This window comes from Suillus plorans (assembly GCF_016647745.1).
Source record: "Suillus plorans strain S12 chromosome Unknown HD556scaffold_34, whole genome shotgun sequence".
NCBI classification, from domain to species: Eukaryota; Fungi; Basidiomycota; class Agaricomycetes; order Boletales; family Suillaceae; genus Suillus; species Suillus plorans.
The window spans coordinates 1-431,726 of NW_024537418.1; the positions used below are offsets into that span (position 1 = coordinate 1).

Consider the following 431,726-nt stretch of genomic DNA (forward strand, 5'->3'; position numbering starts at 1 on the left):
TGTCAACACATACAGTTGGTCATTCTCGTCATCATCTGCCTCTGTCTTGAATGCAGTAGCATCATCTTCATAGCCCAAGGCCTTGACAAGAGCTTTTTGAATTTCCAATATCTCCTATGATGGCTTGATGATGTGAAGCTCTCACCACCTTTGCAGTATACTGTCCCTGTTTCTTTTATTTACTTGGTCAGGAACTAGTGAGGCCATAAAATGTATAATGACTTACTTTGCATAGTGACGTCAGCGTCTTTCATGAGATGCCTCTAGTTTGGCCTGATCTGTCTTATAAATGGGAGGACATCCCATGATGGTGTTGGTTGGGAGGTTGGGGATCTTTTGGTTGAAAAGAAGTACAGATTGCTTTTGGAGTGTGGTCGGACGATAACTCGTGCATTCATAGCTACTACATGAATGTTAAGTCCCTTCATGCAAGGGTCTTAGTTAGTATTTATATAGAATGTATCTACTTCGCAAACATGGTCTCATTGCATTACAGCTGGATGATTCAATGTACTAGTAACTTGAATGCTCCAATGAAATTGATCAGACGAAAACCCACTTTGGTCAGATGAAAATCCTATAAATCATGTGGGTGTCATATCCCGCATTCCGGACCAACATCTGACGACGTTCCCACGCCTCATCCGGACCTCCGGACCTCCTGTCCATGTCTCCAGACCCAATCCTCTATCCGTCCAGATCCCTGTACTCCTGCATCTGATATCCGGATGCCAGATCTGATATCCACATCTCCGGATCTCCGGATCCGACCTATCTGTCATGTCCGAACCCAAACCTTAAATCAGCGCCCATCCCCTTATGGTAATCACCTGTCTCCGGACTTCCAAACATCCGGATCCGACCCACGTCTGTTACAGTAACATTCAGACCCCCATACTCATTTTTCTCTTGCTTCTTAAACGGGCCGTCCGTACCACGCTTATCTCTTATCATGCCTATCTCTTATCTCGCCAAGCGGGCTGTCCGCCTTTTCTTTGCTTCTATCTTGATAACACATTTACAAGCTCCGCTTGAACACTGGTATATAAACCTACCTACCTACAGTTGTATTCTTTACTTTAATCTACTGGGTTTTACCTGGAACATTGTCCTTCAGTAAAGGTCTCCAACCTTACTGTCTAAGAACCACTATTCTAAGGGAGTCAGCGCCACTCGCCTTAGCCAGAACCTTTGATCTCTCAATCGAGAGCAGACTCACGTCTATCTGGCATTCTGCCGATTGTCTATTCAGACAGAGATAGCTCGACTTATCCCAGTCGTAACAAAAGATTAAAGTCTTATTACCTGAACCGTTGCCATCTGCAACGAAACCGACACCACGACTTCGTTAACTCCTTTGATCGGAGCCTTGAACTTAGGAGCGCTACCAACCATTCCTCCTTTGAACGCCATGACGACTCAGAACAAAGAAATAGAACTAAAGATCGGTTCCCCTCCCGAATTCGATGGAGACAGAGAAGAATCAAAGAGATTCATGATGAAATGCCATGCATACCTCGACATTAACGACAAAGTCTACGTTGATGATAAGAAGAAAATCATTCTTGTGTTATCCTACATGACGAAAGGAAACGCAGCAGCCTGGGCAGAAGACTTCATGGAAGCAGCCCTAGACCCCAAGAGGAAAGACACCTCTGGACAAATGATCGGCTACGGTACCTGGGCCAAATTCAAAAAGGACTTCGACGAAGCCTTTAAACCCATGGATCCCGCTGGAACTGCCATGATGAAAATACGAGGATTAGAGATGAAGGGAGATCTCCACACCTACATCTCCAACTACAAACTCCTCGCACACCGCGCAGGAATGACCGAACAAGCCCCCCTCATCGAATTCTTTCGACAAGGCCTAGACTACGGGCTTCAGGACAACCTGCACCGAACCGGTGAAACTCTCGATAACTTCGACACCGTTGTCAACTCTTGCATCAATCTCGATAACGCCTTCCAAAGATGGAAAGCCATCAAGAAGAAAGAAAGACCCCAGCAACAGAAGAAGAAGAACTTTGGAAATAGACACTATGTTCCAAAGAGGGACGATGACATGGAAGTCGACCGCATAAGCCGTCTCTCAGACGCAGAGTTAAAGAAGCATCTCAAGGAAGGACGATGCTTCAAGTGTCACCAAGTAGGACACCGTGCCAACGACACCTCCTTCCACCCCAGAGAAAGAGGACAGATCCGGAGAAACAAAGAGGAAGAAAGTAGCAGCGACGACGAAGTCGAAAGTCGCGCTTCCTCCTCCAGGAACCCCATCAGAAGGAAGAAGGAGAAGAACGAAGAAGAAACCCCGAGGAGGAAAGCACCGGTCCGAAGAAAGACTATGAAAGAGAAAGCCAAAGAAATCGAAGAAGAAGAAGACAGCGACTTCACGGAGGTAGAACGTCGCTTCGTGGAGATGGATTTTTAGAAAGGGACACTGCCTCGACGTCAGTAACTCCCACTCATGTACGACTAATACGTTCTATCGGGACCAGAAATGAATTAAGAATTCCTGCATCCATTTTTTCCGATAAACGAGTACAAACCGTCGAAACATCCATGGTCATCGATTCCGGAGCATCCGGCACCTTTATCAGCGATACCTTCTGTAAAAGGCACAAAATAAGAACCCACAAACTCTCACGACCCTTCCCTGTTATCACCGCCGATGGGTCAGACGCTCTAGGAGGACTCATCTCTCGTTACTGCGTACTGACGATCAAAATCGATCAACGAACCATGATCGGGAAATTCAATGTGGCGAAACTAGCCAAACAAGACAAAATCCTTCTGGGATTCCCCTGGCTTGCTGCACTGAAACCTCAGATCGATTGGGAAGCCAAGACCGTATCACTCCCACCAACGAAAAGGTCGCTCGCCATAGAAAAAAATATTGACAGAAAGAGATGCAAGAAGTCACTCCCGCCACTTTTTAGGAAAGAAAAAGAAGTCAGAAAAGAAACAACCCGAACTTGGACAAATTCCAAACTACGGAAGCCGATACAGGTGAAGGTGGCAACTAAGGAAACCACCTCCCCCTATACCGCTTCTGTAGAAGAAGTAGTTGATGAAGAAATCCCCAACTATGACACGAAGGAGGACGTCTGGTCAGAAAATTTCAAAACTCCAGTCGTTGACCCATTAGCCTATCAACTGGCCGACGACGAAGTACTCGTCGAATATGCCGCTGATGGCTCCACCGTACGCATCATAGAAGATATAACTTTCGACACCCCGCTCGTTCGAGACGGGACATCGAAAAGAGAACAAAACTACGGAAAGACGAGTAATAAAGCCCAGGAATTCGCGGTCGCAGGAGAAATAGAAAAACAGAAGAAAACTTTCGAAGAACTCGTCCCCATTTCCTCCATCAGTATCACGACGTCTTCGCCAAAGATGGTCTTAACAAACTCCCGCCGGAAAGACCCGGGGTAGATCATCGTATCGACCTCAAACCAGGATTCGTGCCCAAGACATCAAAAGTTTATCCGTTATCAGGAAAAGAACGAGAAGCTGTCAAAACGTTTATCGAAGAAAACACCAGAAAAGGTTTTATCGTCCCCTCCAAATCTCCCCAAGCCAGCGGATTCTTTTTCGTAGGAAAGAAAAGTGGAGAACTGCGTCCCTGTCAAGATTATCGGTATCTCAACGATTGGACTGTACGAAATCAGTATCCCCTCCCCTTGCCAAAATCCCTCATTGAACAACTCTATGACGCCAAGTACTTCACGAAGATCGACATAAGATCAGGGTACAATAACGTGAGGATCCACCCAGAAGATCGATGGAAAGCAGCGTTTACCACTCAAGAAGGACTGTTCGAGCCAACAGTCATGTTTTTTGGATTAACGAATTCCCCCGCAACCTTTCAGGCGTTCATGACCAACCTCTGCCAGAAGCAGATAAACCAGGGATGGCTAGTCATATACATGGACGACCTGTTGATCTTCTCGAAGGATCTTCAGCAGCACCAAGCACGAACCATCGAAATCCTCGACATCCTTCGAAAAGAGAAACTATTCGTTAAACCAGAAAAATGCACCTTCGATGCGCGAGAAGTAGAATATCTTGGAATGATGATCCGACCAGGAGAAGTAGGGATGGAACCCGCCAAAGTAGACGGAATTAAACATTGGCCAACCCCGGGAAACCTAAAAGACACGCGGTCTTTCCTGGGATTCTGCAATTTCTACCGAACATTCATCGCTCATTACTCAGATATCGCTCGACCCCTTATCGACCTCACGAAGAAAGACCACCCTTTCGTCTGGACTGACAAATGCCAGAATGCTTTTGACTGCCTTAAGAACGCCTTTTTATCGCAACCAGTGCTAAGAAACCCGGACCCGACTCGTCAGTTCGCAATTGCTACCGATGCGTCGTTAGCAGCAACCGGAGCAGTATTACTGCAGACTGATGAAAATGGAATGTACCACCCATGCGGTTACCTCTCCCAATCACTCAACCCCGCAGAACGAAACTATGAAATCTTTGACAGAGAACTGCTGGCAGTCATTCGAGCACTCTCGGAATGGCGCCACTATTTGGAAGGAAGCCCCCACACTGTGATAGTATTCACGGATCATATGAACCTCCTATACTTCCGCTCCGCCCAAAAGCTGACACGGAGGCAGGCACGTTGGCAGCTCATCCTTTCCAATTATCAGTTAGAATTGCATCACGTCGCAGGAACCAAATTAGCCGCCCCTGATGCCCTTTCTCGACGCCCGGACCATTCACTCGGAAAAGACGATAACGAGAATCGCGTTCTCCTCCCTGATACCATGTTCGTGCGACTAATTGACAATGACTTGTCAGAAAGTATTGCACGCAACTCCGCCGAAGACCCCGTATACCGGAAAGCCCTAGAAGCATTGGACGGAGTATGCCTTCCCCCAATGAAATCCGCCCTATCCGACTGGACGTGCATCAATGGCGTCCTCTTTTATAAAAATAGAGCTTACGTGCCAGCAGCCCAACGACATGATGTGTTATTTAAACACCATGATCACCCCACGGCAGGACATCCCGGCCGATTCAAAACGGAAGAACTCGTCAAACGAGATTTTTGGTGGCCAGCCATGGGAACTTACATCCGTAAATACGTCGACGGATGCGCTTTATGTCAGCAGATGAAGGCTGACACACACCCTGTGACCCCGCCATTGCGCCCGATCCCCTCCGTCGCCACTCGCCCCTTCTCCCAAGTCTCCGTCGACCTCATCACCGACCTGCCCGTGTCCAGTGGTTTTGACTCTATCATGATCGTGGTAGACCATGGGCTTACGAAGGGGGTAATTATTTCACCCTGTAACAAAAACATCACCTCTGAAGGAGTGGCTAAACTGTTTCTCAAAAACGTATTCAAGAGATTCGGTCTCCATGAGAAAGTGATCTCAGATAGAGGACCACAGTTCATTTCGAAGTTCTCCCGAGAACTCGCCCGACTTCTCGGATATCAAATCGCCGCATCAACTGCCTACCACCCCCAAACGGACGGACAAACGGAACGTCTCAACCAAGAACTAGAAACCTACCTACGGATCTATTGCAGGAATAACCCGTTAGAATGGTCTAATCATCTTCCTATTGCCGAATTCGTCCACAATCATCGGAAACATGATGCCAGGAACACGTCCCCGTTCTTCCTCATGATGGGCTACGAACCACGTGGGATCCCTCACATCTTATCGGTATCAGACACGCCAGCAGCAGAAGAAAGACTCAGAAACCTCCAAAAGATACGTGAAGAAGCACTTGCCTGCCATAACATCGCTATGCAACGAATGGCGGAAAGATCTCGCCATGAGAAGTACCGACCATGGAAGATAGGAGATAAGGTATGGCTCACAGCCACCAATCTCCTGACATCTTTACCTTCTAGGAAACTTGCGCCCAAACGATACGGCCCATTCGTTATCACCACAGTCTTATCTCCCATCACGTTTACCCTGAAACTCCCAGATCAGTGGAAAGTTCATCCCACGTTCCATGCTTCTGAACTATCGTCCTATCGCGAAACAGAGATACACGGACCGAACTACACCGAACCTCCACCTGACATTATCAATGGCGAAGAAGAATATGAAATAGAAGCTATTCTTAGCCACAAGGGCACGGGTAAACGAAGACGCTATCTCGTATCGTGGATAGGCTACTCTTCCGGAAGCAACGAATGGATACCCGAGGAGAACTTGCGGAGTTCGAAAGAACTTCTAGCAACATATAAAAAGAGGCACAAACTGAATTGAACGAACCATTCCCCTACAGACGATATCCAAGTAACATGTCTCCCCCATTGACACCTTCCCCTACCGGATCCTCCTCATCCTCGCACTCTCTCGGAAACTCCACGTACAAAAAGAATATCCTTGACCTTGACGACGACGCCATCGTCGAGACAACCTTGTTGTCCCTTCCCCACGCAATAGAATTAGAGAAACAACTCGCTGAAGCACCCGCATTCGTTGCCGCCCCCATCATTTCCCAAATCCACGTCATACGCGCCACCGCCGCCCTTGAACTTAGGTTCAAAGAAATCGAAAACGATGACCTCAGACTCGCCTGCCAACACCTTCAGAGACAGATACGCAGCCTTGAGATTCAGCTGCTTCCTTCTGCTTTTAGCACTGTCTGCAAGTCAGTTATACGGACTGTTAAAGAACGAAGCGAGACCGAAGTCGGTCGCCCGCCAAGCCCTTCTACTAGCGCTCCCCCCAGCAATGTACTTGTTGCAGATACAGCTGGAGAAAAGGCTCAGCCTGCTGCTCAGCCAGCACCTGCTGAAGAACCACTCCCCATCCCCGAACCCACCGTCGTTTTCAAACAAAAGACCCGCAGAGGAGCCACCGTGCACGGAGTGTCAAAGACTAGAGCTTCTAAGGGAAAGAAGCGTGAAGTCATTGACCTCACCGAAACCCCCGACGTCATCACAGTAAAACAACCCCAGTTTTCCGCAGACAATTTCGTCTGCCGCGTCTGCAAGAAACTTGGGCACCGTCACAAGAACTGCCCCGAATATCACTGCCGCGTATGCCAAGCCCAGAAGCCTGGCCACTTATCCATCTATTGCCCTTACGCCGCAAAGAAAGAACCTTTCCCATTGGCTTACACCGATGACGGCTTCTACGAAGCACTAGCGACATGGGAAGCCAAGAAAGACGAAGAGTTTATAGAAGAGATAGAAAGGGCGAACCGGGATTACGCCACCAGGTACAACGAACCAGAGTTCTGCAACGCTGACGCAGATCCCATCCACTACGACTACATGAACGAATACTGCGACAACGAAGAATAGTTGAAGTCGGAGACTTCAACCGTAATAAGGGGGTAATGTTACAGTAACATTCAGACCCCCATACTCATTTTTCTCTTGCTTCTTAAACGGGCCGTCCGTACCACGCTTATCTCTTATCATGCCTATCTCTTATCTCGCCAAGCGGGCTGTCCGCCTTTTCTTTGCTTCTATCTTGATAACACATTTACAAGCTCCGCTTGAACACTGGTATATAAACCTACCTACCTACAGTTGTATTCTTTACTTTAATCTACTGGGTTTTACCTGGAACATTGTCCTTCAGTAAAGGTCTCCAACCTTACTGTCTAAGAACCACTATTCTAAGGGAGTCAGCGCCACTCGCCTTAGCCAGAACCTTTGATCTCTCAATCGAGAGCAGACTCACGTCTATCTGGCATTCTGCCGATTGTCTATTCAGACAGAGATAGCTCGACTTATCCCAGTCGTAACAACGTCTATCTTCCTTGCGTTCCGGACCCGGACCTATCACGCATTCATCTCCGGACATCCAGATCCGACTCGCATCTATCTTCCGTGCCTTATCCCTTTGTATGTTCCTTCTTGAGTTAGACTTCCTCATTTTCCGTACCTCATTTCATCTCCGAGTTCATTTCCTATGATCCGTCTTATTTTCTAATACATTTCCACATGCTCGTACATAGCCTTACCCCTCTGCTTACTGATCTGCACAGACTTGCCTCTAGTATATAAACCCCAGTAGATACTCCTGTATTTCCTCAGTCTGAATATCATACACATATTAGTCCTCGCACTAGCCTTCACCCTAAGTCCTCGTAACAGTTCTAGTCCTCCGACTTAGTCATTATCCATCTCAGGCCTAGGGAGGAATTCCCTAGGCCGGAGCTCCGCTCCTCCGCTCCTCCGCTCATCCACTCATCCACTCATCCGATCCTCCATTCCTCCGAGTTTCCGGAAGTTCCTCCGGAACTTTCCCGCGGTCCTCCGGACCTATTCTGCTTTGGACTTTGTCCTTGCAGCCTTTCCTCTGTTTGCTTCTACTCAGGACTTGTCCTGAGTAGCCATTACACATATCCCCGTCAGGACGAAACTCCATCGTAATTTCCGGAAGTTCCTCCGGAACTTTCCCGCACTCATCCGGAAGTTTCTCGCACTCGTCCGGAAAGTCCTTCCGAAGTTTCCCACGCTCCTCCGGAAGTCCTTCGGACTTCACTGGACTTTCTCCGGACTTCATTCTGAAGTTAAGGGCACATACTCGGGTAAGGGGCGCAGCGCACGAGCTGAAGCCAAGCCCCTTGGAATCAGTCCTACCCTTTGTGCACGGTCTTAACAGTATATTCAGACTCACACCTTACCGAGTATACTGAATCCTTAGATCATACCTGAAATCGGATCCGACACCGTCCCTTGGAAACTGTGTATTCCTCCTCCGAACCCTCCATTTTCCTGTATCCCATTTCCGATGAAAACTCCGGATTTTCCGGAGCTCATTCTCCATTCCCTGCATCTGTAAACATCCGCCGGAATGCTCAATTTCCACCCTTCATGCTCTGCTGTCATTTCCACTTCAGTATCATGACACTCCGGTCCTGAAACCAAACAGGATTGTCACCTCCGTGGCAGAACAAATAGGTTTTCGGACTTGATGTCCTGTAATTCCCTGATCCGATCCTATCTTTCCGACGCCCCACAGTTCCCTGTAACTCCGACGTTTTCCGTTTCCGAACTATTTCCTGAACTGGCAAAGTCAACTCCGGAATGTCTCAAACATTCAACTCATTTGGATTCTCCTCGTACCACCTAGAATATACTTGCTCACCCACCATGATCCGTTGATCAATAGGGTATTTTGCAGACCTCCTTTCCGATTGGTACTACAGGAAATGCCTTAGACCTCCGACGTCAAATCCGCTTTTTTGCGGAACCCCTATCTTCGGACTAGCCATGTTCCTTCCACTGGTTTATTTCCAGTCCGCCTCCATGTTGGATGGCACCTCCTCCGGTCAAAGTCCGGACCCCTATCCACCATTCATATCCGCCACCCATTTAGCATTCACCTTGTATTGGTATCCATTACCCTCCTTGTAGGGGAACTCCGTCTTTCATGATGGTTTTCCTGCCAAGTGTTCAGGTTTTGATTTCTCTGACAATGGCCCGCTCGGGTTCCTGCCTCCATTTCCGGATGGCACTCTTTCCTCCGCGTTTTACCCCTATTTTCCGGAAGTTTGTAACTCCGGATCTCTATTGGCTTTCTTGGTGAAGGTCCCCTACCACTCCGATCCATACCTCCGGTTTCCTCCTTGTCATCTCTGAACTTTTCCGGATCAGAATGAACATGCTTTGCGATTGTTCTTTACTGTTACTGGTACCACGTCCACTCCAGTTCCTGCCCATTTTCCTCCGGGTCCAGGAAATTGTTGAAGATAGCTCCGGATAGCTTCGGATAAGCTTCGGATAGCTTCGGATAAGCTCCGGATATCTTCGGATATCTTCGGATGTCCGGACTTTTCAGTACCAAAGTATTCTTTTGCATTATAGCTCTGGATAGCTTCGGATAGCTTTGGATAGCTTTGGATAGCTTCGGATAGCTTCGGACATCCGGACCTTTCAGTACCAAAGTATTCCTTCGCGTTATAGCTCATCCGTCCATTCCATTGTCAAATCTCCATGTTTCCAAAAGATCTGTTCACTCCTCCGCTCCAGGACAAGTTACACCCGCTCCAGATCCGAAACACTCCTATGGGTATTCTATGCCATAGCCCGGACATGTTTTATACAATTGTCCATCCTCCGTCCTCACTTTTCCACTCTGCAATCCTTCCATCCGTCCTCCCGTCCTTTTTTCTCCGGATACCAATGTCCGACCTTTACCCCTATTTCCGGAGCTCAATACTCCGGATTTCCGGTGGCTTTCTTCATGGAAGCTCCTACTCCTACCTCCAATGCACCCCTTGTCTCTGGACCGCCTCCATTTGGAATGGATATACTTTGCAATAGCTTGGAGTTGCTTCGGACCCGCTTCCGCTCCTGTCTTAAAATCCCTCACCATTCAATAGTGTCTTCTCTGGAATCTGTTTCGGATCCGGAAAAGCACTGGTGATACCTCCGAAGTTTTTAGCACTACAGTCCTGCATTGCATTGTATCTTCCGTTCCATTCTGTTCACTCTTGTGACTCACGTCCAGTTTCCTCCGAAAATCCGAAGCTCCTGCCGGAACCCTGTGCCCATTTTTCCTCCATTGATGTTTGGAAACATCTTCCAAAAGGGGGGATAGGGACTCCGCTTGAGTATTCACTTCACCCTCTTCAGCTTGTATTCCATCCGGAATTTACTTGCTCCGTCCCATAAAAGAACAATTTCCACTGTCCTGCACAGTCATTCATGCATGTGCAGCTTTCCTATCCGACCCATAACCTATCCGGACCATTCAGTTGTATTTCCGGCCGGATCAGCTCCGGAAAACCGCGGGAAAACCGCACATTACATTGCATATCATTCGAAAACATCCGGAACTATTCATCCATGATCTTTCTAGGCCATTGATAGTCATCCGATGCATTTGACTTCACTGCCTAGTGTTCCATCGTGTTTGACTGCACTTCCACCTCACTTCCTCTATGTTCCGATCCACCTCCTATGGGTTTCCACGCCATAGCCCCTATCATCCGGAACTCCGGAATTCCGAACCACTTGCAAACACCTCTGTCCTATCGCATATGTCTTGTCCGATGATCCGCTTTTCCGACTCAATATCTGTTCTGACTCCCATCGGATATTTCACCATAGACCCTGGCATTGCCAAACACTTACGTCCGGACCTCCTATCATGTTTTCCGACCACATCCGACCCTAATCTGACAAACCCACTTCCAAGTCCACTGTGTCACCTCCACCGATAAAACCGACTATATATCCCTAGTTAACGCAGTCGCCTGTTGCAGGACTTGCGAGCTAGAAGGAGCCGGTCCATTTCAATATCCACCTCCACCTGACCAGTGTTGACCTCCGGACCATTGATTTCCAGTCTGTTGCATCCCTTCCGAAACCTCCTGGAAAGCATTTCCGGAGTTCCATTGGAAAATCGCGTCTTTGCAGATGTTGTCAATCCACGCAATCTCCGGCCCATCAAACAGCTTGCTCCGTCCTTTATGAGCCTATACACTAGCTATCCTTTTGCTCTAGCAGCTGTACCAATGGATATCGAATATTCCGGAAAGACATCCTCTCTGCACTCCCATCCTTCCTCTGCATTTCCGACCCTCCGCGTTTTTGACCCTTTGTGTTTCTGATCTCTGTGTTTCTGACCCATTCCTCCGCTATCATCATCCTTCCGTCCGACTCCTGTTGGTTCCCACGCCATAGCCCTACTCCGGACCATTCGGATCCATCCGCCCCATCATCAGGATTTCCATCCACCATGCGTGTTTATCAAAAAGCCTTGCACCGGGTGCAAAATCCTGCTATTTGCATTAACTTTCAGTGCACCTGGAAACTCCGCCCGTGACCTCTCGCAGTGTGCAACCAAAGCTCCGGAACATTTCCGGTCTTAGGGGCTAATTTCCGGAAGCTCACAGTCATATCCAGCAGATTCCTCTGACGCACTTCCAGCTCGAGTGATAGCACACATCACTGATCGAAATCCATTCAACCTCAGACCTCCGTACAAAGGAAATCATGCCTCATAGCACTCCTTTCTCACTTCCTGCACTCCGGAAGTTCATCAGTCATCATGCGATTACATCTCCGATCATTTTCCGGTCATAGGGGCTAATTTCCGGATTTCTGATGATGCACTTATCCTTAGCTGTACCTCAGTACAAGCTCTGCTTCATGGAGAAAGATATGTCTCACAGGACTCCTCCGTCACATCAGAAAGAGGCCTGCATCGCATCCACTCTTGCCCTCTTGTCCTGCACTCGCTGCATTTCCACTGCCCTGATACAACCTCCTCCGCTCTGAAAGCTTCCTCCGATTTTCCCACGCATTTTCCGGACTTCCAGTCACATTCGGAATTATCCTCAAAGTGTTCCAGACTTCCACTCCGGAAACCTATTTGTCCTCACATCACATCACCATTCTTCACCACCGTCTATGACGTCCAGTTTCCAGATGAAGTACTAGGCATCATAATGAACCATGTGTGTGTCAGGAACATTTCCGAAACCTCCGGAGATTTTCAGCTCATAGGATCCAATCCTCCGGAATCCATCCATCATTGTCCTCTGCCATATACCAGCAATCTCCGTTCTGGACTTCCTGAGTCTTCAGCCTCGAGGGCTCGGCCTTAAAGGGGGGATACTGTCATATCCCGCATTCCGGACCAACATCTGACGACGTTCCCACGCCTCATCCGGACCTCCGGACCTCCTGTCCATGTCTCCAGACCCAATCCTCTATCCGTCCAGATCCCTGTACTCCTGCATCTGATATCCGGATGCCAGATCTGATATCCACATCTCCGGATCTCCGGATCCGACCTATCTGTCATGTCCGAACCCAAACCTTAAATCAGCGCCCATCCCCTTATGGTAATCACCTGTCTCCGGACTTCCAAACATCCGGATCCGACCCACGTCTATCTTCCTTGCGTTCCGGACCCGGACCTATCACGCATTCATCTCCGGACATCCGGATCCGACTCGCATCTATCTTCCGTGCCTTATCCCTTTGTATGTTCCTTCTTGAGTTAGACTTCCTCATTTTCCGTACCTCATTTCATCTCCGAGTTCATTTCCTATGATCCGTCTTATTTTCTAATACATTTCCACATGCTCGTACATAGCCTTACCCCTCTGCTTACTGATCTGCACAGACTTGCCTCTAGTATATAAACCCCAGTAGATACTCCTGTATTTCCTCAGTCTGAATATCATACACATATTAGTCCTCGCACTAGCCTTCACCCTAAGTCCTCGTAACAGTTCTAGTCCTCCGACTTAGTCATTATCCATCTCAGGCCTAGGGAGGAATTCCCTAGGCCGGAGCTCCGCTCCTCCGCTCCTCCGCTCATCCACTCATCCACTCATCCGATCCTCCATTCCTCCGAGTTTCCGGAAGTTCCTCCGGAACTTTCCCGCGGTCCTCCGGACCTATTCTGCTTTGGACTTTGTCCTTGCAGCCTTTCCTCTGTTTGCTTCTACTCAGGACTTGTCCTGAGTAGCCATTACACATATCCCCGTCAGGACGAAACTCCATCGTAATTTCCGGAAGTTCCTCCGGAACTTTCCCGCACTCATCCGGAAGTTTCTCGCACTCGTCCGGAAAGTCCTTCCGAAGTTTCCCACGCTCCTCCGGAAGTCCTTCGGACTTCACTGGACTTTCTCCGGACTTCATTCTGAAGTTAAGGGCACATACTCGGGTAAGGGGCGCAGCGCACGAGCTGAAGCCAAGCCCCTTGGAATCAGTCCTACCCTTTGTGCACGGTCTTAACAGTGGGGATCATCAACACATCTCATGTCATTAGGGATTTTGTCCTGAAGCGCTTCTATTCAAACCATGCGTACAATACTGCACACATTCCAGCTACTTATTTTGTTGTTCCTTGCACACAATGAACTCAGTATGCTTCAAGCAGTTTCGAATGAGCAATAACAGTAAAATTAATAGTAATACAACATGAGAGACATGACAATGAGGAAGTGTAAAGCAAGGTGAACAACGGCAGTATCTGACACCGACATGGTCCGCAATAACAAAGATTTACTCCCCAAACATGTTGACTCGAGCAACAACTTGAGGGTTCTGTGGTGCTGATGAGCTGGTATTGGAGGCATCACACATGGCATAATGGAGGCTATATTCAGTGTGAGTTTCTCTGCTTTGATCGAAGGTGAGGGTACATACCATTTTCTATTGTCTAACTGTGTCAACCTGTCAGCACAAAATATTAGTATTGCTACTTCAGAGGTCCACATCAGCACTGACTCACTTGCAGGAGGGCATTTCCATTCGGTATTGCTGGGGAGAGGTGGCTGAAAATGGATGAGCAGCCTTATATGCCTGCCACCTGTCAAGAAACAACTTACTAGCAACCTCGACAAAATCTTCAGCTCCATTCATGTCACCAGTCCTGGATAGGGCTCCCTCATGTGTCTAATTTTGATGTCAGTATTGAATAGTCTCATTTAGAGTTCGACATTGCTGAAATTGCCCTCAACAATGAACAGACAGACCATCTCCTTGACATATGCCACCACTGTGCACGGCAGTCAGAGAAATTCACTTTCAATAACCACAAGGATGTTTATGCTAAGTGGGATGCAGCTTCTCAGCACCTAACGGGGGTTGTTCTTCCCTTTGCTGAATGATTTTCATTTGACTAATATTTGAGTTTAGTTTACAAAAGACATGATTTCAATACCCTTCACTGATCAATCGTGGAACTTTGATGTCTATTATCATGATCTTTGAGAGTGGGCTACTGACCTGCTCTGTGATCCTCATTTGTTTCCTTATTTTCATTTTGATGCCCAGCACTTGTCAAAGTTCAATGGCCAGTCTTTCGAACAATTCATAGATGAACCCTTTACTGCTCAAGAATTCTGGGATGCTCAAGTACGTACCATTCATGTATATTGTATAGTGATTTTGATTGCATTTTAATGTAATCCATAGTTGCAGCTACTACATGGTGCTAAGCCCCTCACCTTCATATTGTATGCTGACAAGACAAAACTATCTAGTTTTGGTACTGTGAAAGGCTACCCCATTGTTGTGTGATTAGCAAACTTACCCACCCACATTCGTAACAGTCAAGAAATGGGTGGTGGTTACATTATTGGGTGGCTTCCTGTGGTATGATACATATGACATGTATGTCACCTCATACTTATTTTATTCATATAGGTCAAGGAAGGCAAATAACATGCCAGCAAGCCAGCATGGGCTAACTTCAAGGCTACAGTATAGCACAAGTCCTTCGAAAGAATACTATCTTTGCTAGCTGCCAAATCAAAAACTGGTCAATGTTCGGAGTGTTTAGATGTCATTCAGCGCTAGTTTTTTCCTTTAATACTCATTTTATCTTCAGATTTCGAGGAACAGTGAGCTTCGAACTTTTGGATGGACATTTCGCTAATTTACCATGTTTCAAGGTCAACAATGTCACTGACTCGTGGTGTCAGGGCCCTGTGGCTATGCCCAATCTGTCTCGTCCCCCATGATCAACTTTCTGATATTTCACACTGTTATCCATGTCGCACATCTTGTGACTTGCAGGCTATCCTAGCAGCTGCACGAGAAATGGAGACCACAGAAAAGAGGGAGGAGGCACTAAAAGAATATGAACTTCATGATGTCTCAGTGAGCTCATCTTCACTCTCCTACTACATTGTCTTAATGTTGTCTTAGAATTCATTTTGGACAGTGTCCTCTACAGATGTACATTGTGTGTTGTCTTGGGACAAATTACACTTTCACTCTGGTGGTCTATTATCCAATCACTTATGGGTTGAGCTTCAGAAGTATATTGGTGGTCTTGGATGAGAGAGGGTATCTCAAGTAGACAAGCAGTAAGTTCTTTTTCTCTAATGATTTATTTTGACTTGAATTGACATGGATTAACACAGCTATCAAGCATTTCCCCACTGGCGAGACCAGAAACATCTGAACCAGGTCATGAATATTTCATTTACAGACAACTCCACATGTGAAGATATTTCGAAGGTCTGTTGTTTAATTTTTTTTGCACTACCTCGAGTCTAACAAATTACTACTAGATGATAATATATGCAACCCACAATATATTGACATAGGCAGACTGTCCTCTTGTTACTTGCTCCTTTGTTGTGTACGACTTTACCTTGAACTTGATATGTACACCTCACTCAAAGTTCACATGATGGAGACTATTAGTAGTGGCCGACATACACACTGAGCATTTTCAGCTTTTTTGCAGGTATGTCTCATATGCTATTTACTGCTATCAATACACGACTAATTGCTATTAGCAATATATTAACAAAACAGTCGAGAGTGACAAGAACTGGAATTTTCTGAAGTTACACATGAACTTACATATCTTTGATGATGTCGAGGCAAAAGGAGTGACATGAAATTACAATACCAAGCCAAACAAGAAAATACATGGCTTGTTAAACAACTCTTATTTGCTGTGCATGAACTTTCATAATGTAGCAGAACAGGTACATTTTGATTTTAAGAAAACTATCTACTGTAACTAATAGCATGATTCAGCTTTGACAGATCCTCTTTATTAATATGTGGCAGGTGGTTGCAGATCGTATACACTGCCACTTATTTGAATTCGACAATCATCAACACCAATTAGAGGAAGAAGACTTACTGGAGGAAGACTCCCACATCAGTGTCATTGACCGCCCCATCTTAACAAGCTACTTCTTTCACATGAAACTTGGATCAAAGCAACAGTCGCTGATCTTTGATGTGATTCAGATGGCTCATTGGGACGACCAGGCCATCAGTAATTTTTGCGCCAAGCTCAATGATTTTCTGAATGTTCTTTTACCCTCGTTGAGCATACCACTGCCCAAAGGCAAACATATTCATCTCTGAGGAACTGATGAGGTATGTTCGTCTCAGTTCATTTTTGCTGTGCTGACATACACACAGATTACAGAGTATTGCTTTATTTGCATCAACTATGAATCAATGGTCGATTGGTGTCAGCATACAGACTATCTTCATTGCAGCCCTCTTTTCTTTGGTTCTCTGCGCTTTGACTGTGTCTTTATTTAGCTAACAGAAAACAAAGTCATTCTTGGCCAGCTTATCTTTTGTTTTGAATATCTGTGTGGGAATTGCAAGTTTCCTCTGGCTCTTATTCACCCCTTCAATGTTCACACTGGTTTGCGCACTCGAAAGGACAAAGATCTTAATCTTTTCAGAGTTCAGGCAAGGCCACGAGCACAGGCACAGTTTTTTCTGTTAGATCATTCATACATGAGGCCCTTCTGGTACCAGATGGACCTCTTGATTACCTCGTAGTTGATACTGCAGATACTGGTATGTTTCTTTGCATGAAGATGATGCATCTGGAGGCAGGGCATATCATGTGCGTTTGATCCACTGGCTGTATTAGTAAGTCTAGGATGTCCGAATACATGTGGTACAACCATTTGCCTTAATGATAATCATTTGCCTCATTGACCTTCATCATGGACACCTTAAGTTCTTCGTTTGAACCTCATCTGACTAATCCTTTCACCCCTACCAGAGATCTCTTGATTTACAGTACATGTTATTGACTACCATCAATATGTCACAGGACACTGATGATAGTGCAGCTTCCCCACCTCAGCACCCTGTGTACACCAGCCTTCACAATTGATGACTCTCACTCAGTGTCCATGCTGTGCTGTGGATATAGTCTCAGACATAGTCCCAGGACCTGCACCTTTCCAAGTGAATACAGACACACATATTATAATTCACCATGAGCAGGGCAGAGACAGAATTACAGTGGGTGTGGAAGACAGTATTGTATCATTGGAGCTAAAAGATGATTTTGCAATGAGTGCACATCCTGGTGCACCAGGAACCATGGATGAAGGATTATGGTGCGAGGTTTCTGTGTAGTTGATGTCCCTTTGGCTGATCAAAGAGTTCGCACTGCCCCAGATGCAATGCCCCCACACCATACCCATTCTCCCTCCTGCAGCCCTGTCCTGCTGATTTGGATGCCCTGCACGCAAAAAGTGCTGCTGCAAATCACAGTGAGCACCCTACCCTGCCATCATGTGCAGCATGTGCACCTCAAGCCATCACCACCACCACTACTACATGGTCCAGGTATGTGCTCTCGCATTCATTTTATACTAATAGCCTACTTAATTTTGCATCCAATACTCATACAGCCAAGACAAAGGTTTCAACTGATACCTTGGACCCCGTGTTCTTGACTTCCTCGTATGCTCATTCATTGACATCAAGCTCCACCCTTTCATTTAGCACAACAGATAATTCATCTGCATCGTCCACATTATTCAATAGCACCAAGTGTTCCGGCTTTGCTCCGGATGATCCCAAGCAAGTACAATATCATCATTCACCTCTAGACACACACATTCCAGAAACTCCTGAAGGCCTTGAGCCATGCCTCATTTTCCTCACCTCTTGCTCTTGAACACCTTTAAGACTTCATATATTATGCCTACACCTTCTATACTGGCCTTCAAAAATGGACGAAGCTGATCTCAGACCATAAATGGTAAGTAGTTTTCCAGTTTTCATCATGATATTATTGATGGAATATGTACAGACTCGCTGAGATGATGCATAATCTGACAGAGATCTCCCTTGCACCAAGCACTCCAACTTTACTCCAGATGATCCAAAGCAAGTACAATATCATTATTCACCTTTGGACACACGCATTCCAGAAACTCCTGGAGGCCTTGAGCCATGCCTCATTTTCCTCAACTCTCGCTCTTGAACACCTTCTACACTGGCCTTCTTGAGGAGCTAACTCTGCATTTGTTCCGATCCAGCTGGCTCAAGGCTCTTGGTGATCTTGCGTGCTATTGCATGGCTGTGGGATCTGTAGATCTGCTGCTTCAGGTGAGCCCACCCAAACAACAGTCTCACCTACCCTATTCTGAGCATGATGGCAGGCTATCCTATTCTCGTACTAGATACCCATCAACTTGGAGCTAAGCGCTAAACTAAAGGCCTACAAAATGTAAGATACCAGCATATAATTCAGACATCACATGCTGATTATTACTTCATAGTGCTGCTTTCATACATTGTAAGGTCAGGTTCAGGGTATTATTGGCCTTACTAATACATAATAGTTGCACATTTTCTTCTTGGTGCTGATACATTGCTGCAACTTCAGCTGCAGCATGCACGAGGTATTTTGCCTTATATACTGCGCTATCATGCTGACTGTTTTCTTGTCTCCTGGCATTCATTTAGTATCATGTCTCATTTCTCTCGGAACACGTCTGACTCAGATGATGAATGGGATGCAGAGCCCATCATTGAATCTGTCACAATTCCAGGGCCAAATGCCTCGAAAGGAGACCTCATGGAGGTAAGTTTCGGATGTTAGACTACTCAATTCATATTACCCATCTGACTCTTCTCTTACTCTAGGCACTTAAAACACTGCAGGTCCAGGTTCAGAAACTCGTTGAGGAAAATCACACTCTTTGCAAGGAGAACAAAGTTCTCATTGCTGAGAAGCTGAAACACAAATGTCGCGCAGAAGCACTCAATGAACTCCTAGCTTACAAGCAAACAATAACACTTTACACTCATAAATATGGCATGACTATTGAGATGTTTCCCAATGCCAAACTTCTCAGCAAGCAATGTCCTCTGAATCCAACTCCATTCAACAGCTGAGACCAGTACTTGACAGCGATAACCCAGGAATCAGCTTCTTTGGATGAGCTTTTTCAGCACTTCCCTAGTCACTTACACAATGTCATGGAAAGTTCATATTTCAGCAATCTCATATGTATTACATGTTTTGGTACTGATTGTTGAACTGACATTCATGACCAGGTAATGAAGTCCATCTCCGAGGCTCGCTCATTGGAGATCAATAAACTACATAGTGTTGCAGGTGATATCTTTGGCCTTCCAGGAGTATACTTTAGCAATATCCACTACTGCAGAGCTGACATCACAGAAATACAGAACATGCTTGGAGTGTCGGCGACGAATCCGAAGTACAAAACTTTTCCACCAGTTCTGTTTCTTGGAATGCAAGAAGACACATCCTTGAAGACTGTGTTCAGGAGCTTTTGGCTAAGGTATGTTTTTTTTCAGTCAATGAGTATGCTATTGTGATATTGATGTATCTCTAACAGATTCAGAAGGCCGCGCTACATGGTGTTACTTCACTTCACCAAGAGACAACTGGTGGACCAAAGATGAATGCCTGAAAGTGGAACTTTGAGCATGTCACACCAGGATCTATTGCATGGGCTGCTGTCATTGTGAGTCATCATCATCTATGATATTATGTTGAATGGTCCCTGTCATATCCCGTATTCCGGACCTACATCCGACAATATTCCCACGCCTCATCTGGACCTTCGGACGCCCTATCCATGTCTCCAGTCCTCTACCCATCCGGATCCCTGCACCTCTGCACATCCACATCCGCGCTGAAGGTGAGGAATCTTGACTGTGGGTGAAAACACTAAAAGAAAGGGGGCTCTACAGCAAGACCTGGATACGAGAATACAACTCGACCCAAAGGACAGCTACTGAGAGAAGTTCCTCGTGAATAAGGTGGAGGGAAACTCTGTCAACTTAGACGGACGCTGGTAGACGCGGGAAAGTAACGCGCGCGAAGGCGCGCGAGATGCGCGCGTGAGCGAGAGATGCGGAGGGTACGCGCGTAAGCGGGCGCGCGCTTGAACGATGAAGGAGAGGAGTCCTTAAGAGAGTAGCAAGGGCACAGGTGTCAAACAGTGGAGGAATATAATCAGATTTCTAGTATTGGAGGGAGAACTATACACTTTGCAGTATATCAAGATAAGGGGAAAAGTAAGTACCAGAACCGAAGGAATCCTCCCTTTATTTAAGAAGGGAGATTACGCTATGCGGCGCGCTTCCGAGCGCGCTCCCGAACCGAGTAACCATATCAACTTCTAAATATATTCTAAGTTTAAATAGACTCTCTGTATGTAAGCGCGGAGGTCGGACCGAAGGTTCGTTAATTCAATGAGAGAGATAAAAATAACGCACCAGTAAATCAGCAAGGACAAAGGACAGAGGGACGAACGGTAGGAGCGCGAAGGCCTATGGAGCGCGCACGCGAAGGGCGCGCGTGAGTGTGCGATGTGCGAGAGCGCGAATGACTGGTCCTTAGGATGTGAGCTGATACAGGTAGGGAATTAAATGGGTAAGAAGGCCGCATATCCGGCATTGAGAGGCGCGAGTCTCTACAGCGCATCCATGTCCAGATCCCTTTACCTCCGTACATCGGACCTCCATACCTCCGCAGCTAGCCTGCATCATTCATCCTTTGTCCTATTGCCCTAATATCATATCCCGTATATCCACGCTTCTTGTCCGGACATCTGGTCCGGTCCGATCTGATCTGATCCGATATACGATAAGCTTCCTAATTCATTTCCTGTGCATATAACGTTAACACAGCCTATTCCTCTATTTGGTATTCCTTGTCCTCGGTTTCTCGGTTATACTTACTACCGGTACGTTTACTGATCCGTTAACCTATGCTTCATTTCCGACTCGCGCTTGATAACTTTGCTTATGCTTCATACATAGCCTCGGACGCTTGCTTACTGATCTTTCTGTTATTTCCTTAGTATATAAACTCTTGTATATGTCCTGTAGTTCCTCAGTCTGAATATCATATTAGTCCTCGCACTAGATCTCACTCTAAGTCCTCACATCAGTTCTAGTCTATCGACTTAGTCAATATCCATCTCGGGCCTAGGGAGAAATTCCCTAGGCCAGAGCTCCGCTTATCCGCTCATCCGATCCTCCGAAGTTTCCGGACATTCGTCCGAAACTTTCCCGCGGTCCTCCGGACCTATTCTGCTTCGGACTTTGTCCTTGCAGCCTTTCCTCTGTTTGCTTCTACTTAGGACTTGTCCTAAGTAGCCATTACACGTATCTGTATCAGGACAAAACCTCATCGTAATTTCCGGAAGTTCCTCCGGAACTTTCCTGCACTCGTCCGGAAGTTACTTGCACTCGTCCGGAAAGTCCTTCCGAACTTTCCCGCGCTTCGGAGGTCCTTCGGACGTCCTTGGACTTTCTTCAGACATCATTCTGAAATTAAGGGCACATACTCGGGTAAGGGGCGCAGCGCACGAGCTGAAGCCAAGCCCCTCGGAATCAGTCCTACCCTTTGTGCACGGTCTTAACAGTCCCACTTAGTCAATACTATCACAGGCAATCTTTCTGCTATCACCCAATACAGAATTTCAGAAGTCTGGCTTAGGAAAGTCCTCTGGTATCAACTACAAGGACCTATTCTTTCACTATAAGAAGCTCTTGCTCACGAAGTGGGATAGCCACCACATCCAGACCATCGTGCAAAACATTGACCAAGAAATTTTCAGCTCCGCAAAATCTTCCACTTCTGTAGCTGGCTAGGAAGATCACTCCAGCGAAGTCATTCATGCCATGAATACACTTGATATGAATAGTGATAGTGAGTCAGATATATCTACCCTATCTTCAGTGGTGCAGGGTGCTGCTGCCTTTCAGTCTGACATCATCGAGGCACAGCCCCCAGTATGCCTCACACCCGCTCTCAGCACTGTTTCCCTCTTAGTACTACCTCAACTCTCAGTGCCACTTTCAAAGTTCCTATTCAGGATGTCACAGTGGGTCCAGTGGCTACTACTACAGTTGTAGGGCAGGATGCAGATGTGGGACAGAAACCGGTTCAAGGTAGTGGAAAGACTAATAGGGCAAAGAAGCCTGCAGCTCAAGGGGTTCAACATAGTACTCGTGCTTGTTAGGATACTATTAGTAGATTTCATTTTGTAATGATACTCTTAAATTTCATGTCACCTCAGTTTGAATTCGTGCACATGAAGTCTAAGTGTTATGACATTTGATTAGACTTGACTTCTCTATAGGTAGCCAAAAGTATGTGTCATATAGAATTAGGGTTCCATACATATAAAGACCCTTTAGTCTAATGGTTTTGTCGCAGTGAGTCCTAAGTATACCATAAGCTTTAACTAACAACTATATAGACGAGTGTTCGAATCCCACCAAGTACAAGACTAATAGACAAGTAAGTAATATGAACCTAATATTACAATATAATGAACTAACAAACATAAATAACAGGACCGAAATATAAGAATATCAATAAACAGTGAGTAATATCAGTACAAATACAATACAATACAACTAACTAATAAGCATAGGGCAATAGAAACCAAATAAAAGATAAGATAGCAGCATAGCTAAGATAATAGAACGGGCTTGTAAGATAAGGTCAGTATTCCAAGAAATCAATTTTATTGCAATATAAATGGTCCATTACAATGACTAATATTGATTTCAGCAGATTTCAATTACCATTACAATAGGCATTGCAACCATCGTTGTAATGACCATTACAACACAGACTCTATTATTGGAAGCCGTTTCAAGCAGCAGTTTGTATTTAAATATTTCAATGCTTTGTAATGCATTGAAAGCTAGATTAGGAATTTCTGACACAGCGTGGACTAGTGTTGCCATGGCTCCAGCTTATTACTGGTTTTAGCCGTGGCTGAAACTATGAATAGCTGAGCTGACACGTGATTCTAGCTTATATAATTTACAGTTTGGCTCGGCTCAAGTATGTACGGTTAAGTCGACTTAAGGGCTTACAACCAGCTCAAACATATTTGTAAACTATTAAGTCAAAAAAAATAGAATTTCAATTGAAATTTTAGAATAATCGAAAATCAAAGACTTGATGGCTGAAAAGGAAAAGCTGTAGCGGCACTTGTCAATCATACGAACTCACATCACACTCTAAATCTACGATAAACATGTAATATATAACACAAATGGGCCCCCAAGACAATGTACATGGTTCCGTTAACAATAGATCAAAAGCTAAGTAGAGATTGGAAATATGGTAGCGCTGCCCATGCATGAATGTTGCAAGAGCGAGCGATGTTACAGAGGGCCGAGTGATACCATTCATCAAGGCAAAGAGCCGGAGATGAAGGAGTCACCGAAAGGCAGAGAGGAGGGCAGGAAGAGGAGCAAGTTATTGAGAGGTCGCAGAGATGGCAGAGAGAAGGGGAGGAAGGGGAGCGAGTCATTGAGAGGTCATGGAGATCAAAGTGGCAAGGTTGGTTGCTGAAGGTGTTAGGTGGTTGTGGTGGGCAGGAATGATCTGTCAAGATTGAAGAAGTGGGAGCCTGGAGGTTAGATCGTGAAGAGTTCATGTTAGACATGTTTTTTTACTTGAGTGAAAATGTACTTTTACCTGTCATAATCACCGTTGGAAAGCACAAGTGCAATCAGGACATCCTAACATAGCGAATCATGTCAACAAGGAGGGGAGCAGGACATGTGCATGGAAGTGAGACGATTTAGAGCATTGGGGTCATGGGGTGAGAGGGCGGGTGAGAGGGTCATGTGCATTAGAAGGGACTGGATTGTGCAGGGTGGAGAGCATTAGGGAAAGAGAGAGGTGCAAGAGTTGATGTACGATGCGCGTGCAGTTACTGTGGATGAAGTGATATCAGGAGATATGTGCGTCGAACCATCAGAAAAGACAAACTTGCATGGCTTGATCCTAATATAGGGTCATTGGGTGAGAGGGTTGGTGAGAGGGTCACATGTGTTAGAGGGGACTGTATCGTGGAGGGCGCTAGGGAAAGAGAGGTGCAAGAGTTGATATACGATATGTGTGTAGTTACTGCATGTGGAGTGATATCAGGAGAAAAGTGTGTCAAACTGTCAGGAAAGACAATCCTTGATCCTAACAACAGATGCTCAGCTAATAGTGGGATGAACTCAATAATGGTAGGTGTGCACAAAAGTGAGGTGATTGGAAGAGGCTCAGAGAGACTGCCAGAAATATCTAGGATAGGCTGACCAGCCCATTTCAGCCACAACTCCAAAACGAAGTGTCTGTTGTTGGGTGTGGTGGGTCTGGGACTCTGGGTCAAGACACAGGGAAGATCTGTGTGAAAGGTGGAGAGACAGTCAGCCATTGAATATAAGATGTGCTCGAGAGGAAAAACGAGGTAATGATTGAAAGCAGTCTATAATAAACACAACACCAGAACAATTGTAAGATCAAGAAGTAAGAATCAAGAATAAATGAAAATCAAGTAAGAAGAATCAATAAACATCACAGAGAAAAGACCATAGCAGTGTCATCAATGTTGTCACACTTGTATTCTGCAATGACTTTGAGAAGGGTATCATGTGCATGACTGTCACCTGTAACACTGCCGGTGTCAGGTAGCGGGTGTTTGTCGTCATCGTCGTCCAATAACATCTGGAACTCCATCTCCTTTTGGGATGCTGCCCAACCTTCAGTAAAGTTAAGTCGCTCTTTTTTCAGGAGGAACTTGACAATCTGTAGGGCCTCCATCAGCACTGGGGAGATGCAATTCCATTTCTTAGTGTCGGTTTCGCTACTTGATGAGAAGACCCATTCGCACGGAACAGCAGAGACCTGTATGGGTAGGTAGTCCATAGCAATAGTGAATATAGTTAAAAAAACAGTCTCAGACACCTGGCCAACCCCTGGTGGTCAATGACAAGAGATGTAACTTGAGGCGCACAACACTCACCTGCCAAAATCCAGGGATATTTGTCCCTTTGCTGCTGAGAGTAGCCATGCTGTATGTCCTGAACTTTTGATCAACTGTTTGGGCACCCTCATTGACATGCAGTGGCATCCTCACATCAGGAAGTCCATAATGTCATGAGCCTAGCAAGTGTGGCTGCTGCCATGGCACTGGAGGCTGGTTAGACTCATTGGGTTTCAATGCTGCTCTCTTGGCGTGCATCTGGGGAATATGAAATAATCAGTGTAATGGTATTGGTGAATTAGATGTACCAAATTGAGTATAAACAACTTGGCCACGTTACTTTGGGCTTCACCCCAATGAGCTTGAACCCACGACATCCGGATTACAGGATCGATAACTATAAAATTATGAGATATCAAACATCACTAACAATTTGCTGGACTGACACATTGAGACAGCATATGCATTTGTGGCACCCATTCACCCATCATACTTATCAGCCCACGTCAAGCCTATCTCGATGAGAGGCATGCAGTGTGGAATAAATGCTGCAATCTCCTTCCACCGCTTGATTAACTCTTCAAAAGCTGGAATTGCGAGACTCAGCACAGGAGTCCTTTCGCTTGACATGATTTGCTAAGCAGCATGGGGCACCTAATATAAAATGGTAAAAAGTATCACAAGTATCGAACACACCAATACTGACCTCTAAGATTACTTTGAGGTCCTCCAAGAAATGCCATTGCATTGGTGTTAGCCTTTTCACCGGCATGGATTGTTTGAGGAATCTATTGAAGGGCTGGGTGACTATTAGTCCATGACAATATTGGGGAAGGGGAGCTTTACCTTGCAGAGGGTCCATAAATGGTTCAGCATAATGTAGGCTGGATCCCAATGCATGGGTTCAAGTACTGTACGTAGTGATGGTGTATTCCAGGTCTCCTTCATGAAGTTCCCTGGTGAAATATGTAAGAAAGAACTAGGAACTCGTAGACATGATACTTACTCACAAAGTTTGCAGACTCGGCAGTTATTGACTTTGTCATCCCTGAAGAAGTGAAGAGAATCTTGAGCAGCTTTGGGCCGCTTGCTTCAACCACCCATAGCATATGGGTCAGTCCGAGTAGTATCAGTAGTTGTTTGAAGTGGGCTAGGTGCTGCTTCATCTTTGTCCTCGTCACTGGAGATATTGAGGTCGAAATATTCCCCCTGATCTGCAGTACGACTTGGACCAGCATGAGTGGGAATGTTGTCTTGGGATCCAATGGGGGGTCGACAGGTTATATGAAGGGTGGTAGCATTTGCTGATGCTAGCACAGCAGTGGCAACAGGGGTGATAGCAGGAATAGCAGGGGTGATAACAGGAATAGCAGGGGTGACAGCAGGGGTAGCAGGGGTGATAGCAATAGCGGGGGTAGCAACAGTACTAATGATTGGGATTGGGCCAGTGGTGCAAAGAGGTTCAGCAGCTGTGGGCACCACAACAACTTGGGCCCTGCCCTGGCCACATCAACAAGGAGGCATGTTGGGGATGGTGAAGATCCAACAACATAATTTGCTGTTTATATACATTTAGTATTGAATCCGGCATGTAAGGCAATGCAATGTGGAAAGGGAAGCAGTGCATTGGCAAAATTTCCTTCATGCAGTAAGTTGGGTATATGTCGACTTGGCTCTAGAGGCTTCTAAATCACAATTAGACGGATGTTGAGTGACATTCATCCTCGGCTAAATACATACTGCAACACTACAACACTTTCAACCAGCGAGAAGAGTGTGAGGTGATGACAAAAGGCTCAAACCACAGCACACTGTAACTTTGTGCATAAATGAATAGGACCCAGATGACCCAGATCTCTGTTAGCAAATATGATTAGTATAATCTCCAAGTCATGGTGAATTTATAATACTGTGCAATCAATCAAGTAATAGGACATACCTTCATAAATCAGCTGATCAATTGAATGACACCCAGTGAAAACAGAGCAAGTTGTTGGCTAAATATCCTGCAGGAACACGATGGAGATGTACATCCTAAGGTCCATCAGTAAATGCAGGTGTGACTAATGATTTAGTACCTTATACATTATGCTGACCTTCTGATTGTGTTATGCTTTAACAATGAAGAGGTGAAGGGTAAGCCTAAGAACCATAACAGATTGTAATGTTGATGGAATCTGTTAAGGCCCTGTGATTTAGCTGTGGATCATAGCGAGTCCTTCATGAGGTATGTGCACGTAGTGCAGCATGTTGAAGGGTGAGAGGCGTGGGAATTGGGAAATTCAGGAAGGAGAACAATTTTGATTGGCTACTAGGGCAGTGCACTGTACAGCATTATTACTATTGGTAGTATACACATTTATGTAAAAAGAACTATGGTATAAATTCTAACACTGCGGTCCAGTGATAAGTCCCTTTTTTCGGTGTGGTATTGAAGTAATTGCACATGGCGTAGAGCAGTTACATGAATGTAAGCTTGTAGACAATGAGCCTCATTTCACAAATGGGAAGATGAAATGGATACTCACACACAAGTTGATCTGTGAGAAGGCATTGCCTTCAGCAGGCATGGGGTTATCAGCTCGGCTACCAAACATTTGTTTGGGAACAGGGGGGAATATGTGATTGGATCATTGGACTGGCTGAAATCCAGTGACTCACACAAGTATGTTGTTGGTATGGGAAATGTAGCACAAATACCTTGAAGAAATGAATGGAGGTGGTCATAATCAGGGTCTTCTGAAAATGTGAGAGAGTGTGTGTAGATGAGCATGGTTGCGAATTCAACAGGAATTCCACAACATAGAACTTCAATGGTGGTATTTGCTTTGCGCTCAAGTATGGAAGTGTTGGATAGCTTCTCATGGTCACTGGTTAGCCATGGGAGGGAGCTGCGCAAAAAATAGATCAACATATATGTGAGCGACTCGAGATTGTCACGACAACCTAGCTCGACTCCTAAGTGACTATTGATCGAAGCAAAGGCAGGAGTGCCAGTAAAACATCAATTATGATGGAATGGTACATGGAGTCTGGTTGAAATGTCGCAGTATTCCTTCGCAACACCAAAATTGATGATAAAGGCCATGTGCCTCAATGATGGAGACCCACCACAACATTCTGTGGTTTTATATCACCATGGACATAGTTATGTGAGTGGATGTACTCGAGACATGAGAGCTGTGAATGGGTTAGCCTATCTGTAGCAACCCTACTGCAAATTGACTGACCAGCTGGTCTGCTAAGTTTACAACACTGTGCAGGGTGAATTTTCGATTGTGTTTAAGGAAAAGATCATGTAGCAAAGGCCAAAGGAGGTCAAGAACTAAAGCATGATATATTTATTCTCTGCCGAACCAAAGGGCACAGGGAATTCCAACTCCACCTTTGAGCTGTGTCAAAATATGATATTCACATTGCACAGAGGATGACCCGACAATGATAGGTTCAAGTTTGACAGCAACTGTATCATTGTTAATGATGTTTCATGCATGGTACACGACAGCTAAATGGTGGGGTCCATATGTTGAATCTGAATAAAAATATACTCAGTATGTGAAAGACCATCAGGAAAATGCAAAATTCATATAGGCACGTGCTACCCACAGCCACCTACATAGACCATGCCATCCTATATACACCTCGTAGGACATGTAGCCCTCATATATGCCAATGAAAGCCAAATAATTCAACAAGATAAATTACGCACTGTGCCTTTGTTTTTTTCTCAATCTCAATCTCAATCCTCTGAGCTCTTGTGCACGCCACCTGTTCAATGGTTTTCGCAAGGTAAGCCTCATGCGCCCGTGCCATGACACTCACAAACCAGCTTTCAGTACTCAAAAGCCGAAGTATTCGGACCAAGAAAATTTCCCACTGCTGGCAGTGAACTCACCACTGGCAAACACTGCCAAGCAGTAAGGACTGCCATCATGCTGGCTGTGTCTCACCAGTTTCTGACCTTAATTTCGTAGTGTTCATTCCCAGTCTCCGGACCATGTCGAAGAGTCACCTATCAAAAGGTGTGTCGTTTTAGTACCATGGTACCCCTGCTCACATTCTTGCAGGCCCAAACGAGAACTCAACAGGCAGATTCCCTTGGAGGCAGTCCAGAACCTCCTGCAAAACATCTCGCCAGGCCATCCTCCACTCAATTTCACCGACTTCCCTGCTGCCACCGTGATTCCTCACATGCCTGTACCCCCCTACCATGAAACTTCAACTTCTCTAGTTCCAACAACACCTGTCCATCCTCACCGCCAAACGCCAGCCCCTCTCACCGTCTCACAGAATTACATGCATAGACTTGTTGCAGAGTGTTGGGACACAGAAGCGAGATGTTGCGAAGAGGCTCGGAAAGCACAGCTCTTAGAAGTGCAACTTGCGGCACACGGAATCACCAAATTAGTTTAACATTGATGTGTTGCGAAATTTGTAAAAAGTGTACATATCTATCCATGAATTAAGGTAGAATGTCTTACAACTGTCCAACACATGCGCAGCAGCCCAACTCTTGTCCACTTGAGTACCAAATTTCAGAATGAGGTGACAGCTGTGAACAATATCGGACACAGGGATTACACTCGAGTGGGGCACATGACCAGCATAAGAACGAGAAACAGCATGCATGTGAAATAATTCGTCTTGTGCACGAAAAGGTTGGAACCATTCAACATAGGCTAGTTGATGTGGTTGTCCAACCACTCTCAGGTGACGTGGGATCTCAAAAATCAATTGAAGCTGCGCGATTTGAAGACCTAGTACATGCGAGTGTAAGTCCAAATTTTGTATATGAGTGATTACGGACCTTCCAATGCAGTCCCTTGAGTGTGCGCATTGTCTCCCCCAACACGTACAAGCACAGTGTCAAATTTTCCGACAGTCACAGATGAACGACCTGCTTGTGCAGTGGGGGGAGATGCGCGAATGTGATCGAGACCTTTTGACATGTGAATCGCGGGCAGCTTCATATATGGGATGGAAAGCCACTGATAACCCTCAAAACGATCCCATTCACTGACAATAGGTCCATTTGGAGCAGCAATGTGAAGATATTGTGACAGCACTGGCAAGAAATTCAGAGCACCGAATGTGTGCGTGATTGCAGCAATAGTCAATGCCTTGAATGAAGGACGAGCCGATAGGATGTGTATTGGCGACTGTGCACTGATGGCCTGGTCATTGGGTTGCGAGTCATCATTCGCAGGCTGAATACTCGTAGCTTCATCATTCGGGGCATCATTCTCGTTATCTTCGTCTTCCTCGTCTCCACCAGTTTGCGGCTCCTTGAATCTCTCCAAATGCCAGTCAAGGTAAGTGGAGAACTGGTCAACCATCTCCTGCCTCATCAACCATTTAGTCATCTGCACTACATAGTCTCGCTTGTTGGTCGCACGGTATGCATTTTTGGCAAAATCGATATGCAAACGTTCCAGGAACTCAGTGTTGAACCCATCTGCAGAACTGCATAATTTGATTGAGTCGACATAATGTAACATTGAATGGAGCTTCGGAATATTGAAATCGTCGCGCACTCCGAGATCCTTGAAAATGTGTTTATGTGCATGGAACTCGTCCAGTGCATTTTGGAGCGCATCTAGAGTCTGAGAGGTGTGAGAATGAAACTGAGCATAGAATATGAAATCAAGCACTGCACGCACTGCACGAAATACCGAAGGTTGTACTGCGCCTGCAAGGACACCAAGAAAGACTTGTTGCATTTCACGGTGCTCTGTTCCTGTCCACTGAGACACGAGTGAAATCCCTTTGGAGAAATAGCGAAGGCCAGGGTAGTTGGTCATTGTGCGATATCGTTCGTCAATCTGCTCTTCCCCCACAATCTCAGTACACCACTTGAGAAGATGGTCATGGAAGACTCCTTTATGGAGTTGATGTAAAATGTCTGGTGTCACACTAGCAAAGATGTTGGCGTGAGGAAGATCTGCCCAGAATGGACATTAAACAGGACGTAGGCCTTCTCGAGTATAAGCTGCTACTCTCCGGCCAGAACACTTGTGCTCTAGCATAGTCATCGTCCGATCTGGGTCACAGAGAAGGGAGTCAAGAGGTTTACCTCGATCGTCACGATGAACACGGCACTTGGGGCAAAAACTCTCTTTTGTGCATGCCACAAGGCACTGCTCAGGGTGATCTGCAACATAAGCCGCTAGGATAGGATGCACTCAACGCACTCTGCCATCAGCACAGACCATGTCAACTCCCACATGTCCAGCAGCAATCAAGGGTTCCAACAGACGGCGCATGCACTCATGAAACAGTTGGTAACCTGCAACTGACCGAGTGCCTTTGCTAAAGCAGTCCAGCTTGGCAACAGGCAAGTAACTGACTAAGATAGCGGCATGCATCCGCGGTTTTCGACGAGTCGACTTCTCAATGTTGCCAATGGTGAGATAGACGGGCCATGCTGATTTGTCTCCATGAAACTGAGACAGACTTGTCTTGTCAGATGCAAGAATGACAGGGGCTATCGTGGTACCTGGCGGTAGTTTGCCCTGTAGAATAGTCGTTGATTAGTAGTAAGCTTGGCTTCGAATATAATTTGAGACTCACCTGCATGTCCCACCACCAATCACAAGTCCACATCTCATCGTATATACGAACCTTGCCCTGACGATCTTTGTAGGCTCGTTCGGGTGCAAAGGCCATCGCATCCTTGAAGGCAGGATTTCCGATGAGTTTGCGAATGCATTCCACTGGATCACGGCGCCATAGCTCCAAGTCCGTTGTCAACATTTCCCCATCCCTGTCAAGCACATCTCCCGCGACCTTGATGAGGTCACAATGCCAGTCAGGGCCTTTCGTGGGAAGCCGATCAATCTTCTTCAAGAACGATTTGTTGGATGTATATGAGGGTCCGGTCCGGTCCTTGATCTTGGTAAGGAATTCCTTTGAGCCACGCAAACACCATCAATGAACATCACTTACAATCGGCAGTTTTAGAAACTTGTCGGTCTGAGTCTGCCCCACATTCTGTATCAGCCACTTTCCAAGCTCCCACTCATCTTCATCCTGAAATGGTCCCCACATCCCATCATCGCCGTTTTCTAATTCAGCTTGGATCCTGTGGAACTTGGTGGGTACATTCTCCTCATCCGTCGAAGGCACGCCTGCTGAAGCCTCCACAGGGTAGGAATCAATCCAACGTGCATTGCCAGGTACCTCAGGCTCTTCTACCTCGATGTAGGACACGAGCTGGCGCTGGGCTCGTATCGAGCTATTTTACAGTACACGTCAAATACCCATCACATGCTAATCACTTCCCGATGTTATCCGACGCTAACCCGCCAACCCGACGTTTAGGCCGCATCGGACCCGATGTTTTTCCCGCGCACTTGTCCTATCCGTGTCCCATCCTGTCTTGCTAGCCCCACTAGGTGTGTAGTTCATTATTTCGCACATTACTCACATCTGTTAAGAACGTGCTCAAAGGTCGGATCCGAAGGGCTTGGCTTCAGCTCGTGCGCTGCGCCCCTTACCCGAGTACGTGCCCCTAACTTCCGAGGGTTGTTGAACGATGTCCGAAGGTTACCGGACAATGTCCGGAGGGCGTCGGGCGATGTCCGGAGTCCGATGTCCGATGCGCGGGAATTCCGGCGGACGTTCGGAAACAAGAGATAAGACTAATCCGGACGAAGTCCGAACTAGAAAGGAAACAGCGGAGGACTACCAGAGGTAGAGGCGGAGGTGTCAAGTCTATAGGAGTCGATCCTAAGACGAGCGGAGGTCGACGAGAGAGAAACTCAAGTCGGACGGAGGAGAGAATGAGCAGAGTCTAATATGATATTCGAACTGAGGAAACTACAGAGATTGTACAGGGGTTTATATACTACTGAGGACATAACGGAGAATAGTAAGTGCAGTGCGAAGCTATGTAAAGCTATGAAGAAAACATATGGTACGACTATCACTAGTCTATCGGAACTTAGTAAAATGAAGACGGAGATGAATGAGGAACGGAAAATAAAGCGTACTAACTGATAAGGGAAATACCAAAGGGATAAGGCACGGAAGTTAGACGCGGGTCGGATCCGGACGATACATAGAAGTCGGCCGGATCCGGAAATCCGGAAATGATGAGTGTGATAGGTCCGGGTCCGGAACGCGGGATATGACAACATCGTAGCCAGCGCTATTACATGTTTTCCCATAGTCCGCAGCGCCTCATGTTTATTTACATGTACTTCGGATCCGAAATACTCCGCCGCTACTTTCGCCTACGGGTTCCGCATTTCTACGTACTTACTTATATATTGGACTGACCTCGAGCATTATTCATTATCCAAGTAGAGGGGAGCAGTTCCCCGATGCTTAGTGGTCAAACCCGATATTTCGTAGTTCTTAGTTGACATTGCGAATATCATCGTTCCTTCACTGCCCGTATCAGTCATTGTTATTATTGCGCACACCGCTCGCTCTTCCGACGCTCGCTATAGCGTTACTATTAGTTTCCGAAAGACCCGAATCCGAACCCGAAACCCCGAAAACATCGGACCCGACGCTTTTGCATCGGACATCGTAATTATACCTTCGGACATTGTTTCCCGCGCTCGGACTATTGATCACACATCACTCACTTACCCCCAAGACTATTCCCAGACCGCAGACCCCTGGGTCGAACGCACTTGTCAGGCAAGTATAGCAGACTAGGCAGTGCAAAGACCACAACACAGATATATCAGTTTGGAGCCATCTTCGTATAGCCCCACTCAGTTTAGTTGTTTCTACATTGACTTGGACTCGATGTTGACGAGGAGGAGGAGGAGGACTTGGAGGTAAGTTTTCGGAGTCTTGCTCTGGAATATCGTTGAATTCATTGGCCATATTGTTGTCTTCTAGACCATCATCACTGCTATCATCCTGCTGGGGTTCCGCAAACCCCCCACCAAGATCAAATACATTGACACTGAAATTTTGGAGTCATTCAAGCCACTTTGTGCGACAACTTGGGGACCTTGTAATGTGCTTGTTAAGTCTGGACATGGTCAGGACCCATTGGCCACAATCTTTGCATGTAGGCATGTTGAAGTAAGTGCCTCTCGGTCTGAAGCTGGCCAATACTGACAATTGTGTCAAATTTTTGCGATCCCTGCCAACTATATTGGTCATTTGCTCTCTCGATCTTGGCTCTTCCCCAGGCACACCCACAGTCTCAATCCCAGCCCTGCCCACCATATTGATCATTGGCTCTCTCGATCTTGTCTCTCGCCCGCCGACCATATTGATCATTTGCTCTTTCGATCTTGTCTCTTGCCCACCCACCATATTGATCATTTGCTCTTTCGATCTTGTCTCTTGCCCGCCATTGATCATTTGCTCTTTCAATCTTGTCTCTTGCCCACCATTGATCATTTGCTCTTTCAATCTTGTCTCTTGCCCGCCATTGATCATTTGCTCTTTCAATCTTGGCTCTTCCCCGCACACCATATTGATTGTTGGCTCTTTCAATCCTCGCCAAAAAGGTTCCCGTTCCTTTCCAAGGACACCAGGGGTCAACTTGTCTCTCTCTGTCATGTCAGGTCAAGGTTTGGACCTGTCCTGCATCCTCCCGTGGATGGGTTATCCAACTGATCTGTTTTTTTCTCTTGTAATCACAGTCATTTCTTGACTTTGATGTCTTCCCGCAGCCGCAAGAAAAAAGTGCAGGGTGGTCCTGTCCCCACCAATTGTGGTGATATTGACAATCAAGCCACTGATCTGCAGCAAAACTTCAACATACCGGAGCAGTATGACGCTGGTGATACCTGCAACATGCGTGTACGTCGTAATACCACCAAGAAACAAGCTCAAGGTAATGTTTCATCTATTGGAGTGACTCAGCCATGCATCCTTACTCACCATCAACATGCAGAGGACGCCTCAAATGAAAAGCAGGCAAGGAAAATCAATAGATACGTCCATCAAGCCCTCAGAAACAGGCAGGCACTCGAAGAGATCAATGGATTTCAGCCTTTGGATTCGGAGTCTCGTTTGGACCCAGAGTCTGAACAAGAAGACTTAGATCTTGAACAAGATGTGGTATGTGTTCTGCTATTGGTGTTTTATGGTGTTTGCTGAAAGATGGTCCCCACTCATGTAGTTCACGTTCAGAGCTGTACAGCCAAGTGCGACACATAAGCCAACGCCCACTCTACCACCGGTACCACTGACTCTACCCCCACGGCTCACTCAGCGGACCACTCACATTCCCTTAGCACCAGTGAGACGTGTGCAGCCATCTGATAGTGTTATTGACCCTGCACTATTAAGACATGTGCGGCCATCTGACAACATGATTGACCCAACACTCTTGCCTGATCATGGGTCTCAGGACCATGTTTATTCACAGCTGGTTAGTATTTTTATCTTTGCTACTACTTTGATCAAGCTTCGAGCCTAACATTACATGGTGTGAGGCTACACCTCAGCAAAATGGACAGCCCTATGTGCCACCAACCGACCACCTGAGAGTTGGGCATGATACAGAGTGGCCAGGGGAGTACGCTGACATGTCATCTCCATCCGAATCACTTTCAAGACGGCTGGTGAACTCAGGGCGAGGGCATAGTAGTACCGGAGAGTTGTTGATGTACAGTCGTGCCGAGTCTGAGTCTCCTGCATTGCAGCACCCTCGTGTCCGTGCGCTTACACCTTCCAGACAGCCCCTGCTTGCAACAGCTGGAATCAAACGTGCAGGCCATCCTGCGCTCACTACCATTGAGGGACTCCAACTCGTCAAAAAAGTCAAGATGGGCGAGGGCGGTACTTGGGGGCGTGTGCGATCAGCTGACTTCAACAAACTCTATGCATCAACGATCCATCTTGCAGTCGGACATTATCAATCAATTCTCGCCAATACAACAATTTATCCTAATGATATAGAGGCACACGACTGGTCTGGCCAAGCATGGGCGGCAGCTTGTCATTCTCAAGGTGTTCGGATTGATTATGATGAGGATGCTTATAAGTTGGTAAGTTTTTTGTTCTGATTGCTATGACTCGCTCCAATGATATGTATAGATCACAGAACATGGCTCTAATCTACGCAGTGACCTCAAGACTGCTCTGCAACCACTGGTTGAGACAGAGTTTGGTTTCAAAAACGACAAAACTCCAGAGGCCATCAGATTCAATGCAGAGCTCGCATCCACTCTCCTTGGAAATCACAAGCTCTTCACATGCAAGGTGACCATACACATACATTCTTTGTGTTCGGTGGTGTGAACTGACTATGAACTAACAGAACCGCAAAGCAGGCAAAGGTCTATTTGAAGCGGACATCATCCTCAAGGGCATCACCAAATGGTGCTATGATAGGAAGAACTCGTTGGGTGCCACACTGACAAGCTACTTCAAGGACACTACTACTGGTGGGGCGAGTTTGGGTATCATTGCGGCAGTCCTTACTGGGGTGAGTGTTCGGTGACTAGGCTTGATCTCATGACTAATTGGCTATCATAGATCGAGGCTTGTGTGGTGGAGTGGACCACCAGCACCAAGATTGAATCACGCTTCTACAAAGAGTGCTATGCTGCCATCTTCGAGACTTACTACAAAATGCTAGTCGACTTTGATGAGGGTACGAGACATGCAGACATTTTGCCCAAGATTTGCAAGAGGCTTCTGAAACATGCTCGGTGTAGAAACAACAATACTGCGAGGAGCAAATGAGGCTCCAGGCTGTATCTATAAGTGTTGTGGGGTCGCGCGTTGCCTAGTCTGCCGTACTTGAGATGACAAGTGTGTTCAACCCTAAAGGGGAAGCGAGTGCAGCAAAGATCTGGTAGTGTGCGCTGAAGCGAAGCACGAGAGAGCGCAGGTGCACGCAAGGTGCAGGAACGCGCGCGCGTGCTGCGCAAAGCGCGGGAAAGTACGCGTGTGTATGTGGAGACGATAAAGACTAAGAGCAAGTTGGCTTAAGTGATGATATGATGCAAGATAAAAGTTGAGAGTGCAAGGTGTAAACAGATAGATTTCTACTGCAACTTTCTAGGTAGTAAGTGGTAGCTCCAGTAGTGGTGAAGTCCAGTAAAGTGAAAAGTGGTGCCAAAGTAAAGTGGTGTAAAAGTATGTAATGCTGGCGCTTAAGTATGGCGCCTAAGCGCTGTCATGCGGAGCCGAAGTGCTACCGAGAAAGGTATGTAAAGATATATGTAAGTAAGGGTCCATGGTAATAATAAGAGTGGAACGATATGCAAATATGGGAAATGGAAATATACGCACTAGAGAGCTTGGTGGACAGTGGATGGACGCGTCTGGATGGCTGGTGCTATAGGGCGCTCAAGCGCGGGAACGCGCGTGCGCGCATATACATCGCAAGGCGTGGGAAGTGTGCGCGCATTGCGCGGGAAAGCTGCGCCTCGTATAGGAATAGCTGCAGGTAGCATACAGAGTGATGCTGCAAGTCGTGCTGTGTACTCCCTAGTGAAAAGTGCCATATCACACAATGCGAGGCACGAGTCTCTACATCGGTATGTGATCCAACAAGCTTGATATTTGTTACTCCTGCTGATAGATGGACACAGGCGCCATGCAAATGTTCCTGAGGATGCAGTTAGAGTGGGTGGTACGTCAGAGAACTTCTCAACTGACGAATTCGCAGCAGCAGCGGCAGAATGGGATGGGCGTGTTGAGTCGGATGACGAGTATTAGCTACTGCAACTAATTACAGTGTTTGAATGCAATGATATTGGTGCCCGTGTTACAATAACATGTAACCGAGAACCCCTCCTACGGAGGTCATCATGACCTTAGCCCCTATCCCGCCTATACACCGTCATTGGAAGACTTACCGACTCAACGGAGACTCGTAGAGACGCCTAGAACAGCCTGGATGCCGTTAGATGACCTAGACCAGCCTAGGCAACATCTGGACGGACCTAGATGGTCCTCGACCCGGATCATGGGGAAGCTCTGCCTCATGGTCAGAAGAGAAGCCGCATGCCGCAGCATGCGCAGTTAAACTACAAGGCATGTTTAGCCTTGAGGACTGATCACCTGTTCATGGCAGGGTGATACTTAACCATGTCTAACTATACACAGTACATTTTGTAAGTTTGTCTCGGAGTCACCAACATGAAGCTTCATGAAGCTTAACAGGCACGATGCCTCACTGGTTCTAAAGATCGGGATCTCTCTTGTGATCTCGATGCTACTGGAAATGTTTTTCTCAGGCTTCCAAGAATAGTGCTACCACCGGAAAAATTACCAAATTGGGATATTCCAATAATCTCACTATTCCCACATACCTCCCTGGCTCTACTGCTGCACCAGAGCTTTCCCCTTGCTCACTCATGTATATAAGTAGTAGAATGGCATGTACATACATAAAATGATACAATAGACCGCTTTTTTCATTGTCTGAGAGCTTGTACAGCAGTCTACAGTACTGACTACAATATGTGCATCCCAGGACTAAAACATATTCGCTTTTTTGCCCCTTTAGCAGGGAAGCAATTCTGACTGTATATATCATATATTAGAGTGTTAATGAATATATTACACCGCTTTTTTGAGCCTCTGTAGTGTCCTACATCAGTAGATATGTTAAATTCATGAATACCTCTCAAAAAACATAAACCAGTTCGCATTTTTTAGTGTTTAGGTATATAGACTGGTGAATATTATTTCTAACATCTCTTTACTAGTATATACATCATATCAAGAGTATATGTCAGCAGGATCAGTCCCTAGGGTCATATGTATTGTCATCTTCCTGGTGGTTCACTCCCTGAGAAAATTTTTCCTGCAGCTCCGGCCCTCTAGGATGGTAGGTAGTCTTTTACTATGAACATATGGAATATATTTATCACATAGGTATACCAGAACAATACCAGGATCCTTGTCTACAATCCAAAGTCACTTTTTGCCTACAATGTACCATATTTTCGCATTTTTGAGGTTTTTCACTACATTCTCACTACATAGACTATACCAGCTGTTCATATATCACTTATAGTACATATATGAAGCCTTCCCAAGGCCATGATCAGGCAGAAATATGTCAGAGTAATGATATCAATGATATAGGGGCAAATCCCACAATCATGCAAATGTTATATTTCAACCCTGTCTAGGGCGAAGATTTCATTAAAAATGTATAGAATACATTGTAAACTACTTAAATATACTATACTAATATATGTTGTGAAGGTAAAGGTGATGTGGAAGTGTTGTGGTCTCAATTTGTTGCATTATTATGGTCAGACCACCCTTGCATAGACTGTTGGTGCATAGTACTTTTTCGATGTTTGGACTTTTTGACTTTCCCACGACCTATTTCTTATCTATTGGATTCCCCTGCTGTCAATTATTCATGGATCCTTCTGGTAGTCGAGGACTGTATTACTTGGTATATATAGTGTACTCCAAGATAGTCTGATCATAATATTTTACTATATTCATGTCTGGGAATTCTTATCAGTGAGAATAGGAGATATGTGCTTGATATCATTACTCTGACATATTTCTGCCTGATCATGGCCTTGGGAAGGCTTCATATATGTACTATAAGTGATATATGAACAGCTGGTATAGTCTATGTAGTGAGAATGTAGTGAAAAACCTCAAAAATGCGAAAATATGGTACATTGTAGGCAAAAAGTGACTTTGGATTGTAGACAAGGATCCTGGTATTGTTCTGGTATACCTATGTGATAAATATATTCCATATGTTCATAGTAAAAGACTACCTACCATCCTAGAGGGCCGGAGCTGCAGGAAAAATTTTCTCAGGGAGTGAACCACCAGGAAGATGACAATACATATGACCCTAGGGACTGATCCTGCTGACATATACTCTTGATATGATGTATATACTAGTAAAGAGATGTTAGAAATAATATTCACCAGTCTATATACCTAAACACTAAAAAATGCGAACTGGTTTATGTTTTTTGAGAGGTATTCATGAATTTAACATATCTACTGATGTAGGACACTACAGAGGCTCAAAAAAGCGGTGTAATATATTCATTAACACTCTAATATATGATATATACAGTCAGAATTGCTTCCCTGCTAAAGGGGCAAAAAAGCGAATATGTTTTAGTCCTGGGATGCACATATTGTAGTCAGTACTGTAGACTGCTGTACAAGCTCTCAGACAATGAAAAAAGCGGTCTATTGTATCATTTTATGTATGTACATGCCATTCTACTACTTATATACATGAGTGAGCAAGGGGAAAGCTCTGGTGCAGCAGTAGAGCCAGGGAGGTATGTGGGAATAGTGAGATTATTGGAATATCCCAATTTGGTAATTTTTCCGGTGGTAGCACTATTCTTGGAAGCCTGAGAATCACCAAAGGAATCAGAAGCCGTTAAGCTTAATTGTAGGGGATTGATAGTTTACAAACAAACTTACAAAACCATACCGTTTCTAGTCAGTGAGTATTATGCTTAATTTTAACAGTATAGCCTGGACTGATAGAAGAGGCATGCAACGCCTCATGTATAGATAATCGCCTGCATGGCATCAGATAAGATGCCCTTGTATAGACACACTCATACTTACCTACCGAACGTAGTATTGGTCTGTGCACACGTGTCATATCCCGCATTCCGGACCAACATCCGACGACGTTCCCACGCCTCATCCGGACCTCCGGACCTCCTGTCCATGTCTCCAGACCCAATCCTCTATCCGTCCGGATCCCTGTACTCCTGCATCTGATATCCGGACGCCAGATCTGATATCCACATCTCCGGATCTCCGGATCCGACCTATCTGTCATGTCCAAACCCAAACCTTAAATCAGCGCCCATCCCCTTATGGTAATCACCTGTCTCCGGACTTCCGAACATCTGGATCCGACCCACGTCTATCTTCCTTGCGTTCTGGACCCAGACCTATCACGCATTCATCTCCGGACATCCGGATCCGACCCGCGTCTATCTTCCGTGCCTTATCCCTTTGTATGTTCCTTCTTGAGTTAGACTTCCTCATTTTCCATACCTCATTTCATCTCCGAGTTCATTTCCTATGATCCGTCTTATTTTCTAATACATTTCCACATGCTCGTACATAGCCTTACCCCTCTGCTTACTGATCTGCACAGACTTGCCTCTAGTATATAAACCCCAGTAGATACTCCTGTATTTCCTCAGTCTGAATATCATACACATATTAGTCCTCGCACTAGTCTTCACACTGAGTCCTCGTAACAGTTCTATTCCTCCGACTCAGTAATCATCCATCTCAGGCCTAGGGAGGAATTCCCTAGGCCGGAGCTCCGCTCCTCCGCTCCTCCGCTCATCCACTCATCCACTCATCCGATCCTCCATTCCTCTGAGTTTCCGGAAGTTCCTCCGGAACTTTCCCGCGGTCCTCCGGACCTATTCTGCTTCGGACTTTGTCCTTGCAGCCTTTCCTCTGTTTCCTTCTACTCAGGACTCGTCCTGAGTAGCCATTATACATATCCCCGTCAGGACGAAACTCCATCGTAATTTCCGGAAGTTCCTCCGGAACTTTCCCGCACTCATCCGGAAGTTTCTCGCACTCGTCCGGAAAGTCCTTCCGAAGTTTCCCACGCTTCTCCGGAAGTCCTTCGGACTTCACTGGACTTTCTCCGGACTTCATTCTGAAGTTAAGGGCACATACTCGGGTAAGGGGCGCAGCGCACGAGCTGAAGCCAAGCCCCTTGGAATCAGTCCTACCCTTTGTGCATGGTCTTAACAACACGGACGACAGTATATAGAGTAGACAGAATCATGTATATTCCCTACTTGATTCTACTAGGTTTTCATCAGAACTTCCTCTGTGTGAATATCCCAATCACTCAGTCTAAGCCGCACCTAAAGGAAAGCCGACGCTACCTTTAGTGGAACCCCCGAACCTCTCATTCGAGAGAAGATCCCCGTCTCTCCAGTAGCGAGCCCGCTATCAGATTAGGCAATCCGCCTAGGGAGAGCTCGACCTATCCTAGTCGTAACAGCCCGTGTCATTCTATTTTGCATCGCGCGGGAGGATGTGTGATACAAGCGCTACCCGGCCTATCTAGTCCTGTGTATTTGGTGTGTGTACGCTAAATACGCTGCCTACATAGGTCACACAGTGTACAAGTGTGCCTATGGAGTAGCTACATAGTGGGTATTTACCTAATGACATAGACGATCTACGTAGGATACATAGGTCCGTGTAGGTATCGCACAATTTCCTGATGACATACCATATGAGCCAGATCCCAAAACATCACCCAGCCTGAATCTACCATCAACTCAAATGGAGGGAGGTTGGGAATTCTTCATGATATAAAAGTAACAAAAATTACAACAGTGAATGGATCCAACGAAGTTGAACAAATGACAAAGAGTGAGAGAACTTCTGGAAGCCACGTTTCAAGCCGGCTTGAGCTGGTTGAAGCTGGCTCAAGCTGTAGTTCTCAATTTTTTTGGTTGTAGCTGGTTCAATTTGGCTCGTGTGACTAGCAAACTACATTAAGTTCGAATCAGTGACTTGGTTTGCTTCGGGACAGCCAAACTACTGATAAATCAGAGAAGTCCAAGCTCAAACAGGCCGGAACCAAGCTATGGCATCACTAGTGTGGACATTGTATTGGTATCCATGCGTGATTAATTGATTTCTGCAAGCAATGTTAAGTTGATTCAATCACGATTGATGTTGCGGTGTGCTTGCTCATTCCCATTCATAGTCGTTGGTGATGCCTTCCATATTGCAATAAGTATAAGACTCATTGGCCAGTAAATTGCAGGCAAAGCAAACTTCTAAGATTCCTTGTATTTGAGCCATGTTACGATATCAATATGTTATATATTATGTTATAAGCGGTAGTTTTATAACCATTTGTTTTGTATACTAAGTGATGGTGTACTAGTACGGGGGGGAGAGGTGCTGCGGATGTTCGGGCTTGAGTATCACTTCATTTGCGAACCGATCAAAGCTCCGATTTGGAACAGGACACCTGACACTCGATCGTGGTAGCAACATACAGAGATTGTACAGACCCTTGGTGTGTAGCTCCTGCCCTAGAACATGCACCCCCAAACTTCGCGGAGGATCGTAGAAGAAAAGTTGTTGAAGGGCTGAAGGACATGCGTGTTCTGGAAGATCAGGTTGTCCGAATCAAATTCACCTTTGAAGTGCCGAGTAAGAATTGAACGAGATATGTCACATAGCTTAAGGTGCTTCAACGTAGGTGCCTCAAAGTGAAGGGAAAAATTATAGCTGATGTGACTGTCAGCCGCGTTAAAGACTACCGTGACCGGAACCATGACACTGGGAAGGACACAATGAAACTTTGAGAGTTGTCTGCTCTTCGTTCTGGCCAGCTAGAAAAAGAAAGTGCATGGGTGGTGCCGGAATAATTGAATGGTGAAATAATAGCACTTCGATATTATACTTCATTTTGTCCGGGGGCTGTCTGTAAATGACTCATGATCAGCCACGCAACTTGGAGACTATCGCAGTGTATCGAGAGATACTTGATGCGTGGTAACACCAAGGGGTGCAAGTTCATCATTATAATCGTGCCTGTTTAAAGATATACAAAGTTAGGTGTAACGATGAGTTTGAGTCGGACTGACAACGAAAAGACTCCCAAACACAAGACGAACTCCCTTGTACAAAGATCCAAGTTTCTAGAATAAACTGCCCGGTGTGCATAGTTCCCTGATCACGTTCTCATCGATCCTCTTCGCAAAGCATATCTCAAACGGAGCAGCATGTATGTTTACAGTGTCCGAGAATGCAAGCGTGTCAATCTTCGCAGCAGGATTCTCAGAAAGGCGGAAGGCCCACAGAATAAGAGCCGTGTTGATGAAGACCGACCGATTCGCAAGATGTTGACCGGGACACACTCTGACATTTTCAATTAAGGCATAGCAAATGGTCGAGAGATGAACGATGCCACTCACCGACGGCCAAAGCCATAAGTAAAAAACCGGAGATCACCGCGCACACGACCTGCATCGTCGATCCAACGCTGAGGATTAAACGTCTGTGGTTCTGGAAAGACTTCAGGATCGTTTGCGATAGCCCTGAAGCACGAGCGTCAGACCCAAAGGTGAGAAGACGAAAATGATTGCCTACTGACCAATGGTTCCCAATCACAGTCGCACCTGCAGGAATCAGGTAGTTGTTCCAAACGATGTCCATACTCGCGCGATGCGCAAAACCTGTAGTGCAAAGTGGTCGTTCATTATGGCGTCATCACAACTCAAATAAAACGTACCTCCAATAGTGACAGGTCTCCACCTGAGACTCTCGAGCATGAACGCGGTAACCTGCGGCAGCATTTCCTGATCAACAAACATCGGCACTAATCAGGAGCTGTCTCAGTCAGTAAACAAACAAAGAAAATGCATAACCTACGCCGCGTACGCCCCACGACGTGATCGAGTTCCTCTTGTACGCGAGCCTGCGCATCTGTATGAGTGGCAGCAGCCATCATCATAATTGTGATTGCGCACGCAGTCTACAACAGTTGTCGAGCGAAGACGCGATGTAAGGTAAGAACTTACCGTATCAGAACCGGCCCCAAACATCACGCCTGCAAGGTATCCCAGTTCCTTATCTTCGAGCTGGTACTGTTTCTGGTGCTCTAATATGAACCTCGCAAAGGATGGCCTTGCAGTACCATCACGCTTCACAGTGGTGAGCGAGCATATCTATCATCACAAGCAAATCATCACGAACCATCTGTCTTCGCACTGCGTCTAACTGCCCGTTATAGAAAGCAAGTTCTTCTTTGTGCCATGCCTTCAGCTGACTCAAGTAGCCTGGGACGAAACGCAGGATGGGATACGCATCCACAAGATACGCTCCCGGCTTCATAGCTTGACCAAAACGCGCAGCAAGCCTGTTGATGGAAACGACTTCAGGGTCTGTATATGAAGTCGGAGTGATTTTTCCATAGGTGAAGGACATGATCACGGAAGCTGAATAACTGAAATCCTATTATCACCTGTAGCGCGACTAAGAGCTGGTTTTCGTACCGCATGGCATGTCTCTGATGGTTCTTTGGATCATTTAAGATGTCTACAACCAGATTCTTCGCATGCCTGGTCTGCATGGGCTCATAGGTCTCCGCAACCTTAGGTTGCAAATTTGCATGCAAGACCCTGCTTTACATTTAGTCTCATTGATCGCACCTAGTAGAGACAGGATGTGTACCTGCGCACCCGGCGCAATTTCTCATTACTGTCCTCAAGGGGCATTCTGAACCCGCCAGACAACGTCTCTTGCACTGAAATAGAACGTGGGCGGTCGGCAACATTTGCTCCCTCTTTTTCCATGATATCCACCGCAGCCTGTGACGTGATCCACTTCATGTCTGGCTAGACAATATATTTGTTTTATGCTGACCTGATGACGTCCTATAACTACGAAAATCCTATGGCCTTGTTTGAAGGAGAACACAGGTCCGTATTGTTCTGTCCATCTCGCGAATTGAAACGGGGCACTGCCTGAGGGGTTAGATAGAGATCATGTTAGTGTCCCTTGACAATGACTTACTATGACTTTGGCATCGCATTTCCTAATAGCCAACGTCCAGGCGGTCCAGGCGGTAATGGCAAACGTCTTGCGGCCTGATATCGTTGTTTCACTATCCAGACGCTGGCTAAGATAATGATAAGAGTGCATGCAGCAATGATAATCGCCATTGAAACGGTCCGGCTTGCTTATCGTCACAATTGAGACACCCCGCTACTTTGCAACTCGTCAAGTACTCCAGAACACAAAGGTGGTGACTTACTGTGATGAGCGACGGGTACGGTGAGATTAGAGTGCATGATTACGCTGACTTATACTTATACAAACACGGATTGAACACCTGCGCGGATAAATCGGACCTGCGCGAGTCACGTACTGCGGTCTTCCTATAGTACAGGAACCTGATGTGACCACCCTGGTGATAAGTTAGTGGTGGACGCGCATGTTCCAATACATTTTGACTCCACCTGAAGATTAAGGTAGATCTTCATGTCGTTCTCGACAACCATTGGATTGCTCGTCGAGTCGTACCACAGGCCGAAATTAGGTTTGCAAAACAAGTAATGGAGGTCGACCAGTGGGTCAAAAATAGAACTTTGTACTCCGAACTTATATATAAGTAGCTACGCCTAGTTACTGCCTACTACTAGGAGATTTTAGGAATAACGAGATTCGGCGGATGGGCGCTGCAGCGCGCCGCTAGCTATCCGCAGTTACTTATCTCATCAGACAAGGCAGCTTTTCACTTTGCCTACACACTGCGTGTTGTCCAAAAATTCCGACGGCTTAGAGATGGCTGAGAATCTGGGGGTGCCTAAGGTTTCAGCCACGTCGAAGCCATCAAATATCAGTCAACTTCTACGATGTCGGAAATTTGACCCTTTAAATTACCACTGGTGTCAACAATGGCTCGAACTTAGAGCCACTCTCACCTGCGTACTATCTACGTTTTAGCTACATCCACCTGGACTCAGTTGTACATGACCTGCAGCTAACATATATATACGAATTATGAATGAAGCTGTGCCGCACGGTAAGTGTTCAGATCAAGGTGCACGGAGTTTAAATTTACCTTGTTCTTGACGCTCGACAACTGTTGGGGATGACTGCTATATCATATTTCAAGTCCACACCTGTTCTCACTTATCATGGTTAGAATGATGTGGTATCTGACTGGGTACCCGACTACACCGACGAGGGTGCTCTCCAACGAAGACTAGCAGTAAGACCTACCCACTTCGAGAATATAAAAGCCTGCTTGCTGAGACTCTAACTACAGAACTCGAGCTATTCAATCCACACTTAATCTCAACTACTTGTCACCCCGACCCTTCGTCAGTAATTTGACTTTCCAGTCGTGAGTGTCCGTGAACTTGCTTTGCACAAGAATTTCACCCAACATTTCGCAGCAACGACCTCGGCAAGGAGGTCACGATCATGCTCGCCTAGAGTCCCAACCTGGACAGTCTCTATGAGCACTTCTTTCTGATAGTTTGGAGGTAAGTGTGTATACTTCTGTTAGGGATTATTTAAAACCTTGCAATTGTTTCAGGGTCAGCAAATTCGGGAAGTCGGGTGGGTGTTCCTATTCTCTTGCTGCCAAGTTGCCGACTTACATATGAGCCCTCTTTCCAGGTCCATACTGGGCTACCGAAACTCACACAGCCCAGTAAGTAATGACAAGATCAATAGTCTTGAAAGTCGCTTATATATTGTATAGGCTTGCCGCTTGCTTGCTTCAGAGCCCAGGTCGAGAGTGGGAAGGCCATCAGTGCTGCGACCTCCATCAATATCAATGTGAGCAACTCTCATCTACTCTGAAATTGCTAGCACCAACGCGAGCCATAATGCAGAACAGCAAGAAAACAACCTTGACAAAAGCCAACAACGTCTATCATTTCTCTGTAAGTCTGGCTTCCGTTGATTTTTATCTTGACCCCCAATGAATACCTCGTGTAGCCTCTCCCTCGCCAGTGCGTGCGTGCATACAACTATGTCGCATATAGTCAGGCTACCAGAGGTGTAGCGAGCGGGTGGCATCGGCATTGTATTTCCTATAGCTACCATGTATTCGCAATTTAAATGGAATATTAATGCATATTCATAATATTTAAAATCATTATTAAATAAAGTGTACATCATATGTGGTTTATTATATATATACGTATGGTGTCGTTTTGGACCCATAGTAGCAGCCGGCTCGAACTTGATGGCCAAACGATGTCTTCGAGGTGATTGAAATCCGGAAAATCAACCGTCTGGAAGCCGGTTCATACCATAGGTCCAGAAACGGCTAAAACTTGACCCTGGGGTCACATTCCAGCCAGGTATCTACCGTCGGAAATTTTTGACAACACGCAGTGTACATCAATTTCTCGCACTGGGTGTCTATTATATGACAGTTTTATTTCACTGCCAGTTCCCGATCAAACTATTACGCCGATTCGTCGAGGTAAGCAAGCCGGTATTGTCATATCATATCTAAGATTATCACCTGAGATGCAGTGCCGAAGAGTGGACTTTGCGATACTTGGCATCGCACAAGCGCGGTCCAATGCTGTCACATCTGCAGCCGCTCGTCGACAAGATGATTCCCATCTATTTTGACGATCCTGCCCTCGGCTCCGGTGATCTAAACCGCGTCTCACAGATGTTTATTTCCGACAAAGCGTGGAAGAATCAACATGGGCAAGACTTGGGGTTCGTCACTCGTACGCGTGATTCAATCCAGTGGCTATCGAATCTCCCATACATCGCTCTTCTCCTCGACCTCAATGTGGAACCAAAGCTTAGCGTTACATTCCTGGAAAATGAGCCAAATCTTGTTGAAACGGACCGATGTCTGAGATCTGAGGGTCTACGCTTCTGGAATAAGCACAACTACATTTCCATTCTTGAGCCAACATCCCCAAGTTGCGAGCGGGCTGCACAGGTTTGTCTCTCGACAGGAGGAAGTACCATCCCAAACCACTCTCGAAGCCCTCGTCAAATTTGGAAGTACTGCCAGACTACGCAACTTGCAGTGGGAAGCGCAAGATGCATGACAATTCGAATCATGACTGTACGATCGTAAAGCGATGTAGGGCGATGATTGCGCGCATGTTCCTGCGTATGATGGCGATGTCAGATTCCTTGAATTGTGGAGCGATGACAGTTTCGAATTCCGCACCGATTGCTATATTGACCATGAAGCAGGGAAAATTGTCCATAATCCAGGAACAACAACCACATCGACCAAGCCAGCAACGAACTACGTATTGTGCCATTAGCCACGATATCAATGAGAAAGCCGAAACACGACTCGCTGAGTAATAATTAAGCGAGAGATGTCACATAGCTTAAGGTGCTTCAGAGGTGCCTCGATGTGATGGTAAAAAAATATAGCTGATGGGGCTGTCAGCCACGTTAAAGACTACCGTGACCGGAACCATGAGACTGGGAAGCACACAATGAAACCCGTGTCAACTTTGAGAGTAAAGTTAAGTTGTTTGCTCTTCGTTTTGACTAGCTAAAAAAAGAAAGCGCATGGGTGGTGGTGGAATAATTGAATGGTAAAAGGATAGCACTTTACATGCATGGCAGCACCAAGGGGAGCCAGTTCATGATTACAATCGTGCCTGTCCTGACGATTCGAGAGGCTTGGACTAGGAATGGGAATGAGACTTCTCATTGGGTCAAAACACTAAGGAGGATATTCGACGAAGAATCAAAGGAGAACGTGTATGAGGCATGTAACAAAGAGTGATTGCGTATGTAAAGAAAAGGATGAGTACGTACAAGAGTGACGTTGATAGTCATACTACCTTGACACCTGTTTGAAGATATACAAAGTTAGGTGTAACGAGTTTGAGTCGGATAGACAACGAAAAAAAACACCAAGACGCAAGACGAACTCCTTTGCACAAAAATTCAAGTTTCTAGGATAAACGCCTCTTATTTGCCCGGTGCGCAGAGTTTCCTGATCACGTTCTCGTCGATCCTCTTCATAAAACATATCTCAAACGGAGCAGCATGTATGTTTGCAGTATCGGAGAATGCAAGCGTGTCAATCTTCGCGGCAGGATTCTCAGAAAGGCGGAAAGCCCACAGAATGAGAGCCGTGGTGATGAAGACCGACCGATTCGCAACATGTTGACCAGGACACACTCTGTAAGGCATAAGAAATGGTCGAGAGATAAACAATACCACTCACCGGCGGCCAAAGCCAAAAGTAAAAAATCGGAGATCACTGCGCACACGACCTGCATCGTCAATCCAACGCTGGGGATTAAACCTGTGTGGTTCCGGGAAGATTTCAGGGTCGTTTGCGATAGCCCTGAAGCACGAGCGTCAGATCCAAAGGTGAGAGGACGAAAATGATTGCCTACTGACCAATGGTTCCCAATCACAGTCGCACCTGCCGGAATGAGGTAGTTGTTCCAAACGATGTCCTTACTCGCGCGATGCGGAAAGCCTGTAGTGCAAGGTGGTCGATCATTATCACGTCATCACAGCTCAAAGAAGACGTACCTCCAAGACTGACAGGTCTCCACCTGAGACTCTCGAGCATGAACGCGGTAACCTGGGGCAGCATTTCCTGATCATCAAACATTGGCACTAATCAGGTGCTGTCTCAGTCAGTAGACGAACAACGAAACGGGATAACCTACGCCGCGTACGCCCCACGACGTGATCGAGTTCCTCTTGTACGCGAGCCTGCGCATCTGTATGAGTGGCAGCAGCCATCATCATAATTGTGATTGCAGACGCGGTCTACAACAGTTGTCGAGCGAAGACGCGATGCAATGTAAGAGCTCACCGTATCAGAACCGGCCCCAAACATCGCTCCTGCAATGTATGCCAGGTCCTTGTCTTCGAGCTGGTACTGTTTCTGGTGCTCTAACATGAACCTCGCAAAGGATGGCCTTGCAGTCCCCTCACGCTTCACAGTGGTGAACGAGCATATCTATCATCACAAGAAAACCACAGACCATTTGTCTTCGCACCGCGTCCAACTGCACATTATAGAGAGCAATTTCTTCTTTGTGCCATGCCTTCAGCTGACTCAAGTAGCCTGGGACGAAACGCAGGATTGGATACGCATCCACAAGATATGCTCCCGGCTTCATAGCTTGACCAAAACGCGCAAGAACCATATTGACGGCAACAACTTCAGGATCTGTATATGAGGTCGGAGTAATTTTTCCATAGGTGAAGGACATGACCACCGAAGCTGAATAACTAAAATGCTCGGATTACCACCTGTACCGCGGGAGTAAGAGCAAGTGTTCGCACCGCATGGCATGACCTTGGTGGTTCTTTGGATCATTTAAGATATCCAGAACCAAATTCTTCGCATGCCTGGTCTGGATGGGCTCGTAGGTCTCCGCAACCTTGGGTTGCAAGCCTGCATGCAAGACCCTGCTTTACATTCAGTCTCGCTGATCGCACCTGGTAGAGACAAGATGTGTACCTGCGCACCCGGCGCAATCTTTCACCAGGGCCCTCAAGGAGCGGTCCCAACCCGCCAGTCAATGTCTCATGCACTGCAATAGAACGCGGACGGTCAGCAACATTTGCTCCCTCTTTTTCCATGATATCCACCGCAGCCTGTGACGTGATCTACTTCATGTCTGGCTAGACAATGTGTTGTTTTATGCTGACCTGATGACGTCCTATAACTACGAAAATCCTATGGCCTTGTTTGAGCGAGAACACAGGTCCGTATTGCTCTGTCCATCTCGCGAATTGAAACGGGGCACTGCGTGAGGGGTTAGATAGAGATCATGTCGGTGTCCCTTGACAATGACTTACTATGACTTTGGCATCGTATTTCCTAATAGCCAACGTCCAGGCGGTCCAGGCGGTAAGGGCAACCGTCTTGCAGCCTGGTATCGTTGTTTCACTATCCAGACGCTGGCTAAGATAATGATAAGGGTGCATGCGGCAATGATAATCGCCATTAAAACGGTCCGGTTTGCTTATCGTTACAATTGAGACACTCCGCTACTTTGCAATGCGTCAAGTACTCCAGAACACAAAGGTGGTGACTTACTGTGATGAGCGACGAGTACGGTGAGATTAGAGCGCATGATTACACTGCCTTCAATACTTATACGCATGGCACGGACCGAACACCTGCATTAATGAAACGTGTGCGAATCATATATTGCAGTCTTCCTATAGTATAGGCCAAGAACTTGATGACCACCCTGGCAAGACGTTAGTAGTCCTTGGACGCACGAGTGCGAAGACATTTCGACACCTGAAGAACAAGGTAAATCTTCATGTCGTTCTCGATGACCCGTTGACCATTACATAATAGGTTCACAAAACAGGTCGACTCAGTGGAAGTAATAAAGTAGGTCGCCATTCTAAAAATAGACATTTGTACTCCGAATTTATAACAACCTAATTACTAGCCTAATCTGCAAAACCGGTGTTGTGTTACCTGAGGCCTGAGGCATCAGGTGAAGCTACGCAACAACATGCTAGAAACCTAATCTACGCATTGACTAAGCTATGGAGAGGACCGAGTGTACAGGCCCTTGGTGTGTAGCTCCTGCTCTAGAACCCCTCACTCCATGCACTCCCCAAACTTCGCGGAGGATCGTAGAAGAAAAGTTGTTGAAGGGCTGAAGGACATGCGTGTTCTGGAAGATCAGGTTGTCCGAATCGAATTCACCTTTGAAGTGCCGAGTAAGAATTCAGCGAGATATGTCACATAGCTTACGGTGCCTCAAAGTGAAGGGAAAAATTAGAGTTGATGGGACTGTCAGCCGCGTTAAAGGCTACCGTGACCGGAACCATGAGACTGGGAAGGACACAATGAAACCCGTGTCAACTGTGAGAGCGATGTCAAGTTGTCTGCTCTTCGTTTTGGCCAGCTAGAAAAAGAAAGCGCATGGGTGGTGGCAGAATAATTGAATGGTAAAAGGATACCACTTCAATACTATACTTCGTTTTGTCCGGGGACTGTCTGTAAACAGTTCACGATCAGCCACGCAACTTTTTTTTTTTTAAAAAAATACATTTTTGTGTCCATTTGGGGTATATCTACCATATGTCGGACGTTTCAAATCTAGTCTAAAGGGCACCTGCGCCCTGCGTCTGAGTTCAGGCTGCGAATGTTTTTGTTGGTCTGCTGTAACAGGTATTTGGCCACCGGAGTGGCACAAATACAGGAGACTGATGAAGGAGCGGTAAAGTGGGGTTGAGGAATGGTTGGTGTGTGCTTTGGGTCGCGTTGTGGTCCTATGGCGTCCTGCTAAGCCTGTATTGTTCCCGTCTCGTCTTCAGCCACGCAACTTGGAGAATATCGCAGTGTATTAAGAGATACTTGATGTGTGATAACACCAAAGGGAGCCAGTTCATCATTACAATCGTGCCTGTTTAAAGATATACAAAGTTAGGTGTTACGATGAGTTTAAGTCAGACTGACAACGAAAAGACTACAAAACACAAGACGAACTCCTTTGCACGACGATTCAAGTTTCTAGAATAAACGCCTCTTATTTGTCCGGTGCGCATAGTTCCCTGATCACGCTCTCATCGATCCTCTTCTCAAAACATATCTCAAACGGAGCAGCATGTATGATGAAAGTGTCCGAGAATGCAAGCGTGTCAATCTTCGCGGCAGGATTCTCAGAAAGGCGGAAGGCCCACAGAATAAGAGCCGTGTTGACGAAGACCGACCGATTCGCAAGATGTTGACCGGGACACACTCTGACATTTTCAAGTAAGGCATAACAAATGGTCGAGAGATGAACGATGCCACTCACCGACGGCCAAAGCCAAAAGCGAAAGCGAAAAACCGGAGATCATCGCGCACACGACCTGCATCGTCGATCCAACGCTGGGGATTAAACGTCTGTGGTTCTGGAAAGGCTTCAGGATCGTTTGCGATAGCCCTGAAGCACGAGCGTCAGACTTAAAAGTGAGAGGACGATAATGATTGCCTACTGACCAATGGTTCCCAATAACAGTCGCACCTGCCGGAATGAGGTAGTTGTTCCAAACAATGTCCTTACTCGTGCGATGCGCAGACCCTGTGGTGCAAGGTGGTCGTTCATTATCGCATCATCACAGCTCAAATAAGATGTACCTCCAAGATTGACAGGTCTCCACCTGAGACTCTCGAGCATGAACGCGGTAACCTGCGGCAGCATTTCCTGATCAACAAACATCGGCACTAATCAGGAGCTATCTCAGTCAGTAGACAAACAAAGAAAATGCATAACGTAAACATACACCGCGTAGTACGCCCCACGACGTTATCGAGTTCCTCTTGTACGCGAGCCTGCGCATCTGTATGAGTGGCAGCAGCCATCATCATAATTGTGATTGCAGACGCGGTCTACAACAGTTGTCGAGCGAAGATGCGATGCAATGTAAGAACTTACCGTAGCAGAACCGGCCCCAAATATCACACCTGCAAGGTATCCCAGTTCCTTATCTTCGAGCTGGTACTGTGTCTGGTGCTCTAATATGAACCTCGCAAATGATGGACTTGTGGCAGTTCCCTCACGCTTTGCAGTGGTGAGCGAGCATATCTATCATCACAAGAAATCACGAACCATCTGTCTTCGCACTGCATCTAACTGCCCGTCATAGAAAGCAAGTTCTTCTTTGTGCCATGCCTTCAGCTCGCTCAGGTAGCCTGGGACGAAACGCAGGATTGGATACGCATCCACAAGATACGCTCCCGGCTTCATAGCTTGACCAAAACGCGCAGAAAACATATTGATGGAAACAACTTCAGGATCTGTATATGAAGTCGGAGTAATTTTTCCATAGGCGAAGGACATGATCACGGAAGCTGAATAACTAAAATCCTCGGATTAACACCGGTACTGCGAGTATGAGCTGGTGTTCGTACCGCATGGCATGTCTCTGGTGGTTCTTCGGATCATTTAAGATATCTAGAACCAGATTCTTCGCATGCCTGGTCTGCATGGGCTCATAAGTCTCCGCAACCTTGGGTTGCAAGTTTGCATGCAAGACTCTGCTTTACATTTAGTCACTGATCAAACCTAGTAGAGACAGGATGTGTACCTGCGCATCCGGCGCCATCTCTCATTACTGTCCTCAAGGTGCATTCTCAACCCGCCAGACAACGTCTCTTGTACTGCAATAGAACGTGGGCGGTCGGCAACATTTGCTCCCTGTTTTTCCATGATATCTATCGCAGCCTATAACGAGGCTCACTTCATGCCTGGCTAAACGATGAATTGCTTTATACTTACCTGATGACGCCCTATAATCACGAAAATCCTACGATCTTGTTTGAGCGAGAACACAGGTCCGTATTGCTCAGTCCATCTCGCGAATTGAAACGGGGCACTGCGTGAGGGGTTAGATAGAGATCATGTTAGTGTCCCTTGACAATGACTTACTGTGACTCTGGCATCGCATTTCCTAATAGCCAACGTCCAGGCGGTCCAGGTGGTAATGGCAACCGTCTTGCGGCCTGATATCGTTGTTTCACTATCCAGACGCTGGCTATGATAATGATAAGGGTGCATGCGGCAATGATAATCGCCATTGAAAAGGTCCAGCTTGCCGATAGTCACGATTCAGACACCCCGCTAACTTTGCAACACGTCAAATACTCCAGAACACAAAGGTGGTGACGTACTGTGATGAGCGACGGGTACGGTGAGATTAGAGTGCACGATTACGCTGATTTATACTCGTACAAACACGGATTGAACGCCTGGCAGCGGCGTGCGCGGATAAATCGGACCTGTGCGAGTCACGTATTGCGGTCTTCCTATAGTATAGGAACCGAATGTGACCACCCTGGTGACAAGTCAGTGGTGGACGCACGTGTTCCAAGACATTTTGACTCCACCTGAAGATTAGAGTAGATCTTCATGTCGTTCTCGATAACCCGTTGGATTGTTCGTGCGACAGGACCGTCGACCGTTAATTAGGTTTACAAAATATTAAGTAATGGAGGCCGACTTCATCATTCTAAAAATAGAATTTTGCAATCCGAACTTATAAACTCTGCCTAGGAATAACGAGACTCGGCGGGTGAGCCCTGCAGCGCGCCGCTAGTTCATTGGGCCAAAACACTGAGGATATTCGACGGAGAATCAAAGGAGAACGTGTATGAGGCATGTAACAAAGAGTCATTGCATATGTAAAGAAAAGGATGAGTACATACGAAAGTGACGTCGATAGTCATATCTTGACACCTGTTTAAAGATATACAAAGTTAGGTGTAACGACGAGTTTGAGTCGGATAGACAACGAAAAAAACACCAAGACGCAAGACAAACTCCTTTGCACAAAAATTCAAGTTTCTAGAATAAACGCCTCTCATTTGGCCGGTGCGCATAGTTCCCTGATCACGTTCTCTTCGATCCTCTTCTCAAAACATATCTCAAACGGAGCAGCATGTATGTGTAAAGTGTCCGAGAATGCAAGCGTGTCAATCTTCGCGGCAGGATTCTCAGAAAGGCGGAAGGCCCACAGAGTAAGAGCCGTGTTGATGAAGACCGACCGATTCGCAAAATGTTGACCGGGACACACTCTGACATTTTCAAGTAAGGGATAAGAAATGGTCGAGAGATGAACGATGTCACTCACCGACGGCCAAAGCCATAAGTAAAAAACCGGAGATCATCGCGCACACGACCTGCATCGTCAATCCAACGCTGGGGATTAAACGTTTGTGGTTCTGGAAAGACTTCAGGGTCGTTTGCGATAGCCCTGAAGCACGAGCTTCAGATCCAAAGGTGAGAGGACGAAAATGATTGCCTACTGACCAATGGTTCCCAATCACAGTCGCACCTGCAGGAATGAGGTAGTTGTTCCAAATGACGTCCTTACTCGCGCGATGCGCAAGGCCTGTAGTGCAAGGTGGTTGTTCATTATCGCATCATCACAACTCAAATAAAACGTACCTCCAAGAGTGACAGGTCTCCACCTGAGACTCTCTAGTATGAACGCGGTAACCTGCGGCAGCATTTCGTGATCAGCAAACATCGGCACTAATCAGGAGCTGTCTCAGTCAGTAGACGAACAAAGACAATGCATAACGTAAACGTACGCCGCGTGCGCCCCACGACGTTATCGAGCTCCTCTTGTACGCGAGCCTGCGCATCTGTATGAGTGGCAGCAGCCATCATCATAATTGTGATTGCAGACGCGGTCTACAACAGTTGTCGAGTGAAGACGCAATGCAAATGTAAGAACTTACCGTATCATAACCAGCCGCAAATACCACACCTGCGCGGTATCCCAGTCCCTTATCTTCGAGCTGATACTGTTTCTGGTGCTCCAACAGGAACCTCGCAAAGGATGGACTTGCAGTCCCCTCACGCTTTACAGTGGTGAGCGAGCATATCTATCATCACAAGCGAATCATCACGAACCATCTGTCTTCGCACCGCGTCTAACTGCCCGTCATAGAAAGCAAGTTCTTCTTTGTGCCATGCCTTCAGCCCACTCAGGTAGCCTGGGACAAAACGCAGGATTGGATACGTATCCACAAGATATGCTCCTGGCTTTATAGCTTGACCAAGACGCGTAGAAAACCTATTGATGGAAACGACTTCAGGATCTGTATATGAAGTCGGAGTAATTTTTCCATAGGTGAAGGACATGATCACGGAAGCTGAATAACTGAAATCCTCGGATTAACACTGGCACCGCGAGTATGAGCTGGTGTTCGTACCGCATGGCATGTCTCTGGTGGTTCTTTGGATCATTTAAGATGTCTAGAACCAGATTCTTCGCATGCCTGGTCTGCATGGGCTCATAGGTCTCCGCAGCCTTAGGTTGCAAGTTTGGATGCAAGACCCTGCTTTACATTTAGTCTCACTGATAGCACCTAGTAGAGACAGGAAATGTACCTGCGCATCTGGCGCAATCTCTCATTACTGTCCTCAAGGGACACCCTGAACCCGCCAGACAACGTCTCTTGCACTCCAATAACACGTGGGCGGTCGGCAACATTTGCTCCCTCTTTTTCCATGATATCCACCGCAGCCTGTGACGTGATCCACTTCATGTCTGGCTAGACAATATATTGTTTTATGCTAACCTGATGACGTCCTATAACTACGAAAATCCTATGGCCTTGTTTGAGCGAGAACACGGGTCCGTATTGTTCTGTCCATCTCGCGAATTGAAACGGGGCACTGCGTGAGGGGTTAGATAGAGATCATGTTAGTGTCCCTTGACAATGACTTACTGTGACTCTGGCATCGCATTTCCTAATAGCCAACGTCCAGGCGGTCCAGGGGGTAATGGCAAACGTCTTGCGGCCTGATATCGTTGTTTCACTATCCAGACGCTGGCTATGATAATGATAAGGGTGCATGCGGCAATGATAATCGCCATTGAAACGGTCCGGCTTGCTTATCGTCACAATTGAGACACCCCGCTACTTTGCAACTCGTCAGCTACTCCAGAACACAAAGGTGGTGACTTACTGTGATGAGCGACGGGTACGGTGAGATTAGAGTGCATGATTACGCTGACTTATACTTATACAAACGTGCGGATAAATCGGATCTGTGCGAGGCACGTATTGCGGTCTTCCTATGGTATAGGAACCTGATGTGACCACCCTGGTGATAAGTTAGTGGTGGACGCGCGTGTTCCAAGACGTTTTGACTCCACCTGAAGATTAAGATAGATTTTCATGTCGTTCTCGATGACCCGTTGGATTGCCTGTGCTACAGGACCGTCGACCGTTAGATTTACAAAACATTGTAATAGAGGTTCGGTGGAAGCACAGGCATCATTCTAAAAACAGAACTTTGTACTCCGCACTGATAATTAGCTACGGCCTACGCCTCTGAGATGCAGTGCCGAAGAGTGGACTTTGCGATATTGGCATCGCACAAGCGCGGTCCAATGCCATCATCTGCATGCAGCTGCTCGTCGATGTACGAAACTAGAACGGAGTGAATCTCAGCGTAATGTCAGGACAACGCTGAGGTGAGACGGCGCGAACTGTAACGGCGCTACTGATATATGAACATGGCGAATCTGTGGCTGAGTGTCGAAGGTGAAATTTTGAAACTGTATAGTACGTAGCATATGGTCCAAAGAGATAACAAATGACACTGGTAGCATCATATGCTGCTATGGTGCAAGAAACGGATGTACGATTACGTACAAGAAGCGGACTGACGTCATACAGCCAACTGTTGACAAGATGATTCCCATCTATTTTGACGATCGTATCCTTGGCTCCGAAGATCTAAAACACGTCTCACAGATATTTATTTCCGACAAAGCGGGAAAGAATTACCATGGGCAAGACTCACTCGTACGCATGATTCAATCCAGTGGCTATCGAATCCCCTCTACATCGCTCTTCTCCTCGACCTCAATGTGGAACCAAAGCTCAACGTTACATTCCTGGAAAATGAACCAAATCTTGTTGAAACGGACCCATGTCTAAGGGTCTACGCTTCTGGAATAAGCACAACTACATTTCCATTCTTGAGCCAACATCCCCAAGTTTCGAGCGGGCTGCACAGGTTTGTCTCTCGGCAGAAGGAAGTGCCATCCCAAACCACTCTCGAAGCCCTCGTCAAATTTGGAAGTACTGCCAGACTACGCAACTTGCAGTGGGAAGCACAAGATGCATGATAATTCAATACAACTCGAATCATGACTGTACGATTGTAAAGCGATGTAGGGCGATTGCGCGCATGTTTGTTTCTGTGTATGACAGCGATGTCAGATTCTTTGAATTGTGGGGCGATAACAGTTTCGAATTACGCACCGATTGCTATATGATGCACAATGGGATGACTATACTTTGACTATAGTTCGTGCTCATGAGGCCGCCAATAATGTTTTGAAGATTAATTCGTACTCGTGAAATGCCGGGTGGAACCTGGGCCTGAAACCTTGCTTGTGATATTCATTGTAGCAGCGTGATCTAGTAATTGCCTTGTTGCAATATTAGCGACGAGCGTGTTTCGTTCGGATTGGCACTTTGTTGATGTGAGTCAAGCATTGCTGAAGCAGCTAATAAAAAGTTGGTCTGGACTCTGCGCGCCGCAACTCGTGAGCACGTGAGTGACTGAGAGTAACTTTAAATTATGTAATAGTCAACAAATTTACTTCATGCTAGTAACATCCTACGTATCATGATCTCTAGACTCTGAGAGACAATGCCGATTCATTGTATAGCACCATTCTCACTTTTCCAAGTCGGTAACATGATATACTCCCTTTGTCTAACACTCCCTTTCACGCTGAATCACGGTCTTACACCTTTGTTTTTGAAGCAGTGATAACCTGTTTGCGTGTTTTGACGATGACGATGGGCAGCCACAGCAGTGACTGCTTGGTCTTTCATAAGCACCAGTTTTTTCATTCAGCAGACAGAACCACTCATTTTCCATATCACTAGTCTCACAGTATGGTCAGAAGATCGGCTCGTGTCCAACGCGCTACCTCAAACGTAGATACTGCGTCATACACCTCATCACGAACAACCCCTCCCTCGGATGATAAGGATGAGGGATACCAGCCTGCCATCAAATCTACATCAGTACCACCCACCACAGACGCAGATTCATACTACTCTTATGATCCTTCTGATACCACAACGCCAGCTCTCATTTCATATAGTGGCATGTGTGACAACGTATACTCCACTCTTCCTGACCAACCGCACGAGCTCTTACCTGGTGGCATAGGCTTATCTACTCAGCGCTTACCATCGACCATTTTCCCACCGCTTTTGCAGCCCACACTTCAGGAATTTATTTCGCTACCTAAGAAGAATGCTGACAGAGGATGTTCTGCTGCCTCAAAGGGCAAGGGGAAAGCTTCGACAGAAGACAGATTCTATTCTGGTCAACATCCAACTGATCTTGGCCCGTTGGACGATGAGGATCTATATTATCCATTACCCGATTTTTCTGTGAGTCATGGCGCTCCATCTACTTGTCAGCATGTTACGACTCAGCTTCCAGTCAACCGACGAATGGGTTGCACATACTCGGCCCATCCTACAGGATTATGCCAACAGGCAAATTCCTCTGCCACTCGGTCAGAGGGTCAGTGTATCGGTAAGTTCTTTCTGCTCATGTCACAGAAACACTCCATTGACGATTTCATAGCTTAACGAGCCTTCTCAATTTATCCAGGGGGCCCTGCAATTGCTTGCCAATCGCGACCACCCCAAAAATCCTTCTATTGATCCATCTCGCCAACTCGGTCCTCAGCTGATCGAGAACTTCACGGATGTGCACAGATGGGCGACGGAGTACTTCCGCGCGCGTTTTGGGATGTCAACTGTGGGAAGCGATATACCTGTGGTAAGAGCCACTTTAAAGAATACCCAGAGCTCTCGATATGATCTGCCCCTCCAGCTTTTGACCATCATCACGAACACTATCTATGAAGCTCACACCCAACTTATTGATAGTATCGCAGATGCAGCAATTGAAAACATGCATGGTCGTGGAGCGTCTAGTCTGGATATTGAGGACTTTGCGTTCGGATACGGTCGGGTGGCTCGATCAGCGTTCTAAATTTATACCTGACTTCTTTTCATCAGACTTCGAGATGAGCCAACAATTGCCTTTTGCTGTGGAAGCCAGCTCTCGTATTCACGACACCCTTGAGCAACACCGGCGTAAGTCATCTCTGAGATACTGGTTGTAGGATGGTGATTTATGACTTTCCGTTGCAGCTCGGTCACCACTGAACCTTCCTGTGAACCTTCCTACGACGACAAGATTCGGCAGACAAATCAAAGTTCCCAAACAAGCGCAAGCAGCGGCACTAGCTGAAAGTGAGAAACAGACCAAAGCTCGCCAGCGCAAGAAAGAACAGGCGAAGAAAGAGGAAGCGAAGAAAGATCAGAATTCGACAACTTCGAGCCATGAAACGTACAAGGCTGTCTCTGAAGTTACACAGAAGAGTGCAACAACCCCTAACCCTTCTGTAGCGGGTGTGATGGTGTGCACACGCTCTGCCAGTATTTATCATACGCCTAACAATGGGAGTTTGTATCATACACCTCTCCGTGGGATTGATAGGATCTTGCGCAAGGTGGAGGCGAATACAGTCGTGCTTACAGGCGTCAAGTGTCCCACGTGCGGGAGAGTGATGCCTTCTCGCATGCCTGTGACTCCCACCCATTCAGCATCTCGGTCCACAGCTAACTCAAATATCTCAGTTAATTGGAATTCGGAACAAACGATCACTGGTACTGCTGCTAGCTCGAATCTGAAACTGGCGCCCATTACCGTGCGACAACCCCCTTTGACTGTGCCTTGGTTCATCGAACTCCCACCCTCCGCTTCCCGTGCATCATCAAAACCCGACGCTACCGGACATGTGAATACTACTGCAACGCTGTCGGAGGCAACGACTGGCACCCAGAACTTGGCACAAGCACAAGCAGCCCCTGCTAGAGGCGGTCGTATCTATTTGCGTGCTAGGGGTGCGAGGGGGAATATAGGCGACGCACGAGGACGTGGTCAGGGTCGAGATGGGGACGCATCGGCTCCCATCACTATCGTTATACCCGCCCGCCCACGCCCTGTTACCCCTGCATCCACAGTAGCTCCACCTACGAGTGCGTCGACGGCAGCCATAGCCCCCACTGATGCTGTAAAGTGCGACCCTTCGCGCAGATCTACCAGAGGTGCCGGTACTACGTCTACGCACTCGGCGAACCCAGTCCCAACTACCGTAGCGTCCTCAGAAGCACGCGTCCCCACTAAAAGTGTGCGCCCTGGATCTATGAACACAACAGGCGGTGCTGATCACGAGGTTGCAGTCGCTGCTTTTGCACGTGCATACTACTCTCGATGTAATACGAAGCAGAACGTCGCTGCGGGAAGTAGTGTGAACGCCGCTAATAGCACTAAAAGCACTCCTCAGAACCGTACCTTCGGTCCATCTGGTGCATTCACTTTTGGCTCTAACTCTACTGGGGCACACTACCCTCGTTCCACCACAGGCACTGCTGCAAACGCTGCTGCCGGTCCCTCGCGTGGCAAGGCGATCGATTTTTCTGATCCCAAACTCTGGATAACGCGGGCGCGCGCTGCAGGTCGCTTGGCTGGCTTGTCTGACTTTGCAGCACAGTTGTCGGACAGCCTCACAACGAACGGCAATAGAGTTCAGACTACGGTGGCGTGGAACAAGAAGCGCAAACTGGACAATAGTGGATAGAGAACAGAAGTTTTTTTTTTCCTTCAGAGCTGAATCATCGTCGGTTTGAAATTGTTAGGGGAGCTTGCAGGTACTGTATGCCCTGATCATGATGCTCCTGTTCGACACATTGTCATTGGAAACTCTGGACATACACGATATACTTAGAACTCAGTTAGCGATGACCGATCATTGTTCGAACGTTTCGGCGATGAGCACTATGTACGTTGTTCCACCAATGATGATTAGATCATCTATCAAAGATTGATCGAAGACTTCAACTTGAAAAATTAAGGGTTTCAGACAGCAATTGAAAGAGTTCCCATTGGCATTGTCCAGGGCCACCATGAAGTCTTCGTGACAGTTGTCTATATTTTCTGAGACAAAGTTGAGATGAGGTAAGGCGGTCGGACAACTTGGTTTTAGTACCATAATGCTCCCCGAAATCGCCCGTAGGCTATGATTACTAGCGCTGAGCGCTGATCGATGATGCCGACATGTCAAAACATTGCCATACCGCCTCATTCTCGGTGACCCTGCATCAACCCAGTTCCGATGATCCAGGAACTTCGAGGGAGCATTGGCTCTCCATTCTCATCGGGCCTCTATTCAAATCATCCATTTTTAGTGGAACACCGACACGGAGCGTTCTGGTTTGAACTATTATGATGTACTATGGCTCCACAGGCGCAGTAAGTGGCACATCCATTATGATCATCTATCAGGTTTATATTTGTCGCGTCCAGGTTCCGTTGGACTGGAGATCCGGACAGGGTGAGCCTGAGGTTGCGACTCGAATGAACTATCTACCGTACAAGTGAAACATTTTTGCCCGCTACTAGGGACTGCAGTCACTGGGTGCATCCCTGTCGCGGGTGCATGACCCATATAAGTGCCTTAATTTGTAGTGCTTTTCTTCTCCCTGACAAGAACGTGGTCTTTATTCTACGCGCTCATAGTGGCGCCCGGGAGGGGCCTGTCGGGATCAAGTCGGGATTCTTCCGCAGCTGATGCGGGTCTTGTCCTTGACCCGAATCCCGGCACTATTACCAGACGAACGTGCTACGGACGCTAGTACATACTTGGGAAGGGTGGCATGTAAGTGAACCCTTCTAGCTTCAAAGCTTCAGTAGCGGGGCTCAAGTGCTCATTTCCAGGTAAAATCGAGCTCCGCGACGGCTATTCTTCAAAATAAGGAATTTTACTTCTGCGTCGGCAAACGTGCGTTAATGTAATTTAGTATTGGTACGGCGTTTAGTGGGTACTGGGCCCTGGTGCACCGATGCCACAGAGATCACTTGGCAGACTGCGATAACGTTCCAAATTGCTCATAAACGTGGATGCATAGTATGGGCAACCCCAGCGCTCCTTAATATTGCTCCCTCCCTACTATCATTATACCATCCACTTTCGTCAAAACGGCTGATACAAGCAGGAAACCCCACTTACTAGTAATATGAGCACTATCTTCAACGGTGATTCCCAAATGGAGGTGATTTATCTTATTCCTGCGGCGTTCATGCTCATACATACTTACTATGTTAGGTTATCACCGTGCTTGCCAACTGCGGGACTGACACCGACAAGGCTAGGCAAGCTCTTACGAGGTACATAGCACGAAAGCAGGAGAAAGGAAGGCCGACAGAACACATCTTGAAAAAATTGCGACAGCTGGAATTGAAAGTCGGTAGCCTTGATATTTTACCATCGCCGCCCACTGTTAACACAACTTCCTGCATGCAGTTCATCAATGACACCACTTTGCATACCGCTTTCCGAGATGCTAGAGCATCTACGTGTCTTCCACGATCACCAGATGTACCCCTGCCTGACTTTGTCCTCCGTGAAACGGCTGCGAGGACTCGCCGGGATAGTCGTCAGAGCCTGTCGGCGCAGCCAGATTTTGCAACTCCAAGTCCTAGTCCCTCCACCCCCCAAAGCTGGTTACAACCATCTTACTCGCCAGTTCAACATGTAGGCACATCCATAATAGAGGAAGATCGGATTCAACCCGAGGAGGCGTCGCACAATACTTACGAGACTTCGTTGAGGAGACCTTCACTACCACCCACCAATGCCCCAGGAAGATTGTCTGTACTATCACCGTATGCTTTTCAAACCGGCTCCGGTCGCTCTCGCTCCTCTACTCTCCCATCATCGCCGATGTCATCACCACTTACCCATTCTCAAAACAAACTCCGAATTTCATACAATTCTCCACCCCCGACGTCTCCCCTCCCCGATATTCCACTAGATGCAACTGACGACTATGATTCGCATATCCCGCGATTTCACTTACCGCCGCCAGCCAAACCTCGTCCCTTTTCGTCTAGCTCCAAGAGCTCTTCTAGTTCGCATTCTAGTTATCCAAATCCTCGTACACCCGAGATTGTTCAACCACTCCGCCCTGGATTCTCTTCACAGTCAGCTACGATCACCCGAGGCGACATCAGTTATCCACCACGGACAGAAAAAGATTTACCCCAGCAACCGCTCGTCGTTATGGAACACTACCCTTCGGAGACGGACATTCCTAGCATGTTTTTACCCAGTCGGGAAGGCTCTTTTGACGTATGCGACAACTCAGGGGGTGACTGTCCCGTCCCGTATCGCGATTCACCTATACTCCGCGAACGGCCTGCCAGCCATAACCACAATTTCAGTTTTCCGCTAGACAACGCTCTGCAGCTGTGCAATGCTTCTCTTGTTGTTCGCCGTGAGGTGACCCGGTGCCTCCAGCAAGACCAAGGGTACGAGCAATACAACTGGCCGACCGTCTTGCAGGAATGCGGTATAGCTGAAGATGACATTCCATTCCTTCTGAACGAGATGGCTCGGGAAGTGGAGTTCACGGTATCCAGGGCGTGAATCATACCTTTATATTTATTCTTATTTGTCGCATATTTATGGGTTGCCAACTTGCCAGCGTTCCGCTGAGCTGTTATCGTGTAATGTAATACTTTTGGAAGTTCGGTACTGGCGATATTAATGTTTGGGTGAGTTGCAGTTTGATTGTATGTTTAGTTGCAGTAAATATTAGTCCTAGGAGCGCTGGTCATATACTGTACAATAACATTACCCGATATTAGCCAACCTGAATTTCAAGACTTGGAGGCATAACAAGACAACATCTCGACTATGTAGTGAAACTAATCATCCTAAGGTAGCCCAAACTAGTCACTAGTACTTCAGAGGTAGTGCATAGTGCATATGGCACAAGGCCCTCAGATTCGACGAACTTGAACGTGAGCATGTGTAATTATTCTCGCTGGAGTTTCGCCGTCCAACATCTCGAGATAGATGCTCTTTACATATGTATTATAGTCCAAGACACCATTTCCCAAGCTCCTGAAGTCCGGGCTCCTTATTCGACTCGGTGTATCTGGCGTGGGCAGTTGGATGCTGGAGACCACTTGCCGATCATCAGGTGCCACGTCAGGAACTTGACGATTCGGAACGCATTGCCGATCAGAGGGATTCTGTGTATATAGAAGCAGTGATTGGTCCCTGGAGCAGGGGCCAGCGGCCTGAGTCCAACAAAGCATCGTTGATGATGCGAAGCTACGCACATTCTAGTCTACGTGCTGACTGAGAGCAAGACGATCGTCGGTGATGCGAAGCTACGCACATTCCGGTCTACGTTCTGATTGATATCAAAGCGAACGTCGATGATGCGCAGCTACGCACATTCAGGTCTACGTGCTGACTGAGTCGTGGAAAGGCCGTGGAGACCGAATAGGCGCCCTTGGACCCCTATTAACCCCGTGCCCGGCATCACGAATTATGCAGCGGAGAGATCACATACCATATAAACGAGAGCCATGCGGTACCCCAGACGCCAGCTGATTGCTATACCCACACCTCGTATCCTGTTGATGGAGGATATGCTCACAGATGTCAGTAGTTCGTGAGAAGGCCGCCGCGTCTCCAAACAAGTAAAAAGATTCATTTGCGAGTTCGCTATCTTGACAATGTCGCTAAGGAAGAAAGGGAATGGAGTCTAGCACACGAGAAAGAGGCAAAGTCCATACTACTACTGATGCCTTCTTTTCTACCCCAAACCTGTAGCCGGCTATGCGAAGGCGGCCGTACTATACGTCAATGAACCGCTTCCCCGAGTTTTCCATCAGAAACTGACGGATCGATCCGGTCCCAAGTATCATACGAGGTTTGGGGCATCCATAGAGGATCCACTGTACGCCATGTCCATCATCCAATAGAGGTAAAATTCATAGCAAAAACTCACATGGGTAGTGTCACCACGGTGGTAAGTGGCACATCTCGACTACTTATGTCTTCTGCGCAGGAGCTGGAAATGTTGAGAATATGGTTAAAAACCATCTTGTCACTCGTACCTTGACTTTAGGTCTAGGAAGGCAACAACTATTCGACCCGATGCGACAGTGCTACAAAGTAATTGAATAAACGGCGGACGTGATAATGTATGCAGATCCAGACCTAATAGCAGATGCTGGTATGACAATGATCAGATAGTGATTGGAAATTTTCTGCAACAACTTACCCGGCATCGCAAATATAACGTTCATGACAGCTAGCGTGCTATAAATTTCAAAATGATATTAAATAGCAGGAGTTCACTTACTATTCAGATTCAACGAAGCCACAGCCTTCGCAGGAGACACGGAATCAGATGGATCTTGGATTCTGTTCATTAGCACGTACGGCTGGTATGATATTTGCCAAGCAGGTGATCAGGACATATGTTAACCCCTGTTTGCACAATACTTTCCACAATTCATTAGACGATGGCATATTTCGAAGGCCGATTATAGTCAAGACAAGCGCCAGTATATCATAAGCCATCGCTGCGCAAGGCGTCAGTGATGGAATAGAACACTGTCTCTGGGACATACTGTAGACAAATATAGTGGTCATATCAGTATGGTCAACGACCATGAAGCCACAACTGCCATTCACTTTCATGACGGAGAAGGCAACCATTACTGTGATGGCGGTGTTAAGGATCAAATTATAGTATTGCTTCAGACAACTCACCCCGTAACAGGATGATCCAGTGGCCAACCGTGGCTAAGACCAGAAATATACGGATACATCTGAATGCTCTCCAGATTATAAATCTGTGCATGTTGAGGGAGGGCTTCGAGAATCGAGATTGCTACTGAAGCTCACGGTCGTAACATTAAGTTCAAGGAAGAACAACCAATGGATGCATTTCCTGCAAACTGTCACAGCAATTGAGACGATGAATCAGCGGTACATCATAGCACACTCACAGAAAAGGCCAAAAAAGCGCCTGTCATGATGAACCTGAGCACGCGTCTAGTAGATTAAAATTTAACGAAGGATTCACTATGGCAATCCACACTAGGAGGGACCGGGCTGCTGAGCCAGCAACTGATGTTCATGAGAGTCTGCTGTGACAGTCGATGAATCAGATACGCACATCAAAGCCATGGACGACAGAAGAAGAATACGACCGGTGATGTACGGTAGCTGATGAGATTGGCATTTCTGTGATAATGGACAAGTATACAAACTGCTGCTTACTAGAGGCCATCTAGGTGGTATGCGTTTGCCAATCAAAGCAAGTTCAACTTGCCATGATCCTGCGTACTCCCACCTACAAGTTGGCCATGAGCAGGAGCTCTTAAATATGAGAAGTAACAATACGCACATGTACATACCAAGACATAAAAAATTAGTGTGCTCTACAATAGTGCTGCATTTCGAGATGACGCTGGAATCCGACCAGTTGACCATTCGCCTGCTGTGTCTGTAGCTGTAAATCGCCGCTAGCCACTTGTCGGTCGCTTTGTCTTGGAGAGGGGAGCTGGTTCCAGAAGAGATGAAGGGAGGATAAGTAAGAAGGAAAGGGTTATTACTGACATAACCCTGTCTAATTTCTATGGGGCAACTGACAGTGTGGAGAGCGGTGACTTCCGGCAAATATCCCCAGTCAGAAGCGTATCCCGGTGTTGCGCGTAGACGATCCAGAAAAAAAACTGCCAGGCAAGATGAGCTGGTGTGAGCAGAAGATGTAATTGGCGGTTCTGAATTGAATCGTGTTTAAACGATTTTCATGAAGAGTCGGGCGACGGGTGCTTATGATTAGGACACATGAGAATTATATGCCAGGCTCTGGTGAGAACAGAGTTTATGAAGACGAAATGAAACTGGCTTAGTGGCAGTTGCTGACAGTGTGTGAACTAAGGGGCGAACGGTGAGACTTCCGGTGGCCGCCAAACCTTTCCTCACATAGTAGTCCTCTATGGTATGTTCATCTATTCTCGCCTTGTTCTGTTTTTACAATCGGTTCGGTTCCCGCTAAGTAACCCTTGCAGGACCTCACTAGCACTTGGGACTCGTGCCTAAACCTTCCCTTCCAGTTTTATGTAAAATACATCAGCAACGCTCCTATATTCAAAAGTTGCTCTGCTATGTAACCTTGTGCCTGGCAGGCTGGCGCCGTACCTGCACTACTAGCGCTTCCACCCTGCTGCGCTTGCCCTGCGCCACCTGCCCGCCAAATTCCAGCATCCAGTCGTTCGTTTGCATTCCAATATGATAATATCATCCGGTTGTGCTCCCCGCCATTCACACTATTCGCCGTGTTTTTGTACCTTCTCGCAATTCACCACTGATGTAGCGCCGTAAGTTGTTAATTTTTGTCCGTGCTCATTCTCCGCTGCAGACTAGATCAAATTGACTGCCAAATTCAAGGCCAGTTACTAGTTCCACTCATGCTCACTTCCCTCCTTTTGCACTAGGTTCTTGTTGTTCATTTTATTCTGGATTGGCATTGTCTCACTGCTGAATTGTTACAGCCTCGTGCTTACCTGGCTCTGCTCAGCTGTGTGCCGTAATTTGGTAGCCCACGTATCTCTATCCCGCTATTGGTTCTTCCTGTAGGATCCGGGACCAAATTTTCCTATGGTACCACCCCGTCGTTATTTTAATAAGCATCTTAATGGCTAGAGCAAGTCAGACTCAGCGAGAGTAGAACAAACGCTATATTGAATACCTAGAGCAAGTCAGACTAAGCTCTAGTAAGTACGAGTGTTAACGAGCTACGAGACAAATGACATACCTCAGCGAGAGTAGAACAAACGCTGAGGATAAACAAACACAAGAAGACCGCTACTAATACTATACGGAGTTGTTAGGTAAGCGTGGCTGAGTGTTCGACGGTGAATCACTGTATAGTACCAGGAAGCAGGAAGTAACAAGGAAGTAACAAGATAGGTAACCTTCATGCCAATACACCCCCTCACCGAGACACCAGACACAGACCAACGAGATGCTTCAAGAAGAGCGGACGAGCGAGAGCTTTTGTGAAAATGTCGGCGATGTTGGCATGGGACGGCAGCCAAGTGGGGACGAAGGTACCCTGGGATACGTGGCCGCGAATGAAATGGTATCACACATCGATGTGTTTCGAACGGATGTGGTTGCGCGCCTCCTTCGACAATGCGATTGCCCCAGTGTTGTCCATATGAATGACGAGGGGCATGGTGAGTGGGAGATGAAGCGTGACAAAGAGAGACTTCAACCATAATCCTTCTTGGATGACGTGCGTGATGGCCATATATTCTGCCTCAGTGGATGATAACGCGACGGTGGCCTGCTTCTTCGAGACGTGAGCTATGATCCCCCCAGCAAAGAACCAAGCATAACCGGAGATGGACTTGCGATCCTCTGGCGAGCTGGCCCAATCAGCATCGCAATAGCCGTGCAACGGCTCGTCTGCACGCTCTCCGCCATAATGTAAACACAGGCTGATAGTCCCGGCTAGGTAGCGCAGTAAACGCTTTGCAGCTGCATAATGAGAAGCCGAGGGATTTGCGCTGAATTGTGCGAGGGTGTTGACAGAGTAGGAGATGTCAGGCCTCGTGCAGACTGCGAGATAGAGGAGCTCCCCGATGAGTTTGCGAAAGCTGCTGGCGAGGTTGGGAATGACAGGATGAACGTCCAAGGGACGACCGAAGGGATAGTTGGCATCGAGGGGAAGGTGGACGGGGTTGCATTCAAGCATACCATATTCCTCAAGAAGGTAGGTGATGTACTCGGATTGATGCATCCAAAGGTCGCGAGACGAACGATCACGTTCGAACTGGATGCCGAGGAATCGTTCAACCGGACCAAGGTCTTTGATGCCGAACCGTGCATTAATCTTCCCCTTGACGTATGCCAGGAAACGAGGAGAATTCGAGGTGCCTAGGCTATCGTCAACGTGCCAACCGATGATGCAAAACGTACGAGTTCCAGCGGCATCGATACGGTCAAATATGAACACGGCGTAGTCCACACCACAACGCGTGAAGCCTAATTCCTCCATGATGGCTCGTACCTCCTCATACCATTCCATCGCGGACTGCTTAAGTCCGTAGATCGTACGCAACATCTTCCAGACCATGACACACCAGTCCCCTTGCTCAAAACCCTTAGGCTGGCGCATGTATATGTCCTCTTTCAACACTCCCCACAGAAACGCACGAGTAGCGTCGAAGGTATCGAGATCCCAACCGTTTTTACAGGCGAGCGCGGCAATGATGCGGAGAGAGGCAGTTTTCAGAACAGGAGCGAAGGTGGCACCAAAGTCGACACCAGGGATCTGGGAGAAACCTTGGGCGACTAGACGAGCCTTGGACACTGGCCCTCCCTTCTTGTCCTCTTTAAATTCAAGCACCCATCGATTGCCGATAGCACGTCGCCCTGGTGGAAGTGTGGTGAGTCTGTAGACGTTCATCTCATCCATGATACCCAACTCTTTCTGCATGGCCTCCAACCAATCGTCACGGTCTGAACGTAGGACGGCTTCCTCGTAAGATGCAGGTGGGATCTTCATGTTGTAGTCTGCGCTGAACGGGTCGCGTTTGCGATCACTTCTGATGGCGAGATGTGCGTGTTCCTCTATCATCAAGTTGGCAAGTACCTCTGAGACGTCAACGTTGGGCTCAATCTCCTCTAATTTCTCCACAGGTGCCTCAGGTGCCTCCTCAGTCACCCCCTCAGTGAGTGCAGGCTGAACAAAGCGTGCTGCACGTGCTTCACGAAGCTCGACAAGGCGCGCTTTGGTGGAGGCAATGGCATCTGCATATGCCCTACCACCCTCCGTTTGAGTGCGTGTGCGAACTGATCTGCGAGGAGCTGGTGGAGTAATGGGCGCAGGAGGAAGCGATGACTGTGAGGCGATGGAAGGTTGTGGTGCAATGGATGGTGTGGGAGGTGGAGAGACTGCATCGTCGTCGTCGGAACCGTCAGAGTCGGAGAGGGTGACAGATGGGAAATTCTCGTCGAAAATAACATCACGAGCCACAAAGAACGCACCAGAGACCTTGTCACGTAGTCGATAGCCTTTAGTACCGTCGGGGTAACCCATGAGGATGGCCTCACGAGAATGAGGACCCAACTTGGACTGGACTTCTGTGGGAATACGTGCGAAACAGCGTGAGCCGAAAATGCGAAGGTGTGACAGGTCTGGTTGTTTGCCATTGATGATTTCATAAGGCGTGATTCCTGACGGCAACGCCCGAGACTCACTTCTGTTCCAGAGGTAACAAACTGTAAGTGCCGCCTCACCCCAAAGATTAACTGGAAGACGAGCAGTCTCCAGTAGGGCAAACAAGCGTCCTTCAATGGTACGCATGACACGCTCAGCTTTCCCATTTTGCTGATGAGCATAGGGTGCAGACAATTGACGCTCTATTCCAGCGTCCTGGAGAGCCTTGCTGAATGCCGCATTGACGAATTCGCCGCCGTTATCGGACCTGAAGACCTTCACCTTACGTTCGAGGTGGTTTTCCCAGCGGTTCTTAACCGTGTGCCACGCCTCCAATGCCTGATCCTTCGTTGCGAGGAGCTGGAGGTTCAGAAGATGCGAGTGATCATCGAGGAAGATGACGAAGTGGAGTTTACCGTGAGGTGTGATGACGGGGAAAGGTCCGCAGAGATCTGAGTGGATGATGTCGAGGGGGTGAGCCATGCGAGGTTCTGCGGATGGGAAGAAAGGTTTTCGCGGATGTTTCGCGATGATGCAAGGCTCGCAACGACGTAAAGGTGCGTCTTTGTCAACGTGGACGCCAGTAGCGATGAGCGGCACTCTCTTCACAGCCTCCCCACCAATGTGCCCTAACCTGGCATGCCATAGGTCCCAGGTTAGCGCAACTCGTGCAAATGTTGCAATCTCTGCAGGAGGGCGAAGGAGGGTGGCCTCGTCAGGACGAACGAAACGCAAGTCCACGGAGAAGAGGTTCCCGACTTCAGGTATCTTGCCATAAGGTTTCCCTTGGTGAGAGAGCTCGCAACGCGGTGGATACGGCCGGAAGTTGCACGACCAACCCTTCTTCAACATGCGGGAGACAGACAGGAGATTGATGTAAGCACCGGGCGCGTGGAGACAATCGGTGAGTTTGATTCTATACGTGTTTCCGTTGAGAATTAAATCTGCAACGCAGTCCCCACGGCCTGAGGTGGAGAGGAATCCGTGGTTCGCGGTCTTGACCTTGACGGACGAGTTTTGCGCATATGACCAGAAGACGTCTCGGCTCATGATGAGAGTGGAGGTCGTGCCAGAGTCGAGGATCATGGTTGTGGAGCGAAGCGCAAGATGCGAGTAGTCCTGTTCGAGCTCTTCGATGACCGCAAAGGAGAGGTTCTGACGGTGCGAAGACTCTGTAGCCAATGCAGCAGTAGGGGCAGGAGGAGAATGTACTGGTGCAGGTGTGTTGGGAGGTTGTGCTTCACTCGCTGATGCGGAGACGTCCCTCCTCGGTGCTTTCGCCTTCTGTGCCCAGGGCACCTTTCCTTCCATGCCACCCCCAGGCTGGAGACAATGCTCGCGGTCATGGGTGAGTGAACGAGGGAGACCTACGCAAACGGGATTCTCACATGACACCCCCTTAGGGTTATGTCTGTGAATCCGAACGCCGGTAGAGGGGTTGGTTGCCTTTCCGCTAGAAGAGGCGTTGGCAATATTTGTGTACTCGGACCCTGGCCGAGCCATTTTCAAATGAGCTCGTTGACGATTCGCCTCCTCCGTGAAGGATGTAGCGACTTGTTCGAATGAGACGAGCGTGGTGGGTGAAGACGAGGAGGATGCAGTGGATGGAGATGGTGCAGTGATGTTGGCGGAACTGTATAGACCAATGGTAAGGCTCCGGAAAACGACCCACTGAGGAGTGTCAGGAAGGCCGTTCAACAGCATGAAGATGGCTTCTTCGTCGGTAAATGTGATCCGCATTTCTGCGAAGCGACGACGACCATGTTCGAAGACACCAAGGTACCGTGCGGCATCTTCTGCGTCTTTGAGTTTCTCGGTGAAAAGCTGCGAACGCAATTCATACTGCGAGGTGACATCAAGACGCGCGAATCTTTTCGCGAGCATCTCCCATTGCTCTCGAGCGGAAAGCCCTTCATCAAGGATGTTCTGGACGATCGGAGAGAGCTTACGACCTATGATCGCCTTTGTTTGTGCGTCTTCCTTGATCCATTCTTTCATTAATTTTAATTCATCTGCCGTAGGCTGTCCTGCTGTTGCAGGCTTAGGCATAGTGCTCACGTATTCGGCTATGTTGCCAGGATCCGCACCGCTACTGCAGTGGTTCCATAGGCCTTCGCCTGCTAACGCGAGCCTGACGGCCCGTCTCCAGCTCGGGTAAGAGTCAGCGCCCAGAAGCTCGTTAATATGATCAAATTTCCCCATGGTTGATCTCGAAGAGGGTTCTGGTGCGACGTAAATGACGTGATAGCGGTATTTGCAATGAGTCGGTTGTTGAGCGTCCTCAACGTGAATCTAATCTTGTTCTAATCTGAATTACTGAGCTTCTAGAGCTCAGGGCTCATAACCTAATGGCTAGAGCAAGTCAGACTCAGCGAGAGTAGAACAAACGCTATATTGAATACCTAGAGCAAGTCAGACTAAGCTCTAGTAAGTACGAGTGTTAACGAGCTACGAGACAAATGACATACCTCAGCGAGAGTAGAACAAACGCTGAGGATAAACAAACACAAGAAGACCGCTACTAATACTATACGGAGTTGTTAGGTAAGCGTGGCTGAGTGTTCGACGGTGAATCACTGTATAGTACCAGGAAGCAGGAAGTAACAAGGAAGTAACAAGATAGGTAACCTTCATGCCAATACATCTCACTGCATCCCGTGAGTACGATATCCAAGGGTCAACCCTTTCTTATTTAACGGGCATTCCAGCCTTCATTCGGCTCTAATTCGTCCATGCAACATTCAAGTCTTTGCTAATTTGCATAGACTCGACTCTTCTTTGTACATATCATACATACAAGAAATCACTGCCTGGCTGCTCAACTTGATTTATATAATGCTGAACAGAGGTTCGGGAAATCTTTAGACTCGACGAGTGCACCCTGAAAATTAAACAACAAAAGGTGTGTTTGAGTTATTGACCAGAGTCTGAGTTTTTATAGGAGATTCATTCATTGTGAACATGACCATTTGATTTTATTGTTGCGGTGATATTCTTTTGAAAATAAAATGTATAGATCTTGCAGTCCTCGGAATCCTTCGAGTCAATGCCCATTACATACCCCTGGCCGCATCACGGCCGTCAAAGCCCGAGTCAGGGTCGGGCTCATTGATGCACATCTACAAAGCTAAGCGCGCCAGTTTGATCCAAACTGCACTCCCCGTTTTGACTAGGCCAGTAACCTCTATCGTACACTGACGAGAGGCTCAGGGAATACTCTAAAATGGCAAGTCCGCTGCAGATGCAGTCACATACTTACGCCATCAATAAGATTGTTCACGCGATAGTATCAATCAGATATCGCAACAATGTATAAACGATTAGCAAACAAACATTAAAGCCTAGTCTACTCGAACACCCGACGAACAACACTATGATTCATGGATCAGAAATTCAGAATAATACTTTACTGCATCTCGGCAAAAATATCATCAACGAGCTTATCTACAGCTGCCCTCTGCGACGGCGACAGGCTGTCCAAACGTTGGACGATTGAATCGAATGTTGCCCTATTGTCCTCGACGACAAATTCTGATTTGCCGTTCAAGCCGTTAGCATGCTCCTGCAGTGCCCAAACTAAGATTGTGCCAGAGAATGCAATGATATTGTTGAGATCCCGCTTGTTTGGGTCAATCCAGCGGGACAACCTCTTCTCGTGCAATACGCGGCTGATTATGCGGAAGAGGGCAGGGTTTCCAAACGCTGCATTCTACGAAGTCCAAGTCAGACTTTGGAAACAGTTATATCTGAAACTTTGAATGGGACTTACAGTGTCTGGATCGTCGAGGTAAGCGAAGCCAATGCAGAGGCTATCAATGTAAATCTTCTGGTGCACCAACTCTTTGCCCCGCTCACTGATAGGGAGCGCAAGATCAACTGCGGATCGACCTACATCTTTGAAGATACTTCGGATGGTGTTCGGAATGGTTTTGAGCTTCTTCAGCTCGGTCTTTTGGCTTTCAACTACCCATGCGTTGACGGAGTCCATTGTCGATGATGATGAATGCGTCTCCACTCCCTTATTGAATGCGCGCTGCGCCATGTCCTTTAAATCGTTGCTTGCCACCATCAAGTTGTTGAGAAAATCCCTCTTGAATACATTGCGAGCGCTGTCGACAATGCGCGAGGTGGTGACTGATGACGGTGGAGGTGGTTGGGTACTGTTGGATGCAAGAGGTTGACCACTAATGGCAGGGTAACCCAAGCCTGGTTGGGCTATGTGACCCGTGCCTGCGGGTTCTACAGGAGGGAGGCGCAGGTGGACGGGCTTGCGAATGGCTCTCGAGGATCCAGGTACAACCTAATATTTAGATTAATCAACGTTGATTACTATACAGAAGACATACCCGAATCACGCCAGTTGAAAATTCCTCGCCCCGTATCAGTTCACCTGGTCTTGGCTTCGCATATGCCATGACGAGGCGATAGGCTTCATATGGTGCTGCTCGACTCACTGCACGTACTGAAGGGACACGTACCAATGCGTCACTGTGGCCTGGCCGCATCCTCAGGCCTGACCTGTAGCTCTCGACAGCCTGGTGGACTCCTTCCACATTGAGCATGGGAGTCTGCACACGGGTAGTGGACTGTGTGGGTATCTGCTGCTGAAATCGAGTAGGTGGTACGGTTGATGGGCCAGCTATCGATTGCTGGTTAGAGGGAGGTATCTGCGGGGCCATCCGTGGCAGGAATTGCGTAGGTGTTATGGTCGATGGGCCTGCCATCATGTCCCGGCTAGGGAGGTCTGACATCTGTGGGAGCCACTGCTGCACGAACTGAGGATGGGCCGTCATCGGTGGGCCGCCCCTCATGTCCCAGCTAGGAAGGTTCATCTGCGGGGGGCGCTGCTGTGGGGACCGTGCATATGATGCCATCGATGGACCAACCGTCGTATCGTACATATATGGTAGCCCCTGCTGCAGGGATCGTACATATGGCACCGGCCTTGGTTGTGGGGGGGGCGCGGCTGGTGGCTGCATAGCCAGTCTGGATGGTGCTACCGGACGCTCCATGGCCAGTCCAATCTGAGCGCTAGCAGTATTTCCACATGGGTTCTTCCCTGTGGACTCCGGGTATTTCGGTAATTGCTAGAAATTTGTTAGTTTGTAGCGATGCAATGATAAATAATTGATATCGCACCTTTGACTTCCGCTTTCCCTTCGATGCCTTCTTGGGAGGCATACTTAGAGAGAGCTGGAAAAGCTGAAGGCAAAGGGGAACAGAACTAAACTTATAGCGGCACTGGCCGTCGACAAATCAGACACATGTTTCATTGAGGCAGCAAATCGAGGGTGGAAGCTAGAATTCAGTCTGAACACTCATGGTGAACATGTAATTATAACAGGTGTGATCAGTCAAGCGCTACACAATTTGATACAAGAAGGGAAACACCGTCTACACGTTGTCGAAACACGAGACACAGACATGTCGTATGCAGTACACTGAATTGTCGGGAAATAGAAGGGCAAACAGCGGGACCCCAAGCTACATGCAGATCGGTTAAGAACATGGTATCGATATATACTTGATCACTGTAGAAATAAATGTAAGCGCTTAAATATTAGTAGAAAAATGAGGGGGTTACCTCAAAAACTCGCTTCCAAGGCAAACCCTTCACCTTTGACGCCCGATCCGTCGGAACTAACTTCTGATCTGGGCTCGTCCCAGTCTTCGTCGTCATCATCTGATTCAGCGCCATTGACGAAGGGGTCCATGGAATATTTATCCTTGGTGATCAGCTGGTTGGGGTCATGGAAGTTGTGATCGACTGCGAAGGCCTCGAGTTGATTTAATTGCTCCTCTGAAACACTGAATGCTTGTAGCTCCTCCTCGTAAGTTCCAACACCAAAGTCAAAGTCATCTTCAAGCTGGTTTGCGTGACGGTGGGTCATGAACCTTTCGAACAGGCGAGCTTCATTGGACGCTGCAACGTATTCCCGAGCATTCTTCTGCTGAAGTAGGTCAAGAAGTCTTTTATGATGCTCAGTCTCCTCTATCTCCCACGCAGTCATAAGGAGACGCAAGCGTGACTTTTCACGAGTCGCTTGCTTTGCAGAAACAGCTTGTGTGATAGTCTCCTCATCCATGCTCTGCAACCCACGTCGAAAAATAGCAGCAGCCTGTTCATTCTTATTAAATGCCACACCATAAGATAGATAAGCATTGAACATACCGCCTTTGCATCAGTTAATGATATATCAGCGTGATCATTCCTGAGTATTGACCTCCTTGTCCAGCGCAGTTCTGGTGCACTTGGCCCAGCAGGGCGTGCATAAGGAGTAAATTTCGATTTTGCACGGGTTGTATACTGAGAGAGGCGGCGGACAACGCCATGGGCTGGAAGAGATGGAGTATAATCCTGAATGATGCGAGGGCTCACAAAACAATCGTTTAAATCGTTGGGCGGGGTAAGTGGTCTGTCGCTTGATGGAGGAGATGAGCTCTGGGGGGGAGATGAACTCTGGGGGGGAGATGAACTCTGGGGGGGAGATGTATGGCGTCGGTGAGTAGATATCATGATATGTGTACCGACTGTCAGCAGTCAAAAGCGGGAAGTATCGGAGTTTAAAAGACTTGGAGGAATTCAATGCAATCAACGCGGATCTGGAACGCTTGTACCACAATGAACGATGTTCCAGCGGACGATATTCCTTGGCCTCAGCAGATCATTTCTGATAATGCAAGAGATCCTGCCGTGACCTGCCCTAACTCAGACTGCCGACAACATTTTCCATCCATTCATGACTTGCTTTCTCACCTAAACCACCCAACTGAGACATGCTGGCCGTCAGGATCTGAAGGACACATGGCCAAGCCTCCTGCATTACGTGGAACCCGCAGACATCACGATGGGCAGTCTGGAGTCGATGAGACCATGGATGATGAATTTAATCGGACCGCTCAATACCATCCATTATCGGGCTATGTCTACGGAGAAGGACAGAACATATTTCAGCAAATTCAGAACGATGAACATGAGCCAAAACGGGTGAAAAATATGTACTGGCCCTTTCGCGATCGTGGAGAGTGGTCACTCGGTAAATTTTTAGTTGAGACCATGACACAGACAGAGATTGATCGTTTTCTCAAACTGTCTTGGGTATTTTACATGATCTGTCCGTATACTACTTGCTAACTCTACATTATCAGTTCGATGTGAAAGATAAGCCCGCATTCTCGAGTGCTCGAGAACTATTGTCCTGGATGGACCTTTTACCTCCCGGGCCGAAATGGCAGACCACACAGTTTGAAGTCCAGGGGTACACCACTGCCGCTCCCATTCATCTAATATGGCGTGATGGCCTTGAAGTCGTGAAGAGCCTCTTTGGAAACCCTATTTTTGCTCAAAATATGTCTTTTGACCCTCTGCATGTCTGGGAGGGTGCGCAGCGAGAATATGGAGAGTGGTTCACAGCAAATCGAGCATTCTCGACACAAGTATGTGCTTTTTTTCTGTATCGTCACATTCTTAACTATCGACTATTCCAGGATCAGCTGCCTGAAGGGGCGACTATCGTGCCCATAATAGCTGCATCAGACAAAACACCAGTCACAAGACAGACGGGCGGTCTGGAAATGCACCCTCTTTTCCTCACTATCGGCAACATCGACTCTGACATTCGTATGAAGGCTACATCCCACGCTTGGCGATGTGTGGCGTATATGCCAATCCCAAAGTTTGAAACACATCCCGATTATCATACGATTCTGAAGTCGCGTGTCTGGCACAAGTGTGTCGACTTAGGTCCTGTTTGGACAGCGAATATTATAATTCAATTCAAAATTCGACCATCATGTGACACTACACGTAAGCCAGCTGTGAACCTCGGGTTCACCGTGTCGAGTGGCACACTAATTCCATCACAATGTCTGATAAGTCTGGTACTGGTTCTACACGCTCCCTTTGGTCTCAAGGTCCTGCTGATAAGAAAGCTGAGGGGACTGGCACATCCCGCAAGGCTGCTGCGATCTGGACAAAGGAGGAGGAAACAGCATTGCTTGAGTCTCTTCTGGGCGCTCTTTCTTCCTCAGGTGATGGTGGCTTCAAGGCACCTGCTTTCAATGCAGCAGCAGAAGATCTGAAGAAGAAATTCCCTGATCAAAGGGGTGCAGTAAAGACTGGGACAGTGTGCAAGAACAAATGGACATCGGTATGTTTACATAAAAGAACTCAAATTTCTTATCGGCGCTGGCACTAACATCAGTGCAATATCTTTCTAGTTGAAAACATTGTATAATGCTGTAGTTGATATCAAGAATACATCGGGATTCACATGGAGTGATGAAAATGGGGCAGGTATTGCATTGAAAGATGATGACGTCTGGGTCAGATACATCAAGGTGAGTATCGTACAAAGGAGCTCTAATACATGTACTCAATGTCATCTCTTTTGGCAGCACCATCCCACCGCAAAGCCCTTCAGGAACAAAGGATTCTCCCACCTCGCCCTTATGGAGCAGCTGGTTTCTAGTCAGGGGAAAGGCAAATACGTCTTCCGACCCCATTCCACCAGTACTAGTGCCGCCCTCAACTTGAATCCCACACCAAGTCCCACCACATCTACTACCACTGGCTTTATCGTCCCCCAGACCCCTAACCGTAATTTCACCACCATGCGCACTCCAGACACAGGCTTACTGGCCAGTGCAAATTCAAGTCAGGGTATGGATCCGGAATCCATCTCACCATCTGTCCCATCCACCTATCTTTCTCACTCTGCTGGCTCCTCAGTGGGAGCATGGACAAGTGTCAGCGATACTAGTGGAGCAAAGCGCAAATATAGCGCACTCTCTCCTGAAAGCGCTGCAGGCTCCAGTCACTCGAAACGGAGTCGTCCTCCATCTGCAACACTGAAAGTTCAGCAGGAAGGCGCGGAAAGTATGAAGGATCTTGTCACTGTAGTTCGTGAGATGCAGAAGAACATGGGGCTGTCAGCCCCCCAGCAGTTACCATCACCACCCCAGCAAGTTTCAATGGCCAGGCTCGTGCAGGCTATCGCCCTCCTCAACCAATATGCTAACAGCGATCTTTTTGAAAGTGTTGAAGAGCAGCTGGCTATCGCTAACTATTTAGCGGATCATGAGAGCCAGGCGGTCCTTTTCTGCTCATTAAATGAGCAGACAAGACGTGCCTGGTTGGAGCAGAAGCGGCGCCAGCTGTGTGGATATGCATGATACATTCATTGTCGTTTACCAAATTACATGATAGACTGTTGTGTACTACGTACTAGTACTTTGAACTTCGATCCCTATGAAAACTGTATAGCAGGCTATTCTACAGTTACAGCAGCCCCCGACGTGCGCGCTCCGCAAGATAATCGGTCCACATCGCTGCAGCGATTCCATCTCGACGGTTGTCTGCCTCCCTTCTCTCCCCAGCATCTGGCTGTCCTTCTGAAAGTGTGCCCAATACCGCACCATGAGTATCATCATTCTCCGCGAGATCATAATCCTCCTCGGGGTCGAAGAAGTCGGGATCGTGCTGGCGAATGAAGTTGTGGATAGCGCAAAGCGCTGCTGGGATCCGTGCTTGAATCTCCATGCTGTATTCTGGCGCAACCTGTAAAATCCGCCACTGACGCTTCAGGACTCCGAAAATACGTTCAATAACGTTGCGTAGCGAAGCATGTCGTAGATTGAATAGCTCTTTAGGATCTCTGGGCCTGTACATATAATTTAATCACACTAAGTACTAAGGAGACTCAGAGAAAACTCACGCAAGGTTCGCCTGACGCCACTCCTTCAGATGATAGCGCACGCCTCGATAAGGGATCAGTAGTGCGTCACAAGTGCCAAAACCGGCATCTGCGAGAAGATATTTCCCTGCAGGCATGTATAAGTCGGTTTTGCGTGCGTCATTCCAGAGTGATGCGTCAGCGACTGAGCCATCCCAGCCACAGAGAGAATATGTAAAGCGAAACTGGAAATCGCAGATGAACAGACAGTTCTGGGACAAGAATCCCTTTCGGTTGCGCAGGACGACATGGTCGTCGAGTGATGCGAATGCACGGATGTGGGTGCCATCTATGGCACCGATGCATCGATCAAAGAACCGGAATGACGGGTTGTCATGTATCATTGCGGAGATTGGTGTATTTTCGTTAGGAAACTTAACTTGCGATGTGTAGAACGGATGGGATGAAAAGAAAAAGAGCATCCGCTTGAAATATCTAGAACATGGTCATATTAAATGAATTAGATCAATAGATGTGAATGTACTACCTTGTTATGGTGTCTGGAGAGTGTTGAAACCTCTCCCCAACGAGGCGAGATGAAAGTCCAGTCACACATGTGTAAAGAAAGATACCAAGTTGCTCGTCGACCGAGATGCCATTGCGCGACTGAACAAATCCATGCTTGTGAAGAGTCTGCACCAAGCTCTCAAAGACTTCAAGATGGACGCCAAAATTATGTTTGATACGATCTGGGTGACCAGTAATCAGTTCAATCACCCATGCCTTCCCTGTTAAGATTGATGTGTGGTATGGCACTTTTTCAGCGCGGGATGTAAGTAGCAACTTGTAGTAGTAGGTGATCTGAGCGATAGCGATTGTTATCGCAAGAAGAATGAGGTGTTTCCGACGCAAGTCACTTTGTGCTTCGAGGTCCATGCTTAGTTGCGGTGATGGTTGCAGTGCAAGATCTAATTCAGTAGTATTAAGTTAATCAATAATCAGAATCAGTCGGAACAGTCGGCGGAATCTAGGTCACCAAATACATCACGTGCAGTGTCACATGATGGTCGAATTTTGAATTGAATTATAATATTCGCTGTCCAAACAGGACCTTAGTCTTTGCCGGCTTAAAAGTCACAGCAAAGGTCGGCGAGTTTATGCCTGACCCCTTCGGTGAACTTCGATATTGCTTTACCCCTCTTGTCGCTTGGATCGCAGACCTTCCAGAACAGTTGATGATCGCCTCTGTGTCAAAGAACGCTTCCCCCATCACACTGGCCACTCACAAGCAATTCGGGGATGCCAACCGTCACGATCCTCGCACAGCAGAGCATACTCTGGAGCTATTGTACATTCTCAGCCAGTCAATTGACCCATGGAATCTTGACCGGTTCCAGAAGAAGTCAAAGGAGCTTCTCCTTCTAGGCGTTCATCTTCCGTTCTGGCGCGACTGGCCACTTACCCAGGTTTCTATTTTCCTTGTCCCTGAAATCCTTCACACCCTGCACAAATTTTTCTTCGACCATCTGTTGCAATGGTGTAAAGAAGTGGTTGGAAATGACGAGCTCGACGCACGCTACAAGAGCCACCACAAACGTATCGGCATGCGTCACTTCTCTTCTGGGATCTCACATGTGGCACAGATGACTGGACGAGAGCATCGTGATATCCAGCGCACCATCGTCGCCATGATTTCGGGCGCTGCTCCTCCTGAATTCGTGCGACCTATTCGTGCTCTCATCGACTTCATGTATCAAGCACAGAACCCCATCCATACGGAATCAAGCATCGAAGCAATGCAAGCGTCACTTAACGAATTCCACAATTGCAAGGTGGCGATCCTGGAAGCTGAAGCACGTCGGGGGAAAAGCAACGTCAAGGAGGATTTCTACATACCAAAACTCGAACTCCTTCTGAGCTTCGCGGAGGCCATTAGGAACAACGGTGGACTTGTTCAGTTCACTGCGGATGTTAGTGAACGGCTTCTAATCACACATTGCAAAAGCCCGTTCACGAGAACGAGCAAACAGAAAGATTTCGGGGAGCAGATCGTCCACATCCTTGATCGTGAAGAGCGGATGCGGCAGTTCGATCTATATCTCCTCCTTCGCCAACACAACCAAGCTCTCATTAATGCCGTTGTCGATGAAGATGAAGAAGTATGCGCCACGGACCCGACAATGGCATGGGTTTCTCGTGTCGCCCCCGACGAACAACATCATTTCAGTGCCCCCAGGCCCATACGCAATCATTTTACCAAGGGCATCCTCTCCAATAGTGCCAACGCAGCGCTTACCGTCACTCGCTCTCCTGATGGCTCAAATCTCAGCTGGCCTGATGTGATGCACACCTATGGACTCCCTGACCTTCGTCACAAGGTCACAGAATACATTCAGCGATACACAGATGATGTCGAAGAGTGCTTCCAGATGTTTAGTGCCATCAAGGTTTGGTCCAAGTTTCGTATCCAACTACATTCGACATTTCGCCCATCAATCATCATGCCCAGCCAAGCTGTCCAAGCCGAACCGCCAAGTGATGCATTTCCATCTGGAAATTGTGATGCGATTTTCTTAGACATGGATCAAGGCGCAAATAACCCTGGTTGTAAGTTGGTTTATGCTACCTATCGTCCATGTACTGACAACATCTATTATCTAGTTTCAGTTGCTCAAGTTCGCATTGTATTCCAGCTGGCTCCACCCCGGCGCTCAACTGCAAAACTTCCTGACTTCTTGTCGCACCCCCTCCTCTATGTCCAACCTTTTCGTATCGTAACAACCCCCGAGGATCTAGAGGACACTCGATTGTGGAAGCTCGAGAGGGTCTATGCACCTGAAACGCAGCCCAAAACCCGCACCGGGTTTGTCATTCCCATAACAGAGGTAACACACCCTGCGGAGTTGGTCCCGGTGTACGGAGAAAAGGTTGACCGTTCCTTGACTTTAACGACGTCTCAAGAGCACTATGACCACTTTTATCTCAACCGTTATGCGGATAAGGAGATGTATAACGCGTTGCATGAATCATTGGACACTGAGTATACTCTTTAGCATTGATCTTGTGTCACTGTTCTTTCCAGTAGTAGCATCATTTGTAAACACAGTACTGCAGGCGCAATGATCTTGGTCTTGATTAGATGCTTTTTGGATCGATAAGACAATGATAAAATTCCACCAATCGCATGAGTTCGCTAGTGAAGTCGTAAGCATTCGTAAGTGTCCGTAACGCGCGTAAGTTAAGCGTTCATTTCAGTGGTTTTGCAGATGCAGTAAGTCCGGCAAAGTTCAGCTGAGTTTAAATGACAAGGCACAACTTTGCACCGCAACACGCGCCTCCCGCCGTTGCCTGCCAACACTGCACACCCGCCTGCTCGTCGTCGGTGTGGCTGACGGGGTGACTGTAATCCCGCTGCTACGTGGTATGTTAGCCATATGAATTCGAAACTCTGATTGGAAAAACTAAGTGCCCCAGAGTCTGCTCCAGACTTTGGCCCTAGAGTGTCCACTTTCAAAGTTTCTGGATGTTCTCGTCAGGGTTGAGATATACGGGTCGCACGAGATAGCCCTGCCAAAGGGTGATCAGAACACACATTTTTCCTAGATTGCACACCGTCAGGTACTAGTGGTTGTCAAAGACGATAGCGCCCTCTGATATACAAATGTCTTTCTGCTCAACCAGTGAATCGATTTTAGGAATCACGTCAAAGCACAAACAAGCAAGTTCAAGACCGCCGATATCAGGTTACTTAGCTTCTGCAGTAAATGCGGTCCTCAATAATATCAATAAGTACTGCAGCAGCTACACACCTTACTCTCCAATCATGATTATGACCGGCCATAGCTCGACTCCATCGCGTTTTTCGTTCTCGATCGGTCATTGATTCGAATGGAAACATCTAGCCCCTTCAGCTCATTATCAGTACTGTATGCGCACCCTTACTCGCGTCATGCTGGATTGCGCAAGCCCACTAGCTTTGCAGGGCTGCTGATTTTTGCATCGTCGAAATACATATTAAGTACATCGAGGAAACACTCCCCTGGGTCGATGAGAGCGAGACGTCGAAGCTGCAAGCATTTCTGTAGCATACGGTAAGCCATAAAAGAGCACCATGCAATTTTTTGAAAGGATTGTTGTCTGGCCGGAAGAGGTCGGAGAAAAAAGGTGGTGGACTAAAATATTCAAGGAGTGAAAATACGTAAACCAGATGTTGGCGGAGGATCGTAGAAGAAAAGTTAAAGGGTTGAAGGACAGGCATGTTCTGGAAGATCAGGTTGTCTGAATCGAATTCACCTTTGGAGTGCCGAGTAAGAATTGAGCGAGAGATGTCACATAGCTTAAGGTGCTTCAACGCAGGTACCTCAAAGAAAAATTATAGCTGATGGGGCTGTCACTTTGAAGACTACCGTGACCGGAAGCACTGGGAAGTACACAACGAGACCCGTGTCAACTTTGAGCCTGTTCTTCGTTTTGGCCAGCTAGAAAAAGAAAGCGCATGCAGGGTAGCGAAACGATTGAATGATAAAAGGATAGGACTTCAGTACCGTACTTCATTTTGTCCGGGGGCTGTGTGTAAATGGTTCATGATCAGCTACGAACTCGGAGACTATCGCAGTGTATCGAGAGATACTTCATGTGGGAACACCAAGGGGATCAAGTTCATTATTATAATCGTGCCTGTTGGAAGATATATGAAGTTAGGTGTAACGAGAGATTTGAGTTGGACAGACAACGAAAAAATCCAAAATGCAAGACGAACTCCTTTGTACAAAGATTCAAGTTTCTAGAATAAACGTGTTTTATTTGCCCAGTGCGCATAGTTCCCTGACCACATTCTCATCGATCCTCTTGGCAAAACATGGCTCAAACGGAGCAGCATGTATGGTTGCAGCGTCCGAGAATGCAAGCGTGTCAATCTCCGCTGCAGGATTCTCCGAAAGGCGGAAAGCCCACAGAATGAGAGCTGTGGTGATAAAGACCGACCGATTCGCGACATGTTGACCAGGACATACTCTGACATTTTCAAGTAAGGAATGAGAACGGGTCGAGAGATGAACGATGCCACTCACCGACGGCCAAAGCCAAAAGTGAAAAACCGGAGATCACTGCGCACACGACCTGCATCGTCAATCCAACGCTGAGGATTAAACCTGTGTGGTTCCGGGAAGACTTCAGGGTCGTTTGCGATAGCCCTGAAACACGAGCATCAGACACAAAGGTCAGAGGACGAAAATGATTGCCTACTGACCAATGGTTCCCAATCACAGTCGCGCCTGCAGGAATGAGGTAGTTGTTCCAAACGATGTCCTTAATCGCGCGATGCGGAAAGCCTGCAGTGGTCGTTCATTATCGCGTCATCACAACTCAAATAAGACGTACCTCCAAGAGTGACAGGTCTCCACCTGAGACTCTCGAGCATGAACGCAGTAACCTGTGGTAGCATTTCCTGATCATCAAATGTCGGCACTAATCAGGGGCTATCTCAGTGAGTGGACGAATAAAGAAAGGCATAACCTACGCCGCGTACGCCCCACGATATTATCGAGTTCTTCTTGTACGCGAGTCTGCGCATCTGTATGAGTGGCAGCAGCCATCATCATCATTGTGATTGCGGACGCAGTCTACAACAGTTGTCGAGTGAAGATACGATGCAATGTAAAAACTTACCGTATCAGAAGCGGCCCCAAATATCACTCCTGCAAGGTATCCCAGTTCCTGATCTTCGAGCTGGTACTGTTTCTGGTGCTCTAACATGAACCTCGCAAAGGATGGCCTTGCAGTCCCCTCGCACTTCACAGTGGTGAGCGAGCATATCTATCATCACAACAAAATCACGAACCATCTGCATTCGCACTGTGTCAAAGTGCCTGTTACAGAGAGCAAGTTCTTCTTTGTGCCATGCCTTCAGCTGACTCAGGTAGCCAGGGACGAAACGCAGTATTGGATACGTATCCACAAGGTATGCTCCCGGCTTCATAGCTTGACCAAAACGCGCAAGAGCCTTATTGATGGCAACGATTTCACGATCCGTATATGAGGTCGGAGTAATTTTTCCATAGGTGAAGGACATGACCAGCGAAGCTGAATAACTAAGATGATCGGATTACCACCTGTAGCGCGCAAGCAAGAGCAAGTGTTCGTACCGCATGGCATGACCTTGGTGGTTCTTTGGATCATTTAAGATATCCAGAACCAGATTCTTCCCATGCCTAGTCTGGATGGGCTCGTAGGTCTCCGCAACCTTGGGTTGCAAGCCTGCATGCAAGACCCTGCTTTACATTCAGTCTCGCTGATCGCACGTGGTAGAGACAAGATGTGTACCTGCGCAGCCGGCGAAATCTCTCACCAGAGCCCTCAAGCAACACTCCCAACCCGCCAGACAACGTCTCATGCACTGCAATAGAACGCGGGCGGTCGGCAAGATTTGCTCCCTCTTTTTCCATGATATCCATTGCAGCCTATGACGTGATCTACTCCATGCCTGGATAGACAATGAATTGTTTTATGCTGACCTGATGACGTCCTATAACCACGAAAATCCTATGGCCTTGTTTGAAGGAGAACACAGGTCCGTATTGTTCTGTCCATCTCGCGAATTGAAACGGCGCACTGCGTGAGGGGTTAGATAGGGATCATGTCGGTGTCCCTTGACAATGACTTACTGTGACTCTGGCATCGCATTTCCTAATAGCCAACGTCCAGGCGGTCCAGGGGGTAATGGCAACCGCCTTGCGGCCTGATATCGTTGTTGCACTATCCAGACGCTGGCTAAGATAATGATAAGGGTGCATGCAATGATAAGCGCCATTGACATGGTCCGGCTTGCTGGTAGTTACGACTCAGACACCCCGTTACTTTGCAATCTAAGTACTCGAACAGAGAGATGGTGACGTGCTGTGATGACCGACAGGTACAGTGAGATTAGAGTGCATCATTACACTGACTTATCAGTACTTATACAAACACGGATTGAAGACCTGCGTTGATAAATCGGACCTGTGCGAGTCACGTATTGTGGCCTTCCTATAGTATAGGAACGCGGCCTGAGGCCTGAGTGCCAATGACCACCCTGGTGATAAGCTAGTAGTACATCAGGAAACCGGCGGGAAAAAGGTTTTTGTAGATACAAATAGCAACATCAGTGTGACGTCCACGTCAGGACTTGACTCTATCGGGCCTTCGGACTTGGTCGGGCGTAGCTATTTTGACGCGCGCCTGCCGCGGTCGTGACGCGGCGTGACGCGCATGTGACGCGGCACCAACGAGCCTTGACACGGCCATTCTACATTCGACTTCCAGATCAGTTGTCACGTCTATTTCAGACGAATGTATCATTTACGCCGTAGGCCAAATACCAGCCCTAGTACGAAAATATTACCATATCCCAAGCTCATATATACATACATTACTACATGCTCATCTACAACCCCTCTCCATACTTGGCCATAACGGTGCCTTCCGTGGCTGGAAGTGCGCAGCACTCAGAATCGTTTGGGGTGCGCCATCACGCTATCCACAAGGCCCGATTGGTCAATGAGGTTTCTGGGTCCTGCGTGATCTCGAACAACCACAAGAGGAGCCCCAGGTTATGAAGGGAACTTGAGGTCCTCCCGGATTTTGCCATCGCCGTCGAGCCATCTCTCAGGATCAAACTTGTCAGGGTTGGGGTAGACGTTTGGGTCGCGCGAGATAGCCCTGTCAAAGCATGATCAGCGCACAGATTTCGCCTACATAGAATGCACATTAGTCGGCACCAGTGGTTGCCAAAGACAATAGCGCCTTCTAGTATGCAAATGTCTCTCTACTTAACCAGCAAATCAATTCAGAAATCACGCCAAACTATTGAAAACGTACGTGCGGGATGTCGGTCAAGGCACGGTGGGCGAATACAAGAGTTGTCACCGGCCTCCAGCGAAGACACTCCGGCATGAACTTGAACGCCTCAATCTGCGGAAGGGAACCGTAGTCGTCCAACGTGGGAGCTACGATAACGGGGCTGAGTTTCATGAGCTCACATGCTAACCTACCCCTGTCACGACCAATGATGGTGTCCAGTTCCTCTTGCACTTTCTCCTGCGCCTTTGGATAGCATGCAGCAGATGACGACAACCATAATCACTGGCGCCAAAGAGCGAACCGGCGAGATATGCCATTTCTTCGTCCGAAAGCTTGTACGAAGACTGATTCTCGAGAAGGTACCGAGAAAATGAAAGTCCAGCTTCGCCGGTCGCCTATGAAGAACTGGTCAGGTGGGTACTTAGAAGAGATATTCGAAAACCGACCCATTCTTTCGAAACGCGATTGAGAGCTCACTCTCTTCCCTTTTCCATTTCTCCAACTCGATTGTGTATCCCGGGAGGTATCTGATTTTCGGGAAGCGTTCTACCAATAACGCACCAGGTCGCATGAGATTCTGGAAGCGCTTGAACATTTTGTGGATGATGACGATTTCGGGAACAAACATGGTGGTGGGCCTGGACTTGCCATACATGACACGCAAGATGACTGAAGCGACATACATGACAAGTGTACAGCGGCATGTTTTCCAAGCGCAACCAAACACACCTAATTATGTAAACGCACCAAACAATCCTAGCAAACATTTCAAAATGCTCCCTTCGACTATTTATTTTTCTCCCAATCTCGAACTAGCGCTATTTTATCGAAAAACTTTGAAACGCGGCGATAAAATCGACAACCTATCCTCGATTGTCCTCGACATACAACATTATCCACTAGTCATGACCTCTTGACGATTTTCACTAGGATTTACTGCAGACCAGCGGGGAAGGTTGTATATACATTCAATGAGATATTAGCTTCGTCGGCCGCTTTGGTGATTGAATATTGAAGATCAGCGGCGAGCGCATTGCGGCGTTCTTAAAAGGTATGTCAGAGAGTCCAAAATGGGCAATTCTGTTGGGCGGAAGTGACATCATTAGTGGACTTGAAATGACGTCGTGTTGCGGTCAGATAAAACCAGTTGGGAATACAAACGAGAACTCCAAAAAACCCTCTTTACCTTACCATGTCTCTCCCGCCAGCAACCCAAGATATTTCAGAACACCCCAAGGCAGGCTCTGTAGCCGCACCAACGGACAAAGCTGCCAAGGAGGCTGATGTCTCCAGAAAGGTGTGCTTTTTATTTAAATAAACAGTCGTAACAATATTCGCTCAATATTCTCGTGGACCAGATCAACTTTTACGGCGTGATTGAAGCATTTCGTCAAGGTCGTATGCCGGACAATCATCAAATAGACGAGACACTGCAATATTTGCTCAAGTCATCACCAGTGGATGAGAGCAAGCTGTCTCAAGACGGGCGAAAACTTGTTCAAGATTCTCGTGAAATTATCGAAACTGCCCGTATCATAGTCAACGAGAAAAATGCCGACGAACTTTTCCAGAATTTTATCTGGAATACTCGCGATGTTTCTCTTGACAGTGTAAAGACGGACCCCAGCGCAGTCGCACCTGATCACCCTAAAATTGACGAAGACCGCCAGACTGGTGCGTGTGCGTCCATGATCTGTTTGAAAAAGTACTCAATGCAATGCACTACTAGCCGTTCGCCATCTGCGCACTATTCTTTCCCTTATCCTCACCAATTCCGAAGTTCGCAAGTTACTTTCTGATTTCTCTGTCATCGGAAGAGACATACTTGCCAAAGGAGCTTCGAAAATTGCTGAGAGCTTGCGTCCTGGCGAGGAAGAACTTGCCCATGTTGACGAGGCTGCTCCCCAAGATGAGTTCGTTACCAAAGGTGAACGCAAAGTTGGCCCTGGTGAAACACCAGTTCTGGAGGCGAAAGTTCCCGCAACGGATACGGTCGTTGCGCATGACCCCCACGCCGATGATGTCACAGTAACCACAGGGGACAGCTCGCAGAAATCTGGGAAGCAGATCGCTAGCGAGGGACGTGCTACTGTTGATGATGTGAAGGATAACGCGAAAGGCAAAGCATCTCAGGCTCAGGACACAGCTCAAGAGAAAGTAAACCAGGCTCGTCAGCAAGGGTGTGTAGTTCTTCCTGATCCAGGTCGTGTGCTCATTCACTTCTCAAGTAGCGTGGAAGGCGCTGGACCTGACACTTCATCTTCAGAAACTGAGGGGAAAAAACGGGGGTTTAAGGAACGCATTCGCGGTTATGCAGTATGTTGATATTTTCTTCATCTGAGCCACCATTTCTAATCATTTTGCCGTAGGGTGGTTTGTCTGAACGCTTCCCCCAGCAGCACCGAGACCGAGCCTCCGAGCACTACGAGCGAGGACGCAAGTTCCTGGCCGAGGAGTACTTCCCCGTGGAGCGCCGTGATCAATTCATTTATCGTGGGAAGAAGGTTATAATTGAGTGCCAAAAGCATGACGATTACCAGGACGCCATCAGATGGCTTCTCGACGAAGTCGAGCGATATGTTTCCCACGCGCAAACTACTGCTGGCCATGGCAAAGAACGCGGCAGTGTCATCACGCAGGTGTGTTTTGTACCGGTGTAAATGTTTTGACTCCACCTAATCCTCGCGAAGGATAGAGCACTCAATGCTGCCGTGTCTGAGCTTCGTACCCTGCTCGAGCGCTTCGCGAACAGTCGCAGCATGGATGGTATTTTTGACGCTTCCAATGCTCTCATCGACGATGCTCGTCGTGACGACGAGTTTAGGAACTGGTTCCATCGTTTGAATACGTACATTCGCAAGGTAAGTGTCATTATAGACATGGTATGACATACTCACGGCAGTGTAGGTTTTACTTGAGGCGGGCTTCGTGCTGGAAGATAATTGCAACCGCGAGGGTCACGAGATTCTCGAGTCGGGTCGTCACTTTTGGGACCACAAGTACAAAGATCACTTCGACAACCTCTTTGATACCATTGGAAAATGGTTCTCGGCGATGGGAGAAGATCCTTTGAACAAACGCTTCGGCGAAGACTGGGCTCGATTGACGCATGACCTACTATTTGATAGTGAAGGTAGCTTGAAGTTTAAGGCCGATCTATGGAGCGATATCAGAAACCTCATTTTGCCTACGATGATGAAAGAGGTACGTCACTGTTCAGCTGCTAGGGTAAGAGGCTAATAAGACTGGTACTCGAGGTTGGATATGTACCCATTCCGCGTGTCGAATACACCGACGATGCGCTTGATCTTGTCGTTGAAAACCTCACTCTTCAAGGACGCAACATGTTCCCCAACGTTATATCTATGGAGGCATTTAACTTTTTGAAGTTTAGCCCGCATGACGCCATTCAAGATGAGCGGCATCACGAGTTCACAATCACGCTTGCACAGATCCAGGCGGACATGCGAGACGTTGCCGTCTATTACAACAAGAAAACCGGATTCCCCAAAGCGAAGGACTCTGGCTTAGCAGACATTATCCTCGGTGGACAAGGCATGACAGTGACTATCCATCTTGTTTCTGCCGACAGAGATCGCAGCTCCGTCTTCAAAGTCAAGAACGTGCACGTCAAAGTGGATTCGCTGAAGTTTAGCATTCGCGATGCCAAGTATAATTTCTTGTATACGACTTTCAAACCTATCATGACAACAGTAGTGAAGAGTCACATCCAGAAGGCGGTTGCACAGGCAATCAGGACTGGTCTGGAATATCTTGACGGACAGATTGTCACTGTGAGGGATCGCATGGAGGAGACGAAGACGAATGAGGAATTGAGTCGCCGTCAGGTTCTAGAAGATGTAGGTCTTGACCGATTTCGCGAGTTATCCCGCTAACCGCGGTGTTAGCTATTCAAGCACAAGAAGGACGAATCTGGATTGATCAAGACATCGGAGAGCAAGTCTCATTTCAAGGTTGTCCATAATAAGCGCGCTTCGATGATTCAAGAAGGACATCCATCCGGGTGGGTCAATCGAACGACCGAACGCGAGGAGAAGGCGAAGGAGGGCAAGGAATGGAGGAGCAAAGCGTGAGTTCACCTTTCGATCACCAAGCCATCGCGGCATGCACTGATTCTCGCATGCACAGCTTCTCGATTGTGCCTGATCCTACCGCCTCTTGAATACCGCTTCTCAGATTTTGGCGTGTGAGGTGTCGATATATTTCTGTGTTACCTGCCGGAGTTCAAACATGATCACTCTATGGTAACCGGTTTCTGTAATTATGCGGCCTATACCTGTATCATCTATGTAATGGTGTGGCTAATGCATTTCTTGTGTCGTCTGGACCTGTTGAACAGTTTCGTTCCCCACTTAGTAGGTTGAGGTGTTGTGCCAACCTCGTGCGATGGCTTAGAAGTTCCACGTCTTGAGCCGAGTGTGTTCGTTTCGAAGTGATATCTACCATATGTAAGGACGGAACGTTTGATCCTGCGGAAGCAATTCGCGTGACTCTCCCGTCCATGGTCCACCTGAGCTCCAGCTGGACTGCCCCGTTCATACTCACGATGAAACGTTTTATCCCACGGCAAGTGCGTCCACCTCATATACATGTTGCACCTGAGCTCCACCATGGAGTCAGCGGAAACACTAGCTCCTTGGTCATGTACTCCGAATCGCTCAAGCGTTCACTATCCGTATTGTATTTCATTCATAACAATGACAATGACAATGCAAAGCTCCAAGTTCCATAACGAGATATGATAGTGACTAGCTACTTCCAACTTCCTTCCCATAAAATCCAACCGTATGTAAGATAGACCGAGCGCCATGGTAAGGCCCGGGTAGGATATCCACGTCCAGCGTGCAATAAAGATAAACCAATAACCATATAGAAGATGCACTGAGCAAGGACGAAAAGAGCGAATATTCGAAAGGAATGTCGGTGATAGAGTCAAGCGAGTGTGGTTAATCGTAGAGAGAATAAGTTTCAGAGGGAGTGTTGATAACAGAATGAAACGAGTGTCGTTAGCCGTAGAGAGAGTGGTGTCTAAAGGAATGTGGGTGATAGAATGAAACGAGTGTCGTTAGCCGTAGGGAGAATAGTCTCAAGGAATGTCGGTGATAGATATGGAATGAGTGTCATCAGCCGTTGTGTCAAGATTTAGATTCAACACTAGAACACAGAAATAAGGAGTAACGTTAGTAGCAGTGACGGATGCAGGGTAAGGGGGCCATACATATTCAGACGCTGACCTAGGTCGCAGGTACGATATATCCAGAAACTGACCTGATCATCTCTTGGAGACGGAATTCGTACTTTCCATGCTCAGCATGGGCCCTGCTAGCAAGCAATGGTTTGCACCCCTTCTGATGCCGAGCCAAAGAATCGGTCCTCGACGACAGCTTCTTGCAATAGGGGCATCGATAGGACGCAGAGAAGTGGACCCCTTCGATGTGACGGCTCAGAAACTTCATCGTCTCTGTGTCCGGGCAACCCTTGAATCGGCAGGAGCTCGGAGTGGTTCTCGTCGGTTCAACCCCATGCCAAAACCACAGGTGGTCGTCGATGCGGATCTTGTCCACCTCTATGAATAGGCCACACGGCTGGTCGGTCCAAGCGCATGAGCGTACGCAGGCCAACTGTGGCGAGTGGTAGTCAGAGGCGTTTCCGGATTCTTCGGGGTAGGTATCGTCCAGTTCCATAACCCCAAATTTCCTCGTTCGGAGGGGATTTCCGTTGGGATCATGGGTCCTGCGGCTACGGATGTCGACAGGCTTTGGGTCATGAACAGGCATGGTCATGATCGTGGCACTAGTATCCGCTAGCGTGTACAGACCAAACTTGCCCGGTCCGTAGTCGTCGGTGGTGTTCGGGCGTCTGCGCTTGCGCATCGATGGTGTAACGGACGAACTCAAACCATCCGAGGTCTGGAGGGTTTTCCGCTTACGAGGACTGGTAGATGCTGTCTCGTCGAGAGCAAAGGAAGTTGGCGCCACGTTTGAGCCCCCACTAGATTCCGTCTGCAATGGAGCATATTGACCTTGGGGGAATGTCATAATGGGGTAATTCGCGTTGGACGGACTCGCAATGGTGGAAGGTTGCTGGTAAGGGTAGGAGGGAGCAGGATGATATCTATAATGGGCCAATGCGTGGCCTTGCGGCGGTGCTAGAACAATCGCAGAGGGTCGTGGGTAATACGCACCAGGGGTTCCATTGGCATTATATCCAGGATTGTATCCATGCAGGGACCATACGGTGCCTTGCGGTGCGGCAGAGGGCTGCGTATATGTGTTGGGAGGCCTGTTCATGAAGTATCCAGGGTTGTATTCATGCTGGGACCAAGGATGGCCTTGCGGGGGCGCTTGAGGGACGGCAGAGATCTGCGGAGGATAGTGGAGCCCCTGATCGATGTGGGACAACTGGGGGAGACCAGCCACCGGGGCGGCGATATTCTTCAATGTCGGAACCAATTCGAACATCTGAGGATTTTGAACATTTTGTGAATCAGCCCCAGTCCTGGAGAAACAGATGAGCAATGACGAGGCCTCAGTTGCGAGTACACGTACCCTTGTTGCGTCGCTAGTAATTCATCATAGTCTGTCCTGTCGTTGGACGTGAGTTGCTTGGTCCTGATTGGCTGATTAGATTGGCTTACCCGTCAACATGAGCATCGGCTGGGCCTGCCAGCGCGTCTTCATTAATTATACTACGCATTAATTCATCGCTCTCTTTCAACAATCTGTACGACCGTGAGTTTGAACAAATGATTTAGGTAGAACTGCATACTCATCCAACTGAGCGCACACTTCGGGGGACATCTCGCCGCTGTGGTGAGCTGCGACCAACTTGCCCAATTCTTCAAAGGACAACGAATCGAGGTCAGAATCGCCGTGGAGCGGTACATGGTCGTTTAACATAGGCATAGACTCGCTAAGAACATGATGAGATGAAGCGCGTCCTCGAACTCGAAATAGAACACTAACCTATCGAATGGTGTATGGTGGCACGAGGAACTAGATGCGTAAGGTAGTGTTAGCATATCAAGCTACCTACCTGACGTGCGAGTAGACTTACATAGACATATAGATGAATTGAACAAGTGAAGTGGCTAAGATGATGAGACACAGTAAAGACGAAGATGAGAGAAATAGAGCAGAGAACGACATCAGGTTTTATACCTCTCGACGGGCGGGGAAACGATGGACAAAGGACGACTGTGGTCGTGCATTGAGGCCACCGATTTGACATTATCCCCCGACAACACGTCGGGAAAAGGCAAGCGTCTGTGGACATATTCCTATAGGATATGCACCTGTAAAATTCGCTGCTTTGTAGCGCCACGCGTGCATCAGTCCACAAAAACACTGATATCACTGACCCGAATGTGACGATCAAGTGAGTACTGGTCCTTCTCCACTAGAGGGTGACATCACATGTGGAGAAGTACAACTCGGATAAGGTTCCAATTATAGGGAAAACGGGATTCTCGCAGACTTGAAGCATTGTCGCGGCACACTCGACCACTTTGGCAGCGGTACCTGCTCAGGACAGTGGCGAGCGAGCTTGAGTATAAGGGGTACATTTATATATTGTTGCGCCGTCGGCAGACACTGAGGTGCGTCACGGTAGAATCACAAAGATCTGAAAGTTTTGATGCGTAGGGTCAGTCGCATTTTTATTGTAAACGTGCAAAGACGCTTACCTTGTGTGTCCACTGCGTCGCAAACCAGCTCAGCACTTTCTTTTGATGCGGTAATTGGAATTTGAAGGGGTGATATAGTGGAACCATCCAAAGCATCATACCGCAATATTTTTGAGATGGAAACCATGGTTTTGACCTAGCGCTTAAATGAAGATTCCACGATCAAGCAGGGACAGAGAGAACACAGCCCGTAATAGTTCCATATGACGCAAGATGAAGGAATCATTCTGTGTGCTAGAGGGTCCGTTAACAGTTATACAGTATGCTTTATGATACGTGAGTCACATTACATATCGGTTCGAGATAAACGCTTACGGTGACTTTTCAGGGCTGCACGCATCGCATGTGGGTTGCATTTATATTAGAATTCGCCGTAGCCCTCAGTTGTGCCAGACCAGTGCAGAGTTCAGAACACGAAGGGTAAGCGTTGTTTTAGTCTGTTGTGCAATAGCTTTGAAGACTTTCCTTATTCAGAAGCTTGCCACTTTGCAAAACTTTGCTTTGTCAAAGCAATGGTCAAACGTTGAACTCTGCCGGGCTTGCCGATGATGGTCTCCTGACTCCTGTCCAAATCCCTGACTTTCTAGGTCCCCTGAGGTATTTGCTAATGTCACCAAGCTTACTGCAATAACAGTTTTAGTCTTGTTCTTGTGCAACCTCAGGTATTTCTCCCCAAAGTCGAACTATTTCGCAGATCGAATCACGATGGCTACCCATCATACACCACCATCACAGAAGTCACTGGTACCACCCCCAGATACAGCCCTAGTCCCTCGACACACCTCACAATCTGATTATCGCATGGGGGATCTGGAGCTAGGCCGCGACGCTTTTCTCACTGATTTGAGAAGCTATCTGCAGGTCCCGTTCGTTTCCCTAGCGAAGTGTGTTGATGCCGTGCCTTCCCAGCAGCGTCTGGAGGAGATGCGCGATCACATAATTCGGAGCAAGATTCTCACCGACGACGGCCTGAAATGGAAGGACTTCATTCGACCTGCGAACTCGAAGAGGTTCGAAAAGGTGGAACCCATTGATCTCAAGCTCATCCTCTCCGAAAAGCCGCATTTATCTGCTATGGGCGACGTACCCGACAGTGGTAGACTGTCTGTCTTCCTTCCCGCACAATCGGGCATTGTTGGGCGAAAGGATGCACAGATCGCACAGAGAGTCCACGCGCGCATTGTTTTTGATGATGGTGGAGTCGCCATCAAGGATGTGATCTCTTTGGCCGACACCCTGAGATGCTTGTCTGGCGGACTGAAGGGTAAAGCAATCTTAGTCTCCTTACCTCGATCGCTCATGCCACCCTTAGGCCTATATTATTTGCATAAGGCAGGTTGGATCCATGGCGATTTCAGCGTCGGGAACGTGATTTGGGTCGTCGGCGACAACGGGGGTATAGGCAAACTGGGTGACTTCGAGTACGCGCAAGAGATAGATCCAAACACTTATCATGACGTTCGAACGGTAAGAATTTCTGAAGATGATACCTCTCGCTGCTAATTCGTCGACAGGGAACAATCCATTTCATGGCGATAGAAGTTGAACATCAGCAATACCTTTTCCAAACCCTAGCTCCCCCTCCGCCTCCTGATGCAGATGTCCTGCCCCTCCCTCCATTCCGCATGAACTTCCTGCACGACATCGAATCTGTATGGCGGGCATACACGTGGATCTTCTTTTATCACACGGACACCATCACGGCGAACTCCAACGATTCTTTTGATGTAGATGCGCAGTTGAGACAATACCAGCTAGCGTTCCCTGGTGCGATTTGCCAAGGAACACGCCAGAACTTCTTCACTCTCACCACAGAACTTCACAACACCTGCAGATCTATCCTTTCAGATAGATGCTTTAAGGTTTGCAAGAATATTGCGCAGTTTGCATATACTCTTCAAGCCAGTTATGAAAAGGCAGAGAAAAAGTACCCCTCGCTCATGCTTGATGACTCCCTTCTGGAAGATATGCATGCAAAAGCCGCAGAATATCTCGATGATGCGCAAAAAGAAGCCGGCGATATCAAACTTTGTCGGCTCCTCGACCTCCGCAAGCAGAAGAGGCCCCGAGAAGAAGGTGAAACGTTGCCTATGCCAAGTAATGCAGAGAAGAGGATCCGATGCGGTTGATGATAAAGACGAGAAGATGCTAGACCGAGTATGACTCACACTTGCGATCGCGTCATTATCAGATGTGCTTGCAAAATATCCTCCAAGCCTTTCACATCTCACCACCATCCACCCTATTTTCCTGACGGTCAGGTTGCCAACTGCAGTCTGCGATCATGCTCTCCAGCTTTCTGACTAGCCAGCAATTATTACAGATTTGCGTTGCCACTCGCCACTTCACAGCCGTGCAAAGGTGTGACAGATGCGACAAGCTAAGGCTTTCGGATATGGCACAACGATATATTTGAGACGCGCAAGAATAACCAGATACAACCCAAGGTAAATTCAAGAACGCCGACATGTAACTAAGACATTTCTTATACTGTCCTAATTCGTTGTGATATTCTGAACGAGTCAGGGTAAACAAGGTCAATGTTTCGGATTACGCAACTGTTGTCAGTCCTGCCTGATACTACGACCAAGTCCGAAGGCAGATGTAGTGACGTACATCCGAGACCAAGACAAATACGTGCGGGCGGGCGAGGATCAGTTGACGGCTGTCAGTCCAACTCTTGCCCATCAAGTCGCTATATATACATCGAAATGTCTGAAGACGATTCAATTCACACCACCTAAAGCAGCTGCATGACATATCGACACTTCCTGGCTTCAGCAGGACAATATCCCCAGTATAAGCACTAATACCGTGACAGGTCTCGGAGAAAGCTCCAGCACACCGAATGCGCAGGTACCGTCACAATTGCTGGTAGAACACCTACCTTTTAATAACGATAGACGACCTGCAGCAGTGCCGGATACACCAGATGACTTAGATCAGGAGGAGCCGGAAGAGGAGACCCTCAGGCCCCATGTTGACGATGACTGGAACAAAGTTTATGACTGATGAGTATTAGTATAGCTTAGTTTACACATTCTACGGACACATAAGACAAATTTATGTATTTTGATGGCCACTTGCGCATGGGTTGTCAAAACCCGCCGTCAATACGTTCACCTGGGCACGAGAGTGGGAGCTCATCGTGCCGCTCAAAGGTTCAACGACGCATCACGGCATTTACCAATATGCCGGCGGCACCCTCTGAGAGCCTCTATAAAAGTCCCTCATTATTGAAGAGATATTGAAGAAGGCTCTGATTGACTGTATTTGCCTCGTGTTAGAGGTGCGAACCCCATATATTATCACCTGTAACTAAGCTGTCGTTATGTGGGAGTGACAGGTGGAGCGGCGGGATTGATTGACATGGTCGTTCGAAACATCGAGCGGAGTTCAAATCCCACTCGGAGGATGCCGATTTTCGTTACTCAGACTAGACTGTCCACTGGCCAAATCTATTTGCGAATCCGAAGGTATTTAAGTGCTGCAATAACAGTTTCAGTCTTGTTCTTGCACAACCTCGAGCATTTATCCCCAAAGCCGAACTGTTTCGCAGATCGCATACGATGGCCACCCCTCATACACCACCATCACAGAAGTCACAGCTACCACCGCCAGATACAGCCCCAATCGCTCGCCATACCTCACAATCCGATTATCGCACGGGGGATCTGAAGCTAGGCCGCGAGGCTGTTCTCGCTGATTTGGGAAGGTATCTGCAGGTCCCGTTCTTTTCCCTAGCAAATTGTATTGGTCCCATGCCTTCTCCGCAACGTCTGCAGGATATGCGCGACGACTTAATTCAGAGGGAGATTCTCACCGACAACGACCCGAAATGGAAGGCCTTCATTCGACCTGCGAACTTGAAGAGGTCCGAAGAGAAGACGTTCGAGCCCCTCAAGGAAATCATCTCTGGAATCTTGAACCAAGTCCCGGATTGTGGAGTATCCTACGAATCGAATCCAAATGAAACGCCCATCTCAGAGCGCCACAATACTTCCCGGCCGGATGGATACCTTGTGCGGGCGAACGATCGAACTGCACCCAGGATGCATTGGTTCGATATTGGTGTACCCTTCGAATTCAAGAAGGAACGGGATGCCAGAGCTGTCCAAGATGTAAGTTGTTGTTACAGATATCTTCGCCGCCGGCTTATAAACTCTGCTCTAGAACGAACACAAGATAATCTGGAGCCTTCACAATATCATGCGCGAGGACCCCTGTCGTCGGTTTGCCTTCGGTATCACAATCGAGGACACGCAATTGAGACTGTGGCTTAGCAATCGTGGGTTCCTCGCAGTCACAGAGCCTATCGACTGTTTCGAGGTACGCCACCTTATCGCGCTGTATGTCAGTGGTACTAACTGGTATAATACATCTAGGACATTGATCGTGTCATCTCTCTCTTTCATGCTCTTGGATCTGCGTCTGCGTCTACCTCCTTGAAAGGGCTCGGATGGGACCCCACTGTCGAGCGGATCCGTGTAGGAGAAAAAACGCAATACAAATTCACAGTAGGAGACGAAGTGTTCACCACGACACGGGAACTTGCCACCTACGGCGCGGACTCTATGGTTGGGCGTGGAACTCGCGTGTACGCAGCCACGGACGCTAAAGGGGAGACGGTTGCCATCAAAGATTCGTGGAGAGAAATTGACCGCCAATCTGAGGGCGAGATCGTAGAAAAAATCTTGGCCTCCTGCGAGAAGAAGCTGGGAGCAGAGGATTTTGCTGATGCCAAGAGACACTTCGTTGGAGTCCGGCTCTGGAAGGATGTTACAATCGACGATGCCTCGGATGAGACGGTGAACCCGGTAGCCGGAGACAAGCATGATGGCACCTGGAAGTGGAAACCTATCGATTTCGGTCCCATCCTCTCCGAAAGGCTGCATTTATCTGCTACAGGCGACGTACCTGACAGTGGTAAACTATCTGCCTTCCTTCCCGCACAATTGGGCATTGTTGGGCGAAGGGAAACACGAATCCCACAGAGAGTCCACGCGCGCATCGTTTTCCATGATGTTGGAGTCACTGTCAAGGATCTAGTCCTAATCTCTCTGGCCGACACCCTGAGTTGTTTGTCTGGCGGACTGAAGGGTAAAGCAACTATTCTTATTCTCCTTACCTCAATCGCTCACGCCACCCTTAGGCCTATATTATTTGCATAAAGCAGGTTGGATTCATCGCGATTTCAGCGTCGGGAACGTGAATTGGGTAGGGGGTATCGGCAAACTGGGTGACTTCGAGTACGCGAAAGAGATCAATTCAAATATTTCTCATGACGTTCGAACGGTAAGAATTTCTGAAGACGATACCTCTCGCTGCTAACTCGTCGGCAGGGAACAATGCATTTCATGGCGATAGAAGTTGAACATCAGCAATACCTTTTCCAACCCCGAGGTCCCACTCCATCTGGGAGAACACTCCGTGCTGCAGACCTCCCGCCCCCCCCTCCATTCCGCATGAACTTCCTGCACGACATCGAATCTGTATGGTGGGCATACACGTGGATCTTCTTTTATCACACAGATACCATCACGGCGAACTCCAACGATTCTTTTGATGTGGATGCGCAGTTGAGACAATACCAGCTAGCGTTCCCTGGTGCGATTTGCCAAGGAACACGCCAGAACTTCTTCACTCGCATCCCAGAACTTCAGCGCACCTGCGAATCTGTCCTTTCAGATAGATGCCTCGATGTTTGCCATAATATTGGGCATTTTGCAAGTACTCTCCAAGACAGTTATGAAAAGGCAGAGAAAAAGTACCCCTCGCTTATGCTTGATGACTCCCTTCGGGAAGATATGCATGCAAAAGCCGCAGAATATCTCGATGATGCGCAAAAAGAAGCTGGCGATATCAAACTTTGTCGGCTCCTCGACCTCCGCAAGCAGAAGAGGCCCCGAGAAGAAGGTGAAACGTCGCCTACGCCAGCTAATGCAGGGAAGAGGATCTGACAGGGTTGATTTTTATTTATTGATTGTATGATAAAGACGAGGAGATGCTAGACGAGTATCTCGTAGCTGTTGTGCTTGCCAATAATAATACACGTGCGAGATCACACGCTTGGCATGCTTTACATTTTTGAGTGAGTCTTATTAGAAAGTTTTATTACACACCGATCTCCTGAACCTCTGCGCAACTGCATACTGTCGTGCGCGTCTGATAAGACTTTATGGCACCATATCGAGGGTTTTTACCGCGATTTTATCCCTGAACATGCTCGCGTTGCTCTGGGTCGAGGCCTAGTGTAACGCTCGTCAAAAGTCATCGCCTAATATCGACGATGACAACCAATATACTCTTAGTTACTGTTCTTCTGACTCATTCCTATTTTCCTTCTATCATATTCCTTAGTATTCCCAGCTCTACAGTATTTAAGACCTTAGTTTACATACTGTTAGGGCAGTTGATCTTTTACCCCCTCCGAATACAATTTAGTTCGGACAGTCATATCGTTCGAAACCTAAGTTTATTCAAAACAAATTATCTTCTCTCTCGTGTCACACTTTCTAAGTGTAACATATTTTTGACTGCCTTCAAACTCTAAATCTTATTCTACTACGGCCGCCGTCAACGAGGACTGATCACCCTCGCACAACGACGACCTCTCTACCTTCCTATTCACCCTAGAAAACTTCCTCGACGATGTCGAAAGAAAACGTACCTGGTACCTTCCCGTTGAGCTCCCCTGACCCTACGGGTAGGACAAGCATTGACACAGGCACCCTCGACCTGGGTGTCGATAGTGCATGGACTCGCGGTGACGAAGTCACTGCTGGAGTCGAGCGTTCGCTTAGTCAGAGGGCCGAACCCCCGACTAGTGATCAGCTATCCTCAGACTCGTGGTTGGGTGCTCTGGGAGCCCCTTCCAAGTTGAGTCTTTCAGCCCCCGGCATCTCTGATGACGGCGCGGGTTCTGCTCCTATGAGTATTAGCCCTATACTAGGAAGTGTAGTTGGACTACATACCTCTCGTATAGTGGTTGGCAAGACCAATGAAATTGATGCCACGTCCACTGACGACGAAATTAATACCATGCCATCGGTGCATATGAGCTGGTTTGACTTACCTGACGACGATGAACTAGGTGAAGTACCTGAGTTCCCAGTATTGAACCCCTCCATCCGTGCCCTCGAGTCCACTCCACGAATCATCGAGGAACTGCCAGTAACGTTGAATAAGAATGAGCAAACGTTAAGAAACAAAAAAACTCACCAAAACGAACGGACTGAGTGGTGGGCCGCTGAAGTGACTCACCAAAAAGGCCCAACTTCCAAGAATACCGGTGACCTAGGCGACGTACCAATCGAGGAGCAACCCAGTTTCATAGATAGCCTAAAAGATAAAATCAGGCAACTAGAAAACCTCGTCATTGAAAGCCAATTACGAGAAGAAAAGTCTCACCGTCAATTATTAGAGGCTTACCGAGCCCCAACTATTAATGAAAAGTGACCATCAGTAAGACTTCAAACTGAAGCAATCGAAACTCACATCAAAGCAGACCCTTCCTCGCCTATCAGGCCTAAACCAATCGAGAGCACTCGGTTCCAACGAGCTTCCTCCATTCTCCCAAACGGAAGCTCTGTCAAACGTGCCATGGTAGGAATCCAATCCAGAGACCCAGAACCGAACAATACGCCAGCAGAGTCATCAAGCGATGACCCCTCATCCACCGAAACGGACGATGAGATTAAACAAAAGAAAAAGAAGGGAAAGACTCACAAGACTAAGACGAAGCAGCCCGAAAATGACTTCGGTATTGATTTCTTAGCTTTAGAACCTGAGTCTGATCATGAGAGCGACTCACCGGAGGTCAAACGATCCAAAAGGCATGCTCGTCGTGAGTACAGGGCCAGACTGAACCTACTGAAATATCAGCAAAGCTTTATAAAGAATGAACCACCTTTTACTTACAATGGTGAAGCAAACACTACGACATTTAAAAAGTGGGTCAGAGAGGTTCGGGAATGGAAGGATCGCGCACGACTTACTACGAATCAGTCCCTGCGCATGCTAGGCAAGTACCTAGGTGGACAGGCATACAGATTCTTTGAACACAATGTCCTAGATCTCCAGAAAGATTACTCACTTACTGAGTTCTTTGAGCAACTCTTTGACTATACATTCCCTCCCGACTTCCGAATGCTGCAAAGACAGAAGTTCCTAGACTGTAAGCAGGATGGCAAGTTCTTGGTTAGAGACTACTTACGACGTCTCCGAGACCTGGCCGACACAGCAGGTGACGTTGACGAGCGAGAAATTGTCCGTCAGTTCTGGACCCACTGTAAACCCTACATTAAAGCATCGTTAGTAGACAAAGGCTACGAACCAAACTCGATTAGCCTTGAAACATTAGAAAAGAAAGCTTTACGTACCGAGCGTGCATTCTTGGAGAACTCTCGCGACCCTAATGTGCTGCTGGCACTCAATCCCACTGCAGCTGCAAGCATAGCTCATCAGAGCTCCACGTCTGAACCAAGAATTGGCAGAGACTCACGATCGAGACGACCTGACCGACGAATCCGCACTTCATCTATCTCAGCTAACGCCATCCACCCACCCCGAGCCACTAGCAGACATGACCAGCGTCCCCGTCAGCAGAACGCACCTCGAGCTCCCGCGGGTGGCACCAAAAAGAGTGTGGAGGCCATTAAGCGACTAAGAGACAATGATCAGTGCTTTGAGTGTGAGCAGAAAGGACACTTAGCTAAAGACTGCCCTAAGCATCATAGGCTACCTTATAGGCCCAATTCCAAGGTCTCATCACTGCAGGTGCACTCGGCTGGCGTGACAGAAGCTGACATTAGATCGGCCGCAATCGAGGAAGGTGTTGCTAGCGGACTATACGGCATGGCCATTGACGTCGACCATTCACACCTACTCGAGTCCGCGAAACACCTCGTAGTAACCTCTAGGTCCCTGGCGATCCTTCGATTGGGAGTACCATTCCCAACGGATGAACTACATGACCCCCTTTATGATCCATTTGGTAAGGATCGTTTCAGCCTCTCAACTCACGGAGGACCGAACACATACCTTCTATCCGATAAGCACAATTATGACGACTACATCGTCTACTATGAGCAGCTGTGTGACCCAGAATTCGACATTGTTGCGTGGTTAGTGGATCTTAAACTATACCACTATAACGAACTCATACACACCAAATCCTCGTTTAAGCCTTCCTGGGGCGCTGCCACTACCTCTCGAATTGATCGAGCAATTGCCACCCTCGTAGTGGATAAGTGTGACGAAGTGAGCATCTCGACTGACGGAGACGACGATGAGACGTTGTGTGGACGCATCTGCTATGGGGTAAGATCGAGCGATGAGGACGAGTGGGATACGGACGACGACGACGAGTCTGCATGGGAAACTACTGTCAGCACGGACAACGATGGCAACGTGTCCGCATGGGAATCTACTGACGGTGACAGTGAGGACGATGACATCCCTCCTCTCCTCGATTACAAATCCTCTGCAGATGAGGAAGAGATCGAAGACATCACGACCAGATGGGAAGAGATTGACGATATCGCAGGTGATAACCCTGCTGTGATCGTTAGCGAACTCTTCTGCGCTACCCAATCTAAGCAAACGGACTTACCTGATATCCGTTACCTCCATCGCCTGGCAGCAAGACCTAAGGGATCCACCCGCATTCTCCCCAAGTCAATCATGGTGGTTGTCCATATTAATGGGAAACCGTGTAGAGCCCTATTAGACTCCGGTTCGCTGACTGATTTTATATCAAGCACGGTTGTTGACCAACTTAAGTTAAGATATGACTTACTAGATAAACCAATTCCTCTGCAACTGGCCGTTTCGGGATCGCGCAGTGTCGTAAAGGCTAGTGCAACGGTCGACTTCAAATATCAAGACATATCTGGGGAACGCACCTTTGATATTGCCAACCTTGAGGCCTACGATGTCATTCTAGGCATGCCGTTCCTATATCAACATCAGGTATTGTTGGGCTTCAACCCTCCAGAGATAAAGATTCGGAGCCTCACACCTCTACCGATCTGGGGTGCCCAGACACAGGTCTTAGAGCTGAAGGGCTCCAGCCCCGAGGTCGACATCATCGAATCTTATCGGCGGGAATTGATGGACTATGCGAAAGATATCTGTAAAGAAGCTGTTGAGACACCTTTGCCTCCACTACGAACCATCAACCACGTAGTACCTTTAATTGATGAAAGCCAGGCATATGCTTGGCGGCAATCCAAATGCCCTGAGGCCATGCATCCACTGTGGCGAGCTAAGCGTGACGATTATATTCGCACTGGTCGGTGGGAGTTCCTGAGCGGCACGAACACTGTCCCCATGATAATGATGAAAAAGGCCACTAAAGACGGTTCTCTGAAACTACGTACCATTTTGGACACTAGACAACGTAACAAGAACACCCGTAAGCTGGCCTCACCACTGCCTGACATCGAATCCATATTGCGAAACATTAGCTCAAAACCTTACCGATCCCTACTAGACGGTAAAGACGCATATGAGCAGATACGAGTTGTACTGGAGGATGTTCACAAGACCTTGTTCGTGACACCTGACAGAACAATGATTAGCCACGTCATGCAGATCGGGGATTGCAATGCGGGGGCGACCTACCAATCCCTCATGAATCACATCTTCAGCCCGTACCTCGGGATCTTCATGGACGTATACCTAGATGACATCGTCATCTACTCAGACACCGCTGAAGATCACGTTAAACACGTCAAGGTCGTGATAGATACGCTAAGAGAAAACCACTTTTACCTGAGTGAACATAAGCTGCAACTCTTCCGGACCGAGCTGAACATACTGGGACATGTCATTGATGACGCCGGGATATGAATGGACCCGCACAAAGTCGACAAAATCGTGAGCTGGAAGACTCTTACGTCCAAGGAGCTCTTAATGCAATTTATCGGGTCCGTCGGGTACCTTGCCGCAGGTTGTGAGGGTGTTCGCGTTGACATGCAGCACTTGTCCAAAGTAGCTGCACTGACTACGAAGTGGTCCTGGAACCCAACGGATCAGCGTGCGTTCGACTTGGTTAAAGCATGCGTCGAAACTCACCGAAACGTTCGTAGGAAGGCTCTCGATCTCCCGGCTGCTCTTGACGGCTCGGTTCGAGTGAACCTGACCACTGACGCCTCACTGACGGGTGCCAGTGGCGTCCTGTCACAAGGAAATAACATGAAGACCGCGCACATTATCGCGTTCTGGTCTGGCAAATTCAACTCGGCCCAACAGAACTATCCTGTGCATGAGCAGGAGCTGTTAGCCATCGTTGAATCACTCAAACGGTTTCGGCACTTACTTATTGGCCTTAAGTTTCGTATCTTTACAGACCATAAGGGACTCGAGTGGATCTCCACCCAAAGCAAGTTGTCGCCTAGACAAGCTCGTTGGTTAGAAGCGTTAAGCGAATTCGACTTTGAAATAATATACGTACCAGGAGAGGATAACACCCTGGCTGATGCGCTCTCGCGCATGTACAGCAACGAACCCCCGGGTACCATGAGGTCTGCGAGTGAATACGTGAGCATTGAGGAAGAAGATTCACCACATACCTTATTACTGAACTTTGTATCCTCCCCAGTCTACACTGGTACGCCCCTGTTCTTAGGCGCAACCGAGGCTCGGCGCTCTGCCCGTATCGCTCAAAAGCGCGTCATTAATGACACGCCCATGCCCAGCACGGCGTCCCGCGTACTCGCACACGAGGGTGGACCAGATGACGACGACACTCATACTGAAGTCGTTAGTGGCCCGAGTCTAGCGAGCGGGGCTGATGACTCACCGGTGTACCCGTACACATATTGTCCTTCTGCCCAAACTCACCCGGTCCCTGCAGAAAGTGTGAGGGTACACGAGTCCACCGACGCAGGCAGTAGTGCCCCCGGTAGCGAAACAGCACCGTTGAGCGCCACATCTAAAGGGAAAGCGAGAGAGTTAGCATTACCAACGCCGAAGGACCTCCTACCTAAGTACAAGAAAGTGACTTTGAAATTGAGTGGTCCCCATTCTAAGTCACTGGAGGGCGGGATAGTGCGAGAAGACCTAATGAAAAGTGAAAAGTCAGCCGGCAGCATGACAAACAAGCACCCACCGCATCATGTGACACATGACGTAATGGTTGTGGCACAAAGACCCCATGATGTCACAGTCGAGACACAGAAGCCAGACGAACCCCATGATGTCATAATCGAGACTCAGAAGCAGGACGAACCCGGCTGGCTGAGTCCGAAATTAACTGGGACCGTATTGCCTGACAAAATCACCCAAACGGCCGAAAACATCCTTGACTCTCCCCCACGTCTAACGGACATTATCACTCTTGGCGATCCTCTAATAGACATTCACGAATCTGTCGTGAACCAGTACCATAATGACAACTTCTTCGGTAAAATCTTGAAGTCCCCAAAAGCCTTCAAGAATTTTGAAGTAAGCAATGGGCGAATCTATCTTAGAAACTCACACAAACGGATCCTGTGCATCCCGGACGTGCTAGTTAGCGAGCGCCGAATGCGCGAAATCATTATCTCTCACGCTCACTCGATCCTGGCGCACCTCGGACCCTCAAAGACCTTGTTGTACCTACGAGAGAACGTATGGTGGAAGTCGTTAGCGTCGGATGTTGAGGCATTCTGTGAGTCTTGTCCAACGTGCCAAGTCTCTAAACTATCGAACCATCAGCCTTATGGGCAACTAGAGACCTTAGACGTCCCGACCAGACCTTGGCAAACAATTGGGATTGACTTCGTAGGTCCACTCCCCGAATCGAGGACTCTACACGGAGTCTTCGATATGATCCTCGTCGCGATAGACCACCTGACCTCAATGGTCCATCTAGCCGCGACCAAGCAAACTTACTGAGCGAAAGACATCGCAGAGGTTATGTTTCATTTGGTGTATAAGCTACATGGTATGCCGTCTAACATTGTAAGCGACCGCGATACACTGTTCACAAGCACCTTCTGGCAGCGCATGAACCAACTAACCGGCGTAGAACTTCGGATGTCTACGTCGTTTCATCCCCAAACTGATGGGGCAACCGAACGGGCCAACCGTACCATTACCCAGATGTTGCGCTCCCAAGTCTCCCCTCACCAGAAAGACTGGGCGTCCAAGCTCCCGGCAATCGAATTCGCTATCAATTCAGCAAGTTCCAGTGCTACTGGATATCCTCCATTCGTTCTTAACTACGGCCGGCTCCCTCCTCCCTTAATCTGGAACTCTAACTCGGAGTTCCCTGGAGTTAAGTCGTTCCTTCAGTCGATGAAGGACGCCACCATGGCTGCTCACGACGCGGTTATCTCTGCCCGCGTCAAGAGCACCACAATGGCCAACCGAAAGAGGATGGAGGCCCCCTTCGTCGAAGGGGACCTCATTTACCTATCAACTGCAAACCTGTCCCTACCCAAAGGACGGGCCCGTAAGCTATCGCCCAAGTACATCAGCCCTTACAAGGTCCTCAAGGACTACCGGAACAACTCGTACTTACTTGACCTCCCCGCTGAGCTCAAGCAGAGGGGACTTCACCCAGCCTTCCACGCCCATTTACTGCGTATCCACGTGCCTAACAACGACCGACGCTTCCCCGGTCGTCAACTGCAGCAAATTGCAGATATTGGTGTGTCTGAAGAATGGTCAGTCTCGCGCGTCTCTGACCATCATGGACAAGGGACTGACGCCTTGTTCAAAGTAGAGTACACCACAGGAGACCACGTCTGGCTCCCATATTACGCTGTCTCTCGCCTAGAGGCCATTGGCCAATACTTAGAGTCTCTGGGCACGCCAGGCATCAAGCACCTTCCTAAGAAGGTATCTCCCAGCGCGGCTGATATCATGTTCGCGACCGTTGGCACGTACAAAGAGGCTCGTGATATAGTATATTCATCAATCGATTCTGTACTCGAAAACTTAACCGAGCTCAATCCCTGCAGGACTTATTTAAACGAGTCTGGAGGATCCCCTTACTCAAACCCCTTCGTTCCTTCTCCCCCTTTCATGGCGTCCCAACAGACCGAGCTTCCACTCGCTGACGCCATGAATGTCGACGTCGCTACTTCTGCTGAGGCTGTAGACGCCTTCCCTCCTCGTTCCCACTCGGGACAAGGGCGTCGTTCGAATCGTCGACGTGATTGGTATCGTGGACGAGGAGGTCCCTACCAACACGAGACCCGAGCCCAAAACGCTGACGCCATGAGCACCTTCACTAGCTTCTTCAGAGCTGAGGCCAAAGCTAGTAAGCTGCCCATAACTTCTAGTCAGCGTGTCTCTGCTAATCGCAGAACCCGCCCTCTCACAGAGGAGCTGGCAACCCGTAAGGAGGCATATGCCTTCAACCAGCAGGTCAGAGCTGAGCGCAGGTCCGAGTCCGCTCGTTCCCATCATCGCTCCCCACACCTATCATTAGATAACCGTCAAAGTCACTCTTCGTCTCATCGTGATCGTGAGCGCCGTTCCGGCCCTCGAGCTCCTAGTGGATCAGCCTCTCGAGCATTCAAACCATTTGCCAGCCACGTACCTCCTCCCAGTAGGCCCCATCCTCCTGTACCCAACCTCACCGCGGCTCAGTTGATAGCTGCCGTCATGGAGGAAGAGACTCGCAATCCTACCGTCTTACCACCTCCTCCAGTTGACCCAGTCCCTGACCCAGGAAGAGACGTCGCAGAAATTGTCGAAGCGGCTGAACGTCTTGACCTAGAGTGAGCGGCTAGAGCATCTGAAATCTCCGATACCGATTTTTTCGGTAAGCTCCTTATACTTGCCTTGCTCGTACTGCATGCGATCTTAATTCGCTCGCTATTAGACGCTCTTGGTGCTATGTAGGAACTCGTGGCTGCAAAACTCGCATCACCTGAAGAAACAGGTCCCTCGCTAAGGTGACCTGGAGGGCGTATGTAACGCTCGTCAAAAGTCATCGCCTAATATCGACGATGACAACCAATATACTCTTAGTTACTGTTCTTCTGACTCATTCCTATTTTCCTTCTATCATATTCCTTAGTATTCCCAGCTCTACAGTATTTAAGACCTTAGTTTACATACTGTTAGGGCAGTTGATCTTTTACCCCCTCCGAATACAATTTAGTTCGGACAGTCATATCGTTCGAAACCTAAGTTTATTCAAAACAAATTATCTTCTCTCTCGTGTCACACTTTCTAAGTGTAACACCTAGGTTAGCCTATCCTTAGTACATGTGTGCTGGTACAACGAGGTCATATAGGTCCAGTGACATTTTTTGCAACTGGAATACAACAATTCACTGAAGCTGAAGGGAATGTAAGGTATATTATAATTTATATTAACTCAGCTCTCCACTTCATCTCAACTCAAACTTGCGATCACTGATTTGCTTAACATATTCTCCAACCCTTTCACACCTCACCACCATCCACCCTGTTTTCCTGATGGTCAGGTTGCCAATTGCGATGCCTCTCCAGCTTTCTGACTCACCAGAAATTATTACAGATTTGTGTCGCCACTCGCCACTTCACAGCCGTGCAAAGGTGCATCAGTAAACTAAAACGAGCTGTACAGTATCCCAGCTCCCTAGCTTGGTCCCTACTACCTAGCTTGCTACAGTAGCAGACTATTTTGTCAATCTCTGTACAGATGCCCACAGACATGCCCAGCAAGCATGAAACAGCTCTCAAATAGTACTGATCTCCTCTAGTGCTGCCGTGGTCTGGTCCAGGACCATGGTTCAAACCAGACTTTTGGTCTGGTTCTCCACGGTTCGGTCCACAGTTCTCACACCAGCCAGAACCGGACCAGAAAACAGTTCTCAGTTCTAGGTCTTCCCCAACAGTCCTGTTCTGGTTTAGCCTTGCCGAACCATTCTGAACCATTATCGACTTTGACTTTGACTATGACAACTTCAGTCTCCACGTCAAACTGTTGTCTTCGGGATTCACACTACTGGTTAATCAGGCTACCTTTAGCCTTTTTGAAGGTAAGTACTATTTCCGGTAGACTTCAGGACAGAGGACCTCCCCAAATCACAGAACTTAGGTCGCATGCGCAATGATCTCTGGTTTTTCACTTTTGGCTTTGGCTGTCGGTGAGTAGTATCATTCATCTCTCGACCATTTCTTATGCCTTACTTGAAAATGTCAGAACCCTCCACTCATTCACCCATTCGACATCAACCATATGGATGCTTTGATGCTGCCACCTCTGTCAGCTCCTTGCTGCTCTCGCCACCATCTCTTGCTGCTCTCGCCACCATCTCTTGCTGCTGCTTGCCGTTATCCCATCTCTTGCTGCTGCTTGCCATTATCCCTTGCTGTTTGGTGTGGTGGTGAAGCTGCAGTGAGGTGGGGAGGGTGTGGGAATAATTTATATTGAAGTGATTCCAAAAATGGTCGATGTTTTTGGTGTTGTGGGGTAATTCCCACACTGTGGGGCTGAAAAATGCGGAGATGTAATGTGTAGGGATAGGAACCATCAGCTGACAAATATAAAGAATAAAGGAACAATCAAAAGAACCCAGAGAACCAGGAACAGGCTGGATGCAAGCATCTTTTTTGGATTCACCAGTGATACATTAGCTGCTACTGCTTGTAAGTACACTATGGAGTTCAACAATTATTGTATCACATTTTTGCTACCACTGTAGGCCATGTAATGTATTAATATCACAGTATGGCCTGCAATGCGAGAAAACGAGACATGATGCAATAATGAAAATGATTGGGTAAACGAGTGCGTATGGGCGTCTCCCTGTGAATGCTGCGGATCATCGAAACTTAAAAACCCTTATCCTCCTCCTTGAGCGCGTGACTAGCGCACTTTGCGTCTCTTGCAAGCAAACACTTGACCCAAGGTAGGGTTGGAATGCGCAATTACTTGCGCACATTAGGGTCAGTTAGTATGAGATCCTGCTCCCCATCAGGGAGATCAAATGTGCAACATGAAGTAAGTTTAAAGAATGGGCGCCCTAATAAAACCTTGAAGGTTGCACGCTCGATGACCTGGACTTGAAAGTACAGGGGTCCTGCGCTGAAATCAAGCGGTACATTCTCCACAACTCCAAGTGTCGCATCACATGATGTGTTTACCAACTCCATGTTGAGGCTATGGTCCGACCTGAGCGGTACGCCGAGCTCCTTCCATACATCCCTTGGCATGACTACTACCTCGGCACCTTGATCTAGGACACACGTGGAAGTGCGCCCCTCTATTGTTTTTGCATGGATACAGCACAGGGACGCAAAGTGGTCCACAACAATCTTGCTGTCATCACTTTGCATGCGCATGTCTTCATATTGCCTTAACCATTGATCGGTCGCAGGATGCCCTGATAATTTGTGCACTGAAAATGCGCCTACCATGATGCGCTTCTTGGTCGTAAGTTCGTGGAATTGTTGGTGAACGTCGGGAGATACAGCTAATAGTTCCCTTATAGGAATGTTGAGATTGGAATCAAGGAGGCGCTCGACAATGTGTTTGTCGGCTTCCTTGTCCTCGAGTGCAAAGGTGTAATGATATGATGATGATGGTGCTGTCAGTGATGCTGATGATGGTGTTGATGCTGGTGCTGGTGCGGATGATGATGCCTGTGATGATGATGATGCAGGTGATGATGGGGCAGTGCCTTTGGGAGGCGCCTTTGGGCTTGTTGGCATGCTTGATGGCGCCACTTTCACTAGCTCCTTTCCTTTACCTTTGTCAGCTGAAGCTTGTATTTCGGGAGAGATTATCTCCTCCTCTACTGTGGCTTGTCTAGATGCGGGTCTTGGATGCGCATGGGTTTTGCTGGGTATTTCGACACCATCAAAGTGGACGTTTTTACCTTTGGTGTTGCGCTTCTGCTCGCACTTTGCAGCTACATAGGCTAGTGCCTTGGACATTAAATCCTCCGTCTCATCGTCCTCATTGGAGTCTGTTCGCATGACTGTGTGCACAAACACAGATGACCCTACTTCAATTACTGCCTTGGTCTCCTCTGACACACGATAGAAAAGTCCTGCTGTTGCGCCTGCACTAGCAGTCATATCCAGCGTAGCGTGGCTCGCATAGTGTCGGTCTAGTCAGTCCTTGAGTAGTCCTCGGCCTGGAATCCATTCGCCATTTGGCAAGACGAGCTTGTGCGTCTCCTCGCTAACCTTGCATTTACCCGCGTCGATGTACCTTTGTTTCTCCGTGCAACGAGTGTAATAATGTTCAAGACTGCCACAAAAGGAGCAGTTGTTGAATGCGGATGCCTTGCGCTTATATTCGCGCTTGGTTACTGTACCTTGCATGGGCAATTGCGCTGGTGTGGTAGCTGTGACTAAGTTAGTGAACAATGCTGTCTCAGGTGCACTAACTGTCATGCTTGATGAGGGTGCATTTGCAGGCAGCATGAAGTGTCCAGCTGTAAAGACATCCATAAATGGGTATGGATCCTGTGGGTAATGATCAGAGAATTTAATCATGAGGCGCATGCGGATCAGCGCCTGAGCATCCTTAGGAATTCCTTCCATGAATATGCGATCGCGCTCGGCTTTCCCAATGTGATCTTCTGTCAAGAGCGGCTGCATGATATTTTTGTATGCGTGAAGGTAGTTGCTTAGCTCCTGGTATGAGGGCATCAGCTTGTTCGCATAATTGCATGCGATGGCTTGTAGATCAGCGAGCGCGTAGCGCCTCTTGCCATCCCATCTGGGATACATTACCTTAACCTCCTTGAGGAACATGTCATAGTTGCTTACTTGCGCCTCGGGCATTCCTCCCCATAATTCTCGGTCATTGCGCTCTAGGTATCTAATGATACCTTTAATGCGATCAAGTCCTTGTAGCCCCACAGAGGCCATAGTGTCATATGTATTAATACAAGTATGGGGATGGTAGAACATGAAGTATGCATACTTGCCTAGGATCCCTTGCCCCCACAGAGTATGCATACATGCAGCAAATCCCTCAGGGAAGCCTTGCAAGCTTCTTGTTGCAGCTATTTTTATAAATGAGGATAAATATAGACACCTGCTTCTGGTGCCTTCTATCAGGACCTTCCCCACACCACATTTTTGGCCACCTACTGTGGGAATTACCCCACAACACCAAAAACATTGCCCACTTTGGGAATCTCCACAATATCAATTATTCCCACACCCTCCCCACCTCACTGCAGCTTCACCACTACACCACAATAGGTCTTCCCTTGTATCTAAGTTGTAGTTTAGTATAAATATGAGTAATATAATATAATAGACCACTTTTTTTGTTTGTTTGTGTGACTGCTCCTCCTCCAGGGTAGTGATGCGCCGGGCCTGGCTTGGCCTGAAAGCCTGGGCTTGGGCCTGGCTTCAGAGGGCTCGGGCTTCGTCAAAACCCAGGCCAGGCCCTTTTAGAGGGCCTGGGCTTGGCTTGGGCCTAGGCCAGAGCCTTTGAGGTGAAAAATGATATATTCTATGTAAATTTTAAACATCAATATCAGAGTCCTCAGACTGTAAGATACTGCCCTTGTCACCCTCATTTACACCACAAAACTCGGCCTCCAACTCAACTTCTAAAATAGAGGTGGGAGCAGGCTCACGAAAAATTAAATCCCACTGATACATGAAATGAAGGACTTGAAGTGCCTCCACCACGTCAGCCTTCAAGCGATTGCGACGTTTTGTAATAGTCATCCCAGCGGCCAAAAAGGCACATTTGCTAGACACTGAAGAAGCCATGATACAGAGATGGTCACAGGCTAATGAGGCCCAAACAGGATAACATTGAGCATTAATCTAAAAATTCGAGCCAATAAGTCATCATATCCAATAAGCAGTTTGACACATACCCCCCACCACTGGATAACGGACATTTCTTTAGGCACAGTTTCAAGGGTGTTCAAATAGAGGTTAAATTCCCTCATCCACAGCTCCTTTGGATCAATAAGTACCTCGGCCTCCATCTCGCTGCCACTATCCTTGTCACTCAATAACTCCCGAAGCACACTGGCCAACTTCACTGACCCCCTCTTCCTGGGTGACAAAGGAGCATTGTTCTCACCATATATCTGGATATACCTTTCCTTGAACTTTGAGTAACATGTTAGAGTAGACAAAAAAATAAGAAGAAATGAACTTACAATTTTGTTTGTAGCTTCAAGGACCTCCTTGTGCAAATCCTTGCCCCAGAATCTCTTGAAATGGCTATCTTTGTGATTGGGATCAAGTACTTCGCACGAGTGATCAGAAAAGCAAAGATGGTGTAAGAAATTGACGTACACATGCTAATGATATAGGCATCACATTCAGCAGACTTCTTGTAGTACTCATGGATCTTGTCAGTCGCAGCTGTTAACGCAGCATAAAACGGAGCATATTTCGGGCTATTCGAGTGAGAGGTCCAGGCCTTATGAAGACCCTCGAGAGCAGGAAGAGCAAAATAAAGGGCAGGTCCAGTATCAGACGAGAATGCTTGTTGGGCATTATCTGCATGCTGTTCAGGACAATCAGTGATGAACATGAATGATAATAAGAAACAAACAGCAAGTAAGTTTATGAATAACTTAACACGATCCCATTTGTTGGACTCGAGCTTGAGTGCATTGATCTTTGCCCGCTTCGTCAGGTTTATCTCCTTCTTGCTGAGTTCATAAATAAAGGTGTCAACAAACTTTAATCCTTCAGTACTGACTCAAAACGTGAAGTGGAAATAAGTACTCACTTGCTTCTTCTTCTCGGCTTGGTCCAGCATCACATAGGTAGACGACCAACGAATAGGCATATCGAGGAGAAGCTGTTATGATAACATTTTACTCCTATCATTTCTTTCTTCAGTTACTTACCAAAACAGGCTGTCGTACCTTATCTCGCTTATCATGCTTCTCTTATCTTCCAAGCGGGCTGTCCACCTTATCTTGCTTCTATCTTGATAGCACATTTACAAGCTCCACTTGAACATTGCCTATATAGACTGTACTATACTCGATTGTATTCCTCACTTTAATCTACTGGGTTTTACCTGGAACATTCCTTCAGCAAGGTCTCCAACCTTGCTGTCTAAAGAATTACGATTCTAGGGAAGTCAGCGACACTTGCCTTAGCCAGAACCCTTGACCCTCTCATACGAGAGAAGACTATCGTCTATCAGACTTAACGTCGATTGTCCATTCGGACTGTGATAGCTCGACCAATCCCAGTCGTAACAAAAGATTAAAGTCTTTATCACCTGAACCGTTGCCATCTGCAACGTTACCGACACCACGACTTCGCTTACTCCTCTGATCGGAGCCTTGAACTTAGGGGCACCACCAAACTTCCCGCCGCTAAACAGCATGTCGACCCAAACCAAAGATATAGAATTAAAGATTGGTTCTCCCCCCGAATTCGATGGAGACAGAGAAGAGTCCAAGAGATTCATGATGAAATGCCATGCTTACCTTGATATCAATGATAAGGTATACAATGAAGATAAGAAGAAGATCATCCTTGTTCTGTCATATATGATGAAAGGAAATGCAGCAGCCTGGGCCGAAAGCTTCATGGAAGCCGCCCTAGACCCCAAGAGGAAAGACACCTCTGGACAACAGATCGGCTATGGAACATGGGCCGCATTCAAAAAGGACTTCGAAGAAGCCTTCAAACCTATGGACCCCGCCGGAACCGCTATGATGAAAATCCGCGGATTAGAAATGAAGGGAGATCTCCACACTTACATCTCCAACTACCGACTCCTCGCACAAAGGGCAGGAATGACCGAGCAAGCTCCCCTTATCGAATTCTTCAGACAGGGACTGGACTACGGACTCCAAGACAGTCTTCACCGTACTGGTGAAAGTCTCGATAACTTCGAGACCATGGTCAACACCTGCATCAACCTCGATAACGCCTACCAAAGGCTGAAAGCCATCAAAAAACGAGAAAGACCAACTCAGCAAAAGAAGAAGAATTTCGGGAACAAGCATTACACTCCTAGAAGAAACAACGACATGGAAGTCGATCGTATAAGCCGTCTATCTGACGCCGAACTCAAAAAGCACCTCAAAGAAGGAAGATGCTTCAAATGTCACCAAGTAGGGCATCGTGCCAATGACACCTCCTTCCACCCAAGAGAAAGGGGTCAAATCAGAAGAAACAGAGAAGAAAGCAGCGACGAAGAAGAAGAGAGTCGCGCTTCCACTTCTAGAAAAGCACCTATCAGAAGAAAGAAGGAGAAAGAAGACGAAGAGGCAGGAAGCTCCTCCACAAAGAGGAAAGCCCCGATCAGAAGAAAGACCGAGAAAGAGGAAGAAGATGAAGAAGATAGCGACTTCACCGAAGTCGAACGCCGCTTCATGGCAATGGATTTTTAAACAGGAAGGCTGCCTCGACGTCAGTACTTCCTGTCCCTGTACGACTAATACGGTCTATTGGAAATAGAAATGAATTGAGGATCCCCACATCAATTTTTTCCACTAAACGTATGAAAACCGTCGAAACTTCTATGGTTATCGATTCCGGAGCATCCGGAACATTCATAAGCAGTGCTTTTTGCAAAAAACACAAGATATGAACGCACAAACTCTCCCGACCATTTCCCGTCGTAACAGCAGATGGGTCAGAAGCCCAAGGAGGACTTATTTCTCGCTATTGCATCCTGACCGTCAAAATCGACCAAAGAACGATGACTGGAAAGTTCAACGTGGCAACGCTTGCGAAACAAGATAAAATCCTCTTAGGATTCCCCTGGCTCGCAGCAACGAAACCCATAATAGACTGGGAACGAAAGACCGTATCCCTACCACCCACGAAAAGATCCTGTGCGATAGAGAAAAAACTAGATCAAGTAAGGAAAAGAAGGGACCTTCCCCCGCTTTTCCCCAAGAAAGTCCTTGTCCCAAAGGAAGTATCTCGTGTATGGATGAACTCCAAACTAAGGAAGCCAGTACAGGCGAAGGTGGCAACTAATGAAACCACCTCCCCCTATACCGCTTCCATAGAAGAGGTTGCAGATGAAGAAACCCCTGATTACGACACTAAAGAAGATGTGTGGTCAGATAACTTCCAACCAACTGTTGACGACCCACTCGCCTACAAATTGGCAGACGACGAAGTACTCGTTGAATACGCTGTCGACGGATCGACAGTACGAGTGATCGAAGACCTATCCTTTAATACTCCACTGACACATGATGGAACATCAAAGAAAGAACAAAATTTTGGAAAGACAAGCAACAAAGCCCAGGAGTTCGCTATAGCAGGAGAAATTGCGAAACAAAGCAAAACGTTCGAGGAATTGGTCCCTACCTTCCTCCACCAATACATCGACGTCTTTGCTAAAGACAGACTCAACCAAGTACCCCCCGAAAGACCAGGTGTAGATCATCGTATCGATCTGAAACCAGGGTTTGTACCGAAGACATCCAAAATTTACCCGTTATCCGGAAAAGAACGTGAAGCAGTCAAAACTTTCATCGAAGAAAATACAAAGAAAGGATTTATTGTACCCTTTAAATCGCCCCAAGCTAGCGGATTTTTCTTTGTAGGAAAGAAAAGCGGAGAATTACGGCCATGCCAAGATTACCGCTACCTTAATGATTGGACGATTCGAAACCAATACCCCCTTCCACTTCCTAAATCCTTAATCGAATGACTCTATGATGCGAAATATTTCACCAAGATCGACATAAGATCAGGATATAATAACATTCGCATCCATCCTCAGGACCGATGGAAAGCTGCGTTCACTACGGAAGAAGGGTTATTTGAACCCACGGTCATGTTCTTCGGATTAACGAACTCCCCCGCAACCTTTCAAGCCTTCATGGGAAAGCTTTATCAACAGGAGATAAACGAGGGATGGTTAGTCATCTATATGGATGACCTCCTGATCTTCTCCAAAGATCTAGACGAACATCGCAAACGAACAAAACGAGTACTTGATGTACTCAGGAGAGAGAAATTAATGGAACCAGCTAAGGTCGATGGAATAAAACACTGGCCAAAACCAGGAAACCTGAAAGATACGCAATCTTTCTTAGGATTCTGTAATTTCTACAGAGCATTCATCGCCCATTATTCTGACATCGCGCGGCCTCTGATTGATCTAACAAAAAAGGATCACCCCTTCCAATGGACCACCGAGTGCCAGACTTCCTTTGATCGCTTGAAAGAAGCATTTTTATCCCAACCGGTGTTACAAAATCCCGATCCCAATAAGCAATTCGCCATCGCAACTGACGCCTCTCTTGCTGCAACAGGCGCGGTCCTCCTCCAGACCGATGAAAATGGGATGTATCACCCATGTGGATACCTCTCTCAGTCGTTTAATTCAGCAGAACGCAATTATGAAATCTTTGACAGAGAGTTGTTAGCAGTTATCAGGGCTCTTTCTGAATGGCGCCACTACCTGGAAGGAAGTCCCCATCCGGTGATCATATTCACTGATCATATGAACCTTCTCTACTTCCGAACAGCGCAGAAACTATCAAGATGACAGGCACGTTGGCAGCTAACCCTGTCAAATTTCAACCTAGAACTCCATCATGTCGCGGGAACTAAACTTGCCGCCCCTGACGCCTTGTCCCGCAGACCGGACCATTCTCTAGGAAAGGATGACAATGAGGACAAAATCCTCCTGCCGGACTCCTTGTTTGTACGATTAATCGACGAGAGCCTCTCTGAGTCCATTGCTCAGGATTCTGCTGAAGATCCCATCGTCCAGACGGCCACGAATGCCCTGGACGGAATTTGTCTTCCCCCCATGAAATCTGCATTGACTGATTGGACGCTCCATAATGGAATTCTGTTTTACAAAAACAGAGCCTATGTCCCTCCATCCCAAAGACTAGATGTCTTATTCAAAAACCATGATCACGCCACCGCCGGACACCCCGGGCGGTTTAAAACGGAAGAATTAGTGAAGAGGGATTATTGGTGGCCAGCCATTGGCACTTACATCTGCAAATATGTCGACGGATGCGCCTTGTGTCAACAAATGAAAGCCGATACACACCCCTCGAACCCCCCATTGCACCCCATTCCCTCCTCCGCTACCCGACCTTTCTTGCAGATTTCGGTGGATCTCATCACAGACCTCCCCATGTCTAATGGCTTTGACTCTGTTATGGTCGTGGTCGACCACGGGCTTACGAAGGGGGCAATTATTTCGCCTTGCAATAAAAACATCACCTCGGAAGGAGTAGCAAAACTATTCCTGAAGAACATCTTCAAATGATTCGGCCTCCATGACAAAGTTATCTCTGATCGTGGACCCCAGTTCATTTCGAAATTCTCTAAAGAACTAGCCAGACTCCTCAGATACCAAATCGCAGTGTCTACCGCCTATCATCCTCAGACCGATGGACAGACCGAGCGTCTGAACCAAGAACTTGAAACCTACCTACGAATTTATTGCAGAAACAACCCCCTGGAATGGTCGCACCATCTCCCCCTCGCCGAATTCGTTCACAACCACAGAAAGCATGATGCAAGGAATACATCCCCGTTTTTCCTGATAATGGGCTATGAACCAAGGGGGATTCCCCACGTTCTAGCTGTATCAGACGTCCCTGCAGCAGAAGAACGACTCAGAAACCTCCAGAAGATTCGTGAAGAAGCAATCGCTTGCCATAATCTAGCCATGCAACGAATGGCAGAAAGGTCTCGGAAGAAGAAGTACCAACCATGGAAGATAGGAGATAAGGTATGGCTGAACGCCACCAATCTCCTCACTTCTCTCCCCTCCAGGAAACTTGCGCCCAAGAGGCACGGGCCGTTCGAAATCACCGCAGTCTTATCTCCCATCACATTCACCCTGAAACTCCCCAAACAATGGAAGGTTCATCCCATGTTCCATGCTTCAGAACTATCGTCCTATCGCGAAACAGAGATACACGGACCAAACTACACCGAACCACCGCCTGACATAGTCAATGGCGAAGAAGAATACGAAGTCGAAGCTATTCTTAGCCACAAAGGAGCGGGAAAACGAAGACGCTATCTCGTATCTTGGACCGGTTATTCTTCCGGGAACAACGAATGGATACCCGAAGAGAATTTGCGGAGTTCGAAAGATCTCCTTGCAACGTATAAAGAGAGACACAAGTTGAACTGAACAAATCATTCCCTCAGACAAAACAAACATTTCTTCAGTAACATGACTCCTCCCCAGATGCCATCGCCCACCGAATCAAACATCTCCCATGTCTCTCTCAGAGATACATCCTATAAACAAAACATCATCAACATCGACAACGACGCCATTGTCGAAACCACTCTATTATCACTCGCCCATGCAGAAGAACTTGAAAGACAACTCGCCAAAGAACCTGCATTCGTTGCAGCCCCCATATTATCCCAGATCCATGTCATACGCGCCACTGCCGCCCTTGAACTCAGACTCAAAGAAGTCGAAAACGACGCCCTTAGACTTGCATGTCAACACATCCAGAGACGCATTCGCAGTCTTGAGATTCAGCTTCTTCCTGCTGCTTTTAGCACTGTCTGCAAAACAGTTATACAAACTGTTGCCGAACGGAACGCGACCGAGGTCGGTCGCCCGCCAAGCGCTTCTGCTAGCGCTCCCTCCAGTAGCATACCTGCTACAAATATACCTAGAGAAGAACCTCAGCCAGCTGCGCAGCCAGCACAGGCTGAAGAAGTATTACCCATCCCCAAGCCCGCCACCATCTACAGACGAAAGACCCGTAAGGGAACTATCATGCATGGAGTGACGAAGACTAGAGCTTCCAAAGGAAAGAAGCGCGAAGTTATTGACCTCACCGAATCCCCCGACGTCATCACGATAAAACAACCTCAGTTTTCCCCAGACAATTTCGTATGCCGCGTCTGCAAGAAACTCGGGCATCACCACAAGAACTGCCCCGAATACTATTGCCGTATATGCCAGGCTCATGCGCCTGGTCATTTTTCCATCTACTGTCCTTATGCTCCAAAGAAGGAGCAATTCCCATTGGTTTATACCGACGACGGCTTTTATGAGGCTTTGGCAGCATGGGAAGCCGGAAAAGATGAAGAACTCCTAGTGGAGTTGGATAGAGCAAATGCCAAGTACGACGCACTCCATTGGAACGAGGAATTAGAGTTCCAGAACACTGACGCAGACGTCGTCTACTACGCTCACATGGACGAGTACGTCAACCAGGATGATTAATGTCGAAGTCGGTGACTTTGACCGTAATAACGGGGTAATGTTACGATAACATTTACTCCTACCATTTCTTTCTTCATTACGTACTAAACGGGCTGTCCATACCTTTCTCTTATCCAAGCGGTGACCTGCACCAAACTGGTTCGGTGCATGGATGACTGATACTCTCCTATGAGCCCTATGCCCTATGAAATCATTTTCTCTATGATCTGAAGTCAGACTGAGGCTAAGGGAATATTTTTCGTTTTTACGAGTTTGCATGCTAGCGGACTGAATATTTTAGTACATTTAATTTGGCAATGAGTTTTGCTTAGTCAGCCATGGTGATGACCCAGACAAAACTCCCACGCATGTCAGGTGACTGTGAAAAATATTTCCCACATATGTTGTCCTGGAAAAACATTCATAAAACCCTAAATACTAGGCTCGCGTCATTTTCACCCTTCAAACAAAGCAAAGAAAAGACAGACACACAAAGGATTCACATCATGTGACATTTCTTACTCTCTTTCTGGACTTGTCATCAGGAGTTGGATAGGTCACATGACTAGCAACAAGCCAGGATGACTTAGCAAAATACCCAATGACTCATTATGACTCACTCTGAATATATGACTCATTATGACTCTTGAATATACTAGTAGCACAGCCACATTTATTGTGTATATAATGACCCCAGTTTTGAAATAATAAAAAAGCAACCAAGTAGCAACCAAGTGGGAGTTTTCAGACCATCTAACATTAAGTTGTGAGTAAGGTGTGATAAGTGTCAGCATCAGTGTCAAGAACTGTTCAAGACTGAGAGGAACATTCTCAAGAGACAGTAATACTGCAAGCTCATCATACTAAACGACTAGCTGCGAGCTCACTGTGTGCAACAACCAGCAAGCAAGGTACAGCCACAGTTTTATTCAAATTTCTATTTTCTTTTTCTTTTCTTTTCTCTTCTGTTTTACTTTCACCAGCCTTTGGTGTTCTTTTTCCAAAAAGCATATTCCAAAATATTCGTGTTGTCTCTACGTCCACCTAAGACTCAGAGTAGCTTAGTGGGGAGACTTAAGGGATTGATAGTGAAGCTTGACCTCACTCATCTGAGTAGTGATACTGAGCCAAGGTTTTCTGTGCCTGCTAGGCTTTAGCTGTTGAAGAGGGGACTTGGTAGTAAATCCAAGGACGTCCGTTCCTGAGTCTGTTTGAATACTCAAAGTGAGTTCCTTGACAGCAGGTTCAATATTGAGCTAAGAGTTCTACAATAAAGCATTTGACTAGTCTTGACCTTTGATTCTACCTGTTTTGTGCTGAGGGGGTTGATCATTGTAATTCCGCACCATTCTTTTTGGAGTACAGTGAGCTAAGAGGCACTGTTGTTGAAAGGAAGCTTGAGGAAGAACTTTCTATTTCTTTGGTTACTGCCATACTGTCGGGCTGACCATTATTTGTTTGTTTGTTTGTTTCTGTCAAGTCCATAGATTGGATTGACCATTGTATTTACTGATCTTGCAGAAGTATCTTTAGCTGAACGTACTTTGGGTAGTATACAACTAGCCACCCACGAACGACCACGTTATCAGTCATTGGTATTTGTCTGAATCGCTGACCGTGGAGATATTTGTTTTTATAGGTGTTTATCTATAGATCATCTATCTAAGAAGACAGCGGGCCGTCCGCCCTATCTCTTATCTCTTATCCAAGCGGGCCGTCCGCCCTATCCCTCTTATCTTGATAACACATTTACAAGCTCCGCTTGAACATTACCTATATAGACGGTACTATGCACGATTGTATTCTTCACTTTAATCTACTGGGTTTTACCTGGAACATTCCTTCAACAAGGCCTTCAACCTTGTTGTCTAAGAACCACGATTCTAAGAGAGTCAGCAACACTCGTCTTAGCCTAGATCCTTGATCCTCTCATTCGAGAGCAGACTCTTGTCTATCAGGCTTACCGCCGATTGTCCATTCGGACTCTGATAGCTCGACCAATCCCAGTCGTAACACATATCGGTGTCGACAACAAGGTAATCAGTACTACCATCCAGCATGAGGAAGGCTCCACAAATAATTGACCTTACTGAAAAAAACTCAGCTTGTGCGTGGGGTCTTGCTCAAACACGATAGAAGTTGAGGTGTTTGTCTTTTCGGAGCCGGATGCCAGTGGGAGCATCAAACGGATGAATGAGAGCTGATGAGAGAGTAATATCTCCCACTGCACATTCAAACAGAAAGAGCAGGCGACCGAATATCACCTTGTCTGTCATCTGAATGAAAACACAATCAAAATGCGGAGTACCATAGAACTTGGGATTGCATCGAAGATAGTCTGTGTGTTGTCACCAATCCACCATGAACTCATAGTTGACCTTCAAAAAACAGCACTCAGTAATAACCTGTTTGACCATATCAGTGTAGCAAAACAGAGTTGGACTGAATATAATGAACCTTATCACATGCTCGGAATTTGACCTGCTTTCCACCTGGTAAAGGGAGTTGAATAGCTAGTAGAAAGCTGTTCAAAAACTCATTGAGCTTGACCCGAAAACTAGTGAATGCATGTCCTCCTTATGAGCATCCTCAATTGATTCAAAGGTCTCCGCAGCCTGCCTTGATCCAAGCTTTACACAAGGTGAATCTGTATCATTTGATGGGACCAAATTGTCCGCATCATTTGAATCCTCATCCAAGTCTTTGCTGTCTCATGACTCATACTCATTGAGGTCTGATATGTGGCGGCGAATGCTCTCAGCTGCCACTTGCCAGTGGTTTATGCGCAGTATCTGAAATGAAATCAATACCAACAATGATAGTTAAAGTAATAAAATGTCACCTGTGGCGCCACATCCCTGAAATTGGTGCGCAGTAAGTACAAGTCTTTCAGCGACCCGTGCATCTTCTCATTCGGCTTTGTGTTGTAGTTACGTGTTGCACCTTTCACTTCAATGTTATCAAAGATGTGCGAGCTCATGTGCAGTTTGGGGAAGTTCCAATTTTTATCGCTCTCATCGGCACTCTTGTCTATGTATTGCTATTATAAGTTCAATCAATGAATGATCATCTGAGGGAACACGAGAAGACATACATGTAGATAGGTCGAGAAAGCTTGTATTGCATGCCGGCTGGCACTGATGGTCTCAGTTGTATGAACTTCAAGTGCTGCATACGCATTGAGTTCGAGAAAAAGGCAGATACAACAGAGTAGGAGGTAGCCAAGCAGACAGTCATCCTCTGTCAAAATTGTGTGTGAAGCATGGATCACCATCTAAAAAAGAGTGTCAGTGGCAATCAAGTAGAAATCTGAAAATGATTTTTTGTAGTTCAGCCCAGAGATAGTCACGATATAGACCACCATTGAAGTGGAGTTGATCCCATGACAATGCATCATGTACATCAGTGTACATCACAGTTGCAAAGGCATCCTGCAGCTTCATTTAATCAAAAATGGATTTACAAGAGGAAATCTTACTGTGATATGACGAAGGCCATACTCTTTTAGTTTCTCCTCCTTCTCCTCAGCAGTTTCCTTGGCCTGTGCAGCCTTTAAGACTTCCTGGGACTGAGCACACATTCGATGAGGATGACACTTCAATGTGTCCAAAAGTTTGTCGTGGGGAACGAGACAGACTGGACATGGCCAAAGGCATTTGATGCCTCAGATCAGCGACATAACACATCTTAAGTACATGATCCATTAGCAATTCAGATTAATATGGAAGTGTGACATTACTCACTGTTCCTCATAGTCAGCCAATAATATTAGGATGAAAGGAAAGAACCACCATTGAACGCTATCAAGGCACTGGAACCATTGTCCTGTGTGAGACTTTGATGCTAGTGGAGAGAGGATCTTTAAGAATGACTCGTGCCAAACAGCATTCTTGAAGTTGACCCAGCTTGGCTTGCCGGCGTGGTCTCTGTCTTCCTTCACCTGTGCCAGAGTGTCAGTCCTAATGGTCAGTATATTAATACTACAGCCATGTCATACAATCGGAAGCCATCCAACTACATAACCACCACCTACACCCTGTCCATTATGAATGTCTGTAGGTAGGTTTGCTAGACGTGCAACAATGGGATATCCTCTTGCAGTACCGAACGAGGATAACCTAGTTTTGTCAGCATACAAAATGAAAGCTAAGGGCTTGCCACCCGGTGGTAGCTGAGACTATGAGGCAAATGAATACGATCAAATTCCCCACAGGTGACATAAATACATACTTGAACATTCCAAAAGGTGTTGGCAGTGAAAGGTTCATCTGTAAAATGTATGAAAGTCTTGCCATTTAACTTTGAGAAGCACTGCACATCAAAAACCATATGTGGGAACAGTCAAGGATCACAAAGAAGATCAGCTGCCCACTCCCAGAGATCCCGATAGTATAAATCAAATTGTCAGATTGTATCATTGTATGGTACAGAAATTATGTCCTGAGTAAACTAATAAAACTCGGGAGTTGTCAGGAATTGATGTCAGAAAGAACGAACCCCAGTGATGTGATTGGAGACAGCATCCCATGTGTTGCGGATGTCTTTGTGGTTCTGAAATGTGAATTTTTCCTCCCAGGAAGTGCACCGGTTACAGAACTTGATAAGACAATCAGTTTGTTCATTATTTAGGCAAGCCTCCAGAGCAAGCTCAGCAATCTCAAACTCCAGTCGTGATTTGAATGGAGCCCAAGGGTGTTTGTCAGGTGATATAGATGTCAAAGGTGTTGGACGGCATTTGAAATCGTTGAAAGCATGTACTTCTGGTGCCATCCCACTGCTGGGATGATATTCACACTTGATGTCATCGACCTGGAACATCGGGTCTGCGTGTTCAGGGATGTCGACATCAAGAAATGAGGTAGGTTCTAGCAAAGTTTTAATGGTGAATAACAAACATAACGAATGATAATCTGAGCTTACCATTGAGCTCCACATTGTCTAAATCATTTCAAGTGCCTGGTGAGACATGTTGTCCTGTTATAACTTGAATATGATTAAAAAACACGCTAAAGGGCACTTACCTCTCTGTCCTGACACCATATCAGTATGATCTCCTCTCGAAATTTGTCGCGGATTTGAGGGACCCGCTATTATGAGTAGAATTAGAGACTGTAAATAACAAGAAAATGTGCATATGTCACGAGTTCCAAATACAAATCATTATACATTTCTAAATTCCAAGTCCTTTAAGCGCCCAGACATAGCGCCGTCTCCTAAGAATGTATTTACGGTTGAAGAGATACCCACGACTGCATCTATTGTAGAAGTACCAAAGTCACGTGATCTTTCGGAAGATGCCGAACTAGATGACCTCACACCATGTGATCCTCTTGGAATGTTCCAGAGTCTTACTGCGGCTGTGACACGTGTCATGACATCATAAGTTATATATAGAATCGTACGATACCTTTGATTATTCTGATTGGTTAGTTAGTTCATACTCAGTTTCGATCTCAGTTTCAATACATGTATATAGGTAGCGTCTTGTAGTCAGTAGTTCTTTAGTTCAAACCTCTTGTATCTCCAAGTGAGCAATCCAAGACATACCTGCTGCCTTATCCTCTTTGTGATTATCTTGTTGTTTGAGTCCTAGTCTCTGCCCTGCGTTAATTCGTTTAAGGGGTTGTGACATTAGGTTTGAACTATAGGAGACTCCGACTCTCGTGTTACACTCTCACACATCTCTTTCTCTTGCCTGGCCTTGTTGAAAGTTCTTCACATCATCAGCCAAGACAAAGCCGTTATACTCTTTGCCCGGTCTAAACAACCGCGACCTTTTTGAAAAACTCCTTTGCTCATTTGAGCGCATCCTTCATACCTATCCGCTTTATTAGTTAGTAGTCCTATACCAGGCCCTGTCTTACCACAGCCGCCAGTATACGGAGGAGTTGACGACATTAGGCGTCTCTCTACAACTTTGAGTGCTGGCCCAAGACCCTGCCTGCTCAACGTTACTATAGTTTCCTTTTACCCTATCCTTTTTCTCTACGCACGTAGGCATTCGCTTCGAGTCAATAGCGGAACTGTCTAGACGACAAACCGTGCTTTCGACCTACGAGGATTTAGAGACATACCCTAGTGAGACTCGCACGTGTAAGCTTCGGCTGGAAGCGTGATAACTTGTCCTAGGCTTGTACCCTCAAAACGGAGATTGCATTGTCCCTAGTTTTTCCCACTCGATTGAGTATAGATTCCGACCTTTTGTAGTTAGTATTAGGGAAGCGTCAGTGTGGGATTTTACCAGAACCCCTTGACCCTGAGCCAGTGGTAGATCCGATCAGATATCGGGGACCGCTCAGTTTTCCATTACATAACTTTCTTCTTTCACCATCATTCCCTTTCGGAAGAGCCCTTACGAGCAGCTCTTCAAACAGACATCAGTAAATCGGGTTCCAGAAAACAACTGGTACTATGTCTGAACTAGCATCCACATCAGCGCAACCTGCACCACAGGTAGTACTGCCTACGACTCCAGAACAAGTAGTGCAATACATACACCAGGCGCTAGCAAACCAGGCGGACCAATTCAGAGGCAAAATCCTGGAGCTAGAAGCAAAGAATAGGTCCCTGGAAAAGGCCAACAAAGACCTGGCACTACGCCTGGAAATGCAGGAAGACGAGACTATGAAGATACAGTCTCAAACATCCTTCGGCTCCGCAGGAGCAACAATGTTATCATCATCCCCCCCCTCCATCAAATACGCCAAACCCTTGGACTTCACAGGAGAAAAGGACCCCATAGAACTTCAAACTTGGATGGCACAAGTAGCACTATATGCGTCGCAATGGCCAACAATCCAAGAGGTCCAAAAAGTAGGGGTCATGCTTTCCTTCATGAAAGGTGCCGCAGGCAAATGGGCACAACCATATATTGCCAAACTCTCGGAAACAGGAGAAGACAGGTTCACAATGGAAGGTTTCAAGGCAGACCTAGAAGCTATGTGGGGCCAAGAAGACCGAGAAGGAAAGGCAGTCCGAGAGTTGGAATCCCTTAGGCAAGGATCTTCAACCATTCCCGAATATGTGGCTGCCTTCAAACAAAAGGCCGCATTAACATCTTTCTCCGACTATGATCAGAGACAAAAGTTCAGAGCTGGACTTCAAGATCGCGTCAAAATGCAGCTCGCTCATGTCCCTTACAAGGACAAAGACACCATGAAGAAACTGGTGGAACATGCAATCCAAATCGGACGCAACTACGAGGAGCTAGACGCAGACAAAAAGAAGACGAGCTGGTGGACCCCGAAACAGGGCACCAAGAACTTCGAATTGAAAGCTAGTCCAAGCAAAGATTCAGACGCCATGGACGTTGACTCCGGAAAGCAGAAATGGGCCCCAAAGCCCCAAGGAAAGACTGGATCTTTCAAATGTTACCGCTGCAGAGGAGAAGGCCATATGGCAAGAAACTGCAAAGACGCAGTCGCGCCCAAAGCGCAGGTGAAGGCTACTACAGTGCCAAAGGAAGAAAACGCAATGCTGCAGTGGTTCAAAGATTGGACTGCTAGCAAAGAAGGCAAGGGTTTTTAGAAGGGTCGAAGTCAAAGTCTGCGAACTTAGACTCGAACAATCGTTTCTCTATCCTATCTACCTTCTCAGATGTATCAGAAGTATTTATTAGATCCAAATCTGAGCATTTTTACATTCCGATTACGTTGAAAGGAAAGAACTGACAAGCAGACGTGAAAGCATTAGTGGACTGTGGAGCATCAACATTATTTATCAGTGAAAAATTCATAAAAAAGAATGAGGTCCAATGCCGTAAATTATTAAGGCCCATTCCGGTTAAAAATATTGATGGCTCATTAAATGCTGCCGGATCGATGACACATTTCGCAGAATTAGGTCTAAAGATCGGTGACCATGTGGAGGATCAAGCAGCCTTCATGGTTACGGACCTAGGAAGTGATGATGTTATTATCGGCATAGATTGGCTAAGATATCACAATCCGGAAATTGACTGGAACACTGGACGATTTGCACTTTCTCGATGCCCGGTTAAATGTATTACGAAAAAAGAACAAAGACAAAAAAATAGAGAAAAAAGAAAAGAACAAAAAAAGACAGAAGAAGTGCCAGATCTGATTCCCACAGAAGAGGATGACGAAGAAGACATGGCGATGAAAAGGGCGACGGTCGAGGAAATAGAAGATGAAGAGTATCCAGGAGAATGGATCAAGTATAAAGCCTCGGTTGCCATGGAGCAGAAGGTCGCAGAAGAAGCGACGAAGGTGAAGAAATCGGTTGAAGAAATGGTTCCCGATTGGCTTCACAATTACCTGGGAGTTTTCTCAGAAGAAGAATCTAAGCGCTTCCCTGAAAGAAAGAAATGGGATCATGCGATAGATCTTAAAGATGATGGCGATCTTCCGCCAAATGCGAAACCCTACCCCTTGTCACCAAAGGAGATGGACACCTTGAAAGATTGGTTGAAGGCTGAAACCACACTGGGACGTATTAGAGATTCACAGTCTCCAGTGGCAGCACCTTTCTTCTTTGTGGCCAAGAAAGATGGCAAGTTAAGACCGGTGATGGACTATAGAAAGCTCAATGAGAAAACGGTTAAAAATGTGTACCCGCTACCGAGATCTCAGGATTTAATTGATGCTTTAACCGGTGCCACGATGTACTCGAAAATGGATGTATGATGGGGGTACAATAACATTCGCATGAAAGAAGGAGATGAGTGGAAGGCGGCCTTCAAAACGCCGTTTGGTCACCATGAACCAACCGTGATGTACTTTGGGTTAACGAACTCCCCTGCCACGTTTCAGACTATGATGAACGAAGATATTCAGAGATCTAATTGATGGAAAGACCGTAGTGGTCTATATCGATGATATACTCGTGTTCACGAACAGCAGTAGGAGCAACACCAGAAAGTTGTATGAGAGGTACTAAAGCGACTAAAAGAAAACGATCTGTATCTAAAGCCAGAGAAGTGCAGCTTTGAACAGTCGGAAGTCGAGTTCCTCGGGTTGATCGTGGAGAAGGGTGGTGTTCGAATGGACCCTGTGAAGGTAGAAGGAGTAATGAAATGGCCTACACCTAAATGCGTTAAAGATATTCAAGTGTTTATGGGTTTTGCCAACTTCTACAGAAGATTTATCTTTGGGTTCTCGGATATCGCTAGACCAATGAATGATTTGCTATGAAAAGATGCAAAATGGGATTGGACGGAGAAACAGCAAGATGCTTTCGATGAACTGAAGTCAAGGTTTACATCGGCTCCAATTTTAGTCATGCCTAGTGTTGAGAAGAAGATGAAAATAGAAACTGATGCTTCTGATTATGCAACCGGAGCAGTTCTATCTCAACTAATGGAAGACGATTTGTGGCATCCCGTTGCGTACTACTCTAAATCGATGAATGATGCAGAAAGAAACTATGACATCCACGATAAAGAGTTGTTAGCAATTATTCGAGCATTGGAGGAGTGGAGGCACTATGTGCAGGGAAAACCCCAACATGTGGAGATCTGGATGGATCATAAGAATCTCGAGTATTTTATGACGAGTCAAAAATTGACAAGAAGGCAAGCCAGATGGAGTTTATTCCTGGCGGAGTACGAATTTACGCTCCAACATAAGCCTGGTGTGGTTAACGATAAGGCAGACCGTCTATCTCGGAGAGAAGACCACAGAGAGGGGGTAGAAAATGACAATTCTGATCGCGTTCTGTTAAAACCGGAGTTTTTTACTGTAAAAGCTGCTAAAAGAGGTCAAGTTCTAGTGCAAGGAGAAAAACAATTGCTGAGAAAGATAAGGCAATGCACAGAACAAGAACCTGAAGTCGCTAAAGCGTTAGAAACATTGAAAGCGGCACCGGTACAACTACGCAGAGGGATTGAAGAATGGAATGTTGAGGATGGATTGGTGTTATTCCGAGGACTGGTCTACGTTCCAAACGATAAAGAGATCCGCCGAGAGATATTGGAGTTGTTTCACGACTCTCCACCGGCTGGACACCCAGGACGAGCCAAAACCTTAGAGTTGATTTCCAGAAATTATTGGTGGCCTTCAATGACGAAGTATGTCCACGATTACGTAGATGGCTGTGATAGATGCAGAGCAACAAAGATTCACCCAACGCAACCACACGGTCCGCTGAAACCAAACGAAGTACCAGCGGGACCTTGGCAATCAATCACTTGTGATTTGATAGTAGATTTGCCTAAAAGCGAAGGGTTCGACTCTATTTTTGTCGTCGTTGATCGATACACAAAACAAACGCACATCATGCCTACAAAAAAGGAAGTTGACGCTCGAGGAATCGCGAAACTTTCCTTAGATAACGTATGGAAACACCATGGAACTCCGAAACAGGTGATATCAGATAGAGGAACACAATTCGTCTCCAAGTTTATGGGACAAGTGTCGAAACGCCTAGGCATAAAATGGAACATGTCAACGGCTTATCATCCTCAGACAGATGGACAAACGGAAAGGATAAACCAAGAAGTCGAGCAATATCTGAGAATGTTCACGTCTTACCGCCAAAATGATTGGGTAGACTGGCTTCCGATAGCAGAATTCGCTCACAACAATTCCGTCACTGTAACCGGTCATAGTCCATTCAAAGTACTCTACGGATACAATCCAGAGTTTACTTTTTCACCAATTTCCAATTCCAAAGTACCTGCAGCTGATGAACGAGTGGATGTAATGAAAGAGGCGAAAGAAGACGCAGAAAGTATGCTGCGCATGGCTAGTGAGCGGATGAAAAGATTCTACGATAAAGGAGTAAAAGACGCACCACAGTTCAAGAAGGGAGATATGGTCTGGCTCAATGCCAAGAATATTCATCAGAAAAGACCGAATAAGAAACTCTCCGACCGAAGACTTGGTCCGTTCGAAGTGCTTGAGAAGACGGGTGATGTAAATTACCGCCTGAAACTTCCAACAAAATATCAGATCCACCCAGTATTCCATGTAGAATTACTCACTCCGCATTCCCCCTCGACCTTAATCCAAAGACCTCCACATCATCGTCCGCCGCCAGAGATCGTATCAGAAGGCGATTCCGAATGGACAGTACGAAAAGTCCTAGACTCGAGACTGCACAGATCAAAACTCCAATACCTAGTAGAGTGGGAAGGATATCCGATAGAAGAAGCGACATGGGAACCTGAAGAGAACCTCGAAAATGCACGGTTGAAAGTTCAAGAATTTCATCGGCAAAATCCGAAAGCATTGAATCCCCGCAAAATTAATAAATCGGTGTTCGAAACACAGGAATTCTTGGAATGGCGTCGAAACTTTATCCACCCAAATGTCTTTCGCGATGACGCTCAACCTAGAGAGGGGGTAATGTCACGAGTTCCAAATACAAACCATTATACGTTCCTAAATTCTAAGTCCTTTAAGCGCCCAGTCACAGCGCCTGTTACTAAGAAAGTATTTATAGTCGAAGATGTCCCAACAACGGCGTCTATTGTAGAGTTACCTAAAGAACCTATGAACGAGTCACGTGACTTATCGGAATATGCCGGACTAAACTTTATTCCAAACGACCCTGACAGAATGTTCCAGAACCTTACGGTTGCTGCGGCACACGTCATGACATCATAGTTATATATAGAATCGTACGATATCATCTTATTATTTGATTGGTAGATAGTTCAGACTCAGTTTCGATCTCAGTTACAAATATGTGTATATAGGTAGTGTCTTGTAGTCAGTAGTTCTTTAGTTCAAACCTCTTGTATCTCCAAGTGAGCAATACCAAGATGTACCTGCTGCCTTATCCTCTTTGTGATTATCTTGTTGTTTGAGTCCTAGTCTCTGCCCAGCGTTAATTCGTTATTGGGTTGTGACAAGTTTGATACATAGTCACCATGACAACTAACAACCTCTTTCCGATCATAGATTTCGTTTAGTTCCAACTTTCGGTAATGGGGTAATTCGGATGTTTGCAAATAACACATCCGAGATGAAGAGACTAGCGGCGCGAGATTTCGAAGACATGTTGCAGGTTTCGTGACGCTTACTTGACTATTCTCTCTAGATTGCTGATGGCCCTTCTTCAGTGTGCAATACCTGTGTTCGAAGGGCTATTTCCTGCTAGTCATGACATGATTATACAGTCTCTCTTATACAGATTCGCCCAATGGCACGCACTCGCTAAGTTAAGAGTTCATTCAGAGTCGACCCTGGGTTTTTTTGAAGAAACATTCAAAAATCTCTCCAAGCAGTTGCGAAAGTTCCGTGATTTTACCTGTGCTGCTTTTGACACGGTGGAATTACCGAAGGAGAAGGCAGCTCGCCGACGAAGATTCGCTCAGCATGGTGGACTTAATGCTACTTCTTCAGAACCAACTGGACCGAAGGTAAAAAGATTTAATTTGAGTACCTATAAGTTTCACGCTATGGGAGACTACGTGCGAACCATCAAACTCTTTGGTACCACAGATTCATTTACTACTCAGATAGTAAGTCTTGTGTCTTCCCTCAAGTGTGATTCTGAAGTTGTGTTATTTGTTAGGGGGAGCTAGCACATAGAGCTTTAAAAGCATTCTATCCGCTCACTAGCAAGCTGGATACTTCGGCCCAACTAGCGAAGCATGAACGCCGCCGCCGCGTACTACGGCGAGTCGCAGAGGCAGCAGGTATCTCTCCCTCAAACATCCACTCACCGGCCGACTCTCCTGCTCTATTGCCGTCCAATGACCATCATTTTATCGCAAGCAACCGAAATAACCCAATGTCTTTGTTTGCATTCCTCCGGGAACACGATGGTGATGCTGCTACTAAGGTAACACTAGCGCTTTGGTTCAGTCGGCTGCCAGTCTGATCACGATGGCTTCTAGAACTTCATCCCAAAATTGAAGGACCATATTTTGTATAGGCTGAAGAAATTATCCATCGATCATTGCGACCATATATTCACGAATGAGGAACATAACTCAGTCATAATCCCTAACAATACAGTCTACTCCGTCCAGACGATGCAGGTACACTATACAACTTACGATATGAGGCGCGAATACGACACTATCAACCCCAACACTCATGCTGATGTTATGGTGCTTTCAGGAGAAACCTCGCCTTCCCACCCATACTGGTACGCTCGTGTACTAGGGATTTATCACATGGACACCTGGCTCGAAGGTGTCGGTTCTGCCCAGAAACAGCACCTCGAGGTCCTCCATGTCAGGTGGCTCGCGCCGTTAATATCTTCAGACTATCGGTCAGGCATGCAACGTGCCCATCTTCCCAAAGTAGCATTTGTGGAGGAGTCGGACTGTGATGCGTTCGGATTTCTTGATCCCGGACAAGTGATACGAGGAGCTCACCTAATTCCTGCATTCGCTTGTAAACGCGGTGTAACTTCACTTCGCTATGGAAAATCGTTAGCACGTGCCGAGGGCGAACTAGATGACTGGGAAGCCTATTACGTTGGGATGTAAGTGCAGTATGTCTTGTGGCTTAGCATCGAATGATTCTGATCTGTCAAAATTAGTTTTGTTGATCGCGATATGTTCCTGCGTTATACTCACTTAGGTGTAGGCCACCCAGTGGCTTTACGGAGAATCGTTAGAGACTGTTTTGCCCCCGGCGAGTCAATGATGCCTGAAAAATCGGAGGCTATGGATGTGGATGAAGGCGGAAGCAATGGTAAGGACTACAAGGAAGACGATGGCTCAGATGACGAACAGATGGACTTGGATGACGACCAAATTGGTGAGTCCGAGTCAGAAGACGAATGTGATGAAGTAGGGGAAGAGGAACTTGGAGATGACGAAGATCCTGACGGCTCTGAGTTTGACGGGGAAATTGAGGAAATGTTTGATAACCTCTCGTTTTGATATCCAAGTCATTTCACTATAGCTACTAGGTATCCGGCGCTGGGATAACGATTGGCTGACGGACCAGACGTGTAGCCATCGGTGAACGCATGACTTTCTTCAGTATATCTTAGAATTCATAAATCGCGTTTGGTTTTCAAACGAGAGAAGTTCTGTAGCCTCTAAACGTCCAGGCATCTGCCAGTGTGTGCGTGAATTATTTACCTTTTTTGTCAAAGACCATCTGAGACACATCCGAGTCTTGTGCGTTTCGTCCTCCCACCTCACGTATTTTGTCACATCTCTCTTTGTTCTTCTGTCGTCCTTGGTCGTTGTATTCGATTTCAGGTGCGATCTCGCATTAGAGATGTCACGGTAGACTGACTCGAGCAGCAAGTATTTAGTTTACTGGAGAAGCACGAATATACGGTGAGATCATTGTGCCTCTCCCCAGATGGCAAGAGACTCACAAGCGGGTCATTGGCTGGCAGTCTTGAAGGTGATGGGGATTACGGTAGACGCGACCCGGCCCTCGTCCGTGGATTTAAACACCATTCGAGGACCGCGAGCCACTCAGGCTTTAATACCAAAACTTAAAGCCTAGAGCCTGTACAAGGCCTCTCCATGCACGCTGTCCTTGTCCGCCACTTAGTACAGTCCTCCCCGAATGGCAGGTATCTAGCTACGACAAGGTGCGTTGTGACAAGTTCGTCGGAGCTTCTCGTGCTGAAGTGAAGCATTAGATTGGGATCGATCTTCCGTCATCTTTCGTGATGAGGTGAGCATATGAAGTGCCACGTTTCCATACTTATTTACACTATTCCTGCCTACTACATTAGCAAAACCGCCACCACCTGTCAAGAAGGCCGCTATAGTGCCTACTACTGCTTCCGCGTCAAAGCCAACAGCCATGAAGAAAGAGACGAAACCTGTTCTCGCCGTCAAAGATGCTTGTTCCGATTTCTCATTTCTTTTCTGCGCCGAAACCGAAAGCCAAATGACCAAGCTTCAAGAAAGCCCGGCGCCTGTCAAGAAGGAGCCTGATCTCAATGTTGTGCAACCATCGTCGATCGATCCGTTCCAGGAGGCATTGAAGTCGATGGGTAAAGGGCGTAGGGACTCTCCAGTAACGGCCACACCCCCACCAGCTTCGATGACGATTACGCCGCCCCTGGTGACTTCTGGAAGAACAAAGAGAAAATCTGGCTTGGGCTCCTGATGGTTAGCTAGAATCGATCCGGCTGATAGAACGAGCTGTGTACGATGATGACCCTGTTAATGTCAGCATTCTACTCTCGTTTTTTATGCTGGTGTACAGTACTTATATTGATGTCACGAATACCTTTGTGTATTTTGTTCACATAGAATATCCATACTGCTCACAGTTTGCGCGATCTGGATTGGGGAGAGGGTGCTGCTCCACATGCTCCCCTATTCGAAGAAGTTATCGATTGGACGGATCCAATAAGTGAGCAAATTATCATCATCATCATGAATCGCCACCAATTAATAAACGCAATCTATAGCTCTCGAATTCGATCTCGAAGCGTCCCAACGCGGACAGAATAGTACAGAAAAGACTACTCAGGAGGAGCGTAAGCAAACAGCTTTAGGTGCACTATACATGTCGTCAGCGCAGATACTCCCAGAGGATGAGGAAAATTGGAAGGAAGTGCCCCTCGATTGATTCGTGCTTTGAAATTGGTTTCACTGGATCTCTTAGTTTGATGAGGACTCGTATACCGCCTTTGAGTAACTGACCATCTGGGTTCTTTAACTTCTTGTTCAATGTGACACATATCGCCTCAATATTAGCACAGATTGTCCGAAGACCATTTGGACGAGTTTAGTGACTGTCGCGAATTGATTCCAGTTGTTAACTTACTAATTCGGGTGTCTGCATAGCACACCCGCTGCGCCTCAAGACACCTACAATTTGAGAAAGATGAACAATATTCATGGTAGTGAGCTTTCATCCCTTACTGTCTGTAACGGCGGTATGTCGCAACTCTGCCATAAATCGCCAGGCTAAACTATAGTTTTTGACTGGTGCTAAAGCCATTATCTCTCAGAAAGTCACAGATAACATTAAAATCGAGGTAATATTTGGTGAGAACTGAGAACGACTAACAGCATCAACGCTAGTGAGCTTTCATCCCTCGTTGGCCGCACCGGCGGTATGTTGCAACTCTGCCATGAACCACCAGGCCAAACTATATTTGCTGTCAAAGGTTAAGGCCATTGTCCTGTGGAAAGCCTTGGATAACATTAGAATCAAGGTAATATTTGATGGGAACTGAGAATGATCAACGACACCAACGCTAGTGAGCTTCGGTCCGTTGCTGGCTGTGAAATCAGCGTATCATAATTTTGTTGCCAACTGTCAGGTCAATCTCTATGTGATGTCAAGGGCTAAAGCCATTGTCCTGCAGAAAGTCTTAAATAATCTTTTAACATGAAACATAAATGCTTGCAAGTGAAAATGTTTAATAACACGGACACCATTACACTTACGTCCGTTGGCGGCTGCGAAGGTAGCTTGTTATGATTTTGTTACGGTCTCATCTAGCGAGTCTATGTTAGTGACCATCCATGGCTAAGTATGATCAAGTCAAATTTCTCGTGGTATGCATAGTCATATTCGGTAGGAGCAGAATTACATCATCCTACAGCTGCGACGGCTACAATTTCAAGGACTCATGAATTCACTGATGAACTCGTCATAGTATGTACTGTCTAGTCATCGGGCGTTGCCCTCAGCAGACAATAAATTGTTTTAGAAAAAAGTACAACTCGTGGTACGAGGGGTCGAAATATGAAATATCTGGCAATTCAAAGCCATCTAGCAACTATCTATCAATACCCCAATCAACTCTGTGGTTGCCCCTGCCCCTGCTGCTGACAGGGTTACTCATCAGTAAAACCTCGCTGGTATACCTGTTCTAGATGCCACTGGCACATCCACATGCATCCCCCCTGACCTCAGCAATATTTCACACAGCATTGATGATTTGCACTCGGCTCTCTCTCTATATTTCTCCGTACATAACGTAGCCCATAGATTTACCAGTAGCATCCTAATAACGACAGTCCGAAGTTCGTGAACCATGTCTGCCGAGCAGACTGTCCGTTACTATTCGCAGCATGAAATGTGATTCGCGACACGAACATGGTCTGCGTGAGGTCTGAAGAGACAAGTCACAGACTCCGTGTTTGGGTTGTGCGGAAAGTGTCAGGACTCAGGAAGTCTGTCAAAGCCTGCCGTATTTTGTCATATCCTGGCGTCAGGCTCCTGCCCAACCGCCAGCTCTCCCACCACCACCCCTGTCGGCCTCTCCTGCCATTTCACGTCGCCCGCCGCCGTGCACACTGACGTAGATGACGGTGGGTGCCGGTGGTTGATGGTAGTGGCTGACAGACAACTCGGAACTTGCCGACTGAAGTTTCATCTCCCCAGCGGAGTCTGCGCAGATTTAACACATACCGGCCATTCCCTACATGTCATGATGTCCTCAACATGGGCGCAACCCATATTATCGGACTTCGAAAATGAGTCGCGGCAAATCGAATCGTCCACCGTCAGTCGGCTTCTTGTTCTCGACCCGTGATGCAAGTGGTTGCAATTCTCTGCTGAAATATCACTCGTCCCAAACCCTTGATGAGTTGTGAAGTGAGTTGCTATTTCTTCTGTTATCCAGACACTAACTCTTGGAACAGTTGTCTGCGACGTTTGACTATGGGAGAAATACTAACGTATAATTGATGGGTATTTAGACAAGAAGAACAAACTGCAGTAATATGCAAGGTACATGTCAATGTCCACAGGTATGAAGTCTACATGTAAATAATATGAAGGGGTCGGTACAGATCTCAAATCCTCAAGGCTATTAGTGGCTCAACTAACACATCTCCCACATTTTCACGGAATCCCTGCGACATATCTCAATGTGAGAAGACGGACAACACGTTGAGGCGCCAAACGACTCACACAATCAATGAACTACTCTCTCCATCTGAGCCCCAGGTGGGGTACCATGTGTCCTGTGCTTGCGCAAATTCCAGCATGGCTGTTTTCGAGTTATCCAGCCATGGCTTGTTGCCTGCATTATCGGGGAACCATCCGTTAGTCCCGCCAACGGCGAGGTTAAGAATGAGATAGAATGCTGTGTGTCGATCGGTAAGCTGCGCCTTCATAACTATTCATAAGAGCTTACGTTGGTCGAAAGGTGTCGCATTGGTGCCGTTGATCCAAGGGTTCTGCAGGACAATGGGCTCTGTCCCATTTTGGACCACAGAGGGAAAGTCTCCACGTGTAAAGAAGGGCTCGTTGAAGGAAAGCTCAAGCATATAGTGTAAACGAGTGTCAACGTAAATGCGACTGTCAGGTCGGTCAGAGGATTGCCTACATTCGGAAGTAACTTGAAACTCACAGGAAACTATCTGTCCACTCCAGTGTATAGGTGTGGAAATCCTCCCCATAGTCGGTGCGTCTCTGTGTCCACCAGCCGAAAGTCTTGTACACGGCATTCAAGAACGACAGGGGTCCCCAGTTGAGTGATCCGCGGACATAGTCGATACCCCTGTTAGGGAGATCAGCAATACAATCCTGGTCAGCAAATCGTGGTTTTCAAAGTGATCAGATGCCTCACTGATCAGGATAGCTGCGAGCATTTCCGCGTGATTCCATGATGTCGATTTCACCGCTCAATGGCCATGGTCCGTAGGTGTCATTCAGAGGAAGCATCCAAATTGCGGGCCAGAGCTGGAAGGCCGGTCAGTAAATAATATGGTCTTGTCCTGGCAATACAATGCTCACCCAATCACTACAAGGATCCGAAGGTAGGTCAGTCTACATATCAGATCAAAAGAGTAATACTTACCCGCGTGGGAGCTTGGCCCGTACCTCAACGCGGCCATAACGGATGCTAGCTTTGTTGCGTGTGGTGATCCTCGCACTTTGTATAGGGTTGATTATGGTGCCGGTGGTACTGTTGCTTACTGCACCGCAAGCTTGGTAGTAGGCGGTGGCGTCGAAGCCCGTGATGTTTGATGAGCCCGGATTTGCACCTGGGGTCGTGGAGTTGTACGTGCAATCGGTAAGGTTGTATGTATAACCGTTGAACACAGCATCCGAGCCGATAACGTTTGATGTCAGGGTAGGGGTTATGTAAAGGTATCCGTTGGAGGTGTATGAATTGTTTGATGACGACGTTGCCATCTCAAACTCGCCGTTCCTGGAAGAACTGTAAGCGTTTACGTTTACCCAAAGTATGGATTCGCTGACCCGAATCCGCCTAATTGGACTTCACGGACCCAATTTCCGTTAGGTCCGAAAGTTGTATCGGTGTCGGAATTAAAATCTTCATTCAAGACCATGCACAAGTTACCAGTGATCAAGGGTACGCTCTTGTAACCAAAGTAAATGCGCAAAGCGGAGGCTGCTATGCCAAGGAAAGCCACGGAGTAAGTCAAGATATAGGCAATCCTTGCATATGGGTCCTTTGTTGTGACCCAAGGTTTGTCCAAGGTGTTTGGATCTTCGAGCATGGTAGAACGCATGCGGGTTGTCTTGCTTGGAGTGAAGCTGACAGCGGTGGAGACTGCTGTCAAGGGACGAGCTGGGGGTGCTGCGAATGTTTCACGAAGACGAATACCGGAGGCCACGCGAGTGGGGCTATCTCCAGTGTTGGGGCGACTGCCATAGTATGATGTATTGCGAGGAAGTGCAATATGACGAGGTAGAGGTTCTAGACCGTCTTGTTGAGCTGTTGGGACAATGGGCATAACGGGATCGATGCTAAAGCTGACGATACTGGCGGGTGGAGAGAAAGGGTTTACGATGGAACTTGCAGCAGTTCCTGCGGTGGATGGACGAGAGTTGTTTGAAACGGAAGGAGTGGATTGGTTATGCTTGCCCTTTGTGCGTTTAGAATTTTCGCCAAGGTAGAATGGAGCTGGTGGTGGCTTGACGCCGTCGTTGTCTGCTGATGATGACATGAAGCTAGCAATTGGATTGGATGGGGAACGATTTTGTGGAATTCATTGGAACTTTAAAGGATGTAAATGATAGAACAAACTCATGCAAATGATGCCTGAGTTGACAGGGAGTATTCCCATATCTGTTTATGTTGGACAATCATTATGCGAAAGGTACCGTATCAGGGAGATTAATCGGTAGCCAATCGGAGATCCGGAGATTCGGAGATAATAAAAATGGACGAAAGCATTGCCTTGTTGGTTCGAAGTCAGGTTGATTCATGTCAATTGTATGACGTAATTGATTACGAGGAACGGTACTCGGATCCCAAGCTTTTAGAATTGAGCAGCCCTGCGGGAAGCCAATATTGATGAACTGACGCACGTGTTACGTTCCGTCTAGGGGAATCATGCAACCGACGTTCTTCCCTGCTGATCCTGCTAAACCGGCATGTGTGAGATGCCGAATCCATGTACTTGACTGAATTGCGCAATCGCATTTGCCACTGCGGGGATTGCGGGCCCAGATGTGACAATCCAATACTTACTTCTACTTCGCCGCCAGCAAATCAAGGAAGCCAATGCATCATGAGCAAGTACCAAAACCTTGCTTATCGCAAAGCACACATGCCAGAATGGCAAGGTTGATCAATGATCTAATGACTTCCTGATCAACTAGGTCTTCGTCCGCAGTCGACAGCCAGCGATAACACCAACTTGAAGCAACTGTCACAGCATTTTGAGTAAAACACGTTCCGGATGATAGGATCATCACCGTCTTTCCCTGCGATGCACGGACAAGCAACAGGTTCATTCAGGGTCAGGAGAGCTTGCAGGTTGGAAATATTTGCTTATTGATCCCTTAAGGGTTTATTCGGTAGGTACAACCAGGACGAGGGTCCGGCGAGTATTTTCTGACCGTCGTACTATTTTCAAGACCAGGCTACCAGGCTAACAGCAGGAGTCCTTTCGGTGTAAAGGGCAGCGGTGAGCGTCAACGTGAAGATGAGCTGTAAATACTTGCACTGATCTGCCAAGATTACCCTTGGGCAGATCATTGCAAGTTAGCAACAATTCGAGTAGTACCTCGGTCCCCGAGTAATGTTACGTATGCATGGTGAGGCACATACAATATTCGCATATGGGGGTTAACGTTCTCTGGTGTTTGGTACACGTCAATTTATCTTTTTTTTCCCTATCTCACGTCTTGCCAGTTGAGTTTATATTTACTTTCCGTCTCGAGGACTCTTGTTACTATTACCGATCGCGGAGCTCAATGCATCTTACGTAATACAATACAACTACTACTACTACACTAGTTATTGGCATGGATACTTACGAGCAACTAGAATGTTCGCCACCGTCATAGCCAGGCAGTGACTTCAGGACTTCATCCTTGGCCATACCGACGTCTTTAAGCGCGCAGGGGTGAGCTTTTCCAGGTCGTCGCCCGTGTATTGATCGCTCCCACATCCAAAGTCACAGGATATTCCTTGACCAAAAATATTTTCCAGGTACCCGTACAAAAGTGCCTACACTGTCGAGTAGACCGTTCCAGATATCGGGTACTTTCCAAGCCCGTTCACTTGTTCTAGTTCTTGCACTCCGAGTTGCGATTAAATCTACATGCGTATCCAAAGAAGATACCACCCCGATGAGGCACACTAGTTCCTTTACAGCATGATGCACGTCCAGGCTTTTGGCTGGCATATCCCTGTTATCATCCGTTGATGATCATCGCCCTTGCTTCAATTTGCACTGCCTGCAAATTCCAAATCGGGCCTCACACACCTAACCACTCTTATACCCTCTACAATCCTTGGACAAATCCCCAGCCAAAAATCCTCCCATATTTCTCCTCCGAGCTAGCGATCTCCTCCCCGACGCTACTTGTTATTTTTCTTCTACTTATCACCTCCGGCTTCAACAATGGCTATGGATTACGACGCCTATGATGCACTTCTGCATCATATATTTAAGCAAGTACGTATAGATTTTTTATATATCGTCTTCTCCTCATAAATTCTTCACCCCGACAGACTCAGGGTGATGCTTGGTTCAAGCCAACCGAGGAGAATCTTTCTGCCGGGGTCTGTCTCCGCGTCGAACCCGGTCACTTCCGTGTATTTCCTTACGAGAACAACTACCTTGCGCCCTTTGAGGCAGCCGTGCGCCTCTTGAATCCCGTAGTCGCAGTCAAGGTGAGGAGTGCTGCAGTTCATGCTGCATTAGCAAGTGTGTACGTCGTCTCGTCACTGTCCATTATCCGGTGACTTTCTAACGGTCCGTCTTTCGTAATATTAATAGCCCCGAAGATGCATCTGCTATCTATGTCGATCATAACACACGCATTCAGATAGTAGCTTCCATGGCCATGGTGCCACGGGCCGAGAAGGAACAGTGCGGAGCCTTTGTGGCAAGTTCCACTTCTCACTACCTCGTCACGCTTATCTGATGCTTCCCTCAGCGAGACGAGGCTGTGCTCATTCTCTGGTCTGACAGCTTAGACGACATCATACCCTTGTGCCGTGACTTTGAGGATAAGCTGATTAAGCTTGTCTGGAGACAACGCACCACTGTCTCCGCAGCTCCCTCCGACATCATACCGTCTACTGTGCCGTCGCATGACAATTTGCTAGCAACAAAGGAAGAATTGACGGAAGAGATACCTATTACTGAGAAAGAACTCACAAATAGAAAACCACAACCTAAACCGTCATCACCAATTTGGAAGATCTTCAGCTGGAGCACCACTCGTCAAGAGCACCAAGGTGACGCCGAGAAAGGCGCGAAGAAAATCCGTCGAACCAAACTCATTGCCCCATTCTACAATGGGTTGGGCTGCGGTTTATCACTCTGTAAACAACTATACACCTCAGTTATTACCAAACTTGGACTTACCTCTTTTAATAGTTTTCATTGGTACTGGTATCAGTATGCTCCTGCAGGAGTCCATGCTTGATGGCCAGTGGATTCGATTTTGTTTACTCGTCACTGCCCCGCTGTCATTCTGCGTTTCTCTGGTACGTCGTGGAAACCCAAGCCGTTTCTTAACTGAAATTGACATGTAATTTCAGTTCTTCTCTCTGCAAATTGTCGGCAATGTCGGCATGATGTAAGCACTCATTTGGACTCATCTTGATTATATTGACTGTCATTCATTTGTGCAGTATCGGTCCCGTCTCCCAGTACTATGAAAACTCCCGTTACTATTCCGCTATCAAACCCGAGGAGGATAAGGATATCGATTCGGCTCTCCCTCATGTTACTATCGAGCTTCCCGTCTACAAAGAGAGTCTTGAGCAAACAATGTAAGCTCGCAGTCGTTTCTTTTTGCTTGTATTGACAGAATTTCTATGTTTCTTAGCGCGCCGTCTGTGTATTCACTCAAAAAGGCCATGCAAACATATGCACGCCAGGGTGGAACATCTTCTATATTCGTTCATGACGACGGTCTCCAGCTCATTTCGGAGAAGGAACGCGCGGAACGTATTGCTTTCTACGCTGATCACAACATAGGCTGGGTCGCACGCCCTCCTCATGAATCCTCTGCAGATGGGTTCAAACGTGCCGGCCGGTTTAAGAAGGCATCGAATATGAACTACGGACTCGCGCTTAGCTTGAAACTCGAGAAACATCTGAAGGTACTCCTTGAAGCAGAACAACTAGGGGAGCTAGAGGACGACGGTCAACCTCTGGAGGATCGCGCTTTGAATATGGCCTGTGAAGAACTCTTCATTGAAAGTGGAGAGAAGTGGAAACCGTGGGCTTGCAACGGCAAATCCATTAGAATGGGAGAGATCATTTTGCTTGTCGATTCTGATACCATCGTGCCCGAGGTGAGCCACAGGTCGCTTCCTTTAATCACGAAACTGACGCTGTTCTAGGATTGTTTCCGTGACGCTGCTCGTGAACTTGCAGAGAGCCCCGAGGTTGCGATCATTCAACATGAATCAGGTCAGTCGACATTCGTACCCCTGTCTTGACACAACTCAATTTCGCACTTAGATGTCATGCAAGTCGCGAACCACTACTTTGAGAATGGTATTGCCCACTTCACTAGGCGAATCAACAAGTGTATATCCCTCGGTTGTGCGAATGGCGAGATAGCTCCTTTCGTGGGACACAACGCTTTCCTTCGTTGGTCAGCACTCCAGGACGCCGCGTTTGTAGACCCGGCTGATGGGGAGACGAAGATTTGGTCGGAATCAAATGTGTCCGAAGATTTCGACATGGCTTTACGACTTCAGGTACGTTCTTGCATTGTTGTACCTGACGTTTATCTGACTGATGTTATCATGTGTGCAGCTAAAGAAGTATGTCATACGGTGGGCGACATACTCCGAGGGCGGCTTCAAGGAAGGTGTCTCGTTGACGGTCGATGATGAATTGAATCGATGGCAGAAATATTCCTACGGTATGGACGAGCAATTGTGTCAACAAAATTTGTGCTGATGGCTAGCGTTTGGTAAAGGTTGTAGCGAGTTGATTTTCAACCCCCTTGTTCAATGGTGGAGGAAAGGTCCTATCAACAAACAGCTGCGTATCTTTGTGTGGTCCAATGCACCGGTCCATTACAAAATCAGTATGATGGCATGTGAGTAAGATCGACGAGAAGGTCACGACCAATATGCTGACTTTTGTTTTCGAAAGACATGTTTTCCTACTGTAGGACAAGAATTTCTATTGTACTCGTGCGATGCTCACGGATTTCATAGATGGTATCGCAGCCTCTGCAATTTTGTCGACCCTCAACTATATCCTTCTTGGACTGGCAATCGAAACAGACGGCTACTATCTTCATAGCTTTGAAGTCTTTCTCGCAATTCTCGCCGTGTTCCCTGGCTCGGGTAACGTTGGCTATACTCTTCTTGAATACAGACTTGGGCATCGTAGCATGTGGGACTCGCTTGTTGAAACCTGCACATGGGTTCCTTTCTTGTACGTCCCCGTTGCTTATCTCAGGCCTAGGCTCATGCCAATGCTCGTAGCTTTTTCTTCTTTGGCGGTCTTAGCATCCACCTTACCACCGCTCTTTTGGCCCACATGTTCTCATACAACATCACTTGGGGAGCAACGAAAAAAGAAGTCGAACGATCGAATTTCTTCATCGAAGTTCCCCGAATTCTCAAGCGCTTCTGGCTCGCCTTCACACTGTCTTTCGCCTCGTTCGCTATGATCCTTCTCTTCAGTTTTTCAAGTATTGTCGGCCCGGATTGGCTAATTCCTGGTGATTACTGGGCAGTTATTCTCCCTCTTGCGTAAGTGGTTTGTCGAGGCCGTCCTCCATATACTTAAATTTCATACAGGCTCGTCGCTGGAAGTCACATTCTTTTCCCTGTACGTACTCGTCGTTAAGATACCATTTCTCGGTAACTGACTTGAATTGCAGATTGTGCTTAACCCTTGGTTGATGATTTTCTCGTATTGAGCGGCGAGAATCTCGGATAGCCATTTGTATTGATGGACTATTGTCAACACGCTACATTTCTTGATTATTCACAAGTCTATTATAGAGGTATCATACCAAGATATCGCGATGTAATCGCAAGATCCAATCATTTATTTTCTGGTATGTAATAATCATCTGTTGTACATATTACTTCGCACACAGTACAAGGAGTACCTACATATATACTATTTTATACATTGTTTCTTGTCATGCGGCCCCGGGGCCCTAGCCTGAACTGTCCGCTGAGATTTTGATGTTGTTATCTCCGCTCCCGCGATACAGAATTACATAAGATTGCTTTAGCGCGAGGCACGATTTATAATTTTTTTTTCGAGCTTCAGCTCAAATCTTGCTTGATTCGAAAAGACTCGCATGTTACTTACACGGTCAAAATTCGCATGACATCGATGAGGCGGTGGTCAATTGGACGATCTTCCCAGGGTGTAGAGAAATTTAAACGAGGCATGGACGCATCATCATTTCGCTTCCGGCGAGTCGATCTCGTTAAACTCTTTGACTTCCGAATCTCAAGGAGCTCCGAGTCGAACCTGAGGCCTGGAACGTGAGCGCTTGAGCCTCGGGTGCCGCCACGGACAAAAAATTGCGCGGTAAAAATGGCGATTCCCCCGATCCCTCGAAGAGGAAACTTTTCATGACCGCTGCTGTAACTCACCTCATGGTCACGGCGGTAGTACTGAGTCTTTTCTATGGGATTCTGCGATTGATCAATGGACAACGGTCGCCAGTCTCAATCCGATTCCGTGGTCAACCATCTAGTCTCAAAAGTCCAGACTAGCCTGAGTTCGCTCCTCGAGGCGCTATCTATCGGAACAATCTCCCATGTTCTGGGCTCATTTTAAAATTTCGACATGTGGAACTTGATTGTTGATTGGAAAGTCGGGTGTTGTGAGGCGACACTTGCTTGAATCCTTAGGCTTTCGGTCCGGGTCGATGGCTGCCGATGCGGACGGACGTTTTAGCAACTGTCTGTCGTTGCAAAGTTGTTGCAGAGCCACTGTTATGCGCACAGCATGTTTTCGCTGAGTCGGGTCATGATACACTCCGATATTCGCTAGGCAGGCCACGACACACACCTTACGTCTCCATCAACAAAAACTGATGCGCGATAACGTCGAACTCAGCTCAGGAACTGACTTTATGCTTTGTCCTCACTTATGTGACATAACCGGCGTCATTCCCTGCTTGGCTTGCGTGATACTCACTTTATCGCGTTCTTTGGTCATCCCGCGTTGCTGATGCTCGTAAGTAACCCTTGTCTGAGCGCCACTGTCACGTTATGTTCCTTCAGGCTGATCCTAATTATATTGTCAATGATCGATTGATCCCTGGCCCCACGTCAAATGTTTCCGTTATCATCTAGGCCTCGCCAAGGGGTAGACTGATCGCTATACGTTAAACGTTGTGTAATTTTTCTGTCCTCAGGCCTGATAATTGGTGATATTTTTTACTTCCGTCACATCAAATCTCACAAGTGCAGTGCCCACTCACCCACATATATACACCGTTGTCTGGTGCCATCTGCTGTTCAGCAGACTACACGAGATGGATTATGACTCGTACGATGCTCTTCTTCACCATGTCTATCAACAGGTCAGGTGGTTTAACTTGTGCACTAAACGCGGTCCGTTATTGATATTCCCGTACCTGAACAGACACAAGGGGAGGCATGGTTCCGGCCCACAGAAGAATCTATCGCAACAGGCGTCTGTATTCGGGTGGCAGCAGGAAATTACCGCGTTTTTCCTTACAATCTGATGCTACTGGCTCCCTTTGAGGCCGCGATCAGGCTGCTCAATCCAGTCGTTGCAGTCAAAATCCGCAGCGCCGCCGTGCACGCTGCATTCAGTACAATGTAAAGATAACTTGCTCTATGCGGACCTATTCTATAATGACGGCTTCTACAGAACTGATGCAGATGCTTCGATCTATATTGATTCCGACACCAAGATACAGGTTTTCGATTCTATGAACTTGCTACCTCGTGCCGAGAAGGAGCAGTGCGCAGCTTTCATTGTCAGTCGATCCCTTTTTTCGATCTGTATGATACTAACGCGCGTTGCTATAGCGCGATGAACGAGTCATCGTGATATGGGCAGATAGTTTTGACAGTATCATACCTTTATGTCGTGAATTAGAGGAGAAACTGATCAAATTGGTCTGGCGCTTGCGTCATGAGATAACGCATGTGTACAGCACCCCGTCATCCAACGCCGCATCAGTCGTTGCTTCTGACGCTAATTTGGCAGAAAGGGATGCAGTCCTCACAGAGGCCATCCCTGTCACAGATAAAGAGCGGAACAACGTGCATTCGAAGTCATCACACAAGACATCGAGGTGGGGCTGGACTTGGCGGGTTTCACCGGAGAAGAGAGGCGCTTATCCCGAGGAATATGACCTAGAGAAGGAAGGTTCTTCTGGAAATAAAGGTTCTCGACCGATTCGTCTCTATGCCCCATTTTACTGTGGCCTTGCGACGGCGTTGTCAATATGTAAGATATATATTGTTATCTACTGCTACGTCATCTAATCTTTCCAAGTTTTCATTGGCAGCGGAGTCAGCATCCTTCTGGCTGAATGGCTTCTCGATAACAATTATAATCGCTTCATCCTGCTCGTCACATCACCCTTCCTCTTTTGCATATCACTGGTGAGAGACTGATAATATTTTCTCCGGATCCAGAAGCTGATCGCCAACTATAGTTCTTCTGTTTGCAGCTTGTGGGCAATTTATCCTTGGCGTAGGTCATTTCGTCGCTGGCATATGGATCCACGTAATCATACATTAAACATCTTAGGCTTGGTCCGGTTGCTCAATACCACGAGAATTCAAAATATTACTCCGCACTCCCCCCACCACCGAACAAGGAAGTCGATGCCGCCTTACCCCACATTACCATCGAACTTCCCGTGTTCAAGGAGAGTTTAGAACACACAATGTCAGCTCCCTCTTTTGGTAGCGGCAGATAGAATATGCTGATGTTATTGCATCAGTTCGCCCTCGGTCTTCTCTATCAAAAAGGCAATGCAGACATATGCTAGGCAGGGTGGCACGTCTGCTATTTTTGTGCATGACGACGGGCTGCAGCTCATTAGCCCCAAGGAGCGGGAAGAACGTATTACATTCTATTCTGATCACAACATTGGGTGGGTCGCGCGCCCGAAGCATGATAGCGCACCAGGCGGCTTCAAGCGCGCCGGCCGGTTCAAGAAGGCATCGAACATGAACTACGGGCTCGCGCTAAGCTTGAAGCTTGAGAAGCATTTGAAGGTGCTCGAAGACGTAGAGCAGAGGGGGGAGTTGGATAGCAGCGAATATGAGTGTCTTGAAGATATGGCGTTGGCATTGGCCATAGAGGAGGTGTATAATGAGAGTGGTGGGAAGTGGCAGCCCTGGGCAAGCAACGGGAGGTCTTTGCGCGTCGGCGAAATTATTTTGATTGTCGATGCAGACACGATCGTGCCTGAGGTAACAGACTATCTCTGCCTGACGAAGTGATGGATGCTTATTTTTTATTTCATTTGCAGGATTGTTTCCGCGATGCCGCGCGAGAACTTGCAGAGAGCCCTGACGTCGGTATTATCCAGCACGAATCGGGTATGTCTCACTTGCCACTAGTGAATGTGAGATGCCTGACACGCTCATTACCAGACGTAATGCAAGTCGCGCACCACTACTTCGAGAACGGCATTGCGCACTTCACACGGCGGATTAACAAGTGCATTTCTATCGGGTGTGCGAACGGGGAGGTGGCTCCCTTTGTGGGACACAACGCCTTTCTTCGGTGGTCGGCTCTCCAGGACGCGGCGTTCATCGATCCTGATGATGGGAAGAAGAAGATATGGTCTGAGTCGAATGTGTCCGAAGACTTTGACATGGCTTTGCGGTTGCAACTGAAGCATTACAGCATCCGATGGGCATCGTACTCCAAGGGTGGATTCAAGGAAGGCGTGTCGCTCACTGTCGATGATGAGTTGAATCGGTGGCAGAAGTATTCATATGGTAAGTCATTCTCGCTATCCAAAGGATCTCAAGCTAAGATAAGCAGGGTGCAATGAGCTTATATTCAATCCGCTCATCCATTGGTGGAAAATGGGACCGATTGCTAAGCAGCTCCGCATTTTTGTGTGGTCTGGAGCCCCAGTGCACTATAAGCTTAGTATGATGGCTTGTAAGTGTTCCTCATCGCGCATAAAATGCACTCATTCAAATCTGTGCAGATATGTTCTCGTACTGTATGATTGTTTCTTCTATTTTACGTTCGGTGAATGTTGACGCGCTATCGTATGGAAGACGGCATTGCAGCATCAGCGATTCTCTCTTTGGTCAACTACCTTTTGCTAGGCTTCCAAGTGGAGGTCGACGCGTTCTTCTTACACAGCTTTGAAGTCTGGCTAGCGTGTACTGTTGTCTTCCCCGGGGCCGGCAATCTCGGCTATACGCTTCTCGAGTACCGTCTGGGTCACCGCAACATTCTAGCTTCGGCAATCGAGAACGTGACCTGGATACCTTTCTTGTGAGTGCCAGACCTCTCTACCTTGGACAGATACTCAGAAGTACATCCTCGTACCTGATATAGTTTCTTCTTCTTTGGAGGCCTAAGCATTCACCTTTCTCAAGCATTACTCTCCCATTTATTTTCTTACAACATTACATGGGGTGCCACGAAGAAGGAGGTCGAACGATCAAACTTCTTTATTGAAGTTCCGAGGATCATAAAGCGCTTTCGCGTTTCACTGATACTATGCATCATTGTCGGAGCGGGGATGATCATACTTAGCACGTCGCTGGTGCCCGCTGGGTGGCAGGTGGATTCGACTGACTGGGCAGTTGTCATGCCGCTCGCGTAAGTTGTGTATCTGCGCTGTAACAAACTGGAACTCAAGATTACATGACCGTGCAGCATCGTTGTCGGAAGCCATATTCTCTTCCCTGTATGTCACGTTTGCTTAAGTCTCAACCTCACTTCCTCACTGACGGGAATTTGACTCATAGATTGTCCTCAACCCCTGGTTGATGATATTCTCATATTAGAATCAGTATTTGGAACTGCCTGGATGTTTTTGGGAACTTTGGGATGCATGTACACTCGTTGCTATCTTTTTACATGGACTAACACATGGTCATCCATATTTAAGAGTGCTTTGAATCTTCTTCTCCAAAGTAACTAGCTCACATGATCTAATTTGATTGGCTCTTGCGAATGTAATTGGCTTATACTTTGTCTTGTCACTCGTTAATCGTTAATTGTGGTAGAATCAATTGATTCTTGTAATATGGTCGCAGATATTCCAGTGGTTCTGTCACGAATTCCAATAGCAGTCAAGTCATTTCAGTGACTTCATGATACATTGTACTGGGAGGCCCGCACAACACTACAACAAACCAATGTTCAAAGTTATTAGAAGACCGGACCACGGATCCGGTTCGGAAAGAGGTTCTAACCGAGGCTCAGATCTGCACTGCAGTCTGCAGAGCCGGACTGGCACACTATTCGGAATGAGATGCTCGGGAGCAAGAGCTGAGGGACCCTTGAATTACGTACATCCTCATATTTAGTAGTATTTCCTCGATCACAGCTTTCAACCTTCGTCAAACACTTACCTGACGCTTACAAGCGCTCTCTATCGTGTTACCACCAACTTCTGCTTCAATTCTATCTGCGTACTAATCTAGTCTTCGAAGCTCACAAATTGACGCTCGATATCACACTTGCTAGTACTTGCCTTGGCTCCTCGTTATTGTCGTGTGCTGCATTGCAAGATATAAACGATGGCTTCTTGGTGTGTTCCTCGTCCCTCGCCCCCTAAATCATTGCCTCATATCTGTGTATTCATGCAATCAGGATTGATATAATCGCCTTTCTAACCGTAAGCATAAAACCGCCGTCCTCATTCTCCGATCGCCACTCCTAACTTGGCTGAGCCTGCAGACAACGATTCTTTTTGTGGGGACCATCTTCGGCATAGTCCTCATTGCGAAACGCCTTTCAGCGGCCGTTCAGAATACGAAGCAATCGTACGTTGAAATGTGCGCTCACCGAGTTCAAACACTCAACTGGGTTTCTGTAGTCTTCAGAACAAAGGCATCTCTATATCAGACAAGGGTGTGTCAATCAAGACGTCAAAGAGGTTTGACAGGGAAAATTACGTGGATGCGACTCAACGGTCAGTACTAGTATCACGCTGTCATTGTCGTTTCTTGCTCATGTGAACATCTTCACCGGTCATTTTGCCTTCCGACTGCGTTACTCGTATTATTTCATCATCTCTATAGCGGTATAATCAAAGTCTTAGACGCATCCAACTTCCCCGCCAGCGGCACGGATGACTCTCAGCACCACTTCAAATCTAAGTCGAGCAGCGACCTGTTATCGGCAGATAACGGCTCTCACGGCGCAAAGACATTTGGAATACGGCGAGCGCACAGCGGGGCGAGTAAGTGAGAATATGTATGAACAAACCTCTGGGCGGAGGTATGACCCTCCATGGAATTCACCTTGTGCACCAGATAGCGGCCCATGGCTGCACTGGTGCCGAAATTATTTTCAGGGAGCTATTTAGGAGCTAGGTACAATTTATCAATCTGTAATTGCGCGCAGATCAAGCGCGGGTAGTTTGGACAGTATTAAACATATGCTTATTACATTTGGAACTTCGTTTGAACTGTAATGTTGATCAAATCTTAATCATGTTTCTTGAGAGATATTCCTTTTGCACGAACATTATCAGTCTATCTTCAGTTTCCCATTCATTATGTCTGGCCAGTAATGTAGGCGGTGTCCTGGCCCGCAAAGAACGGCGCCAGGTTTGCGATATCCACTGCTGTTGCAATCTGCCCAACGGGATTTGTGCTTGGTAGTGTAGAGTGCAGTCCAGGTCAACTGATTGCCAGTGGGTGGTAGAAAGTGAACTACCAGTGGTCGAATGAAAGCTTGTCATCAGGAAACTCCAGCTATTGTATCATTTCTTCGGTGAAGGCATGCACTGCAATATTGAATAGGAGCTTTCGATGCATCCAAAAAGCTGGCCAGTGTCGACTTTTTGCTCTGTCACCGGTAATGCTGCTATAACCGAGATCATGAACGGTGTACATACCGATAATCCTTCCGCCACGCCCGCGTTTGATCATGACCCGTGCTGCAGCAAGCAAGCAGAGGAACGTCGCGCGCGCATGAGTGTTAAAGATCTCGTCGAAATCGGCGGCGAGGGTAGATATTTTGGTTTGTACCTCCTCTTATTGTAAAACATCGCATTCTACCAATACACTGCCTCCATCCCACCTTCACCTCCTCTGTGACGCTGTCGAGCTCCGTGTGCTGTGGCTTTATGTCCGCGGTGACAGTGCAGTACGGGGTTGATTGATTGATGTTGGAGTAGCAAAATTAGTCATGGAGTGGATGGTGTCCAGGGATCCGTCTTGTATGAAAAGTGAATGGATCGCTCCTGCTTTCCGCAGTTTTGAAGTTTGGAGGAGCAATCCCGCCAGGTCATCATGTTATCATCGATTTAGTATTATCCGTCAAGCATGAACATGTACAAGGCCAGGAATATTTCCCTGACTTCCCCACAAGTTCTTTTCGATCATCTTGGTGTCGCCCAAAAACTTGCCGCAAAGTCAGCCTTGTGAGAAGGTCATATAGACCAACATGTATGGTAACGCATCTTAATGAAAAGGCAAGTGAAGATTTGATCATACAAAGAGTCGGGATATACTTACACGGTTGGTTTGAACTTTGGAGACAAGTTACATTATAGTGTTATTCTAACCATAAGCATGGGATTAATCCATCCAACCTCCCCCATCAATTGTGATTGTCTGGCCAGTTATAAAGGCGGAATCTTTGCTCGCGAGGAACGATACCAAGCCCGCAATGTCTTCCGGCATTCCAAAATGCTTCAGTGCCGAATTCGTTGCTTGGAACTGCAAGGCGTTCCAATCGATTAGGGGGCGGGAGCCTCGCTGAGAAAGAGATTGATACATACATTTCGGAGCAACTCCTTGCCATCAGGAACCCCTAGCAGTTGCTCCAATGAATCTGCGGAGTATTGCACTGGATGCGTGCATGTCAACATCAGGGTACATATATAAAAGAAAGAGAAAATATATAGTGACGGATATGAGGTAATAAGGAGGAGATAACATGAACATACGGAGAGGCGTATCAATTGGTCCAGGTGCGTAGGCGTTCACAGTGATACCGTATGACCCGAGCTCACTCGCTAAAACGCAAGAACAGTAAGATAAGATGATACATTATAACCTCTGGTATACATACCGAGCGCCTGTGTGAACGATCGAACGGCAGCTTTCGACGCACAGTAAATGCCGCTTAATGCCACCCCTTTCTTTCCTGCTACCGACGACGCGCCTATGACAAAGGGTATTATTATCCAGATGCGAGACAAGGAATGGACGTGCATACTGATTATCTTCCCGCCACGCCCTCGCTTGATCATGACCTGCGCTGCGGCACGCAAGCACAGGAACACCCCGCGTACATTGGTGTCGAATATACTGTCGAAATCGGTGAGGGTAGCTATCGGATTTTGATGTTATCATCGAAAGCTAAATATCACAAGAATTAAAGACAGTGTGCTCACAGTCGACCATAGTCTTCACGAGAAGTCGTCCAGCGTTCGCTACCATCTACCCGGTTGTCAGGCGACGTTGAATTTTTCAGCAGAGGAGACACTTACAACGTCCAAACCATCAAATTCTTTCTCCGTAGCTTGCACCATGCGTTGGACCTCCTCCTCTTGTGACACATTGCATTCCAAGACAATGCATCGCCTCCCCTTCGCCCTCACCTCTTCTGCGACGCCATCGAGCTTCGTGCGCTGTGATGCTAAGTCTGCGATGGCAATGTCGAGCCCATCCTCTGCGAGCCGCAGGGCAATGGCACGTCCGATGCCCTGGGCTGCGCCGGTGATAAGTGCGACACGGGGTTGAATGGTCAGCGTTGTTGAAGAAGCGGGATCAGACATGGTGTGGAGATCTTGGGACTAGACGTCCTGATCTTTATATGATGGAGATAGGTGAGACTCGGACATACTAATATAGTGCAAGTTGAGTGGTACCTGAGGAATAACACCGGCGCGCTGACGAATCTCTTTAATCCTTCCTGAATAAGAACAACTTCACGGTCGTGCGCAGTGATATAGGCTATAGCACGCCGCCCACACCCGCAATTATGGTCCGATCAAGCGCTCACTGTTGGAAGTAAATATAAGACAGTCGACTTTTACTTCAATTACTTGGGTTACGTTGTAATTATATCTGATGGCGATTCTTTCAGTCGCGTCCCCATCGATTGTGGTTGCCAAGTCGTAGGCTGGCGTGGCGTCCTTGTCCGCGACTCGGAACCAACATTTGCAATTTCTTCCGACGGAAGTTCCAATCCGCGTCAACGAATCGTTATATGATTCATACTGTAAGGAAAATCAACCGACTGAGGTGCACAATCATGATGGGCCTGAGAGTGATGCATACACTTTGGATCAAAGTCTTGTCAGGCTATCAGAAGCCCCGTTGTGTCACGCTTGCGAACATCATGATCATTCGGCAGCGAAGTCTGATTAATATTAGCTAATCTAGTCTTTAGTTAGAAAGACTAAGTTCAACGTTCAAACGTTCAAGTGCGGTTTAGGCCTGCAGTTTTGAGCCCAGCCTTCCAGCCTCCAGCAGGCGCAATTCTGATCGAGGATCCATCGAGGGAAACCTGACTGTGCAGCCCCATCTCAAGCTTCAAGCTTCAAAGGGCTGCAATTCCGCAATTGTGGCAAAAGCTCATACACACTTGTACTACCTATGTACTACTAAAGTAACTAAACGGCAGGTTCAAATCTGTTCCGATTCATTCACAGCCATGGCATACTGGTGATTGCACGATTCCTTGTTCTCTAAAGACTTCAAACTGACTGTGTTGTTGTAGCAACACCAAATATGTGGATTGCGATAGCACATTAAATGTGAATCTGGAGATGACATTAAACTAGTGTTGGTAGGCTAGGCCTCACATGCTGGCTAGCTTTGACTAACTTTGAGCATGGAGCATGACAGGAGCATGACGAGTTTTACTCCCCGACCTATTCATATCCCAAGGAACCCCAGTACTGCAGTGCAAGTCACTTGATGACAATGCAACATGAGCGCAGCACTGGAGGACTACTCTACTTGCAAGGTTTCGGAGGTGGAACATGAAGAGCGAACGAGATGTGTGCGCTTTCTGGATCCTCCACTACTTCTATTTGCTTATGAGGGATAATTTTCTTAAGAGAGCAGGAATCAGTATCCGTTGTTAAGATACCTTGCCTAGGTCATATGGGCGTAAGAAGGGTGAAGATATAGTCATACAAACAAGTTTATTCTCTACAAGGACTCGAATGTAGTTTGCAAACAAGTTGTGTTTTTTGCAGGCCACAAGCACAAAAGTACATGATCAGTCCATCCATGATCCCCCGTCAACTGTGATAGTCTGCCCAGTGATATAGGCAGAATCTTTGCTTGCGAGGAACGACACCGCGTTCGCAATGTCTTCCGGCGTTCCAATCCGCCGCAGTGCCACACTCGTTTCATACTGTAAAGCAATTGACGCGATCAAGAAACCTTACCTCGAGAGAAATACTAATACATACACTTTGTACGAACGCCTTGCTATCAGGAAATCCTACCTGTCTTGCGAATTCTTCGGAAGAGCTTCGCACTGGATACCATGTCAGCGTCAGGATGCAAAAACTAACAAAGAAAATGGGTAGTGGATGGGGGTAGGGAGACGAAGGTGGGAGAAGGAATAGCATGGAGTAAACATACGGAGATGCGTTTCAACTGGTCCAGGAGCGTAGGCGTTCACGGTGATGCCATGTGATCCCAGTTCACTCGCTATAACGCAAGAAGGCTAAGATGAGATCAGACGGAGTAATAAAACGTCTTGAATTCACCGAGCGCCTGTGTAAATGTTCGAATGGCAGATTTCGACGCACTGTAAATACTGTTGAACGGCATCCCTTTCTTCCCTGCTACTGACGACGCGCCTATAGCGGTATTATCATCCAAAACAAAGGAACAAAGGGCCGTACATACTGATGATCCTCCCGCCACGCCCCTGCTTGATCATAGTTTGCGCTGCAGCACGCAAGCAGAGGAACGTCCCGCGCACATTGATATTGAATATCTCATCAAAATCGACGAGGGTAGCTATTGGGATATGACGACATCACGAAAACGAATCAAAGACGTGGTTAGCTTACAATCAACCAAAGGTTTCACAACGATTCGTCCAGCATTCGCTACCATCTAGAATACTATTTGTCAGGCAGTTTGATAGGTTGACGACCCACGAGACACGCACGACATCCAAACTATTGAACTCTTGCTCCGTAGCCTGTACCATGCGCTGGACCTCATCCTCTTGTGATATATCACACTCCAAGACAAGACATCGCCTCCCTTTCGCCCTTATCTCATCCGCGACGCCGTCGAGGGTCGTGCGTTGTGATTTCAGGTCTGCGATGGCAACATCTAGTCCGTCCTCTGCGAGCCGCAGAGCAATAGCGCGTCCAATGCCCTGAGCTGCGCCGGTAATGAGTGCGACGTGGGGCTGGTCTGCCTGTGCTGGAGTAGCGGAATCGGCCATCATTCAAATGTAGTACTGCAAACCAGGCGTCAGGCCTTCACTTATACTTGGATATGCTGCGGAGGGGCGAGGATGTGTCAATGATTACTGCCGAATTGATATTCAAGTTCATGATTCAACTTGTGGGGCCCAAGAGCTTCTATGCGATTTCACTACCGAAGAACAAAGGCAAGTTCCAAAGAGGAGCAGCCTTCCTAAAAACCCTCGATAGTAAGCCGAAACATATCAGAATGATCAGAAGAATCAGCAGTGTTACGAACCTTGACGCGGACGCCGCGCTGAGGCCGGATCAATGGTTATGTGATGCGCAAGGACCCTGCAGTGACAAAATCCGCAATCAAACGAGCTGGGGTACAAAAACGCGTCCTCTGCACTAATTTCGAAGCGGGAAACAGTCAATACCTCGTAGGAATGCGCAGTGTACTGTTCTGCTCTGCGAATATTGTTTCAGCCGCAAACCCTGAACCTTGGAGTTGTTGCGGAGGTAATGACGGCACAATAGCTGCGAAATTAGTTTGACTGTTTATTATCATCATAACATAATATGCATTGCGTGATTTATTTGTCTTGTTGCCGTAGTGTGCGATATGCTGTGTGGGTTCTTCCGTCCGTTGGCTTTGCCTATGGAGTTGCAATTGACATGCATTTTGTGACCAAATGCAAACCAGAATGACCGACAACATGGCGGATTGAACACATTTTAGTTTACATCGGCAACAGTCATCGCAACAAGTAGCTCACAGCGAAACTTGATAGAGCGATTTTTGGCTAGCGGCTCTGGTGGATATCACTTCACGGAGCCAGAGTTGACATTGCGCAAAACCAAATGCCATGATATGCAGATAAAAAGAACAGTGGTTTATTCCCGCACATCAGCAATAAACGTTTCCTGCAGCCCATCAACTTCCATCCTCGACTCGCCCTTGGTCAACTTGTTAGCAGCCCTTCGTGCACGCTTGCGGTCTTGTTTCAGAGACCGCCTATTCATCGCGCGACTCTGGCTCCGCACAGCGGCTTCTTCATATGCAGAAAGGTCCTTCGCGCGACGGAACCGCTTCGGTATGCGCAGTTGTACTGAAGAGTCGGTAACTCCTGCCTGTGTGACCAACGAGGGCGAACGAATACGCTTGCGGGATGACGGGATTGATAGTGCGGAAGCAGTCATGCCATCATCGACTATCATGCCAGATTCTCGTGCAGCAATGTCATTGTTGACTTCACTGTCATCCATAGCTACCTCTTCCTGCATCGGTGCATTTTCATTGAACGCGCCGGCGTCTGCTGTGCAAAACAAACCTGCGAGCTCAAACGGTTTAGAGAATGAATCGAGGATTTGTGACTGCCCGACGGTTTCTGCGCCTGTTGTGGCAGAAGGCATCGACGAGGGATGAATGGTGGGCGGGACAGAGAAATAGGGTATTTTTTGGTGATTCCAGTCCATAAGAACGTGACGTGCGGCTGAAAGTAGATCAGGGGTACCTCCCTGCAGATGTAATAGTTGTGTAAAGTGTCAGAATTCACAAAAATAAAGCTGACCTTGAGCAGGCGTCCGCTGTTCAGCGCAAGCATGGTGAGAAACTCCAGCGTGCTTGAGAACTGAAGAAGATTGTATAGTTTTCGGAGTGTCTCATGTTCTGTCCGCGCGAGGATTTCTTCCACTGAAACAGTGCGATTAGCAATCCATCCATCACGAACTGAGTTTATACCAAGAAACGCACCAACAGCGATGGGATCTTCTATATCCTCAACTTTGACTACATTTCGTAGGAGAATGCTGCCCTTTTGACTAGAGTCACCTGATTCATCTTCATCAAAAACTACACCAGGTGAATCGACGATCTTAATTCCTCGCTCCAGCTGCACGGATTGAAGGTCCTTCGTGTGACCTGGCTGTGCAGCCACTGCACAGGCCTGAACTCACATAACATGTAAGACATTCAGTACGAGTAGTAGCAAACAGATCGAGACCTTTGATCGCTTCAAAGAATTGATGAGGCTGCTTTTACCGACGTTTGGAAACCCAACAACACCGACTGTGATACTCTGTGAACTAGGTTTGAATGCTTTAAGAAGGCGCATAAGTCCGGGTGCCGTCGTAGAGCTGAGATGAGACCGTTGATTGGAGGAAGCAGAACGGAATGGGAGTGTCGGCGTGGAATGTCGCAAGTATCGCAGCCACTGTTGAGCATTCTCTTTTGAAACCAAATCTTCGTCCACAGCGCACGATGAGGAAGAGTGCAAAAACCAAATGAAACCAACATTCATACCGATTTTATTCAATACAAACACGAGCTTCTTCCCTTCACTTTCTCTCCGTCTTACCTCTTCTTCGACCAGTCGACTCCTACATCCCTCCGGATCACGAGCGTCGAGCACAAGAATGACGATGTCACTTTCATCGATTACTTTGTGTAGCACACGGACGTAGTGGCGACGAATTTGCTCCTTCGTCTTCTGTGAGGAGCCCGCATAAGATGCGGTATCCTGGTCTACGGCCTCCTGGGTCTCTGAAGCGAGAGCTGCTAGTGAAGACAGGGTAGGCTCAGCAGCCATATAGGCATCTGGATCATCAGGCTGGGGAATCGCAGGCTACGAGGGGTAGCAGCTCAAGATGAAGTAGTAATAGTTACGACTCGAATGCAACGTACAGAACTAGATTTCCGCTTCTCCGCAATCCGAACCTTTAGTTGAGGAAGCCTTGGTATTCCAGGGTCTTTCTTGAGCTCTGATGCGCAAAATTTGGGGATCGACCATCAGTGCTTGTTCTTTCTGCAATGGGTGTAGGATAAATGAGAGTGGGGACTAACTGGATTTTTGCGGTACTGACGATTTCTGGGATTCTATAGACCATCAGATGAGAAAAACATGAGCGTGGAGTGCTTTGCGTACTGTTCCTGCCCATGATAGTCGCGAATGAGAGTTTGGTATAATTCGCAAAATTCAGATAATATTTCACTGAACAAAACAAAAATAAAAGATTATCAAAAAATATACATATAGAAAACGAACCAACTACACATAATATTCTCTCTCTTCACATGTTCCTAGTCTTTCTATGCACAACTGTTTCTAATGTTGCATTTGCAGTCCAAACTTATGCATAGTTATTAGTCACTGTGAGCGCTCAACGCACTGACCAGCGGCTAGTAGTGATTATCCAAACCATACTTCAAATCGCCCGTAGAATCACACTCCTTCAAGTTCTGTAACAACCCCTGGCTGCCCACACTTGAAACCGCACCATCACACTGTCGGTCGGCAGTTTCACTTTATTGCATCAAGGTAGCCGCGGCGCTTATGCAGGCTGGCTCTTCTTGCGCATGTATGGCATGCATTATACGTGCCTCAGAAGAACCAATCACGCATCCTGATCCAACCACACATACTCAACTTCTTGACATGCCACTGACACACTCCTTGGACGCCGCCTCGCAGATTATTCTTCTATAACGTCGACATGACATTCCTGTCTCCACACCTCGCTGCGGAGTTATTTTCTAGCGATTCCATGATACGGACTCCACATTGTGAATGTAATTGCCACACTGGATACCTCAAGAGACCGTTGATGATTCAGGGATAGCCTTCATCCATGGAGATATTGGCAAGTTATTCGATCAAATTAAGCTTTAAATAAACTTTTCAGACAGAAGACCCAGCGCTGCTGCACAGTTGTCTTGTCAATTGACTTGGGATGCTGTGGCAATATAAAAACTGGACGCCCGGTAACGCCGTGGACCTAATCCGGGTGCACATCAAGCATAGCTTCCTCCATACACGGTTACGACTCCATTGGGCAGTCTATATCTTGATAGGATTATCCAACCAGCACTGGTAAACATTTGAAAGACGCAGCAGGCTGTGTGTCATGTTGTTGCAGATGGATAAGTGATCCAGGCTGTATCATGGGCATCAAAGATACAGCTGATTGCGTAGTGTTGAAGATGCTAGCACCCTGCTGACCATCATCTGTATGTACCTTTGAAGGTGAGTACAGAAGGTGTGACATCTAATGACACGATCTAGAATAGCGCGCTACGCTCATGAGGAGCCCCTGACACGAAGTTCACTGAAGTGGTGTGTAACCTGAACTCCTTCACCTTTGTCTCAGAATTAAAACCTTGATGTCATATGAAAAAGAAGCAAGTATTCCAAATTTCGGGTATGCTTAGGCGGGCCTGCCACAAACATTGGTTCCGTGTACCTATTGATCACCGGCACGCAGAATGATGAGAATTTAACATTTACATTGAATCACCGACCTCTTTTGTCACCATGCGCCCACTGAATTTTGATGATTCCCTGCGAATCACATTCAAGACCTTCACCATCCTCCTCGTCGCTCAGGCTAAACGTAGTCAAGATGTGCATCATCTAGGGCTGAATTTGAGCGCGGGTTCAGACAGTAATACTAATCGCTGCGTGCGGGGACGGTCGTATCATCATGTGGGGTTCCGATTGGAATGGACTCTTTTGTGGTCGTGGTTGTTCAGTATGCGGCAGATAGGCTATTGTTACAGCCTAACGTCATTAGACAATCGACTATTATAAAGGAGCTCAAAGAACCTGTCTGAGTTCGAATACATAGGTAACAAGATCTTATACTATCGTACCAGCGCCTTCACTTAGCTTGCCGCCTCCATCAAGTAATCACCCCGCGTCGAACCCGAGATTCGGAATAGGGACAAGGGGGCTATGCTATGATCCTTCATATGCACCGCAGCCTATTGTTCATTCATATCTGAGTCAGGCCGACACACGATGCAAGTACCAATGGACGGTGTTGGTCCGATCATCCGTCAACAGCGCCTATATCAACTGCTATGTAAGTAGACCCTGCAATTCACGAGAGCATTGATACTTACCTGTGAGTGATCCCCGGACGTTTTCAGGCTCCAAAACAGCGAAGCATCTGAGTGTGGTGATATCCTGGACGTACATGTGCGTCTGTTAGATAAGACGTAATAAACTCAGCTGATGGAAGACAGACACATATGTTCCGTATCCAGTTGGTCTGATGCTCCAAGGACACACCTCGCGCCCACAGGTGAGTGCAGCGCTTCTTTTTTGCACAGTGTTGACAGTGGCATATGAGTTTTGCGCGAAATTTCTGATGTTGTACTTGTCGTAATGCCCACTGAGTTTTTCAAGGACCCACTATAGAATGTTATTTGTTTATTTTATGTTCCTCTACATGATCCATGGGTTGGACGTACTGCGGCATTCTCTGCCCGACCATCGTTGCTTGTTACCAGGGCAGCAGTTTTGGGGCCTTGTACAACGACAAAGTCATTTGTACTAGCATTCCGAAGAGTGTAGGTCCCAGTTTTTAGGTTGCCTGAAATCGTCATCGTCGCGAAGGTGAGTGCACAAATGAACGAGTTGTGTTTCTCGAAATGGGACGGTGTGTAGAACTTTTTGATGGCAAACCTTGCATTTACCAGGCCATTCTTATAGTCATCAGAGTCAAGACACATGGTCCGAATTCCCCGATGATAATCACGGTAGTGTCGAGACAGTATATCAAATAGCATCACGAGTTAATTTTGCTCCCAGATTCTCAAGTTCAATGGACTTCGTCACGGTATGAACTCCGCATGCACAATGGAGGACCGGCATGCGGCAAATTTAAGTGGCCTCAAGGCACATAATCATTCATTCACGAAGGCGAAAATGCAGAATTGGGGTGGCGCCAAGTTGCCATCACAGGCATGATGATCGGACTCTTGCCGCGGATGCCATCATATAGTAAATGAACACAGCCATAGTATGGGTGTTGTTCCACTTCTGAACAATGGTTCGGATACATAAAAGCCGGCAGTCGAGTGGGACACCAGAAAAAAATAGAAGTGACCGGCTTACCCATCGCAAGCACAGCCTTAAATGCATGGCATGATGAGTTTTTTTATAAAAATTTTATGAATCATTTAGAACACAGAAAACAATACTACCTACACAAAAATTCTGCTGAGATCTGGCTGGACGTGACCCTGAACTATGACACCTCGCACTCTGATTTGGTACCCCAGGCCCAGTGTCACTACCCACCCAATTCCCAGCTTTCGTCCTTAGGCAGATATCTTGACAAATTCCCAGTATACGTGATGCTGTGGATTGTTGGTTAATATAGCCTGCAACGACTGATGAGCATGAGGCCACAAGTCGAGTTGAGATAAGCTTACATTTGTACCATCCCTTGTCTTTACGATGGTCCAATAGAGAGAGGGATCTGAATGAGGTGAAATGCTAGGTACCTTGCGTGTTTAAAAAACCGCGTCAATAGTGACTACGTCACTCACAGGTAGAAGTCACCAAAACCGCTGGCGGCGGGACGAATGAGCCACGGGTATGATTCTGTCCCGGAAATGATTCCAGCGCCCGCGGTGGGAGGCTCTCCCGTCTGAGCAAAAGTGTTCTGCAGGAAACTTCTGACATGATACGTGTCTTCAAGTCCTGCCAGCTTGTCCAAAACCCACTGTGAAAGAAAAGTTAGCATATAGAGACCAACTCTATGAAGGCTCACTGCAAGGTGTTCAAAGTGACTATCTTGGAGGACGATCAAAGTCGAAGTTCTCTTGGTGTCCTTGAGAGCAACGTATTGTCCGGTAGCTATATGCCTGATGTTATATGTCGCAGTCTGAAGAGTGGCCTGATCAATCATTTTTGCCAGAAAGCATAGAATATACGGTGAGCCAAAAGAGCTGAGGTAAATAACAGGTGAATTAGCGCTGTCTCGGTGTGATTGTCGCGGCCGACCATGAGGCAAGAAGCATTCTCAGGTATAGCGCTTGTATCAAGCGCCTAAGCTAGGTGCTCGTAGGAATGCTCCGCGGCAGCGAAGCGGCAAAACGGGAGCTGCCAGGAAGTACTGAGGACATCGACAAGCGCTAGGACCTGACAGAATCATCGCCGCTCTTAACTTGTTCACACGCACCTTAATTAGTCAGAACTCTCATGCTCAACTCGTACTGACTTCGACCTCGAAGTACTGAATTGATATGGCAGTTAGATCAAATGGGCATATGTGGCGTAATCTTAGACGCTCAGTCGAGTCTCGGAAGCTTAAGATAGGCACTTCGCCATCATTCCCTGTACTAATAAGTACGTAGTATAGTACGACCATGGCTAGCCAGGAGGCTAAGCTGATCAGCTGGTCGAAACTGGCGCTGAGTGCTGATTCGCCAAGCATACACAACACCGCCCTAGGGAATGCAACTGAAATTTCCAATAGAATGTCTGAATTCGTCCGTGGGAGGCCGGGGCACTAATGGTCGCCTTCCAGTTTGATGTTCAGAAGATGACTGAGGAAATACTAGCGCCCTCAGCTAATGTCATTTGATTTCCAATAGTTATCCGATCGGCAACCCTAGGAGGTATCCAGGGAACCATGTGTTATACCAGCGTCTGATAGAAGTAGCACCTCGTCTAGAGGGCTCTATTAAAGTGCAGGGTTCGTCTTTTTAGGATCCTCCGCGAGTTGAGCCCGCTTGATAGCTGATATCACTCGCGCGTGGAGTTCTTCATCAACTGTGGCTACAAAGCCATGATTCTCTCCCATTCCCCTCCCAAGTCCGAATTGGAGTGGAGCGCCCTCAGAATCCGTGATTTTGCCACCTGCCTCCTCAACGAGGATGCTTCCAGGGGCATGATCCTGCAAGTCAGGGTAACAGAATTATTAGCGCTATTAAATCATTGATTGTCAAATGACCTACCCAGATTCGCTCCTCGTAAGGCTGTTTACCGCCGATGGTAGACGCCGGCATGCGAAGATACACCGCGCCCTCTCCTCTGGCAAGACAGCAATATTTGGCCTGGCTATCCATTCCCCATTCAGTAAGGTGAAGCTCGTCAGAAACGCGTCTAATCAATGGTATATTCGTGTGCTTCGACTCTTCCGATTGCAGGACATATGACTTCTCTGAAGAAAAGAAAGGGAGTTTAATCGCACTGGTGCCAGACAAGGTGATCTGTTTGAGGAAATTAAGGGAATCATACATTTGGCACACAGAATTGGAGATTACCTGAAAGGCGCCTTGTCCTCGGACCGCAACGAAGATACAGCCCTTTTCTTCATCAGGGTTTTCAGGGTGTATTTGTATATTCGGGCATCCGATGACGCCCAGCACAACCTGGCTATTCACAATGAGAGACAAACAAACGGCATATTGGCCACCGCGCAAGAAGCCTTTCGTTCCATCGATAGGGTCAACTGTCCACATGCCTGAATGCAGGTCAGAATACGGAATTAACGACACACAACATAGCCTCACGTTTATTTGGACCACCCGTATCGTTTCCTTCATCTATCGCCTTTAACAGGGCCTCTGAACTGTGCTCGTGTTGAGAACCTAAGCCCCATTGCGCTTTCTCCCCGTCGATGAGATCTTCCCGCAATGCGTTGGTAGCTAAGGAGACCACTCGTTCCCGCAGTTTAGTATTTGATCCTTGCCGGAGGGCATCTGCACCCTCCTCGCCGACGATAGGATCTTCGGGGAATGCATTCCTCAAGACAGTGTTGATAACCGCCTGTGCGGCATAATCTCCGACTTCATAAAATTGATTAGCTACGACCCTCAAACCTGAAAGACGGAAATTGATACCTGTCACTGGTGAATCGTCTTCTTTCTTGAGGGTATCCGTTCTGTCTCGGACTAATTGATTGAACACAGTGCAAGTCACCAGACATGCTCTCCGTACTGCTGCGATCGCAACGTGTTTCTCGACTGAGAATGCTTCAGGAGACGTGAGAGACATTGATAGTAGGCGTCTTGGGATGGTTCTGAAATGAGCCTGAGCGATCAGGTGCTTGCTAGCATGGTACAACAACATACCAAGCAGTCACCTGCCTGGGGTCATCATGAGATCGTGGGATCAATGATCCTACTTTTAACTTTTGACTGTTTATTCAATTTCAGCTTCAACTTCGCAGACTGAGCTTGCATTGAATCTTTCTATCTTTTCTTCAAATCATGGAGCTTTGCGCAAAAGTCATGGCAGGGAATCCTTATGACTGACAGTACACTTTTCAATCTGTCCCGATATGTTAGTGGTTGCTTTGGAGTTTCCTAACGAGGTCGCATCCAATCAGCCTTTCGTTCTCTATCATGAGCGCACAACTAGCTAGCGAGAGCTTCTAACCTGGTATCAAGTGCTTTGGGAGCCCGGAACTAGTTCAAACTCAGGCTGCGCGTCTGTTCCGCACTGGCAATACACGTTTTTCCGCCAGTTTCCAAGCACCGGATACTTCTAGAGCCAGTAATACCAATACTGATCGATCATCTTGCCTAGTGCACAGTAGGCGCTTACTTATACCCCACATGCCTATCTGTCGAAGGTGATGTGCACGACGTGAGTTTATTATAAAGTTTAAGGGCTAAGCATCTAGTTTCCTTTAGGCTGCCGGCATACTACTGTAGACCAACGAGGCCAGCCGTCAGGATACGAGAAGTGGCATGGATTCGGTATAGCGTACTTGGAGGGTACGTTATCCCATGCGTGACTCCAAACGTTCTCTGGGTGTAATTACGCACTGGTCGCAATTTTGTTTTTGTGCCCTATGTTGTCGGCGCTGCAGCTTAGGATCCGACATAATATTCGGTCATGTCGGGTTACAGCCGCCCTTTGGCATTACAGGCCACCTCGTCAGAGAGTGTTTATCAACGCCCAGCCTAGTACCTGAAGCTATTTGGATAGGGCTTCACTCACATGCCTTCGCCATGTTGGGATGGATTTTGACTAGTCTGTTTCAGTCACCCAAATTAAGTCCGTTATCTCTCCTGCACTGAAGCCGGCTCGGCGCTTGAACCTGTACTAATATTCACCCCATTTCCGTCCTTAATCTTGATGCTCCTGACTCCTGAGTCGAGTCTATCATGCACTTCTTGCTGCCGTTGGGCAGACACGCGGCTTCTCTATTTCTGCTCTGCGGCTGGTTACACCGGTAGTCGCTGATTGATATTATGTCGGTCAAACCATATTTATGAGCCATTGAATTTCTGCACGAAAAAGAGGCCTTTTTCAGAAGGGTTACTGCAAGCTAGCTGGCGCTTCCAGAACAAGTCAAAACTTTACGAATCTTTATGCCTCACTGAAGGATCTAGATCAGGTAGCTATCTTATGCCTCTGTGCGTATATATTTCGTCTAGCGCGTATGCTAACCAGGAAATAAAAAATTTCATACATTCTCAGGGCGCGGTAAACATGAGCGATGCTTATTATGAAACAGAGGAATGCGTCCCCGATGTCAAAGCTAGCAGAACGGAGCGCCTTGAGGCCTGAGGACCGGCATTCCGTTGATGGCAAACGTTACTAGTAGGAAGTTATTTCATGCAACGTTATTGTCATCACCAGAAGCCAGCCCGATGCTGCATGACGCCGATTTGATCGATCTCCGAAACCTGCATTGAACGCAAGCTGCTGGTAACTCGGCCCTCTACCATGACGTAGGAAGGGTAACCTGACCTGTCGTGCGGTGGCCGGCCGGGCCCCCGGGCCCGTACGGTTAACGTTGTCAAAGTCCTTGTGCGTCCCTGCTTCTTGCCCCCATCAGTAGCCACGGAATTCAGTATAATGATAGACCCGTGGATGTACGGGAACTCACATTACACAAAGTGACATATACAACGGACGGCTGCAAGACTCACTTTAGTGCCAGGGGTCCCAGTGCAATGGCTGTCCGTATGTTGAATACCTCTGTCACGGTATTGTCCATGCGTGCCACGTAGGCTCGTGACCAATTGCTTCTATGTATTCATCAACGTTAACCTTGTAGCTCGTTCCTTTCTGGCATCCCTGTCATGGGATATATCATTTGCCCACAAAGAACTTCAGAAGACATGCATATATTTGGCGGACAGCTTATCTGAAGAGCTACTTCCATCGATCGTACATATATCGCAACCTCAATGTATTGACTTTGCTATTCCTTCTCCCCACCCATAAGAATGTCCTTCAAAGAGAAAATCAAAGGCATAGGGGGTAATGCTTCATACGAAGCAAAGGCTCGCGTCTTACGAGAACAGCTTGAAGCCAAGATCCCAGCCGGTCTTAAACTCCCCCCAGCAATTCTCGAGGACCCACCTCTTGATATCACTCGCATTCCTGAGACGTGTGGCTTGCTCACTGTCCAAGAGTTGGCTATCACTGAACTAGACGCGACCGCTGTGTGCCAAAAGATTGCTGCAGGCGAACTGACAGCAGTCGAGGCTGTCACTGCCTTTGGAAAGCGCGCAGCTATCGCTCATCAGCTCACAGCTTGTCTTATGGACTTCTTCCTCGATGAAGGCATTAAACAGGCGCAGCAGCTGGATGAGTACTTCCAAAAAGAAGGCAAGGTCATTGGGCCACTTCATGGACTGCCAATTTCAGTCAAAGTTAGTGCACCATCACCACCTTGCAGTCCTCTATCTCTAATTCTCGTCGTCCTCAGAGCCATTACCCACTCAAGGGGACAGTTGGGTGCGGAGGCTTTCTCGTGAATATGGAAATTTCGACGGAAGACTGCGATATGACAAGCATTCTGCGTTCATTGGGTGCAGGTATGTAATTGATCCCTGCTGTAACATGTTGTCCGTCGAACATATTATTAGTCTTCTATGTCAAGACGAATCAGCCACAGTCTGTGATGCATCTCGAATCTAAGTCTTCCTACGGTCGAGTGGTATGCCGTCTCTTGAGTATAAATTAGTTTTCCGCTCAAGTCTATTAGTTGAACCCCCACAATACGAACCTTACTGCAGGAGGATCTTCTGGTGGTGAATCAGCCCTTGTCGCCATGAAGGGCTCTTGTATGGGTGTTGGCACGTAAGTCCGTTTCCTACACATGACATGGAAACTGATATATTATCCATGAAGCGATGGTGGAGGATCCATTCGATGCCCGTCCGCCCATTGTGGTATATACGGAATCCGTCCGTCCTCTCGGACAACGCCCACCCATGGAAATCTTTGGTAGTAAGTATACCAAGCTCTGATAGAGTCACGTTGATAACCACCATAGTCAACATGGCCAGGACGGAGTTTTTGCTTCCACAGGCCCGATGTGTCGCTCAGGACGAGACATGCGACTTTTCCTTGAAGCTGTCCTTGGGGCCAATCCTTCACTTCGGGACCCAGATGTTTTACCTATTCCACTGAAAGTGCCACATCTGACCCAGAAGAAACTGCGTGTGGGAATCATGATGCACGACGGGGTCGTGATGCCTCATCCTCCAACTATCCGAGCACTGAATTTGGTGAAAGAAAAGCTTGAGGCATCGTCAGAGGTTGAGGTAGTAGACTACATTCCGTACGACCACGACCGTGGATACAGCTTAATTGTGAGTCTGGTGGTCGGTTGGGTCTAGATAATGTAACTCATGTGTTTCTAGCGCGAGCTCTACTATGAGGATGGAGGAGCTACCGTCCGACGTCTTCTAGAGGAAGGTGGAGAAGATATGCATCCGCTGACAGAATGGGTAATCAGTCCGCCACATGTGAAGAATCATGATGCCGCGCAAGTTTGGAAGGTGAGAGGTTCCGAGTTCTGCTGTTTATCGACACGGGCGTTGACCTTACTAGCTCCGTCATCAACGTGATGACTATCGGCGGGAGTACTCTGATCACTGGTGGTCCCAAAACGTCGACGTCATCGTATGCCCACCCTTCCAAGGTACAGCTAGCCCCCACGACACTACAAAATATTGGAGGTTCGTAAAAATATATCGCAGGGCGCCAGAAAATCTGACAACTCATATATTAGCTACACCGCTATCTGGAATTTGCTAGACTACCCAGGGGCAGTCTTCCCGACAGGTCTCGTCGCTGACCCAACCGTTGACATATATCAGGAGTCGCCTAGGCCGATGAGTGCGGCGGATGAATACAATATCTCCTTGTGTTAGTTGCGCTCTTACAAATTGGATGGCATGAGCTGACTATTGCGTACAGATGATGCAGCGATATTCAAAGGAGCCCCAGTGTCGCTGCAGACCGTGAGCCGAAGATTCAATGACGGTTTGGTGCTGGCGGCACAGGATGTAATTGAACGCATCCTCCAGTCTTAGAGGTGTCGTCTTTATTACACTGAAAGCATCATACGAGTCTTCAAATCCTGTATTTGTATCATTAAGCGCTGATGGTTGTTCGAATCAGGATTGTATGGTGGGTTACAGCTCGACCGCGACATTCCCGCTACTGCCGTAGCGGGTTTTTACCTTGTACCACAAGGTCACTCTCCCTGTATGTTCCCACTGTTCAACCCCGTGGGAATTCAGGCAAGTACTGCGAGCAGCGATATCATAGTACTACATTCTGGTTACAATTATAAGTACTAGAAAAAGGCCAAGCTTCGCCGGCAGCAACCTCGTGATACAAGTGCTTAAGTTTGCCACTGTTTCCTGCAAACTTGACCTGACTTTAGCGACCTTTAGCGAGTTTCTCAAAAGCTACTGTGAGTCCCACTAGTAAGTAACTGTCTAACATTAGGCTTGCCACTTGAAGCTTCGCCCCAGTGGACAATAAACAAGGATAAAAAATAAAAAATATATAGAAGTACCAGGGGTCCTAGTGCAATGGCTGGAGTCCTTGTCCGCATCAGTTGTCCCCGGCCATGTGTGGTACGCAACCAAATCATTGCTTCTATTCATCAACCTTGTGACTCGTTCCTTTCTGGCATCCCTATCATGGGGCATATCATCCTATCCACAAAGAACTTCAGAAGACATGCATATTTTTGGCGAACAGCTTATCTGAAGAGCTACTTCTCTCGATCATAGTACATATATCGCAACCTCGATGTATTAACTTTGCTATTCCTTCTCCCCACCCATAAGAATGTCCTTCAAAGAGAAAATCAAAGGCATAGGGGGTAATGCTTCATACGAAGCAAAGGCTCGCGTCTTACGAGAACAGCTTGAAGCCAAGATTCCAGCCGGTCTCAAACTCCCCCCAGCAATTCTCGAGGACCCACCTCTTGATATCACTCGCATTCCTGAGATGTGTGGCTTGCTCACTGTCCAAGAGTTGGTCATCACTGAACTAGACGCGACCGCTGTGTGCCAAAAGATTGCTGCAGGCGAGCTGACAGCAGTCGAGGCTGTCACTGCCTTCGGAAAGCGTGCAGCCATTGCTCATCAGCTCACAGCTTGTCTGACAGACTTCTTCCTCGATGAAGGCATTAAACAGGCGCAGCAGCTGGATGAGTATCTCCAAAAAGAAGGCAAGGTCATTGGGCCACTTCATGGATTACCAATTTCAGTCAAAGTTAGTGCACCATACCAACTTGCAATTATCTGTCTTGAATTTCTGCCGTCCTCAGAGCCATTACCCACTCAAGGGGACAGTTGGGTGCGGAGGCTTTCTCATGAATACAGAAACTTCGACGGAAGACTGCGATATGACAAGCATTCTGCGTTCATTAGGTGCAGGTATGTAGTTGATCCGTGCTTTAACATACTGTCGGTCAAGCATGTTCGTAGTGTTCTATGTCAAGACGAATCAGCCACAGTCTGTGATGCACCTTGAGTCCAAGTCTTCCTGTGGTCGGGTGGTATGTCATCTCGAGTATAAGTTATTTTTCAGCTCAAGTTTATTAGTTGAACCCCCACAATACAAACCTTACTGCAGGAGGATCTTCCGGTGGTGAATCAGCCCTTGTCGCCATGAAGGGCTCTTGCATAGGTCTTGGCACGTAAGTCCGTTTCCTACACATATCATGAAAACTAATGAATTACAAATGAAGTGATATCGGGGGATCCATTCGATGCCCATCCGCTCATTGTGGTATATATGGAATCCGTCCGTCCTCTCGGACAACGCCCATCCGTGGACTTCTGTGGTAGTAAGCATACCAAGCTCTGACATGGAATCGTGTTGATAACCACCATAGTCAACATGGCCAGGACGGAGTTTTTGCTTCCTCAGGCCCGATGTGTCGCTCAGGACGAGACATGCGACTTTTTCTTGAAGCTGTCCTTGGGGCCAATCCTTCACTTCGGGACCCAGATGTTTTACCTATTCCACTGAAAGTGCCACATCTGACCCAGAAGAAACTGCGTGTGGGAATCATGATGCACGACGGGGTCGTGATGCCTCATCCTCCAACTATCCGAGCACTGAATTTGGTGAAAGAAAAGCTTGAGGCATCGTCAGAGGTTGAGGTAGTAGACTACATTCCGTACGACCATGACCGTGGATACAACATAATTGTGAGTCTGATGGTCTGTTGGGTCTACATAATATAACTTATCTGTTTCTAGCGTGAGCTCTACTATGAGGATGGAGGAGCTACAGTCCGACGTATTCTAGAGGAGAGTGGAGAAGAGATGCATCCGTTGACAGAATGGGTAATCAGTCCACCACACGTGAAGAACCATGATGCCGCGCAAATTTGGAAGGTGAGCGGTTCTACTGTCTATCGACACGGGTGTTGACCTTACCAGCTCCGTGATCAACGTGATGACTACCGGCGGGAGTACTCTGATCACTGGTGGTCTCAAAATGTTGATGTCGTCGTATGCCCACCATTCCAAGGTACAGCTAGCCGCCACGACACTGCAAAATATTGGGGGTGAGTAACAGTATATAGGACCAGGCAATCTAACAACTCATATATCAGCTACACGGCAATCTGGAATTTGCTAGACTACCCAGGGGCAATTTTCCCGACAGGTCTCGTCGCTGACCCAGCCGTTGACATATACCAGGAGTTACCTAGCCCGATGAGTGCAGCGGATGAGTACAACATCTCATTGTGTTAGTCGCGCTCTTACAAATTGGATGGTATGAGCTGACTATTGCATACAGATGATGCAGCGATATTCAAAGGAGCCCCAGTGTCGCTGCAGACCGTGAGCCGAAGATTCAATGACGGTTTGGTGCTGGCGGCACAGGATGTAATTGAACGCATCCTCCAGTCTTAGAGGTGTTGTCTGTATTACAATGAAAACATCATACGAGTCTTCGAATCCTGTATGTATTTGTATCATTACGATGCTAAAGGTTGTCCAAATCAGGGTTGTCTATGTTCGAACACGTCTTATTGGTGTCGCTCAGTATCTCTTGCAGTGATTGTGCCCAGAACGCACTTGTATAGATACTGGAGGAAGATACGCGAGTCTGATCATATTCATAACTCCTATAGCGGCAAGTACTAATAATCTAACTCTGAAATTACAGGACACTCTGCCTCGACGTAACCCCGGCCACAAGTCCTTCAACAGCGTCGCCCACATTGCTTTCACCACCATCAGAAGCCTCGTTCTAACGCGAGGCCTCAAAAAGAACCCTAACCGCCTCACCGGTAGCCTGAGGCGCAAGACTAGACAGTGTCGCAAGCGGCACAAATGGTTTAACAGCCGAAGCTAAGTCTGTTGCGTGGATTCCGAGCGCGGATGCAAGCTGACTGAAATGCCCTTCAAGTTCTCCCGTCACCTCCTGACCTCTCCGCTGGTTGCGATAGGATGTATCATGTTGCCTCCCAATTCGCCCAACAGACATTCCCCACCACCCGACTTCCTCTTTCCAGTGCTTGAGCTCCACAGCCGTGATATACGTATACCACACTGTGAAGAGAAGGGCCATTGTCACCAAGGTGTATATAAAGTAATGCAAAGGTGCCTTATGTCCCGGTGGGGAGACAGGCGTTAACATATCTTTGTGTGGTCGTGAAGGCGGTAAGTCTGACTGGTTGACATGGTCAGAGCCTTCGGACAAAGAGCCTGGCAGATGTTTCTCCTTGGCTAGAGATGTGGGCGTTTCATGCGATGTTTTGGAGGAGGCACGGTCCTGTTTGGATCTTTTTCTGGTGGACATCGCGATCCTACGATTCGCAGGGATATACACGCTTAAGGAGGGACGCGAGAGGTATTTTCCTGCAATCGTCGAGGTTAATGCGACACCAAAAACTTCTTCTTGGACAAGCTTACCAAAATTTAACCTGAGGAGTACTTAGTGATGGGAGTGCTGAAGATCCGAGTTACTTGTTTTTGAGACTTGGAGGGATGCATGATGTCACCACCGCACTTTACTACTCCAACGTACAGCCACCTTCAATCCAGCCACAACTAATATTTGTACATGTTGAATTTTGAAGGGCATCTTTCACGTGTTCTATTACTTATGTAATCTATCGCACTCGACAGCCTCCTAGTAGGATCCTAAGGTTAAGCATCTGCATGTGCTGCATAATTAATTTTGGCACCCTTCATATATCATTGCAAGGGCTACGTTATTCTGATTAACACTCGGAAGTTCAGTGTATTAACTTCGGGGTTGTAATCAAGACTACTAAGCACTTCATATCCCCGTAACCACCTCACTACAGTCTCCACATAACGCCAACGTTCCGTTATGTCGTGACCTCGGTCGTAACATCTCTGTTCGTCAAGTATTGTAATTACATTGTTAAGAAACGTCGTCTTGACACGTCCGTAGTGGCCCATTATATGAAACAGCAAAGCAAGAGAAAAGTCCGGTAACATCAAATTAGAACAACAATCAAAAGGTGATATCGGCAAAGTCCACCGGGTATATCAGATGATGGGCACAGGCTGGACCACCAACGTATTGGCGCTACTTTTGTCGACAAGTGCGAAATTCTAATGAAGAGGAGAAATGTCAAGGTATGCTATGCGTGGAGAAGGTTGCAATGTTCAGGGATATAGCCCGTGTACGACCGGGAATCAAAGCATCGAGCATGCCGCAGGCGCAACCAAAGACAAGAGAAAGCAGAAATGGGACGAGGATCCTACGCCAAGAGTTTCACTGAGAAGCCAACGAATGCTGCACCTGCGGCAAGTATTCCAAAACTGTCATATAAGGCCCTGCTCGCAGCACCAGTGGAATTGGTTTTCCCAGAAGATGATCCGGACCCTGTTGAACTGGAAGACCCCGCCGTGGCAACTGGGACACCACCGGTGACTGTTGTCGTGCCGCTGATGTCTGGACAAGTGTTAATATAGATGTGACAAAAAACAGCATTGATCGTACATTGATCAAACGATGGTAGAGAGTAGTTAGTCTCGACGTATGGCTGAGTTTGATTTGTGGCAACACCCATGGGAACGAGGTACTTGAATGCAGCTTTCAGCTGGGTGTAGAACTTCATAGCCTCGGACATGGTAAAGTTGTTGAGCTCGTGTGTGAGCATGATAGTACCCCCCTGAAAGCAGTGTCAGTCCCTGATGGATGTCGATAAAACTAGGGAAAGCATTTACGGTAGCGTAGGTGCCATTTTGTGCACGAGAAATGAGGTACTCGTAGTTCTGGTCGACATCAGCAACAGTAACGTTATTAAAGCCTTCACGCCAATCATTGGAGTCATATTGCCAAATGATCGTGCGCAGGCCCAGTGCATGGGCAATGGCCCGGACCCGATCGTCGACATCACCGTAAGGAGGCTATGAATGCATTAGCCAGTTGTACGCCTGACAGTAATTAGGCTTACCCTCCAGCACGTAGGCGTCACGCCGGCCACCAACTTAATTGCTTGCATCTATAAGCTAATGTCAATAAATTTCTGACTGTGCTCGATCAAAAATCTCACAGCTAAGAAGAGGCCATTAGAAAGGAAGGTAAGGGAATGATGCTAGACAACGTACTATAGTAAAATTCTGCAAAGACTTCTTCGTTGGTCAAAGTAGTCGCTATATACACAAATGACATGATCAACCACCTAAGTATGTTTGTTCCCACGTAGCACTTACTATATTTGTGCGACCAAGTGTCTGCGCCAGTATAACATCAATGCGCCATCGCGAAAGGAGCGTGCAAAGACTCACGAACACAAATTTCATGACCATCAGCGAGAGCGCGCTGCGCCTCAAGAGGCCAGTCCATAACATTACTGCCGATGTAGAACATGGCTAAATTGTAATAAGGATACTTACAATAAAGCTGAAAACGAGCAAAACCGACGTACTGGCTTTTTGGTTATTTTGCGACAAGAAGTCGTAGAATGCATTGTGGGAGCAATTGGGTCCATCATCGAAACCATAACCTAGGGTATCAGGCTAGACAAAGTCAGTTACTGGATTATGATGAGATAGAAAAATATACCTCTGGAACGCCAGCCAGATCCGGAGGTAATCCGGCCAATTTTGGAGTAGTGCATGCGTCAAACGTCCACCAGCAATCTGGATCAGACGAAGGGTACGTAAAGCTGCTGAAATCACCAGTGGAGGCGGAAGCCGGGCTGCCATTGGGCTGAATATTTGGGATCTGGCTCTGGATGGACTGGTACTTGGCTTGAGCATTGGTGTCATTGGGGAGAATGGTCGCGATTGTCCAGATAGGCGGGAACTGGTTGGCAGCGAGAGCAGCACTAACAGGCGCGTAATAATATGGGGTGCATTCCTGATTCGGATCTGAGTTGATGAGTGGTTAGCATGGTCTTTTAACATGGCAATGGCAAAAAATGCTGGTCGGGCAAGAAACATGAAGTACGTAATTGGGCCCAGAGTGTGTGGACACAAAAAGCAAGGGCTGTTACTATGGTCATCATAGCCACATGGAAGGCCGAAGCGTTCCTCGGCTCCCTTTTCTTTGGAAATAGATAGGTCGTATGATGATGTTGTATTCAAGTGAAAAGGGCATGTTCAAATTGAACAACCCACTCGAATGGAGCGGCGTCCACCGCCTTGGGTCAATGTGACGATTCAAAGGATGCGCAGTGCGCCCAGCAATATACATACATATCCATTCCGAACCATTTTGGCTAATGCCTGTAACTCGCATGCATGAATGATGTTTTGATTCTCACCAGTAATCTGCGCCTCGCCCTGTTCAGTGGTGCGGTCCTGCGCACTGGCGGACAAAGTAAAGAGTGTGGTTGCAATGAGAGCAGAAGAGACTGCGGCCTGTGAAGCAAAGAGCGACGACCAACGCATGTTGGTTAGTTCAGGTGGTCGGAGAAACAGAAAGAGATTGCGAGTCGTCAGTTGGCAGAAGTTTAAAATTGGCGGGAAGTCGGAGGATAATCTTTCTGCAGGAATGTGGAAAATATATGAGCTGGCTAACTCCGTTGTTACAGGAATAGTGGAGGAGAAATAACACCGCGCTCGGAATAAAAGACACGCAGAAATCGGTATATATACCTGTTTGGCGACAGTCGTGCCGTTAACTGTAGGCAGCATGCATTTCGAAAGGGCAGTATAAGATCCTGCTAAAAATAAACTATCCAAAATGACCATACTACTGCCTCGTGGCCCTGATATGTATAGCCCTGTATCCAGCCTTATCCAGCGCGCACTATGTCCAGGTTGGGTAATATGGCTCTATACCGAACACTGACTCAGTGACAGTACAAGGCACTGAGCGCCGAGGTAGAATTCGAATTCTTATAGATCACTATGCTTGAGGGAGTTCATGATAGCTGCTTGGCCGTCTATGAGGCCAACAAGTCGTCGACAAAGTCATAGAAAATCTTCAAACGATACGTCAACTATTGACGTATCGGTAGAACTATTCTGGCTGAGTTTCAAAAAAATATGCTGCAATTTTAGAAGCGTTTTCGCTGAATGCAGTCAAAAAATACTTGCAAATCGGGCCACGCAGCTATTTTTATTGGCTCTCGATTTGCCGATTTGCCGCGATGCTTATTACTATTTGTATCTGTTTTCGCTACCGCTGCACGACCCGAACAAAGGTCAGCGCTCAGATCAGTACTCAGTACTCAGTCACTGACAGACCTCACTCGACTCACCATATTGGTATCACAATTGCATGCACATGCGCACCTCCGTCTAACTCCAAGCGTGATTGCGTCCCGGGATACAATCGAATTGCCCCGCTTAACGATCACGGGGTATTGCCTTCTTCCTAAATTTAGCTGGAGTCGTCTTGCAAAGTCACCGTGACAATAATAGTCTCGGGTTCGCCATAATCTTGGTCCAATATCACGAACTAAATCTGCTACGGTAACGGATCACGAACTGTTTCTCCTACTGAAGACGACTGAATTCAAGTATGTGGGCAGTGTGGAAGCATTGAAGGAAGCCCTATGTCAGCCGTAGCGATGTCAGTGGAGTGTACCTCCGCAGCAATGCTTCTCAAATGAGTCAAGTGACCCTCTGACATCGGAACAGCTTATCTACCAAGGCGCTCGTGACCTCCCTTCTCCGCCTTACAATCGTGTCCAACAGGTCTGAGTACTGAGTAACGACCCCTTAGTCTATGGAGGTTACCATATCTCACCGACACATATACATCTCTTCTGATGGTCTCGTTTGCAACTCGGTCGGTGGTGAGTTACACTGAATCCTGCGCTCCGCCTGTAAGCTTCCATGCATGCATGCTCAATTTGTTTACAATACATAGACATGTTGCAACCAAGACAGTGGGCCGCGGCGCCCGCCCGTATATGCCTCCCCATTAACTCAACATCCTCCCTCTCGTGACGCGTTCGCAAGCCCAAGTGCAAATCGAAATGTGGCAGCCATCGAGTTTGCTGCGTTCGCAAACGGCCTCACCCATCGAGACGTGGTGGTCGTCACCAACAATTACACTGGCGATCGTTTGAATTTTGGTCTAGCTATGGAGCATGCTCGTGCTAAACATGCAGGACTGAAGGTCGTGAGCATCACGGTGCTAAATGCGGACGACGTGTTGCATGTGCATCAAGCCAATCAAGATGGGAAGGCTGTGAGACAGTCGGTCTCAGAGGTCTCAGAAGAAACATATGTATGCAAGGTCCTTGATGTCTATACAACGCCCGGTGGCAAAGGGGCGAGTGTCAGTATTTCTTCATGCTTCTGTCGGTGCTCATGATAAATCCACTTGTAGCATCTACTTCAAGCGCCCCAGTCCCACACGTTCACATGCCAAGTGTCTTGGTGACGTGCTGGTTGCACACTTGCATAGCATTGGTATTGTAGTTGTACATTGTCATGTTCCTGGACACGAACCTCATTCAGGTCTTAGTTTAGGCATCATTTACACACTAACATTCGGCAATGCTCCTCAATTTCACTGCTCCACTGCCAATTGTGTGACATCAAACTCGTGCAGCTTTTCAACTGGTTGCCGATGGCCACGTTGAAGTGGGACTCGGTTTACACATTGAACCGGGCGTCCGCCGTGCACCGTTGGAATCCTCTCGTTGGTTCGCTACCGGGATGTTGTGCCTGGCGAGTTATATGGCGGAGAACGGAACAGAGCAGAGATCTACCAGGGTGAAGGTACAATATTTAGTTAAGATTGTCTTCCAGTATTAACTTCTCTTACATTTCAGGGGCCCGGGCGTGCACGTTTGATGCTGATGAGCCGTGGCTCCGTAAAGAATGATGTGATTGTGTTTTCATGATCAGAACAATCTTGACGGTGTATCGCAACTTGAAATTGGAGCAGTAGTAGAAGAAGTTCGGGGCGTTCCTGGTATGTGCATGAAATCATTCCACCAAAGTCCAAAAGTAATTTACATAAATCAGCGTTGCGAAAGATTGTTCTGTCTCGTGTTTACTGCACTCCGTGTATGACCTCGTTGCGCGTGCCTGGATTCTCAATCTCCACTACGAGCGTATCTATGATTCGAACTAACCGATTCAACTTCCATCTGCATGGCCAGGAAATGCTGATGGACTATATGTCGCTGCAGGCAACAGCGAAGACGATCACGCTCCGGGTCCTGAATGCTCCAATTGATGCCAATTCCTGGCTTTGTGTACACTCCTGGCCGGCTGTCAGAGTCACCTGCCGAAGATGAAGCGCAGGTGGAGGCCTTACTGCGAACCTTCACTTCTCCCTCTAGAATTTCTCAATCCTCGTCTGATGGGGGTTCGACTTCGCAGGGTTTGGGTATGTTAGAAGGGAAGGTAAAGAAGAGTATTAGAGGTTAAGTTGTGCTGGTCCCTGAGTCAGATGCTACGCGATTCGACGCGTTTGTGGGCGATGGTGACTGCGGAGAGACGTTTGCTGGTGGCGCTAAAGGGGTATAGTACACGCTGTTCGCTTGCCTGTGATCCTGGTCAAAATACAGCTATCCTTGCGGCCCTCGACTATGGGATGCTTGATTCAGTAAGAATAGTTCCCGCCGCATTTGTGAGTAAGGTGGGGGTAAGATACTGGAAGGGAGGTGCTGCTGGTGCTCGTGAGTTGGCTACTCTTGGACGTAAATAGCATGATTCAAAGGTTTCTGTGCTCTGACAAGTTTTACAGTCTTCTTTACAGCATGATCCTGCAATGTCCTGTGGCCTATCTTCATTAAACGCTGCTCTAACTGCGTTGGGAATACGCATATCCGTTCTTCCGGGAAATAGAACCATCGTTGATGCCCTGGCACCATTTTGTGCTGTGCTTTGTTAGGTGCTCCACTGCAAGATGCTGTCGTGGCTGTGGAAGAAGGTGCAGATCGATCAGAAGACCCGGGGAATGAAGAAACGATCGATAAGGACGGGCATTGTATGTAAGCGGTGGAGAAGGATTGGTATTCCTCCTGGCCCCGGTGCTTGGGGAATCGCCAATATCGTGGTTAGGTTTGCAAAAGATATGGCCGTGAGCCCGGATCACTAGACTACATAGAAATATCCAGGTCACATTTAAGACTACAAGGCTTAGTCCTGCACGTGACATCATCGCGGGCGCCGCTGCCGCACCCTTGTCCGTGACTGCCATGATCCACACCTTCAATCTGATGCCTCTATATTTGTGGACCTACAAGAGCTCATACGGGACCTCCTGTACGAACCTCCTGTATGAACCTTCTGTATGCGATAGCAATTTTACGTGTCCTTTTGCAGGCGATTCTCGCCACATCCTTGCCATGTATGGACAGGCTCTGATATCAGAACAACACAAGTTGCCGAATAAGTCGTCGCAGATCTCTTCTGGTTAGCACACATGAGCCTTGGGAAGTTACTTCACATTTGCACAGGGAACAGCAATTCCACTAACAGATAATTATGCGCTGATGGTTCCTGTACACGGTGTACGAAATTTCTCGAGGCTTTCTCTGATACCTGCGAGTGGCATACCCCGAATTTCAAGTTGTGGCCGTGATATGCACTGCTGTAACACGCATGTCCGGGAAGGGGCTGGTCCATAAAACCAGAGGTCATTCAGATGTCGTGTGCATCACACTTCCGGCTCTCAGATACAATCTACTACCATGAACACATTTCTCAATAGACGTGGCAGACAAACTACCTCGTTAAGGGATCCATCTCCTGATACCACATCCGGTTCCGCCAGCCCTCCAGATACGGGAGTTGACATATCATCCACCGACTATGCCCACAGGCGTAGAGAGCTCATGAAAATGATGGCTGACCTCAAATCTATGGGGTGGGTGTTTGTGGATCTGACTATACAGCTTGCTCATGCGACCTCTTACAGTGCCGAGGCGCTCATCGACTTACCATCCGTAGTCGTCATTGGTGGACAATCAGGTTTGTGGTCGCCTCCTCTTGCAACCGCAACTGTACTCAACCCAATACTTCAGCGGGAAAAAGCTCACTCGTTGAAGCCGTCAGTGGGGTACGTCAGCAGATAGTTTGTCATTTTGTCCCTCGACTCATTTTCCCCCTTATGATAAAGATCAATGTCCCGAGGGACAGCGGAACATGTACAAGGTGACCCTACCACCATCGGTCACTGCATAGGATGCTCATGCTACTCTATTCAGATGCCCCATGGAATGCACAATGTCTAGTCATGCCACGTCGTGGTCTTGCTCTATCACTTTACGGATGAGCTTTGATAGTAACGGTAAAGACATGGCAAAGACTATTACAGTGCCCTTTGGTCGAACGATTACTGATAGAAATGAGGTTGAGGTTTGGCTGCGTCGTGCCCAGTCAGCCATTCTCAACCCGAACCTCCCTTCTTCGAGTTTCCACACGAAGACCATCGAGGAACTCAGGAGCGCAAAGAATACACTAAAGTTCTCCCGAAACGTGGTGTGTGTCTCCATTGAAGACCCCGATGCGACAGACTTGTCCTTCTATGATCTACCGGGTAAGTATATGTTGATCTGGATTGAGACAATACATTTAATGTGCAATGAAGGTTTGATTCAAAATGAAGAAGCCGAGACCGTTGCCCTCGTGAAAGGTTTGGTGGAACATTACACCCAGAAAAAGAACACCATCATATTGACCACCATTCCCATGAGTGGTACGTGTATAAACTGCGAACTCCTTTGTAACCGAATCGATACGCGCCCTCTCAGATGATATGGAAAATCAACAATCCATGAGTCTTGCCAGGGCCGCAGACCCTGACGGAAAGCGAACAATTGGTATGTCGCTCATATTGCAATATGATTAAACGACTCAAATTTGTTCAGGTGTCCTTACGAAACCTGACACGCTCGGTGCAGGCGCTATCAACCAGCGCAAAAAATGGGTAGAAATCATCGAGGGCCATTCGGAGGATCACAAATTGAGGCACGGTTTTTACTGTGTGCGTCTTCCTGACGACGCCGAACGCTCACAACGCCTGTCTCGTGCTGAATTGCAAAGGCGTGCTGCTGAATATTTCGACACAACGTCGCCATGGAATGGTGTGACCGACCGTCATCGGTTCGGAATTCCAGGTTTTGTCTCCGATGTCAGCCGACTGCTCATCCAGCTGATCGAGGAAGCGTGCGTGGACCTTCTAGCTCGCTCGCAACAACAGAACTCACATTGTTTATAGTTTACCACGCCTCAGAGAAGATATCGACAAGCTCCTTGCCCAATGTAACAAGGAATTCGATGGATTACCCCCGCCACTTGCAAATGACCCACAGATCGAGGTTTTGGGACGTGTTAATACATTTTGCGACGTCTTCAAGGGCTATGTGAATGGCAGTCACGAAAACAAACGTCTTGCGCAGCAGAATCGCGCGCTCTATGCTATCTTTAAGAGGGATATACGTGGTACTGCTCCTGACTTCAGGCCTTTCGAAAAGCCGGAAGAGTATGCTCCACTGGATGATACCGAGGGGAAGATGACTCTTACTGAACGAGATCCTGGAGTGAAAACGATGGGTATATATGAGATCAGCAAAGTCATCCAAGAGTATGTTTTCGCATTTTGTCGTGGTAGTTGAATGGTAGGCTCAATCATTCATCCAGGGCAATTGGATGGGAGCTTCCAAACAACGTACCATATCAAGCAAAGGCGAACCTCATCACTGGATTCATCAAACTCTGGGCTGCTCCGTCTGAGCGCTGTCTCGCTGGTGTCAATGATGTGCTCGACCAAGTCATCGACACACTCATTGGCATCCATTTTGGACGCTTCAGAGTCCTTGAGGGTTATGTTGGGTAAGGATTGACTTCTTACCGTTATTCCCTTGGCTCAAGTTGTCTTGTCACATCAGCAATTTGATCAGAACTCAGGTTGATATCTGCAAGGCACTCGCCAAAGAGGCTGTCAAAAAAGCTTTGGATTTGGAAACTACCCCATACTATACTCAAAACACGCACTATCTTCAAACACTCAGCGAAAAATGGCTGGCCTACTATAAAGTAGTTCGCCATATACCCAATCGCGCACCGCTTGCATATGAGTCCGTTTATCGCAGCGAGCCTCCCGAGTCCAAAGCTTTGAGGGCTCTTGCAGAGGCAGGGTATACAAATCTTAGCATACCAGATCTTGCGCGTCTGTTACCTCCCGACTCGCGCGAGAAAGAGCTGATTGTGATGGCTGATGTTCGAGCTTATTATCACGTTGCCTACAAGGTGAGAGTTGTTTATAGTCTGTGTTTCAACATGTTTATCCCCCGAGCAGCGCGTCATTGACCATATTCCTCTAACGATCGAGCATGCTCTCCACCATGCCCTGGCGGAACAACTGTCGCAGAGCCTTCTTACAAGCTTGCTGACGGATGTTGCATCTGGGTCCAATTTCTCTGAGCGTATGAACGAGTTGGTCAGCGAAGACCCTTCCGTTGCTCAGAAACGCGCATCGCTCTCGACAAGAAAACAACGCCTATCAGACATTCGCCGGAGACTCGTGACTTTCGGCAATAATGTTTAATTGCTGCGAGGGGGTCGCAATGTATTTTCGTCTGTTAGACTTCCGTGCAAATATAGATCTTCCCTCTTGTTGACCTCCTGTTGACCTCTGTCGTTGTTACTGTAGTGGTCATTGTATTTTTCTGATATGTGCTCGAACGTTGTTATCCTACATACTCGTGAACAAAGCAATAGGGTTCTTTGTTCGTACTGGTACATTGTTACCTAAAACAAGGAGGCACGGCTGACCTGACTCCTTAATCGACGTCGACTGGATTCCAGGTAACTGCGCCCTCCTTCCCGCGGTCCAACGCGTCAAGCTTTGCCATGTCTGTAGGTTCGATTTCCCAACCAAATACTTGGCCGTTGGATATGATACGTTCTGGTTGCGAGGATTTGGGCAAAGGCACAAATCTGGGTATAATCAAATCAAATAAGAATATAGGCAAATACCAATCGTGCCACTTACCCCCGTTGCAAAGACCACCTGACAAGAATTTGAGCAGGATCTTTGGAGTACTACAACACATTAATCATCATGACGCAAGCAGATACAGTATATAGTCACCTTTGTAGAGAGCTCCTGGATGAGTTGGTTATCGAAAGCACCACGCACAAGAGGGGAGTAGGCCTGGACAACGATGTTGTTCTTCCTACAATATTCGACGATGGGTTTTTGCTGGCAGAACGGATGTAACTGATGACAATTTCAGCTTCCTCGTAATGGTTGTATGAGCCAATCATAGAGATGCTCACCTCTATTTGGTTCACAACAGGCATGTCTAGACCAGCCTCGCGAATCTCTTCTATGTGCTTGGCTGAGCTGTGTGACTGTCAGCCGAGAGGGTACCTATGAGCGATGATACCTACTAATTGGAGACGCCGACAGATTTGATCATCCCGTTCGCCTTGCCGTCCAACAGAGCCCTGTAGGCGGCAAGACGTGCGTCCTTACCTCCAATGGCGCTGTGGGTCAGGTATAAATTATAATACGCTAGTACCTATCTTGTAAGCCATATAAATTGTTAGGAAGGTAAGACTTGCAAGATCCAAGGTTCGCGATCGAGTCTTTCAAAGCAGCCGTCGTGCCATCATAGGTGAAATCCTCATGGAAGACCTTCGAAGCTACCGCAACAAAGAGGACCAGATATGTGAGAGGTTGATGTCCAGGAGCTTATCCTCACTGATAAAGACGTCTTCGCGCTTAACGCCACTTTTCCCTACCCCAACACCGACTTGAACTTCATTCTCGTAGTACCGGGCCCCATCAATCATTCTAATGATCTAACTGAGTTTTGAAACTTTGACTGGTCACTGATGTGCAATACCTACCGGTAACCATTTTGAAGGGCAACCCTGCAAGCTTCCGCGCATTCCTCGTTCAGGTAGACACCAAGCCCAATAGAGGGCATGGTGTGGCCTAAACGATTTGTATTGATCAGATACTACATGGAATCATGATGATAAAAACTCACCATCAGAGAGTGTAACTGTTTCAACCATGGTTTAGAGCTGGAGGGTAAAGATAATCGGGAAAGAGCTGGCTATTTATGCGAGTTCGAAACATACAGCGTGCTTGGGACTCCGCTTGTGAATGTTACACGCACGGCTTACACAGAAGCCAGCCTCTTCGTACGGGAGTTGAGATGTTGACACGAACTTCGTGAAGGCAGCCAAGTATGTCAAGCAAGCGAGCCCAACGTGGGACTCCCTGCATACTAAAGGAAGGATGTCCGAGAGCACTTCCAGTCAGTGTTGAGTAGTTAGTCAAGCACTGACTGACGATTGACTGACCCAAGATGTCGACGTCATGTAGTATGGGAATGGTGCCTAGCCTGTCGAGATGCAATAAGTAATCAAATCCGTTGAAGAGAATCGGCTCGCGAAGATGACAGGAGAAATTGTCTGCGCCAAAGATGAATTTCTCCTTTAGCTATTGGATGTCCCACAGCTGCGTGAGTCAGCTTGACACGTAAACCTCTTCGTACCTCGGCTACTAACACAGAATTGAGTTTACGCGCGTGTAAGTAAGCGATGTGGCGTAACTCTACTCGATCACACTAGTAGAGCCTTTTCACGAGCTTGCTGACCGTTGCGTCTGGGTATAACTTCTCTGAGCGTATGAATGAGTTGGTCAGCGACTCAGACCCCTCCGTTACTCAGTACTCAGAAACGAGCATCGCTCTCGACTGTTTATCAGACCCGGAGACTCGTCTGTTAGACTTCTGTTTTAGGTAGTAATGTCCCAGTACTAAAGAACCCTTCACGATGTTCGAGCACATGGCAGAAAAACACATTGACCACTACACTAACAACGACAGAGGTCAACAGGAGGTCAACAAGAGGGAATATCTATATTTGCACAAGGATGCAGCCCTGAGGCGGCTGACTAGACTCCTTAATCGACGTCGACTGGATTCCAGGTAACTGCGCCCTCCTTCCCGCGGTCCAACGCGTCAAGCTTTGCCATGTCCGTAGGTTCAATTTCCCAACCAAATACTTGGCTGTTGGATATAATACGTCCGGGCTGCGAGGATTTGGGCAAAGGCACAAATCTGGGTGTAAATCAAATAAGAATATAAGTAAATACCAATCGTGCCACTCGCCCTCGTTGCAAAGACCACCTGACAAGAATTTGAGCAGGGTCTTTGGAGTACTACAACACATCAAACATCATGACACAAGCAGATACGGTATACAGTCACCTTTGTAGAGAGCTCCTGGATGACGGGGTTGTCGAGAGCACCACACACAAGAGGAGAGTAGGCCTGGACAACGATGTTGTTCTTCCTACAATATTCGACGATGGGTTTTTGTTGGCAGAACGGATGTAACTGGTGATAATTTAAACTTCCTCGCAATGGTTTGTGTGAGCCAATTGTAGAAATGCTCACCTCTATTTGGTTCACAACGGGAATTTCTAGACCAGCCTCACGAATCTCTTCTATGTGCTTTGCCGAACTGTGTAACTGTCAGCCGAGAGGGTATCTATGAGTGATGATACCTACTAATTGGAGACACCGACAGATTTGATCATCCCGTTCGCCTTGCCGTCCAAAAGAGCTCTGTAGGCGGAAAGACGTGCGTCCTTACCACCAAGGGCGCTATGGGTCAGGTATAAATCATAATACGCTAGTATATGTCTTGTAAGCCACATAAATTATGAGGAAGGTAAGACTTACAAGATCCAAGGTTCGCGATAGATTCTTTCAAAGCAGCCGTCGTGCCATCGTAGGTGTAATCTGGATGGTAGACCTTCGAAGCTACCATAATAAAGGGGACCAAATAGGTGAGAGGTTGATGTCCAGGAGCTTATCCTCACTGATAAAGACGTCTTCGCGCTTAACACCACTTTCCCCTACCCCAACACCGACTTGAACTTCATTCTCGTAGTACCGGGCCCCATCAATCATTCTAATGATATAATTGAGTTTTGAAACTTTGACTGATGTTCAATCCTACCGGTAACCATTTTGAAGGGCAACTCTGCAAGCTTCCGCGCATTCATCGTTCAAGTAGACACCAAGCCCAATAGCGGGCATGGTGTGGCCTAAACGATTGGGGTTAATAAGATACTACGTGAACCAATGATGACGAAAACTCACCATCAGATAGTGTAACTGTTTCAACCATGAATTAGATCTGAAGGGGAAAAAGCTAGCTATTATGTGCTTGGGACTCCGCTTATGAATGTCATACGCACAGTTTACACGGAGGCCAGCCCTCTTCATATACCGGAGTTGAAACGTTGACGCGAACTTCGCGAAGGCAGCTAACTATGTCAAGCAAGCGAGCTCAACGTGAGACCTGTATACTAAAGGCTTGAAGGGTTTTCAAGAGTCGGCACTTCCGGTCAGTGTTGACCAAAATAGTGAGTTAGTCCAGCACTGACTGACAATTGACTGACCCAAGATGTCATGTATGGGAATGGTGCCTCGCATAAAGCAGCTGCCAAGTCTGTCAGGATGCAATAATCAAATCTGTTGAACGAGAGGAACGCCTCGTGAACATAACAGGAGAAATAACGCTTGTCCGCGCAAAGATGAACTGCTTCCTAAATGAGTGTCCCACGTCAGCTCGACACGTATATCCCCAATAGTGAGTCGCCCGCGTCACCTCTCTAGCCCATCAAGTTGCGACTCGACACTTGGCTTCGCGTATTACTATTCATTCCCTCGGAAACCGGATTTGAGCCAGGTCATTTTTGCCATTTGCGCCAGTGTAGTATAAGCATGGTTCATCTTTTGAATGTTCGTAGTCACTTGCCAAGTCTTAGACGGCATTTCTCCCGGGCCTGAGAGACACCATCCTTGAGCGTCATCAGATTGATTCATTTCGTTATCATCAATATTGCGTTGCGATTCAGTAACCAAAGACGATGTTTGCATTTTATATTGATGGACCATAACGTCCACACAGTCACTCCGAACAAGCCTTCGACGAACCCTACAACTCGGTCAACTCACGACTAGTAAAACAAATAAACGCCCACCAGATGGCAGAAATTGCTAACGTGCCAGGTTCCTCATCCGAGCCTTCTACATAGCCTTGCCAAAGCTGAGCGCTGAGGCTAGATATCGATGGTGCCAATAAAACCCGCTGGACATCAGCTGGGAAGAAAGCGAACATGATTTCGGTTATGAATTTCCGAATCTCTTCCGAGCCTTTGATGTGTGACACTCATGTTCACACACTGCTGGCATCACACGTAGCAGAGTCAACATCTGGCCTTCAAGTTCGTATGATCAGAAATTAGAATCATGCAAGTACATAGATCAGATTCACTATTAAGTACTTACCTGTCACGGTGATAGCCGAGCTGAATCAATGGTACGCCATGACAATTATCCCATTAGTAGGGCAATAATAGTTGTATCATCCCAGCTTCAAGTTCTTCAAAGTTTGATTCATCTTCGAAAGCTTACAACCTGCACTACATGATAGTCCTCAGTAATTGGAGTCAAATTCTCGGACTGGAACCCCTCGCACTCGTTCACACATAACCGGCCTCTCTGTTGCTTTCGTCTACCAAAGCTTTCACTGCTTGCGCAATTTCCACTGCACCCTAAAGCCAGTTATATCAGCTTTGAATCAGATGCTCAATTACAAGAAGAGGTGCTCACTGGAGTATCAGAATGGCAGCATATGGAGACTTCAGCGACATTTGCTCCGATGTCGAGCAGCTTGCCTCCGACTGTAGAAACTTTATGGAACCTCAGAAGATTTGTTACCTGCGAGATGAGAAAGGATGTGAATGAGAGGCTGAACGCTACGACTACCATAGGCTGAAGGAGGTATTCACTCGTTGGCGCACGACCTCAACGGGTACTGGGTCATGCTTCCTAAAGTCCAAGACACAGGTGAATCAAAGTAACATGCGATAGCAGACGAACTAACTTCGTTATCAACAATTTCCCCTCGTCATTGTAATCAAGGTCAGCAAACCACTCTAAACTTTTCTCGTTATTCAGTCACGCAAATCAGTACAGCAGTGACTAACCTGCAATGAACGGCACACCCAGTTCTTCTGCAGCTTGTTGATGAGCTGTTCCAGCAAGCCCCATAAAGGCTACACCTTGAGGACTGGCCGCGCTAGATTTGAAGATTTTTGTGACACCAACGACTGCCCGTGCAAGGTCGATAGAGCGTGCTGTCTGACCATAGACAGAGCCGTGGGGTTTTATCTATGGCTATCTCAGCCACTGGACCGTGGAAATATGGAAAACCATACGTGATTCATTGGAAGGCCGTAGCGTTTCAAAAACCCGTCCAATGCACCTACCTGATAGATGAAGCAGGACTCTAGCTCGTCCTGCCAAGTCGTGAATGTTCTAATGCATTCACATTGACTGATGACATTGCTTACCGGCTCAATTGCCATCTCGCGACGCCCAAAACCTTGTAAATCAGGCAAGGAAGGGTGGGCCCCGACGAGGACGTTGTTGGACCTAGCGAGTGCAACCGTCTTGTTCATGACTGAGAAGTCGCTGAGAAGATTCGTTAACACAAAGAAGTCAAAGTTGATAAGCGGGACTCAACGAAGCATGGAATCCACAGGCGACATTTGCCAAATGGATTGTCTTCATAAGACCTTCGTCGTCTCCCTGTTCGGTACTCTCTTGAAACAAATGAGACCGTGTTCATCGTGCAATACATACCATAGTGTACAACGAGAAACCCTTGTGTAGTGTTGACGTGACGAACGGCTACTTATAATGACACGACTTACCTCCCCCATATCACAGTTTACGGTAGCTTTCAATGGTTTGCTCATCGTATATATGTTTCGCGTGGTGTCCGTCCGTAAAGTCAGTGTTCACTGAGGGCAAATGGCAACTTGAAGACAATGTCGCCGATAAGCTGGATATCCTGAAAGTACTGCCAATAATTAAAAGCAGGTGACCTTATGAGTCCAGAAGACCTCGGCCCGCGGTTACACATGCTGGTGGCTGCGCCCACGACAGTGTGAAGTAGACAAGAAGCAGTGTGGATCACAAGATAAAATTGGCTCCCATTTGTATCAATGACATGCAAGCTGTCGTATATAAGCATCACATGAGCAACTGTGACTATGTCCGGAACGATGAACAACATCAATGTATAGTGTTACACCTCATTTGCTCAGCTATCAGTACTCCACCTGGATGCTATTTTCTCTTGCGGAACCCCTGTTGTATTTTCCGGGGGTGTTTCATTGCTCGGCCACACAGTCTGAACAGTTTGGTCTAACAGAACTTCATCTATACGACTGCGTGATGAGTATAATGAGTATAACATCACGAAGCAAAGCTACCTTCACCAGCGTCTGAGTTGCTTGGCCGCGCATTTCTAGCCACCCAAGATGAATGATACGCAGGCGGAAGCCTTTCTGCAGGCGCGTCATGGGGGGGAATCAACGTGCCGGCATCATCTTCTCGAATGTATGGCACCACTTCAGAAAAATTGTCATTCACAAGATATGATGCGCCAATTGACGGGTTCAAGGACTGGACCCGCTCAGGGCTCAAAGAATGTATCACCGGGAGAGTAGACTCCCCAGACTCGTGATGGCGCCGGACAGGACTTAAACTGCTGTATCCCTGAGTGGCTACTAGGGAATGTTGTGAGTGCGTGAGTGAACACATGAAGAGTACAAGCACCTGCTTCAGTATCCGTAAAGGACGCTCCATAGACAGGCGGGACACCATGTGATTGTCCCAGAAACACGGATGGCGTATCCTGGATCATGCGAGGCCGTTTACCTCGTCTGTAACAGTAAACACCACCGAGCACTGCAATTATGGTGAGCGCAGCGCCACCCACTGCACCACCGATGATGGCTGCCCGTGAAGTAGAAGTAGACGAAGCCACTGAATTAGTATTCCCAGAGCTGGTATGGAGTGCAGAGACAATAGTTGTGGAAATGAGGGAGCCACCTGCAGTAGGGGCTGTCGTAGACGTGGGGAGGGATGCTGAAGGTGAGACTTGGTTCGGGCAAACCGTGAAAGTATTGTTGTTGTTTATCGCCTGCTGTTCTACTGCATAATCCGCTGTCCATCGACTGGGTCATCGTGAGGAACGAACTACTGTCTCCTTCGAGAATTGAACTCACTAGTACCTAGCTCAGGGTCAGACAAGTACTGTGTGCGTTAAATAGACTTACCAGGATCCATCGGACCAATATGATCTATTGTACAGGAAGTTATCGATCTTGATGTTCTCATTGCACACAGCCTGTTGAATACCTGCTGGAAGCCTAAATTATACCACGCGGTATTGTGAGTGGGTGCGTTGCCTTCATTCTCAGTTTACTCACGATTGATTGGTGCTAGTACCACAGGTAGCAAGGTAAGTAGCGTATGTTCCAGGAGCTGCGGAACAAGTGAGCCGTTGCGTTGAAACAGATTTAACTCGTATTTACCCGCATCAATTCCAGCTACATCGCCCGCAACAGCATCTTCCTGGCAACTATATGTTTGGACAACTGTTATTAGCGGACCATGAAAAAGAAGGATGTGAATTACTTCATGCAGAGCATGCTTAATGCAAATGCGACAGAATTGCAGCAGCAATCCGCTAATCATTAGTTCAGCGAACGTAGTGGATTGGCGCGATGAGAAAGGACCTACAAACTTGATCATTGCACCGATCACCGGGGGTGGTCGCGCTGAAATCGCCCACTACATCTGTTTGTCAAGCGTGTCAGTGCATGCCAAAGAAAGACTTGGAAACACCCACAAGCACTGTTGCATATTTGTCGAAGCTGCTGATATGTCATGCCTAGTAACTTATTGGTAATTTGCCATCGAAATCACTGTTGTATGGACTTACAAGGTGTTTCACCAACCGCGGTTGTGTACCAATCCAGTTGACTGCTAAGACATGTCGTGTTACCGGCTGCTAAAACAACAACTGCATGATATAGAAGTAAGGGGGCAACCCATGCAAGTCCCTGCATGGTCTACGGTCTACGTGGTGCCCACAGTATTGAGGTGTGAGGGGAAAAGGCAATGGATGGTTGGCTTGACACTGGAGCATTAACTTAATAACTGTCCATCAATGGACGGCAGTGCGACGGAGCCTCGGAGGCTCTTCTTAGCAGAAGTACTTGCGAAGTACCGACCTGAAATGCCTGGCACCTGAGGCAACAATCAAGTTAAATTTGATCGGAGCACAGGCAAGTTGCAACCAATACGTACAGCCGCGGCAAAGATTTGGTGGCCGAAGTCCTTGTCGTTTTTCTCCCCGGCTTGGCTATGTGACTCATCGATGGACATTTACTACTGCTGCGAGACCTTTGCGAGGCCCACGATGTTCGACTGGTAGTAAGTATAGTCATAAGAATTAATTTTGGTCCCTACTAGATGATCATTGTTTGCTTCTAAGAATAACACCAAAAATTCACACCCAAACTTACAGAGACTTATGCCAAGCGTTCTATGGAGCTATACTACTTGAACACATGATGTCAGTCACGATGTGTGTGGCTTTGGCCCTTATCAGACTCAATTCAGACGTCAGGCTGATATATATACCAATGCCTGGAATCATGGTACGAAGAGAAGCCCGTCCCAGCACTACCACTAACATGTCACTCAATAGTGAATACGCTAACCACAAGCTATTAGTTGCAAATAGAGGAGAGATTGCTGTTCGAATCATTCGAACTGCTCAACGGCTGGGTATAGCAACGGTAGCCATCTACACCTCGTCAGACGCCCTCTCCCCTCACGTCGCCATCGCAGACGAAGCCGCTCATTTGCAGAACTACACCGGCGACCAACAGCAACTAGCATCAGAATCGAAGCTGTATTTATCCAGTGCTACCATCATTTCGATATGCAAGCAGTATCGGGTTACCATGGTTCATCCAGGTTATGGTTTCCTCTCGGAGAATGAGGAATTTGCTCTTTCTGTAGAGGCAGCCCAGATGATCTGGCTCGGTCCCCAACCAGACGTTATTCGGATCATGGGTCTAAAACACGAAGCCCGGCGTCTTGCTGCGAATGCTGGCTTGCAACTCGTTCCAGGGTCTCAAGGACTTGTAAACACTCTCGATGACGCCCTAAACATAGCAAATACGATTGGTTTTCCTGTGATTCTGAAAGCGACAGCTGGGGGAGGGGGCATGGGTCTTATTGTTTGTCAAAACGTCAGCGACCTCTCCAAGTGCTTTATCAGTGCTCAAGAAAGGGCAACTGTAAGTATGATGGTTGACGCGCTTGTTGAAGCTGAATGTACATTCCCTAGTCAATGTTTCGTAATGGGGGTGTTTTTATTGAACGATACTACCCTGCAGCACGCCATATCGAAATCCAGGTTAGTATTCGTGAAGCTTGAATTCACACTATGCTACATTTCTGCATAATAGGTGTTCGGTAATGGACTGGGTGATGTGGTACACATGGGGGAGAGGGAATGCAGTGTTCAAAGGAGACATCAAAAGGTCGTAGAAGAGACCCCAAGTCCATTCGTCACAGGTCATTCAGGTAGTTATTAAGAATGTTGATGGAGTGGCGTGTGTTGATATTTCACAGGTCTTCGTGAAGATATGTGTAATGCAGCCGTGAAGCTGTGCAGAGTTATCAAATATGCATCGGCAGGTTGGACAGCCTATGATGATCGGTGGTCCTATTTTACTTATTGCAAGTCAGGTACGGTGGAATTTCTTGTGGACGATGAGTCGGGCGAGTTTTTCTTTCTTGAAATGAATACACGTATCCAGGTGCGTACAGTTGTGATAAACATCGGGAAACCGTCCTCTAATTGCATGCAGGTCGAGCACGCCATCACAGAGGCTATACATCCTGGCCTGGACCTCATAGAAATGATGGTAGCACAAGGAATTGCACAGCAGTCTGAGGCGAGATGTCTTGATCATGCGAATCAAAGCATGATGCAAGCTATCTATGACAAGAACCTTGCTGAGTCTCGCATCCACGCCATCGAAGCCAGAGTCTATTGTGAAAACCCCTCAGAAGACTTCAAACCCAGTCCAGGCATCCTACAGTTCGTGGAATTCCCAAAAGAGGATTGGCTTCGCGTTGACAGTTGGGTATGTATGTCGCTCTGTGTCTAACACTAAAGCTTCAAATGTAAATTCTGCAGGTGTCGACGGGAACGGAAGTAACTCAATTTTTCGATCCTTTACTATGTAAATTAATCGTGACTGGTTCAACACGAGAACAAGCAGTTTCAAGAATGGTCCAAGTATTGAAAGCCTGCAAAGTCTTTGGCCCGCCAAACAACCTGGCCTACCTCGCTTCAATATGTAACAGCACTGTTTTCAAAGAAGGGAAGGCCACAACACGGTTTTTGGACAACTTTGATTTCTCCCCAAGGTGCGCGCAGTTGGATATGATCCAGATGGCTCACTGACTAGTTTATTTCAAAGCGCATTCACTGTGCTATCAGCTGGTATTGAAATGACTATCCAAGATCTACCCGGCAGGCGTATCGGGCTAGGCATCCCGCGAAGCGGCCCCATGGACTCTCAGGCATTCAGTGCAGCCAACATACTGGCTGGCAATACACCGGAGATGGAAGCATTAGAGATCGTCGTCCTCCCTGGCGCCGGATGCAAGCTGAAATTCCACAGTTTCGCTATTGTAGCGATAACCGGCAAGCCAGCAACTGTGAAGATAAACGGAGAACAGGTTTCCATGTGGGCTCGCCTCGCTGTCTCCGAAAAGGCGATTCTCGATATTGCGGGCCTCCCAGGTCCTGGGTTCAGAATATATCTAGCAATCAGAGGTGGCTTCCCTGAAGTGCCACAATATCTTGGATCCAAGTCGACGTCGATGGGCCTTGGAGGCTATCAGGTGCTCCGAATTTTATATTTGGTTGAATTTAGTTTTTGCTCACCATCCCCTCAGGGAAGATCGCTTAGGGTCGGCGATCAACTTTCCTTCGGTTCGCAATCATCATCAGAGCAAGATGAAATAGATCCGATAGCCTTCTTACTCCCCAAAAGCCTCATTCCGGTCTATCCTCAAGATTGGCTTATCAACGTTTTGGCTGGGCCACATGATGATGCGGTAATTTTGACCCCTGAAGGAAACGCCAAGTTTTACTCGACGAAGTGGTCCATTAGTTCATCAAGTAATAGAATGGGGATACGGCTGGAGAGCGATCAAAGCATAGATTGGGCCCGTAACACTGGTGGCGAGGGAGGGTCTCACCCGAGCAACATTCTAGATAATGGATATGCGTTAGGGACGGTTAACGTGAATGGAGACACGCCCGTTATCTTAACAAATGAAGGACCAGACATGGGTGGGTATGTCTGCCTGTGTACCGTCGCGACTGGGGAAAGGTAAGTGACTTTCCAAATCAGGTGAGTTCTGCTCATCGGTACCCACAGGTGGAAGCTGGGGCAATTGAGCCCTGGTAGTACGGTGACCTTTCGCAAGATTTCATGGCAGGATGCACAAGTTTGTATGAAAGCTTCGCTTAGATGGATTGAGGCCGTACAGGCCGTTATCGCTGGATCTCAACCACATGCGAGCTTCATAGATGGTGCTTTGGAAGGTAGGGAATTATCCGGAATCCTGCACAGGAATGAGTGGTTACCAGGAAGTCCGAGACCTGCTGTAACGTTCCGACAGGTGCGTTCACTACATCACCGGTCATTGGTAACGGTCATATCTAAAGCCTATATCAGGCTGGCGACTCTGCTATTCTGGTAGAATATGGAGAGATGCGTCTAGATTTCGTTCTTCGAGTGCGTGTACACGCGCTGGAATCGGAAGTGCGTAAGAGGAATATTAAAGGCATATGGACGTTTGCGCCATGCATTCGATCCACGTTGGTGCGTTTCCTTTTATCGACAAATTCTCGGTCTGATCGGAGTTGTTATCAGTGCCATTATGACCCTTCGGTTATCTCCCAGGCTGACGTACTCACTGTCCTATTAAGCACAGAACGCTCATTACCGGATTCCGCATTAGACCTCCAGTTTTCTGGGCGCAAGATCACATTCCCGATCGTCCTCGACGATCAGTGGTGTCGTGATGCATTGCAACGATACATGCGAACAACCAGAAATAGCGCTGTTTATTTACCAAGCAACATCGATTACCTCGCGCGAAATAATGGTCTGGAGGGTGGTGTCGACGAGGCACTTCAGAAACTGATGGATTCTGCTTGGGTACGTGCCTCTACGAACAAACATCATTGTATTTGGGCGCTTAAATCAATCCAAAGCTCGTTTTTGGCGTCGGATTTTATCTAGCCTGTCCTTTCTTAGTTCCAGTAAGGCAATATCAATGGAATGATTTTGATGTTAATAATAGAGCAGATCGACCCACGGTGCCGTCTAGTCGGGCAGAAAATGAATCCTTCACGAACATACACTCCCGGTGTGAGTTTCATTAGTTCCGAAAAAATCAAATAGGTGATACGTCAAATTGCTACAGGGAGCGGTGGGCATCGCTGGTCCCGTGGCTGCCATTTATCCGGTCGTCTCGCCTGGAGGATATCAGCTGTTTGGACGCACGCTTCCAGCTTGGCAAACTTGGGGAAAGGGGCCTGATTTTGCCTCCGATCGACCGTGGCTGCTTCAGCCATTTGACCAGGTAGGTGCCTGGTTGATGCAGGTCCGTTGTTCGCTTCTTTACTAACGACAAACTTTCAAGGTCCTCTTCGAACCCGTCAACGAGGAACGTTATCTCGAGGTACGTCTGTTTCGCCGGAGGGATATTTCTGAGCTGACACGTCACGCAGATTGAACAAGAATTCAATGCCGGACAGTACAAATTCAAGGCAAGTGACCTCTCACGGAGTGACTTGCGGATAAAATTATATTGTAATGCGGTGATAGATCGAGCCTGCGGTCTTCTCCATGGCAGCGTACATCACATTCACCGACAGTATACAACAAGAGATTGCGGAGTTTAATCGGAAACAGGCAGAAGGAACAGCGAGAGAGGAAGCACGGTCAGTGAGGTCTTGAACGACGAGCTACAACCTATTGATTCCATGCGATGGTGTGAAGTGAGACCGAACTGTTGCGTGAATGGCAGGCACAGAAAGCGGTGAAAGCTCCACCTACGGCATTGGTGGATGATATAGGTATGGTAGTAGGGTTCGGCTGTCAAAACAATTTTAACTGACTCATCCGCAGACTTGGGACCTGGTGGCACAAGCGTCACTTCTTCCATATCAGCGTCTATTTGGAAAATCAGATGCCAGCCTGGAGATGTCATACAAACTGCCGATGACATTCTGGTCATCCTCGAAGCGATGAAGACCGAGATTAATATTCTTTCAGGAGAAGAAAATGTTGGAAAGGTAGTGAAAAGCTTGGGTAAAGGGATTAGGGAAGGAGCAAGTGTTCAAGTGGGGGACATCCTCGCATGGTTTGAATAGTTATGTGTATACTGTAAGGTTGTAAGATTAGACTGGGCACAATGAGTATTCGAAGGCAAATGTATGGCCCCACACCATACGTTCCTAACGAGTCTTGAGATCACCAACTCTCGACGTTATCTTACACAATATCCTACTCGAGTGGTGTACTTTCCAGTCACCTCCTTCCAAGCGTATGGAATTGGCATGGCTACTAATGCACTTCACATTGGGAAATGCTGGGATTATCGTCCCGTTCAAGCGGTCAGAGACAATATCGAGCGTTGTCGTCGTCGCTGTCCATTCACTGGCTGTGACGAAGTAAAGATTGAGTTCCTGCAAGCTAGGAAGGGTACCAGGTCCATCACAGAGAGCGGATACCAGCTGCCACGAAGATAAGTCGGGGAGGTAGCAATACAAGGAAATAAAGCATACCATCTCCACGTCATGCTGTGGGACAAACAATCCAATTCCATCTATAGTAAAAGAATGCAAGCGAGTGAAGAGCTTTTTCAGCGAAAGCTTGCCAACGAGCGGCGAAGCCAACGCGTTTTTTCTGACTCCAAAGGTTACGTTCTGGAGGCCAGGCAGATGCCCAAACACTTGAAGTAGAGGTTCCATGTCGAAAATTCGTTGATTGAGAAGCAAATTGTCGATGGCAAGCTGACGAAAGGCCACGATCTTCAAGACGGCCTCTACATCATCTGCCTTGAGCGAGCGCAAGAAAGTAGTTGCGATTGGTCGAAGGGTGAAGATAGTTGGAGAACCAAAGAACGCGACATTACGAACGGTCAATACTTTATCGGGCGGATCTTCTATGAATGAGCAAAGGTAGAACTCAAGGACGTCGAGCTGCTTCAACTGTGCTAGCGCTTCCCAATGATCCTTCTTCACAAAAGAAGAAGAGAAGACTACTTTTCGAATCTTGGACATGCGCGCCATTGCTTTGCAATATAACGTTGCAAACGGAACGAGGAGCCACTTCGCATCCTTGTCAAGGTTCCAAAGTTCGAAAGTGCATTCCTTGACGTATAGTGCAACTGACTTGGCTGGCTCAGTATTTGCCACGATTTGTCTGGCCCATTTCGTTTTGCGTGAAGCCTGCATCCTGTTGCCGTTGGTGTCACCCGAGAACGTGACACGTTCGAAGACACGGGGCAACGCAACGGAGCAGAAAAAACGACACACGAGTGCGAGGGCCGAGAATGTTTCAACGTATTCCTCTTTCAGTGGCTGATCGGTTGGTGCAATGAGCTCAAAAATTTCAAGATATATTTCGTTTGGGATGAGAGGCAAGGTAGTCTGACCATTCCGACGAAGAGGAGCTAATACACAAGGGGCGGGTCACGATTACAAATTGAAATTTGTTAATGGTACTCACTGGACCAGGAGAAATCCATGACGGTTTAAAATTATACGGCAGATTGGTAAGATGTTGACTAATATCAAAGACGGTAAGCTGAGTTGAGCTGGAGGACTGCTGTCAAGAATATTTTGGATACAAATACTTGGAAACAAAGACCCCAGGTCCTCTCGGTGCAAGGTCTGATTCAAGGCTTTCAGTGAGCAGTATCAGGCAATCTCGCATACTAGTACTACTTGCTCCGTGCTGCGTATCAATTAATAGACGTAGTACTTCAAGCTTCAGCTTCAAGATCCGAGTGTGCCGGATGAATCAGATGTTCGCAATTTCGTCACTTGTATACGTGATGAGGACAAAGGCTGCTACTAGTAGCTAGAAGTCTCAGCCTTATCCCAGTACTAGTATGTCTCTTGGCGCTCATCAAAGTGATTCAGATCCGCGGCAAATCTCTTGGCCAGGGATGATTCAATCGAGAACAAGAACAGCGCCGAGCGTGACGAACGGTAAGCTTCTCCACCTTATCTGATTTATTAGATAGTGCACACGAACCGGGTACAGTAAGTCTGATGGCCGGTGAGATACTACGGTTGTGCTCTTGACGTTGACGTTGAATAGCAATGGTGTGGAAGCTCGGTACTAGGCTAAGCCCAATTGTGGGTTCGTCTATCCACCAGCCAGGTGGGGAATCAATTTGCCAGTCGATTATCCAAAATGATCACCCAAAGTGGCAACCGAAGTTTCAGCAGGTTTATTTTTAAAAGCAAGTGAACATGTGCTTCAGAAAACTCTTTGAAGCCATCTCACATGGTTCATCACGGTGGCAAAGCGCAGTCTTAAAATGCCCGAGGATGATGGTGTTATTGACCAGGAACCTGTATTATCGACCAATCATTGTGCCAAAAAGGTTCCAGGACATTGTAAGGGGATCGCGGGTATCCAGAGGGCCTGTCAGAGGCCTATCGTGCGGTACTAGTGAGGTGTCCCATGAGTGAGTGTTGCATCCGAACAATATTGACGGTAAGCATATATACTAACAGGGAACTGATCGGCGGCCGGCGGAGTCAAGATCGAGATTCGCATACAAATTTACATTTATGGTAGTTTACCGGAACAAAATATTATGTTCCATGTGTATCATGATTCTGCACTTACATACTTACGAAAACCGTACAAAAGCCGGGACCACTACGATGCGTATCCCCCGGCCATTCGTCCTTCCTCACTATCATGTCGGCTTATGCTGGTCATTCCAGCACTGCTGACTCAAGCGAAAAGGTTGACTCTGAGAAGGCAGCTCGTCAGTTCATTTCCCCTTGATTCTACCAATGTTCACTGATACTCACCCCGAACATTTAGTTGCAGTCGGTGCCCTGCCCCTTGCTGATTTTGATGACCCAAACATCAACAAGGAAGAAGCCATAACTGGTATTTTAGGTTAGCACATCATATCCTCCACTAAAATTCACCCTGAACACACCCTCCCAGAGGATGACTCCCCTTATCCCGAGGTCCGATCGGCCGTATCCAATACTGATGACATGACCATACCCGTTAGCACTTTCCGCGCATGGGTTATGGGTGAGTCCAGAATCTTTTCCTACGCGTCATGTAGCTCATTACAACTCAGGCTTTTTCTGGGTTATCATAATCCCCGGTTTGAACCAGTTCTTTTTTTTCCGATATCCTTCCGTCAACCTCACTGGCATGGTTGCCCAATTGTTGTCATTCCCCATGGGTCGTCTTTGGGCAGCTGTCGTGCCTAATGTTTCGGTGTTCGGAGTCCGCTTGAACTCCGGACCATTCACGATCAAGGAGCACGTTTTAATCACCATTATGGCTACCGTCGGATGGCAATCTGCATATGCCGTACGTGCGCTTACTCGCGTTTACATCAACACAATTAATATCATCTTGCCAGACCGATATCGTTGCGGTGCAGAGAGTGTTCTACCATCAAACTTTCAACTTCAGCTGTGAGTGTATCCACAGTCTGAACGATATCTCATTGGGTCTGATATCCGCATAGATCAATGGATGTTGGTCATGTCTACCCAACTCATTGGCTTCTCACTTGGTGGTATTATGCGTCGATTCCTGGTTCTTCCTCCTTCCATGAGTGAGTCATGCCTCATGTACTTGTTTCAAGAGAATTAACACTTTCATCAGTTTGGCCCACAAATTTAGTCAACTGCGCCCTATTTAATACGCTCCATGCACAGTCGTACGCTGGTATTGGCAATCGCGGTGGTATTTCAAGAGAGCGTTTCTTCCTTTATGTCTTCTGCGGGGGATGTGCATGGTACTTTGTCCCAGGTTATCTATTCCAAGCCCTCAGCTACTTCACCTGGGTGTGCTGGATCGCCCCAGATAACATTGTCGTCAACCAACTCTTCGGCTATGAAAGCGGCCTTGGCATGAGCTTGATCACGTTCGACTGGTCCCAAATTACTTACGTTGTCAACCCACTCGCAACCCCATGGTGGAGCGAAGCAAACGTTCTCGTTGGCTTTGTGTTCTTTTTCTGGATCCTTACCCCGATCCTTTACTACACTAATACCTGGTATTCTAAATTCCTGCCTATCATGTCTCGCACGTCATACGATAACACGGGTGCCGCCTACAATGTCACTGCAATTCTTGGCACCGATGGCACGCTTAATGCCACTGCATATGAAGCATACAGCCCTCTGTTCCTGTCCACGACTTTCGCAGTATCTTACGGTCTATCATTTGCGTCGATCACCGCCACCGTTACGCACGCTCTCCTCTTCTTCCGTAAGCAGATCTGGGCCCAGTCGCGTCGCTCGATCGATGAACAGCCAGACATTCATGCACGTCTCATGGCCAGATACCGTCAGGTTCCAGAGTGGTGGTACCTTGTCATCTTCGTGGTCATGTTCGTTTTCGGCATCATTGTCATTGAAGTCTGGCCTACCGAGTTCCCGGTGTGGGGCTTCGTTCTCGCACTTTTAATTGCTTTCTTCTATATCATTCCCATTGGGATGATTCAAGCTATCACGAATCAACAAGTCGGTCTGAATGTTATCACGGAGTTGGTCGTTGGATATGCTATCCCTGGACGCCCACTGGCAATGATGCTTTTCAAGGCAGGTAGAGTCCTTGCATCGTCTAGCGCAGTCGCTGACATGCCTATCTAGACATGGGGTTACATTACCATGGCACAGGCGTTGCAGTTCGCCCAGGACTTCAAGCTCGGTCACTACATGAAAATTCCTCCCCGCACAATGTTCTTTGCACAGGTCAGCGCGGCTGTTATCGCCGGAAGCGTGCAGCTCGCCGTGCAAGCTTGGATGTTTAGCAACATCGTGGATATATGTAGCACAACACAACGTGATGGTTTCATCTGCCCCAATACTCAAGTGTTCGGCACTGCATCGATCATCGTAAGTTTTTGTCTGATCTTTACTGCGTCTTTTTGTTTATTCGAGATGGTCTGGTAGTGGGGTGTCATTGGTCCTCAACGTCAGTTCTCCCCTGGCCAGATGTATGGCGGCCTCCTTTGGTTCTTCCTCATTGGCGCCCTTTGCCCTTTCACTGCTTGGATCATTTCCCTCAAGTGGCCGAACAGCATCATCCGTTACATCAAGTGTGTATCCATTTTTTTTTTATTGCACTCGAAAAACTAACAATGAGCACATAGCTTCCCCGTAATATTCACCGGAACGTCCGGCATACCACCAGCGACTGCCGTCAATTATGTGCCTTGGGCAATCGTCGGTTTCATATTCCAGTATGTCATCCGCCGCCGCCATTTCTCATGGTGGACAAAGTACAACTGTACGTATCTTTCCCCTCCACTCCACGATATCCTGCTAACTCCCCGTAGATGTATTGGCTGCTGCACTTGACTCTGGACTCGCAATTTCTATTATTCTGATCTTCTTCTGCCTGCAATATCCGAAGAACGGCACCATTGGCGCAAACAGCGTCGCAAAATGGTGGGGCAATAATGTGTTCTTGGATACAGCAGATGGGAAAAGTATGTCTTACTACACTATCAACGGCACCTTCGGGCCATCAACATGGTAGGGAATATTGTAGTTGTACTATGAGGGTGTTATATATATTACGAATATCAAAATATTGTACATTGCAACACACAATTCATTTTTTCATGTCACAGTGCATTACTCCGCCGGCTCGGAAGGAAGGCGCACTAAACATGACTTCCTAGAGGCGAGCTCTCGAACAGTGTGAGTTCACTGACCTTCCCGTTGAGGGGAATGCTCGTGTCCAGAGAAACATGTCAAAGCCCAAACAAATCGGAGACCGGGCCGCAGCAGCGCTCAAAGTCACTGTATTCATCTCCAACGCCCAAGTCTTTCCAAACGCCAGCTGCCCGCTGCACAGGTCTGTAAAACCGAACTCTGGGAAAAAGATATCGTCATGATGATGGTCTGCAGAGAGAGAGGAAGAACATTTGGAGAAGGGAAGAAAAAAAAAGTGTGTATTTTCCCTGTGCATGCCAGCCGTTGTGGCGAGTCCCGTCTCAGGGCCATCATGATGGTTCTGGCATATTTAGAATTTTGGTGACTACCAAGTTTCCTCGCTACGGCCGTTCGAGAGAATCCCTCGGAACTCGAGTACGCGTAACGAACATTCGACCCTTTCTGACAGCCACGGCTCACGCGATCATTTATTTTTCAGACGTCCCTGTCGCTCGCCAAAATAACTACGATTCACACCAGGTATGCGTGTGCTGTGTTTGCGCGATAATCCGGCAGTGGACTGTCTCAAGAAGGAAAAACCAGCGCTCATCAAGCGTCTGCGTGAGCTTGAGAGCAGTGGAGCCGTGGCAGCTGACAGCCAGGCTGACCAGATAAAGACCGTCTGATGCTTTGCTGTAAAAGTAACAGATGTGAAACTTGGGGTTTGGATATATGCGAGCACGACATGATGCAGTTAGTAGGCATTCCGTTCCTTTCAATTCTGATTAGACCTAGTCTCCCCAAGCCAGACCATTAGTAGAGGAAGGAAGACAGTCGATCCTTCCAATAAAGGATTGCCTCGCGAACCACCCTTCAAGCTAGTACGTGTTTCCTGGATCTTATTAGAGATATGAGATAAATAACCTTCATAACAGTGACCTGCAAACCAGGCTACCAGGACCAAACGGCTTGAAGCATACATAATCGCCCATCTACACACAACTCGCCACCGCAGGTCTATTTCATGCGACCTTCCAAGCCCAAAAGGGACCTAGCCCACCGACGTCAATAAACACCCTCAGCAAAGCACAAGCACTCACCAAGCGGGTCCGGTCTCTCATGCATTGCCCCCGTCCACATCCCCAAAAACCCAACCGCCGCACCTGGCCCTCCAATTTGAACTGCCTCTGACGACCATTCTGGTTCATCTGACCCAGCTGCAGTAGATACCTTCGAATCAGTCAGCAATATGTACGCAAGGTACCATAACTAGTATGCTACAAGATGGAAAACGGAATGCTTACTGTTTGCCATCGAATAGCCCCATCACCGATCATGCTCACTGTACCAGTGACTTTGCGTAATTCGTTTGAACTGCGATCAGACCCTAAAGATTCACCCTCGAAGTGGATGGTTGGGAGGGCGCGAGTGGTGTTGCCTGGTGGGATGCGGGATTCGGAGTAGCCAGTTATACGAACAGCAATGGGTATGATTCGGCAAGCTTCTTGGATGTCGTGTTCGAGGAACCTTTCTGGTGCGAGCTATAGCGGCGGTGGATTAGAGGGTACGCTTTTCAGATGATGTGGCTCACGTTGTGCACTGTAACAGAAGCGTTCAATATGAGAAGGTGTAGGATGGACCGAGAGTACTTACTCAAGAGATCTCGGTAATCAAGCCAGCAAACACATCGCCTGTAATATCAACGGAATTGAGTTTTTCGAAGTATGTATAACCCGAAACTTACTTCCAAACACCACTAATACCTGCCCAATCCCATTCCTCAACTTCGCTCTGCTTGCTTTTCTCACTGCCCTCGGATCTATCTCCCTCCCCAGGTCGCTTTGCCCATGCATTCCAATACCCAGGTGATCCACCGATGGACATCGCATACATTTTGCGCATATACGGCAAAACGTCACTTGCCGAAAACGGAGGCGGCATCTCCCTTAAATTCGCCTCCACAACGATACGCGCAGACGCAAGCCACACATAGTCCGGTATGAGCTCATACGGCTCGATTGGTGGATCCACATCAGGAACGCGGTGCCCGTGCATCAGTCCAAAGTGCATCAGACCCAAGTCGTCATCGTCATCGTCCTCATCTTCGTTCTCATCTTCACCCAAGATTTCAAGATGGTTTGACTCGGGTGAATCGGTGGTGTTGCGTCGCACGGGTTGGAAGGGACCCCACATGCGTGCAGGTCCGAGGTAGCGCATGTCGTAGACACGTCTGCGTGCAAGGGTGCGGACATCAGCGGACTGCCCTTCAGGGGTGTATAACAAGGGTCGCGAGCGTGTGATGGGTAGGGGAGGCATGTCTTCGTCCTCATCAGGAGCAGAAGTTGAGTCTAGTGATACTGACGTAGATGCTGCTGGCGAGGCTCCAGGAACGGATGTGTATGCGAACTTGGGTACTGGCGCGGCAATAGGTATAAAGCCGGTACAGCAGATGAGTTTGTGGAATAGCTGGCCGACTACTGATCCATCCCACTGTGACGCAGATGTTAGAGTGGGCTGGTACGGCGCACGACCCTGGACATCGAAGGACAGCCTTGCCATTAGCGTGCGCGTGAGCTCAGGAGGGAATCCGAATTCTAACAAATCCTGAAGCCACGGCACATTGACGCTACCGAGCATGGCACTGTAATTGGCTGTAAGCAAGTGAAGCAGGGGCGGGAACAGGGGAGCGTTGATCATGGGTGCGAAAGGGGAATTGGACTCGGGAAAGTCATTTAGGATGGTGAGAGATATACGCGGGGATGACGGGAAGGGCAAGGAGGTGGTGATGACTGAGAGTAGTGCCTTCACCACGGATAATGGCACTGGGATGTCGAGACCCTTCGACTGCGAACTTACTGGGGCAGTCGTTTGGACCGGACGTCTGATATACCTAGCTGCGCTGATACGGTCAATGTATTCTTGAGTCCAGTTAAACTCCAAGTTATGATGACCACCTGACATGGTGTTCAGATGATTGAGAGCGGGTCTGGGATCATCAAAAGTAGTAAGGAAGATCTCCCGCCAGAGGTGTTGGTCTGGACAACAGTAAATTAGCTCGTAAAAGGACTTGCTGGTCTGGGAGAGCGCTGCTATGGAATTCGGATCCCCGGAGGCTGCGGCCACGATAAGCACGGCTTCAATGAGTTCTGCGGGAAGGTTAGCGATGGCAGAAGCCATGTCCGAAGAGTTGGTAGGTAAGGCCAAGCTCTCTGTGCAGCTGATATATAATATCACACACAGTCGTCACGTGTAGCCGCATCAATAAGCAATCGTAAAGGACGATAAATCTAGTATGCAAAAATGTCGTGTAAGATGCTGAGCAGACGGGTCCTCACTCTACAGTACCAGATGCTGTTATAGAGATTTTGCTGTTTGTGCGCCCACTCCTCGTGCCCTGAGTTTCAATATTCCTCACAATATCCATCCCATCTTCTACTTCACCAAAGACAACATGCTTGCCATCCAACCACGACGTGACCACTGTGGTGATGAAGAACTGCAAAGCATCAATATTCAATCCAAAATTCAGCAAATAGCCACGCACTTGAGAACCGTTGGTGTTTGGGCCAGCATTAGCCATGGACAACAATCCGGGCTTCTCGTGCTTCAGCTTGAAGTTCTCATCTATAAATTTAGATGGTCGCCACATGGTAAGGAAGATGAACTTCAAAGGAACCGACCTGCGAACTTCTCGCCGTATATCGACTTCCCACCCGTTCCATCGTGCCGCGTGAAATCACCCCCTTGAAGCATAAACTATAAAAAGACCATATTCATCAGCCATAGGAGGTGTCAAAGAGGAAGAATATGATTACAGCGGGAATGACACGGTGAAAAGTGCTTCCAGCATAACCGAAGCCGTGTTGGCCCGTAGCAAGCTCTCTGAAATTCTTCGCGGTCTTTGGGACGACGTCGTCGTATAGCTTGAATGTTATACGTCCGGATGGCTTGTTGTCTATGGCAATATCGAACTGAATTTTAAAGAAGACTTGGTTCTGGTGAAACCTGATGACATTTGTTGAAACTTACGAAGACCCGCGAAGACCTGGTAGGTGCGTGAAATCAAAATTTTGACGAGTGAGTAAGAATATATTTACTTACAGAGGCTTCGCAGTCGACGCGGAGGTCGTGAAACGACGAAGAAATGAATTCAACATGGGTTGGTCAGATAGATATGATGCACCTGCAACAAGTACGAAGACACCTGCACCTGTCAAAACAATTGTTTTTTGCAAACCCATTCTACTCAACACAGCCACCACTCAACCGAAAAAAAAACTAATAAATAAACCATTTAAGCTGCTAACTGTCATAATATTAATCAGCATAAATACTGTCCGCGCTTCTGGTCGAGGGACGACAGTCTCGGCTACTTACAGGCTAGTTACAGCTACCTCATCAAAGTTCAAACGTTCACTAGCTGGTTTGCTGCCAACCCACATTACTTAGTTCCAGTTGCTTGTTATTGCAACACAGTCACGGTTACCAACAGAGGGCTGAATTCAAAATGGTCGGAACACTGACTCCGATATATAGTCGCTATCCTTCGAAAGCCGGAAATCGGACTTGGCCTTCAATGTTTTCTATCTCTACCTGCGCACTCAGTCTCCTTGACTCGAATAATGAATTATTCGATAGACATAATCACTCTGAGTCATGCATGGCCGTGAACCGATTAATCAGGATTCAGGGAGATGAGCGCCATTTATCATGTCATCGAATTCTCGTTATTTATGTATTTTTTTTTATCAACATTACTACATAGTATCCCGTTGAGCTGTGCCAGGCTGTGCCAAGGTCTAATTATCCGGGTTCCCCAGTGTCACGTCCTTCGGACTCCTTCCCCGCTGATATAAATGTCTCGGATTCATCAATATTTGGATCAGGCGTGTCTTCACCCATCACAGAGATGCGTCGAGTCCACCTCGCCGTGCTCCTTGGCTTTGCTGCTTTCGCCACAGCTTTGTCATCACCCTCTACTAGTACTACTCATAACAACCACCGCTCAACCAAAGATCCCAAAGTGCTAATCCTTGGAGGAGGCGTTGCTGGTGTTATTGCCGCGCGCACATTGCACCGCAAGGGTATTGACGACTTTCTGATTGTTGAAGCGCGTGATGAGCTAGGCGGAAGGATGCAGGATTATACCATCGGCGTCCCCGGAAAGCAGTACACCATCGAACTCGGTCCTAATTGGATCCAGGGAACGCAGACTGACAATGGGACAGCTAATCCCATTCTGACGCTCGCTCGAAAACACCACGTTAAGAACCAGTATAATGATCTTGATGGCAGTGTCAGTACGTTTACCATTTTATTTTCATCTTATTCTGTCTGGACTCATCACTAGTGAACAGCGACTTATGACTATAATGGGTTTAAAGACTATCGTAACCTCCTGGACACATCAGTTGATCAATTCACTCAGATCGGAGCTGTTGCAGGTACGGCATTGTGCAGTTTGTCAGCTGTGCATGTTCATATGTTCCATAAGGGGGACGTGTCAAGACGCAGCAGGTTGACCTCAGCCTTCAAAGCGCGTACGGCATCATCGGCGCAACTCCAAAGAACATGTACGAAGCAGTTTGCCAGTATTATCAAGTCGACTGGGTACGTGCATCTGTCCTATCCAAGCATACCGCGTTCCTAATTTCAAACTCGTCAGGAATGCAAGTTTTTTTTTCTTAGACGTTTTCATCCTGCTGATCATTGCAACTGCACATCCAATAGATGCACAGGTGCGAGAACTCGATCACATTGTTCGGTGCGATTCTCACTGTCTCGTACTAGTCCCCAGACCAGAATTCGTGGATAGCATCAGCTTGGGTATTTACGTAGTATTCTAGTGCGCGCCTACCAGCCTGACAATCCCACAGAACAACAACTTTACCTTTGACGTCGATATGGGTGGCTTCTCGGACAATAATAACCTCTGCATCGATCAGCGTGGCTTCAAAACCATCATCCAGGCCGAGGCTGCAGATTTTCTCCAACCCGAGCAAGTCTCCCTGAATTCCATTGTCACGACGATTGCATACAGCGGGGATGGGGTGACGGTCACACTAAAAGATGGTACTACTCTCACCGCGGACTACGTGCTTTGCACGTTTAGTATTGGAGTACTACAATATGGTGATATCGCGTTTGAGCCTGCTCTTCCCTCGTGGAAGATCGAGGCCATTCAGAGCATGGTCATGGTAAGTTTACTCAGTGCTAATATTTTCGACGACTCAACTACCCCCCCAGGCCACGTACACAAAAATATTCTTGCAATTCAATGAAAAGTTCTGGTTTGATACCGAGGTATGACTGAACATCGCCGTTAAATGGTTCTTTGACGTATCTGGAATAGATGGCCATCTATGCAGACAAGGAACGGGGGAGGTATCCGATCTGGCAGAGTCTTGACCACGTTAAATTCTTCCCTGGTTCTGGTCTCGTCTTTGTGACCGTCACTGTAAGTCCGCATGATTCATGGTCTATGCACCTCTGTCGCTCATTCCAGGGACATTTAGGGTGATTACTCACTGCGCATCGAGGGCATGCAGGATTCAGATGTTCAAGAGGAAGTCATGGAAGTCCTCCGAGCCATGTACCCCAACATTACTGTCCCTGATCCTGTCGCATTCCATTTTAAACGCTGGCATGCGGACCATCTCTTCCGTGGTTCCTACTCCAACTGGCCTCCTTCTTTCCTTCCCGGTCACGCGGAAAATCTGAGGGCTACTGTAGACAAGAGCCTCTGGTTTGCGGGTGAAGCTACGAGCTTGAAGTATTACGGTGCGTGTTTCTTCTGACTGTCGTTTTTTTGTGATATAAATTTGTGTAGGTTTCCTTCATGGTGCGTATTTCGAAGGGTTGAACGCTGGGGAGGAGATCGCCAAGTGCGTTGAGGGCCCTGCATGCATTGGGCGGGAGCATCTGAACAGTGTGGTCGATGCTTCCCCTTATCCGTTCGTATCTATCACGCCTTAGGTGCTCATAGTTATCGCAATCTTTAGTATCGTTTTCGAGCACCGCAATTATTAACTCTTCCCAAAGGAACGACCCTCCTCATGACCCGGTCCGAAAGGAATGAATATGATCGTTCCTTTACAGTAGTGTCCTGACTTACAAGCCTGATAGCGACGGGCCCATGGCCTACATAATATGCGCACCTTCACGAATCATGAGTACTCGCAGAATATTTTGCAATAGGGTTCCACTTGTCAGTCGCCAGTGCTGGTCAAGATTGGAATGACATCATTCTAGCAGTTGTGAGACACAGTCTTCCCGATGCCGTGACGCAATCGGATCGTCGGATGTCTCACAAATGCGAATTTCATGCCGTCGTCAGTCTGCGTATAAAAGCTAGCTGCCCTCTACTAACATTGCTACTTCATTTCCCTTCACCTCGCTTGCTTTACGTTTAACTTCACGCTGCATCACCGGTACCCTATGAGACGACTACGAACAACGAACTCAGCACGATTCAATCGATCTCGAATATGCGACTCAGACTACATGGGCTTATTCTGACACAAGGCTCGAGGGACTTTCAAGGCTTAGTGACTCGATCACCCCCTCAATTAAAACGACTGATCGATGTTTACCATGATGGGCGACTACTGGTACCCGATCTCCTTGCTGTATCTCAATACCCCGACATTCGAACCACGCACCTGGTACGATCTAACCAATTTCGAGCATACGATTTCGACACAGACTACTTGAATTTGCTCTGGCACGAGGTTGGATTCGCGTTTTTTCGGCCTTTACGACTTTGACAATCATTCGATGTCCCGATCGCCCCCCCGCAAATGACTGGATTCTATTGATCTTGCGCGTAGGCGACTTGGACTTGGACTGCCTGGACTTTTCCTCTGTCAGCCCAACCGTAAACTACTCTTCCGGTGGGTCATCGTTACTGGACGCAACTGGCCAATTCGATTCGTGGTTGCAGTCGTACGACAGGACCTGTACTCCCACTAGGTAGTAATAATCCTAAACGGAACGAGAGGTACGAGCGGTAGGGGTAGCGGTAGCCCCCTGATGAGAGCTTTCGCAGGCTCGAAACCGCTAGTCTCACTTCGCTCTACTAGCCTCCCTCTGTCCCAACTAACAGAGCTTTGTCTTAGGAGACGGGCGCCTGCAGCAGGCGCTGGCACTCTGCTGGACGCTTCCCTGTCAGTTCGCTAACGCTCTTTCAAAGCTAAGATGTGGCAATTTGATTGGACTGTGCAGCCGCTCGACACATTGCCCACAGCACATCCAGATCTACGGTGAGCCTCTTACCGTTCTCTAATCCTAAATTTAATTAATCAAGCCCACGACCTCCAGCCCTTTCCCTTTCCCTAAAGAAAGTAGTGCATGTCTAGCCCTGCAATTGCGATGTACCCGGAAGGTCTAGTACAGGAACGTCGATACATGAGGCTTTAGATGAGAGCGGCGGCGTTGTTTCTGCTCTCATTCTGTCTTTCACGAAATTGATACCTGTGGCGAACAAAAGATCTGGTGAGCAATGTTCGTGTCTGCGTCACCTCTCGGAATTGACCAATTTTGATTGTGCGAACATAGTAAGTATGCACTTGAAGGAACCATATTGTAAGCACGATGATTTCTTGCACGGATAATTATTGCTCCGATGCCGATGCGGCCTATTTGACTCCGCTCTTTCCCTGCGGCTTCTGGTTTTGCTATAGATCTAGCGTGACTCAAACATGGTGTAGGCTAGACTTGCGACAACGCATCAATCGTTTATGAACGAGAACACGATCGTCTTATCATTCAACCTGTGCTACACTCTATTCATTCGCATGATATCTTGAGCCGAGGTAGTTTACATTTAGATCTGACGCGCGACGAGTTTCATCCCGCCAGCATGTGTCGTAGTCACGATTCACCGTGTGCAACATAAATTCTTGATGACGGGGAGTCCGTAGAATGCTGTTTGATCGACGTGTACAGCGCTAGCCGCTTAGTAAGCACTTGTATGAGCTCGCAGCTTCAAGCACCTTGCCGCTTTCAAACACATTCCATCTGCATCTGCAGGTCACCTGTAGGCCGTCAATTTCCTCATGGTATGATATGTTTGTATTGTCACATCGTATACCAGCTGAAGGTTCAAAGTCAGCACTGTTCAACTTTCAATCTCTACTTTTGGTCATCTTGTTGATGATCTGCACTTGCACCTACGTCCGTGCAGTTGCCCCACGTCTAGTTGATAGAAACAAGGCAGGGTATGTTGCTCATGTTGACTGCCAGATATCCGTAAATGCTAAGAAAGTAAACAGATTTCTCGGACTTTTCTTCATGTCTGCGCGGATAGGTGCGGTTCTCATACATGCGACTTCCTGCTGGCTTCCTGAAGAACAGTACCCATTCCAACATATTTACAGGAGAGCGCCTCTCCCCATATGTCGCATTAGCATGCGTGGCCATGGCGGTGACAATGATCGCACAGTAATCATACAGGATTATATTATGTGTACAGTGATGAAGTTGACCTATTCGCCGTCCGCTCGACTACTGACGTGCCATCACGGAACCGTGTTCGGAACAGTACGTTTGCATTTGTGAACAGGCCCTCCTTCAGTGAAACGACTATAAATTGAGAGCCCTTGAAACGAGTTCGGAATAGGTGGCCAATGTGTTGGGTATGGGAGAGGTCGAGAGCGGCATCAATTTCATCAAGAATGTACATGGGCGCTGGCTTGAATTGGAGAAGGGCCATAATGAGAGAAAGTGCAATCAAGGAGCTGTGCAACACTCGTCAGTCACAATATCTCACTGATAACTGTATCGTACCGTTGGCCACCACTCAGTTCCGTTAGACTTTGTTTCCAAACAGTCCCCAGTTGTACTTTCACCTCAAGTCCCTGCACTAAGTCTTGACCTTCTGGAGGCTGAAGTTTGGCGAAGTTGCCAGGTAGCAGTTCGGCAAAGATACCACCAAAATCGCTGCACAAGTGGGTGAGTGACGATGTAATGACTGTGAAGGAATCACCGTACCCGTTCACTTTCTCCCATGTCTTCTGGAGGGCATCACGCTTATATCGGTCCAACTCCTCTATGGTGTCTTCGATCTTTTCTTTGTCCTTCAGAACTGTGGACAACATCTTCTTGAGGTCTGATTCCTTCTTTTCGACGCTAGCCACAAGTCATTCAAATTAAACCAGTGTCTTGCGGAAAAGTCAAAGACTTACGTGTCAATCATGTTCATGACCTTCGGGTTGACCTTCTTTTTCATCCCCTTTTGCTTCTCTTCAAGCTCGTCTGCTTTAGCTCGCAACGAAGGCATATCTTGATCAAACTCATACTGTGAGCCAGGTTTGCCAAAAGACCTTCAATAACGTCAAAGTATGTTCAAAAAAGAGCAAGGGATTACCCACTGATATTCATCCCGAATCCATTCATGCTGCTTCTCCAAGTCGGTCACAAATTTGGCCTGCGTGACTTTATCCTTTTCGAGTGCGACAACATCGTGTTCCAGCTTTTTCAGCTCGATTTCTGTGTCGGATACCCCCTTCTTCTGATCGCGAATAGCATTCTCCAGGTCTTTGAGCTCGTTATCAAATTGAGTCAGTGTTGCCCGTTCCTCCTGAAGCTTGTGCTCTGCTCTTGCGTGGTCTGCCTATGTCACATGAGAAGGATTTGCGAGGACACTGGAATTGAAGAAAACCATACCTCATGCTTGGCAAGCTTAGTATTGAGCGCTGCCATGTCCTTGTGAAGCTTGGCGATCTGGGCGTGAGCATCTTTGATGCTGTCCTGGGCCTCCTTGATATCCTTTTCCATTTGTTCTGGGAGTCATTAGCGAGCAGAATAAGAAATTCAAAAACTTCCTTACCAAGCTCGAGTACGACGGTTTGATGTTCCTTGTGCTGCGTCTTTACCACAACAGCTTGTTTCTGAAGAGCTGCCTTCTGCTTGCTAATATCGGCCTGCATAATTGTCAGTGTACTCGAAGGATATATGAAAAGGGTACTCGCTTTCAATTCATTGATCTTGCCTTCCTTGTTGTTTTTGAACTCGTCCATGTCCTTTTCGAGCTTACTGCACTCCTCCTTGGCGGCCTTTTGTTTATCCTTGGCTGCCTGGACAGCCAATTTTAAAGCATCAATCGTCTTCTTCAGCTCTTCTACCTCAGCACCGAGCTAGATGACATTGGTTATTGAATATTGAACTGGACAAATGATGACGACTGCACTCACCCTTACAGCGTTGCTCCCTTCTGCTTGCTGCTCCAAAAGACTGACTTCGTGCAACTTGATGTCGAGTTCGCGAGTGAATTTTCTCCATGTTTCTTTCTTCTCTCGATTGGCCGCTTCTGCTCTTTCAAGCTCACTCAAACGAGACTGTGCCTCTCCCAGCTTGCGCTCTGCCTCGAGGAGTTCCTGCACCCTTAGTAGTGTGCCGCTTCCGCTTGGAGCTGCTCCTCCACTAAGCGTACCAGAAGGGTCGTACACGTCACCGTTCAAAGTGACAGACCTAACCTTTGCACCGAATGTGACAGCATTGGCAGCTTCAGCGTCCTCGCAAACAATGGTGTCTCCGAAGACGAACGCCATGGCACGGGCCACTTCCTCTGGGTAGCCGATGAGCGATAGTGCCAGGTTGGCTTTACCCGGTGCAAGCTGATCCACCTGCGCTAATCTCTGGTAAAAATGAGCATCCTTCCTTCGTTAGCTGGGCTTAAAAGAGACACACCTGAGCATTTAAGACGAATGAATTTATTTTATTCAGTGGAATGATGGTGACGCGCTTCTTCAGCTTTCCGTTCTGGAGTAGGTCCTTGCCAATTTTCTCATCTTCAACGACGACGTTGTAAAGCTTGCCGCCGGCAACGATTTCTAGCGCCTGAGATTTGTTCTGGTGCTGGGGAGGGATCGAGGTCAGGTTAGCGACCAACCCCTTCACCTTGGTGCGGTCGAAATTCGGGTGTGGCGTCGAGTAATCAAAATTCAATGACGATAGGCGTTGTTTAACTGCATCGCGCGCCTGTACGACCGTTATATATGGGCATTAAATATAATATAAAACATAGAACATACCTCGGTAAACTGCCGGACCTGTCCTTTCGCTGTCGCTAGAGAGACTTGGCTTTCTTGCTCTCGTTCGGCGCTCCAACCACAGTCAGCAACTTTGCGTTTGAGTTTCTCGGCTTCCATCCGCATGTTTTCCATATTACGCTTCCCTTGACCCGCTTCTTTCTCTACGTCCCTCCACTTTGCCTCCAATAACTTTAGCTCCTTCTCACTCATGTTGAGTTTTACGCGATTCTGCTCTTCCTCAGCCGACCCTTGGGCCATGCGGGCTTTTGCGTCTGCAAGCTGACCCATGTAGCCACCTCCAGAGTTTCCGGTGTTGCTTGATGAGAGACCAGTGAGCAGCGTCTGTAGCAGCTCCTCTGATTTCGAGAGCGATCCTTGCGTATCGTTGTGCTTCGCTTTAACGGACATATAAGACGACTCGAGTTCTTGGGCCTGGGTACGCTTTTCTTCGAGAGATTTAAGGAGCTCTTGTAGCTCTGCCTCGGCACTGGCAACGCTTTTATTTTCGTCGGTGATATTGCCGTTCGCGAGATCGACTTGGGTTCGAATTTTCACCAGTTCCTTTTCCAAGAGCGCTACTTCCTCCTCCATCTTCTTGAACCTACCACCTTTCTTCCGCTCTGCTTCCCGTTTCGCGTTGACCTCCTGCACTTCCTTCTCGGCTGCCTTCATCTCCTTGATAAGCTTCTTTTTCCGCTTCTCTGTCGTTTCCATCTCTGCTTTCTTGTTCTCGATATCATCTTGCGCCTTCTCTACCCTCTTATTGGCGCCTGTCCATTCCCAAGCGCGCAGTTTCCTGCCAATCTTCTCCAGTTCTGTCCGGGTCTTCTGAAACGCAATAAATTGACGTTTCTCTTCCCGGAGTTTATCTAGCTTGGGTGTGATCTCCTCCTCAAGGAGAGACGTTATCTCCTGCACGCGCTTTTCCTTCTTCGACATTGTCTTCTTGGCCTTGTCCTTTCGATCTTCGAACATGCGAGTACCTGCCGCTTCTTCCACCATGCCAAGGATTTCTTGTGGACGCATGTTAAGGACCTGGTCAAAGGTATTCAATCCAAATTTGCGAAAGTGACGACAGTGAACTTACCTTGGTGATGCGGCCTTGCATGATGAGGAAATTGGGATTATTGATATTCAGCTGTACACTCTGGAACAAAGTCTGAATATTGTTCTGCTGCGATTTGTGACCATTTAAAAGGTACTTTGATATGTTTGGAAGTGCTATCTGTGTGAGACATGAGCTTCGAACACAGATGCGTTGCAGGTTGTGAACGCACTTGACGCGTGACTGTGATCTGCTTCAAGTTCTCGAATCCGACTGGACTCTTCTCTCTATCTGAGTTGTCAAAGACGATTGTTACGCTTGCCTTGGTAACGCCAGCCTGGCCTCTCTTGTAAATAAGATCTTGTTGGTTTTGAGCGCGCATCTGCGGCGTGCATGAGTATGATGGTTGATGTGGGACAAAGACAGCCCGTACTCACCTGAGACATATTGGTGATACCAAGCACAAAGCATATTGCGTCAAGTATGTTGGACTTGCCGGATCCATTGAGGCCAGTGATTGCATTGAATGATGGATCCCAACCCGTAATCTGAGTTCGAACTGGATATGATTTGAAACCTTTGAAAGAAATGTAATCTAATAACTCGTTTATTTACTTAAAGTCATACCTTCGACCACAAGTTCTTCTATCCGCATGATTGAAGTTTGGTGTTGAATATAGTAGGACGCGACGCGACGCGTGTTTGTGGCGGAGATTCATTTAGTTTGCACGTGACCAATGTTTTATATAGAAATTTTGAGCCAAAAAATGTTCCGTAAGTCATTATGTACTAATCGATGACATCCTTCTTGTGTATGGGGAAGCGTCTGTGCTGTGTGACAATTAAGCGCGAGGAATTTGGCGTCTATCAGTTTAGTCGTTCTCGGATGCATGTCAGCTGGAATATGATTTGGATCATTGTCTCGTCTTAAGTACTTCCGTCTAACCAAGTCCATAATATTATTCGATACTCGGGGTTTGTATCATAGATTAGCGCAAATATTTCCTTTTCGCTTCATTTTTTGCGTCAAACTTAAACACACATGAAGCTCGGGGCGAGAGATCTTCTTTCAAACGACCATTAGATTGTTGGCGATTTGGCCAGAACTGCCACCTATATAACTCAGTATTTTTCCTATCATGTCGCTGTCAGATTTCTCCGACTTGACAGATTTGTCTTCTGACGATGATGACTTCCCGCCGTCCAAAACAAGTCGGACAACGACTCAGACGTCAAAGAAAGGGAAAGGTACCAAAGAATACAAGATTTCGGGCGTCTTGCGTGCGCCACGGACTACATCATATACAGCAAAGTCACTCTACGGTAAGGCGAGCTGCTTACTAGTGGTGTTTATCTGCATCACCCTTCTTGCAGACCAAATCATCGAAAATGCGATTGACCTTGACCCAGAATACCAACGTGGTGAGTCTCTCGCCTTGAAAAACACGGTTTTTTTGTCACTTGGCTCGCAACATCTTCTGATGAGTCTCATTTCATTCGTAGACGTTGTATGGCCAGAGCTAAAGCAGTCCGGTCTTATCGACTCTATGCTGCGAAACTACTACATGCCTCCAATAATATTTGGCAAGTCTATTTGCCACCCTAGTCTGCTCATGCATTGATAGGCAGGGAATCACTAGCGGTGTCAACAGCCGATGATGGCAGTGAACTGCGAACTTGCATAGATGGGAAGCAAAGGCTGACTTCAATACAAAGGTATATACAGTAAATGAACGGGAATAATTTGCTGATATACCACAATTTTGATTCAGGTTTATAGATGGACAGGTTTGTAATTCTGCCATTTGCAGTCTCATCGCCTTGCTAAATCTGGATTCTGGATTTACTAGATACCACGTTAGTCGATACATGCTATTGCTGCATGCACTCACTCCATTTGGCATGCTATCACAGATAAAGATTCGTACGTCCCTCTAATCTCCATATGATGTGTATTATTAAATACTGTCCAGGTTCACAAACGAAAGACTTTGGTACAGAGGATTCGCTAGTAATTCTAGGCGAAAGCTCCTTCCAAAACAACTTATTCATCAATTTTCGAACAAGCAGATTGTATGCGTCGAGTACAGCGACATCAATCCAGATCAGGAACGCGAGATCTTCCAGGTAAGTGCTGGGGCCTCGTTGCATGCTACTAGCTCACACGATTATTAAGAGAGTGCAACTAGGGGTTGCGCTTACTCCTGCAGGTCAGCACCGCTTTTTCATTGTTGTACAGTAGCTTGATGCACACCTTGTAGAACGCATGCAAGCAATTGTTGGCCCTTGGCCTACGGTCATTCGGGAAATTCAAAGCCAAGTACTTGGCGAAGATGGATTTCAGGGTTACCTTGACTGGGGTCATGCACGAGGACGTGACTTTCAGTGTGTGGCATCTATAGGCTACCTTATTGAGAACCACCCCAAGCCTACTGTTCCTTCCGCCCCGACACTTGAAAAGTGGCTCTTGAAGAGCGACCCCGTCTCTCCGAAGCTTCGCGAGGACTTGCTAGATACGTTCCGTGTCTTTCTCACCCTTGCTCGGGACCAGAAATACAGTCGCTCGCTCAACAAGCCTACTCGTGTTTCTCCCATAGAGTTTGTGATGATTGGTGTCCTAATTTACCTCTTCCGTGATCGGCTGTCGCTTACACAACTCTCCTCTGCCATTGAAAAGATGCGAAAGGATGTACGCGACGACCACCAAGATATTCGAGCAAATGGCAGGATCACCAAGCACATGTTATCATTCATGACCAAAAGGCTCAAAATATCTGAGCTAAAAACTGATGGGGAAGGTGACAAACCGGCCGCTGGAAAACATACAAAAGCCAAGAAACGGAAGAGGGTTGCAGAATATGATGACGACAGTGAAGAGGAAGAGAAGCCTCGCAAAGTAACTGCATCGAAGGTTTCGAGTGAGCCATTTTGTTAAACTTTGGTTGATAAATTTTTGATTCACTACTTGCATATATAGCTTCAAAATCAAAGTCTTCAGGATCTGCTTCCCAACAGAAGACTGAATCCAAGTCAAAACCTGCGCCAACGAAAGTGTCGGCTACTCCTGCAGTGTCTCAGTCAAAGCAGAAAAAAGCTCCCCCAGATTCTCGAGCCCCTGTTGAAGAAGTGTCACAGGTTCCGGTGCAGGCAACAGCGCCACCTCCAACACCCGCTCCTCCCGCGACATCTACCAGGCCATCGCCACCTTTTGGACAAGTGTTCTCCCTGCAATCGAACACAGCAATTTTGGCGCATCCTACCAGATCTTCCCCTGTGCCCATCAGGACAGATGCTCAGGTTTCTCCCGTGGTAAAGTCAGAGCCACGTATTGCTTCACTATACCCTTCTCCTGCGATTACATCCAATATACCAGCGGCTGATAGACTTGGTCCTATTCGAGCCGCAAAAGAGGCTATTCGAACAAATACTGGTTCTCAGGTCCAGTCTCCTGTTGCTCCTCACACAGATAACGCTGTGGGTTCTGTGTCGAAGCTTGACGTGAATGGCTCAGCAGCTATGCGTGATCCTCGCCGTGCTGCGCCATCTCCAGCGGCCGTCGCTGTTCTGCCACAACAAGGCCTGCACCCGCTATATAGTCTGGGGCAACAATTCCAAATCAATCCTTCGGAGGTTGAAGCCCTTTTGCGGGCGCATGGACTTGTGGTGCCTCATAATCAACAAATGCCAATGAATTCCCCTGTTGCATTGTCTGAACATGTTATGACAGCTATGGGCCTGAATATTTTGAGCGGGGTTAGTACCTCAGCCTCTGGTTCTTCGAATTTCTCGCAGGGCGTATCAGTCAGTGGTTCTGGACAGGGCATGCAACCTGTTCTGTCCTTCCAGCATTCTCAGGGGGGCCCTCAAGCTCCGCTGTACTTGCCTGGCCCATCACAGAATGGTTTATCAAACGGGACTCACCCTACTTCGCATCATTCTCTCCCACCTCGACCGTCATCGACTGCACCAGCCCCGGTCAACACAGTCGTATCAACTGCGCCGATACCGCTGCCGCCGCATTCTGCACCCTCGACTGGATCGTTCAAAGATGAGCGACGATATAGCGAATATGAACGACGGGACTACTCGAGAGGCAGTGGGCCTTATGAGAAAGACTATCGACGTAATGATTCCCGGCGGGATTCGAGTGGGTGGGACAGTCATAGAGGAAGAGATGATGGCTGGGGTCAAAGGGGGAGAGGTGGCGGAAGCCATAGGTGAGCAAATGGCTCAATAGCAAAGACCATGGTTCAAGGTAGGACATGAGTCTGAGTGTGTCCATCCATCCCAGTACTTATGTGATGTTCTAGGCGTCAATCAGGGCGCTAGGTGGTCATTTCTGGGTCTTTCTGCGGCCCTACCAGCATCATGCATTGTGATTGTGTTTCATATTGTTTCATATTTTGCCTTTTTTATCATCATGACAGCATACTTCTCAGACTTCACTGCAACGCGACTGGCCTCGTTCATTCATTATCGCCGCCGTTTATAATAAACACCATAAGTACCACTCGGTTTCCCCCTAGCTTGGAGATAAAGCCAAATTGCACGATATTGTATGAACTGTACTGTGGGTGTTCCAGTTGAAACAATATGCTTCAGTACAAAAACCAGTGTCGATAAACGGGCAATAAATGGTCTAGACGAAACCTTAACTAGGTGATGACGATCATTAAGACCAGTATAACTCCTATCATTAAGACATGAGGCCGAGCTTCGCGGGCGCTATTTGAACCCTGTGCCCCGCCTGCTACCCAGTCACGCCATGCAGCCTGCAGCTCAAGGATGAACGCTTGTGCCTCTGGGCTGTTGGAGCCTTGCACGCCATAAGAGTATGGATTTACTACAGGTGTAAGCCATCCTTCCGGCGTAAAGTGGAGCAGGCCGGATACGGTTGTGCCCGTTCCGGCAAGTGCGGTGGATGTTGTACTGGGCACTAGTGTTGTCGAGGTAGTGGCTATGGAAACAATGGTGCCAGCAGAAGCTAAGAGCGCTTTGCGGACCTGTTCAGCGAGTGGGATGTATGTGTGGATATTGCCAAGGAGAGATAACCGATAGACCGTGCTGGCCAGTAACGCAGTTGATGAGGCATCATGGAACGTGGCATTATTATCAGCGTAATTGTAGAACAATCCGTTGGAGTTCTGGTCTGGTGATGAGACATATTCTGACAGACCGGTTTACAATTGGACGCACAATGCGGGAATACATCGCCCCGTGAATCTCATGCACCCAATGTGCAAGGTCGTTCTGTTGACTCTTAAACGTATTCGCGAACGGGGAACGTTGTATAGTCCCCAGGACCCGTATCATGCCTGCCGCCGCCCATGCATTACCTGTAATTGAGCCGTGCAAGGAATGAACGCTACGCTCAAGAAAAGTCACGCACCTGTCGACCAGTGCCCATCATCAATTCCTGTCTGACCAAGTTGTACATGCTTCCATAAATTACCGGCTGCCGTGTCTCGAAGATATTTTCGGTACAGGCGGATCTGCGTGTATGCCTCACCCAGGATGGTCTGATTTTGCGTCAGGACACCATAATACGCCAAAAACGGAGGAACCATGTACACCGAATCACTCCTATGTGAAGACGTTAGTTATTCAGGGGAGCCTCTTATACATGACGTTTGTTTCACCAAAGTTGCAATTGGTCCACTCTGTGAGAAAAAGCACCATCTTTGGTCTTGGATACGTTTTGGAATAGGTAGTGGAGTTGGTCCTGTGCCGCCCCTGCATAGTCTAGTCCATCTAGTGCCCCCTGTCCCGTCCAGTTAGCAAGTAACACGGAAACTCCAATACTTGCTGGATCTCCTGCACTCGTATCAGCAATCAGGGGCTGGGGGCCAGTGATATTGGACAAGCTTCGGGCGACGACGATGTTATGCGCGATCGTAAACACTTCGCTAAGCGCACTTGTTATATTTGATGGAATACTGTGGGGAGGCGGAACGGCGTTGAAAGACACGACGGAGTATGTCGGCGCATTGAGCTTCAGGAGTGCCTCGGCGCGCGCTCCATACTCCCAACTACAGAAATAAATGAGGCCACCAGTGAGATTCATAATCCTTGAAGCCATTGAGTGGAACATAGAAGTGGGGCTACTGATGCAGAATGTTGAGTGACAGCATATGCTCACCTATGCACTGCACCCTGGGCCAGTCGCTCGCTGATCACGGATATCTGCGCACTTGCAAGGTTCTGTGCCCTTACTTGACCATACAACCCGAGTAAGAGGCCTGCCACAAAAAACAACACCATGTGGAGTTGAGTGAGAGCGAATGTTCACCCGAGGGATCCGTGGTGCAACATTAAACTACTGGACTGGCTTTAAATAACATCAAGTTCAGGTCCAGTCGTAGTACTGTCAGCGTGCGGAGTTCGGACAAATGCCTGGTCTGACTCCATGGTAGACAAGGTTGATAAAAACACGTTAATTGTCAGTGTCAGCGATCAAGCAAGGAAAAGAACGATACAGTAAGTAATTGACACGAACGGCTGTGCATGCTTTCTCCAATTTATTAATGTTCATGCATGCATTGGTCTGGCGCCAAGAATACAATGACACCCGAAATTGAAGTAAATTGGCGGTTAAAGATAGTCTAAAGACTGACTACGTCATTTGACGATCCCAAAACGCGCGGAGTTTGAAACTTTGCAGGTGCCGTTTGTGCCAGGTGTCGGCTACTCAGAGCACTCATCGATTTTGTATTACCCATCATCTGCGCCTTCCAACTTCGTCCCTCTAAGTGCCCATGCCAGGCTGTTCTGAGATGGTGTGCAGCAGGAGGTCCATGACCCGTCATCCGCATGCCACGGAATATTTTTAGTCAGGATCCTCCTTGCTGAGGGTCCACTGTTCATGCTGAAGATTTAGGCGGTGGGGCATGCATGGAGATGGAGTGTCCTATTTCAAATTTAGCAAGCAAGTACTCTATTATAAGCCAGGCTAGTCCGAGCCTATATGCTAAAACAGTACGAGCTCGATGTTCGTTCGCATGGGACAGATCATTGATCACACGTGAGAGGTTTGTAAGAGGTACAGTACCGTATGAAATACGGCTCACACAATCGCGAAGGTTCAAAACAACTTTGATGATGAGATGCAGCAAGTGCAATTTCTACTAGAACTAAATAGCATCGCCTACCCGGTTACTCCATGATCCGCTTCAATCCCCAAACTGTCGAGCGCCTGACGCCCTCTCCGAACCCAGTGAGACAATGTCTGCTCATCATTGAACCACATTCCCACACTCTCGACACTAGCACGTGGTGCAGCAGCAGGAACATCCTCAACCAGAATATCAGCCATGGTAGACTCATCATTTCCGGTCGGAATAACTTCCTTGTCGGCAATGAGAACAGGTTGTCCGGCAGACAACGCTGCTTGTTTCGCGCGTTTTCGCTGTTTTGCCGCAAGTTTTTGTGCTGCCCGAAGCTCTTTCTTCGTGGGGGGTTGCACTTCCCGAGAGTCTGTGGGCGATTGCAGATCCTCGACCATGTTTACGTCTGAGGCTGGTGGAATGACAATAGATTCCCCTTCAGCCTCAGGAACTGGAACAATATCCCAAAGACCACCAGCTCGAATCCACCCAGCAACACTGCTCTGCTTCTTAATCTCGTCCAGGACACCAATGACTGCAAGAATGGTGGGGTCATAGGGCTCAGCACATGATTGAGATGATATGTGTGCTCTTTCTGCAGACGGAACGGGAATAGAAGACTTCTCGACATCAGTGGAGGTAGAACTGATTGCGGTCGGATCTAAGTTTGAGGAGGGCAATACCATCTCTGCCGACTGGCTTTGGTCCGGCACAAATTCATTTGTCTTTCTTTTCCGCTTCTGAGGTTTGGGCACTCGAGTCGCTTTCTCGTGCTGAAACTGTTGAAGGTCTTTTGCCCTGAACGAGGAGGTATACTCGGGTATACAGACGTGATTGTATGGCTGGAGACGGGCCTTGTGAGGGGAGTCGTCGAGGAGGAGGGTGGTCAAGGCAGAGTGTGCAATCGAGGAAGCCAACCCAGCTTGTTCAGCGGCATAACCTGCTTCTAATGATACCGCGATTTCTGCTGTGCTGGCACCTAATGGAAGCAATGCCCAGGGCTTCGTAAGATCCTTGGTCGTCAGTGCTTTTCGGTCTGCCAATAATATCAGCAAACATCACAAATCATTCAACGATTGATGGTTAAACACTCACGATAGTCCTCCTTACTAAGTCCCAGACTCCCACGGTCCCAGACTGCGACGAGCTTGCTTTTGGCATTACCGAAAACCTTGTCGACCATGTCCGCCACACTGTGGGGTTGTGCGGAAGACCAGACCATGGTGTCCAGCCATTCTAGAGTCTCGGGTGCAAACAGATATGCACGAAATGCAGGTATGTAAGGACGAGGCTGCACTGCGCGAAGACGCGGTGCTGAGCTAGTGTGAACGCCACCATACGCATCTCGTGCGCGTGAATGTTGCGATCGGATGAGTAGAGTGCCATTCAAATCTAGCACGAGAAGCTTTCGAGAGACACGAGGCTCGTCAACGATATATGATGGCTCGAGCGAGAGCGCCATATACGCCGAATCTGGCTCTGCAGATAATGGGGGAGGTGCTGGTGATGGTGATGGTGATGGTGATTTCATATATGCAGGAAGGGGATTCGAGTCAGGTGTTCTTCGACGAAACGAAGGCGAGGCCATATATAGCGTTGGCGAATCAGCATGTTGAGCACGCGAATGGTAATTTCTCTGCGGACTGTCGCTTCGTCTGTTCCGCTGTCTTCTGTAAGAACCTTCAGGACGATTGTAGCCATTGCCATGTTCATGACTGCGAGTGTAGTTAGCGGAGGACTGGTCACGGTAGTGGTTTTGGGCGTGATACTGGTCACCGTCGTGCCAGTAATTATATCTCTGACTTGGTTGAGCATCTGCATGGTATCCATTCGAGCGGTAGTCGTATCCGTACGGCTGCCCGTACGAGCTGCTATGGCTGGAACCACCGTGTCTGTAGTAGGGATCATCTTGGTTTTCGTTATAATGCCGTCTTCCGCGCCACCCACGATTGGGCGACATCAGATTGACTGAGAAAGGGGCCCGAAAGGACACCCACGAACGTAGAGGGATCAGCTTGACGATGTCAGCAGAGAACACCGGTTTATATGATAATCTGATCTTTGACTTGATGCTCCGGGTAAATCCACAAAAAATTGTAGCGCTGTGATCCCTATATAGAACATACTTGGGTTAGGGTTGACACATCCTACCTCAATATGATATTACTTACAGTAAGCAAAAACTTTAGTGTGGAGCCTGGTAGAATTCGACAATGTACTACTAGGATACAGGTAATCTTTTATAGGTAGTACGAATGTGAAAGGGAGGATATAATAAAAAGAAACCAAGATTATGACGACAAGAGGAGTTTTGTGCTGCACCCTGCGTTCAGCACGTGTACAAAGTTGCTACAAAGGTCAAAGGACGGAAAAAGAGCGGAGTGTCCAAGCTTAAGCGCATGGGGAGGGTATGTATCTGTGTGGCTTTTCGCATCGATGAGATACACAGAACCCTTCGATCGGAAGCCGCGGCATCGGTTCGGCGCGAAAAGGATATGCCACTTTAGGTGGTACTTATAGATACCTGAGAGTATATGAACTGCCAGTTGCACAGAAACTCTATTCGAGATGGCAAGAGCGTCAACTTGAAAAGATCCTTAGGAATGAAATCACATTACGTTGATGCTCTTGCAGACAAGAAAACTTAGGATTCGTCAAGAACTTATATGCAGTGTATCATATGACATATAGATCTCGTACATCATTTCACGTTGTCATACTAATAATTACCACTTCGTCGGACTGTAACGTGCCCCGTAAGACCATGGCTAAAAGATCCAACGAACACAGCGAGTCACTCACCCGAAAGTAGAACCTTCTGGTACAGTCCAGAGCGCCGTATATTGTCCATCAGCCGTCTTCGAATAAACAGTATTACCCCACCACGTTTGGATGGTGTGCAGTCCGATTGTACCGTTGTCGGGATATTGGAGGCAGAAGAAAATCAAGATGATGGATACGGCCAAACCAGAGTCCATGGCAGCCGAAAGGACATCTGGTAAAAGGTCTGTTTCGGCGAAAGGTAACACAAGACCAGGGAGACCTCTTACAATTATACTTCGTCCACCAAGAGAAATATTTACGCCGGATAACGTATTGGAAAATGAATCCAACGATTGCCCATGGGACGTAGTTCAGCGCACTGGCTGGGGGAATGGCCCCCATACCGCTGAAGATAACAGGGAAGCTGCACTCGTGTGGCCTCGTGAGAAGTGTACCTTGGTAGAGAAGAGAATACACACTTAACATAGCGGATGAAGCTATTTGGCCACTTCAACGAGATCAACCATGCAACGACCGGGCAAAACGCGCCGATGAGGAAGAAATATACAAGGTCTTCATGCAGAAGCCTTAGATCCATACATACTCGACGTGCTCAAGAAGTACGCACTGTGATAAACCTGGCCTGACGAGAACTGTCTTTGTGGGCCGATGACCCCCCAGATAAAGCTAGCGGTTCCGAAGACTTCTGTGTTGGGGCAGATGAAGCCATCCTTCTGAGTAGGGTTGCAAATGTCTGGAATGTTGGTAAACATCCATGCTTGCACACCGAGCTGTACAGTGCCTGCGATGGCAGTAGCTACGACTTGACCTGTACGGCATTCAGTGAGGCGCGCGACAGGAGGAAGATGGAAACCATTAACCCCAGAACATGGTCCGCGGAGGAATCTTCATGTAGTGACCAAGCTTGAAGTCGGAAGAAAAGGTGAGCGCTACCGACATTCCAGTTAGAGATGTAGGTAAATCGACGAAGCGGGAAGGCTAACCTTGGTACATGGTGATGTATCCCCAGGTCTTGAACTGAGCAGACAAAGCTTCACTTCACTTCACGATGTCTCAAATATACCATTCTTACCATCATCATTGCAATAGGTCTGATGTAATTTATTAGTTGGATCGTCAAAGCCATGGCGACCTCGCGACTTACTTGCCAGGAAGAGCGTATCCAACGACTAGTTCAGTGACAACACTGTGGATGTCAACTTCGTCAGAAGAGTGCATTTACCATTGATAATGTTCACGCACTTCAGTCCAACTTGCTGGTTGGTGATGGCCTGAATCATCCCGATGGGAATGACGTAAAAGAATGCTGTGGAAGCCCATCAGAATTTTAATCCTTACAATATTTGACACAAGTGAATCACCGATAGTCAAGGACAGGACAAAGGCCCAAACTGGGAACTCGGTGTGCCACAGCTCAATGGAAATAACACCAATCACAAACATGAACACTGCATACTGATCAGTGGGGCGATCGGAAATTTTGGGAGATGACACACAAAAAATGATCATGTACCACCATTCTGGCACCTGTTTGTACTTGGACATAAGCCTGGCGTGAATATCAGGCTGCTCGTGCATCGAACGTCTGCTCTGGACCCATATCTGTTTCCTGAAGAACAGGAATGCATGCATGAGGGTTGCTGTGATGGAGGCGAACGACAGGGCATAGGATATAGCGAAAGTCGTTCTGGACCGGGATACATAAGGTGCGATGTAAGAAATAGATAGTAAAGATGGCGCACGAGAGGAACAGAGGGCTATATTCCTCATATGCTGTCAAGTTAAGAGAGGCATCCGAGTTGATGATACGGGAAATATTGTATGAGGCGGCAGTATTGTCGTACGATGTCCTCGAGGAAATTCTATAGTGGTAGACGGTGTTATCAAGGTGCACTGGAGACACAATGAAATAACTCATACGGCATGTACTTGCTTTCCCAGGCGTTGGTGTAGTACAGCGAAGGGACAACGAGCCCTGGATACCTTTTAGCAAAGAAAATGACACTGAAGCAAGAATGCTTACAGAAGAAGAATACGAAGCCAACTGCGATATTTGCCTCGGCCCACCCTATGCAAAGAAATAATCAGGTCCGATTTGACGGCAAATCTTTTCCGCGTACATGGTGTGGCTTTGTGGAAAGTAGTGGATCATAACTTGAGCCTTTCCTCGACAAAGAATGTTCGGTGACTCACCAAGCGGACTACCTGGGGTCAATAGTTAAAACACAATTTAAGACGACGTGTTGAAAACTTACCAATGTAAGCAATCTGAGACCAGTCGAATGTGACCATGCTCATTCCCAATCCGCTCACATACCCAAACATCTGATTTACCACGATGTTGTCGGGCGCAATCCAGCATACCCATGAGAAGTAAGACAGGCCCTGGAAGAGGTACCCAGGCACAAGGTACCATAGGAGACCGCCCAACCATGCATAAAAGAAGAAGCGTTCACGCGAAATTCCTCCACGGGTACCTATACCTGCATATGTCTGTGAATGGAGGGTGTTGAAAAGAGCACACGTCACGAGGTTGGCTGGCCATACTGTGCCAAGGTGTGAGTTAAGGATTGAAGGTGGGAAGGAAACTAAACTCGTACTCATTGAGGGAGGCTGAACGAGGAATCGCCGCAAGACACCGCCGATTGAAAAACCAATGAGCTGAGTGGACATAACCACCATCCATTGGTCTATCCCGCAAGTATGTTGTCCGAGAAGGGATCATGGACGACAGATACCCCATTCGTGAAGATACACGTGAGGGAATGATCAGCAATAAAGTCCGAAATTCGTCCAGTTAGAATGGGATGTGATATTTCGGGGGGGGTACCAAGAAAATGAAACCACAATGATTAGGGAAGTCGCACATTCTGTGAGTAAGGTTCACAATACTTGCTCAGGAACTCACAAATAAAACTGTAAGTTTGTCCATAATAGACTCGTTGGACCGCAATGATATCAGTCTGAAAGCGACACCGTGTGAGTACTTCTTGGCAAGTTCACAGCTGAGGGACATACAGCATAGGCGGCTGAACATTCTTAGTTAATCGTAAAGCGGAAGTAACACGACCGAAGTACGCACAATATCCACCAACGGAGGCCATGATAGTAACCAAGACATGTTCTTTAATTGAAAATGGTCCAGGGTTCAACTTGATACCAAAGACGCGGACATTCGGCACGACCTATTCAGCCCGGATGGGGTTCATCGTCAACGATTGCAAAAACATCTCGAACTTAACTGGCTTACCTTTGCCCAGAGGCGACCCACAGGGAAAGAAAGCAATTGTGCCGCGATACCCGAGATGGACACGGATGGGTAGCGAAAGAAAAAGAATTGATTCAGGCCGGCAATCAAAATGGCCCATGCGAGACCTGCCGGTCAAGCCTATCAGCATCGAGCACCTCTGTCAACAGAGAAGCGTACCAATGACCCAAGCGCGGAACGAGTTGCAAGGGATAGACGGATCATCTGTGTTAGCTACAGCACTGCGGACCTCTGGATATGGCGAATCATCCTCTACAGAAATCGTGAGGTTGTGTACTATGATTAAAATTTACAAGCGAGGTTTACCAAGGACTCCGATGACAGCCTCGTCACGATCGATGTTCGGATCGTCGAAGTCAGCGATGGTCTCGAGTACCTCTGTTATCAAATAAAATAAGCATTGGAAGAAGAGCTGCTGTACCAACCCACCTTGAACCTTAATGCCATCCTTCTCGGAATTGGTTGAGCTGTACCGCTCCTCTTGAAAGCCGACGGCCATGACCACAGCTGATATCAGTAGAGAGAGAGAGATCAGAAATGAAACCGCCAATCTTTAAGACTCACGCCTGCAACCCTCTTAAATCCCTTCGGAAGAAGATTCGCATGGATGTTGGATGATAAGCGGCTGGGATATAGCAGGTGTCTCTTGGGCATGCTCGGAAGATTCTGATCGTCAATCTCAGGCCGACCTGCCAGATGTGAGCACCATCTGGAAAGGGGCTTGTACACCTGTTTACTCGGCTAGACATGGTATATTCAACCCGAAATAGTAGGCATATCTCTTATCGCGGTTAAACAAAGCGAAGAAGCACGCTGAAGAGAACTTGTATATATAGCGTGCCTGTTAATTGATGAGTAAATCCAGTGTAGAAGATATAGAGGTTACGGTGATGAAAATCGATTACCGAGCCCACGATGGTCACGCAAAGAAGGACGTACCATGTTGATCAGATGAGAACCTTGGTATATTCTTCGCAAGCATCGAATTCGAAAGGCTTGAATCCCCCTTCGGCCAGTCAAACGGTCTTGCAGAAAATATCTATAAAGTTGACTGATCTTCTCTATTTAGGACCGAAAGAAGGAGCGGAATGGCACGCAAGGAGATCTTGGTCACTTTCGGAGAAGCTGAAGGTGCTTAATAGCCAGCTGGATCCACAAGAACAAGTTACGTGCAAGAACTGTAATATAGATCCAGCTTGCCTGGATGGTGCCGGTGAACGCTTGAACGCTTGAGCTGTAGCATTCAAGTTGAATATCCAATCGCGCGTCCGCGTCCGCTAAGCACGACAACGAGTCACCCGTTGTCATTTTGAATGACCCAGGCCATTTACGATATCGATATATTCTAGACCTTCAGCGATACCGCGTTGCTGAGCGCTGAGTCCTGACCTAATACTCGTACTTTGGTCAGACCGACCAGACCAACCAGAGGCCTAATCCTAAAATTAGCCACAGTGTAAATACAACCACACGACCTAGGTTTTCCGACTTGATAAAAGCTCGGAGAAATAGTACCACGTGGTTGCATTTGGTCACATCTTGGCATTGTGGTGAGTGTGCATATGGCCTACCCCTGCACGGCCGCCCGAGGTCTGCATTACCCATCGATGCTAGCATCTTTATCGAACCGAGACTACCCTCCAACATCGATACCTTCGCCGGATAATTGATACAACTTGAAAAGTACTGATATGATACAGATCTGCCACGATAGTCAGTAGTAATACACCTCCTGAATTCCGCGAGCGCATAGAGCAAACATACAACACGCCTATCTACTTGACCCAGCATTCCGGAGAGCAGCGGGTGCAGTCGGCGGGATGCGTGGAGGGGTTGGATTTGAGATGGACTTCTTAGCATCGTGGAGGGCTGCAAGTCTGTCAGGAATGGTTGTTGGGCGTGGCGGCGGCGGCAGAGAAGTGGGAGCGCCAAGCATAGAAGGATTGACAAAGTGAATTGGATTGTGGGAGCCTACAATGGGAGACAGTACTGGCAGGGTCTCAGTTCGTTTTCGCTGTGTGCTTGGTGGCACTGCCACATCTTCCTCCTCCAGCTTTCGCTTCGTCCCAGAAGTGTTTTGCACCTGAGGGCCAATCCCTTTGACAAAGTCGAGCAATGTCTTGGCGACACGAGCATTCATTCGAATATCTACGTGTTCTTCGCGCACCACCTCCCGCATGCGTGCGAGCTTATCTGCGAGCGCACGCAGTTGCAGCTTATCTTTCTCCACGGAGATTAAGAGACATATGGTGATAAACTCCACGGGCGAGATGCGCCAGCCAGATTGTAGGAATATAGAGCAGAGTTCAGGGTCGCTGACTAGCTGCGAGAAAACGCGGAACGTGTCGTGGATGCATGAAAGGTAGATTTCATCCTTTGTGAGGTCTTCATCGTCGTCACTTTCTTTCTTTTTGCTTTTGGTCCGTCGGACGGGGTTGTGCAACCATTTCTCTATCTGCAGGACGGTACCCACGGACTGGAGGGAAGGGTACTTCGAGATGCAGTAAAGCGCCTGAGCGATACACCGGAAATCTCCACCGCGCGAACGGTCCCAATCTAGGGCGTCGCCACCCAGAGGCTTGTCTTGTCCGAAATACTCTACCTCTAACTGTCGCACGAAGCTACTCATAGGGGTGTTAATCACCTGCAATTTCTCTAAGAAGAGAATGAGCCAAATGCAAGTGTAAGTCAAGTAGGCACAGACCCGCAGGGGTGAGGGCCATTCCAAGTTGTACTCTCTGTAGTTGGATGAGCGGCGTAGTTATAGAATGTGCTTAGGACCCACCTGGAAGATTTCGCGCTCTTCGAAATCAGGAAGGTCTTGATATTCTATGCATACAATCTGCTTATTTGCAAACAGCCGTCGATATTTATCAGGCAGAATGTAGCCCGCGGACCGTCCACTCTGGTTGGAAGCATTCGACTTGTACCAGTACTTGTCACCAGTTTGTCTGTACCGCGTAATATTAATAGAAACTAGGGAATCGACATTGAATGGTTTTGTGACACTTACGAGTCTTTGTCTACCGAGTGTCTATTGCGATTAGAAGTAAAAACAAAAGAAGAATCACTAACGATAAATCTAAAGAATTCTGTAAGCTGGATCGCACATGACAGACATATATGACCAACCAGTCCATCCATAAACCTGCGGCAGAAGAGAGAAAATGACGGTCAGCGATCTGGCAAGATGAATAGTCGAGAAAATGCACCGTTGTATTGATGTGAGCCGTTGCTTCCCGTCGACACACGTCTTGGTTTCTGAGCCATCTGAGTGCTGATGCGAAACTGGAGGATGAATGGACGGAGAAGATGAGCCATGCGCTACGTAGCCTGGTATCATGCTCACCGAAGATCACAGGTGGAATATAAAAGTTGCGAAGTATAGAGTCAATAAGGCCCACTTGCTTCGGCTCTGGCCAGACAACATCTGAGAGAACATGGCTCTAGTCATTTGGGCTTGGACTGTAAGAAAGACTTTACAGACCTCTTTGATACTCGGGCTCCAGGTTAATGTCGCTGCCAATGATCTGCTCTGTAATGGAGTTGATGGAAATCTATACACAGAACGTAACAGACAAGAGACCTACCGTAGAGCGCCTGTGTCGTGTAGGTTGTGGTACGGGGAAGCTTGAGGACGTTCCTAAGTATGTAGCCGTCATCTTTCTCCGAGCGCTTGCCACCAGGCTCGAGTTCATCATAATATTCGTCGCCTGCTTCGGATTCGCTTGCATTCATGATGAGTAGTGCCTGCTCTCGAAAGTTACCGTCAAGTTAAAGGTTGAAGGTGAAGCCTAGTAGTTCGGCTTGTTGTAAATGTTGACTCGCGAGTTCGCAGGAAATTAAAACCAAACTTCGACATGCTGTGCAAACAAAGAGTTCGATCACTTTAAATTCTGTTTACGGTGATTTACGCAATTTATCAATAGCGACGCCGACGATGTTTCATGGCAGTTCAACGTTCTCAAAGCCTACCACGAAGGGCTCACTGCTGTCCTCACGTTCAGCTACCACTAAACGTGACTCCCTAATGGCAGAGCTTGAACGGGGTGAGTTCACTAGCCGGAAACACGCCTTCGGGATGCTCATGTCTAGAGAAACCTGACCCCAAGCAAATTGCAGATCCACAGCATTCAACTGCAAAGCGCCAGCAGCGCTCTAATGCGTTTACCTCCCACATGGCAAACGCCTCTCTCGAACGCCAGCTACTCGCCGCACAGGCCAGTAAAACCGAGCTCGAGGCCAAACTCCGTGAAAAAGATACCACGGTCGAGAGGCTGGAAAGAGATAGAAGGTGGTTTGCGGAGAGAGAGGAGAAGGAGCGCGAAGAAAAACTGCAGGAGCAGTCGGAGAGAGAGGAGGAACAGGTGCGTCACGCCAGCATGCATGCCGTCAGAGCTCACAATCATTCTATAGCGCAAGGCAGATTTAGAACTTCGACAACTACGCAGTTCCCTCGCTGCCGTTCGAGAGAACCTTGCGGAACTCGAGGACAAACACTCAAACCTTTCTCGCAGCCACTCACAATCAGTTGCTTCTCACAAGTCGCAGTCTTCAGTTCTTGCTCGCCAAAACGCAGAGTTGGAGAAAGAAGTTGGAGACCTTAAAGCTATCGCGGAGGAACGAGGCGATGCAATACAGAATTTACAACAACAGTTGGACGATGCTCATGCTACCACCAACTCTTCTGCGAGAAGTTCCAATGAAAACGAGAATTGGAGTGTTGTGCGAGACGAATTACAGCGGCAAGCAGGATACCTCCGTTCTCTTGAGTCGAATAACGCAAAACTCACCACTGAACTTGCACGGTACAAAGACCGGCACGCCAGTTTAGAAGTCCTTCGAGAAGAGAAACGTACTTTAGAAAGCAAGGTGGCTATCATGGAAGGGCTTCGAGAGAAAGTCGCCAAACTAGAGGCTCAAGTCGAAGCTGCTCGGCAAGAACGGAAAGACTGGCAAGTACCGACCCAATCTTCTCACTTGAAGCTAATCTATATATTCTAGGGCAAGCAAAACCAGCGAATCCAATACATCGTCACAAACTTCCATCTCCTTGGTGCAAAATCTGTCGGCATTACGTCTGGAGAATGCACGAATGATGGAGGAACATGGTGCAAACATGGCACTCCTTCGCCGCCGCGAGGCCGAGCTGTCTAACGTTGATAAGATAGCGTCCGAAGCTCGGGAGGCTGTGGATGCCCTACAAGCAGAGGTGCAAACACTGAAAGAAAAGGTGGTAAGACGGGAACAACGAGCTCAGCTGGCAGAACGAGAAGCCAGGTTCCTCCAAGCCCTCGTCGTACGTGTTTACGCCCCCAAACAGTATCTTAATGATTTATCACCTATTTCAGGCCAGCTTCACTTCAGAGGAGTCAGCTGCACGCGAGTCACCAGCTGTGGACGGCCTTTCTCAGCAGCGGATCCAGCATCTTGAGCAGTCTATAGCTGACTACAAATCCGAAAATTCTCGGTTACAGCGTACACTGGATGCTGTCGAGGCTGATAATGCCATAGGAGGGCCGAAACGCACACGCAAGGATCTCGTTCAGGAAATCGACGCACAGAAAGCCGCAGCGGACGAAGCAACGAAAGGTATATTCAACAGAAGCATATGTATCTCATTCCCTCAATGCCATACATACAGGTCTGCAAGAAGCGCAAAAAGATCTGACACGGCAGAAAGACAATATCGAAATACTCGAACAAACACTGTTTGAGCTTCGTGGCGAAATCGGCGCGGGGAACCACGTCCCACCAGGCATGCGTGTGCTGTGTCTGCGCGACAATCCAGCTCAGCAGTGGACTGATCTACGACAGTCAGTGATGGACCGTCTGAAGAGCGAAAACGAAGCGCTCATCAAGCGCTTGCGTGAGCTTGAGAGCAGCGGAGCGGTGGTAGACGAGGGCAGGGTTCCGCGCAATGATTTGGTTCCCAGGGAAAGTTGGGACGTGCTCGATAAGGAAAAGAAGGACCTCGAGGAAGTGGTAAAGCAGAAAGAGAAGAGACTCTTGCGCTTACAGCAGGTGCGTGTATCCTCTCCACGCTTCTTTTCACCAATTGATGGCCGACTGTCACCATGGTTCGGTAGGTGTTTACCGCGAAGAGTGCCGAGTTCCGAGAAGCCATAGCGTCCATACTAGGACTGAAGCTCGCGTTTTACCCCAATGGGCAAGTCCGCGTGACGTCGATCTACGATCTTTCTGCGTCATTTGTGTTCCAGCCTTTGACGAAGCCCGGCGAGAATGGAGAAGGAGCGAGAATGCAACTCATTGCGCAAGGCGAAGGCGGTCCGCAAGATCTCCCGCAACTGATGCGATTCTGGGTGAATGAGGAGCAATGTATACCCGGGTTTCTGGCGAGTGTGACTTTGGAGTGCTATGACAAGTCGAAGAGAGAGGCCGGTACCGAGTCGTAGTACTTGACCATCATGCATTTTTGATAGCAATTATGTCCTGCTAGGTTGATGAACAATGCTCACTGGCTGACTACGTTACTGGGAATTTCACTTGGAGGCCAGTGTATCATGGTGACTCTGTCTAACATTCTGTTCTGGAGTCCCTGCCTCTTATGCCACAAAAACAATACAATAAAAGTAATAATGTACTTGTATCATCAGCAGCAGACAACTACCACCATCTAGTTTCCATCATCCGTATTTTTTTTCTACCGACAAACGGAAAATTGCATCTGCGATATCGTTTCCGCTCTATTCATCTATTGAAACACGTGCTGCTCAGGCTGATTTCTCACTTGCAGAGTTTTCTGACCTCTTGCAAACACCCATCATTGAGGCCTTCTGAGCAGCTGGATCTAGGACATATTATCAATCATAAGTACATCATGGGCAGCAATATCCTCACCACATTAAATAACTTAATTCGCGCCAATAGACCAAGGTCGAGTCTTTGAGACGCTTTATGAATTGTCCCCCGGATGATGTCCAGGTCCAGCCTGAGGATGCAGGAGAATCTTAGACTGTTCGAGAACAAATTCCGAGTCGTTACTTGTTTCTGCATCAGGATGTTCCAGACACGCCTGCGCCGTGCTTATAATCAAGGTACACGGATGGGAGCCTAGCTGCGCAACCCTATCTTAAGATCTGCCAGTTCTGTATAATCAGTCTATAGGGTGTACGCGAACTCTTGCACCTAAGAAGCAAGTTCTGCTTCGTTCCAAGCCAAGGGTACTGATAGTTTTCTTGATGGCTCCTCTGTCAGCCTCCTCTTTCCCTGATTATGCAGATCGGCCATACCATCACTCTCCTGGGCATTGCATGACTGGCTGATTTGAACCGGCAATTCTTCTCTTACCTTCAGACTTCTGCTGCAAATGGTTTGAAGTGATTTGTTGTAGGATGAATACAATGTATCTGGACTGTGATGACACTCTACATGCGAAGGTGGAGATGACACTAAGATAGCGTGAAGCAGTCTGCATGTCGTCCAACATGTTTGTTTTTACCCATATCATATCCACCTTCACGAGAATCTCTACAAAATCTGGTTGGAAGCATTACACAGTGAAAAATACATATGATACTCACCTTCTTCACACCAGCACCAGCGCCCGCAGCTTCAATTCAAAAGATATAAGCAATCCATCTACGATTTTTGTGCGTCATTTGTGCTTCGACATTTGACGAAGTTGATGAGAACAGAGAAGGAGCGAGCGAATTGCGCAAGACCGCAGTGTCACGTATAAGTACAGTTTTTGGCGAGGTCGGTCAAATACCGTCGGTACCGAATCATGGTACTCGGCTGCCGTGATCAGCCCCAGGAAGACAGCCGTTCCTTCTATATGATGTAGGTCGCGAGGAGGATCCAATTGGGAATGGTATAGTCTTGACGAACTTAGTTTTTTTTTTTTGGAATTTTTAATTTTGACATCGCCTGACCCAGTGACCCTGGCTTGCACTGAGCTCCGTTTCCAACAGACCTCCTCTTCAACACCTGCTAGTGTGGTCTCTAAACTCTGAAAAGTTTCTGATATGCATGATCTACTATAGTAACTATACTGAGTATGTGTTCAGAAATTGTCACAGTATCCTAATAGCTTTTTCATGCTGACGCATGACAGACCCTGATTTTGTGCTGGCGTACAATATATACCGAGGCATGTTGCTGAATGAAGACCACACAGCGAATCATATGAGAATTCCTGCTGCCCCCGCTTTCATCCCCTCATCAAAACCTCGCGTCCGGATATGCCATCAGTGTGGTTTCGTTTTACCACAAGATTTTCCATGGATAGTCTGTGATGACTGCCAGTTACTACCGCGGCTAAGGACCCAAAGTATTCATTCCCCTGCACACACTCTCCCTGCAAATAAAGACGCAACGACGCTCGGACAAGCTGTGAGTTTTTGTGTTTTTGCAACATATGCCCAGGAAGTGCTTGCAGGGTTATTGTATTAGGTTGAATATTTGGCGTCATGCTGACTACGTTACTAGGGACAGTTCTTTGCGACATGTGTTTTGTGCCAAATGGCCGTAGAAGGATCAAGAATCACATCGAGCTCTGACACACTCTGCCCTGCATGTCGAATGAGGCAAGAAGGCATGAAACTGAAGCCTACAAGGCGCATCAATCGGCACGTACCACCATTACTCCCACCCACATCACCCGTCATCGCACCACCCCGCGATCCTCCCCGCCCGTGTTTCTTTAACTCCCGCGGAGAAATTGTTGCTCATTCCTCTTTCCCTGTGGGTATCCATAAATTCTTCTCCTACATGAATCTTACCCGTGATTAACGCCAGGTTGTCGTGGCGCCCATGCGTGTGTGTATGCGCTTCGGCTGTGGAGCACAATTAGCACCCAACCAGCTTTTCAACTTTTGCGATGTGTGTCTGCGATTGGGGTTTGGCCGTGGAGCGCCTGCACCGCCCCCTGCCCCCAAGCGCCTTCCGAAGCGCATGAGAAGAGATGAACTTCCCTCTGGGGTGCTTATCTCAAAGGTCAAGGTAAAGTGGTTTTTCATATTCCTCTGTTTAGAATGCAGTTGAACCATGACGATTTGAAGCGTGATATATATGCTGCACAGAGGACTGAGGCCCTTGGACAGACCCCGCAAGAAACGTGTGCGGAACTTGGTCCACACAACAATGATGATTTGGACCTCGAGTTGATGTATCCTGAGGTTAGTGAGATGTGAGTTTTTTTTTGCTGATATCACTGGGTCTGAGCCGCCAAGTAGGATGAAGAGCTTGCAGCACAAGATTCCGTCAACTCGATAGCGACAACTGTTGGTAACGATGTTCCACCTCCAGGTGTTGTCTCGGAACGTGGGCCTTCGCGGCTTTCACCCCTAGTCATCAATACTACTACTCGTTCTCTAAGCCCTCAGCTAGTCCAGGTCAGTGATGCGCGATCACTGTCTAATATGTGTTAGGCTAAGGATTTTTATAGCGCATCTGTGAAACACCCGGGTGCGGTGGGACCGTGCCTCCGTCAGCTACATGGCAGAGGTGCTATAACTGCAGCTTCCAGCGCTGGAAAGAGCGCCAGCAGGCTGCTATCACTACAAGTGCAACTGCAGAGTCTATTTTACCGGTGGACAGTACACATGTGGGTCCCTCGAATTCCGATGAGGCCATGCATGGCGTTGAGCCTCCGTCGCACGATACACTAGAAGCAGTCGTGGTAGACCGAGTTGCGATCAACAGAGATCTGGGAATAGTACTGGCTTCACACTCACAGGGAGCAGTCCTTGATGCAGTAGACAAACTACCGTTGTCGGAGCTTCCTGATGGACAATCCGTCATTGATGCCACGGCAGTCGCGAGTACTTCCAGTACACTCGTTGCTGAGTGTGGTAGAGACGCTGGCGCCGAACCTGAAATTAACAAGGTTTACATCTTCGGATCGGACAGCGACCTGACGGATCTCTCCTCGGAAGACGAAGATGTCGATTCGGACCCTGAGGCCGAAGACTCATCCACAATCAAGATTCACATTCCTGTGCTTGCTTCTCGACTTCCTGGCGGCGCCAGTGCGCGAGTGTGCGGGATCAAGCGTTGTAACATCGTATTGCCTCAGGAATACCGCTGGAAGATCTGTGATCCCTGCCGGAGATACAAACGGCAGTACCAGAGGATTCGTATGGAGAAAGCCCGCCGTCATATGGCGAACTTTTGTGAGTATAATTGTCACATCTAAGATCGCCCAAGCTAACCATATGTAATTTTAGCTGAGTCTGCTCTCGTTAGTGATCATTCTGTACCGTTTCCGGAGGTAGGGCACATTAAAGATTTCTGTTTAACCTTGCATCACTGACGACAGATGCAGGAACAAAGCGACAAGGTGACGCCAGCGGAAAGCTCGCGCATCTGTGCTATTCCTCGCTGCCGCACAAGGTTACTGCCTGTGACCAAATACCGGTGGAAATGCTGTGGAGTTTGCCGCATGCGTGCTCGTGACGACGCAAGAGCAAAACGATCGACCGCTGGAACCCTGGACTTAGAACCGGTGGAACAGAGTTCATCATTGAACATTTCACCCTTTCCTACCTTTCAAAACCGCAGCGTGTTGTTGTCAGAATTTGGCGTGATGCTGGGGCGATTCTTGGAAGCACAAATCTTGTACTTGCGCGCCAAGCTTCAGACAGCAGGCGAGAAAGCATTGTTGAGGCTTGATCCCGTGCTGTTTGCGTTCGACGGTGAATACTCGACGGTGACTGGCCAGCGGGGATATCAGGATAACGTCCAAGGCAAATCCGACCCTGAGCACAGTCAGGAGGATGAGATGCAAAAGGAAGTTGTCTCCACTGTTAGGGAGCTCGACAGCACCCTCCTTACCGAATTCAAGTAAGTGTTTTAAGCTGTGCGAGCTGCGGTTAGACAGCTTATATCGCTTACCCTGTAGGCCAACGGAAGGTTTCATAATCAAGTCCGGAGGGGTGATCATGCGATACAAATGTGCCTTAGAGCTGATTACCCCACTCCGTCCTTTACCTAAGACAATGGACTCGAAGGATACCAACACTTCTACCCCCTCAGAAAGTGACACTTCGTCATCACATGTCCCTTACATGAAGTCGCTGTCTGGGGAGTTGGAGGTAACGGTTGTTCCCGACGACTCGCACAGTATTTTACTGGGTCGACGAACTATTATCCGATTCCAGATGCTAGGATAGCTAGATAGCTTTCGTTTGGAGTCCTTTTATAATACTCGCCTTACAACATTATGTTGCTTATTATTGAGATATAGATACTATCCTATCATCGATTCATCGACATACTTATCATTGTCGACTTGTTCTAGCATGCATCGTAAAGAAATCGAGACTTGCCTTTGAAGAATCCGAGGTCGAGGAACCCTTCCACAAGAATCTGGTGGCGGAGCAGCTGGATGGTTTCCCGGTAGACACCAGGTCTGAGATTTTTCATTGATTTCTATGCAAGTTTTACGAGCAGATCCGGTTAACATCTCAGCTGCCCATGATATTGTGTGTTGGCACAATCATTTCATGGACGCCGATGGTGAAGCGGTTATCATGCTTGCCTTCCAAGCAAGCGGCAGGGGTTCGACTCCCCTTCGGCGTAATTTTTCATGCCCATTTAAAACATTCTGCGTGAGCGTACTTAAGTACCTGGCCATGGTATGCTAAAATTTGTCCTGCTATTTTATTAGACTCGGAGGTTGCAACGTTGGACTTGTGGCCGCCTCTTCAAATCCATCCTCGACTGCTTGTCAATTTCGCTTGCATCAACCAAAGAAAATCATTAGCGAGTCTGTACAGGGGTAGTATGATGCGGTCAGGAAGAAAACTGTTTATATGAGGTCATCCGATCACCTGGAATCACGGCGCATTAAAGCGTTCCAGATTAATATTGTGCCAGCATAATGCCTGAGCCAAAGTACTATGGGCGTCGACACGAACTGAGTTTTGCTTCTGCGGGATCAAACGGTTGAGTGAACAACAGTCGGACGAACGGGCCGGGCGAGCGAGGATAAGGGCTTGACAGACGCTTGCAGGCATCCGTCAGAATGCGGACAGGACTGGAAAATTGCTGGATAATATGGATACGAGCTCAATGCATTTCTGGATGGGTGTGCACTGAGAGCTCTGTTTATACTGGAAGTTACGAACGACTCCTCGTGATGATGCAATGACCCCGAAATGCCGATTGAGTTTTTCTAATAGGAGAGGATTTCGTCAAGGAAGGGCCTTCATCACGGCAAGGGGTCAAATTTAAGGTGCAAGTTGAGTACGATCACGTGATTAGTCTAATATCATGAACGCGTGCTCGCCAGAGTCTCTTGACTCTGAGTAGTGAGTATGGCAAGTGGTCATCGCTCTCCTTCTCTAGAACCACCTGGCCCTCAACCGATAAGAAGACTCCATGAGTCCCTCATCAACCGAATTGCAGCAGGCGAAGTACGCGCTGGGCTGACACCACAGTACAGGCGCGAATAAGTACTGATCAAATTCACCTCTAGATCATACACAGACCCGCTTCTGCGTTAAAAGAGCTGCTGGAAAACAGCCTCGACGCCGGGTCTACTTCTATTCAAGTCACCGTCAAGGATGGCGGTATGAAGCTGCTTCAGATTCAGGACAACGGCTGTGGCATTCGTGTATGTCTTCCTCACATTCCCATCGAGGCTTGCCATTGAGCTTGTTTAAAGAAAGAAGACCTACCCTTGCTCGCTGAGCGCTTTACTACCTCCAAATTGACCACCTTTTCCGACCTCTCCAAGCTGACTACCTACGGGTTCCGAGGGGAGGCTCTGGCATCTATATCACATGTCGCGCACCTGACAGTGATCACGAAGACCAAGTCAAGCAACTGTGCTTGGAAGTATGTATATAAAAATTGTGCACGGAACGAACGCGCCTGACAAGAATTCTACAGGGCTGCTTACGTTGATGGCGGTCTCGTCCCGTCGAAAGCGGGATACACGCCAGATCCGAAACCTTGCGCTGGAAACAACGGAACCACCATCACGGTATGTCCCTAAGTCAAACAGTTCTCTCCCTTCACTCAATTCACCACAGATTGAAGACATGTTTTATAATACACCCACTCGATTGTCTGCTCTCCGAAGCTCCTCTGAAGAATACGCCCGAATACTCGATGTAATGACCAAGTATGCTGTGCACAATTCCAAGGTGTCATTTAGCTGTAAAAAGGTATGTTGGTTCGAATATCGTCAATGATGCCCTATAACGCATCGTGCAGGCTGGTTCCCTGAGTCCTGAACTCTCGACCCCGTCCTGTTCAGATGCATCTCAGGCTATTCGTCAGCTATACGGTCATTCCATAGCCAAAGAGCTTCTGCATATCACGGCGTCTTCTGTTTCAGATGATAACACGGACATGGATGATCCGGAAGATCCGGAGGCATGGTCGGCAGACGCATATTTCACGAATGCAAACTACCAGGGCAAAAAGATCGCTCTCCTGTTATTCATAAATCGTCTGTTTCCCCCTTTCCCGCATTGCTATCTTGCAAAATCTGAGGCGTATTTCATGCAGACCGTCTAGTGGAGTCACATCGTATAAAACGGTCTATTGAGAGCACATACAGCGGTATACTGCCAAAAGGTTCTTCTCCTTTCGTGTATCTGAGGTAAGACCGAATTTTGCTAGTGGGATATGAAAATAATCATTCACCCAGCATCAATCTCGACCCGAGGTCTGTGGATGTCAACGTGCATCCGACCAAGCGCGAAGTCCACTTTTTGAACGAAGAAGCCATCATCGAGCGAATATCGGATGCCATTCAGCAGAGGCTCGCGGGTCAAAGTCAGTCGCGGGTTTTCGAGTACCAAGTACATGGATGCATATATACACGTTCTACGTCCGTGCTCTAAACACATTTATTGACAGACGCTGCTCACTGGAGGGATTGCGCAATCAGCCTCACGGAAGGGCAAGGAAAAAGCGAGTAATGTCGATGAATTGGAAGGAGATGATGAGGGACCTGAGGCTGATCGTCGGGTATCAGGAAGTCAAGGTGAGTGTTTGCACAAATTTCCAGTAAAACGCCATTTGGATCTTGTCCAGTAGCGAAGAAGGTGCTTTCTCAGCACAAAGTCCGGACCTCCTTACAGGACCGCACACTGGACTCGATGATTCCTGTCGCCGACCCATTGAGAACCAATTCCGACGAGCCCGTGACAGCCATCCGGTTACGGGATATTAAACAATCGACGTGTCATTTTGCATCCATAACAGAACTCAGGCGTCTCGCTACCAAACGCATACACCACGGTGGGCTATGCATATTTTTTGCAACAAAAACGGTCTTACACGCATAAAACGTAGACCTGACTGAAATCATCAAGAAGCATACCTTTGTCGGCATGATTGACCTGTCCAGGTGTCTAACGTTGATTCAACATAACAAGAACCTTTACATGGTCAATCATGCTGCACTAGCGTGCGTTACTGAGCTCTTTCGAAGGCTTGTGTTGATATGGTTGCCGCAGGGAGGAAATGTTCTATCAGCTTGCGTTGTTGCAATTCGGAGACTACAACCGACTCAAACTCGATCCTCCTCCATCTCTTCGAACGCTCGTCAAGTTCGCAGTTGATGTGGAAGAAGACACAGCACGCAGTGGCATGAGCAACGATGAGATCGTCGACGTATGATCGAATTTCAGTACTTTGGCAGATTCACTCAGCGTTCTTTCACAGCGAATAGTCAAGACCTTGATGGATCGCCGAGAGATGCTGCACGAGTATTTTTCCTTGGATATTTCAGAGACCGGCGATGTTAAGACACTTCCGCACCTTCTTCGCGAGTACACACCCAATCTCGATAAGCTACCCATGTTCCTGATGCGTCTTGGACCTCAGGTACGTTCCAACGTTATATTCTCATTCCACAGATACCAAGTCGTTTCAGGTCCTCTGGGAATCCGAGCAAGAGTGCTTTGGCTCTTTCATGCGCGAGTTAGCGTACTTCTACTCCCCAGCCCCGCTGTCCGTCGTCTCAGCGGCCGCCTCTGATGAAGATGAACAAGAAAAGCAGAAATCTGAAGCATGGCGCATTCAAAATATCCTATTTCATGCGATGCGCAAGTATCTGGCAGCTCCCAAGTTTCTGCTGGACAATGACGTCGTGCAGGTGGCGAGCTTACCAGATCTTTATCGGGTCTTCGAACGCTGTTAGACCTCATATCATACTGCAATTTCTATCCGCGAATGCTGGTGCATGACTCTAGAGCTGCCATAATGTATGTAAACTACAGCGATTCCATAATTCTATGATGCGTCTATAACAACGGAAATTCGATGGCTTTTGACACGGCACATGTGGTTGACCAATGAACAAAAGGATCTGTTCTGAAATTGAGGACTGTGCGAGAGAGTGAAACCTTGGCAACCTTTGAGAATAGTCGCAAAGGGGTCTGTTTGCATTTCACTGTCCAACAGGAGCAGTAAAACAAACCGTGATTGGTAGAATACAGTGGTTCTTGAGCAGTTGGACTTCGACGAATCAACTTAATGTAGAGCCGTTATTCGTACTCGCGGTAGTCGCCAGCTAGTGTTTATAATTTTATCGTTGAATTCGTCGCAAAATAGGTTTTGTGGAGAGAAGAAAGCACGTTTGAGGCACGCCCGAGCCCATTAGCCAGCATGTGCGGAAAGCAATGTCTGTTTCACAGCCATAGGCAACGCACGATTGGCCGTCACCAAGAGGTTCTATTGGTTCCTGTGAAAATAGCATGGGCAAGGTGAGACAACAGTGGGTAACAGGAGGACAGTGAATATCATTTGCATATAGAGGTGAAGTGTGAGTAGGAGTGCCATCATCGGACACTGCAGAACCAATCATGGGATTCACGGCGCGAGCATGCGTTAAATCGCTCCAAATGCTACCGTTAAGTCACCATCAGGTAAAACGATGTAGCCGTTTTATTTCCAGCAGTTTTTTTATCCATGTATGGCTGATAGCAAAATGGAAGAGCAACTTGGAGGTTGGCAAAAGGAGGGAGGGCACGCAAATAAATTGCAAATGAGCAGCACGGTAGACACAATTGACACCGAGCCGGCAATATTCACACCAACGTTATATATCGTCCTCGGGACCGTCCTCGATCATCTTTGCATAGTCTTCGTAACTTGCAAATGTCGGCAAACTTCTCAGCTTCTTCCGTTTTTCACGTTTGGACTCGTTCTCCTGTTTCCGCTTCTTTGCACTACCGAAGCCATTCCATTGTTCTTCGCCGTGGTCGCCGTCTTCGTCAGCGATTCCGTCACACTCGATGAGACCTTGAGAAACTTCATCCAAGCCGAGGAGATCTTCATTGTCCGAGGCCTCAACCATGGAGAAATCATCGCCAGAACCACCATCTTCGTCTTCTTCATCTTCAACCTCCTCATCCTCCCCATCGGAATCATCAAGATCAGAAGCGACGCTGTCGCTATCCGCCATGAGGTCTTCATCTCCTGCCACATGAGGCATGGTGGCTCGCATAGCCTGTTTACAAGATAAGTTGAGCTACGGATGCAAAGATAGCAAGGGGAACCTAGTACCTTCCATATATCTGCTTCTTCGGCGTCACTGTCTTCGTCGTCATCGCGTTCAGCATCATCTACGTCTTTGTCCTGCGCTTCCTCCAACTCACTCGCTGAAGCATCCACGTCAGAAGCATCATCCGATTCCTCTGCATCACTATCCCCTTCGCCGGTATGGGCGGTTTTTTTCTTGTCCTTTTCACGTTTCCTCAAAAAGTGTTTATGGAAGAAGACCTTAAGTGACTTTAGCACGGTCTCGGTCACCAAACAAGCAGGTCGTTACCTCGTCAACAGGGATATCCTGTAACGGCCTACTCAAAAATTTCTCGTCGTTCGGTAGAGCACCGCCAGATGATTCGCCTTTCAATAGCTTCACCCCGATCTTGTCGTTTGCGCTGGCTGCAGGCTGCATGGCGCTGGAGCCTTTTGTCTTGATTTTTTTGGGATTTTTGTAGACGAAACGATCGAGGAAATGAGAAAGGGTATTTAAAGACAGATCTGGGTTTGACGTGATAGGTTGGCCAGAGAGGAGTTGTTGTGCATGTAAGGAGACAGCCGGATGATAATGGTGTACGAGGGGAATCTAAGAACGACGTGAGGACTTGTAAGATCAATATACAGGAGAGATTACCAATTCGAACAAGGGAGAGGCTGAGGGGTGTGCAAACTGCGGGTCTCGTTTTCGTGGATCATATCGTTCTTCAGAAGTGGAATGGGATCCCCTGGAAAAGTCTCGCAAGCCTGAAACTGTACTGAACAACTGGGAACAAAGTCAGGTGGGCCATCAAATAGGTTAGCAAGGGCGCCTTACTTCTCCTAGGAGGTATAATCCTCCTACAATGAACTCGGTCCCGCCAGCACTGCCACTGGCAAGAACTTGTACGAACCGGCGAACAAAGCTCTTCACACGTTCTAAGTTGTCATCGGCCTTGAGAGATTTAAAGAGTAGGTTCAAGTACATGGTCTGTTTTGAGGATGAGGCAAGGCGACCATCGTGTAAAGACTGGTACAATGTTCGATAATATCGATCCACAATGCTCTTCGAGAGTGCAGAAGATGAAGACTCGGGTAAGTGGGAGAGTGAAGATGATATCTGCTGAATAAGGAGTAGGGCTTGCAAAGAGGTGTTGAATGTTGAGGTATGTGTGATGAGGAACAGGGTGTCTATATGTTTGTTCAAGCTTGTCGGAGAGAACATCAGGTGAGCATATACCACGCTTGAGAAACTTACCTGGCATCCGATGGTCCTAACTTTGCATAGGGCAACGCGCGATTCACACCTGTCAATATGGCAGAAATCGATTTTGAAAACGCATCTTCAACTTCCACAAAACCACCATCACCGACGACCTCTTTCGTTGTCTTCCGCTTCTTTTTCTTCCCTATGATTTCTCCGTCTTGTTCTTCAATGTTTTCCTTCTTGCCAGACGATCGACTCTCCCCCAATAAATCCTTGAACATCTGGAAATACACATCGATGACTTGTACAGCAACATCTTTGTCCCCCGGAACAAACACAATCTGGTTGAGTGTTATCGTTGCGTAATAGCGCGCATGGTCATTGCTCGTTCTCTTTGTGGCTCCGTCAGGCTTCGTTTTTGGTTTTGGTTTTGGTTTTGGTTTTGGCTTGGAAGTCGAGACGGTCGTCTCGTCGGTGAAGCGGATATGCGTATTGGTACTTGGCGCAGTGGCAGGTGTCGCGATGCTTGGTCGAAGGATGAGGGAGGTCATCTCGCGTACGACAACACCTTTCATAGATGGGTGAGCTTGTAGAAGTTGAAGGAGGTGATAGGATGCGCGAGAACATATGGATTTTTCAGAATCACCCTAGGTATCATGATTAGTGGATTGCTTCACAGCTTGGATTGTTTCCACTCACCAGCTTGTTTACCAGTAGCCTAAGTAGATTATGCTCCTGCTCAGGTTTGTCGCGAAGGAGCATGTAAGTTAAGGAGAGTGCTTGGGTGCGCACATATGCCAAGGGATCCATTGAAAGGACCTGGAAAATGTGAGCTCCTGCACTCGAACACGATTAGAATCCCACCTCTAGGGTTTGGAGGATAGAGAAAAAATACTTCTTCAGCCAATCCTCGAAGTACCAAATGAGAACATGATCATCCTTGACGCCCTGGTGTGATAGAGGCTGATCACGGAAATACCTAAGCAACCATCAAAATTTTATCCGCGAAAGCAGCATGTCCATACGCACTTTAACTTCCGGTTGGGCGCGCCACCTCCAACCCACCAATCGAGTATACAGCGCAAGGCCTTAAGACTCTCTTCCCGACCTCCTTTTCCTTTTCCTCGTTCGGCCATACCCTTCAGAGTTTCCAACGCTTTGGTGTTGTGTAATGGGCTACTTTGCACGAGGAGCGTAAGAGCACTGAGCCTGTCTGACAACGTGCCTGAGTGCAAAATTTTCTGCAAGAATGCATAATCTGAGCTGGAGGATGTAACTGTTGAGGATGACCCAGATTGGTATGTCTCTACTGCCTTCGCATGAAGAGATGCGCCGCGCTCCATCAGGGAGGACAGTTTGGCAGATGTGACGGGTGGGAGAGCGGTAGATGACCCAGATAGCTTGTGTGCATTTTGATACCATAGAGGAGACGCCTCGATTTGAGGTTTTTTCGCGACTTTGGAGACATCAGCGCGAGCTGATGTTGGCATTGTTTTATCTTCGAAAGTTTGTGCAAGTGACTGCGAAACACTATGGACAGTTGCTTATACTGAAAGGGTAATAGCTTAGATAATCATCCAGTGTTTGGCACGAACAATTCATCCCGGGCCAAGGGTATATCTTTGGTGGATGCGCACGAGCACGAGCACGGGCAGCAAAATAATGCTTGCTTGTAACCATACACAAGCACTATTTCACTGCCCGTGCGCTTCTTATCGCTTAATGGTTGCGACTAGAAAAAAGCAGCATGTGATGATCTGTGGAAGCGACCGTGGAGGAGAGAGTCAGCTTGAGGCGGAAGGGACCTATGAATGAAGAAACTGAACGGGAGCAACCCATCTCTTATAACTTTTCGATGCTGGGCGATATCCTAGATTCAGCATGTCATCACAGGACGATATGATCGACGCGGTCGGAACACAACCTCGACATCTACAACTTCAAGCTTCAACATCAAACGCTGAGCTCTAATACTCGAACGTATTGGGGACCGAGAACGACTTGAGTGTGTAGCCTCACTCTGGCTCCGGCGAGTCCATATCTCCTTCTTCGTAACAAACACCAATCTGAAAAAGCGACGTTACACATAGTACTAGGGTCTGTATGTCTCAACTCTGTCCCACAATTGCAACAGTCAGAATCCAGGCTTCACGGATCAGCCTCGCGTTCCTAAATTCGCTGTTATTGTAGGTTCAGCACTTCTGAAGTCACTCGTATGAATGGATTGACTAGGACTCGTCATCTGATTGTGTCGTCATAGTCCCTGCGTCAGTACGATCAGGCCTGGGTGCTATGCATGAAGTGACGTTTATTTCATGGCACACAATGTCCGCATCTTGGTGCCCCGGGTCAGATTTTCTGGATTGCGCATTTGCAAATCCGTGCCCAGACATCGTGGAGACTCCTCATTTCGTATCCAGAGACCGAGAGCGACATACACGCCTAGGAGAACGACGGGGGGTTCAACGTTCAGGCACGGTCTCTCCCTATCCTTCCTACTTTGCAGCCGATATCGATACAACAGTGTATGCCTTGCATATTATTATATGTCTATATGTCTTGGCTATCTACGACATGGCCGTCGTTCCTATTTAACAGCTGTTGACTCTATGGAAAGGCTGCAGAATCAGCCCCTGTTCTGAATTAACAATATCCACATTCAGCGCTTCTTACCCAGACTCCGAGGGGTTCCATGCACTATCCTATGAGTCAACTGTCCATCATCTGACTATGTAGTCATCATCACTAGATCGCATGCAAGCCTGGTCGCTCATGAAGTAGCCTTTATTTGACAGCGGTTGTCTGAATGAATAATCCACTTTCGCTCTACCGCCGAGGCGAGATTCGCTATTATTGTATGTTCAGCACTTCTGACCCAGAGGTATGTCACGCACTACCCTGTGAGCGAAGGGACTGACTATCATCTGACTATGTAGTCAAGGCTGTTGGATTACGGGCCTGGGTGCGCAAATTACCTCTAAGCGCCCACGGTGACCCCATCTTCTGTTCCAGATGACGGTCATATCCGTGCCCAGACACCGTGATGGCTTCATGCTATTTTATTTTCTTCCCAGCAAGGAACCATTGGTGTCCGCACTATCCTCCGGATAGGGGTTTCCTAGAGATTTAAAAGCAAGACTCGTTTGCTACTTGGCTTTCATCGCTTCAACGACCTTCTACCAAAGTGAGTCACAGTTAGCAGCACGTCCATGGCTTCTCATGTTCATTCTCGCACGTTGCAGCAACCATGTCCACATTAGCAGCTGTCTCGCAGTCCGCGAATATGTCCGACCTTCTGCCCACCCACTTCGTCGGGACCACCATGAACGCAGTGCAAAACGATGAGGGGAAATTCCGCGTCTACTTCCAAAACAAAGACTACCAGATCTACGAAATGTCGTTGAACGACCCGAAGAGCACGGCCTACACCCTGCTCAAACTCACGAACAGCAACATTCCCGCTGCTCGTATCAACACGCCCATCGCAGCCGTGGCGAGTAACGACTTAGAAGAGGTATGTGTTTTGAGGCCAACCGTTCCGTGCCTTGTGGTCTCATTCTCATCTTACTATTACAGATCCGCGTTTTTTACATCACCGTGGACAGCCGTGTGCAGGAGATTTGTCACTCCAAGCGCCATGGTTGGCAGAAAGGCGCGACCATCGGCACCGCTGTTGAGAACAGCACCTGCTTGTATGCGCAAGGCCGGTTCGTTCACAATGAGACCCTGCTCAGGGTTGGGTTCCAGTCTGCAACCGCTCCACAGACCATCACAGAAGGTTGCGCTACAAAAGACGAATGGAAGATCCGTGTACTCTAAATTGGATGGCGTACTTCTGCTTCCATGCCCAGAAAGTGATTGTGTTACGGGATTATAGTATCGGTATCAAATGTATATGTACTATATAAGGCAGTATGACGTGTGTGGCTTGAATTGACAGTTTCAAACTCGTGACTGAGATCTTTGCGGCCCTCTAAGCTTTTGTGTAATAGGGCTTTATAATTGTTCGACGGGGATTGAAATATTGATGGATCATGGGATAGGAATGAGTAAGTGGGGGTTGTTCACTAAAGATATATATGTACAGTAAGGACATGCTTTTATATCTAAGTGAGTGGCAGTACTATCGGTGCAACGGGAACTCGGTATACTTCGAACCGGTACAAAGGGAATTCTATAGCCGGATGCACGTTGACTCTCACCCAGAAACACCTTAGACTGTTTAGTACTGGCCCAGTTCTGGGATGTCGCAGGACTCCATCACATGAGCGACACAGGCATATGAACTCGTAGGACCGTGGGACGAATAGTATCGAAAAGTTCGAATGGCGGCAGTCTGTCTGGCATGTCTTTGTCGCACGTATGCTTGACATGTCGCGAAGCTCAAAAGTTTGCACTATAAAATACTTCACGTACTTTGAACAAGTAACATACTAAGCATAATGGTCATGGTACAATCCACTCCTCGAGTCTGGCTGAGTAAGTTGGGATGCAACTCCTCGCCGTGCGGTTCATTGAATGCCTACAGTTACTGGTTCTTCCACTGGGTTCGGCAGGGCGATGGTGGAAGAAGTCCTGCTTAATGGCGAGATTGCTGTCGCGACTCTGCGCAAGCCCTCCGTCCTCGATGATCTCGTCGCCAGATACCCGCGCACCCAGCTCTTAGTACTTCCACTGGATGTGACAAATGAGGTGCAGGTCAAATCTGCCTTTGTGCAGGCCAAGGACACCTTTGGACGAGTCGATGTAGTGTATAACAACGCGGGGCAGTTGTTGATTCAGGAGCTGGAGGGGGTACCAATGGACCGTGCCAGGGCGCTGATGGATGTCAATTTCTGGGGTGCAGTAACGGTGAGCTTCGAGGCGGTCAGATTCTTTAGAGAGGTGAATCCGAAGGGTGCTGGAGGAATGCTCGTCCAAGTATCAAGCATGGCAGCAACCACCGCCCACCCGATGGTCGGGTTCTATAACTGCACGTGAGTGGGTCGACGCTGTCTGATTAAATGTCGCTGAGGCATTTGGTGTTCGTAGGAAAGCGGGTAATGTTGCTTGTGGCAGACTGTGTGACTTTATCTCACCACCGCTGTGTAGCCTTGGATTCGTTCACCGAAGTTCTGGCACAGGAGCTCCTTCCCGCTTGGAACATTCGGGTGAGTAACTACAGACAACAGTTTCCGAGGGCTGAGCACTGAGTGGTCATACAGTTCGTGAATGTCCACCCAGGCACAACGCGTACGCCCATATTGTCAAGTGAGATACTAGAGCCTCCAGCATTGTATGCATCGGAACCAACAGCTTTGACGACTAAGATACGAGCTGAATGGGATCCGCTCAACCCAAGCGATGCGATCAGTGTTGAAGCTGTGACGAAGCGCATTTGGTCGGTGACACGGATGGGCAACGAGGACCTGCGGAAAGGTATACAAGATGGCATTCCAGGCCTCGTAAACATGCATACAGGGATGGACTCTCTGGAGAGTGTGCATGCAAAAATCGGGCGACTGCAGGGTGAGCTGATGTGGAATATGAAGGTTCATTATGAGTACTAGTCTGTTCACAATGAAGGCCTCAGGGAGGCTGCACATGACCCAAACGTCATGCGTCACGGAGTCGGACTGCGTTTGAAGTCATTGAGTCACTACTTTTAACTTCCCACATCAGAACTGATATCTAGAAAAATAGCCACATCAACTACATACATAGGCGTCCGAGTTTTTCTTCATTGCCCTGTGTGATTGTCTATGACCTTGTTTGGCTTGACGCTCTTTCGAGTCGCTGGCCATTCGACAATCCTCTCGCCGTTGGCCTGCGCACCCTCTGCCCTTCCGACAACACTATATCATTCAAGCCAGCTATGTGTCGGAACGTCATCGTCAACAGCCATAGGGCTTTAGCTGGTGATGGTTTGCTGTTCTGGATGCCTCCGAATATAGCAACTATGAACCGTACCTTCTGCATGCAGGCCTGAGTGTGCACAAACTGACACTTATTTGATGGCGCACAATGACCGCATCTTGGGCAATGTATTTTCTGGATCATGGTCAGATCCGTGTCCAGACACCGCGGAGACCACTCATTTCATTTATCCTTGAAGTGGGTTTGGTGCGACTCAAGTACCTTCGCGAGGGGCGCACATTTTCTAGCCCAGAGGTATGTCACGCGCTACCTTGTGAGCAATGCGACTGACTATCATCTGACGTATGTAGTTGGATTACATGTGGGCCCGGGTGCGCATAGTACTTCTGAGGGCCTACGGTGACCTCATCTTCTGTTCCAGATTCTGTAGATGACGGTCAGATTCGTGCCCAGACATCGTGATGGCTCCATGCTATTTCATTTTCTTCTCAGAAAGGAATCATCCATATCCGCACTATTCTTCAGATAGGAGTTTCCTAGAGGTTAAAAGTAAGACTCGTTGGCAACTTGACTTTCATCGCTTCAACGACCTTCTACCAAAGTGAGTCACAGTTAGCAGCACGTCCATAGCTTCTCATGTTCATTCTCGCACGTTGCAGCAACCATGTCCACATCAGCAGCTGTCTCGCAGTCCGCGAATATGTCCGACCTTCTGCCCACCCACTTCGTCGGGACCACCATGAACGCAGTGCAAAACGATGAGGGGAAATTCCGCGTCTACTTCCAAAACAAAGACTACCAGATCTACGAAATGTCGTTGAACGACCCGAAGAGCACGGTCTACACCCTTCTCAAACTCACGAACAGCAACATACCTGCTGCTCGTATCAACACGCCCATCGCAGCTGTGGCGAGTAACGACTTAGAAGAGGTATGTGTTTTGAGGCCAGCCGTGCCGTGCCTTGTCATCTCATTCTCATTTCACTATTACAGATCCACGTTTTTTACATCACTGTGAACAGCCTTGTGCAGGAGATTTGTCACTCCAAGCCTCATGGTTGGCAAAAAGGCGCGACCATTGGCATCGCTGTTGAGAACAGCACCTGTTTGTATGCGCAAGACCGATCTAGCCACGATACCAGTGCCAGTCACCATGAGGCCATGCTCAGAGTCGGATTTCAGTCTGTGGTTGCTCCCCAGACTATCACAGAAGCTTATCGTCTGAAAGACGAGTGGAAGACGCGTGTACTCTAAACTTGGAGAGAATGTCAGTGTACGTTACTCAGATGCCAAGAACGTGAAGAAGTTACGGGGTCAAAAATGTTGTATGTACTGTATGCAGTAAACTTCTCATGCTGTCTCGAAGATGAACATTTTAACCCGCCGTCGGTTGTGCCACTAAGCCCCCTAACGGAGGTGAGCAATGTCCCAACATCAACGGGCTAGTGATGGCACAAAAATCATTATCGGACGAGTCTATCACGAAGAAAGACGAGTCGTTATGAGTTCTGCATCTCTTTCACGGCACTACACCCTTTCATGCGTCCAGAATTAATTTGGATCAGCAAAGCTGCGGTGTTGATTAGCAAGTAACGGTGTACACATATGATTCTCGTACTGTAGGTTTTGGTGGGCCTGGCTCAAGCCTAGCTTAGGGGCACTTTTAGCGGATAGTGTGCTACTACGTTAGTCCGGCTAGCCAACTTCACACTCACTTAAGTTACAGTGCTCACTTCACATCATTCATCGTAATTCTAAATTTTGTCAGCAAAAATTACTATGTAAGTTGACACATCACAAGTCAGCTAGGATTACACCACACGTTTCCCCACCGATCTTGCGCTGTGCCTGTACTCCCACTGCCGAACACACCCTGTTTCCCGTCGATAAATCCGACACCGTAGCTCGACGCTGCATTGAACCGTGCAGTTGGGCACTTCATCCCCAAAAAAATCGGACATGCGCGATCAGCAGCGCTGCAAACTTCCAGACAAGGCAAGACCGTTTGGTATGAGTACGAAACGTTGGGCAGGAAAGAGTTGCGTTCGTTAGAGCCGCTCTGAGGCAGAGTCAATGCCGGCATTGGGGACGATGGCGAGGAAGAACTCGATGGGGGCTCGGCGCATCGCGGGAAGGACACGGAACATAACCAAGTACGATATGCTTCCTGGCAGCTTTCACAGGTCTGCAAAGGAGAGTATAAGTCGCGCCCGCATGCAAATGTGAGAAGCATGGTCGTGAAGTTGGTCATATACTGAAGAAGGGGGTCTGATACGCTCTGTGGGAGATTTGAAGAGTCGTATGATGATGCAGGGGATTGAGGGAAGAGAAGAGGAACAGCGTATGACGTAGATGGACAAAATGGAAGGGAGTGCACGAGGGGGCAGGGGAATGATGCTGATACGGAGACATAAGCGAACGTATGCTACACCAAGGAGGAAAGGAAACGTACGAGATTTGGTAGTGAAATATATGGGTCCGCTCAGTTTTACCTGGTCCTGGATAACATATGCAGTGTAGTTTGTGCTCGGTGTCAAGCCATCAATAAGCCACTGAGACCTCCACCCATCGTTGTTGCGCAGCCAGAGATCGTTGCTCACTACCAAGCCTGAGGAGGATGTAGAGTTAATGCCACATGCTGTCTGCATGCCAGATGCAAGACCAGAGGAAGTGGGCGCAATGACGAGAGAGAATGCGGGAGGTGATGATGGCGGTGAAGGGATTGAAAGGTTGGCAGGAGGAAGTGTATAGTTGGGATACGTTGGTGGCGAGGATTCTGTGGGTGAGAATGGATGCGAATATATCAGAGCCTGCGTATTGGTAGTATCTCCGAGGAAGGGGAGTGCAGGAATTAGTCCATGCACGAGAGCTACTGGCAGTATAAACTATTGAATTCAGTGTTTATTCGATGTACATACCTCCTGTCGATGTAACAACTTGGAATGAGGTCTGACCGACATTTTGTACGACTAATGATCCACCTTGCTGTGTGGTGCCAGTCCAATTCCCGAATCCGCTATACAATTGGATTTCAAAAATATCGGTGGTAGACGCTGTGTCGTTATTCACGAGAAATGTTGGAGATGTCGTTCCAGTTGAGCAAATGGCGATGGATACCGTCAGCTGCTGAGCCTGTGGAAGAGAAAATGTGGGATCACTAGACAGAGAAGCTCCGGAAAAAGAATACAAAGTATCGAGAGTAAGTGACTCTTGTGCACTGACTTGAGCGAGTGTTGCATGTATAAGATACCAAAGAAACCGCGAAAGTGTATGCATCGATGAAGCCCGTCGATGTCGCGATCAGCTGCTACCAGTGAGAGCTGTGGGACTTGGCAACGGATGTCGTTGTCGGGTATGTTGAAGTGGCTGCTTGGCCCTGGTGGCTGCACATGATGGCTATTACTAGAACTGTTTTGGTCATGCTCAAACTTAAGCTTCAGTCAATTATTATAGTTCATTCATGCATTGACCTGCCAGACCTCTTCGACTCAGTCTGGTGTCTTTCGATATACAAAATTGAGCAGCGGGTTGGCCGCGGGACTTGTAGGAACGGTATGTTTCGTTTTTTCCTCTTTTTTTTTTGAGTCAGCCATCTGTGGAGTGACGAGTCACATTTACTTCGATCGTAGAGAGGTTCACTGAGAACCGAGTGCGACGTTGCACACACAGTATGTTAATCTCATTTTTGATGAATCTGTGCTGAATGTCTTGTTAAGAGTTTTAGGTCACGACAGCGCTCACCACCATGATGTAAAATTTCCCAAAGATACCGCGACCCTACCTTGCCGATTTTGGTCTCGCCATTCTAGTATCTGTGATCCCAAGACTAGGGTCTGCACAAACATAAAACACACCATCAATGAGGGAACGACGTCCCTCGTGAATGTAAATACACATCAACGTTTAGCGATTCATGCCGTTCTCTTGGTCCATTCCCTCATGTTCTGCTGTTCAAGATTCACAGTGCAGTCATCGCGATAACTTCGTGTTGTTGGCCTAGACTCTAATATAGTATCTCGCGCTTCAAGACCGTCCTATCCTTTTTGGTACGACGAGGAACTCCATTACTCGATGCTGGGCCCCGGCGAATATCTTACACGACGACGATGCTCCATTTGCTGTCGTCGCTGTATACTTCAACGTCTCGTCTCATAATACCCTGGAAGTATGATCTTTTTGGTTAACACTTACCTACGATTATCTGATAATCAGTGCCTTTCTTTCAGAGGTGCGATATAGTATCGCATCTATTTATTCTTTTACACTGATCAATACGTTGATAGTAACAGTTGTCATCATCGCTAGCTCGATTGGAACAGCATCCTCTTGCTAATCTCAATGAATCCTGGAATCTCGTAACATTCTTAATCTCGAAGACCATTCGGACTACATTTGGGTTCCTCTGAAGCGGCAGCAGCTGTCTTTTTCAACTTCGCTTCTCATAACGTAGCTTGCGTTCTGATGATTTCACGTGGTATTTCTATTGTTTCTGGCCCAGGTGCGAGTGTTGACAAAAACACAGGTTCAGCTTTTTACCATACGGAAGATCTCTAATCTGATGGCCTAGGAACGATCCTTCCCAGTACTTAAAGTGTAACTCAGTTGCCCTGGTATAAAACGCGGCAGACTGACATATGTCTATCAATATGCAAGCTCAAACCAATACGTTGATCTTCACAATCCAGAATCTTGCAGATGAGCCCTTCTTGCGTCCCATCGTGATAATCTGCGATGAAGGCCGGCGTTCCTACCGTATCCACCTTTCTCGAATCCGTTCGCAAGACCAAGGTCGTAATAACAACTTGTCACATGTTGGTTTTCATTGAAAATTCATACATCATGGAAAGTTGCCTATTTGCCGCAACTCTCGTGTGGATACTTAACAAACACTCGCCCAAAAAGGCGTTTTTGCTAAGCTCGCATTCAGTTTGTTGAATCTTGATGCATTCTAGTATCCCCCCATCACTCTTCAAAGACCGTCAAAGGGTAATGTACGTGCAGTTACGATCGAACTTGAGGGGTTCTCAGACACCATACAGGGCGTTGCCCAACGTTATGCGAATAGGGATTCTACAAAAGGTAGCCAACAACCATATACACCCCAAGAGACAATTTCTTCCTCATAATTTTGCCCTTGGTAACGGAATTGCATCCATGATAACATCTGGACACTCGTATTGAATCCAGTGACCGATACCGGTAAGAGCTCTAGCATTCAATCTTTCCACGTCACGAGGAATGTGTTCGGTCTTACAAATACCAACGCCGAACTTTGGATCTGACACAAGCACGGCGATCTCCACATGAGGGGGGATGTTTTTGAGCAGGCCCTTAAAAGACCAAGGACTGTTTTGCTATTCGAGGCCCAGTCAGCAATGCTCCCCATTTCGACAGCTGTGAAATTACCCGAAAAACCTCGACCGCCGTACGATCGCACATGGATAATCCCAGCGTTCTTAACACGCAGTCACGGCGTGACCAAGCAGGATTCTTAGCCATATGCACGTCGACGGGCTTGATATTCGCTGTTTCCTTTAGAAATAGATTTAAGTTCATCTTGTTCTGTTCCTCTGTAAACTCAAGGCCAGGATCGAGGAGTATAACGGTGGTTTCTTTCTTTTTGGGCAAGAATGGCAAGAGAGATACTGCCACTGTACCCCCGAAAGAATGACCGATGATTACGTCGTAGGATGTGTCCATGACGAAATATGGTCGGAGGTCCTCTGCAAAGGCGGATATACGGTAGTCGGTATTACCCTGTCTCCCTGCATGCGCAAGAAGATTCGGGGCCACAATAAAGAAACCTGATCAATCTATTAACAGGGAACTTGAAGAACGTCACTATAGTATACCTTCTGCCACCAATAGTTGAGCGAGACCCTCCCAGGAATTCGATGACATAGTAATGCCATGAATGAGCAGAGCTCGTCTGGTAGCGGTGGGGGAACCCCACTGGGTCGCTGAAATGGTCATCTGTGCAGGCTGATATCAAGCTTTTGAGAGCGGAGAAGGATGTTGGAATGAGGTTCGGAACTCAGTCCCCATTTTTAAAGGTTGAGGGAGTACCTATACCGGCAAATAGAATAGTTTTGGTGTAAGGTTTTTGACATGCCCGTGGCATATTGAAACCTAAATTACAGAATCAAATCATACGTTTATCGAACGTTGGATAGTGGACTTCCGAAGACGTCGCTCGCTGAGAAGCGGGCCTGCGCCAGCTGTATCTGTAAAGGTGGGCTCAGGCGGCGAGATGACTACACGCGGTGAGAAAACAGGTTAGGGATATGACGTGGCAACCTAAATGCGAAAAAGTCAAACGGAGGGGAGTGTAGAAAACTGCTATCAGTGACTTCGGATAAAACTTGACATAAAACTAATACTCTATCGAATTGCTGTGAAGCAGTCCGGCGGTGCGACCGCACGGTCAAGCTGCTTTGATTATATCATTACTTCCCAATAATTTTTTGATCATCTAGTATCACAAAGACGGCGGTAAGAAGGATACCCCTCCAGAACAAAGACTGACATGACTTACAGGTAGGTCGACCTCAGCATTAGCAGTGGTCTGATACCTGGTACTACTGCCTAGTGGCTTATTTGTTTCTCATGGAGTTGGATACACGTTGAGAGGCTAGTGACGTAAGCCTTGCTCTCCCGGAACGACCTATGTAGTATCTCACGGTGGCAGCGATTACCCCGCGCAATTCGCGCTGAAACAGAGCTCATTTCATCATTGGTCAACCTAGGGTGCACCCTCGGATGTGACTGACAATCGATAAGTACTAGTAAAGAAGGAAGTTCATTTCAGTTTTGAAGAAGCTGGGTGCTGGCACCGCAACTGGGGTGTCCGTGTGACACTTACCGACATTTGATTTTATTAGCACCCATGTGAGTCATTGAGCTCATCAAGCTCGGGTCACATAATTAGATCTCCAAAATTTCACGTTACTATAGTGCCCTGTTAATAACATTCCGAAGTAGATTGTCGGCTCCCTGAACAGGTGGGTACGTATGGACGGACCTTGACTATCATAGTGGCTAATTATGGAGGGCATTTCGCTTCCCCATACACCGATTTGGCTTCTGAATCCCGTCCTGTAGCGTAGCCTTTCCTTGACAGTACTTTGTTCTTCACATATCAATCATTCAATTTCTGTGTCTTTGGTTTGCTGAGTGAGATCACTGAGATGAGGACGCAATACACACATTATGATTACCAATAACTGGAACGTGGTGAACGACGCGAGGTGGAACCGCAAGGTAGGAGAAAAAGAAAAATCCAGGATGCAGTGAAGAACATAAATGCGCCAGGTAGCGATGACTGCCTACAAAACGAAGCCCGAGTTCAAGCCCAAGCCCAAGCAACCAGTTGAGCGTCCTTGGCAGGACCTGCCGCAGGCACCCAGATCTCCTACTAGTAGGAAAGGGTTTGTTACTACTAGGCACGCTAGAATGGTAGGTGACAGCTTCGAACAGTTCCGTGGCTCCCGCTCAGACCCTTACCGCACCGTTCTTCTCCGAGTCGTTCTGTTTAGTGGGAGTAAATGGATTGTGCATCACTGTAACCAAGTCTATACCTGGTCAGCTGCATTCAGTATTCATGACCCGCCTGCAGGGTAGTTCACAGGTTGTCGGGGACACCGAGAAGCTTCATCTCCAGGTTCGGTCAGCCTTTAATAAAATGGCCGAGTCATGAGCCAAACTCCATGATGTGCACGGCCGTTTCCGAACGACACTGGGAATCTTGCCACAGGGATTTGGCCGGTCTGTGGGAGGTCCATACAAACTGGATGCCTGCCAGTGGGTTACCGTGACTCGGATTCAGAAAGCGCCACGAAGTCGAGGCCGCCGCATGTCACTATCCTCCATCCTGCCTGGCTGCAGCCTGCAGCCATCAGGATCCCTACCCCCATCTCTTCTTATCTCTATGAGTCTCTCACGGTCTACTGCTTCTTCCTATGTATTTCCTACCAGCCTGCCAACGCCATGGTGTTATCTACAGTTCCCAGTCTACCACAGCTGTCATATCCTCCCTCCAGGTGACTAGAACCGTAACGACAAGCTGACACGGATGACGAGAATGACATGATGGTATTTGACATGCATCTGCATCATCGGCGGGATGCGTGATGGTGGTTGCGATGATAAACCAAACGTTCATACAGACCTTTGACTGCGCGGAACTTTCCGATTACAGATATGACCCCCCTATACGTTGCCCAGACGTGCCCTGGGCCAGACTTTGGCGTGGAGTGTGCACAGACTTCATACATTTCTGCATCTCTTCGAAATGCATGTCCATGCAGAGACGAAACTGGGTTGTACCATCACAGCCTAAAGTGAATGGTGAGCAGTTGTTGGGTATCGGTCACCATCTGTAGTTTGTTCCTGACACGATATAGGGGTTTTCTGATGTGAAGCACTGGTTAATAAATTAGAGCAGTTCTCCATAAAGGTATGACAGCCGCACTTGGCATGCTAGCCCTGTTAAACCTCGGACTGCGTCGTGACTCACCATTGCTCAAGCGCTCAAGCTTCAACCTTTACGCTAGAGACTAATATAACCATACAAGATGGTCGATTTCTGTGGTTTATCAGTAACTGACCTGAGACGCAGCATAAACTTTGACTCAGGATCCGAGATAGTCGCGGCAGGCTAATCCATACTAAGAACGATAGTCACGGTAGCACCGATTGGATATAGGCGAGTACGAGGGCTGTACTACTGGATGAGCGATCCTTCTCGAACCTATTAAATCACCGAACCGTGCTTGCGATCACGGTGAACTCTGAAATGGCAAAGCCGAACTTCGATTGGGATTACTCACTGCTATCTTGCTAGGATGGGGAGCACATCTGGTCATGGCGCCATTGACGTCATAGTTTGCAACGGGATTATACTGTCATCTCCGAGGGCAATCCGAGGGAGGGTGTAACCTTTGATGTACTTTCCTGATTATTGTATATGTATATCGGTCCATATTTAACTTCATCAACATGTGCTCCTTCATTTTGTCTTGCATCCATCCACACGCAAAAAGTCATGCTTCTAGCTAGGCCAACGTGCTTGCAAATTCATCGACAAGCCCGAATATATCCAAGCAGTCAGCAGATGCTCTAGGCTATGTCGAGGGCGCTGTTCCCAATTGGCGGCGATGTCACACGAATGGTAAACATGCTTTGGAACCGATCTATTTTTGGGATATTCCATTATAACATGTCACACTACGGATATTATGCAGTAGGTATTTTTGAAATTCCATTTTGTAAATTCTAGAAACGGCCAAGTGCCTAGTTTTTATGCAATGGTGGTGATCCATGTGAGAAATTTTTGCTATCAGGGAAGTATGCTGTAACAGCGGGCATCTTATTAGTCTCTCCTCGGGCCTTATTCAAGTTAAGTTGTGACTGGAATTTCGTCATATAATGTTGATGACTAATATCGGCCAGAAGTTATAAGCCCTGCGTTTCGGCCACTTACCGCATCCTTTTTGACCTCAGCTTCACTGAATGGTACCGACCCCGCTTAATTCTTCCTCTCGTTCCCCCCGTCTTCTAGTTACTTCATTCTCGCTTCTATCGCAATATGTGCCCAGCTTCACTCGCAAACTCCTTGGTTACACCTCAGATGGCGACAGTCCTTCTCCCCTCCACGCGTACGCAAAGCGTGCCGCTGCAAGCACTCGCGGTCCCGAGTTCATCGTCTTCGCCTGTCTCATTCCTGTCCTCGTCCTCTTATCAGGTGTATTTGCCGGTCTAACATTGGGTTACATGAGCTTGGACGAGACCCAGCTTAATGTCTTGAGCATGAGTGGCAGCCCGTTCGTTAGGTTTATTTGTCTTCATGTTGTTATCCTCATCGTGTCTTTTACAGTCAACAAAAGCGTTATGCTGAGAAGATCATGCCTATCAGGAAAAATGGCCATTTACTCTTGGTCACATTACTTCTCGCTAATATGATCGTCAACGAGACTTTACCTGTCATCTCCGACCCCATTCTCGGTGGTGGAGTGCAGAGTGTAGTCGTCAGTACCGTCCTAATTGTCATGTGAGTACATTCTCGTCGGCCAGTTCTTCAAATCTTTTGGCGCGTCGCCTTGCTTTTGATCCGTCATCCTTGACGCGCCCTTTTCTGATCCGCAAAATGAATCTGTCAGGGGGGACATCTCACTTATTGATGCGTCTTTAAACTTCCCCACATTCTTACGATTCTATTTAAATCTTACTCATCCAAAATTGCTTCTAGCTTCTCCGAAATCATTCCGCAATCATTATGCACCCGACATGGTCTTTACTTCGGCGCTCAAATGGCAGGCTTCACTCGAGTCCTAATCTGTCTTCTTGTACGTCATTACATGCCCCCATTGAGGATATGAACCAATTTATAACAGGGCGTCTTGGCATGGCCTATTGCGAAACTTTTGGAGTTAGTACTTGGTCCCCATCACGGAATTATGTACCGCAGAGGAGGTAGAAGCCCATGTTTCATATCCATAATTATACTGACCATTTTCTTCTCTGCTCAGAACTCAAAGAGCTCATCGCACTACATTCGTCAATGTCTTCCCTCGGTGGTGATCTCAAGAGTGACACAGTCACCATTATCGGCGCCACTCTTGACCTACAAGAGAAGGTCGTGAAGCAGGTTAGTTGCGGGACTGGTCTACGTTTTCGGAGATATCGACTTATGTGTCTACACTGGCTATAGGCGATGACCCCCATCGAGAACGTTTTCATGTTATCGATTGACTCGAAACTCGACTACGCGCTTATGAAGAAAATCTGCCTTACCGGACACAGCCGTGTTCCTGTGTATGAAGAGGTCGAAATTCCTGCTGATTCATCAGATCGCATGTTGAAGGTCAAGAAGATAATCGGTATCCTGCTCGTTAAACACGTGAGTCTCTCGTTGTGTACGTCTTATCTTTTCTGATCCAATCTTCTAGTGTCTTCTTCTTGATCCAAAAGATGCAGTTCCTTTGCGCAGGATTCCACTGAACAAGGTTCCTTTCGTACCAAATAACGAGTCTCTTCTCGGCATTCTGGACAAATTCCAAGAGGGTCGTTCACACATGGCTATTGTCTCCCGCTTTAGTGTCGAGAAAGCTGCTTCAGTCAAGAAGGTCGCCAAGCGTTCCCTCACGCAACGCCTGCGCGAACGCGTTGGCATAGGTGAATCGAGTGATGAGGACGACGATAGTAGAGAGAAGGATGACACCAAGAACAAAGACGAGGACGAGGCATCGCGAGACGTATCCTTTGCTGATGAACTGGACGCTGATACTCAATCCACATTGCGCGGAGACGACAAAGATTCAGCTATACATATACCCCAGCGAGCTGTTCGGGCTGGGCGCGGGCGAGGACGTCCCTCGCAACGCGACAGGGTGAGATGTGACGTGGAAATGGGTATTATTGAAGAGCAGGCCGTCCAAAAAGATATCGGCAAGGAGAAGAAACCCCGTATACCTCGCTCAGCGCCTGCGTTGGAGCAAAGTATCCCTGATGACGCTGTTTTGACGAAAGAAGGTGCCGAGGACTTTTTACAGGTCATTGATCCGGCAATAATGCCACTCGGCATTATTACTTTGGAAGATGTCCTCGAAGGTACGCGCTTTCGACCACTCCTTATCACTGGCGCATCCTTACAACTTCCGTGTAGAACTTATTGGTGAAGAAATCTATGACGAATTCGATCAGGATGGTGCTGGTGGCACCTCGTCTTACGTCCCAACAGAACACCCACCTCTTTTAGAGCTCCATGGGCAATCCTTACCTGACCTACAGTCCACAGCCGCACAGCCTATTGAGGCGGTCAAGCCTGCTCACATTGGTCCAGTCCTGGGTTCTCTGTCGATGAAGTCGTTTGGCTTCCGTTCTCGCAGTGAGCCCCCGACACCTCGTGAGACAGTCGAAGTTTCTACAGAACAACCTGTCTCGATGACTTCGGTATCATCCCCTATCAACGACAGTGTCAAAGGGCAGATTACACCTGAGGCGGTCATTTCAGTCAGTCAGACTCCAGAAGCTTTGGCAGCGATGGACGAGCGGCAAGATATGCACCAGCCCGCGAAGACAACTAACAATGCATCCACTTTGAAGAGGAGATCTGCTTCTAGTGCTGGGATCGTTGCTTTTGCTCCTGGTTCTGTCAGCGCCCCTGGTACACGTGCCTCGTCACCAGCACCATCTCTGGAAGCTATCCTACTCGAGAGAAAACGTCGTCTTACCCTTGCTAAGGAGTCGGGGATGAGTACGCCCCCTGTTCCTCTACCGAGTGATATGCGCTTCCCCACCTCTCGTGTCCCTACGGTCAGCGTCAAGGCAGGGAAGTTTAAGAGCAGTCCCTTGACAGGAGAACGTGGCCGGATTATTGTCGCCGAACAAGTCATGCAAGATACGACAAGCGTTGCGGACAAGGAACGGATAATGGATGAGGGTGACGACGTCACTCATGACAAGAAAGAGGACGACAGCGGTTACTTATAACTACAGTTACCGGCGTTGTCTTGCCGCTAATAATTTCTTGTATTCTTTTGCAGATCGTAGGGCAAAGAACGATGTGTAGGAATATTGTGATAGTCTTCTGGTTACTTACGTCCGTGTTAGTTCGTGTTCCGTGTATACCTGTTCTTTACCCCGTGTCGACGTAGATAACTTTTCCCATTTTAAGATAATGAATAATCGTTGCCTCTTACGAATGTCGCCAATTCTGGTTGCAGTTTCTTCGCTGTCATGAGTCAGGACCATGCAAGTGGGCAAGATTAAAGTTGCAGTGACGTTCAAGTTGATGGTGGTACTATGTATCAATTATACGGATTGGTATAGTGGTATCAGCATCCTTCGAGAGTCTCAGAGTGTTCAAAGAGCCACCCTGCGTGCGTTCAGTCCTTCTGCCAACACCCTCTCCATTCCCGGGCCTTTTCTGACAGACTCCTTCATCTCAAGCCCAGCTCCCTGCAATCCATCAAGTACAGCACCATACAGACCCCTATCCGTAGGCCCATGCACACCGCGCACCTGAACGTTACCATACAAAACCTCGAGCGCAGCAAAAGCGACAGGCAGCCCGACGCACCGCGCCATCGCAGACGCCTCAGAGTTGCCGTACGCCACCAAACTTGACGTGTGAACTTCCGTGGCCGAATCTATAGACGGGAGCGATGGCTGTGCGACGATTTCGTGCGACAGTACGACCATATCGCGTTCCCCGGGATTGTATTTGAGCTTGTGGGCAAGGACCGAGGTGAAAAGTTCGATCGGCGCTTGTGGTTTGAGTGGTGTTGCTAAGGAGGTTTTAGATAGGATGTTCTCAGGCGTAAGGCCCAGCCAGTCCAGAGCGCCGAGTGCACTTTCCGCACGTTCGGCGCTCATGACGGTGGAAAGGGCTGACAAAAACGAGCGGCGATCGCTTCCGATCTGCTCTCCAATCCTCTTCTCCAGGGACACCCGTGCGAGGTCACGCCAATCACGCAGATGAATCGAGGTTTCTGTGTCAAGCAGCCCTATAATCTTGAAGGCGTGCATCAAATCGGCAAACCCAGGGTATCTGACATGCGCCAGTCAACCTTAGAAGGACGATCTAGCGCTCATCGGCTACCTACCTGAGAGTTCCACGAAGAACAGTCTGCAAATTCTCAAGCTTACCAAGCCCATACGTTTCCGCATACGGCAAGCTGTCTCGATTTGCCAAGCCCTCAAGCTTCAGGACGTGCGAAATTGGGATATCGGGGAAGTATTCCTGAAGAAGATTATCTCCAGATATTTTTATCTCCTATATGCCACAATAATTAAGCCCCCCTGCACGTGTTTCATTTCGTTATCAACACACCTTTCCATCGAGCTTGAATTGTGCTTCATTGAGCGCAGCGTTGAGCACACCCCTTGGGCTCCAGCTGAACTTATACCCGAGGGGCACATCCGCACAATCAGGGGCAGGCAAGCCACCACAAAATGACGTGAACGAAATCACACGCTTCTTATCTCTCTGAAGTTGCGCAAGCAGTGATAAAGCAGAGCAGTGATCGATCCCTGGGTCGAGACCAATCTCATTTAGCAAAAGCACATCTGCCGATTGAGCCCTGTGTTCCGTGATGCGTTCCAGATCCAACGATCGTTGCATGGCACCAACATCAGAACGTTCCATAGGCGGCCAGACGATTATGACAAATGACACGAAGTAGATGCCATCAGCGCAGGCGATAACGAATATTCGTGTGTACTGACCGTTCATGTAAGGCACGCATGGCAGGCGAGATGTATGACGCTGTCACGAGGTGCTTACGGTGTTGGATACACAGCTCTGCGATGGCAGGGTGGAAAGGAACTGGGAGCAAGCTAATTTCAAGTTGATCATCACTCAGATCGTGTAAATTGTAGGTAGGACACCACGCACCTAATAACAACATCGGCACCTTGAATTAACCTTGCCATCTCTGCAACATCGTGCACGTCCAAATACGCCGCTTTCGCGTTTGAGAACTTGCGTGTCAGATCCTCAGTTTCTGAGCGCACGTTGCCGGCTATCAACGACATTCGTAAAACACGCAATATGGATTAAGGAATACATCAATCCAACATCCATGATATATGCAAAATAGCAACTAACCAACAATGATCTCCACGTCAGACCTCTTGCAGATCTCTTGCACAGCAGGGCCTGCAACCATTCCAGAGCCAAGCATGAGCACGCGCTTCTTCCTCAGCGATGTCTCAGCTACTCCCGCCTTGCTCGCTATTTCTGCGGCTCGGCTTGCTTGCCACCTCTCAACATGTGCTGCCAGCCCACGATGCTTGCCTTGCAGCTCGCCATTCCGAGCGATTGTTGCAACGTTCAAGGCCTCAAGATGCTCGCGAGAGCCAGGTCGACCATGGTATTCGTCAATCAGAGCGCGTAAATATGGCATTAAAACCCCACAAAAATGCTGAGAAGCATCGAGAGGAAGACTTGAGGGAAGGATATCAACAGACATGATAGTCACGCTCGGAAGATGAGAAGGTAGAGAGGATGGTCGGTGCTTGAAGAAGGGGTCCGAGAGTGTCGATGCACGAGGGAGGAACTCGAGACCTCCCTAGTAGACGGTATGAATGATTAACACATCCCCGACGGTAAATAATCGTCGTACCTCAACGTCGCAACTGATGTCGCCAACTACTCCAAAACGTGCTCGCCCTACTTCGGCCGCACGGGTAAGAGCAGTGGCTAGTTGTTCGTTCGTCATAAGTCGTGGGAAAGACGGGAGCCAGCCAACGCCATTCAGGAAGAGCGTGAGGTATGGTGCAATCTACCGAGGGGGCAAATATGAGAGAAAAGATACTAAACCACTACAAGAAGCTTGCCTTGGTATCGAAGTCCGAGTGGTACATGGCTGGGTTCTTGTAATAATCATCACGGGAATATTGACCACCATCGGAACGAGTGAGGTAGTCTTTAGGGAGCGCGTGTACGAGGTATATCTACCAAAATATTAATGATCTTACTATGATATGTGGCAAGAAAAAACACCTTATGAAAGTCAGTAGCTAGTTGGGTGCGACTTGAGCTTACATCCAGACAGAGAAAGACAATCCATACCAGGATTACTGACGAGTGCAGGCAGATCCTTCACGTCCACATTCACAATCGGGAGCTCGTCTAGAATGGATAGACATCCTTGTGTCACATTCCCGCTTCTATCAACGTGGGTCGTCAATACATAATCAGGATCTTGAACAAGTGCGTACCCTGTGAGCCCGATAACAAACGGTCCTAATGCCTTAGGTGTCCCATTGTCTGCGATGTTCTGTCCAATGCTTCGAAGTGCAGAGCGAAGCGATGGAATCGATGGATGTGTGTGTGGACGAGGCGTGTGCTACCAGTGGCGATTGAGGTTAGGGTTAACGATGCTAGGGTTAGGATTACACGGAGCAATGGTTGTATAACAGCACTCACAAGGAAAGGAGAAGCGACTCCAAGTTCGAGATGCGCATGAGCAAGTGCAGACAAAGACTCGAGAACACCAGCAACTATTTGATGGTGAGCCGTTGCCAATAATTTTGAGCTGCTGCCTACCTCCTGCGAACCACCCAAAGCCAACTGTTCTTTTGTCGTCCTTACCCACGAGAAGTTCATAATCAATCAACCGGGGCAAAGATGTATCATTTGAACCAAGGAAGCGGGAGAGTAATTCCATATTGTAGGGCTGACCCTTCGTGGTATGAGAAAACATTAGATGGGTGCGGGGTATGGAAGGACCTGAGCGCAAACCCGGCGCAGAAACAGGAGATGTAACCAGCTCATTGAGTGGTGTCTCCTTGATTCCTAGCACGATATGTGCAGGTTCCAGCGTCGGGTGTAATTTAGCGCCAGCCTGAAATAGAACATGGTCAGTCACCGCCCAGCTCGATGTACGAATGGTGATATTCTACCTTGATAAATTGGTCAACGGAAAACACTCGACGGTCGCAGTCCTGAATGAGAACGTTGACGTCGAGGTGCTGAACGAGTTGGGCAACTTCATCAGGCGTAACGGGGCAGCGACGCTCCCATATCCTTGATGGATCTTCTCGTCGTATGCCCACTGTGACTTTTGCATGTTCAGGCGACACCGTAGCAAGTGTCCTGCGAGCTGGTAGAGAGTAAGTACGCTTGGCAAGTGGCCTGGGCAGATACTGTGGCGAGCGTCGGAGGCTCGCGATGGTCATGGTGTCAGTGAGTGAGTTGGGACACTGCTCGATGAGGATGATGGATGAGAAAACAACGAAGGAGATAAGGAAACGGAGAGATATACAGTGAGTTAGTGCAGGGTTTCTAAGATCCGCCCGTGGAGAGCCGAGTGGGCGTCTCGGATTCCGATCGTAATTGAGGGACGTTTAACCCAATAATCCTGAAGCATTGATGATCGGAAAACTCGTCAACCTCAGGGAACCCCGTTGCCATCGTAGAATATATCATGTTCATACCAGGCCACAGCAGCGCGACTCGACTTTTATCTCCATTCCAGGTGCAACGGTATGCACTTCACTGCATTGTGACAGCTCGGTTTGTCAAAAGGGACCTCGTGTTGAAACTGACAAGCGCACAAGTCTATAGACGCCCAAGTTTCACACCCGAACAGTCTAAGACCCACCGGGTACCGGGTAATTATACTGTCACCGACCCCACAGCAATATTCATGATGTGCCAGCATTTTACGAAATATGACCTCGCAACATATCCAACAACAAGATGGTGTGTCTCTCGGATTTCCAGGGCAAGTCCTCAATTTCAGTGACACACTGATGTTTAAAAATTTTCAGTCTGAGCAATATCATACTCGATCAAGAACCAGTTCACTCGGGCTATCAATATCTTGAAGGTGGCGTAATGACAAACGGTCTCTTGCCATTGGAACAGGTGTGAGATTTTTGAAAGGACCTATCCAGCTACGTTCATCACATGTGCAGCTAATAAAAAGCCATATCTGCAATGATACCATGATTCGACGCGTCCCTGGAGTTATCTGTCGCGCTGCTGCGATAGCAAAAAGCCTCAGGCTGTCCAAGGCGATATCATACTTGCGAGTGACAACTGGCTCGTTCCGTGCAGCAGGTGAGATGAAACGGACCTATAGTATTTCTACGGTACCGATATCCATGTGTCGATTGGAAGCTATATTTTTGACTTGTGCAATCATCTCATGGTCCGATGATCCTCTAATGCTGCGGCTGCGCTCAAAAATGAACCAAAATAATGACCAAGGCAAACCATAGGCCTCGAGACGTTCAACGCTCAGCTCATTGCGGGGCGCCGCACAAGAACGCATACCCCAGATACTTAGTGGACATACTATCTTCGCGATGGTCCACTTTTTATGCGCGGCACTCAAACGGACAATCACATTGGCAGTTCGCTCTGCACACGAACTTCAACAGCAATTGATTAGGATGCTACTAGTAAATCCGTGAGTATGTACGAAGAAATATATAGAGCTAAATGTAAATCATTAACGAGGGTGAGAATGAGTGAGCAAACGAGAGTATTGTGATAAACGAGCGAGTGGATTGTACGGTGCAGTGAGGGGAATGACAACGCGAAGAAGAAACGGGCTCCGGACGTGTGGTGCTGGTTCCTTCCGAGCCCTTGAAAACCGGCATAGTAGCGCAAATGACCATCTACTTCAAATTCAGCATTGCGCGAAGCTGCCCTTCTCTCGCTGAGTTCACGACTTCGAACGAGTACTGGAAAGGCTGCGGGTGACTTTGGATGAAGTAAAGTTAGCTGTATCTCGCGCGTACATCGAGACCACTTACATTATCATGCCGGTGGTGATTTCCGGTTTTACCTCAATCCTGTTTCCGTTCGAGTCTTTGGCATGATCGATACGCAAGACGGCGAGAATGGTAGCCATTGCATTCCACATACTGTTCTCTACAAACCAACGACCTACCAAGGGCATAAGTATGTCATCGCTAACATCGATGAATCATTAGGTATCTTACCAGGACAAATGCGCCTGCTCGAGTCGGTGAACAGCTGAAAGTGATGCTAATTGTGAGATATTCACCTGCCATGACCAAAGGCAAAATGGTCGACAAAAAGGTCCTTCAGCTGCCCGTCGGCTGTGAGATGGCGAGTGGGATCGAAGCGTGATGCATCGGGAAATATGTCTTCGTCCCGAGATAACGCCCTAAGTCATGTTCAACTCAAGCATTTAGATACGCTGCATCGTACAGACCATTGATTAACCATCACCACCGTGCCTAATTGAACTACAGATAAGTCAATGCGACCCCGAGTCATATGACGAACCTTTGGGTATAAAGTACCCGCCGTAAAAGTCATCCTTTGTTGTCGCATGCGCCATTCCTGTGCAAGGAGTCAGCTACGGAATTGCGTAAACACCAAGGCACACAGCTGGACCGACCTAGGGGTATGGGAGGACACCATCTTAGAACCTCACGGAGAACGGCATCAAGGTAGGGTAACGATGGCCTATCATCAATGGACGGCATTTTATCATGCATCACAACTTGATTTATTTCTGCACGAACCCTGGCTTGGACATCGGGATAGAGTATCATGGCCATCAGGAATATCTGCAATGCGGATGTAGACTTCCGGACATCAAGGTAAGGAAGAAGTGATAAAGATTCTCTAAACCAATGACTCACCGTGTCTATGCCACCTAGGATACCGTATCTGCATCAAAAAATGAATCCTGTATTTTGAAAAATCATTACCCATATATCCCATCAATGCAACAGCTTTCATTGTGTCTTCATCAACATTGTTGTCAGCTTGATTGAGGAAGTCGGTAACCAGTGATTTTGAAGCGGTACCATTTGCCTACAGGCGAACAGATCATGCAAATCGTCCAGCCACAATGCGCAAACGTACCATCTGTACCTTCACCTCCTTAAAGGGCTCGTTTAAAAGCCGTTGGCATAATTCTTTACTGCGTCCCATGAGGGCATAGGCTCCACGAAAGCACCAAAATGGCAGCTTTTTAACTGTAACCGACGCGCCAAATGTTCAAATAGACGTCGTCGATAGCATTGAAGCACTCACGGAAAGGAAAGGCTGTGAACATGGCAGCCCTCTCTGGAGAAAGAAGATGTTTAGCAATATCTAGAAGTTCTTGCGCACGGGAAAGGAATGGGTCTTGGGTTCCACAACTAGTGTATCCATATGTCACGGACATAATCAGCGATGCCGTGTATCTGACAATTGTGTCATTGTCAGCTGGATGGGAGGTTACAACGTGACTGAATCAGCACAAACGCTTGAGTAGGTTCCTGGAGGTCACCGGTGGCCTTCAAGAGATTGAAAACTAATTCGTTCGCGTGGCGAGAGTACATCTCGTGATATGAAACACAAGCTTCGGCCTTAAGGACTTGATGGAAGATCTTACGATGCCGCCGCCAAGTCTCGCCATACGGAAGGAGTACAGTATTGAATTCCAGTCCAGCTCTGCCTCGTCAGCTGATCAGAATAGGCTGGATGAGAGCAAGACGTACATCTCATTGGTGGGAATGACGGGGCGGTCTGAGTAAATTGCAGAACGTTTGTCCAACAACTCCCGCGCGATCGATTCAGAGTTTATAATGATCATATCGATCCCAAGGATGCGACAGTGAATGATTTTGCCTATAAAAGGGGATAAAATTCAATCCAAGCGCTTGAAGAGACCTTGAGCCACCCACCATAAATCTTTCCCCAGGCAATATATGTGAGCCAAGGTCGTTTAGTGTCCAGTTGCAACGCGTTACCCAGAAATGGTAAACCGCGAGGGCCAGGCGGCAGAGGCAAAGATTGGACGCGTCCACGACTCAGACGCAAAGCGGCAATCAGTGAAATAATACACGATGCCGCTACAGAGAGAACCTGAGCGGAGAACATCGGGAGGGACAAGTTGTTGTTGAAGCTGAGACGTTTCGAGTCGTTCGCCTTAAGCTTACGACACCGGACTTTAGGGCAACATAATGGGGGCCGGCTGCTATTATTTTCGGAAAATGTTTTCTCCGAATAACCAGAGTCTGTCTCGACTCTAGACGAGCTGCTGCAACTCCCATTGGAATGATATGTTCAAACGCTAAGTTTAGATCTCGAGCTCTGCGCGTGCGCTCGCAATATGCCGTGGGCGCTCATTGTCTTATCTCACGACAAAGGCGGGCACGACACATTGTTGCGCATAGTTGAACCACTCACTGCACAGACACTTTAATCCACGCTGATAACTTGTTCTCGTAGATCACTAACCTGCTTTATGGGCCATGATAGATCTTACTGGCATGTGTCTGTTGAAGACCTCCCCCATGGAGCAGCAACAAATCGACAGTCGTTTGTTGTGGATAATAACATGCCAGCATTCCCTTGATGATATGGAAGTGGTTGAGAATGAATTTGTGTCGGGACAACTCATCCCCATCACTATTTCGGATGTTGACTATTGGGTGACGTATGATAGCGCACAATCATGTACGTCTGGTGTTATTTTGATATCCCTGTCAACAACGACTCTACAAACAGAAAATAATCGGATCCCATCGTACCACGCCATATTGGGTTTTCACTGGTCAACCACGCTGTTCATGAGTGGGGCTCCTCTTCTACAGGTAAACCGCCTGGTAACTTGTCAGAGTCGTCCATCAGGGACCTGGGCTAGGTCCAATCTTATCGTCTGCGAAGTCAGGCACTTCGAGAAGATACCGGATCCCAGTAATAAGTACTAGAATAAACACCACTCAAACTTCCACGACAGTTGGGGCAAATCGGCAAGCCGAACCGTGACCTATCGTCCACTATCATAGTACCTCCTTGAGATCGTATACCGCAGTTGTGACACTCCAGCACAACTAAGAATAGGTGAGGTAAGCTCCTCATTATAGAATGGTCCTGGATTTGTGTATATAATGTATAATGTTGATGGAGCAGCTGAAAGGAAAGTCATGGGGGAGATGGTATCATACCCCATATGCTGGCCGAGGATTACGGAGGTCATAAGTGTATGTGGATATCATATCCGATGTCTGCCAGGACAAAAAATATCACCGTATTGTAGGTATTGTAGGAAGCTCCGTTAAGTTGTAGCCACGTTGTTCCCGTTCGCGGATGGACTTTCTAGCATTGAGCCTGACCGCCAATTTACTGCCTTAGGGAGCTTCGCGTATAGAAACAATCTCACTCACACTGCCATCATCGAGTTCATATAGGCTGTGACAAGGCTTTTAGTCTATTCAAAGCACAAGGTAAACATACTGACATTTTCCTAGCACTGCTCCGGGCGCAGCGGTATAGAACTGTCCGATAAGACCGTCTTGAAACATATACTGAGACAGTCTTGATCCCTCGTCTTGCATGGACGACAATCACTTACCAGCACAGTCACGCTGATTGCTACAACGCTAGGAACCATATGAAGTGGAATATGCAACAGGCATGGAGGATTGCACATACCACGAAAACAAACCCATGTTGATAAAAACCCACATCATATCATTGATGTAATTTCTTGACTTTCTCCTTCCATCACAAAATTTTGGATGAGTCGGATAACGAGCAAGGAAGAGAGACTACGCACCGAACATTCCCGGTTCGTGCTGGTCGCATGAACAACCATATGGACACTGTGATGACAAAATCACATAATGCGCTGATGAATGACGCTATTGGCGACCACTGATTCGAGGTATGATTTCGTTAGACTTATTCAAAACTATTCTATGACTGGCCGGACCTTCGAGCTGAACAGGAATTCAGGGCTTCTTGTGTATATTCTTTGGCACCAAAGTGAGAGTCAGTATAAGTTTGATGATCGAGCACTCACCCTAAACCACTGACGACTAGGAACGAAGACGATGGCATGTCAGAATAGTAACAGTAGAATTGAAAGGTTAATGTAACTCATGCCACAAGCTAGTGTTCAAAAGTCAGCGAGGGTACATGACCGTCCGAAAGAGCTGACCGAACGATGTAGTAGCGAGCACGCACTGATAGTCTGTGTTATAACTCTCTATGAAAGAAATGATGAAAATGTTATCTCACAATTATGCCCGTGACCCAGTGATTGTTGCCAGTGACTGAAAGAGCGCATTGAGACCCTTACTTTACATATCCTGAAGGACTCACTTATCCACACCCTGTACGCATAGAAACTGTGTTATTGAAACAAATGAGCATCATCCTGAGGACCAGCCACTGGGAGACACACCACTGAACGAAGAAAATGACCGAAAACTAATAATTTGTTATTAGATATCATGAACGACCAAAGATGGAGTACTTACTGACAAAAATAATCCCAGCTTTGTTGTCAAGGATCATTGTACAGTACGCTACAACAATACAAATGTACTTACTAGCATCTGCCTATTTTCCCAATGAGTGCGTGTGGGATCCAGGAACAAATCTATTGACTTACCAGGGGAATTTGGTCGTGCACTCAAGGGACGTGCTACGTCGACACGAGATAAGGATAGACCAATAGATCGCCATCAATGCGAATTGGTTAATCGTTTCAAAAAGACTGTGATATGGACATGGCATCAGCAGACATTCAAGATCGTGTGGAGCACCCACAAGACTGTCATTATCTAGTGATGAAAGATGACATCGTCGATACTTTTATTAATATAAGAGGTGTGCTCACGAATAACTTGAGTCTTTTCGAATCTTGTGGAAAAGATCGCAGATAGAACATATATTGCCCAAAGGATATCCCATAGAACCTTTACAATTCTGCATGTCAATATTGGATAGAGACTGAGTGACACGAATCCATACACTGTAGCTATGATGAACCCTTGGCCTATGTCAGCTGCGAGGTAAGGCGAGTCACCGGAATGCTCACCAATGAGCCCCGGCCCCCACATAACCTGAATGGAATTGGGCGCCATGGGACACGAAGGAGAAACATGAGTCATTAAAGAAAGAGAGTGGGCTGAATTACTTAGACTCTGAATCTGCGAGACTCTTATGCCTTTATATTCACGGCATCATCTTTGGAAGAGTGCGCTTGGCAACTGATGACGCCATATATAAATCCTCCGACCATTACCCGGGTCCGACGTCTCGTAGTTTAGCGGACGAGAAATGAAGACTAGCCTTGCTTGAAATGAGGCGGCCGACTCGGAATTCCGAATTTAAACTTGGACGCTAAGTTCTGAGGATTTATCAGTTGGCTCAAATCCACGAGGACCTTGCCTACCATTGAACGACTTATTAAATAAGAGCTACTGTTGGAAGCAAATAACAAGTCTGAAACACTGGCAGAACACTCGCTCTCCTTGAGTCTTTCCGCGGCGGGAGTAATAAGATACCGTCGGTCGGATCCTTAGCGGCAAACTTGAAATCAACAATTTCCGACGTGTAGGGTACTAGTACCAGTCGGTATGAGCTTTACAGCATAATTTATTCATTTATGTACCAAACTTGAAGTTTCTATTCGCCTGGTAACAGTTCAATGCTACTAGTGTTGTAAATGGTTTTCGCTTGTTACAACGGCTCAAGTGGTGTATGTCACGGCGTATATCATAATACTTTCCTGTGGAGGAGCTGGACAAACAGTAGCCTGCCCGGCTGGATTGTACACAGTGACCATATGTTCCTGTATAACTACAAAACTGTACAATGTATCAAAAAATGAGTGACAGAGGTCTCTCGAACGTAGCGAACTCCCGAGTCCCATGCCATTCAGGGTTAAATAGTATCGTAAAAGATGCAGACCCTGTTGTGTGTCCAGCTCCCCAAGTAAATATAAGTTGTAAGAGGAAAGCAATGAATTCTGGTCTATCAATATGAAAGTAGCTGGAATTCTATCACCGTGACACCCTGGGACCCACACATTCAAATCTACTAGCCCTCAAATGCCCCAGGTCCCACCTCAACACCGAATGTGCTCCTCGCAAACCCCCTCACGCTCCTCTCCAGTTCGTCTTCAAATCCGCCATTCGTGAGGCCCAACAACGCACGTACACGCTGCCGGATCTTCGACACCCAGAACACAATGTCGAGGCTGAACATGGCAGTGCGGAAGAGTATGTCGCGCCAGAGCTCGCGCGCATCCAGGTGGGCCCACCATACGCGAGTAGATTGTTCATGCGTCGTGACTAGCGAGCGGGAGGCCCAGTACGCGGTGATTTTGATGCGGTTGACTGGAGAACCGAGCGATTGGTTATTACCTTGTACGATTCTTTGAAATGGGAGTTAGCGAATGTAAATGTATGAATATGGAATCTCTGTACCGCATATTCCGTCCTAAGAAAATCAGCTCCTTGGGCATCTTATCGGTATCCACAAGGAATCGTTTCAGTCGCTCTTTCATCCGTACACTCTGCTCATACGCATTAAGCTCCTTGCCGGGATCCCCATTAGCACTCTCTGCAGGCGAACTCGACCCGTTAGCCCGATCAATCTTCACAGGCCGCATCAGGACAGCACTCGCGAACAGCCCCGCCTCGCCGACACCCCAACTTTCGGTGACGTTTCTTATTGTGTCCCAATTCGAGGTGAGCAGTGCACGCCAGAGAGAGGCGTACTGGCGCTTGACAGTGGGGCGTATAGTGACATACAAGCCATGGTCTAGTAGTACTAGCTGAGGATCGCGGAGCACAGGTTTCGATGACGATTTAGATGATGACGAAGAGCCTGGGCGGGCACGAATAATGATGTTCCCTGGATGCGGGTCGCAATGGACAAAGCCCCAGTCAAACATTTGTGCACTGAAAAGCTCAACCTGCACGAATAGGAGGTATATCAGTCATAAGTCTACAGAAAGGCGAAAATACGAACCATTGTATGCATTATTGCGTGCATCCCGCCCCGTAATTTAACATGATGCATGCTCTCAGGAATGCCACTTTTCTTCTCATCGTGTACTGTATCCGCAAACATTCCCCCGCCTGTTTCAGGCAGTTTCTCACCGACAACTCGACCTAGTGCCTCCCGATCGCTTAGTCGCACACCATCGATCCACTCCGCTGTTAGCACACGCTTGGTTGAGTACTCAGGGTAAACCTTTGGAATGTGAACTTTGCCAGCTAGACGAGGTTCGGATGCAACGAGAGTTGCAGTCCGTTGTGCGTTAGAGGCCTCAGAAATGAAATCGAGTTCAGCACGAAGGTGAGAGGAAATGAAGTCTACTGACGCGTCAGTTCTGTATTTAAGTATTGTAGAAAGCAGACGCACCGACAGCAAAATAAACAGGTAGGTCAAACACCCACTTCTCGAATGCCCACATCACGGCTCTAAATGCCATGAGATCATAACTGGTCTGGCGCCCTACATCTGGCTTCTGTACTTTCACCGCGACCCAGTCGCCATCCCATGTGCGTGCTTTGTGGACCTGTGCTACGGAGGCACTGGCAACGGCTTGTTCATCAAAGTAAGCAAACAGCTCTTGAGGGGACTTCTTAAATTCGCGTTGGAATACGCGAGCAATGGTAGGATAAGGTATTTGTGGAGCATCATCGAAGAGGCGGGCGAACTTTTGCTGAAATGGTGCGGGCATGAGCGCAGCATTCGCGCCTATTGCTTGACCTGGATCAAATGAGATATTATGAAAGGTGGAAAGAGTGAACAGAATGGGTCTGAATGACGTACCAATTTTTATGTATAGTCCGCCATTGCTAGTGAAAAGGTTATACATTCGATCTGCGACGCGCTGGTGGATGGCGGGTATACGGTCTGCATGCTCTGGCGTGAAGTTGAGCTTGTAGTCTGCTGATATGAGTGCACACTATTTGTCGTCAGTCATAATTTGAAAGCGCTAATGATGATCAGGCTTACAGTCCATAGTGTGCGAAGATTACGGGTTACGGCGGACGCATTGAGTTCAGTATCTGCAAGGTAAGCTGCACCGAGACCGAAGGTACTGTATACTGTCCGTTTGACCAGCCGGGAGCGAGAAAGGGGGGGAAGCATTGAAACTTGAAGAGCGGGTGCATCATTACTTACACGGTATCCAAGACTTTTCACCAAGCTATGCCGAGTTGATCCCGTGACGTGGCCCACTACTCCGTTCGGGTAACCGGTAGTATTACCCTCTAGTTAATTGTACTACAGTACGTACACGATATACGGTCTCTCGCTATTTTACTTTATTCTGTTTTAACAATCATTCCACTTCATTGCACGCTTATAACCGTCAGGGCGATTCATTGCATATGACACATATGCGCAATTGCAGTGTTTTCGCCACTCCCGTTCTACTCACCACCTTTCAAGGTCTTCTCCCCCGTAATATCCCACTTGCCGAACAGAAGACTGCGTATTTGAGTTAATAACTGCGTCCCCAGATACCCCCAAAAAACTTACTCAAATGCGGCCATGATGGTCCACTTCCGGTTGTCCGCTTCTGGGAAAACAAGAGACCGAGAGCTATAGAATACCTAAAGCACGAGTCATATATCGAACCAATCTCGAAATGAAATTCAATCGAAAACCAACCTCATCGTCTACCTCATCCTGCTTTCGTGGGAGGCAGTGGAGGAACTTCCAGTCTGGATTTGCACCACCTTCGCGACAGAGAGTTTCTGTAATCTGATAGCCAGCAAAGTCCGTCAAACGCTGAGCTTTTTCAGCTTCCTGGCCCATTGAAATCCTATGACATAAGATGTATTAGATAATCATATGCCCAGGTGGGGACGGCGTGACGTACCAAGTATCGGTGACTACGACATCGGCACCTTTTACAGCTTCCCGGGGGTCGTTGCTCCAGACAATGTGCTTGTCACACCCAAGCTCTACGACACGGTCCCAGACGGGCTTGGGAGGGTTGTATTGAGGTTGTGGAGGGGTTGCGACGCGAACCTTGTGACCCAGACGGGGGTAGGTCACGAGCATGTCGTGGAGGACGTTTGCAGAGTCACCGACGTATGCAATCGTGAGTGGTCGCAAGGGAGGAAGAGGCTTTGTAGGAGAGGGGGCTGGTGTATCGGGCGAGAAGAGGTGAGCATGCTCATGAAGTGTCAAGAGATCTGCAAGAACTTGCGTTGGATGCCAAAAGGACGATAAAGCATTGAGCACAGGTACTGGAGAATACCTCGCGAGTTCCTGAAATAGCTAAGTTAAATATAGGAGCAGTAGGCAAGGGATTTTCGTACCTCGATCTCTTCGTGAGCACCGACGCGTGCGAATATACCTTCGCACATACCACCGATGACTCGTGCAGAGTCACGAGGAGATTCGTTCACACCAAATTGGATATCGCTGGAACCCAGGAAAAGGGCACGTCCACCCAAAAGAACTGCAGCGGTCTCTGCCGCCATACGAGTGCGCGTGCTGCGTTTTGAAAAGAGAAGAGCAATAGACTTGTTGAACAGGGACTGAGAGGGCATACGAAGATTGTTCTTTTTCTTGGTCGCCTGTTGTGGGGCCAACCAAGGTAGAGACAGATGCTTCAAGTGATGAGCATGGTTAACAAGTCGATTGATTTGAGGACCACTGAGGTCTGCGAGCGTCATAAGACGCGGAACGACGGACATCCTTTGGTTAATATCCTGTTATAATGCTTAGAACCTCCATGTCTATCCAGCTAAGTAACTACTAACCTTAGAGCGTTCGAAAGTAAATTGATTGAAATCAAATTGAAATTTGAAGTTAACTTGAAAGCATAAGTATCTTACATAATATCTTCGGTATTAGCCGACTTCCTTTGGCAGATTCCGCCCCTTCACGACTTCTACAACTACGACAGGCTCATCATTGTCCTCAACGGTCACAACGTTCTGCTCACCGGTGTTAACATTCTACTCGTTGTTGTATACGACGAGCCCTATCTTTTGGTCTTTACCGCAGTGTTGATCTGATTCCATTTCACGCGTCGTGGGAGATTAACCAAACGCGATGGAGGCAACAACGCCTGCCGATGTCAACTCAAGGTCACGTTCCCCAACTCCAGCTCCACCTGTTCAACCCGACCATTTCTTTGGTTCAGAGGGTGCATACCTCCCACCATCTCCCAACTCAGATGGGAGAACATGGCTCGAGCCCGACGATGACCCCCTAGCCCATAGAGGCATACCAGTGTTCAAACCCACCATGCAAGAATTTCAGGATTTTGAGGAATACATGAATAAAATAGAACGTTGGGGATTGAGAAGCGGTATCGTTAAGGTAATACCTCCTAAAGAGTGGTGAGTGTCGTGAGATCCTTTGACTCTATGACACAAGCCCACATATCTACATAGGGTCGACGCACTTCCTGCAACTAAAAAGGAATTGGGAGATGTCAAGATCAGAACCCCAATAGAGCAGCACATGCTTGGTCGCGGTGGTCTGTTCCGCCAGGAGAATGTCGAGAAACGTAAAGTTATGAGCGTCAGAGAGTGGGCAGAACTCTGCGAGAAGGAAGAGTTTTGCGCACCCGGTGTCGAAGACATCGGCCTTCATGGCAGAAACGCGGCCGTAAAGACGAGGTCAAAGCGCACCAAAACGAGGGCTGCAAGCACCAAGGTTGAATCTATTGAGCCGGAGGACTCTCCGGCCCAGGTCAAGGAAGAGGAAGGAGGTGACAATAATGAGAGACATCATGGAATTTCTGCCCCACTGTCTCCGCCGACAAGTGTTGTACTTCCCCAAACTCCAGTTTCCACAACTTCTGACGACCCAGTTCATCACCCTGATCCTTCGTGCAGCGATCAACTACCAGGGGACGTGGAGATGACCGCCCATGATGATGATGAAGCGTCTGAAAAGAAGCCTGTCGTTAAGAAACGCGGAGCTCAAAGTCGGGAGGTAAGGGAAGCAGAGCGTGCAGCCAAGGATGCAGCGTTCCTCAACACTTTTGAGCCGCACAAAGACTGGCTACCTCCATGCACTACTGCTGATGATTACACCGTGGAGTTTTGTCAGAAGCTCGAACGGCACTTTTGGCGGAACTGTGGCCTTGGGAAACCAGCTTGGTATGGAGCGGACACTCAAGGTTTGTATACGCTCTGTCCAAGAAGTTATATCTAAGGTTTTCATTGAACTAGGCTCGATTTTTACGGATGAGACTACAGCTTGGAACGTTGGTCATCTCCCGTCATTCCTGTCTCGGTTACTCCCTTCGTCATCCAAAGGCCTGCCAGGCGTGAACACACCTTATCTGTACTTCGGGATGTGGCGTGCTACCTTTGCATGGCATGTTGAAGACATGGACCTCTTCAGCATCAATTACATTCATTTTGGGGCTCCCAAATTCTGGTACGCAATGCCACAAGGACGGGCTGCAGCTTTGGAATCAACCATGAAAGGTAATTTATCAATTTCATTTCTTTAGAGTTACTGATTGTTCTAGGCTACTTCCCGAAGGATATCTCGCAATGTCCTCAGTTCCTGCGGCACAAGTCCTTCCTAGCATCGCCTACCCTCCTGGCACAGTCTTCATGCCGTCCCAATTTTTTGGTTCAGCGTGCACAAGAGTTTGTCATTACCTATCCTCGTGGATATCATGCCGGCTTCAACTTAGGTTTCAACTGCGCCGAAAGTGTCAATTTTGCGCTGGAGAGCTGGGTAGAGCTTGGACGCAAGGCCAAGGCATGCCAGTGCATTCCTGATAGGTCAATATCTCGTCGTATTGTCTGATCAGTGGTCTAACTTTCTTCTAGTGTAAGGATTGACGTAGATCAGCTGCTGTACGATAGAGAAACCGAGCACTTGGACTCTCCAGCACCTGAGCCCGCAAAACGACAACCTTCATCAAAGCGTAAAGCTCTTGACGGCCCGGAGCCTCAGCCCAAACGCAAGCGCCCCAAAGCCAAAGAGTCATTGACGTCTATGCCGGTTGCAGGGCCATCCGCGTCAAGGGTCACCCTCAAGCTTGGCCCTCGGCCCGTGGAGGACATCTTCCCCTGCTGTTTGTGTATCTCAACGAGCAGGGATGGCTTGTTCCCCGTACAGGATCCACCTGTCGGTCGGCGGGAGCTTCCTGAAAGCTTATCGAGTCTCGCAACCGAGGCTTGGATGGCACATGAAGAGTGTGCTAAAGTGGTACCTGAGACTTGGGTAGACGAGGTTGAGACGGAGATCTCCATGGAGAAAAGGGTGTTTGGCGTGGACGCGATCGTGAGAGATCGATGGAATCTGGTATGTTCCAATACAGCGAAACGCCTTCACACACGCTTAGCTGATCGCCGTGCACAGAAATGTGCTGCTTGTACAAAAGCGCGACAGAAAGCCCATGGTGCACCTATCCAGTGCACCAAAGGCAAATGCGCGAAATCTTTCCATGTTGGCTGCGCGAGAAATGGAGGGACCAGCGGCATCGTTTTCTCAATACTGCGCGAGGTCGAGAAGGAGGTGATCCTAGTATATCCAAACCCACCACCTCCTGCGCATCCTGTCCCAGCTCCTGATGGAGCCACTGCATCTTTGGATCCGGCTTTGTCTCAGTCTCAGATGCAATCAGACGCAATACTACCTTCTCCCGTTGAGGTAGAGCCCCAGGTACTGAAGTCAATCAAGAAGTACGACGTGCATGTTCTCTGTCTGCAGCATAATCCAGTGAGCAATTTCTTTTCGTGAGGTTTAGCAACGACAAGTTGACAGCGACGTTTGAAGGCTGTCGCCGCTGCAAAGAGGGCTACCAAACAAGACCGTATTAAAAGCGAGCTCATTGGTCTCCCACCCATGTCGCGCATAAAAATTCGTGTTAGCTCCGGTGTCTTTGAGGTATCTTTGGTGCGCATTATCGAGGAGACCGGGTCTGTCGAGGTTCTCTGGGACCGCGGTATCAAGCGGGAATTCAAGTGGGGAAGTGTCATCTTTGGACAGACTGAAGGACAGACTGTGGTGCAAAAGCCCTCGGAACCAGCTCCTGAGCGTGAGTCAAAAAATTTCCCACACCCCTCTTGTTGTTCACTTGTATCTTGTGATTCGTTTTGTTGCGAGTGCAGTTCCTCATCCTTCGATGCAGGTAACAGCTCATCCGTCGATATCGGCGGCTACGGCGTCGTCGTCGTCCCCGATTCCAACGCAGGCAACTAGCCCCACGACACACTATGCCCCATATTATGCTCCGCAGTCTCATCACCAGTATTACTCCACAAATGCATATGGCTCAGGAGTTTCGTCATACCATGCCAGATACGAAATCCCAACACATCAACCGATGACGCAGATTCCCCATGGGTATGCCGCATTTTACTCGCAACCTGCGTATGGCCAGCCTGTCAGCAATAACAATACCGCACACCAAGGTCAGGAATGGCGCTCAGCTACAATGGCAGCAGCCACACACTGGAAGGGCGGTTGAGAATGTGCACACTTCAGATCAATAAAACTGGTCAGAAAACAATAAGGTATACTTATTTTTTATTCAGAGGTGGGACGATTCGCTTAAGGTACATTATTAATGGTGTTTTGCTTGTATTTTGTGTGTATTCTTTGCAATTTACTGCATCAATTTTTTTTGCTCTCCCATGAAGCGTTGATAAAGCCAACTAGCAAGGAGGTGAGTTTGGAAAACAAAGCTTGGCGATTGCGTCAAAAGTACGTTTGGAAGATGGTTAGACCATTGCGTGCACGCCTGTGCAGGATGTATCCACAGGGATATATATCGGTCAGACATGCAACAGACTTTGATGGAATTCAAGCAAACAAACATCTTTGTCATCAAATTTTGTCTATATTTTTCGTGCACGTATCTATTATGGGGTATCTGCCAGTACCGTAAATGTGATTATTAATGGCCCTTCTAGAATTTGTACTTGGAAACAACCTCCCAGAAGCCCTTGCCTTGGATGGTAGCGAGTTCTAGTTCAAGGGCTGAAGGCTGGCGTGACCCATCGGGTCCAGCGAAGGTGCCAGCACCCCAAGGAGAACCTGAGTAGAAGTAAGATAAGCAACCCTCGGTTACGAACGCTAGGGAGTAAACATACCACCGCGAACCTCGCTTATGTTAGTGAGTTGCGCGAATGTGTTTTTGTAGCCCAATGGGATGTAGATAATCCCGTGGTGAGCAAGAGTTGAGAGGGAGTTGATGATGGTAGCCTCCTGTCCTCCACCTGGGGTGCCTGTAGAAACGAAGACACTCGCAAATTTGCCAGACAAAGCACCACTAGCCCAGAGACCACCAGTTGCGTCCCAGAAAACCTGTAAGAATGAAAAAAAAAATTAGAAATTTTCGAGAGATTTAGCGGGTCAAGAGACATACTTTCCACTGAGCGGGGAAATTGCCATAACGGGTAGGAACGCCGAAGACAAAGGCGTCAAAGTTGACCAGTTCGGCCGGGGTGATGATGGAGTAACTTGGCTTTGCGGGAGCATACATCTTTGTGAGGACTTCGGCGGGCAATGTTTCAGCGATCCTGGTTAATCCAGTAAGTAAGGCGATTACACAGATAGGCCCACGATTAGATACATACTGGTAAATGACGGCAGAGCCACCAGCGGACTCGATACCACTCTTGACAGACTCGGCCACTGATGAGGTCTCGTATTAACTTCGGCGCCGTTCTGGATGTTTGTTACTCACTCTTTGCGATATGACCGTACATGGAGTAAATGATGATTGCAACTTTGGGAGACGACATGATGAAAGCTTGAAAGTCCGAAGGCTAGGAGTTGACAAGGAGAATATGAGAGGAGAGGATGATGATATTGGGGGGCTGACCCAGTGGTATTTGTACTGAAATCTCGATGCTGTATCCCATGCTCACCAACCCATCCGAGCTCTGTAATCGCAAATTTCAAATTAAGCGCAGTTTCGTACCTTACAAAGCTCAAGAACTTTTGTCTCGATTTGGAACTGAACGCTAAGCTCAACAATTAACAAGGCGATTTTTGCACTACGGAACTGGCGTACGTGCGAATGGTTACTGGATTGTGACAAATCTCGAGAACTTTCACCTCTATTTGGAACCATCATATATCAACTATGACTGTTCTGCTTCAAGACTCCCGCCCAAAAGCAATCTATCTCTCGGCAGAGGGTGTGAGAGGACCGCGTTTGGGATTTCTGTCAAATGTTGCTCGGTCCCGGTCACTTAAAAAGTCTCCCCGTATCATGATTCTCACGCTGGACTGACACTTTCGTGATTCGGACATACATTGACACCACCTTCAATGAATCAGCAATATTACCTTACCGATGTGCAACTTTGGGCCGCCAAACTAGCATCAGTATGTACCATCTGCAGGCCGTGATACATCTTTGACGCGACGTGGTTGTTTAGCTGCGGTGGTGGTCGTAGACCGCAGGAATGTATGTATCGTCTCTCGAAGTGTTCATTATATCCCTTCTGAAGACACGTCGCATAGTATTTCATGAATTTTCAATGTGAAAGGCTCGAGTACGTTCTTGATTGTTGTGCGGTTAGTGCTGTACTAGTATAACTAATTCCTGGTCAGGAACGCATCACCGTGATGGTTCAAGAGTTTGAGTCGCCCATACTATGTATCTGTCTGTGGCTCTCGGTGTCAACGGACGAGCAGCAGGCGCTACTCGGGCCATTCTCAACCAGTGCGTACCTCAGCTATCTGACTGTATGTATCACTAACTTTTCCCTGTTACGCCTATTAGATCCCGCGATCTCGATCGGGGAGTTCGTCGCCAACGTTGACTACAGCTCTTTGACCGAGATGACTTGGCGGCAACTATCTGCACCGGCAAACACGCATCCGGTTCTACCGTGAGGGACACGAAGATGTGAACTTCCCTTCGGGATATTGAGACAATCTCTTGGTACGAACTCGATGGTAATATCATGTCTCACACTGGATGACCTGACAGTGCTGATGGTACTAATAGGAGCGGACATTGAAATTTTCATCCCGAAGCTTGGCTGAGTAAGTTGGTTGATATAAGCTGTTCTTAACAACTATTCAGTGCCGCACAGGAAACAAGATCCAATCCCTCAGCACGTGAAGCGTCTCTCAAGGTCTGGGATGTGTTCATCTCTGTACGGAGCAAGCTTCAGTGGTTTTTCGTGCTTCGTGAAATCCATGCACCCGACTCGGCAAGTCATGCATTCATGGACCAGGTTCTCAAGAAACACGATGAAGAAGTTGTGCCTGTTTGAAATATGTGCTTTATGGTTGAGATTGAGTTTACAGTTTTAACTTATCGTTGTGTATACGAAATACTCATGTCACGAAAGGGATAGAGGACTTTGCCATTGTTAGCTTATTGTTTATTGCTCGCACTCTCGAATGTTCTGTTCCTGTGAGGGACTTTGGTATCATGGAATGGCTGGGTCTATCTTTTTGCACATCAAATTTACGTCGTGTTGTCCCTTCAGACACTCGGAAATCGCAGTGTCATCGTCCGTGTCAGGAACAAGGAACAATTGTTGGCCACTCAGTTCAATTATGCATAGGTACTGGAGCTTGGAGGACATGTACGTCTGGCTAAGAGCCATTGCATACCTGCAAGGGAATTGATGTCGGTATAAAATATAACCCTGACATATTGAAACACGATGATAGAATGCGACTCAGATGAAAGAAAGCTCAGAATGTAAACAAGAGGCGTGCAATCCGTAAGTTCCAGACACCCTGCTTGGGCCTCATGCATCATGTTCCATGGTCCACTTCCTTGACAAGCCGAGATGGACAATTGGTAATTTTCCGTAGTCAGACTTTGATAGAATGAAGATAGTTTTCCTTCTATTTCAAGCCAAACAAACAATACTCTATACATACATTGAAATGGCGATTGTATTCGCATTGCGTTACAGGGTATGCGTGGAATAAGAATTCGAATGGATCCGGTCCGCAGTCTTATACATTCAATATATATGCAATATATACTTCCATTCAGTTCGAAGTCGACTCAGTATACGCTGTCGTGGCGAATCCAACCCGCTTGTTCGTGGTATCGAATATGCTGTAGAAACGTTCACTGAGCACAAACACCACAATTAGCTGTGAAATGGTTCGAAACAATACGATCACTTGCAGGAATGTGTATCCGTTGACGAAACCGAAGGTGTCGTTGCCAATATCCGCAACAATAAGGTAAATGTCGTCACTGTTGCCGCTGGTGTCACCAATGACACTATTCATCGAGCGAGGCCAGATTTGTGCATTAGGAGTGAGTGTGAACGCAGTCCCTCCGATAGTAAATATGAGGGGTTTCAGGTTGCTGTACTGGTCTGAAGTGATCTTGAGCAGCCCCGTGGTCTCATCCAAGGTAGCACCAGTGACATTTTTGTAAGCATCAAAGGCATCTAGTACGGATTCAGTGTGTTTGCCTGGGTGCATATTATGTGAGTTTACCAGTCGCAATTAGAATGAGCACAGTGGCAGTGTCGACAATTCCTGCCGCCGAAGACAAGATAGTTGAATCGCCGTAAGTGATAGACTGGTCGATTCCCCAGTAATTACAAGCGGGCGAGGCAGATGTGATGGGGGTATATGTGATGTCACTTGTCATTAAAGAGTTATTCCAACCACCAAAAGTAAGTGTGCCAGTTGGATCCTCTTCCGATACAGGGACAAAGTAAACACCAAGGATCTCAGAATTTATGGAGTTTTGGCTGAAGAGGTTGTCCATGATGGTGGGAACTGTGTCCGCGTTAGACACCGTGCCTTTTGTCAAGCTCATGGGACCAATGCCGAGGACGCCGTCGACACCGCGAAAGCCCTGGTATTCGTTCGCCACCCCGATCGATTGGTTACTGATGCTCAATGAGCTCAGCGTGATAGTGTCTAGGTACTCTTGCCCAGAAAAATTGCCGGAACCGTAGGAGACAGCCTTGGAGTGGGACATCAGTATTAAATGATAGTACAAAGGAGTAGGTACATACGACCGCGTCTCCAGTGCCAGTACTGGTACTGGTGATGGTATACTCCTGGTCTGCTCCAATCCACGTATTACCGCTGGCACTATCCACAAGAAGTCCATCTGGCGTGGTGAACTCATAAATCATGGTTATAAGAATAGGTTTTTACTCGAATGACGCACAGTGCTTCATTGGATTACCGATACCAACTTGTATAGTGTAGCCTATGACGACAACGTTGGTGATGGATGCATTCGCATGGTACTTGCCGGTTTTCGCAGCGTGATGCAGAGCCTGAGCTCGTGCTCTATCACCTGCGACGATATTGGTCGCACCAGCTGCTTTGAATTTAGCGGCAAGGCTAACAGCGGTTGTGTGGGTATTCAAGGGAATGGAGAAAACTGGAGACCCGACGACGAGCAGGAACGACAGGACGGTTTTTAGGCTAGTCAGAGGCAACATGGCTTCAACTGGAGGAAAAAAGGTTGTAGTGAGGGTTACTTATGAACGGTGAGATATCCCCACATTTTATATCATATGAAAGGGAACCGAAGAAGGGAATTAGATGTTTAGCTTGGCGTGAGCTCTGTCATGACAATCAGAAGTTCAATTTTACTTTGAACAAATGATTTTATTGAACTTCGGTTGCCATTCTGGAAACGAGCGTTGTGGACAACAAGTCAATAGTCACATGACCGTGTCACATACGCGTTTGACTTCTTGCGCGCCTGCTCTCTCTCATATACTTTAACCGGTTCCTGCAGTAGCTTGTTCATGCTAGCACTCCATCGTTCTTATCACAATAACCACACACTCATTAGTTTTAACAAACTATTATGTGGCTCATCACCGGTCCATTCGATGGCGTCGAACAGGGGGATATGTCAACTACCAGTCCGTTTCTACTGGCACTATTCTTTTCTTCTATTTGACACTCACTCGTAATTGCAGAGACTAAACTGCTTAAGCCTGGCAAAAACTACGGGCTTGGTCGTAAAGAGCAACCCCTAGTCGTGAACAACAAAAAGATTTCTCGTGATGCATGTGAATTCAGAGTGGGCTCGTATACGCTAGATAACATGGTACGAACCAAATTTCGATGCGAAGCTCAGCTCACTAGCCATCTAGGTCGATATATCATACGTTCCCAGACTTGAACTAGCCAATAACAAGCTTAAGAGCCTTATGGTAAAACGACAGAGAGAAGACGACATGACCTGCAATCCGTCAGCCTCTATTACTCTTGAGGATGGAGACCACATTACGATCGTTTCTGGTATTGTGGTAGAGTAGGTGACCCGATATCCTCCAATTCTCATAGAGTCTAACACAGCATCCAGAGTACGATGGCGACGAATAGCATGTTTTGTCCCTCCAGTCAGAGGCATGCCCTCGTTTTCTTCTGAAGACTGCGCTTCAATCGGTTCGTGTCATCCATTATCTAATTGGGCTTGTTGACACCGCACACAGGTATTAGCACGCTTGCTTCGGCACATGAGCTTCTCACCCATCACATCACACCAAAGTATGAAGTGACAACCCCGGTTATGACCTCTTTGCTCTGCGCCGCTCAACTTGTCAAGCCCGACTGGTTGCAGGAACTCGTACGACTTGGAAATACTCCCGCAGAAAACGATGCTCTCGGTTTAACTATCCTCGAAAAGTCTTTTGTCCCGCCAATTGAGAGCAAGTACCGTCCAGCATTCGGACCTGCCCTCCCTCCTGCGCTCAAGAGCTTCAAGCATTGGGAACCAAGTGAAGAGAGGTTGAACTTACTAAGAGGCTTCCGCTTCGTTCTTCCCGCAGAGGACGGGGAAGTTGATGCAGAGCTCAGGGACCTGGTCGTAAGGGGTGGCGCAGAATATGAAGGATTTAATCTGAAGGCGGGGCTCGCGAAGTGGAGGCAGGTGATCGCTAAGGGAAAGAGGAAAGTCGAAGAGCTGAGAGGTGCAGGGAAGGGGCTGGTCGTGCTGGCGAAGAATAGCGTAATACAGAGGGCTGTTGAAGATGAAAAGTGGAAAGAAATGGTCGCAGATGCTGCAAGGTCGGTGACACGAAACACCTGAAAATGCTTGGCTGATAAATATGCTTAATAGTCTAAGCGCGTATGTCGTTCAACTAGAGACAGTTCTTGAGGCTGTTGTTCACGTCGACGCGTCTCGCATTGCATCCTCCGCAAGCGATTCACAAGGTTCTTTCATCATAATTCTGTTCGATGTTCTATTATACTAAGGTCGTCTCCATTTCTGCAGAATCATCAAGCCACTCTTCTCCTTTGCCTTCCTTTGTTCCCAATACGCACCCCGACGAGCCGTCTTTCCCAGATGGCGCAGAGAAAGAAGTTCCCGGGGATAGAAGCCAACGTGCTGTCTCCCCCGGAAATGGAGGACAGGATTCTACTATGCGCTCACCTGAGCCTCCCGTTGTTCCTGATTCTCCGCCGACCAAGCCGAAGCGAAAGGTACGTACCAAGCCTGCATGTAGGTGGGGTTCCACTGAGAAACCACAGCTGGTGCGACGAGTGCCTGTGCCGATTGAGTCAAGCGAAGGATCTTTGATGAATTTCAACAATCCAGAGTCAGATATTGACAAGGCTAAACCTGAATCCACACAAGCACCTGTATGTTTGGCTTGCTCTTCATCGATACAATCTTCTGAATTGATCATTCAGAAACCACCGTCAGGCGGTCGTCCACGGTTGAAGCGCCGCTTAGGATTGCCTGGAATGCCAGGAGTTCCGCCTCCAGAGATCAATATACCAGTTGTTACCATCGACGTTGATGATGTAGTTGAGGAAGAACCCCCGCACAAGAAGTTCAAGGCCTTATTTGAGGCGAGCGACCCAAACAAGATGGTTTTTGAGGGTTCGCAGGCTTTTGACGCAGCCTACGACAATGTAGTAGGCACTCAAAATGAGAGTCTTACACAAACAGTGCGGTCGCCTGCCTTCGCACCGCCAAAGCGATTACCGGTTGTAGCAGAGGAAGAAGAAAGCATGAGCGGGCCCTCACAGCGAGCCAAGTCTGTTGCATTTGAGGTGCTGCCTCCGGTGGAGGATGGAGGACTTTCGTCCCAAATGCCAGCTACCCAAGCTAGGATGAAGTCAAAGGTACCTCCGTCGCGCCAGCCATCAGAACAACCCCAGCCAACAGCAAAGTCGAAGAAAGCCACTGATAGCGGCAAGCACGTGGTCGACAAGGACGAAGCTTTCCTCACTGCCGTTGCTTCGAAGAAACGCGGGAAGAAGACCGAAGATGATTTTGACCGCGAGTTTAATAGGTTGCGGATAACGAAACCGGATCTGCAGCGCGAAGAACAGCCATGGACGGATATGGGGGACTTTGACCTCCCAAACATCCGAGGGAACTTTATGGTCATTGTGGATATGGAGGTGTACAAGCACTCGGACCGTTACCGCGAGGCTGTTACGAATGACACTCGTGACTCTGTTAACATGAACGTACCGAATTTCAAGAAATTTAAGAAGGTGAGCGTCAGATGTACTGGTGCCCTGAAGGACCTTGTTGACGCAGGGTAGAAAATAAATGGACCTCGTCGTCCACCGATCAACCTCGTGCTTGCAGAGGAGAATGACTACGGCATGGGCGCAGGTGGGTGCTTCAGTTGCCTTCGCAGGAGCGAGCTCATCGTTTGGTAGGTTACTGGAAAAAGACCAAAGATTACGTTAAGGACTCGCAGGTGGCCGAAAATGAGACTCAGCAGAGCAAAGGCAAGCGCCGTGCGCTGGCGATCGATTCTGACGAGGACACTCAGTCACAAACCGTTGAAACCATCAAAAAACCCGTTCGCAAGGCAGCCCGTATAAAGGGCACAAAGAAATTGTTTTTGGACTCTGATGATGACGGCGGCAAAGACGATGGAGGCTTTGGGTCCTCCGAGGAACCATTGCCAGCCCCTTCTACGCCTGCTGCCCGTGCTCGGGCCAGTAAACGCAGGCGTGTCGTTGCCGATGATGATTCTGATGATGGTGTCACTTTCAAGGGCTTCAGCAAGAAGAGAAGAACGAAATAATTGGTAGTTCCACAATAACATCTAGACTGCCCACACAAGATATCAAAGCATAATGTATACAAATCGAGCAGTTGATTTTAATTAGTTCTATCGCAATTCGTCATGAATAGCAAACCCAAGCAAGCGCTGGGTTTTGGCTGCCTTTCTGCCTCCGGTTTGCCTGCAGCAGTGTTAAGAGAGTGACAAATAGAGGAACGGAGTATGTACCTTTGTTCCTGACACACGAAACTCTCAGGAGCACCTTCCCAGTCCTCTAATATATATTTTGTGGAATTGATTTGAGCTTCGTCATCATCACCAGAACCGAAAAGATCGAGCGCAAGCTGAGTATGACTCACACCAGCATACGTCGTTACACAGCGGGGATTCACCAGGATGCGCGCGGGAGTGTATGCAGAATTAGGCACAGACAGGGGCGCTGCAGGGAACACATCGATGGGTACATCTGAGTCCGGCATGGCGTCAAAATCAGAGCCAGCGTTGACGTCTGCGTCTGGCTCCTCGTCGGGGACTTGCCTGCGTGAGAGCGGCTGGCCTTCAGGCGTGGGTACGACCTCGTCCCCGTGGAAGTCATTCAGGGCATTACTGATCCACAGATCTCTGCAGAACCAGGCTTGGCTGCTGTCCAGACATGACGCATCAGCTGCGCGTGTAGGTACGCTGTCCGACGAGGAGGACGCGTTGTGGAAATCGGTACCGCAGCGGTATTTGATCCCTTTGTAGTAGGACTGAGTTGGATCGATGATGTGGGTACCTGCTTCACAGCAGAAGACTTGAAAAGGAAGATGTTGGATGTACCGAGCTGCGCCGCTCTCATCTCGAGGAGGGACTGCATCTGGTTTTGCTGAGGATGTGGATTGCCTGAACTGGTCGCCGTGAATGTCTCGCGTCCGCCACCTCAAAAAAGTGTTAGATTATGTCGCTCAAACTATTAACGAATGAAGATGGAAAACCGACCTGTCGGAAAATATGAACTGCCCATTGGATTCTGCCCAGTCCATCCCACACACCATGGCAGCCTCATTCGCAACGCTGACACGCAGTGTCTCGAGAATGTCATTTGGACATGTGAATCCCTTTAGCCAAATGACGCGATGAAATTCAATTTCGCGCTTCTGGTAGAGCTCGAGAAGAGGCTCTAATGCAAGGTTGCGCATGTAGGCTTCTTCTAGGGGGTAATAGGCTGCAGTTGCGTCTTCTGTCATCCCAGGGACGCGTCGTATTCGGAAGGAGACACCCAAAAGGGTCAGAACGGCTTCACAGAGGTCGGTAAGGGTGGACGTAGAATCTGTAGAGTCATAGTCCAACATAGACACAAAGACATTGGAAGTACCCAGTCGCTTAGCAAGTTGGACGATGACAGCTAGTTGATCGACCAGGAAATGATCAGCTGAATGAATTGCCATTGCTACAAAATAAAGCCGGTCATCACTAGCGAGGTCATCATAGGCATCTTCGTCGACATTCTTGTTTTGTCCAAATGGGCGGGCTAGTGTCGGACAATAGGCGGCCACCCAACCATTGAGAGATAACAAGCTCTCGACAGCAGTTAGAACATTCTGGAGATCTGCGTGAGCAGTGTCCTTCCCCATTATTCTAGTCGTCTGTCGTGTCAGATATCATGAAGACTTGAAAAACAACTTACAGTGGTGCTTGAAACCGATTCCAATAATCAGTGACCCCGTTGGCTATGACATCGTCAAGGATATCCTTCCTGACATCTCTCCCTATCCTCCATTGCAGAAATTTGTACTTTCGTACATTTAGAATCTTGTCTACACCCGTGACGCGCTCAAAGACGTTGTAGGATTGGAGGACTGATGGCTCCAGTGAGGATGAAGAGCGGGGGCTAAGAACCAGTTTTGCACCAATGATGAGAATCAGAGCAATAAACACCTTCGTCAGAAGGTGACGCCTTGGAATGAAGGCCATCATATGGACTAATATTCAGACCTCAGACTAGACTGGTGACCAGGCAGACCTGCCCTTCTATGAGGCGATAGACCGTGACAGAGAGCGGATTTTCGGGGATAACGTAACTTGGGTCATGGTCTAATATGCTGCTGTTGATTAGTAAACATAATAAAGCTTGTATTAAAGGTCATCCGACCTTAGCTCAGTTGGAAGAGCGCGAGACTGTAATTGGAAAAATGTCATCTTGAGGTCGCCTGTTCGAGCCAGGCAGGTCGGATTCTTTTTCCTGGCAGACAGGTTTTGCTGCCATTCTAAATTTTTGACACTATAGTATTTTCCGTATGCTTTATTTACAGTAATTCACGCCAACAATTTTGCCAAGCTTCCTGATCTCTGCAACTACCGCCCCTGCCGCCCCGCGCCCGTGTGGTCTGGCTTGACCTCAGGCTTGTGTAGCTTCAGCCATATAATGAAACTTAGAAGACTCACATAATAGGTGTCCAAAGGTGTCCCCTTGAAACCCGCCGAAACACTGAGCATAGATATCGGTGTCAGCTACCTGCATTTCTTTCCCTCTGGCGCACATTCGTAAACGGAGACCAGCATATGTATTGATATAATTGAAACATTGACATCCTCAACATCATCTTATACTTCATCGGACACAGTGCTGAACACTTTATTTAATTCATTCCAGACGAAATGTGATTACATTCCCGACAGCCCCCACAAGGTGCGGTCATTCCCACAGACCCAGACCATAAAAACTTCAGAGGAACAGACTTATGCACACTTTAAAAACGTTATGACAAACATTGCGTTGATCATTCGCCCGGATGACGTCTAGTTTGCAATCGTGACACAGTTGAGTTTCTTTGTCAATGAAACGCAATAGCCTTTCGGTCATTGATCTCCGAAGGCAAGAATTGACATTGATGGACCATGGTGCAGCAGAAGCGAGGAGAAGAGGACCGGGACCGCGTGGGCGGTATACGTCTGTCGACAATGAGAGCATTCCAAAGCGTTTTTCCGCTTTCCGGTGCGTCCGATGCCTGTTTTCTGCGCTTTCCGACGGCATCGACGAGATCAAAATCCGGGAGGCGTGGCGTGAGCCGTTCGTCGTCTTTTTCTTCTTCATGCAAGCTTCTTTGTGAGAGGCACGTAGCGTCGGGTCATGTGTACGACTCCTCAACCTCTTCTAGACTTGCCGAAGAATAAGGATGCTGACCAACCCAGCGGCGGCCCGTTCTGCTGTGAATGGTATCCTGCTGGTCCATTTTTTATGCTCATGTTTCGGTAGGCCCCTCAGAAGAATGGCTCTATGACGTCTTCATGCGAATTGGCCAGTATCAGATCGAAGAGTGGGCGGTTGTCACCGAAAGCCTGACATGGAATGGATTGTGGTCAATCGAGTGCCTAACTCAGCCAGACTTAACACGAGGAAGGCACGGTGAGTTGGGGCCAGGTCCATTTTGGCAACATCACGTCTTCCCGTAATGATTCACAAAGTTGCCCAAGTAGTTGTTCCTGATGTAGGTTCAGCGCCACGACAATCATGAAATCGAGTGTAATCCATACTTGTCGGCCATATACAATAACGCCGTGGTCCTTCACGAGGCTGGCAATTATCCTGCTTTTGCAAGGACACGTTTCTTCGCGCGGGAATGTCATCACTCTTAGTTTGCTATGTGTGTCCATAATTAAATAGAGAAGTAAGCGCACGGAAATGGGAGTTGTACTCGTGAAGCAGGAACCGCAAGGCTGAAAGGCACTGTGACAGAAGTTTCGGTGTCACTATGCCCAAGAATGGCAATAGGTAGTAGGTACGATTGCCTTCCTCTCCTTGGTGGGCGGCGGCGCTTCACTCGGCAACTAATCCCTTCTTCCCTTTGTCGATCTTCACCCATATCAGGAACCTCTCGCGAGTAAGTATTAATGATGTGCTTGCTAGACTCTGAAAACGTACTAAGACAACGCCTTATTCCTTCTTCGTATATTCGACATCTTGGTTTCAACTTAGTCGGCTTTGACAGTCTGGCATCATCAACTGATCTTTTTGGTTGGCAGTAAAGTCATCGCAAAATTGCGCAGGGCGTCCTGAAAAAGGGTATCGCGAGCGGTGGTCCCTATCTTGGATCATCAATGTGCGTGCGCAAATCCTTCGAGTGCTTCACCATTCTTTTTCCCATGTTTAACGATATCTTCTGATGGAACTCACTTGAAGAGTAACGCTCCGGCGGCGGCAGGCACCTTGATGAATCCCCATCTTTTTGCGAATGTGTCAAAAATTTATGTGGCCATGGTACGGATTTCCCTGGAAGTAGCATCCATTCCAAGTAGGTTGAGATGGCATTTCGGCGGAGTACGGAAGCACATGCTCTCGAAGCTGTCATCCCGAAGATGGGAGAATAAAAACAAAAGCGCCATGTAAACCTTTTGCCCGCATTTAGCGGATTACATGGTGCTTCTTGAGCCGATGGCCAATGTCACTGGTTTTTAGGGTCCTTTCCACTATCAAGGGCATGCCTGGATGTGACAGTAAGCTTCAAGAGGAAATGGGGACGACGGAAAGTATACATCCAATGGATTGTGTATAATGAGTCTTGTGTATGCAGAAAGTGATAAGCACTGATATAAAACTTCACGGAGCTGCGGAGGCAACGATTTGGAGGAAAATGACTTACTTTCAAGTTGGCCGCCGCCTTAGTCCATTGAAAACCTTATTATACCCTGGAGTAACATTTTGATACTCTGACTCCTCAGATTTTTAGACATTCCTCTATAGAAAGTTCACATTCGAAAAGGAGCCCCATCGTATTACTTGAAGTCGTTCACCTTTCGGCTTCGGGCAAGGCCTCTCAGACCCGGGCTGGCTGAGCACAATTGCGTAACCGACTTCTTTGAAAGTCTGTGCCCGCGGAATATTTTAGGCGGGAATGAGATGGCAGATATGATCTGTTGGAAAATTTAACAGGAGTCGTCCAGTCAGCAGCACATGAGTCATGAAACGCAGTAGTGAGCGCTTGAGCACTTTCCAAGCTTTAGATCCTAACACAAACAAACAACACGCTCTTAGAGTTTGCAAGCATAATGCTTACCATTGATAGTACTATCCGCAGATCCCCCAAGGAAACTTTCTTTGCTAAATAGTGAGCTGGTATACCCTATGTAAGTCATATTTTATAATTGGGGTTGAATTGTACGATGTCTAATTGGCGTAACGGGTAGGTCTACTGCTCCATTCAACAGCCTGAGCTCCATTAATATTGCTGATTCTATCATTGATACAGTGTGGCCTCGCAATGCGTGTCATCTTACCTTCCGGTCTTCCCGGGGATCTTCAGAAGAGTGTCTGAGAATTTGATACGACGGACCTCCACCCACGTCTCCGTGCGCGACACGTCAACCGTTATCAGCTAATACTGACAACAAGTATTCGTCAATCTAGTTGGCCAACTCGTAAGGATCCTCCTTTACAAGTAATGCGCTTCCCACACCTCCTACATGCGTAGCTCATGGTGCCCATTTCTAACATAGTATCAGTAGCCGGTATAATACGACCGTCAAGGCATTGCTTGGAGGTTACAAGTGCTTTCGGGAGCGAACTGTGTTGCATTTGTGAGTAGTGAGCTGCCATCGTCGACTTCTTCTCACCGTACCTGTGAAGCTCGGAACGCCTCATAGGATCTTTGTTTCATCCTGCTATTGGTTGATTTTCATGACCGGCGTACTGGACACCTGAAGGGAATGCGGCTTCATCACTTCTTCATTTGCATGGCAGTGTTTGTGTCAGGCACACTTCAAAGCTTCGATGCCTACTCCGAACTGTCTTCTGTGCCTTTGCTGCACGTGGCCATGGTAAGCGCAGCTCGAAGGAGGCGTAGTCACTGCTCTATGTTCTCCAACGAAAATGCTATATAGTCTGTCTCGTCAATGTGCCGTAAGCCTCACAGACACCCATGGACGCTTATTATTCTCGCACACAGCCTACGAGGTCGCTGGTGAGTTACTATAACAACTTGAATTATCTCCGTACTAAGCTTCAACTCAAATGTTAGGCTTCAACCATGCCTGCGGGCCGCGAGCACTGCATTCGGTGCCATAAAGACTTTTCAGCCAATTACCCCTCGGCCTGCATCGTACCCCACGTGTTTGACTCCCGCTGTGACCCACTCCGTCTTTACAGTGGAGAATTTCAATGGATGTCGGAGTGTTGCGGGGGTTATGGTACTGTGACGGAGGAAGAACCTGGAAGTGGCGTCTTCCGCATGATGGAACTCACCGCCTGTTATCGTGGTCCGCACACAACGCGCAAGGACGTTGTTCGACTCCAATACAATGGTGTGAGCATCATTAGATGCAAACACAACAGGTCCGGGAAATGCATCCGAAACCACTTGACGCAGAGAAGTAGACCGGTTTTTGACAAGGAGGTGGTGTATTGCGATGGTGACGAACAAGACCGACACCATGATGGATAGAGGCAGATTATGTACCATTTAACGGCTGAACGAACTAGAGGATGATTAGGACTTCGTTGGGAACCTGCTTTTCGCCTCTGTACACAGCCTTGGAACTTGCATTACAGCCGCTCATACTAGAATCCATATGTCATTATACGACATCAAGTTGTTCCTCGTCCGCTGGTGTGGTCAATTCTACCAATAGTATGATAACAACGCGCAAGTGAATCAAGGACAAAACTTTCACGATCATATCTTCCTGCATAAGCAGATAAAGTAGTACAGCGCCTTGGTCAATCTAAAGGCCCAAGGCTGGCGTCATAGGCTTTCCCATTATGATCCCCGAATTTGTGCGCGTCACTTAGTCCTTACCGGTATACCCCTTACATTTGCCTTATGAAAAAAATCACAGGTCACGTGATATCCAACACAATGTTGAAACCCGCCCAACGTGACGGTTTACTCACTTAAGTAACTTTGTTTCTCCGCTACTCATAATTTTCTCGCGCGCTGTGCAATATCAAATGGTTCAAACAGAGTCATGCTACACTCCCTGTGCTTAGGGCTGGTATATAGTCCACTTTTTCCTACTTCCTATCCACTTTTTCCCCCTCCTACCCTCATTCTCCCACCTCCCTTAGCTTCTAAGAGACTTTACCTCGTTTTACTATATGTGCATGTTATCATGAATAAAACAGAACATTTTAGATCAAGGAACAATTGTTCTGCCAGGGGCCCGAGGTGTAGGAGCTAATAATGACGCTCGTGCAGATTCTGTTGTACACTTAGCATGAGCCCACATAGGTCTATTTATGTTAGAATACTTATTGTAATCCTTGAGCTGATCAAGCAGTTTCGGCAATGTGCGTGTAGGCGAAATATCACGTGACGTATCGGGGACCCGAGCGATTGGCCTAGAGAGTGAGACTACAAAAGGGACTCGAGTTTGGACACTCAAAGTCAACCCAAATTACTACAACCCCCGATCAGTCAAAATGCGACTCAATGTCTGTGGGACATGTGTAGAATTAAATTGCTTGACGTGAAATCGGGCATCCTTTGTGCTCCGAGTCAGATTCAGACCCGTCCAATACTAGTATGCCTCCATGATGGCACCATCCAGCGGTGCATGTCACGGTGATGTTCCCAGTCTGGTATCTGGCGAAGGGTATGCGTGATCAAAACTTGTGAAAACATGAACATGTTAATTCTCGTAAACTGATCGATTTAAATATGGAGAGGTAAATTGCATAATGATAATGTCCTTCCCAGAGAAAAAGCTAGACTCGTGCCTCATAAACGGACTGGTCACCAGTCTAGAACAAAGCATAGCTGTGATATAATATACGCCCAAACATCGTGTCGAGAGATCGGTCTAACCAAAACGCTACGTAGCTATAACCCCAGTCACTGTATCCGCATGCCCGCAAGCCCCTGAAACGTAGTGTCCAAAAATACAACAATCTACCAGTAGTACGACTACACCAAATCCCTAACTAAATAACAGAACGAGAAGTACTTCATTAGCTCAAAATTCGATGTGCTGAGGCTCATGCTCTTCGGGTTCAATGATCTCCCCCTCTGCATTGAGTGGCCAAAAAGAGTTCCTGAAGAAGTTGTCAGGGTCATACTTCTTTTTCACCTCGCACAGCCTAGCCCAGTTCTCGCCATAGCAAGCAATGACACGACCAGGAGGCTCTTGTCTGCCCAAGAACTGTCGGCGATATGAATGAAACAAATTGGATGTGGGTACAGAGGAAACGCATACGCTTGGCAATGGGCCACCGAGCGTCACCGGTGCCAAAGTTTCTGCAATCCACTCAAGAACATGGAGCGTGAGTATAGGAACAATTAAATGATGATAAAATGTTTACCTCCTCCGCGGAATGGACACAGCGCGGATCTTGGAATCCAATATCCCACTGATGCAACGCGGCAACAGTAAAGGAAGCCTGGCGTTGTGCCTTCGGTATACAGTTATCCTCAAAATCGACAAGTGCGCCACCAGCCAATTCGAACAACCACGCTGTACCCATGATGCAATAAGAGATCGGAAACGAGAACGGGACAAAAAAGACATACTGCAGCCAACAGGCGTGTCCGCAAATTGAAGGACCGTCTTATTCACGATGTCATCCGGAAGTGAGCTAATAAGCGCAGATCGTATGAACCACTTGTTTCCTGCTGTTAGTAGCAAACATATCAGAACACACGTGTTGATTCAGTAAACTCTACTGCTCACCTTTTCCACGGAGAACCTGCGCAACGCTGTCTTGTTGATGAAGAAAGGACTTCTCATCGACCTCATTGAGAAGACACCGTTCCCCGTCCCACGATGAAATAGCCTGTAAGAACTCCTGGCCCTTCACCTTGGGTCCGACGTAGCACATCTGGATAACGACTAGGGAATCTTGCCCTGCAGGGCCAGCAGTAAGTAGAACATTAGCATACAACTCCCGGGGAGCACCCTTGACGCAGTCGCGAAAGTGCTTGATTAGTGATGGTGCAGTTGCACGGTGAAAACGACTGTGAAAAGTAGTATGACATTCCGATCCGATTCAAACAAGAGACAGTACTCACTAAATAAGATTACCCGCGAAGACGACGGGAACCGGATAAGCTCTGGCTTTGTAGCGTGTGACAACACCAAAGGCTGGGCCAGCACCACGTAGTGCCCACCATAAATCTGGACGCGAGTCAGAACAGGTGAATACTACTATATGTGCGACACATACCTGGGTGTTCATTGTGGTTGACCAAGACGATTTGACCATCTGCTAAAACAACTTCTGCTTCTACCAAATTGTCACTGCTCAAGCCGTGAAGACGGCCCAGGAATCCAAAGCCTCCCAAGATCATGATTGCTGAACCAACGGGATGAGCCGCACTGATCCACAAGGTAAATGAGAATAAAAATCCGAAAAGAAAACAGCTTACGATGGGACGTGATATGGAACAACGCCACGTCCGCCTGCGAGTGACATCGCTTCTAAAGGGTTTGCGGCTGAGAATTGATCGATTTCCTTCTGTCTCTTTCCTGCACCAAAGGTCATGAAGGCATGAGAGTAGATGGGCATTGCATAAGTCAGAATGTTAGTCGAAGACTCGAGGAAACTCGGCGTAGCAAACAATGCGTTGGGCATGGACTGGGCAAGCCGAGAAGTGGAGGCGACAGGTGGTGCAGGGGTGTTGGATGTATCATCTAGATAGGAAAAGGGATCATCCAATGAGGATATACATGGGGGCGGCTTTGAACTAGTATCTGGCAGCGGAGAAGGTAGGGCAACATCGGTAGTGGCAGGGCCGTCCGTGGATGGGATATTAGAAGCCAAGAGGTTGGAAATCACGGGAACAGAAGAACCAAGTGAGTTGGAGGATAACAACGTCGTGCTAGGGTTCTGACAACTGCTCGACGTCGCAGAATAAGTGGACATCTGTGGGATCTCCAACGCGGGAGCTGCGAATTCCAACTTCCGTCGAGTGGCGGGAGGACGATCGGCAAATGGAGCGGATGATCCCCCTGGGTGAAGAAAATCTGCGACAGTTGCAGATGCCAGGTCGTAAGACGGCTCGTGGTCGTCTTCCCTTCTCCGCTTACTGCTAGTCGCAGCATCAGATCTATCTAGAAGCGGCGGGCCAGCTTTGACCTTGCCTTTGCTGCCAAGTGCAGGCATGTCTCGAATGCTGGTAAAGGAGCCATCAGCAGCAGGAGGTTCAATGTCGATGTCGGAGATCTTGTAGAGGTCGATGATGATGTCGCCTCCGACTGCCCAGCCAGCGGTTCCATAGCCTCCTGCCTTGACAGAAGCAGAAATCGAATGCTTTCTGCAGAACAAAATAACTCTACGGAGATAATTGAATATCTGACAGGTCTGATAATTGGAAACTTACTGGCTAACGTCTAGAGCATCGAGGGGACATACAACAGCCATGGCGTTAACTTTGACGTCGCCATTAAACATTCGAGAATAGTCTAGAAAACTAGAATGGCTGTCAGAGGCGGCGGAGAATAAAATGGGGATACATAGTACCTAGGATCACCTCTCCGGTATGTGTCTCCGCTAATGGTCGATCTTAGTTCCTGGTAAAGGACATCGGACAGAGAGGGAAAGATGGAAGTCACATCAAGAGAAATTCCCTCCATGAGTTGCTCAAGGCAAGATTGAAAGCGAGGGGAATAGGGAGGTTCTGTTCAGTAAGGGTACGAATCCGACTGGTTTTTAAGGAGGATCGTGATTGTAATTAAAATTTAGGTGAATTTACAAAATAAATAGGATTGCTTGCAGGATGGCAGCTGCATACCGTGCATAGTCACGATCATAGTGTCAAACGGGAGCATCGGGTATTTTGGAGGCGATGAACTAAATTTTTGTGTTAGTGGAACTGTTTGCGCGGAATTGGCGCGGAAGTTGTTTTTGCTCCAACATTTAATTGTGGATCGATCGGCAAAGACGTTCTTGGAGCAAACGTTAACCCTACGGTCACCCCGAATGTTCTAGATTCACTCACAGACTTAGCCGACTCGGAACGGCGTGATCAAACACAAATCAAACATGTAAGTCTCCTTCGACAACAATCCGAAGTAGAATTTGTAGGCCGATCGCCACCCTAGTAGCTCGTATTTCAAATACCAATTGGTTATTTTGTATGCCGCATGGCTATTAGGTACGTCACGCGTGTCACGCTACACGGCAGGTTCTCGTCACAACCGTGGAATGCCGCTCCAACTGCACTGGCCCCAATCCGTCAGGCTGGAGCCTCACGGTGAGCCTATGTTCTGATGGTCCGACTGCTGTACGTATTCCGAAGATTTACTTACCTAAGACGGTTACATCACCACCTCATCGAGGCACCATCCGCTCCAATCGCCCTGTCTGACCGCCTTGCCCTTCTTGGCAACATGTTGTGAGTTTCAAAAATCGCTGTTTCACGCAGCCAGAGGGCTTCAATGACATCTTCATAAGCTAGCTGACCTCGCCTGAAGTTCATATTAAGACCATGGTCCAGTCGCGTACGCAAGATCGTATACTTATCATTAGATTTACCCCCTTAAGGTTTAGCGTATGTACGTCCGCAGCTTAACGCCCAGCAAGCTCCACCGACCCATTTGATATCTAATAACGTCAACCAGTCCCACACACTCGCAACTCGAGGACCCAAGAAGCCAAGAGTACTGGGCAGTGACGCATGACTTAATACTGTGTGGCTGTGGGCCACCGAGATAACCAGACAAGTTAACTATTTGCAAGACAGCTACCCCATCCCGGCGCGTATGACGCTTAACATTCCTTACCAGTGCGTGGTGCCAGTGAAACCCTCAACGGCAGTTGAACCCCATTCTCAACTTCACCTTCTACTACTGGAACCATCACCAAGCAAGCCTCCCGTCGAACAAGTTCGGTTTTATCACTTGTGGCAAACTCAAACCTTCCAACTATCTCCGTAAGAAAAGCTTGGATTTCAATCACCCTGGGTAAACGTTTACATCAGACCCACTCCACCGTTATCGGAGGACCCGTTAACACTTACGCGAAGCGCCATCCAATACACGACCTCACTCCTCCGAGGAATGTCATTCTAGAAACAAATTGGGGTTCATTCGTGTTGCAAGATAGAGACTAACGCTCACAAATTGGAGTACACCCCTATTGACGTCACCTTTTCTTTCGCTGTTCCATTGAGCCATCTCTCCGGGTTGAATTCGTGCGCATCCTCGCCCCAAAGCTCCTTGTCTCTGACCGATATGAGCGCACCGTCAGAAGATAGAATGTTGGCGCTAAGTGGAACCTCTTACCGGTTGTACGCTGCAAGCGATGCAATAATTCGCGTACCCTTCGGAACCGGTAGCTCACGGATGATGTTCCCGGATCGCGCGGTGATTGGCTGTGATAACGGAAGGACGTCATCTTTGCTAGCGTATCGTTGAACATGATATACGACACAACAAAATCTCAGAACTTCCTATAATGGCAAGCGTAGCGTTGTGGCACCCAAATAATGCTGACATGACGTCACGCACTTTCATCACAGCAGTAGTATATGGCATAGCGTCAAAATCAGCGATTGTGAAACCGACATCTCCGCGTGCGTGCACAGCGGCTTCTGTTTCCCATATCTCTTCCCGAAGACGGGATTGAATTTTGGGCTGCTTGGCTAGCTCGAGAAGCCCCCAACTGACGGTGTTCGCTGTCGTCTCATGACCTGCAAAGAGGATGGTACTGTGTAATTATAACAATCCGTGATCGGAAAGCTGTACAAATACAATAAACAGAACGAACTTACCGAATCTGAGCATGCAGTTCCTCTTCCGTTAACTTCGCCTTCGCATCTGTATCCATATTGGCTTTAACTGTGCTATAATTAGATGGCCTATACTTATGCTTATGTGGTTGAGACTGTCGAGAACGACGACGCACCAAGTAAGCTAAAGATATCTCGGCTGCCGTCGCCGCGCAATAGCATCTCCGCCTTTTCTTTCACCAGCTGCCTTGCAACAGATTTTGCCGTTTTACCTGCCTCGCGCATGCGCACGATACGTGGGTTTTTAACCATATCTGTGAGGTATTCGAGAATCCGATATGGGATATACTTTGAAATCCCCAGGGAGAATACCTGCCCATCTGACGGAGATCCAAATACGTCATTCCTATTGCAATGAAGATACGTTCGATTCAGGTCAGTTAAGGAAAACCCAGATAGGCTTGACAAAATCAAGACTGACATTATATTATTATATGAGCGCGCAAGAGCCTGAGCGCTTTCATTGTTGTCAGTGGTGCTGAAGCGGACATCAAAAGCAGCTGAAAATGAGATGAGAAAACAGGTGCTTGTGTACCCTGAATAGTATGTACCTTCGCCAATAGCATCCAAGGTTGCGCGGGACAGCCATACAGAGACATTGAACACTACTGACCCCTCCTTAGAGTTGCTGATTATCTCCGTCCATTCGTTGCTCATCTGTGAGAATTTACGTTATTGACGGGTGTTGAGAGTATTTAAATGACTTCGATGCCTACAGACTCAGCGCAATTCTGGAATATTGATAAGAAGGCTCTGGACTCCGCCGCACCGAATCCAGGAAGCATTACTCCTCTGTGTCGTTTGTGATCGTCGCCTTCAAAAGTCAACTACAAATCATTCCATGTTTTGATCTGTGGCTGAAGACCTACCCTCAGCCCAAGTAATTCCTTTTCCGTTGACCATCTTGGTGAGGATGCGGCGCTCAGGCGGTTTGGGAAAGCGATAGCCTTTATTTGCAAATATGTATTGCAGGGCGGCCGGGTCGGAAATCATCAACTGGTCAGTCTATGAGTCGGCGGAGGATCAGGAAATGTACTATGCCGCAAGTGTGAAATCTATTACATACACCAAAAGAGCCCTTGAAGCGAACGACATTCCCATACTGAGCTTGCCACTTGAAATCAGCTTCCGCTGCCTGACCTTGATAGAGTTCTTTCAGATTTCCTGGTGGTTATATCAGCAGCGGGGAGATCCAGAGAGAGAATATACATGCCTGTGATGAAGGATGCAGACTCTGGGCCAGGAACGTCTGCCAAAGAGATATGAGTGTACCGACGGTACACTCCATAGACAATCGCTAGAGCCACAAAACCAGCAGCAATCAAGACAGGATTCATGGTTACAAGAGATACGATTTCAAAAAAGCATGTGAGGCGGCTTTATCAGTGTCTCTTATGGGTTGGATGACACTCGAAGCATGACGCGCACTCCTATGCGGCTGCGCGTGCGTCGGAAGGAACGGATATAGAAGCTGCCTGATTCTTAGACTGATCTTTTTATCAGTTGACGATTTCGTGAGTTCAGTACAGGTGATACGCCTTGGGCTACAAGGAGAAAAATCAGATCTATATGAAGTTTTGGGTATGTCATGAGACTTTTACACCAAAGATTATTCGTTCTGTAGATAATAGGTCAGCTCCAGAACTGCTTACATGTAGTTGGACGGCCCTGTCGGTAATGATGTTTATCCCGGCCGTATCGACGTATTTGATAACTCCCGCGTTCTGATTGCAGCCATGATGATTCGATGGCCATCTTCTGATCATGACAGAACGATATGAAATGATATAGTACTCACTCGCGTCCCTACAAAACTGTGAATGTATGGCTTATGGAAAATCTTGGTCTAGTCTACGTAGAGTCTACTCTTTGGGGGTGTGCCAGCCGCCCGGCCAGATTAAAGCGGAGTTTAATTCCAAATCGGGACGACGCAGTGACTGAGCATGCCATGTCACCTGCGCCATCAGCATTTTTTTATATGCACTAATTTATATGTACAGGCAACGACGACGGGTGCGTGGTCGTCGTGGTGAATGTTGGGACCGAGCTTAGTCATACTTTGAACGGTCCCAATTGGGGATTAAACTCCGCTTTAATCCGGCCGGGCGGCTGGCACACCCCAGAGTAGACTCTACGTAGACTAGACCTAGAGTTATTTCCCGGACGTCCTCACAAAACTATGCCACGAGACTCTGGTCTCTCTGGGAGAGATTAGATGATGGCTGACGGTCATCTACTGATGCTTGTTGTCGGGATACACAATGATATGATTGATGAATCATTCATGGCCTAGTTATCACTGGGGTGTGACGGTTGTATTTTTTGGGACTTCAGAGTAGCTTCCCGTAGTCAGACCATATATCGAAGGTTCCGTTATGATGATTTGTGTAAGACGATGAGTGTAAACGCGGCTTGAAGTCAGGGGCTGGTGAACCGATAAAGGCCACGTGTCAGTCATGGTGGCAATGCTGAACGTTGAACACACGACAGCAGATTACCGACACTGCGTCAAGCTGGACTCGCATGGACTTTTTATCGCAGACCTATATCGCCCTTCGCGGTCCAACAGGTGCTCCTCAGTCTGCACAGGACACGATCGCAAAACTTAGTGACCGGTTATCTCCTTCTACCCTCCTTGCGGACAGACGCGCTGCTGTCCTTGCTTTGAAGGGTTTGGCTCGCGATTGCAAGGAAGATGTCGGTGAAAGGGCCCTTCCTGGTCTCCTCGAAGTCCTACAGAATGATGCGGAAATAGATGCAGAAATAGCAAAGGCCGTGCTCGAGACTATTACCCAGCTCTGTGAACCCGATGACGATTCCAAGGATCTTGCGTTGAAACACACAGACTACGTTATCAGAAACGAACGGGCAGTCCATGTTTTGTTCTCCCTCCTTGGTGACGCACACTTCTATACTCGCTATGCGACACTACAGTTGCTCTCGGTGCTACTACAGAACCGCCGTTCTCAAGTTCAAGGATATTTCCTCAAGGCCCCTGCTGGCACCTCCAGTGTCATTGCCGTCTTGGAGGATAAGCGCGAGATCATTCGTAATGGTATGTATTTTAGCTACTCCATCTCGTCTCACGCGTGGTACACTGGTAGACCTGCTCATACTACCTGTCTCGACAAAGCTGGATGTTGAACATAATTTAGTCCTCGCGTGGCCGTACTCATCCTTAAGTTCCACATGTAACAGGGCTTTCAAACGACAGTGTCCGACGCAGGTCTACCAAAGCCGGCATAAGACTCGTTGATTTCCCTTACTAACGCCAGCATACTTTCAGAAAGCATCATCGTGATCCAAATGCTTATCTCTCAAAGCCCTGACATACAGAAGGTGCTTGCCTTCCAAGGCGCATTTGAAAAGCTCTTCAATACTGTCACAAACGAAGGTGGATTGGAGGGAGGTGTGATCTCACAGGACGCACTTCAATGTGTCGATAGTTTGCTTCGGTATAATAGCTCGAATCAGGTGATTAGTGTTCTTTGCTTGAAGCGCACTTTTATTGATGTTTACGACAGAGCTACTTCCGCGAAACGTCTCTTCCATCGTTATTATGCTCCCTCTTACTCTTACCGTCCAACCTTTCCCTCCAAGATCCAGTTCCACAAGAGTTTGCACTGCAATTTTGGGACTCGCAGAAAGTGGCAAATGTGTCACTGGTGCTTGGTATTATGGGAATGTTAGTCGGGTCTAAAGGCAGCGTCAGTAGATTCCAATATTCTTCCTACGTTTGTTTCATAGTTTCCTCAGAGCCAAGAACTGTCTGTCTTCGTGCGAGGCTTTGTCGAACTAGCCCTCGCATCCAATGCACCGACACCCCTCAAGACTCAGGTCCGTTTTATACGGCAAGCGTCTCACAATATAAAACCTGATTGTATGTGTGCGTTAGGCGCTCCATCTCCTTCCTAGCACGTTGACTTTCCCGCTCTCGGAGGTGATTTTGACCCCCTATATGCCTGTGCCTGAGACACGCGGAGAAGAATGGGACAGATTGGAGCCGGCGTCCGCGCTTGATGCACTTGTAGAGCTTGCACTCCATGGAGAGTACAATGGGCTATACAGTGATAGTCGCACCAAGGAGGGACTTGAGCTAAGGAGTGCAGCTGTAGCTGTCTTCGATGTACGTCATTGTCGTCCTCCGGCAGCAAGGGTCGGCATTGATTCACCATAGAACTTTGTGCGGAAAGATGATATCAGACAGGCCATTGTGCAAGGGATGCTTCCTCCCCAACGTAAGCAACATCTTCCATACCATATAAAAACGATTCAGATTGTACCTTCAGAACCAAATGAGGTTCCAATGATATCGCCCCTTCTGCACTCTCTTTGCCTCTCCCCATCATCCCCTCTCAACATCGCTAATGTGACCTCTACTCATCTCGCTACACTCCTCTTTTCTCACCTGCTCGCCGGCTCCCCGAGAGCAAAAACTGTGGCCCGGTCTATCAAGCCTTCTTCCAGCATTTCGGGAGAGACTTCGGGTCCAGGAACACTTTTCGTCCCTGCAGATAACAATACTCCAGCGCCAACGCAGCCGGATGAGGATGAGGATGAGGAAGATGCCCCACAGAGTTTGTTGCACCTCTTTTCCGAGAACCTCTCGTTGTGCTTCCTGTCTCGCTCAAGGGCTGAGAACGACCGTGAGGAACGCGAGTGGAATAGATTGATTGTTGGGTACATCTGTCTGCTTGCACAGTGGCTCTGGGATGACCCTAAAGCCACGAGGGAATTCTTAGAAGCCGGCGGGCTGGGCACAGTGAGTCTTCCGCCCTATTCTGCAAACACTTACGAGACCTCAGGAACCCATAGCTAGTAGAGCCTATTAATCAGACTTCTGAGTCAGAAGACCTCATACCTGGAATTTGCGCCTTTCTACTGGGCATCTGTTATGAGTTCAATCGGGAACCGGGAGAGATCACTCGGCATGTGTATTTGATCCTTTGTCTTTCACGCGTGTTTATATCTGCACATTTAACAGCGCGACCATACATCCCATCATCTCTCGGTTGGGCGTAGATGTGCTCCTCGGTCACATGTCTCGTGTACGAGAGCACGACTGGTTCAAGTCTATCAGCCCTGAATCCATGGTACTCCGTTATCCGACCAAGGCACTCCAAAACACTCCACCCGTTGAACAGGAAGGCGAAATATGGCTTGACTGGTCTTTCGTCGACTTCTGGAAATCAAATCAACGTGCGCTGCCAGGTTTCTCTATCGTATATAATTGATTTGACGACTTCTTTGAAGATACCATCCAGAGAGGTCTGGCAACGGACCCTAGCACCCTGGCTTCATCGTCAGGTCAGGAACAAGATACAGAGTATCACCAGCCACATTGACTTACTTGCGGTCACAGGTCCAAGTGCAGAGTCCGCAATGCTCATCAATTCTCTCAAAGACGTCATTCGCTCTCAAGTGCAGGAGATAGACGCATTGCAACTTCGTCTCAAGGAGCTATCAGTTGCTGAAGCTCGGGTACGTAGTCATGGATGTATTCGGATGCTGCTGCTTACTATGATTAACCGACAGTTGGCTGAGTCAGAGGCACGTATTGTGGAGCTTGGGGCTGAATTGCAGACATCAGATGGCAAGAAGAGGGAGGTCGAGAAGGAGCAGGAGGATCTTCTGGTCCTCCTCGACGACATGAGCACTAAGCGCAGACGAGACAAGCAGCGGATGAGAGAAGCAGGTATGGAGGTTTCCGAGGACGAGGCAGATGATGACGATGAAGATGAAGATGAAGGAGGGGATGAGTGAAACCCAGTACCCATCGATTTTTATTTTGCTAGGGTTTCTATCGTATCTCAACTTTTTAGACCTCAAGTACATAACGTTAGGCAGGATACCCGTGTTCTCCCCGTGGTCGGCGGCATAGCTTGAAAATCAATCATTTCCAGAGTCTCCTTTGTCCAGCATTCTTCCATTCCAAGCGGGGGTCCCTAACATGAATGACACAAGAAGTCTGCAATTGCATCACCCAGTCAGTTGCGGCGCAGCTAATATTAATGTTCCTCGAGCGACATAGCGGAGCGCACGTGTGATGTACCACGAGGTCATCAGGACGGAAATGTAAGTGTTCACATGCTCAACAAAGGGGGTTGTACGTGTTTTCCGATCATTCGGGGATTGTGATACGCTAATTAAAGGAATAGCAATAAAAAGCCGTAGAAGTCTAATAAAAGAGAGGCCAGGCCAAAGCGGGACAAGTGCTGAAACCAAGTGTACGATGAGATGGTGCTATGCTATACAAGTGATCCGTGGTGAAAGAGATGGGCTATGTATATGAATCCGCAACGCGAGAAATAATCAAGAAAAAAAATCCAGGTTGTAAAGGTTCCGCTCCTGTGTAACTCCTATGGGTTTTATTTGTCTGTCTCTTCCACATACCAGATATCCGGTGGTAAGCCAGCCTACTTACATAGCCTGTCCGATAGGAACATTAGTCCAAGTATCCCAGAATGCTTGTCGTGTACGACTATTTGCCAAGGATGACGCAAATATCACGATCTTCCACACATCCTGGAAATTACTTGCGAGTCCTAGACTAATCCGCACAACACCGAGCTCGCGGCCGACGACCCGCTCAAAGTCTTTGAGCGTGACTCCAGTATACAGTTGCTCCATTTGGTCTTGAATACCCAGTAACGAGGCTGCACCCCCGGGATTGCACATGCAACCTGTGCGAAGAGAAATGTTCGAAGTCACCGCAACATATTCAATGAAGCTGTTTGGGATCATTTCCCCTGAAGGCTGCAGTCCAAGGTTTCATTAAGATAACGATAGTAAGATGGTGGAAGTTGGATACTTGCCGAGAGGAAGATAAGAGAGATTGTAGATCCGCTGTCACTCTGTTCCCCAACAGACTTCAGTCTCCTAGAAGGAAGCTTGGATAGAATGTTAACGACAGGCGTTCCAGTCGAATCATGTCTCAGACGAGAGAGCGAGGTGACAAGGTAATGGGTAAGACATGAGAGGCGGAGAGGGAGGAATGGCAGATATACAGAGAGAAATCGTAGACCGTCTGTGACCGCGGGTAACGTCATGAAATTGATGGTTCCATCCTAGCAATACGAATAAATTCGAAAGCACATAAATTGGAAAAGAAGCATACTTCAAACTGTTCATGAAGAACACTCGTTCTAGTAAAAATCGAACCTGGCACCTGGACGACACCAACGGTTCCACCAGCGAACCATGGGCGCTCCAAGATCTCTAAGAACGACTCCTTGACAATGAGGGCTCCGACGCCCGTTGGATAACCGAACATTTTGTAAAAGCTTACAACCATAGCATCAACAGGGGTTTCCGAAAGAGAAATGACAGATGACGGTGCCAGCGCGGCAGCATCAAGAAGTGTGTGGTATCCAAGTGAGGATGCAAATCCGATTATTGAGAGTGAATTTTTCGCGTTAGAGATATTGGAAAGGCCGGTTAGGGCAAAAAGTGAGGAAGCGTTTTGTGGTCTGTGCTGACTCAATATATCCTACCACGGAGAATCAACATTCAGCTGCTAGTTACGTTGAGTTGAGGCGCATATATGCGCAAAGGACATACCTTGGCAGTAGATAGAACGAAACCTCCAGTACTAGTTGATGGGATGTAATGTACTTCAGCTCCGCGACGTGAAGCGTACTCTCGGATTCCATGGACGCTATTATGAGAGTCGGTACCGAGGACATAGCCACTATTGGACTTGAAGGGATATGCCTCCCCAACAAGCTTCAATGCAGCTGTTGCATTTGCTGTAAACACGACGGTGTACCCTGGCGGGGCTCGAAAGAATGAAAGAACCGTATCACGCGCCTCGTCAGCGTATTGTGATGATAACTTGGAGCTATGATTCAAATGAGTAATGATCGGCGACCGATTCATAGAAGCTCCGTACCTATTACTGACCGAATGTGTGTTTCCCATGACAGCTTCGATTAGGAATGCGCCATGAACGCGAACAAGGCTCTCAGGATATTGTGCCCCACCCATGTAATCTACATATATTTCACTGGTTCGATCTAATCTGGCGAAATCTGTTCTTCGGAGGGTATCAAGTATCCAGGTGCTCTGATATTCTGGGAATGATTTGAGAAATGCACTATATGCGCGTGCCTCAGCATCTTGTCGCGAGATAGAGGGCGTCAAGGGTGTGTATGTTGTCAGTGTCGGGTATAAATGAGTGACGTTCGGATTATGATTATGAGGAGGTGCCGAAGGTTTCTCGCACGAAAGTGTGTCATGCGACGATATTGATTTCAACAGAGAAGTCTGCGATTTGTGATATCTCAGACTGATGCGAGATACTGGAGCAGAATGATTATGATTGATGTTAACGCCGACGCGCTGTTCGCGAGATTGATGGGGAACCACAGGAGATGAGTGTTTGTTGCCCATGATGGTTCCTGTCGAATGATATCGGTATAAGGGAGGGTCGGTGAACTACACAGTGCCTTTATATATTTGGAGGACAAGCGCCTTGGCATTTCAATCGGGTCAAGGACCTTCACCTATCTGACCAATCGCTCCATACCTCCAACGTCTGACCAATCCCTCCACACCTTCAACGTGACCAATCGCGTCGGACGAAAGTCCATGAGGCTAACCAAGAAGTCAGTCTACGGTAATTGCCAGTGGTACCCCTGACCGGTAGGAAAATGAGCCTAAGTTACAAGTGGTCCAATCTGGTGCAGTATTCGCCTTTCCATTTGAAAGCCTACTTTGCTTGTTCAAAGTCGGTGCTAGAAGCAGCTACCAAGTCAAACCTTGTATTTTTGTTGTAGTACTAATATGCAGTGAGCTTGATAATTGGATTACCCGTGCCATATGCAACCCAGTGTACACCGACAAAGGGTCCGCGGATGCTATCCCTGAAGGCCTGACAGCTGATATATCATAAGTGGTCTTAGAGAGGGCTGTCTTTGAATGGAGCTGACCTGCGCAGCGGGTACAATTAATGTGATGCCGGACCTGGAGCACAGGTAGTCACTAGACTGACAAATGTGATGGTCCTGAAACACAATTTTGTGATAAATAGTCTACTACGTCCAGCATTCGTGCGGTGCTTGTGGTGTGCAGCCTGCGATGATATCTCGATACCCCACCGGTCCGTGTTCGGCTGCTGCTTCCCTCAGCTCTCGTACTTGCAAGCATGAGATGATGATGGTGTCTTTATCATCACACCTGTCAGGGGCATAGAAGTTGATTGACGCTGTTCAAAGTTCAGCGACCTTTGGAGCTAGAAAGTACTTGCAACTTCTAGAGCGGTAAGAACTTGAGATAGAGACTAGATGCTCGAATTCAAGACAAGCAGCAAACCTAACCTGGTAAAGTGAGAAGCAGAAGATCCTACTTAGCTCCTCCCATGTCGTATAAATATCCATGTGGAACCTAGATACGACCAGTGTCAGATGTCCACAGCCACAAGTTCAAGGGCAAAACAAGATTGACAGGCGGGGATTTGCAATTCAAAGAGGTACTGGTTGAGTATTTACTGCAGGTAGCGGTGTCAGAATGAGCAGTGACTTGCCCGATAAGCGGCGGTGATGTGAGAACGTTGCCGCTGCCGATACCAGGACCGAACGGCGTCAATTGCCGGGCAGACGGAGAACGGCACGAATCCCACGCATGGCACCAGTTCGGACTAGAAATTTGCAGTCTCGGCAACATTCAGCAGCACACAGTGGCGAGATCTGAGCACGCCTGCGCCGCTCAAAAAGCCTCGGTAGCTCAGCGAAATCGACCGTGATATGTTTTGCCAAAGATGTCCGGCGACCCTCCGGGAAAGCGAGCCTGAGAACATTTAGCTCAAACAAGGGCTTACTAAGCGAGCGAATGCGCTGGATAGCGAAGACTCGGAAGAGCGTCGAGCAGAGCGCCGTGAGGCAAACCACGCTCTATTGCGTAGTTCTCGTCAGGGGCCGACCGCTACCCCAACCTCGCCAACACTCTCGTTCTGTTTAGAATACTACTACTGAGCCTATATGTCTAGTGGCAGTACAGGTTCCGTCGCACGACTGCAATCGCTCCGATGACCGGCCAGCTGCATCCAGTAACCATGACCCACCGGCAGGGTAGTTTACGGTAGGGGAAGGGCGAGTGGGGGCCTGGGGTAGGAAGCTTCAGACCCCAAGTCTCGTGGCCTTTGGCACATTGAGACCCTCACCGAGGTACCCTTTTCGGCCGTTTCCGAATAGATATTAGACAGGGATCTTACGTTTCCGTGCAGAGACGATGCTGGACTGTTCTCCTTGATACCCACTCGCTACCATTTAGGTGTTTTGTTTCCCAAATACCTCTGCCTCATACTCGAGGGTTTGTGACTGTGTCACCTCTGGTTGATTCTGTTCGCATGCGTGCGCATTCTATTTCGTCTTTGCTTCCTATTGACAGATATCTCACTGTCGACCCGGCGGATATCACTGCCCGGCAAAAGCCGATCCAGACCATGACCGAAATACTGATGTCATCACTTTCATTTAAACTTCCACTAAATTCTCATACTGTCTCAGTTGACTTACTGTGCGACCTTCCCAGCCTGTGAAATATTGCAGCGCTTCATTCCAACATGTCTGAGTTAGTATTTCGCAGACTCCCGAAGTTGCCTCGTAGCTCAAGCGCTCAAGCTGCATGACCATTTTTTAAAACATGTCATTCGAACAGGGAAAACGATCACGTGAAACTCGCTTGATGTGCCAAATGTCTTGGGCTTACTGTTGTTCAACATATACCGGTACTGGATGCCCGAAGTCTGAAAGAAAATTTCATTTGAAAACCATCAACACCCAAGATCATACCGTCAAACAGCAGGAGTTGGCCGCGAGGAGACTCCTTGCAACCAACGAGGGCATCATTCGGATGCATTGATGGCTCACTTGGTGTGGTCCGTGTGGAAGGCCTGAATGATGGCAGTTGACAGACCAGACAGGTGGCAGCAGATGAGAGGGAGCACCGCCGCGGTGCGTCCTTATCCGAGCCAGAAGAAAAAGCCTACCAGCTACTCAAGCCGAATTATAATTATTGTGCACCACTGACACCACCCAGTCTCCAGAAAGCTCGCAACGCCATCTCTCTAAGGATAATAAGTGGCGGCAAAGATAAAGAAAGATGATCCGAACACGGCGAAACAAGATACCGAAACGGCCAGCAAGAGGTTGGGTAAAGATACGGTAGCGTTAGTTGCTGGAAGCGTGTTAGAGGCTGGATGGCTGGGTGCAAGTCCGAGTCTCGGTACCAGATTGAGCGGGACACGGGTGCACGTGATCCCCGGCCGGACTTTACAATTTCTGCAGTAGTTCTTCTGAAAAGCTGTGCGTTCGACCTCGTTCGACAGTTCGAAGGCGAACACCGTTCAACGTTCGCAAAACTTCCCTGTTTCTTTTTCGTGAGCAAATTGAAAGTACTCACTAGTTATGTTCGCAGATATAGTCGAACTGAAGTGACCTGTCTCGTTCTGTCGCACTGAACTCACTCAAGTCAGTCAAGCTCTTCTGGAGCAACATCGCCGTGGCCCACATCCTCCAATTCAAACGCGAGTCCCGTGAGCGTCTTCCGCTCACAACATTCTCATCGCTCGGTCAATTTCGCCACGTCCTTGCGAGATTCTTAACCGCAGCCATGTCTGATGGAGCCGTACCTGATGAGCCACGATCACCTCCATCGTCACAAAAGGATGCAGGGCTGAAGAAGCTCACACCATATTGGTACCCGTATACGACTATGGCAAAGGAGCGGTGGCTTGGACGGGAGATCCTAGAAATCGTGTCAACAGAATTCAGAGATCGATCCATGGAGTACTATGTAGGTGCTTACAAGTCAATTATTCATTTCTTCTCTAGAAATCACTATTCATTTCACAGCGATACGCCCTCGAATCTGGAGTGACAACAATTAATGGCAAGGTCGCAAAACCAAACACAGTAGTGAGGAATGGCGATCGTATAGAGTGAGCGCATTTTTTCTGCGTTGGAGGCATACCTTTATTCATTGATGTAGGAATGTTGTGCACCGACATGAGCCTCCAGTCACATCTACACCCGTCAAAATTGTATTGCATGATAAGAAGCGCGACTTTTTGGTTATTGATAAACCTGGTAGCATAGTTCGTCCTTGGTAAATCTGCTCACAGTGCAACTAATTTAAAGATGTGGTACAGCCAGTACACGCGTCTGGTCGGTACTACCGCCACAGCTTGGTAGAGATCCTTCGTAATGAATTTGGTTTCCCGAAAATTTATAGTGTGTCCATATCTACTCGAAAACAAACTTTACTGATTCACTCACAGCAATTAACCGCTTGGATAGACTTACATCCGGTTTGATGATCGTACCATTGAATGCCGATCTGGCACGTTCGTTATCAGGCGAATTCGTCAATGGTCTAATCCGCAAAGAGTATATTGCTCGTTGCAAAGGAGAGTTTCCCGCGTGAGTACTTTTAATATCTACCCATATGGTTGTATTGAGGAAATGGGCACAGTGAGGAAACGATATGCGAAGAACCCCTCTTGACTGTTGATCGACAGATGGGGCTCAACATAGTACACCCGGAAGGAAAGGTACGCGGCGGCTTTAGCTGTCAGTGGAGTTTTTGACAGTTTGCAGCCAGCGAAGACGATTTTTAACCGGCTTCATTACGATTCCACGACCAACACGAGTGTGCTTCACTGTGAGACTTTTAGTTATACACTCTATTTGATGAACACATTCTTTCTCTTTAGGCCGTCCTATGACAGGTCGATGTAGGGCTCACACAGATGTCATGCCGGATGTTCCTGACCAAATTCGTTGCAGCCCATCAGATACGAGTTCATCTACAATACCTCGGTCATCCAATAGCCAATGACCCTGTTTACTCTGAGGAACGAATATGGGTGAGGGTCCCCGTGTGATCTCAAGAATGCCTTGTATAACATCCACTCCGTCCATAGGGAGTCAATCTTGGCAAAGGGGGCGTGGATGTTATTCCTTGCGAGCACCGTGCTGCACCAGCGCCGCCAGCGCATCTGCTGAGTGACAATAGTCCGGAAGCTCTTAATCTGAAACCCTCCGACGACACAGACTCACCATTATTACTTACTTCGGAAGAGGAGAGCAATGCGAGAGCGAAATTGCTTCCACGCGAAACTGGACACGACATTGGAATGGGGTCACCTGTCCCGTTGTCATCTGAAGCAGTGGAGATTATAACGAAACTTCGGCATATGAAGGTGAGCGATTCAAAGCATGAGCAAGTGTGTGACGCACTCATAGAAAATAGGACGAAGACGAGGATTGGAGTCGCTGGCGAGATGTCGTATTTCGGGCGAAGGCCTCACTCACACCAAAAGACATCCCTCGTGCCCCTCTTCCTCCACAGAACAAACGTAAAAAAGGGGGTCCTTCCCTCCCACAAACTCCTCTGCCAGAAGATATGTCTATGACCCCACAGTTGACTCAAGGGGAAGCTTTAGCACGGCTCTCGCAGATGGAGGCCCCCTCCCCAGCTGTTGACACAGCGACAGGAACACTGTATTGTTCAGAGTGCTACTTACCACTACATCCTGATCCAAAGCCAGAAAGGTTGTACATTTTTCTGCATGCCCTTAGATATACCACAAGCCTCGGGTGCTTTGAGACAGATATACCAGAGTGGGCAGCTGAAGGATGGAAGTGGGACCAGGCTTAGATGGCACTACGTTCTGCGATACTATTTTTACATTTCTGTGCGCGCATGTATCAACTACCGAGTACTGCCCCAAGAAGCTCAGCGAAGTTTGTTGAAAGATTGTCCAGATTTTTTTTTTGCCTTGTTCCTTCAGAATTCTATGTATATAGTTCACACCATCACATCACGGAGAACTTGGATTCGCTTGTACAGAACTGTCAAGCAAGACACGAAGCTGTCCAAACTAGCACGCATCATATGATGATCTCAGGCTGTTCAAAGCTGCCACCACACGAGCTTACGTAAGTTGCGATAAAAATAGACTTGTTTGCTCGCCGCGTAAAGGTTCACAGGTAGCAACTTGAGCCTTCAACACATTGATTGCTCAGACGACGATATCTTGAATAGTCAAACTCATATATTCTTATTGAACATTTAGATTCGGATAACTTTATGGACCGATGGTAAGTCGCTATTCCTGCGTACGCTACCTTGACAGCTGATAGGTGACATGATCCCCCTCGAGACACATCATGACTATATAGTTCTTCCGACATCGAGCGAGGCAAGGGAAGATGTCAGCGAGGGCGCTGACCCCATTCTAGAATCATTACTACGAGATAATAAGGGCGTCACGCTTTATACACCGCATGGAGGCTCTCTAGTTGTTCATGAAGATGGTCATACCTATAACTTTTCATATGGACCAAGCGGAATTTCAGGTCTAGTTCACAATCGTTATGCTGTTGCGTGCGCAGCGTTTGCTGGGATCGGCGGTGTTTCATTCGGGTATGACCAAGGCGTTATTTCCAATGTCCTAGTCATGAAAGACTTTCTGGCTCGGTGGCCAATCGGACCATGGGAGAAAGGAATGATGAGTATGTGAAGCGGCGATCTCATTTAGTATCTCCACTCATATTTGAAATGACAGCTGCTGTTCTTGAGCTTGGCGCATTGTTTGGCGCTATTACGAGCGGAATCTTGGCAGACAAGTATTGTCGACGTCAATCCATTTTCTTCGCGTCCAGTGGGTCATTTGTTTATCCCAGAAAAGAGATCTAACCACGGGCCTTCTCAGTCATTTTCTGTCTTGGTTCAGGACTGCAATGCGGGGCGCAGTCGTTGAACGATCTTATCATTGGGCGAGCAATTGGTGGCTTTGGAGTTGGAGCCCTAAGGTAACGTCGAATCTTGAATGGGCTCTATTTATGTAACTGAGTGGCGATAGTATGCTTTCACCGCTTTACATGGCCGAGATTAGTCCTCCTGAGCTCCGCGGCTCACTCATGGCGCTTGAGCAACTCGCTATCGTTCTTGGAGTTGTGTTTGGGTTTTGGACAGGTTTTCTTACGAGACACAGTTCGTGCTTCTGTCACGAATCTCGATTGTTCTCATGTGCTACATTGGGTTCATAGTTGCCGGATCTGCTTCGTGGAGAATTCCACTGGCACTCCAGTTTCTCCCAGGTATCTCGCTTTGCCTCGGATGCTTTGTTCTACCACCTTCACCCCGACTGCTGGTGCTCCGTGGTCGCATCGACGATGCACGGAATACTTTAGCCAAACTTCGTTTGCGTACTCCTGACGAAGCAAAAGAAGATCCGTTGATCCAGGTATTTTTCCTCCTATCTATGTCTACATTCAATGACAGTACCATAGCTTGAGCTATTGGAAATGCAAATCAATGTTGCTCTCGTCCGACAAAAATCAACAGATGGACTCTCACGCGAAACATGGACAACCCTCTTCGGTCGGGAGTACGTCAGACGGACTCTTATTGGCATCATGATCATGTTCTTTCAACGTGAGTATCATCAGATGTCATCTTCATATATTGTACCTAAACATGAATTGTGCTATAGAGTGGAGCGGCATTAATGCACTTCTTTACTATGGTCCAACTCTAGTTGAAAGCATAGGGATGCGCGGGGACACCGTCACACTTCTCGTTTCAGGTGGGATCGGAATCATCCAATTTCTTGCAGTTTTTCCGGCCATCATATTTCTTGACCGGTGGGGTGTGTGCTTTGTCTTTTTTGTAACTTCATGTTTTCTTAGTGCACTTCTCATAGGCCGTAAACCCCTTCTCAAAGGTTCCCATTTTTGTTCTTGAATCACCCACCTTGTGACTCACTGCAACAAAGGCGGCAGCGCAATTATGGCTGTGTCGCATTTCATGATCGCAATATTAGTATGTCCCCTATTCATGATCAGCACATACTGAGCCACAAGAATTCCATGTTATACAGATCCACCTTTTTCATGATGACTGGGAATCGAACACCATAGCTGCTTGGGTAGCGGTGTTGTAAGTTTTTTTTTTCACCCAGCTTCTCTCCACTTATTCAGATGAAATGATTGCCAATAGTTGCACGTACATATTTACTGCAGCTTATGGCATGTCCTTTGGACCCATTGGTTGGGTTCTTCCCAGTGAAGTATTCCCCCTTTCAATGCGAAGCAAGGGAGTTTCCTTATCAACAGCTTCGAACTGGATCAACAATTGTATGTTCTGTTGTCTATTTCCGCGACTCATACTGACATAAGATCCTTTTTTTCCCCGCCGGCGCTCACCTTCCTGTGTAGTCTTGATTGGCCTGATTACACCGCCGCTGATGGAGATGTCTTCTGCGTATGTCTATCTTCCTCATTTATATATCCCAGCGGTGATGTATCGTTTGCGGACTTTGCATTCTTTGGCAGTGCGACCTTTATGATTTTCGCGTGCGCCTGTTTCGGGGCCTACCTGTGGTCTAGTTATGTTGTTCCAGAGACGGCAGGCGTTTCTCTCGAAGAAATAGATGCAGTCTTTGGTTCTGCAGCAGGTCAGAAAGACCGCAAACGGAAATGCGAGGTAGGAGATTGTCCTGCTTAGTCTATGTTAGTGGTCTTCCTATTCTCAAGATTATTCTAGCTGGAACGCGAACTCGGGCTGTACGACCTAATTAAGGGTCTTATTCCTTCGGAGGCAGTAGGCCAAGAGTAGCAACAACTCTAATGAATTCAACAAGATGTGGTATATACGTATCTAGATTAACCACGTTACCATGTTATCTAGCTACAATGTGTACAGTACAGCGCACTAATACTCCAGATGGTTCCTGTCATTATACATGTTGTTCTCCAAGAATACGAATGGATTAGTGGGCTTTCCGACTAATAAATATGATTAAGGTGACAAGCGTGTCAGGGCATGGTAAGGAACGTGACAAAGAGCGTATAATGTGTGGTGATGTGAATGCTGTGTGGTGCATCGATAAATTAATTGGAGGTAGTACGCCGCCGTCCTGTGAGAGTGCCATATGCGCCCGAGAAGAGTTTGAGCTTCCCGGAAGGAGTATCCGGTTGATCCCGTGCCGTATGTTTGCGGCGGGAGTCGCGTTGCTGCGGCACAGGGAAGAAGTGCACCGAGTGATTCGCGTTTTGGTACAACATGCGTGACTCAGACTCTGCAAACATCATACGCTGTGGAGATTGTGGCGTGTATGAATCGGGGGAATAAACGAACGACTTTGAATCCCGTGGTCAGACACGTGGCAAGACACGAGAACATTAATGAATGCTCACAACTTTGCGCTCCACCTGCATCACGACGGGATCAGGACCACTCTGTTCTGACTCTTCCGAATCGGTCTCCCTTTCCGCCTGTGACTGCCACACCCATGGCTTCTCCACTGGCTCGGTCTCCAGCACCGGCAGCTGATCCTCGTCATCATATACAGCTTCTGCCCAGCAGATATCCAAGAAACAGTCCTTTGGAGCGTACAGAAGCTGCTCGTCTAGTGCGCCAAGACAAGTAACATCAAAATCCACTTCGCGTAAGGAGCTGTCAAAAATCCATATGGAGCGTTCAAGTCCCGCTGCTGGGGTCACTGGTACAGGATCGACGACAATGGGACTCAAAGAATCCTGCGTGCGTGGTGGGGGCCTTTTTAGCTTGTTTGAAGTAGATACGGGGTAGTCTTTGGGAGGTGGTGTAGGCGGACTCGGCGGGTGGAAGAAATCGATCGGTGTCGGTGAGCGTGGGGGACTAGGATGTTCGTAACGGTACTCAGGGAATGCGTGTGCGAAGGAACTATCAGGGATTTGCGTTTCTAATCCCATGAACGCGTCTGAGGTCGCTCGAGGGCGAGCAAAGGACTCTCCAGTGGGGGAGTAGAATGGAGTGAGCTGTAAATGCTGAATCAGAAGCCATAGGAAACGAAAAAGAGCATATTAGCACTTACAGGGAAGTCGATGCATGAATCGTCTATGCTTTTCCTGATAGATGTTGGAAAAGATATCTGGGTGAGTCTCGTGAAGCCGGTCGCGAAACGGTCGCGAGGAGTGCATCTGTCGACAGTCAACCCCGTAGACTTCAAGTTCATCGTGATAATTTTTTACAAGGGGAGAGAGAGGAGGGAAAGGATTCGAAAGGAAATGCCACAGCAAGCGCAGACAACCAACACCTCGGGAGGGGGGAAATAGGTCTCGTCGTGAGGGTTCATCGCTATCTTTATCCAAAGCAAAAGTATGGGCGTCAAATGCTGGTGTACCAACGCGGAGACCCGAAGCCAACCTTAAGTGATAATGAAACGTAATGTATTGCGTACTATGTGGGCTTCTCTGTTGAGAAGCGGGAATTGGACTGACAGGATGCATTGGGCCGCCGGGAAGAACCAGTGATCATGGGAAGGCAGCACGATGACTGCATGATGGATCAGGTTAATCGTTGTAGGTCGTAATCGGTTCCCAAATGACCGAGTCGAACGAGTAAAATTTGGGCTTCTGCGGCGGAACGAGTGGCTACTAGGTAACAAATGAGTAAAGGAGATATATAACCCTAGGAAGCAAGGCCCAAGGGTCAATTTTATAGGGTCCTCGAGTATCAGTAGTAGGAGCCTTAACGACCCTTGATGAAAATGAATGGCAATCCATCACGCTATATAGACTGGCATCAGAGGTGGGAAGTGGAATTTAAAGCCGATTGGACGATGCCTTGGGGGTGTCATCCCTCCTGCATCTGTACCTTGACAAAAAATTTGTTGTCGGCTGCCATGACATGCCGTACTTGAACACGATCGCCCACAGTCAAGATGAAGTTGTCGGAATTCTTCTCGTTTGACCAGTGATTGACAGACACGGCATATATGATGCGCAGTAACATCTTGAGGACGCCACCATGCCCCACCTGCGAATGCACAAATGGAATTTGTTACGGCTGGTGGAAACGGTGGTATCAGCCTAGTTATGAAACGTTAGCATCATGGTTGTTTAAGTTCAACCATACCCCATATCACTTAGCATTCTAGTAAGAAATAACGTATTTGAAACGTTCCTCGTCGCGAGGCCGTGTTGGTATTATGCTAGGGTTGCACGTGTGCACAAGAACGCTGCGATTACTCCGATATATTGCTACTGCACAAATAAACACACGAAAAAGACAAACAACGCATGTAGTAGGTCACGAAAACGATGTGTAAGTCTCCACAAGGAGAAACAAGCTACGGTAGCGGTATAGGCGTGAGTTAAAAGAGAAATTAGCACATCGTCTCAGGTCGGATTCGGTATGGGACGCGATATGTGAGGTGTACAGTCCGTGTTGACGGGGTTAACGAGAGGCATAAGTGAAGCAATGCAACGAGCGTGGGGTGGGCGAGAAACACAATCGGACAAAGAGGATATAAGTCAAGTGTGAACATGGAATGGAAAGAAAGTAAAAGATAAAGCGGACACAAAAATGTGAGTAAAGTAACACTAACAACGGCCAGACTGAGAAAGTGAAGTGAATAAAGAACACAACAACCAATAGCCCAATAGGTCCCCCCTCACGAGGACATCCGAGGCTATCCTTCCCATCCACTCGTTGTTTGCGACTTTTTCGAGAGGGAGAGACACCGGGTATACGGTAGGCACTCAGCAGAGTATACCTCACTCCCTGGGCGTTCCATATTTAAATGGATGCTTCCATCTCCTCTGGGCCAGATACAATGACATTTGCATTATTCCCTTCGTCCTCAGGGGCCACAAACTGGGAAGGCTCGATAGGCTCGGTAGCGCTTACAGGCTCTGCGCTTGCTGGTCCGTTTCCGCTGGCGCTCCGTCTGACTGAAGAGCCACCTTGGGGACCCGATCGCGGCGGGTTCGCACACCGGTCCTTGCCATGCGCGATGCGCAAGTTCGCGTATTCTGGCTTAATCTTAATGCTGTCGATAGCCTTGATAGCGTTAGAGATATTGGTGAAGTTGACGAAGGCGCAGTTCCTGAAGATAACAATATCAGAAATTATCATCGACCGCCAGACAAGATAACGCACTTCTCCCTGAGGAAATTGACCAGCTCAATATCCCCAAACTCGCCAAAGTCCCTCTTCAGCTTCTCCTCATTGAATAATTCAAAGTCTTCAATGCTACCCACATAAACATTCCTGGTGGCCCCTGAGTGAACAGCGAGCGCAAGACTGGGCGGCAGTGGACCAGAATTTTTGCCCCAACCAATTTTGAGTCGACGGTTGTTCAAGGTAAGGCCTTGGTAGGATGCCACTTGGTAGAACGTAAATGCTGCTGCAGGGTCAACAAAGGTGATGAACTATCACCCAAATAGATCAGCAAGTACACTCAGAACGTGCCATATAAATTTGACTGACGGCAATGTGCTTGTCCTGCATGTACCTTACGCTTTGCAACACACCACCCCGAATAGCGTTGCACAAATCTTCCGTTGTTGTCTCAGGATGAATATTGCCCAAATAGACCGTGCGATTGAGGGATTGACCACCTGTCATGTCCGTTGCAAAAGGGTACGGCGAATATGGCGAACCAAAGTGATTCGGACCCGCAGCAGGGCTAAGATTTGCAGATTGAGCAACGAGAGATTGGGCGGCAGCAGCCTGGGCAGCTTGTGCAGCAGCTTGCTGAGACTTTGGTATGTATGCGCAACGGTCCTTGCCGTAGTTGACCCGCTTTCCAGCCCAAGCTGGCTCGGTAGGGAGCGTATTAACCACCTGAATGGCCGTGTGAGCACCAGAATGTGGTGAAAAATTCAGATACAACATACTTTGGTAGCAACCGAGATACTCAAGAAGTGTACGAATCCAATGTTCTTGTCACGGACGATTTTGACCTGATCAATTAGCCCGAACCGGCTGAGATCGTCCCGCAACTGCTCTTCTGTCGTGTTTTCATCCAGACCACCGAGGTATACGTTCCGGCTGGCATTGCTCTGGCTGATCGCAAGGCTCACCTGCGCACTGACAGGAGATGGTTTCCCCCATCCGATCTTAAGTTCCTGACCGTGAAGGGAGAGCTTCTTGATGGTAGCATCGGCGTGAAACGCCGCAGCGGTTGCGCCATCTAGAAAGGACAGAAAAACACAGGATTTTTCAGGAAGAACACGAATGGATTCGAGGGGGCCAAAGTGCACGAGGTTAAGTAGTTCATCAACAGAGGCGGTTGCGGGGAGGTTGCCAACATAAACGGTGCGACCAGTGGCATTGGTCGTTGCAGAAAGCGCGGCAGAAATAGCTGCCGGCGAGTAAGCACCTGGGGTCGGAGGAATGTTGACATTTAAAGAAGGTAGCCGAGATTGCTACAAGACACATATGAGATTAGCAATGTGACCCATTTCCGTGTCCACAATAATAGGATGTACCTGACCATAGTTACCAGCTTGCGCGCCGTAGGGAAACCCGCCCAACATATTCATTCCGGGCAATCCCATGCCAAGCATGTTGTAACCAAAGCCTCCATATGGGCCTACACCGTTTGACTGAGGCGCATGTTGTTGCTGTTGTTGTTGGGCAAATGCGTTTTGGTGTGCGGGGCTCATTTGAGGGTTCATGCCTGCACCATTAACAGCAGTGTTAATCGTAAGATTCGGAGTAGAGTAAAGCTGATTGGAAAAGGCAGGAGATGAAGGTTGGAAAGGCTGATTGATCTGGGCATGCGGACCATAACCATAGTTGGCAAAGGCGTCACGAGTAACAGCAGTAGGTGCCGCAGCGGAGGTAGCAGAAGCACTAAATGTGGGGGACCAACGTGCCTTTTTGGCATCAGGACCACCGACGGCATCCATAGACCTCTGTTTGACGGGTCAACTGTGCAATGATGAGATTGTAAAAAAGACAGACCTTCATCATGTCGAGTTCAAAACCGTAAGAATGGTAGTGAGTTGCAAAAGCTGTTTGGGAGTCGTCCATATTTCCGGGTATGAGGTAGGAGAATTAAATGGATTGAGAAGGAGAGCAACGGCGGAATGTATGTATTGAAAAAAACCGAGGACCAAGTTAGAAAGGGTTTTGCAAGGTATAATGAATGATAGGGAGGTAGAGAGCGTGGGTAGGGCAGAATGCTGTGATGTACTGTCGTAGTACTCGTAGTACTCGTAGCCTGCCCTGTGCAAATGAGAGTGACTGATAATAAAAAAACACGCACAAAAAGATGAGCGAAGAGTGCGATCTGATATAGATAAACTTGCGTTAACGAAGAACTGAACAGAAACGAGTCAGGACAAGTCTAGCACGAGAGCTAAGCTAGAAACAAGTCCAAGACAAGATCGTCTCTTCAATTCACGGCCCCAACGAAATAATAAACAAAGATCGCAGGAACGCGGGCGACGACGAGCAGCACCAAACGTGAATCGGAAGAAGAAAAAAAAACAACCAACGACAAGCGAATTCGAACGATGTAGCGGAAGAACTGGTTTTTCACATCAATATCTGACTTTCCCACATAATGACGCACGGACCCATCGTTTCACGTTTATCGCGACCTTCATCACCGAGGTCAAATATGCAGATCGCCGGGTTTGTGAAGAGAAGGAAGGCGAGTTTTATCAAAATTTCGAAGCCTAGGATGGTATCAGGTAAATTCGAACAGTTCGCTAGGAATCAGGATTCATGGAATTTCATGCTCGTCGTCTTCTCATACCAGTGAGGTTTTACCTTCCTCCGTTTAAAATCACGGCAGGTTCTGACCACGGACAAGCACAATGAGCCTTGTGAGGCACGATTTTTGCAGTCCAGGTTAACAATTGCTCCAAGTGATGGTACTCGGAAGTTCGCCAGGTCTAGGTTCAAGTACCCTCGTCTTCTCGACCCGAGGTGTAACATCCCTCTGTAAAATGGCGTAAAACTGCGGCATGTTCTGATCATGGAACAATATTATGAGCTAAGGTGAAATTTTTCGCAGCCTAGGCTGACTTTTGCACAAGTAATGGAATCAGAAAGGTCGCCAGGATTCGCTCCTCATTTACAACCTCTCATGACCTAAGGTGTGATCTCCCTCCGTAAAATACACTAAAACTGCGGCAGGTTCTCATCACGGACAATCCTGAGGCAGAAATTTCGCAGCTCCATCAGGTAAATTCGAGAAGTTTGCTAGGATTCATGCTCAGACTCAAGCTCGTCGTCTTCTTACTCCATAACAGGTACAACCCCTCCGTCGGTTGTTCTAAATTCGTGGCAGGTTGTTATCAATAGCGATCCCCCGCGCTAGCACGCTTATATCTCCAAGAGGTGTGCAAGCAAATCGAACTGCAGTCGACGAGGAGCTCTGTCCGCTTTCATCGTAATGAAAATAACGGCTAGTGGTATTTCGTTATTCTCGTCAGGTTTCTCGACTTGGAAAGGTCAAACCTGCACACAGGTCTACATAATGAATGCGATCACGACATGACGCTATTCCTTCCGGTACAATCGGCCCCTCACAGAAGTCGGCACTTTCACAAAACTTGTATTTCCAGCTACTTGATCACAAAATTCTTAACATGGATGACAATCTAATACAACTCATTACGAGGTTGAACGACAATGATTGAAGTAGAATTGAATGAGATAGTTGAAAGCGCCGAAGGCATCTACCAATATGTGCCGTGACGGGGGTTTCAAATATAGCACAGTAAGTGTTACAGGTGCCAATCTGCGCTGTCAATGTACATAATGGTCCCCATGGTGGTCCCATTGTATTTATCCATCATGGATCCAAGCTGACGTCCAAGTCTCACACAGCACTAAAATTTGGTCTGTACTTGCTCGTTCACTGCTCTTCCTTCGAGCTCACTTTGAAACGTTTAAACTGTAACATGCTGTGACTTTCTGGGGTGCCGAATATTGCGGATAGTACTAGCTATATACTGGGTGCTCTTTATTTTATTGCCACGCTCTCTCGTAATGATCCACTGGCACAACGTGTTTCGAGTTACATCTCACGTTATATCAACGCCAGCTATCATGGTTACTGCGCGATACGATTGTACTAGGCACCGCAAAGAGTACTGACAGCTGATTTCTCTTTGAGTGACCGGTGTACTACATATGTAGTTCAATGCCGATGGATACCTTCATATTCTCTCATCGACGTTTCTCATGTCGTCCTCCCAGCGGTTTTCTCTTCTCAATTCATTGCCGTCCACCCTAGAGCCGCAATGGCCTCAGGCTAACGAATCACTCATATTGGAACCATTTACATATATTACATCCAAGCCCGGCGAAGACATCCGCACACTGCTCATCGAGGCTTTCAACATATGGCTTGCGGTCCCTAGCCACCAACTCCAGGTCATAGACCGTGTCGTCCAAATGCTACATAATGCGAGCTTGATGCTCGATGACATAGAGGACGATGCGCAGTTGCGAAGGGGACAGCCTGTCGCGCACAAGATATACGGTGTCCCGCAAACTATCAACACCGCGAACTACGTATATTTCTTAGCTTATAAGGAGCTCTCGAAGCTGAGGAGACCGGGCGGGAGCGGGGACGGGGATGTGGTGAGGGTGGTAGGCAACAGCGATTTGGATTTGATAGTTACGCAGGAGCTTTTAAGTTTACACCGCGGGCAGGGGATGGAGATCTTGTGGCGAGATTTGTTGCAGTGTCCGACGGAGGAAGAGTATATCTCTATGGTCAATAACAGTATGTCCAGGTCCCTTTTCAGCACACTCAACACTAACTTACTGTGCTCAGAAACGGGAAGTGGATTTAGGATAGCTATCAAGTTGATGATGGCGCACGCAACGAAGAACATCGACATGTGAGTGCTGTCCCCCTATGCATGTTTCGTAATTAGTCGCTCATGGCATCCTCAGCGATTTCGTCCCTCTGGTAAATATTTTCGGAGTGTATGTCCAGATACGGGATGACTACATGAACTTGCAAAGCACAGAGGTAAGCTTGCATAGGGTGTTATTCTTACCAGAAGAAAGAACTCGACATGCTTTACAGCACAGCGACAACAAGAGCTTTGCCGAAGATCTTACAGAAGGCAAATTCTCTTTCCCAATCGTTCATGGAGTACGTGCGGATGAACAGAATCGAGTTGTTATGAGTGCGTAGATAATACTGATGTGCATGAATTGATTAACCGCTATCATACAGACGTACTACAAAAACGTCCCACGACACCAACCCTGAAGCATCACACAGTTGACTACCTCCGCACACAGACAAAGTCGTTTGACTACACGCTCGCGGTGATGAGCAGCTTAGAGCGGCAGGTCTGTTTGTCTTCTGTGCCTACACACTTCCTGCTGAGTTTTACGTCTAGGTCCGGGAGGAGATTGCACGCCTTGGCGGGAATCCCCAGCTTGAGAAGATATTGGATGCCCTGCATGTAGGACATGATTTACATTATTTGGGTGGGTGTGTAGATGAAGGAATTGTACCTTGAATCGAGAATGAATGTTGAACTCGTGGAGTTTCGACGTTATAGGGGGTACAGGCGGCTCTGGGGCTGCATTAGTAAGCAAATGTACTTAAAAGTCGGCCCAGCGATCTCGATCGCGCTTACAAACTTATTGATCGCTCAGTCGCGTCAGTCCCCGACTCCGTTACTCCGCATGATCACCTAGCTCATTCGAGTTTTGTATTGACTTCGACATAACAATGGGGAAGGGGCCACAGTTTCCCCTCAAATTTTGAGCTCAACCATTATTTTCCCATACACAGCTTATTTGAAGCGAAGGATGGTCGATCGCTGGAGGTCAAACATGGCACAGTGATACAATTCGTAGGGAATTATGACCACTGGCAATTAATTTTGAATCTAATTGTATTCTTGGTACAACTCTTAGAACAAAACACGGTTAAAGAGCTGCTTTGCGGCACATGCTCAAGACAGCAGAGATTTTATCATCTTCCACGAACAATACAATTGCGAATGAGTACTTCTAGAGCACTCCAAACAAATTTCAAATGATCAATTTCATAATGGCCATGGTATCCTCTACTTCGGAAGTCGTGGGCTCACGATCTACGTATACATGGAGCTGGTGCGGGGGTGCATTTTTTCCAGCGGTGCATTATGTCACAATTGGCAACTCGGCGATTTACACGGGTAAGTAATTCAAGTCGCCACCTCATCAGATGAAATCGATGAAAGAAACATTGAGTTTGAAAGCGGCAAACTCACTGTTGAATGAGCGGCGGAGCGGCGCTCTGGCCAAACGACTCGGAGCGGTAACCGATAGGATGGTTCAACTTGCCAATGCATATGATCACGCAGTGACAGCTGGTATAACAATGGCCATTGATACTAGGATGTTGCTGATCCAGTTTTTCTTCCGCCGTATACCTTACTTGAGATGCCTTCTCAAACAAGAGCATTGTTCGAGCTCACCAGACTCCACTGGTTTCCAGTAGGGTGCGACTTTATGTTCTGGCCTTTCGGTGAGATGAAAAATGGAAGATGATGCAGCGTGCTTGTTATTTAACCATGATGTGTGATATCGTGTCTAGGTTGGGCCTCCCTGTCTGCAGCCTATCGTCTGGCGTTACCGGTGAACGAAGTTATCAAAACTACTTTATTTTTTGCATTGCTGGCCATACTGGTGCATAGCGCAGGCTGTGTTTTAAATGACATGCTTGATTGCGATCTTGATCGCAAAGTCGGTAGGTCTTAGTCCAATCCCGATTGTGATTTCTTGACATCTCTGATGCGGAATAGAACGCTCACGGGGTCGACCGATCGCATCAGGAGTTGTCAGTAGGACAAAGGCTTCAATGCTTCTGGCTGTTCTCATTACCGCCCTTTTCTACTTGTTTTCTACTTGTGGCACCAAAGCGTGAGTGGATCACTCAAGAAATGTCGAAACTTCTCTGACAGACTATTCAAGTTTCACACTCGGTGTCGTTGCATTCCCCGTTTGTATCGCGACGTATCCGCTGATGAAGCGTTGGATGAATTGGCCCTCTTTGTTCCTCGGTATGACTTTACGTTGCATGGAAAAGTATTTCCCCTTATCTTGTTTTTAAGGCTTTGCTTCTAGCTGGGCCGTCCCAGGAACGTGGGTCGCAATGACTGACCATTATAATTTGGGTATAATCTTGAACATAGCAATTGCGTCGTGCTGGTGGGTGCCAAGGAAGGCAACTTTCGTTCAGTCATGCTGATGATGCTTCCTTAGCTGGACTTGTATCTACGACACCATTTACGCATGCCAGGTGGCCATTTGAAAGATTCTTGCACTCAGAGACATGTGCTGATCATATTTCTCAGGACATAAAAGATGATGAGAAGGCTGGAGTCAAATCCATGCCAGTCCATCTGGGCAAAGCCATCCGTCCTGTATTGACTTTATTCGATGCAACCTTCTTTGCATGTCTTTTGTGGGCTGGTTACTTGAACGACCAGCGCCTTCCGTTCTACATGATGAGTGTCCTTACCCCGTTCCTCCTGTGTCTCTGGCACATATGGTCTTTTGATCATAATGATCCAAGAGACTGCTGGAAAACATTCACGGTGTGTCTAGCTGCCATAGCCATATACCATAATTTTGATATGCATGGTACTCCAGGCCGGTCGCCACGGTGGGGCGATGGTTTGCGTTGGATTGATTGTTGATCACCACTTCAAACTCTTGTCCAACGCTGGTTGAAAATACAATTTCATTCATTTTTGCTGAGCTCTTTGTACATGATTATCTTTTGGAATTCAGTTAAGATTTATGTAATTGCATACTAGCTCACCGCCAATGGTACAGTGACCTGGTATTTAATCGCTACTAACACATGAGAATATGACATACGTTTGAATGTATCTCCGTGCGCAAGTCGACAATTATTGTGACCCAGAAGCTCAAGGGTTTCCCTGTCCGGAAACTCGTGTCCGACCACTTTGTTCTTGGGGACAAAAGCGTGAACACCGCTGCTTTTTCAAATGTGACTACTGATCGGCATCCATCGAGAGCGGTGATGACAACCGCCTCAAACATTTTATAACATGATCGTACCTGCGCAGTTTGCAGCTACCTCGCTACAAATGAAGGCGATCAAGACATTCTATCCCCACCCATCGCGGAAACAAAAGCATCTTCCGCTCCTTCAAGTTGATCAGTCATTCTCAGGGTCAGACTTATGTGGAATCACGAAAAAGGAATAGTCTTGGGTATGGAGTCTGGACACAGGTTCATTGTTAACCCCAGCCTACCATCCTCGGTTGCCGAGAATTATTGGTTCTTCCGGCACTTCCCTGACAAAATACGCCTCTACTATCAGGTACATCGTGCGCTCTCGCATTCGATCGCGGATAGTGAGATAGCTTGCGTTCAAATTGAAGGTGTTACTCATCTTAAAGACCATAAACATCTCACCCATCTGCTTGGTACGTTTGAAAACTCGGGAGGATAAGATTGGTGAAGCGTGCATGGCTCGATCATCTAGCTGTGAAAGTCAACCAGTATCCTGTCGTCTGATTGAGGTTCAGTGAGTTCATCAGAGTGGAATATTCATGCACTTTTGAGTATCAGGAGGTGTAGCCTCGATCGTACGGTGTTGTTGTGACGCTGTGTTGTGTGATTATGACTCGAGTGACTCGCTCTGTTTACATAATTGTAGACATTTGTCTATGACGTTTTCCTCCGAGTGTGTTATCTCACACGAATATTGTTCTTTCACATCTTAGTGCGCGTGCGTTCATCTGATACTAAGATTCTTATTAGGTGTGATGCGCCCCGTCTGTGGGCAGCTTTCTCTTTGTCATCGGTACTTACTACGTGTGTGGAGTCACCACATCCGACTCGGATCATTCCATCATCATGCGCTGCGTTGTGCTGGCCATATGTTCTGGGTGAGTTTCCATATCGTTTTTTCGGGTCGGGTCGTTGTGTTCCGTCAGTACTAGGTATTAATCATATTGGCGTCTGTTGAGATTTTCTGCCAGAATTCCCCTAATCGGTACGTGTTATGCATTAGTGTTTGTATATAAATGTTTGGATTTTTTTAGATGTCTTTCTTCCTGCAGCGCTGCCACATGTACGCGTCTGTATCCACTTTAGTGGTGATGCGTTCTAACGCGTAGTGATTGACGTCAAAATGTTTTTGCCATGGTAGAGACATAGTCGAAAAGAGCCAAAAACGCTCACAATACTTTTTGCCGACTTCTGCGGCCTGCCATTCTACCAATTGTCGCTCTAGCCATTTTACCAAATCCACGAGGCTAATTCTTCTCTGTTCCCTACACTACACCCTCGCGGTGAGCTACGTGGCAGGTTCCCAGTCACTGATAGCAGATTGGCAACTTGCATGCTTAATCGCGGAACGTTCAGCGCACGAGTTGCCGCCACGTCTGCATGCAGTGCAACTGGTTATGTCCATGAATAGAGTACGTTGTATCTCACCATTGGCTAGCTGGCCAGCTTACCAGAGTCATTTTTTGTTTATGAACTTCGAAAAAATATACCGTAAGGACCATCGTTTCCAAGATCAGATCCGTCAGATGGCATCACATCTGATCTTGTCAAGAACCTGTTTTAATGTATACTGTGACGGGTTCTCGAAGTGCGACTTCTTCAAGGGGACCATATGACACAGTTAAGAATGATTGCGAAACCGCTTTGCGGCGAACGCTCCCTCCGGTGGTCGGAGGCAGTACCAGCACATTCAAATTTCTTACTACATTTAACTACATCGATGCGAATCTTTTTCTCTGCATCCATATCTCCAATGTCGTCCTCCCAGTTCTCTCTGCTCAATTTGCTCTCGTCCACACTAGACTCGCAATGGTCGGAAGCGAACGAATCACTCATATTGGAACCCTTTACCTATATTTCCTCTAATCCTGGCAAGGGCATCCGTTCACTACTCCTCGAGGCTTTCAACATGTGGCTTGCAGTGCCGGGCGACCAGCTCAAGATAATAGACCGTGTCATTCAAATGCTGCATAATGCAAGTTTGATGATCGATGACATAGAGGATGACGCGCAGCTGCGAAGGGGACGGCCTGTGGCACATAGGATATACGGCGTCCCGCAAACTATTAACACTGCTAACTATGTGTATTTCTTGGCCTATAAGGAGCTCGCGAAGCTGAGAAAACAGTGTGAAGATGGGGATGCGGTGAGGGTGGGAGGCACTAGGGATTTGGATTTAATAGCCACGGAAGAGCTTTTGAACTTACACCGTGGGCAGGGGATGGAGATCATGTGGCGAGATTTATTGCAATGCCCAACGATGGAAGAGTATACTTATATGGTCAACAATAGTACGTCCATGCCACTTTGGCATATCACACTTTAATTTTCAGTGTGCAGAGACTGGCGGTGGTTTTAGGATGCCTGTCAGGCTGATGATGGCGCTAGCAACGAAGAACCTTGAGGTGTGAGTCTTCTCGCTTTAAGCATTTGTTGTAAATAGCTATTCATGAAATCCTTAGCGATTTTATCCCTTTGGTGAACATTATTGGGGTGTACTTCCAGATTCGGGATGATTACATGAACTTGCAAAGTACAGAGGTAAGCTTGCCATCTGCGTGCGCTTGTACCTCCAGTGTCTATCAACAAGCACCATCTGGTTGCAATGTATTTTGAGGCACTCGTGGTCCATGCGTACTTTATGATCCAAACCAGATGAAAGAAGCTTAAAGATGTTATCCAGTACAATGACAATAAGGGGTTTGCAGAAGATCTCACAGAAGGCAAATTCTCCTTTCCAATTGTTCACGGAGTCCGTGCGGATGACCAAAGTAAAGTTGTGACGAGTGCGTAGATCCTGCATCTAGGTGCACAACCTGATTAACCACCGTTATACAGGTGTGCTGCAAAAACGTCCTACCACACCGACTCTGAAGCATCACGCCATCGACTATCTGCGGACGAAGACAAAGTCATTTGATTACACGCTCATGGTCATGCAAAGCTTGGAGCAGCAGGTCCGTTGTCCGTTGTCCGTTGTACCTGCACGCTCGCTGCTGAGTTTCTGTTTTGTAATTCAGGCCCGAGATGAGATTGCACGACTTGGCGGGAATCCCAAGCTCGAGATGATACTCGATGTCCTTCATGTGTAAACATTATTTGTGTGGGATAGAAATCAAGGCCTTCAACTAAGTCAAAAATGAAACTTGGACTTGTAAATACTGACTACGTCTTTGAAGAAGTGGAATTTTGTAGTTACCCAGCTAGTCACGAATCTGAATGGTGTTTCCGAATGTATCGCAGTTCATACATATCATGTTTTTGCTTTACTGGCCGATGTGTACTCTTTCCCCACTGACGAGGTGGGTGGCGCGAGTGCGGGTTTGATCCGACACCAACAATGAGCATCGGCCCACATGGTGGGACTGGGTGGGAGTGCAAATATAATATCGAGGTGATCACATTGAGAGCTAACAGCCGATCAACGCACATAGTAAGATACTAACTAATAATGCTCTGGCCAGGATTCCGAGTCCTTACCTTCGTTACCAACCAGTCACAATGTACCCTCACCTGTAAGTCATGCGGTGCCTTCCTTTGGCAAAGAACCTTCTTTGTTGCATAGTGGCCTATACATAAGCGCCATGAACACATGGATGATACAACATTTCAAAGTTGTATCATCCACAGCACACGTCCAGGACCAACCTATCACGAAATGTACGGCCGTGGATTGGAAGGTTCGCGCATCTAAAACGGCCGGCGGGAACGGCGGACTGATAGAGGTCACCCCTCTGTCAGGGCATTTGCGGAACCGGAGACGCGGCGGGGGACATGGGTGTCCCCCTTCTCCTAGTTAGCATTGTCCTACATAGGGTACTGTACCCCAAATGGACATGAATTAAACAGAAAAAAAACATTTCAAAGAGCCAGCTGCAGTGTACTCAACTCTGACCGTGATGCTCCATGTCTCATTGCGTCCGTAGGTCGATTCCATCTGAGAACCAGGGAAGGATTGGTGGGAGGAAGAAGATGTAGACATCACCTGTACTTATAAGAGGAATTTTTATGTGTATGCTACACACTTGATACCCAAGACTAATCTTTTGATAAACGGGCGATACGTCGCCAGGAGATTCTTCGGTATCACGTGATGAGCGGGGGCCTCATTGATGCGCTGATGGTAGCCTACTTCAATTGGCATGGGAGGTTAGAATGAGGGCGGAATCGGTAGCTAATGGCAAAAGAAACAGATAAAACAAGTGGCAAAATATGCCTGCAAGATGAGGGAAGTGCTGTCGCGGGGCCAAAAGAAAAGATGCATCTTACCCTAAGTATGTAGAACCTGGAGCGAGACCGGATATCCCAAGGAGCGAGGAAGGGGTTGGGTAAAGAGAGAGTGCGTTTAGTTGCTGTAAGCGTATCGGAGGGAGAGTATTAATATTGGAGGCCGGACGTGTGCAAGTGGTACACTTGGTACAATGGTACCAGAGTGTATTGTTAGACATGGCAGCCCCGAAATGCAGTATGACAGTGGCGCTGCTGCTATGTGCTAGCTGTGTAAAACAATAGGCTCGCTTCTTCCAAAAATTGTGGTCGTTTGGGCCAAAGTCTGGAACACGGCGGACACATCGGCACCTCTAAGCGGAGTATGAAAGTTGCTGTGTCCATTACTGTGCATATACAGTGTTTGCTCACTGTCGCCAAGAACCTACTTCCATAGATGTTAAACGTTAAGAGCCTTTTCGCTGCAATGTAGCAACACAGTGGGTTTCGAGTCTCCCCAGGGTGCTTTACGTTGATTGCGGTGGTTTTCCGACGTTATACATGGCTTTATATGACTTTATATTCCAATATAACAAAAACATTCTTTATATATGACAATATCTGCGGCTCACCAGTCCTCCGATGTGCTGCTATGCCATATATTGATCTCGGTGGTTCTTCGATGCGCTAGCCTCCTAGCGGGCACGAAAGAAAATGGGCAGATGGGTGGGCAGAGTTGAGGCGGAGCATGTGCATGAACATGCGGCTTTCCAAAAATATTCGCGGGATACGGCTCGATGAGCATGTCCGTTTGAACTCCGCTGAGGTCGTGTCCCTCTGAGACTTTGGCTCATCGGATGTTGTCCTAGACTGGTCATTCTAAATTCAAATCGATTCTGACATTCTGCAAAATTCGGGGAATAGAATATGCAACAGAAATTATCAAGAGTGGGGACTCAACTCGATGAAGTAGCAGGGTTCAAGAGAAATGCAGGCAATAGTGTGTGTATCATGGACATTGGACACAACCGACCTCGTCAGCCCATCGGGCATCAGGGATCCGGGTCAGTTCGAGTGAGACAAACAATTTCCATCGCAGTCTTGTTTCAAGGCAGGGTGCCAGTGTAGATTTTCGAGGGTGCAGCCAATACATGTTTCTCATTTCCCAGAAAGTATCGGCGCCAATGGAAATGAAGAAGTTGGTTCGTTCAAATGACTCGGTCGGCTGTTTGATGTTCGACTTCTGCTCTGCTCTGCAACCATCATAATCTACCACTGTGATGCCTGAATGGACCTGGAAACGGCTGAATTGCTCTGTTGAACAGTACCTTGGAATTGTGCTGTTCAGAGCCCAGACTCAAAAGTATGGGGATCTCGATAATATTTGAGGTGACATGGATACAGATGATTCAGATGATATGACTGTCCTACATGATACTGGCACGCTTTTGCGACTTGCAACAAGTAAGAATAGTTGCAGTTCGGCCTTGACGCTACTCGTCGTAAACTATACTTGCCGGGCTCCTATTACTGATTGAGGGGACACAGATAATCATAAAACTATGAATTGGGCTTACCGCATTTCAACACCCTTTGCAACGTTCCAGATCAGCGAGGAAGTGGATGGATGAAAACAAGTTGCGAACCTTTTCCTTCCAACTGATCTGTGCTTTCAGTTCTGTGTGACCAAATAAAATGATGACGTCGAATTCAAACTCGTAATACTTCGCTTGATGTAAAGCCGATCTTTTAGGACGAAGTGTTCGGGATAGTTCGCGGAGGTCAGCATGAATCGTGCATAGCGTGGTAAACGAGGCTGAATTGAATCAAGTCAGTATGAGTATACTTGAGCCGCGAATAACTCATACACGGTTCAGTGTCCAACCACCGCGGCTCCTGGAGCGCACCCTTGTAACACATTATGTCCGTGCTGTGACTCTTGCATGCAGCAAGTGATTTCCGGGTGGCTTTGAAGGACTTCCGGAATTCGCGTTGCTCAGATACTTGCGTTCCCTGTAAAGCAGATCAGCATGTACCGAATGGTTGGATGTGCTTTATTCACCTTCAGCAAGATACTCTCAAAACATTCCTGGATATACGTTTTGCCGTCCACATCGATGACAGCTTTATGTTGTCGGGCTAGGTGTTCAGGATCTTGAAAGTTGTACTGCCATTGGCATTCAATGCCATAAATGACACGTGCAACTCGAGACGATACTAGGTGGTCAATGTAGAACGAAACTGCTCCATCAGCAACAGCTTTATTGCTGCAGTTACCTGATCAGTAGAAGTAGTCACGTTGACAGTTGAGGGCTTACGCATGAGCATCAGGGCGACAGAAGCTGATGCCTAGGGGTAGAAAATATTCCTGGAGTCTCGCGAACAGCCAGTCGCTGGCAGCGAAACCGCCAACCAAACAAACCAACTTCATGACGATATCACGATCCGTCCAGTTATGAGCGAAATATGACGCTCACATTGATTGGAATCGAAGCCGCGCGTCTCTGCTGCTCAAAAGCCTCGATGATGGCTTCGATGGATGGTTCAAACAAGTCGGCAACGTTCTGGCTGTACAATAAAGCATAAGTATCGTCATGAAGGTATCCTAAAGAATATGGACGAACCCGGCCAATTTCAATTGCCCTGATCGAATGCCGTACTTGAGATCCTTGTCAAGGGTCGTACCAAATTTAATGTAAGATGGTTCATCGGGCTTACGAAACCGAAGTTTCGTGCTGTTGTCGAAGGTTTCTGCTATTTGTGCAATAATCTTGGGGTCGGAGTACTTCGAGCCCGAAAGCTTCTCTGATCAACCAAATGACCATCAGTTTTTGGTTCCCTGTATGATTGATGCATTCACAAACCTTGTAACAGAGTAATGGCACGAGTAGTAACAAGGACTGAGCCCTGCAAGCAACCTGAGTGGGCTTCAGCAAGGGAACAACACAGGAAAGCGGTGCTCACATTCAGCTGGGGCAATCTCCTCGAAAGAGGTCGGAGATAGCTTCATTGAGTAGGCGCTGAGATCGATGGTTCCACCTCCGGCATCAACAATAATGACTCCCTGGTTGTCAGATTGATCTTCCTCATCGTCGGAGTAACCTGACACATCTATAGGGGTTTTGGAGAATGTATCTGATGCAATCATGTTGGTAACACAGAAATGAAGACTCGCTTCGCCCTCAGTTAAGAGGTGCACGTGTGATTGCTCCTCTTTAGATGATACGAGGCCAGCGAGCTCGATAGCGCGTCTAATTTGTTGCTGTTGTTGGCCTTCCCAGCCGTTCGGATGCGTGAATACGAACTCGATGGAGTTCTTGATCGATCTCCAGAAATCCAAATGTGATTCTTGGATATAAGTTCGAGCGCATTGGAAGAGGTAGCGTATGAAGTCGGCGAGGACTTCTACTGCGGATTTGCCTCGTGGGAGAGGATTTATATCGCCATCTCGTATGTGAGACGATGCCAGATGCTTGGCGCGAAGATGAAGTTTCCACCTGACCAAGATTAATATATAGCCTATGTTTTACCCTCGACGATATACATACCATACAAGCTTCACCCATTCCTCGTCTTCTGCCTGTTCGATGATATGCTCCTGCAGAGCCTCAGCACCCACGGCTCGGACGTTTCCCTGAAGGTCGTAGTAAAGAATTGATGGTATTTTGGAGTCACCTCCGACATGTTCTTGCGCAGGATATCTGTAATCCCACCATGAGCCAGATACATGCAGCTTGAGCCAGCTACTGACCTTGCCACTCCTCGAATTACAGGCACCTCCCCCGGATCTAGCATACAATACGAGACTCCACTGAACGTGGTCCCGACATCAAATGCAAGCACTAGCTTTCGCGTTGGGCCCTTATACGGTTCCCGTGGAAGCATAATAGTAATCTGAAGGCAGGCAATTCATGTATCCAAGTTTATATGCAAAAGGGCATGCTTTACATTTCAGAGGTCACATACCAACTTTGGAGGCGCAGATCAAGGCGTGTTGTGCCTCATGTCGTGTATCTCATATGACCTGTACAGTTCTGAACAGGACAGAGCTTCCAATTTGGAGCCCTACGCCCAGTTTCACTCGCTGTGAAATTTATCTAAGTTCGGATCTATGTGCATGAGCGGCTTCGAAGTTCGAAGCTTCAACGTTAACCCTGTGTACATGCATTCGACATACAGCCATCGGCAACAACATCACCAAAATTCCCCAAGTCTGAACTTGCCTTATGTGGACATTTTCCCGCGCCACACACTTGTGAGAGCCGACGGTGTGATGACGTGTGATGGCAATGAGCTCGCACGTTGAACACCACTCCCTCAGACGTACAGCAGCACACTTGTGTGTTCCTAAGGTTCCCGTCAGTCTGACGTGCCTCTGGTAAGTTCAGATATTATTCATGCTCCCCAGATATGTCCTGATCTCAATCGGCCAGTTGGCCAACATGTCACATGCTGTGACACTTCTTCATGGCCCGGGACTCGCGGTTACTTAGTGCAGTGACCTTGCCCTTTCATCTCGCATTACCCTCATGCGGTCAGCTCAATAGACCCTCCGGTTTGAGTGCCACCACAAACTTGGGGATCTATTGTGCTTATTGCGTGACCAATGGCCATATTCAACTCGGAATGACAAGGTGAGTGATTCTCCGTTATTCATATTCTGAAGTTCTGTCTCTACATAAGGAACCGACCTTTCCTCTCCGCATGGTGACCTTATGGCTGCTGAATATCAGCTCCGACTTGGAACCTCAGCACTCCAAACCTGTGAGTTGATTCCCTGCCCTTCATATTCTCAAGTTTTCGTTGCAGGCTTTCGCCATGGACATTCCTACTTGCATTGGTTGTGGGAAATCTTACAAAACACAGAAACAGCTCTCCAAGCATGCCTCGCAATGCCAGCAGAACCGCGCATTCACCCTGGAGTCAGTTCTTGCAAAGCGGGAGAACAAACGAAAGTCGCAAGCCAGAGACAAGCTCCGCAATGCCAAGAAGTCTCGTTTACCTACCCCCGTTGTTGAGCAAGAACTCGACTACGTCGACCTTGATCAGAACATTCCGTTTGATGATCCTCAGGCTGCAGGGCCTTCAGGTCAGCCACATGATGTAGTAAGTTCATGACTGATTATATGCATGTATCGTAGTAATTTCTTTTAGGATGCACCTGTTGCAGGACCGTCAGCTCAGGCACTTCCGCCCACCCCACCTCCACCCATTACTTCAAAACGTTCGGGGCGTGCTATCCGCATGCCTCGACGGTTCATCAACTATCTTCCTGGCTCAGATATACCCCTGGCACACATGCCACGGCAACAACCCGAGTATCACCCATCTCCTCCACGACCTCCATCTGAGCCTTCTCTCGATGAGCAGCCATTGGCCAAACCATTCGAGACCGAGCCAGATTCCATGGGCTTATATCGAATCTACCCTACGCACCCCACATTCATTCCTCCGAATGACTCATCTCTAGTTAATCGAACAGATGCACCAACACTAGATGGAGAACGAGCAGAGTCATCCGATGTGCATGCATCTACAGGATTTGCACCACCCGATGTGGATATAGATCATATTTTCGATCCGTTTACCAATCCGACGTGTGGGTTGATGATGACCTGGCGCTACACCGGAACTAATGACAAGTCCGATGCTGAAGTTAACCGACTATCTCACTTCCATCAGCACCCAGCCTTCAAATTGCAAGACCTGCTTGGCTTCAACTGCGCTCGTGAGTCCAAACTGATGGACAAATATCTACAAGATAAGACAAATCCACTGCGAGAAGAATTTGGCTGGCGTCAGTCAACAGTCAGAATACGCCTTCCGAAAGAACGACAGACATGGCCATCTGAGAAGGATGCACCAGAACTCGAGGTGCCAGGCATTTATCACCGCTCGATAATGTCAATCATCCGCTCAACGTTCGAGGACGACATTGCCAAGACATTCCACATGACTCCCTATTCCGAGTACTGGAAGGTCTCTGACACCAAAACAGTCCAAGTTTTCTCCGAAGCGTACTCCTCACCTGCCATGCTCGATGCCTATGCCGAGATCAATGCCTTTCCTCATGAGCCAGATGACGACCTCGAACGTGTGCTGGCCCCTCTCATGATGTGGTCTGATGCGACCCATCTTGCCAGTTTCGGAGACGCCTCGCTATGGCCATTCTACCTGTACTTTGGCAACCAATCTAAGTACACCCGAGGAAAACCAACATCTTTTGCGTGTCACCACCTCGCCTACATTCCCTCGGTATGTTTTATCTTCATTACTGTTTATATGGCAGTTGAGTTATATATATTACAGCTCCCCAACAATCTTCAAGAAATATATGTTGACATATTTGACGAAGCCACAACGGACCAGGTCCACACATTCCTTAAGCGTGAACTCGTCCAAGCGATCTGGAAGCTGTTGCTTGATGGTGACTTTATGCACGCCTACGAGCATGGTGTAGTCATTCATTGTAGTGATGGAATCACACGGCGCGTTTTTCCTCGATTTTTTTCGTATTCTGCAGATTATCCTGAGAAGTGCGTCTAAGTTTTTCTTTAATTGTTGTGCTTAGTAGCTTATTGTACTACTAGGGTTCTTCTTGCAACCATCAAGTTTTTAGGCAACTGTCTATGCCCACGCTGCCTCGTCAAGAAAGCTAATGTCCCTGATATGGGCACCAAGCTTGATATGAAATGCCGAGAGACTAGGCAACGGGTGGATAATGAACGGCGCTGACGTCGTGTAGAAGATGCTCGCAAACTTATTTTTCAAACAGGTGCATCTGTTGATGGTGCTCGTGTCAAAGCGCTTCTCAATGCTGAATCTTATGTTCCTGTTCGTGTGAGTGTTTGTCTTTTCCGTGCATTCTCACATTGATACTCAATGAACCAACATAGAATGCATTTTCAGTTCAGCTCGCACCATTCGACTTCAATGTGTTCATGATGTTTGTGATTGATCTACTGCACAAGTTTGAACTTGGCGTTTGGAAGGCCATCTTTATTCACTTATTGCGCATTCTCCATGCTCAAGGTGGTACAGTGATTCAGGATCTAAACGAACGGTGAGTAATTACATTCATAGCCTTTTGCTAATCTAACATGTGATTGAAGCTACCAAATGATCCCCACTTTCGGCCGTGGCACTATTCAACGATTCCATACAAATGCTTCAGCTATGAAGCGACTAGCAGCTCGAGATTTTGAAGATCTTCTCCAGGTAATTTGATAGAATTGTTTGTGCGTCGTGCTTATGATATTATGTAGTGTGCTCTTCCGGTTTTCGAGGGTCTCCTACCAGGACTTCACAATTCAATGGTCTTGGACCTACTTTTTGATTTAGCAGTGTGGCATGCTTTTGCCAAGCTCCGCTTGCACACTGATGATACACTTTCGCTCTTCGACCATGCTACAGTTATTCTTGGAAAGACAGTCCGGAATTTTCAGAATAGTACATGTATGCACTACCATACTACTGAACTTCCCCAGGAGTACGCAACACGAGGACGACGCGAAGCTGCTCTGAGTGCCAAGCAAGGTCTACTTTCGAAGCAAAAGGGGAAGGGAAAGTCATCTGGCCCAAAGGTCAAGAACCTTAACCTTCAGACATACAAGTACCATGCGCTCGGAGACTATCCCAATACGATCCGACACATGGGAACAACAGATAACTATTCAACACAACCGGTGAGTGCTACAATTAACTTTTGAATTAGTGCTTAGTGGTGTTCTCCTAGGGTGAGCTGCAGCACCGACGTGCTAAACGCTGGTATCCTAGGACACCAAAGAACAAGAAGACGCTGCTGAAGAATATGGTGGTTCAAGAGGCACGAACTCGTCTAATTGCAAAGATCAACACTCAAGTGGGTAGGGTCATTGCTGTATGCTTGGGGCAGTCAAGACGACAACGACAACGAACATCCCCCTCCGATCACTATCACATCTCGAAATATCCCAGGGCATCACACGACCTTACTGGCTGGTTGAGTGATCTTGAAGACGATGATCCTGCTAAAATGGTCTATTTTTTGCATACATGCTTGTATATGTATTGACAATGCTCCCTTCAGAACTTCATCCCCCGGCTCAAAGATCATCTCCTTGCTCGTCTCCGAGGTATTGAATATTCAGGCGATGAACACGACTTTTCCAATTCAGACCGAGACCTCATTATCCTGGCAAACAACAAGATTCACGAGCATAGTATTTTACAGATCAATTACACGACCTATGATCTAAGAAGGGAACAGGATTGTATTAACCCTCGAACTCGAGCTGATTTAATGGTCCTCTCACACGAGAATGATGAGGAAAAGCATCCTTACTGGTATGCTCGACTAATCCACATATTTCACGTCAATGTTTGGTACTATGGTGGTGATAACACACCTTTGACCTCAAGGCGTATGGATGTTCTTTTCGTGCGCTGGTTTGGACGGGACGTGACCTTTCCAGCTGGTTTCTCAAACAAACGCCTGCATCGCATCGGTTTTATTACCAATGACACCAGCAATCCAGATGTTGATTCTGGCTGCTTTGGCTTTGTCGATCCTGATCAGGTGATTCGCGGAGTGCATTTGATTCCCGCCTATGCATACAAACGCACAAACCAGTATCTGGGACCTTCCTTTGTTCGACGTGAAGAAGAGGCTGATGACGACTGGCGATATTTCTATGTCAACATGTAAGTCAGGTGTTTTATTCTCAGGACAATATCTCACCTCGATTAAATAGATTTGTAGACCGTGACATGTTCAGGATGATCGAAGATAAAGATAGCGATGACGAAGCTGATGAACAAGCCAAGAGGTATTTTTTCGCTTCTTATTAACTTGAATGTACTAACATATTCTGACTTTGTAGTGAATCACAGCCTGTCGCTGAGGATCCAGACACTACGATGGTCTGTGAGCCAACACTGGCGTCCAGGTAAGTTTTTTTTTGATCCATTATTGTGACATTGGCTCAGCTCTTATGGTGCTTGCAGGGACTCAAACATGCCTCAGCGCATCAGCGCAAAGCCTGTTGTGCTGCATGTCATCCCCACGGATCCTCCCAGCATCGTCCATATACGGAAGAAATTCCAGGACGAGCATGACTATACGTGGCCTCCCCGCCGTGGGTTCAGGGAAAGCTCTACCACAACGCGAATCACTCAGATTGATGCACTCATGACCTTACCCGCAGCTGTAAAAGCCTTAAAGCTCGATTAGTTAGACTAATTTTTTTTCTTCGTGCACTGTATCACTCTTTCGCAGCACAATATTGCAGGTTATCGTGTTTCATCGCTGTCGTGTTTACTTTCATGGACTAATAGTAACGTAAATCACTCGAGTTGTAACTGTAGTATTAATTTTGTACTTCTTGTTGCGCATATAATCACTGTTGACAATGGCAGATTCACGTTAACATGTACAAATAATGATTAAATGATCGTTCATTGCTTAATGTTAACATTTAACGTTGTAACCCTTAACCATCATGTCTTCACATCGTCGTCCTGGCGTGGCGTCGAGCTCCTCTGACCCCCCTGACTCAGATTCAATCTATGCGCGTGGTTCTTCAGTAACATCATTCGATTCTTCTCCCCAACCTGTCAAAATTGGGAAGCGCAAGTCAACATCAGAGCCATCGAAATCCAGCAAACGGAAATGCAAGGCTCCAGAAAATAGTGGAGAAGAGCTCGAAATACACGATGTCAAGGCTAAGGCATCTAAATGTCCACGATTGCAAGTTTTTTTCACTTATATGCATGCATATATTGACTGATATCGCATATTAGCCATAGAAAGGATAATCGCAAGGAAAAGTAAGTTTCTTTAATACTTGAGACATTGATTCTGATAAGACTCGAACATCTGAAGGGGTGCTTTAACTCCACGGGACCAATGTCTTCACTTTGCTCGGTGGATCCCTCGAGGGATCGACATGTTTTGCATCCTCAAGGACGTCTTTCGCATTGCACCCATCATCGAGGATGCACGTGCTCACTTGGATGATGACTCCGACGCAGATGACATGCACGATACTCTCTTAGCTAACATGTAAGTGATATTTTTTGCGTTTCGTGACTTTATTACTGCTAACAGTGACTAGATCCAAAGATACGCAGGACCAGATGCTCCGGACGTTCAAGAAGATCATTACAGGTGCCCCTTACCTTCAAGAACTCATAAGAGGTGGTCGCAAAAAATCGGATGAACTGCAGGAGATCCTTGACGAGGTATGTGCGCATATATGCACCTTTCAGTTGACTAATGATCAAACAGATGCAATATTTGATTGGACAGGTGCGATCCGAAGATGCGGCTCATCTGAAAAGGAGCATTGCACGTTATGCAGTGTTTAATGGAAAAGGTCTGGTGCCGCCCGTCTTCCCTGATACCAAGGAATCACGTGCACAGATGGGTCTCAACCACCCTCAACTCGCTCGCATGCTATGCCCCATAAAGTTTCTTTCAGAGTATCAAACGGACCCGTCAGTGTACGTACTACATTATACTTTTTTCTATATTTCTATGAACTAACATCGCCTAACCAGCACAAAAGCCAAGCTTGAGGCTGGCACTATCAAGATGGATGCACGAGCTTGGCCTGCCCTGATGTATAGGGCTGGAGCCACTGGAGTCGCTGGGGAGGACTTCGACATAACAAACGTACAGGACGGCCTTTTCGAAGGATTCCTCATTGAACGTGTGAGTTTCCGTATACTGGTATTCATGACAGGAACTCACTGGCACATTATTCAAGGTAATGAAACATATACTCACCGGCCCCTCATCTGCACTCGCTGGAGACGACTTTCATGTCTCAAACTCTTGCAATGCGGTACTTCACAGAATGATGGCTGTGGAAGCCGAAAACATCGCTTATTCAGCTGTCCAGGTGAGTTATTCCCTTGAAGGCAATATACTGATTCATCCATTTTCTATAGGCACGCTCTGCAATTACCTCTCGTGACAAGTGGTCCACGGACGATGGAAATTTCTCATATCAAAAATTCTATTACAGAATTATCGACGTCATTCGCAATCCACCGGACAAAGCATGGGCTATGGCGACTCTGCAACATTATAACCTGTATGTCAAAATTTTATAGTAGTACATGCACTGATTGTTTTACTTTTTAAGGAAACTATTCAAAGACAAGGCTGGACGTGCTGCTGCCCTCTCGACCTCTGCAACCTCTGATGTCGGAGAGCCGGACGAGGACGAGGACGACATTGCGCTGATGCGCAAACAGTTTGCCCTTCAATCTGCGAATCCCTCAAGTGTAGCGAAACCTGTCTCAACTCCTCCTGTTCCAGCAAGTTCTGAGATGCTTCCCCCACGGCTGCGCTCAACCAAGGTCACAAGCCCGCCTGTTTCGCCTTCTCCAGAGCCACCCTCACCTGCTCCACCCACTCCCAAGCCACGTCCCATTCCTAAGCCACGTCCCATTGCGAAGGCGCGACCGGAAGCTCCAAAGTCACCTGCACCAAGTCCACCCACCCCCAAGGAACGTCCTGCTGTGGAGGCACAAGCTCCGAGCTCACCTTCACCTGCTCCAAGTCCACCCACTCCCAAGGCATGTCCTGTTCCCAAGGCACGTCCTGTTCGTAAAGCCCCATCCGAGGAATCCACACCACTTCCCCGCAAAAAGGGAAAGGTGGCCCCACCAGAAAGCCCACTTACAGAATCCGAACCGTCAGATGAGGAGGTTGAGACTCCAGTTTGAAGATTGCCTCAGCAAGCTCGACCAAAGGCCGGCCGCAAGACTGCCGCATCCGCTAGTGCACCAAAGAAAAAGAAGGGAAGAAAATGACCTGTAATGATTTTCCATTGTCTCGTCATTGACACTGATTTTCTCACCTAGTGTGTGTCTCATACTACCGCATCTGCCTCACTCCACGTCGCTGTTCGTCGTTGCATGTTTTGCTCTTTTCGCATGTCATCCTACCTCTAGAGTCCTTCTGTCATGGGACGCTTTGGCGCATGGGCGCACTTAGATGTACTTTTAGAACCTGCTCTGTCCTTGTAATACATTACTGCAATGAAATGGTCTTATCAGATTTTCTCGAGTGATCAGAACTTATCAGAACTTTCAACATATCAATGCTTCTAAGGTCACAAACTATGCTAAGGTGCGAGTTACCTACTCAACTTCCGTCATCTGGCCTGAAAAAGCTTTTATCAACCAGACCTTATATGTTTCTTTACCCGCCTTCCGTACGCTGATGCACCTGGTCCACCTTTTCTGACCTTCCGCATCCTGGCCAGCCCTTAGCAGCCCAGATCCGATTTGGGGAATTTTGGTGATGAACTTGGTGTTGCCCGCACTGCCATTCAGCCAGGCATACATGGCCTGTTAGCCTAGCTGCTGCCTGTAAGTGGCTTGAATTGGGTTATGTGGTTGAGAGATTACCTGAAGCATTGATTGGATAGTATTGTCGTCAGATTTGGGGCACTGCAGCTTGAAGTCATCGAATCTGGTCAGTGCCAGTGAAGTTTATCACCAATTTTATGACTGACGTTGACCTCTCTTCTCTTGCAGAGACTTGCGTTAAGTGTTACATAAAGTGATTTGCAACAGCGCGAAGTGATTATACTGACTAACACGAACTTGCCTGCCCTAAACCAATGATGTTGGTTCTACTCAGTCACGGTGATAGTCAGGCTCCTTCCCATCCTTGTTGGAGAGGAAGGGAGCGGCATCCGAGTGCGGTAGTTAATGCTTAGTAAACCGGAAACGTGCGCAAACCTTTCAAACCCAGCCAAACTTTATCCCCCCAACCTCTCCAACAGCGGCTGGCACAAAACATTTGTAAACAAGGGCAGCCACAGCGGCAAAAACCCAGAAAAGTCTGCGGAAGTTGAAATATATATGTATCGCTAATAAATATATACGTATATATATATCAATATGTCATTAACAGACTCGGTGGACGACGTTCTCGAAACCCTACAGCGCGTCGGCATTTCAGCATCAGAATTTATACTAGTGCTTCTATCAAGTGAAAGATATGGTACTCATCCGGCTGTAGAAGATATCCTCGTTAATGGCCGTGAAATTCTTGATGCTCTTGTGAAACAAACCACGAGTACCAGATCGAAATGGGCTACTGATATCACGAAGGAAATCTGTGCACGAGAAATCTGTGACCTTGCTGCCAAGGATAACGGAACTCACTTTAATGTGACACACACCACGGTGAAGCAACTGGAGGATTTTAGGGTGGCCGAGTTAGCTGGAATCATGGAGAAATCTGCACCGGTAACATGGGACTTACTCGAGAGCATGTTGTCTGGGCGAACACGATCTAAAGTAGCCATCAGGAGGGATCACGATGGTGATGTTATCATGGAGAATAATAGCGACGAAGAAGCTTACTGGGAGGAGATCGGAGAAGGAGATCTCGAGGGATCATTGATATCAAGGCTTGATACCAACAACGCGGAATTCGATAGAACCAGACTGCAGACACGATGGACAGCAAAGATCTTGCTCGTGCGCGATTTCGCTGCCTTTCGAATCAATATTACTGACATCGCTACATGTAATCAAGAAAAAAATCACCGTTCTCAGTATTATGACAAGGAGTACGAATCAGCGGTCAAATACCTTTCAAAGTCTACTTGGGATCTTCCTACAATCGACGCACACACCACAGAAAGTCATCGAAACGCTGGAACGGATAGGTGTATCAGTATCTGCAAATGCTATTCATGCCGCGACGAAATCATTATCAGCGCAAACTCACCAACACCTCCAGTCCCTTGGACGGTCACTTCTTGCAGCGTATGCATATGACAACTTTGACGTAGACCTGAAAACTCATCAGCACAAAATTGAAAATTCGACGGAATCTCTCAAGCATCTCACATCCGGCCTGATGTTCCCACTGCAGCATGAGATCTCCAAGGAGGACCTTAGGTGTTCCGAAGAGCTGTGGAAGACATCGCCATTTAATACCCGAGTACAAGTGCCACCAAAGAAAGGATGGACACACCTGCTCGGTCTTCACATGGACACACCTGATGAATCAGGTCTTAGCCGTCGTGATAGATTTAATGCATGGAAGTTTCTCTCGGACCTCATTTCATACGGCCCTCCGTACTTCTCTCGATTCCGTGACCAACTTCACGAACCCGAGGCCATTGAAGCCATCCCCATCACCAAAACACCGATTATCGCTACATCTGCAATGGATATTAGTAATTCAACAGTTGCAGGTAATATACAAAGCGTTGTTGACCTGCTCGAGCAGGGCGGAATCAGAGATCCTGCAGTTGTCGATGATCCAGAGATGCCCGACATCTCAGAGTACGTAGTTCTGTTCCATGGTGACCTTGGGACAGGGGAACGTCTTCAATCAGCACAGCAGTGTCGAGGAATAGAAAACACACCGTGGAACTGTTTACAACACATTATCTTCGTCCCTGGTCTTTGTCATTTGAAGATGGCGGCTGCAGACACAATTTGGCGGATATTCCTGCAGGCCAGTGCAGCACGACTCGATGAAACTAGCCTCATGCGAGATGTAGGTATCTTGCGACCAAAGGAAACTGGCCACTACGGATCAAAGCCGGGGTTCCGTCGTATGCATGAACTGATTATGCACGACGGTATTTGTCGTCGCCTTGATTGTTGGAGAGTCGAGGCCAAGAAACGCGACCCAAAGTGGACAAGTCTGGAGGAATTTGCAGTATCAGAGCCAACTTGGGAAGACATCGAAGCAATGGCACGCACCCTTGCTCGTAATTATGTTGCAGGTCACCAACTTCGACGCATGCGACGCACGCCAGCACCTCAACGTGACGTGCAATATGAAAATGGACTCCTCTTGAACAAGTACATGCTTGTATACGAGGAGCTGTCATATGCAATGAATAGCGGAGACATCGGACGGGTTGAGACTTGCCTTGTGACATGGATCCCCATGTTTAAGGCTACAGGAAAACATAAATATGCAAACGCTATGACAGACTTCCTGTGCAAAGTACATTTCGTGTATCCTGCAGGATTGAAGTAAGCGTTCCGAAGCATCCTCATCTACTAAAGACTTACAATTAGTAGACGGGCTGTTCACTATCACATCATGATCAATCCAACTGGGAGGAAAGGAAAATTTCGAGGGGTAGACTGGTGCGTTGAGTTGAACAACCTTTTCACAAAGGTACGTGTCCCTCGTCACTATTAAAGATGCAAGTCAGTAAGTACGAGTCACAGGTTATCAATGGAGGAAAAGGATCAAACCACACTGTTTCGAGGATTATAATGGAATCTCCACTCATTCAGATATACCGGAACTTACATACAATGTTCCAGAATGACTTCCTGCACACTCAACAAACGACGCGACATGCGGAGGCAGATTTGTCAAAAACGTTCCAAGTCCTATGTAGACAGATGAAAAAACACTCCCCAAACGAAATAGTGAAGGGGCGTGGAAGCTATTACAGTATCCCTGACGTCCTTGCCAAGGGACAGGAGTTGATGGAAAAGAGTAACATAGATAACGAAGACGGAGGGCAAGAAGCTGCCGTTGGGGGAGGCGAGGATGAGCGCCCATCAGTTGATGATGTCGCTGTTGAATTAGTTTGGTAATAGGTAGATATAATTGTGGCCGACCAGCGCTCTGCCCTAGATTATCAGAATTCGCCTTTCTTGCAAGATACAGAGTTACTTACCAGCGCTCTGTCCTGGATTATCAGAATTCACCGACCAGCGCTCTGCCCTAGATTATCAGAATTCGCCTTTCTTGCAAGATACAGAGTTACTTACCAGCGCTCTGCCCTGGATTATCAGAATTCGCCTTTCTTGCAAGATACAGAGTTACTTACCAGCGCTCTGCCTGTTACAATAACATTTAGAGAGGCCCCTATACTCATTTTCCTTTTGCTTCTTAAACGGGCCGTCCGTACCACGCTTATCTCTTATCATGCCTATCTCTTATCTTGCCAAGCGGGCTGTCCGCCTCTTCTTTGCTTCTATCTTGATAAACACATTTACAAGCTCCGCTTGAACACTGGTATATAAACCTACCTACCCATGGTTGTATTCTTTACTTTAATCTACTGGGTTTTACCTGGAACATTGTCCTTCAGCAAGGTCTCCAACCTTGCTGCCTAAGAACCACTATTCTAAGGGAGTCAGCGACACTCGCCTTAGCCAGAAACACTTGATCTCTCAATCGAGAGCAGACTTACGTCTATCTGGCATCCTGCCGATTGTCTACTCAGACAGAGATAGCCCGACTCATCCCAGTCGTAACACTGCCCTGGATTACCAAAATTTGCCGCAAGATGCTGAGAATTATTCTCATTCTCCTTCCCAGCTGCCGAAGATATCCGCGATGGATGCATTGGACAAACACGGCCACGTTCTGGTCAAAAGGTTGAGTCAGTGAAGATAAGGTGAACAAAAGAGCAACTTACTGTTATGGCCAGCCTGACCACAAGCGCTGCACCTCGACACCCTTTTGACGCCAGCGGGGGGATTGAGGGCTGGGTGTTGAGCTAACCCATTGTTCAGTGCACTGACAGTGTTGGATAGAGGGCGTTGTTGTAGGGGGGTAGTGGTATAGAGTGAGATTGGAATGATGCGGTGGATTATGGCGATCACCTCCCTGGCCAGATCGTCGTTGACAGACCAATGTGTTTCCTTGCGGAGATCCTCGATGATTTTAATCTTCTCAAAATGGGCGCAGTGAACGATCCGGTCAAGGACTGAGTCACCCATTACAACGGTTGGACCAAGGTCAATCAGGTGTGAGCGTCCATAAATTTCCACAGTCTTCTCGTCTCTCCAATCCTCCAGTGCTTCGCATAATTTGTACTCCTGTGGGCCCATGGTATATTTTGCAAGTCGAGAGCGGATAGGAAGCCTAGGTGGTTGATGGACAATGATGGGATCAAATGATGAGAACGCTAAAGGGTGATGGATGTCACAGCACACTTTAGGAATTATGGGAGCACAACGTGAGCAGCCTTCTGTATCTGACGGGTCGCATATAAGGTGACTCGATTCTATAAAATATTATTACGATTATTAATATAGTATAGGAAAGTCGCACCTGCTGATCCGTTGTCAAATTGGATATTAAATATCTTCCGACGACACCCAACACCACGATAATTGGCATTGATCAACAAATCCATTGCTCGATCCAATTCATTCTCTCTCCTCTGCCTTGATACCCTCTCCAATGTGCCTGCCGGTGGTCTCATTAATTCCTTCAACTGCGTGTCAGTAACTATAACCGTAGGTATGTTTGCCGCTGAGCCACTACTAGTAGCCTGGGCACTATTGTCTCCTTCTGGGTGTGCAATACCAATAGCAGTCGAACTGTTAATTATGCGGCGTTTGGTATCCGGTTGATCTTCCGGTGCGTCTGTTGCTTTCTTTTTACGCTCCTGACGCTTACGCTTATCTTCACGTACATCATCAAAATACTCTTTTTCTGCAAACAGCAATGCAGTCCCTTCCACTGCACGGTCCCTAGCTGCATGACCAAACCGCTGCCAGAGGGCAGACAACTTGCACGATGCTCGCCACTGAATGACCAAAGTCACATCTGGTACGTCCATTCCCTGTACATTAATTAATACCTCCCTGACATCATTATTTGGGCTCATGTGCCTTACCATTCCAAACGCCTCCGTGGTACACAGACCCCACGTATCTCCAGCAACGAGGTTTGTGACTTCGTCCTCCTTAAATTCGGTAGTCATGTTGGAGTTGAACCATTTGACTTTGTCTCGTAGATCTGGCGGGAGACGCGCCTGCAAGTACTTTGTGGCGCTGATGCCATCTTGGATGCTGTCGAAAAAAACGAGGAATTTTGGTGGTGATGGATCGTGTGACTTTATGCCGGTAGGTATGAGGAACGCGAGATCTGCGTATGACGCAAGGGAGTGTTTGATTTTGTGGACTCCAATCTTGATGTTTGGACGGTCCGTGGATACGTGAATGGTGGTGAGCTTTTCTGATCGGATGTGAAGGAGCCTACGTATGTCTCTCAGAGCATCTGACGTGAACGTTGCTGATGCGATCATGAAAGGTACCTGACAAGGTAGGATATAACGCAAGCGCCCCAAGTCCTTGTACTCTGACCGAAAATCTCCCCAGGTCACAATGCAGTGTGCTTCATCAAATATGATGCCAATTAATTTCGAGGCGAAGTCAACGTTTTGCAACAGCTTCTCGAATTCTCCACCTGGCTTCATCAGTTGTTCTGGGCTGGTTATAATCGCACGGTAATGCAAGTCTTCTATGTCCTGTGGTGAATACAATGATTAAATGATTATAACTAACAGATAGCCTTTGATTTACACGGAAATTTGCTCTGCTTGCTGTCTCAGCAGAGATCGAAATGCTTGGGATACCGGCCTTTTCGAGGAAGTTGACACTCTGTTTCCCTAGCTGGTTAAGTGGAGTCACGACGATTAAGACACCCGTGTTTTTGAGAGCTAACGGCGACCAGAAGGCAAGTGTTTTTCCCATCCCTGTCCCCGCCATGCAGATAATATCACGATCATTTTGCAGGAACGCATCTGTAACTTTGAGTTGCCACAAGCAGGCTCTCTTGCTGAAACGATCCTGAAGTTTCTCTCGAATGGCAGAGAAGTTAGGAGCTTCAGCCGGCATATGACAAAAAAGGATAATATGTTGAGAATAACATTATATTTATTAGCGATACATATATATTTCAACTTCCGCAGACTTTTCTGGGTTTTTGCCGCTGTGGCTGCCCTTGTTTACAAATGTTTTGTGCCAGCCGCTGTTGGAGAGGTTGGGGGGATAAAGTTTGGCTGGGTTTGAAAGGTTTGCGCACGTTTCCGGTTTACTAAGCATTAACTACCGCACTCGGATGCCGCTCCCTTCCTCTCCAACAAGGATGGGAAGGAGCCTGGGTGATAGTAAGACTAAACGACTTATCTATTCCATCATCTATAATATATTTAAGGGAGACTAGCCCTTTATAGCCAGTAATGGTAAGTTATGTTGCTTCTCCTCACCTTGTTAATACTAACACCGCGGTCGGGAAGCCACTCCGAGTGTTTCTATGTCCAGGTCTATTCAATCTTCGTGGGCATCAGTGACGACGTGACCCAGGACCTAATTTACCGTACTTAGCGTGCATGTGACAAGGTGCCCACGGCTGAAATAGTTCAGAGATTAACTTCCTTGCATCAGAATCAGTACACCATGAGGACTGTATGGCATACCGAATGCTTTACAGTGCACTCTTGCGAGGTTGGAAGCACTCAACAATCGTCGAAATCATTGCGTGAGTATGAGTCTGCCTTCATTCCTCCTGATGTATGCCATTGCATCAGAGGTTCTGTGTGGTACGTTTAAAATGGCTCATCTCAGAACTGGGGTCCGTAGTGCTAATCTTGGTGCAGCGTGAACCTTGCCAGTCATTGTTGGTCTATTGTCCCGCGTTAATGGGCACAGTGAAACGACGCGGAATCCAGTGTCGACCTGCTTTTTTGCAGCACATCAACGCGTCGTTCTCACAAGTTGAGGCTGCAGACAGACCTATGAGCCAGCGAGTGCAAGGATGGGAAGGACGACATACATGAAACATTGTGGTGGCGGTAAGGGCAAGGCAGGTCGAGACTTTACGGTTTTCTGTGCACGTATGTAATAGGTTATGGAACTCATTGTGATCGCCGTTTAGTTAGCGTAACCGAGTAAATTTTGCTTCAATCAGCTGAAGTACAATAACATATGCAAATCAGATCTAAACTGTCCGTGTTGTAGTTAAACGAACTGGGTGTACTCGGAACACATTGAACAATTTGACAGCGTAACGCTACTGGCACGTGATCCACTAGGATGGATAACGCGTAGGCAGTGATGATTTCCCATCATTTGACTGCCAGTCGTCCATTAAGTATTGGTCCATGTCGTTACAGTTCTTGCCGTATGATCTTCTATTCAATATCGCCCAGGATCTTGAAATCGATGATGTGCACAATCTCCAGGCGGTCAGTAGTACATTTTGGTCTCTACCGTGATATGATCTTATAACTGACTCAATCTTTCCGCTAGACTTGCAAGTCCTTGCGTTTGTTCACCCTTACCAGACCCGTATATAGACAACTAGCCCATGACTTACTGGCTAGATCCAGGCCACTTCCTCTCCACTCCTTCCAGCGCCTCTCTGATCTTTCAACACCCGCGCTCATTGCCGCTGTCGACCGTGCACGAGGTTTTGAGAAGGCGTGGGCAATCCGCGCCCCTCGACCGGCTCGCCCAAATCCCTACTACGGAAACCAGTGGTACATCACTATCAGCGTACCTTCTCATGAGGAGATCGATTGGTTATCTCCCATCACCAGCAGCTACACACTCTGTGCGACTAAGAGCGGCCGTGTCTTATGCTGGGATGTGAGGAGGGATATCTGCCTTGCTGAGTGGGACCCGAGGTCCTTGACATGTTCCGGTAGAGGGGATGAAGATGAAGACGAGGACGACGAGGATAAATGGGAGTTATGGAAATGTCGTGTCGAATTCGAAGAGCGCACAGTATATTTCACCATGGCCAGGGTTCTCAAGGGGTTGCCAGTTTTTCATTTTCTTTGATCTTCAGACTCCATTGACACGCCTTCTCAGATATCACGATGACCGCGTGATGGAGTTCATGCTCATGCGATTATTCTTCCCTCACGAACTCGACGATTACGATGAAATAAACCAGGCACAACTCTACGTTCAATCTCCAATTCTTTCTCACCTCGACCACTATGCCACTGAGCCCCAGCCACGGGAACGTGAAGGAGACTCCCCGATCCAATTAACGCCTAGAGTCCCATCGCCCACGCAAGATCCGCCCCCGTTGATTCCGATTTACGATCAACCCCCCACCCCCACTCCTTCACCACCCGCCTCCCAAACACCATCACCACAAAACTCATCCCTTCTTCACTCCGGCAGCTTCGGCCCATCCAGCACTACATCCAGCGCTCAATGTTCCCCAATGGCGATCAACGCGATGCTACCGCCCGATTTTGCAGAATGCAGCGATCCTCCTCCATTAAATGGAATTCCATCCAATCAGGCGAATACAGTTGGAATTAGAGGTGATGGTGGTGCTGGGGAACCGTACCAAGGACCTGTTTTCTGCCATCCCTCCCTCCGAGCAATGTTTATCCGCAGCGCGCCTGCGACACCCTCTTGGGAGAGATATATCCCGCTTCCTATGAATTTTGGTGAGCATTTCCTATTCGTTGAGGTGCCAATACAAATTGTATATTGTATTCTAACAGATCAACCCCCGCCTCCGCCCCCAGTATCGACTATTCCCATTCCAGAATCGGCGCGACCGGTATTTGACACGCTCACGAGCTTCCATACAACGGGGGTCATCATGAACGTGTTCCTTCTTGACCCACCACGTCGCTTGCTGAGCGCTTTTGTATGGATTGCGAGTAGTAACACTATCGGTGAGTATCAAGATCAGGATTTCCAAATTTCTTCTATCTCCTGGCGTTACTATAATTGAAGCGTACTGACTGCCTTATGTATATGACAGGGTTGTACGTACTCCTTGACTGGGCGAAAGACGACTATGTGTTTGTGGATACTGGTGTTGGATGTGTGAGTGGTCTTTGCGGTTGTGTTTCCTTTAAGTTACTCTTGCTCCATGTTTGGTGTTGGTACATGCATTGGTTTGGTGCGCATACAGCTGATGCCGCGTTCTGCAACTCCTCTGCCATACCTATGCATTTACACGAATATAGTGGATTCAACAGCATACTCGTCTTTATCCAGCTGCTTTACCATACAATATTTCACCTGTTAACATCCTTTTATAGCTCATCTCCTCCAACTGGTCCTGCATCCTCCACGAAGACCAAATCGTAATCCACAGCGAAGAAGCCGACGCCGCATACCAGCACTTTTACCCACTCGAAGTGCTTAGAACATATGGCCGTCCACGTTGTATCGCTTCCCCGGCAACTCACGCACAAACTCAACCTCAGGCAGAAGAGGGCACCATTCAGGAAAACAACGGCGAGGACATACCAGACTCGTTGAAGAGCTTGTGGAATAAACTCCCAACGATATGTGCGAGACTTACGCCGAGTAGGAGCATCTCAAAGAAATTCGTGTTTCCTTCTGTACCGGGGACCTCGGGTGCCGTGATTGGCATGCCTCCTGTAGGTGATGAAGATGAAGATGACACTGAGGAAGAGGATGAAGTTAGTGCCGCGGAAGAAGATCAAGGACAGACCGAAAATAATACTGAGCCCGTTAATGAAGAAGAACAGACCGGCGCGAATGAGGAGGTATCTCCGACAGCACCTTCCGTTGAAGATGAGCAGCCCGTGGGTCATGAAGAACCTGTAGACGAGGAGGAACCACCAGATGACGACGAAGAATTTGAAGATACTCACGAGGGCGAGGAAGAGATGCCTTTTGCTCCGAAGAGGACAGGCAAAAGGCGTACACGTTTCGAAGATGAAGAAACAGGAAATGATAGTAGCGCAGACGGGCCCAGTAGCTCGCAAGGTGGTGAGGATGAAGTAAGGGTTGAGGATGAACTTAATGCAGGGTCTTCATCCTCAAACCAACACAGTCCCAATCCTGAACCTACGTTGCAAGGCGATGAAGATGCATCATCTTCTCCATCCACCACCCCAACCTCTCCCGGACCTCAGCAACCCATTCAAGATGTAGTAGGTGCGGCAACGTCTGAATCGTTCACAAACCCTTATCCTTTCCCCCCTTGGTACCCCGAGTCTGCACACTTTGTGCGGCAGTGGTGGCCTACCCTCCCTGGTGTCCCGCGGTTGAGCTGTACCGTTGTCCTCCTTGCAGCTCACGACCCTGAGACGCACCGCACGCGTTTTGTGCTCGCGCAGCATTACTTCAAGGTCCCAATAACCCCTGAGGGGCTACCTGTTGTGGGAGAATCAAGCACGAGCAGCTCGTCTCGTTCTGCACAAGCAAACGACGATGACATGCTTCATCTGTGGTATGTCAGCACACCGTTCGAAGTCGTCTGTGTGCTCGAAGAGGGCGACGACGATGAAGATACTGGCGACCGCCCACGACCTCTCGTGGCTGTTGATTTTGGGCATGCAGTGTGGGTGGAGTATGGTTCTTCTGTTGTGCCTCCCACCCTCAATGTTCGCGCACGCGCCGACAACAATTCTCCTGGCATATACGACACAGATATTGTTCAACCGAATACAGAACCAGACACGCAGCTCCACGCCCACTTTGCGCATTTCGAGAACGATCACCCGCATCCGCACCCGCGGCGGCGGGTTCCCAAATGTCTGCGCTTCGTTACCTTCCCTCCTGTGCACGGCCGCCGGGAGCGGACTGAAGAGGCGGTGGTGCGCACGCTCGAGATCCCAGAGGAACTGGACTTGGATGTCGTTGAGACAATCAATATTGATCAGAGTCAAGGGGCTGTGATTTTGAGTGTAAGGGACGGTAAGATTTTTATTTTGAGGTATGAATGATATTTTTGGAGTGGGAGCAGGCGGATGTTTGTTACGTAGAAATTATGAAAGTGAGGATTGTGATATAGGATTAAACTCCATAAAAGTCGTCCTCTGACGAGCTGGGGACTGTATCTGGCTGAACCTATGCAGACTTATGTATATATCGTACAAAATCATAACTATGTTCCTTAACATTCCCCTGTACTATGGATACTACATAGTTTACCCACTTCAAGCGTTGAGAACCGAAAAATTTCACCGATCTTCTTCAAATGGACTCGCGATCACAAATAGGGCCCTGGGTAACTATAGGGCCCACACGAGTACGTACAGCCTAATACAGCGTCAGCCGTTTCTGGACCACCGTGGAGCTGATTATGACAGGGCCAACCGCCAGGCTGATGTATATAATATCATCTCAACATCCCGGACCAGACCCGGACCACACGACACGACATAGCCCGAAAGTACAGGAAGCGCAGTATACAGCACATTGATCAAAGGCAAGTGTCTTGTGTCAAAACACCGCAGCTGTCAGGTGGAGCTTGGGTAGTAAGTAGATATAGTTCTGATCAAATGAAAATAGTCGGTTTCTCGAATGCTCTATTAAGCGCCAAAACTTGAGTGGTTCTGGGCTGTTGCTAAACTGCCCCAGACTCCCACTCACTCAGCGAGGGTGTTCAGCGAATCTATTGAATGGAACAAACTGGAGAGCTCTTGTCAGTTCGGAAGCGGCTTGAGAAGTTCCGTACTAATTGCATCCGAGAAAATAATGGCTGTAGACGATAATATCATCACATCCTATAGCCAGTGCTATCCAGGCCACACCGCTTCACCTTGTAATCCCACCGCCGTACTCCCGCCCATCCGAAGAGTCCTAGTCAACACTTGCCCAACTCAAGCTCAGCTGAGCTCGAGTCAGTCCTAACCTGTCGAATATCCATTCGGAGCTTCAAAACACTTTCCCCAAACAGAATCGTGTCTGCATTCTTCAAATACAAACAAGCACAGACTGCAAGGAAATTCCAAGGCCAAATCTCTATAACGGGAGGCTACAGCTCTATCTATCGAGGACTGAGTTTGACCGACTACTACAGCATCCGAGTCATGATAGCGCAGGACCACCGGCTACGAGCGGGACTCTGGTCACTGCGCCTACGCCAGGCCATCCTACCAGTACAGCAGCTGTAAAACAATTCGGGCGAGGCAATTACAAGTCTAATGCCATTCCTGCCAATTGAAACCCCATTTTGGAGTATAAGGAGAGCCCAGTACAATCTCTATTATCTACCCTCATAGCCCATGAGGCACTGCGCCTAAACGTTTTCCCTTGTGTATAGCGGTGTATAAATACACAAGTCTCTCTCTGTCAGAGCCGAGGACGGTCTAAAAGACCGTGGCGTCTTTACTTGTCAACATGCTCATTCTCAACGATCACCGTTTCATTGACATGATCGTGACATCAAAGCACGGAGGCTCAGAAACACTGGCATAGCTATGTATCAACTTGCCAAAGACGGTGCCAACTAATGGTCCGGTGCCAGGCGGGCCAGTTGTATTAAGTCTTTGTGCGGCTCGTGCCACGATGTTGTATGTGCGCCACATTCAAGTTTTTGAACAGGTTTTAGGAAAGTTTCCCATAAGAGTGAGTCATGTACGATCGCCTTTCGAGAGAACGGTTGGGAGTTACTAGCGCCTTACCTTAAAAGCCTATGTACTACTATGCTAAAAATATGATGCTCCAATATCCACGCGGTCAAACATCCACTCATACCGCTTTCAAAGAAATCCACACCTCAAATCCGTTATTGAACACGAGCATGCACTTGCATAAGTAAGGCTAGATCTCACAAGTTTATGAATGAACTCATAAGCTCACTGTGGTTTTACCTTCCAGGTCCAGATGGATGCCAACATCACACCCATCAACGTTCTCGTGGCTTGACGATGTTGAGCAACTCGGAAGCACAAGCTTGACCAACGATGGATGCTCGTTACACTATAGAACTTTAGGACGTGCATCCAGCGATCAAGATTCAACGACTTCAACCCTGCACTCTTGTCTTGAGTTGCTTGACCAGCACTGTGACAGGCTTAACAATACTTACAAGGAAATTCTCGAGATTCGCACCCACATTGCAGAGATTCTTGCTAGCTCCCAGTCGGAAGTAGCCATAGGGAATGTGGGTGCATGGGACAGCAGCGTTGACCAATCATCGGCACAGTACGCATCTCTTTCGCAACCATCTGTCGGGGTCATTAGTACCCTGACAGGTTCTCCCATTCACCAATTTTCTCAAGGTAAGTCTTTCTGAATTTTCAGCCTTTCAAACACGGTTACTGAATGAGATGATAGAACCATCACTTCCCGTTGCCTCCGGTTCTGTCAGCTATGAGCTTGGTACACAGTCATCCTTACCTGAAGATGACACGTGCTCTGAGGAACAGACGTTATCTGGCCCTTTAGTCAGACGCCACCAACGACTGTATCTGCCAGTTGTACAGGATGGCGAGGATAAGGTGAAATGCATGTGGTCAGGGTGTTCAAGTGTTATCAAGAAAGATAGCTACACTCGCCATGTGAACGAGGTTCATAAACGTCGGTTTAAGGCTGTCTGCACTACCTGTAGAAAGGAGTTCCTGCGTCCATATATGAAGAAGACTCATATCTGTCCTCGTCGATTTTCCAAACGTAGCAGTTCCTAGAGCAAGGAAGCTCCCCGCAAGGCGTCACATTTATTGTAATATCGTTCGTATAATCGTCATTGAATCCCCCTATTTGTTTTTTAAAGGCAATTTAATGTTGAGATCTCTGATAAGCGCACCTATGATATTGCCGCACGATTTCGGTCCTGCTATGAGTCCCCTTTGCATGGTTAGTACCAGTAGAACTAATACGTGTTCTTTGGCCCGGGCCCGGGATATGATACGCGGTATCCACTCCAAGCTTGCTTCCAAGCATCTGGCAGAGATCATGATGGGCACAATATGATATCTGTTGCTTTGTTGGTCCGCATATTACGGAATCTTAAGGGGAAGACAGTCGTTTCATGTTTCCAAATCTAGGGTGACCTCACGGAAGTCCAAGCCTTTTTCTACTCGGATAAACGCAGCCCCGCCTCAGGCTCAATATTGTTGGTGTCTGCCGGATCTCGCTTTCGACAATGTCAATTTGAATACTTGGCGGTCTACATGGCCTTCTTAATGCCGATAACTTGAGGAGTTAGAGTGGAACCGGTAGTCTTGAAGGATAACTACTACTCGGACTCTCAACTTGCCCTGAAAATTTTACATAGCCTATCGCCGACCATGATAATCTTAATCGACTCATAATCGAATAAGAATCGTGCTCTCATGTGTTAAAATATCTTCACGGGTAGTGACTCATCCCTTGTCCCGACTTGTCCTCCCAGGTTTCTTCGTCAACAACTCCCTCATGTCGGGCAAGCAGGATCTTGAGAGTAATGACTCTACGACCCTAACGAGCTGGAAGAAATACCTATTGACCGATATCGATGGAGACAAAGCCACCGCTCCGCTGTCTGCATATTGTTTTATGACTGGTTTTATGTGTGTCTTCCGAAACCTTCCGTGCTTCCCAGTCACTCATATTCGTCCTCATCTCCAGTGACGCTGTCTGTTTCTCTGCCATTTTTGTATGGTGTGCTTTTCAAACCGGAAATACTGTACAGGTGCGATTTGGTATTCTTTGTGACTCGGCCCATGGTCAAACTTTTACTCTTGTATCTGTCTAGCTCGGCCTTGCCCTCGCCCGCCTTTTCAATGGCCAACACGACTACTCTTTCCATATCGCAGATCAACAAGCCCTCTGCTCTCTCATCACATTCATCATTGGCGCATCCATTGCCCGCATCGGCGACAAGATGGGTTGTAAAACCCGGGCATGGCTGGCTCTCGGCACTATGATCCAGACCCTCTTCACCATGGCTGCAGCTATCGCCATCTGGAAGAATGGGCAGACGAGTGTTGCGGATTCACGTGCTGACCCAGCATGGACCAATACGTTGTCCTTTGTCTGTGTTGGCTTCATGAGCGCAAGCATGGGTCTCCAAGGGATCATGGGTAAGAGGACGAACACGCAGTTTACCACCACGGGTGAGTTTTCTCCGCATCATTCGCCTGTTCCCATACTGAACGTTCCATTCAGTGGTATTGACGACGACATGGTGTGAGCTGATGGCTGACCCTCAGCTCTTTAACTTTCGTCGGCTCGTCATCTCCCGGGATCACAAGATCCTTGCCATCGGCTCGTTGTTCTTGGGCGGGCTTTTGGGACGTGCATTAGTCGATGTAATAGGCTCCGCCAGTACTCTTGGTGTTGGCACGGGTTTGAGGTTTATTGTTAGCATCTGGTGGCTCTTTGTCCCCGGCAAGGCAGCCAAGCGGTAACCGCCAAAGTCCGTAACATTTACTGTAATAAGCAAACATAGATGGGTTGTAGAACTGATACGAGTATTGTATTTTGTTCGATCTCTAACGCTTAGCATCGATGTGGACTTGACACATCAATATGAACTGACCTGTAGCTTCACACCTTACAACTTTTGCGGGAGGGTTAACAATATATAGATTACGTCATCTCTGCATGCACACGGAATTATCTTGTGAAGGTTCGAGAAGTGTGTTACGTGGTGATATGAAGGCTGTTCAAACGTTCACCCTTAGCTACTTGAAATCCACTCTTCCAAGAATGTATGATCTAGATCAATCTGAGAGTGTCACATCTAATATAGAAGACACATGTACCGCAGGGGCCTGCGCCTCGAGGTCATCATGTACACGAGGAATGAGAACTGCGCGGTAGACAAGTATCCCGCATCGTCCTACCCACATAGCATAACCCCATCGACCTCAACCCAATCCAACCATGACGTGGAACGTCCCATACTGGACGGTGTCGTCGCCCTCAAGTGCCAGACCCGTCCTCACTACCCAGACCAATTCTCGAAACGACGCCCAAGCGGAGCACCGCACCGAATGGGAGGAAATATCCCCCGTGCTAGTCGACTGCGACGCAGATGTTGTCAGCCTTGATGGCAGCAAGACGCATGATGAGATGCAAGTACTGCACCTGTCGAAGCTCCTCGACGAGGCGAAGCAAGAGAACCGCCGGTTTGAGGAGCAGGTGCAGTCCCTGCTCAACCAGTCTATGACTGAGACAAGCAGCCTTCAGTCCAAGATCGCAGAGCTCCGCCAGCGGAATAAGGAGGCTCTTGCTGAGTGCGAACGGACGAAGAAAGAGAAAGAAGATGTCGTTGCTGCGCTCACGAAGAAGAATGATGTCATCAAGGCAACGCTGCAGCAGCAAAACCAGGAAATGCGCCAAGCCCTCGAGGACCTGAATCGCTCCAGCGCTCAAGCTCAAGCTGAACTACTGGATGCAAGGAACAGCTTGCTAATGTGCCGTCAGCAGCTCGCGCAAAGCTCCGCCCAACTCGAGTCCTTGCAGAAAGAACAAACTGCAAGGATGAATCTGACAGACCGAGTTGCTGTGCTGGAGGCTGAGCTGAAGGCCAAAGATACAGAGCTAGCTGAGATGAAGAAGCTCAGCTCCCAGGCTAAGAGTGCAAACGTCGCTATTTCCCGCGATGATTCGACAACCCTTGTGCAGGAATTCAACAACATTCGGGCGCTGCTAGCAAATTGTATCCCAGAGCGTCTTGGGGGTATGTTTGGCACTAGTATGACGTCCTCAAGCAACGAGGTCGTCAGCGCTCTCCGGAAGCTGAACTCCGATATCCATCAAGATGCCACCATCATGGCTGAGTCTATGGCAGAATCATTTGGGTTTAAGAACAGAAGAGGGAGCGAAGATGAAGAGACGACGCTATTCCAGCAAGTGGGCACGACCATTGGCCCAAGTCTCGTCCACTTCTTGGGCACCAAGAGTCATAGCGAGGATCCTATCCTCATCCAGATCGCTTTCCAGACATATATCACTCGGTACCTCTGTTGGCTCTCGACTGCATGGATTGCTAGCGGAGGCAAGGAAAGACTTGGCGCAGCTGATCAGAGTAACACTAGTAAGCGATATAACCAACGCACGAATGCAACTGTTTAACTAAACTCATCTGCAGCCCAAACGGTCACCACAGCATGGAGTGCACTATCGCATATTCTCTCCAAGCATCTCCAATTCGATGACGCCCAACTTTGTTCCGCAGCCGCATCCAAAATCGTAGCCGGGCTCGCTGACATTTTGCTCGTTGCGGGCTGTGATGGCACTCGGCTACAGCTTTGTGATACTTTGAAGCAAAAGTTCAGCGAGAAGATTTCGCTGCTTGCGAAGTCTGGCATGCGCATCAATAAGCTCATCATCAATAGCATCGACCGGGGTCTTGACGTCGTGGTAATCAAACCAGCCACAGTGTTCGATTCCACGTGCATGGACGATGGGTACGATGACGGTGAACGTGACAAGAATACTGCGAACAACCGTGTCCTGTGTCCTACTGATATCGGGTTGTTGCAGCGTTCCAAGGGACCCAATGGCGGAGTGAGGATTCTGTTGAAGCCAAAGATCGCGCTGGAATCTGTGGTGGATAACTTGGACGACTGAGATTGGGTGTTTCGAAATTTCCATGAACGCTGAACGTGATTTTGTGTACATCTTTTGTATATCGTGACGTACCTACCTCGTGTTTCGAATAAGTATTTATCTGTTTTCATCATGGGGTGAGAAAAGGCCCCTGATTGAATGTACTACGGGCGCAAGCGGACATACTTTCTGAGCGATCATAGTCTGATATTCGAAAACGCGCATAACACATGCCCGTGAGAGGTGTATATTTCGATCATATAGGTCGCGGGGTTAGACCTGGCAACCTGTCCTCCATTCATTCTGAAGCCTCAGGCCTCAGGTCGACCAAATGTTTGAACACATAGCCATAAACATAAACCCATTCCCTGCTTGGCGCAATTTCATGCAAGGTCCTTCTACTGAAACGGACACAGCTTATCAAACCGAAGCAAGATACGCGGGGAATCGTAGCCGCCGGTCACAAGACGACACAGCGGGGAGAGAGAGAGCGAGCATTGAGCAGGAAGCACAAGTCCAAAATATGCGTCCGTACCCCACAGTCGAAGAAGCGAGAGCCAGGAGAAGGGCCACGACAGAGCGTATGGACGGGGCAGTACCCTCGCAACGGACAAGGACGATATCATACCGTGACGTTTCACTGTCTCCAACCGCCCAGCGGACCGTGAGACAAGAAGTACGCGCTCAGCCACAGGCTGGAGCACTAGAGAATGACATCAGGGTTCCACCACAGACGGGCGCAGGCTCGTCCCACCCCCCAGAATCTCCAGCCGTCTCTTCTTTACGCAACATCAAAGTCCCTCCGGCATTGCAAGATGCTGAGGAATCCAGAAGCGCAAGGCACTTGCGTTCGTATAACACAGCATATGATTCTTGTCAGCGACCCCCAGCCTCGCCATCTTCTGTTACACGCAGCATGAGCTCTCAGGTGATTGAACGAGACAATCAAAGCCTGGAGGTTGAGCGGTTGAAGAAACAACTTGTAGGGTATAAAAGGCAGAACGAGAAGTTGGCTGGCGAGCGTAGAGATGCTGAAGAAACGACCCGGAACATAACGGTTGCCATACATACAACGAGGACCGAAAATCAACGGTTACATGATGAGCTAACCAAGAGAATTTCAGAAAATCATAGATTACAACAGGAGATGGAGGGATCTACCAATATGTCACGCTCACTCGACGCCAAGCTCCAAGAAACCGAATCCGTGCTCGCATCAACAAGGCACGCTCTAGACGCTGCAACGAACCAACTAAAGGCCATGTCAGAGCAAAAGGCACAGCTGCACACCCTCCTCAACGACCGTACCTTCGAGCTGAAAGGCGCACAGAGCTTCCTGACCACAGCCGACGCCTCTTCCGGAGCTGACGTCATTTCCCTGCTGCAGAGGCTTAATGCCGAGGTACTCCAGAGTGCTGCCTACATGGCGGAATCGATGGTAGATACATTTTCATTCGAGTCGGGTGGGGTAAAAGATGAGGCTGCCTATGCAGCGGTCACGGGACTATTTGGACAGTCACTCGTGCATTATCTGGCCACCAAGAAGCATAAAGATGACCCCCTTCTCATCCAAATCACGTTCCAATCGTGCTTCGTCCAATTCCTCGAGTTCGTGATTAGCTCATGGACCCTGGCTGACAACGATTTCAACAAAATGCTCGCCAGCACATACAGAAGAATACGAAACGGTGGTGAGTGTGAACAGCATCATACAATAGTGTGTATGACGATACTTGTATTCCAGAGGCACAAGCGATTTCGGGGAGGTGGCGGGCGCTCACGAGTGCATACGTCCACAATCACGAGGAGAGCCAGCTCATCGCATTGTTTACACCACAACTCGCGGGTCATTTCTCCAACATCATGCTTGTTGCGGGGTGCTCCGTAGCACCAGACATACTTCGCGCATCAGTAGAACAAAAGTTAAGTGACAAGATTGTACTCCTCTTCAAACAAGCCTTGCAGCTTAAAAAAATCATGATGGAGGAGATCACATCTGCCGACTTGAGAACGGTCACAGTGCCTTTCGAGACCACATATTCTGCAGAGCAGATGGAGGACGCATACGTAGACGGACACCCGGCTACTGGTGGCGTTCGGGTGCTGTGCACGACGGATCTCGGCCTGAGGCGGATGACCAGGCTGGCCCCATCAGGGGAAAAACAGTGGGATAACAAGCTCTTACTGAAGCCGAAAGTTGCGTTGAAGACAGTGGTTGATAGCATGGATGGGTAAATGGTAGTTTCATTCGAAAGTACAATGTGAGATTCTATGCCTCTTCCAACTTGATCTTTTTCGTCGCTGTACATGCTTGTTCATCCTGGCTTTTGTTTCGTAGAAGCTGTATCACATACCTGGATGTCTTCCGTCCATATTTTTCCTCTTGTTTTGTGCTGGACTTAAGTCTAAAAGTATGATTGAGGACGAGAGGCGAAAACGCACGTGGTAGGTCCAGGACCAGCTTCTGCTCATCTTCACTGGCTTTGCTCTGTTGATGTGCACCGTTAATTTCGCATGGCCGAAAGTCTGAGGTATGCAATGTCACGTAGGCTCGCCAAGTAAGATTGGTAATGACGCACAAGGCTTCTGCCGAGAGTCCTGCAGTTGCCTAGGGATGTTCTTGGCGAAAGGCTTTTCGTCGAGATTCTGCTCCAACATTTGGTTTTCATCTGGATGCATGAGCTCTGCAGATGGCCGGTAAGAAGTTGCTGATTGCATCACATTACGTTTTGCGCAATATCACGACGACTGGTTCACGTACGAGGCCCTAGCGGGGGTCCAGCGGTCATGCTCGATCCTTCACAGACTACAACTTTCTGTACCTCGTTCTGCTTCTGTAATAAACTGTTGACCGCGTCTATTAGTTCAGGAGGTGGCTGGTAATCTGCCTGCGTCAAATAGATAGGAAGCAGTCCCAACACTGGTCGCTTACCAGGTTCAGAGCCCATGCCAGACGGTTCTGTTTTGACGTGTTCAAGTTTAACGGGCTTGGAGTCACTTTGAGAATCTCGTGGAGATGTTTGCAAGAACGCCAGAGCGTCTTCCTCTGCAAAAAATGTTACACACGCCATAGATGTGTGAGTGTAAGGGGTGTTAGCATACCTTCCTGGTAGGGATCTAGCTTTTTCATGTATTTCTGGGCTGGAACGTGTTCACCTTCGGCTGGAGTTGGCTGGTTGCTTTCTCGTCCCGCTGAAGGATTCCTTGGCTGATTTGCCTCGTTAATGAACATTCCGTGAGCAGGGTGCTGCGTAGGGGGCTCGTAAGGTCTGAATGCAGACTATAGATATTTAACAAAGGGATAGCGAATTCTAACCACATACAGCTTACAGTGATATTAGCAGGTGCTGCGGGCGGGGGAACATGAGGTAGATTTGTTGTTTCTTGAGATACAGGGACAGGTATTGTTGTTGGAACATGAATTGGTGTTGGCTCAGCTTCTGGGGTAGGTAGTGGTCTAGGTGGTATTGGAAGGACAAGACTGCGAATGGAGCGAGGAGGCTCAGCCCAGCCTGGTTCCGGGTAAGGCGACTTTACAGGAGGTACAAACTTTGGAGTAACATGAGGCCATTCTGCTGCCCAGTTATCTAAAGGTCTGGATTAGGCGTGCAACAAAGTAAAACCAAGACGCCTAAACTCACGATTACTGGGGTCACCGTTGTTGCGAAAATTGTATTCAAAGAAACAGGATGCTCTCCCATCGTTTGGATTCCCATCCCACCTCTTTGAAATAATCGCCAACTTATGTTCCCCAAGAAGTGGCTGAATATCTGTTCCCTTTGGAAGTTGAACAATGACTTCATCTCTCTGCCGTCATTAGATTGCAGACTGCAGTCTGACTCGGGTTGGTACACTCACTGTCCCCATACCAAATATGCATTCAACTTTCGCATCTATATCTTTGTCCTGGAGGATAAGCTGGACCCACGCCGCCAGCCTATTAAAGTCCTCTGGGACGCGACTCCTGGGGACGCGATTCATCCCCCACGGGGTGGTAACGATGACATATTCCGCATTGCGATCTGTGTATGGAGGTCCTGTTTTACTCTTTGCCATCCGGTACTGAATAGTAGTCTCCCCTAAGTCGCGGTCAATGAACCGTGATTATGAAAGACAAAGAGGAATGATTCATAAGCACGACCTTCTGAACTTGTTGCCACTGCCACTAAAGGCTTTTGTCGGCGTCTACTAGTTGACAGTTTACTGGCCGCAATTGCTGGTATCGTCATTGAAGGCAGTGAACCGCGTACATGCTCGAGTCGTTTGTGGAGCGAGAAGATGACTGCCTCGAACTGGGATGGCTCGTCGGATCCCATAAGCATTAGTAAAGTTAGTACGTCAAAAGCTTCACTAGTCACGCACTGCGTTAATAAACATCAAATAGTTAATGGTCATGAATACTTTAGAGTAATGACGAACAAAAATCGAACGAATAGAATACGTGGTGACACAGTCCTGGAAGTAAATTAGTCTCCCGACAACTCCGCCTCCCTCTCCATCCCATCTGCAATAGCTTCAAGCGCAACCTTGGGTTTCGCCAGTGTGAACATCCTGTTCTCTGCGCCTTCCCCGCTTCCAACCTTCTCTGACCTCTGCAAACCAAGCGCAGTCGTGCACAAAACCACACCGGATTGCGCCCCACTCCCCTCGTCAAAGTCCTTCATCGATTCCGTATCGAACTTATCTCCAGCTGCAGCATGGGTAGGCCAGAGATCTGCCGACGTGACTTCCTCACCCATGGCTCTGTTAAGCCTTGTTGCCATACGGACAATGTTCGACACGCGTTCGCCAAACTTCATGGTGAAGTCGCGATACACATCTTCGTAGTTCTTGGTGCAACCAGCCGCAATCATCACGACCACGAGGGTGTCGCTGATATGTGCAACCATTGTTGAGTGCACGTCCGTCTCCTGCAGAGCAACCTTCTGCGCATGGGATCGAGTCAAAGCGCGCCATCGGCCGCTGACTGCCTGGCTTTCTGTCATGACGTTTCAGTATGTTCACTTATTCAGATACAAATCAATCCATACCTGTCTCCCGAACGTCGCCATAGATCTCTGCCAGTGGTTGCTCAGCCTGTAAGCCGTCAAAGTCCCAGGTCATTATGATCCAGCGAGAGAACTCGACTGTGGCGGCCTGCAGTGCGATCTGGATCAAGAGAGGGTCTTCCCCGTGCTGCACGGTACCCAGGAGTGACGTCATGGCAGGTCCAATCAGTTCACCGGTTCGCGCACTGGCTTCCTTGATCTCGTCTCTGTGTTCAGGCTTGCGAGCGAAATCGAAGGAGTCTGAGATGAAAGCTGCCGTCTGCATGATCTCTTGGTTGAGTTCATCTACCAGTCTGATGACTTCCGCTCCTGAGAGCGTGTCGGCTGTGCTCAGGAACGCCTGTGCACCCCGTAGCTCCCGTGTACGGTCGTTAAGAAGTGTGGTTTGATCGTTGAACTTGATCTGTAGGGCCTGCAGCTCGTTTTTCAAGGCCTTCTTTTCGCTCTCTCGTAACAATAACTGCTGCTGGTATGAACTGAGATCTTGCTGCAACTTTTGATTGGCGTCTTGAAGCTTGGAGCGTTCTTGCTGGACCTTTTCTTTCTCGTTTTGCTCTTGTAGTAACCTGGCCTGAATTTCATCGGCCTCCTTGCTGGCTTTTTTCAGAATGGTAGTAAGCCGAATATTTTCCGTTTTCAGGCCGCCCTTGTCTTGGGCTGAAACTTGATGCTCCAGCTCAAGTTTCTTCAGCCTGTCCTCTAGTGATATGCGCTTCTTCTCTTCTTCCTCCCATTTCTTCTTCCACTCAAGCAGTCGTTCTTCCGTCTTGGTGTCGCGGAAGAAACGTGAAGATTTCACCCAAACAAAGAACGCGCGAGGTCGGCGTAACCACCAACACATGAGGAACGGGAAGCTAGCGCTGACAAGGGTAATGGGCACAGTGAAGCCTTTAGATGGTAAGAACCCGTAGGTTGACAGGTTCATGGTAATATTGGTCGCAAGTACCGAACGTTCACTACATATTGAAGGGCTACGCCATGTGGTAGAAGCATGTTCATTCCTGCCTCGTGACGTCCATTAAGGCGGCATCGGAGGCACGCTGCGGTAGCGTTCCAACTCGCCTCGCAGATCACACTGCGGACCGCATGTAGGCGTGTCGGTAGTCATTTTGTCTTCACATCAATCCCTTAGTTATGCTGTGGTCACATGCTGCTACTAGCATTCCCCTGGGCCGCAGTGTGGTGCACTAATTTAGACGGCATTATTCATGGTGCATGATAATCCGGGTGTATTACGTCCACTATACACCGCTGATATGGTCTTGTGATATGGCCGTCCTTCGTCAGATCTTGATTGGTACGGTTGCGGTGTCATGTAAAACGTGTCTCCGCCTACTCGTAAAATACCGCCTGCGTGGGTGGAACCTTGCTTGTCATATTCATTATAGCAGGCTGATGGAACTAGACCAGAAAATGGACGAATGGTGGAAGAATATGGCAAGCGAAAAGGAACAGCGAGGCCTTGCGGTGTGGTCACGCGTGCTGGAAGTTCCCGGTAAGCCAGGGACGCCGGAGCGCCAGCAGGTTCAATTAGCTGAAACGAAATACAATTCTGTGATATCAATCACCGCAGTAAGCCCATCAATTCGTGGAATATTTCACTGATGAATTCCATACAGAAGACGCTATATTCATTACCAGAACGGGGCGTAAGTAGTTTGTGCATCGTGACTGAAGCACCCATCTGCTTAGGTTTGTGGGGTGGCCTCGAGGCATCCATCGTCCGTTCATTTTTGGTCTATCTAGAACACTCAGGAACTTCCCATATCAGGATTAAATCACTCGCATCAGACCTCAAGACCGACACGAACAATACGCCCTGCTACCCCTATATTAGATTATCATCCGTTAAACGTTGTAGGTGAGATGGTGAAAGTCGTGAACGGATAAGTATCCATGTGGCCTCTGCCATGAGGTATAAGACGATGTGAGCGACGTACGACATCCATCCAGTTACGCAAGAAATGCTTCCCCGTCAGCCTTATCGTGGACCAGTCCGCAAATTAGTCCTTGCCTTCGACGTGGGCACTACATACAGTGCAATTTCCTACTGTATACTTGATCCTGGAGAAGTTCCAAAGATTGAGCCTGTCACCAGGTCAGTTTTCGTAATACAACACACCTGCTTTATTGCCGATCATCACGAATATCAGATATCCAGCCCAAGAGCACAGCGGAGGGAATTCGAAAATACCCTCTATACTCTACTATGATTCAAATGGAACTGCCCGTGCTATTGGCGCTGAAGCACGACAGGAACATATCATCGAAAGGGCCGAGGAAGACGGATGGATAAAACTCGAATGGTTTGTTTTGTGAATACTGGACTTCGTATTTACTTAATTGACCACGCTAAACATTTAGGTGGAAACTGCACCTTCGAGCCAGGAATTTGGCTGCCAACCATATCACCGACGACGATATCCCACCACTTCCGCGAGGCAAAAATGCCGTCGAGGTACTTGGCGACTTCATGCAATACCTTTTTCGTTGTGCACGCAGCTATATCGAGGAGACTCATCCAAGCGGATCTAATCTTTGGCGGTCACTCGAGAACCGCATCGAATTTGTCCTTACACATCCAAATGGCTGGGAGGGCCCGCAGCAGAAGCAGATCAGACTAGCTGCCGTCCTTGGCGGTCTCATTCCCAGCACAGAAGACGGCATGGCACGTGTCCATTTGCTGACCGAAGGAGAAGCGAGTTTGCATTACTGTGTCGCTAATATCCTGGCCTCGGATGCATTGTCGAAGACACCGATACTTGCACCTGAAGAGGGCGAAGATGATGACAGCTCGGCTAGTCAAGGCGTTGTCGTTATCGATGCAGGAGGAGGGACACTCGATCTTAGTGCTTACTCGATGACTTTATCCCCGACGCTGATCGAGGAGGTTGCTGCGGCCGAATGTAAGTAACATGCGATTGTCGGAGCTATGTCTCACTCTCCACTCCTTAGGTCGACTCCAGGGTTCTGTGTTCGTGACTCGTCGTGCTCATGATCTTCTTCAAGGTTTGCCAGCATGCTCGTGTTAGCTCTGCTACGCTCTTGTTGATTTTACTTGACAGAAAAACTATCCGGCAGTCGTTTCGGTACACCAGATATAGTCCAACAAATGACGGACATCTTCGACAGTACCACCAAACTTAGGTTCCGCAACCCGGAAGACCCATCATACATCAAGTTCGGTACTGTCCGCGACAAAGATCCTCAGCGCGATATTCGTAACGGTCAGCTTAAATTGAGCGGGTAAGTCTTGTAGTTTACTCTTTCGTAACCTCTATATCTAACGTGTTGCTACTAAAAAGACAAGACGTAGCAAAACTCTTTGAACCCTCAATCAGCAGCATCATAGAAGCTTTCGAAATCCAAAGAAAAGCCGCAGGTACTCCGATCACAGTAAGTTGGCATTACTGTACTTCATCGGAAAATGCGCTAACCGGCGTATCACATGAAGTTTGTATTTTTCGTCGGAGGCTTTGCTGCGAGCGACTGGATGTTCGCCAAGTTGCAAGCGTACTTCCAGTCGCTTAGCATTAGCTTCAGTCGACCAGACAACCATTGGTGAGTGCCAACAATTGACAAACACCTTCGGGTGCGCTTACGGACGCTTTAGCAATAAAGCTGTTGCAGATGGTGCTGTGTCATATTTCATCGATCATTTGGTATCGTCGCGTGTGGCCCGTTTCACATATGGCACAGAGTGTAGCGTTCCATTTAATCCATTCGATATGGAGCATCGTGCCAGGCAAAAGGAAGTTTTCCGAAGCGCCTCGGGAATTCTTGCTCTGCCTCGTGCATTTTCATCCATACTGACCAAGGTAGCTCTTTTTTTACTTGCTTTGGAAGACCTATTGCTTAGGCGCAGCAGGGAACACGGGTTTCTGAGCAGCAAGAGTTCAGCGAGACATTTGCTATCCGACGGTATAATCAGGCCGCATGTAACCAAGTCGATGTCGGCATCATGTCGTACAGGGGCCTCCTCCCAAAACCGGATTGGATGGACACGGAGCGAAGTAGTCGCACACATTGTTACCAATCACACTGATGTTTATCGGATGAGCTAGGCTTATTCTCCACGTTATGCACCGTCCACGCAGACACATCGAAAATTGCCGAGAAGCTAACACTCAAGCGGTCTGCCGAAGGTTCCACGTATTATGCGATGGAGGTCAAAGTCATTCTTCTCTTCGGATTGACAGAGTTGAAGGCTGTGATCGGCTGGGAAGATGGGGTAAGTCACATCGGTTTTCTGGTGATATCGCTAGCTTAACCTGTGCATTTCAGGGGGAGGAAATACGGCAAGTTCACATCCTGACATCTTCCTCTCATAACTCTGATTTCCATTCACAGAACCCCAGCAGTAGTAGTTTACGACGATGAGCAGGAAGAAGCCTAGCCTAGTCGTTCTGTTGAGTCACCTCACACTCGTGCTGTGCAGTGAGTCCGCAGAATCCCGTGGCTTCTCGAGGTTGTAATTGTACGCTCCTATTTATGGGTTTGCTTTCGAATTGCCAAGCATGTCATTTATTTCACCTTTTGCACAATGTGATATACGAGATTCACGAGGGTTATACTAGAAGTTCTCCATCTCCTGTGTGCCTACAGAGGGCGCTGATCAAACCTTGAATCCATCATACATGCCACAAAACATGTGTTCATTCATTGATGAGGGAACGAGGGTCACGCCGCCTCGTGTACCTCATCGAGGATTGTTTATAATAGATGTGACCTATCCGCCGTATCTTACGCAACTAAAACATGCCACCTCGACAAGAATTTACTGGCTCGTGTCGCAAACTGGTCTTCGCGTTTGATGTCGGGACGACATTTAGTGGTGTCTCTTACTGCTTCCTCGATCCTGGGCAAGTTCCTGTCATCCAAGGCGTAAATAGGTGCGATAGCTTCTTAAAGGGTTGCACCATTACTTACTTACTTGGACACAGATTCCCATCCCAAGAAAACGTCGGAGGGGATTGTAAAATACCGTCCATTATATGCTACGACCCAGATGGCACTGTGCGCGCTGTAGGAGCCGAAGCAACACAAGAATATATCGAAGAGAAAATTGAAGATGACGGATGGGTGAAGCTGGAATGGTTGGTTTTCACAATCCACCAGTCCTGGCATAGTTTACTAACCTTCATTCGCACAAAGGTGGAAGCTTCATCTTCGTCCTAGAACCATGGCGTCTTCTCATGTCACAGACCAAGACATCCCAGCCCTCCCGCAGAACAAGACTGCCGTCCAAGTCCTCGCTGACTTCATGCACTACCTGTATCAGTGCGCTAGGAAGTACATTGAGGAGTCGCATTCAAACGGCGCAGACATGCTACGCTCTGTCGAGCACACAATCGAGTTTGTGCTTAGCCACCCAAATGGATGGGAGGGGCCGCAGCAGACGCAGATCCGCAATGCAGCGATCATGGCAGGGCTTGTACCCGATACGCCAGAAGGCCGGACAAGAATCCATCTCGTCACAGAGGGCGAGGCGAGTCTTCACTATTGCCTTGGTAGTGGTCTCGCTGCCGACGGGTTTCAGGTGAGACTTGAAATGGGCTATCTAGGCAAGAGCTTACCGGAATTTTCAGGGCGACGAGGGCGTGATTATTGTCGACGCTGGTGGAGGAACGATCGATGTCAGTGCATATCATATGACAACAGTACCATCCTTCGAGGAGATCGCACCTGCAGAGTGTAAGTCTGATCAACACGACTGATCATGTTGACTATTCTCACAAAATTTCCTAGGTCGCTTACAAGGATCCATCTTCGTGAGCCGTAGGGCCAAGGCAATGCTCCGAGGTACTCTTTTAGGGTTGTCCTGAGGTGTGTATATTTGCTTATGGGCTGCAGAGAAACTCCGTGGATCATCACAGTACGGAAGCGAAGATATGATTTCTCATATGGCTACCATTTTCGACTCAACAACAAAGCAACGATTTAGCAACGAGGACGACCCGGCATACATCAAATTTGGTACGATCAGGGACAAGGACCCTAGTTTCAACATCAGATCTGGGCAGTTGAAGTTAATGGGGTCAGAATACCTATTGCCTATCGATCCAAATATCCTCATTTCCTCTCAGGTCCGATGTAGCAGCGTTATTTGAGCCGTCTGCAGCAGCTATAATCGAAGCTATCGAGGAGCAGCGCCATGCTGCAGCCCGAACTATCAGCGTTAGATCCTTTCCTTTGCCCGTTCCACTTAACTGAATAAACCTCAGACCGTTTTCCTCGTCGGTGGTTTCGCAGCTAGTGATTGGCTCTTCATAAAACTACAGAACCATCTAAGACCATTGGGGCTCGATTTTTGTCGGCCTGACAGCCACACGTGCGTAGTCCTTTTCCAGAAGGAAGCTCACCAAGGTGACCAGTGAGCTGGACTATCTATAGGGCTAAGGCGGTCGCGGATGGCGCCGTAGCATTTTTCATAGATCATCGTGTCTCTGCACGTGTTGCCAAGTTCACGTATGGCACACGCTGTGCGACACAATTCGACAGGAACGATCCTCAACACAAGCTGCGTGCCAGTATGGCCGTCCCACGCCCATCAGGCAGGACCGTCCTGCCTAATGCATTCAGCGCAATTCTAACCAAGGTGAAGACTTGTTATCGCATGTTATGCATAGGAAGTATCGCTGATACGCACATTGCAGGGCACTGCTGTATCCGAGACGAAGGAGTTCAGCAAGAGCTTCATTACGGAAGTAGTAGACCGTTCTGCATGCAATATGATTACCACGGAGATCATATGCTACAGAGGTGACAGCCCCAATCCACGATGGACAGATTTAGAACCAGGTGCGTGTGAATACTTTCCAAATGCCGCGCATCGCTGATCCTCATGGGGCTCAGGCATGTTCTCAACCTTGTGCAATGTGCATGCGGACACCTCGAAAGTGGCACGCACCATCAGCCCACGACGGGGTTATGCTGGGCTGCAGTTCTATCGCCAAGAGTTTAGTATCATCCTCATGTTTGGCCTGACGGAACTCCAGGCGCAACTTTGTTGGAAAGAGGACGTAAGTGCCTCTCGTGATCTTGCGCCAAGGTGTGATATTGATGCACGTGCAACGTTTAGGGGATTGAACGAAGGTAAGGAACGCACCCCTTTGACCTATGACACTAATGCACGGATATTGGATAGGTCGCCAGCCGCTGTCGTATTCGACCAAGTGGTCGAAGCAGCCTAGTCAGTGCTGCAAGCTATCCGACGAGGGATTCACCTCATCTTGAGTCGCACGCCAGACATTCATGTTTCCGAGGGATCATTGTATTAGTAATATTTCACTCGCATCTTGTACGTCTGCTCCAAATGTATCTTGACCTTACGCCCCTGTGGACTCCGTGAGAAATTCTGAGGAGTCATCAGTAGTACATTCCGTGATCGAAAGCTTTCGACTCACCTCGAGTTAACTCAAATGCCGCAAATGTGCTTGCTCCAGCGGGTATGCTGGTGAAGCTGTGAGTATCTCAAGACGTGTAGAAACAAGATCACCCTGACGTTCTTAGCACTGATGCAATACATGAATCATCATTATGAGTCCCGCGATGTCCACATTAAACAATTAGTTCCACTTACGTGATGGCGACAGACCGCGGAAAAGTCCCGTTCTAGCAGCGCGTTGGTCAAAGGAAATGCAAATACCAGGAGGGTGCAGTCTTACAATCCTGATTCGGCAATAACCATCCTAATTTCATTGGCCATATATTTCCAGGGCTTGCCAGTCGGTGGTGTCTGGCGCAACTGGATGCGAGACTTTATCACGTCTACCGAGAGGTCAATATCAGTCAGACCCTCGTCAACCGCGCTCCGTAACTTGCCTAATGGGTAGCAGGATAACCAGTATGCAATCTACAGAATGTCAAGATATTATAAAGTAATCAGGTCGTGTGACATACCCCGCCAGTCGAACCACTAGCAAGAAGGGCCCAAACAGGGACTTTATCCCCATACTGACTCTGAAACTTTCGCTTCGAAAATTCAAACGCTACATGAAGTTAGACAAGGAGGTGCCCATGAACGCCGAGATCGTTACCTGTATAGAATCTGGATCACCCTCTCAATATCAGAACTCCCTGCCAATATAAATAAGGATGAAATACCCTGCATATGCTGGTATCTCTCTCGCAACTGTAACCTGAAACACTGGTCAGCCATATTTCCTACAAGAACATGATATTTGTGAATACCCAGTAGCCTCTCATGACACCGTTCCGAAAGCCCCAGTCTCTCCACATTTCCTTTGCGACATCTCTCAGTTTCTTATCGGTAGCAGCACCATATTGACCTTGCATGCGAACTTTAAACATCTCGACTGGATGACGAAGTGTCAAAGGGCTTGAGTCGCGAAAGCGAATGGTACAACAAACCTGGACTGGCAAGAATAGCATTTGCAGCTCCAGCCATTGCGCCTGCGATGGCGATCTCCTTCAGGGACAGCTGTGGGAATGGTGAAACGACGCGCTTAGAGTACACGTATGAGGCAAACAACAAGGAGTTGACTCCAGCGATTCCAAGAAGGGGGCTGGCCATCCCTGGAGTAGAATGAGTTTTCGGAATAACGCAACACATCATGTCTAATGCCAACCTTTGTACAGCGCAAAGAAACCTTCCTTCCGAACAGTTTGTGCAAGAACATCCATAGGTCCTTTCTAAGCTGGCGATGAGCTGTCTAACTCTGAACCTATGTATTCACTTACAAACATTCCCTCTGCGACTTATGGCTCAGTATTAGACATCTAATCACGAACGGTTAACTGACTGGGAGCGATCTGTGCGCGTGTCTTGACGGTATCAAGTGGCTGACCTACAAGGACTTGGGCAGCGCCGCCCACGCTGCCAGCGACTAAATCGTTTACAGTTGAGAGGTAAGACATTTTTGGATGATTGGTCTGGACTCTGAAGACAATGGAGGACGACAGAAGACCCAGTTAATAATCATATTGGAAGGTCGAGAAGACGTGCCAGAACTGACGTGATTATAGCGCGGTTCTCAGGCTGCAAAGTCGCACGCTGGGTCGAGATAAGCGACTACAACATAGCTTGCAAGTTATGAGTGCATCTGCTGCGAAAAAAGTAAGTCTTCCACTGCAGCCTTTCTTCGTGATCTTCATTTTTGTAGCAGATATTTCGAAAGGGCAAAAAGCCAGAGCAAGGTGGTCCACCCCATAAACGGCGGAAGCTCGACCAGCTGAGCTCCGGATCTCCAGGCGTGGCCCTCGTGTCCTCACAAGACACGTCTACTTCTGCTTTTCCAAGAGGAAATTCAACTACAGTTACCGATCCTGAACTCGCTGTCGATTTCACCACATCAAAAACTAAAAATGGCGAGTCCCTTGCGACGCTCCGCAAGATGATTTTCGGACGACTAGAGTATACGTCTACCCAGAAAGAGTGGGTCATTTTTGCCCAAACAGGGAACCAGTATGGAATCTCATTTTGACGGCTAGTCCAGGAAAATACCTCGCAATCGATTGCGAGATGGTGGGCGTAGGCATCGACGGCGAGGAGTCGTCGCTTGCGCGCGTTAGCATTGTGAATTATTGGGGCACAGTGCTGCTAGATGAGTTCGTAAAGCAGAAGGAACGTGTTGCAGATTATCGGACTAAGTGGAGTGGGATACGCCCCTCAGATATGGTCAAAGGTAGGTAGGCTTTACTTTCTACACCCTGTGATCGAGCTAATATTATCTTTAGCCAAGCAATTCGAGGAGGTGCAGAAAACAGTTGCGGCTTTGACCAAAGATCGCATCATAGTGGGACATGCCGTGCATAACGATCTCAAGGTCAGCTTTAATATGTGTGTCCGCATTCCTGTAGCTCACTGATAACCCGTTCTCAGGTTCTATTACTATCGCACCCAGGTGCATACATACGGGACACGCAACGCTTGGCGGCAAAACACAACGTAATCAATAGTAAACGCCCTGCTCTTCGCAACCTTGTAAAACAAGAACTTGATGTTGTTATCCAGGGAGGGGAGCACTCCAGTGTAAGCCTTCTACCACCCTAGCCTCTGGCTAATTTCTCATCGTGATATGTGGGCAGGTCACAGACGCTAGGGCAACGATGGCTGTGTTCCGGCTACACCGAAAAGAGTGGGAAAAGGGATTCAAACCGTTGCCCGCACCTAGGGCTGGTGCATCAAAGAAACGGAAACTTGATGAGAGTAGCGAACCAGTTGAACCTACCCCACCAGGTAGCGGGAGGAAGGGCGTCAGTTCTGGACTTTCTACAATAGTGAAACGGACACCGCAGACGAGATCTAAATCTACAGTCAAGACTGCTAGCGATAATTGGTGGACCACCCTGGGTGCCAGCGGCATCGCAGGGAAGGGTTCCATGAAGCTGTAGCATTATCATTTTTCGTCTTATTATCTACCACAGGTTTCCCGCTATCGAATACCGGTGGTTCACTGCTAATTGACCAGCAGTTTTTTAGACAATAGTGGCCGCAGCTGGTGCTACGCCCTGTACTCGTCTCCCCAAGTTGTGAGTGCCGAGAACTGCATGGATGAGAAAAAGCGCGCCGAAAGCTGATTGGTTCACTGTCTTTCCTTGGTCTCTGAGGCTTGTAATGCTGGCGACGACACCGACATCAATCCATTTCCTTCGAACAACTCAGCTGGTCGAGTATGACTGGGCATTCATGACGTTCTTTGTAGGACAAATGCCAGTTCACTCACGTGCCTATTACACCTTATCCTTCGACCCCTTGATTTTGTCCATGAAGTGTCGAAAAGTGTAAGTGTACAAGAATATTTGCGAGCATGTGCATATGCACAGTATCAATCATATACATATCACCCCTGACCAACTTCATACTTCTCGTCAACTTCGTAATGTCTCTTATCAGCCGCATAGATGACATAACCCGCACACCCAAGCCTTCTCCAAGCCCAAGAGTATACATGAGACCGGCTGACTTGAACCGAACATCATCCGACCAAATATGAGAAACTTGTTCGGTGTGGAAAACTGTAGAGTGTGCTCTCTTGTGCCTGAGACAGAGGTGGAAGGCCAAATCGGGAACCCTAGATTTTTTCAGTTCTCATCTTCCAGAGTCCTCCAGCCATCGAGTAGCACATGTTGGTGGTTGCCTAATAGCACTTATCCTACGACAAAACAATGGGACTGGCCGGCAGAAAGGAAAAACAACGCATTCCAAATGACCCACGAAACTTATCCTGGGCAGATGGCAAGTCACCACTTCACTTCCGAACACTATTCTCACCTCTCCACAGATGCAGCTCGCTTCGGCCAGTCTTACATGTCCAAGCTCGGCTGGGACCCCTCAAAAGGTCTAGGCACCTCAGGTGATGGCATGAAATCACATCTTAAGGTCTCCCAAAAGCTTGATATGCTTGGGATTGGCGCTGCTCATCAGAAAGACCCGCATGGTATCGCGTGGAAACAAAATAAGGAATTTGAGGCTTTGCTGCAGAGGCTTAATGCGCAGGATGGTCAAGATTCTGCTTCTAAGCATGTGCTAGGAGAATTTGTTCGGCCTGAGCACTCTGCAACAGACGTACACTCCGAAGAGGACAAGGAACTGAACCAATCACCGAAGAAAGAGAAGAAGCGTAAGCGAAAGGAAGGGGGACATGTCGAGGACGGAAAAGATAAGAAGAAACGGAAGAGAGACAAACGCCAGGATGAAGATGTCGAAGATTCAGCTGCAGTAGATTCGTCAAAACCCGCTTCACCACATATCGATTCTCCTGCCCCATCCCCAGATACCGTGTCATCTACTCTTCAAACAAGGCCAAAGGGACGCCCTATGGCGTGCGTTTATTTCTGATGACTGCAACTTCTGATGCTGACTACCTCTCCCAGCCACCGTGCTCGCATACAAGCTGCTAAACGCCTTGCCAATAAATCAGCAGCTGCCATCTCTGAAATTCTGGGGATCGCACCGACTCCTTCATCCGTTTCCTCTACAACTCCCTCCGGTTCTCTGACCCCAATCACACCTACAGACAGCGACCTCCCCCTCGAGAAGCTCACAACGTCGACGAAGAGCGTTGCAGACTATTTTAAGGAAAAACTTGGCGCGAAATCTGGCTCCAATACCCCAGCTGCGAATGATGGCAGCACTTCTCGGGGAGGGATTGGCTCTAGCGCCACTTCTCGGGACGACGTAGATCGACCGCGAATTGGACTCGGTGCAGGTCGCAGCTTTGGAGAAGGTGGCTCTTCGAACGTGGTCGCCCAGTTCTTCAATACATCCTCTTCATCACATGCCACGGTTGTTCAGATGGCATCTTCCGCTATACAGGCCATAATTCAACCTCCCGAACAGACGCCGACATCTTCCACAGATAATTCCAAAGACGAAGAAATGACCGAGAAACAGCGACGCAAAGCGCAGAAAAAAGCAAGGAAAAAGCGCGACGCAGAGGTAGTTGATGTGCCTGCGGAGGCAGGAATCGAGATGCCTAACAACGATGCCAAGGCGGAAAAGAAGAAACGGAAAAAGGAACGGAAAGCGAAAGGTGCGGAATCATACGATCTTGCTCCATCGGCTGTTGTGGAAGAAAACTTAGAGACTGAGAAGAAGAGGCGGAAAGATGACAAAAAGAACAGAAAATCAAAGTCTGATAATCAAGAGGAAGGTGAAACCCGGTCCAAAAAATCTAAAAAGCGCACAGAGCTGGCCGATGATGATTCATGACCTCTCAAAGGTCGCTATTATACCGTCTAGATCTCATATATACCATTACCATCATCCGGTACTACATTATCAAAAATATTTGTATGTATATATGAAGGAACACAGAAAACAAGGTCCACTATCTACCATCAATGAATATATAAAGGTCCAAGGTCCTCTCGTTGCGTGATTCTATGATTACCTCTCAAACACTTTGAACCCGTCCTTGAACTTGTCCGGACTCCCGCAAGAGTCGTCGCAGTACACCTTCAAGGCGTTCACAACCTCTGGAATAACATCCTTATCAATGTCCTTTCCCCAAAGGATGTCCAAATGTTCATATCCATCCAGGCGAGTGACAGTCGTATGGTCTGGGAGCTCTTTGAGCATCATCTGTATGTCAACAAGGCTATCCTTGTCCCCATACAAGAGCACGATCGGTGTGACAATATTCTTCGTCGGGAACCTCGCAGGTCTGTACGCACGCCCACCCGGAGAGCCAAATGCGCTGACATCGTCGTCATACATCTGAAATGCACCCTCGCGCATGATCTGGAACCAGTGCACAACGGACTTGACAGACGCTAATGAGTAGAGATGGGCATACGCAGCAATTTTCTGGAGATATGAGATATTATGACTGTGCCAGTTGAAGAGGAAACGCAAGGAAGTGTCGATGACGCTTGTGAAGATGGGTGGGTATAGGATAGCTTGCCAAGTCGTTGCAGAAGATAGAATGGCTCTGCGTCCGAAGAATAGATACACCAATGTTGGGCTGCGATGTGCTAGTGTTAAGGGCAGACAGTGACAGTCAGGCAATGTACTCACGAAGCCTTCATGAGGCCATCAACAAGGGGAGCAGCCAATCCTCTGGGGCTCATAGCAGGTGCAAGTGCAATGAAGACGTTCACCTTCGCATTCAACTGTGGATGAATGCTGAGTGCGGCGAATGCCTGCGCGGTGCCCTGGCTGAAACCAACATAACTCAAGGTGCTCGACTTCGTGATATCTAGGATATACTGAATAGAATCAGGAATATCATGCCAAGCAAAGTCGTCGAGACTGTAGTTCCAAAACTTGACCGAATTCGGGTCATGATGAACCGACTTCTTGGAGTACTTGTTCCCTCTGTTATTGCCCATCCATACATCAAAGCCTATCATCAACTCCTCAGCATCACGATGTCTCCGGTGACATAAATATTGTAATGATACACACCTTGCTCAACAAGGACGAATGGCAAGCACCTCTCAGCATTTGTCAAACAGACCCATACTTCGCTGTTCATGAGCAACCCATGATGTAAATACACCACTGGCTTTCCCGTGCTCGTCCCAGGACTTCGCTTCCTCTGCCCCCTCTTCGCCGGGAGCCTATGCAAACCCAATAAATACCCGTCCTTTGTCAAAACGACATGTTCCTCATGCGTGTAACCCCAATACTGACATAGCTCTCCGAAATCCTTCGCCATCCGTATAGCATCAGCAACATCTTCGGCCTCGGACTTGCCATTTGCATGGTTTACGGAGAAACGGTGAAAGAGGGTCCGTGAGTGGTTGTGGAACCACTGAATGATGGGAATGGGGAGGAGCATGATGATGAAGCTGATAGCAGTCTCGAAGACCAGGAAGAAGAAGCCCCCAACAAGGGCTGCGTATTCGTGCCCCTTAAGACGACCAATGAGAGGAACAACCATGGGTGACTCGGATCTCGGAATGACAGTCTGTTCAGTTCGAGTGGGAATTATCCTTGCTCTGTAAAAAAAAACTCAGTGTAGTTGGGCGATAATAATACGTGTCCAATGAACGACAATGAGAAAGCACAGTATACGTGTCAGCAACTCGAGTGGAGAGAATGATTATGAACCATAGTAGACCCAAGTTCCAATATATTGAAACACCGAACTGAGCACAAGTCGAGACAAGCTCCTATTCGATTATCAACCAGGATAATATTGTTGTACAACAGTAATAGGGCGAAACATTATTTAAGAATACGACACATGTCCTCCAAAATTAAAGATAAATTCATCCGCAGAGAGATAATACGCAAGTGAGAGTTAGCGCATTAGTCTCACATATCCGTGCACCAAATCTCCAGCTTCCCCTCACTCCTCCCCTTCAGGTTCGCTCGTGCAGTCTCGATGGCAAGTTCATAATCACTACCGTCTCTCAAGGTCACTTTCACATCATCTTCATCTTTGAATTTGAGACCCAAACCATCCATAGTAGTGCCAAACTTGCTTGTCACGCGCTCGACGAATTCTTCGAATGACGTGTCGGGCATCAGCATCATTCCACGCACATCGCCTTGGTAATGCAACTGCAACAAACGCGGTAAACCACTTGAAATCACCCAAGAATACGATAGAACGGACCTTCACACGGATATTTGACAATTCATAGGAATCATCATACTCCTCACTCACATACCCCTCCTCTTCCTCGTACGCTGCCTTCGGCCGCCTCTGCGTCGTTCGTCTGTTTGGTTTCCGACGCATACTTCCTCCACCGACGCGGGAGATATTCACAGCGATTGGCGTCTCAGAGCTCAAGGGTCCCTTGTTGGCAAGCTCATTGCGTGAGGGCATCCGCTGAATCATCGAACCAGTAACCATAGTCCCCGGACTTGACTGTGAACTTCCCTGAGGCCACAATACCACGCGATCCGCGTCCTTATTGGGTAGCGATCCTTGCACGACAGAACGAGAAAAATCTTCGGTATAGGAATCAATGTAGTCATCGAGGAAATTTAGTTGTCGAGCCGACGCTGAAAAAAGTTATTAATATAAAATAACCGACGGTTTCAAAAACACCTACCCTCTTGGGGAGGGGGAGCGGCGCGGAGCACGAATGGCACCTTTGGTACAGGAACGCCAGGCTGGAGACTAGGTGGCGGAACCTGATATCCATTGTCAGGAAGGGTCTGGGTTTGGTACGGCTGAGGTTGTTGGTTCTGATTGCGTGTTTGCAGCGGCTGGGTTTGATTCAGCTGCTGTTGGTATTGTTTCGGTACCTGCGGTGGATCAGGATAGGATTGTGACGCAAATGGGGGTTGGAAGAGGCCTCCAGGTTGACTGACAAGCTGGCTAGGCAGAGGTTCTTTTGTCCTTGTAGTCAGTCCTCTCGATACAGCTACACCTGAAGAGGCCATGGGACGAATAGTAGTGTTGCTGCGGGAAGGTGCAACAAGGTTATTCCTTGCCAAAGGTGACGTGGGTGACAGGGCAGGTGTATCGTCTGTTGAAGGGCGACTAGAAGCGAAAGTAGAACTGTTGATGCTCGCAGGTGCGGCAGTGTTGCTCCTCGACAAACCTGATGTGGAGGGCAGGGCAAGTGCCATACCAGCAGTAGATGGGAAGGCCGGAGTGGACCTCAGACCCGCGGTCGTTGTTTTAGAGCGCTCAACACTAGGCCGGTCAACGGTTTCAGTACCTGACGGGTAATGAACATCAAGCAATCGAGAGAGTAGACAATAATAGAGCGTACGTGGCGGGGGAACAGTTGCACTTCTCCTCAACCCATCGTCGTCATCTCTTTCTTTTGCTCTCTCACGGTCCTCCTTGAGTTTCTTGACGCCAGTAAATTCAGTGAACGCATCGGTGGCGTCTGATGCTGCAACAAGTCTCTGCACAACAGTGACTTAGCGACGGCCAATAAACAGACGAGATGGAGACGTACCGCCTTCCCAAGATAGTCTTTACTTTTGGAATTCTTGAGCTTATTCTCTGACGGGCGGTACAGCACGCCAACAGGCTAAAAACATGTGCTATCAGGTATCATCACTGGAAAATGAGGAGAATGACCTACAATACTAAAGACCGTATATCCCTCTCCACGATCTTTAATGGCATCGTCAATTACGTCGTGATCTTCGGTCACCTTCATATTGCGCGCATTCTGCATCTCAGCTAGCCCCTCGGTCGGGTAGCCAAGATAAATTTGAGAAAGACCTTTGTTGAAGAGCACCTCAGGTGAGAACAGTTTGAATTTGAGGCCAATTTGCTCATAGTTACTGCAAAATAATTAGAACAACAATACACAGAAAAGCTCACAAAGAACACTGACATGGCTTGGTTTCCACGAAGATAGAGTAGTGCATCGTTAAAGTTTTGCAGAGCAACATCGTATCGGCTCAGCAAAAAGTTAGACACCCCACATTGAAAGTAACTGTTCCGAAATGTTTTGTTAGCTTAAAACGAAAACGACATAACAGTCAAGAATTGAGAGATAACATACGCGATAGCAAGGAACGGGTCAAGAGCTGTAGCAGCCATGAATTGCTCGACTGCAGCCTCATGCTCACCAATCGTGGCATAAATCAGGCCCATGTTTGTGAGGATTTTGGAGGAATCCGCAATGCGCTATTGCAGCAGGGATTTAAGATGTGACGAAAGTTAATTAAACGAGTAACGCACCGAAAATGAATCCAGGGCCTTCTCGAAATCCTGCTCGTCATATGCCTTCAAAGCTGCTGCCCATATGTCTAGCTCTGCTTTCAACGATGTAGCCATGGTGTTTCAGGGTAATGTGGAAGTACGAAAAGCGTGCCAGACGCAAACGAGTCTTTTGAAACAGATGCGCAGCAACAAAGTACCTGCCTGGAAGGTTGCAACGGAAGGACAAGGAATGAAAATAAAAAGAGAAGCTAGGTTCTGATCAATGTGGGCCGGCCCCGGAAGAAAACAAAAAAACGAGATTACTGTAAAAGAAAAAAGAAACCAAAAGAAGTCAAGAGCTGAACGAAGGAGAAAATGGACGCAGTCACAGGATCGTTGTATACATTTCTCGTGCAATAAATAACCCATTCACGGGCAGTGCTCCAAATTAGGCTAAACATAAACCGGTGGCAGTGTACGGTCGATGTAAGTAGCTACAAGGCACATCAGTATTTCGACTAGCTGTTCACCGCGCTCACGCACTTTGCACAGGAATCAGCATAGCACAACGGGAGCACACAAAGTGATAACTTGACAGTACATTGCTTGCATATCCGTAGAGGACCCTCAAGACAGTTGTTCTGATTCGGGCTATTAAAAGTACGCCGCAGTAACCTGATCTGAATTCTGATAAGTTAGTTTCCCAGCTTAGACTGGTTTAGTGAGTCTACTACGGACCCTTCAATAACACGCATGGGCAGATGGTTACGAGTCCCATATCAGTGCTTCAGCATTGCCGCTTTCCGGTGATAGTAAGGCTCCAACTCTCTCGAGCATAAAGCCTCTTTCGTCCTTTGCCTTTCGTTTTCCTCTTTCAAAACTACCTACCTCTGTCTCTTCAAGTTTCTGCCGCTCGGAAACTCAATCTGGACCTGGCAGACCCGGCGCCAAGGGGTGATCACATCAAACCAGACTTGAGCAAAATCTAATTTTATTCTAGAATTCTCATGTTCATTGTCCTTATAAGCTCAAGCGCTGTTGCTGTAGATGGCGAATGCAGATCTTGTCCATGCTCCAACACCGACGAACGGGTCCCGGCGTCAGCTATTCATCTGGTAATACAAAGTTGCTATCAGACTTGGCATCCACGACGGCAAATCACATGATCGAACTTTCACAATTCATAGATTATCAGCATATCTCTCCGTTCAATCAACCCATCAGTGGTTTTTCCTCACAACCTTCCGGGAAGTCGGCCTTTAGGTGGGTACGAGTTATGCAATGTTGTTGAATTTTTTCCAACTCAGTGTGACAGATGCATGTAAGGTTTGGCTGTGCACGTGCAAATATTGATGGGAGGTGGTCCTTCCGGCAAGGATACCCGAAGGACAAGGCAAGGCAAGGCGCTGGATGTGGCGCCCCTGAGCAACGTTCGATATTAATTGCAATTCTCGCAAATGCACTCGGATTTGGCTTTTTTAAACTTGCCGTCTGGATGGGATACCGCTTAGCGCACACGGAAGATCATAACTCCCGAGGAATGGATTGTGACACTTCGACACGTACGCAATGCGGGCTCTAGTCTGAGATACATCCTCATCCCACAAAAATATTACTCGTCTGACGCGTTCTTCATCCTGTGCGATGTGCGTCATTCAAAGTCGGAAACTGTTTCTAAATTGACATTGTAATTTGTATCCATTGAGGATTATATTCTATGTAGCACAGTACTTTCTGATCTATAGGACCCCCGTGTCCCTTCTGATCGTGAATTCTAACTGTCATATATGTCATAGGCATGATTTACAGTATGTCTTAATTTTAACAGCTCGACCAAACATTTGGTAAACTTCGGTAAACTGTAAACTTCAGAATATAGGTCGAGCCCGGCCCAAATCAGACTGTACGCACGGCAGGAGTTGATGTTACTGTTCAAATTCAACTTGACTATCTATTTACCTAGCCCGAGGATCAATGTGTGGAAGTCTTGTCTTTCACACTGCGCAGTGCGGGGAGACCAGCAATATACTTCACCGGCAAACGTCGTGGTGTGTTAATCAAGAAATAACGGGGGCTATCGAAAATCCCTTCGAACAAGACGAGTCGCTTTCTGTTGCTTTCAGGTAGCTTCCCCGGTGAACCAAGCGAGTCCGATCAGATGTCGTCTCTAGCCTATATGATAGAGATCGCGATATGAATGATCAGTTACCTGTTCGGACATGGGACGCATCAAGAGGCATCAGGTCGCTAACCTCAAGGCAAGACAATTGGTCGAGGGGCTTAATGTGTTGGCCCTTCCCTCCGATTTCAGGTAAGACGAAAAGTGCCGCGGAGCATTTCACTGATCGGAATTCCTAATAGCTTGGGGTTTCCGGCCAGGGGAGGGCCCTTTGGGGCAGTGCTAGTAGTAGCCTATCATATGGTAATACTCATCAACGAACTCACGAAGAATTTCGCATCCTATGCATTCCTGACTACACTTTCAACCCCTCGTCCGCTACAACCCCATTTGCGCATGTCAGGCGACTCGCCTGGAAGGCTTCGCACCGAGGCATGCAACACGTAACTGATCATACGATCTTATGACAATGAGGATAATGAGAGAAGGCTGGAGAAAAGTCCACGGCAGTCCGTGTGAGTGAAGTGATTTGCCCTGCATTCATAGCGTTTTGATGTGCTGTACATGTCTGGGCATGCCTTCTGTGGGCTGTGTACATAAATGACCAGAGCCTTACATTCGGTGTGGTGAGTTAACATGCGGCATTCCAAAAATGTTCGCGGGATGTTGGGCGGCACGGGCGCGAATTGGCAGCTGTGTTTGCTAAATCAAACCCTGCCAGAAAGTGCGGGATTTGGTTAATTAGCATGCCATTAGCTATCGTCGTGTCCCAGACCGGTCAAATCTCTGACATTCTGCAAAAATCAGGGAATAGATTATGCAGCAGAAATTATCATGAGTGAGGACTCAACTTGATGAAGTAGCAGGGCCAAAGAGAAGTGCAAGCGATGCATGGACATTCAAGTTGGACACTAGCGGCCTTATCAGCCCATCGGGCATCAGGGGGGATCAGACAAACAATCTCTATCACAGTCTTGTTCAAGGTAGAGTGCCAGTGTAGATTTTCGAGGGTGCAGTCAATACATGTTCCTCATTTCCCGGAAAGTATCGGTGCCAATGGAAGTGGAGAAATTGATTCGTTCGATTGACTCGGCCAGCTGTTTGATGTTCGACTGGAACCATCATCATGCAGCACATGCCTGGATGGACCCGGGAAGGGCTGGACTGCACCATTGGACAGTACCTTAAAATCGCGTTGTCCAGAGTCCAGATTTATGTAAAAGTATGGGGAGCTCAATAATATTTGAGGTGACATGAACCTAGGTGGGTACAACTGTCCTACATGATGCTGACACGCTTTTGCGACTCGCAACGAGCTGCAGTTCGGTCTTGACACTACTCGTTGGAGAAGTGAGTGGCCACACCTGACAAGCTGAGGGACTAGCAAACCAACCAAGCAACTGCTGGTGGTGGAAGACTGAAGACCTAACCCTACGAAAACATGGCTCTATCTATGGACCTCTGACACCTCTGATGACCTCTAGCACTCCTCTCTGAGGCCAAACTCCTCTACTACATCGTCGTAGACTATACTTGCCGGGCTCCTATAACGTATTGAGGGGACACAATTGATCATAAAACTATGAATTAGGCTTACCGCATTTCAACACCCTTTGCAACGTTCTCGATCAGCGAGCAAATGGATCAATGAAATCGAGCCACGAACCTTTTCCTTCCAACTGATCTGGGCTTTCAGTTCTGTGCAGCCAAATAAAATGATGACGTCGAATTCAAATGCATAATATTTCGATTGATCTAAAGCCGACATTTTGGGACGAAGTGTTCGAGATAGCTCGCGGAGGTCGGCATGAATCGTGCATAGCGTGGCAAATGAGGCTGAATTGGATCAAGTCAGCATGAGTGTGTTTGAGCCGCGCAGAACTCATACACCGTTCAGTGTCCAACCACTGCGGCTCCTGGAGGGCGCCCTTGTAGCACATTATGTTCGCGCTGTGACTCTCGCATGCGGCAAGAGATTTCCTGGTAGTAAAGAAGGGCTTCCGGAATTCGCGTTGCTCCGATACTTGAGTTCCCTGTAAGGCATATCAGCATGTACCGAATGATTGGATGTGCTTTATTCACCTTCAGCAAGATACTCTCAAATTGTTCATGGATATACGTTTCGCCGTCCACATCGATGACAGCTTTATGTCGTCGGGCTAGGTGTTCAGGATCTTGAAAGTTGTACTGCCTTTTGCATTCAATGCCATAAGTGACGCGTGCAACTCGAGACGACACTAGGTGGTCAATGTAGAACGAAACTGCTCCATCAGCAACAGCTTTATTGCTGCAGCTACCTGATGAGTAGGAAGTAGCCACGTTGACAGTCGAGGGCTTACGCATGAGCATCAGGGCGACAGAAGCTGATGCTTAGGGGTGTAAAATATTGCTGGAGTTTTGCGAACAGCCAGTCGCTGGCAGCAAAACCCCCAACCAACCAAACTGACTTCATGACGATGTCACGATCCGTCCAGTATATGAGCGAAATATGACGCTCACATTAATTGGAATCGAAGCCGTGCGTCTCTGCTGCTCAAAAGCCTCGATGATCGCTTCGATGGATGGTTCAAACAAGTCAGCGACATCCTGGCTGAAAATCAGATATGAATATCGTCATGAAGGTATCCTAAAGAATATGGACGAACCCGGCCAATTTCAATTGCCCTGATCGAATGTTGTACTTCAGATCCTTGTCACGGATAGTACCAAACTTGATGTAAGATGGTTCATCGGGCTTACGGAACCGAAGTTTCGTGCTGTTGTCGAAGATTTCTGTCATTTGTGCGATAATCTCGGGGTTGGAATAGTGCTCCGAGCCCGAAAGCTTCTCTGTGCGATCAAATTACTATCAGTTTTTGGTTCCCTGTATGACTGATGCATTCACAGACTTTGTAGAAGAGTACGAGCGCGACTGGTAACAAAGACTGAGCCCTGCAGGCAACCTGAGTGCGCTTCAGCAAGATAACAACGCAGAAAAGCGGGGCTCACACTCAGCTGGGGCAATCTCCTCGAAAGAGGTCGCAGATAGCTTCATTGAGTAGGCGCTGAGATCGATGGTTCCACCTCCGGCATCAACAACAATGACTCCCTGGTTGTCAGATTGATCTTCGTCGTCGTCGGAGTAATCTGACACATTTATAGGAGTTTTGGAGAATCTATCTGATGCAATCACGTTGGTAACACAGAAATGAAGACTCGCTTCGCCCTCAGTCAAGAGGTGCACGTGCGATTGCTCCTCTTTAGATGATATAAGGCCAGCGAGCTCGACAGCGCGTCTAATTTGTTGTTGTTGTTGGCCTTCCCAACCGTTCGGATGTGTGAATACGAACTCGATGGAGTTCTTGATCGATCCCCACAAGTCCAAATGTGATTCCTGGATATAAGTTCGAGCGCATTGGAAGAGGTAGCGCATGAAGTCGGCGAGGACTTCTACTGCGGATTTGCCTTGTGGGAGAGGTTCTATATCGCCATCTCGTATGTGAGACGATGCCAGATGCTTGGCGCGAAGATGAAGTTTCCACCTGATTAAGATTAATATATAGCCCATGTTTTACCCTCGACGATATACATACCATGCAAGCTTCACCCATTCCTCGTCTTCTGCCTGTTCGATGATATGCTCCTGCAGAGCCTCAGCACCCACGGCTCGGACGTTTTCCTGAAGGTCGTAGTAAAGAATTGATGGTATTTTGGAGTCGCCTCCAACATGCTCTTGCGCGGGATATCTGCAATCCCACCGTGAGCCATAGACATAGAGCTCGAGCTGGACACTAACCTTGCTACTCCTCGAATTACAGGCACCTCCCCTGGATCTAGTATACAATACGAGACTCCACTGAACGTGGTCCCAACATCAAATGCAAGCACTAGCTTTCGCGTTAGTCCTTTATATGGTTCCCGTGAAAGCATGATAGTAATCTGAAGACAGACGATTCATACATCCAAGTTTATATGCAAAAGGGCATGCTTTACATTTCAAAGGTCACATACCAAGTTTAGATGCGGAGATCAAGGCGTGTGTGCCTTGTGCGGCAATTGATCGTGCTGTGATAGAGCAGACGCATGTCGTGCATCTCCTATGATCCGTTCTGAACAAGACAGAGCTTCCAATTTGGAGTCTACGCCCAGTTCCACTCAAAGTGGAATTTATCTAAGTTTGAATCTTCGTATGTGCGTTCGGAGCTTCAGCGCTTCAGCTATGTGTACATGCATTTGACATATGGGCATTGGCATCAACTTGGTGTTGTCCGCACTGCCATTCAGCCAGGTGTACACGGCCTGTAAGTGGCTTGAATTGGGCTGTGTGGTTGAGACATTACCTGAAGCATTGATTGAACAGTATGTCATCAGATTTGAGACACTGCGCTGGGCCGCCTGCAGCTTGAAGTCCCCGAATCTGGCCAGTGCCAGTAAAGTTCATCACCAATTGTATGACTGACTTTGACCTGTTTTGCTTTCAGTTGTTCAAGTTGCAACAGCGCCAAGTGATTACACTACTAGCATAACACGAACTTGCCTGCCCTAAATCATGTTGGTTCCGGGCCTTAGGCCTTAGGCCTTAGTGATAGTGACTATATATTCATCTATGATCGATCTCTAAGGTCGACTTAGTCGTTCACAGTGAATGACACCTTTTTTTAGCCAGTTATGTTACTTCTTTTCACCTTTGTGAATACTAACACCCCAGTCGAGAAGCCACTCCGGTAGTATGTCCAGGTCTATTCAAACTCGTGCATCAGTGACCACTGACGACCGTCATTTTGCCAACGTAATCCAGGATCTATTTGCCTACTATGTACTTAGCGTGCATGTGGCAAGCTGTCTACGGCTGAAATAGTCCAGAGATCAACTCCTTTACATCAGAATCAGTATACCATGTGGCCAGACTGTATGGTATGCTGAATGCTGTGATATTTACATTTTGCTGTACAGTGTACTGTTGCGAGGTTGGAAACACTCGACAGTCGTCGAAATCACTGCGCGAGTCCCTTGAGTCATTCCCCCCAATGTATTGCATCAGAAGTTCAATGTGGTACGTCTATAATGCATTAATGGCTCATCTGAGAACTGGGTCTGGCTCAGTAGGATTGTTATAGTCGATCAACCGCCTTCCAACATAATTAATAATCCTCAACCTAAACTGAGTTGAGCAATCAGCTCGATATCGTGATTGGCATGGTCACAATGTTCCTCAAGGCAAGACCATTGGTCGAGGGGCTTAATGTGTTGGCCCTTCCCTCCGATTTCAGGTAAGACGAAAAGTGCCGCGGAGCATTTCACTGATCGGAAGTCCTACATAGCTTGGGGCTTTACTAGGCCAGGGGAGGTCCCTTTTGGGCAGTGCTAGTAGTGGCCCATCGTATGGCAATACTCATCAGCGGACTCGCGAAGAATTTCGCATCCTATGCATTCCTGACTACACTTTCCCGCTGCACAAGGTGTGTCGCACGTCTCTAATTCGCCCAGAATGTTACTGGTCTCTTGACCCATCGATGTGAAGTAGAACGTTCAAATGGCTGACCGATCATATCGGAAGTTATCACTGGGACAAACTTCACGTTTTCTAGCTGTCATCTTTTACATGTTCTCGACTAGAGGCGCTGCAGCGTGAGTAGATTGTCCAAGTGATGTAAACATCTGGCAAATAATGCTGAGCAGTATTTTTAGGCTCCATACTTCGGTCAGGACATACCCGCTGCTTGAAGCGCTGGATACACTGTCTTTCGTTGTCCCTCGGTATGGCTTTTCCACTGGAAAATACAATAATTCGTCTGGTTCGTGTTGGTGTAGGAGTCCTATTCCGGGTAGCGTCACTTCATCGGGGCGTGCTGTAACTATCGCAATTGCATCGAGCCCATAAGTGCGGAGAATGGCGGTGTTGCTGTCAGTCGCTGGCAACACCTCGTCCGCTAGAACCCCATTTGCGTATGTCAGGCGACTCGCCTGGAAGGCTGGAGAAAAGTCCATGGCAGTCCATGTGGGTGAAGTGATTTGCCCTGCATTCGTAGCGTTTTGATGTGCTGTACATGTCTGGGCGTGCCTTCTGTGGGAACGACCAGAGCCTCCCATTCGGTGTGATGAGTTCATCGCGCCATTCCTTATCTGCCTGACATATGGTAGTTAGATCATAACTATTCACGAAGGAGCTGGAAGACCTTCATCTAACTCATATGGCCACTAGATGCGCCGATTCCAGGCGAGTCGCAAAGGGGCAGGGATGGCCTGTGCTAGATTAGTGGTAGATCACTACTTCAAATTTTGCGTGCCTCGTTGTTGTTGAGGCTCTGACAACAATGCACCTGGCATAGTAGGCTGAGTAACTGACAAAGTTGCAGGTAGGCCATTAGACTCACGTAATATACTCGTCATAGGTAAGCTTCAAAGCTTTGCATTCTGCCACGTTGGTAGGGCAGAATAGACACTGATTTCACGTTTGTTCCACAACTTGAAACGATCCGTGCTGTGAGGTCGGGGCCACCCAGCTACGATCTTGATGGTCCATATCTCGCTTGACTAGTAATGGGGAAAGAACTGTGCCTTGGACTAGGATGTGAATGTGACGGAAGCATTAGAAGGGAGAGCATTCGACTCATGCGAAACTGACAGTAGCGGTGGACGAGATAATAGTGATGGAACCACGATGCAAAGACTCGCATTTGATATCTAGTGGTCCCACATCAATGTAACAGTCGAAGTGCCACCAAAATCTTTCCTTGATTCTGCCACCTGCCACACTGGCCCGGGCAGAACATGGTTTTGCTAAGTTCTGCTGGTAGAACTGCTTCAAAATAGTTCTGCCCACAGCTTCTGCGCATGCGTTCTTCTGCCTTTCCTAGTCACGGTGTTTCAGGTTCATACGAAGGTATGTACAGAATCAGACAGATGAAACAATTCCCTTGAAACTGATTCCGAATCTGAAACGCGCAACAACGACGTGGAGACTGCCGAACGAAAATATAAGATTGTGTCTGCTGCCTAAGTGTTATCCTCAGATGCTTGTCTCCGAGAAGACGGGAAATGAGCGCTGAACTAGAAACCAGATTGCACAACAGAGTAAACGGTTAAAACCGGCATGATCAGATTTTGCCGGGCGGTGTTCTAAAAATATCTATTATCGTGACTTGAGCTATAGTCATAATTTAAGCAAGTACTGTTAGATCGCTGTTAGCTTCATCCTCGGAATCCAAAGCCAGGATGACGCCTACTCCGCTGCCTGCAACGCTCTCCGGCGACATAGACACGCTAATGATCGATAACTTTGATTCGTTCACCTGGAATCTCTACCAATCACTCTCACTTCTCGGCACTCAGGTCACTGTCGTCCGTAACAATGCACTCACTGCAGATCAGCTTCCCCTTCTCCGTATCAACAGGCTTATAATAAGCCCAGGTCCTGGACACCCAAAGACTGATTCAGGTGTGTCAAGAGACGCGATCAAGTATTTTGCAGGCAAAGTCCCAGTTATGGGTGTGTGCATGGGTTTGGAGTGTATCGTCGATGTATACGGTGGTGAGATCGGGTCAGTCTAAAGTTGTCACGTTTTTCGTATACAGAAATAACACATTACCCTCCAGTTATGCCGGTGAAATAAAACACGGAAAACTATCCCCCGTCATCCACGACGGCCGCTCCATTTTCCTCTCCCTCCCGCAGTCAATTCAAAGCACCCGCTACCATTCCCTCTCCGCATCTCTCCTAAGCCTACCCTCCTGTCTCATGGCTACCAGTGCCACCTCTGATTCGGGTGTCATAATGGGCGTCCGTCACCGCACCTATGTTGTCGAAGCCGTGCAATACCACCCAGAATCCATATTATCAGAGGAGGGTGAAGGTCTCCTCAAGAATTTCCTATCCTTAAAAGGAGGTACTTGGGAGGAGAACCCCCACGCTAAAGTGAACGACCCAGAGATGCCGCCCTTTCCGTATGACGCTCTTACAGACAAGTCCAAATCCATCACCACAGAAGCCGCCAAGTCCTCCGCCCCTTCCATCCTCACAAAAATCGCACAAAAACGCACATCCGATGTTGAAGCCTTATCCAACACCCCGGGGCTCACCCTTCCAGCTCTAAATGCACATCTCTCCCTGCACCTTGCACCTCCGCCGATATCCCTCTCCCAGAGGCTGCTCCACGCACGCAACGGGATGGCACTACTTGCCGAAATCAAGCGCGCGTCACCGAGCGCCGGATCAATCGCTCCACACACATCTGCCCCACACACGGCACTATCCTACGCCCTCGCCGGCGCAAGTGCAATCAGCGTGCTCACAGAACCAACATACTTCCACGGTCACCTCGAGGACATGCGAGCCGTCCGATTAGCTATAGATGGGCTAGATTCCAGGCCCGCCGTACTCAGGAAAGACTTTGTCCTCAGCGAGTATCAGGTTGTAGAGGCCCGCCTGGCTGGCGCAGATAGTGTTCTTCTCATCGTTGCGATGCTGGGCAAGGACAGGACACGGGCACTGCTCGAATATAGCACTGCTCTCGGCATGGAACCTTTGGTGGAAGTGAACTCCCCGTCCGAGCTTCACATTGCGCTCGACGTCGGGGCCAAGGTCATTGGGGTGAACAACCGTAACTTACACTCGTTCACCGTTGACATGAGCACGACTTCGGGCGTTGCAGAAGTTCTGGAACAAAAAGGTAAAACTGGAGAGGTCATCTTGTGTGCGTTGAGTGGCATAAAGAGTCCCATTGACGTGCGGGCGTATAGGGAGCAGGGGGTGAAGGCTGTCTTAGTCGGTGAATCGCTGATGCGCGCAGAGGATAAGGGCAAGTTTATAAGACAATTATTGGACTGGGATGAGCCCGTTCCAAAATCCTCCTCATCGCAAATCCCCCCTACTGCACTCGTAAAAATCTGCGGCATTCTCACCCCATCCGAAGCCCTCAGCGTAGCAAACGCCGGCGCCGACTTCCTTGGCCTCGTCTTCGTCCCCAGCTCAAAGCGCCGCGTGAGCGTGCACATTGCGCGAGAGATCTCTTTGGCTGTGCGCAACGCTTTCCCACTTCCTGATTCCGATGAAGAAGAGGGTAACGACGAAAATCTGAACCTTCCCCTTCCTTGGTTCACGTCACATACCCACGCCTCCTACATTCCGTCACCCATGCGGAAGACGCGTCCCCTCCTAGTTGGTGTCTTCCAGAATCAGCCCCTACGGTACATTCAGCGGGTCGTGCACGACGTGGGCCTCGACATAGTGCAGCTGCACGGCTCAGAACCCATCGAGTGGGCCAGGAGCATCGGAGTTCCAGTCATACAGGTGGGCGGGGTACCTCCCCCTTCCGTGTCGGAGTCTGTTCCTGAGAGTCTAGGCGAGGGGAGCGAGGCTGAAGAAACTCACACCGCCCCTCTTCCATCTCCGGATCCCCTTGCGACCCTCACGACGCCCGGATACCACCATTTTATTCTGCTCGACACCACTTCCTCCGCTCAGTCCTCATCTCCCAGCGGTGGTACGGGCAAAACTCTCGACTGGGCGCTCGCAGCGCGTCTCGTCAAGAAAGGGGAGGTGCCTGTCACTTCTCCAGACGTGAGCGTCAACGCATCCCTGAGCGCTGTGGATCGTACGGGGGAACAAAACGTTGATGAAGAACCCATAAGCACATTCCCTCTCCCTCTCATCCTCGCTGGTGGGCTCAAACCCTCGAATGTGCGCGAAGCGATTGAGCGTGTGCGACCGTGGGCAGTGGATGTGAGTGGGGGAGTCGAGCGTGATGGGATTGATGGCGAGATTGAGAGGGTGGGAGGGAGAAAGCACGAGGAGAAGGTACGTGCATTTGTGAAGGCTGCTAAGGGGATGGATTAGGGTGTTTTGGTTGGAAAGTGGAAGTAATGATGAATTGTATTTGGAGTTTCGATGCGCATACTCAGAGATATGACGTAGATCTTGGTGTAGTTTAGTGATTAGATCTCACACTCAAACTTGTGTAGTTTGGATGTTGTACTGATCTATCAGTAGGGCGGAATAAAATACTAGACGTGCCACAATCAGTGAACGATAAACGATATGAATATATATTTATATTCTGGCCAAATTTACGATTAGCTAATGTGAATTCTGTAAAGGGGTTAACAGCGAAGTTGAAGTATGTGAGTTCTAATAAAGCGTGTTACCGAATTGAACCGGAGAGGTGACCGCACTTATCCTGGAAGTGGCTTGTATGAAGATGAAACGCCGCGCTTAAGAGACGTTGACCATAGAGTATCTTTAGAGTTTTCTAAATTCTCAGAGATTGATGGATGTTCCACAGGGGAACATGGATGATTATGCCAACATGACGGATTCATACATGACTTCGCTGTTTCGAATTACGACCAAAAGAAGTGGCTCCGGGAATGGATCCGAGTGGCATCATCGCGTGCAAGTAGTGTATTGACGTCAGCGGGCATAGGCTGTGGTGCATGTTGGCATTAATGTTGTCGGCATCCTCTTCTAAATCATATAGCACGGAGCCAGGGTCGGCGAACTGGAAGCCAGGGACCTGCACCGCCATACCAGGTAGAAAGAATGATTCTCGTACCTGTTTGTGAAAACCGAAAGCGTCGGGAATGCTGGCATACAGTTCGTCATAACTTGATAAGCCGGATAAAGGTGGATACTGTGGATTTGGACGGACGTATTGTGGCTATGGAAGTAATCCCGCAACCTGTAGGATCTGCCGAGTTAGTCGTAGGAGATCAGGGCTTGTGCATGAGTCATCAGACGCGCTGCTCGCAAACCTTTTTGGTGAAGAACTTGGAAGGGACTGCGTCGACTAGCGATTGTCATAACTTGCTTCACCACGACAGTCTCCGGGGCACACAAAGCAGAGTCCTATTAAGAGAAAGAAAAATGTAACTATACACGCTGAACTACAGACACACCTGCCAGATTGCTACAGCAAAGGCTACAGTTACGAAAAGTAACAGCAACTCTATCCACGTCATCTAACAACATTTGCTACCTGTTGCAGGTGTGGAAGAGTCAATCGCTACGGGAATAGTATCACTAGTAGGTCCCTTGATGGGGTCAGCAGACTGTTCAAGCGACTTGCTCGAGACAATGCGGTAAATGTCTGAGGACATGTCAGTGAAATGCCATTTGATACAAAGAGTAAAAAATACCTGTTAGGATGGTTTGGAAAGCTGACTCGACATTTGATGCGTCCAGCGCCGAAGTCTCGATGAACGAAAGCTCATTCTCCGCTGTCAGAAAACTAGCACATGAGTTATTCAATCACAGTCAGCTCACGTAAGACATACCTGCGAAAGACTTCGCCTCCTCAGTGGGAACTGCCCTTAAGTGTTTCAAGTCGCTCTTGTTTCCAACGAGCATGATAACGATGTTCGAGTCGGCGTGATCCCGTAGCTCCTTCAACCACCGCGTTACGTTGACGTACGTTGCATGTTTAGCAATATCATACACTAACAGAGCACCAACGGCACCACGGTAATACCTGTAGAAACATTAGCTTAAATTACAACCGCAGAAGGCGACCACGTACGCAGAGGTGATCGCGCGGTAACGCTCTTGGCCTGCAGTATCCCATATCTGTGCCTTCACCGTCTTACCGTCAACAGTGATCGAACGGGTTGCGAACTCGACACCGATAGTTGATTTCGACTCCAGGTTGAACTCATTACGAGTGAATCGCGAGAGAACTGAATGGTGCATAAGCGGTCGTGCTTCCCCTGATCAGTACACTATTCCTTACGATTTCTGTAGGTTACTGTGAGTTTAGGAAATGACAAACGGAACTTGAGACACGCTTACGATTTGCCGACTCCAGAGTCACCAATTAGAACAACCTATGGAGCAGAAACTGATAAGTGCCGTATCAACTATTATCAATTCAGTATACGGACCTTGAAGAGATAATCATATTCGGCCATGTCGAGTTCTAGCGCTGAGTGGTAAAGAGCTTTATGTGTGAAGGAGTCTTGGTTGTTGAAAAGCACAATTGGTCGGAGTTCGAAACTAACAGCAAGAGACTTGGCCGCCGTGCAACCCCTTACAATTAGAGCAGGGTATACCACCCGAGGATATGAGGGCTGTGTACTGCTGTGACCTTTACTACTGCCCCAAATTAGCTCGATGGAGTGGAGTTTGATGTGATTGACAGATTGTGGTACGTCTCCGCCTGTAATGTTCACCTTAACAATTACTAGTGTGCATCGACGTATCATCAAACTTTGGCTTTCACTTCCCAGAATGCTTCCCACCAAGCTCTCGCCATGCTCTGCGCAGTCGAACTTTCGTCATGATTCTCCTCCGCGCCTCCCAATTCCTCCTCAAGAGGATAAGCTACCACTCCATTACAGCAATGTTTTTTTCTATGCCTGTATCAGCCTATTCTACGCTCTGCACCAAAAATTTTCTGACGTGGTCAACGTCTTTCTGCTTCGGAGGATATTTTGTGAATCCCTTGACCCATGACTCGATGACGCTCTGAACACCTCCCGTTTCAGCGAAGTGCGATTTCTCCCCTGGCTGCTTGCCTTGCTGCTTCAAAAGAGGAGACTCCGGGTGCTTAGCTTTAGAAAGGGGTTTCTTGTGATAAGGTGCAGATGGCGCACGGCTAGAAGCCTTAATGATCTTGCGTTTTTGAAGGAGATTTTCACTTTCGCATGTCGAGCCATGATCATCTACTCGCGCTGCAAATCTACAGGCAAGGCGGCAAACACATCTGGGTCGATATCAAGTTGGCGGAGCTCTGCGTCAGATACACGCATACACGATGGGACATCACGTTCCGGGGACGCATGCAGCGTCTTTGTATGTGCCAGGATATATCACAAGCAGCGGTCGAGGCGAATAAGATGCCGAAGATGCGGGGTTAATACTAGCCTCAGGCCTCGCAATCTTTATGTGCTTCCATTCTTTGATCTTTGCAGCCGTCAATGAGCAAGTGATGATATGGGTCCTGTATAAGGGGCGATGAATATCTGTGAAATTACTGGTTTGATGAAGATGGTGCAGACACTGATGATTTCTTATGCAAGTAAGGTTGAAACACACCCGCACCTCCATGTGTGACTATCATTTGACGTAGATCTTGAACTGAAGGATTCTTAATTTATGATCAAAGTTAAGCTTCTGGGATGACAGTGGAGATAGAATTTTCTTGTGACTACCACAGCTTGAATCAGTCGTCTGCCAATTAATTCAATCCATCTGTTCCGATTCTTGCTTCCGAATCTACATAGTCACCTGCACTGTGCAAATTACAGCTCATCGCGTGTAGCAGTGCACAAGACAAAATACAAAACAAGCCGTTGTCAGGACTCGGCAGGTTTTGAACCGGTACCGTCAAGGTATCGTAAGCTTGTTCTTCTCCCCGCGACTTGTAAATCGTTCGCGATGTACGACTCATGAGTCAATCCTTCGCTAAAAAGTACATCTGGAAATTCTAGAATTTACCAGCTAATATATCATAGATGGCGAGGCATAGGTATTTGGAATCACCGAGAAGGGATCGTAACAGAAGTGATAATATGAAACTAATGGGGAGGGGTAATTCTGCGAAGAAGCTAATGAAAGAAAGGGGAAAGCTTCGAAGAGTATAGCATGAGCCTGGAAAGAAGCAAAGGAGATTAATATACTACAAACGCGGCGAGTAAACGTCAAAAGAATGCATACAGAGGCACACGCAATGCTGTGAAACACTTCTACACTTTCTTTTTTTTTTCCTTTTCGAACGGACCAAGATGATACAACACCAAGCACAGAACCAACTCGGCAATGACTTGAGCTTCTTCGACCGAAGTTGCAGATCACCTAGATTAAGCAGCACCCATAATCCGCTGCACTTCCTCGAGACTGTTATTCATTGAGTCCACGAAGCAGTTGATAAGGGGCTGGAAATCGCCTTCCCAGGCCTATAAGAGGTCAGCATTGCCTAGTGCGGGCACAGGTAGTGGATAGTGGGAGGTGACAAGACAAAATCGGAAAATTGACAACAGAACGGAACAACACGTGAGAAAATTGTGAAATACTAGAATAAAGTTGATTGGAGCAATAATCCGTAGAAAATGCTCACAATGTTCAACGCATCATAATATACACTCCTTAGTGATGGAGTGATGCAGAGCGGCGGGAATCCATGACGCATAAGCGGAATAGAGGAGATGAGGAGTGACATGCGACCATTTCCGTCCTGTGCCCACGTCAGATTACAAGGAATGAGGAAGAAAGAAGAAAACAAACGTCAAATGGATGGCATCTAACGAAAGTGACATGAAGCCAAGCAGCCGTCGCAAACGGGTTCCTCCAGCGCGCAATATATTGCTGTATCATACCATCAGTACCCCAGTCGACGCAAAGCGCCACACAAAGTCCCGCGAATAAACGCCTACTCACCTTCCCCATCCGACATATATACTCCAGCTGCTGGTCCACACGCTCGGCAGGGCAAAATGCGAGATTATACTGTTGACTACGTCTCACCACTGATTTCTGCGTCGTTTGGCGGGTGAACCCTGCATTGATATAATGCAAGCCTCCGACCATTGGGTCATTGATCTTCACTTTCGATGTGCGCATTAGCTTAGCGTGCACCATTTGTATCAGTCCAGGGGCTAGGAGCTCTGGCCGCTCGTGGCATGGAATAGTGGCAGAGAAAGCCTTGGGCGAGTTGAATAGGTTGAGTGAGGTGATAAGGAAAGGTGGGAGATGGCTTACATCTTCGAGGTCAATTAGCGCTTGAACGATGGCCTCAGAGTCTTTAAGATCGCTTCTAGCATCACATCGCACTAAGTGAGGGGCAAATCCCCAATGAGTGAGTGCATCTGAAGACTAAGTTGACAAAATCATTAATGTTAGAACCACTATCTCAACCGTAACGCCACTTCTGCGTTTGGTTGTCCACGGTTGAACAACTCACCTCCCCAGTCAAGTGGAAGGTGCCCTCGAGGTAATGTGCCTTGATCCAAATGTAGTTGAGGTACTGCCGCTGGTATGGGCTCGTGCGCCATGCCGCTAGGATATCGGCTGACGCTGGTGGGAGCATGGGCCAATTGAAGGGATTCGCATGCTCGCGCGCGGGCTTCCAGCGCTGGAAGAAAGTTAGAGAACCGGTGCTGCGTGCTATGAAGTGTTGAATATCAGGATGTTGTGACGCGCGTATGCAGGGTCACACCTTGCTGCTCCGTATCACCTTGCGCTAACATCCGCACTGTCGACACGAATTGGGCAAATGCCGCACCATTCTGGCCAGTGATACCATGCAGAACCTGCATTAAAAGAGAAGAACCAAAAAAAACAATATGATTGAGGGAATTGAGAAAAGGGGGAGATACCAATGGAAAAGCAAAAATATTTTAGCCCCAGCCCACAGATACCACCGAACTACGCGCCTCATCGTAGAGTGGGAGAGCAGTACTGAGGGACCCGCCGGCCGCGCGCACGTCGGCAACCCGCACCTGGAAGAAAGGAACGGGAAATTTAGGAAGGTAGTAATCTTCCCAGATGAGGGCTAGCGCGCGGAGATGACGTTCGATGTCGTCCGGGTTGGTCGCAGACTGAAGACGGTGGAGGAGCTCGGTGAGAGCGAGTGCATCTTCGTCGGGCACACAACCAGGAAATTCCTTGAGTTAGACGATAGTGATCAGGATGAATCAAATAACAAGGGCGGATGGATATGGAGATTGGTTTCAGTAGGAGGACAAGGGTCACACGCACGACGATATAATAGACGAAAACAGTTACGTGAGAGTCATCGATGGCGACGATGTTGATTAGACTCACGACGAGCTCTGGAGTACTGCTGTAATCCCAGCCCGGAATGTGCATCGGTGCTAGCTGAGGCGCATGGAATTTGACACGGAAGTCAGACTCGGGATCTACGTCCATCCTGAGATGCATCAGTACGTATCACTAATTCAGAGGCGAAATGTGCTCACATAGTGTGTGTACTGAGAACGGCTGCACTTGCACCAAATAAACTGGAAGTGAGGGACAAATGGGACAAATCATATTCCGAATACCGGTAGTCAATCAATTAATATTACCTCGAGTCGAGCAATAACTTGTTTTGGAGGGTGGTCCGTGACTGGGCGATAGCTTTGTGTGAAACTCTGCGTGTGCTTGATAAGGGAGGTCATGGGTTCCAGGGTCTTGTTTGCAAGGACTGGGTTGCTCTAGCCCAGGCCCGGACAACGAGAAGGATTCGGATCATAGAATCATTAGAATGACTGCATAGTATGGTTAAAGCCTCGTGGCAGAGTATGTGCATTACCAGTGCCTCATCCTTTGATATATCTCAGGTTAGCCGCGCTGATCGTCATCCTCTATACTGGAGACGCGTAGAAACCAAAAAAGAGGGTATCTGTAATTCTACATGGCTGAAACAATCAAACCTGTGATCGATCAACACATGCTGGACACGAGGATCAGTCGTCTTCGAATCAGACTTTGCTTTCGCTTCATCCAGAGTGTTATGGAAGAGGGCTGCTGGCAGAATTCGTTCCTGAAGGTACAAAAAAAATCTCTGTTTTCGACCGGAACTTTGATTGCCCTTTATTTAATATAATATAATATCTTTTCATTTTCCCACGCTTTCATAGTCCTGTAACTCACATTTCGCTTGGTGACATGGCTGCGTCTTCAAGCTTCATCATCTGCTTTGCCTTGCTTCCTCTTGTCTGGCTTGTTGTAACATATCAGCAGGTAGTTGACAACCGTGTGTCTGTCATCTCCTTCAGTCTGCTTCAAAGACTGTTTTCCAAATCCCTCGGGTGACGTATGGCTCGAACTTTTAGATGGCAGGTGGATCCTTGGGTGTACAGTCCTTGAGTATTACATAACCCAGACATATGCAAGCTGGAGCGTTGCAGTATAGTGGAGTGTCGAGATCGCGTCTGTTTACAACAGTATCCAGCTGGAGTTCTTTTGTTAGTGTCTGCTCCGACACTCGAATTTGGGCTTTAGCGACTACAACCGTTAAACACTAGGGGTTGAAGATGAAGCCATGGAAGTGCGTTATAATTACCCTGTCATTACTTCGTTTGATGTATAGCACACTCGCTCAGTCTGGCTCACTTTATTTGCGATGCTACAGTGTATCTGAGGTACGGAAGGAGGGGCGTAAAAGCATATTGTCTCATTTGGATCCCCGGATGCACTCTGCATGCAATTGCAAGAACGTTAGTCAAACTTCATCCAAGAGGCGTACCGCATTGTGGTAAGCAAAAAAAACACTTTGCTCTCAGTTACCTGCGGGGTGCCAACCTTTATAAGACGGGTGTATTGACCTTGCCCATATTGGTTCGTTACCGCCAACTCTACTCCTGGAGAGTCCCGCTCTGTCAATCTGCCACCAATGTGACTAACCATGTGGGGAAATTTTCTCTCCAGAAAGCACTTGCCGCTACCTTCAAATTTCCTACTTTATGTTTCAAATTATTTGTTTTCTGCACGCGTATAAGGATCCATGTACTTCCCTAACAATGCCCGAATGTCAATGCCACCAGCACAAGGAGCTTCACTCCTTGTGATACTGGAGTACTCTGTACTTTCCCTTTCTCTCCCTTACGCACTATAACCTTTGTTCACCTCGTCGCAACACACTTTGACATTGCCCTGATGCCACCGCAATGCTCCCTTTGTTTTACCGCCACTTTCTCCTACATTCCAGCAACACTTTGACACGACTTACTCGTATAAAATGCCCATTTGTAGTCATCGAACTTGACAGAACACGCTCAGATTCTCGAAAGTTCGTCAGTTCATCATATTAATCGACATATCTTCTTCGATCTATTCACTTCCTCATCAAACCTGTATGGTTCTTGCTGCCTCCAATGACATTGGCGTGAGTTTTCCTATTTCTCCGTGTACACCTAAAGTATCAGTATTTAACGTCCGAGGTTAGGATGCGACTCAGATCGTCGACTTAAGCGATGATCTAGTGATCACACGCGAGACTCTTGTATTCTGCCACCGCCAGAGCAAGATGGCACAGAGTGGCTTCCCCGGTCGGACAAAAAGCCCTAACGTGCATTTATGCTCAGTCTTTGCACAGTAAATCATAGATTTTTATCAAGAGTTTCCGTCGGTGAGCTGTAAACCGACCACTTTATGTCCTGCGACTGAGGGCACCAAGCGGCCTCGTCACGATCTCTGCAGAGATCTTGACCCCGACCGCTTTATGGTATATGCGCAACTCAGTTCGTTGGCCTCCTGCTCGTGCTTTTGTGCGGGGAAAAAAGTAGATTAGTTTTGAATGCTGTAGGAAGCGAGTACTGTATTAATATTGAATCCCGATGTTTTCCCGATCCAATCAAGTAGTGATGTGCACGGCCCGGCTTGGCCTGAAAGCCGCGGCTTCAGCCTGGCTTCAGACGGCTTTGGCTTTGAAAAACTGCGGGCCAGGCCAAAGCCGTCAATGACGGCTTGGCTTTGGCCTGGCTTGGCCTGAGCCGCGGCCCGAGCACTGAAAACAGAAAAATGGTTCAGACAAGGATGACATACTATTTACACGAAGTCGCTGTCTGATTCTACGAGATCCTCATCTCCCTCCAGAAGAGCGTCCCAACCTTCATCCTCGGCATCACTCAGCTTCTCGGAGTCGTTAGTGTCTGACTCAATATCCAAGTCCTCGAGAGCTTCCTCAGTTGATGATGATGGTCCAGGCTCACGGAAGAGTACGTCGTGGCGGAGGGCGCATTTGACTGACGCATTGAAGTGCCTCAACAATGTCACCCTTGAGACGGTTTCGGCGCTTGCTGATAGTGATACCGCCCTGTGAGAACGTGCGCTCACTTGAAACTGACGATGCCATAATTGACAGGTACTGAAAATGACGAGTGTGCTATCTGCTAACACTGTGGCAAGTGAGTTGTGTCGAGCTTGAAAAGAATGTCTGCGACTCACTGTGATTCTTACCACATGAACATGCACACAATGTAAGTGATTGAAAAGCTAAAATGAGACAGAAGTCAGATTTTCGATCGACGATCGTCAAACAGTTTGAGCTTGGGCGCTGCAGGCACAGTTGACTAAGCCGCGGCCTGAGCCGGCGGCTTTGGCTTTTCATTAGCCCAGGCCAGGCCAAAGCCGTCACCAGGCCGTGACTTTGGCTCGGCTCGGCTTGGCCTATTCAGGCCCGGCTTGGCCTGGCCCACGGCCTGAAGCCGGGCCATGCACATCACTACAATCAAGTATGGTGACATCGTCAAACTACCATGTCAATAATCTCCTGTAAAAACAGACCGAGAGCCTCCTCAGTGCCTTCTCTTTATTTTCTCCATTCAGGACACCGGAGATGTCTAACAGTGAATATGTGGTATAGCCTTCCTGTGTCACGGTCGTGACATATTGCAGCTTGAGCGCTAGTCGAGCATCATCCAATCCTGGTTGATATTTTGCAACCGACAGCTGTCACCTCCTCCACCTCGCGGAGAACGGACTTCCTTGTAGTCAGGTGATATATCACTATCACCATACAAGGTCCAATCCTTGTTGGAAAAAAAACCCCGCCAAAAAGGCAAGAAATCCTAGTAAAATTGACCCTCGTCCACCAGCCTGCCAGATGTGGAAGAACCAGAAACATCTGACGAGTACGTGATGGTTCGGAGAGATGGATTACGATACCACAAGAACACGTTGATCGATGAGACATCATTTATCTCGTTGGTCCAGCGCAATATCCTTGTCAGCGAGCAACAGTTTCGCTGAATTTTATGATGCTGTCGACTGCATTGAAAATGTGAATTGTTATTGTTCTGGATATTGGGTAACAATGATTATCTTCGCTTCTCATTTGTGCGACAATATCACATATAAGAAGAATCTGTTGACCCCAACTCAAATGCGATCGAGTCAGGATTCCACAAAAGTCGTCATCAATGAGACGATGTCCTGGTACTCATCGCAGGTTTCAAATAACTTATCAGTGCTTCGCAATCGCATAACGGCCCAGTGTTCGTGGTGAAGAAAGTTGGGCTGTTCAAGTCGCTCTCTTTCCTTCAGATGGACTGATGTATTTCTGGCGCAACTCTGTAACAAAAAGGGTCATATTAGCACAACACACTGATCGGTGAGCGTGTAAATGCCTACCACACGTTTATGAATCACCAGCATGGTCTAGCTTCGAAGACCTTGTACTGAATACAATCATTGCCATGATCCCGTTATCGAAATCTTGCAAGTGGTGAAGCGCCGCGTGTTTCATTTGAAATCCCATGGCGATGAGGGGGGTGTCGAGCCCAGTCGCCTGACAATGAATTCCGCATCATCAGAGAGATCTGGGGCTCTGGTACATGTAAAACGGGGATCAAAGTCAAGCATACCTGCTGTGCTACCTCTAGAACACCCCCATAAGGGTTTTGCGGCACTTACCTCGCCAAGTTTACGGAAAAGTCATCCCATAATGGATCAAGAACTATCGCTGCTGAGCGCTGGGTACCTATCCATCGATGGTTTTTGGTGCGTGAAGCCGCATCTACCTCCTTCACTAATGCCGCAACACATAATCATCTGAAACCTGGTGTTGAAATTCCTTCGAGATGATCTCCTTGAGGGCATAGTGCGGGACGGGACTTACTCATCAACCAGTCGATGAATTCTGCTTCAGTATTTATGCCATCGTCAAACTTGCGTATCATGTCATAGAACAATTCCGCTTTCGCTCAATCGACCTGAAGCGCATAGCACTTTTACATGTCGACGGATGATGATTTGCCATAAAGTTTGGAGGCTCCTGCACCACGACAGTATCAGTAGACAGCACTTGCACAGCAGTAAATTTAGCTACCAGAGGAATGATTTCGAGCCTTGGAAATTCGGGACCAAATGGACCGAGGGTCCTTGTATTCGCGAACTTGTAGGTAGATTTCAATCACGATCCATTCCCTGCTGAGTAGACATTATGTGTAGGGAATGTAGCGCACGTGTTCAAAAACAACGAGTTATTACCCTGGAATCCATATGTCATCTGGAGATCATGAGACGCATATGTCTACCACATCTGCGGTCCAGTAAGGACACTGCCCTTCCGATTTCATATTGTATCTCTAGTAGGTACATATGATGTCGGTACCGTGACATTGGGATTGAGCTGGTGACCAAGTATTAGACTGAAGAAAGGACATGAATTTGATGGTGGGTTTGTTTAAAAACAGCGCTGGGGCACTTTTCACCTTCATTGTTTGAAACTTTGAATCAGAACGGGTATTGCTTCGAACAGACGTGACGAAGGCAGTGGAACATGGCCGTAATGAGGAAAGTGATAGCGCCCTGCCACCTGCGTGGAAAGGGAGTGACTAATCTAAGAAGTAAAGTGCGATGGTTGCGGGAACGTTCAGGCGCTCGCGTGGCTTTCGCCTATTTCGCCAAAGGCCATGTGGTTTGCGCTTAGCTCGCTTAACCTCAATTTGGCAACTCGCGTGGTTCTGTCATGTGTTTTCGAGCGCCGACTCGATTTCCATTGCCCATAACCATTAGAGCAGCACACTACGCAGGATTTTCCCTATTGTAATTGTTTATGGTACATACATACAGTAAATAATAAAACTAAAATGGAACAACAAATATATGTGGTGAAGGAAATAAAAGAGATCAGGAGAAAATGACACAAAAAAGTTGTGAAACATCAAAAAAGGGAGCAAAAGACAGATACTCAAAAATTGGAGAATGAGAGGACAGGAAAATGGGAAACTGGGAAAATGGGAAACTGGGAAACAGGGAGAATGGGAGACGGGAGACGGGAGACGGGAGACGGGAGACGGGAGACGGGAGACGGGAGACGGGAGACGGGAGACGGGAGACGGGAGACGGGAGACGGGAGACGGGAGACGGGAGACGGGAGACGGGAGACGGGAGACGGGAGACGGGAGACGGGAGACGGGAGACGGGAGACGGGAGACGGGAGACGGGAGGCACAGAAAAATGGGAAAATGAATACATTCAATGATACTGTTACATATTTTGTAATTTTATGTTGTGTAGTAGATTGTATTTTTACTTTTGTCAAAATCCTGCTCAAATAATGTAGAACTGACTGATCTTATGTACAGTAATGTACTATGTACTTTTACATGGTGTGGTAGATTGTACTTTTAGTTTTTTCAAATGGTGCTCATAAATGTGCCTCTTTTTCAAAATACACTATTGAGGTGTGATCTTATTCAAAATACACAATTTATTAGGATGCAGCCTGAGGCCAGGAAGCCAAAGGAGGGCTGCGCCCTCCTTGGCTTCCTGTGACAAAGGAACAATGCTCATCAGGAGCCTTCTGAATTATTGGGATGAAGCTGAGGCCAGGAAGCTAAAAAAAGAGTGTGAAGCACTCTTTTTTGCTTCCTGTGCCGAAGGCAGAACGGGTGTGGACTAGTAGACATATTACTTTGCGAAGTAAGGTCATATAAATGTAGCGTGACCTGTGGTGGCAAACAACACAACACATTCACGTGACCATTGCGACCCCAGCATAAAAATTTAAATTGCGGTGCGCTGTTGATAGTTTGCGATGACGGTGACATGAGTTCTCATTACAGCGTAACGCCTACGCGTTTTAAATCATTTAGAAATTTGTTGACACTGCTAAATCCATCCAGCTATTACCGTGTGACTATTGAGGTTCTCATGTTTGCGAGCCCATGTACTGTGTGAGATTCGATAGGAATAAGAAAGGGAAGCGTCAACATCTCTTTGACCTTTATCATGATGACTAGCATTGGACGTCGAAGATTGGTTTTGAGCATCAATATCCAGACCGTCAACGGCCAAAATATCGAGTATGTCGTACTTAGTTGTTTGTTTCTATTGATCTCTATCCGAGATTTCGGCTTGACTAATCGACTCTGCATGTACCTTGAAGTAAGGAACATCATGATGATACATTAAATCCTACACTGCGCAAAACGAAACGGAAATGTCTTGTCCATCATCAACCGACATCGATGAAGCTGCACTTCGCCAGCTCACCCGCGTACAGCTGCAAAAGGTCGCGAAAGTATAATTCAGATTACTTATGCAGAAGTTCGAAAGTTAGATTCGTTCGCGGTCCCATCAGGGGACATGGATGGAGTAGTAAAAAAAGGTCTGGATAGAGGACGAGAATGCGACTGCACCACTTGGCTTGGGGCAATCGGCCGTACCAGCCTCGCGGTGAGCACAGATACATCAAGAGAGTTCGAAAACAATAGTGGTACTCAAAATAGGTTTTGGAAGGTTTTGAAACTCGGTTAAATGCTGGCTAAACACTTCAAACTCACGGCTAGAAACCTCGGCCGATTCAAGGTCAGGCCGGCATCGTACGTCGGACTTCGAAACAACTATGCCTCCTGCCCGTCGTGAACGTGTTCGACGTTCTGCACGCCTCAAATCTAATGCTCCATTGGACTCGAGGGCAATGGACGATGCATCAACCTCTCGAGGACCGCCCAAAGAATCATCTGGACCACAACTAGCTATTCAGTGGCAAAGCGACCGCACTCTGACTGATACATTGGTAAATTACCTGACGACTCAAGCTGCTGATTGTAGGGTCCTATTTTACTCTGATGGGAAAAAAGCAATGGCCGCTGTCGACGACCATCCATCGGGGTCGGATAAAGGCCAAATCTACCAGAATATCGCCAAGCTCTTATTTGCAGGCCACCCTAAGTATGGTGCCGCATACACCATCAATCCCAAAAAATTCCGCAACGCAGTTGGCAACCGTATTGGAAGGTACATTGTTTTATTTTTTTGTTCTGTTCATCAAAATACTAAAATTTGTGCAGTCTTAGGGGTAAATACAAGAAACTTAAGGCGACATTTAGCAGCACCGGCGCTGGTGTGATGCCGGCTGAAGGGACCCAAGCAAAGAATCTATTAGGTGAGTCCCTGTCTCAATTTTTTAGTTTTCAATCAATTGATCATCATAGATGCAGCACTTTCGGAGCTGCCATGGTACACGGAATTAGATGCAATTTGGCATTCTAATCCGTCCATGGCTGCAGTAACCCACTCCTCAAAGCCGGGCGTTGATCACGCCGGCGCACTATATTCACTTGTTCAATCGCGTGGTGGGGCTGGTCCCCCCACACACTTCGGCAATACTTCGCAATGGTCACCTCACGCTCCCACATATCCCTCACCTTCCAGTACTGCGCCTTCACATTATGGCCAAGCATACTCTCCTGGCCCTCATATACCTCATTACACAAATACCATTGAAACACCTCACGCTGGGAGTTCGCAATTCGCTCCTGCTCCTGCTCTCACTTCGGCTCCTGCTCCCCTCACTCCAGCTCCTGCTCTCACTTCGGCTCCTGCTCCCCTCACTCCCACATATTACAGTGACCTATCTCCGTATAATACGAGGGAACGGACATGCATAATATCCCGTATGATACGGGCCAGCGGACCATGGGCCCATGATAAAAATATCCTCGACTATGACGGATGGGCCGGGAGGCAAATTATTCCCGATGGAGGCGGGTGGGCCCATGCAGGGAATATATAGAGTAGATGAGTGGGCCGATGTATATGAATATTAGGTAGACGGGTGGGCCGAGGTAGTTGGATATTATGCAGATGGGTGTATTAAGGTAGATGTGTATGAGATAGATGGGTAGGTACTTGTTATCACATTCACGGGTGGGCCCAGACACATATTAAATTAGACGGGTGGGCTGAGGGTATTATAAAATATTGTATTAGACGGGTAGGCCCAGACGCATATTAATTAGACGGGTGGGCCGAGGGTGTTGTATGGGATGTTGTATTAGATGGGTGGGCCGAGGGTGGTATAAAATATAGATGGGTGGGCCCATGTGTATCATAATTGTAGACATGATGGAGCTGAGGTAGTTGTACATCAACCAAATCAGAGGAGGTAATAAATCAAAGTTACCGAGTTCCCGGAGCAGCAGGTGATCTCCTGACATGGCCTTTGATGGTGCACAGGTTGTCTTGCAGAATTTGGAATCCGGGGTGCAAAGCTTGTGTTGCCCTACGAGACACCAAGTTCCGACCACCCAAATTTGGGTCAACCGTACCGACTTCTGAGTTCCAGGACCCGGTGTAGGAATTCATTTCTGGCTGGGCTTGTAGAGACTGTTTTTACCTTACCTTATGTTGGCACTTTTGTAGCTTACATAAGGAAGTTATCTTTTCACCAGTTATCAGTATGAGTCTGAGTCTTCAGTAGTTTTTCATGATATTTCCTCTCCTCTGAGCCTTGAGCCTAGTCCAGAAACCCTTTAGGGTCGAATAGCAGCTAGGTTCTGCAAGACCCAACATTGTTCAGACTCACCATCTGAATTGTTGTACCTTCACCGGGAGTCGACAAATGAATATCTGATAACCAGCACACTTCCAATCAGGTAGTATTTCATTGAGCAATGGATCATCCAAGGGGTCCCTTATCGGACTCGGTAGTCAATATAGGCAAATGATAATGAAAACATGAAAGTTGTTATTATGCTATTTTTCAAACCCGAGACCCTGAAACCCATTGTTCAACATGTCCATTTTTCACTCACTGCACAAATCACCGAGTTTCGAGTGCTGAAACCCAAAACTCAAAACCCGGTGTGCAACACATCGATTGTTCATTTACATTACACAGATCATCGAGTTCCGAGTGTTGAGCGCCGAAACCCGAAAATATGTATGGAACATGTCCATTTCTTACTCATTGCACATATCACCGAGTTTCGAGTGCCGAAACCCGAAACTCGAAACCCAGTGTGCATCATGTCCATTGTTCAATTATATTACACAAGTCATCGAGTTCCGAGTTCCGAGGGACGAAATCCAAACCCCGGACCCCGAAAATATGTGCGCAACATGTCCATTTTTCACTCACTGCACAAATCACTGAGTTTCGAGTGCCAAAGCATGAAACTTGAAACCCAGTGTGCAACATGTTGATTTTTCATTTATATCACACAAATAACCAAGTGCCAAGTGCCAAGTGCCGAAACCCGAAGCCCGAGACCCGAAAATATGTATGCAACATTTCCATTTTTCACTTGTTGCACAAATCACTGAGTTTCAAGTGCCGAAACCCGAAACTCAAAACCGGGTGTGCAATATGTTCATTGTTCATTTACATTACACAGATCATCGAGTTCCGAGTGCCGAGTGCCGAAACCCGAACCCCGAGACCCGAAAATATGTACACAACATGTCCATTTTTCACTCACTGCACAAATCACCGAGTTTCGAGTGCCAAAGCGTGAAACTTGAAACCCAGTGTGCAACATGTTGATTTTTCATTTATATCACACAAATCATCGAGTTCCGAGTGCCGAGGGCCGAGACCCGAACCCCGAACCCCGAAAATATGTATGCAACATGTCCATTTTTCACTTGTTGCACAAATCACCGAGTTTCAAGTGCCAAAACCCAAAACTCAAAACCGGGTGTGCAACATGTCCATTTTTCAATTATATTACACAAGTCATTGAGTTCCGAGGGCCGAGGGCCGAAACCCGAACCCCGAACCCCGAAAATATGTACACAACATGTCCATTTTTCACTCATTGCACAAATCACCGAGTTTTGAGTGCCGAAACCCAAAACTCGAAACCCAGCATGCAACATGTCCATTTTTCATTTACATTACACAAATCATCGAGTTCCGAGTGCCGAGGGCCGAGACCCGAACCCCGAACCCCGAAAATATGTGCGCAACATGTCCATTTTTCACTTATTGCACAAATCACCGAGTTTTGAGTGCCAAAACCTGAAACTCGAAACCCGGTGTGCAACATGTCCATTTTTCAATTATATTACACAAGTCATTGAGTTCCGAGGGCCGAGGGCCGAAACCCGAACCCCGAACCCCGAAAATATGTGCACAACATGTCCATTTTTTGCTCACTGCACACAGTCCACAATTTCGGGGTTTTAAATCAACCTTTCATATATCCATACACATTTTACCAACCCCCGAACCCCGAAATTGTGGACTGCCGGGTTTCGGGGTTCGGGGGTCCCGGAACTCGGAACTCGGTATGTAAGACAACAAAAATATCTTTCGGGGTTCGGGGGTTAGTGAAATGTTTATAGATATATGTAGGTTAATTCAAACATGTCTGAAAATTTTCATTCGTCTCAAATGTCAAATCCTGAGTTCCGGGCTTCGGGACTTGGCACCCGGCACCGGCACTCGGGGTTCGGGGTTCGGCACTGAAAATTTGACATTCAGGTGTTCGGGTTTTGGGTGATATCTAAATCAACAGCTTCGAGTTCTGCCAAAGCGTGAAACTTAAAACCCAGTGTGCAACATGTTGATTTTTCATTTATATCACACAAATCATCGAGTTCCAAGTGCCGAGGGCTGAGACCCGAAGCCCGAGACCCGAAAATATGTACACAACATGTCCATTTTTCACTCACTGCACAAATCACCGAGTTTCGAGTGCCAAAGCGTGAAACTTGAAACCCAGTGTGCAACATGTTGATTTTTCATTTATATCACACAAATAACCAAGTGCCAAGTGCCAAGTGCCGAAACCCGAAGCCCGAGACCCGAAAATATGTATATAACATTTCCATTTTTCACTTGTTGCACAAATCACTGAGTTTCAAGTGCTGAAACCCAAAACTCGAAACCTGGTGTGCAACATGTTCATTGTTCATTTACATTACACAGATCATCGAGTTCCGAGTGCCGAGGGCCGAAACCCGAAGCCTGAAACCCAAAATCATGTACACAATATGTCCATTTTTCACTCATTGCACAAATCACCAAGTGTCGAGTGTCGAAACCTGAAACCCGGTACTTCAAATGGACACGAATTGTATTTGTATGTATTATCCATTGGTGTAGGGTTCAAATAACTTGGGAATTGTATTTGTCAGCACTCGGTACTCGGTACTCAGTGATTGGTGGTCAGTGGTCGGTACTCGAGACTCAGTAGTCAATATAGGCAAATGATAATGAAAAATGACAGTTGTAGTCCACGTCAAGGTGAGTGTCTTGGTAGTCTTTCCTTGTCATTCGGCAAAACATCAGCAATAATGAAAAAATGAAAGTTGTTATTATGCTTAACTTCCTTACCGAAGGTTGTAGTCCAAGTCCAGGTGAGTGTAGTGATAGTCTTTTCTTGTCAATTGGTTATCTTGTTACTCATTACGCAGTACTCGGTACATGGTAATTGGTACTCAGTATTTGGTTTTGATACTCGGTACCCGGGAATCAGTAGTCAGCTTAATGAAGGTTGTAGTCCGAGTCTAGGTGAGTTTATTTGTAGTCTTTTCTCGTCCATTGGTTACCATGTGACCGAGATATAAGCTAAAGAAATCCGAAACATCAATAATGACAAATGAAATACATGTGTGCAGTAAGTGAGTCTAAAGATAAAAGAATGAATATTAATAGCGAGACTTGCACATTATGTCGAGATATCCAACATAACAAGCCTGTGATGTGATCAGAGACCTGGAATAACACCCATATACATCCATTATAATAGCTTAAAAGCTTAGAAAGATTCATGAAGGATTGATGTAATGATAGGCAAAATGACATATGTGTGGAGAGTGACAATAGACATCTTTTATACAAAGTCACATTTATATATGATTCAGGCCAAAAATATCATTACAAATATGTAGGATAGATCGTAAACTACCCAAGGAACCCATACTGCCTACTGCCCTGAGGGTAGGGGGTGGGTAGAAGGGATATAGTGAAAATATGAGTTGACCCAGCATTAAAGTCCTACCACTGCTCAACTAACCATTTTCGATGCTTTGGGTCTTTGAAGTTTCCCACACTCAATTTCTTACCCATTTCACTTCCTCAGTACTCAATTCTTGGTTGATTTGTCTGTAAATTTATGTCTATGATACTTAAGATATTTGAAATGTACCCCAGGTTTCTGATTATGAAGATTCAATGTTTTGAAGGCATGGGCCCCTTATCAGGCGAAATGGCAAGTATACACACTAGCTCACAAACTCCAGCCTATTGTGAGCTGATCTTGGTCATAAGAAGCAAGAATATAAGCTATGCTCATTATATATTAAAAGGTTGGATCATGGATGCAAGGGCAAGATACTGAAAATCGTGAAAAAATATCACAAGTGCAATTGTCTATGCTTTGTTCCTGGAAAATGATCCTGTGTGTCCTGGGCTGGTTATATGATATATCTACTCCGAATATGCTCAGGAATAGACTCCCTACAGTCCTTGAGGTCCAGTCCTACAGGGAAAAAACCCCAGCAGGTGAACCACCAGAAGAGGGGGAGGTACACTATACAATAAAGGATTACCCTATGGTCCTGAGCTCCTGATACATTGTTTCTATTGTTGAATAGATGATTGAGATACTATTCACCTAGAAATGAACACATAGGAACATATTTTGTATTTTTATGTATATATGCAATATCCATTCAAGCACCAAGTCTCAACTACCGATTACCAAGTCCCGACACTTGATAGTTGATAGTCAGTATTCGAGCTCCGAGTGCCAATATTGCCTACCAATATCTCAGTCAAATGATAACCAAACCAAGACCCAAGTTCCAAACCTGACTACTGAATACCAAGTATCAGTACTCGGGACTCGGGACTATTGGCTGGAGTACCCAACTATTGATTCACAGGTACCGAGAATTAGAACCAAGTACTGAGTACCTGACTACTGATTCTCGGGTACCAAGTATCAGAACCGAGTACCGAGTACCCCACTACTGATTCTCGGGTATCAAGTATCAGAACCAAATACCAAGTACTGATTCCCTTGTACCGAGTACCGAGTAACGAGATAACCAATTGACAAGAAAAAACTACCAATACACTCACCTTGGCTCGGACTACAACTTTTGTTCAGGAACTTAAACATAATAATAACTTTCATTTTTCATTATTGCCGATGTTTCAGATTTCTTTAGCTTATATCTCGGTTAAATGATAACTGATGGACAAGAAAAGACTACCAATACACTCCCCTAGACTCGGACTACAACCTTCGGTAAGGAAGTTAAGCGTAATAACAACTTTCATTTTTCATTACCATTTGCCTATATTGACTACCGACCAGTGGCTGAGTGCCGAAGCTTGAAACTTGAAATCGGTGGAAAATGAAATCTCGCAACAATGTACACATGAACATGTTTCATTTCCATAAACAATTCCCCGAGTGTCATGTACCGAGCCCCGAAACCCAAAGCCTGAAGCCCGGACTGTGTTGTCAGGTTAGTACAAGACACTCGGTGAATTGTCAAAGGAAATGAAACATTTTCATGTGTACATTGTCACGAGATTTTGTTTTCCACTGATTTCAAGTTCCAAGCTTCAGCACTCAGCATCCGGCACTCGGAACTCGGAACTCGGCGCTCGGAACTCAGAACTCAGTGAAATGTCTAAGGAAATAGAAATTTCACAATTCCCTGAGTTAGTACAAGACACTCAGTGAATTGTCAAAGGAAATAAAACATTTTCATGTGTACATTGTTGCAAGATTTCGTTTTCCACTGATTTCAAGTTTTGAGCTTCGGCACTTGGCACTCGGAGCTCGGAACTCGGAATTCGGCGCCCGGACCTCGGAACTCAGTGAAATGTCCAAGGAAATAGAAATTTCACAATTCCCCGAGTGTTGTGTACTGAGCCCTGAAGCCTGAAGCCGGGACTGTGTTGTCAGGTTAGTACAAGACACTCGGTGAATTGTCAAAGGAAATAAAACATCTTCATGTGTACATTGTTGCGAGATTTCATTTTCCACTGATTTCAAGTTTCAAGCTTCAGCACTAATTTGGAACTCGGGACTCGATTTTTGAGATGAAAGACATTTTTCAAACATGTTTGAATCAACCTTTCATATATCCATAAACATTTTACCAACTCCCGAACCCCGAAATTGTGGACTGCCGGGTCTCGGGGGTTGGGGGTCGGTGCTCGGGACTTGGGAAATTTGGGGAGATCAATAAAATTTGATCTACAATAAATTTGATTTACAAACAAATTGATTTACAAACTTTTGAAAGATATGTCGTCTCACATATCGAGTCCTGAGTTCCGGGACCCCCGAACCCCGAACCCCGAGACCCGGCAGTCCACAATTTCGGGGTTCGGGGGTGATCTACAATAAATTTGATTTACAAACAAATTGATTTACAAACTTTTGAAAGATATCTGTGTTGTCTCACATATTGAGTCCCGAGTTCCGGGACCCCCGAACCCCGAAATTGTGGACTGCCGGGTCTCGGGGGTCGGGGGTCGGCGCTCGGGACTTGGGAAATTTGGGGAGATCAATAAAATTTGATCTACAATAAATTTGATTTACAAACAAATTGATTTACAAACTTTTGAAAGATATCTGTGTTGTCTCACATATTGAGTCCCGAGTTCCGGGACCCCCAAACCCCGAAACCCGAGACCCGGCAGTCCACAATTTCGGGGTTTGGGGGTGGTAAAATGTCTATGGATATACAAAAGGTTGATTCAAACATGTTTGAAAGATGTCTTACCCGGAACTCGGGACTCGATTTTTGAGATGAAAGACATCTTTCAAACATGTTTGAATCAACCTTTCATATATCCATAAACATTTTACCAACCCCCGAACCCTGAAATTGTGGACTGCCGGGTCCTGGGTTTCGGGGTTCGGGGGTCCCGGAACTCGGAACTCGGTATGTGAGACAACAAAAATATATTTCAAACACGGGTAAGTCAATGTGTTTTGTCAATCAACTGATTGTAAATTATATTTTATTGATCTCCCCAAATTTCCCAAGTTCCGAGTTCCGAGCTCCGGGACCCCTGAACCCCGAAACCCGACACCCGGCAGTCCACAATTTCGGGGTTCGGGAGTTGGTAAAATGTGTATGGATAGATGAAAGGTTAATTTAAACATTTTTGAAAGATATCCCATATGAAATGTCAAGTCCCAAGTTTCGATTTCCGGGTTTCTGGAGTGCCGAGTCCCGAAGCCCGAAGTCCCGAAACCCGGAGTCCCGAAACCCGGAGTTCAAAACTCGGGACTTAACATTTCATATGGGACATCTTTCAAAAATGTTTAAATCAACCTTTCATCTATCCATACACATTTTACCAACTCCCGAACCCCGAAATTGTGGACTGCCGGGTTTCGGGGTTCGGGGGTCCCGGAGCTCGGAACTCAGAACTTGGGAAATTTGGGGAGATCAATAAAATATAATTTACAATCAAGTTGATTGACAAACACATTGACTTACCCGTGTTTGAAATATATTTTTGTTGTCTCACATACTGAGTTCCGAGTTCCGGGACCCCCGAACCCCGAAACCCGAGACCCGGCAGTCCACAATTTCGGGGTTCGGGGGTTGGTAAATCTCGGTTTGGGGTTTTGCACTGAAAATTTGACATTTATACATATCTAGGCTCACCCATATATGTACCCATCTATGTACAATTCCCCCACATCAGCCCACCCATCTATGTATTATCCCCCACGTCGGCCCACCCGTCTATGTAATACATCCTATGTTGGCCCACCCGTCTATATAATTATACCCCACCTCGGCCCACCTGTCTATGTAATAAATATTTTATCACACCCTCGGCCCACCCGTATATGTAATACTTTTTATGTCGGCCCACCTGTATATGTAATACACCCCGCGTCAGCCCACCCATCTATGTAATATTCCCCTACCTCGGCCCACCCATATATGTAATACACCCCCGTCGGCCCGCCCGTCTATATAACAATATTTGCCTTACATCTCTCTTCAGCCCAGCTGTCTATAATATCCTACTCTACATATTACCCTGATGGGCCCACCCATCTCCATGAATGATCATATTCCCCCGGCCCATCCGTCAACATCAAGGATATATATATCATTGGCATACATGGGCCCACCCGTCTCCATCGGAAATAATATGTGTCCCGGCCCATCTGTCATCATCGAGAATATACACAACATGGGCCCATAATCCGCTGGCCCGTCTCATACGGGATATTATGTAGGTCGGGTGGCCCGTATAATACGGAATTTGTCACTGAAGGGGCTCTCACTCCAGCTGCTGCTCCCTTCACTCCTGCTCCTGCTCCTTCACTCCTGCTCCTGCTCCCCTCACTCCTGCTCCTGCTCCCTTCACTTCGGCTCCTGCTCCTGCTCCCTCCCATACCGTCCCTTACAATACATCCCCCCAATTCCACCTTCCCGGTCTCCCGACACCAAAAGACGCCCTCGACAATCATAACGCCGAGGACGACGACTTTGATCAAGACATTAGCGGACCATTGACACCCACTTGGAGATTATTTTGAAGATGATGATATGATGGTCGACGAGACGACCGGTAGCTCTTCCCGTGTTGCAGGGAAGAAACGGCAGCTTCCCTCGTCACCATCGCCCCCTCCTAACGCTCCAGAACCATTCCACAGGCCTGCAAAATCCCCGGCATCTTCCTATAACAACCGCTCGGCATTTGGCTTACAGAAGCCATTGAGCCGTGGGGGACGACGCAAACGACCATCAGAGATGTCGCGGAGCACATCAACGCCTTCGTCGACGACATGAAATACTACCTCGACGTCAGACTACTTTGTGTCCCCAACTCCCCAGACGTCACTCCCAACCAGCACCGGCAGTTTGAAGAAGAAAAAAGCGAAATCGGACGTGATGGAACAGGTGGACCAGATGAAGGATGAGATCCAGAATATGCACTCTGATGCCATGTCCCGCCACGACAGCAAGCACCAGCGCTTCCTCGCGAAGCTCGACGCGAAGAGCGAGCACAATCGCGACGTCAAGAAGTACGAGTGGCTTCGCACTAACTGCGAACATGAGGCCTCCCAAGCCACTGTAAGCCATCAGCGGCTGCAGCAGACCAAAGACGCCGAAATTCGCCTTCGCGAGACGGATATCCGAGTCCACAAAGCACATTCGTTGGTGCTCGAGAAAGAGGCAGAGACTCTTCGACTCAAAATCCAGTACCACCAAATGATGCAGGCTGGCAAGGCCTCATCAGATGGAGGAGCTGGATGAGTCTTTTTGTTGTGTCGTCGTCTCCGTCTCTGTCGTCGTCATCATCATCGTCTCGTTGTCGTCGTCTCGTTGTCGTCGTTGTCATTGTCGTCTCGTTATCTCATTATCATCTCATCGTCGCTCATCTATCTGTTGTCACTATGTCATTGTTGCTGTATGTTTGTTTACATCCTTATGTTTTTTTTCCATTGCATGCACATGTTTTTGGTGTTGTAATTGTTGGTACTTTCTTGATTGATATTTACATAGCTACATACATTTGTTGTACAGGTGTTTAAGTGGTAGTACATGTTCAATCAAACATTGTGGTGAATCATCCTTCCCTATGGTGTGCATTTGAGTGAGGACTGTCAAAGAGTGCATTCATCAGCCTTGCACGAGCAGCTTGACCTGGAGTGCCTTCATAAGTCCTGTCCCCAACAACTTCTTCACCATCTGGACCCTCAACTTCTCGATCAATGAATCTTTCCCCTCAGCACGAGCCCACTTTAGAGAACTCTCGTATGTTCCATCCCTCTTGCGATGCTCGATTTCAAAGCGAATGATCATGTTGTGTAGGATAATGCAGCACTTGATCCACTGCACGGCAAACTCAAGGTCTTTCTCAGCCTGAATTCTGAACTGGAGCTCTCGAAGGGACTGGAACCGTCCCTTCAAAACAGCGAATGTGTGTTCAACACGAACACAGATCTAAAAAAATTCAATTTACTGAAATATAAACCTCAAAAAAAAATACCTTAGAGAGATGATAATTAAATGTCTTCTGGTCCTTAGTCAACCGCCCATTGCGAGGCTTCTTGAAAGGGCAATGCACCATGGCTCCAATGGATATGCACTGTCAGCCCACACCCAATGACCATCAGGCAGAAGGTCAGCATGCTCTTCATAGAGACGGGTAGATCGAAAAGCGAATGCATCATGGACACTCCCGGATGACCCAGAGAATAATCCACAATTAGAAGGTTATGGGGCAAAATGACTGCCTAGAATTAAATCAATTTTTGCACATGAAGATTTTAAAAAAATACCTGACAG

General features: G+C 47.6%; 122 protein-coding genes and 2 non-coding genes across 124 annotated transcripts; 62 read left to right on the top strand and 62 right to left on the bottom strand.

Moving 5' to 3' along the window:
* Positions 1-18,661: 18,661 nt before the first annotated feature.
* HD556DRAFT_1444113 (uncharacterized protein) lies at positions 18,662-19,609 on the top strand (the record flags this gene model as incomplete). The annotated part of the gene is made up of 5 exons (XM_041306729.1): positions 18,662-18,817; positions 18,892-18,938; positions 18,991-19,007; positions 19,054-19,295; positions 19,358-19,609. The coding sequence occupies 5 exons, from the start codon at positions 18,662-18,664 to the stop codon at positions 19,607-19,609; spliced, it is 714 nt and encodes a 237-aa protein (XP_041159291.1).
* Positions 19,610-29,883: 10,274 nt separating this feature from the next.
* On the bottom strand, positions 29,884-32,898 carry HD556DRAFT_1432436 (uncharacterized protein; the record flags this gene model as incomplete). The annotated part of the gene is made up of 10 exons (XM_041305123.1): positions 29,884-30,236; positions 30,287-30,467; positions 30,501-30,942; positions 30,976-31,103; positions 31,140-31,420; positions 31,448-31,660; positions 31,685-31,991; positions 32,050-32,370; positions 32,425-32,560; positions 32,789-32,898. 10 exons carry the CDS (start codon positions 32,896-32,898, stop codon positions 29,884-29,886), a joined length of 2,472 nt encoding a protein of 823 aa, XP_041159292.1.
* Positions 32,899-35,109: 2,211 nt separating this feature from the next.
* On the top strand, positions 35,110-38,127 carry HD556DRAFT_1309023 (uncharacterized protein; the record flags this gene model as incomplete). Its single annotated transcript, XM_041300223.1, has 8 exons — positions 35,110-35,287; positions 35,348-35,514; positions 35,576-35,827; positions 35,871-36,446; positions 36,496-36,660; positions 36,719-36,886; positions 36,937-37,054; positions 37,991-38,127. 8 exons carry the CDS (start codon positions 35,110-35,112, stop codon positions 38,125-38,127), a joined length of 1,761 nt encoding a protein of 586 aa, XP_041159293.1.
* A 2,328-nt stretch (positions 38,128-40,455) lies between these two features.
* HD556DRAFT_1377361 (uncharacterized protein) lies at positions 40,456-40,896 on the top strand. The gene is made up of 2 exons (XM_041303125.1): positions 40,456-40,766; positions 40,840-40,896. The coding sequence occupies exons 1-2, from the start codon at positions 40,465-40,467 to the stop codon at positions 40,856-40,858; spliced, it is 321 nt and encodes a 106-aa protein (XP_041159294.1). The 5' UTR covers positions 40,456-40,464; the 3' UTR covers positions 40,859-40,896.
* A 3,039-nt stretch (positions 40,897-43,935) lies between these two features.
* HD556DRAFT_1480569 (cytochrome P450) lies at positions 43,936-46,022 on the bottom strand. Its single transcript, XM_041308623.1, has 11 exons — positions 45,949-46,022; positions 45,799-45,895; positions 45,607-45,743; positions 45,429-45,557; positions 45,130-45,379; positions 44,955-45,077; positions 44,806-44,908; positions 44,666-44,752; positions 44,528-44,609; positions 44,349-44,471; positions 43,936-44,292 (listed from the first exon to the last, which is right to left on the bottom strand). The coding sequence occupies exons 1-11, from the start codon at positions 45,960-45,962 to the stop codon at positions 44,073-44,075; spliced, it is 1,365 nt and encodes a 454-aa protein (XP_041159295.1). The 5' UTR covers positions 45,963-46,022; the 3' UTR covers positions 43,936-44,072.
* A 920-nt stretch (positions 46,023-46,942) lies between these two features.
* On the top strand, positions 46,943-47,987 carry HD556DRAFT_1309025 (uncharacterized protein; the record flags this gene model as incomplete). Its single annotated transcript, XM_041300224.1, has 9 exons — positions 46,943-46,960; positions 47,084-47,149; positions 47,420-47,426; positions 47,480-47,502; positions 47,563-47,596; positions 47,648-47,724; positions 47,781-47,831; positions 47,887-47,904; positions 47,934-47,987. 9 exons carry the CDS (start codon positions 46,943-46,945, stop codon positions 47,985-47,987), a joined length of 348 nt encoding a protein of 115 aa, XP_041159296.1.
* A 287-nt stretch (positions 47,988-48,274) lies between these two features.
* HD556DRAFT_536222 (uncharacterized protein) lies at positions 48,275-49,249 on the top strand. Its single transcript, XM_041310893.1, has 2 exons — positions 48,275-48,379; positions 48,427-49,249. The coding sequence occupies exon 2, from the start codon at positions 48,482-48,484 to the stop codon at positions 48,998-49,000; it is 519 nt and encodes a 172-aa protein (XP_041159297.1). The 5' UTR covers positions 48,275-48,379; positions 48,427-48,481; the 3' UTR covers positions 49,001-49,249.
* A 611-nt stretch (positions 49,250-49,860) lies between these two features.
* HD556DRAFT_1238834 (cytochrome P450) lies at positions 49,861-51,869 on the bottom strand (the record flags this gene model as incomplete). The annotated part of the gene is made up of 11 exons (XM_041297998.1): positions 49,861-50,074; positions 50,120-50,242; positions 50,299-50,380; positions 50,437-50,523; positions 50,577-50,679; positions 50,726-50,848; positions 50,898-51,147; positions 51,202-51,330; positions 51,380-51,516; positions 51,571-51,667; positions 51,721-51,869. The coding sequence occupies 11 exons, from the start codon at positions 51,867-51,869 to the stop codon at positions 49,861-49,863; spliced, it is 1,494 nt and encodes a 497-aa protein (XP_041159298.1).
* Positions 51,870-53,417: 1,548 nt separating this feature from the next.
* HD556DRAFT_1309028 (cytochrome P450) lies at positions 53,418-55,450 on the bottom strand (the record flags this gene model as incomplete). Its single annotated transcript, XM_041300225.1, has 11 exons — positions 53,418-53,631; positions 53,688-53,816; positions 53,873-53,954; positions 54,011-54,097; positions 54,157-54,262; positions 54,309-54,458; positions 54,483-54,732; positions 54,785-54,910; positions 54,961-55,097; positions 55,152-55,248; positions 55,302-55,450. 11 exons carry the CDS (start codon positions 55,448-55,450, stop codon positions 53,418-53,420), a joined length of 1,527 nt encoding a protein of 508 aa, XP_041159299.1.
* Positions 55,451-56,118: 668 nt separating this feature from the next.
* HD556DRAFT_1527769 (cytochrome P450) lies at positions 56,119-58,374 on the bottom strand. Its single transcript, XM_041309360.1, has 12 exons — positions 58,353-58,374; positions 58,112-58,306; positions 57,962-58,058; positions 57,771-57,907; positions 57,593-57,718; positions 57,291-57,540; positions 57,116-57,238; positions 56,966-57,068; positions 56,820-56,906; positions 56,682-56,763; positions 56,503-56,625; positions 56,119-56,446 (listed from the first exon to the last, which is right to left on the bottom strand). Exons 2-12 carry the CDS (start codon positions 58,258-58,260, stop codon positions 56,233-56,235), a joined length of 1,491 nt encoding a protein of 496 aa, XP_041159300.1. The 5' UTR covers positions 58,261-58,306; positions 58,353-58,374; the 3' UTR covers positions 56,119-56,232.
* A 1,642-nt stretch (positions 58,375-60,016) lies between these two features.
* On the top strand, positions 60,017-63,331 carry HD556DRAFT_1377513 (uncharacterized protein). The gene is made up of 6 exons (XM_041303126.1): positions 60,017-60,811; positions 60,864-60,959; positions 61,011-61,208; positions 61,263-61,398; positions 61,451-61,528; positions 61,586-63,331. The coding sequence occupies exons 1-6, from the start codon at positions 60,305-60,307 to the stop codon at positions 63,076-63,078; spliced, it is 2,508 nt and encodes an 835-aa protein (XP_041159301.1). The 5' UTR covers positions 60,017-60,304; the 3' UTR covers positions 63,079-63,331.
* An 815-nt stretch (positions 63,332-64,146) lies between these two features.
* On the top strand, positions 64,147-66,172 carry HD556DRAFT_536401 (uncharacterized protein). The gene is made up of 4 exons (XM_041310894.1): positions 64,147-64,155; positions 64,215-64,549; positions 64,603-64,740; positions 64,801-66,172. Exons 2-4 carry the CDS (start codon positions 64,514-64,516, stop codon positions 65,923-65,925), a joined length of 1,299 nt encoding a protein of 432 aa, XP_041159302.1. The 5' UTR covers positions 64,147-64,155; positions 64,215-64,513; the 3' UTR covers positions 65,926-66,172.
* A 779-nt stretch (positions 66,173-66,951) lies between these two features.
* HD556DRAFT_536422 (uncharacterized protein) lies at positions 66,952-69,001 on the bottom strand. The gene is made up of 17 exons (XM_041310895.1): positions 68,926-69,001; positions 68,714-68,869; positions 68,587-68,659; positions 68,483-68,532; positions 68,390-68,433; positions 68,313-68,332; positions 68,209-68,261; positions 68,074-68,156; positions 67,932-68,021; positions 67,741-67,883; positions 67,661-67,685; positions 67,580-67,609; positions 67,516-67,528; positions 67,413-67,463; positions 67,304-67,366; positions 67,089-67,250; positions 66,952-67,034 (listed from the first exon to the last, which is right to left on the bottom strand). The coding sequence occupies exons 2-16, from the start codon at positions 68,797-68,799 to the stop codon at positions 67,217-67,219; spliced, it is 858 nt and encodes a 285-aa protein (XP_041159303.1). The 5' UTR covers positions 68,800-68,869; positions 68,926-69,001; the 3' UTR covers positions 66,952-67,034; positions 67,089-67,216.
* Positions 69,002-75,944: 6,943 nt separating this feature from the next.
* HD556DRAFT_1444129 (uncharacterized protein) lies at positions 75,945-77,719 on the bottom strand (the record flags this gene model as incomplete). Its single annotated transcript, XM_041306730.1, has 4 exons — positions 75,945-76,247; positions 76,308-76,838; positions 76,885-77,625; positions 77,678-77,719. The coding sequence occupies 4 exons, from the start codon at positions 77,717-77,719 to the stop codon at positions 75,945-75,947; spliced, it is 1,617 nt and encodes a 538-aa protein (XP_041159304.1).
* A 404-nt stretch (positions 77,720-78,123) lies between these two features.
* On the bottom strand, positions 78,124-79,055 carry HD556DRAFT_1444130 (uncharacterized protein; the record flags this gene model as incomplete). Its single annotated transcript, XM_041306731.1, has 2 exons — positions 78,124-78,657; positions 78,711-79,055. 2 exons carry the CDS (start codon positions 79,053-79,055, stop codon positions 78,124-78,126), a joined length of 879 nt encoding a protein of 292 aa, XP_041159305.1.
* A 483-nt stretch (positions 79,056-79,538) lies between these two features.
* On the top strand, positions 79,539-80,281 carry HD556DRAFT_1193244 (uncharacterized protein; the record flags this gene model as incomplete). The annotated part of the gene is made up of 3 exons (XM_041296228.1): positions 79,539-79,637; positions 79,688-79,975; positions 80,027-80,281. Coding segments are annotated over 3 exons (642 nt in total), but the record flags the coding sequence as incomplete, so codon positions are not given.
* Positions 80,282-83,369: 3,088 nt separating this feature from the next.
* HD556DRAFT_1444133 (uncharacterized protein) lies at positions 83,370-85,265 on the top strand (the record flags this gene model as incomplete). Its single annotated transcript, XM_041306732.1, has 2 exons — positions 83,370-84,819; positions 84,874-85,265. 2 exons carry the CDS (start codon positions 83,370-83,372, stop codon positions 85,263-85,265), a joined length of 1,842 nt encoding a protein of 613 aa, XP_041159307.1.
* Positions 85,266-86,581: 1,316 nt separating this feature from the next.
* HD556DRAFT_1293073 (cytochrome P450) lies at positions 86,582-89,005 on the bottom strand. The gene is made up of 12 exons (XM_041299400.1): positions 88,877-89,005; positions 88,725-88,821; positions 88,534-88,670; positions 88,356-88,481; positions 88,052-88,301; positions 87,880-88,002; positions 87,731-87,833; positions 87,592-87,678; positions 87,461-87,542; positions 87,282-87,404; positions 86,762-87,225; positions 86,582-86,690 (listed from the first exon to the last, which is right to left on the bottom strand). Exons 1-11 carry the CDS (start codon positions 88,891-88,893, stop codon positions 87,012-87,014), a joined length of 1,359 nt encoding a protein of 452 aa, XP_041159308.1. The 5' UTR covers positions 88,894-89,005; the 3' UTR covers positions 86,582-86,690; positions 86,762-87,011.
* A 793-nt stretch (positions 89,006-89,798) lies between these two features.
* On the bottom strand, positions 89,799-90,676 carry HD556DRAFT_1536733 (cytochrome P450; the record flags this gene model as incomplete). Its single annotated transcript, XM_041309638.1, has 6 exons — positions 89,799-89,907; positions 89,955-90,013; positions 90,067-90,194; positions 90,240-90,291; positions 90,350-90,443; positions 90,495-90,676. 6 exons carry the CDS (start codon positions 90,674-90,676, stop codon positions 89,799-89,801), a joined length of 624 nt encoding a protein of 207 aa, XP_041159309.1.
* A 127-nt stretch (positions 90,677-90,803) lies between these two features.
* Positions 90,804-94,396, top strand: HD556DRAFT_1377609 (uncharacterized protein). Its single transcript, XM_041303127.1, has 11 exons — positions 90,804-91,099; positions 91,186-91,345; positions 91,407-91,722; positions 91,778-92,228; positions 92,277-92,364; positions 92,418-92,687; positions 92,739-92,909; positions 92,956-93,252; positions 93,306-93,908; positions 93,957-94,138; positions 94,198-94,396. Exons 2-11 carry the CDS (start codon positions 91,241-91,243, stop codon positions 94,229-94,231), a joined length of 2,517 nt encoding a protein of 838 aa, XP_041159310.1. The 5' UTR covers positions 90,804-91,099; positions 91,186-91,240; the 3' UTR covers positions 94,232-94,396.
* Positions 94,397-95,384: 988 nt separating this feature from the next.
* Positions 95,385-95,681, bottom strand: HD556DRAFT_1196696 (uncharacterized protein; the record flags this gene model as incomplete). The annotated part of the gene is made up of 1 exon (XM_041296288.1): positions 95,385-95,681. A coding segment is annotated over one exon (297 nt), but the record flags the coding sequence as incomplete, so codon positions are not given.
* Positions 95,682-98,232: 2,551 nt separating this feature from the next.
* HD556DRAFT_1377619 (uncharacterized protein) lies at positions 98,233-100,066 on the top strand. Its single transcript, XM_041303128.1, has 3 exons — positions 98,233-99,017; positions 99,066-99,220; positions 99,268-100,066. Exons 1-3 carry the CDS (start codon positions 98,459-98,461, stop codon positions 99,880-99,882), a joined length of 1,329 nt encoding a protein of 442 aa, XP_041159312.1. The 5' UTR covers positions 98,233-98,458; the 3' UTR covers positions 99,883-100,066.
* Positions 100,067-101,199: 1,133 nt separating this feature from the next.
* On the top strand, positions 101,200-104,005 carry HD556DRAFT_1519764 (uncharacterized protein; the record flags this gene model as incomplete). Its single annotated transcript, XM_041309138.1, has 6 exons — positions 101,200-101,874; positions 101,927-102,082; positions 102,139-102,853; positions 102,906-103,048; positions 103,096-103,520; positions 103,948-104,005. The coding sequence occupies exons 1-6, from the start codon at positions 101,323-101,325 to the stop codon at positions 104,003-104,005; spliced, it is 2,049 nt and encodes a 682-aa protein (XP_041159313.1). The 5' UTR covers positions 101,200-101,322.
* A 7,764-nt stretch (positions 104,006-111,769) lies between these two features.
* HD556DRAFT_1309043 (uncharacterized protein) lies at positions 111,770-112,646 on the top strand (the record flags this gene model as incomplete). The annotated part of the gene is made up of 5 exons (XM_041300226.1): positions 111,770-112,007; positions 112,071-112,114; positions 112,179-112,298; positions 112,340-112,470; positions 112,595-112,646. The coding sequence occupies 5 exons, from the start codon at positions 111,770-111,772 to the stop codon at positions 112,644-112,646; spliced, it is 585 nt and encodes a 194-aa protein (XP_041159314.1).
* Positions 112,647-113,913: 1,267 nt separating this feature from the next.
* HD556DRAFT_1309044 (uncharacterized protein) lies at positions 113,914-114,290 on the bottom strand (the record flags this gene model as incomplete). The annotated part of the gene is made up of 2 exons (XM_041300227.1): positions 113,914-114,219; positions 114,246-114,290. 2 exons carry the CDS (start codon positions 114,288-114,290, stop codon positions 113,914-113,916), a joined length of 351 nt encoding a protein of 116 aa, XP_041159315.1.
* A 13,238-nt stretch (positions 114,291-127,528) lies between these two features.
* Positions 127,529-129,857, bottom strand: HD556DRAFT_1309046 (uncharacterized protein; the record flags this gene model as incomplete). The annotated part of the gene is made up of 12 exons (XM_041300228.1): positions 127,529-127,609; positions 127,660-127,857; positions 127,912-128,091; positions 128,296-128,385; positions 128,414-128,453; positions 128,561-128,757; positions 128,851-128,994; positions 129,048-129,128; positions 129,315-129,413; positions 129,576-129,682; positions 129,738-129,755; positions 129,839-129,857. 12 exons carry the CDS (start codon positions 129,855-129,857, stop codon positions 127,529-127,531), a joined length of 1,254 nt encoding a protein of 417 aa, XP_041159316.1.
* A 9,653-nt stretch (positions 129,858-139,510) lies between these two features.
* Positions 139,511-140,287, top strand: HD556DRAFT_1444155 (uncharacterized protein; the record flags this gene model as incomplete). Its single annotated transcript, XM_041306733.1, has 4 exons — positions 139,511-139,774; positions 139,827-139,880; positions 139,966-140,068; positions 140,127-140,287. The coding sequence occupies 4 exons, from the start codon at positions 139,511-139,513 to the stop codon at positions 140,285-140,287; spliced, it is 582 nt and encodes a 193-aa protein (XP_041159317.1).
* A 1,799-nt stretch (positions 140,288-142,086) lies between these two features.
* HD556DRAFT_1377644 (glycoside hydrolase family 16 protein) lies at positions 142,087-144,750 on the bottom strand. The gene is made up of 9 exons (XM_041303129.1): positions 143,885-144,750; positions 143,481-143,834; positions 143,417-143,423; positions 143,250-143,362; positions 143,031-143,180; positions 142,815-142,978; positions 142,589-142,763; positions 142,318-142,530; positions 142,087-142,270 (listed from the first exon to the last, which is right to left on the bottom strand). Exons 1-8 carry the CDS (start codon positions 144,595-144,597, stop codon positions 142,500-142,502), a joined length of 1,707 nt encoding a protein of 568 aa, XP_041159318.1. The 5' UTR covers positions 144,598-144,750; the 3' UTR covers positions 142,087-142,270; positions 142,318-142,499.
* A 1,646-nt stretch (positions 144,751-146,396) lies between these two features.
* HD556DRAFT_537053 (glycosyl transferase family group 2-domain-containing protein) lies at positions 146,397-150,318 on the top strand. Its single transcript, XM_041310896.1, has 17 exons — positions 146,397-146,559; positions 146,616-146,815; positions 146,884-146,992; positions 147,044-147,434; positions 147,490-147,599; positions 147,654-147,691; positions 147,747-147,887; positions 147,944-148,415; positions 148,464-148,533; positions 148,585-148,826; positions 148,885-148,993; positions 149,051-149,173; positions 149,230-149,244; positions 149,295-149,517; positions 149,568-149,837; positions 149,886-149,916; positions 149,969-150,318. The coding sequence occupies exons 1-17, from the start codon at positions 146,506-146,508 to the stop codon at positions 150,005-150,007; spliced, it is 2,637 nt and encodes an 878-aa protein (XP_041159319.1). The 5' UTR covers positions 146,397-146,505; the 3' UTR covers positions 150,008-150,318.
* Positions 150,319-151,393: 1,075 nt separating this feature from the next.
* On the top strand, positions 151,394-155,236 carry HD556DRAFT_537263 (glycosyl transferase family group 2-domain-containing protein). Its single transcript, XM_041310897.1, has 16 exons — positions 151,394-151,639; positions 151,702-151,901; positions 151,954-152,062; positions 152,115-152,538; positions 152,587-152,696; positions 152,750-152,787; positions 152,845-152,985; positions 153,041-153,515; positions 153,575-153,644; positions 153,699-154,049; positions 154,096-154,218; positions 154,268-154,282; positions 154,341-154,563; positions 154,627-154,893; positions 154,951-154,981; positions 155,043-155,236. Exons 1-16 carry the CDS (start codon positions 151,592-151,594, stop codon positions 155,079-155,081), a joined length of 2,664 nt encoding a protein of 887 aa, XP_041159320.1. The 5' UTR covers positions 151,394-151,591; the 3' UTR covers positions 155,082-155,236.
* Positions 155,237-155,569: 333 nt separating this feature from the next.
* HD556DRAFT_1377658 (uncharacterized protein) lies at positions 155,570-156,712 on the top strand. The gene is made up of 5 exons (XM_041303130.1): positions 155,570-155,830; positions 155,893-155,917; positions 155,980-156,065; positions 156,119-156,214; positions 156,324-156,712. Exons 1-5 carry the CDS (start codon positions 155,820-155,822, stop codon positions 156,490-156,492), a joined length of 387 nt encoding a protein of 128 aa, XP_041159321.1. The 5' UTR covers positions 155,570-155,819; the 3' UTR covers positions 156,493-156,712.
* Positions 156,713-157,688: 976 nt separating this feature from the next.
* On the bottom strand, positions 157,689-159,150 carry HD556DRAFT_1377687 (uncharacterized protein). The gene is made up of 7 exons (XM_041303131.1): positions 158,747-159,150; positions 158,651-158,696; positions 158,326-158,586; positions 158,201-158,269; positions 158,033-158,100; positions 157,767-157,970; positions 157,689-157,711 (listed from the first exon to the last, which is right to left on the bottom strand). The coding sequence occupies exons 1-6, from the start codon at positions 159,032-159,034 to the stop codon at positions 157,830-157,832; spliced, it is 873 nt and encodes a 290-aa protein (XP_041159322.1). The 5' UTR covers positions 159,035-159,150; the 3' UTR covers positions 157,689-157,711; positions 157,767-157,829.
* Positions 159,151-160,368: 1,218 nt separating this feature from the next.
* On the bottom strand, positions 160,369-161,946 carry HD556DRAFT_537588 (NAD(P)-binding protein). Its single transcript, XM_041310898.1, has 9 exons — positions 161,943-161,946; positions 161,803-161,876; positions 161,398-161,738; positions 161,297-161,342; positions 161,130-161,243; positions 160,988-161,080; positions 160,860-160,928; positions 160,685-160,752; positions 160,369-160,626 (listed from the first exon to the last, which is right to left on the bottom strand). Exons 3-9 carry the CDS (start codon positions 161,683-161,685, stop codon positions 160,489-160,491), a joined length of 816 nt encoding a protein of 271 aa, XP_041159323.1. The 5' UTR covers positions 161,686-161,738; positions 161,803-161,876; positions 161,943-161,946; the 3' UTR covers positions 160,369-160,488.
* Positions 161,947-162,541: 595 nt separating this feature from the next.
* Positions 162,542-164,702, bottom strand: HD556DRAFT_1309053 (P-loop containing nucleoside triphosphate hydrolase protein; the record flags this gene model as incomplete). Its single annotated transcript, XM_041300229.1, has 8 exons — positions 162,542-163,165; positions 163,219-163,340; positions 163,401-163,593; positions 163,651-164,271; positions 164,331-164,407; positions 164,434-164,522; positions 164,572-164,637; positions 164,692-164,702. The coding sequence occupies 8 exons, from the start codon at positions 164,700-164,702 to the stop codon at positions 162,542-162,544; spliced, it is 1,803 nt and encodes a 600-aa protein (XP_041159324.1).
* Positions 164,703-165,499: 797 nt separating this feature from the next.
* On the bottom strand, positions 165,500-165,691 carry HD556DRAFT_1238774 (uncharacterized protein; the record flags this gene model as incomplete). Its single annotated transcript, XM_041297996.1, has 1 exon — positions 165,500-165,691. One exon carries the CDS (start codon positions 165,689-165,691, stop codon positions 165,500-165,502), a length of 192 nt encoding a protein of 63 aa, XP_041159325.1.
* An 856-nt stretch (positions 165,692-166,547) lies between these two features.
* On the bottom strand, positions 166,548-167,578 carry HD556DRAFT_1377753 (uncharacterized protein). Its single transcript, XM_041303132.1, has 3 exons — positions 167,239-167,578; positions 166,899-167,186; positions 166,548-166,839 (listed from the first exon to the last, which is right to left on the bottom strand). The coding sequence occupies exons 1-3, from the start codon at positions 167,299-167,301 to the stop codon at positions 166,633-166,635; spliced, it is 558 nt and encodes a 185-aa protein (XP_041159326.1). The 5' UTR covers positions 167,302-167,578; the 3' UTR covers positions 166,548-166,632.
* Positions 167,579-168,702, bottom strand: HD556DRAFT_1377760 (uncharacterized protein). Its single transcript, XM_041303133.1, has 4 exons — positions 168,206-168,702; positions 167,982-168,157; positions 167,865-167,928; positions 167,579-167,813 (listed from the first exon to the last, which is right to left on the bottom strand). Exons 1-4 carry the CDS (start codon positions 168,341-168,343, stop codon positions 167,751-167,753), a joined length of 441 nt encoding a protein of 146 aa, XP_041159327.1. The 5' UTR covers positions 168,344-168,702; the 3' UTR covers positions 167,579-167,750.
* Positions 168,703-168,739: 37 nt separating this feature from the next.
* On the bottom strand, positions 168,740-170,560 carry HD556DRAFT_1377763 (3',5'-bisphosphate nucleotidase). Its single transcript, XM_041303134.1, has 5 exons — positions 170,283-170,560; positions 169,953-170,228; positions 169,704-169,903; positions 169,395-169,649; positions 168,740-169,333 (listed from the first exon to the last, which is right to left on the bottom strand). Exons 1-5 carry the CDS (start codon positions 170,509-170,511, stop codon positions 169,121-169,123), a joined length of 1,173 nt encoding a protein of 390 aa, XP_041159328.1. The 5' UTR covers positions 170,512-170,560; the 3' UTR covers positions 168,740-169,120.
* A 1,883-nt stretch (positions 170,561-172,443) lies between these two features.
* On the top strand, positions 172,444-175,117 carry HD556DRAFT_1377778 (amidase signature domain-containing protein). The gene is made up of 10 exons (XM_041303135.1): positions 172,444-173,054; positions 173,111-173,219; positions 173,271-173,341; positions 173,390-173,484; positions 173,536-173,634; positions 173,681-173,999; positions 174,051-174,188; positions 174,241-174,368; positions 174,422-174,558; positions 174,610-175,117. The coding sequence occupies exons 1-10, from the start codon at positions 172,626-172,628 to the stop codon at positions 174,723-174,725; spliced, it is 1,641 nt and encodes a 546-aa protein (XP_041159329.1). The 5' UTR covers positions 172,444-172,625; the 3' UTR covers positions 174,726-175,117.
* A 161-nt stretch (positions 175,118-175,278) lies between these two features.
* Positions 175,279-177,629, top strand: HD556DRAFT_1377790 (amidase signature domain-containing protein). The gene is made up of 10 exons (XM_041303136.1): positions 175,279-175,923; positions 175,979-176,087; positions 176,139-176,209; positions 176,256-176,350; positions 176,402-176,500; positions 176,549-176,867; positions 176,919-177,056; positions 177,102-177,229; positions 177,278-177,414; positions 177,466-177,629. Exons 1-10 carry the CDS (start codon positions 175,495-175,497, stop codon positions 177,579-177,581), a joined length of 1,641 nt encoding a protein of 546 aa, XP_041159330.1. The 5' UTR covers positions 175,279-175,494; the 3' UTR covers positions 177,582-177,629.
* Positions 177,630-177,745: 116 nt separating this feature from the next.
* On the bottom strand, positions 177,746-178,727 carry HD556DRAFT_538324 (uncharacterized protein). The gene has a single exon (XM_041310899.1). The coding sequence runs from the start codon at positions 178,471-178,473 to the stop codon at positions 177,922-177,924; it is 552 nt and encodes a 183-aa protein (XP_041159331.1). The 5' UTR covers positions 178,474-178,727; the 3' UTR covers positions 177,746-177,921.
* A 680-nt stretch (positions 178,728-179,407) lies between these two features.
* HD556DRAFT_1444167 (carbohydrate esterase family 4 protein) lies at positions 179,408-181,547 on the bottom strand (the record flags this gene model as incomplete). Its single annotated transcript, XM_041306734.1, has 11 exons — positions 179,408-179,601; positions 179,650-179,821; positions 179,877-180,059; positions 180,107-180,147; positions 180,184-180,207; positions 180,261-180,305; positions 180,366-180,386; positions 180,441-180,524; positions 180,581-180,671; positions 180,718-181,025; positions 181,421-181,547. 11 exons carry the CDS (start codon positions 181,545-181,547, stop codon positions 179,408-179,410), a joined length of 1,290 nt encoding a protein of 429 aa, XP_041159332.1.
* Positions 181,548-182,659: 1,112 nt separating this feature from the next.
* HD556DRAFT_1309061 (uncharacterized protein) lies at positions 182,660-185,435 on the top strand (the record flags this gene model as incomplete). The annotated part of the gene is made up of 12 exons (XM_041300230.1): positions 182,660-182,676; positions 182,745-182,801; positions 182,830-182,902; positions 182,977-183,390; positions 183,455-183,524; positions 183,667-183,836; positions 183,966-184,032; positions 184,342-184,452; positions 184,634-184,744; positions 184,960-185,059; positions 185,176-185,359; positions 185,394-185,435. 12 exons carry the CDS (start codon positions 182,660-182,662, stop codon positions 185,433-185,435), a joined length of 1,416 nt encoding a protein of 471 aa, XP_041159333.1.
* On the top strand, positions 185,391-188,737 carry HD556DRAFT_1480737 (P-loop containing nucleoside triphosphate hydrolase protein). The gene is made up of 12 exons (XM_041308624.1): positions 185,391-185,937; positions 185,989-186,041; positions 186,095-186,129; positions 186,190-186,224; positions 186,278-186,609; positions 186,661-186,768; positions 186,824-186,892; positions 186,941-187,238; positions 187,291-187,656; positions 187,713-187,904; positions 187,961-188,321; positions 188,371-188,737. The coding sequence occupies exons 1-12, from the start codon at positions 185,762-185,764 to the stop codon at positions 188,617-188,619; spliced, it is 2,274 nt and encodes a 757-aa protein (XP_041159334.1). The 5' UTR covers positions 185,391-185,761; the 3' UTR covers positions 188,620-188,737.
* Positions 188,738-188,854: 117 nt separating this feature from the next.
* Positions 188,855-190,100, bottom strand: HD556DRAFT_1444169 (NADP-dependent oxidoreductase domain-containing protein; the record flags this gene model as incomplete). The annotated part of the gene is made up of 9 exons (XM_041306735.1): positions 188,855-189,011; positions 189,067-189,116; positions 189,166-189,294; positions 189,354-189,420; positions 189,468-189,563; positions 189,599-189,722; positions 189,782-189,873; positions 189,930-190,017; positions 190,073-190,100. The coding sequence occupies 9 exons, from the start codon at positions 190,098-190,100 to the stop codon at positions 188,855-188,857; spliced, it is 831 nt and encodes a 276-aa protein (XP_041159335.1).
* Positions 190,101-190,995: 895 nt separating this feature from the next.
* Positions 190,996-192,230, bottom strand: HD556DRAFT_1444170 (NADP-dependent oxidoreductase domain-containing protein; the record flags this gene model as incomplete). The annotated part of the gene is made up of 9 exons (XM_041306736.1): positions 190,996-191,152; positions 191,222-191,253; positions 191,303-191,431; positions 191,492-191,558; positions 191,606-191,729; positions 191,780-191,860; positions 191,920-192,011; positions 192,060-192,147; positions 192,203-192,230. 9 exons carry the CDS (start codon positions 192,228-192,230, stop codon positions 190,996-190,998), a joined length of 798 nt encoding a protein of 265 aa, XP_041159336.1.
* Positions 192,231-193,261: 1,031 nt separating this feature from the next.
* Positions 193,262-195,068, bottom strand: HD556DRAFT_539391 (lamb YcsF family protein). The gene is made up of 12 exons (XM_041310900.1): positions 195,001-195,068; positions 194,827-194,933; positions 194,756-194,776; positions 194,637-194,701; positions 194,464-194,584; positions 194,329-194,409; positions 194,098-194,281; positions 193,995-194,046; positions 193,900-193,939; positions 193,721-193,828; positions 193,397-193,662; positions 193,262-193,326 (listed from the first exon to the last, which is right to left on the bottom strand). Exons 2-11 carry the CDS (start codon positions 194,869-194,871, stop codon positions 193,591-193,593), a joined length of 789 nt encoding a protein of 262 aa, XP_041159337.1. The 5' UTR covers positions 194,872-194,933; positions 195,001-195,068; the 3' UTR covers positions 193,262-193,326; positions 193,397-193,590.
* Positions 194,795-197,034, bottom strand: HD556DRAFT_1480763 (uncharacterized protein; the record flags this gene model as incomplete). The annotated part of the gene is made up of 11 exons (XM_041308625.1): positions 194,795-195,337; positions 195,391-195,687; positions 195,737-196,137; positions 196,189-196,194; positions 196,240-196,332; positions 196,393-196,447; positions 196,498-196,544; positions 196,601-196,652; positions 196,706-196,762; positions 196,815-196,856; positions 196,908-197,034. 11 exons carry the CDS (start codon positions 197,032-197,034, stop codon positions 195,219-195,221), a joined length of 1,296 nt encoding a protein of 431 aa, XP_041159338.1. The 3' UTR covers positions 194,795-195,218.
* Positions 197,035-197,664: 630 nt separating this feature from the next.
* Positions 197,665-202,445, top strand: HD556DRAFT_1432455 (allophanate hydrolase subunit 2-domain-containing protein; the record flags this gene model as incomplete). The annotated part of the gene is made up of 20 exons (XM_041305124.1): positions 197,665-198,276; positions 198,327-198,395; positions 198,448-198,565; positions 198,614-198,679; positions 198,731-198,801; positions 198,853-199,131; positions 199,185-199,417; positions 199,471-199,897; positions 199,952-200,391; positions 200,440-200,683; positions 200,740-200,886; positions 200,938-201,225; positions 201,282-201,329; positions 201,376-201,438; positions 201,494-201,652; positions 201,713-201,751; positions 201,801-201,839; positions 201,898-202,013; positions 202,072-202,148; positions 202,201-202,445. 20 exons carry the CDS (start codon positions 197,665-197,667, stop codon positions 202,443-202,445), a joined length of 3,780 nt encoding a protein of 1,259 aa, XP_041159339.1.
* Positions 202,420-204,150, bottom strand: HD556DRAFT_539576 (uncharacterized protein). The gene is made up of 3 exons (XM_041310901.1): positions 203,806-204,150; positions 202,860-203,749; positions 202,420-202,808 (listed from the first exon to the last, which is right to left on the bottom strand). The coding sequence occupies exons 1-3, from the start codon at positions 203,822-203,824 to the stop codon at positions 202,530-202,532; spliced, it is 1,188 nt and encodes a 395-aa protein (XP_041159340.1). The 5' UTR covers positions 203,825-204,150; the 3' UTR covers positions 202,420-202,529.
* A 758-nt stretch (positions 204,151-204,908) lies between these two features.
* HD556DRAFT_1377887 (OPT oligopeptide transporter) lies at positions 204,909-207,937 on the top strand. Its single transcript, XM_041303137.1, has 11 exons — positions 204,909-205,084; positions 205,144-205,221; positions 205,273-205,365; positions 205,415-205,653; positions 205,706-205,760; positions 205,814-205,903; positions 205,954-206,894; positions 206,946-207,191; positions 207,249-207,394; positions 207,449-207,585; positions 207,635-207,937. Exons 1-11 carry the CDS (start codon positions 205,015-205,017, stop codon positions 207,835-207,837), a joined length of 2,298 nt encoding a protein of 765 aa, XP_041159341.1. The 5' UTR covers positions 204,909-205,014; the 3' UTR covers positions 207,838-207,937.
* Positions 207,938-208,871: 934 nt separating this feature from the next.
* HD556DRAFT_540488 (uncharacterized protein) lies at positions 208,872-211,540 on the bottom strand. Its single transcript, XM_041310902.1, has 7 exons — positions 211,501-211,540; positions 211,302-211,452; positions 209,701-211,243; positions 209,610-209,647; positions 209,548-209,555; positions 209,261-209,497; positions 208,872-209,186 (listed from the first exon to the last, which is right to left on the bottom strand). Exons 3-7 carry the CDS (start codon positions 211,131-211,133, stop codon positions 209,022-209,024), a joined length of 1,881 nt encoding a protein of 626 aa, XP_041159342.1. The 5' UTR covers positions 211,134-211,243; positions 211,302-211,452; positions 211,501-211,540; the 3' UTR covers positions 208,872-209,021.
* HD556DRAFT_1444177 (cyclophilin-like domain-containing protein) lies at positions 211,288-212,113 on the bottom strand (the record flags this gene model as incomplete). Its single annotated transcript, XM_041306737.1, has 6 exons — positions 211,288-211,452; positions 211,501-211,580; positions 211,637-211,712; positions 211,772-211,927; positions 211,986-212,001; positions 212,058-212,113. The coding sequence occupies 6 exons, from the start codon at positions 212,111-212,113 to the stop codon at positions 211,288-211,290; spliced, it is 549 nt and encodes a 182-aa protein (XP_041159343.1).
* A 752-nt stretch (positions 212,114-212,865) lies between these two features.
* Positions 212,866-214,931, top strand: HD556DRAFT_1238682 (uncharacterized protein; the record flags this gene model as incomplete). The annotated part of the gene is made up of 9 exons (XM_041297991.1): positions 212,866-213,256; positions 213,314-213,400; positions 213,451-213,566; positions 213,747-213,782; positions 213,833-214,153; positions 214,203-214,259; positions 214,309-214,413; positions 214,472-214,736; positions 214,786-214,931. The coding sequence occupies 9 exons, from the start codon at positions 212,866-212,868 to the stop codon at positions 214,929-214,931; spliced, it is 1,524 nt and encodes a 507-aa protein (XP_041159344.1).
* Positions 214,932-217,022: 2,091 nt separating this feature from the next.
* Positions 217,023-217,401, top strand: HD556DRAFT_1238887 (uncharacterized protein; the record flags this gene model as incomplete). Its single annotated transcript, XM_041298002.1, has 3 exons — positions 217,023-217,174; positions 217,229-217,263; positions 217,334-217,401. 3 exons carry the CDS (start codon positions 217,023-217,025, stop codon positions 217,399-217,401), a joined length of 255 nt encoding a protein of 84 aa, XP_041159345.1.
* On the bottom strand, positions 217,332-221,714 carry HD556DRAFT_1377928 (condensin complex subunit SMC2). The gene is made up of 15 exons (XM_041303138.1): positions 221,661-221,714; positions 221,471-221,610; positions 221,266-221,415; positions 221,076-221,213; positions 219,989-221,023; positions 219,645-219,935; positions 219,149-219,592; positions 218,927-219,091; positions 218,785-218,878; positions 218,622-218,737; positions 218,327-218,568; positions 218,141-218,278; positions 217,947-218,084; positions 217,743-217,895; positions 217,332-217,693 (listed from the first exon to the last, which is right to left on the bottom strand). Exons 1-15 carry the CDS (start codon positions 221,686-221,688, stop codon positions 217,417-217,419), a joined length of 3,549 nt encoding a protein of 1,182 aa, XP_041159346.1. The 5' UTR covers positions 221,689-221,714; the 3' UTR covers positions 217,332-217,416.
* Positions 221,715-222,172: 458 nt separating this feature from the next.
* Positions 222,173-223,968, top strand: HD556DRAFT_1238806 (uncharacterized protein; the record flags this gene model as incomplete). The annotated part of the gene is made up of 7 exons (XM_041297997.1): positions 222,173-222,356; positions 222,408-222,455; positions 222,537-222,621; positions 222,663-222,758; positions 223,007-223,160; positions 223,210-223,243; positions 223,295-223,968. 7 exons carry the CDS (start codon positions 222,173-222,175, stop codon positions 223,966-223,968), a joined length of 1,275 nt encoding a protein of 424 aa, XP_041159347.1.
* Positions 223,969-225,688: 1,720 nt separating this feature from the next.
* On the bottom strand, positions 225,689-227,350 carry HD556DRAFT_1271507 (Six-hairpin glycosidase-like protein; the record flags this gene model as incomplete). The annotated part of the gene is made up of 5 exons (XM_041299180.1): positions 227,173-227,350; positions 226,673-227,062; positions 226,423-226,616; positions 226,230-226,369; positions 225,689-226,177 (listed from the first exon to the last, which is right to left on the bottom strand). Exons 1-5 carry the CDS (start codon positions 227,292-227,294, stop codon positions 225,689-225,691), a joined length of 1,335 nt encoding a protein of 444 aa, XP_041159348.1. The 5' UTR covers positions 227,295-227,350.
* Positions 227,351-227,743: 393 nt separating this feature from the next.
* HD556DRAFT_1377949 (uncharacterized protein) lies at positions 227,744-230,336 on the bottom strand. The gene is made up of 3 exons (XM_041303139.1): positions 230,308-230,336; positions 229,232-230,247; positions 227,744-229,172 (listed from the first exon to the last, which is right to left on the bottom strand). The coding sequence occupies exons 2-3, from the start codon at positions 230,094-230,096 to the stop codon at positions 228,178-228,180; spliced, it is 1,860 nt and encodes a 619-aa protein (XP_041159349.1). The 5' UTR covers positions 230,097-230,247; positions 230,308-230,336; the 3' UTR covers positions 227,744-228,177.
* A 450-nt stretch (positions 230,337-230,786) lies between these two features.
* On the bottom strand, positions 230,787-234,892 carry HD556DRAFT_541095 (OPT oligopeptide transporter protein-domain-containing protein). The gene is made up of 27 exons (XM_041310903.1): positions 234,753-234,892; positions 234,618-234,695; positions 234,495-234,566; positions 234,348-234,440; positions 234,171-234,295; positions 234,003-234,105; positions 233,939-233,949; positions 233,829-233,883; positions 233,521-233,610; positions 233,176-233,466; positions 233,114-233,125; positions 233,041-233,049; positions 232,944-232,988; positions 232,841-232,895; positions 232,663-232,782; positions 232,417-232,607; positions 232,282-232,368; positions 232,163-232,226; positions 232,065-232,106; positions 231,993-232,011; positions 231,904-231,937; positions 231,781-231,849; positions 231,528-231,728; positions 231,379-231,472; positions 231,187-231,323; positions 230,939-231,131; positions 230,787-230,878 (listed from the first exon to the last, which is right to left on the bottom strand). The coding sequence occupies exons 2-27, from the start codon at positions 234,685-234,687 to the stop codon at positions 230,863-230,865; spliced, it is 2,298 nt and encodes a 765-aa protein (XP_041159350.1). The 5' UTR covers positions 234,688-234,695; positions 234,753-234,892; the 3' UTR covers positions 230,787-230,862.
* A 1,067-nt stretch (positions 234,893-235,959) lies between these two features.
* Positions 235,960-237,926, bottom strand: HD556DRAFT_1444183 (uncharacterized protein; the record flags this gene model as incomplete). Its single annotated transcript, XM_041306738.1, has 8 exons — positions 235,960-236,843; positions 236,893-236,926; positions 236,974-237,139; positions 237,202-237,336; positions 237,401-237,476; positions 237,538-237,618; positions 237,676-237,723; positions 237,779-237,926. The coding sequence occupies 8 exons, from the start codon at positions 237,924-237,926 to the stop codon at positions 235,960-235,962; spliced, it is 1,572 nt and encodes a 523-aa protein (XP_041159351.1).
* Positions 237,927-238,128: 202 nt separating this feature from the next.
* On the top strand, positions 238,129-240,604 carry HD556DRAFT_1309077 (spindle assembly checkpoint component Mad1; the record flags this gene model as incomplete). Its single annotated transcript, XM_041300231.1, is given in 8 exon segments — positions 238,129-238,237; positions 238,284-238,555; positions 238,605-239,147; positions 239,193-239,255; positions 239,275-239,487; positions 239,540-239,780; positions 239,833-240,212; positions 240,278-240,604. The coding sequence occupies 8 exon segments, from the start codon at positions 238,129-238,131 to the stop codon at positions 240,602-240,604; spliced, it is 2,148 nt and encodes a 715-aa protein (XP_041159352.1).
* A 1,450-nt stretch (positions 240,605-242,054) lies between these two features.
* On the top strand, positions 242,055-243,485 carry HD556DRAFT_541466 (uncharacterized protein). Its single transcript, XM_041310905.1, has 5 exons — positions 242,055-242,206; positions 242,266-242,543; positions 242,640-242,894; positions 242,949-243,339; positions 243,386-243,485. Exons 2-4 carry the CDS (start codon positions 242,304-242,306, stop codon positions 243,192-243,194), a joined length of 741 nt encoding a protein of 246 aa, XP_041159353.1. The 5' UTR covers positions 242,055-242,206; positions 242,266-242,303; the 3' UTR covers positions 243,195-243,339; positions 243,386-243,485.
* Positions 243,486-243,631: 146 nt separating this feature from the next.
* Positions 243,632-245,454, top strand: HD556DRAFT_541432 (uncharacterized protein). The gene is made up of 4 exons (XM_041310904.1): positions 243,632-244,324; positions 244,379-244,422; positions 244,471-244,994; positions 245,053-245,454. Exons 1-4 carry the CDS (start codon positions 243,784-243,786, stop codon positions 245,321-245,323), a joined length of 1,380 nt encoding a protein of 459 aa, XP_041159354.1. The 5' UTR covers positions 243,632-243,783; the 3' UTR covers positions 245,324-245,454.
* A 206-nt stretch (positions 245,455-245,660) lies between these two features.
* HD556DRAFT_t72 lies at positions 245,661-245,732 on the top strand. Its single transcript has one exon. It is a non-coding gene; the product is annotated as a tRNA-Gly (tRNA).
* Positions 245,733-246,460: 728 nt separating this feature from the next.
* On the top strand, positions 246,461-249,587 carry HD556DRAFT_1527809 (histidine kinase-like ATPase). The gene is made up of 14 exons (XM_041309361.1): positions 246,461-246,568; positions 246,631-246,768; positions 246,820-246,992; positions 247,047-247,140; positions 247,190-247,324; positions 247,374-247,611; positions 247,671-247,764; positions 247,813-247,966; positions 248,025-248,151; positions 248,202-248,408; positions 248,463-248,577; positions 248,627-248,783; positions 248,835-248,996; positions 249,046-249,587. The coding sequence occupies exons 1-14, from the start codon at positions 246,470-246,472 to the stop codon at positions 249,310-249,312; spliced, it is 2,160 nt and encodes a 719-aa protein (XP_041159355.1). The 5' UTR covers positions 246,461-246,469; the 3' UTR covers positions 249,313-249,587.
* A 251-nt stretch (positions 249,588-249,838) lies between these two features.
* Positions 249,839-253,400, bottom strand: HD556DRAFT_1378036 (ribosome biogenesis protein). Its single transcript, XM_041303140.1, has 9 exons — positions 252,871-253,400; positions 252,706-252,820; positions 252,541-252,660; positions 251,893-252,488; positions 251,473-251,842; positions 251,293-251,421; positions 250,945-251,244; positions 250,680-250,895; positions 249,839-250,623 (listed from the first exon to the last, which is right to left on the bottom strand). Exons 1-9 carry the CDS (start codon positions 253,329-253,331, stop codon positions 250,213-250,215), a joined length of 2,718 nt encoding a protein of 905 aa, XP_041159356.1. The 5' UTR covers positions 253,332-253,400; the 3' UTR covers positions 249,839-250,212.
* A 1,688-nt stretch (positions 253,401-255,088) lies between these two features.
* HD556DRAFT_1444189 (uncharacterized protein) lies at positions 255,089-255,660 on the top strand (the record flags this gene model as incomplete). Its single annotated transcript, XM_041306739.1, has 2 exons — positions 255,089-255,355; positions 255,418-255,660. The coding sequence occupies 2 exons, from the start codon at positions 255,089-255,091 to the stop codon at positions 255,658-255,660; spliced, it is 510 nt and encodes a 169-aa protein (XP_041159357.1).
* Positions 255,661-255,883: 223 nt separating this feature from the next.
* Positions 255,884-257,155, top strand: HD556DRAFT_1378040 (uncharacterized protein). The gene is made up of 2 exons (XM_041303141.1): positions 255,884-256,320; positions 256,370-257,155. The coding sequence occupies exons 1-2, from the start codon at positions 256,284-256,286 to the stop codon at positions 256,819-256,821; spliced, it is 489 nt and encodes a 162-aa protein (XP_041159358.1). The 5' UTR covers positions 255,884-256,283; the 3' UTR covers positions 256,822-257,155.
* A 965-nt stretch (positions 257,156-258,120) lies between these two features.
* On the top strand, positions 258,121-258,958 carry HD556DRAFT_541636 (uncharacterized protein). The gene is made up of 3 exons (XM_041310906.1): positions 258,121-258,298; positions 258,357-258,628; positions 258,691-258,958. Exons 2-3 carry the CDS (start codon positions 258,362-258,364, stop codon positions 258,949-258,951), a joined length of 528 nt encoding a protein of 175 aa, XP_041159359.1. The 5' UTR covers positions 258,121-258,298; positions 258,357-258,361; the 3' UTR covers positions 258,952-258,958.
* Positions 258,959-259,439: 481 nt separating this feature from the next.
* Positions 259,440-261,100, bottom strand: HD556DRAFT_1527814 (stretch-activated Ca2+-permeable channel component-domain-containing protein). Its single transcript, XM_041309362.1, has 3 exons — positions 260,616-261,100; positions 260,150-260,566; positions 259,440-260,094 (listed from the first exon to the last, which is right to left on the bottom strand). Exons 1-3 carry the CDS (start codon positions 260,971-260,973, stop codon positions 259,499-259,501), a joined length of 1,371 nt encoding a protein of 456 aa, XP_041159360.1. The 5' UTR covers positions 260,974-261,100; the 3' UTR covers positions 259,440-259,498.
* A 1,717-nt stretch (positions 261,101-262,817) lies between these two features.
* Positions 262,818-263,670, bottom strand: HD556DRAFT_1238880 (Alpha/Beta hydrolase protein; the record flags this gene model as incomplete). The annotated part of the gene is made up of 3 exons (XM_041298001.1): positions 262,818-263,051; positions 263,104-263,501; positions 263,550-263,670. The coding sequence occupies 3 exons, from the start codon at positions 263,668-263,670 to the stop codon at positions 262,818-262,820; spliced, it is 753 nt and encodes a 250-aa protein (XP_041159361.1).
* A 3,514-nt stretch (positions 263,671-267,184) lies between these two features.
* On the top strand, positions 267,185-270,389 carry HD556DRAFT_1378103 (uncharacterized protein). The gene is made up of 8 exons (XM_041303142.1): positions 267,185-267,518; positions 267,572-267,745; positions 267,944-268,040; positions 268,089-268,167; positions 268,224-268,342; positions 268,406-268,594; positions 268,644-269,304; positions 269,360-270,389. The coding sequence occupies exons 1-8, from the start codon at positions 267,208-267,210 to the stop codon at positions 270,184-270,186; spliced, it is 2,457 nt and encodes an 818-aa protein (XP_041159362.1). The 5' UTR covers positions 267,185-267,207; the 3' UTR covers positions 270,187-270,389.
* A 169-nt stretch (positions 270,390-270,558) lies between these two features.
* HD556DRAFT_1432472 (Saccharopine dehydrogenase-domain-containing protein) lies at positions 270,559-274,380 on the bottom strand (the record flags this gene model as incomplete). The annotated part of the gene is made up of 15 exons (XM_041305125.1): positions 270,559-271,246; positions 271,302-271,471; positions 271,529-271,778; positions 271,924-272,034; positions 272,093-272,219; positions 272,306-272,768; positions 272,823-272,981; positions 273,037-273,153; positions 273,203-273,219; positions 273,272-273,369; positions 273,421-273,548; positions 273,629-273,702; positions 273,749-274,046; positions 274,105-274,262; positions 274,323-274,380. The coding sequence occupies 15 exons, from the start codon at positions 274,378-274,380 to the stop codon at positions 270,559-270,561; spliced, it is 2,916 nt and encodes a 971-aa protein (XP_041159363.1).
* A 124-nt stretch (positions 274,381-274,504) lies between these two features.
* On the top strand, positions 274,505-275,537 carry HD556DRAFT_542341 (uncharacterized protein). The gene is made up of 4 exons (XM_041310907.1): positions 274,505-274,906; positions 274,975-275,071; positions 275,122-275,266; positions 275,327-275,537. The coding sequence occupies exons 1-4, from the start codon at positions 274,629-274,631 to the stop codon at positions 275,425-275,427; spliced, it is 621 nt and encodes a 206-aa protein (XP_041159364.1). The 5' UTR covers positions 274,505-274,628; the 3' UTR covers positions 275,428-275,537.
* A 292-nt stretch (positions 275,538-275,829) lies between these two features.
* HD556DRAFT_1444196 (cytochrome P450) lies at positions 275,830-278,056 on the bottom strand (the record flags this gene model as incomplete). Its single annotated transcript, XM_041306740.1, has 14 exons — positions 275,830-275,914; positions 275,968-276,100; positions 276,157-276,170; positions 276,222-276,344; positions 276,393-276,426; positions 276,467-276,523; positions 276,582-276,771; positions 276,829-276,842; positions 276,898-277,003; positions 277,055-277,167; positions 277,226-277,377; positions 277,439-277,627; positions 277,675-277,804; positions 277,861-278,056. 14 exons carry the CDS (start codon positions 278,054-278,056, stop codon positions 275,830-275,832), a joined length of 1,536 nt encoding a protein of 511 aa, XP_041159365.1.
* Positions 278,057-279,236: 1,180 nt separating this feature from the next.
* HD556DRAFT_1536776 (uncharacterized protein) lies at positions 279,237-281,533 on the bottom strand (the record flags this gene model as incomplete). Its single annotated transcript, XM_041309639.1, has 21 exons — positions 281,364-281,533; positions 281,007-281,311; positions 280,940-280,958; positions 280,806-280,884; positions 280,736-280,749; positions 280,578-280,682; positions 280,516-280,525; positions 280,444-280,461; positions 280,368-280,393; positions 280,286-280,311; positions 280,202-280,236; positions 280,122-280,146; positions 280,061-280,072; positions 279,984-279,999; positions 279,894-279,933; positions 279,738-279,835; positions 279,614-279,679; positions 279,534-279,553; positions 279,416-279,509; positions 279,346-279,370; positions 279,237-279,317 (listed from the first exon to the last, which is right to left on the bottom strand). The coding sequence occupies exons 2-21, from the start codon at positions 281,077-281,079 to the stop codon at positions 279,237-279,239; spliced, it is 882 nt and encodes a 293-aa protein (XP_041159366.1). The 5' UTR covers positions 281,080-281,311; positions 281,364-281,533.
* A 140-nt stretch (positions 281,534-281,673) lies between these two features.
* HD556DRAFT_1378153 (ABC1 family-domain-containing protein) lies at positions 281,674-284,150 on the bottom strand. Its single transcript, XM_041303143.1, has 6 exons — positions 283,943-284,150; positions 283,757-283,892; positions 283,343-283,693; positions 282,947-283,293; positions 282,400-282,890; positions 281,674-282,347 (listed from the first exon to the last, which is right to left on the bottom strand). The coding sequence occupies exons 1-6, from the start codon at positions 284,075-284,077 to the stop codon at positions 282,011-282,013; spliced, it is 1,797 nt and encodes a 598-aa protein (XP_041159367.1). The 5' UTR covers positions 284,078-284,150; the 3' UTR covers positions 281,674-282,010.
* On the bottom strand, positions 284,151-285,751 carry HD556DRAFT_1519796 (Aspartate/ornithine carbamoyltransferase). Its single transcript, XM_041309139.1, has 6 exons — positions 285,706-285,751; positions 285,259-285,654; positions 284,814-285,208; positions 284,603-284,756; positions 284,471-284,544; positions 284,151-284,419 (listed from the first exon to the last, which is right to left on the bottom strand). The coding sequence occupies exons 2-6, from the start codon at positions 285,637-285,639 to the stop codon at positions 284,362-284,364; spliced, it is 1,062 nt and encodes a 353-aa protein (XP_041159368.1). The 5' UTR covers positions 285,640-285,654; positions 285,706-285,751; the 3' UTR covers positions 284,151-284,361.
* Positions 285,752-285,815: 64 nt separating this feature from the next.
* Positions 285,816-289,559, top strand: HD556DRAFT_1378164 (JmjC-domain-containing protein). The gene is made up of 8 exons (XM_041303144.1): positions 285,816-286,290; positions 286,345-287,078; positions 287,131-287,391; positions 287,436-287,697; positions 287,746-288,223; positions 288,281-288,640; positions 288,698-288,959; positions 289,053-289,559. Exons 1-8 carry the CDS (start codon positions 286,001-286,003, stop codon positions 289,121-289,123), a joined length of 2,718 nt encoding a protein of 905 aa, XP_041159369.1. The 5' UTR covers positions 285,816-286,000; the 3' UTR covers positions 289,124-289,559.
* A 184-nt stretch (positions 289,560-289,743) lies between these two features.
* On the bottom strand, positions 289,744-290,720 carry HD556DRAFT_1378172 (flavoprotein-like protein). Its single transcript, XM_041303145.1, has 5 exons — positions 290,613-290,720; positions 290,503-290,560; positions 290,292-290,445; positions 290,017-290,230; positions 289,744-289,960 (listed from the first exon to the last, which is right to left on the bottom strand). Exons 1-5 carry the CDS (start codon positions 290,668-290,670, stop codon positions 289,833-289,835), a joined length of 612 nt encoding a protein of 203 aa, XP_041159370.1. The 5' UTR covers positions 290,671-290,720; the 3' UTR covers positions 289,744-289,832.
* A 482-nt stretch (positions 290,721-291,202) lies between these two features.
* HD556DRAFT_1309092 (uncharacterized protein) lies at positions 291,203-292,158 on the top strand (the record flags this gene model as incomplete). Its single annotated transcript, XM_041300232.1, has 4 exons — positions 291,203-291,259; positions 291,488-291,599; positions 291,660-291,768; positions 291,966-292,158. The coding sequence occupies 4 exons, from the start codon at positions 291,203-291,205 to the stop codon at positions 292,156-292,158; spliced, it is 471 nt and encodes a 156-aa protein (XP_041159371.1).
* A 564-nt stretch (positions 292,159-292,722) lies between these two features.
* On the bottom strand, positions 292,723-294,534 carry HD556DRAFT_1378189 (acid protease). The gene is made up of 6 exons (XM_041303146.1): positions 294,388-294,534; positions 294,045-294,332; positions 293,887-293,984; positions 293,357-293,834; positions 293,037-293,307; positions 292,723-292,979 (listed from the first exon to the last, which is right to left on the bottom strand). Exons 2-6 carry the CDS (start codon positions 294,322-294,324, stop codon positions 292,895-292,897), a joined length of 1,212 nt encoding a protein of 403 aa, XP_041159372.1. The 5' UTR covers positions 294,325-294,332; positions 294,388-294,534; the 3' UTR covers positions 292,723-292,894.
* A 44-nt stretch (positions 294,535-294,578) lies between these two features.
* HD556DRAFT_1378192 (uncharacterized protein) lies at positions 294,579-297,522 on the top strand (the record flags this gene model as incomplete). The annotated part of the gene is made up of 10 exons (XM_041303147.1): positions 294,579-294,756; positions 294,814-294,944; positions 294,991-295,151; positions 295,203-295,285; positions 295,333-295,906; positions 295,959-296,053; positions 296,115-296,323; positions 296,372-296,482; positions 296,534-297,349; positions 297,401-297,522. The coding sequence occupies exons 1-10, from the start codon at positions 294,699-294,701 to the stop codon at positions 297,518-297,520; spliced, it is 2,358 nt and encodes a 785-aa protein (XP_041159373.1). The 5' UTR covers positions 294,579-294,698.
* Positions 297,523-297,981: 459 nt separating this feature from the next.
* On the bottom strand, positions 297,982-299,826 carry HD556DRAFT_1238691 (glycosyltransferase family 69 protein; the record flags this gene model as incomplete). The annotated part of the gene is made up of 4 exons (XM_041297993.1): positions 297,982-298,054; positions 298,102-298,791; positions 298,852-299,490; positions 299,540-299,826. The coding sequence occupies 4 exons, from the start codon at positions 299,824-299,826 to the stop codon at positions 297,982-297,984; spliced, it is 1,689 nt and encodes a 562-aa protein (XP_041159374.1).
* Positions 299,827-299,999: 173 nt separating this feature from the next.
* Positions 300,000-300,085, top strand: HD556DRAFT_t73. Its single transcript has one exon. It is a non-coding gene; the product is annotated as a tRNA-Tyr (tRNA).
* A 3,266-nt stretch (positions 300,086-303,351) lies between these two features.
* Positions 303,352-304,484, top strand: HD556DRAFT_1378229 (uncharacterized protein). The gene is made up of 3 exons (XM_041303148.1): positions 303,352-303,426; positions 303,476-303,809; positions 303,867-304,484. The coding sequence occupies exons 2-3, from the start codon at positions 303,768-303,770 to the stop codon at positions 304,287-304,289; spliced, it is 465 nt and encodes a 154-aa protein (XP_041159375.1). The 5' UTR covers positions 303,352-303,426; positions 303,476-303,767; the 3' UTR covers positions 304,290-304,484.
* A 251-nt stretch (positions 304,485-304,735) lies between these two features.
* On the top strand, positions 304,736-305,093 carry HD556DRAFT_1378230 (uncharacterized protein). Its single transcript, XM_041303149.1, has one exon. The coding sequence runs from the start codon at positions 304,813-304,815 to the stop codon at positions 305,023-305,025; it is 213 nt and encodes a 70-aa protein (XP_041159376.1). The 5' UTR covers positions 304,736-304,812; the 3' UTR covers positions 305,026-305,093.
* A 388-nt stretch (positions 305,094-305,481) lies between these two features.
* Positions 305,482-308,533, bottom strand: HD556DRAFT_1378232 (uncharacterized protein). Its single transcript, XM_041303150.1, has 10 exons — positions 308,303-308,533; positions 308,163-308,252; positions 307,209-308,114; positions 307,007-307,158; positions 306,852-306,957; positions 306,514-306,797; positions 306,354-306,455; positions 306,146-306,297; positions 306,040-306,090; positions 305,482-305,985 (listed from the first exon to the last, which is right to left on the bottom strand). The coding sequence occupies exons 1-10, from the start codon at positions 308,413-308,415 to the stop codon at positions 305,800-305,802; spliced, it is 2,142 nt and encodes a 713-aa protein (XP_041159377.1). The 5' UTR covers positions 308,416-308,533; the 3' UTR covers positions 305,482-305,799.
* An 816-nt stretch (positions 308,534-309,349) lies between these two features.
* On the bottom strand, positions 309,350-311,908 carry HD556DRAFT_1480940 (cytochrome P450; the record flags this gene model as incomplete). Its single annotated transcript, XM_041308626.1, has 13 exons — positions 309,350-309,740; positions 309,801-309,848; positions 309,901-310,005; positions 310,066-310,232; positions 310,291-310,489; positions 310,554-310,620; positions 310,688-310,917; positions 310,993-311,071; positions 311,093-311,228; positions 311,288-311,385; positions 311,441-311,576; positions 311,638-311,735; positions 311,785-311,908. The coding sequence occupies 13 exons, from the start codon at positions 311,906-311,908 to the stop codon at positions 309,551-309,553; spliced, it is 1,677 nt and encodes a 558-aa protein (XP_041159378.1). The 3' UTR covers positions 309,350-309,550.
* Positions 311,909-313,014: 1,106 nt separating this feature from the next.
* HD556DRAFT_1271570 (p115 like vesicle tethering protein) lies at positions 313,015-316,334 on the top strand (the record flags this gene model as incomplete). The annotated part of the gene is made up of 11 exons (XM_041299181.1): positions 313,015-313,626; positions 313,858-314,045; positions 314,096-314,278; positions 314,328-314,408; positions 314,467-314,697; positions 314,749-314,809; positions 314,861-315,333; positions 315,387-315,505; positions 315,556-315,770; positions 315,825-315,878; positions 315,934-316,334. The coding sequence occupies exons 1-11, from the start codon at positions 313,095-313,097 to the stop codon at positions 316,332-316,334; spliced, it is 2,538 nt and encodes an 845-aa protein (XP_041159379.1). The 5' UTR covers positions 313,015-313,094.
* Positions 316,335-316,991: 657 nt separating this feature from the next.
* On the bottom strand, positions 316,992-318,962 carry HD556DRAFT_1444207 (PLP-dependent transferase; the record flags this gene model as incomplete). Its single annotated transcript, XM_041306741.1, has 5 exons — positions 316,992-317,320; positions 317,383-317,638; positions 317,689-318,060; positions 318,132-318,411; positions 318,463-318,962. The coding sequence occupies 5 exons, from the start codon at positions 318,960-318,962 to the stop codon at positions 316,992-316,994; spliced, it is 1,737 nt and encodes a 578-aa protein (XP_041159380.1).
* Positions 318,963-321,770: 2,808 nt separating this feature from the next.
* On the top strand, positions 321,771-324,510 carry HD556DRAFT_1378347 (pseudouridine synthase). The gene is made up of 11 exons (XM_041303151.1): positions 321,771-322,364; positions 322,424-322,509; positions 322,560-322,665; positions 322,720-322,801; positions 322,849-322,990; positions 323,043-323,121; positions 323,168-323,231; positions 323,284-323,304; positions 323,357-323,436; positions 323,494-323,772; positions 323,823-324,510. Exons 1-11 carry the CDS (start codon positions 322,182-322,184, stop codon positions 324,228-324,230), a joined length of 1,530 nt encoding a protein of 509 aa, XP_041159381.1. The 5' UTR covers positions 321,771-322,181; the 3' UTR covers positions 324,231-324,510.
* On the top strand, positions 324,426-327,444 carry HD556DRAFT_544716 (uncharacterized protein). Its single transcript, XM_041310910.1, has 16 exons — positions 324,426-324,511; positions 324,563-324,673; positions 324,736-325,087; positions 325,141-325,236; positions 325,288-325,387; positions 325,471-325,568; positions 325,625-325,821; positions 325,868-326,012; positions 326,071-326,226; positions 326,281-326,301; positions 326,353-326,399; positions 326,458-326,516; positions 326,577-326,713; positions 326,795-326,840; positions 326,912-327,062; positions 327,123-327,444. Exons 2-16 carry the CDS (start codon positions 324,671-324,673, stop codon positions 327,192-327,194), a joined length of 1,680 nt encoding a protein of 559 aa, XP_041159382.1. The 5' UTR covers positions 324,426-324,511; positions 324,563-324,670; the 3' UTR covers positions 327,195-327,444.
* Positions 327,445-327,469: 25 nt separating this feature from the next.
* On the bottom strand, positions 327,470-328,575 carry HD556DRAFT_1444210 (uncharacterized protein; the record flags this gene model as incomplete). The annotated part of the gene is made up of 3 exons (XM_041306742.1): positions 327,470-327,718; positions 327,776-328,378; positions 328,435-328,575. 3 exons carry the CDS (start codon positions 328,573-328,575, stop codon positions 327,470-327,472), a joined length of 993 nt encoding a protein of 330 aa, XP_041159383.1.
* Positions 328,576-330,140: 1,565 nt separating this feature from the next.
* HD556DRAFT_1444211 (uncharacterized protein) lies at positions 330,141-332,384 on the bottom strand (the record flags this gene model as incomplete). Its single annotated transcript, XM_041306743.1, has 6 exons — positions 330,141-330,450; positions 330,504-330,775; positions 330,834-331,190; positions 331,244-331,774; positions 331,838-332,266; positions 332,316-332,384. 6 exons carry the CDS (start codon positions 332,382-332,384, stop codon positions 330,141-330,143), a joined length of 1,968 nt encoding a protein of 655 aa, XP_041159384.1.
* A 2,017-nt stretch (positions 332,385-334,401) lies between these two features.
* On the top strand, positions 334,402-336,277 carry HD556DRAFT_544450 (isoprenoid synthase domain-containing protein). Its single transcript, XM_041310909.1, has 7 exons — positions 334,402-335,097; positions 335,149-335,215; positions 335,271-335,349; positions 335,407-335,509; positions 335,560-335,678; positions 335,729-336,190; positions 336,255-336,277. Exons 1-6 carry the CDS (start codon positions 334,551-334,553, stop codon positions 335,849-335,851), a joined length of 1,038 nt encoding a protein of 345 aa, XP_041159385.1. The 5' UTR covers positions 334,402-334,550; the 3' UTR covers positions 335,852-336,190; positions 336,255-336,277.
* A 126-nt stretch (positions 336,278-336,403) lies between these two features.
* On the top strand, positions 336,404-338,159 carry HD556DRAFT_545330 (UbiA prenyltransferase family). Its single transcript, XM_041310913.1, has 9 exons — positions 336,404-336,517; positions 336,573-336,849; positions 336,919-337,071; positions 337,127-337,244; positions 337,296-337,384; positions 337,436-337,532; positions 337,587-337,623; positions 337,679-337,921; positions 337,977-338,159. Exons 2-9 carry the CDS (start codon positions 336,765-336,767, stop codon positions 338,055-338,057), a joined length of 903 nt encoding a protein of 300 aa, XP_041159386.1. The 5' UTR covers positions 336,404-336,517; positions 336,573-336,764; the 3' UTR covers positions 338,058-338,159.
* A 1,963-nt stretch (positions 338,160-340,122) lies between these two features.
* Positions 340,123-341,461, top strand: HD556DRAFT_1444213 (isoprenoid synthase domain-containing protein; the record flags this gene model as incomplete). The annotated part of the gene is made up of 6 exons (XM_041306744.1): positions 340,123-340,660; positions 340,710-340,776; positions 340,832-340,910; positions 341,053-341,155; positions 341,208-341,326; positions 341,390-341,461. The coding sequence occupies 6 exons, from the start codon at positions 340,123-340,125 to the stop codon at positions 341,459-341,461; spliced, it is 978 nt and encodes a 325-aa protein (XP_041159387.1).
* Positions 341,462-343,911: 2,450 nt separating this feature from the next.
* On the bottom strand, positions 343,912-346,738 carry HD556DRAFT_1378426 (uncharacterized protein). Its single transcript, XM_041303152.1, has 12 exons — positions 346,327-346,738; positions 346,124-346,276; positions 345,540-346,072; positions 345,440-345,493; positions 345,200-345,380; positions 345,053-345,143; positions 344,894-345,000; positions 344,638-344,842; positions 344,444-344,588; positions 344,222-344,391; positions 344,153-344,166; positions 343,912-344,099 (listed from the first exon to the last, which is right to left on the bottom strand). Exons 1-12 carry the CDS (start codon positions 346,458-346,460, stop codon positions 344,069-344,071), a joined length of 1,818 nt encoding a protein of 605 aa, XP_041159388.1. The 5' UTR covers positions 346,461-346,738; the 3' UTR covers positions 343,912-344,068.
* Positions 346,739-352,054: 5,316 nt separating this feature from the next.
* HD556DRAFT_1444216 (uncharacterized protein) lies at positions 352,055-354,290 on the top strand (the record flags this gene model as incomplete). Its single annotated transcript, XM_041306745.1, has 9 exons — positions 352,055-352,306; positions 352,366-352,382; positions 352,438-352,617; positions 352,670-352,796; positions 352,843-353,057; positions 353,115-353,268; positions 353,324-353,458; positions 353,508-353,653; positions 353,705-354,290. 9 exons carry the CDS (start codon positions 352,055-352,057, stop codon positions 354,288-354,290), a joined length of 1,812 nt encoding a protein of 603 aa, XP_041159389.1.
* A 1,185-nt stretch (positions 354,291-355,475) lies between these two features.
* Positions 355,476-357,585, top strand: HD556DRAFT_1238859 (uncharacterized protein; the record flags this gene model as incomplete). Its single annotated transcript, XM_041297999.1, has 2 exons — positions 355,476-356,060; positions 356,119-357,585. 2 exons carry the CDS (start codon positions 355,476-355,478, stop codon positions 357,583-357,585), a joined length of 2,052 nt encoding a protein of 683 aa, XP_041159390.1.
* Positions 357,586-357,630: 45 nt separating this feature from the next.
* HD556DRAFT_1238725 (uncharacterized protein) lies at positions 357,631-358,160 on the top strand (the record flags this gene model as incomplete). Its single annotated transcript, XM_041297994.1, has 2 exons — positions 357,631-357,729; positions 357,783-358,160. Coding segments are annotated over 2 exons (477 nt in total), but the record flags the coding sequence as incomplete, so codon positions are not given.
* Positions 358,161-359,581: 1,421 nt separating this feature from the next.
* HD556DRAFT_1238864 (P-loop containing nucleoside triphosphate hydrolase protein) lies at positions 359,582-361,202 on the bottom strand (the record flags this gene model as incomplete). Its single annotated transcript, XM_041298000.1, has 3 exons — positions 359,582-360,145; positions 360,200-360,832; positions 360,888-361,202. The coding sequence occupies 3 exons, from the start codon at positions 361,200-361,202 to the stop codon at positions 359,582-359,584; spliced, it is 1,512 nt and encodes a 503-aa protein (XP_041159392.1).
* A 1,265-nt stretch (positions 361,203-362,467) lies between these two features.
* HD556DRAFT_1432490 (uncharacterized protein) lies at positions 362,468-363,149 on the top strand (the record flags this gene model as incomplete). Its single annotated transcript, XM_041305126.1, has 3 exons — positions 362,468-362,558; positions 362,671-362,992; positions 363,014-363,149. 3 exons carry the CDS (start codon positions 362,468-362,470, stop codon positions 363,147-363,149), a joined length of 549 nt encoding a protein of 182 aa, XP_041159393.1.
* A 4,130-nt stretch (positions 363,150-367,279) lies between these two features.
* On the top strand, positions 367,280-368,763 carry HD556DRAFT_545597 (uncharacterized protein). The gene is made up of 4 exons (XM_041310914.1): positions 367,280-367,667; positions 367,732-367,856; positions 367,920-368,323; positions 368,379-368,763. The coding sequence occupies exons 1-4, from the start codon at positions 367,608-367,610 to the stop codon at positions 368,726-368,728; spliced, it is 939 nt and encodes a 312-aa protein (XP_041159394.1). The 5' UTR covers positions 367,280-367,607; the 3' UTR covers positions 368,729-368,763.
* A 317-nt stretch (positions 368,764-369,080) lies between these two features.
* HD556DRAFT_1378444 (uncharacterized protein) lies at positions 369,081-370,664 on the top strand. Its single transcript, XM_041303154.1, has 4 exons — positions 369,081-369,592; positions 369,651-369,714; positions 369,778-370,138; positions 370,191-370,664. The coding sequence occupies exons 1-4, from the start codon at positions 369,459-369,461 to the stop codon at positions 370,430-370,432; spliced, it is 801 nt and encodes a 266-aa protein (XP_041159395.1). The 5' UTR covers positions 369,081-369,458; the 3' UTR covers positions 370,433-370,664.
* Positions 370,665-370,667: 3 nt separating this feature from the next.
* HD556DRAFT_547628 (uncharacterized protein) lies at positions 370,668-372,772 on the top strand. Its single transcript, XM_041310918.1, has 3 exons — positions 370,668-370,735; positions 370,795-372,066; positions 372,121-372,772. The coding sequence occupies exons 2-3, from the start codon at positions 370,911-370,913 to the stop codon at positions 372,600-372,602; spliced, it is 1,638 nt and encodes a 545-aa protein (XP_041159396.1). The 5' UTR covers positions 370,668-370,735; positions 370,795-370,910; the 3' UTR covers positions 372,603-372,772.
* Positions 372,773-374,004: 1,232 nt separating this feature from the next.
* HD556DRAFT_1238689 (uncharacterized protein) lies at positions 374,005-374,816 on the top strand (the record flags this gene model as incomplete). The annotated part of the gene is made up of 2 exons (XM_041297992.1): positions 374,005-374,272; positions 374,326-374,816. 2 exons carry the CDS (start codon positions 374,005-374,007, stop codon positions 374,814-374,816), a joined length of 759 nt encoding a protein of 252 aa, XP_041159397.1.
* A 630-nt stretch (positions 374,817-375,446) lies between these two features.
* Positions 375,447-376,637, bottom strand: HD556DRAFT_1309114 (uncharacterized protein; the record flags this gene model as incomplete). The annotated part of the gene is made up of 6 exons (XM_041300233.1): positions 375,447-375,469; positions 375,514-375,627; positions 375,684-375,861; positions 375,912-376,168; positions 376,223-376,388; positions 376,440-376,637. The coding sequence occupies 6 exons, from the start codon at positions 376,635-376,637 to the stop codon at positions 375,447-375,449; spliced, it is 936 nt and encodes a 311-aa protein (XP_041159398.1).
* A 410-nt stretch (positions 376,638-377,047) lies between these two features.
* On the bottom strand, positions 377,048-378,470 carry HD556DRAFT_1444224 (uncharacterized protein; the record flags this gene model as incomplete). Its single annotated transcript, XM_041306746.1, has 2 exons — positions 377,048-377,559; positions 377,612-378,470. The coding sequence occupies 2 exons, from the start codon at positions 378,468-378,470 to the stop codon at positions 377,048-377,050; spliced, it is 1,371 nt and encodes a 456-aa protein (XP_041159399.1).
* A 1,123-nt stretch (positions 378,471-379,593) lies between these two features.
* On the top strand, positions 379,594-384,822 carry HD556DRAFT_1432493 (uncharacterized protein; the record flags this gene model as incomplete). The annotated part of the gene is made up of 21 exons (XM_041305127.1): positions 379,594-379,727; positions 379,783-379,935; positions 380,018-380,535; positions 380,585-380,638; positions 380,695-380,875; positions 380,935-381,025; positions 381,084-381,190; positions 381,243-381,384; positions 381,489-381,642; positions 381,727-381,860; positions 382,541-382,725; positions 382,784-383,168; positions 383,218-383,323; positions 383,378-383,431; positions 383,519-383,666; positions 383,716-383,806; positions 383,854-383,960; positions 384,023-384,227; positions 384,286-384,430; positions 384,485-384,680; positions 384,777-384,822. The coding sequence occupies 21 exons, from the start codon at positions 379,594-379,596 to the stop codon at positions 384,820-384,822; spliced, it is 3,336 nt and encodes a 1,111-aa protein (XP_041159400.1).
* On the bottom strand, positions 384,794-386,625 carry HD556DRAFT_545711 (mitochondrial carrier). Its single transcript, XM_041310915.1, has 14 exons — positions 386,395-386,625; positions 386,333-386,343; positions 386,221-386,284; positions 386,003-386,167; positions 385,823-385,947; positions 385,736-385,770; positions 385,669-385,679; positions 385,532-385,620; positions 385,454-385,484; positions 385,297-385,399; positions 385,212-385,243; positions 385,134-385,143; positions 385,036-385,082; positions 384,794-384,986 (listed from the first exon to the last, which is right to left on the bottom strand). Exons 1-14 carry the CDS (start codon positions 386,507-386,509, stop codon positions 384,958-384,960), a joined length of 867 nt encoding a protein of 288 aa, XP_041159401.1. The 5' UTR covers positions 386,510-386,625; the 3' UTR covers positions 384,794-384,957.
* Positions 386,626-386,684: 59 nt separating this feature from the next.
* Positions 386,685-387,985, top strand: HD556DRAFT_1432495 (ribonuclease H-like domain-containing protein; the record flags this gene model as incomplete). The annotated part of the gene is made up of 6 exons (XM_041305128.1): positions 386,685-386,708; positions 386,758-387,026; positions 387,083-387,276; positions 387,329-387,417; positions 387,474-387,623; positions 387,680-387,985. The coding sequence occupies 6 exons, from the start codon at positions 386,685-386,687 to the stop codon at positions 387,983-387,985; spliced, it is 1,032 nt and encodes a 343-aa protein (XP_041159402.1).
* Positions 387,986-388,632: 647 nt separating this feature from the next.
* On the top strand, positions 388,633-390,394 carry HD556DRAFT_546047 (uncharacterized protein). Its single transcript, XM_041310916.1, has 3 exons — positions 388,633-388,829; positions 388,876-389,416; positions 389,468-390,394. Exons 1-3 carry the CDS (start codon positions 388,760-388,762, stop codon positions 390,303-390,305), a joined length of 1,449 nt encoding a protein of 482 aa, XP_041159403.1. The 5' UTR covers positions 388,633-388,759; the 3' UTR covers positions 390,306-390,394.
* On the bottom strand, positions 390,394-392,185 carry HD556DRAFT_547082 (Alpha/Beta hydrolase protein). The gene is made up of 3 exons (XM_041310917.1): positions 391,503-392,185; positions 391,113-391,440; positions 390,394-391,059 (listed from the first exon to the last, which is right to left on the bottom strand). Exons 1-3 carry the CDS (start codon positions 391,978-391,980, stop codon positions 390,483-390,485), a joined length of 1,383 nt encoding a protein of 460 aa, XP_041159404.1. The 5' UTR covers positions 391,981-392,185; the 3' UTR covers positions 390,394-390,482.
* A 3-nt stretch (positions 392,186-392,188) lies between these two features.
* On the bottom strand, positions 392,189-395,148 carry HD556DRAFT_1519816 (uncharacterized protein). Its single transcript, XM_041309140.1, has 9 exons — positions 394,702-395,148; positions 394,523-394,647; positions 394,352-394,453; positions 394,094-394,298; positions 393,965-394,039; positions 393,773-393,911; positions 393,104-393,718; positions 392,662-393,053; positions 392,189-392,606 (listed from the first exon to the last, which is right to left on the bottom strand). Exons 1-9 carry the CDS (start codon positions 394,795-394,797, stop codon positions 392,358-392,360), a joined length of 1,998 nt encoding a protein of 665 aa, XP_041159405.1. The 5' UTR covers positions 394,798-395,148; the 3' UTR covers positions 392,189-392,357.
* Positions 395,149-395,464: 316 nt separating this feature from the next.
* On the top strand, positions 395,465-396,474 carry HD556DRAFT_548049 (uncharacterized protein). The gene is made up of 3 exons (XM_041310919.1): positions 395,465-395,616; positions 395,663-395,929; positions 395,978-396,474. Exons 2-3 carry the CDS (start codon positions 395,717-395,719, stop codon positions 396,242-396,244), a joined length of 480 nt encoding a protein of 159 aa, XP_041159406.1. The 5' UTR covers positions 395,465-395,616; positions 395,663-395,716; the 3' UTR covers positions 396,245-396,474.
* A 1,579-nt stretch (positions 396,475-398,053) lies between these two features.
* HD556DRAFT_1378586 (uncharacterized protein) lies at positions 398,054-400,898 on the bottom strand. The gene is made up of 13 exons (XM_041303155.1): positions 400,867-400,898; positions 400,557-400,800; positions 400,354-400,506; positions 399,770-400,302; positions 399,670-399,723; positions 399,427-399,610; positions 399,277-399,371; positions 399,121-399,223; positions 398,864-399,068; positions 398,670-398,814; positions 398,448-398,617; positions 398,299-398,392; positions 398,054-398,097 (listed from the first exon to the last, which is right to left on the bottom strand). The coding sequence occupies exons 2-12, from the start codon at positions 400,688-400,690 to the stop codon at positions 398,375-398,377; spliced, it is 1,794 nt and encodes a 597-aa protein (XP_041159407.1). The 5' UTR covers positions 400,691-400,800; positions 400,867-400,898; the 3' UTR covers positions 398,054-398,097; positions 398,299-398,374.
* Positions 400,899-403,975: 3,077 nt separating this feature from the next.
* On the top strand, positions 403,976-406,595 carry HD556DRAFT_1238751 (phosphoribosyl anthranilate isomerase; the record flags this gene model as incomplete). The annotated part of the gene is made up of 3 exons (XM_041297995.1): positions 403,976-404,301; positions 404,357-406,049; positions 406,116-406,595. The coding sequence occupies 3 exons, from the start codon at positions 403,976-403,978 to the stop codon at positions 406,593-406,595; spliced, it is 2,499 nt and encodes an 832-aa protein (XP_041159408.1).
* Positions 406,596-407,560: 965 nt separating this feature from the next.
* HD556DRAFT_1378593 (GTPase) lies at positions 407,561-408,759 on the bottom strand. The gene is made up of 7 exons (XM_041303156.1): positions 408,635-408,759; positions 408,543-408,577; positions 408,484-408,488; positions 408,274-408,430; positions 408,032-408,225; positions 407,894-407,974; positions 407,561-407,844 (listed from the first exon to the last, which is right to left on the bottom strand). The coding sequence occupies exons 1-7, from the start codon at positions 408,659-408,661 to the stop codon at positions 407,717-407,719; spliced, it is 627 nt and encodes a 208-aa protein (XP_041159409.1). The 5' UTR covers positions 408,662-408,759; the 3' UTR covers positions 407,561-407,716.
* Positions 408,760-409,118: 359 nt separating this feature from the next.
* On the bottom strand, positions 409,119-409,501 carry HD556DRAFT_1444235 (uncharacterized protein; the record flags this gene model as incomplete). The annotated part of the gene is made up of 2 exons (XM_041306747.1): positions 409,119-409,389; positions 409,452-409,501. 2 exons carry the CDS (start codon positions 409,499-409,501, stop codon positions 409,119-409,121), a joined length of 321 nt encoding a protein of 106 aa, XP_041159410.1.
* A 1,050-nt stretch (positions 409,502-410,551) lies between these two features.
* On the bottom strand, positions 410,552-411,742 carry HD556DRAFT_1432504 (fido domain-containing protein; the record flags this gene model as incomplete). The annotated part of the gene is made up of 5 exons (XM_041305129.1): positions 410,552-410,647; positions 410,809-410,925; positions 410,976-411,056; positions 411,129-411,392; positions 411,716-411,742. 5 exons carry the CDS (start codon positions 411,740-411,742, stop codon positions 410,552-410,554), a joined length of 585 nt encoding a protein of 194 aa, XP_041159411.1.
* Positions 411,743-420,045: 8,303 nt separating this feature from the next.
* On the top strand, positions 420,046-421,218 carry HD556DRAFT_1444237 (uncharacterized protein; the record flags this gene model as incomplete). Its single annotated transcript, XM_041306748.1, has 3 exons — positions 420,046-420,440; positions 420,500-420,588; positions 420,644-421,218. The coding sequence occupies 3 exons, from the start codon at positions 420,046-420,048 to the stop codon at positions 421,216-421,218; spliced, it is 1,059 nt and encodes a 352-aa protein (XP_041159412.1).
* Positions 421,219-431,726: the final 10,508 nt, after the last annotated feature.

What these genes read in the sequence shown, in the direction of transcription:
- HD556DRAFT_541636 (XM_041310906.1), top strand. Translation starts at nt 258,362, where the DNA reads ATGTCCACATCAGCAGCTGTCTCGCAGTCCGCGAATATGTCCGACCTT. An exon ending in CGAGTAACGACTTAGAAGAG is followed by an intron (nt 258,629 to 258,690) that starts GTATGTGTTTTG and finishes TCACTATTACAG; the next exon opens with ATCCACGTTTTTTACATCAC.
- HD556DRAFT_1527809 (XM_041309361.1), top strand. Translation starts at nt 246,470, where the DNA reads ATGGCAAGTGGTCATCGCTCTCCTTCTCTAGAACCACCTGGCCCTCAA. An exon ending in TCTCCTTTCGTGTATCTGAG is followed by an intron (nt 247,765 to 247,812) that starts GTAAGACCGAAT and finishes TCATTCACCCAG; the next exon opens with CATCAATCTCGACCCGAGGT. An exon ending in GCAACGATGAGATCGTCGAC is followed by an intron (nt 248,784 to 248,834) that starts GTATGATCGAAT and finishes GTTCTTTCACAG; the next exon opens with CGAATAGTCAAGACCTTGAT.
- HD556DRAFT_1378586 (XM_041303155.1), bottom strand. Translation starts at nt 400,690, where the DNA reads ATGCTTTCACGGGAACCATATAAAGGACTAACGCGAAAGCTAGTGCTT. An exon ending in GAATGGGTGAAGCTTGCATG is followed by an intron (nt 400,303 to 400,353) that starts GTATGTATATCG and finishes AATCTTAATCAG; the next exon opens with GTGGAAACTTCATCTTCGCG. An exon ending in TTCGATTCCAATTAATGTGA is followed by an intron (nt 399,224 to 399,276) that starts GCGTCATATTTC and finishes TCATGAAGTCAG; the next exon opens with TTTGGTTGGTTGGGGGTTTT.
- HD556DRAFT_548049 (XM_041310919.1), top strand. Translation starts at nt 395,717, where the DNA reads ATGCAGATCTTGTCCATGCTCCAACACCGACGAACGGGTCCCGGCGTC. An exon ending in GGAAGTCGGCCTTTAGGTGG is followed by an intron (nt 395,930 to 395,977) that starts GTACGAGTTATG and finishes TCAGTGTGACAG; the next exon opens with ATGCATGTAAGGTTTGGCTG.
- HD556DRAFT_1378189 (XM_041303146.1), bottom strand. Translation starts at nt 294,324, where the DNA reads ATGTTGCCTCTGACTAGCCTAAAAACCGTCCTGTCGTTCCTGCTCGTC. An exon ending in CGGTAATCCAATGAAGCACT is followed by an intron (nt 293,985 to 294,044) that starts GTGCGTCATTCG and finishes TCACCACGCCAG; the next exon opens with ATGGACTTCTTGTGGATAGT. An exon ending in CTGGCACTGGAGACGCGGTC is followed by an intron (nt 293,835 to 293,886) that starts GTATGTACCTAC and finishes TCCCACTCCAAG; the next exon opens with GCTGTCTCCTACGGTTCCGG.
- HD556DRAFT_1377687 (XM_041303131.1), bottom strand. Translation starts at nt 159,034, where the DNA reads ATGTCTGATCCCGCTTCTTCAACAACGCTGACCATTCAACCCCGTGTC. An exon ending in CGTGAAGACTATGGTCGACT is followed by an intron (nt 158,587 to 158,650) that starts GTGAGCACACTG and finishes AAAATCCGATAG; the next exon opens with CTACCCTCACCGATTTCGAC. An exon ending in ACCAATTGATACGCCTCTCC is followed by an intron (nt 158,101 to 158,200) that starts GTATGTTCATGT and finishes GCACGCATCCAG; the next exon opens with TGCAATACTCCGCAGATTCA.
- HD556DRAFT_537588 (XM_041310898.1), bottom strand. Translation starts at nt 161,685, where the DNA reads ATGATGGCCGATTCCGCTACTCCAGCACAGGCAGACCAGCCCCACGTC. An exon ending in AGTTCAATAGTTTGGATGTC is followed by an intron (nt 161,343 to 161,397) that starts GTGCGTGTCTCG and finishes ATAGTATTCTAG; the next exon opens with ATGGTAGCGAATGCTGGACG. An exon ending in GCAAGGCGTTCGTACAAAGT is followed by an intron (nt 160,627 to 160,684) that starts GTATGTATTAGT and finishes ATTGCTTTACAG; the next exon opens with TATGAAACGAGTGTGGCACT.
- HD556DRAFT_1378164 (XM_041303144.1), top strand. Translation starts at nt 286,001, where the DNA reads ATGGAGGCAACAACGCCTGCCGATGTCAACTCAAGGTCACGTTCCCCA. An exon ending in TGAGAGATCGATGGAATCTG is followed by an intron (nt 288,224 to 288,280) that starts GTATGTTCCAAT and finishes CGCCGTGCACAG; the next exon opens with AAATGTGCTGCTTGTACAAA. An exon ending in TCTGTCTGCAGCATAATCCA is followed by an intron (nt 288,641 to 288,697) that starts GTGAGCAATTTC and finishes CGACGTTTGAAG; the next exon opens with GCTGTCGCCGCTGCAAAGAG.
- HD556DRAFT_1378229 (XM_041303148.1), top strand. Translation starts at nt 303,768, where the DNA reads ATGGACGCTTATTATTCTCGCACACAGCCTACGAGGTCGCTG. An exon ending in CACAGCCTACGAGGTCGCTG is followed by an intron (nt 303,810 to 303,866) that starts GTGAGTTACTAT and finishes CTCAAATGTTAG; the next exon opens with GCTTCAACCATGCCTGCGGG.
- HD556DRAFT_544716 (XM_041310910.1), top strand. An exon ending in ATGGGAGAAAGGAATGATGA is followed by an intron (nt 325,088 to 325,140) that starts GTATGTGAAGCG and finishes TTGAAATGACAG; the next exon opens with CTGCTGTTCTTGAGCTTGGC. An exon ending in GCTGCTTGGGTAGCGGTGTT is followed by an intron (nt 326,517 to 326,576) that starts GTAAGTTTTTTT and finishes GATTGCCAATAG; the next exon opens with TTGCACGTACATATTTACTG.
- HD556DRAFT_536222 (XM_041310893.1), top strand. Translation starts at nt 48,482, where the DNA reads ATGCTGTCACATCTGCAGCCGCTCGTCGACAAGATGATTCCCATCTAT.
- HD556DRAFT_1377887 (XM_041303137.1), top strand. Translation starts at nt 205,015, where the DNA reads ATGTCGGCTTATGCTGGTCATTCCAGCACTGCTGACTCAAGCGAAAAG. An exon ending in GATGGCAATCTGCATATGCC is followed by an intron (nt 205,654 to 205,705) that starts GTACGTGCGCTT and finishes TCATCTTGCCAG; the next exon opens with ACCGATATCGTTGCGGTGCA. An exon ending in TCGGCACTGCATCGATCATC is followed by an intron (nt 207,192 to 207,248) that starts GTAAGTTTTTGT and finishes ATGGTCTGGTAG; the next exon opens with TGGGGTGTCATTGGTCCTCA.
- HD556DRAFT_1377949 (XM_041303139.1), bottom strand. Translation starts at nt 230,096, where the DNA reads ATGTCGCCCAATCGTGGGTGGCGCGGAAGACGGCATTATAACGAAAAC. An exon ending in ACTTAGTAAGGAGGACTATC is followed by an intron (nt 229,173 to 229,231) that starts GTGAGTGTTTAA and finishes TATTATTGGCAG; the next exon opens with ACCGAAAAGCACTGACGACC.
- HD556DRAFT_537053 (XM_041310896.1), top strand. Translation starts at nt 146,506, where the DNA reads ATGGCTATGGATTACGACGCCTATGATGCACTTCTGCATCATATATTT. An exon ending in TGCATCATATATTTAAGCAA is followed by an intron (nt 146,560 to 146,615) that starts GTACGTATAGAT and finishes TCACCCCGACAG; the next exon opens with ACTCAGGGTGATGCTTGGTT. An exon ending in TGTCATTCTGCGTTTCTCTG is followed by an intron (nt 147,600 to 147,653) that starts GTACGTCGTGGA and finishes ATGTAATTTCAG; the next exon opens with TTCTTCTCTCTGCAAATTGT.
- HD556DRAFT_1377658 (XM_041303130.1), top strand. An exon ending in ATATAATCGCCTTTCTAACC is followed by an intron (nt 155,918 to 155,979) that starts GTAAGCATAAAA and finishes CTGAGCCTGCAG; the next exon opens with ACAACGATTCTTTTTGTGGG. An exon ending in TACGTGGATGCGACTCAACG is followed by an intron (nt 156,215 to 156,323) that starts GTCAGTACTAGT and finishes TCATCTCTATAG; the next exon opens with CGGTATAATCAAAGTCTTAG.
- HD556DRAFT_545330 (XM_041310913.1), top strand. Translation starts at nt 336,765, where the DNA reads ATGCCTTCTCAAACAAGAGCATTGTTCGAGCTCACCAGACTCCACTGG. An exon ending in CTTTATGTTCTGGCCTTTCG is followed by an intron (nt 336,850 to 336,918) that starts GTGAGATGAAAA and finishes TATCGTGTCTAG; the next exon opens with GTTGGGCCTCCCTGTCTGCA. An exon ending in ACACCATTTACGCATGCCAG is followed by an intron (nt 337,624 to 337,678) that starts GTGGCCATTTGA and finishes CATATTTCTCAG; the next exon opens with GACATAAAAGATGATGAGAA.
- HD556DRAFT_1377619 (XM_041303128.1), top strand. Translation starts at nt 98,459, where the DNA reads ATGGCTACCCATCATACACCACCATCACAGAAGTCACTGGTACCACCC. An exon ending in CTTGTCTGGCGGACTGAAGG is followed by an intron (nt 99,018 to 99,065) that starts GTAAAGCAATCT and finishes TGCCACCCTTAG; the next exon opens with GCCTATATTATTTGCATAAG. An exon ending in CTTATCATGACGTTCGAACG is followed by an intron (nt 99,221 to 99,267) that starts GTAAGAATTTCT and finishes ATTCGTCGACAG; the next exon opens with GGAACAATCCATTTCATGGC.
- HD556DRAFT_541466 (XM_041310905.1), top strand. Translation starts at nt 242,304, where the DNA reads ATGTTGCTGAATGAAGACCACACAGCGAATCATATGAGAATTCCTGCT. An exon ending in CAACGACGCTCGGACAAGCT is followed by an intron (nt 242,544 to 242,639) that starts GTGAGTTTTTGT and finishes CTACGTTACTAG; the next exon opens with GGACAGTTCTTTGCGACATG. An exon ending in TTGCTCATTCCTCTTTCCCT is followed by an intron (nt 242,895 to 242,948) that starts GTGGGTATCCAT and finishes GATTAACGCCAG; the next exon opens with GTTGTCGTGGCGCCCATGCG.
- HD556DRAFT_538324 (XM_041310899.1), bottom strand. Translation starts at nt 178,473, where the DNA reads ATGTCCACCAGAAAAAGATCCAAACAGGACCGTGCCTCCTCCAAAACA.
- HD556DRAFT_537263 (XM_041310897.1), top strand. Translation starts at nt 151,592, where the DNA reads ATGGATTATGACTCGTACGATGCTCTTCTTCACCATGTCTATCAACAG. An exon ending in GTGGGCAATTTATCCTTGGC is followed by an intron (nt 152,788 to 152,844) that starts GTAGGTCATTTC and finishes TAAACATCTTAG; the next exon opens with GCTTGGTCCGGTTGCTCAAT. An exon ending in GCAGTTGTCATGCCGCTCGC is followed by an intron (nt 154,894 to 154,950) that starts GTAAGTTGTGTA and finishes ATGACCGTGCAG; the next exon opens with CATCGTTGTCGGAAGCCATA.
- HD556DRAFT_1377644 (XM_041303129.1), bottom strand. Translation starts at nt 144,597, where the DNA reads ATGTCATCATCAGCAGACAACGACGGCGTCAAGCCACCACCAGCTCCA. An exon ending in GCTCGCAGCTATCCTGATCA is followed by an intron (nt 143,181 to 143,249) that starts GTGAGGCATCTG and finishes TCTCCCTAACAG; the next exon opens with GGGTATCGACTATGTCCGCG. An exon ending in TGCGACACCTTTCGACCAAC is followed by an intron (nt 142,764 to 142,814) that starts GTAAGCTCTTAT and finishes ATCGACACACAG; the next exon opens with CATTCTATCTCATTCTTAAC.
- HD556DRAFT_1378444 (XM_041303154.1), top strand. Translation starts at nt 369,459, where the DNA reads ATGTCGGGCAAGCAGGATCTTGAGAGTAATGACTCTACGACCCTAACG. An exon ending in AAACCGGAAATACTGTACAG is followed by an intron (nt 369,715 to 369,777) that starts GTGCGATTTGGT and finishes GTATCTGTCTAG; the next exon opens with CTCGGCCTTGCCCTCGCCCG. An exon ending in CACGCAGTTTACCACCACGG is followed by an intron (nt 370,139 to 370,190) that starts GTGAGTTTTCTC and finishes CGTTCCATTCAG; the next exon opens with TGGTATTGACGACGACATGG.
- HD556DRAFT_1378172 (XM_041303145.1), bottom strand. Translation starts at nt 290,670, where the DNA reads ATGTCGTCTCCCAAAGTTGCAATCATCATTTACTCCATGTACGGTCAT. An exon ending in GGCTCTGCCGTCATTTACCA is followed by an intron (nt 290,446 to 290,502) that starts GTATGTATCTAA and finishes TGGATTAACCAG; the next exon opens with GATCGCTGAAACATTGCCCG. An exon ending in ATTTCCCCGCTCAGTGGAAA is followed by an intron (nt 290,231 to 290,291) that starts GTATGTCTCTTG and finishes TCATTCTTACAG; the next exon opens with GTTTTCTGGGACGCAACTGG.
- HD556DRAFT_1377609 (XM_041303127.1), top strand. Translation starts at nt 91,241, where the DNA reads ATGTCTCTCCCGCCAGCAACCCAAGATATTTCAGAACACCCCAAGGCA. An exon ending in AACCAGGCTCGTCAGCAAGG is followed by an intron (nt 92,229 to 92,276) that starts GTGTGTAGTTCT and finishes TCACTTCTCAAG; the next exon opens with TAGCGTGGAAGGCGCTGGAC. An exon ending in AACGCATTCGCGGTTATGCA is followed by an intron (nt 92,365 to 92,417) that starts GTATGTTGATAT and finishes ATTTTGCCGTAG; the next exon opens with GGTGGTTTGTCTGAACGCTT.
- HD556DRAFT_545597 (XM_041310914.1), top strand. Translation starts at nt 367,608, where the DNA reads ATGTTGTATGTGCGCCACATTCAAGTTTTTGAACAGGTTTTAGGAAAG. An exon ending in TAGGAAAGTTTCCCATAAGA is followed by an intron (nt 367,668 to 367,731) that starts GTGAGTCATGTA and finishes TTACCTTAAAAG; the next exon opens with CCTATGTACTACTATGCTAA. An exon ending in CATTCACCAATTTTCTCAAG is followed by an intron (nt 368,324 to 368,378) that starts GTAAGTCTTTCT and finishes ATGAGATGATAG; the next exon opens with AACCATCACTTCCCGTTGCC.
- HD556DRAFT_1527769 (XM_041309360.1), bottom strand. Translation starts at nt 58,260, where the DNA reads ATGGCGATTATCATTGCCGCATGCACCCTTATCATTATCATAGCCAGC. An exon ending in TAGTTATAGGACGTCATCAG is followed by an intron (nt 57,908 to 57,961) that starts GTTAGCATAAAA and finishes ATCACGTCACAG; the next exon opens with GCTGCGGTGGATATCATGGA. An exon ending in TTGCGGCTGGTTATGATACG is followed by an intron (nt 57,069 to 57,115) that starts GTAAGTTCTTAC and finishes CAACTGTTGTAG; the next exon opens with ACCGCGTCTGCAATCACAAT.
- HD556DRAFT_1480737 (XM_041308624.1), top strand. Translation starts at nt 185,762, where the DNA reads ATGAACACATTTCTCAATAGACGTGGCAGACAAACTACCTCGTTAAGG. An exon ending in CGTCATTGGTGGACAATCAG is followed by an intron (nt 186,042 to 186,094) that starts GTTTGTGGTCGC and finishes CCAATACTTCAG; the next exon opens with CGGGAAAAAGCTCACTCGTT. An exon ending in GACCACCATTCCCATGAGTG is followed by an intron (nt 186,769 to 186,823) that starts GTACGTGTATAA and finishes GCGCCCTCTCAG; the next exon opens with ATGATATGGAAAATCAACAA.
- HD556DRAFT_1480569 (XM_041308623.1), bottom strand. An exon ending in CATCAGAGACATGCCATGCG is followed by an intron (nt 45,380 to 45,428) that starts GTACGAAAACCA and finishes ATAGGATTTCAG; the next exon opens with TTATTCAGCTTCCGTGATCA. An exon ending in GAGACCTGTCACTATTGGAG is followed by an intron (nt 44,610 to 44,665) that starts GTACGTTTTATT and finishes TTTGCACTACAG; the next exon opens with GTTTTGCGCATCGCGCGAGT.
- HD556DRAFT_536401 (XM_041310894.1), top strand. Translation starts at nt 64,514, where the DNA reads ATGAGCACTATCTTCAACGGTGATTCCCAAATGGAG. An exon ending in ACGGTGATTCCCAAATGGAG is followed by an intron (nt 64,550 to 64,602) that starts GTGATTTATCTT and finishes TTACTATGTTAG; the next exon opens with GTTATCACCGTGCTTGCCAA. An exon ending in TGCGACAGCTGGAATTGAAA is followed by an intron (nt 64,741 to 64,800) that starts GTCGGTAGCCTT and finishes TCCTGCATGCAG; the next exon opens with TTCATCAATGACACCACTTT.
- HD556DRAFT_1378347 (XM_041303151.1), top strand. Translation starts at nt 322,182, where the DNA reads ATGTCTGATGGAGCCGTACCTGATGAGCCACGATCACCTCCATCGTCA. An exon ending in CCGTCCTATGACAGGTCGAT is followed by an intron (nt 323,305 to 323,356) that starts GTAGGGCTCACA and finishes AATTCGTTGCAG; the next exon opens with CCCATCAGATACGAGTTCAT. An exon ending in CGAAACTTCGGCATATGAAG is followed by an intron (nt 323,773 to 323,822) that starts GTGAGCGATTCA and finishes CATAGAAAATAG; the next exon opens with GACGAAGACGAGGATTGGAG.
- HD556DRAFT_1378103 (XM_041303142.1), top strand. Translation starts at nt 267,208, where the DNA reads ATGGTACCGACCCCGCTTAATTCTTCCTCTCGTTCCCCCCGTCTTCTA. An exon ending in AGTACCGTCCTAATTGTCAT is followed by an intron (nt 267,746 to 267,943) that starts GTGAGTACATTC and finishes AATTGCTTCTAG; the next exon opens with CTTCTCCGAAATCATTCCGC. An exon ending in AAGAGAAGGTCGTGAAGCAG is followed by an intron (nt 268,343 to 268,405) that starts GTTAGTTGCGGG and finishes CACTGGCTATAG; the next exon opens with GCGATGACCCCCATCGAGAA.
- HD556DRAFT_1377760 (XM_041303133.1), bottom strand. Translation starts at nt 168,343, where the DNA reads ATGATTGATCAGGCCACTCTTCAGACTGCGACATATAACATCAGGCAT. An exon ending in GGTTTTGGTGACTTCTACCT is followed by an intron (nt 167,929 to 167,981) that starts GTGAGTGACGTA and finishes CAAGGTACCTAG; the next exon opens with CATTTCACCTCATTCAGATC. An exon ending in AGACAAGGGATGGTACAAAT is followed by an intron (nt 167,814 to 167,864) that starts GTAAGCTTATCT and finishes CAGTCGTTGCAG; the next exon opens with GCTATATTAACCAACAATCC.
- HD556DRAFT_1377361 (XM_041303125.1), top strand. Translation starts at nt 40,465, where the DNA reads ATGATATATACAGTCAGAATTGCTTCCCTGCTAAAGGGGCAAAAAAGC.
- HD556DRAFT_547628 (XM_041310918.1), top strand. Translation starts at nt 370,911, where the DNA reads ATGACGTGGAACGTCCCATACTGGACGGTGTCGTCGCCCTCAAGTGCC. An exon ending in AGCTGATCAGAGTAACACTA is followed by an intron (nt 372,067 to 372,120) that starts GTAAGCGATATA and finishes ACTCATCTGCAG; the next exon opens with CCCAAACGGTCACCACAGCA.
- HD556DRAFT_1378036 (XM_041303140.1), bottom strand. Translation starts at nt 253,331, where the DNA reads ATGCCAACATCAGCTCGCGCTGATGTCTCCAAAGTCGCGAAAAAACCT. An exon ending in GGCTACTGGTAAACAAGCTG is followed by an intron (nt 252,489 to 252,540) that starts GTGAGTGGAAAC and finishes CATGATACCTAG; the next exon opens with GGTGATTCTGAAAAATCCAT. An exon ending in AAGAAGCAGATATATGGAAG is followed by an intron (nt 250,624 to 250,679) that starts GTACTAGGTTCC and finishes TCTTGTAAACAG; the next exon opens with GCTATGCGAGCCACCATGCC.
- HD556DRAFT_1519816 (XM_041309140.1), bottom strand. Translation starts at nt 394,797, where the DNA reads ATGGCTACATCGTTGAAAGCAGAGCTAGACATATGGGCAGCAGCTTTG. An exon ending in CTTCGTGGAAACCAAGCCAT is followed by an intron (nt 394,299 to 394,351) that starts GTCAGTGTTCTT and finishes ATTATTTTGCAG; the next exon opens with TAACTATGAGCAAATTGGCC. An exon ending in CGCTCCCCCTCCCCAAGAGG is followed by an intron (nt 393,054 to 393,103) that starts GTAGGTGTTTTT and finishes AACTTTTTTCAG; the next exon opens with CGTCGGCTCGACAACTAAAT.
- HD556DRAFT_1378426 (XM_041303152.1), bottom strand. Translation starts at nt 346,460, where the DNA reads ATGCTTCCACGGGAACCGTATAAGGGCCCAACGCGAAAGCTAGTGCTT. An exon ending in CGGCTTCGATTCCAATCAAT is followed by an intron (nt 345,001 to 345,052) that starts GTGAGCGTCATA and finishes ATCGTCATGAAG; the next exon opens with TTGGTTTGTTTGGTTGGCGG. An exon ending in TGTCGCCCTGATGCTCATGC is followed by an intron (nt 344,843 to 344,893) that starts GTAAGCCCTCAA and finishes AGGTAACTGCAG; the next exon opens with CAATAAAGCTGTTGCTGATG.
- HD556DRAFT_1377753 (XM_041303132.1), bottom strand. Translation starts at nt 167,301, where the DNA reads ATGCCGGTCCTCCATTGTGCATGCGGAGTTCATACCGTGACGAAGTCC. An exon ending in AGTCCATTGAACTTGAGAAT is followed by an intron (nt 167,187 to 167,238) that starts CTGGGAGCAAAA and finishes TCTCGACACTAC; the next exon opens with CGTGATTATCATCGGGGAAT. An exon ending in GTCGGGCAGAGAATGCCGCA is followed by an intron (nt 166,840 to 166,898) that starts GTACGTCCAACC and finishes AACATTCTATAG; the next exon opens with TGGGTCCTTGAAAAACTCAG.
- HD556DRAFT_1377513 (XM_041303126.1), top strand. Translation starts at nt 60,305, where the DNA reads ATGGTCAGAAGATCGGCTCGTGTCCAACGCGCTACCTCAAACGTAGAT. An exon ending in TGGGAAGCGATATACCTGTG is followed by an intron (nt 61,209 to 61,262) that starts GTAAGAGCCACT and finishes CTGCCCCTCCAG; the next exon opens with CTTTTGACCATCATCACGAA. An exon ending in GGACTTTGCGTTCGGATACG is followed by an intron (nt 61,399 to 61,450) that starts GTCGGGTGGCTC and finishes TCTTTTCATCAG; the next exon opens with ACTTCGAGATGAGCCAACAA.
- HD556DRAFT_544450 (XM_041310909.1), top strand. Translation starts at nt 334,551, where the DNA reads ATGTCGTCCTCCCAGCGGTTTTCTCTTCTCAATTCATTGCCGTCCACC. An exon ending in ACAGAATCGAGTTGTTATGA is followed by an intron (nt 335,510 to 335,559) that starts GTGCGTAGATAA and finishes GCTATCATACAG; the next exon opens with ACGTACTACAAAAACGTCCC. An exon ending in TGAGCAGCTTAGAGCGGCAG is followed by an intron (nt 335,679 to 335,728) that starts GTCTGTTTGTCT and finishes TTTTACGTCTAG; the next exon opens with GTCCGGGAGGAGATTGCACG.
- HD556DRAFT_546047 (XM_041310916.1), top strand. Translation starts at nt 388,760, where the DNA reads ATGGGACTGGCCGGCAGAAAGGAAAAACAACGCATTCCAAATGACCCA. An exon ending in AAACTTATCCTGGGCAGATG is followed by an intron (nt 388,830 to 388,875) that starts GCAAGTCACCAC and finishes ACCTCTCCACAG; the next exon opens with ATGCAGCTCGCTTCGGCCAG. An exon ending in CCAAAGGGACGCCCTATGGC is followed by an intron (nt 389,417 to 389,467) that starts GTGCGTTTATTT and finishes TACCTCTCCCAG; the next exon opens with CCACCGTGCTCGCATACAAG.
- HD556DRAFT_542341 (XM_041310907.1), top strand. Translation starts at nt 274,629, where the DNA reads ATGTTCATACCAGGCCACAGCAGCGCGACTCGACTTTTATCTCCATTC. An exon ending in GTCTCTTGCCATTGGAACAG is followed by an intron (nt 275,072 to 275,121) that starts GTGTGAGATTTT and finishes TCACATGTGCAG; the next exon opens with CTAATAAAAAGCCATATCTG. An exon ending in TGGCTCGTTCCGTGCAGCAG is followed by an intron (nt 275,267 to 275,326) that starts GTGAGATGAAAC and finishes GTCGATTGGAAG; the next exon opens with CTATATTTTTGACTTGTGCA.
- HD556DRAFT_1377928 (XM_041303138.1), bottom strand. Translation starts at nt 221,688, where the DNA reads ATGCGGATAGAAGAACTTGTGGTCGAAG. An exon ending in TGCAAGGCCGCATCACCAAG is followed by an intron (nt 221,024 to 221,075) that starts GTAAGTTCACTG and finishes ACCTTTGACCAG; the next exon opens with GTCCTTAACATGCGTCCACA. An exon ending in TGGATTCGGGATGAATATCA is followed by an intron (nt 218,279 to 218,326) that starts GTGGGTAATCCC and finishes ACGTTATTGAAG; the next exon opens with GTCTTTTGGCAAACCTGGCT.
- HD556DRAFT_1519796 (XM_041309139.1), bottom strand. Translation starts at nt 285,639, where the DNA reads ATGTCCGTCGTTCCGCGTCTTATGACGCTCGCAGACCTCAGTGGTCCT. An exon ending in GTCGTAGTCACCGATACTTG is followed by an intron (nt 284,757 to 284,813) that starts GTACGTCACGCC and finishes CTTATGTCATAG; the next exon opens with GATTTCAATGGGCCAGGAAG. An exon ending in AGGATGAGGTAGACGATGAG is followed by an intron (nt 284,545 to 284,602) that starts GTTGGTTTTCGA and finishes CTCGTGCTTTAG; the next exon opens with GTATTCTATAGCTCTCGGTC.
- HD556DRAFT_540488 (XM_041310902.1), bottom strand. Translation starts at nt 211,133, where the DNA reads ATGGCTTCTGCCATCGCTAACCTTCCCGCAGAACTCATTGAAGCCGTG. An exon ending in GGTATTAGTGGTGTTTGGAA is followed by an intron (nt 209,648 to 209,700) that starts GTAAGTTTCGGG and finishes TTGATATTACAG; the next exon opens with GCGATGTGTTTGCTGGCTTG. An exon ending in GGGCTATTCGATGGCAAACA is followed by an intron (nt 209,187 to 209,260) that starts GTAAGCATTCCG and finishes ACTGATTCGAAG; the next exon opens with GTATCTACTGCAGCTGGGTC.
- HD556DRAFT_539576 (XM_041310901.1), bottom strand. An exon ending in CACAGCATGACGTGGAGATG is followed by an intron (nt 202,809 to 202,859) that starts GTATGCTTTATT and finishes TCTTCGTGGCAG; the next exon opens with CTGGTATCCGCTCTCTGTGA.
- HD556DRAFT_536422 (XM_041310895.1), bottom strand. Translation starts at nt 68,799, where the DNA reads ATGGTCAACTGGTCGGATTCCAGCGTCATCTCGAAATGCAGCACTATT. An exon ending in GACCACTATATTTGTCTACA is followed by an intron (nt 67,884 to 67,931) that starts GTATGTCCCAGA and finishes CGCCTTGCGCAG; the next exon opens with CGATGGCTTATGATATACTG. An exon ending in ACCGTGGTGACACTACCCAT is followed by an intron (nt 67,251 to 67,303) that starts GTGAGTTTTTGC and finishes CATGGCGTACAG; the next exon opens with TGGATCCTCTATGGATGCCC.
- HD556DRAFT_539391 (XM_041310900.1), bottom strand. Translation starts at nt 194,871, where the DNA reads ATGAGCAAACCATTGAAAGCTACCGTAAACTGTGATATGGGGGAG. An exon ending in GCCTGTGGATTCCATGCTTC is followed by an intron (nt 194,585 to 194,636) that starts GTTGAGTCCCGC and finishes GAATCTTCTCAG; the next exon opens with CGACTTCTCAGTCATGAACA. An exon ending in TTGAGGTCGTGCGCCAACGA is followed by an intron (nt 193,829 to 193,899) that starts GTGAATACCTCC and finishes CTCATCTCGCAG; the next exon opens with GTAACAAATCTTCTGAGGTT.
- HD556DRAFT_1378593 (XM_041303156.1), bottom strand. Translation starts at nt 408,661, where the DNA reads ATGGCCGAATATGATTATCTCTTCAAG. An exon ending in TACCGCGCGATCACCTCTGC is followed by an intron (nt 408,226 to 408,273) that starts GTACGTGGTCGC and finishes ATGTTTCTACAG; the next exon opens with GTATTACCGTGGTGCCGTTG. An exon ending in TTTCCAAACCATCCTAACAG is followed by an intron (nt 407,845 to 407,893) that starts GTATTTTTTACT and finishes ACATGTCCTCAG; the next exon opens with ACATTTACCGCATTGTCTCG.
- HD556DRAFT_1378153 (XM_041303143.1), bottom strand. Translation starts at nt 284,077, where the DNA reads ATGCTTCCCCCCCTTTCTCGCTCCCGGCTGGTCAAACGGACAGTATAC. An exon ending in CGGACTATACATAAAAATTG is followed by an intron (nt 283,694 to 283,756) that starts GTACGTCATTCA and finishes CATTTGATCCAG; the next exon opens with GTCAAGCAATAGGCGCGAAT. An exon ending in ACGCAATAATGCATACAATG is followed by an intron (nt 282,891 to 282,946) that starts GTTCGTATTTTC and finishes CTATTCGTGCAG; the next exon opens with GTTGAGCTTTTCAGTGCACA.
- HD556DRAFT_1377790 (XM_041303136.1), top strand. Translation starts at nt 175,495, where the DNA reads ATGTCCTTCAAAGAGAAAATCAAAGGCATAGGGGGTAATGCTTCATAC. An exon ending in TCTGCGTTCATTAGGTGCAG is followed by an intron (nt 176,088 to 176,138) that starts GTATGTAGTTGA and finishes GCATGTTCGTAG; the next exon opens with TGTTCTATGTCAAGACGAAT. An exon ending in ATCCGTGGACTTCTGTGGTA is followed by an intron (nt 176,501 to 176,548) that starts GTAAGCATACCA and finishes TAACCACCATAG; the next exon opens with TCAACATGGCCAGGACGGAG.
- HD556DRAFT_1377778 (XM_041303135.1), top strand. Translation starts at nt 172,626, where the DNA reads ATGTCCTTCAAAGAGAAAATCAAAGGCATAGGGGGTAATGCTTCATAC. An exon ending in ACCCATGGAAATCTTTGGTA is followed by an intron (nt 173,635 to 173,680) that starts GTAAGTATACCA and finishes TAACCACCATAG; the next exon opens with TCAACATGGCCAGGACGGAG. An exon ending in TGAATACAATATCTCCTTGT is followed by an intron (nt 174,559 to 174,609) that starts GTTAGTTGCGCT and finishes TATTGCGTACAG; the next exon opens with ATGATGCAGCGATATTCAAA.
- HD556DRAFT_541432 (XM_041310904.1), top strand. Translation starts at nt 243,784, where the DNA reads ATGCATGGCGTTGAGCCTCCGTCGCACGATACACTAGAAGCAGTCGTG. An exon ending in CCGTCATATGGCGAACTTTT is followed by an intron (nt 244,325 to 244,378) that starts GTGAGTATAATT and finishes ATGTAATTTTAG; the next exon opens with CTGAGTCTGCTCTCGTTAGT. An exon ending in ACCCTCCTTACCGAATTCAA is followed by an intron (nt 244,995 to 245,052) that starts GTAAGTGTTTTA and finishes CTTACCCTGTAG; the next exon opens with GCCAACGGAAGGTTTCATAA.
- HD556DRAFT_1378040 (XM_041303141.1), top strand. Translation starts at nt 256,284, where the DNA reads ATGGTCATGGTACAATCCACTCCTCGAGTCTGGCTGA. An exon ending in CACTCCTCGAGTCTGGCTGA is followed by an intron (nt 256,321 to 256,369) that starts GTAAGTTGGGAT and finishes GAATGCCTACAG; the next exon opens with TTACTGGTTCTTCCACTGGG.
- HD556DRAFT_541095 (XM_041310903.1), bottom strand. Translation starts at nt 234,687, where the DNA reads ATGGCCGTCGGCTTTCAAGAGGAGCGGTACAGCTCAACCAATTCCGAG. An exon ending in ATACATCACCATGTACCAAG is followed by an intron (nt 231,850 to 231,903) that starts GTTAGCCTTCCC and finishes GAATGTCGGTAG; the next exon opens with CGCTCACCTTTTCTTCCGAC. An exon ending in TTGGTGGACGAAGTATAATT is followed by an intron (nt 231,132 to 231,186) that starts GTAAGAGGTCTC and finishes ACCTTTTACCAG; the next exon opens with ATGTCCTTTCGGCTGCCATG.
- HD556DRAFT_545711 (XM_041310915.1), bottom strand. Translation starts at nt 386,509, where the DNA reads ATGTCTTACCTCTCAACTGTAAACGATTTAGTCGCTGGCAGCGTGGGC. An exon ending in CTAGTGGTTCGACTGGCGGG is followed by an intron (nt 385,485 to 385,531) that starts GTATGTCACACG and finishes GACATTCTGTAG; the next exon opens with ATTGCATACTGGTTATCCTG. An exon ending in GTTATCCTGCTACCCATTAG is followed by an intron (nt 385,400 to 385,453) that starts GCAAGTTACGGA and finishes ACCTCTCGGTAG; the next exon opens with ACGTGATAAAGTCTCGCATC.
- HD556DRAFT_1378232 (XM_041303150.1), bottom strand. Translation starts at nt 308,415, where the DNA reads ATGGAGGGAATTTCTCTTGATGTGACTTCCATCTTTCCCTCTCTGTCC. An exon ending in CAACCACAATGAACACCCAG is followed by an intron (nt 306,958 to 307,006) that starts GTATGTGTCGCA and finishes ACTCGCGTCCAG; the next exon opens with ATTTATGGTGGGCACTACGT. An exon ending in TTCGCGGGTAATCTTATTTA is followed by an intron (nt 306,798 to 306,851) that starts GTGAGTACTGTC and finishes TACTTTTCACAG; the next exon opens with TCGTTTTCACCGTGCAACTG.
- HD556DRAFT_1527814 (XM_041309362.1), bottom strand. Translation starts at nt 260,973, where the DNA reads ATGCATACACTTTCGCGGTTTCTTTGGTATCTTATACATGCAACACTC. An exon ending in AGTTGTTACATCGACAGGAG is followed by an intron (nt 260,567 to 260,615) that starts GTATGTACATCG and finishes TACTGCCAGTAG; the next exon opens with CTCTCGTGCATGGACTAATT. An exon ending in ATATTTCACTACCAAATCTC is followed by an intron (nt 260,095 to 260,149) that starts GTACGTTTCCTT and finishes TCTCCGTATCAG; the next exon opens with CATCATTCCCCTGCCCCCTC.
- HD556DRAFT_1377763 (XM_041303134.1), bottom strand. Translation starts at nt 170,511, where the DNA reads ATGTTGTTGTACCATGCTAGCAAGCACCTGATCGCTCAGGCTCATTTC. An exon ending in AGACGATTCACCAGTGACAG is followed by an intron (nt 170,229 to 170,282) that starts GTATCAATTTCC and finishes AATTTTATGAAG; the next exon opens with TCGGAGATTATGCCGCACAG. An exon ending in GAGGACAAGGCGCCTTTCAG is followed by an intron (nt 169,650 to 169,703) that starts GTAATCTCCAAT and finishes TTCCTCAAACAG; the next exon opens with ATCACCTTGTCTGGCACCAG.
- HD556DRAFT_1378230 (XM_041303149.1), top strand. Translation starts at nt 304,813, where the DNA reads ATGCTACACTCCCTGTGCTTAGGGCTGGTATATAGTCCACTTTTTCCT.
- HD556DRAFT_547082 (XM_041310917.1), bottom strand. Translation starts at nt 391,980, where the DNA reads ATGGTTGTTCCTCTCATTGGTCGTCTTAAGGGGCACGAATACGCAGCC. An exon ending in ATTCGTCCTTGTTGAGCAAG is followed by an intron (nt 391,441 to 391,502) that starts GTGTGTATCATT and finishes AGTTGATGATAG; the next exon opens with GCTTTGATGTATGGATGGGC. An exon ending in GATGGCCTCATGAAGGCTTC is followed by an intron (nt 391,060 to 391,112) that starts GTGAGTACATTG and finishes AGCACATCGCAG; the next exon opens with CCCAACATTGGTGTATCTAT.
- HD556DRAFT_1293073 (XM_041299400.1), bottom strand. An exon ending in AGATTTCGCCGGCTGCGCAG is followed by an intron (nt 88,482 to 88,533) that starts GTACACATCTTG and finishes AATGTAAAGCAG; the next exon opens with GGTCTTGCATGCAGGCTTGC. An exon ending in ACACAGTGCGAATGCAGATG is followed by an intron (nt 88,003 to 88,051) that starts GTTCGTGATTTT and finishes ACCACTGTGAAG; the next exon opens with TGCGAGGGGACTGCAAGGCC.